Source organism: Colletes latitarsis, chromosome 14 (genome assembly GCF_051014445.1).
Source record: "Colletes latitarsis isolate SP2378_abdomen chromosome 14, iyColLati1, whole genome shotgun sequence".
In the NCBI taxonomy this organism is placed as follows: Eukaryota; Metazoa; Arthropoda; class Insecta; order Hymenoptera; family Colletidae; genus Colletes; species Colletes latitarsis.
In genome coordinates, this window is record NC_135147.1 from 26,082,814 (window position 1) to 26,552,522 (window position 469,709).

The 469,709-nt window shown below is 37.4% G+C and overlaps 67 protein-coding genes across 164 annotated transcripts; 39 read left to right on the forward strand and 28 right to left on the reverse strand.

Moving 5' to 3' along the window:
- Positions 1–2,296: 2,296 nt before the first annotated feature.
- Positions 2,297–16,297, reverse strand: LOC143349727 (uncharacterized). Of its 4 annotated transcripts, XM_076781193.1 has the most exons (12): positions 15,918–16,294; positions 9,421–9,459; positions 8,449–8,673; positions 7,989–8,077; positions 7,599–7,888; positions 5,114–5,152; positions 4,987–5,031; positions 4,279–4,905; positions 3,928–3,997; positions 3,344–3,559; positions 3,008–3,245; positions 2,297–2,932 (listed from the first exon to the last, which is right to left on the reverse strand). In XM_076781193.1, the coding sequence occupies exons 1-12, from the start codon at positions 15,990–15,992 to the stop codon at positions 2,750–2,752; spliced, it is 2,136 nt and encodes a 711-aa protein (XP_076637308.1). In that variant the 5' UTR covers positions 15,993–16,294; the 3' UTR covers positions 2,297–2,749. The 4 variants fall into 4 exon arrangements, with proteins under 4 accessions (XP_076637308.1, XP_076637311.1, XP_076637310.1 ...); XM_076781196.1 differs by lacking the exon at positions 8,449–8,673 and having other exon boundaries at positions 15,918–16,297; XM_076781195.1 differs by lacking the exon at positions 9,421–9,459 and having other exon boundaries at positions 15,918–16,296.
- A 2,292-nt stretch (positions 16,298–18,589) lies between these two features.
- On the forward strand, positions 18,590–20,226 carry Sgf11 (SAGA associated factor 11kDa). Of its 2 annotated transcripts, none has more exons than XM_076781227.1 (2): positions 18,590–19,164; positions 19,338–20,226. In XM_076781227.1, the coding sequence occupies exons 1-2, from the start codon at positions 18,948–18,950 to the stop codon at positions 20,108–20,110; spliced, it is 990 nt and encodes a 329-aa protein (XP_076637342.1). In that variant the 5' UTR covers positions 18,590–18,947; the 3' UTR covers positions 20,111–20,226. The 2 variants fall into 2 exon arrangements, with proteins under 2 accessions (XP_076637342.1, XP_076637343.1); XM_076781228.1 differs by having other exon boundaries at positions 19,031–19,164; positions 19,223–20,226.
- Positions 20,227–20,373: 147 nt separating this feature from the next.
- Positions 20,374–21,879, forward strand: LOC143349744 (splicing regulator SDE2). Its single transcript, XM_076781229.1, has 2 exons — positions 20,374–20,663; positions 20,749–21,879. The coding sequence occupies exons 1-2, from the start codon at positions 20,559–20,561 to the stop codon at positions 21,541–21,543; spliced, it is 900 nt and encodes a 299-aa protein (XP_076637344.1). The 5' UTR covers positions 20,374–20,558; the 3' UTR covers positions 21,544–21,879.
- A 1,003-nt stretch (positions 21,880–22,882) lies between these two features.
- Positions 22,883–28,246, forward strand: LOC143349677 (transmembrane protease serine 9). Its single transcript, XM_076781086.1, is given in 7 exon segments — positions 22,883–23,130; positions 23,498–23,926; positions 24,010–24,735; positions 26,678–26,856; positions 26,920–27,199; positions 27,299–27,570; positions 27,659–28,246. Coding segments are annotated over 7 exon segments (2,298 nt in total). The 5' UTR covers positions 22,883–23,066; the 3' UTR covers positions 28,007–28,246.
- Positions 28,247–28,577: 331 nt separating this feature from the next.
- Positions 28,578–31,561, reverse strand: LOC143349728 (protein FAM161A-like). The gene is made up of 8 exons (XM_076781198.1): positions 30,960–31,561; positions 30,687–30,890; positions 30,433–30,594; positions 30,126–30,347; positions 29,784–30,047; positions 29,568–29,690; positions 29,297–29,441; positions 28,578–29,228 (listed from the first exon to the last, which is right to left on the reverse strand). The coding sequence occupies exons 1-8, from the start codon at positions 31,511–31,513 to the stop codon at positions 28,803–28,805; spliced, it is 2,100 nt and encodes a 699-aa protein (XP_076637313.1). The 5' UTR covers positions 31,514–31,561; the 3' UTR covers positions 28,578–28,802.
- Coq6 (ubiquinone biosynthesis protein COQ6, mitochondrial) lies at positions 31,372–38,692 on the forward strand. Its single transcript, XM_076781212.1, has 8 exons — positions 31,372–32,622; positions 32,708–32,898; positions 32,976–33,215; positions 37,302–37,409; positions 37,477–37,539; positions 37,613–37,923; positions 38,061–38,343; positions 38,427–38,692. The coding sequence occupies exons 1-8, from the start codon at positions 32,436–32,438 to the stop codon at positions 38,469–38,471; spliced, it is 1,428 nt and encodes a 475-aa protein (XP_076637327.1). The 5' UTR covers positions 31,372–32,435; the 3' UTR covers positions 38,472–38,692.
- Positions 33,227–36,462, reverse strand: LOC143349754 (transient receptor potential channel pyrexia-like). Its single transcript, XM_076781248.1, has 6 exons — positions 36,305–36,462; positions 35,954–36,252; positions 35,706–35,885; positions 35,361–35,646; positions 34,891–35,268; positions 33,227–34,813 (listed from the first exon to the last, which is right to left on the reverse strand). Exons 1-6 carry the CDS (start codon positions 36,419–36,421, stop codon positions 33,272–33,274), a joined length of 2,802 nt encoding a protein of 933 aa, XP_076637363.1. The 5' UTR covers positions 36,422–36,462; the 3' UTR covers positions 33,227–33,271.
- Positions 38,692–41,349, forward strand: Adck1 (aarF domain containing kinase 1). 4 transcript variants are annotated; one of them, XM_076781206.1, is made up of 2 exons: positions 38,692–38,814; positions 39,366–41,349. In XM_076781206.1, the coding sequence occupies exons 1-2, from the start codon at positions 38,715–38,717 to the stop codon at positions 40,937–40,939; spliced, it is 1,674 nt and encodes a 557-aa protein (XP_076637321.1). In that variant the 5' UTR covers positions 38,692–38,714; the 3' UTR covers positions 40,940–41,349. The 4 variants fall into 4 exon arrangements, with proteins under 4 accessions (XP_076637321.1, XP_076637324.1, XP_076637323.1 ...); XM_076781209.1 differs by lacking the exon at positions 38,692–38,814 and adding an exon at positions 38,867–39,260; XM_076781208.1 differs by lacking the exon at positions 38,692–38,814 and adding an exon at positions 38,867–39,244 and having other exon boundaries at positions 39,316–41,349.
- A 1,702-nt stretch (positions 41,350–43,051) lies between these two features.
- Positions 43,052–52,311, forward strand: LOC143349750 (uncharacterized). 4 transcript variants are annotated; one of them, XM_076781240.1, is made up of 4 exons: positions 43,052–43,203; positions 44,043–47,473; positions 47,601–49,266; positions 49,337–52,311. In XM_076781240.1, exon 4 carries the CDS (start codon positions 51,544–51,546, stop codon positions 52,018–52,020), a length of 477 nt encoding a protein of 158 aa, XP_076637355.1. In that variant the 5' UTR covers positions 43,052–43,203; positions 44,043–47,473; positions 47,601–49,266; positions 49,337–51,543; the 3' UTR covers positions 52,021–52,311. The 4 variants fall into 3 exon arrangements, with proteins under 4 accessions (XP_076637355.1, XP_076637357.1, XP_076637354.1 ...); XM_076781242.1 differs by having other exon boundaries at positions 44,043–45,933; positions 46,022–49,266; XM_076781239.1 differs by having other exon boundaries at positions 44,043–49,266.
- On the forward strand, positions 43,210–44,036 carry LOC143349752 (uncharacterized). Its single transcript, XM_076781245.1, has one exon. The coding sequence runs from the start codon at positions 43,409–43,411 to the stop codon at positions 43,808–43,810; it is 402 nt and encodes a 133-aa protein (XP_076637360.1). The 5' UTR covers positions 43,210–43,408; the 3' UTR covers positions 43,811–44,036.
- A 2,860-nt stretch (positions 52,312–55,171) lies between the features above and the next one.
- Positions 55,172–58,723, forward strand: Tfiia-l (transcription factor IIA L). The gene is made up of 7 exons (XM_076781226.1): positions 55,172–55,361; positions 55,973–56,183; positions 56,272–56,574; positions 56,669–56,874; positions 56,939–57,082; positions 57,164–57,253; positions 57,567–58,723. The coding sequence occupies exons 1-7, from the start codon at positions 55,338–55,340 to the stop codon at positions 57,672–57,674; spliced, it is 1,086 nt and encodes a 361-aa protein (XP_076637341.1). The 5' UTR covers positions 55,172–55,337; the 3' UTR covers positions 57,675–58,723.
- A 59-nt stretch (positions 58,724–58,782) lies between these two features.
- LOC143349736 (CCA tRNA nucleotidyltransferase 1, mitochondrial) lies at positions 58,783–61,335 on the reverse strand. Of its 2 annotated transcripts, XM_076781216.1 has the most exons (7): positions 61,137–61,335; positions 60,994–61,024; positions 60,395–60,707; positions 60,028–60,304; positions 59,684–59,878; positions 59,268–59,627; positions 58,783–59,156 (listed from the first exon to the last, which is right to left on the reverse strand). In XM_076781216.1, the coding sequence occupies exons 3-7, from the start codon at positions 60,675–60,677 to the stop codon at positions 58,976–58,978; spliced, it is 1,296 nt and encodes a 431-aa protein (XP_076637331.1). In that variant the 5' UTR covers positions 60,678–60,707; positions 60,994–61,024; positions 61,137–61,335; the 3' UTR covers positions 58,783–58,975. The 2 variants fall into 2 exon arrangements, with proteins under 2 accessions (XP_076637331.1, XP_076637330.1); XM_076781215.1 differs by having other exon boundaries at positions 60,994–61,335.
- A 531-nt stretch (positions 61,336–61,866) lies between these two features.
- Phrf1 (PHD and ring finger domains 1) lies at positions 61,867–76,592 on the reverse strand. Of its 2 annotated transcripts, XR_013080976.1 has the most exons (15): positions 76,271–76,592; positions 75,069–75,226; positions 74,930–75,004; positions 74,405–74,779; positions 74,091–74,324; positions 73,839–73,996; positions 73,189–73,720; positions 72,848–73,086; positions 71,994–72,641; positions 70,912–71,884; positions 67,030–70,806; positions 66,778–66,906; positions 66,508–66,638; positions 66,055–66,146; positions 61,867–64,595 (listed from the first exon to the last, which is right to left on the reverse strand). XR_013080976.1 is itself a non-coding variant. In XM_076781190.1 (14 exons), the coding sequence occupies exons 2-14, from the start codon at positions 75,183–75,185 to the stop codon at positions 66,128–66,130; spliced, it is 7,407 nt and encodes a 2,468-aa protein (XP_076637305.1). In that variant the 5' UTR covers positions 75,186–75,226; positions 76,271–76,592; the 3' UTR covers positions 61,867–66,127. The 2 variants fall into 2 exon arrangements, 1 of the variants encoding a protein (XP_076637305.1); XM_076781190.1 differs by having other exon boundaries at positions 61,867–66,146.
- A 366-nt stretch (positions 76,593–76,958) lies between these two features.
- On the forward strand, positions 76,959–78,524 carry Rps13 (ribosomal protein S13). The gene is made up of 3 exons (XM_076781244.1): positions 76,959–77,100; positions 77,543–77,670; positions 78,177–78,524. Exons 1-3 carry the CDS (start codon positions 77,078–77,080, stop codon positions 78,479–78,481), a joined length of 456 nt encoding a protein of 151 aa, XP_076637359.1. The 5' UTR covers positions 76,959–77,077; the 3' UTR covers positions 78,482–78,524.
- A 579-nt stretch (positions 78,525–79,103) lies between these two features.
- Exp (expansion) lies at positions 79,104–85,565 on the forward strand. Of its 5 annotated transcripts, none has more exons than XM_076781219.1 (10): positions 79,104–79,233; positions 79,733–79,827; positions 82,934–83,067; positions 83,191–83,348; positions 83,429–83,660; positions 83,742–83,940; positions 84,026–84,264; positions 84,339–84,429; positions 84,739–84,957; positions 85,128–85,565. In XM_076781219.1, the coding sequence occupies exons 3-10, from the start codon at positions 82,957–82,959 to the stop codon at positions 85,241–85,243; spliced, it is 1,365 nt and encodes a 454-aa protein (XP_076637334.1). In that variant the 5' UTR covers positions 79,104–79,233; positions 79,733–79,827; positions 82,934–82,956; the 3' UTR covers positions 85,244–85,565. The 5 variants fall into 5 exon arrangements, with proteins under 5 accessions (XP_076637334.1, XP_076637336.1, XP_076637332.1 ...); XM_076781217.1 differs by lacking the exon at positions 79,104–79,233 and adding an exon at positions 81,851–82,763 and having other exon boundaries at positions 79,528–79,827; positions 82,845–83,067; XM_076781218.1 differs by lacking the exon at positions 79,104–79,233 and adding an exon at positions 79,559–79,662.
- A 139-nt stretch (positions 85,566–85,704) lies between these two features.
- On the reverse strand, positions 85,705–87,981 carry LOC143349740 (kynurenine/alpha-aminoadipate aminotransferase, mitochondrial). The gene is made up of 8 exons (XM_076781225.1): positions 87,643–87,981; positions 87,352–87,517; positions 87,091–87,277; positions 86,888–87,004; positions 86,475–86,798; positions 86,227–86,353; positions 85,894–86,102; positions 85,705–85,810 (listed from the first exon to the last, which is right to left on the reverse strand). The coding sequence occupies exons 1-8, from the start codon at positions 87,707–87,709 to the stop codon at positions 85,733–85,735; spliced, it is 1,275 nt and encodes a 424-aa protein (XP_076637340.1). The 5' UTR covers positions 87,710–87,981; the 3' UTR covers positions 85,705–85,732.
- A 124-nt stretch (positions 87,982–88,105) lies between these two features.
- On the reverse strand, positions 88,106–112,097 carry LOC143349739 (uncharacterized). Of its 11 annotated transcripts, none has more exons than XM_076781223.1 (9): positions 108,239–109,520; positions 106,036–106,387; positions 102,431–102,671; positions 93,707–93,929; positions 93,194–93,359; positions 92,483–92,761; positions 91,458–91,600; positions 90,690–90,950; positions 88,106–90,607 (listed from the first exon to the last, which is right to left on the reverse strand). In XM_076781223.1, exons 3-9 carry the CDS (start codon positions 102,456–102,458, stop codon positions 90,463–90,465), a joined length of 1,245 nt encoding a protein of 414 aa, XP_076637338.1. In that variant the 5' UTR covers positions 102,459–102,671; positions 106,036–106,387; positions 108,239–109,520; the 3' UTR covers positions 88,106–90,462. The 11 variants fall into 11 exon arrangements, 2 of the variants coding, with proteins under 2 accessions (XP_076637338.1, XP_076637339.1); XM_076781224.1 differs by having other exon boundaries at positions 106,036–106,351; positions 108,389–108,404; XR_013080979.1 differs by lacking the exons at positions 88,106–90,607; positions 90,690–90,950; positions 91,458–91,600; ... (1 more) ...; positions 93,194–93,359; positions 93,707–93,929 and adding exons at positions 109,904–110,260; positions 110,336–110,446; positions 110,819–111,080; positions 111,525–111,677; positions 111,853–112,097 and having other exon boundaries at positions 102,463–102,671; positions 108,239–109,246; positions 109,518–109,756.
- A 538-nt stretch (positions 112,098–112,635) lies between these two features.
- LOC143349730 (uncharacterized) lies at positions 112,636–115,289 on the forward strand. 2 transcript variants are annotated; one of them, XM_076781204.1, is made up of 9 exons: positions 112,636–112,829; positions 112,900–113,043; positions 113,147–113,344; positions 113,459–113,628; positions 113,696–113,990; positions 114,126–114,386; positions 114,456–114,731; positions 114,812–114,904; positions 114,986–115,289. In XM_076781204.1, exons 1-9 carry the CDS (start codon positions 112,716–112,718, stop codon positions 115,133–115,135), a joined length of 1,701 nt encoding a protein of 566 aa, XP_076637319.1. In that variant the 5' UTR covers positions 112,636–112,715; the 3' UTR covers positions 115,136–115,289. The 2 variants fall into 2 exon arrangements, with proteins under 2 accessions (XP_076637319.1, XP_076637320.1); XM_076781205.1 differs by having other exon boundaries at positions 113,471–113,628.
- On the reverse strand, positions 115,244–117,259 carry Coq5 (ubiquinone biosynthesis protein COQ3, mitochondrial). Its single transcript, XM_076781230.1, has 5 exons — positions 116,568–117,259; positions 115,987–116,399; positions 115,785–115,873; positions 115,589–115,712; positions 115,244–115,463 (listed from the first exon to the last, which is right to left on the reverse strand). Exons 1-5 carry the CDS (start codon positions 116,725–116,727, stop codon positions 115,374–115,376), a joined length of 876 nt encoding a protein of 291 aa, XP_076637345.1. The 5' UTR covers positions 116,728–117,259; the 3' UTR covers positions 115,244–115,373.
- Positions 116,874–120,034, forward strand: LOC143349747 (transmembrane ascorbate-dependent reductase CYB561). Of its 4 annotated transcripts, XR_013080987.1 has the most exons (6): positions 118,171–118,272; positions 118,488–118,700; positions 118,768–118,976; positions 119,152–119,309; positions 119,416–119,729; positions 119,762–120,034. XR_013080987.1 is itself a non-coding variant. In XM_076781236.1 (5 exons), the coding sequence occupies exons 2-5, from the start codon at positions 118,490–118,492 to the stop codon at positions 119,576–119,578; spliced, it is 741 nt and encodes a 246-aa protein (XP_076637351.1). In that variant the 5' UTR covers positions 116,874–116,893; positions 118,488–118,489; the 3' UTR covers positions 119,579–120,034. The 4 variants fall into 4 exon arrangements, 3 of the variants coding, with proteins under 3 accessions (XP_076637351.1, XP_076637350.1, XP_076637349.1); XM_076781236.1 differs by lacking the exon at positions 118,171–118,272 and adding an exon at positions 116,874–116,893 and having other exon boundaries at positions 119,416–120,034; XM_076781235.1 differs by lacking the exon at positions 118,171–118,272 and adding an exon at positions 117,623–117,846 and having other exon boundaries at positions 119,416–120,034.
- A 2,281-nt stretch (positions 120,035–122,315) lies between these two features.
- On the forward strand, positions 122,316–126,593 carry LOC143349735 (acidic mammalian chitinase). Of its 2 annotated transcripts, none has more exons than XM_076781213.1 (6): positions 122,316–122,482; positions 123,327–123,593; positions 123,681–123,962; positions 124,049–124,285; positions 124,369–124,792; positions 124,867–126,593. In XM_076781213.1, the coding sequence occupies exons 1-6, from the start codon at positions 122,424–122,426 to the stop codon at positions 125,008–125,010; spliced, it is 1,413 nt and encodes a 470-aa protein (XP_076637328.1). In that variant the 5' UTR covers positions 122,316–122,423; the 3' UTR covers positions 125,011–126,593. The 2 variants fall into 2 exon arrangements, with proteins under 2 accessions (XP_076637328.1, XP_076637329.1); XM_076781214.1 differs by having other exon boundaries at positions 122,443–122,575.
- A 1,705-nt stretch (positions 126,594–128,298) lies between these two features.
- Positions 128,299–132,567, reverse strand: Eif3j (eukaryotic translation initiation factor 3 subunit J). The gene is made up of 6 exons (XM_076781238.1): positions 132,283–132,567; positions 132,108–132,190; positions 131,223–131,336; positions 130,823–130,961; positions 128,834–128,998; positions 128,299–128,570 (listed from the first exon to the last, which is right to left on the reverse strand). Exons 1-6 carry the CDS (start codon positions 132,296–132,298, stop codon positions 128,377–128,379), a joined length of 711 nt encoding a protein of 236 aa, XP_076637353.1. The 5' UTR covers positions 132,299–132,567; the 3' UTR covers positions 128,299–128,376.
- A 745-nt stretch (positions 132,568–133,312) lies between these two features.
- On the reverse strand, positions 133,313–136,541 carry Rpa-70 (replication protein A 70). The gene is made up of 13 exons (XM_076781691.1): positions 136,267–136,541; positions 136,141–136,188; positions 135,722–135,918; positions 135,503–135,645; positions 135,342–135,432; positions 135,110–135,272; positions 134,842–135,046; positions 134,651–134,763; positions 134,416–134,582; positions 134,112–134,343; positions 133,962–134,045; positions 133,693–133,887; positions 133,313–133,614 (listed from the first exon to the last, which is right to left on the reverse strand). Exons 1-13 carry the CDS (start codon positions 136,294–136,296, stop codon positions 133,501–133,503), a joined length of 1,782 nt encoding a protein of 593 aa, XP_076637806.1. The 5' UTR covers positions 136,297–136,541; the 3' UTR covers positions 133,313–133,500.
- Positions 136,542–136,694: 153 nt separating this feature from the next.
- On the forward strand, positions 136,695–138,061 carry Prosalpha3 (proteasome alpha3 subunit). The gene is made up of 3 exons (XM_076781692.1): positions 136,695–136,844; positions 137,089–137,716; positions 137,843–138,061. Exons 1-3 carry the CDS (start codon positions 136,842–136,844, stop codon positions 137,983–137,985), a joined length of 774 nt encoding a protein of 257 aa, XP_076637807.1. The 5' UTR covers positions 136,695–136,841; the 3' UTR covers positions 137,986–138,061.
- Positions 138,062–146,887: 8,826 nt separating this feature from the next.
- LOC143350189 (5-taurinomethyluridine-[tRNA] synthase subunit GTPB3, mitochondrial) lies at positions 146,888–168,061 on the reverse strand. 4 transcript variants are annotated; one of them, XR_013081068.1, is made up of 7 exons: positions 167,914–168,061; positions 167,275–167,448; positions 166,939–167,159; positions 166,107–166,819; positions 165,726–166,006; positions 160,588–160,906; positions 159,091–160,065 (listed from the first exon to the last, which is right to left on the reverse strand). XR_013081068.1 is itself a non-coding variant. In XM_076782105.1 (6 exons), exons 1-5 carry the CDS (start codon positions 168,059–168,061, stop codon positions 165,766–165,768), a joined length of 1,497 nt encoding a protein of 498 aa, XP_076638220.1. In that variant the 3' UTR covers positions 146,888–151,748; positions 165,726–165,765. The 4 variants fall into 4 exon arrangements, 3 of the variants coding, with proteins under 3 accessions (XP_076638220.1, XP_076638218.1, XP_076638219.1); XM_076782105.1 differs by lacking the exons at positions 159,091–160,065; positions 160,588–160,906 and adding an exon at positions 146,888–151,748; XM_076782103.1 differs by having other exon boundaries at positions 159,091–161,962.
- Nvd (cholesterol 7-desaturase nvd) lies at positions 155,552–159,720 on the forward strand. Its single transcript, XM_076782109.1, has 6 exons — positions 155,552–155,668; positions 156,690–156,874; positions 156,949–157,115; positions 157,292–157,470; positions 158,562–158,942; positions 159,484–159,720. The coding sequence occupies exons 1-6, from the start codon at positions 155,579–155,581 to the stop codon at positions 159,718–159,720; spliced, it is 1,239 nt and encodes a 412-aa protein (XP_076638224.1). The 5' UTR covers positions 155,552–155,578.
- Positions 160,601–163,420, forward strand: Cn-iiib (cytosolic 5'-nucleotidase IIIB). The gene is made up of 6 exons (XM_076782116.1): positions 160,601–160,741; positions 161,022–161,120; positions 161,264–161,333; positions 161,467–161,819; positions 162,072–162,302; positions 162,610–163,420. The coding sequence occupies exons 1-6, from the start codon at positions 160,715–160,717 to the stop codon at positions 162,706–162,708; spliced, it is 879 nt and encodes a 292-aa protein (XP_076638231.1). The 5' UTR covers positions 160,601–160,714; the 3' UTR covers positions 162,709–163,420.
- LOC143350195 (TP53-regulated inhibitor of apoptosis 1) lies at positions 163,675–165,704 on the forward strand. Of its 5 annotated transcripts, none has more exons than XM_076782117.1 (3): positions 163,675–163,783; positions 164,069–164,334; positions 165,524–165,704. In XM_076782117.1, exons 2-3 carry the CDS (start codon positions 164,188–164,190, stop codon positions 165,608–165,610), a joined length of 234 nt encoding a protein of 77 aa, XP_076638232.1. In that variant the 5' UTR covers positions 163,675–163,783; positions 164,069–164,187; the 3' UTR covers positions 165,611–165,704. The 5 variants fall into 5 exon arrangements, with proteins under 5 accessions (XP_076638232.1, XP_076638233.1, XP_076638234.1 ...); XM_076782118.1 differs by having other exon boundaries at positions 163,683–163,774; XM_076782119.1 differs by having other exon boundaries at positions 163,697–163,783; positions 164,144–164,334.
- A 304-nt stretch (positions 168,062–168,365) lies between the features above and the next one.
- Positions 168,366–170,471, forward strand: Hinfp (Histone H4 transcription factor). Of its 2 annotated transcripts, none has more exons than XM_076782101.1 (5): positions 168,366–168,851; positions 169,003–169,339; positions 169,453–169,768; positions 169,863–170,157; positions 170,229–170,471. In XM_076782101.1, exons 1-5 carry the CDS (start codon positions 168,375–168,377, stop codon positions 170,469–170,471), a joined length of 1,668 nt encoding a protein of 555 aa, XP_076638216.1. In that variant the 5' UTR covers positions 168,366–168,374. The 2 variants fall into 2 exon arrangements, with proteins under 2 accessions (XP_076638216.1, XP_076638217.1); XM_076782102.1 differs by having other exon boundaries at positions 170,037–170,157.
- A 76-nt stretch (positions 170,472–170,547) lies between these two features.
- Positions 170,548–173,066, reverse strand: Rad60 (DNA repair protein Rad60). Of its 5 annotated transcripts, XM_076782110.1 has the most exons (8): positions 172,999–173,017; positions 172,813–172,870; positions 172,223–172,382; positions 172,039–172,111; positions 171,743–171,845; positions 171,392–171,580; positions 171,132–171,276; positions 170,748–171,044 (listed from the first exon to the last, which is right to left on the reverse strand). In XM_076782110.1, the coding sequence occupies exons 3-8, from the start codon at positions 172,296–172,298 to the stop codon at positions 170,752–170,754; spliced, it is 879 nt and encodes a 292-aa protein (XP_076638225.1). In that variant the 5' UTR covers positions 172,299–172,382; positions 172,813–172,870; positions 172,999–173,017; the 3' UTR covers positions 170,748–170,751. The 5 variants fall into 5 exon arrangements, with proteins under 5 accessions (XP_076638230.1, XP_076638225.1, XP_076638227.1 ...); XM_076782115.1 differs by lacking the exons at positions 172,813–172,870; positions 172,999–173,017 and adding an exon at positions 170,548–170,590 and having other exon boundaries at positions 170,709–171,044; positions 172,223–172,773; XM_076782112.1 differs by lacking the exon at positions 172,813–172,870 and having other exon boundaries at positions 172,944–173,066.
- Positions 173,067–173,177: 111 nt separating this feature from the next.
- Positions 173,178–177,961, forward strand: Neurochondrin (neurochondrin). Its single transcript, XM_076782100.1, has 2 exons — positions 173,178–173,785; positions 174,313–177,961. The coding sequence occupies exon 2, from the start codon at positions 175,057–175,059 to the stop codon at positions 177,292–177,294; it is 2,238 nt and encodes a 745-aa protein (XP_076638215.1). The 5' UTR covers positions 173,178–173,785; positions 174,313–175,056; the 3' UTR covers positions 177,295–177,961.
- A 123-nt stretch (positions 177,962–178,084) lies between these two features.
- LOC143349679 (N-acylneuraminate-9-phosphatase) lies at positions 178,085–179,407 on the forward strand. Its single transcript, XM_076781087.1, has 3 exons — positions 178,085–178,129; positions 178,608–179,091; positions 179,220–179,407. The coding sequence occupies exons 1-3, from the start codon at positions 178,085–178,087 to the stop codon at positions 179,405–179,407; spliced, it is 717 nt and encodes a 238-aa protein (XP_076637202.1).
- A 447-nt stretch (positions 179,408–179,854) lies between these two features.
- On the reverse strand, positions 179,855–182,677 carry LOC143350190 (uncharacterized). 3 transcript variants are annotated; one of them, XM_076782107.1, is made up of 7 exons: positions 182,488–182,677; positions 182,304–182,403; positions 181,967–182,202; positions 181,436–181,677; positions 181,062–181,353; positions 180,598–180,975; positions 179,855–180,538 (listed from the first exon to the last, which is right to left on the reverse strand). In XM_076782107.1, the coding sequence occupies exons 2-7, from the start codon at positions 182,344–182,346 to the stop codon at positions 180,371–180,373; spliced, it is 1,359 nt and encodes a 452-aa protein (XP_076638222.1). In that variant the 5' UTR covers positions 182,347–182,403; positions 182,488–182,677; the 3' UTR covers positions 179,855–180,370. The 3 variants fall into 3 exon arrangements, with proteins under 3 accessions (XP_076638222.1, XP_076638223.1, XP_076638221.1); XM_076782108.1 differs by having other exon boundaries at positions 181,436–181,635; positions 182,304–182,677; XM_076782106.1 differs by having other exon boundaries at positions 182,304–182,677.
- A 1,493-nt stretch (positions 182,678–184,170) lies between these two features.
- Positions 184,171–194,142, forward strand: LOC143349763 (uncharacterized). Of its 4 annotated transcripts, none has more exons than XM_076781266.1 (8): positions 184,171–184,331; positions 189,002–189,138; positions 189,238–189,362; positions 189,543–189,682; positions 190,831–191,048; positions 191,597–191,831; positions 193,001–193,221; positions 193,289–194,142. In XM_076781266.1, the coding sequence occupies exons 1-8, from the start codon at positions 184,322–184,324 to the stop codon at positions 193,517–193,519; spliced, it is 1,317 nt and encodes a 438-aa protein (XP_076637381.1). In that variant the 5' UTR covers positions 184,171–184,321; the 3' UTR covers positions 193,520–194,142. The 4 variants fall into 4 exon arrangements, with proteins under 4 accessions (XP_076637381.1, XP_076637380.1, XP_076637382.1 ...); XM_076781265.1 differs by lacking the exon at positions 184,171–184,331 and adding an exon at positions 187,965–188,442; XM_076781267.1 differs by lacking the exons at positions 184,171–184,331; positions 190,831–191,048; positions 191,597–191,831 and adding exons at positions 188,117–188,442; positions 190,313–190,339.
- A 467-nt stretch (positions 194,143–194,609) lies between these two features.
- Positions 194,610–196,954, forward strand: Mon1 (vacuolar fusion protein MON1 homolog). The gene is made up of 7 exons (XM_076781822.1): positions 194,610–195,011; positions 195,250–195,572; positions 195,641–195,884; positions 195,976–196,260; positions 196,345–196,535; positions 196,635–196,737; positions 196,814–196,954. Exons 1-7 carry the CDS (start codon positions 194,739–194,741, stop codon positions 196,952–196,954), a joined length of 1,560 nt encoding a protein of 519 aa, XP_076637937.1. The 5' UTR covers positions 194,610–194,738.
- On the reverse strand, positions 196,910–199,083 carry Prp38 (pre-mRNA processing factor 38). Its single transcript, XM_076781824.1, has 3 exons — positions 198,766–199,083; positions 198,220–198,587; positions 196,910–198,148 (listed from the first exon to the last, which is right to left on the reverse strand). Exons 1-3 carry the CDS (start codon positions 198,927–198,929, stop codon positions 197,775–197,777), a joined length of 906 nt encoding a protein of 301 aa, XP_076637939.1. The 5' UTR covers positions 198,930–199,083; the 3' UTR covers positions 196,910–197,774.
- A 515-nt stretch (positions 199,084–199,598) lies between these two features.
- Positions 199,599–207,166, forward strand: Lhfpl (LHFPL tetraspan subfamily member 5 protein). 3 transcript variants are annotated; one of them, XM_076782580.1, is made up of 6 exons: positions 199,599–200,727; positions 202,253–202,476; positions 202,548–202,742; positions 205,514–205,601; positions 205,746–205,900; positions 206,033–207,166. In XM_076782580.1, exons 2-6 carry the CDS (start codon positions 202,260–202,262, stop codon positions 206,263–206,265), a joined length of 888 nt encoding a protein of 295 aa, XP_076638695.1. In that variant the 5' UTR covers positions 199,599–200,727; positions 202,253–202,259; the 3' UTR covers positions 206,266–207,166. The 3 variants fall into 3 exon arrangements, with proteins under 3 accessions (XP_076638695.1, XP_076638694.1, XP_076638696.1); XM_076782579.1 differs by having other exon boundaries at positions 199,601–200,730; positions 202,255–202,476; XM_076782581.1 differs by lacking the exon at positions 199,599–200,727 and adding an exon at positions 201,325–201,344 and having other exon boundaries at positions 202,255–202,476.
- On the forward strand, positions 207,018–209,761 carry LOC143350424 (cilia- and flagella-associated protein 36). Its single transcript, XM_076782577.1, has 5 exons — positions 207,018–207,450; positions 207,674–207,849; positions 208,139–208,329; positions 208,537–208,825; positions 208,907–209,761. The coding sequence occupies exons 1-5, from the start codon at positions 207,018–207,020 to the stop codon at positions 209,168–209,170; spliced, it is 1,353 nt and encodes a 450-aa protein (XP_076638692.1). The 3' UTR covers positions 209,171–209,761.
- A 3,868-nt stretch (positions 209,762–213,629) lies between these two features.
- Positions 213,630–217,899, reverse strand: Flfl (serine/threonine-protein phosphatase 4 regulatory subunit 3 flfl). The gene is made up of 5 exons (XM_076782576.1): positions 216,704–217,899; positions 214,975–216,573; positions 214,642–214,793; positions 214,154–214,556; positions 213,630–214,037 (listed from the first exon to the last, which is right to left on the reverse strand). The coding sequence occupies exons 1-5, from the start codon at positions 216,899–216,901 to the stop codon at positions 213,951–213,953; spliced, it is 2,439 nt and encodes an 812-aa protein (XP_076638691.1). The 5' UTR covers positions 216,902–217,899; the 3' UTR covers positions 213,630–213,950.
- A 1,225-nt stretch (positions 217,900–219,124) lies between these two features.
- Positions 219,125–222,887, reverse strand: Sip3 (septin interacting protein 3). 5 transcript variants are annotated; one of them, XM_076781784.1, is made up of 9 exons: positions 222,742–222,887; positions 222,389–222,618; positions 222,002–222,094; positions 221,765–221,917; positions 221,409–221,699; positions 221,118–221,332; positions 220,813–221,030; positions 219,925–220,732; positions 219,125–219,851 (listed from the first exon to the last, which is right to left on the reverse strand). In XM_076781784.1, exons 2-8 carry the CDS (start codon positions 222,515–222,517, stop codon positions 219,927–219,929), a joined length of 1,905 nt encoding a protein of 634 aa, XP_076637899.1. In that variant the 5' UTR covers positions 222,518–222,618; positions 222,742–222,887; the 3' UTR covers positions 219,125–219,851; positions 219,925–219,926. The 5 variants fall into 5 exon arrangements, with proteins under 5 accessions (XP_076637899.1, XP_076637898.1, XP_076637902.1 ...); XM_076781783.1 differs by having other exon boundaries at positions 222,389–222,665; positions 222,742–222,865; XM_076781787.1 differs by having other exon boundaries at positions 219,925–220,230; positions 220,306–220,717; positions 222,389–222,837.
- A 264-nt stretch (positions 222,888–223,151) lies between these two features.
- Positions 223,152–227,683, reverse strand: LOC143350080 (uncharacterized). Of its 3 annotated transcripts, none has more exons than XM_076781882.1 (6): positions 226,725–227,683; positions 226,456–226,648; positions 226,011–226,185; positions 225,863–225,935; positions 225,026–225,780; positions 223,152–224,937 (listed from the first exon to the last, which is right to left on the reverse strand). In XM_076781882.1, exons 1-6 carry the CDS (start codon positions 227,418–227,420, stop codon positions 223,683–223,685), a joined length of 3,147 nt encoding a protein of 1,048 aa, XP_076637997.1. In that variant the 5' UTR covers positions 227,421–227,683; the 3' UTR covers positions 223,152–223,682. The 3 variants fall into 3 exon arrangements, with proteins under 3 accessions (XP_076637997.1, XP_076637999.1, XP_076637998.1); XM_076781884.1 differs by having other exon boundaries at positions 226,011–226,143; positions 226,492–226,648; positions 226,725–227,682; XM_076781883.1 differs by having other exon boundaries at positions 226,011–226,149; positions 226,492–226,648; positions 226,725–227,682.
- LOC143350083 (aldo-keto reductase family 1 member A1) lies at positions 227,647–232,368 on the forward strand. Of its 5 annotated transcripts, XM_076781889.1 has the most exons (10): positions 227,647–227,786; positions 228,107–228,251; positions 228,792–228,880; positions 228,975–229,139; positions 229,212–229,415; positions 229,487–229,603; positions 229,684–230,078; positions 230,157–230,435; positions 230,527–230,585; positions 230,677–232,368. In XM_076781889.1, the coding sequence occupies exons 2-8, from the start codon at positions 228,125–228,127 to the stop codon at positions 230,203–230,205; spliced, it is 1,146 nt and encodes a 381-aa protein (XP_076638004.1). In that variant the 5' UTR covers positions 227,647–227,786; positions 228,107–228,124; the 3' UTR covers positions 230,206–230,435; positions 230,527–230,585; positions 230,677–232,368. The 5 variants fall into 5 exon arrangements, with proteins under 5 accessions (XP_076638004.1, XP_076638002.1, XP_076638003.1 ...); XM_076781887.1 differs by having other exon boundaries at positions 230,157–230,585; XM_076781888.1 differs by lacking the exon at positions 227,647–227,786 and having other exon boundaries at positions 228,095–228,251; positions 230,157–230,585.
- LOC143350086 (DNA replication licensing factor Mcm5) lies at positions 230,372–233,137 on the reverse strand. Its single transcript, XM_076781893.1, is given in 8 exon segments — positions 230,372–230,601; positions 230,682–230,953; positions 231,016–231,449; positions 231,530–231,896; positions 231,943–232,281; positions 232,374–232,546; positions 232,653–232,908; positions 232,986–233,137. Coding segments are annotated over 8 exon segments (2,223 nt in total).
- Positions 233,138–233,666: 529 nt separating this feature from the next.
- Positions 233,667–235,246, reverse strand: LOC143349796 (integrator complex subunit 15). Of its 2 annotated transcripts, none has more exons than XM_076781328.1 (4): positions 235,031–235,246; positions 234,336–234,957; positions 233,974–234,275; positions 233,667–233,902 (listed from the first exon to the last, which is right to left on the reverse strand). In XM_076781328.1, exons 1-4 carry the CDS (start codon positions 235,107–235,109, stop codon positions 233,814–233,816), a joined length of 1,092 nt encoding a protein of 363 aa, XP_076637443.1. In that variant the 5' UTR covers positions 235,110–235,246; the 3' UTR covers positions 233,667–233,813. The 2 variants fall into 2 exon arrangements, with proteins under 2 accessions (XP_076637443.1, XP_076637444.1); XM_076781329.1 differs by having other exon boundaries at positions 234,336–234,900; positions 234,979–235,100.
- A 181-nt stretch (positions 235,247–235,427) lies between these two features.
- On the forward strand, positions 235,428–238,876 carry LOC143350081 (uncharacterized). The gene is made up of 3 exons (XM_076781885.1): positions 235,428–235,713; positions 235,845–238,100; positions 238,174–238,876. Exons 2-3 carry the CDS (start codon positions 235,869–235,871, stop codon positions 238,384–238,386), a joined length of 2,445 nt encoding a protein of 814 aa, XP_076638000.1. The 5' UTR covers positions 235,428–235,713; positions 235,845–235,868; the 3' UTR covers positions 238,387–238,876.
- Positions 238,877–240,335: 1,459 nt separating this feature from the next.
- Pic (DNA damage-binding protein pic) lies at positions 240,336–249,888 on the forward strand. Of its 2 annotated transcripts, XM_076781879.1 has the most exons (6): positions 240,336–241,103; positions 245,489–245,692; positions 245,764–245,912; positions 246,057–248,782; positions 248,842–249,238; positions 249,308–249,888. In XM_076781879.1, the coding sequence occupies exons 2-6, from the start codon at positions 245,623–245,625 to the stop codon at positions 249,389–249,391; spliced, it is 3,426 nt and encodes a 1,141-aa protein (XP_076637994.1). In that variant the 5' UTR covers positions 240,336–241,103; positions 245,489–245,622; the 3' UTR covers positions 249,392–249,888. The 2 variants fall into 2 exon arrangements, with proteins under 2 accessions (XP_076637994.1, XP_076637995.1); XM_076781880.1 differs by lacking the exons at positions 240,336–241,103; positions 245,764–245,912 and having other exon boundaries at positions 245,587–245,692.
- Positions 242,422–245,218, forward strand: LOC143350082 (uncharacterized). Its single transcript, XM_076781886.1, has 2 exons — positions 242,422–242,987; positions 243,283–245,218. Exons 1-2 carry the CDS (start codon positions 242,754–242,756, stop codon positions 244,312–244,314), a joined length of 1,266 nt encoding a protein of 421 aa, XP_076638001.1. The 5' UTR covers positions 242,422–242,753; the 3' UTR covers positions 244,315–245,218.
- A 215-nt stretch (positions 249,889–250,103) lies between the features above and the next one.
- Positions 250,104–250,896, reverse strand: LOC143350085 (ADP-ribosylation factor-like protein 16). The gene is made up of 2 exons (XM_076781892.1): positions 250,547–250,896; positions 250,104–250,424 (listed from the first exon to the last, which is right to left on the reverse strand). Exons 1-2 carry the CDS (start codon positions 250,751–250,753, stop codon positions 250,104–250,106), a joined length of 528 nt encoding a protein of 175 aa, XP_076638007.1. The 5' UTR covers positions 250,754–250,896.
- Positions 250,897–251,123: 227 nt separating this feature from the next.
- On the reverse strand, positions 251,124–267,344 carry LOC143350077 (uncharacterized). Of its 4 annotated transcripts, none has more exons than XM_076781876.1 (8): positions 266,738–267,344; positions 254,353–266,658; positions 253,621–253,827; positions 253,387–253,506; positions 253,045–253,302; positions 252,844–252,960; positions 252,700–252,771; positions 251,124–252,604 (listed from the first exon to the last, which is right to left on the reverse strand). In XM_076781876.1, the coding sequence occupies exons 2-8, from the start codon at positions 266,476–266,478 to the stop codon at positions 252,533–252,535; spliced, it is 12,972 nt and encodes a 4,323-aa protein (XP_076637991.1). In that variant the 5' UTR covers positions 266,479–266,658; positions 266,738–267,344; the 3' UTR covers positions 251,124–252,532. The 4 variants fall into 4 exon arrangements, with proteins under 4 accessions (XP_076637991.1, XP_076637992.1, XP_076637993.1 ...); XM_076781877.1 differs by having other exon boundaries at positions 254,353–264,207; positions 264,277–267,344; XM_076781878.1 differs by having other exon boundaries at positions 254,353–262,484; positions 262,725–267,344.
- A 559-nt stretch (positions 267,345–267,903) lies between these two features.
- On the forward strand, positions 267,904–271,938 carry LOC143350033 (dihydrolipoyllysine-residue succinyltransferase component of 2-oxoglutarate dehydrogenase complex, mitochondrial). Its single transcript, XM_076781802.1, has 9 exons — positions 267,904–268,107; positions 269,002–269,026; positions 269,172–269,223; positions 269,388–269,458; positions 269,540–269,667; positions 269,734–270,078; positions 270,165–270,340; positions 270,425–270,875; positions 270,947–271,938. The coding sequence occupies exons 1-9, from the start codon at positions 268,033–268,035 to the stop codon at positions 271,079–271,081; spliced, it is 1,458 nt and encodes a 485-aa protein (XP_076637917.1). The 5' UTR covers positions 267,904–268,032; the 3' UTR covers positions 271,082–271,938.
- A 536-nt stretch (positions 271,939–272,474) lies between these two features.
- LOC143349857 (MAD2L1-binding protein) lies at positions 272,475–273,682 on the forward strand. The gene is made up of 2 exons (XM_076781445.1): positions 272,475–273,040; positions 273,121–273,682. Exons 1-2 carry the CDS (start codon positions 272,649–272,651, stop codon positions 273,485–273,487), a joined length of 759 nt encoding a protein of 252 aa, XP_076637560.1. The 5' UTR covers positions 272,475–272,648; the 3' UTR covers positions 273,488–273,682.
- Positions 273,683–274,282: 600 nt separating this feature from the next.
- LOC143350229 (uncharacterized) lies at positions 274,283–275,056 on the reverse strand. Its single transcript, XM_076782181.1, has 3 exons — positions 274,913–275,056; positions 274,569–274,828; positions 274,283–274,492 (listed from the first exon to the last, which is right to left on the reverse strand). The coding sequence occupies exons 1-3, from the start codon at positions 275,054–275,056 to the stop codon at positions 274,285–274,287; spliced, it is 612 nt and encodes a 203-aa protein (XP_076638296.1). The 3' UTR covers positions 274,283–274,284.
- A 389-nt stretch (positions 275,057–275,445) lies between these two features.
- H (transcriptional corepressor hairless) lies at positions 275,446–278,889 on the forward strand. Its single transcript, XM_076781851.1, has 3 exons — positions 275,446–276,805; positions 276,869–277,669; positions 277,744–278,889. Exons 1-3 carry the CDS (start codon positions 276,463–276,465, stop codon positions 277,776–277,778), a joined length of 1,179 nt encoding a protein of 392 aa, XP_076637966.1. The 5' UTR covers positions 275,446–276,462; the 3' UTR covers positions 277,779–278,889.
- Positions 278,890–279,203: 314 nt separating this feature from the next.
- Positions 279,204–288,954, forward strand: Mta1-like (metastasis associated 1-like). Of its 5 annotated transcripts, XM_076781658.1 has the most exons (14): positions 279,204–279,905; positions 280,881–280,948; positions 281,216–281,309; positions 283,626–283,808; positions 285,112–285,240; positions 285,325–285,363; positions 285,448–285,719; positions 285,803–285,991; positions 286,080–286,502; positions 286,601–287,201; positions 287,276–287,423; positions 287,506–287,537; positions 287,721–287,979; positions 288,061–288,954. In XM_076781658.1, exons 1-14 carry the CDS (start codon positions 279,791–279,793, stop codon positions 288,197–288,199), a joined length of 2,691 nt encoding a protein of 896 aa, XP_076637773.1. In that variant the 5' UTR covers positions 279,204–279,790; the 3' UTR covers positions 288,200–288,954. The 5 variants fall into 5 exon arrangements, with proteins under 5 accessions (XP_076637773.1, XP_076637770.1, XP_076637772.1 ...); XM_076781655.1 differs by having other exon boundaries at positions 285,112–285,363; XM_076781657.1 differs by lacking the exon at positions 287,506–287,537 and having other exon boundaries at positions 285,112–285,363; positions 287,276–287,425.
- A 664-nt stretch (positions 288,955–289,618) lies between these two features.
- Sf3b2 (splicing factor 3B subunit 2) lies at positions 289,619–294,005 on the forward strand. Of its 5 annotated transcripts, XR_013081057.1 has the most exons (5): positions 289,619–289,818; positions 289,987–292,095; positions 292,159–293,347; positions 293,540–293,664; positions 293,768–294,005. XR_013081057.1 is itself a non-coding variant. In XM_076781911.1 (3 exons), the coding sequence occupies exons 1-3, from the start codon at positions 289,795–289,797 to the stop codon at positions 292,225–292,227; spliced, it is 2,202 nt and encodes a 733-aa protein (XP_076638026.1). In that variant the 5' UTR covers positions 289,619–289,794; the 3' UTR covers positions 292,228–294,005. The 5 variants fall into 5 exon arrangements, 1 of the variants encoding a protein (XP_076638026.1); XR_013081055.1 differs by having other exon boundaries at positions 292,159–293,668; XR_013081056.1 differs by having other exon boundaries at positions 292,159–293,664.
- LOC143350091 (GPI ethanolamine phosphate transferase 1) lies at positions 292,519–296,296 on the reverse strand. Of its 7 annotated transcripts, XM_076781902.1 has the most exons (9): positions 295,883–296,198; positions 295,453–295,799; positions 295,148–295,368; positions 294,831–295,053; positions 294,446–294,731; positions 293,926–294,370; positions 293,524–293,857; positions 293,063–293,453; positions 292,519–292,944 (listed from the first exon to the last, which is right to left on the reverse strand). In XM_076781902.1, exons 2-9 carry the CDS (start codon positions 295,686–295,688, stop codon positions 292,525–292,527), a joined length of 2,556 nt encoding a protein of 851 aa, XP_076638017.1. In that variant the 5' UTR covers positions 295,689–295,799; positions 295,883–296,198; the 3' UTR covers positions 292,519–292,524. The 7 variants fall into 7 exon arrangements, with proteins under 7 accessions (XP_076638017.1, XP_076638019.1, XP_076638020.1 ...); XM_076781904.1 differs by lacking the exon at positions 295,453–295,799; XM_076781905.1 differs by lacking the exons at positions 295,148–295,368; positions 295,453–295,799; positions 295,883–296,198 and having other exon boundaries at positions 294,446–294,754; positions 294,831–294,968.
- Positions 296,263–297,784, forward strand: LOC143350097 (optic atrophy 3 protein homolog). The gene is made up of 3 exons (XM_076781918.1): positions 296,263–296,369; positions 296,586–296,781; positions 296,873–297,784. Exons 2-3 carry the CDS (start codon positions 296,640–296,642, stop codon positions 297,394–297,396), a joined length of 666 nt encoding a protein of 221 aa, XP_076638033.1. The 5' UTR covers positions 296,263–296,369; positions 296,586–296,639; the 3' UTR covers positions 297,397–297,784.
- An 89-nt stretch (positions 297,785–297,873) lies between these two features.
- Positions 297,874–299,631, reverse strand: LOC143350102 (centrosomal protein CCDC61). The gene is made up of 7 exons (XM_076781926.1): positions 299,447–299,631; positions 299,226–299,308; positions 299,011–299,162; positions 298,626–298,822; positions 298,264–298,563; positions 298,052–298,129; positions 297,874–297,986 (listed from the first exon to the last, which is right to left on the reverse strand). The coding sequence occupies exons 1-7, from the start codon at positions 299,613–299,615 to the stop codon at positions 297,910–297,912; spliced, it is 1,056 nt and encodes a 351-aa protein (XP_076638041.1). The 5' UTR covers positions 299,616–299,631; the 3' UTR covers positions 297,874–297,909.
- A 9-nt stretch (positions 299,632–299,640) lies between these two features.
- Yata (N-terminal kinase-like protein yata) lies at positions 299,641–303,728 on the forward strand. Its single transcript, XM_076781910.1, has 12 exons — positions 299,641–300,027; positions 300,141–300,287; positions 300,367–300,495; positions 300,569–300,780; positions 301,114–301,204; positions 301,282–301,764; positions 301,841–302,062; positions 302,136–302,388; positions 302,480–302,650; positions 302,723–302,994; positions 303,067–303,175; positions 303,253–303,728. Exons 1-12 carry the CDS (start codon positions 299,914–299,916, stop codon positions 303,402–303,404), a joined length of 2,355 nt encoding a protein of 784 aa, XP_076638025.1. The 5' UTR covers positions 299,641–299,913; the 3' UTR covers positions 303,405–303,728.
- Positions 303,729–303,777: 49 nt separating this feature from the next.
- On the reverse strand, positions 303,778–305,044 carry Gnpnat (glucosamine 6-phosphate N-acetyltransferase). Of its 2 annotated transcripts, none has more exons than XM_076781921.1 (5): positions 304,877–305,044; positions 304,566–304,686; positions 304,429–304,491; positions 304,212–304,288; positions 303,778–304,137 (listed from the first exon to the last, which is right to left on the reverse strand). In XM_076781921.1, exons 1-5 carry the CDS (start codon positions 304,889–304,891, stop codon positions 303,895–303,897), a joined length of 519 nt encoding a protein of 172 aa, XP_076638036.1. In that variant the 5' UTR covers positions 304,892–305,044; the 3' UTR covers positions 303,778–303,894. The 2 variants fall into 2 exon arrangements, with proteins under 2 accessions (XP_076638036.1, XP_076638034.1); XM_076781919.1 differs by having other exon boundaries at positions 304,212–304,339.
- Position 305,045: 1 nt separating this feature from the next.
- On the forward strand, positions 305,046–307,053 carry Rpt2 (26S proteasome regulatory subunit Rpt2). The gene is made up of 5 exons (XM_076781914.1): positions 305,046–305,161; positions 305,392–305,953; positions 306,055–306,441; positions 306,528–306,763; positions 306,839–307,053. Exons 1-5 carry the CDS (start codon positions 305,159–305,161, stop codon positions 306,971–306,973), a joined length of 1,323 nt encoding a protein of 440 aa, XP_076638029.1. The 5' UTR covers positions 305,046–305,158; the 3' UTR covers positions 306,974–307,053.
- Positions 306,977–307,829, reverse strand: LOC143350099 (uncharacterized). The gene is made up of 2 exons (XM_076781922.1): positions 307,551–307,829; positions 306,977–307,471 (listed from the first exon to the last, which is right to left on the reverse strand). Exons 1-2 carry the CDS (start codon positions 307,638–307,640, stop codon positions 307,070–307,072), a joined length of 492 nt encoding a protein of 163 aa, XP_076638037.1. The 5' UTR covers positions 307,641–307,829; the 3' UTR covers positions 306,977–307,069.
- A 106-nt stretch (positions 307,830–307,935) lies between these two features.
- Polr3f (RNA polymerase III subunit F) lies at positions 307,936–309,708 on the forward strand. Of its 3 annotated transcripts, XM_076781916.1 has the most exons (5): positions 308,026–308,163; positions 308,313–308,931; positions 309,001–309,162; positions 309,250–309,314; positions 309,589–309,708. In XM_076781916.1, coding segments are annotated over exons 1-5 (927 nt in total). In that variant the 5' UTR covers positions 308,026–308,083; the 3' UTR covers positions 309,590–309,708. The 3 variants fall into 3 exon arrangements, with proteins under 3 accessions (XP_076638030.1, XP_076638031.1, XP_076638032.1); XM_076781915.1 differs by lacking the exon at positions 309,589–309,708 and having other exon boundaries at positions 307,936–308,163; positions 309,250–309,355; XM_076781917.1 differs by lacking the exon at positions 309,589–309,708 and having other exon boundaries at positions 308,313–308,895; positions 309,250–309,355.
- A 232-nt stretch (positions 309,709–309,940) lies between these two features.
- Positions 309,941–317,795, forward strand: Acf (ATP-dependent chromatin assembly factor large subunit). 4 transcript variants are annotated; one of them, XM_076781901.1, is made up of 14 exons: positions 309,941–310,393; positions 310,856–310,994; positions 311,062–311,273; positions 311,357–311,567; positions 311,646–311,875; positions 311,947–312,614; positions 312,684–313,148; positions 313,228–313,718; positions 313,799–314,575; positions 314,651–314,862; positions 314,933–315,114; positions 315,293–315,406; positions 315,818–316,163; positions 316,541–316,703. In XM_076781901.1, exons 1-14 carry the CDS (start codon positions 310,281–310,283, stop codon positions 316,563–316,565), a joined length of 4,185 nt encoding a protein of 1,394 aa, XP_076638016.1. In that variant the 5' UTR covers positions 309,941–310,280; the 3' UTR covers positions 316,566–316,703. The 4 variants fall into 4 exon arrangements, with proteins under 4 accessions (XP_076638016.1, XP_076638015.1, XP_076638013.1 ...); XM_076781898.1 differs by having other exon boundaries at positions 309,942–310,393; positions 316,524–317,795; XM_076781899.1 differs by having other exon boundaries at positions 309,942–310,393; positions 316,536–317,795.
- A 132-nt stretch (positions 317,796–317,927) lies between these two features.
- Positions 317,928–319,083, reverse strand: Roh (reduction of Rh1). 2 transcript variants are annotated; one of them, XM_076781925.1, is made up of 3 exons: positions 318,925–319,083; positions 318,161–318,334; positions 317,928–318,083 (listed from the first exon to the last, which is right to left on the reverse strand). In XM_076781925.1, exons 2-3 carry the CDS (start codon positions 318,330–318,332, stop codon positions 318,007–318,009), a joined length of 249 nt encoding a protein of 82 aa, XP_076638040.1. In that variant the 5' UTR covers positions 318,333–318,334; positions 318,925–319,083; the 3' UTR covers positions 317,928–318,006. The 2 variants fall into 2 exon arrangements, with proteins under 2 accessions (XP_076638040.1, XP_076638039.1); XM_076781924.1 differs by having other exon boundaries at positions 318,825–319,022.
- A 6,367-nt stretch (positions 319,084–325,450) lies between these two features.
- On the reverse strand, positions 325,451–451,383 carry Kcc (solute carrier family 12 member kcc). Of its 9 annotated transcripts, none has more exons than XM_076782574.1 (14): positions 450,767–451,383; positions 434,193–434,255; positions 338,910–339,004; positions 334,655–334,915; positions 334,358–334,543; positions 333,937–334,172; positions 333,665–333,864; positions 333,375–333,536; positions 331,685–333,123; positions 331,445–331,552; positions 331,271–331,297; positions 330,411–330,730; positions 330,204–330,343; positions 325,451–329,911 (listed from the first exon to the last, which is right to left on the reverse strand). In XM_076782574.1, the coding sequence occupies exons 1-14, from the start codon at positions 450,822–450,824 to the stop codon at positions 329,820–329,822; spliced, it is 3,387 nt and encodes a 1,128-aa protein (XP_076638689.1). In that variant the 5' UTR covers positions 450,825–451,383; the 3' UTR covers positions 325,451–329,819. The 9 variants fall into 9 exon arrangements, with proteins under 9 accessions (XP_076638689.1, XP_076638687.1, XP_076638690.1 ...); XM_076782572.1 differs by having other exon boundaries at positions 331,244–331,297; XM_076782575.1 differs by lacking the exon at positions 331,271–331,297.
- Positions 451,384–457,419: 6,036 nt separating this feature from the next.
- Brd7-9 (Bromodomain containing 7/9) lies at positions 457,420–463,816 on the forward strand. Of its 4 annotated transcripts, none has more exons than XM_076781797.1 (4): positions 457,420–457,807; positions 459,465–459,575; positions 460,352–462,052; positions 462,134–463,816. In XM_076781797.1, exons 3-4 carry the CDS (start codon positions 460,462–460,464, stop codon positions 462,790–462,792), a joined length of 2,250 nt encoding a protein of 749 aa, XP_076637912.1. In that variant the 5' UTR covers positions 457,420–457,807; positions 459,465–459,575; positions 460,352–460,461; the 3' UTR covers positions 462,793–463,816. The 4 variants fall into 4 exon arrangements, with proteins under 4 accessions (XP_076637912.1, XP_076637909.1, XP_076637911.1 ...); XM_076781796.1 differs by lacking the exon at positions 457,420–457,807 and adding an exon at positions 458,441–458,720 and having other exon boundaries at positions 459,450–459,575; XM_076781795.1 differs by lacking the exon at positions 457,420–457,807 and adding an exon at positions 458,441–458,720.
- The last annotated feature ends 5,893 nt before the right edge of the window (positions 463,817–469,709 follow it).

The following is a 469,709-nucleotide window of genomic DNA, read 5'->3' on the forward strand; positions in this document are numbered from 1 at the left end:
GATTTATGTGGGCATCTGTACAGGGTGGTCCACATCAAACGTCGCAAAATGGTTTCTCGTTGAGGTCGTTAAAATCTCAAATCGAATACTTAACCATTGCGCAATTCGAAGCTTCGTGTTCAAGGTATAAACACTTAAAATTGTATCACGTTATCGGTTGGTCGTGCGGCGACGCACGCTCGCATTCGCAAACAAGATATTTACGCAATTAAAAAACTGACTGTTTATGTCTCGAGTACGAAACTTCAGATTACAAAACGACAAGCGTCGCACGAGGAAGTTACAAGCTTCTGGTCGTCCCGTCGTTTTGAATCAGCCTGTACGTTCTTCAGCTTATATTCGCATCCAGCTTTCTCGACGATTCATTGTCAGTGATATGCGCACCATCCTCGCAAACGGACGGCCAAACGAACGCCGGATCCCTCTTTTTATTGTCGCGACGATGACGTCAATTCTCTCTAATCTTGGCGCTCATTTCCGAAAATTATGATACCACCGACAGGCCAACGTACGGCACAGGCCGACGGACGTTTAGGACGATCATCGGTTTCCTGATTACGACCCTCCTGCCTTTTACAAACGATTTCGCCTTGCCACTCGCGGCTGCTCATTTTGGAAATCGCACGACACGAACGCTCGTGCGTCGTCTCGAATGATTATTCGAACCGTGTTTTTACAATTTCTAGTTATTTACGCTACGTATTAATCATACGTACACAATTAAATTTTATCATTAATTCATGCAACGATCCGAGTCACCGGTATGACGAATACATTTACAATATGAGTAACGTCAATGACGAAGATTAAAGTGCGCTGCAAAAATGCAACGGCTGCTCAGAAACGAATTTTACGACGGCGATTATTTCGCGTAATTTCCGAACCGCGCATTAAATATAGTCGTTTCCTACGAGGATGTCGTATTTTCCAGTCTTTCGCAACGTTTATCGCGAAGAAACGACGAGACCGCGATTAAAACTCATAGGTGCCAGCGTAACGACGTGTTTATCGATGCCTTTACTATCGATTTGCATGGTTGCCGTATTAACGACCAATATTATGTAACGTTAACCAAGGTCGAGGTACGTGTCCATCATCGCACTGATTGCGAGTAAAAGTTCTCGGCTCGTGTCATTGTTTTTCTTCGCCGATAACGATACCATAAAGTACGTAGCGTTTAATTAATTTCATTTTTACGCCGCCAAGTTAACGAGCGATCATCGAAAGGAAAAACAGCACGTCGGTAAAAGTATTAATGGATATTTTCTCTGGAAAGAAACAGAATTGTTATTTCGTACGTAGAGATGAACAAAAAATCTTGGAGAGATTACAGTCGACGGACCTATTAACGCGTTTTGCTCGTCTTGTTTCCATCGATGTATTCGGCTTGTTCGTTACTGTGACAACGGGCCAACATACGCTGACCCATATAAAGACACACGTTTAGTATACCGAGTTATCCAGAGGTAGTTGGCATACATATTTAACCTCATTTTTACTTCGAAGTAACACCGTTTAAAGCCCGTTTCGAGCTAGTCCGTGTCTCGTTTGGCCTACTTTGCGCAATCAGGGATCATCGCGAAAACAGCTCCGCGGATGTTTACATTCGCCGCGCGAAAAGTATCTCGAAGATTGGCCTCGCGAAATATGTCACGAAATATGCACCGTACGTGGAAACGCGAAAAGGGAAACGTCCCAACGACGACGACGAATTTACAACCTGGTGTCTTCCACGGGCAAAAGAATTCGATCTTCCGTCGAACGAAAAAAGGGGTATACTCGTACGAACAACGGTGCGTGGCTGAAATATTTAAATGCTAAATATTTATTATCGTAGAAGTATACAGAAAATATGCATTGCTTGAATATACAGTGCGTGCTACAGGTGCGAACGTGCAGTGTGAATTAAATATAGGAACATCGTAATAATTAAAATATATTATATTCGTCGAACATACGTGTTTCTGTTCTCCTTTCTAAGAACATGGTATAACTATCTTACAAACTTTATTTCGTTTTCACTTTCCACGTTCGTGGTCGCAAGCCCAATTGTATCGATTTACCGTTCCTAATGCGATCACTATGAAATTATTAATTTCATACGTGCTTGGTTTCCTTCCTAATATACCTATTGTATATTATTTATGTATTACGTAATACTAAGCAAAGCGTTCGCCGATAACGATCAAGTAAAACGTCAGAAACGATACGGGATTAAATAAATAAATGAAAATAAATATAATACACGCGACGATCTGATAAAAAAAAAAAAATCATGCGTCTCGAGGAGACTGTCTTTTTGTTTTTTCTAAACTTCTGACGCATTACTCGCGTGGTTCGTAATAGTTTGTAAAATAAAATACGCAGCTAGCTTAAAGATTAATGCGATGTCAGATAAGTAGAATAGGACGATACGTAGTCCGTCGTTGAGAGATTCGAGGGCATCGACACCGGCAAACCGAAGAAAATCGACATTCAGGTTCGATCGACTGGTTGCCGATTATCGATAACGAATCTTATGCGTGGATGAACGTTAACGATGAAATAAATAAGTGTGAAATGATTCAAAGTCCAAGAGAGAAAGATCCGAAGCGATTCAAATTAAACGACATTCAACGAGACTCGTACTTAATTGGCAAGTCATTCATCTTTCTTTTACACGCGACTTAATGAGATGCGACACTATTAACAACGATAATAGTCGAGGACACGTTAATTACAGAGTACAACGATTATAGAGGGAGAAGCGTTACGCGTCTTGGTCTCCCCATTCGAAACTCTCTTCTCCGCCCGAAGGGACCTCCTCGATTTTTGGCCCATCTTCGACAGCTGTCGCGCCTGTATGGATTTGGCTGTCCGCTCCTTCAACCTCTTCGACGAAGGGCTCCTCGTGCGTCTCGAACTGCTCGTCTTGGGGGTCTCTCTCTTCGACCTTTATCGGAAAAAATTGCGAAAAGTTAATTTCAGAGGAGAGAAGCTGCCGCGAGTTTCGTTCGACGACGCTTACCCACGTATCGTCGTTCATCATCAGCTCGTAAGGTCTCTCTTCCTTCTCTTGATCGTTCATATCGCCCACCGTATCGTCGTGGGAATCGAGGTTTTTCACTTCGTCCGCGTCGCCGAACGTAACGTTCGCTAGCCTCACCTCTCTCTCCTCCTGTTGACGAACTTCTTCGAGGTGTTCCTCGACGATCATCCTCTCCTGCTCCTCCAACAACGCCTTCACGTGAGCTTCCTCCATCTGCCTGCATACAGAAAATCGATGTTTGATCGCATGTGATCCGCACCCCAAACAACTGTGACTTCTTATCGGTAGTCGTAGAGCAGCCCGTGCACAAATTACCTTTCCATCTCCTGTATTCTCTCGGTTTCCAACCGTTCGGATTCCATCTTTGCTTCCTCGGCCTGCCTCTCGGATTCGGCTTTCTCCTGTTCGAGTATTTCATCGATATGCTCAGCGCGTTCCTGCGCCACCTTCAGAGCCTCCCACGCCTTCATCTCCTCCATTTCAAGCATCACCCTTTCCTCTTCGGCGATCCTTTTCCTTTCTTCGTCGGTCCTGCGGCGAAACGACACGGGTCATGCAATGCAACGATTTCTCTGTGTCGTGCATACGGTTAGTCGCGATTGGTTCGTATGTACGGACGGTGATCTTTCGATGCAACAATGTTGTCTGCAATATTCGATCGTTATTTTAACGCACGAGATGCAGTGCCCTATTAATTCCGAAACGATTCGAGACCGACGTAGGTAAAAATTTTGGCGAGCATATCGAGTCAGTTAGCAGGTTACTTGGCCGAGTTCAATGTTATAGCGTTGATCGTTCTGTGACTGACCGGCAACTATGTCGATGGAATTATTTTCAAGCGTCCACTCGTTGTATAACATTTTACTATCGACATGCCAACTTGGACTGAACGTACGTACCTGGCCTCCTCGGCTGCCTTAATGAGATACTGCTCTATCCTTTTCGCCGCCTCCTCCTTGTCTTGCTTTACTAAAATTGAAATTTATCCGTTAAATTTAACCCTCGTCGAACGATCCAACAAAATTTGTATCGTCGAGTGTTGAGAAATTCGTGTCGTGTATGGTGCACCTTTTCAAATAGGAAATAGAGACTGTTCGACTAACATTACATCTCATGCGATAACGAACAAGAAACAGATTTCATAACAGGTTTCTCTCACGACATTGACAACGACCACATTCTACAGATACTCGTCCACTTGCCTATAATTCTCAACTCGATTCCCGATCAACTTCTTTCGCTAGACGTACCTTTCTTATCGCCTTCTTCTTCCTTTTCACTTACAGCTTCTGCAGCCGATGGTTCAGAACTTGCTTCCTGTTTCGATTCTGGTTCAGCCGCCACTTCTTGAACTTCCGGTTGTGGCTCTTGCACAGGTTCAGGCTGAGCTTCTTCTTTCACCGGTTCCGGTTCAGGTTCCTTCACAGGTTCCGGTACCGGTTCAGGTTCTTTCACAGGTTCCGGCACCGGTTCAGGTTCCTTCACGGGTTCCGGTACCGGTTCAGGTTCCTTCACGGGTTCCGGTACCGGTTCAGGTTCCTTCACGGGTTCCGGTACCGGTTCAGGCTCCTTCACGGGTTCCGGTACCGGTTCTGGTTCCTTCACGGGTTCCGGTTCCGGTTCAGGTTTTTTCACAGGTGCCGGTTTTTTCGCGGATTTCGCTTTCTTCGCGGGTTCCGGTTGTTTTACAGGTTCCGGCGCGGGTTCCGGTTCTTTGACAGGTTCCGGTACGGGCTCTGGTTCTTTGACAGGTTCTGGTTCCTCCACTGGTTCCGGTTGTTTCACGGGTTCCGGTTTCGGTTCCTCGACCGGCTTTTCCCGCTTCGACTCGCGTTTCTTTTCCGGCTTCGGTTCCTGTTCTTTTTCTACTTTCGGTGCTAGAAGATACACGAAACGATACCGGCATCACGTTCGAACACAGACATGTGCAAACTGATACGTAAAAGGACGAAACATACCCCTTTTCAGCGCAGTCTCGTCCACGTCTGGCTGCAACGCTCGCGCTAAAATTTTTCGTGCTACGTGAGAACATGTAACCAAACGGTGCTTGCGTTTAGAAATATGTAACCGATAAATTTTACCGACCCTTTCGTATTTCTCTTTCCGTCATCGGCACTTCCGGCGCTACGGGATGCATGAAACATAAACGCATTCGGTTAGCGGACAGAGGATCGATTCTGAGACGTTTCCGACTTTGAAATGAATTTGAACGAACATGCCAAACGGATATGTAATTAAGTAAGTTAGTCCGGTTGATATAGGTACGTGAAAAGTGTGTTGTAACAAGGCACACGTGTTAGTTCGTTATGCGTTATCAACGGTACCAAAAAGCTCTATAAAAGAACGAGTGATTAGGTATTTAAGCGTACGATGGTGTGCGACGAATGAATTAGGATATTAGAAAACGTCGAACGCGGTCGGCGTTCGACGATGACATTGTTTCTGGGATCGGTAACATTTACAGTTACGACTGAGTATTGTGCAGTACAGTTTTAGAAACGATGGAATCGACGATGAACCAGATCCATTGTTCTCGTCTTGCTTTGATGACACGATTCTGACTCCGACTACAGTCACGGGGTGTTCGAATGATGATCAATTAGAAACACACACACGGTATACTTAACAACGTGTTCTCGCCACGCGTGTTCTCTGCGACGAAAGTGGATTTTCGTACATACATGCTACGTGGTTTTCATTAGAATAAGTAATTAGACAACGCTCGCACGCAGAACGGGATAAATTTATACGAGACTCCTTCGTCCGTTTTGATATAAAACTTTACGGTATTGCGATATCGTCGTGGTCGTCGTGGGGCTTTGTTGTTATCACCGTTAACGTTAATGTGCACTTCCTCAGCATCCGAAAAGCACTAAACGTCACTTCAGAAACAAAACGTCAGTCGACCTAATTGCTAGAATTATAAAGCACGTAAAAGAAGCTTACCTCAGAGTAAAGCATTCGCTCGCTAGCCATCTCTTCTAACTTTCCAACTTTCGTGCAAGGAAAATAATATACGGTGTCGTTTACAATCAATCAGGTACGATTATTTTATTCTGACATTTTCTGGCAAGCACGGACAAATTTAACGATACTAAAACTTAACAGTGGCGGGACGTTGACGGTATTAGTGTAGTCTAATGCAACGAATGCGTGAAGATTTCATTTAGATCCCTTGTTCATTCGAATTCGCGTTTGCGTTTCGGGTTTTGCATCCAGGGAGAACTGTACGAACGACTATTATTTCGCAATCGGTATTTTAAAGGGTCGTCGATACTAAAAAAAAAAGAAAGAATAACTTTTTACAAAATATTTAAACGCTGCTTTCGAACTTGTTGTCTCCGTAGAAACGTTCTCCAGCAAAATCTCGAAGGCTGAATCGCTGCTGAGAGAGACTGTGCGTTGTTTCTGTGCATGTGTACGCGTGTAGTTAGAAGTAGACGCCGTTTTTCTCGCAGATTTAATAGATAAACGATAGTTAAGGTGACGGTAGTCACTCCTCGGCAGGCTCGTCGTTCTCTATGTCTTCATCGTCCTTCTTTTTGGGTTTTGTCGGATCCTCGTACAGCTCTGGAACACGATTTCTCCACCCCTGGCCTGAAACGTTCAAAAAACTCGAACTGGTTCTTCGCCACTTTTACCCGCATGTACGTGTCCCAGTCATCTGGTTCTGCCTTATACTGGAGTCTGCCATCGTGTAAAATCTTGCTCTCTTTTCCGTTTTTCGATTTCACGCTGTATCGTCGATTGCTCTTTTCTCCGTATGTGTGCTTGAATCGGGATCGCGAGCGCGCGACACGCGATTAGCAAAAAAAAAAACAATAGAAAATGAAACGAGAGACGAGACACGCCTCACACCTTCGTCACCACGTATTTAATTAGACACAATATATAACAGAAATGTGCAGCTACGAACGAAATACGAAGGGGGTGAACAAAAAAAAAAAAACAAATAAAAAGGAGAATTGTATAACGAACGAGGAAAAAAACACCAAAATATAAGAGCCAGCACAGCACAACCAAAAAATTGTCAGACAGTGCGATAATCAATGGCATTCATCCAAAAAAAGGGTGGAGGAAGGAAAAAAAGTAGAGTAACGAGCGGGAAAGAAAAAACCAAAAGAAAAACGTGTGCACACAACGGCGTCGCATGGCCGTTTTTATTTTCCAAAATTCGCTTTTCAAAATATATTCACTGGTAACGCGCGGAGGAAGGTTAACGCCGAATAATACTGTTCGCGATTTTTGTTGGTCGATTGTCGATCGAAACGATCAAACGAAACGCGCGTCTCGCGACAATTATTCGTAATTATACCCTCCTCGCGATCATTTGCTTCTACTCTGTGCCTCTAACTACGTGTTTCGTGTTCGGATTCGGTCTATATGCGAAAGAATAAATAAATAAATAGATTTAGCGAAGATTCGTTCGTTCGTATCGTTTTCCGCCAAGGCTCGACCGATAGAGAAAAAGCAACGTGTGTGTCTTTTCTTCGAGTGTGTCCGTTGTAATCGTTCGAGTCGTCCACGTTTCAGTCACGTATGTGTTCGTCGGTGTAACGAAACTACTCACAGGCGTCGGCGGCCGCCTGGCGATTCTTTTTGTAGTAGCTCAGAAAATTAACGTCGTTCTTGATGTCCGATGGACGCAGATCGGCAACTTTGAAATACGGTCTCCTCACGGACTGTGGATTTCCAGCAACGTACTTGACGCACGCCAGGTTACCGAAGTTGCCTCGTTCGGGCACCTCGTACCAAGATATCGGTTCCGGGTCCTTCTTCGCGTTCTGCTTGCCGGAAAGCAACCGGCGCACGTAGTCGCCGCTACGCATACGTTCCGGGACTATTTCTTCCAAAAAGTCGCTGAAAACGAACGGTATTTTAACGATTTTGCCCGATCGAACTGTAAATTCCTCTTCTCTAACGATCGATTAATTTTCCGACAAATCGGTTCTCTAAATACCTTGCTACGGCTCGCGGGACGAAGACGTGAACTCGTCTCAGAAGGGAGTCCACCCTCGCGCGTATTTCCCTCGCCTCGTCGTCGAAATACTGCGAAGAGACATACGTAAAATACACATTGAAACAGGCTTTACTCTCTCGCGAGAGAAATTAGTATTTACTACGTTTCCTTGTTATGTGGTTATTCCTGTTAACTGAGAGCGACGAAGTTCAGTTTCGATCGAATGCGACTTGATTATAGAGATCGGTATTAATGTTTGATAAGACGACGCGTTTCCGCTGAACGAGGATGCCAGATGCCGTCGATGATGATCAAAAATCACGAGTAGGTGCGACGACGGGGATGGATTGTGCGACGTGTCGATGACATGGATGATGAACTCGATGACTCTCATGCTAATGGCGACTGGTTATGAGTCTGTTTCGCGTTCGATAGAAATCCACGTGCGTGGCAGACTTACGATATGATCCTTGGATTGAAGATACTTCTCCGTGTAGGATCCAGTCCATGGTCTCGACAGGTTCCGTATCCTGTTGATCTCGGCTGCGAGGACGCTGGGACGTACTCGCGCATGAACTCTTATCGGTAACAGACTGCCGCCATGGTACACGGTATGGTACGGCATGTGGATTACAGTCACGAGCCTTTTGTGAGCCACGTATGGCATGTGAGGAATGCCCCTCAACTGGGGGCACGATACTCTACTTTACTAATCCGTCGACTATCGACTATCATCGTTACGTTCCCAGCGGTTCAGCGGCAATTAGCATCATAGAAGCGTGTTCGTTTGTTAATCTTGCGATAGCTCGCTTTCCGTCTTTGACGATTAACCAGCCAGCGATCGTTCACGATGGTCTTGACAGTCAGTAGCACCGGGCAATCGTTCCAAAGCGTGACGATCAAACTTTCCACAGTGGCTTCGGAAAGCAGGAAGCAGATAGGCGTTGAAGCGTGCGGTTCAATCGAAGAGAATCCACAGACGTGCACGCGATCGTTGGATTATTTATTCAGCGATTGCGAAAATGAGTAACGATGGATGAACACGGTTAGTGAAAGAAGTTGGCCAAAGCGATCGATGAGCATGAATAGCGAGAAACGAAATTTTAAGAGTCTTTAATGGCGCAGGGAGTAGCGAGCCGAAAAGCGTCGTTATCGAATGCGCGCGAAGCGGTCGTTGAACCTGTCGAATCGATGGAGCTCGAAGGCAAAGAATGGGAAGAAAGCTGATGGATTCGAATAAAAAAGCGAATAAAGGCTGCCGAATCTGAGTGTCGCGAACACCAGAAACAATTTCGCTCGGGCATTGCAGGCGACACTATCAAAATCCACGATCGCACTTGTTGCATCTCGCGTTTGCAGTTAAAGGCTTGTGTGAGTGTATCGCGAGCGTAGCTACGTTCTCGTTTACTAGCATAAACTCCATGGTACTTACCTGGAGGATAGTGGAGAGCGGTAAAGCAATGGGTCGATCCTGTGGTCCCGTTTCGGTCGTATTTACAGTGGGCGAATATTTTTGTGTGTTTCGTTTAAACGATTTTCGACGATATTGGGCGTAATCCGGCGGCGGCAGGGGACGAGGAGTCACATGGGAAGCAGAATAAATAGAAAGAAGAAGAACAACACCCGGTTAGTGACTTTTGACAATACAGAAACAGGCGTTTCTACACTATCTTTTATTTCTCACTTTATTCAATCATTTATCTAGTTGTCTACTTAGTTTTTGTTTCTCTTTTTACGCACGTGTCTGTCGTCAATCATCGATCGAATCGGTCTCGCACTCTCGATGTTTCGAGATATAAGAACGATGCGAAACAGAAAGGAGGTAGAACCAGAAAATAAAAAGTGTACCTTCGACGAGTGATATAGCAATACGATTCAAAAAGTTTCCCGCGAGCAAACAGTTTGGCCAATTGTCGCGTTGTGTGTCTAACGAGATGACAATGAGTATGGGTTAGTCACGGTTAGTTTGGTACACATTATTCCCATCGACGACAAGGGTCCGTGTACCGGCACGAAAGCGAGCGGTCGTGTTCTCTCGATACTTGTCTGTCGCGCGAGAAGCTTAGCTTTTCTTGTTTTTGTTGACGACATTGTGTCGAACGCTTTGTTCTCGTGATTTAATTAACACTGACACTTTACACCGTAGAAGAGACATACTCTGCACGAATACAAAACGTTCGGATCCACTATACGAAAGCAAAACAAACACTCCCACGCGTATGATCCATAAATGGAAAAGGAGAAATTACAAAAGAAATTCTACGTTTAACGCAACGAAAAAGAAAAAAAACATCTGTGCAACCGTAAAACGCATACAACCGCATTTTCATCTTGTTCTCGTCTACTGCGTAAGGCGCGTTCGCATACTACGTTCCCCCGTTCCGGATTGTGCCTAATTTTATCAATCGCGGAACGGTGTGTTCAGCCATCTTCGACGATGTCTAACGATTAGCGGATCTAGCTTCGAAACGTCCAAATGCAGCTATGGGATACATCTTCGTTATAATATGCGTTACAGATATGCATAGCGACAATTCGGATAACAAATGACAAAATCCTGAGCCGTCTTCCTGCCCGTCGATCGTACGCGGTAATACAACAAAGGAAAAACGTTTAACAAGCGACAGGAAGGCGGCGTATTCGTTTCACCGAAATCGACGTTCGCGATAAATGTTAATTGTTCCTTGTAAAAGCTTGGAAACGTTCGATTCGTAGACGCGGTCGCATCGAGGTCGGTGAAACGAAAGTATCGAGGGCCACGGAGTCGGTTGGGGCTTTAGACACGGTAGGAGAAATGGCGGTAAGTGGTCCCGCCAGGTAAACGGCCGGAAGTGTGGGTCTCGTAAGAGGAATGATAGCTTCCAGGACCGCCGCCGGACGATGTCCTGGACGACCTCTCGGTTGAGTACGATCCGTACGGTCCGCTCTCCCTCTTGACGACGCTCTCTGTGCTGTAGCTAGACCTCTGCGGACGGCGACTGTACGGATCCGTGGAGGAGGAGGAACTCGACGAGCTGGTGTTGGTGTAGGCATAGCTGTACTGCTCTTGGGCAGCCCTCACGCCGACATCCGGATAGTCACGGACCACGTAATGCCGAGGCGTCTATAGATTCGGGTTACACAAGGTCAACAATGTGGAGAACAGGCGTTTCCGGAGAACAGAACGCCATGAAACATCTGGTCCCGATCGTTCTCGCGATCACGCTTCGTGGAAGCTGTCTTCTACTCGGCTCTGTTCTCCGGTTTCGGAATAACGTGTGTCGGGGAGGAGGACGTCGTGTGCCACGGAACGACGGAAACGGGAAGAAAACTACGACGCGTGAAACGATGCTTCGTCCGGTTCGTCTTGCCTCTAGCATCTGCGTAGGATGCTCGTTAAAACGATCCTTCGTCGAGACGCGATTCGATCTTCGTTTAAAAATAATTGCTCGGAATCCAGACGAAGCGTGAGGGGGAAACTTTTTGGTGAGAGGTTGAGAACGTTAGGTACGGTTAAAAGAAAAGTACAACGGTCAGTGGTTTATTCGTGTTACGGCATGGAAAAAGAGAGTAATAGGGTCGATAAGGTATTTCGCGGTAATATCCGATCTATCTGTAGACACACAACGTGCGGGCCAATTATAAACGTAGAGCGGTACACGTATGCATTAATAATGTCTCCTTGCCGAGATATTCAGGACACTCGGAGTGCAACGTTGAGCAACTGAACTCGCCCTTGCCAAGAAACACATGGATTACGTTACGCGAAACTGTGTACGTTATGTTCGTGTATGTTGCTCGTATTCACGAGTGCAGCTCGGTGTCTCGTTTCAATGTCATTTTTCGCCTTAAGAGCTTCATCACGATTACGATCACATCCGTCATTGATTTACGCGATAAGTCAACTTCCGGCCAGAAGTTGGCGGATATAAACGTCGTAGCGATATTGTAATCACTATCGATATCAAACCATAAACGTGCCGGTTCCCTTCGTTATAGAGACACTTTGTCTAAATGTAATTATTATAAAACGGGTGTTGCAGATCTCGTACCTGCCTTTAGGAGCGGGTCCAGTAAACGCGGTTCCTTAAAATCGAAGTACTTTATTTCTTCGACGTGCGGTACAGATGCAATTAAAGATAAACCAGTGTACAGGGTAAATATATTCGTAGGTACATGAGAATCTGTGTGCAAGTGTGTGTCAGCTACAAAAAAAAAGAAAAAAAACATGCAGGTTTTAAATCTGTGCGTGAAAAAATAACATCTGAGAGCTAAAAGCGTACATCGGGGCTATTGTAAGCACTATCGATCATGGAATTCCAGTCCCTTTGAAAATATTTCGAAATAAAATCAATACTCGGTGAACCGACGTATGCGTACGTACGTCAAGACACGCTATGATATTGTTCAAAAAACGTTGGTACATCTAAAAGCGACGAACAACAACAACACTAACGTCTGCCTGGCGACAAAAATCATTCTCGATGTTCGAAATCGAAGTGGTTTCGATAGCCGACTAAACTCTATGAAGCAAGGTATCAAAATCGTCGAGTTCTTAAACCTTATATCATCCACAAAACGGAATCTTCCGATGAAAATGTAGTTCGTTTGTTCGTAAGTGTTCCTTAAAATCGGTACCAGGAAGGCGTTTGGAGCGCCATTAATATCTTTGTACGACCGCTGGCAGGAGTAGTGACGTGTCTTCCAGCACCTGGTTGCCTGGATAGCACTCCCTTATCGAAGACGTGACCTCTGGTCGCTAGTTCGGTCGCTGCGTCTAGTCTGACCTTTGACACGGCGCCGCCGGTCACCAGCTGTCGCTTGTGCTCCTCTTTCGCGGCATTCTTTCCACGCACGACCCCTTCCTTGTCCTTTAGGGTGACATATTGGTAAAATTCCTTCTTTGGATCCTGCTTCTTACGACCCCAAACGGTGAACGGGTCCGGTACCAGGGACGGACGCGGGACAAATGGTACTTTCTCCCAAGGGAAGTAGTCCTGCTTCTGTAAATTTTATTCCGTTTGGGGGCGCTTTCAACTTCCGCCGTTCTGGATCGCTTCCCCTTTAGCGTCCGGGATCGCTTTCTCTTTCGACTCCGTTCCCTTCGACGTCCTCACTTCCACACCGATCCTCCTACCCTTATATCGAAAGCGAAATAATGTCTCGAGCAATTCTATTTTGCTTGCGCGTTGCGCGAGCCAATTACGAAATGCATCGAATTCGAGCAGTTTGTCGTTAATCTTGCGGTCCCGCGCGTTTAAAGTTAGATCGTTTAACATCGTGTTTACGATAGGTACAAGAAAACCATGGACGTTGTCTTTCTTCTCTCCCCCGCGACGACTCTTGACGCGAGTGCAAAAATAGACCGAAACCCGCGTGAATGGTGCACGAAGAATGCAACACCCGCGCTCTTATACTCGCCCCCGCGCATTCCGGATCGTTGATCAAGGGATTTTTACGGCAACCCTCTTCTACGCGGCTCTCGTAAATATTATTACATCGCACGGTATCGCGTCGCGTCTCGTTCGCGCGAGAATTTTCTTCTTTAAACTCTTCGGTTCTTTTTTTTTTTAGAATAATAATGCTTCTCCGTGCGTCGATGAATAATTTTTCTGGAAAATGATCAGAAAAGACACGTTCGCTCGGTGATCCATCGTGTAGGTCGAATCGAAGCAGCAGCAGCCAAACATTCAACGGTATGTCGGGATCTAATTATAACTCGAGAATCGAGAACTCTCTTTCTCTCCTTCGTTGGGTGAGCCATATTTAATAAAGACAGTTCATATTACGTCCTTAATCCAGGTCGTTTCGGACAGAATTTCCGGTGGTAGATACAATATTTTTTGGACGAACGAAACAAGGAGTCGCGGACTCGCGACACAGACTCCGGTAGCGTAAAGATGGCTACCAGAAATCACACGTATGAATTTCCGTGACGAATTCTAGCACTCGTGGTGGGAGTCATCGTCGCTGCTACGTCGGGAGCCTAAATTAGGACAGAGTAACGCAACACCGACGCTCCGATCCCCTCTACCGAAACGAAGAAAGACGGGAAATTTCTTAATAACACCACCAACTACGTTCTGAAAGAGGCTTCCTCGTGTGTCGATTCACCCAACCTCTGTCATTGGAATCGGTCGAGATGCTCAAGGTAGAGACCTCGGCGAAGATCTTCCGGGCATAGTTAGAATCACTGACGGAGAGTCAGGTATTTGGGCCAGCTTTTAGCGGCACCATTGATCCACGATCGACAATGGAACGCCGCGATAATCGAACTTGTCACAACAAATGTCGATGGACGAGACATTGCCAGAACTTGGAGCATTTATTCTCGGACGAGAGGGTTAAGAAACAAAACAACAAAAAAAATGGTACAAAGCGACGCTTCACTCTTGAGAATTTTAGGGACAAATTGCGTCAAGCACTTCGCGTTTCTCGTTATCTTTCAACCGTGGGCGTCGCGAAAGCGTTAGAAAAAAGAGGCTTGATCGTCTGGCTCTTTCGATCCGACGTTTCTTGAAATAATTAATCCGCAGCTGGTTTACCTACATTCTCGGACACGCGCCCTCCGTTCAATCGTGCGGTTTTCGGCGCTTGCAGACTTGTCGGGCCAAATACATTTTCCTGTTCACAGATCCAAGATTCGCCGGGTCGTGCGGCATCTAAGTTTAACACAACGAAGTCCCGGAAAATGGCTGCGATGCTATGAATAGTCTTTCCACCGATTCTCTTGCTCTCAAACCACTATTTATATAAATTTTCAAATTTTCGGTCGACTACAGAGACAGACTTTATAACCTACCGCTTAACTCGTAACGCTTTGATCGTAATCGCGTCGCGTTCGTGTTAAAGTTTCAAGATTTTAAACAATACCGAACGGTATTGCAAGTATTTACTTAAAATAAATACCATTGGTTGAAAAATATTTCGCACACAAAATAACGCTCAACTTCGATATTTGAGTAATCGTAGACGGAAGGGGTGCGAAAAACGTGCACCAAACGGTACAGCTATTAAATTCCCCGTTGCTTCAGGGTACAACGTATGCATACAAAACAGGTTCAAAGACGAACACAGTGAGGGTGATCGTGACAAAAAATTATTCAACGGGTGGCTTGCCGTCCGTTTAATTTGACGGATAACTCGTGACAGAGCTTGTATTTTGATGCAGGTGCAAATTAATTCCGTAAACTGGAGGTTATAACCGTGCAACAATGCGTGTAAATCTTCGTAAAACTTGTTTTCGTGCTGTTAATTGGGCACGTTAACTGAAATCTAGGTCTCAGTGAAGTCGTTGATAGTCGTGTGATTGATTCGTATTGAATTTCCGTTTTACTTCCGGGAGACACCGAGTGCACGTTTCAAGGTCGGAAAAAAATATAATAAACAGTAATAACAGTGGCGGCCAACAGTAGTAGCAACAAATAATACAGTGGTCGGAATACAGTGTGGAAGTAGAGACTTCGAAATACATCGAATTCGATCCGCCGACAGTAACAACGATCCGTTTAGTCCGGAAGCATTTGTTGTCGTTGTCGATGTCGTACCTGTCGTTGATCGATTTCGTGAACGAGAACGGGTGATCAGGGCGTGTCATTCTTTCGATCATCCGAGAGTCAACGTTTCGTCGTTTGACAAATTTCAAGCGAGGCGCGACGCCGACATTATCCCGACAAGTATCATGCTACAGGTTACGTTATTTGATTTAGTACTGCCAGGGGGTAGGGCAAAGGTAATCCAAGGTTCGTGGTTTATCGACCTAAGGAGATCTCGAAGAAATCGCCGAGCGGACGAAACGTTGGTTCAGGATCGGATAAAATCATAATAGGGTTGGCTCAGTTAATGTGTTTCCGTGTCACACGGGGCTCTTACTCGACGTTAGTGCCATCCAGCAAAACATTATTAAGACATACTTCATCCCGCTCTTTCGGCAATCCCGTGTATACTGACCGTGATGCTGTAGGACGAGACGAGGGGCCGCGAGTAGGGCCGTCGAGTTGTGTAGAAGTCGCTCTCGTAAACCATTTTTGCTCTCGCTTCGTTCTTCTTCTCGGCAGAAAATTCGCTCGTTCGTTGGTGCTATACGTCTCTTCTCTCGAATTCTCCTCGATTTTACAATACGAGTGTGTTCGTGTGCGTGCGTGTGTTTGTATATGTGTGTCGTAACGATAACGTGTGCACCAGGGTGGAAGAGATCCGCTACTGTGGTCGCGATGAAGGTTCGTACGGTTCTGCCCGTTCGCCAGAACTCTTCTTACGCTTCTACCGTGATCGCTTCACCCCACCTAGCTTCGTCTTTTTCTTTTCCACGGCTTAAAGCACGAAGGGAACAACGTTTTACGTGTGTCGCGTCTCCCCCGAGAAGAGACCCGCAGTCACCGTTTCAATTGCGTCATTTTCGGCACACGGTCTGATGCATCGAAAGAAATAGAATCGTGTTAAGGTTGCAACTGGCCACCCTCTTTCATCGCCCTCCCACGATCCTCACCTTCGATTCACGGTCCCTTCTTTTCTCCATTTTCGCGAACCTTTGCGAACTCCTTGCGCAAGACCTCGAAATATGCCGTGCATCGTTAAAACGTCCATAAATAAGCGCCGTTTGTCGATGCAAAGCCATTTGCTAATAGACGAACGTACATTTTTGTCCGTTCGGTAACGACGCGAGCATTTCTCTTTCCTCTTTTTTTCTTTAAAAATAGTACGTCGTAAGTTTTACGGTGGAAAAATAATGTCAAGGTACCAGGAGGATTCATCGGTCACGGACTTTGAAGAAAATTGACGCGGGCTCTGATTGGTTTTTATTTTTGCGTCGTGCCTCGGACAACCATAATACATAAAACAACGTGGCGATAACGTTCTTATAACGCGAACAGACTTCTTATTATTTGAAGGAACGAGCATTCTTATTTTCTTATTTAAACAACGGAACAGAAACGTTCAACGTCGTGTTTGTTTATTTAACAATACGTTGGGCCCCCCCGGTTATACTTCTATTACTTCAGATGTTACACTGGCAATTCTCCAGTGTTTTCAGATCCAATTCTTTGTTATAGAGGCGTTAACTAGTCACACGTCTGTTTAGAGAAACTTGCTTCTCTATGACAATTGTGTATCCTCCCATTGTAATTTCAAATATTCGTAGGAATTGATAAAATGCCAAGTAAAAGATCTCAGCTTCTGCGTAATTCCACGAAGTTAAATTTTACCTATTAATTACAAACATTTGTTGTTATTTTCGCGGGAAAACCAAAACATTTGAAATTCAATACACCCATTGCGCGTGCAATGTTTATAAAAAGATTTTATTCGTTCTAGAAAGAAGAGGCAATAACTCGAACAGATATTTCTGTAGTCTGCCAAATCGAAGGCTATAAATCACGAAAACAGACCCAAATCTATTCACGTCGCTCTAAGTAGTAATAAGGGAAGACAAACTATTAGAAATACATTAATTCTATGATATATTGCTATTTAATTGGTCTCTTATATATAATAGTTTATTGTACTTTCTTTAGAAAACTTTGGTAGCTCGTTATTATATAAAGGTGGAACGAACAAAAAATTCACACAGGGGAAAGTGAATGAATCAGGTTACATTTTAATATCTTTGTTAAATAATAAATTCGAAACTGTATGAATGTACATTTTTTTTTAACCTTTATGGACTTATTTATTTATGCTTTGGCACTCTGCTTCGTCCTGATCTTCGTTTTAAATTTCTCTCTCTTTCAACGCGAATGACCTGTCGGCCTGATGCTCGCGATACTGTTGCTCGAAGGACGATGCGAATTAGGTTAAATAAAATCCTATTTTGATACGCTTTCATCGGAATAACCTCGTCAATTCACTGCTACTACTCTCGCGAAGATGTGTATGCTAGAAAATATAAAAATTGAAATTACATTTCGATTATATTTAAAAAAAACATCGAACACAGAGAAAAATATTACCTACATAAAAATAGAGTAAACAGCAAACATTTGATAATAATGCTTATGGTATTTTTTTCAAAAATAGGTATACAAAGTTAACTAGAACTTACGTTTACGAGATAAGAGCGCAAAGGGTTAAACATGTATGCTTGCTAAAGTCCACAAGAGCTTATCATAATTCGTTTACAACTACCACCCACGCACTCGCCCATACCCAACCCGATTACTTTATTTGCGTCAACTGACGTCCGTGCGCTAGCAATAGTAAAGTCCTTTACTTCTGCGTCTTTTACGTGAATTTCTACGTAATTAATATCTCAGATACAAAACTTTCCAAGCAAATTCCTCGTCTCTCGTAGAACAAGTGCCTAAATCTTTCGGTGAAAAAAAAAATGTTTCAAATCGTTCTAAAAAAATTATTTTTAATTGCAGGAATCAGTTATAATCACTTTTGGTCAATAGACATACCCCCAAAATCCTACACACTTTCGAGAAAAAAATTCGAGTAGGTGGAGAAATTTTTCAAAACTTTTTAAAAAAATTATTTTCCATTGTGGGGATCAATTACAAGCATTTTTGGTTTTTACCGAAAATCGGATAAGTGTTAATTATCGAATTGCTGAAATATGATAAATTAGCATCGGATCGATTCCGTCGGTATCGTTTGGTCAGATCTCTGCACGCAATCACTGTACCGACGGCCGTGAAAAGTAAACGTCAGTCGAGTCGTGCGACTTGACAATCGAAACTCGACGCACGAATCTCCGCGTTCCTCCGACGGTCTGGTAACATTGCTTCGGCGTGTCATCGTGTAGATAGTGTTAAAAATTATGGGAAGAGTTTAGTTTTCAGTATCAGTATTCATAAACTGTTACTTAAACGCGTGTAATAAACGAGAATGAATTGTTTCGTTTAATAGAAAGCGTCTAAACTTGACCAACGTGATTCAAGTTGAAAGACCAAGACTACACATGTTACGAACTAGAGTTGTCATTCCGGGACGGTAAACAGAACGACGTTTCGTTCTTCGATTACCCGAACGTTTAAAATGTCCGTGACTGAGGAAAGAATTCAAGAATTAAATAGACGCTTCCTGGAGTTTATGAACAAAGGTGAGAATGTAGAATCAGCTACGAAAGAAATTTACGAGGATCTCCTCGATGAAGTGGTAATGGGATTTGTTTTCGACGTACATCGAACTACAAAAACTGGTAGTTCAGATGTTGAAGAGGGCATACCCGATGACGAATCATATGCTATTGTAGGTAAGTGAATCAAATAAATTTTCTTAAATGTATTAACCAACTGGATTACATTACTCAGGTTATGTTTGTTTATTATTTTTTGCATCGCGAATAAAAGATCATCGTGTATGCAAAATGGCTTGTAAGCTAAATGAAGTCTGTTGCAAAATTTAGCCAACTAAAATCTATCTTAGATTCTCCAGGATTGGATGTATTTGGTCAACACCCTGTTAAAAAATCTCAAGAATGTAACTGTCCAAATTGTGACAGAGGAGTGGCAGCATGTCGTTTTGCAACTCACTTAGAAAAGTGCATGGGTATGGGGCGAAACAGTTCACGAATTGCATCAAGACGTATAGCAAATAACTCAAAAGATCTTAGCAACTTCAGTGGTGTAATAAGCGATGATGATGATGATGTTGATTGGAGTTTAAATAATGATAAACGTAAACGCAGAAAAGACCGTAATGGTATTAAAAGAACAAAACAGCAAAAAAATAATCAAAGAAATGGAGAAAGCATGAATGAACACATTCATAGCAGCAATGAAAATTCTCCATCAAATTATGAAAATATGTCTTTAGAAGACAAAAGAATTCTATTAACTCAAATTTGTGGAGTAGTATCTGAACATACTAAGAAGTTATGTACAAGATCCATGCGATGCCCGCAACACACAGAGGATCAAAGGAAGGAAATGAGAGCAAATTTAGAATCTGGAAATAACACACAAACTGGTCAAGATAATCTACATGTAGATGTAGATACTTATGAAGAAGGAGATGGACAGAATTTGAGAGAAGCTTTGGCGCGTTGGGATCGTGAAGGATCAAGTCATTCCAGTCCAGCAGATTCAACATCTACCACATCCACATCTTCAATAAGTAGAAAACGGGAAACAAAGACTAAAGGGAAAGGCAAAGGGTCCAAGCGCGACCGTGGATCCCCCATTTCGCAAGGCGATTAAAATAGTGTATTTAATTTATTTTTTAGTGATATAAACTTTCTAACAGGGAAAATTATGTAATAATAATGTTCCTATGCATTGTACAAAGCTTCAAAAATACACTGTTCAACGTAAAATGCAATTGCTAAAATGATACCTCTTTCCACTTGATTTTAAATTACTATGAAACAAACTAAATTAAACATTTATTGTTTTTATGATACATCAAATTTTAATAATTTTTTTAAAGAGTTTATACCATGTGTTTAGTACGACGAGGTTCTTCTTTCTTTCGTAAGAGGCGCTGCGTTCGAAACCGTTCGACTTTAGCTTATAGGTTCTATTGAATAGTTAGTTCATGGTTATAGGTGCCATTTTTTATTAGTCGTTTGATAATATAAGCTGGTGTATTTAATTATAAATAAATAGTGTCAGATAGATTTATTAAGCCAAACGTTACGAAATAAAAATGTTAAACGTACAGATAAGCACTGCTTCTGGAGTAAAACAGTTCCTTACTGTTGATGCAGCACTTAAAATTTGTGAATTACGAAATCAAATTGAAGAACTGACGGTAAGTGTAACGTTAAGACTGTTGAATTTAAACTCAAAATGCTTAGTCCAATTAACGAGACTAATGTAAGTAATCTCATTTATAGAATTTTTCGCAAGAAAACTTTTATATTGTACAAAATGGAAAACTTGTGGATGGAAATGACACTTGTTATCCAGGTTATGTTTCCGTTGTTCCACGATTGTTTGGCGGAAAAGGAGGTTTTGGTTCCATGTTACGTGCAATTGGTGCACAAATCGAGAAAACTACAAATCGCGAAGCTTGTAGGGATTTAAGTGGGCGTAGACTTCGTGATATTAACGAGGAAAAAAGGTTAAAAGTCTGGATTGAAAAACAGGGAAAACGGGAAGAGGAAGCAGCAGAACGCAAGAAAAAGAAATTACAAAGGCTTTGTGCAGAACCTAAACATGAATTTAAGGATCCAACTTATGATCTTGAGAGATCAGTTTTAACAGAAAGGGTTGGTGATGCAGTCGAGGAAGGCTTAAAAATTGCTTGTACATCTGGAATGAAAAGGAAACATAATGAAGAATTTAAACCAAATAAGAAAAAAACATTATTAGATTTTGATATTGATTCTGACGAATTGGGCAGTTCTGATGACAGTGAGGAAGATGAAATAAAATCTAAAACAGTGGATCAAGAAGAACAAGTATCAAATGACAGTGGACATTCCAGTGATGAAAGCAGGACAGCCCATAAAGATACAAACAGAATTGAAAGTGAATGTTCAGAAACAAGTTCTGACAATCAAAGTAGTGATCAAATTTTAAGTAATGCAGATGAAAAGAAGAAAGACTGTGTTGCAAAAGATAATAATGAATTTTCAGAATCAAATTCACCAAAACCTACAGATGAAAACCTTAAAGTACCTACATAAGAAGTATTGTAATACATACTCTATAAGTTTTTATAATTTTGAAACATATTCATAAATTATGTTTACATTAAATATTAATTTTACTAATGTATAAATCTAATTTTTATATTATAAAGGTATTATTGTAAAAGCACTGGTAAAATAAAATAGATGCAGTTACTGTTCTATTTTATATTTAATATCAAGTATAATAATTCAATCCAAAACTATCTTGGTATATTTTAAAATCTCCATGCAGTTAATTCATTACTGAGTTTAACACCCACTGCAAATAAGACTATTGATGCAATAAATGGCGTCAAAAAGTCATTTACAAATAATTCTTCATACTTGTATCGATGTACCCATCTATGGAAATCTTTTATATATTTGGAACCAATCAGATATAAACAATCATTACGTGCGTATTTTTCTTGAATTTGTGTGTGTACCATATGGGCTAAAGTACCCAGGCAAATGTATCGATAGCGTGATTTTTTTTGCGTGAAACAAGCTGGAAATAATATATTTGAAAAATAGAGAAAATCTGTAAATAAATCTAACATTCTTACAGATTTTGTTCCCTTTAATGGATGATATATCGCTCGACGTAGACGATGATGTACAAGTATCGTACTCCGCGGCCATTTTTAACTTCCGCGGAGTGCAAATTTAGCGTGAAAAATTTTCACATTCCTCTTAGATCATAATGTTCACAAATTTGTGTATAAACAAAACCAGAGAATGTCGAAACCGATATTCTTTTGTTCAATATAAAATGCTTGCGTTAAAATAATCCTGTCTGAGACAAAAATTACATGACTCGAACTGCATCTATGAATTAAGCGCGATGTAACATTTACCTTCATTTTACTGATTTATATTGCAACTGTGACTAAGAAATACGCTTGATAGATGTGAAAATTATGGCATTTCAGATAGCAATCGAATAAATAAGCGAGAAAATACTTTGTGAAAACATAGTACATTTGAATTCTTTAAGCGAAAAACAATTTTATTATTTACAGTTTTCAGGTTGAATTCGGGTTGCTTTTATTTAATCGTATCATACGCTGACAATATAAATCCATAAATAGGTATACAAAAACAATCGTGCTGATCATTTTATCGTTTTACTTATGTGTCTTTCTATCGATGACGTGCAAGAGCGCGCGCTCGACAGTTTAAATTGGACGAAGCCGAAAAACCTTAGTTCAATTCGGACTTGAAAACAGAAAAGTTAGGAAGACGAAAATACTAATAAATTAAAAAATACAGGAAAGAAGGAAATCATAGGCCGATTACTCATTGTTAGTCGAAACAGGCTTAAATAGTGGGGGAACCAGTTGGCCCTGACTCCGGTCACTCTATCAACGATACTCTCAGTCGGCATCCTGATCTTCGACACAACGGTTGCAATCCTTACTGGCGTATCAAATTAATATACATCGCATCTACATCAATTTAAAAGCCATTCATAACAAAAGTTACATTCTTTTCCTCAACGATCAATTATCCTCTTCACGGTAAACAACGCAGCGAAAATGGTCAAATCATTTGTTGTAGGTGCTCTTCTTCAAGTATTGCTACTTAGTTCTGTCAATGCCCGTAAGTAAAACTGTCTGTATCATTGATATTGTTTAGATCGACATGTTTTATTGCGATAACAATTTTCACATCCGCTAGTATCAAAATATAAAAGTTGATAGCAATATACGCAACGTCGTAGTGTTTTACAAAGCACATATAATCGATGTTTTCATAGCTTGGTCAGAATTACGAAACGACGGAAATAACCAGTCGCTGTATCAAAGCAATCATCGAAAAAAATACGACGAGAATTTCCAATAAAATATGTAAAGGCGTTAGTTTACGAGAGTTGCATATTTGTTCAAGGTTGTCATGCGAGATGCTCAACCAGTCAATAATTAAAGTTATTATTGTACTTCCATAGGATGATATTTTCTTATTACAGAAAATCAAGTAAGCCCAAATTGTTTAACACCCGATGGTGCAAATGGCGTATGCATCGGAATACGACAGTGTCCCCTGTTGCTGAATATACTTCAGATGCAACCTCTTCCAGAAGAAGCGATAAATTTTCTAAGACAGTCGCAGTGCGGTTTCGACGGCAATACTCCTCGAGTTTGTTGCCTAATTCAAAATCCAAACGTTAACGTTCCATCGCGAGATCAACTTTACCCTTCGGACAATCAGAATCCGAATCTGGGTCCCGGGCAGCCGGATAGCGATACTAACAATGACGCAAACGTGCAGTACAATCTATCCGATAATCCTCTGCTTCCCACCGATTGCGGTAAAGATTTGTCTCAGAGAATTTTTGGCGGAGAACGCACAGAGCTCGACGAATTTCCTTGGATGGCGCTCTTGGAATACCTCAAACGTAAGCGTACCGAGATCAACTCGTCGATACGTATCGTGGGAAAATGAAATATCATTAATCGTATACAATCGTATCTTTTTTAGCAAACGGCAAAACTACAGCTTGCGGAGGAGTCCTCATTAGTCGTCGTTACGTTTTAACCGCGGCCCACTGTGTCAAGGGCAAGGATTTACCAACGACATGGCGATTGGAAAGCGTTCGCTTAGGGGAGTACAACACCGAGACTGACCCCGATTGCGTACAAGACGGGGAGACCACCGTAATCTGCTCGGACGATCCGATCACGGTTGGAATAGAAGAGCAAATCGCCCACGAGAATTATGGACCGTTATCGAGGGACCAGAAATACGACATTGCCCTCTTAAGATTGACTCGTGACGTCGCGTTCACCAATTACGTAAAACCTATATGCTTACCGCGGAGCGCCACTTTCGGGCAAAAGTTGTTCGTTGCTGGTTGGGGTAAGACAGAAAACAGCTCAACGTCGGACGTGAAGCTGAAGCTTTCGTTGCCCCTTGCCGACGTGGAGGTATGCAGACAGACTTACGACAATGCTAGAGTGTCGCTTGGTTACGGGCAAATTTGCGCTGGTGGACAGAAGGGAAAAGACTCTTGCCGTGGAGACTCCGGTGGACCTCTGATGTCTCTCGAACAGGGCCGCGACGGCGTTGGAAGATGGTCCGTCGTCGGTATCGTTTCGTTCGGCCCGTCTCCTTGTGGCATGCCTGGATGGCCTGGTGTCTACACTAAAGTAATAGACTTCTTACCCTGGATACTAGATAAAATGAGACCTTAAATTCTGGTCTGCAGTTGGGTTATCGCTTCTCCAGTTTTTAGCGGAAGTCGAGTATTCTCACAGTAATCGCCAGCTTTGTATAGGATATATCCCATGCATTTTCAACGCCGTAACAATAATTGCAATAAAGAGTACATTGTTTCCTTAAGTTTTAATTTTTCGTTTTTGCAATATGTTCCTTGCGAACACGTCGACGAATACAAATTATATTGCGTTTCATTAATTGAAGAAAAAATCTTTTCCTTCTGCAACGATGATGTCATTACGTTATATCTGCATTGTACGAATTGCTATATCGTTATCAGTTTCAAAGGTTATCGTTGTCATAGGTCACAGAGAAAATCATGTAAATCGTATACATATCTATATTTTCGTACACGCGTACGTTTGTACACTATTACAATGATTCTTTGCTCTGTGTGTTTATTGTGGCCTCTAAGGTACGCTAGATTAAAAAAAAAAATTCAGTTATGATATAATCATTCGTTATCGTCTACTGTGAATCGTATTGTCTCTGTGTGGCGTAAAATATGTTTGTCGTTGTAATTGGGAATCCCTGAGGCACTTTAATAGACCGTACAGGTACAATGGCAAGATCGGTATTCTTGGAAATAAATAACCGTTGCGACTGTTCATCGAAAAATGACGAGTGAAATATAGGTGTAAGGTAACAAAGAGAAAAATATCGTCTTTCCTTTCGTCGGTTTTCCGGGAAAACGCTGTAACAAGTTTATCGAAAAAAATCAAATCGAGCATCAGTCGTGATTTAAAATCATGCATTCTTATTAGTCAAATGGATTTTCCTCGTAGCCCCTTCTACCTCAACCACTTTTCTCTTTAATTTAAAGACTCACGAAACTCAGCAGATGGCAGCAGTTAGTACATCGGAGACGATCGCGCGTGTTCGTCCTCCACGAAAGTAGCAAATAAACACTTTTCAAAACTGGTTTGTCCGCTTCGACGACGATTTGAAAAATTACATGCGAGCTAAGTACACGACGCTACCTATTCTGAAAACACTGTATCTTCATTTTTTATCAGCAATACCAGAAATATCGACGAGAAGAACAATCGCGAGTGATTCCTCGCGATCTTACGAGCACACATATCGTCTGTATTACGGTGCGAAAGAAACGACCCTTTGAATCAGTTTCGTAAAACAGAAAAACATGTTCGATACAAACGTGATTCGTTACGTTCTGTTGTCTGTACTTGTGATTCTGCACGAAACCATTGCGCGTGAGTAAAAAAATTTTGTAAACACGTAATCGAAAATTTCGCGGGCAAACGCAAAAAACGTCCACCAATTTGACGACAAACATTTTGAGCCATTAACATCGTGGAATCGTTGATTCTAACAAAATATCGTTTTTTTTTAATCGAGATAATTTCCATATGATTTTGTACACTTTTTTTGTAAGTTAATGTATACGTAATTCAAGGGAAAACTTGCTTCTATAACATAGCGTATAGTTAATCATTGACGATTAAATATTTTTCTTCTTATCGCATCATAGCATTCGAATTTTAAAAAATCACTGTTTGTATACAACAGCTTCCCGCGATTAAAATGTCACAGATTCTTTATATCGGTGTGACCTTATCGCAGCGATACCTAATATTAGTCACACGGTACCATACATGTATTTTATTTGTAACTAATCCAACATTCCATACAATAGCTTGAGATATCTTCGACTTCGCGTCGTAAATAGTAGGGACATCGAAATAATGTTTCTCTACAAATTACGAACGATTTACGAAGATTCCATTAACACGTGTGAATTGTTCAACGTTGACCTTCGAAATTTATAGTTTGTGATATACCATTAGAAGTCCAGAGAAAACTGCAAATGAAATATTAGAAGTTATCGTTGAAGCTAATTCTACATGAAATTCGAAGAAATTCTACGTTCTCTAGTTATCATCTGAAAAAGGTGACTTCTTTTTTTCAGAGGAAAAGTGCTTCACACCTGAGAACAAACCCGGTGAATGCGTTAATATATACAATTGTCAACAAGTGATAAAAATTTTCGAACAACAAAAACCCCTGTCGAGAGATGTGTTGAACTATTTAAACAGCTTACAGTGCGGCTTCGAGGGCAAAAATCCCAAAGTGTGCTGCGAGCAACAGGTAACTGTACTTGTACTTCTGATTTAGTTGGTAAACATTTTAAAGCAACGATTGTATATCCAGGTAACCGTTACGGAAAGCCCAACTCCGTTAATCGAAATCATCGACCCCCCCGACGTTTCAAATCATCCGAATCTACGACTGTTGAACGAAGACGTCTGCGGACCGGCAACGATACCGAAAATCCTTGGCGGTAACAAGACTGGCGTATTTGATTTTCCATGGATGGCGTTAATTGCTTACGACACCGGCAGACAGATCCCGGAATTCCGATGCGGAGGATCGCTGATCAACAAACGATATGTACTTACCGCTGCTCATTGCGTCACATCGTTACCCAACAGTAAGTAAATCGTATCCAACCGATAATAAGAAAAGAAACGTAAAGATTATAATAGACGTCATGTTTCGTCGACGTTATTGACCCCGATGTTACTTTTAGGCCTCACGTTGATCGGAGTACGGATCGGAGAGCACGATCTGACCACGGAACGCGACTGCGACAGAGAAGAGAACGGCCTCGAGATCGCCTGTGCCGAGAGATACCAAGATTTTGGTTTGGAGAGCGTCCACTTTCATCCGGAATATTCGAGAACGAAATTACAAAACGACGTTGCTCTCCTTCGGTTGAACGGAGACGCTGATTTCAGACCCGAAAACGTGCGGCCAATTTGCATGCCAATCGGACCAGCCGCTACCTTCAATCAAAAAAAAGTAAACGCGGTTCTCATGAATAAATATATATCTTTCCTATTCTTGTTTTTATGGTTTGGTATTATTTATTTCCATGTACGATCGACAGGTAACGGTGACTGGTTGGGGTGCGACGGAACTTGGACCACGTAGTCAAACGTTGCTGCAAGTCAAATTAACGCCAATTAATACCACAGAATGCGCAAAAAGATATAGTGGAAAGGCACAAATTTGGTACAAACAGATCTGCGCGGGTGGTAAGAAAGGCATCGACTCTTGCATGGGAGACAGCGGTGGGCCGCTTCAAGCTCCAATAGCGTACAACAATAACGTGAAATATGTTCAGTACGGGATCGTTAGCTTCGGACTTAAGGAATGTGGCACGGAAGGAGTTCCCGGAGTTTATACCAAACTTGAATATTACATGGACTGGATTCTAAATACCATTAGGCCGTAAAGTAAGATATTCTATTAATAAAATGGTTTATTAACTAAATGTTAATACTGTATTTATAGAGCTAAGGACTTGACATATTTTTTAAATACGAGCAACAAATCAAATTTCAAGCTACGTTTATTATATTAAAGCATTTGCACATACATGATTGCATGTATTGATCGCATCGTATAATGCGACATTTCTCGTTCTAAATTTTTATAACAATGTTACAATAAATCATCATAGATTAAATTTCTACTTTAGTATACGTAATGCAATATCAAGTTAGAAAACTTACCGGTAACGTATGAAACGAACAATGACTTTTATCATGGCGTGTTATCGCGAGTATTGTTTCTATCGAACGATTAATTATATTAACTATGATCAGTTCCATACAGGGTGTTCCGCCACCCCTGGGAAAAATTTTAATGGGAGATTCTAGAGGCCAAAATATGACGAAAATCAAGAATATCAATTTCATGATTGAAGCTTCGTTAAAAAGTTATTAAAAATTAAATTAAAAAATTTGAAATCGTTCTGGAAAAATTATTTTCAGTTACGAGGGTCAATTACAATCATTTTTGGTGAATAGACATACCCCCCAAATCCTACCCACTTTCGAGAAAAAAATTCAGTACGGTCGGAACTTTAAACGTTAATAACTTTTTAACGAAGCCTCGAGCAACAAATTGGTATTCTTGATTTTCGTCCTATTTTAGCCTCTAAAATCTCCCATTACATTTTTTTCCAGGAGTGGCTGAACACCCTGTATATCAGCATTGACTAAAATTTACAATTATGTTCCCGATCACTATCCCTCTGTATCATGCTCGTCGCTTTGGAATTTATGATCATTACGATCGTCTTTAGAAACACTTGCGTTATTATGTAACATGTCGTTTTCACTTTGATCTTCGATTAGTTCTGCCGTCTCGTTTATAGAAACTTTTAATTGGCCACGATCGCCTTTCTTCTTAGAAAATGAACTTTGAGATTTAGTTATAGACTTGTCAGAAGCATGCGATACAGATGTATCCGATGACTTTGACGATTGACTCATGGATACGAGCGTTCCAGAAGAACTAATCAATGATCCAGAATCTGGCCTAGAACTGTTTTCGTAATCGATGTACGAATCTATACTACATGATTTTTGACAAGGTTGCTTTTTCTTTTTCTTTCGTTGCGAAAATTTCCGGCTATCGTTCTGTTGCGTCTTTATGAAGGACTGATAAGTCTAGAAAAGCATTATCATAAATTGCCCATTTCTTGGTGTTCATTCAGACGAAAACAAGTTTTATTCACCTGAGAGTGACGTTCGAAAAGAGTTGGTATTTGAGTCACGCGATCCAACATCATTTCCATCTGCAATCGATGACGCTCTGCTTGTTCGAGCGCTTCATCGCGACGCAGAGAAGTCCGAATATCGAGATCTCTCTCATGTTCGTGCCTTATATTGAAAATTTATACGTGCACATTCATACATACGCGTCGTTACGTTACGCGTTAGTTTTACTATAGTATTTTATGTTGAAAAAGTTAACCACGTAGCAATTTTATTTAAAAATAGTCTTACCTTGCTGCAGACCTCAAAGCTCTCCACACTGGATTTCGCCCAATCATAGATTCTCTCATTCTTATCGCTTGCTCTCGTCGTTTCGCCTCCATTTTTTCTCTTATTTCACGTTCTAATTTTTCTCTATAACATCAATATTAGAATGCTTGTTTTCTCCCTTAAAATTATCAATAAAAAGGCATATAATCGCTGAAATTATAAACAGTCTTGCGGTACCGAGACATTTGGCATCTTAAAATTGCTGCTAAATTATTTCCTCGCAGTGGTAAAAGTGACATCGCTGACCTACACCTTTCTAATGGCATTGATGTATCATTTGACAGTTGCGAGGAGTTTTTACTCTCGGTACTTTCATTACAATTCTTGCCTGTACTCTGTAAACGCGTGCACGCGGACTTGACACGTTCTCGTCTTGCCATTGACGGAGGTAAAGAAGAAGACTTCATTAATTCTGCTGCTCTTACTCTTTTCTGCAGTTGTCTGAAAATTACTGTCAATTCTTGTTAATCATTTTTACATTAATCAATTTACAAACAATATTCTACATATTATATTGACCTGTAATATTCGTCTTCAAGCATACGGTCATATATCTCGGTACTAGAAAGATTCTTTGGCACAGGTTTAGCCTTGAATTTCATACATGCGCTAACGCTTTTGCTACGAATTTCCGGGCTAGACCTTGTTAAAGATCTCCAGGCTCGACGGTCACACTCGAGCCTAAAGGGACGTACTTGAGACATCAAATTTAAGACGCTTTCTTCGCGGTTCATACGACTCCTAAAGAACAGGAATATATGTATATACATAATTATGTGTCATGACAGAACTAATGTAAATATGTAAAACATAGATAAAAACGAACCGCTCTTCTTTTTCAGCTAATAATTTGTTATAAAGTGGAATTTTAGATGTAAGTGGAATTGGTCTTATATGACGTTTTCTATAAGGACTCTTTTTGTTATTAACGTTTTTGCATTCCAGTTCCTTTGTTTCAGCATGTGCCATGTACTTTTCCACTTCCTCCCTAGAATGTTTATCATATTAACTTCGTAATTTAATTATATTTTCAATTTAATTTCCAGTTTATTAACACAAGGAATGTATCTCCTATGTTACCTTAGAGTGAAACTGAATGGCTTAGGAACAGTAGGATGCCATTCCTTTGAACTACTAGCTGGCAAGCTTCTTGTCTCTACACTGTCTGTATCACTTTCTATACTATCATAGCTCTTTGATTTATTCCATGTTCTCCAACTATTATTAGCCAAGTGTATTTTTTCATTACATATTGTCTTAGCTTCCTTGTCCTTTTGCTTACATCTAGACACATGGAAACAAAATTACAATCTAAAACCAGTACAATAAACTCACCTGTACTTAAACATATACCTGTTTGTCAAAAGATCTTGGTCTTCTACAAGCCCAATGAATTTGCCAGAAGGGAAAAGCATAGGACTAGTTGTTCTGGATTCTACAAAATAACACTTTTTGCCATTTAATTTCAAGTTATTGATATCATTTCTGCTTTTAGTTTCTGACTGTTGATTATACTTTGATACTGAAAATCTGGGTACATTTTCATTATTATGATCATTAAGTGAATTTTGTAAGTTTTTTAATAATAACTTTTGTTTCCTCTTTAAATAATCTACTTTTTGTTTAAATTGTTCGTTTGTTAAATGATGGACTTGACCATAATCTGGTATACTTTCCAGAAATTCTAGAAAGTTGTCTACAATTTCTCTAGGATCTGATATCTCTGAGTCACTGACAAATTGATCACCTGTTGCAAAATTTAGTTTACATATTTTATCAGCATTATCGTCATTGTTACTTTTTGTAACCATAGGACGTTCATAAGAAGGTGTTGGTTGTCTACTATAAGGATCCACTGGAACTTTTACACAGGAATTGTAAAAAGATGTGCCTCTGTGCTCTGTCATTGCCTACTAAAGTAATTGCATTATTATCATTGTACATCCATAATTATAGACAACAGAATATAAAACTCTTAGAAAAATTCATCAGATTCAATTACACAGGAATATTATAATTTTTCTCATCTTTCTTTCAAATAATTAATTGAATTGAAACACCAGTTCAATATTCTAACGCTTTAAGAGGGATTATAAATCCCGCGCATTTAATTTCGATGCTCACCAATTGGATCAATATATTTTACAAAACAAATTATCAAATTTCTATCATAACAATTTTTGTGTTCATTTTTACGAGTACGAGAAACGATTTTATATCATTCTTAAACAAATGAATAGTAATACTTGCCTATATTCTTATTTTAACATTTACTTTAATCGTGCAGTTGCATTATTGGCGGAAAAATTTAAAAATAAAAGATTAATTCATTACTGCTAATTCATTGTTGTTTTACAATATATGTTTTTATTATATTTATCGAAATTACGACAAACTTTGTTTTAAACGTTCTTTGTTTTGAGACGCTTCACCACAATGTAAAAGCAACTCCTAGAAAAGATCAATGTAACTTCGCCGATGTATTCGTCACCATGGTGAACAAGAAGAAACGTAACTAACGACGAATTTTGCATAACAAACAGCTAAAAATAATTAAAGCTGATATGACAGTAAAATAATTCAAATTTTTCTAGATAAGCTCTATTTATTTTCAAACGAATAAATCATTACTCATAGTGATTCAAATATAATCGATTACATATTTGATGATCCTTTAAAATCTAAAATACATGATCATCTTTCTAATATAAATTAAATTTAATTCATAGTTAAGTCATTATAAATTCATTGATGTTAAAAGTCTTTTTCTCAAAGTATCCTATGTCAGTGATTTAACTATATCTGACATGTAATACCAAATCTTTAAAAATGGCGACCTTTGTGAATGCAATGACATGTTGTGGGATTTTAAGACCAATTTCACAAAGATGTATAGGTTCTAATGCAGCAACAATTATGACAAGACATAGATGCACGGTTACGCAAAACAATGAAAATTACGATATTATTATAACCGGCGGTGGCATGGTTGGAACCACACTTGCGTGTGCAATAGGTTAGTACTTTCCTCTATTTTTAAATTATTCATAATTATTATAAAAGATTCTCGACATGAATATTTATTTACATTTCGAAAATAGCAAACAATAGAAGACTTGAAAACAAGAGCATCCTTTTACTAGAAGGTGGCAAAAAACATGAATATAAACTGCAAGAACAATATTCCAATCGTGTGGTTGCTTTAAATCAACAGACTCGTACTTTGCTTTCAAGTATAGGAGCTTGGCAACATATAGAAGAAACACGATGTTGTCCTGTTCGCAAAATGCAGGTACTATAAAAGTTTGAAACAAGAACTAGTACCTAATTGTTATAATTGTTCCAATTAAAGTATAAGATCTTCAGTAGGTTTGGGATGCTTGTTCCAATGCCATGATTGAATTCAATGAAGATCATTTATCACAAGAAATTGCTTACATAGTTGAAAATGATTTATTACTACATGCTGTAAACAAACAATTGGCAGATAAAAACAATGTGGATGTAGTATATAACTCCAAAGTTGAAGCTATTAAATTACCAAAACTACAAGGGGATGATGCAGAGATACAATTACAAAATGGAAAAAAATATAGTACCAAATTATTGGTAAGTAACTAAAAAGTATAATGGTAATCTAATATATCAAACATTATGTATTTTAGTCAATTACTGTAATCTGTAATAAGGCTTTCTATTTTGTTAGTTAAATTATCTAGACGTGCACCAATATTATATGAATATCTTTGCAATTCAACAACTAATTCATTCAGTTGCTGTTGATTATTATCATTCGTAGATGTTGTACTACAAAGTCTACTTAATTTAGAATTTCTGGCTTCAGTATTATTCATACTATGTCTAGATGTAGTTTTTATGGTTGTATTTCGATTTCTTTTTTCGGTTACTAAGCGATAAATAGCTTTTATCAATTCTCGTGGTAAACGATTTTCACGGGGATCGTTAGGCCGTATATGTATTGCACAATGATGTGGTGGATGTAAGAGAAGTGCTCCATGTCTGCATGTTTTCATTAATCTTTTTGGAGCATGATCCAAAAGTTTAGAAAATAACATACTTTCTAAGTGTGCTACTAGTTCTGCTCTGCGTACTAATCTGTCTAATCCTGCACATCGTCGGAGTTCTTGTATATCTGATACAGCAAGGCCCATCATTAAATTTGTTAGAATTACTGTAACTAAGATAACAAAACTTAAAAGCATTAAATGAGCTGTACCAGAATATAATATTGGTGCATCATCATCAAAAAATACATCTTCAAATTCTAATTCACCAGACAACATTACAATAGTTTTCAACAAACCAACCAAAGGATTAGTAAATGATTTATAATTCTTATGTAATACACTAAATCCTAAAGAGAAACCTATTATAAGACACATATAAGCACCAAGAAATTTGAAAAAATTAATTGATACTTGAGTAAACATTTGTATGTAGAGACCAAACATTGGAAATCTTCCAACTACCATCATTAATTCTATCCAAATTAGTAAAATACCTAAAGCAGCTACATGATGTTGCCAATCACGAGTTGGCATAATTAATACTATACTCGATATTAAAATAACGCTCCATTGAAGCCAATTTTCCCATCTTTTGATATAACACCATATACCATGAGCTATTTGAAAAAATTCTTTGCTCGCGAGTGTTACAGTAAATATCAAAACCGGCCAGAAAAGTATTTTGTTAAGTTTTTCAATATTCCAAAAGTATGTAACTGCAATATATGCTGTAAAAAATGCAACAAAAATGGAATGAAATATTAAACTTAGTAAAAAAAATTTACGAATCCTTAACCACTTCAAATAGAGAAAACTTTCACACAAAGGATGTTTCAATACATGTCTTTGCCCGACCTCCACAAGGCACAGCATTAAATCTGTTTCTCCCCTGCCACCAGGCACCAATGACCTAAAGTCTAATCTTAATTCACAATCAACATCACCCAATTCGTGATCATGTAAAGATATAGCTTGATCTAAACGTGAAATGAATCGCGGTAATATATCCGGTGTTCTGCGTACAATAAAACTTAATGCAGAAATTCCACCTTTTGTTCTAGCAGTAACATCTGCTCCATTTGATAATAACATCATTACTGTTGATGAACTTTCGTTTAACGCCGCAATGTGCAAGGGTGTATAGCCATATTTGTCTGCTTTGTTAATCAAAGCACCAACCTTTTAAAATAAGATAAAGTATACAGTTTTGAATAGTTACAGGATTTTAAGATAATTTTTTTAATCAGTATATGAACCTGTATTAAAATCTTGACCAGTTCTATTCCTCTAGTAGCTCTTGCAACTGCAGCATGTAATGGAGTACGGCCGTCATTATCCTCTATGTTCACTTTAGCACCATATTTTATGAGTATATCTAAAGTTTCTGCAGATTGAGACAAGGCTGCCAAGTGTAGTGGTGTTTGACCTCTTGCATTTTTTGACTCGCATGCGGCACCAGCGTCTAACAATAATTTTGTGCATTCTATGCTGCCTTCCTCTGCTGCTAAATGTAATGGAGTCGACCTCGTCGAACCAAATTGAACTCTTACATCTGCGCCATAATTCAATAATAATTTTGTACATGTAACCGAACCTAAACTAGCTGCTACATGTAATGGTGTTTCTGTATAAACCTGTTTAATTGTCGGTCATTGAAATATTAAGGAAAAGTTGGATTATAAGTAAAGTGCTTTAAATATTTTAAGTAATATTCGTATAGAGATACCTGTGGATTATTAGGACAAGCACCTACTTGCAGTAAAGCTTCAACACAGTCGGCTGCATTACTTAAAACAGCATAATACAAAGGGCTTTTGCCAAACAATCCAGCATTTACATCTGCTTGTGACTTTATTAAGCATTTAACACAAGCGATGTTTCCGATAGCAGCAGCACAATGCAAAGGTGTACATTTTTTATTAAAGTCCCACTCGCATGGATTTGCACCGTGCTTTAATAACTCTTCTAAAATTTTTACCGAGGCCGCACAAGCGGCCAAATGTAATGGCGTCCTATAACATAGAAAAATAGTTTCTCTGAAATCATATTTTTTTATTATTTCATTTCATACCTGCCATCACTATCCCTTGCTGTAACTCTTGCATTTTTGTTCAATAAAGCTTTTACTATTTCTACCTGGCCCATAAAGCAAGAAATTAGGAGACAAGTATTTGGCCATCTCATAAAAAGTTGTGAAATAGTTGCATTTGCTGCTGCTTCATTTTCAATAGTTAATGTATTTTGTGGGCATCTATATTAAACGGAATTCGAATTATATTCAATATAATTGTTTGATTGTGAATTCAATAATCATTTTACCCATTTACAAATGAAGGTGTATCAGTTGTCCCAATGTTCGATCTCGTTTTATCATTATAATCGGTATTTAAAAATTCATTTAGGACTTTATGCAAAGTATCACCATGAAGAGTAGGAATAACAGAAAGTGCATGTTCTCCTGCTGGAAGATTAGATAGTGCCAAACCAATCTCCTCTTTACTCCATGGTAGTAGAGTTATTTGTCTTTCTCTTATATGATAGGCAATAGACTCAGAGCTGTCTTCAGAACTTATACTACTTTCTTTCATATCTGTCATCCAAATATGCTCACCATCTTCCTAAAATGACTTATATTGAACAAGAACGTTCAACCTCTTTTATCATACTTACTATATCATTAATAATGATGGAGGGTGTTTTTACTATATTTTCTGTATTTAATTCGTCTTGAGAAACGGGATTACTTAAACATCTATTTAGAAGAGATCTTTTCTTTAGATTTGACATCTTACTTCATTTCTTCTTGTTTTTTTCAATAAATATTTAATGACCTAAACAATTCTATTAATTATATTGTTTTCTGTATTTTTATGTGTGTAAATTTATAGTTTTCTAATACTTGCATCTTATGCACCATCTGCCTTCATCTTTAAGTTTGGAGTAAGACCACACATGTTCCTTGATGTTTATAAAACACAACTGGCATATATTTAGATTCCAATACTTGGTAGAAGTGTATAGCAAGAGGAAAGTTCCTATTACAAAATTTGTTCCTTATAGAATATTTCTTCTACTGCTTAGTAGTACTAATAGTTACTAACACCTTGTATAATTACTTCCAAGATAAATTACTTCTTCATCTAACTGATAATGACATCCTTTAAAAGTAACAATTATTTTTGTATCCTATTTTTTGCCATGATATCATTAATGTGCACATTTGTATAGTATATTTTAAAGTTTATGAAATCAAAATATTACACTATTTAAGTAAGTCAAAGCCTTAAATTATAGATGTATTCTTAAATTATTTTCTTTTACTGAAATACAAAAATATATATTTGGCATGTGTATAACATTATGAAATTTAAATATTTAATGAGTATCAGAAGTGTAAGGAAAATATTATATACCGAAAGTAAATATTTCTTCTAAGGCTGGATTGTAAAGAAGTTTAAAAGTACATTCAGTACTTCCATTGAAACGCGGCACAGAACTGAAGTTATTTTCAGACATATTGCTAGTCTCTCTTAATTCTTCCCCTTCCTCCAACAAAGTACTCCCATAATTTTATATTCAATTTCCCTTCAGTATAATAATACGATAAATTTTATTCGTATTATTCATCCATATTAGAATATTTTCGTGTTTAAAATGTAAATTATAGATAGGAGCAGATGGTACAAATTCATTAGTACGAAAGTCTATGGGTACTCAATATGTGAAATGGGATTACAATCAATTAGGTTTAGTTGCTACTCTCAAATTATCAGAGGTAAGAATTATATTATTGTAAAAATACTGCATCTTTCCAAGTTATATTAATTACATTTTTGTTTTAGCCTACAGAAAATATTGTTGCATGGCAGAGATTTCTACCAACAGGACCAATAGCACTACTCCCAGTAATTTTTATATTTTTACAAATTAATGAAGATTAATTAAAAACTTATTACGCTGATTCCTATTTTATTATAGTTAACAGATTCTCTTAGTTCTCTTGTATGGTCTCTACCCACAGATGAAGCAAAAAAACTTTTAAAAGTTTCAGAAGAAGAATTTGTTGATAGTATAAACAACGCTTTATGGAAAATTTATCCAAAAGACGGTATGGTCGAAAGTGGTATGCAAGCGCTTCGACAATTACTCGAAGGTTTATCTTTACAAACCGGCGTAATGAGACAATTACAACCGTCGATATCAGCTATTATAGAAGGATCACGGGCAGCTTTTCCTTTACAGTTTGGCCATTCAGTGTCTTATGTTCAAACAGGAACTGTGTTAGTAGGGTGAGTAAACAAATAACATTAAAAATACTTGAAATATATATTATAGTAAGTTTGTATTAATGCGACGTTTGCATTATATAATGTATAAGTAATTTTTACATAAAATATCCACCAGTAATTGTATACGAAATCTTCAGAGATGCAGCACACAGAGTCCATCCATTAGCTGGTCAAGGGGTAAATTTAGGTTTTGGAGATGTTACGATATTAGTTCAGTTACTTGCAGAAGCTGTTATAAATGGAGCGGTTTTAGGCGATATGATGTATCTAAAGAAATACGAAACTTTAAGACAACGATATAATGTTCCAACAATGTTTGCTATTGACGCGTTACATAGGTTGTACAAAGGAACAGCGGCTCCTATTGTCTTAGTTAGAAGTTTAGGATTACAATTAACAAATGCTATTCCAATGATAAAGGTAAAATATATAACAATATAGATTACTAAAAGTATTCAATATTCGTGATTTTATATCAAATAAATTAACGGGATTTATTTCAGAGAACTCTAATAGAACATGCTTCTGGTACAACAGTGAACCACTAATATTTTTACAATTCACACAAATATTTGTACTTGTAATAATATAGTATGACTATTATTTTTGTAATAAAGACTTCGATAATGAATATTTGTGATATATGTATAATTAAGTAATCCAAAATGTAAATGTAAATATAATTTTATAGTACTCTACATAGATGTAGATTACAAGCAGTTACAGTATTAGACATAAAAAATAAAAATAAATACATTTACCACTTTCATACATTCTATTCTTAACTGTAAATGATTTATATAATTTTGATAAATGTTTATAAAATTTTTATTAACATTTTAACAAAAGACAACACATTTAATAATTCGCTTGAAATATCGAGCACATTCAGTGAGTAATATATTTTATATAATAACAATATGAAAAGAAATCAAAATATAAGAAGATACTTTAATTTTATGCAAATTTTCGGTTATTTCACGTGATTGAAGGTTAATAGTGTATGAATGGAAACAGGTTATCATGTCACTTTTCCAGAAAAAACAAATATATAAGGAAATATTTGATGAAATTAACTGGATATTTTTGACGCAAAAATTAAAAGATTAAAACATTCTAACAAATACAATTTTGTAATGCAAACTTCCAAAAATACTTTTGATGTGTAAATAGTTTAGGTTATTATATTTTTTTTAAATTTGATAAACAATTTCTGAATCGGAAAATAAAAGTGTATTACATAACTTATTATTAATAATTGTATTTTTATCGTGTAAGAAAGGATCGTCAAAGCAAGAAAAATTTCAACTACGCTTTTAAAGTAAGTTTATATAATGGTAGGTTATAAACTGCCATGTTTGAAACGTTTGTATAAATAATTCTCAATTTCAGCTTGATGGTACAAATCAAACAAAAATGTTATTAATTGATTTTCTTTTTAGTCACAATGTTTATGTCTAAGAGGTTATTAAAAACAGCTGCACTTGGAGTAATCGGATTAGGCACTTTAGCATCCCTGAGAGCAAATGAATACGATTTTGGATCTATAGGAATTGTACGTCTAGGACGTGCTGCAGTTACTGTTTTTATAATAGGTAGACATTATCAGAATGAATTATATGCAAGTAAATTGAACCGAAATACTTCAGAATATCAGGATTTAAAATCGAAAGCACACAAATATGGAGCAGAAAAACTTCTAGAGCTTTGCTGTGCCAACAAAGGTGTTTATATAAAAGTAGGTCAACATATTGGTGCTTTAGATTATTTATTGCCACCAGAATATGTTAATACTATGCGAGTATTGCATAGTTCGGCACCACAATCGTCTTTTAAAGATATAATTACTGTAATTAAAGAAGACTTCAAAAAAGATCCCTATGAAATATTTGAGAGTATTGACCCTGAACCTTTAGGTACTGCCAGTTTAGCACAAGTCCATAGAGCTGTACTAAAAGATGGTAATGTTGTTGCTGTCAAAATTCAACATCGTGCAGTCAAAACTAATTCTTATGTAGATATAAAGACTATGGCAGTTTTGGTAAAATTAACATCATTAGTCTTCCCTGACTTTAAATTCGATTGGCTTGTTGATGAAACCAAAAAGAACATTCCTAGAGAATTGGACTTCACACAAGAAGGAAAAAATGCTGAAAAAGTTCAACAAATATTTTCACATTACCATTGGTTGAAAATTCCAAAAATATATTGGGAGATATCATCGCGTCGTGTTCTAACAATGGAATTTGTAGAAGGAGGACAAGTCAATGATTTGAAATATATTCAAAACAATAATTTAAATCCATATGAAGTCAGCAGCAAATTGGGACGACTTTATAGTCACATGATATTTATTGTGGGCTTTGTACACTCTGATCCACATCCTGGTAATGTCTTAGTTAGGAAACAAAATAATGAAACAGAAATTATACTTCTAGATCATGGATTGTATGCAAACCTTTCTAATGAATTTCGAGTAGAATACTCCAAACTTTGGTTAGCAATATTAGATGGTGATAAATCTGCAATGCAAATGCATTGTGCTAAATTAGGTGTAGCAGACTTATATGGGCTATTGGCTTGCATGGTATCAGGCAGATCTTGGAATACAATTATGGCTGGTGTACAGAGAACCAAATATGATATGCAAGAAAAAGAAGAATTTCAAAAGGAAATACCAAACTTGTTACCACAAATCAGTGATGTACTGCAAAGAGTGAATAGACAAATGTTACTAATTCTTAAAACAAATGATCTTATGCGTTGCATAGAATATTCCTTGAACACAGAATCTAGAAAATCAGGAATGATGGAGATGTCAAAATGCTGTATACATTCTGTATATGAAGAAAAATTGAAATCATGCACCAATACATGGGCAAGATGGAAAGTTTCCATAGCTAAACAATGGATACTTTTCAAATTATCACTATATTATGTATATTTAGGAACGTTAAATTTTGATATAAAAGAATCTCTAGAATCACTTATGAAAAATGAGTTTTATGCTTTTTAAGAAGAGCTCTTTTTAGGTAGAAAATATTTTTATGTAAATCAGACATGTAGTTAATTTAATGATGTAATTAAATATGTTTTAGAGCACACTTTAATTGTGTTCATTGAAAAAAATAATTTGATAAAATTTGCAAGTGTTCCTGTAGAATATATGTGAATAAATATTTTTTATTCATTTCCATATACTATACAGAATAGATACAAAGCAATTACTTATGTGTATAATTGCATTGTTTCTATACTAAATAAGTAGAAATATTTATATTTTCTGTACTATTTGCACAAATTTATTGTGCCACTGAAATAGTCAAAGAGTAACATCAAATGTTTCTTATAAATATGTACATACATAGTTATACTACATGTGTTTTTTTCATATTTGTAATTTATTATTCTTTCTCAATTTGTTGTCCCTTTTATTATATGAACAAGAAATATATATATATTATTTAAATACAAACTAAAATAATTAATATATATTTGATTGTTTGTTATATTTAACAAGAAAATGATGTATACAATAAATATGTTTAACAATAAATTATTGCATTATTTTTTGTATTGTACACTGTATATCTCATTAATATATATTTATCTCTGATTGATGCATTTCAGTGCACAAATATTCAATATTTCGTCGTGATATGAATACAAATAGTTAATATCCTTTATTGATTTTTTGACCTTAAAAATTTGATTTACTTATATTCTCGTTGTATGTATACGGCATAATTAAATTATAATGGCGCAACTATAAAAATAGAATCATAATAATAGCAATGAAACATTATCTATATTTTCTAGGAAAGCTAAATACACAAACGCTTTGGAACGTATTCTTTCTGCGTCATTCGTTAGTCATGTATGTATGTTAGTCATATTGTATATACCTAATTCATACAAATTTTAGTACATCATAATAAGCAAAGTAAAAGATACAAAATTTGAGCTCTTGTACAAACTAAAGCATTTAAAAATTATTCTTTTATTCATTTGCATTTTAGGTTTTCAATTTTTGTATGTTCAGTAAACGTGATCTTTCCGTTTATAAAAGAGTACAAATACGCAGAAAGGAAAGCGTCCTTTCCTTATTCATACGTTTGTTGGATGAATACACAGTTACCCTTAACAGCGTTGCCACGTTTTGTGGTTTCTACGTAGTATGTACATAGAGTTAGTTATGAAATTAGAAAAAGTTACGAAAAAAGTGAAATTGTAGAAAAATAGACATTATTAAGCCATTCAACTTTTTCCTCTATACTTTTTTTCTATCTCTTACTAAATTCGAAATATAATCGGTCCCAATTGCATGATTTATCTTGTATTGTAAACTATATTCATATATGTATAATTATATGGATATTTACATCATTCACAACGGTTTTTCTTTCATATTTACGTTTATATAAAAAATTAATTGTTTAACAAGCAACGAATTACTTGTATAGAAGCATTAAACGTAATTTGTTTTTGTATTTCCATAACATTATCAAAATTTACACTTCATATTATTACAAATTATAATAAGAATATCGTGTAAACGCTACATTCTAAAATAAACTTATTTTATTGTATAATTTAGGAATATTACAATTACGTTCTTCAACGTTGCATCGTTAATTTATGTAGTGGTGTAACGGAAACAAACCAAACTCTAAATAATTATATAATATATTTATTTCTCGTCTCTGAAAATATGACGATATTTGTAGCTTATAATATACAAAATCAATTGAAAAATTCAGAAGATAGAAATGACGAAAGTAACAATATTGATCGAAATGACGCGAAGAAACTTGGCAACGTTGAGAATTATCTGCAACGGAAGAGCATATGACGTTACCCGAGAAGGCACGCGATTGATGGGGGGTGAGTCGACCGCGCGACGCATTCCTACGCTGTAAATTAGTTTCTAGAATCGAAGAATTTCAACGAATCTACAAATTTTATGAGAAGTGTAACTTTTAAATTGTTGGACACGTATTAGAAAGTAAATTAATCGAACATATTTTGCAAATATTACATGAGAAGTACGTAAATTAAAGGATTTGTAGGGGACTATTTTTTATTGATCGCGCGTAAGGACACCACATAGTAGTGAGCTTGGGGGTATATAAGATCCCCCCAACTGGCGGAGCCCTGGCATTTCCTGAGTCATCTTCAAACGGTGGAGGTTGTATCTTGCTCGCTAGTTTAAAGTTTTTTCTCTTTGTAATCGCGAAGACTTTCTTTCGTCGTTCGAGAAGAAACACGAGCCAGATGCAGGTTGGTGTCTCTCTTACTTATTCAACATTTAGGTGAAAAAGTTTAAAAAACCGCGAGAGAGCGTGACTATATTATCAGCTTTGAATTAGTTTATTATCCTCTGAGAAATTTAACATCCAAACGGTTTGTACTGTGCGTCAACGTTGGAAAGAAGACTTTGGGGTATACGTATTTCATCGAAGAAGCTAATAATAATCAGATCATCATGGTGGCCACGACAAGACCTCGAGAGATCGATATCGACAAACCAAGTCACACCGAACAATTGGCCAATTGGATCAGTAGAGTTCGATGCAAGAAACTGATGTGTCGTCGTAATCGCAAACGTGATTTGCGCGTCGAGGCGGTGCTTACCAGTGCTCTCTTCAAGGCGGAACACGAATTACGAAGCAAACAACTGACCAGGATCTCAAAATGGCAGCAGTTCAAGAAACAATTTCTGAAAGAGGCTGCTTACTCGAGTTGCGGTTTTTATAACGTCGAGAACATGAGAAACTTCAAATCTTATCAAGAGAATCCATGGCAGGGGCCGTTGTGCCCCGAATTGAGTAGCCTGGACAATTTCATGTCCAAATTGAGCGAGATCAAAATACCGTTGCAACGATGAAGAAACCCAAAGAAATTGACGACCAGGTCTGAAAAACCTAAGGACGTATCTGAGAGATCCAGCTTTCGAAGATCATCGGCAGCTTTGTCGATGAAATACTTGAAACGTTGACTAACAGCAGCCAGACGAAGTCACGAAACCATTTGGCGGTACAACAATAATATGTTGGTGCCGCTGGACTAGAAGTTTACATCACTATCCTGGTGTATATCTGGGTGTTTTTTACTTGCAGTCTCGCCGTTTGAGATGGCAATGGGACAGGCGGAGGGAGTTGCTGTTTGCAGTGATGCTGGTTGTACCACAGGGGAACGGGGATTCCATGTTCTAGTCTCTACGCCATTCACCAGTTTGGTTTGTAAACTGTATCGGAACCAATGCATTCTCTTTGCAATATTCTTGTAATGTTTACCAATGATGGAAGTACAAAATTTGTAAAGAATGTGTTTGAGGAGCAATTTGATTTCGGCTATTTTTACTTTTACAGAAATACTGCAGTTCCATTGATAAATGTGCATTTGTATGAAAGCGTATAATTTTAGAAAACAAATTTGTACAGTTATTTTAATTTATAGATTTAACGATAGTACTGACTGTGTTTAAGTTATTTCAAAGGATGAAAGAACTTCGTGCGTAGACTTCGTATATTATGCAGTGTTAATTTAAAAATTCTTTTGTAAATATTGTGATACAGCAGAAGAGGAGCAGAATTTGAAGGAATAAATGTTAAAAAAAAAAAATTGACAATTTATTCTGTACGATCTCTTAATTCACCATTATTAATACCGAAAATCCTTTTCAGTCTGGCATACACCTTACAAAATTCTATCGCACTCAAGAGATCCGCACACATGTCGTCCAGGCTGTTGCTCGTCATCGGCGACGTCATTGGCCTATCTGTAAAACCATAAGAGTGAGATGAGAGGAGTGGTGGTGAGAGGCATATTAGTATGGGATGAGGAAAGGGGCGAAGTCTTTGTTTCTAGAAATTCGCGCATGAAGCGTTGCGGCTGAGAGTTGCACGGCGATCAAGTCACACATAAACACCTTACGTTCGCACTTCTGTATCTCAACCAAGCATCCGACTAGTCCCAAAGTCATCTGGCGCGTGATACACAGACTCACTACGAAAAACGGCAGCAAACTTGAGCCCTGTTTGGTGAGCTACTCCCTTTTGTCCGTTACCTGTGCAAACGTGTTTTCTCAGGTCCAGAAAAGGTTTATCCTGATGCTTGCACCATCAAGTTATACACGTGTTCTGCTTATTGACGTACAACGCGAGGTCAACTAAGCCAGGCACCCAAAGAACTGCATATTGTCCCATTTGAATTAGGATAATAGCCCCGAGGTATGGAGAGAGTAATTCATTGCATGTCTGTCGAATCGAGACGACCCAGAAAGGCCAGATACTTATCGCAAGTAGTACACCTAATTTTTATACGAGCATGCGAATCTAAAACGGCTCAAACCAATTAGGAAATTGCTATGATTTTAATAAGTGCTACACTGGTTGTATTTTTGGGGCGTTATGCCATTGGATAATTATTTCCACAGATTTGAGATTGTTCCTGAATTTTTCTTCCGGTGCTAGAACAAGAAGATTTTTGTAATATATGTTCTAGATCAATGTAAAATTACGCTTCTTGACGAGAGGTATGCAGAAGAGTTATACGAGCAAAGGATAGAGGTATCGGTTCACGTTATAGTTGAAACTAATGCAAGAAACGAAGAACGTACTCGATATACTTTTGGTTTTTAAGTTTGGGAATTGGGAGAAGGGGGGGGGGAACATTTTGAGCAAGTTTTCTTTACCGCAGAAAATCATTCGTACAAATGGCTGTGTGGAGTTGCCTTTCACTTTTGACAACAATAGGAATGCGGTGGTATATGGCAGATTATGGCAGATATATTTGAACTTCTAAGTTATATAACACGTAAATGATGTATTTGATATTTTCACGGAATGGAACGTTGCAGTAATTTAAATACAAGGAAGAAATGTCAACATACGAGTCAGAGATCTTGGAATATATGCAAAAGTTATTCATTGTACAATTATCATTCATGAGCTAAAGGTTTGAATATGGACGACTTAAACGAATTTGGCTCGTACTTATTGGAGCGTGGTATCAAATATTACGATTTTATACATATCGTTTTAACTGTTTTCTTCTTGGGGTGATTCTGTCCGGATGCCTTTGTTTTATACTGCAGGAGTACCTGAAAGATTCGTATCTCCGATGCTCAACTGAAAGCAAACAACTACAGGCAGTCATTTCTATTGCTGGAACGTGTCGCGTTCGTGTTACAAAGGTACATCATAGTATGCTTTACGTAAAGATTTGGCAGGTGGGGTCGTAGGGGGGGCGGTAAATATTATGTTTCAGCTAAACTGGCTAAAGAACGCGTGTAATCAACCCCCACGCACTTCATAATCTTAAAGTATGCACTTTATAATCCTAACTGGATCCTGATACATAATCATGCTGAACGTATTTTGCGGTGAGGAATTTCTGATATTAAGAAAAATTGCATTTTTAAAGAGATACAGGCATCGTGGAAGAAGGTAACAGTTTAATATGATGAACAATACACTGTAAATATTAGACGTATTATGGGGAAATGTGTTAGGGGATGGGATGCACAATCTTGTTATTGTGAGCTACAGGAGCGATGCCGTTACGTATCTCTTCTCGCAATGGACGAAGTCTATTCGGACGGGATTACTTGATAGTGGAAGACGCCATTCATTTTTATATTTACGGTGCCAATGTAAGTCCGTCGATTTTCAATATATTCGATTCTTTAGAAATATTCAAGACGATACGGAGACAATCGTTTAACGACAAAAGAAGAGGTTGCGAGGAGAGCATGTTATATGTTGATTTACTTTGAATTAAATTGTAATACTATCTTCAATAAGGTATTTTAGATCAACCAGGTGATGCAATCTAATATATTTTTTTTAATATATATTGATAGTTTGGATTCACTTGTTATATTATAATAACTCGTTAGAAATTTTTATGCAACTGATCATATTTGTTGAGAGATATATGGTGGGATGGGAGGGGGGTGTATAAAACAATCTTACCTTTTTCCACAGAGAGAGTTTAGCAGATGCCGTATGTTTGAAGTTGTTTGGTTGCAAAATCAACTGAAGCATGGTAGCAGAGCACGGTAGTGTTATAAAGCCTTGAATATATATATATACATGCATATAGCATTCAATCTCCAAGTTAGGATCATTTATATCTTTAAACGATGAATGTTCTTTGGGTATACCTATTGGGTGGATTTTTGTGATCTTCGCTTCAGAAAATGTAAGAAAATATCGCACCAAAGTATGAGTTACATATTCAGCCATTACTCCACAGGAAGACAGTGCTGTGATATACATCTCTATACATGTATGTATTGCTTAGATGAACAATATTTTTATCACACTGTTAGGAAAAGGGAAGTCGTGTACAATTAGCAGAATTTTCGAAGCTCTTGAAAATGTTGAAATCAATATTTATGAAAAGTACACTTGTATGGATGAGTTTTATTGTCTGAAGTATGAATATGCAACAAATCACTACAAAATGTTAGTTTTTGCTTTAAATGAAAAGTAATGCATTGATGAAAGCAAGAAAATCGACGTCGCTGCGCTCCTATTATCAGGTAACAGTTTCAAATCATAATTTTTTTTTATTGAATTTTATCATTTGGTCCAAAGAAGTTATTTTTTATAAATTCAGTATAATTAAAAATTTGGACAAATTTTATGAGTGGGGTGTAACTTTTGCAGATTCGTTATTCGTTTAGAATTTTTCATCTTGCCAATACACATACGTTCTGAAAGAAAATTTGTGATAAGTGTTATTGTGACAAGTTTTTCTTTTTCAAAAACATGTGTCTGCTTGTAATCCACTTGAAAGGAATTTCTATAACTCAATTATGCAAGGACTTGGAACAAAGGACTGTCCAAACTTACGTTTTATCATCAACTTCAGAAGTATTTCTCTAAAACTGTAGTTACGCGAACCAGTTCTGGTTTATTAGTTTCGTTCTCAAGTTCAGACATAGTGTTTCTATGAGTGCACAAGAAGTCCTATAATAGTATTGCAGTGTATATTTGCTATCTGCTAATGCGCCTTTTATATATTGAGTTTATGTGGTTGTGAGATTCAAGAACACATTTATGGAGAATGCAACAGCTCAAGCTTTATGGTGACAAAGCATAAAATGATCGAATGATGCTTGGCATAAAAACCTACAAGTATTGGAAACCTAAGAGTATGTTAGGAAATGGCTTTTAATTGTAGTAAAACTTTGGTGAGTGAATAATCGTTCAATGTATATTTTTCTAAAACACAATGAACAATTCTTTAGAGTTTGTGATTAGACTATTTTTATGCCATTAGTTCGAAATTTATGGTGATGCTCTGAGTGCTATGTATTATGCTTGATGGCTTTTGTTGATCCGAATATTTCGAATGTTCTGTAATTTCTGTTTGTGCAGTTCATTTTGTATAACTATAGATTGTGTATAATTTCAAATAAATACCAATAGTGGGGGTGCGTTGGGGGAGGGGGGTGTGTACTAATCCTGTGCAAATTAGCTATATTCCAGAATACAATGTTCAACAACATAGAAACAGAATTTGAAAGAGAAAATGAGAAAATGATTGAGTTAACTAAAAAGAAAAGGCAATTTGCGTATAAAAATGTTTGTCGCGTTTCGTATGACTACTGCGGAACAACTACATTTAATGTATCAGTCAACGTTTGAGGTGAATTGAATATTCAAGAAAGCTGCATCAAATTCCAATGATTCGTTTAAAGAACATATCAGTTCAAAGGATAGATTGTTCTGTTTCAAAATCAAGTTCCATCAAACTGTTTCATTTAAGGTCTTTAGTGTTTTCTCCCCCGAAAAAGCTAACCAAGTGTTTTAGAAACCGGTTTCGAGTATGAATTCGTGCAAATAAGGAAGGTGAATGCACTTCTGGAAATATCGAACGATGCTCAATTATTTGAAGTACAAACATCACTGGTCTTCTAATCTCCAACTATCTGCGTATGGGGTTTGGTCTATTGGCTTGTCCGTAATTCTATTGATTGTTGGATAACTCGAAAGCAGTTTGGAATGGAATTCCTAAATGCATGGCTTTTTTCCTGTCTTCCGATGGCGAGAAATTGGCGGCACATTATCCTGTTTGAAACGAAGGAACGACGTCGAGGCTGCTTTCATCGTACGTGTATTTGGAGTTGGAGTTACAAACTGGATCGTTTGTTGCGTTCTTCGATGGGATCACGAGTAATAGTTGCGTGTCAAATTCGAGTGGACGGCCATAGGGTTTTCTCTTGTGGTTTTCAACAGGCTTTGAATGGATATTTCACAATCTGACGCAGCATAGAGGGTCATCGATGCAGAGTTCCAGCAAAAGCGCCTTCTTTTCTTATTTAAAAAAGTATGTATCTTATGATCTGTGTAGTTAATTGCACGGAGAATCAAACTAACAAATTTACTTTAATTTTCAGATTTAATTGCTAGATATTGTGATTCCAGTATGTTATTTTTTCATCGAATATTATCTAGCAATGAATTTTCAGTACTTCTAATCTTTGGTTTCGAATCGTAAAATAGAATGTTAACGCTTCAACAATACGCATAAATGCGTTATCAAGGATGTCAAATTTTTCAAATTCCAGACTTCAGGAAATAAGTTTCCACATTATTAAAACTGATGGTAATATTGAATAATTTTTCAATATTTTCACAACAGTTTTACGGATAACTTTGATTACTATATGCATAAATGAAATGATAAACACAGAAATGCATAACGAAACTTAATTAACACATTGAAAAGAAATGCGTAACTGAACTTTTGAGAGTTCCGGAAAAATGCGCAATGGACATTAACAAAATATATAAAAAAAAAAAAAAAAAAAAATTTTACAAAAGTATGGAACAAATGGACAATGAAACTTTATGAAAGTATTTAAAAAAATGTATAATAAAACTTGATGAAATAATTGGAAAATGTACGGAGAACTCCGTGAATCTTGCAAAGTAGAATTATCATTGTAAAATTTCTTCAATTTGGGATTTCCATTACGACTTAATGTAACTTAATGTAAGATTCTAAATGATGTAGATTATTTTTATTGTGAAACATCGTAGAAAGAGGTGATAGCACTACGAAACTTCTAACCATCATGGAAGATGTTTATCGCTTTAATTAGACAACATTATGGGAAAGACTCGAGAGCACAAGAATAGTAATGGAAACATCTTGGAAGAATTTGCTGGGTATGCAGGCACAAAAAAAATTATATCAACGCCGATCTTCGTGGGACGGAGAAGAAGAGGATATCAACGTGGGACTTCGTGGGATGCAGAAGAAGAAGAAGATATCAACGTGGGACTTCGTGGGATCCAGAAGAAGAAGATGTCAACGTGGGACTTCGTAGGATGCAGAAGAAGATATCAACGTGGGACTTCGCGGGATGCAGAAGAAGAGGAGGAGGATAATCAGCGTGGGACTTCATGGAATGCGGAAGAAGATGTGAAAGCACCAGGTCTTTTTCGGATGCGGAAGAAGAATCAACGTGGGACTTCGTGACATATCAATGGCCAGGACTTTTGGATGCAGGACGCCAACGTGGAACTTCGTGGGACGCAGAAGAAGATATACTAACCATAGGACATCGTGGGATGCAAAAAACAGAAAAGGATATCGAAGTCTCAGCACTTTCTGATGCAAAAAAGAAGAGGATATCAACGTCGGGACTTCGAGGACTGCAGAAGAAGGAGGACATCAACGTCGGGACTTAGTGGGATGTAGACGAAACAGGAGAAAATATATTAAGGCCAAGTTTTTTTTGGATACGAAAGAAGGGGATGCAAAATGTAAAAGAAGAGGATAGGATGTCGATGCCAGATTTCGTAGGATGTAGAAAATCCATGAGTGGGACTTCGTAAAATACGGAAAAGGGAATTTCACATTCAAAATATAAAAGTACTTAAATGGAGGGACTTAATGAGATACAGAAGATAGAATTTCAACATTGAAGATCTAGGAGTACCTAATATCGATGCTTCGTTGGAAAAGATTCAACATTGGGAGTGAGGAAATTCTTATATAATATCACGTTATCTATAAAAGTTATCATTTTATAAATATTAGACGTCATAGCATAAAACAGGACAAATTTTTTCAAATTTTATTTTACATTTTGTTAACTTGTATTTTTACTGAATTTTAAAAAACATTTCGGAGTATATATGTAACTAAAATTTAAAAATTTAAATTGCTAGGAAAATAGTCGTGATATATGGAACAATATTATAACATCTACGTCTACATATGGTATTATTAATATAGACGTTCAAATTTTAAACAAAAATCGCGTATTATATATCGTCTGAGAATGTTAAATGTTAATTTGGTAATTAAACATTGTAAATAACTGTAAAATAACAAAACAATGGGACAAAAACCTGAAGAATTGACCACGATCAAGAGACTTCGAGCTGCTCAAGCATCTCCACGGCCAAAAGATGTAAAGCGATTAGATAAGGAAACTGATGGGGCAATATCGGAATAAAAAGACAATTTTGAAGAAATACCAGGACCAGGCAAGAGAGGGACTTCGAGGGAATCTCAGGATGAAGAAACCAGACCACTCACTTCAAGGGATACTATCAGGACTAGGCAGAAGACAACTTTGAGGACCAACAGATGACTTCGACGGATACCAGGATTAAGAGGCGACTTCGAGGGATCTTCGAGGGATACTACCGGGACCAAGAGGCAATTTCGAGGAATACTACCAGGATCAAGAGGCAATTTCGAGGAATACTGCTACCAGAATCAAAGGGCAACTTCGAGGGATATTACCAGGACCAGGAGGCGACTTCGAGGGATACTTCCGGGACCAGAAGGAGACGACTTCGTGGGATATTACCAGGACCAGGAGGGGGCGATTTCGAGGGATATTTCCAGGACCAGGAGGAGGCGACTTCGAGGGATATTACCAGGACCAGGAGGAGGCGACTTCGAGGGATACTACCAGGACCAGAAGGCGACTTCGAGGGATATTACCGGAACTATGAGGCAATTTCAAAGGATATCAAGGGCAGAAAACTATTTCGAGTGATACCAGGATCAAGAGACGACTTTCAAGGACCATCAAGAGGTAACTTCGGGGAACACTAGGGTAGGAGGTAATTTCAAACAGCCAGATTAAGGGAAGTAACTTCGAGGGACATCAAGAGACCAAGCTTTTAAATTCAGGAAATCACAATTCATTTTTAACGATATATTTTTATTTCAGCATATAATAAGTATTTAACTATTATTTTTTTCTTAAGTACAAAACAAAACTGAGTTAGTACAAACATTTATACTTGAAATATGTATATACATAATAAAAACGTTTTTATATATTTTTCTATAAAGTTATCTGTATATGATGCTTATTTATAATAAAGAAATAAAATAAATATATTACGTGTACGTTTAAATTAAACCTAGAGTAAAAACTACGTTAAAACGTTAAAACTATGCTATTAAAGCCGTATGAAGTACTTCAACAAAATTTGAAGAAAAACTGGAGAAAACTTGAAGAAAGGATTGGCCACTATGGTAAGGACAATGGCCTCGAGATACCAGTTAATTTTGCACCATAACTCTACACCGTAAGTGATATTCAATGTTTCGAAACAGTAATTGTAGCCTTCGTGGATAAATAAATAATAATATAGAATGTTTCCTGCCTTGAAAGTATATTTGGTCACACCTTTGGTCTTCAACCATTGCTCTGTACATTATTTAATGTAATTAATAAATTATAAACGATTATTGGAAGCGATTCTTCAATATTGCGCTAAAAAATGCCAAAGTATAGTTAGAGGAGGTATCCGGGGTATACCTATACGGTCCCCTCTCGCCCCCCACGATTTAGTGACGACGTATAGTATCGCCATCTAAGAACGGGTTTCGAACTAAGCACGGAGTACAGATCCCCTCTCGCCCCCCACGATTTGGTGCAATCGTACGGTATCGCCATCTAAGAACAGGTTTCGAACTAAACACGGAGTACAGCTACCCCCACTCCTCCTACTCCTGATATACACTACTTACCTTGATTATTCATTAATAACTCATTCCCTGGGATTAAAATATGAACTTTTAGAATCGAATAATATAGTACAGACCCTTGGCAAGATTCAAGGATAGTTTTTAGAACCATACCGCCCGTAATTAATAAGTTATTAACGAATATCTGAAGTCGAAACATTCACGGCTGTATCACTGTCTGCTTTAATCGATGAATTATCAACTTTTCAACGATAACACGCATATTTTGGCTATTAGAGAACCAAGTAGACATCCCTGGGAACATTCAAGGACCGATTTTGCAACGCTCATTCGTCTAATTAATTAGTTATTAGCGATAGATCCCTAAGGTGTCGCGTTGAAACAGTGTACAGACTTCCGATATTGGTTAATAACTATTTAATAACACATGGGATGGCTAAAACAGGTATCCTTGAATCTTGTCAAGGGTCCATACTATATTCTTAAACTCTAAAAGTTCATATATTAATCCCAGGAAAGGCGTAATTAGTAAATTAAGGAGCAGTGATTTGACAGCGGTGGTTTGCATTGTGGCGCGGAATAGTTCATTATCTTCAACGATAGATGGCGCTTATTTACCGACCTCAAGCCCCCTGGTGCTAAAACGTCCAAGTTTGTCGAGAAATCCATCTAGCGTTGACGTTGCGAACTATTCCACGACAAACTTGGACGTTTTAGCACCAGGGGGCTTGAGGTCGGTAAATAAGCGCCATCTATCGTTGAAGATAATGAACTATTCCGCGCCACAATGCAAACCACCGCTGTCAAATCACTGCTCCTTAATTTACTAATTACACCTTTCCTGGGATTAATATATGAACTTTTAGAGTTTAAGAATATAGTATGGACCCTTGACAAGATTCAAGGATACCTGTTTTAGCCATCCCATGTGTTATTAAATAGTTATTAACCAATATCGGAAGTCTGTACACTGTTTCAACGCGACACCTTAGGGATCTATCGCTAATAACTAATTAATTAGACGAATGAGCGTTGCAAAATCGGTCCTTGAATGTTCCCAGGGATGTCTACTTGGTTCTCTAATAGCCAAAATATGCGTGTTATCGTTGAAAAGTTGATAATTCATCGATTAAAGCAGACAGTGATACAGCCGTGAATGTTTCGACTTCAGATATTCGTTAATAACTTATTAATTACGGGCGGTATGGTTCTAAAAACTATCCTTGAATCTTGCCAAGGGTCTGTACTATATTATTCGATTCTAAAAGTTCATATTTTAATCCCAGGGAATGAGTTATTAATGAATAATCAAGGTAAGTAGTGTATATCAGGAGTAGGAGGAGTGGGGGTAGCTGTACTCCGTGTTTAGTTCGAAACCTGTTCTTAGATGGCGATACCGTACGATTGCACCAAATCGTGGGGGGCGAGAGGGGATCTGTACTCCGTGCTTAGTTCGAAACCCGTTCTTAGATGGCGATACTATACGTCGTCACTAAATCGTGGGGGGCGAGAGGGGACCGTATAGGTATACCCCGGATACCTCCTCTAACTATACTTTGGCACTTTTTAACGCAATATTGAAGTAAGAATCGCTTCCAGTAATCGTTTATAATTTATTAATTACATTAAATAATGTACAGAGCAATGGTTGTTATCATTTATTTATCCACGAAGGCTACAATTACTGTTTTGAAGCATCGAATATCACTTACGATGTAGAGTTATTAATGAAAGGTAAAAATGATGAGAACAGATAGAATTCTTTAAATTATATCATTTATTGCCATAGATTTACATTATACAAAGTTTTAATACATATATATCATGTCAGTAATTATCAACGAAGGTCAGCAGTAGTCAGTAGGAGCCACCAAAGGCCAGCTTATGATGACCTATGCAAAGTGGATCGCAGTCAATTTGCTAATATTATTTAGTTGTTAATCAATAATTGCATTACCCAGCTAAGAGTGATACGATTATTAATTAAACGCTAAATAATATTACCCAGGTCTCACCACGTGGAGGTTGCTGCGAATGGAGACCCACCCTAACCGATTCTCAACCATCCCCCATTAATAAAGATTTTCTGTGACCAACGATCGTTGGTCGAAGAAGAAACAAACGAAAGTGCAACCAATGAAACAAATATCATTGTTACAGGCCGTCTAGTCTTTACTCAGAGTAGTTACAAAATATTTTTTGTTGTCCATGTTTCCTTTAAGTTGGAGAATTTTATTTCTACGATGTTGGGTACATTGATTTTCTTTGAGATGGCTGTTCTCAGTTCATGTTAGAGTTAGGTGGAATGGGAGACGTGTCCACAGTATATAAAAGAGCGATGTTACCGCGGATCGGCTTCTGAACTGGGGCTGATTTATTCGTTGGATTATTCCTATTGTTTTTGTACTTAGACAATACGAATTATCCTCGTGATGGCCCTCAGTCAGACAAGCGTGGTGAGTAATAAATATGAACAACGGTCGAACAAATGACCGATGCAAGGAACAGTTAATAATGATCATCTTAATGACGACAATGACGATTTTTATCGTTTGATTTTTTTTCATGTTACCTTTATCATTGTAATCCTTATCTTTGATCCTTTTACTCCGTTCAGAACTATTTTTTCATGCCATTTATTATATATTCATATTATCGATGAGATCTTAATAATTAAAAAATTATAAATTTTTTAATTTTGATGTTACCGTTTCCATACCTTGTCGATACAAAATTTCGTTTAAATATTTATACAGTTTTATCGTAGTTAATCGTTTGTAAGAAAGGTTAGGTTAGGATTGGACTTGCTACTCTTTTAAATTTTAGTCATTATATTGTAAATGATTAATTAAAAGTTTGAAGTTCTTTAAAGAAATAAACAGATGTTAATAGTTCTTAATTCTTTTCTGAAAAAACTATGTTCACCTGTTTTATGTCAATGTAATAAATAATAAGACGAAATGTATATAAGACATGTAAAGATTAAATTTTAATATTAATTTAAAATATTGCATATAATTAATAAGAAATTTGAAATATAATAATAAAATATGTGTTCATGTTGCAGCTAAAATTATACAATACTGTGATAGAGGATGTTATATCTGGCGTAAAAGAGTCATTTATAGATGAAGGTGTAGATGAACAAGTACTACAAGAGCTCAAACAAATATGGGAAGGCAAACTAATGTCTAGCAAGGCTGTTGAATTAAATCCAGATCCTCCAGAACCTCAGGTCCCTCAAATAAATACGCATAAAGCTGCATCTGTTAATAAAGGTAACAGAGACCTGATTAAATGATTAATTATATTCAAATATAACAATACATATATAATTATTAATTATGTTACAATCTTTATTTTTAGGAGTAAATGTAGGAAACCACTTTGTACAGCAAACAGGAGGAAATTCTGCTCCACAGCAAGCACCGCAACAGCAACAGCAACAGCCATCACAGCAGCCTCAGCAACAAACACAAACTCAATGTCATTCGAATACAACTGGTATCCAACAACATACTGGTACACCAGTGCAACAGTTAGTGACATCTACATCGGCTGTGATGGATCGGCAAGTACCCATCCAGATAACTTTGCCACCACAAACTGGTGTTCCAGATGCTCCACAAAGAGTTTTGACTATCCAGGTTCCTGCATCTGCAATTCAGGGTATGTTGAAATGATTTAATTCATGATCATGATATAGTATGAAGCAGATAGGAGTATAGATAATTATAATTGGTATAATTATGTTCATGTTTAGGTAATCAGTTACATACAATCCTGACGGGTCCAGTTATTTCAGCAGCAATGGGATTGCCAGCAAATCTGGCTTCTACATTGCTTCAGCAGCATGTCAATTCTACGCTTCAAGGCCAAGCAACATTGGCGCCTCTTCAAGTTAGTCAGCCACTTCAGGTTGTTACACAGAATACAAATAATGTTTCTCAACGACCTGTTCAAAATCAGGTAATTGACAGAAATAATAATTTATACGAATACATATTTCTTACATTTATTATTTTATATTCAGAATAACATAGCACAATTGGATGGCCCGCTCGGAGATTCATCGGATGATGACGAAGAAGAGGAAGAAGAGGATAATGAAGACGAAGAAGAAGATCTTGATGATAAAGAGGAAGAGGAAAATGACGAAGCTGCTGCAAGAGAAGAGGTATGGTGTTAGCTTCTTATTTTGATATGTAATTTTTATAAATTTCGGAAGATCTTTTTTCGATAATGTACTTATTTCTAGGAGCCATTGAATTCAGAAGATGACGTAACCGACGATGATCCAACAGATCTTTTTGATACCGATAATGTAGTCGTTTGTCAATACGATAAGGTATTTATTAAGAAAATAATGATTTCATTTTTATTCTAATGAAGATCATTTTAAGAATTCATAAATCTTCCAAAAGATGTTTGATTTTTCAAAATATAAGTAATTCATTCTCGTCGCATAATTTACTTCTCATAATCGATGTTTATATTTGTTGCTATTTTAAGTTTTTCGATAAATATCTGTCCTAAAACATTTTTAAAATATTTTCATTACGGAACTCGAAATTCAAGTAGAAGATACTTATTACAGTAAGTTTATTTTTCAAATATAATTGGCTGATCCTGAATTGTAAATGAGAAATGTTAATTTTCAGATAACAAGGAGTAGAAACAAATGGAAATTCTACCTCAAAGACGGTATAATGAACCTCAGTGGTAAAGATTACGTGTTTCAAAAAATGAACGGTGATGCGGAATGGTAAAAAAATAATATATGAAGCTTCGAAAATCGACCTTGATAATGTGTTCACGTGAAACTGATATACAAATTTTTCATTAGATTCTCGTTTTGAAAAGAGTTCAAAATTTCTTTTGGTATAAAACTAATTTTTTTTAAGATTAAGAGAGGATTCTTTTTGATAGACTCGAATAGAATTCTTATTTCTTTTGAGATAAATATGCATTGAAACTTCAATTATTTGTTTTAATAGAGAATATATACTGTTTCTATTTATAAATATGGATTATATTCTATTCTATTTATAATTAACATTTAAGTGATTTATGTGGTATATTATCATGGAATTAGTAACGAATTATTAAATTTAAATTAAATGGGAATACAATATTATTCAAATTTAATGAATTGTAAAATAATCGAATCTAAATTGAGAATGAATTATGAATATATCATATATATAATATATCACAATAGATTAATAATAAATTGTAACAAATCGAAATATGATACTTTAACAACTTTAATTTAAGATACAACAAAATTATTCTAATATTAACTTTAAATCAAAATAAAAATATATATTCACCAAATAATCAGGGTTTCAGTGCATAATTACAAGCTCAATAATCAAGCGAGTGCTAATCTATATTTTGAGGAGTTACGTCGCGGAAAGTTTTTCACGTGAGTTTACTGTGTAAATAGATTCTAAGGGATTGCAATCTACCACACGTATGTGATGCTCTTGAAAATAAATGTGTCTTATACTGTTAAAAATCTTAATACAAAATATTTCCTACAAGATTATACATTGTTGATAATGTATAATTATTTTTCCTTTTCTTATTCCTTATGCATAAGTTATGTATAGGTCTTTTATTTAAGTAACTTTTTTGTTTTAATTTATTCAGAGAATTAGTAATAATTTAAAAATAAGATAAATATTTTTACAATTTAAATGCATTTATTAACTGGAGATAATAATTTAGTTGATAATTGGATGTAACAAATTATTTAAGCAACATTGCTTGTATATAGCATTTAGAAAATGAAACTACCATAATAAATAAAGAACATGATTATTCTTTAGTTATTTATATTTACTAAAAAACTACTACAATAAATAAGAAACACGATTGTAAATCAGTTATTTATAAGATTTACATGTGTTTTAGTATACAAAAATTAAGTTGTTTTATTTCATTGTAGAAGTTTTAGTCTTATAATTAACTTATACATTTTAATTCGAATTAAATATGTATAAATGTTTTGAATATCCGCAGATAAAACTGCCGAGAGAAATATATCAGACTTTAACGTTTCTGTTTATATTTTCGGTAATTTATCTTCTATTTCGCTAATAATTCGCGGAACTTCTTGAAGTAATTCTTCTGCAGTTACTTCAAATTTCTTATCCAACCAAATATCTTTTAGTTGTTCGAGTACATTACCTATTGTTTTTCCTTTTTTAATTTTGTCTTTCAACATGTGTCCCGTAACTGGAAATCTGAGAAGTCATAATTCTTTTTACATAACATTAAGAAATACATGATAACAAATTTGTAATAAAAGAATATAATAATTTCTGTTATGTTTCTTAAGTTAATTATTACTGTACCTGGGTATCGTAATTTTTTCAAAGTCTGCAGCAAGATTCAAAAGCTGTTTGCATTTAAGTAATTCGCAAATATAAATTTTTCCGTTCTTAACATTTCCTTTCCAATGAATAAGAATTCTTTTATAGTGTTTCAGCAGATCGTCCGATGGCTTATATTCCCAAAATCGCACTAAAAAAAATGCTAGATCTCTTTCAAATGCAGACAGCTTTAATCGTTTATGAAGAGAGAGTACCTCGTCTTCATTTTTCAACATTGTCGCAATTAAAGAAATTGGGTACAAAGAGATATTGTTCTTTTTTAACACTTCGCAAACAATCTCGAAGTTTTTTAATTCTAGATTTTCTGGTAGTCCAACGTATCTGAAGAACAAAAATATAAATGAAAAATTCTATCGAATATTTGAATTCAATATTACCTTGCAATACCACATTCCAACATTTTTAAAGTCAATTCCTTAACATAGTTTCCAGAAAGAATTTTTGACCATTCATTCCATATTCTTTCTCCAGATATTCTTTCCAAACCATTCATATTTTCTTTTATTGCTGCAATTGTTTCTTCCTCATGAACATCTGGTTGTTTTGCAATTCTACCATAAAAACGGAAATATCTAAAGAATAACAAAAATTAAAAATATATAAATAAATAAAATAAAAAATAAGCTAAATCCTAGTTTTAATTCAGCATTAAAACCAGTCATTGTTTTAATTAAATGTACACATAACATATTAATCGGGAAAAAGAACGATTAAGATGTACCTAAATATCCTAAGATAATCTTCCTGGATTCTAGTTGCTGGATTTCCTACAAAAACGACTCTTCTCATTTGCAAATCATCGTAGCCAAAAAAATAATCATATACTCGTCCATCCAAATCCAGATACATAGAATTTATTGTAAGATCTCTACGACGAGCATCCAACTTCCAATCTTCTGTAAATTCAACCTCTGCATGTCTACCATCTGTAACTGTGTCAATCCTGAGTGTAGTTATTTCAAAATTTTCCTTATCGTTAATCCTTGATGTAATTGTACCTAAACAAGTGTCAATAAATATATATTTAATATCAATATGGTCTGTTACTTTAATAATAACAAATAATAGCAACATATCTTCCAGTTTACCATGTTTTTCTCCATTATCATTGATTATTCTAATGTTTTCTGTTTTGAACATGGCCTTCATTTCATCTGGAGTAGCAATGGTTGCAAAATCTAGATCTGTTGGTTTAGTACCCATCAAAATATCTCTGACAGCACCACCAGCAATTCTTAATTCATAGTTTCGTTTCTTAAATAACTCTGACAATGTGGTAAGTTCTGGTGTGAATAAAGACTTAAATAATGGATCATCCAGTTTCATGATGACAGGGTTATCTCTGCTTGATGGCATGAATTCGTCTTTCATTTTTATTTTGACCCACTGCTGATGCGCTTTCTTAAAATTTTAAGATTCATTATAATTAAAATATTTCCTAATACAACTACGACAAAGAAGAAAGGCAATTTAGATACATCGTTATAACCTCGAAACAAGTATTAATACAAAATATTGAAAATGGCAATTAATATATGCAACTGTTACTTCTAAGTTAGTCCACTTGATGGAAAATAGGTTTTACAAAAATGTCTTTTTAAAAACATTTGTTTAAAATTCGTTATCTATTATGAGGAAAATTAGACTTAACCTCGAAAAAACATCGGAACGAATAAAATACACTTACTTGCAAAGAATAACATGAAGTAAAGTAATTCCTGCGAGAAAGAATGGTTAACATTACTCAAAATTTTATAATAATCTTCTTATATCTCATTACTATAATAGAAAATATGTAGTAAAATTAGTTTCACATCTTCTACAACCGACTTTTAGTGTTATCGATACAATGTTTGCCCTCTACTTTCTTCAAAAATACTTTTCATGTTGACTTCTCGAGTAAATAATGAAATTATAGAGACACAATGTTGTAATTATTTTTAAACATTCGTTTAGTAAACTTTACATATTCTTCCTTTTTGCTTTCGAGGCATAATGGAAAAAAAGAAATTCTTCTTATTATTCCTATGTATGAGCGTACACATGAATATGCATATCTATTTACATATAGGTTCCTATATATTGCGCTAAAAAGTGCGGAAAATAGTATCGCCATCTAATATCAGGGATTCGTACTGCTAAAATCGTGCCAAGATCACAGAATGTTAGAGGAGGTATCCGGAGTACAGGTTCCTCCATTCCTGCTACTCCTGTTACGCACTACCTTAATTATTCGCTAATAACTCTTTTTTTGGGAATAAAATATGAACTTTTAGAATCGAAGAATATAGTATAGACCCTACTATATACATATTTGTCTACGTTCATACAATAGAAAAAAGAATTCCTTTTTTTTTCATTAGTTAAATTACGATCAATTGGTCTTAAAACGTGTATTTCCTTAAACAAAATTTTTCATAATGGTTCGAGAGCGAGAAGAAAAGGGTATTCCCTCGAGACAGTACAAAAGTGCATCCTCGCTCACTTTGGAAATTAAAACGGAATCTTAATTACGAGAAAGCAAATAAAACGCTCGTAACAATGCTTCAATTTTCATTTTTTCGATAATATTAAATTCTTTATTTCTCCCTTCATTATATATACATCATTATTTAGTACAAAAGATTTCACATACATGCGCAGGCATTCTCGTAATTAATCGCACCTATGCAGTGTCACAAATTTGTATTTTATAGTTACTCTATTTTTGAATATCGACTGTTAAGTAAATTCGCTTTTCATTATCGTATCCAATTTCCGACGTAAAAGGGTATGAAGTATCAAAAATTTAACGATCTAGGAATATTTTGTCCGATTCTTCGATATTTTAGTACACATGGTTCGTAGCGTGAATCCTTATTTTTTTAATACTTGTTTGTTGCTTACGGCACTACCTGTTATAAATTTGTGCTCTTGTTGTTTACGGTCTGTGAATATTTTTTGGAGCTCGCGTAGACTAGGAACTACATGTTTCCAAAAATGCACGCGATACAAGCGCTATCTGGACTATTTTCCATAGACGAGTAATTACGACACGACGTAATTATTAATCAAGATTTTGACATTTGGTTCAAATACGACACAGTTCGATACTCGGTTCTATCAAATTAGAAATTCAATGGTTTTGTTTGGGTACGAATGGGAGAAATATTATGTTGTTATGCTCGCGTTAGAAATACCAGATTCCGGGATTATGGATTCGATAAATTTATCTATATCAGCTGTAACCGAAAACGAAGATACACAAGATGGTTCTGAATGGTCTGTACAGTAATGTACGATTGAATTTTCATGATCTATTCTCGTTCCTTCGTCATTATACAAAAACCTGACCCAGCAGAGAAGGAAACAGAATCGATAAATAAAAAGAAGCGAGTCACACGTAGTACACAGAGATGCCACAAGAAAATAATAATCGTGCAACAAGGAAACTTTTTTACCTTTCGTAATTTTCATCATACTTAACTATTGCGTAGGGGGTCGATAAAAATGATATAAATGTACGGTAAAAATGAGCAAAAATTAAATTAATTTCTCTTGTGTATCGTGACGATGGAAATATATTATTATGATTCTCTTGTACTGTTATGGTCGCGACTAATTTAATCCCTGTAAGATCATGTTTGGAGACTATAATCCAAATACGTCATATCGACCAAATGTCACTTTCCTCTATGATTTGCTTATCCTGAGAAGATTAGACGATTTAAAAAAAAAAAAAAAAGTGTATGGTAGCAGGCAAAACTCTAAAAAATAATCACGAATTAATCAAGCCTTCAGATGTAAGAACTCAGTTTGCTGGTCACTACACACATTTTTGAACAGCTGTTTTCGTGAATTTAAACCTTTGCGGACAGATATTTTGGAATAAGAATGTCAGGGAAACGTAGGAAGAAAAATAACGTATATTTGAAAATTATTTTATCCGACGTGTAAATTTTATTTCAATTTAATGAATTGTTACATACGTTTGAGAGAATTAAATTTTTGTCGATTGGATTTGTACAGAACTTCCCGATGTTCGTCCATAACGGTAAAAACTGTCTTACCGTCCGCAAAGGATTAAAAAATTAAATATTTCTTAATTAACTTTTTCATTAAACTATCCCGTACAATCTTAAAAAGGTAACTTACAAATACAGCATAAGTACAATTGGATTGAATGCAATTATCAACTACAATTAAAAATTGCTCGTTTTGCTGGTACTAAGTAATGACTTTTAATTAGTTTAACGTAAAAAAGATAAGGATTTTAGCATTTTTCCTTTTTTTTTTTCTTTGTTATTGTTTACATTTGGAAAGAATCGAACATCTTCCGATCAATTTTGGGAGAATATCATCGAATCCGATTGATTAAACACTAGCCAATCAGATTTGATACAACCTGAACAGCAAATACTCTATTGAAGGTCTTATTTTACAATTCCACAAGACAGGACCTCTTATTTCTTAAGGCTAATTATCATTCACTCTGTCTCACTCATTCTCATACACGTTTTATGGCTATACAAAAACAGAGTTGGACAATTTTTATTCGAATAATAATCGCAAAATAAAGTATTTAAATAAACCTTGATTCACATATTTCTTCAAATTTAAATTAATCGATGTTTTCAGTTTTTCCAATTAAATTGCACTACGCATTCGAATTACGATTTCAAAACAAGTAGATCGATAGTAATTTATATTTTTACTTCGATATCGACAATCATTTTACTTTAACGTTAATATTTTTATACTATATTGAGTATCTTGAATGTTATACTATCGAAAACAGCATAACGTTATTTGAACTACAAATTTTATAACTAAATCTTTGAACGATCAGTTACTATTCAACGGCAGAACCGGGATTTGACATTTGATATTTTAGTCCAATGTTCAGGAAATGTTGTGTACTAAAATTTTACATCAAGTTAATTTCATTCTAGTCGTTCTTTAAATACAATTATCCCAAATATATGTATGCCAGGAAGATAGTTAAATTGCACGCTTATTCGAACGATAATTTAATTCAGACAAATCTGTAGACAAACTTACAAATAAATAGAAAGTTATTGCGAGTAAGTTTCATTCAAATAATTATTTATATATTAATGATACATACAACAGAAATAATAATAATACAGGAGACACAGTGATAATAGTAGTAGTAGTAGTAGTAGAGTAGTAGTAGAGTAGTAGTAGTAGTAGTAGAGTAGTAGTAGTAGTAGTAGTAGTAGTAGTAATAGTAGTAGTGGTAGTACTGATGTTGATAAGAATAATAATTTATTCGAATAACGTCCAACTCTGTAGAAAGAGTGAAATTACAATATGTACGTTAGAAACGTGGTATTTAAGCATTTTTACATGTGCATTAAGAATACGAAAAATGACAGTCTCTGCGGAAAAGCCAAGGGTGCCAAATCTTGGCACATAAATTCTATGCATTATAAATACAAGTATTGCAATGATTAACGTATAATTTTTAATAGAGAATAGAAAATAAAAGCTAATATTTAATTAGTTGAATAAATAGTTGTCAAAGTATCAATTACTTGTTAAATATAAACAAGAATAACGTACACCAGTGTGTAGGATTGACTTATCTATGGAAATTAATGATTCAATGCCTAGAAAAACGACATTAGTACTAATATTTTTTCCATAGAAGTGTGTATGGTCGTTTTATGAAATTTGTGTATTTGTTTTCTGTACGAATATTCATATACACGCGCACACGCACGTACGCCCACACACATACACATACACGCGCGCGCGCAGACACACGCACACAAGTTCTGATATTTTGACGGTTTTTTCTTTTTTTTAAATCGCTTCAAGTTTTAGCAATACGTTGCGTATACAAAATTTGTATCGGAAATCGAGTAATGTTCTTTTCTTACGACACTCTTGTAACGATCGCAAAAAATGGTCGATTTCAAGTAATTCAAAAACTCAGTTTAAGCGATAGTGGATTTACAAGTATAGATATTTTTGGCGATTTAACGCGTCGACTGCCAGACCAATCATCAGTCAAATTTGTTAGGAGGCCAAAATTATATTTTTCGACACTTGAAAACTAAATCTAAAAATTTTGTCGTAATACTTATCTGCATAGCCTCGTCGAAATTCATGAGTCCTATTCAGATTTATTTTCTTGTCACCCGTATATGGATGACATGGCAGTCAATGTGTCAAAGAAACTAGATTTACATTTAAAATTGCTAAATTTTATAAAACGTATTAATTCAAACTATGGCTTTGCATTCCGAAATTATAAAAAAAAAAAAAATTAGTTGGCAATCCACTATGTTTACAGTTCTTTTTAAATACATTTACAAAATGCATCTAAAAAGCAATAATGTAATGGAACTTCGATTAAACATTTAAAGTCCATAAATTGTAAACCAATGAATTTCAATATATTTTATAAATTTTGTAGATATAGTAAGAACAGCAGTAGTCGATCTCCAAGTAAATGAATTTAAATACTTAAAAATTGAAGAAAATAAAGAACCAAAAATAATATGATCAATGGATCTTCCATAGAGACAATTGGGTTCCCTGACAAGATAAAGGGTGTTGTTTATATAAATAATAAATGATATTCTTATAAGTTAATCGATCAATCAATCAACCAATCAAGCAAGCAACCAATCGACCAATCAACCAATCGACCAATTAATGAATTAATTACGTATTTACACAGAATACAAGATACATCGCATCATCGAGGAGGAGACTAGCTGTCTCGAAGCTCACTCACCGCTCATCGAGCACGATGATCGCCTGAACTACGAAATTGAAGGGAATTGAACAGACACCTAACTGACTCGTGATCAACTCCACAAGATTTTCCTAAAACAAACGAATCGCAACCTTTTAATACCTAATTCGTTTTAATTTTCATTCGATACAAATTTGAATAAGAAAGTATTTAATAAACATATAAGCCTTTCATTTACCGAAGCGGAGTTACTCACTTTGGCTTATAAATCGCTCATATGTAAGTTATTTTTAGTTTTCTTCTTACTCAAATATGCATATATAAAAATGTTTCTTCCAATTAAGTTTAAAATAAAAACATAATAGTAGTAAAAGCAATATGAACACAGTCCAGTTTTGCTCCTTACTCTATTTATCATGCTTTGTAAGTATTAAAGTATTCAATTTTTTGAAAATATATAACTTTCGAACGATTGAATTTTAAATTACTTACGCGGGTTTAGAGGCCTTCGCAGAAGAGCTCTCAGAAGTTTTCTTCTTACTGTTTCTGCATTTTCTGACGTAAGCTTCTATCAAATGGGCGATTTTTTTTGGATTGATCTCTCCCGTTTTATTGTGACATATCTAATAACACGATAAAATTGATGTAAAGTAAAATTTATATCAAGAACGTCGTAAACAAGATATATGTTTCGAACTATGGATCTATTAATCTTTAATTTCTAATAGATATTAATACTTTCACGTAACATTAATCACATACCTTGGGTACTGCTTTTCGCATAATATCCTTGTACTCCTCTTTTGTAACATGTTTTTTCGTATAGTGTGGTTTCAGCACTAATTTCACTTCTTCTACCACTCGCTCTTGACGATTCAATTTCTTTAGGAACTATGTAATAATAAAACGTAATATTAATGAAGTATCGATTTGAACAAAAATTGTATCGATAAGTTTTAAATCTTCCACATTCGAGACTAATATAGTAATACTTTTACAGAAAAAAAACCAAACCTTATCCTTGACTTGCATTTCGACGGCAGAACTTGGAAGATCGTCCAATATTTGAAGCTGGTTTTCATCCATCCTTACACCAACTTTTGGATTTGTCGGTTTCTTCTTTTTATCCTTGTCAGATTTTTTGTTCCTAGTTGATTTATTGGCAGTCTTTGTACTGGGTATTGTACTGAAAAGAGCATCGAAAGGGTCTTTCTTCTCTGTACTCTTTGCTGTTTTCGAACCGCTGGTTTTCGTGGGTTGCGATCCAACGGTTCCTCCGGTACCTCCTCCTCCTCCTGTTCCGGTTCCAGGCGACCCATTGAAGTTCGGAGGACTCGGTGGATCAAAAATTCCATCGCTGAGCGTCGATCCAGGCGAATACGGTGAAGACATATCAACATTGTCCACCGTTTCCGTGCCAGGATCGTTACCGTTTTGCCCATTGCTTTTCGTTTGTCCAGATTTGCTACTCCTCGACGGTTTCCCCGAATTAACGAATGTCGCCGGCGCTTGGGAACGATCGCCGGAACGTTGCTTCTGTTGATTACTCGGCGAGATACGATTCGACTGCAACAAGGTCCGCTGACCGCTGTTGGAATTCGAAGCATTGAAAACTCCGCTTCTTTGTACCGCTGCAGCCACCGTCGCTAGCACGGGATTTATTACACCGAACGGATTATTCTGATTCTGTACATTTTGTTGATTCTGTTGCGCCTCCAAGTTCCCGGTCGAAGCCGCGGTATCCTTGTTATTCTCGTTTTCGCTTACATCGTCCCTCTGCGGTGACGCCGCCCTCTTAATCGTGACCATAGAAATAATCTTCGGCTTTTCCAGTTGTTTCTCTTGGCTTTGTCTCTCCTGCTTTTGTACACTTTCTTCCTCGAGGATGTTCCCATCCACGGAATCGTGTTTTCGCGGCGATCTTCGTCTCTCGTCGCCGGAGTTCGCCTCTTGGCTCGCGTCGGGCGTCGGCGATCTAGATTTCGTCGGATCGAACGGATCGTACGCGTCCGGACTGGTGGGCGGAGAAGTCGGCGGCTCCGGCGGTGTGTTTGGTCCGATTTTTAATCTCAACTCCAACTCCTCCTGCGCCCTCATTTCCAATTCCTCCTCGACCCTTTCGTCCATCTCTTCTTCTTCTTCCTCGTCCAACAGCGGATTCAACATCGACGGTCTTAGATTGCTGGTCTGTTTGTTTATCGAGAATTTTATTTGCGGTTCCGGTGGTGTTTTTGGACCTTGAGAAATAAATTGTTCCCTTTGCGGTGTGTTCTGCGAGGGTTGACACTGGTCCAGGGTGATCTGTTGAACCTGTTTATCATCGTCGTCGCTGAGAACTATAACGTCCCTCGGGGACGGAGTCTGTTCTCTGAACGGAGATTGATCCAAATCGATCACGGCCACTGGTTTTTTCGTGGCCGCTATCTCAGCGGCTTTCGACTTCTTCTTCTTATCCTTTTTAGGCTTCGGTGACTTGGAACGTTTGTCTTTCGATTTCTCCTTCTTGGAACGTTTCGGAGGCTCGGCCTGAAGAGGTTCTCTACGACGACGTTTCAGTGGAGGAATCAAGGGAATCGTTTCAGGAAGTTCCGGAACCCCTGTTTGTATGTTTTCGTTATCCTTGTTGAAACACACGCTGACCAAAATGTTGTCACCGCTGGCGAAAACTTCTTTCGACGGCGGCGGGGTCCTGTTCCGTTTCCCTTTCCTCTTTTTCTCGTCTTTCGCTTTCTTCCCCTCTTTTCTGCGCTCCTTCTTCTTCTTTTTAATGGCTTCCTTGTTCGTTAGGATTACAGTGAGATTTTTTGGCGGTACAGCAACGTTGTCCAGCACCGGAGACCATTCTCTGGATGGAATAGGTTCCTGTTGCACGTGCTGAGGCGTTTTCGATCTAGATCTCGACCAAGAGGGTGTCCATTGAGCGCTCCACGAGTCTCGTTCCTCCCTTTGTCGCGAGAAATCTTGTTCCACGATCTTATCGACTTGTTCCCAGTTTCTGGAGCAAGATCTTACTCTCGATCTCGACCTGCTTTGCGCTTTCCTTTTCGAAACTTTCCTTTCCCTGGACTTTGAGGATTTTCTGGGCGATTTCGATCGTGATTTCTTTCGATTTCTCGATCGACTGCGAGATTTATATTTTTTCTTGTCTTTGCGTCTGTCACGGGACCTGGACAAAGATCTTCTGGATCTCGACAGCGATCTTCTCTGTCTGGATCTCGAGAGCGATCTTTTCGACCTCGACACGGATCTCCTGGATCTTTTCCTCGACAAAGACCTTCGTTTTCGCGAAACGGATCTCGATCGTCTTCTGGACGTCGATCTCCTCTTCGGCGATTTGCGTCTGCCTCGAGAAAGCGATCTTCTTCTCGAGAGCGATTTCGAATAGGATCTACGATCTCTGGACCAAGATCTTTGGATCCTGATTCTAGATCTGCTTCTGGATCGAAGTTTCGAATAGGATCTAGAACGTTTTGTACTGCAACTCCTTGATCTACTTCTTTGTCGCGACTTTTCCCTGATATCCCTTCCGTATTCGTCTTTCCTGGGTCTCGACGGTCGCTCTGCAACTATTTTTCTAACGTCGTATCTAGGCAACTCCTTCCGTTTTTCTTTCTTCTTGACTACTTCCTTTTTTTTCTTTGGTTTATCCTTTTCCTTCGACTTGGATCTCTTCTCTTTATCCCTGTACGATCTTTCCTTGGTGCTTTTCGACAGTTTCTTCCATGCCACTTGATTCTCCGATGCAATGTTTTCTTTGTTCTTCTCGGTGTCTTTACCCCGATCTTTTTTATCCTTTTTCTTACGTTTCTTGTCCTCCTCTTTTTCTTTCTCAATTTTATCACTCTCCTTCGCAGTCTTCTCTTCTACGATTTCTCCATCTTCCATTTCCTTTTCCTTACGTAACGTCAACAAAGTTAGTTCGTCTTCGAAATTCATTGCTTCATCTGTTTCTGAAATAGCTTCTGTACCCAAAACATTATAGTCTACCGGAGTTCTGCAACTGTCGAAATCGTCCAGTTTGTCTTTCGTTGGTGTGATTGGCTCTAAACCACTTTCGAGAGGTGGCAATTGTTCGGACGAGGACTTGGATTCTTTCAGAGGAAGCTCGTCTTTACACGGAGTATATGCTCCATCGGATTCCCAATTGTTTTGATCAGCAATTTCTTCTTCGACTACATTTTCCTTGACTAACGTTTCCTTTTCGATAGGAAATTTCTCCTTTTCTTTTTCATTTTCCTCCTCTTCCTCCTCCTCTTCGTCTTCCTCGTCTTCCTCATCCTCGTCCTCGTCTTCTTCTTCCTCCTCTTCATCTTCTTCGCCGATTCGACGCTGTTCCTTCTCGTCTTTTTTACTCTCTATGTCGTCAGAACTTTTAACATTTGTTTCGCTATGATCCTCTATTTTTGTGGTCTCCGACGGGCATTCTTCGTTAATCTTAATCGTTGAAATTTTCGGAAGCGAAGCAAACGTTTCACTGTCTTCTTCGGACGTTGGCACGGAGAGGCATTCGTTACTCAACTCATTTTCCAATTTTGCGGGTGATAATTGAATCACTTCCGTAGGAGCTTCTATTTCCGAAATTTTTTCCGTCACGTTGATACCAGAAATCTCTGCCGGTTCTTCCTCCTTCTGTTCGTTCGTATCTTTCTCTTTGATGTCCGGAGGATTCACAGACATCAAAAATTCTTTTGAGGCTTCCTCTTCCAATTGCATTTCATCTTCAAATTTGCTCTTGGTAATTTTCTTCCGTTCTTCTTCGCGATCGATGGAGGTTTCTTCTTCCTTTACTTGCTGTGAAAATAATTTTTATACGAATTATTAAATAATAAGGAAAATAATACACGTGATAGTACACAGGTGGCATCGAAAGTGTTAATAAATTAGCATGCTACCCACCTCGGTTTCCTTTTTCCTTTCCTGTACGTCCTCCTTTTCTTCCTCGTGTAATTCCAACAATCTGTTGTTAATTTTCAATTTACTACCGATTTTGAAAGTAATCTTTCCCCTGCTGTCGTGAGAAATTTTCTTTGGCGGAATTTTGCTCAAAGTCTGTCTCTCTTTCCTCAAGGCTTCGACGTATGGATCCGATGGTTCCGGAATATCGGCTAGATCGCAAGCTTGAACATCGCCAACGATCACGTCGTCATCGTCTGGAATCGAGGGTGGAAGAGGTGGTGGTTCGAGAGGTCCTATTTGTTGTGACAATTGTTGCTCAGTGTGCCGTGCCACGTCCATTGTTTGGGAAGAATAGACAGAGAAATTTGGACAGTCTGCTTGGGAGTCTTCGTCGTCGTCATCGTCGTAAACCGATAAACGAACCAACGTATCTGGAACTTCCGGTTGCGCAACACTTTCTACAGCCTTCTCTTCTTTCGTCTCTTCCGTAACCTCTTCGTTCTTTTTTACTTCACTATCACTATCACTATCCACGGAAAAAGGATCGTACTTATCGTTCTTTGGAGTGTCTTCCTTTTGACTGTCGTCGATAACTAATTCCTGATCGCTGTCTTTGTCACTTCTAGAATTTTCTTCGAAATCTAAGAGACCCGATGGCGGTTCCGGTGGAGGCAACAACGCCACCGAGCCATTTTGCTGATCTTGAAGTTCTCCGTCGGATTTCGTCTCAATATCACAATAGATATCACAATCTTCTTCTTGCCTGACGGAAGCGTTTTCGGTGTCTTGCGGTTGCTGTTCCGTGGACTGATTTCCCGAAGTATCTTCCGGTAAGTTTGCCGGCATATTATTTTGAGGTCGTTCGACGGAAGCTTGCGGAGATCTGGGCCGATTGAACCTTTCGGGAAAGGAATGATGCTCGAAACCTTCGGTGAAATTGAACGGAGGTCTTCCCGGCGGCATGAAGCGGAATCTGCGAATGTAACAAAATAAAATTAAACCAATTAACTGTTAACGTTCGATTCGTGTATCCATGGTTAATCCAGTTACGTGGGTAACAATTTTATACAAAATGAAAGTACCTTTCGTTTCGAAAGTGTTGTGGATTTCGATTTCTAAATGGAGGATTTCCTCCGAACATCGGCGGCCCACAGTGTTCGAAATTTGGGTTATAAAATGCAGGCGGTCCAAAATCTCTTCCAAAATTACTTCCGCTTCCACCGTAACTGTGCCTACCGTTTCCAGGTAAAGAATCCCTTCCGTAATTCTGACCTCCGTGACTGTGCCTTGTATTATCTCTGTAACCGCCTCTAAAGTTCCCTCTGTTCCCGCCTCCGCAAGGATTGTTATACATCGGGGCCTGCGTGATCAACTCCGAATTGATTCCGGATATTTCCAACGGCGTGTCGGTTCTAGAAACTCTATCTTCTACCGTGGAAGCTGTTTCTATCACTTTGGACGATTTCTCTTTTTCTGTATTTTTCTTCTTTAAATTGTCAGAGTCTTCTTGTTTCTCAGTCATAAGAAGACCGTTACTTTTTAAACTTATTTTATTATTTTTCGAATGCCAGAGTTCTTGATTGCTCATTATGCTGCTTAAAAGATCAGCTTGAGGTGGTTGAGGATTGATAATGTTTTTTATACGATGGTGCCTCCGAGAAGATATTACCGAGCGCCTATGAATGGTTATGGTGGATCCAACAGTTCCATGGTAATCCTCTATATCAGATCTGAAAAAAAGAATATATCTACTTAAATAATCGTAATGAAATTTGGATAACAAATATATACAGGGTATTCCACGCAATTGGCAAAAGCTTTACCTCTAAAACGGTTAGAGCCCTTTCACAATGCAATGCTTGTATGCGATATCGTGTTCAATTTTTAAGTGAACACCCTGTATGACTACTTAATAAAAATGAAATACGACATTTACCCTGGCGGACTATAACTCAAGTCTAGACCATCTCCGAGAAGACTAAGCCTCGATATTCCAGCATTGTATCGGGCAACGTTCAACGCGCTTCTATTCGTCAGAACTGGACGATTTTTAACATTAGGTATTAAAACTGGAGCACCTTTTACTGGCTTGCAAATACCCAAGGATACAGCAAGTCTCTTTTTGCTGCTGGTTAAAACACTGGATACGGTCCTAGCTTTACGTGCGGATTTTTTCTATAAAACAAACCATGTCATTTCATTTAACGCGAAATATTTTCTTTAAAGTCTCATTACTTTAGATAATGGAAAGAAAGTAAGAAAAAAGAATTAAACTACCTTTTTTTTTGTTTTTCTTCGCTTAACTGGAACCACCTTTACATATGTTACAATTTCTTCTTTTTCTCCGTCTTCGTTAAATTCCGTAACTCTAACTTCTCTCAATAACGTGTCTCTATTAGAAACCTTTTTGTATTTTTTAGACTTCTTTGACTTCCTCCTCAATATAGTTTTAGATTTCCTACTATTTTTTCTCAAAGCGCTTTTGCCTTTTTTAGAACTTCTCTTGGATTTACTGTTGTCAGAACTTATGAAATTATTCGAATTGTCGATTCGTCCTCTAGATTCTGTTAAAATACTTTCGTCGCTAGAATCGCTCCAACTACTTCCAGATCTTTGAGACTTTCTAGAATCTCTGGAATTTCCATTAAAACAGTTTCGATCCCCAGAACCTAAAGAATTAGAAGCATTGTTTGGGGAAAGACTTCGACTGTTGTCTCCGAACGATTCCAAACCAGAAGAGGTAGAAGGTTGGCTTGGATCAAATGTTAATTGATGGGTTGGTTGTTGGCTGTCATAAACTCTATTTCTTCTGTTAACACAATTACATTAAATGATTTTGTACTATTTATTAAAAGTATACAAAAAATGAAATAGCATTATAAACAATTTAATGAAACTCATATTCTTGATTTAATTCTTCTTAGTACCTGCGAATAGTAGCTCTAACACGTTCTGTATGCCTAGTACGAGGTATAATTCTTGGTTGAGAATCTTGAGTAGTACCAGTACGCGTTCTTCCATACGAAACACCAAGTCTGCGGGCTTCCTCCATTAAATCAGGGATTTCGTCCAAGTCAATTTCCACCTAGAAATGATAAATATAAAATAAAAATGCGGACGGAATGATTTTAGATTTTATTTAACTCAAATAATACGATGTATTTGTAGAAAAATCTTACAGCTTCTGCGTCGTTTTGACTGTTTTGTGAACACTCTGGACAATACCACTCTCCTATTGGTACTTCGTTCATCGGCGGGGTCAAGCATTCTAAATGATAACCACAATCGCAATCATCGCAAAGGAGCATGCGATCTTCTCTATCGCTCTGATGACATATTTCGCAAAATGTAGGATCTTCCAGAGGTTCGTCCTCCATACGAGGATCCACCTCCACCGGAACATGTCTCGTAATCTGTGACAAAAACGAAATTCATTTCTATTTTACTAACGGAATTTTTGCTAATAACGGAATACAAATGTTAAAGAATATACCTGTCCACCAACTTCATCTCTAACATGGATTACTGTGAATGTTTGGCGATCTACCGGACAAGTATTTATATTTTTACTCCATTCCAATAAACATTCTAAGCAAAAACAATGTTCGCAAGTCGAAGGAGTGCCTAACTGTTGCCTTCTAAAAGGAAGTAAGCATATAGGACACTTTTCTACTTGATTATCGCTAGTGTCCGTATCTGTGTCAGATACAATTATTTGCAGCTTTTTAGATCTTGATTTGTCAAGCAGCTTTCGCTTGACAGGAAGTTTTTCTCCCGATCCTGACGAATTGCTCCAGTCTGTCTGCCATTCCGAAGTCTCGCTCGAACTACTGTCTTCGTAACTTCTTTCATCCTCGGTATCGACTTGCTGATATACAAAATAAATACATTTTTTAAGATACATTATATAGTTATAATTAGGAGTGTGTCGAGTTCCGAAAATATTTAGTAATCCCGAAAATATCGGGGATATTCGAAGGTGTTTGAAGCAAGTTAAAATATTTCTAATATGGCTTACGTAGTTCTGTCTTCGAACAATTGGTCTCTGAACATCACTGTCTTCATCACTTGTATCATCTTCGCTAACAACTCTCTGTAAATATAAAATTAAAATTTAGATATATTAACTATGGCTAACATAAAATCTTTATACGTACAAAAGTCTTTTTTCTCCTAGAAGAGTGGACAATAGATTCATCGCTATCTTCGCTATCAGGTATGACAAATTTCTTTCGCTTGCCCGATTTGGGAATCTGATCGTTGTCACTGGACATTTTAATGTCTCTGTAAAATCATACCCGCCTAGTCACATGTCCTGTAAGTGATTACAAAGAGAGCCAATTGTTAATAAACGATATTAAATTGTACTTTCATTAATATTTCATCATGGCATCAAGATTAATTATAAATAGCTCATCATACTTGAAATTCATACAATTTTGAATAAGTTGTATTATAAAACTGATAACCTTGAATTTTAAAATTGCAACATGAAGCAAAATTCAAATGTATCATGAACATTAAGAAATTGAAATTATAGATTTATATCATGGTTCAATGAATTACTAGTTGCATTCATCTAAATTATTTAAGTATTATATACTGTACTAAAATAACGTTTAACTGTATATTATAACTAAACTTATTATTATAAAACTTATTTTCAAAAATTAAATTTAATGATGAAATTGTATACAAATAGCATTATACAAGAATTATGAAATAAAATTAAAATTAAATCTGACATTACAATTTAGTCACATTCACATTAATTATGATAATTTGAAAAAAAAAGGATCAATGTTGTAATTACATCATAGTTTGTTAAAGCAAAACATAATGAAAATTGAAATTGATACAGTGATAAGATCTGGATAAACCGAGACAAAACAAAAGTTTGCTTAATGTCACAACAGTTTTGAGTAAACTGAAAGCCAATATGCAATTAAATTTAATTAAAGTCAGAAAACCATGTATCAACAGAGTCTGATCAAACTCATTCTACATTCAAATTAATTGTAAATCTCTAGCTTAATTCGCAATTCGGCTGGTATAGCCGCTGAAAACTTTTAATAACTCGATGTAATTATATACTGAAAATTCATTGAAATACTTTGTGAGTCACTGTATATAACCACATTAATACACTGCTAATATCGTTTCTTTCAAAAAATATCTTAGAATCGAATATATTACGCTTCATTACGAACGGTTGATATTTTTCTTTGAATTATCGTTCTTTCGGAATAGTTTGAAAAACTCCTACAACAAGTTTTCAATATTTCCGATGAAATTGCACAGAGAGTAAAGAACAAGGATCCAGCAGTATCGAGGGTGAACCTAGAAAACGTCAATTTACCTTCTCAATTCCGAGGATTCCAATTTATCACTGTATCAAGGGAATCCAATATCGATCATGCATCATCAACGATTCAATTATTGACTGATTCGATGTTGACTTCGATGGAGATTCACAAATGTTGACAGAGGGTACGCTTAGAGTTAAGAAACTGCCGACATTTTGGCTGCCGACGCCGTTCACGACGTTGCGCTATTTTCTCACTGCTCAACCGATTCTCCGCAAATGTGCCAATTACGTGCTCACTTGCGTAAAAAAAATAATAATTCGATCTAGGAAATATTTTTACGCCAGCGACAGAATATTAGAAAATTTGTCGAGTTTACAAGGTGAAAGCTTGATGGACGGATGCTTGAATCCGGTGATAATCATCCGCCGGAAGTTTCGAAGAAGCAGTGTGTTTGACTTTAAGTTTTACGAATTTTTTAGTTATTTAAGATATTCTTTAGCAAAGTTTTTAATAATGCTTGCTGTAACTCATAATCAATAAATAATATCATTAAATCTATTATTCCTCGTATTACTTATGTTATTAATTATTATTTGTAATTTTATAATACGATATTACGTATAACACGAGGAATCAACGAATTATATTGATTCACTTTAAATTTATTATCAGTTAATTAAAATTACTGAACTTTGCCTTTGGTTTTTTAGGTTTTAATATATTTTTTGTCGGTAACGATGAATAATTTCCATATTGTGAAGTTTCCCGCTAACGTTTTAAATTAATACGATATTCTACTACTTGATGAGTGAACAAAAATAGCGCTGCTGTCTCTTATAGAAGAAAAGCAGACAAAGATGGGTCGTATGCACGCACCAGGGTAACGCAAATTAAATTTTAATATAATTTACCCTTATAAACCCTTTCAAATGTTTTTTCATTGCATAATTTTTTAACTTCTTCTACTATTACAATATAAATTTATAAATTCTTCGTATGAGTGGCTGTTATAGTGAAATTTCTTTAGCCGCCATGTGTTTCTTGTTTAAATTGATAATAAATGAATTTTGTACGTTAATTGGAGCATGTTTCGTGGTGTTTCTGTACTTTCAAGTTTAAGATGAAGTACATTCGTCTGTTTCGAGAACTTCGTACAATTATTCGTTTTTAGTATACATAACCTCAATGTTTTGACTGCTATATTTTTTACACAGTTACTCTCACCTGTAGTTTTACACTAGTTGATTAAATAGTTTGCATGGTGAATACATTACACATAATAAACTTAGGATTTATCGTAATAAAAACTTGTATTGTTGCAGAAAGGGTATATCCCAGTCCGCATTACCATACAGACGCAGTGTTCCAACATGGTTGAAGTTGACACCAGAAGATTGTAAAGAATTGATTTATAAACTAGCAAAGAAGGGACACACACCATCTCAAATTGGTAAAATATCTTTTGTGCTTTGTTGTATTATGTGCCACAACTTGATTCAAGCTTTGTTTGTGGTAACAAAATTAGCTCAGTATTTAAAGGTTCAGACATTTAAAACACTCAACATTGAAAACTGTCATTATAAAATAATAATCTGTAGTTTTAATAGTACAAGTTGTTCTTTTAGATGTATGAAAGTTTTATTTAGATAATTTTATTTATGCAAACTAAGAAAGATTCAATATTTCATTGTTGTCTCTTTACACAAAAGTTTGCAATATTAAAAAATACATGATGATTTTTGAAATGATTATGATCTTTTGTCTCTTCATCATAGGTATCATCAACATTTTTAAATTGTCTATATGTATTTGATAGTTGTTAAAATATGCTCATATATTTATAAAATTCTCTGTGAGCGTGTGTGCGTGCATGCGCGTGCATATATATTAAAGAAGTAAAATCTAAAAATCAAATTTTATTATAATAATTTAATTTGAATTAACCAAAACTTTTAGGTGTGATTTTACGAGATTCTCATGGAGTGGCTCAAGTACGTTTCCGCACTGGAAATAAGATTTTGAGGATTGTCAAGAGTATGGGACTTGCTCCAGATTTACCAGAAGACCTTTACTACTTGATAAAAAAAGCAGTGGCCATTAGGAAGCACTTGGAGAGAAATCGCAAGGACAAAGACAGCAAATTCAGATTGATTCTTGTAGAATCCAGAATCCACAGACTTGCCCGGTATTACAAATCAAAGGGAACTCTCCCAGCAAATTGGAAATATGAAAGCTCCACTGCTAGTGCACTTGTTGCTTAATTATTTTCTTGTATTTCTTAATAAAATAAAAACTTAACAGTTATTTATGTTCTATTGAGCATACCTCTTCCAGTCCTTAAGTATTTCTTTTTCCCTATTTTTAAACATTGTTTTTCACGTTTTCGAGGGAATTGATTCAGAAATCTGTGGGGAAACTCTTTAATATTTCCAAAAGATTTTCGAGAGTATATATGTATGAATTTACATCCACCACTTTCAACTGTCCCAATTCTGACGTCAGGTTCATACAGACCATAGATGCCAGACGGAACACCGGGTGCACTGGGGACACCTCATTCCACTTTCTCACACTATGCTAGATCACGCATATGTGAGTTCGTAGAATTTCGGAGAGTGGACAAAGGCAGACTGACATATGCCCTCTTTTTCAATTCTCCGAAGTTGCCCGAAGTAATTTCGGACCATCTCGTGGGCTCCATTTTAGGTCCATTTTAGACTTTGTTATCGGGAGGACATGATATGGGAAAAGGTGGCACGTATCTTATAACTAAGGGAATGATTTGGAGTGGAAGAGAAAGGTAAAAATGATGAGAACACAAAATTCTTTGGAATTAATATATATATATACATATATCATATCAAAAGTTGGTAACAAAGGTTAGCAGTGGTCAACAGGGGCCAGCAGAGGTTGGCAAAAGCAAGAAGAAGCCAGTAGTAATCATTATATGCTGTCAGAAGTATCAGGAGTGGTCAGCAGCAGTCAGCAGAGGCCAACGTTCAAAAGCGAGAAGGTAAATGTGAGTCTTCCTCTCTCGACTCCCACGAGACGGTCGAAATTACTTCGGACAGCTTCGGAGAATCGAAAAAGAGGTCATGTATCAGTTTGCCTTTGTCGACTCTCCGAAACTCTACGAGCTCACGTATGCGTAACTTGGCATAGTGTGAGAAAGTGGAATGAGGTGTCCCCGGTGCACCCGGAGCTCCGTCTGGCATCTTTGATACAGACTCAAGTGGGGCCCACGACTGGCCCACTGTCACGCATGCGCGGCCTTCGTCCTCGACTTCTTTCGAGGACGGCGCATGCGTTCACCAAGATGGCGGCCAGGTTCTCACTCTCCAGTGGGCAAGGTTCTTCCAAAGCTGCGCCATATTAAAAAAACTCTGAAATATTTTATCGGTTTTTCGGTTGGTTCGAAGATTTTAATTTGCATCGAATAATTGTCTGTCCTTGCTCATTCGTTCTATTAAAGTGAAGTTGATGGACAGTACACGTGAATTCGACGGTTTCAGGAAGTGAATTATGGGTAACGGAGAAGACGCGAGTGCCTTTGACGTTTGCGAACCATATTGAAAGGCATTTGGAGAAGTTTCGTTGTCAAAGAGAGGTATGCCGATTAACAAAATGAAAAGATACATTTTTCTAAAACTTTAAGAGAAATTTTTAACACTGTAATAGTTAGTACTTGAATATCAAGAACCGTCGTTGTCCGCTATCGTCTTTAGTGATTTGAATGCGTGATCACACAAATGCTATTTCGTTTTTCCGTAATCAACTATAAAAATTAAGGTTTCGATCGAAATCTTTCGTTTCATCGTGTTCGACGACGATCGAACGTTAATTAGAATTGTTCGAAAACTACAACGAACTAAATTTAAAAAATGTTTGGAGATTTTAAAACGATTGAAATGTGTATGCAATTGTATAACATATGGTATTGAACGGTTGACATATGCGGATGTCTTCAACGTTCCAAAGATATTTTTTCGAAGAAAAGTCTTTCTTTTGCCATTTTACGAAGACGAGAGAGAATGATCACAAGTTGGCATAAATTCATTATGTAATTCGTAAAAGCCGAACGTTCCTTCCAATGTTGCACTGACACTTTAAGAATTCGTAAATGTCAAACATGCTTATGGAAATAGTAAAGGGAAAGAGAAAAAGGAAATGTCTCGATGGTTCGTCGTATTTTAACAGAGAATAATATTTCAACGGTGTACATTTAAAAATATTCTTTGCCCGGAGGTTTTAGATTATTCGGCCATTAATGAAAGTGAAAGTGCGATGGTATCGCAGATATATATATTTTCATACTAATAATAATAATAGAACTGATAACAGTGGCAGTAGTAGTTAAATAATTTTTATAATAATTGAACTTATAAAATGGGTTACATACATTAATACTAGAATAGATTTTTTTAAATATTGAATGTTAAGACATTTATTGGCAACGAACATTTTATTATCAGCTGTTGTGTTATTATCTCGCTGTAGTATAGTTATTATTTCATATTGTTATTTGAAAATTGCTTAAAATTTGCTCGATTTTAACCAATGCAAGATATGTCCCTAAACTTTATTTCAATTTTAGTCTAATGCAATGTTGATATATGCATGCAGTAAACATACGTGTGCCATATATTTACGTCGACTTGAGTCAACTATTTTGGAACCATTTACAGTGAACGTTGGATATATGATCGAAATGATCTACAGCATAAATGCCCAGTGTTCATCCCCACCACTGAGGGTGGATTCCCCTTGAATCTACGTTCAACAGTCGACTCGAGCTGTTTCTATAATTAGAATCGATCCATCTACCCCATAAACGCCTGGATTGGGTTCCCAATTTTCGGTCATATATCCAACTTTTACCGTAGCACGTAAGTTCGCGTCTTAAGTTACTCGAAATTACTTGAGGCTTTTACCAAGTACTCAAAGTATTCGAGCACTTCGCGTGGACGCGTGTTCGACCCGCGATACGTGTACGAATTTAAAGGGACGAACATTCGTATTCGATTCACGCACGGCATACAGCACGGGAATTCGTTCCTTTAAACAGCTTGGAAAACACTGGCCAATACATTCGAAATCTTCAAAATCTCACGCGTATAAGAACCATCTTTTCCTATTTCTATAGCTTTCTTCTTTTCCCTCCGTGCTTTTTCCACTTCCGTGCCAATCATTTAACTCCCCCCTCCCTTCCCAGCAACTTAACTCTCCTTTTCATCTTTCCATCCATCCGATTCACTCTTCAGAGTATCATTCCCTTTATTATATTTCCTCTAACGTAAATTTTAAAATAGCAATTTAGAATGGGTGACAAAACGAGATTGCAAACAAGATACTACTATCTACATTTTAATTCCAAACCGGACAAGCAAGTGACCGGTGACTTACGAACGACTTTTGCGACCAACTGTGTCTACGAACATGGGGTTACGCGCGTTCGAAGTGAATCTTGCAGTTTCGAGTAATTCTGAATCGCCTGAACGCGATGTTACAATTATAATTCGCCATTTGTAGAAGCGGTATGTGTCTCGTCTTTAGAGAAACATTCGTGGGAGGGGAAAAGACGTACCGCGAGAGTGACTCGGTTTAAAAAAAATTTTCTAAACGTATTGCAGCTGGTGAAGGGGGCAGTTGGTACGGCTCTGCCGGCACTCAGCCTTCGCATTCTTCGGAGAGAAGTGAAAGCCAAGAGTTTCAGGGAAATTCTAGGCGGAATCGAATCCCTTTTTCCATCGTGCTCGCCTTAGATACGCTCGATAATTTTCTTCGAGAACCCTGTCCAGTTTAGATATTTTTGAATCTGAATTTTCGTTCCTCTGTACTTTCGTGCCCTTCTTCGGGAGACAAAATCCAAATAAACCGTTCCCAACCAGTCGAGGAAGTCGGAAAACGTGGTTGCCGGCCGGCAACTTAATTTTAGAACGTGATCACAACGCGAGAAGAAACTAACAAACGACATATGTAGCTAAACATTATGTTAAACTTGGAATGATTCCTGAAGAAGGCCATCGACTGAAACCAAAACGTTGATTCAGTGAAATTGCGTTCAATTTTTACATTCCCAAACGAATCGATTAAACATTTGAAAGGGGGCCCAATGTAACGGTTTAAAAAGATCGATCTTCCGCATAAATCAGAAGTATGTACGAAAGCAAATGCTCGAAGAATACGTAACGAAAATTACATCGAAATTAGGGTCACGATGACGAAGTTATAGCCCGTTTAGTGAGATCCGTTAGACTTCGACGACAGCAAGAGGTCGTCAGTAGGTGTAACTGTGCACCAATTTCAGCACCAACCTGCTTTTTCGAGACACACGCTCCTGGAAATATATATACTAAACTGAATATTTCAGTCATTTCATTGATTGAATGTTATAAACGTTGAGCGTTCGAGTACTTAAGCGTACGTACATGGTCAATGGCGCCACATTTTGTTGCAGAAATGTTACGCGGTGAAAGTATCGGCAGTTTATGTTTACCATTAAAGTGGAATTAATACTCGATAGTCTCCAGTTACGCAACGACGGTAACTTTCGATCGAAAATACATAAAACTCTGCCTGCTGTCTCGTCGATTAACCGATTACGATTGAAAACGTTATTTATAGCTGTCGTAGAATCGTCAGGATATGTGGATTAGTTGTTTGAACGCGTCGTGCTTTTAAAACGATTACCAAGGACGTTTGTTTCGGTTCAGATTGAGCGTCTTCCGGTGAGAAAATGGTATCGAGGCGGAAGATTCTGTCTCGATCGAGGGACAACCTCGTCGAATCACAGTACGAGGATCAAGACGAGGAGGACGTGTGGTACAATCTCGATAAACTCCATAAGGTAAGTGATTTCACATGATATTAGACGACGCCATTTTTAAATTTGAATACACATTGTATTTCCCGTAAATTCCGAGCCGGTAAGTAATCGTAATGATACGTGTCGTTGCTACATCTGTTGTAGGATCACATTCAAGAAGTTTTGGACAAATGGAATCAGATAGACGACGAAATTTGGGCAAAGGTGATCGTTTTCGAAAGAAATCGGAGGGTAGCGAAAGCATACGCCAGAGCACCGGTTCTCACGATTAACGGTTCCAACGATGGATTCGACGGTTTCAGGTAAAACGAACGAAATAATTTTAGGTAAGCCGTTGCGAGTAGAGAAATTGAACTACAAAATTGTCGTTTACGAAATGTAGGATAGGATTGTGCGGTTTCGAGAATCCGATGAGGGACGTGACGACGGAGGAGGCGAAGAAGCACATAAACCAAGGTGTAAAAATCAAGATGGACGAGCAGGGGAATATATTAATAAAAAGGCTGTGTAAAAATAACGTTTACATAAAGCCGACGAGTCGGGAAGACAACGCAATTGGAGCAGAAATCGCAGTGAATTCTCAAGGAGCGTTAGAACACGAGAAGCCAGGGAAAGTGAGCATACATTGGGTCTTACTCTGCTTCTGCGCGCGCGTTATTATTTATTCCATTCATTTGTTGCCCTACAATTCTCAGGTGTTCGACATGAACAAATTTCAAACGAATCTTTCTCGAGAAACTCGAAGAGCCTATCCCGACAGAAGAAGACTGGAAATGCAATGTTTGAGCGCTATCGTTTTCGTCAGAACCGAAGCGGATCTACTTCAGTGTCCCGTTTGGGTTCTCATTGTAAATGTCGTTGGTCTAGACATGTTGAAGTCCAAGTTACCACCAGGTATAGTGCCTTAGACTACTTAAGCATTAAATCACCGCTTGCACTGAGAAGGACAAAATTGTTCATGTTTCGACGAACGCGTTAGTTTTAGCGCTACAAAGGCCGGTGGATATTAAGAATCGACCTAGGATACCGATTCCCGACGAAGATCCTTACAGCGTGGCAGGAGTTTCGTCTTCCATCGGAGTCTCCGAGGTCTTCCACCCAGATCGAGAAACTCGGGAACAGATCTATGCTCAATCGACGAGCTGTAGGCAGAGAAGAGCCGAGAGACCACCAAAACTACCACCGAGGGAGAATCTCTACGGCCACGATATACCTAAGGTATTTATTTTATTTTATTTAGCGTTAAATCAATTTTTGTTTAATAGAAGAACATATTGATTCTGTAATTCTAGCCCGATTATGACGACATAGAAGACGACTATGCTAGGAAACCAGTCATAATCAACGAGGAGAAAAGAAGGAACGACGACAAGAAGAAATACGGTAAGTACGTGAACACATCCTACATTTTTCCATCATGTTCCATCCCGAATGTTCCGATTTCTGACGGTTAAATAATTTAAATCCATTTAACGTTTCTTAAACGATCGAGTTCGTTGTGTTGATTAGTGTATGTTATAATGAACGAAGAAGAGAAAAGAAGAAGCGACGAGAGAAAGAAATACGGTAAATATGTATATGTATCCTTCGTTCTTCCATCATGTTCCATCCTGAATTTTCCTCTTTCCGAGGGTTAAGGTTCATTGTATAGATCGGTATATCAGTATAGTAACTATAGTGTTTCTTTCATAGACGATCCGTATTACTGCGGATTACGGGCTCGTGTTCCAAACTTCGTGAAGATGGCGAAAAACAGTAAAGTCTCGTCGAGAGGTTATTTAAAACCTCCCCAAGCACCTACATACGTTGCTACAGGTTACGCTAGCAGCCAATCGTCTCAAATTTACGGCCATTTACCAGGGAATCGACCACCGATTATGTATCATGCGAGAAGCTTCGAAAGCGGACTTGGTACTACCACTTACTTTCGCTAAAGTTGAAATAAGACCAAGACTTGATCATTAATTAACGGCTAATACATTTAAACGTTCGAACGATGCCAATGTTACTATATGAACTTGTTATTGTTTGCCTAACGGCAGTAATGGGTGACAATGCAATTCTTATTTTATTGGTTACAGACTCGGATGGTAGAAACGAGTCACCGTATAATCATATATACGGAAGGTTTCCGATACCGACTAGAGGTGTACTTCCTCCTGCGCCTAGGGCAATGTACATCGGAGAGTGGGATTAAAAATAAAGAGAGTTAACCAGATGGAAGTTAGCGTATAAAGTGAACGAACAATAAAAGGTTCGAGAAACGAAATAAAAGGAGCTGCATCATACGATGTAGCTCCGTCTGATGATCATATAACAAAAGATAACAAGATATAATGGAATTTAAAGAGGAACAACAAAAGGCAATCGCATCGTAAGAACCAGAGGATGTTGTATCTTAGGATCAAAAGCGAAATGTAACGAAGACTATGTGTAAGAAGGTAATAATTAAGAAGCAGAGAGAACTAAAGCAGGGGAGCAGAAGAAATAGAAAAAGGGAGAACTAATCTTCCGTTTGTACCTATAAACTGTATATTGTTAATGTACTACATAAAATACTCAAATTTTTATTGCAATAAAATTGTAGAACAACGTTTATTCTTATCTATGGACCTTGGGCGATACAAGAAGCAAAGTCGATTGTTTTTATCGAAGGCGATATTTATTCTCACAATTAGCGTTAGAACTAATTAATACATCGTGACTTGTTACTAGTCTTCTCTTTGATTTCTTCGCGTATCACCTTCGCCAGCACCGAGATCGACTAAAAAATCAAAACGTATTATTATAGGATCTGAACTTAGTCTTAATTTAGAGTACTTTAAAGATTTGAAATAGACGAAATACCTTCTCCATTTCTTCGGGAGTCGCGTAGCTGTAGCTGATTCGTAGATGTTGTTCGGGTTTCGTGGGATCCAAAACGAACGCGTGACCGGGAAGAATAAAAATGCCCTCAGAAACGCATTTCTTCGTCGCGATCTCCAACACGTCTTCTAAATCGTTCACCTTCAACCAAATGAACATTCCACCGAGCGGAACGGTCCATTCCGCCAATCCTATAAGATACAAAATAATTATAGAGCAACGAAATAAATTAAAACATTGTATTTTCATTATGCTCTAACGTTTAGAAGGAAATAGAATGATTAGAAACAGACGGATAGCGTCCGTGCAAAGTACCTGTAAGATGCTTTTGGATCGAGGCCAACATAATGTCACGTCTTTCACGATAAAACCTTTGAATATCGCCGAAGTGTTGCTGCAACTTTTGCGTATCCCACGTGTCCAAGAATTTGTACAGCAACATCTGCGAACAATGAACAAAACGATCGTCCGTTTTTAGAGAATGCTTGTAAAATATAGTCTCTAACGAGGACGATGGAACGTTGAATTTAAACGAAACGAAAACTAAAGAATTGTTGAATTACCTGCGACAAAGACGACGGATGTATAGTCGTCGTCTCGTTGTGCATGACCAATTTTTTAATAAACTCCTCGTGCGCTGTAACGACACCTAAACGGAGCCCGGCGCTGAGAATTTTACTGAAAGAATCCAGACGTATCACGCGTCCATCGGTGTCGAATTCGAGAAACGTCCTCGGCCTTTCGTCGAGGAAATTAAGGAAATAATAAGGATCGTCCTCGACGATCAAGAAATCGTAGATCTGGGCCAACTCGTAGATCCTTCTTTTTCTAGAGTCCGGCAGAGCCGTCCCCGTTGGATTGGCTCCTGTCGGATTCACGTAGAGGACCTGAAAAATTGCAAAAATCGAAAAAAAAGAAACAATCGATAAAACTGATTATGAGTCATCCATACGTGTTTACAAATCTCTTAATTCACCTTTGGCATTGATTTTTTATTTTGCAATCTCTCTTCGAAAACTTTCGTTATCTCCTCCGGGATTATTCCGTTCTGATCCTGTGGGATTCCGATTAATTCCGATGTTATCGGTTCAAGCTAGAAAAAATGAGGAACGATTGTACTGTAAAGTTTACAAAAATAGTAAATTAGATTATATAGAGTACTTAAACAATTTATTTTACCGCATTGAGTATACCATTGTAAATGGGTTCTTGAACCATTACAGGATCTCTGGGTTCCACGATCATATCGAAAACCTTGCTACACCCATCCATCGATCCTGACGTCAAAATTACGTCCCATTTCGTATATTTCGGTTCGTACCAGTACTTTTGGTGTTCCCTTATCTTCTTCAGTAATGGTATATACCTTAATCGAAATTTAGTTCCATTTGGAAATTCTTCCCCATTTCTAATAAATAAATTATCGCATCGAACAATTACCCTTGAGAAGGACCATACTGAAGCGACCAAGACAACTCTTCTCCCACTAATTTCACTTCTTTGCCGTTTTTGTACGTCACAGAGATCTTTTCAAACGGAAACGTGGTAGTATTTGGCATTCCATTCGCAAGACTGATCGAGTTAGGTCTCTCCATGAAATCTTTTGCTACACTCAATGATAAATTACGATAGATTAATATTTAAAAAATTTAACGCGACTTTAAAATATTTTTAAACGTCGGAATCCAAAGTCGACAACAATTACTAACCAGAATTATAAGTAATTCTTACCCCATTTGCGAAGAATGCTAGATTTTCGTCTGCCGGACACTTCCGTGATGAATCTTGTGAAATCCATTATTGATTCTCCAATTTTTCGACTGTTTCGACTGGTCTCGTTTTTTAAATTCCAATCAAGTTCTACGTTTCCAAGGTGTATACTCACTTTTGATTCTCCCCTTATAATATTCTATTCAACATTAATAATCGAAATAGGAATTGAATCTATTCAAGAACGCTTTAAAGTAACATCGATTGCAATTGCACGTCTCCTCTCGACAACAGTTTTCGAAACACTGATTCCCATTCCAATAACTCAAATAAACACGAGTGTGGTATCAACATTTCTAATTACCAGAGATAACTTATCGGGTAGTAGTACAAAATTCGCGTTATCGTCGTACATTATTCGTTCTGAAACAAATTCAGTTTGTAGGGAAGCTTCGCGACAGGAAGGCGCCATGAAAGAAAATGATAGTAGGAAACGGTGAAAGATTTATTGTTCGTACATCAGGAAAGATTTCTTTAAAACAATACGAAAGAGTAATGGAGCTTTTTTTCCACAATCATGACCATCGTCGATAAGCATAATCACCTACATGCTTCGTCTTCGTATATAACTTTTCTTCTTTTTCGATTATTCATCTTTCGACATTTGTATTTGTCTATTTGGTAAATCATAAATTATGATTTTTTTTTTTCATTTTGCCCGTCACGGTGGAGAATAACTTTCTTTTGTTTTGTTATAATTACGACGGCAACGATCATCGTTACGATCGTCGTTGTCACCAATTACAATTCTTCTATAAACAACGTCGTTTACATCGTCGTTTTTGTTCGGTTTGTCATGACGTTTCTGCGATGATATTTATCTAAATGACAATGGAAGAAAATCCGGCGGAAAGGCACCGAGAGAAGTATTTTTTTTTTTTCGCGTTGTAACGTGATTATTAAACATGTAATCGGGCTCGCGTTTATACAGATTTCGTTTTCCATTGTTCGGTAATATAAAAATGCAAACGTCGTCAATTAGTATCGGATACGGTTATTAAATAAAGTTTCGCAATACGTAAAATGATACTAAAAGGAACGCGTCAGCGTACGACTATTATCATCGATAAGAATTTACATTCGGGATAAGAAAATACGTATAAAGAAACAACATTCTCTGCGATAAATTTCGAAAAATATGATCTCCAGCTATCAAGTTAGTCCACGTTAAAAAAATTGGAAATCAGTAAACGCGTCCCGATCAATGGAAAAAATGTACAACTCTATTAATATTTGGCTTCGATTTTTTCTAGTTTTCTAAACACGAGTGCGTGCGCACGTTCGTACACACACACGCACACACAGACAGACGAGAGACATGCACACATACACGAAGGATTTCTGCTTTTTAATTGGCAGTCATCGAAGCGTCGTTAATTTAATAAATTAATCAAGCGCAATAATGTTAAAGAATTAACAAAACTATGCAAAAAAAAAAGCTCTGTAGAATGTCGAGACATGTCGTTTTATTTCAGTAGATTGGAAGAGAACTGATTGTTATCTGAACTAACGAAGCTGGACACCTTCAATAAACGCGAGGCGCCGAGAAATCCTAACTAAATTCGAAACATCTGGAATCGATCTAATCAAATAACCGCTTTCCGTTCGTAATAATTTCATTTTCGAAACGATTCGTCGTCTACGTCGTTTAGAAATAACTCCCTTCAACGTCGTTGAGTTTCATAGTATCATTTTTTTGTTTTTTATTTCTTTTTAAATTTCCGACTCCATGAATCTAATTTTATCTTTAATTGCGCATATCGTACGTACATACATAGATACATCATAGTACAAAAAAAAAATTGTATAACGAGAAGACGAAGTATCTTTCATGTATAATTTTTCTTTACACGCACAGCTAGATCAACGTCTTTTTTTAAATGTTTTGATTTTTCCTCTAACGCGATACAAACATAATACGTACGTCTCTTCGGCTTTTCTCGAACACGAAAGAAAGGAAGGTTTATTTTCTGTTTTGGTTGTTATTTACAGTATAACTATGGTACGCTAACGGTTTTGTTCTTTTTACAACAGTTCGTTTAATGATTATTTAGTCTGTTAACTTTTATTTCCCTCTTTTTTTCTCTCTTGTATCTTAGAAGTTACTATACAAACATTTTTGGCATTTTCTTCATTCTACCCTCCGGTCAACTACGTTTCCCTTTCCATTTTTTCCCCTGCAAAAGTTTTCGATACATTATACACTTATAATTTTTCTTTAACGTCGCTTCTTATCGTTCTTTATGCGAGAACTGGACTAAATACGAATAGTTTTTTCCCTGTTACGTATCTGCACCATTAAATTTTCAATATTCGTACGTCTTCTATTATTTTCTATACCTAATTACGCTTCTGGAAACTCTTCTTTACTCTTCTGTGGAAGTTCGTTCTCTTTTTGAGTTCCAAAAGTTTCATATTTCCCATCGTTTCCACCATTTTGAGGAGCGTTTCTCGCTACACATCATTCTCCTCTCTTAGGATTGCTTTTCGTGCAACAACAGCTTTTCATTTCAACGAATATTTGATTTTTGATTACTCTGTTTTTATAATTGCTTCTCTACTCAGCGATTCTGGGTTACAATTTATTCGATTCTAGTCTCTTTCCCCCTTCGTTCGTCTTTTCTTCGTTCTTCCTGTCGCTAATTCGTTAACGTAGCAACCCTACACAAATTCGCCAACAATCGTTTCCAAGTTCCTCGTCGGCGTTCTCTTCGAAAGGGGATGCTTTTTGTGCGATTACTAGCCCTTTCCCTGAAAGCTTCCTGATAAATATTTAAACAACTAAAAGAGCGTTTCTTGGGACCAGACGGGTGGACTTGATGGTAATGGCGCCGGCGGTGGTCTGTGCCTGAGCTCGATGGCTGGTGAACATGGCGGAGAACCGAGGCTACTTTGGCTGCTGGTGCTCGTCGAAACTGTTTGAGACCTGTCGACACGCCAATAATAATCCTCCTTAGTTATCGCTAAGGACTAAAAAGAATTTTTAAACCGAGAGAAACTCGATGTACCTGGAAGTTTCAACAGTCGCGCTGATACTGTGGCAACCTTGGCAAGGTTTCCCTCCCAGTCGTCGTCTAGGAACACACCCAGCGCAACCGTCCCACTTCTCGACGGCTTCCTTCTTCTTCGATGGAACTCGAAGGAACCGTCGACAGCTGGGTCCAGGTGCTTCCGAGTCGGTCGAGAACCCGGACACCTCGTCCTCCGTGTCGAGACACTCGTCTTCTTGCTCGTCGTTTCTCAGGAAGACCGAGTCGGAACCCAGTGACCTTCGATTATCGAAATTACAATTATTTAATCAAAACTGTCGACCTTGGAACACGTTCGTTCGAAGGATGTTCGAAAATGGTCATCTATCCCTGACGCTTATTGAAAGAGAAATTGCATTTTTAAGTATATAATCGACAACATGGCGTCGTTAGTTCCGTAAGTCTCGCGTCAAAGATGGCGTAGGTGTCTATAGAACGTGATTGATATTAAAGTTCTAATAGTAGACGGAGAAATTTAGTAACACAGTCAACAGGTACAGATTTAGATAGTACCTGTTGATTGCAGATTGGAGAATATTAACGCGTCGACTGCCTCGTCACCCGTAGACGACGATATTAATTCTCCAATATCAGAAAACAATGTACAACGTCACCCACAAGATGAATTTTATTTGCAAAAGAGTTAATTCGTGAGGGGAAAACCTGTGGAAATATTTCTTTCTCAACGAAGGCAAAAGATGGACGTTTTCGAACATCGTGGTTTGTCGATGTGGATGAAACACCAACCTTGAGTCTGGTTCCGGAGGATCGACACTGCCCATGGAAGCCAACGGCGCTCTTTTACCGGCAGTTCCAGCGAGCAAGACTTCGTTCGCGTAAAGACCCGCCTCGCTCGTACATGGAGAAAGCTCTGGGGTTGGTTGGATTACCTGTCGATGAATCCTTCTAAATAATATCGACATCATAACTTCCCGTCGAGGGAGATGTCTGTTCAGAGCACGACCTTATTTCCCTGATTACTTCGATACTTTGTTTTCGCGAAAATTAGGTCGCGACGATAGCCATATTGGATCGCGAATACATCTTTTGTAATACAACTAACAAACGGTGAATTAAAAATAGAAAATATCTCGACCCGTTTGGCAGAAACAGCGTTAATAATAGAAGACAATTTTCTAATATCGCAATAGAATTTAAACGAACGCGACCTTATTTTCCTTTATTCGAGAGCTATAGGTTGCATCGCGTGAAAACGCCTATCAAGATGAGCCTCTATCAATGCGTGACGTAAAAATGTTCTAGGTCAAGCGTGGAAAAGAAATAAAAGGCGGTAATGTGAATCTGATACACATTGGAAATAGGGTTGAGCAACGACTAAATCCCAGTGCTACGTCGCTTAACCCCATTACCAATATGTCCCAGATCCTCTTTACGTTTTCGATTTCTGTCTTCGTTGGTCCTTGAACACCGCCGCGTTGAAAACTTCTTGAATAGAGTCGGTTTTATGCGGCGTAAACGAAACTTTTCGTTAAAGAGACCATTAGGGGCTTCTTAATTCGAAATTTATTGAAAATTTTCGTGTGAAATGTTCGCGTGTAGCTCTTTCCTTGCAATTCTGAATATTTTGCGGAGAGACCCTCGGACGTTATAATCAGACTTTGTGAGGCACATTCTACTTACTCGTGATAGTTCACATTAAGGGACTCTACTGTAGAATGCGCGTTTTTAGGTTTTAAAAACTTATTTTTAATAAGTTTTTCGAGACCAGGAGTTAGCAGTTGTTAATAAAAGAATATGCATTCGAGTTTTACCTGAATATCGATGGGATAATAAAGGTCCCAGGGTTCGTCGTGGGCAGCGTGTTTCGTTGAAAACGTAGGATGAAGCGGCAGACATGGTACCGGCATCGCAGACCCTCTCCTTTCGAGATAACTACTTCCAGTGCTGCTGCAGGTCACCGAGCTGCATCTTCTCTGCTCCTCGGGTGGCGCCAAATTTGGCTGCTTTGTTGGTGCCGTCAACAGAGCCTCGTAGCCACCCCCGACCGACGCGAAACGCGGCCCGATCCTTGGAGAATGAGATTGACTCACCTTCCACAGAAAAATAGGATCATCGAATCGCCCCGTTTCCATCCCCTCGACGAAAATTCAGGTCAAACAAGCAATATGTAAAAATAAATACCGATAAGGGAGATTCAGAGTTCGACAAACCACAAAATTAAGTAGATTATATTTAATCATTCTAAAGAGCCGCCATTTTGGATCAGGACAAAAGAATATCGCTCCATGCTTCTCCCACGAGAAGAGTTTCGTATCGAGGGAATAAAAGATCCTCTCCTCCCGCTATCGAGGCTGATTTCGAGACTTTATTTCACATATTCGATTCACTTTTATAGGAAGATTCGTTACCTCGATGATTATGCCGCGAATCTAGTCGCGCTCTGTACTCTCGTCTTGAAACAAGACTAAATTACAGAGCACTGTAATTTCTTTTCTTTTGTTTCGTTTTATGAATAGACTGACCTCGACGCAAAGAGACCTTCTGGGGCCTCGATCTGGTCTAGGTGGTAATCTGGCGATGGCTTCGAGGGCAGCTACGAGGGCTCTTTCCTCGGCTTCTGCCTCAGCTACCGCTGCGGCTGCTGCTGCGGTCAGTCTTGGATCGTCCAACTGCTTGCTCGATTTACACCTGCGCCACAGACCCTTACATGGCTAGCTTCCTTTGATTCTACCTTTTTACGACTGTATAAACTATTTCTTTCCAGAGATTTATAGGGTTTCAGAGCGATAGAACTTTCGTACGACATTATCATGGTCGCCATATTGGTATTTAGTAGTTACAAGTAATCGTGGAAAGATACACAAAATTAATTTCACAACTATATAAACTATTCTGTCCAAATTAATAAAAATTATACAAATTCTTGTTCTACCGCTCGTATCGATGAACTCCACGAATCGAATAGTTTGTAAAGCTTCCGGGTGTTATCGAGTTCGCGAAGTTTGTTATTGAATGATGAGAATTAGGAAACTTGCCTGCTTTTATAAACAAGCAGGAGGATCATAAGACCGAAAAAACCACCGAGAGTCGCCGCGATTCTGACCCCGGTCATAACATCGTATGTTTTGTAGAATTCAATTTTGAGTTGCTCTCGCTCGCTGAGGGTCGGCGTCGCTTCCGGCAGGAACGTCGTCGAGTCCATCCTCCTCGTCGTTACGTTGCTTACGTTTACGTTGCTGCCTACGACGCTCCCCATTCCTGAATAAAACAAGTTTACCCTTTCTTTAAGTCTCGTTTCAGTGTCAAGATGCTACTCAACAGCCTCTGTTTCAGTTTCACTGTTACCTCTTCGAGGCACCATTTTCAAACGACCGAGATATTTAACCTGAATTGTTCAACAGATTCGTCAAACTTTCATTTCTCTTCTGACAAAACTGGATTAATTTTTTTTATTGGCTCTCTGCTTCCTATTATTCCTCAATTATTTCGATAATACTATTGTTAAAATTCTTATCATTTTTATTAGAAATAGCGTTCTTATAGAAATTTCGTCCACTATGATTGGGAATATGAATGATTGATTGCTGGTTCGTTACTTTTATTTAAGGGATGTTCAGTATTGTTCGAAACTACCTATTATTGAATACAGAGCACAGGCATTGGTACCGCGTGGTACTAGTTCGGAAAAGTCATAGCGTGGCTATCGAATTCCTGCGATAATCAATAGCGCGGAACTTTCAAGGGGTGTCCTATAGAGTGCCACTCAATCGAGAGATGCTGGCTCGAGAATGGAGAACACTTTGAGAACAAAGATGATGAGAAAAAGCCAGGCAAAACAATGGAAAATAAAGGAGACCGCGTTCTTTTTATTTTCCGTTTAGAAAATTTTCCTCCTATAAAAAGCTTTCACCGGCGGATTTGCTAATTAATTTTATTAGTTTGAAGTAATAAGATATTTAAAAAAATATTCACAATGTAAATACAATTTGTTCCTCCCGATACTTTTACATATTCTTGTTAAACAACCCTAACTAAGTCGAAGGAGAAGAATATAAGAAACTTCGAAGAAGACAATTGGACCAAACAGTATTCGTGGAGTATATTGATTCCAACCAACAGAATCGATGGAGCTTGTCTTACGGCATCTCGATAAGACCTGTCACTGATAACAGCTTCGCCATTTTACATGGAATCCTGTTTAACCTATCTCATTTCCAATGCAACAACAAAGAATCGTACAGAACCACAAAATGCACGAAGTTATATAAAACCAAAGGTGAAATGTTAGACAAGGATTAACCACGAAGATCGAAGAGTGTAGAAAATTTTTAATTGATTACGTAAAAAAAAAAAAGCGAATGCAAAGAAATAAAGGGAAAGAGTACTCGGCGATCGAGAAGGTAAAAATTAAAGGAAAATTGCAGTTTCAAGAAGTGAAAAATTCGAGCGATTGAAAGGGAGGAAAGAAATGAATAGACTGGTTCTTTAGATGTTCAACGAAACGGAATTCCCGATGAACTCGGTCGAAATTCCGAGATTTCGGTTAGGAAGCACCGAATAAGGGGGTTAATAGGTCGATTTAAGCGAACGAGGACGACAACCTGTGGCTGGTGTGCGGCAACCCTCAAGGATCGTGCCTTACAGAATCCTTGGAGAGCTTTAGAGCCATTTGCTGATAGCCTCGATAACAACGCAACTTTTCTGGGACGATCACCCCATAAACAACGCTGAAAAAAAGATACAATTTATTCTATCAAATTTCATTTTAAACAGCTAAGAACTTCCGGCTGAAATGCTTTCTTGGAACGTTATTACTATAAAATTATGTCTGCGATCATTCTCGAATGGCGTAGTACTCGTTTTACGATGCAATTAAATCTTCTCGAATATTTTCAACAAGAATTTTTACGTTTGGAGAAAAGGAAATTATTAAATAATTTGTTATCAAACGAACGATAAATGCTGTTAAATCGTCGCCAGGAAATTAATAGATCCGAACGTTTCCGCGAGGCTGCTCTAGTATCAACATTTAAAATGTTAATTAAAGTCGACCAGGGACATCCATTCATCGGAAACTTCTTTATTGTCATCAGAAACGAGAGTTCCACGCCGACTAAAGAGAAATTAGCTCAGTCACCTTCCACCGCGTTTCTTCTTCCATTTAAGAGAATTCAAACCCGTCTCTCATTAAACGCGCTACGCAGTCCTTTCATTATACAATCTTTGCACGTTATTCCCTCGTGGACTTTTGTCCTTAGGCTGCAAGAGCCTCTTTTAAATTTCTCGACCGCGGTTATACGATCGCGGATAATAAACACCTTTCAACGCTTTAAGAGGATTCCCCTTGTGTCTCGGGGTAGAAAAATGGCCAATCTTTAGAACTTTCATCTCACAAAAATTTATTTCGTTTCGTGGAATTTCCTGGATGTCGAAAATTAGAAAATCCCAAAACGCAAACTCCAGTCTCTTGCTTTAAAATGCGTCTCTTTAAATTATTATTCCGTTTACAGATACATAGAATATTTCAAAATTTTTTTAGCGACAATTTCGGACATGTTTGAAGCTCACTCGAATAAAAATTATAAAAATTGTGAAACTGAGAAACGTGTCAACAGTTCCCCTCCCCCTGCTCGTAATTTTGTTCCAAATTCCAGGGAGACTGGTGTACTTTTCCGCCGAGTACACGCGAAACGTCGGTGCAGACGACGATCCCGTCTGTCCTATTGAATTAAATTGCAAAGCGGATCCCGGATTAAATGTAACGACTGTGCGAAAGCCAATGTACAAAATTGAGCCTGAACGAGGCTCGCCTAAGCTATCGCGGAATTACGTTTGTGCCAATTCGTTCGATAAATAGAAATTCCCTCCCCCTTGGCAATTTGTAAACCAATCAAGAAAGAAGTCGTCCTTTTCTTCGCGATGGACAAAAGGGGTCGTGTCGGATGGGAATCGATATGGGGCAGGTAGGCGGTCGAAGGCATTTCAGCTTTGGGGTGGAGAGGGTAGACGGAGGACTCGTCGGGGTGGTTGAGCTAGCAGGGGAGCCAGGTATCGATTCCAGGCTGCAAGAGGAGAAAGAACCCCTCCCCGTTGCTCCGTGCCCTCTTCCCAGCCCACGCACTACGGGTCACCGGGTCAAAGCTCACGGCCGGCTCACTGTTGCTTCTGCCTTTTCTTCCCACTATTTCGATACCACCATGTTCCTTATATTTCCAAAAAAAAAACAAACGAAATCTACTCCTTCTTCCCCCGATACCTATCGATCCAACCAAGAAAGAATTACCAAAATTTTCCAGTCGCCCAAAATACACTATCGATTTGGCCAGAAAGCAATCGTGTCCTTTTTCTTTGCAAACGAAACACGAATTTCAGTGAACCTGCCAAGATGCTAGGATGAAGCTAGTTCGCATTGGCAATTATTGGGGAACAAATGCGATTACCTGTTGGCCAAGTCGATACATCGAAAACGAGAGGATTCACAATAAATTTAAAGCAATACTTTCTCGTGTCGAGAATCTAGAAAATTGAGCATCAGTCTATCCCGTTACCGTAGAGATTTCAAACACAGTTTTAATTAATTTAAGTAGAGTAATTATTAAATTAATATAATTATATTAGATACAGTAGGTCAACGTTCACAATCCAAACATCAGTCATGCAAGTACTGACTTCCGTTCAAGCTTATTTTTCTATATTGATCATATCATGATCATGTCATCTCATTAACGAGTTTGTATCAAGAAGGCAGAGTTTAACAGACATTTTAAAGATTCAAACCACGTCGGTGCCACTGGTTCAAGCATCTCTGAAGCACGTATGTGTGCTGCAACGAGGACAGCTCCAACATTTCGAAAATTAAACGAGTTAGAAACTTTAATCGCGGATCAGTTTACAATCGACTCAAGAGTCAGACATTTACAAGGGATTTTAATTAATATGTACATGTAGAATATTTATTTCATCATAGTTTCCTTATTTTTTTGAACGGAAAGCTTCCAGAATGGTTCTGTTCGCTACAGCTTATTGCTTTTCATTATTTTTCATTTAATAGAAAGTTCCGGAGCAACTGTTTGGAATTGACAACCTCGAAAGTTTGAAAATGGATGGTAGAAGCGAAAACATTTTACCGCTAATGGATTAGAAACCATCAGGCTACAGTCAAGATAGCTTTCGTACAACTTTCCTTAAAATAGCTCCTGGTATATAGCCCGGTGTCTGCAGTAATTGTTCTTGCGAGACGTTGAGATATTTGATGGATAAGATCATTTATTAATCATTACGAATTAGAATATTCGTCCGTGGAACAAGTTCATTAAGTAATTAAATTTGTATGTGCACAATACGATACACAGTGTATCTATTCGTTTCCACGTATGTATAGATACTATTATCGCATTTGAAACAGATAGAATTCTGGATTTATATTATTAAATTATTATGTAAATAGATAACACGCTCTGGCTTTCACAAAAGATCGCACTTCCTACACGAAACTCACACATACCAGACAAATATGACACATGCCATGCGCACCAGTAAAATTCTAAACCCACCACGTGTTCCATAAAAATACCAAACTACTAAAATACACGAGTATGCATACCACATGTTACATTATGTAACATAAAATTAATAAAGCTGTAACTACATCTATCCAAACTTTATTTCATATTGAATGCTAATGATATTGCACGAACAAATGCAATAAAAATGCATCGTGAAAGTACGTGTGGATAGAAAGTTTTCTAAAAATTTGACTGCAGCTAGAAGTGATCGCGAATTAGTATAAAATGGCAAAGAGCAACGAGAGACGGAAGAAAATAGGAGTCGTTATGGTTGAGAGAGATATACCGATGGGCGCTCGAAAAGCTCGTACTTAGGACTGATTGTTCCTCCAGTGATTGCATCCTTTTCGCTATTATTCGCCCTCCTGCTTGCTTTCGACGTCCCACACTGTGCTCATCTCCCCTTTTTTACATTTCAAATGCCCGATAACTGATATTTCACGAAGGCTTCCAATCTTCAGCGATTGAAAAACAGTAGCGGTTGGGTCAGTAATCACCGAGTTTCCCCAGGCACTGACATAAAAGGGTCAATGCTAAAGATTTTTTATACAAACAGTAGACGATAAAACGTTTTTTATAAATAAAAAAATTATTCCCGTGAGTTTCTACATGTTAATTCAAAACAATTAAAACTTCAATTTCAACTGACTATCAAGATCTTGAGGCTCGACACCATTAGACTTCTTCTTGCGGGACTCTTCTTTATTGCAACAAACAATTGACGATCTCAAAGCAAATATCATTCATATTGTTTGTGAGATACAGCCAAAGTCATCAAAAATAGCGATGGTCGTTTAAACGGTATTTCATGTACAATAAGAATTTTTTTCTCGAGAATGCGTAGGATATCAGGAGTATGTCTGTTGACCAAAAATGATTATAATTTACCCCCCTAGCTAAAAATAATTTTTTCAGAACGATTTGAAATTTTTGTTTTTCGTCGAGAAATTTAGGCACCTACCCCCTGTCGATATTTCTTCAAAATTTGTGTTTCATTTTCAATAAACCCTACCGCGGGTAATGTAGTTATATAATAATACAAATTATTAATAAAATATGTAATGTATAAAATTCCTACGCTTTATTCGTCAACTGTTTAGTATTGTTCTACACCGCTGTTATTGGAAAAGCCGTAATCTGTCGATCGAAATCCTGGAATATCGCCGAATCATTAATACAGGGAGGACAGTAAATTACGGTGGTCGATTGTAAAGTCTCGTTGTTGGGTGATCCTTGAATATTCGTTATCGTTTCGACAGGAGCCAGGCTCACGCTCCAGGGACGACCGAACGTTTCTGGAGTGGTGTGCACTCGAGTATAATTAGATGTCCCAGTTTACACGGCATCTCATTATGGAATCCATTCTGCTAGCCACAAAAGCTACGATACGTGCTTACATCGGCCGCCTTCCGTTCTCCACCCACTCGATAATAAGCTTACCGCCTTATCGAAATTAACCATCTGCCTTGGTGCTACTCGTTCCAGATACCGAACCAGCGATTTAGAACAAGACGATCGTCTCTTCTTTCTTTAATCTCTTTTCAACCCTTCCGCAACCTAGTCTGTCCAGCTACCATAGAGACTATCACCGCTAGACTGCGGATGTTTGTGCATTTATGGGAAATTTTAATTCTCAAAAAACCACAAAATACACTTAATATGCAAAAATATAAGAATTAATTAAAGTAAGATACGGATCATTATATTTAGGGGCTGAGACAACCCTCTACGAAGCTCCAATTGCATTAATTTTATTAATAAAAATATAAATTTCCATAAAGATCCGCAGTCTAACATAAAAGTAATTTCAATCGAACTTGGGACACGCCTTACCGATTTGTAAGTCGAGCTTCAATTACACGTTTTCAATCTGTACCATCGAACGACAGTTTCTTGGCAGGAGCGTAACGCATCGATCGAATAAATTGGGAGAAAGCTCTTCACAGAATCTTCAGTTTTTTTTGTTTAAATTCTATATATAATTCAAAATTCTTTGATAATAATTTCGTCCACTGCATTGAGGTCCTAGCATGAGACAGAGACCCGGTGGTGGATGAAAACCGGTGTAATTAGGAGGTCACACTTGACCCATTAAAAAAAAGTGTCCATCCGCTGGCTATGAGGACCATCGTATCCCAGGGTCATTAAAATAATCAACTGCAATCACTGGCATTCGTCGCAGAACTACATTCGATCGTTTGGTATTTCCAATTACCGTCGTTTACAATTTCAATGGATCGTTCCTGTCGTTGACTTTCATTTTCTATCCAAAGTATACATGAAATTTTATGCACAATTCGTTTTGGAAACCTTCGTGGGTTATTTTACGGATGTTGTCGCGGAAGATCAAATTTAGAAAAAGAAAATGTTCAGCAAACGGTAGGACAAAGGTCAAGCCTAATATAGGTCGACCTATGGACGGCACCTCTTTCGCGGAAGAATTTCAATGCTTCCTGCATTTTTCTTACCCGGGGGATACCCAAATTGAGCTTGCTGCCCTAAGTAGTTCAAGGTTCTTGTTAAGACTGCGGTACTACGCTATAGCTAAACCGTTTATACGAAAAACGAATTTTCTTTCTTTCTTCTTTTTTGACTTATTGCCGGCCAACGCTCGTATTTATTCTGAAAGGAGTGGTAAGCTCGCTAAACTTGCTCGAGAAAGAAAGGTAAACGCTTTACTACCGTGTACACGACGCAGAATATACAGTGTGAGACACCTAAGATCGGAATTTCAGACGTTGCTCTTATTTTCAACTCTGCAGAATCATTTTCCAAGAATTAAAATGTCTTTTCTTTCTTTTTCACAGTACTCGAAATTTCAGGATCACCCGAGTTTCCTTTAATCTTCTTAAAAGATCTTTAAGTCTCCCACAAGGTGCACGTATGTTTTAATTATCACTGAAATCAAAAAATTCTATTATACGCTTCTCGTATGAAATGAATCATTTGGCGTTTTTACGTCTCGTATTGATCTTTTTTACGGCTACTGTATTTCTTGGAGAGTAGATGATTTATAATGTCAGCGTTCGAAGGTCACGTGTAGGACCCATGAGAGGAATAAGAGCTGAAATTCAACGGGACGAATTTAGACTGTGGCCTTCGGCTCGGATTCATCTCGATGTACCGTAGAAGTTCGATTAGACGAACGTTCGATTCTTCAAACTATTATTTTAATCGTGTTTTCGGTCAGGTTCGAAACGCCAATAATTGATATCGATGTGGTTCGATATTTAACTAACGGAATTGCGCGAACTCTATTATTCGAGATTAAATTATTAACGCGATTCGACCCAATAAATTATATTGGGAAATTTCGATTCGCGTGCAGTACAGAACAAACACTTTCTGTTCTGTAATTTCAGTACAAGGTACAATATACAATATATTAATTAATTAATGTACATAACAAGGGACGATATATGTGCAACATTCCCAAAAACGAAGCCTCCCACGCAATTTCGATATTGTTGATCTCCGTCTTATTTCGAGCCATAATTCAATAAACTTCGTCAGACCTCCACAACAGTTAACGTAGAACTAACAGCGAATATTTCACGAATTAAGAATATATTAACCTGTCTTTCTTGGCTAGGAAAGCTATGTAAAAAATTTAAGGAATTCTTCTATGGCAACTAATTCTCGTAATCAAAGCAACACTGATAAATGGCTACGATCTCGAGAAAACAAGCTTCGTAACAGGAACAAATATATTCCCTACGGTTCGTTTCCGAAATTTCTTTGGTGGTCTGGCGAGCATCAAGGTCCCAAGCATAAACAATTCGATCAGGTCAAGATTCACTCGACAGATTTTACCATAGAAAAAAAAAATACTTTCGTTCATTATACACACAGTGTACGCTTACGTATACGAAACGAAAGTGTTTCTCTTATAGTATCATGTCATCAATTATGAAATCAAAGCACCGGAGTGCCAAAATTAAACAAATTGGAATTTTTCTACGGTTAGTCGAAGATAGAAATCTGCTAATGTTCGTACTCCAACGTTTCACAGGCTTGTAAGCGTGGGTCAAAAGTGATCCACGCCATCCAAATGTTTAGTCGTTAGTTTCTGTACTAGTTGCAAGCAAACTGGTGCTGGTATGGAATCTGCTTACTGTTTAATTCGTGGGAGGGACAAAATGGCGTATAGGAAGCAGAAGTTCTCGCGAAACGCTTGATAACTGGAAAATTTACCTCTATCAATGGACGCAGGGGTCGGCATCGATGCGACGAGAGAGTGGATATCAGTGGCAGTGATATCGTAGACTCGAACGAGCCTCCTTGTCAACTTCCTCCTCTTCCTCCTCCTCCTCTTCCTCTTCTTCCTCTTCTTCCTCGTCCTCCTCGTCTTCGTCTTCAGGACGAGGCACGGATCTAATGGTCATCTCCGTCTTACCCACGGCCACGAGTTCATCCTTACCATACTCGGTATCACCTAATATCTCAACAAATACACAAATATTTCACACTAGAACTCAATAAACGCTGTCAGCAGTCAGAGGTTTAAATTAAAAATACAAGAGTGTTTGAAAATTCAATAAAAAAATTCATTAAAAAAATTCATTATTCAACGAAGCTATGAAATTAATCTCGAATATTAACGGAGTGAAAGAATTAATGAAGTTCAATGATTGATTATTTAATGTTATGATACCGATGTTCTCGACAACCACCGAGAATCGAAGTTATGTTGATGTTATTCCCATAAAGTTAGCTTTACGATCCAGTAATTCTCTAAAAAATACAATGCGTGCATCATATTCGCCCGAAAAAAATCTTCGATGTTTTTTTTACGACACGACAAAGTGCCCGGGGATCAAACTTGTAAATATTTTGAAGATCATCGATGTTTTTCTTTTTTTTTTTTTCTTAAATTGAACCGTACATTTTTTTACGCGTATTATTTGAAATCAAGACAGACGCCAAGATCTATAATTACGTGACCTTCGAATGCCCTATAGCCACGAAAATTCCGGAACGTGAATCAAACGTACTCAAGATCACTCCAAGGTCATGAAGTTATAAATTATGCGCGTCGAAATGTCAACGGGAACGTCAAATACTTTATTCAAAACGAGAAATAGAACCCCGACAAGAAATAAAGAAAGTATGCGTGTACATAAAAATAAAATATACGTAAAATACGTGATTGTATAATAGCAACATAATACGAAATCTTTCAAAGTTCTTCGGTGATTACTGGAATTTCGATATCTTGAGAGAATTGTCATTGTTACGATTGAATTATCACGAATAATTCAAGTAGTAGGGATAGTAGTAGATTGGAACAATTCGAGGAATCCCTTTGGAATTTATTTCGCTCCGTTTGCAGAATTTAATCGTCAGCAGTCATTCTTGAGAGACAATTCGCGTAATAAAAATTCACATTTGGTTTTCGATGAATAAGTAATTACGTTGTTGAATTTAATTACGCAACGATGCAGGGTGAATCAATTACGGAGCATCGACCATTACGGGTAAGCTCTAACGTAAAATACAATTCTGTCGCGATAATACGATTTCATACGTTTTGACAAAAATTACAGAAACTTCTAAATTCAAATAAAAACTCTATGATAATATATTTATTTATTCGACTGTTTAAAAATAGTTTCAATAGGTTCTTTAAACGTTTCGTCGCAGCTTTAAAGCTGCCTTTAGTAACCCTGCGCGAGAAATTTCTGCTCTGGCTGATAACTGATAACGTTTTTTTATTGTTTCGATCCATCGAAATAACGGTACTGGAGCAGTTTACGGATAAAAGGTGTAAAGATAGGGGGTTCCCGTGGTTGTCTGATGAAGAGCTGGAGTGGATAATTGATAATAACCAATCGACAGGTTCCGATATTTATGGAGCACTCTTTGCGAGCGCACGCACTTCCTTCCTGTACTTTTCACACTTACAATATCACACGTTTCACGTGCACATCGAACAGGGATTAAAAACAGTTATAATAAATAATATTAAACGTATTTTATCAATGGTATCATGCGTCAGTGTAATTTCATTACGTGTGAAGCGTCAAATTCAAATTGAAAAACTCACTCGAACAGGAGAAAGTGTTTATTCTTATCGCGTATTTCACAAAGTTGATCGCAAGGGAGAAAAGAGAGAGACGTGTAGTTCGCACCAGAAGTATCGTTAATAAGGACACCGGTAGTACAGAGGGCTGAATACCTCGTGCTCTGCACTCTGCACTCTAAGAGTGCTCGAGAGGAGGCCAAGAGCCCTGAAAGGTATCGCTGCTAATTTCTTTTAAAGAGAAACACGTCCTCGGTTCACCGAGAAGAGTCCCTGGCCTCTGATGTTGATAGCGTTTTCTGCTGGAACACCTGTTCCATGTTCGAGGAAATTTAATATCTTCGAACAACGAATAAAAACGTTAGATTCGATCGTAAACTAGGTTTCACGCCGTAACTTTCATCGTTGGTTAATAAATCTTGGGAAAGTTAACCGTGCATCGTTATATACCCTACGCCTGAATCTTCCAGAATAAAATAGAAAAAAAATCGTGGACAAATAGTAAAAGTTCAGGGACCAAGATTGCCTCTTTAAATTGTAACGCGGACTTTCGAAACGATAATAGTCCGTTGGTGCAATATCCGGAGAATAGACTGGATGAATCATCCTTTCCCAGTCGGACTCTAGTTTCTGCAACGTCCATTTTACCACACACGGTCGTCCTTTGTTCCTGTGGAAGAGGATTCTCCTTCAGTTGCGCAAAGCTGACCGTTTTGCTACCAATACTGATGTTAATCGGTCCAGTTGTTCACAATGGACTTCTGTAGCGATCGTACGGCTGGATTCTACACAGCACAAAATGGTATAACTCCTTGTATATTCCGGACGACATTCACCAGGATCTTCCTCTCGTGCAATTTCGTATTTACCCGCGACGCCAAGTGTTCTCCAACGGTTTAACTATTGCCTCCCACGCTTATTGTTGTGATATAATATCAAAAGTGGCTTTAAATCAGGGATCGAAAAAGGCTCTGAAAATAACTGTTTCAAACTGTTCTTACTGAAACGGTTATAAAGAACCGAAATCGATATTATAACAGTTTTCAATCCCTGCTTTAAATGGAACACCAGGGAGGAGCACGTACGACGATTCGTATTATACTCATATTTCCAGTTTACAGACGTATCGAAAATGTAGATTTCGTTAAATCGTGAAATTTTTCCTAAGCGACGATGGAGTATTATTAAATTCGATATTAAGTTGACGAAACATTGACAGTTCTCTCGAAATTCTTTTCAATTTCGAGGCTCGACGGTTTCGTACATTTAAAAACTCGTAAGAAGGGTAAACGTATTGTGTGAAATGACGATAAATAAATAAAATAAATTGAGAATTTTTACGATATTTCGTGAAAATCGATCATGAAAATACGTACGATCGAGGACGACTTGGCTAACACGTCGGTCCATTACTCATTACTTCCACTTGTGTTGGTGTTTAGAAACATCGATCGTGGTCTGGTATTATCTGTTTTCTGTCTATATTACCGTCTTCTAACTAGTTATAACTAGTTAAAACAGATAATACCGTGCCCCGATCAATGTTTGCAAATCCCAACACAGGTACAAATAACGTGTAATGAACACGACAAGTTTCCCCATGTCGTATTCGGAAGGAGTATCGACCAATCGACGAACTTCGAGTTTAATGAAATTCTATCACGAATTTTGCAGTCTTCCGTACCGTGGAATTATAAATTATTCGGTATTTCGATATCGTGGAACGAGGATTCTGGCAATCGTTGAAAAACAGAGCTTTAATATTTAAAAGACTCACCACAAATTTCACGATGTGCCTTCTGTCTTCATCACTGAGGAAGCGATCGTCTCCAGAATGTGCTTCTTCGTTTCCGACCTTTTCTTCCTAGGAACCTCCTTTGTCGAACATTTTCTCAACGTTTGCAAGTGCATATTACTCTTTCGCGGAACTTTGTCGTTATATTTCCTATTGTCACATTTCAATCGTCACTTCTCGAACCACCGGGAACCACAATTTCGATTCACTCCAGTAAAGTAAACTTCTCGCGGAACATATTCTTCCCGAACACACGATTCTCGTACAGTTCACCTTTCATCGTTCGATCGTGTCGTATCTACGCTTCGATGCAAATTAATTGGAGTACCGCGATCTAAATAATGGGTCATTTCATAAGTCTTTGACATGTTTCTTTCTTTTTATGAATTTTATTCAAGGAAAGCAGATATATTAATGTATAAAAAAAAGAACATTTATCGTTTACCGTGTCACCATTCTTATGCGCGATTATTTTCCTATCTGAACGATTACATTTAGAACATTCGATGAAACAAAGCATTTAATATAGTATGATACATATAACATGGATCCTAAGATTACGTAAGTGGAACTAGAAAATAATTGAACCATATTATACAAAATTTAAAAGACAGTATATGAACAAAAGCCCACTTTGACGAACGCTCTGAAATGTGCATAATTTTACTCGTATTAATTTCAATTGTGTTTCGCACGTATTTAAAAGCTGCGTGTATTTACACATGGAAAAAACGCGCGTGCGGTTTCCCGGAAAAATTCGCCCACGGAAAGTGCTTGAATTAAGTTACTACATGCTGGAAAATGAAAGCTTAAAACAGAGGTTACAAATTCCTCGTTCCAACTAGATTGTCCATAACGAACTGCCGCGACGGTTAATTTTGGAAATCTAATTTTTACGCAACTCCCTACTTCTCCGAACATCGCAGTCGCCAATTAAAATGTCCATTGCCGTTTAAATCTTTTAGATAAATGTTAAAAAATTGTACTCGGAAGGTCGCTAATTGGCGATACATATCTCAAGATCGACTTAATAATTAAAACGATACCAAGATTTTAAAATTTCCTACACGCACACTGTGATCGTTTAAAGTTTCATTGTACGTGAAAATTTAGATAGTTTTCGAGAAAGAAAGAACTAGGAATTACCATTGCAGTAATAACTACCTGGATATTTCAATGTATTACTATATGAGTACCTATGCATACGTCATAAATTTTATTCCGCTAGTCGTATGCTGTACACTCGTGCAATTCGTATTGCGTTTTGTACACAGTTGCGTATAAATAAACGACCGGCTCTATATAGTATGCAAATTAATACATAATTCTAAAGGTAACGTTGTACCGTTTCCCCAACCCTCGAAATACGCGATTATTTTCGACGAAATAACGCGATATCCGTTCAAATAAAATTAATCAAATTTCATGCTTTTTGATTCATTTATTCCGCGAGTCGATACTCGAATATTCTAAATAAATTTTAACGGAGACTATAATAAATCGGCGGATCTACGACCGCGGTTGTGTTCTCAATTTTGGCGGGGTACATACTTCTAAAAACACTCTACTCGTTTCTACAGATTAATTGTACACATAATGTACACGCACGTTAAAATTTATATTAAGAAACAAACAATGAATTCAACATTTCGATTCGATTTGAATCAGACTGCCAAGGAAGTCGGATCTTTATCGTTTTATATTATAATAATGTTTAAAATCCAAACCAGACGAAGTTCCCCTCTTATTTCCAAATTTCATATTCGAATGTAAAAATCTTTCGTCTACATATTATGTAAATACAATCACATATATTATATGCATACATATATATTATTCACTATTCTGTTCATTCAAGTATGTTCAAAACTGTTAATGATATCGGAAAATGTTCGAGATAAAAATTAAATGGTTTTGAGGTATGCATAATCTGCTGTAATTATTTATTTCGTAAGTTTAAAGGTTGGTAATATTTTCTTGCTTTTTTTTTAATGAAATCATATATTAATTCTTGGGGGAAACATGTTTCGGTATCGTCAACAGTTTTGAAAACATTTTAATGGGCAGAGTTCCTGAGATTTACTGTATACACGCACGCGTGCGCGTATGTATGTGTGTATATGTGTATATATGTACACACGCGCGCGCGCGCGCGTAAATTTTCATTTTATATATACATACATACCTCCTACCACACATACATCGGTATACATACATTTGAAACGATATTGTGTCGCACACTCGCGAACCGAATCACGGCACAAGAATATCGCGAGAGAAAAAAAGAAACAGACCGGATGACATGGAAAGAAAAAAAAGGAGAGGAAAAAATCACCTTAAAAATTATATACCTACGGCACAAGCTCGCGCGGCCTACTGAAACGTCAGAAGGCATGCGTTGCCCTGACGGCTGGCTTCCCCCTTCCCCATCTTCGTTAAATCCCCCACTAAGGGTAGCTCACCCCCCACTAGGGTTGTCAGGAGAGATGTATGTTTGAAGGACTAAAAATAGGCTCAAGTGAACTGGTTTTGTGGGGATGGAAATCATCGTAGAATGATAAAATTGTGACAATAACGATACCGGTGGTCATTCGATTCGTGACATGATGAAAAGTAACGTTAAAAATTAGTCAAATGCAACAAATGTAACCACGAAGAGCAATAACATTGCCAACTACTGAACTGTGTTTGTAAATTCGAAGAATCGCGTTACCATACGTTTCGTTTCTTGAAATTAAGATTATACATTTGACTAGCCGTTGAAAACCTTATCCTATCAGGTTTGATGTAAAATATTATATATTACATATAGTTGTGACGTATCTTTTTATGATATAAATTGTTGCAAATCTACACGATCCCGATCATTCTTGTCAACCACTGTTTAAAATATTTACAAAAACATATATTATCTAAATTCGTATTTACGTATGTTAAAATTATATAGCCTTTATTGAAACGCCTGCAGTAAACATTTGGTAAGAGAAGTAGAAATTTTTCTTTGTATTTAAAAGAAAACTTATTCCGAAACATCTTTGCCACAATTTTTGTACAACCTGTTCCTCCAACGATCCATATTGTACCTAGGTACAATTGACCGCAATAATTCATACCGTTTAAGGGGAAAGTCACTAGCCTCGAAATCCCTTCTCCTTCTTAACAAGTTTGTTACCAACATTGCCAGGAAAAATCCCTACAAATATTGTTAATGTTCTACATAAAATACTGAAATCTTGATTGCAATAAAATTGTAGGACAACGTCTATTCTTATTTATGAACCTTTGGCCATGTAAGCAAATTTTATAATTATAACTAGTAGATACAATTATAGTATATAGTAACTATTTCAAAACAATTCAGAAATTCGATTATTGGTCTTATCAATCTTGCTGTTTTTATCAAAGGCGATATTTATTCCTACATAATTATTTTCCTGGTATAACAATTTTTCATATTCATTTACTTGGTTTTTCTTTTACTTATTCGACAATCCATTCACTATGCTATTAATTTTGTCTTCAGGAATGTTTGCTTTTAACAAATTTATTGCATGATCTACAATAGTCTTTTCATTTGTTTTCAAAATCTGTATAATTTCGTCCGTCGTAGAAATCTTTGCTATCTCGACCCAATATCTCTCAAGGTATTTTAACAATTCTTCCATTGTTTCTTTACAATCCTCTTCTTCTTCTTCTTTCATTCCTGAAAATATCCACAAAATTTATGTAGAAAAAATAAATTACGTTTAGTATACATTAGTAGACAAAATTATAATTTTGACCCCCAATGTATTTTCAAAGCTTTTGAATATGAACAAAAAGATTTATACGCGGTATAAAAATTATTCACCCATGCCAATGTTGAAAATTATTTTCAAAATTGTCTCGTTTATATCTACTGTAGAATCTGCCCTCAAAAATCCTTTCCATCGGAAATCAAGAATTATTTCTGCGCACATGTAAATACAGGAAGCTTTAGTTGTACCCAAAGGATAAAGACTCCACGGATCGCTAAAATTTGCCAAAATTCTTCGTGGAATTTCTATCGTTCGAGCAAGATTGTCATCTTGCAAAATCTCTTGATGAATTTGAGGCCTTTTCCGAAGATTAGAAAACAATTCTAACCAGTCTTCAAGATATTTCAACATGGGGGCTAAATAGGGAGCCTCGTCATGAGGTAGAATTTCTTCAAAAGATTCTAACATTCCTGTAAATTTCCAATTGTTTTTTTTTATAAAGAATAATTAAATATCTTCTCAAAAAACATGTTACAATTTTGTACCTGGAAGAAAACTAGACGTTTCGAAGAGTTCATCTAATAGTGTTTTTCCATTTGGAAGATCGATTTCTGCCGAAGAACGCAGAAAACTTAATGTCGCGATCAAAAGTTCCACTATAATTAAAAATTTAATCAAATCTCGGTTATCAGAGTCCCATTTAACCAAGATTCTCTATTATCCAAGTTACAGTGGAAATATTTCCTTCTTAAGACATATATCGAACTTAATAGCAAAGAAAAAAAAATATGCAGTTAAACAAAAATTTATAACTTCGTTCTTTCAAGAATTTTATTCCAAAATTTATTAACAGCAATCGAATTTTTCGTATTATCGAAGGCAGTTACGTTTTTAAATGATTATTATTACTATGATTTCTCTAATTACATTCATTAAGTAGGCTAGAAATAATTAATAGATGTCTCAAACTAAGTAGAATACTATGTAAAATTTATATCAATTACTCCAGAGTTAAAGGAAGTACTTACCATTTGTGGAACTTTTCAAGATAAAAGGAATTAAGTCTCTTAAATAAGTAGAATTTCTCAAATTAACTCTCCACCTTGATTCTGGATTAGTTTGAATATTCCAAAGTGCAGAACGAAAAAGCCGAAGAATTTGCACCCATATTCCACTATCTTCTAAAAAAATATGACGAGGAATTGTTTCAAGAAGTTCTTCTTTTGTTCCTAATATTTCAAGTACTACTGGTTCACAAGACATGTTCCCAATTATTCCCCAAATTATTTCCTATAAATTATATAGAATTATTAAGAATGACAAGTAAAATTCATAGAAAATAATTTTTATGAAAACTCATAGGAGCAAAAGAAAGATTTTGTAAGCATAGTTTTAGGGATTAAAATATATTTCTAGAAATACTTAGATTTAGAAAATTTGTATTCAATGTGTTGAATATTGATGCAAAAAAAAATATGTTTATTTACACATGTATTAGTGTAGTAAGGGTTAAATTTATTTTATGATATTCTCATTATATTATTTACATTTACATAATGATCAAGAAACATGGAGAATTTAATGAATAAAAGGATTTTATGGAAATGGGTGAGGAAATGAAGGATTAATCAATATTTGTAATAATTATGGAACTCAGGAAGTATTTTGTGAACCTTTTATTGAATAAATGAAATGTAGATTTAAGAAACAAAATAATCATGAAACAAATTGTACCATTAATCTTGGTGCTTGGTAATTCAAAGCAAACTCAGCAATCTTAAAAAAGTCATTATCCACAAGAAATAGGACAATATCCTTTTCTGTGGTTATATCCCATAAAGTGCACAGATTATTTTCCAGATCTTCATTCCAGCCATCTTCACGTACCTTTCAATTTACATTACAAACCAAATGATTAAAAATTAGTTAATAGTACAAAAAACGAAATACTCGAAGGCATTAAATGTAACTGTGTCTGTGTCAGTTACTAACATTACAAATTAGGTATTTTAAAACAAATTTAAAAGACTGTTCTTATAGAAATTTCGTCCTCTGTAGTTACCCTATATATCGAAAGCAAAGTATTAATTATCCATTTGCCACTATAAAGAGTATTTCCCACAGTATCGCCCTTTAACTTCTCAATTTCACTTTCTCCAACTTCCTGAGCTTCTAAAAATAGGTTTGAATCCACTTTATCATTTTCACTCTCTTGAACATCACTCATTCTTTTACTTGCGAATACACTATCTTTTTAAAACTATTCCTTACGGATTGTTATTAATTTATACATATAGTAACGTTATGTTTTTCCCAACACCATTTATGCCACGATATATGAACTTTCAAGATAGTAAAATCCATAATTTTCATTGTAACGTGAAAATGAGTCTTAAAGATTTGACTACAAAATAGTATTAAACAACATTTCCATACAGCATCATATAAATTTATTAAGAATTAAAAACGAATTTTTAAGAAAAATCGACAGGGGGTAGGTGCCTAAATTTTTCGGCGAAAAAAAAAAATTTCAAATCGTTCTGGAAAAATTATTTTCAGTTACGGGGGTTAATTACAATCATTTTTGGTCACTACACATACCCTCGAAATCCTACGCATTTTTGAGAAAAAAATTCCTAACCGAAAATATGTGTGGTCATAATGTATCCCCAAAATTTCATGCGTATGTTTAAAAAATCATAACTTCTGAACGGATTGAAGGATTTTAATGTTTCAAAATACAAACAACGCATATTAATAAGAGCCTCAAAAAAATGGGCCAAAAAAATACATTGGATATAACGTCTACTCGTATACTTTGTCTATGGCATTTGTGTAGCTCTGTTTATCCATTGTATACTCGACTGTAACAAAACCAAATCTCTTATCAGTAATTTTGTTACAATACTGTCAAATATATTTAAAATGAATGAAAATTTATTCAACCAAATAAAAAGTAGATTGAAATTAGAATTTTATTTAATGAATGATGAGTGGTTGAGAGATTGCATTGAATATTATATAGATCAACATAGAAATGTAAATATTTTCGACTGTATGCAAAAGACCAAATATTAAAAAAATGTTGTATCATTGTTGTCCTTTTCAGACGAGTAATAATGAAATTATGCAATTTGTAAAAGTACAATGGCAACTTAGTGATTTACGAGAAATCAATAATGAAAATGGGAGCCTGCCGCGTAATATTTCACAGAAAAACTGTGTTATATTATCCGACAATTATATTCTTCAGGTATAGACGTTTAATAAAATTACGAACAAACACAAATGATAGATTTGAAACACAATTGACTCGCTCAATGAATAAATATTATAACTTTGTTTTGTTAACCAAGGTAGAACAAATGTACGATATTGCAACATCAAAGTATAAACAATTACAGCAAATAAGGAATATTCATATTTCTGAAGCAGATGAGGAAGAAAAACAAAATAAGTTTGAACCCCCTAAAAAAAGAATGATACAACTTCGACTAACAGATGGATTACAAGATATAATTGGTATTGAGTATAACTACATACCTAGATTAAATGTATGTTATTTTAATTCATAATAATGCTTTTATGACTGTGTTATAAAAGAAGTAACTATTGGATGTAATACAATTACTATAAAAAGAAAAACACGTTTTGTAAAACACTAATAGTTTCTCCTTCAGGAGACATTGTTACCAGGATATAAAATTATGATAATAGGCCCAGTGAAATGTCGTAAAGGTGTTTTGTTATTAGAAGATGGAAAACTAAAAGGAATTGGTGGTGAAGTGGATAGTTTATTAATTCCCAATGCTTTGGAAAATGTTCTGGCCAGAGCTCTGTAAGTAATCTATGACAGATTACTTTTAAGTTTCAAGTAATTCCATATCTGTAATACTTTTTTACAGGAACCTTCAAGAAAATTCTGACCCTTATAATGACAATGAATCTAAATCGAACAATGTTAAAGAACAAAAAGAATCAAATATAGATGACAGTTTTTTTGAAGATGATTTTGAAATAAATTTAGAAGAAGTTTCTAAAATTGAACATTTACACAGCAAAGACCAGAAACAATCCAACATTAATACAATTAAAACACAAATTAAAACAGATAACTTAATCAAGACTAGTACTGTGCAGAAAGGTCATAATTCTAAGGAAAAAATAATCTTAGATGATGATGATTGTTTCTTAGAAATGGTTTATATTTTAATACTTTTAATTAATTATTTCATTAAAAGACACATTCAATTGAGATTCTATTATTTCAAGACTGGTAGTGAAATCATATTTCAAAATTAAAGAATTGAGAATTTTATATGAAACAATTTGTAGGTGGATGAAGTACAATTTGTGCAATCACGAACAGAACAGACAAACATAGCAGCTCCTTTCAGAGCTTTGCCAAAAGAAGAAGACGACGACGATATTATTGTAATAAATGATGTTCTACAACCTGTGGAAAGAAAAGAACGTATTTCACATTACGATTCTACAATTACCAATAAAACAGTACCTTCGACTAACATAGTATGTCCAAAAGTGTGCAAAACGGCAGAAAAAACTCATTTGCCACTAATTGGAGGAAAGAGGCCTGTATGTTATTGAATAATTATGAATGTATTGTTATTATGAATAGATGTGTTCAAGTAAGCAATTGTTTAGGTTCCAATGTCTCCTCCCGAAACGGTAACTAAAAAAAGGGGCAAAATAGACAGAAAGATTACAGAATTTGTAAAAGCACCAAATTCCCCGGATATACCGAAAATTTGTGAATTTATTCATGATATAAACAACGAAGTGATAACAGAGATAACTTATAGGACAATTCGCGGACGCGTGGAAGTACTTGGAAGATTAGGGAAAAAAGATTCGTGTTGGATTTTAGATGCTACATTAGTAGACGGCACCGGAAAAATAGAAGTTTCCTTTTCAAATAAGGTTTGTAACGATAATTCATTAAAAATTAAATTTTAATTTATAATTTACTGTGCATTGAATAAATGAACTTGCCATTTCAGGTTCTTGAAAATTTATTAGGTTTCAGTGTTCAAGAATTTTCATTAAAGAAAAAGTTAAAAAAAAATCCCGAAATTGAACAAGAACTTAGGAAGGTATGTTAAATCAATTTCTTTTTTTTGTCAACCGAAAATTTTATCTTAATGTGACAGATAAAGAAGCCTTTAATATTTCAGAATTTTCGTACTGCTGAACAAAAAATAAAAACTTTGGATGCTCTGCTAGAATTAGAGTTAAATATTAATAAAAAACCAACAGTAATAAAAATCACTGATCTAACACAGGAACAAAAAGAACTAATAGACAAAAGATTAAAGAATTTTTAATTATTAGTAAATTTCATTAATTACAATGTACATTATGTTAATATAAGAACCGAAAGATTTGTATTGTAAAATGTTATTTTTTTATTGCATATATTATTATTTGTACAATATAAGAACTATATGAAAAATAAATATTACGTTTTCTATAATTAAACGATTTGCTTAATTTTTAACAATAATAACTTTTCAAAATAAACACATTTACAACCCGAATGAAAAATAATAAAATATAATCAAATTACAGTTTAAAGCCCGAATGAATAGCTACTATTCCACTGGTCAAATTTTCGTAAGTTACATTCCTGAAACCTGCCTCCTCAATCATTTCCTAAAACAATTAATAGATAAAAATAAAATAAAATTATAAATGTAAATTGTATATACCGAATATTAGGCATTTATATTATATGTTATTTCAAATGTAAATATTTTACATTAAATCAAATACGTTACTTTAAAATTCTCCTGTTTCGGAAATTTCCTAATGCTCTCAACAAGATACTGATAAGCTTGCCATTCCCCTGCAATAAGTGTACCTAATACAGGTATTAGTTGGAACGAATATTGATCGTAAATCCTGTGCAAAAATTATATTTCAAAGTACACAATGTATATAACTCTATATATTATTTTAAATATAAGTAATTACCATCTTAAAACGTCATTGTCCACATGACTAAACTCTAAACACATAAATCTACCACCTGGGGTAAGTACTCTATATGCTTCAGAAAGTACCTAAAAACCAGTATTATTTTTTTTTTTTTTTTACAAGAATAAATAAAATCTTATTTTATTAATTGATAAGTGATAATTAACTTTAATGCAGTACAATACAATTCTTTTTTTACCTTATCAATATGTGTTACATTTCTTATTCCAAAAGCAATTGTATAAGCTGTGTATGAATCATTATCAAAAGGAAGCTTTTCAGCATCACATTGCAACCAATCAATTTGAACATTGTTCTGATTTGTCCAACCCTGGGCTTTGGCTCTACTTTTTCCTACATCCAACATATTCTCGTTTATATCACAAACTGTTACAGAACTCTTTAAATCTTTAGGATTTGGAGAATTTTTCAAATATCGTAAATAACGAAATGCAATATCTCCTGTGCCACCAGCAGAATCTAATAATTTGCTCCCATGGGTTGGTCCAAGTCTCTGAATAAATATATCTTTCCAAATGCGATGAATTCCTAAACTCATTGCATCGTTCATTTGATCATAAGAATTTGCTACTTTCTCAAACACTGTATAAACTAAAAAGTATATAAATATTATCATTTTTTCGCATATTTTAAGCTGTGCCTTAAAAGAATGTAGCTGAACTTGTTTATTTTTATTTTATCATTGTAAAACACGCATCAGATGCATTCAAATGCATTTAAGGTGTTCCTTAGAATAAACATTTTAAATAAAAAATATACCTTCATTCACTTTATCGCTTTCTTTAACAGTTTTGAATCCAAAATGTGTCGTTTTCTCATTGTTATTAATTTCAGCATCTTTCGAGAAATGTTTCTCGAATGAAAAGATGTTTTGCTTGCTTTTTATTAAATTCCTAAAGAGTCTTCTTGTTTCAATCATTTCAAAACTCCACGACAATATGCACTTTAATCATGGAACAACAATGAAAAATTGTTTCTTTCTTCGCTCAAACTTATACTTTAAAGGTTATCTTTATACTGTTTTTTTAAGCTAACAAGAAGAGGTTGTACTCGCAGAATCATCGATTTTATTTAAACTTTTCTCGGTAATTCTGAAGCAAAAATAAACAGACACATTTGAGTTTTTATGCCAATGCTCATTATTTACATAGATATTTAATATTTAATTTTTGGATTTCTATATATACACGGTGTTCATTTGAAAACTTTACTTCTAAATATTGTCGAAACGAACACATTGTTTGAAAAATTAATAAACATAAAAGTTTCTCAGTTTTAAATTGGAAACGTGATTGTCCTGTTTATTTTTTATTTGTTAAGCATTTTCAAGGTCATTTGAAGATCAACTTTGGTTTTTGGAATAGAAATCTGCATTTTTATTTATAGATTCGTATCCTACAAAGAAAAGGAAGAAACTTTTGCAAAAGACATTTTTTGTCAAGCATTAACCTTAAATGATATTTGATAAAATAAAAAATTCCAAAGTAGAATCAATTCCACTTTGTATCAGTAGAAGGCCAATCGAACGATCGCCAATATCTGCTGGTTTGTCACTATTTAAAATCTGTAATATTTAAATTAAAGCTAGAAAATATTAAGAATTTAATAAATAGAATAGAACAAATAGCAAAAGAATGAAAAAATATTCAAAAAGAAATTTTCAAAAGGTGAGAAGTGAATTTCACGACAGATTGTATTATGGCTTATCACAAACTAGAGAACATTTTGAAAACAAGCTATGACGATTGCGAAAAACTACTGTTCCTTTTCGCATTAAAAATTATGTAAGAATTTATAATTAGCACATCATTATTGTTTAGTCACTAAAAACAGAGAAAACTAAGTATGTTAATGTTGGTTTGAAATTTATGCATTGTATTTTATAGTATTATCGGTTGCTGTGTTGACCATAAGTGCGATGTGTTCAAACATTTAGTATTATATATAAGAACATAAAATCGATAAGCTATTTTACGTCGTTGGAGAAGTGACATACACCTGTTGATAGTTCCTTGACACAGCTGTGAAAAATCTATAGGTAACGAAACGAGCGTTATATTTTATGGTCTGTTGAACAAGATTTTCATTGTTTTCCTTTTCAATGCAAACAATGCGAAGTTTACTTTGTTTGTTTCGTGGCATTTAGCAAATAAAATATAACCTGATTTTTGAAGAGTCATTGGCCACGTTAACATGGCTCTTTGACACTTGTTGAAGTTGATTTTAGAGAATCATTTATAAATTCTGAAACATTTACTTAATTATTAAGAAATGCACATTCTTCGATATTTAAAATTGTTTAGATCATATAATACGAAGGAAAAAAAGAAATCCATATTTATCTTTTTTTTTTTATAACAAGATATTACAGAATCTTTTAAACTCGTGTTAATTTGGTTAACAAAATAATTTCTTGGAATTGACATGCCAATAAATTATCCGTACGAGTACCAAGCATGTTTAGGTATGTTGTTTTTTTTTTGCATTTCAAAGTAGTTCTCTTGATCCTTGATAAAAAATTTATTTATTAAAATTAATTGAAAATTATATACTCTTCGCGAAAGAATTTGATTTACGCGAATTTTAATATTTTCATTCATACATTTAATACTATGTTTAGTTAATTTATTTACTTTTTAATATTCTCTAATATTGATTTCTTACTTAATTCATTCTCAGATATGGAACTAAACGAAGAACCACGTGTCTTCTTAGAGGGTTTCAAACCGCTTACAATTTTAATGGAAATCCTTGGAGCAACTTTAATCATTTTGGTTGCAGTTTGGTGTAATAATTATAGAGGTGGTTTCTCTTGGAGATCCAATCCAAATTTGGAATTCAACTGGCATCCTATGTTAATGATTATTGGATTTGTGTTTCTATATGCAAATGGTATATTCCATACGTTATTAAATTTTAATTCATCGCATTTTTAATATAATATTTTTTATTTTCCTAGGTATGTTAATATATAGAACCCAAAGGAATGCTCGTAAACGAAGACTTAAATTAATTCACGGCAGCATAATGTTATCCATTGTTGTATTGGTAGTAATTGCTCTTATTGCTGTGTTTGACAGTCACAACTTAAAACCAGTACCAATTCCAAACATGTACAGTCTTCACAGCTGGGTTGGACTCACCAGTGTAATTTTGTTTTGCTGTCAGGTAAAAATCCTAAACCCAGCACATTTGTTTCAATAGCATTACTTAAAGCATTTTTGTCTGTTATTAAAAAAAAAATAAGTTAGTCAAGTGGCTTATTTTGTTCTGTGTGTACTCTTCTAGAAATATTATAAGTACTGTTTAAGAAATATAATATATATTTTTTACAATATTTCAGTGGCTTGCTGGATTTTTGTCATTTCTTTACCCAGGATTGCAAGTTCCATTACGTGCTTCTTATATGCCCATTCATGTGTACTTTGGTATCGCGGGTTTTGTTGGTGTAATTGCTTCTTGTCTCCTAGGACTCAATGAAAAGGCTATTTTTACATTAAAGTAAGTTAATTACTCGAATACGGACTGGCCGCGAATATTAAATTTATTTTATTACGAAATCGTAGTGCTCTTAATGTTTCGTTTAATATAATATGTCTGATTTCAGTGACGATTACTCGAAGCTCGTCAACGAAGCAGTATTAATTAATGTAATTGGACTTCTAATCATTCTCTTTGGAGGATTATCGGTTTATCTCGTTTCGCAAGAGCGTTACAAACGTCTCCCTAAGCCAGAAGATGAATCATTGGTCAGCGGCAGAAATCAGTAAACGTCCGTGATACATGAAAAACTATCATTCGACTTCCTGAAGCATGTAAACGAAGTTCTAGGCACACTTACACATAGTACTTACGTAAAATTTGTAATTTTTATATATTATTTGCACAATGCAAATTTAATTCATGTATATTTACGTCTCTGTGCTAGTCCGGTTAGAGTTAATCACATACAGTTAGATGTTTCTTTTTTAAATTTCATTACTTTTATACTTCGATTAACTATGGTGCTACAAACTATAATTTTAAATGAACTAATAATATAAGTACATATTGTTTAGCAGTAAGAAACATCTCAATTCGAATCTCAGTATGCTATTGTTTTTATTTTATTAATACTGCCCTATTCATGTGCTGCTAATATTGTAAAATGTAAAATATTGATAATAATGGGTGCTTATTGTTTTAATATGTTTATAAATGTGAGACTATAAATATATATATGCACATATACGCATATAATCTTCTAAGTATTTTACCTTTCCCACTAATTTCCTAATTTTTATAAATTTTAAAGTTTTATAATTCCTTATAACTGCTCCAAATATTATACAAATCTAATTAATATTTTATTAAGTTCCTCAATCATTTCTCTGTACATTTTATCATCTAATTAATTACTTATAAACGATTATTGGAAGTGATACTTGTTTGAATATTGCGCTAAAAAGTGACAAAATATAGTATCGCCATCTATCGGAATGTTAGAGGAGGTATCCGGAGTTCAGATCCCCTCTCGCCCCCCACGATTTGGTGACGACGTATAGTATCGCCATCTAAGAACAGGATTCGTACTATCCGGAGTACAAATCCCCTCTCGCCCCCCACGATTTGGTGCAAACGTATAGTATCGCCATCTAAGAACGGGTTTCGAACTAAAAATTTCGTGCCAGGATCACAGAATGTTAGTGGAGGTATCCGAAGTACAGCTACCCCCACTCCTCCTACTCCTGACATACACTACCTTGATTATTCATTAATAACTCATTTCCTAGGCTTAGAATATGAACTTTTAGAATCGAAGAATCTAGTATAGACTCTTGGCAAGATTCAAGGATAGTGTTTAGATCCATACCGCCCGTAATTAATAAGTTATTAACGAATATCTGAAGTCGGAACATTCACGGCTGTATCACTGTCCGCTTTAATCGATGAATTATTAACTTTTCTACAATAATACCCATATTTTGGCTATTAGGGAAACAACTAGACATCCCTGGCAATATTTAAGGACCGATTTTGCTACGCTCCATGGTCTAATTAAGTAGTAATTAGCGATAGATCTTTAAGTTGTCGCATTAAAAGGTTGAAAACAGTGTTCCGACTTCCGATATCGGTTAATAACTATTTAATGAAACATGATATGGTTAGAAAAGGTATCCTTGAATCTTGTCAAGGGTCCATACTATATTCTTAAACTCTGAAAGTTCATAATCTAATCCCAGGAAAGGCGTAATTAGTAAATTAAGGAGCAGTAGTTCATTGAAACCGGTGAATTATTGATTGTTGGATGGTGGCGCCAGCTAGTGGCGAAAACAGCGTACTATGTGCTTCTCGACTTGTAATAAATTGTTGCTCTTTAATTTATTAATTACGCCTTTCCTGGTAATGAATTATGAACTTTTAGAGTTTAAGAATATAGTATGGACCCTTGGCAAGATTCAAGGATACCTTTTCTAACCATATCATGTTTCATTAAATAGTTATTAACTGATATCGGAAGTCGGAACACTGTTTTCAACCTATTAACGCGACAACTTAGGGATCTATCGTTAATAACTAATTAATTAGACCATGGAGCGTAGCAAAATCGGTCCTTAAATATTGCCAGGGATGTCTAGTTGTTTCCCTAATAGCCAAAATATGGGTATTATTGTAGAAAAGTTAATAATTCATCGATTAAAGCGGACAGTGATACAGCCGTGAATGTTCCGACTTCAGATATTCGTTAATAACTTATTAATTACGGGCGGTATGGATCTAAACACTATCCTTGAATCTTGCCAAGAGTCTATACTAGATTCTTCGATTCTAAAAGTTCATATTCTAAGCCTAGGAAATGAGTTATTAATGAATAATCAAGGTAGTGTATGTCAGGAGTAGGAGGAGTGGGGGTAGCTGTACTTCGGATACCTCCACTAACATTCTGTGATCCTGGCACGAAATTTTTAGTTCGAAACCCGTTCTTAGATGGCGATACTATACGTTTGCACCAAATCGTGGGGGGCGAGAGGGGATTTGTACTCCGGATAGTACGAATCCTGTTCTTAGATGGCGATACTATACGTCGTCACCAAATCGTGGGGGGCGAGAGGGGATCTGAACTCCGGATACCTCCTCTAACATTCCGATAGATGGCGATACTATACGTTGGCACTTTTTGGCGCAATATTTAAATAAATATTGCTTCCAGTAATCGTTTATACCTAATCAATTACATGAAAAGGAACAAATAATCTTTCATTGCTGTTTTATAATTAAAGTACATATTATTTATGAAGCGATGAAAGTACTGAAACAAGGAGGTTCTTCAGAAATTGAATAAAAAACAAACAAAACATATTTTTATTCGTGGAATGTTTATCAAAGGCTGTTGTGTACTGGATAACAATAGAAAGCAAGCAAAACATGACAATTGAACGCGCTATATACAAATGTTATTGCGCTCAGCAAAATCCTACTGCCCCCTCCTCTGCCAATTTATATTAGTAGGTTACATATGTACATATGTAGATATCAACATATATCATATCAGACTGGGCGTAGTAATAAAAGTGGCAAGCCACCCTCGAGGACGAGCGTCCTCAAGCGTCAATCACGACGAGCATTGTACCTTCAATGGTTAACCAAATTCCTGTGCCTCAGGCAAAATATGAATTATTAACGGACGTTCGACAGTGAGTTTCATTTTTTCACCTTTTATGCGAATGATTATGTGTTACGCGTGTGTTTACGTAAGCCATATAAATGTGAAGTTCATTCATACATCAGTACGTACACTTTGATTTTCAATTATTTCATACAACGCATAGGAATGTTTATCCCATTTATTTATAAAATAATATATACTGGCATGCATTAGTCCCTTAACGTACCATTCGATTATAAGTAATTTTTTAAGTGTATTTTAAAAAGTATGTATTTTAAATGTATTTTGTTTATATTTCTTCTTCAACCTTAATGCAGTTCTATATTTCATTCAGATAATTAGAATATACATTCTATAATTGTAAAATGCAGTTTATTATTTAAATCATCAATTGTCACTTGTACAGAAAGAATATTTTTATTAGTTAAAGTACTTTTGTAATTTCGATAAACAAATTTTTCATTAAATGCTTTGTTTATTATGTTAAATTTATATTCCCTACTGTTTTCTAGATATAAACGTTAAAATATTGTTTTTATTTCTGTCTATCTTTTTCTTCATACGCTTGAGTAGATGTGAGAATGTATATGTCAAAAGTTACAGGTGTGGCATATTGATTGTTCTATATTTACTATGGCACAAGAAGCCTTCTTGGGTTGAACCGGATAGAAATGTGTGTGAAATACATTGCATACTTACATTTAATATAAATCTACAAGTTTCATATATTTTGTGATCGCATTAAAATTATTCGAATTTGTTATGTTAGTTTAAAGTTACAAAACGTAAATACATTAACTAATAAATTTTGATTTATATAAAAATTTAACTTTATGCAAAACTTATTTATATATATCACTTTTTTTTTTTAGACCTCGTTGGAAAACACAGGCACTGTGCTTGGTATTAATATCCTTAGTACTTGGGATCCTTTTTGTAACACGTGCCTGGATAGGAATTCTTATCCTTAGTTCTCCAAAATCTGAAACACTTGATACAGAGACATTGTTCGACAATGCCAAGATTGCTACGTGGTTACGTCGGGCTCGGATGTACGCCGAATCGACGAAGGAGAACCAGAATGCGGACAGGAACAACAGCATCAGTTCGCCACAGCAATTCTACACCAATTCCACAAGGTAACAAATTTATAAGAATATTCTCGTTTGATTTTTTTCCACGAGTTCTATACGCATATTTAAAATTAAACGTTTTTCTTTCTATAGGCAGATCATTGTCTGTTATTACACCATACCGGGGGACCTGAACACGCTCTGGGAGCTCAGTTCGTCGCACATTGACCCTAATATTTGTACGCATATTATCATGGGTTTTGCGAGCGTGGTGAACTGTAGCCTAGATTTAGGCAACAGTTCATCAATCTACAAGGATATTCTCACCTTGAAGAATCAGCAACCTGAATTAAGGGTCATGATCAGCGTCGGCGGCAGTAACGAGCTCCATTTAGGTTTCTCGGAAATGGTAAAAAACCACGCCAATAGAAAACGGTAATAAAAAATGTGAACTGTGAAAAGTAAAAAAGAAAACATTGATTTTATTTACACCAATTATACCAGAGACAATTTTTTTACAGGTTTATAAAATCGGTGTTAAACGTGACAAAGTCGTTTGGTTTCGATGGATTAGACTTAGATTGGGAATTTCCAGCATGGCTCGGTGCCAATGAACTAGAAAAAATTCATTTTATACAGCTTCTGGAAGAATTACGAAAAGAATTCCAACAAGCTAAACAGACATTAATACTTTCTGTTGCTGTAGCTGCTCCTCAAGCAATCGTCGATCAGAGCTATAACGTTGTAGAAATGGCAAAGTACATAAATACACAAATCGCTTTATAATTATTTGCATTATCGCGTTGTCCTCTGTAAATAATATTTGTCAATTTTGTTTTAGATACGTAGATTTTGTGAATCTAATGACATATGACTACCATTTTTATGTTTGGTATTATCCAATCACTGGACTCAATGCACCACTCTTTCCACGTTCTTCGGAATCTGGATATCTTTCTACCTTAAATCTGAATTTCTCGGCTCAATATTGGCTTTCAAAAGGCATGCCAAGAGAAAAACTAATTGTTGGAATTCCTACTTATGGTCACTCTTACAGACTGGATAATCCATTGAATCATGGCTTACTTGCACCAGCAAATGGATTCGGAAAATTGGGTGGAATGGGCTTTGTTTCCTACCCTAAAATTTGTGAGTTCCTTCAGAATGGTGCAAAGAGTGTTTTTGAAAATGAGAGTAAAGTTCCATATGCTTATAAAGACAGAGAATGGATATCGTACGATGATATTACAAGTGTTTATTACAAGGTATACTGTCTGGTCTTCTTATAAGTTAAGCTACAAATTCAAATCAAATAAATCAAACTTATTTTGACTTTCAGGCCGAATGGATTCGTGCAAATAATTTTGGAGGTGCAATGATATTTTCCTTGAACGTCGACGACTGGAATAATACGTGTAAATTTAATGAAACGTTTCCTTTGACGCGTACTATTACTAAAGTCTTGAGGTATCAAGAAGACTAATGTATTTGCTAGTTAATTCTTTTTCAATTGTGATTTCACATTCCAAATAGAAATATTACATTCCTGAAGATGCAATTAATTGTTACTATTAAGCTTTAATTAAGGTATGCGATAATAACACAATTTTTCCCGATAAAATATATAATAATAGAAAATAATATATTCGTTTGATTTGATGAAAAATCTAAATATGTACTAGGTGAATTAGTTTTAAATTTGCACGTCAAATTCGTTTTACAAAAGGCTTCACACTAAATTCATTTAAAGTGAAAATATTTTTGTTGCATTTACAATTATTATTATATATATATATATACATATTTAAGTGTCTGATTATTTATGTATACATATGATTATAGATATACCTGAAAGTACAACCACGATTTTGACCCTTTCGGTACAGTGGATGCCACTGTGAACATTAATTATTGTCGTGTGACAATATGCTTTTTATAACATTGCTTTTTCAAAATTATCGATTTTGTACAAAAATTTATATTCCCCGACAAGGGAAATCTAACACGTAGGTATAAAATTTAATGAGCAAGAATACATATTTGATTGAAATATAAATATCAGTATCGTCGTCGATGGGTGTACCGAAAGGATTCAATCAAAACCACAGCTTGAAAAAGTTTCGATAATAATTGTTTCAAACCATTATATAAAAGTTATGGTCGAAACTATTACGAAGAACTTCTATTCTGAATAACTGTTACGAAGAACCTAAAAGTCGTACTACATCGATTTAGATTAAAGCTTTTGCATAACCTCATATAGGTTCTATAACCGTTATTTTTAAAATATTTAAATTTAGGCATTTACTTGAATCGATATAGTCCGAAATTTACGTTCTTTATATCAGTTTTCACGCCCTGATCAAAACTAGTGAATTGAATATATGTATTCAGTAATCGTAAAAGCTTAATAATTGTAGGTGTATGACTTACCTCGGGCGCAAATTTTATTTTTTAGAAGGGTGCATCTATCAAACAGTTGGAAATTTCTAATTTACAGGGTTGATCTTCGAAATGATTTGTTTTCTAAAACTAAAAAATCAGTCGATTAAATATAACAGTGCTTAAAAATTCTAGCTTCGAGTAGCAATCATAGTAAAACGTATAAACTTAAAATGTGAATGTAATTGTTATTAATATAAATCAAATTATTCCTATAATTCCCCAATTTGAATTCAAGTCACATCACTTAAACATCCAAATGAAATGTATCTTTAACAAGTAATAATTATTAATTTTCGCGGTGGGCGGAACCGCCGGTGGTACTTGCTCTTGTATTTCAATATGAACTTTTTTTTTTTAGTTTCATTAAAGGCACAATGTAACAGTTACATTCACTAATCCAACTATTTAAACGTGCCATATTGTTGTAAATTATAAGATAGTTTTGTGTAAATTAAAAAATAATAGTTGCTGTAATCAAATTGATAAATCGATTGCAATAAAACTAAGAAAAAATAAGCTATTCTAATGAAAATAAATTTATTATAATAGAAACAGCGCAGATTTAACGAACTATAAAAGAAATATAATAAAACATGCACACGCGCACACATACAACACAAACAGAGTTACTGCAAAGAAGTCGGAACAAGTAAAATTTATTTAAACTAAGAACATAAAACAATATTGTTAATTTTATTGTAATGAAATAAAAACGATATTCTTAGTTTTACTGCTCTGTGTAAAGTTAAGAAATTTTCTGTAAAATAGTTTAAACGCAAAAACTTTCGTCCATATTTGCAAAAAAAAAAAAAAACTTTTTAACTAAACATATCTCACTTTTTTCCATTTTACTGTGCATCCTTTGTGTGAAAAAATTCTATGTAACAAAAAGCTTAATAAAGATACGATTAAATTACATATAGATGCCTTAGTAATTACTCTTAATAGTGTATGATAAGGACGTTGAAAAATTCCTAAAACAAAAGTACATTATTTTCATGAGGTATTATTTAAACAGTATTATATATTATGAAAAAGAGGACATAAAACCATACGCGTATACATGTAAATATAAAACTAAAAGGAACCCAATGTACATATGTAGTTCCTCAGCATTGGGACGATTGTTTACGCATGCGCAAGACGTATGTTCTGAAGGATAAATTTTTTGATCATCGATTTACTCCTCTGTTCAGTGATCCATATTAAGAAGGTGGATCGTATTAAACATGTCTTTAAAAAAGTTGTGCTTAAATTTTTTTCTTTTTTTTGTAATTACAAAGCAGAAACTTTAGGTATTTTTATCTTGTAATTACCTAAAAAAGTATTTTCAAGCACAATTTTTTTTTAACAGGTTCAAGGTGATCTACCTTCGTAACTGGTATCGGTTACCAGTTAGTTCAATTACCCCGCAACGTTTGCATTGTGGAGATCGTTGTCCGTACATTCGTGTTTGCACTGTTTTATCTTAACTTCTGAGCTTTCATTATCGATACAGTTCAAACTAACTACCAGTAGTTTATACGTTAATATAATAAATGTAGCTAAATTCCGTGAAGTATTTTGAAAATGGCTGATCTCTTGGAAATATTGAGGGCTTGAAAACTTTTCAAAAAATCTTCCAACCGCATTTAAAACGCATCAGCAGTTCGTGTTACGGTTCTTTTTACATCTTTCAAATGTATTTATTATATTGTTCGCTATGTATGTATATATGTATATCTGCATGCAGAGTTGGGCATATTTTATTCGAATAAATTCTTAAATACTTTTTTAATCTAATAATATGTTATTACTTACATTACAATATTTTACATACAACAATAGTAATTACAATTCTCTAAATGCATATTTTTAGAATACAACATCCCATTACCATCTTGTGCTCCAATAGAGCATTTATTTTCATTTGCCACTGTAACAAATTTGTTTAAACAAATAGATTATCTGACAAAATGCTCGAACAAGAAATTGCACTAAAAGCAAATTTATCGAATAAACTACAATGATAAAAAAAACCTTCGTCCCTTTCGCTTTAAATTATTTCAATAATACCATAGCTACATGCACAATATGTTTCTACATAGCCAGAATTTTTAATTTTTTGGAGAATTCTAAGAGCTGCTTCAAAAATGAAATTACGACATATAATTTATAGAGACGAGAAAATTTAGATCAAAATGTTACTCAAGTAATGCCCAACTCTGTACATAATACAAAATTCTAATAAAAAGTAAAGTATTTGAATTCACCAACCTTAAACCAGCGATTAAAAATTAAAGAATTTGAATATATAGAGAATAAAGGACATAAAATTTGCAAAAAATGTTAATAACCATCTGCGTGTATTTAGGCGACTAGAAAAGGGGATAAGGAATAATAAGAATACGGGATAAAAAGGTCGCTACATGAAATCGTTGTAATCGTCGTAAACGTAGTCGCCATATTCGCTCAAAAGAGTATTTTCACCCTCGATTTTTAGTTTTGCTTTTCCCTTGCCCTTGTTCTTTTTCGCCTTGTCTCCTTTCTCAAGCTTTTGTTTCTCAATCAATAGATTATCAATCATTGTTTTCACTTTCTTCAAATATGTCGAGGATACTGTAAATAATGCAATATACAATACTGTATAATAATCCATAAAAAAAAGTAAATTTCAATTTTTTAAACATACATTCTTATCACTTTAAAAATTATCTATTGAACTAAATTAGTAACACCAACAGGAAAGTTTGTTCTTTTCCATATGCTACTTGCACTCTCTATCCAAGATAAACATATAAAGTTGCACAAGAAAATTTACTCTTACAAGATACTCTTATTAAAAAATATTGTATATCTAATCGAATATATAATCTACTCACGATTGAGAGCAATAGACTTAATAAGTTCTTCTGCAAACGGAGAGAATTCGGTGTGTTTAGCAAACTGATTCAGTTTTTGGGTAAGTATAATTCCATACAGTTCAAACTCTTCTTTTGTGTTGGGTACTGAGTTATCCAGACTCAATGTAGATTCTTCAGCTACACCTAAAACAAAAAGAACATAGATAATTAAAATAATATAATTTTTTTTCAAATTTTAGATAAATTTTTTTAATGCTACATGCGATCCGCCACCTAACTATTTTCTGTACATATTTTTTATACAGAAACTATAACGCAAATGACATAGTTTCAATACTGAATGGAACCAAATAGGTCGAAATAGATCTTTTGTTGTTATTAATCTAGACGATATTATTTTTAAATTTCTATGCTTATTTGTTTGAAATTTACATTGTAACAAGGATATGTAATTTCAAACTTTACATTAATTACAAATCACTTATTTACGTTAATTTTTATGCATATATATATTTATATTATACATAGTAAAAATGTTACGAACAGTATTATTAAATACAAAATTGAATTATTTGTTATTAATATATTAAATAAAACACTGAAATTTTATTATCAAAATTAAATATTTATCAGGAACGGTACAGGAGATCAGTGTTGATAAATAAGACACATCTGATTTACTTTTTCAAAAAAGAGGAATGTTTATTTTTTGCACAATAACAATTTGGTATTTTATTTAAAGATTGTAATAACTCATTTAGATACATTTTTACATCTCTAGTACAGTTCCTGACACCAAATCAATTTTTTTTTTTAAATCAAATTTAATTTAGAAATGTTGGAAGGTTTAGAAGTTACTAAATAATTACTATAACTACTAAAAAAAAATACAATGATAACTGTATTTTTGAAAATATAATATCGTAGAATTTAAACGTTCCTAAAAACATTCAGTTAATTCTCATAGCAATGGTATTTAAAATCTTTGCAAAATATTTGAGCGTGTAAAGGCTATTTAAAAATGTAGAATATTTTTATAACTACGTTTTAAATTTATATAAAAAAATACTTTGTTGTATTTTTAAAAATTAAAAAAAAAAACTTACAAATTTAATACTAATTATAGATAATTATTTCCTTGATTGGAATATACAGATTTAAAAAGTTACAAAGTAATTGGTATGATACTTACACAAACAGTATTGAATATTTATCGACATATTTTATAGTAGATTATGAAAGACAAAGCATAAACGAATAATTAAGCCATTAACTCGTTCTAACGCATAAATAGTGCATCAACTCTTTGCAGTCCAATTGTTAGTCTTTTAATGAATAGTACTTTTCAAGTTTTGAATTTTTTTTAAATATAATGTCAGAAAAGACGACATTTTAAAAAGGTAGAATCTACGATTAACTTTATATTTTACATATTCGTAGTTGTAGTAATTTATAGCGATTTATATTTAAAACATTTTAATCGAAATAAATTTAAAATTCTAATGAAATTTCAGTGATAGGATTTCAATTTAACGAATTTTAAGATGCTACTTCTAAATTTAAATTCAAATTAAAATCGAGAAAAATTCTAACGAAATAAATAACAGTAAATCTATAACTTGACATTCTAGCTGTATTTTATCGCTTTTATTATATAATTTTTCTTTGTTATAAATTTAGCAATACGTTAATTTTGTACAAAAATCAAAACATAGTAATTTATTAATTTTATAGAATTTTATATATTTTCTTATTCCATATCTTGGAATGCTTTGCCAGCAAAAATATTAGTTTTAGTGTCTTACAAGAAAAACAGTAATTTTCTTTTCGTTTCATCAATATTACTAACTACATAATTTCAGAATTTATCAAAAACTGATATATTAATAGTACTACTTAAATTAAAGGAGGAGCGCAAAGAGTTAATATGTAAAAGTTTCTAACGCAGTCATTTCTTATCGGTTCTGTGCGACTTGCGGTGAGAAAAATCAACAAGGTTGGACAAACCGAAAGTCTCCATGGCGAGGCGAAGATCGGCTTCCTCTTGAAGCCTCTGACGCCTCAACTGTTCTGCTCTTTTCTCCTCTGGTGTTAACGCCTCTTCCTTTTCTTTTGCTTTCCTTTCAGCCTCTTCTCTTGCCTTTTTCTATGGTAAAAGAAAAAAATCAGTAATATTAACTTGATCAGTATTCAAAGCACTTAGAGAGTACATTTCTAGTACTACATAAATGAGAAAATTTTTGCATTAAAGTAATGAAGATATAAGGTTCATACACAAACAAATAATGGCTAAATAAACAAAAACAGTATCAAACAACCACAATAGCAGAAATTAACAACAAACTAAATAATCAATAAATCGTAAATAATATAATTAACAATCTAGATGAAGATTTAAAAGTGATACCTCACGTTCTTCAATCCTTTCTGCCAAAGCTTTCCTTGGCTTTGGTTTGGCCTTAGGCACTTCGGCAGGTTTCTCTACATCTTTTTTCTCTTCTTCAACATCTTCCCAACTATCCTGTTAATCGAATTTGTTTTTTTTTTTTAATTTATCTCATGAAATTGTAGCACTTTCCAATAAACTGATCAGTTTTAATTCGATACTGCATTATTTTATTATGTATAATTACTTTAATTTCATTTATGTAACTCATGCTCCATTTAATTTTGAATTCGTTTTACATAAATAAAATTTATTTAACTTTATCTCAAGCAAATTTCATTGCTGATTAAATTTACTTCTGCTATAATTTATTATGTATGTTACGAAGTTACATTTTACAAAGGCTATAGCAACATTGTTTTTAACATTATCAAATTTTTACTTTTATTCAAACTTAGAATTTATAATTTACCTTATATTTAATTCAATGGAAACTTTATATTCAGTTCAGCAAATTCATCAATAAGTTGTTAGTTCATCATGATTTTGACTTAATATCAATTCTAATGCAAACTTATCAATGCCTCTATCATATCAAAAGTTAACGTTAACAATAATTTGTTGAATAAATTTATTTGCTTCGACATTAAAGTGATTACTACCACAAGTTGATTCAGCAACGTTTAGTTATTAATATAAATTGTAATGTAAATTTCATTTCATTTACATCAATTCTAGTTTTGATTTGATTCGAAGCAAACTTCAGGTATGTCCAATTGTCCCGCTGTTAGTCTCGTGTTGATTCGCACTATGAAAGGGTTAACCATACTTATGAAACCGTCGACTTAGTATGAGATTTTGAAAATAAATTGTCAAAACTAAAATAGAAAGTCAATAAGTCAGAACCTTGACGTCCTCATCCTCGTCTTCACCCTCCCACTTGTTGGATCTGATAGCGAGGTCGAATTTTGCTTCAGCGTTTTCGACATCTGTAAAGTTGAAGGTTAAAATCATTTTCTTGCCTTCGACTTAACCGTGAACACGCACCCGCTAAGATGTTTGTATAACGATTTTTACATACCCCATTCGTCTTCCATGGCGAATCTTGGATTATATGCGCACAATTTCGTTTACAAATGAAGCAATACTTCCTCGAGGTAACGTAGTTGAACGGATCACGACTGGAATCGAGCGAGCCATACTGCGCGAGGAGAACGTGTGCCTTTCGTTGCAAGATAGTGGTGGTGCAACTCAAATTACATGTTTTAGAGATTGACTACTGTATATATAAAAAGAACATCGCGTACGACGGTTGCGCAATACGATAAATTGTCACTTTTACAATTGGAAAATTGTCAAGTTGAAAATATGCAATCGTCGTAAATGTAAAAATAAATCTATAGCTTCCAATGACGAATAATTTCTTATGTCGAAAAAATCAACTTTTTTCAATCAAAGTCTATTAAGTCTATGGTAACCATTTTGTTTTTATTGCCTGTATGAACGTTGAATATTCAACAAAAAATCCACATCAAGAACATATAGATATAAATCTATGTATTTATGTAGTAACTCGATGCTTTAGGCGGCGCCTTGAAGCAGTGTAGCCAGATTTGGCATAATTGAGTGCATCGACGACGACACTAGTAATGACGAACTTCTTTAGCGTTTAACGGAGTAGTGGGGAAAGTCGACATATCCTACGGTAGGATTCCTACCGCACGAGCCATATGTTAGTAACATAATGTTATGCATGGTCAGCATTTCATGCAACTTCGGAAATTCGATAAAGAACGTGAATGGGAGCTTTTCCTTTATGGGCTTGAGCAGTTAAAGTTCGTCTTCGGCTAAGACTTGAAGTCCTTAATTGACCTTGTCTTTTAAATTGGTTTCAAAGTAGGCGGACTATTTAAATCGACTAAATCTAATATCTGTTTTATCTCTATTTATAACAGAGGTTGAAAGCAGTTAATTGGTTTTAGTTCTTGAAAGTTATAAGAATTGAAAAAAAGATAGGTTTTCTTTATTTCAATAATGCTTATCTGTATTTGTAAAACATGAAATTCTCGAGTTAGGAAAAAAATGATAGCGTAATAAAAACATTGAAAGAATAGTGTGTCAGGTTTATTACATATAATAGTATGCATATAAACACACTTATATTTATAAAACATGTTTCTTTTATTAATTATGGAATCAAGCAATAATTTAAAAAAATATTCATTTTACAAGTATAAAAATGGAACTGAAAAAAATCACTTCGTACAAAAACAGTATACACTGATTGATTAATGCAATTTTAAGCTTTCCCGATACCAGTTAAGTCTTGAATTAGACTTATTAAATGGGTGTTATACGCTTTATAATCTATCGGAGATAAATTAGTACACGTTGCTTTTAACTTATTTTCATCCTAAAAATAAAAATTATTTTGTTTAATATTGAAATTACGTTTTGACAGTATATAAAACTGTACGACAAGTTGACGTACATTGAATATTTCCGCTTTAACTCGTAATTTAAATACAAAACTCTTAAATGTTGTGTCACCGAATTTTTCAAGATATGTATCATTATCGTTTTCTTGTAGCTCTCCGAGTTCTTGAGCTGTAATACCCAAAATCTTTTCTGCTTCGTCATTAAACATTGTAACCCATTGATTGTCTGACCAATCGGCTAAATTTAACTAAAGAAATTAAGTATGAATTGATTTTATGTCCATTATCTCTTTCAATGTGAAATTTAATTTTCTATGCTTACACTCAGGAGTAAACGGTATCTGAAGTTCGGGTATTCTTTATCACACTTTTCACATCTATACATATCATTCGCTTGATCAATCAACTAAAAGGCACAACATTTTAATTACAGATTTAGATTCCTATATTATAAAGGAGGAAAAATACTTACCTTCTTTTTACAATTTTCAGTAGGACAAGACTTGTAGATGGAATTTTCAACTCGAATCATATTCACGGTCGCCTTTACCGTGTATACGTCACTACCGTTCTTACCCAAATTCATCTGCTTTGCTTCTACAAATGTTATCCATGGTCCACCTGCACCACCATCACTTCCAAATGTTCTTGAAAGCGTCTTAACATCTGTGTTACGACCGACAGTATTAAACCAACCTCGAAGTCTAAATTAAAAAGAGGTAGCATTGCTTTAGACGAAGAAGTTTTTTAAGTACTTAAAAATAAGTTTTTTCAACCTGTGCGCTGCTGGAATATCTGGATCGATTTGAAGAACTGACGCACTCAGAGTAGATATATTTTTTCCTCCATTAAATTCGCCAACACGTACCCCTTTGAGAGCCAATACGGGATTATCTGATCTATCAAATTCTTCGGCTTGCGACCCCCACAATGTGAGACAAACCTACAGATTAATAAAATCCGTTATTACCATAAATTCTTCAATTTTTCTAAACTGAATAAATTTCTTACCATAGTATTACTTTCATCAACAAGATTAATGTCTCTCTTTTTCATTTCTCTACCTGTGGTACGTGATGTTATTACTTGCAAATCACCATATGACTTAATAACACCCAAAAGATCTATAATAAATAAACATAGAATATAAAGAAAAAAAAAACAATTATAAATTAGTCTTAATTACAGCTGTATTTATATACCTATTATATCATTTTTCTCTGTTTTCTCCACATCGCTTATTGGTATAAAATTAAATTGAAGGGAAGGAATATCATCACCAGTGTTATGACATGGAATGATTTCTGAATCTCCATTTAGAGTCATCTCATAATCGTTGTTTAAACGATTAAACTGTTTATTTGCTGCTTTTAATGTAGCTCTAGAAATATAATAAACTTTTCCAATCTGGAACAAACATGTATATATTATTACGATTCAAGCTGCACATATATAGCCAGTATGTTATACCTCGATCATGTCGTAGTATTTATCACACATCTCTCTGAATGCTGTACATCTAATTTCTCCACTCTCGTCAAGAACATCCATAGAAAACAATTTTCCTTCACCACGTGAATTGCTCCATGTTCTGATATCAGATTTACTGACAACCCTTACTCTTATGACCCATCTATACAAATTATTATTGTTTGAAATATCATACAATTATAATATTGAAGTTCAAACAAATTAAACTGACCTATTTTGATAAGGGCTCAAAGCAGCAATTGGAGTTGTTGATATATCATTAGTAGAAGACTGGTGTGTATTCTGTTTTTGCATCAGAGTGTCTACCAAAAACAGAATAAAATTTATAATTCCACAGTCTATAGCAAAGATTTAAAATCAATTTTGTAATACCATTTTGGTGTTTAGCAGGAGGCTGTGCAGATGGCACAACTTTAGAATCACTTTCAACTTCTGCATTTGTTGGATTTCCAATTTTATGTCCAACTTCACTGCCAGGAAATTTTACTTCTATATTCAATATCACCATTACACGTCTAAAAACAAATTATATTTTGGTAAAATATATTTTTATTGACTTTATAATTGCATAGAACAAAATTTATTAAATACTTCTGTTTTCCAGCATTGTTTACCATGCTTATTGCATATCTGTTTATCTGACAAATAGAAAATTCAGTCAATACATTGTCTGTTATCATAGAATTTAACTGTGTTGCTAGCATTGTAAATGAGTTTATCCTCTTTCCATCAGATACAAGCAGCCTATAACGTTCTCCACTACTTGAGCTTGCTAACTTCTTATGACCCTACAAAATAATAACATGAAAAATTTTTGTTTATAAAACTATGACTTAAGGTACAATACTTTGTAACAAATAAAATTAAAGGAGATATCAAATTTATGTAAATAATGAAAATGATATATCTTTGTTGGCATTGAGAGCAGAAGTAATTTCTATTTTTTTAACACAAATAGTTTAATAAATTGAATGGGCAAAGATTTTTATAAACTTATAAACACCACTTACTAATATTTGTAATATTGGCTTATCGATATCGATGCCATTCATAATTTTCTGAAATAAGAAACGAAATTAAATGTATCAGCCACAGCAATAACAAATTATACTACGTCACAAAAAAAACAAACTTACATCCAACGAGCCTTCACTAAGCGAATACATTTTGAACGATTAACGAACTTGGAAACTGTCAAAGACAAATAATAATATTTTCGCTGATACAAGAGAAAATTATCGAACCATGTATTTGTCATACATAACTAAATTTTTCGTACTATGTATGCACACTAGAAAACAACGATGAGCAGCGGTAAAACGTGTACCAAAGAAAAACGTTGATAAGATAAGTTTACGTTTCAACTTAATAGATCGTGCACCAAATTGCCCATAGTGTTACCAACTTCTACAACGCTAAAGACTATCTGTGGATGTTCGACTTAGACGCTAAGGAAATTTGTCGTTACATGCTATTGTCGCCATCGATGCACTCACTATGCCAAATTTGGCCACACTAACTGAGACTGGGGACCTAACTTAAACTTAACTCAGCTCGACTACGCCATCTAGGTTACTAGTAATAACCTCTAGTCACCACACTGTGTCCACACAACTAATAAGAATCAGTTTTAGCTGATTATAGCTTTAGTGTCAGTTTTTCAATTTCACGTGTCATAGCATTATAAACATAATAAAAATTGGTTTGCATAATGGTAAATTGTAGAGAAATTTATTTAATGTCATTGTCAAGATTATATTCGTTGGTGTCATTGTTCTTTTATTAGTTTTTTTGCTCAATTTTGGTCAAGAGGTTATTTAATTTGCACTGTCATTGAGCAAAAATGAAATGTTTTAAATAATTATGACAGAATAATAGAATATCTAGTCAAATAAGTATAATTTAGTCAAAACTTAAAAAGATTTCTATGTTTTTAACACAAAATATTATGTAAACAGGCACGCAGGTATGATACGCGTACGACGATTTTTTCTCCGGAAGGACGTCTCTACCAAGTAGAATATGCAATGGAAGCCATAAGCCATGCAGGTACTTGCCTTGGTATCTTAGCAACTGATGGCATTTTAATTGCAGCAGAAAGACGGAATACAAACAAACTTTTAGACGAAGTTTTCTTCTCTGAAAAAATTTACAAGCTTACCGATGATATTGTTTGCTCTGTTGCTGGTATCACTTCTGATGCCAATGTATTAACAAACGAATTGCGCCTAATTGCTCAACGTTATCTTCTGCAATATGGAGAACCAATTCCTTGTGAACAACTTGTTACTTATCTTTGTGATGTAAAACAAGCATATACACAGTATGGTGGAAAGAGACCATTTGGAGTTTCAATTCTGTATATGGGTTGGGATAAGCATTATGGATTTCAATTATATCAATCAGATCCAAGTGGAAATTATGGAGGCTGGAAAGCAACTTGTATTGGGAATAATTCTGCAGCTGCTGTGTCATCATTGAAACAGGATTATAAAGATGGAGAGACAACATTGAAAGATGCTATGGCATTAGCTATAAAAGTCCTTTCAAAAACCTTAGATATGAATAAATTATCTGCAGATAAAGGTAACTATGTTTGATGTTTTACTTTCATCAGTTCTTAATGCCAATAATAATATGACTAAGCATCAAATATTAGTAGTTGGAAATATGAAGCTTATTATGTTAAATAATTTGTTTTTCTTATTTCAGTGGAAATGGCAACCTTAACAAGGGAAAATAATAAAACCAAGATGAAAATCCTTCCTGCCAACGAAATTGACGCTTTAATCGCCGAACATGATCGTATAGAAGCACTTGCTGAACAAGCAAAGAAAGAAAAACAAAAATCATAGAAATAAAATATATTATGTACTGTATCTTTTCCTTGTGCATTTCTGTTTATAAAATATTATCCTGGAATTTCATGAATTTTCTTGTGTTTTTTAATTTTCACATACATAAAAAATCAGGGACTTTTTCATGTATTGCATTTAGTACTAAAAAGAAATCATTATAAGAGATAAACATAAAGAAATATTTAATTATTAATAATGGAAAAATAAAACGAAAATTTCGTAAACTTAAAGCAAGCAAGGGTTATATCATTTCTAAAACAATTATTTTGTACCTTGATTTACCTTGTTTTTCCACGTAATTTTTTTACTTCCATAATGAAGAGTTGTGTCACCCATATATCGGGTAATTACAATGTCAAGTATAAAGAAAAATCTAAGATTTTTATACAAATATATTCGCGTGTCCATGAAACTGATAATTTTAAATCAGTAAGATTAAATTTAACATTACTATTTAAATATCCTACTGAACTTTACGTAGCAAACACGTGCTTTTCATTGTTGCAGTACAATAAAGGCTGCTTTCTTTCATAACTAATAATATATGTATAAAATTTAATATTGTTTTATTGCAAATATAAGGAAAGAAAAATTACACATGGTGTTAAAACTATGGCTTATATCTTCCAATAGTCCACATTTAGGAAGTGTTTATTTAACATTGAAAATGACGAATAAATTAAAAAAATGGAAATGTAATGGCATACAAATTAAGATAATAATAAATGATTGAAAAAAAAAAGAAAAAAAGTTATGTGTCGAGTCATATTGACCAGGCTGCCGATACCGTCCCACTCCCGGGCGCGATCCCACTACTGCCCGCCACGGAGACTTTTGGCTGCTGGGTTTCCCCTCTGGCCCGGTTCGCCTCTCTTTAACCAACCTGGCCACCTCCGGATTCCTCCAGGATGGCCATATTGATGGCGAGCTTAGTGCGGACGTCCAGTCAACGTGAACCGTGTACCAGCAGGTACCCCCGACCTCAGACCCTCCAACATAACTAGCCTCCGAGTAGCCGGATTACAGGAGTCGCCGCACTCCCAGCTGAAACATAGTCTTACTATTTGTCTATTTATCCTAACACTTTGACCGGTTTTTCAAAAATAGTAATGCACAACGAGGATTATTCTCGGTTCCGCACAACGCTAGAAATACGAATCGTGAACGATATGTCATTCACATCCGACTTTATTGCGAATTAAATGATGACTGGAGAACAAATCAATATGGCGGATATTGCATACGCATGTCCGTGCGAGCACAATTTGAACCAAGCGTCGGTAATAGAGAATGTCGATTCTATTACTGTTGATAAAGTAGAGTACATACATGGAATTAGATCACAAACGAGGTATACGAGTAGATCTTTCACCCAATGTATCTTTTCGGTCCATTTTTGACCATTTTTAACCATTTTCGTGTCACTCGCAACATTACTAACAGATTTAGAAATGAATGTCAATCCCTTTCCCACAGTCAACTCGCATGTACTTATGTATGCATTACAACTGTCTGCCCATCAATATTAATTCAGTGAATAGTTTCTCAAATAACGAGGACGCTAAAATTACCTCCGAATTTTTCGTTCGGTAGAAGATTATACATATGTGTCTTGATAAATCTAAGTTACCAAACGGCAGACCGGTGCCCAGGTAAGCTCACCCCGCAATTTACGCACACCAATCCATAGCCATGTGTATGTGAGCTTAAGCACCTTGGACAGCTTCGGGAATTCAAGAAAGAAGGCGAATGTGAGTCTTTCTTTCTTGCTTTCGAAACAGCTGAAATCCAATTTGTATCAACCTGCATACGATTTTGAGTTTCAACTGCCCAGGCATTTTTATTTTCCAACCCACGTATACCTATCAGACATAAACGAGGTAAAGAATAGACCTATCGTTAGTGGGATGAACACTATCGCTGTATCATGAGAGTCTTATAACATGAGATACATTCTTCCAAAGTGGAACAAAATGTTAAAAAGATCATGCATCAAATTGTAAGGGGATCCTTGTAAGAAGGCTTTAAACTTCGTAATGGTTTTAATAGGTCGATGATCAATGACCAACTTATGGTCACTGGTGGTCAACAGTGAGGTTGACATCAAGGTCAGCGGTCCAGTGAAGATCCACAAATGGTCAAGAGGTGAGACCAATCGAAATAATGTTGTTCTTTAGACCAAGCGGTTCTTAATTCTTCACATTGACTCTGTCTCCCCACTCTTCGACTTCCCCACTCGAAGACTACCGCTGGACAAATTCTTCAGTACCCCTGGAGCATCCAGGGGAATCGGGTCTCGCGGGCCAAAGTCAGGCCATTCGTGGAGTGCTGACCACTGGGGGGACCAGGACTGACCAGGACTGACCAGGACTGACCAGGACTGACCAGGACTGACCAGAACTGACCACTACTGACCAGTGCTGACCAGTACAGATCCGACTACTGACCACTACTGACCACTACTGACCACTACTGACCAGTGCCGGACGGTGATGACCAACGGTAAGAAGTGTTCAAAAATTCTCTCCCCTCTTCTATTCTGTCGTTTGATACCAATTTCTGGTATCAATTACTTGCCTAACTGATGTTGCTATAATTTGAATATTTTCTTATTTTACAGTTGGCCCAGTGGTAACCATCCTATGTGGTAACTATCCTATCCTACTGACAACAGGTAGTAAGTCCACTCCACTTATTTCTATTTTATTATTTTTATTTGTTTGTTTATCTATCTGATTTTATTTGGTTATTATGAATGTTCCTTTTCTCTGCTTCTATTTTTACATTGTTTGTCGAATTTATGTTATTGCTTTGATATGTATAATAGTGCAGGATATAATAATGTAATATTGCTTTCCATCATATACTATGTTTGTTTCTATACAATTTCATGAATTTCTATTTTTACTTTCTTGCTCGAATTTTCGTAATGATCTGCGGAGGTACTTTGTTTGATTCTTCCATTTCGTTTGATTGTTTGGGGTTGATTCAACTTGGTGTCTTAATTCAAGTTTCTTTCATTATTATATTTATTATTTTGATTCTTCCATTTCGTTTGATTGTTTGGGGTTGATTCCATCTGGTGTCTCAATCCAAGTTTCTTCCATTATTACGAATGTTCGTTTTGATATCTATAACATTGTGTCGATACATATACCATATTTGTTTCGATGACACTGATTAATATAAGATTTTTATGTTTCAGCTTAAATTTTCTTATTAAATTTCCTTCCATATCACACTAATATAAATATTAGTTTTGATTTCATTTCAGATTTAGATTAATCGTAAGGACATCGAGGGAAGACGCCACAACCGCCGAGGGCCATTTAATTCCAAGTCGATTAGATTTAAGCTTCGTCGCGAATCTTAAAATTAACGTCGAAAATTTCTTTATTGTACATATTTTCGCGTTTTACCAAGCAATTATTCAATAAGTAGCTTCTCGTTTTCTCGTTCCCTCGTTTCTAGCTTCGGTCACCGCTGTTTCATCGATTGAAACATGTGATCGGCCGTGTAGCTGGTCCGAAAGATCTAATCGCCTTCCCTTGGTAAGCTTGATTGAGGGAAAACGGCACTTCGCTGGAAGGTGTGGAGTTTCCGTATTCTGCGGAAACGCATACCTTCCAGCGGAAGTCGACTCTGTCTCAGGTACTCTCTCTTTGTCAGACAACCTAAGTCGGGTCCTTCGGGCTCCCGGCGGGTTGCGTTGGAGAAATGGAGACCTCGATTCGGGGTTGCAGTTCTCTGTTTTCTTGTTGAGATCGAGTTAGCAAGGGCAGTAGATTCGATCCTCGGATCCGCTGCACGGTACAGCATCGCGTCGCGTCGCGTCGCGTATCCCACGATTTAACTTCATCCCTCTTTTTAACCACATAATTGCTTGGTACTACTAAATCAAGGAACTTTGTTTCCTTCTAGCGTCCGAATTTTAGCTTCAACTTGACTAGACTTGAGCTTCGACGTTAATTTTAAGTCCCTATTGTATGCGTCTCCCAATGTAGCCAAGTAATTATTTAAAAAGTAGCTTCTCTCGACTCGTTCTCTCGTTTCTTGCTTCGGTCACCACTGTTTCGTCGAACGAAACATGTGATCGGCCGTCCAGTTTGTCCGAAAGATCTAGTCGCCTGCCAATGATAGATCGATTTCTAGAAATAGAAATCAATCTACCAAGGGTAGTGTTGATTCGATCCGAAGATCTGCTGCACGGTTCAGCATCGCGTCGCGTCGCGTCTCCAACAATTTAGCTTCATCCCTTTTTAAACAAAATAATTACTTGGTATTTAGACTTAAGTCTTTAGTGTAGCCGCGTGTCCTGCCAAGTAATTATGAAACAAGTAGCTTCTCTTTCACTCGTCTCCCGTCCCCTCCGATCACCGCTGCTTCCATGTAGAAAGCAAGTGATCGGCCGATTAGCTGGTCCAAAGGGTCAGTTGCCGTCCTCTAGCGAGACGATCCAAGGGAAAGGGTGTTTCGGCCGTAGAGGGGATCAGGGACTGTTCCTGTCTACGGTAGCCCCAACTCAGGATCCCTCTCTCTGTCAGACATCCCGAGTTGGGTCCATTTGGCTCCCAACAGGCTGCTTGGGGGAAATGGGGAACCCGTGTTGGGTGCGTCGATTCCCTTACCCTTCGATCGGACTTGCCAAGAGGCAACGAGCTGACTCTTTTGACCTCGCTATTCGGTTCGCGTCTCTCGTTCCTTGCACTATTGCATAGTGCATCGCGTCGTATCGCGTCGCGTCACCCACGATTTAGCTTCGTCCCTCTTTTAAACAAAATAATTACTTGGCATGACTAATCTAGTTTGTAAGGATGTAAAAGGGAGATCGATGGAACTTTGATTCCATCTATCTCTCTTTGGGTCTCCACTCGCAGCAACCTCCTCGTGGTGAGACCTGGTAATCGGTGTCACCCACGATAGAAAAGTTATTCTTCGTGTGTGACACCGAGCTAATGGCTGCGAATTTAGAATTGTTTTTTGATATAATAAAGGAATTTAGATTTATAGTTAGCAGGTGTTTGGTTAACCATTATGTTAGGCAGGTTATTTCTATTTGAAGACAAATTCTTTTGAAGATTCTTTCAACTCTCTTCGTTGGTTGTGCATCTTTCATTGGTTGCACTTTCGTCTGTTTCTCCTTCGACCAACGATCGTTGGTCACAGAAGAACTTTATTAACTAATAATAAAATAATAATAAATAAAGCACAGACGAGGTATACGAGTAGGCCTTTCACCTTATGGACTTTCGCGGCCGAATCTGACTGCCATACCGACCTGAAAATTCCGAGCTGATTTTAGCGGCCTCTTCTCATGGATGGCAGTCAGTTGAGAAACTATTCACTGAATTAGTGTTGATGGGCAGCAGCTGTAGTGTGTAAGTATAAACATGTGAGTTGACCATGGGAGAGATTGAAATTCATTTCTAAATCTGTTGGTAATGTTGCGAGTGACATGAAAATGGTAATGGGGCTCTAGAGCCCCAGAAAAATGGGCCGAAAAAATACATTGGGTGAAGGCTACTCGTATTATACCTCGTCTATGGTTGTGATACGGAAATGCTATAGTGATAATGATATATAAATCCGTGTAACAGAAAAAAGCATTGCATGCAACTTCTATTCTATACCTCGCCTTTAGAATTATTATGTCACGTGACTCGTTATGGTATAGAATGGTATGATAGTTTATTTTAGACACACTTTTCGATATTGTTAATAGTTTCGAAGATATTCGAATAGGTCGATTTAAATGGGTCACCGTGTATTTGTGAATTCTGAATTAGAATAAGGACAACAGTGTACAAGAATATATAACGGATGAGAAACGGGTTGAGGCATGGAGAAAAGAAGATCAACGGTTGCGAGAAGTTAAACTGGATCTTCTCCCCGAGGCACTGCTTTCAACGATTCGAATAATAGACAAAAGAGAAAGAAAAACAAGACTACAGGATCGGGTACTTGTATCATTAACCGGTTGAAACGCATAAATTCAATGAATACCGATTGCTGTTATATGAAAATTGCAACTTGCAGCTTGCCAGTTTATATGTTTACTTTTTTTTACCAATTTTCCTTTTAAAAATAAAATGTACACTATGCGTAGAACATAACGAATGTGTATATTGGCAATTTTTCAATAAGAACCATGGCTTTCCAGCAATCTATATCAATAACCGCCATATTTGTATTTAGTAGTGTTTTACAAGCAATTTGCCAAACAATGAAGCTCATTTTAGGACAAATGATTTTGTTAATAAGTAAAATTATCGAATTTGTGAAGATGCTAATCGTCAGTCGATAGTCGAGCAACCTTTGTACCCACAAAAAGTTACTGGTGTGGTTTTTTGGTTGATGGAGTCATTGGCTCATATTTTGTTTTACAAAAAGAAGAAGGTACGGCTATGACTATAACTGATAAGCATTATCATTCGATGATTTCATCTTTTCCTTGGCGTTATTTCGAGAAATGCAAGTGTTAGTTGGCCACCAAGTCGTCTTGCGATTCGACGTCATTAGACTTATTTTTATACAGCCATGTTAAGTCTCATGTTTATTCCAACAATCCACAAACTGTTAATGATATCGAAGCAAACATCGTTCGTGTTAGTTGGAATAAAAAATTGGGTCGCAAATTTGTCGTATTCACACCACCAAACACAATCGTGGTATTGCGTTATCGATGGTATAATTTCGTCGAATATTGTATATCAAAATAAAACAATGTGCACTAGATTATCTTTTGTAGCTTTCATTTTATTTACACTCAAAGTTCTGTTGACTCTTACTAGAGAACCCTATATTTTACATCTTCCATTCCAAGATTGTCCTTTTAAATATCAATATATTAAAAATACACGTAATATATTTATTTTATAATTAATATATAAAATAACATACATTTGCCCTATCTACGAAATAACTCACGAGGAAAATTTTAAAATATGCAGAAAGGCTCGCGTCGGACCATACTTTTCTCGCTCCTAAACCCGGCTCCGATTTCAAAGGTATCACGACCTTCCTCCCTGCACGTAGTCCAATTCTCACGAATCGAGAACCTGCACCCTCCCCTCCCCCTTCGCTGTTCAAAAGAAACGACCGTTACCATCTTTCCCCTTCTTAATCATCCCTCTGGGTCGTAGCGTGTCCGACTAGCGAGCATCCCCTTCGCCAGCCCGGAAACAGGTAAAAATCTCCGTTTGCATGACCTTCAACCCCGTGGGATCAAAGGAAGAGGGTGCATTGTGCTCAGAAATTTTCTCACGAGCCATCGTAACGTTTGCACCCGTCAAATCGACTATTTAAGGGCTGCCGAATTGCCCAAACGAGCAGAAGTGTTTCGCAAGTCGCAGTGAAAAGTACGCGGAGGTGATCCTGGGAGGATCGTGTCGTCGAGGACTTTCGAACGAAAGGGTGAGTCCCGTTTCTGGCAACTTTGATCTTGGTGCTTCGATAGACTACGCAAAAATTTCACGATCTAGGGCAACGCTTTTCCCCTTTTCGTTTCTGTTATATATATATTTTTATTTTACTTTGCTTCGTTACATTGTATGTCATTTTTACTTCGACATTTGATCGCCTTTCTCGCGGATTATCAAATCAAACGCGACAAAATCCCTTAAACAGACGTTCGCGGCGGTTTCGCTTATTCTTTCTCTGGGAAAAATTCTGTTAACAGTTCTTTTTTGTACACATTGCTACTAGTAAAGAGATTTCACGACAGTCATCTTAGAATATCTACGGAATTTGCAATAAATTTTAAACATTGATCTTTTATGAAAAATTTTTGTTCTCAACTACGAAGGAAGGTTGCAATATTTTTGATTTACTTAAGAAAAGTTGGAACAATTTTCTAAATCCTCTGACAACGATCGTATGTATCCATTTTTCGACTTATGTTTAAAAATATAGTCGTCTACAGATTATTACAAAATGCCAAAAACCTTTGATTTAACCACTAGAAAATGAGTAATAATCTTAAAAAGAAATAATATGAAATAGTGTACTATAAGGCTTGTAAATCTTTTTGAAATGCTATAAGTAATCTGGAAAATTGTAATAGTTTTGCTTATCCATCAGTCTTGCCGAGCCAAATTTTCAAATAAAATTATTTTCAATAATATTTTTGATAATTAAAATAAATTAGAATGTTTTCTGTTCGTTTAGAAATTAAACGGGTACTTCAAAATTGTTGCTTTATGAAATTCTTTGAAATACTATATTCATCATATGTATTCTATACTTATAAAGAAATAAACACATAATTGTTCGCAATATATCGATTCTATAAAGTATACTTCAGTATAAATCCACAACAAATCAAATGAAACTTCTGGATACGATTTAAAATTATTAATTTTTACTCCGACTTCGCTATTTCATAGAAAATATAATTTTATCGAATATACAGTTCAAACAGAAGATGCAATTACTATTACTTCAGACTAAACTCAATTATTAACAATAGACTAACGTTTGGACTAAAACTAATTTTCAAAATTCGAAAATTCAGCTTGCCTTGTAATGCAGTTCTGAAAATGTGTCTCTATTGAAAATATGGATTAGAAATGGTTAAAGATTTATGTTCAAAATCACACTATACAATGAAAGTAATATCCTTCTATAATTTTCCATAAGTGACTTTGTTTCTAAAATATTTTCACCATCTTTTATATATAGTAATGTTAAAGAGACAATCAAATACAGTAATTACCGATTTTACAAATTTGCATCTCTGCTCAGCATCCTAAATGAATCTTCGTTACCAAAACAATTTTAAACCACCGTTTTTAAAATAATCAATACATGCCTCGTTTAACACTTCCGAACAATAGTTTAGATTATATATCACAATAGTGGCACATCGTATTAAAAAAATGAATCCTGTTATTAAATAAAATGTTAAGTAAAGGTAATAGAGAAAAAAATGAAAAGATAAATCGTTATTTAAACTTTATGTTGTAAAATTCATATGAATATGAACAGGAATACTTTATGAAAATTTTTACGCAAAAATTTTAAATTTGTTAAATTCTTTCAAAACGCTTCACCATACAATTTAATTTCTATTTGTTATCATGGACACTAGATTGCAGAAAAGGGAAAACTCACTAACAAAACACCAAATCTGGCATTTTAAATTGTTGACAATTCGCATTTTACTCTGTAATCTTTTTTATGAATTTTTTTAGTTACATATATTTCGAATCATTTCTTTATTTTGCTTGTTCATTACGAATATCTCTATTTTATTTATTTTCCTTTTACTTTACTGTTATTCTCTTTTTTATTTCCGCGAAAGAAGTCAATCGATGGCGATTTTATTTTGTTTTTACGTTTAAATAATAAAAAAGTCATTTCGCTCGGCCCTACTCTATCCAGGCACCAAGATCCAATCGAAAATTTTCTTTAAACATTTTCCGTGTTCAAAAAACATTACAATTTCCCAATTCAAGCTTTGAAATTCCAAATTCATATTATATCAAAACTTTTAAATTCAAAATTTCATTAAAATTGCTCAATTCCAAATTTAAACTTTTAATTAAATTAAAATATTCGATATTTATAGTTTATTAACGTTACAAAATCTAAAATTTAAGTTTCAATCAAACTGTAAAATATCAAATTCAAACTTTCTTCAAATTACAAAATTACAAGTACAATATTTATCTGTACCTAACAAAGTAAGCCGTTTGGTTCAAATCTATCATGGAACAAATAATTCTTTGTTACAAAATAAGAGACAAAATACTTTTGATTTACTTAGAAAATTCAGATTACCTTTTGAATTACTACTTCTTGGATACGAGTTATAAAAAACCATTCAAAATTTTAACATTTTACATTTGAATCCTAAAATTATAGCGATAATAAAACAACCCGGCGCTTTTTACATTTCAGTTATTTAAATCGTTTAATTAATCATAGAATCAAAGACATAAAAATGAAAATCAATTGTGCTTCTTGTAAATTTTCAAAAATATCGATATCGTCAGTTGCTTAATGAATTTACTAGTGATCCAAACTCCCAAATTGCACATCTATTATAATAATAACCAGCAAGAAATACAATAAGTGAATAGTATCGACGAGAAAAGAAACAGACATTTAGTCGAGCGTCTACAATAGTAACGAAATGTTGAATTGATTTATGGTATTCGAGACATAATCGGGTTATATATTTAGGTCAAGCATCAGAATTAAAACGAATTGGATATTTTTTGCATTTTTATGAAAATCTAACAATATTACAAAATTCTGGCCATAGTGTGTTATGTTTCTGCGGACAGTTACAATATACATAAGTGATATACGCAACCTATTAATGGAAATTAGGGTTATCTACTTGACTTACGTTACTTTTTCACGATTAGTTAAGCAGACAGGCTGCCTTGTCCAAAGTTATCGTGTAAACCGTTGTAACAACGATTCTGAAACATTCTCCATAAATCAGTTCTGGTAAATCTAGTACATCTGGCTTTAATTGAAAGTAATTGTTCATCAATTGCAATAGATGCATCTGGTTTACAACACGTTTGACTATTTCCTCCACACTTCCAAAATCAATACAAATATATCTGTTTGTAATCGTCAACTTCTTTTGTCCAAACAACTAAATTCCAAATACTTTCTTCGATGCAAAGCATAGAAAACAAAATTATATCGATACATACGACCGCCACACGTTTTATAAATAAGTTCGAAATATGCAACAATGCACCGAAACAAAATTTACCTACATTTCGTGAGGGGTAAAAATGACCCATTAATTCCTACAAATATAAATTGCACAGAAAAGAAAAAGACAGAAAAGAGTAACAAAAAATTAACAAAACAAGTCATTTTGACCCTCTTGGCAGACTCAGTATCAATCATTAGACGTTACATAATTGTTACTATCTTTTATTCTAATTTCACACGATCTTCTCTCTTACTATTTATGCATTCGAAACCTTCCTCCACCTAATTCAGATTCGCTGCACATCCAAAATAATATTAAGTGTGTAAATTAATTCGATACCTTTTCTCATGAATTTCAAATTTTATTTACATAATGTTACGTGCTTCTGTACATATCAAATGCCACATTTAAACCACTAGAGACAGACCATATTAAAAACACGGATACTAAAAAAAGAAAAACTCTGGTTTCGTTAAGAAAGATGTTTCTGTCGATTAAATTGCTCAAGCATATTGTTAATAATATACTTCTAGAAGATATTCACGCATTCGTAGAAAAATTATCGTGATCTAATAAATTTGTGCATTAATAAAATTCATTAAGACACTTCCCCTTCGTTAATTGTTGATCACTTGACAATCACACTATGTCTTCCTACACACGTTTAACGACTAATTCAGTTCACGAACGATAAATTTTAGTCCTTGCTTCGCAAGATACTACGAGTGGCCATATTAGAAACATAAACCATGTTAGATACTTTTATCCCACTTTACTTTTTAGTCAGCCACAAGTTAAATTTGATTTGCAAAAAGGTGAATATAATTTGCAAAATTATGTAGTACGAGGAAAATGTTCCCAACTGAATCCACACAGTAAAGTTAAAGTGTTACTTGTCCCGTTCCATCGCCAGTATAAAACCTTTTTTGCTTAAATGCATCGTTTAAACGGATAAATTGTTGTTGATAATACTCTGCCATTAACAGTCTGATCAGGATTTGACAACTTATAATTAACAACACCTTTCACATCCCTCCAGACGCGCAATATAAATTCTCTTGCACGAATATTGGTCTTTCAGTTACAGAGGAAGTTACAAACTATTAAATGTAAAAGCACCGAATTAATTTGCATACAAGGTACGGGAAAATTAACATGAAAAAAAAATAACTAAGCTCGATCTATTATTTGATAAACGTCTTTTCGTGTTTTTTGCACATTTAATCGCATATCTATAGAATATTTATAATATCTGCTTTCATGGACAAACGCTGAAAGTGAAACATGATTAAACAAACCATCACAACGAATGGAAAGTCATTTGTTTCGTAATTACAAATTTAATACTTTATATAAACTTGCACGTTGCAACAAAACAAATATCAAAGTGAACAGTAATGCAGGATAAATAAAGGAATATAGATTGTAAAAAAAGATCGATTAGTAAACAAACTAAGTTCTTATTGACATTAGCAAGTTTGGAACACAAAAACAAATCGATGGTTTTTTAATATAATAATAAGATCAATATTTGGAACAGTATTTTCTGGCCGTTTCAAAATCTTCATAAAATCTAAAAAATGGCGATTATAGAACCTACATTTTTTCTTATTTCTATTCCTAAATAGTATTTCAGCATTTCCAAATCCTTAAGATGAAAATATTCTTTTAAAAATTCGATTGTTCTATTAATTTTACTTACATCCCTTGAGGCAATTAAAATGTACCCATAAACAGTGACGTAAATCAATTTTTGTATACAGACATGAAGCTGCTTAATCCAAAACATTGTTTCTAAACGGTTATATGTTTACCATAAACAAAGACAAAGATCCTAAAAACACGATATGTAATATATCCGAAAATTGTTTAATATTCAGGTTTTGAAAATTAGAAATTACACTCAGGACAGATATTTAGTTTACACAAACAAATTCAGAAGTATTAATACTCTAAATCGCGAAGAAGTGACTATAAATTTGAATTAAAATTTATCATTTTGATAACTTCGATTGGGAAAGTTTTTCATGAGTAATACTGCCAAAAAATTATAAACTAACTCAAATTGTGGGAGTTTTTCGTGTATTAGCAAGACAGAAATTATAATTTTTCGTTGGTAAATTAATATTTTTGCAATATAAAACTGGTAATTTATTATTAGAGATTTTAAACAAACAGAACTTTGAAAGATAAATCCTGGTCACACTTCAAAAAAGGGAAATATAGTTTTTGCAGTTCAGTATATCAAAAAAGTATGGCACATGGATTTGAATGAAATTAATTATTCTGATTAAAGATTAAAGATATTCGAAACAAATAAAATACTAACAGAATTAAGTACAATAAAAGGTTTACATGAATTAACATGTTATCCCTTTACAGTAATCACGTTTGTAATAGTACACATTCCAAATAAACTGCCACCTTGATTTGTAAAAGAAAATATGAAATAAAGCCTATCATATTATGAAAAGGAATATTAAAAAATATTTTATATTCGCTTGATTAAGAGTACTATGAATTGAATTGAAAAACACGCAAAAAATATCCATTATATTTTTGGTACAACAAAAAATGCACACTCCGTTCGATTTAGATTGACGTGAAATAATATATCGATTCAAATTTAATTCTAAATGGAAACTTTGGCTACACGAAATAAATGAAAATCTAACTCGATCATCCTCCAAATCTATTGCACAATTGATTTAACACCAACTCCTATTTACCCTCGGACATTATTCTGAAATTATAATTATGAAATTGTAACTACAACATTGCGTTGATAGAAAAACACGAATACAAATGAAAAAAGAGAACTATCTAAAGAGTCAAAACTGGACGAAAATAATTAGAAACAAAAAACAGTATTTGTGTTTATTTTTTATTAATATCGTACCATCAGTTTTTGTTTATTTTTCTGTTGTTTCCGTTTCTTTTTCCATTAAGTATTACGAAACAAATTTTGTTTATATTAGATTTGGCACGTTTTTTTTGCTAACACTCACAACCTTCCAGGTCTCGTGGACAAGTTGAAGATGAAAACATTTTCAACGAGCATCAGGATGGTGGACCGAAGCTGCAAAATATCCAAGCGTCCAATTACTGAATTTCATGGAAGATAATGGACTGATTTCGTCAAATTTAGAAAAATATTAAGGGAAGACTTAGGAAGAAGATGAAGAAAATTGGCAGACATTTTTCAAATTCATACAAATCAAAATTTGAAATCAAACCCCAAGCTTTCAAATTGAGAACATCACTGAACCTATGAGAACTGAAGAAACTTAATAAAATACTACTGTCACGATGAAAATAAAACATGAAAAAGCACGAACAGACAGATATTTTTAAATGCTCCTGCTGGACCAGTGATTGAACGAAATCTTAAAATCGAAGAAAAATAACTGATGAAGGAGGAAGATCTATTACAAAAAATTAAAAAGAAAATTAATAAAAATGGTTAGAAATAGAAGAAAATGGAACTGATGAAACTGTTTGATTCGATTTGTCTTGTCAATGTTATTTGGAACAAACGATTTATAACTAATTTCATTTAAAATGTTACATAACAATGTTTAGAACATTTAGAACAGTTTTTGGAAGAAAGAAAACAATGAATAATTTGCAAAACAGAGTAATAATTAATTACTGTTTCAATTAACATTTTCGGACCGGTGACAAAAAAAAAAAAAATAGTGATACTTTTTTATAACGCTTGTTTTCGTTTTTCCTCGTTGCTTTAGTTCGTTAAGTTTATTCTTCGTTTTGTTGATTATAATTATTAGACGGCGTTACAAAAAAATTAAGGGTTCTTTGTTAAAAAATGTTACATGTTTGTTAAGTTTTTTCGAGCGCGCTCTCCCTTGTTCTCGTTAATGTTAACGTTTCGTTAAAGTTAATATTAAATCCGACAAAATAAAAAAAAAACCGAAGTTACGTTTTGTTTCAAGTTACATCTTTGTTTTATGTTCGAAATAAAAAAAAGGAAAACAAAAAAAAGGAAAAGATATTTTACGTTGAAAGTATTCGATTTTTACGCATAAAAAATGTTTAAACGTCACGTTGTGTGTGAAAAATCATTCGTATATGCTTTTCGCGTAAAATATATACACGGGAAACGAACAAATTTTTTACGAACGTTTTGTTTCTGTTTATAGCTGGTTGAAGAAAATGTTTTCCATTATTTTTGTTATTTTACAGAAAACGTTTTTTTAAATGTTGAGTTGATTTGTTACGAATTACGTTAATGCTTGACTGAAAAGTATTGTTGTCTGTTTCCTTTTTTTTTAGACGGGTTTCACCGCAGTGCCTTGAGTTTGTTATTCGATCGTTCGTTAAAATCATAACTGTACGAATGAATGAAACAGTATACGAACATATTCTGAAGTACGATATATGAATGAATCGATAATCCGATTGATTCTTTTATGTACTCGTTGACAAATTACTAAATTAATACTAATTTTAAGGTTCACGGATCGCTTCGTCGTTTATTTATTGAACTAACACTATTTTTGATCACAGAACGAACGATCGAAGACGATAAATTGATTCGTTTAGCGTATCGTCGATCAATCTGTTTCGTTGTTCACGCGTGTATTCAGTAAAGTAATAGTTTAAAGAAGCGATTCGTTCGATAAATCGATAATGTAATTCATTAATATTGTAGATCCGCGTGTGAATTCAACTGTATAGTCTGTAATTACTTTACTCGCCTACTGTTTAGTTTTACTTGCGTATGAATTAATTTCTTTCTAAATTGTATCAAGTAGTTTGAATTTTCACGTCACTAAACATTGTATGTTTTCGTATGCTTTTTTTCAAATGTATTCTCCGAAAATTGTTAGTCTAGCGTCGACTGGTTTTTGTAAACGTTGTTTATATTTAAATTTCCCAGAATCTGCGACTCACTTTTCAACAAGATTTATAGAAATTTCAAATAAAATTCGACTCACAATTTTAGAAGAAGCTTCAGAATCTTGTACCCTCCGAACGAAAAAAGTTTTCCAACAAAAAAAAAAACTCGCCCCTTGATTCGTGTCACCATAGATAAAAATCATCGAAGCGCTCTATGTTCGAAATAAATTCCCGTTGACCTTAAACTCTCGAAGAATTTCGAGTTTTGCATTTACTCAAATCCGTCGTAGACGCGCTTAAAATTCAAGTACGTTTCTAAATATATTCACCGCGACGAGAAGAAATTTTTCGAAACCGAACGCAAAACCTTCGAACTCTGCGTCGAAATTACTGAAAATCGGAAATCAAGCTGAACGCGCTCGAAGCGTATATTTAAAGGGGACCGGGTGTCGAGTGGAAAATATATGTGGAAAAGCTTGGGAGAAGAGATAGAAACAGTCGGGAACCGTTACCTGGAATCGATAAAACGAAACTTGGGAAAGGAAAGGCAAGGAGGACAAGCAGAAGCAGAACGATTCGCGATGGAACGAAAGATATGCAACAAGGACTTGGAAATTGGTTGTCTGACCGTACACAATTCAAAGTGGAAAAACGTGACGAACGCCGCTCGTTCGCTGGAAAGGCCAGGTATACGATTTCAAACTGACAAATATTCTTAAACGTTTGAATGGCTTCGCAGTAACATAGTGTCTACCCGTCTTGCAATACGTTTCTTCGAACGACGCCAGAATCGACCAAATTTCAATTACGAATGATAAATTAAATTAAATTAAAACTCACTAAACGTGATGGCTTTTTGAACCGACAACCATAGTCGAGGAAAATTTATAATCGCGAGGGTACAGCCTGTAAAAAGGATTGGAAACTGTTATAACGCTGATTTTGGTTCTCGAAACAGTGTCGTAACTGTTATGATAACAAATTTTGTTGGATACGTTTCTTGAAAGAATCTAAATTTTGTTGGGTATGAGGTTTTTGGTAATGGTAATTTAATTAGAGCTGGTTAAACGAAGGAAATTCAGAGGCGGAGTAGAATAAATGTGACTTTGACTGAAAGAAGATGGATCCTCTGTAATAGCGAACGTCGTGGAAGGTGGTCTACCTCAAGAAGGTATAAAAGGCTCTGTCTAAGGAATGAAGTGGCTCAGTCGTTCGAAAAACGATCGAGGGTTCAGAATCAGTCTGGAAGGCCCTTCTGTGCGTTTCTCCGCCTCTTCTTTTTCCAACTCTTCCTTCGTCCTGACGTGGTCCTCTCTGGTTTCATAATTTCTCCGGCAAGGAGAAAGACCGAACGATTCTTTAAAATCGTTCTCGATATACGCCAAGCTGTTAACAAGGAAGATCGAATAGGAAAAACTGAAGATCGAAAGTCGAGAGGAATAAAGGAGAAATTTTCAAAAAAAGGATCGTTCGAATGAGAAACTGAAAGGATATATTCATTGGCGGGTATTTGGCCGAGGTGTACGAAGAAACGAAAAGTAATCGAGAGTGAAATTTTTGGGAAAAAGTGAAGCACCGTTGAAAACGAAGTTTCGGGGAGCAAGTACATTCCACCGGGTAAGAAGGAATATTAAAAGAAGGAGGGGGAGGGAACAAGAAGAGCAAAGAGAAGAAGGGCGTAGAAGGAGATGGGTATAGTGGAGGAAGGAAGGGAAGACTGAAGAAGGAAGATAAGACGGAAGGAAGAAGGGGGTGAAGGGAGAATGTAAAAGAGGGCAGAGGAATAAAGCAGGAAGAAAAAGGGAGTGTGAAGGAAGACGGAAGTAAAGGTAGAAGGGAGAACGAAGTAGAGCAGTGGAAGAGGGAAGGAAGGAAAGAAAAATAGAATAGGCAGAGAGTGGAGGAAAAAGGAAAGAAGGAAATACGACGGAAAGAAGGAGAGTGAGAGCAAGGAGTAAGAGAGGTGGCTCCGAAGGTGTTCCGGAGGGACAAGTTTTTCGAGTGCACTTGCTCTTCTTCGTTCGGGGGCAGAGGGTGAAGAAGACAGCGATGGCCGGATGGTGGAGCCTCGGTGGTGCTTTTCTTCTGCTTTTTGGTATTCTCCTTGCTCCCTATTTGTACAAGATCAACTGGATCAAGGTGAGTCTTCTTTGATACCTTTGCCCGGCTTACCTACTTACAGTGGCTCACGAAAGTATTCGAACCCAGGGCTTGAAAACTGCTACAACATAGGTTTAGCTTCTTAAAACAGTTACCAAGAACTTTTAATCCGAACAGCTCTTAGAAAGAACCGAAATTTCGGTTAATTCGTTTAATTTTAATCTATGAATATCTTATGATTATAGATTCAGAACTGAATAAAAAATAACGGTCGTAGAATTTATACGAAAACGGTATGGTTCGACTTTTGTAATATTTATTCCGAACGTAAGTTCTTCGTAACAGTTTCGACAAAAATTTTTACACAACGATTCGAAACAATTATTTTTAAAACTTAAATAAGAAGTTTTCTTGTGTTGGTTTGAATGAACGTACAAGAAAAAACTGATAGAACACGATGGTCGCGTTAGATTACCATAGAATTAACATTAAATTTCGAAAGAGAACCAAGTCCGCGTTGAAGTTACGTATGTTACAATGCTACGTCAACTGTTACCGAATATATCTCATTCTCTTGCACGACCAAACGGTCGATCTTTGCATTAACGATTTTCGTTATTAATAACGTAAAAATCCAAAACAAGCAAATCGAGTATTAATAGCGAAACAATTTGTAACAGATGCAATTGCATCGCGAGGTAACTTCGCTAATAAATCTGCAGTCCTGTTTAATTTTTACCCAGTACAAATCGACGCGATGACATTATGTTTACAGACGAGGAAGCAAATTTCTTTCGCGCGTGACATCGTAAAACTAGAGGAGTCCTTTTTCTTTGTATCAGCGACTCGTGGCATTCTTAAAATAATAAAATGTCGAATTTCAGAAGCATAGATATTATTCGAGTCGATTAATGCCAATAATTAACCATCGAAAGATCGTTTAAATTTAGAAAAGACGTTATTAAATTTGGACAAAAGTCCAAAATGTATACTAAATTTGATAATGTTACTTTTTTTTTTATTGTTAGTTCCCCTAGCATTTCTTTCTTCTTTTTTCTAGGATTTAAGATTGGAGGGCGACAACAGGAAGATTCTAGCGAATCATTTAGAATCGAAGAAACGCAAATTGGGTAAACTTCCTCCCGTTTATCCAAATGGATGGTTCGCTCTTTTAGAAAGTTCCCAATTGGAGAAGCGCCAAGTGAAACACGTGGCGGCTCTTGGGCAAAATTTTGCTGTTTTCAGGTACTAACAACGTTCTAACGAAATTTAACTAATAAGATTGCAATGGAATAATTAACAGCAATATTCGTTTAAAGAACAGATAAAGGGATGGTAAGGATTTTAGACGCTTACTGTCCTCATCTTGGCGCTAACATGGCAGAGGGTGGACGTGTGAAGGGGGATTGTTTAGAATGTCCATTCCATGGTTGGCAGTTTCGTGGCTCCGATGGACAGTGCGATCACATTCCATACTCTGACAAAGGTAATTTAGATTAGTGTCAATTTTAATTACTTTTTACTTAAAAAAAAATTATTAAGGTACCGATGCCTACTAAAAATAACATTTTTTTTGTATCTCTGACCATTTTAGAGATACAGATTCTCCCCAATTGCATTGGATGCCCTTGTATAACGCATTGTTTGGTATTTTCATTTTAGTGCCGCACATTGCGCGAACAAAAAAATGGAAAAGTTGCGAAGCCAACGAGATTATTTTTGTTTGGTACCATGCGGAAGGATTGGAACCAAGTTGGCAGCCGCAGACAGTCAGTCATGTATCAAACCGAGTGTGGCGTTATCAAGGTCGAAACGAATTTCTTATCAACTGCCACATACAGGTCAGTTTAATGAAATTACAAATAACTTGTTTTTTTGTTACTCTGATCGTATAATTAAACGGATATCGTAACCGATAAACAAATCTTATCTTTAAGAATTTCAGAAATACGCTCTTCGAATATGTATCGTTACTGACTCGTCACGCTGCAACCTCGTTATATATTTTATCGATAATTATTTGATACGTATCGCTAACGATAAGTAAAATTGTTTTACAGAGCTGGTTTAAATTGACCCTCTTGCAGATCAAATTCACCCTTTTGAAAATCTACAAAAGGGTTCATTCATGATGCAAAAAGGTGAATATGACCTGCAGAAGGTTTGGAAATCCTTAAAAACATTGTAAACAATTACGAATAGCTTTGCATTAACAGCACATGTGAGTACAAATACAGGATATTTCGCAAAATTATGTATTTGTCATTCTTCATTGTGGAAACATTGAACGAAAACTGTCCGGTTATCGAATAAAATGTTTAGAAACTAAGATTAACGAATAAAAAAAAAAAAATTCCTTACATTTATCATGGAAACTAAAATCAAGGAAACCAATTTGCCATTAACTTCTCGATCGACAAAGATCTCTTAGTCTTCCTCTTTTTCTTTTTCCTGTTTTTAGATATCTGTTAAGTAAGGCAGATGGATATTTGAAATAAGAAATGGATTTTGGACTCCTTGATTGCAGCCTCCATGATGAATCCTAAGAACAATGATCGATACATCAGGTTGGAACAGGTAAGAAATCCGTCGATATACCCGACAAAAATGCGTAAAAAATTCAAAATTCTTCTCTCAACTATTTAAACCAGTAAAAATAACTTTAGAAATATAGTAAATTAAAACCACACACGCACCCAAAATTAATTGAAACCTACGACAGAAGAAATTCATGATTTACCAAAAATTGTTCGAACTAATAAGGAGACATGAATACTACACACGAATAATACAATAACGTACCCAAAGGAACAATATTCTTAACAATTTATAGGTATTTTTTTAACCCGATATTATATTGTTCGTGTGTAATAATAATTAATTTAACACATTAATATGAAACGGTAAATTAAGAATTTATTGCTTGTTTTAGGAGGTCGCAGAAAATGGCGCCGATACGGCGCACCTGAGCGCAGTGCACGGACCGATGATATTTTCGAATATCATACATACATTTTCATGCGTTGCCCGTCATTCTTGGACGAACGTTGGTTGGAGACCGCACAATCTGTTCACAGAAAGCAAAAGATCGGACGGAGACGAACCAAAGAAAGAAAACAGCGAAAACTTGAACCACAGAGCGTACACGACTCTTAGGCACACATTAATTTTGTTCGAGAAGTACAAACTTTGGAACTTGGATGTGCACGTTCAACAAATCGGTCCAGGCTACGTTGAATTGACGATGGACACCTATTTTGGGCGCATGTGTATTTTTCAAACAGTGACACCGATGGAACCCCTTTTACAGAAGGTTCCATATTTTATTTAAACTTTTCAAGCTACGTTTTTCTTTTTTTTTTTTACACTATTTCGTAACATTCTTTGTTCACGTTAATCTAACGAACTATATCGACGTTTCACGCAGTTCTTTCACGAGATCCAAACGATAAAGTAGACGATTTAAATATAATTAATTTTTATTCCTGAAATAGGAGACATCCTGTTTCATGGTTTCCATATAAATCTTTAATAAAACAGCGAATTAACCGAGGAAGTTGTTACATCGAGTCATTAACGGTACAAATATTATGTTATTCTCATTTTTTTTTTATATATTTTATTATTTTTTTTTTTTTTAAATCAAAAACGTATAAATTCCAATGGAATGCAATATACTATAAATTTTAATAAAGGAAACTTACAATAAGATTTGTTTTTTTTTTTTTACTTAAAGATCTTCGTCCAGTAAATTATTCGATAAGAATCTAAAGACAGAATTAACTAAAGCATCATGACTTAATAAACTTTATAATTATCGTTACTATAATTATTAATATTATTGTTGTTACTAGGTGACTCATTTAATTTATGCCGCACCGCTGCTTGCTCCATACGCCTGTATGATATTCTTTGGAGAGTGTTTAATGTTTGAAAGAGATGTAGCCATTTGGAACCGAAAGAAATTCGAAAAACAGCCGCTCCTCGTGAAAGAAGATAAAAGTATTCTTAACTACCGCAGGTGGTACTCTCAATTTTATTCACAGCATAGTCCCAGTTATCATTCAGCTATGAGATCGTTACAATGGTAGCACATATTTTCTCTATTACAATGAAAGATCGTTCGATCTTCGAAGACATTCCCACAAGATTTTATAATATTAATAATAATCATAACAATGATAGTATTAATGATTAAAAAGTATAAATATTACCTAATGTAATAAAATATATGAATACCAGTTCCATTTGCATAATGTTAATAATACCTTTTCTGGCCGTAATGTGCGCTATGTTTAATCGAAAATTCGAATACTATACAATCGACTATATTATTTCTGATAAGTATTATTAAATGTTGTACCACAAAAAACAGTATATCCTTGTGTCACTTGATTATTGTACCCTTTACTTATATATCCTCTCCCCTAAACGAACTTAATAAAATAATAATTTTAATTTGTTGCGAGTTTGATACGTTCCTTCATTAATTAATTAATTAATTCCGTAGGTCATGTAACATACGCTATAGCAAAAACACTCGAATAGGTGCCTAAATTTTTCGACGAAAAAAAAAAATTTCAAATCGTTCTGGAAAAATTATTTTCAGTTGCAGGGGTCAATTACAATCATTTTTGGTCATTACGCATACCCCCGAAATCCTACTCACTTTCGAGAAAAAAAATTCTTTACCGAAAATATACTGTGTGGCCGAAAATGTTTCTATAACTTTTTAACGAAGCCTGAATCAACAAATTGGTATCCTTAATTTTCGTCTTATTTTGGCCTCTAGAATCTCCCATTAAAATTTTTCCCAGGGATAGCCGAACACTCTGTATATTTCTTAATCGATAGAAGCGATCAAAGTTTCTCGAGTGAGCTCGACTTTGACGGCTCGAACGTTTTGCTTTTATGTTTTAAACATTATTGGTCCGATAGCGACAAAGAAAGAAAATTACCTCTCGTTGCCGTCCCTATTATTTCTCTAGAGTGGGGATTTACGACCGTCACTGATAAACACGCAAACTGCCATTTATGGCGGCATTACTATGTTAGAAGTCTTCACTCGTCTTACAAAGGAAAATCATGACTCACGAATTAAGCTTCGAGGATGTAAGTAGACATCTTAAATTTGTTGTGGCTGCTCTCCTTAGCCAATCGCATTTGATGTACACTATCCCATTATTTTAGCGGTCAATACATCGCAACATAACCTTTTAAACACTCTTTCCTTGAATCTTTCTAATAACAAGTTTTTCTAATAAACAGACGAAACTTCTATAATTAAAAACAACAAATAATTAATCTTAAGATTTTGTAAAATACACTTTAATCATAATAAAAATAATTTCTCTAATCAATAACATTTTTTAAATCTTGTTTCCTGATGCAGTTTCCAATTTTGAAATCAAAACATGTCTATATTAAGGACAAAAAACGTCTTCTAAGGATATTAAACACAATTTTGAAGGACGGATGTAAGTCTTTGCAGGTACATTTGTTATTATTCGTTCTATATCTATATTACAATAATAAAAGCATTTATGTAAACTACAATGATTGAAAGTACATATCATATTTAAAATTTTTTTAAATTTGAATCAATGTTAATGTATAATAACCTGCTACTTTCAGATCGTTACTGATTTTGATTTGACATTAACAAAGCAACATGTTAATGGAGAAAAGAATCTCAGCAGTTTTGGTAAGCAAATGTTCAAACTATTTTTTAGTATAAGTTGTATATAGACTATCACTATAAAAAAATAAATGAGCATCAGGCCAAAAGAATAGTAAAAATTTATGCAACAAAAGAAATTGGTTAATTTTAAAACCAGGGATGTTCAGCAAGTGTAAGCAACTTTCATTGACTTATACGGAAGAGTCACGCCGTCTCTATGAAATGTACAGGCCAATTGAAATTGATCCTCATTTATCACTTGAAATAAAAGCAGAAGCAATGACAAATTGGATAATTGCTGCAGAAGAAATATTAAAAGGAATACCTTTTAATCCTGATGAAATATTAGAAATAGCCAAAATTTATGGAATGAATTTAAGGGATCATACTGAAAAACTTTTCAAAAAATTATATTCTGCTGGGATACCAATATTAGTTTTTAGTGCTGGCTTGGGAGATATTGTTGAAGCTATTTTAAGGGATCGTGGAGTTCTATTTGATAATGTAAAGGTAATATCTTTTAGAATTTTTATACGGGAACTGCATAAAGTTTATTTCCTGCCTTCACTTTTTCAATGCTGATATAATAAATATTTTGCCTCAAGTTTACTATTTAACATAAACAAGATCACTTTATTTGTTACAACACTCATCTGAAATACAATTTAGTTTTCTAAATATTTATACTTAATCAATAGTGATAAAAATAAAATTAATAGTAATGACAGTAATATTAATAACAATTATTACTTGAATTATAAGGTGATCTCAAATTTCCTCAAATATGAGGATGGAAAATTAGCAGGCTTTAAAAATGAAAAATTGATTCATGTTTTCAACAAAAATGAATATGCCATAGAGCAGGAACATCTTAATGTTCTTGAAGGAAGAAAAAATGTTCTTTTAATGGGTGATACTATAGGGGATGCATCAATGGTAGATGGTATGGGAGAGATAAACGCAGTACTAAAAATTGGTTTTCTTTATGACAATGTAAGTGTTATGCATATATTAAATACATATGTCTCAAGCATCCTGATTCCTGATTGTTTTCATAAGTTTTTATATTACAAAATAGTAAAGAATCATTCACTAAGATTATAGGTACAAACAGAGTATTCGAAAATACTTATTTTCAGTAAACTTGTGTGTTAAAATTTCGAAGTCTAAGAAGGATAATATAAACGAAATGAAAGAAATCAAAAATAAATCGAACAGGCTCTATTATTGAAATTACGCTAGAAAAAAAACCTGCACTATGAAAAAACATTTTCATAAAATTCTTGTAATTTTATTTCAGGCTGAAACTAGTTTACGTTCGTATATGGAAGAATATGATATTGTCTTAGTCGATGATCAAACAATGCAAATTCCAATCGATATTCTTCGAATATTATAACAAATAATAAAATATATTTTCTATTTTTCTAGTTCATTTGTAAACTATTTCTTTTCAACTTCAAGTTTTAAGGTTATATTATCAATGACATGGAACGAAACCAATAATACTTTACCTAACACACTTGGGGCATTAAACAAAATATTTGTTTCTTCTGACAATTGAATTTTCTTGCTTAAAACACGCACTTTTATAACTATACTAGATATACTTAATAAATATATTCTTCGGTAAGAATTGCTATAATGTAAGTTAGGGGTAACGACTATTTTCTTCGTCGTGAGCCACAAGAGTCCCATTAATCAGCTAATCAATTCCCCCACCATCAGATACCCTATCAGGTTTCGCACTACAGCAAAAGTTCGTTAGAAATGCACGGATTGGGACCGGAGCGTGAATTGTAACGTAGAAAAGACACGGTTCTGTACGATCGTTTCTTTCTTGTTTCTCTCCTTCGAAATGCATTTCGTTTAATTTTTAACGTATAATCGCGAATGCATTCCTAACGAACTTACACTGTAATTGAGTGCCCAGCAAGCTTTGGTCCTAACTCTGCAAAGTGGACATAACGAGAGCAGTTCTTTTGTGATTGAACGAAACAAAAACGTAGAAGAAGGGGCTACAATTAGATTGCAAGCCTCCAGTTTGTCACCCTTGATCTAACGATAAGAAATCTTGTTAAATTATGTGAATAAATATATTTCATGTTATATTTTAGTCTTACTAAATTTCCTCGAGAAACAAAAAAATAATATTTTTGTTTATCCTTATTACATTCTTTTAAAAGTTCGAGAAAATAAAGTTTATATTTTCAAGCATAATGAATGCAACAGAAATAAATATTTAAAGTTTCTATGTGTAAGTTCGCGGGGCCCCAGAAATCTATCTATGATTCCCGCCAAATCCGCGGATCATAGGTTAAGAACCACTGCTCTAGTAGCTTTTAAGAAAAAGAAATTGAGAACCGTCAACTACTATATAATACGTACCATAATCGTTATTAACCACAAAATATCTTGTGTATTTCACCAATAAAAATTGTGCGAATTTAGTTTTTGGAATAAAGGTCCGAATCGTGAGTAACTTTTAACTTGCAGTCACTTGAATTAACTAAACGTTAAATCTTATTTCTATTTGACACAAACCAATTTTATTGAATCAATAACATTCTATCTTGATTACATTGTGCTTGATACGACAAAAACCGAAGAATACAATTCAATTAATCGAATCTAATCGATACTAAATACTGCAACTGAAATTGATGCCAAGTCATGAGTCGACTTAAGATTTCGTATAAATTAATATAAATAACTTTAAATCATTTACAAGTAATAAATTTAAAATTATTTTCTTGTAGGTATTATTTGTTGATTGAAAGAATAATCGTCGAAGTTAAAAAATTTCTTTTAAAAATTGTGGAATATCGTTCCAGTAAAATTCACTTGCATTAAAAATAGTGATAAATACGAATACTAAATGAATAGTATTGCAGAAGCTTGTAATCAACTCAAAAAAGAGTATGATGGGTGCTTCAAATTTTGGTTTGCTGAAAAATTTCTAAAAGGAGAATTTGACGATTCAATGTGTTCAAATCATTTCAAATCGTACAACCAGTGTCTAAAGGTAATTAAATTTTCTTTTATTCCTTAATCATTCACTATTTAAATCGTTCGATCTAACTGACTAATTTAAAATACGATTACTTCGAGAGTAGTAATAAGGCTAACGATTAACAAAATATAAAGTTTAAGTTACGTATTAATGTTATAAAATAAAAAATAAAAAAAATACACGAATAAATCTTTATTTTAACGAAATAATGTTTCAAAATAACTATTCTACATATCATACAACCCTCGCTTAACTTTAGTTTACGAATATCTCGAAAAGACTAGCGAAATCTGATCCGACTGCCAAAAACGGTAAACGACAAAAATATTCTTTACGAGACATCTTCCATTTTCTATATGATGGACTGATAACGATATCAAACATGTATATATATCGATATAATATATGTACGTGTGCGTATGTACATAGGAATAAAGGGTTTTAAATAACCCTAAAATACAGAAATAAAATTTTGTTATTATCGTTAATAATTTCGAAAAGAAGACTCTTAACACTTACCATATCCCAACCTACATATACAATGAAATATTGCAAATCGAAATAACGGAAAAATGTCTAAACAAAACTTCTAATTTACGAAGTGGTTAGATTGCACGGTGCACGGTTCGTTTTACTGCATAAGTTACAATAAAACAAATCAAGTTCTAATGAATATTCGAATAAAGATATAATGTCGATTTAACCAATGTCCGAACTCACAAATGTGAACGATAGAACGAAAGAGTATTAAACCAATTTAAATAGAAATAAACGCTACAATAATTATGGAAGCTTGCAAAGATTTGAAAGCGAAGTACGACGATTGTTTTAACGTTTGGTTTTCGGAAAAATTTTTACGCGGAAATTATGACGACAGTGAGTGTTCATCGTTGCTTAAAGTTTATACAAAGTGTGTCGCGGTAAGTTAGATTTAATAAAAGTAACCTTCAAAAATATAGAAATGTTAATGTATTAGAATTAGACGATGTATGACAGGTACAAACAGTAGTGTTGGAATGTACTTAACAACAATTTAACTATATTATTGTATTTGTATAATTTATTAAATTATTTTTTCATGGTATATTGTTATTGTTGTGATATATATGTATTCACTTTAAGAATAATGAACTCTTACATTGAAACTTTTTTGCATACTTTAAGAAAAGAATGTATATAATATAATTATCTTGTGTTCTAGCAAGCAATGAAGGATCGAAATATAAACTTAGACGAAGTCGATGTATCACATTTGGCAGCAGACAAAGAAAAAACAACAGAAGATTAACTTTGAATCTAATACAATTTTTGTTCTTATTTGTTTTGTTATGAAAGAAAAATTTACTACAGTTAAATAAATTGTAATAATTATTATAATGTAATTTATAATGTTTCCTACTTACCTTAGTATTATACTTCATTACATCTCCTTCTAAATAATTTTTATTTTCCAACGCAGAAATTTTTAAATATAATGTCCAAAACTTCCTCATTGTTGATAGAACCTGTTATTTTACCAAGTTCCCTTGCTGCACCTCTAATATCTTGTAAAGATATGGCCATGTCATAATTTTGAATTTCAGTCCTTTTTAAATATGCTTGAAGATATTCTACAACAAGTAATACATGACTTCTGTATCTTGCATGACTTATCATAGGATTTTCCACAGATGGATCACCACAACTGTAATTAATAAATAAGAATAAAATATGTTTTATCCTAAATAAATATATAGACGTACTACATTATTACATAATTTAAATTTTATATATGAAACAATTACATTTCTTTCAAACACTGTGTCAATCTAAATATAAGTTGCTTTAAACCATCTTGTGTTTTACAGGAGATAACAACAACATCTTGCTTTTCCCATATCTTTCTCTCTTCTTTTTCGATCAAATCCGCTTTATTCACTATTACAAGAATTTTCTCTGTTTTTATTTCCAAAAGGTTCTTATAATGTTCCAAGAATTCCTCAAAAGAACTTTTGAAACTCTTTTTTGCGCTTATCATACATATTACGAGATCCGCCCTTTTCATACATTCTTTTGCTCTCCTGATACCTTCCATTTCTATTTCATTTTCTGGATTATTCCTGATTCCTGCTGTGTCTGCAAGAATCATTGGATACCCACAAATATTTGTGGTCAGTTCTATAACATCCCTTGTGGTACCTGGAGTGGATGTGACAATAGCAGCATCTTTCATGGAAAGCAAGTTCAAAAGACTACTTTTGCCCACATTGGGTTCTCCAAGAATTACTACACGTACACCTGTACGTAAAATTTCTCCTTTCCTTCCATCAGATAGATGTTGCTGCATTTCTATAGTTAATTTTTCCAATGTGGTTTTGGAATCTTTTAAAATATTAGATTCTAAACTGTGTTCTTCAGAGAAGTCAATGTAAGCTTCCAAGTTTGCCAGACAATGTAAAAGGGTAATTCTCCAAGAGTCATAGAGTTGTCGAAGCGAACCGCTAGCTTGATTATAGGCCTGATAAATTTTTGACAATAAATTTTAATTTATGATATTCGAAAATGTTTAAATTCTAAAAATTGAACAAGACATTCTAACATATTCATTTGGTAAGAATTTAATGGAATATTTTATACCTGTTTACGTTGCTTTTCAGTTTCTGCTTCTATTAAATCTCCTATACCTTCTGCTTCTGTCAAATCCAATTTCCCATTTAAGAAAGCTCTTTTGGTGAATTCTCCAGCAGATGCAAGTTGAAAGTGTAACTTTGAAAGTGCATTAAAAATTGATGCCACTACTGCAGGACCTCCATGAACTTGAAATTCTACAGTGTCCTCTCCAGTAAATGAATTAGGTTCTGAAATATATCATTATTTATTGAATACCATTGACTTTTTTCCCCGCCATATTTTTAATATTATTCAACAATTAATAGGGCGTTCATTTATTTTTATCTTTTATATCTGGAATACCTGGAAACCAAAGACAAAGACCTTTGTCTAGAACTTCTGTTGTTTCTGGATCACAAATTTTCCTTAAAACAGCTCTTTTAGGTTCTAAATTTGATATTTTCGTCATTTTTCTTAAAGCTACCGATGCCTCTGGACCGGATATCCGAATTACTGCTACTCCGCATTTACCATATCCTTTTATGTAAAAGATCATAAATGACAAACTTATAAATGTTTAATATAAATGCAATAATAACAGTTGCTTTGCTACTACAATGAAGTAGACATAACATGATTTAAAATTCATTTTTAATGTTATATATTTTACGAATAATAAAAATATATATACTTCAAAAATAATTGTTCTAATATAATATTGACTTATGAAGAAGTTATATTGCTTTTTTCATGTACATAATATATTTTAATTTGCAAATATTAGTCTTGTTTAATTTACTTCGATTTTCTTTCTATTTATATTGTATCGAATTGCAAATAATCTTATTTAAACTTGAGAGACGCATGCGTAGTTGAAATTGGCGGAATACGAGACGTCTCGTTGCAGAAGAACATCGAACTTTCAAGCAGAAAGTATACACGTCGTGTAATTCTGCAACGAATATGAAATATACAAAAAGTATAAAAAAAAACTATAATAACCGGAAGAAAGCGCGTAAATCGTAGAACATTTTTTGTGTCTGTTAATGTGCCTTTGCAGTGAAATTTGTGAATGGAAAATTGTGCATCTTGTTCCCGCGAAAGTAGTCAATAATTTCCATCTTTGCCCGTACAGAACTTTTCGAAACATTTGAATGTCCAGCAGTGAGGTACCAAAACCTTTCCTCGATATAGTACAACACTTTTATTGTGGCATTTATTTCGCGTTACACTACGATCAGGTTAGGTATTCAAACTCAAGTGCTAACCAGCTAACAATGAACATCGATGAAAGGGATGTAAGGTCGAAGTCACAGAGTGATCGGAAATTTCATGTTTAGCGTTAAATTGGAGACTTTAAATAGATTAATTCACTTTTCACGTTGTTACTCAATTGGGATAGAACGTATTTATGTAACGAGAAGGAGACTGACATATAAATTTCATGAAAAAGAATTTAAAGAATGGCGGAATTCGCAACAAAGTTAATAACTAGTAAAGATATGCAACAACGATGCAACGATTGGGTTGAATCACAAAAAGATTGTACGTACGAGGATGAAACGCATTATAAAAGGAAAATTGACGACGAAGACAGTTACAAAACTGATTCTGAATTCGATTCCGTATCCGACTGCCCAAAAAGAAAGAGAGTCGGTTTACCGCTAAATCGTGAAATTCTCCATCTTTCTTGTGAATGGATTGGTTGTGAATACGAAGCCAGTTCCATTGATAGATTCGCGAAGCACGTGGCTCAACACGTGTCTGATCTAAATATACGAATAAACGAGAGAGGTGTCGATGTTTACGAATGTCAGTGGAGAAATTGTTTCTACACGAATAATGATCCTGACCAAATTTCAAGGCATGTCAATTATCATTCGTTTCATACGAAGTTGAAGTGCGTCGGGTCAAATATTCGTACCAGAATTAAATTGCCCGTAAGTAATGAAATATTTATTTTAAATTACAATCAGCCTTATTATTGCAAATAATAAATAAAGTAATTTTAATTAAATAATATCATTATTGAATCGTTTTAAAATTAACAATGTCAAGACCTTACAATTTAAATGTAATATTTTGTTATAGAAATGTCATCGAGACTCTGGATGGAAGAATGTTATAGAGGTTCCAGGACCTCTCCTTTGTCGTTGGGATGAATGTTTAACACATTTTAGGAATTATCAGTTTTACATATACCATGTAATTGCTCATGTTGAAGAAAGTCCACGTGGTAAAAAAGTTAAAGGAGGTTTAGAATGCAAATGGACAGGTTGCAATAGTATATATGCCAATTTGTACAAGTTACGGGATCACATGCGACATCATACAAAGGAAAAGATTGTTGCTTGCCCCGATTGTGGTGCAACATTTGCTTCTAATACGAAATTTCATGTACATTGTAAACGACAGATTTCGCTCGATGGTAAAGTACAACATAAAATTTTCTATACTTTATATACCATACACTGTGCAATAAAACATGTGCAAGCATTCGAATTCAATTTAAAAAATTATATCAGTAAATTTGTTTATTAGTTCAGGGATTCCAGTGCTCTCATTGCAATAAGTTTTATGCCACGGAAGGAATCTTAAGAGATCATATGCGATTCCATGTTTTTAATTACAAATGCACCCTTTGTGATATGAGCTGTGAATCACCATCCAGTTTAGCTAAACATGTTAGATATAGACATGTCTCTAGTAGAACCTTTCCCTGTCAACTGTGTAATCATGCTGCCAAATCTCAACAGGATCTTGATTCACATATGTCAGTTCATACTAATGGACCAAATTTCTCATGTCACTTTGAGGGATGCTTATACATGTGCAAAGGTGCATACAGTCTAGATAGGTAATAAATAAAGTTATTTATTTTAAAGTAGTAGAAACGAGGGCTTGAAGAGGTTTCGAAAATAATTATTTCCAACAACTTGTTGTATTTCAAGACACGTAGAACGAGTTCATGATAAGCAACTACGATGGTATTGCTGTCACGAGTGTCCGATAAAGTACAGAAAAAGCTACAGTTTGACGAAACATTTAATCGAGATGCATCGTTTTCAACTACCTAGTGGGCATATCAGATTTCAGTATACTCATGACCCAGATGGTTATTATAGATTACAAATGGTTAGATATGAGACTGAAGAAGAAAGCGATCTTCCGATTGTACAGTCAAAAATCGAAGATAAAAAATACGAAATCAAATTAAATCAAAATTCCAGTGTGCCTCAAGTTGAGGTAATACTTTGGTTATTTGGAATGAACATAAGGTTAGTCAAATTGATATTTCAAAAATTTGTTCTGTATAGATTTTCGAAGATACGAACGAGAAAGTGGAGGAAGTCGAACAAAAAGAGGCAGAAGAAATAACAAAACCGGAGGATTACGAAGGAAAATCAATGCCCGTTATTTCAAATATTTTAATATCAATCGATGAAACTGATGCAGAGGGAAATATAATTAGAAGTAGAATTGTAGAAGCGCAGGAAACTACGGAATTACCTTCTTCCGAAGGACGGCCATTAATTTTGACACAAATTAATTTCAATTGAATGACAAGAAATTTTAATGGAATTTAACAAAGAATAAATATATATTTTTACTTACAAAATGATTAACTAAATATGGTTTGTATTCTTACACATAGATTTTCCTCGCACGCTTTGTCGATACTGTAACAATATTTTAAAAGAAATTCTAAAATTAATTATGTGAAAATGCAGTAATTCGCTCTTGTTTGTAATAATTGTTTGTAAACTTGTAATTAGTAATTATTTATATTCTAAATAACTTTGTTAAATATATATTAATAAATAAGAGTGAAACAGTTAACTAAGAAGTTAGTCGAAGATCAAAACAAGCCTCATCTTCTATTTCTAATGAATCTGGTGTATCTGTTATCGCAACTAATTCTCCATCAAAGTACAATTTCATTTTCGATTCTTCGATATTTAAATCCTGTGCACATTTTGCCCAAAGAGCTCTAAAATTTTCATCTCGATTAACGAATATCGTTAGGTTCTTTTTATTTGTTGTTTGTACTTTTATAACGCGAACATCTTCATTAATTTTCCCCTCAGTGCTCTTTTTAAATACAGAACTGACTTTTTCGGTAATACCTCCATCTACCAAAACATTTTTTCCAAAATATTTTACGATTAAAATTAAGAAAAAAGACGTCCGGATTAAAACAAAAAATTTGATCAGTTTACCAAGTATATCGATCACGGACAAATTTATGGACGCAGGAGTATCGGTTCTTTTAATGGTTTTATCCTTTTTAGTTATCAAAATCTCGTCTATCGAAACTTTTTCCAAATTTGCAAAATACTCAAAAACTTTTCGGAAGTTTTCATTCTGAAACAATAGGAAACATAGAAGATTAAATAAATTATATATTAACTGATTCATCTAGTATTCTTTCATGTAATAAGTAATAGACTTATTCGTTCATTTATTCATAGCTACGTACGCGGCATATTTTCAAACGATGCACATTTTTCGATCGCCAGAGGATTTTGATACTTATGTCATAGTTTTCATCATCTTTTAGATCTGTGTGTATGTCATTTTCTATTATTATCAAATCGTCTGAGGAATTTAATTTGTTTTCTACGGAAACAATTTCTAAATCTGAATCATGCTCTGATGAATCTCTTGCCTAAAAAAAATTTAATAATAATAGAACTTGGGAAGAAATTATTTTTTGTATGATCACACATAACATATTTCAATTTTACTGAAGTAAGTACTGTTTGATAAATTAAATGACTAATTCTACACATTGCACTACTTGAAATTTAATTGTTGTAAATTATTTTACTTGTGTTTGCTTTCTTGTTCGAGGACGAGATGAGACATGTCGATTCCTCCTTGTTTTTTGGATTGTTGCATTTGTCGCTACAGTCTGTTCAATAACTTCCAATCTGCAAAATAAACAGATTATGCAATACGTAATGATATAATACAAATCATTTATATTATGAATTATTATTTCTTTGTGTATCAAAATTATATTAATATTGACAAGATCACAATGCAACAAATTTTAAGTTAGAAAATTCTAAGAAAACTAATTTTTTATGAACTTTATTATGTATGTATCAGATGTGCTTCAACCCTTCTGTTCCTTTTTGTTCTTTCTCTTCATCCTTTTTTTTATTGGATGGTAACAACATCTGCTTCTTCAGAGCTACAACAAAATTTTTACATTATAATCAAACACAATAAATACTTTTAAAAAGTTGTAGACAATAATATAAAAACTGATTACTAATAACTGTGACCATATCCGTACATTTACCTTTCAATCTTGCAACAGAATTCAAATATACATCATCATCATCCTCTGATGAACTTACTAATTGCACTGTTTCCATTATTCGACGTGTTTGTGATCGAGAAAATCACTACATATATATAATTATTGGGAAAACAAAATAGAGAAACACAAAGTTTATATTCTATTGTCAAATGAAGATAAAGATGAGGTTAGTTTCACCGTTACTTTAATTTTCTTTCACTCAGTTTACTTTTATTTTAATTTAAATGATAGTTTCATCAATTTATATTACTGAAATAATATGACACCATACACAATTTAATGTTTGAAAACCAATTTTAAAAACTACTTATCAAATGGATCAGCTTATTTTATTGGTTATAATCAATTTGTGAAATTTTAATATTGTTATAGACGTAAATTTATAGTTTATAGAGCACTGATAAATAATATTTTCTAGAAGCACTACGAAGATAAAGAAAAATCCTATTTTAAATATACGATTCAAATTTGTTCAAGACCGTGTTTCCTTTAGACCGATATACAAGTATACAGTCACGAACATAAGTATTGGTCACACCTGACCTTTCAGTACATACATAATTACTTACAAATTAAAGCAAAATCAACATATTCGATTAATTTTTTTATTGATCATAATTACTGGATCTGTAATGTGACAATATTATACAAATTGTAATTTTTTAACCAATTATATTATAAAGAAAAAAATAAAATGTACATTAATGGCAGTTTTCAACGAAACAAAAGTATTGGCAAACAGTCGATTCACGTACGAGCCATGGTGAACGAAAAGCAGTAGAACTGCGAGAGTTTGATTTTTTTCTGGACAAATAGAGACTCACAAATACTGCGTGCTCTTTTTATCAAGTGCAAAATCAGATTCTCGCGATTTTACTGTTTCTCGTTCAGCATGGCTAGTACTGGAGTCGACTGAGGTTGGGTATATTTTCCGGAGTCAGTTCTTTAAATAAAGAGGTTGTTCTAAAACCATTGATTTTTTACGAGGTCGGTATTTCAGTTCGTGACACCAAATTCCTTAAGATGAAACGTCTTTCATTCTGTACATCGTTTATAATAAAATGAATTTAAATTCCTCATCAAATTGTATTGTTCATAACAGAATTTGTATGTACGATTAAATACAAAAATTAGATTACATAGTTATCGACGATCAACATCGTATGTTTCTATCAAAGATGTCACTTCGTTCGATGGTCAGCGAAGAAAATCAGGAAGGGAAAAGGTAAAGAACGAAAGGTATTAGATTGAGACAAGACGAATTCGATTCGTTGTGACGCCTGACTGTCGAGATAATTACATATCCCTCCCTAAAGTGTTCTCAGAAGGGAAGTCGTTCTATGAATATCATATGTTTTTATGCGTGATTCTTCGTCGAAGCATCGTTGGATTAACAACAGCAGATTTACCCTTACTATTGCAATGGCGACTTTTCATAAGAAGCACCTTTGTTCGTCGAACATAACTGTAAGCGCTGTATTTTTCGATCTGGACAACACTCTCATCGAGACTAGGAAGGGCGACAATCAAACGTGTCGGAAGGTACGCTAATGCATTTGAAATATCGTGTATATAAACGGTCAGTATTGCTCAGATACTAGAAACGTGCGTGTGTTTCCTCCTAAAGAGTACGCGAGAAATGAACGTTTAATGTTACGTTAGAGAAACGTGAAAGGTCACACTTGCATCGTTAACAATTCATTTATTTAGTCCGTGTACATATTTTGCTTGTTGTTTTTCTTCCATTTTTGAAGAAATTTGTTAGGGGTTACGTTCTTTCTCTTTCATTTCTGTGATGCCAGATTGAGTATCATGAGTCACCGTTCGCCATATTGGATTCGCCCCACCACCGATGGAATAGTGGGAATAGAAGATAACTAATGCATGAATTGCATTTATGTATGTAAGCTTGGCATTTCGGATAACTTCAGGAAGTCGAAAAAGAAAGCAAAATGTGTATCTATACGCAGGTTTCTAATTAGTTTACTGTCCCCACTATTCCTTCGTTGGTGAGGAGGCGAATTCAATATGGCGGCCGGTGACTCGCGATGTTCGTTCCAACATTACAGCTTCCGTTTGGATATGAAGATCGCACGAAAATAGAAACCTCTGTGTAATACGAGCCGACTCCCTGATATAGAGCTTTCTCTCGCACGGTTATTTTTGGCCGATCCTACTGGTACTGTCCAGACGCTCAACATAACGTAGAAAAAGCGTGCAAGCACGTTACTGAAAGCTTTCACGATCCTGAGATACCAGTTCAAACATACAAAAGATCGCGCGCAATGCGTTATCGTAGAAGGTTATGATTGTTACTGAAGAAAATACACGTATAAAGTAATTTTCTTCGATAAAATTGTGGTAAAAGAATTGACGTAAATAATTTTTAGTCTATTCTCCTTTCAATACAACAATTAGTATCACAAATAAACCGGTGACGTACATTACGTTTTAAGAACTTAAATAAGTGAACGCATAACGTCATTAACCTTATATTGGCAATAATCCATTGGCTGGTAATGTACACTCGTTTGTGGAATAACGTTTGTGGTGGTACAACTTTATTTTTGTCCCTCTAAGTGAGTGTGTCAAAGGGCAAGGCTAGTTCCAAGGGGTTCTCTCTGGGAGTACTGCCAGTTGGCTTTTAGCTGTGTCGTGTGAAACATGCAATCTTCTGTGAAACCTTGTTAAACATTTCATAAATAACTGTACGTGAGCATCGTTTGAAATATTGTTACCATAAAAGGAAAACAAGTTTATAAAAACATAACAATAATATTTAGTTGTATAAATTTAAACAACAAATTATAACAATGAGTATCCCGGAGGGTGTGAAGAAGTCTATAGCTATTTTAAAGTCTGTTGAACATGACTCAGAAAAATTTGCCGCATTATTTATGGTTACAAAGTTAGTGAACAGCAAGGATTGTACACCAGCAATTAAAAAACTATTATTTGAAGCTATTGGCTCTAAGTTCATAAGAGAATTGTTATCTACTCAAACAGTCCCTATAGATTGTCCTCCTGAAGTGTACAAATCTGTAGCATTATCTATACTTTCTTCATTTTGTGGAGAAGAAGAGTTAGCATCTCACCCTGATATGATAACTCATGTACCTGCATTGCTTGAAATTGTTTCTCAAGTTGATGAAGATGCAGCAGATGACATGTTAATTATTGTTAGCGAAGCATATACATGCCTGCAAAATATTGCACAATATCCTCCAGGGCAGAAGGCTTTACTTGAACAGAAAGCAATTTCAAAAATGTGTGACATTTATTCAGAAAAAAGTTTCCAAACGGATAGAGCTTTAAATATTTTAGTCATGTTAGTTGGAAGATTTGGCCCAGAATCTTTGGATGCAACAAATACTTTCACATTTCATGCTATTATAAATAAAATTGCACTAGACTTTGAAATTGACCATACAGAAAGAAAATTTGAATTGTGCACAATTTTACAAGCATTATTAATGTCCTGTAGAAGAGATATTATTAGTGAAACTGCTAAAGAGGAATCTTGGCCATTTAGTATTCACAAAGCTTTATCTGATATTCTTGGATCAAAAATAGGCAAGAATCAACGTGACCCTGCATTGAAGCTTGCTTCTGTAATGATGGATTTATTGGGAGCAGAATGGTGTGTGTCTGATGAAGAAAAATCAAAAGTATTTTTCTTACTTTTAATTCAATTAGCATCTATAGAAGTTAGAATGCAGTTAGAAGGAAAACAACTTAAAGGCATTATGGCAAATGCTGATTTAATTACATCCTGTTTTATTATTCTTGAAATTTCTCTGACATACATCACTACTGATCAGCTAATTTTAGAAGAGAAAGAAAAACAGTCTTTATATACAGCCTTGAAGGGGGCTTTTGCTGCAGTTATAGGTTTACTTACTGCAGTTTCTAAAATGAAAGAATTAACAGATATTAAAGAACGAGTATTTATCTGTGCTGTGGTAAGAGTACTGGCAGCATGGTTTGCTCAAGAAACAAAAGCCATGCGTACTCAAGTTTATGCAGTTTTGCCATATGTTCTGTCAGTAGCTAATGACACCTTCTATGCTTGTCGAAATAGAAAATTAGCAGAGAAGGCTAAAATAAATGCTAAAGCTAAGACTGAAGAAGGGACATCAGAAGAACCAGTTACTCAAGATCCTTTAAGCGAAGTTGATCTATTAAGATTGTTATTACCAGCTTTGTGTTATTTAACTGTTGAAGAAGAGGCTAGAAATATTTTACTTAAACATAAACAAGAAGAAGTCTTATTTGAATGTTTGTCTTATCATTGGACAATTGTTCATTATATAAAACCACCAGTTCCAAGATCAGAAAGACTGAAAGCATTGAAAGAAGCAGAAAAAGGAGAAGATTTAGAACTCCATGTATCTGAAGCAATGAAAGATTCAAGAACAGCAATGGTTTCTGTATGCAATGTTTTAATGAATATCACTGTATTAGAGCCAAAATTAGTGGAAGAATCAGCTGTCTTTATTTCTTTATTGAAATTTATTTTCACTAATCTTCCAGAACTTAAACAAATTCCAGAAAATTTAGTATTGCATGGTCATCTAGCAGTTTTGGGATTATTATTATTGAAACAACAGGCAAAACGTATTAAGAAAAATGATTTTTCTATATGTAGATATATTCAAGCTACTATAAGGTTCTTATGGGATGCATATATTATTGATGAGAGTAATGATCCAACAGAATTGGTTGTTTCTATGTTGTATAAAGAGAGATGGATGGAAATTATGGAACTGTGGTTCCTTGGAATGCAAACAATGGCTGGAGTTTTACAAGTAGTACCTTGGCTTTCACAATTTACTCTTGAGTCAGGTTGGGCCGAAGAAATGGTTGAAACTCTTAAAAAAGTCAAAATTGGAAGCCTTCAGCCAAATGTAAAATGTGCTTTCGAAGATTTTTTATGCCACTTAGTTAAAGCAGATGAGAATATAGCTTCTGTTTTGAAGAAATGTGGAGTTTTAACTGTATGCAGAAATCATCGTATGATGGAACTTGGAAAACAGCTTTTTGGAGACTAAAGCAACACAAAGAACAATTGTTCAAATATTCTTTTGGCGTTCAATGTCTAAAATGAAAGAACTATAAATTGTGTTTTTATTGAAAGAGAAAAAATAAAATACAATTATCTATTTTATACACTATGCAATATTCTTTAGAATACAAATTTGCTAATAAGTATTTATAGCTAAGTGAAATTTTGTTTTGTCAAAATGACACACAGTCTAATGATGTGTTTATTTGCAATTTTGTGAAACTGTGTACAGTCATAGTCCAAATATAAAGTTAGATGCCAATCACATCTAGAAATAGTTTTCTGGCAAGCAAAGGAATCAATGAATGTCTCAATGAATTATACAGTTTGTAAAGTTTAAATATTGAAGTGCACTACTGCTGGAAGGTATTTGATCGCTTGTTGCATACATGTACATTTGATTATTACTTTTAAGGAGTTAATATATGTAATTTTATTGTTTTCATGAAAGTAAACATTTGTAATCAAAATATATGTAAGTTTAAAGACGTAACTACATTCTTTTAGTAAATAAAAATAGATTTTTATATATATATATATATATTTACTACCAATGTAGTTTCAAAATGTATATAGCTTAACAAATTTTTATGTATAATGAATGGTTTAATAAAATAACAAATGGTTTTCTCATTAAATTGTTTTGTAAAGTATTTTGTTCTTTTAAATTATTACCCATATCTGCATTAAAAAACGATAAAATTACTGAATCATGTCGAAATTACTTTGGATGTTACAATAAACCTACAGCATAGGGTGGGCAATAATAAATGTAAATGTTAACATCCAACAACCTTTTGACTAAGGCTTTTAGGGTTGGAGTAATATAAGTTTGTTGTTGGCACAACTGATTTTGTTGTGATTACAGCAACGACCGCGGGTGCCACTTCGAGTGTCCACTAATCGGCTCGAGTATTTCAATGAATCAATGCATTTTCTAGGTAATCATCAAAAACTAAATTAAGTGACCTAAATTCCTAACTGATCGTTTGTGTCCTTTTCTTCCAAAACTTAGTTATATTATACAAACCATTAAAGTCCACATTCAATACTTGCTATTTTCAGCTTTCTCATCATGTATGTATATATCGATTGATCTTTCCAAAGAATTTTGTTAAGATAGATCATTTTCTCCAAACATTAAAATACATTACCATAATATTGTATTGAATGTGGATATCAATTTCATTCTCCTTTAGTATATACTTTATATTTTGTTCATCATTTTTTTGTAATATTGCTAGATATATTACAAAGCAGAAAGATGTCTAATAGATGGTATTCTAAATTTATCTACAGTTGGCTGAGGAATTAACGCAAGAATATGGCATTGCTGAAGATGTATCTGTCAAGATTACAGCAACATATTTGAAACTATTTAGAAAGTGTCCTGATAATGTGATTTATACCTTGGATGTTTGGCGTACAACTTTATGGAGTAAAGCGCTTGGAGAGAAATATTCGTACCTAGCAAACAGAATTTATGAACGATGGTTGTATTTAAGATATTATTATTTGACACTGTCATCAGATGTAATTTCTATGCTCAGACAGTTGAGGATAAAATACCACTTAGGTTTGATTACAAATGGCCCCTCCAATGCGCAATGGGAAAAAATACACAAACTATCGCTCGAGCAATACTTTGATATCATCCTAGTATCTGGTGATTTGCCATGGGAGAAACCACACAGAGAAATATTTAGAAGAGCATGTCGATTTTTAAATGTCAAATCAGACAGATGTATAATGGTTGGTGATAAATTGGAAACCGACATTCTAGGTACTTCATACTTTATTATATAATAAAATTGGAAATTCCAGATAGAAAGAATTAAAATATTTTGTATCCTAACGATTTTATATTAGAAGAGATCTGATACAGCTGAAGACACTATTATTTTTATATAGGTGGAATAGAAGCAGGTCTAGGAGGCACAGTTTGGATTCCAATATCAGAAAAGTCACATTTATTAGAGGAAGATCCACAACCAGATTTTACTATAAGTCACATAACGGATATCTTAAATATTTTAAATAGCGGACCCGGTGCACCAGAACTCGAAGATTCTTCGTCAAATGCATCCGATGGTAGCTGATGAGGAAACAAATTTCTTTTTTTATTTTTATTTTAGTCTCATAACTAATTTTGTTACGAAACGTTTTTCATTTCGTCTAAACTTCAGTTCCGTCGCGACTAAGTACTGTTTCTTATAGCTAACTGTAACATGTAATTTATTTTACATGCTAGAAACACAACTCGAAGACATTTTTCAAACGTTTCCGGTTGTATAGAAAAGAGTGAAATTATTGACTGCAAGATAACAATCAATAAGTGATATTGCATTTGAAGGAAAGAAGTTAATTTTTATTTTAATTGCATTTGTAAGAAAATTTTTTTTTTTTCTTTTTTAGAGTTTTCTCATAACTTTTACGTCATTTATATGAAATTATATCTACATTTTTGTATGAAAAATTATGAACTATTGGATTCTTAAATTTATTTTTCCTTTAGAATTCAATATTTAATTTCCTTGTATAATACATTTTTGTTTTTAAAGTCAAACGTTGAAAAAGCAGGTACGATTTTGTAAATCGTAACTATACGAGTTTATTATAAGTGAGAAAAGTGCAACCTACGTACAAAGTGCATGAGCACATTTGCATATGTGTAGTAATATAAAAAAAGATGAAAGATAACCATTTTAGATTTATATTCTATGTGTACTAATATTCTCTGTACAATATCTCGAACAACTATATTGTAAACACGTGAAAACATGCGTTTATGACTATGGTATATACGTTTAATATATAAATAATATATATTGTTTGAATAGATCACGTGTATATCTAAAACATGTATTTTTTCACTACATATTTTATTATTGTTGATAATGTAGTGTATATGTAGAAATCAAACAGAACTGATAATGTGAAAAGTATGGCAAGACTCATTTCTAGTAATAAAGAGATGTAACGAATAAAATGAACATGCTTGAAAAAGTTTTTGTAGGAAAACGCTCATTGCAATTCAATATTTTTCTATCAAGTATTTCTGTTTATGCTTGGACTTCTTTATGTTCTAGCATTATAATATCACTAGTTGCGGAACTTTTTTCTTGTTTATTTTCTTCGTGTACATCGTTTAATTCTTTTAAACTGAACTTAAGTCGATTACTTTTGCCGGCTGTATCATCGTCGTTCGATTGTTCTGGTCTTGCCTGAATCTGAAAAATATTTCTCCTGATACCACTGAATAGTCACAGAAAAGTTATAAGCTATTTACCAAATCTATGGAAGTCTCATCTTTGCTCAAAGTAGAAAGTCTCTTATAAATCTTTTGAGCTTGCGCAGGATTAATATTAGATTCTATCAACGATGAAAGAACATCTCTCTCGGTTACAACTATTTCCGGATTTACATCGATCAATACAACCGATTTATTTCTATTGTTTGATTTATGTAGATCTTTCTGTTGTTCGTAATACATTAACTTTTCGACGACCTTGTTTTCGTTTAAGACTTTCGGTGGAGTCGGCGGACGAATTTTCGACACACCAAATAGTTGTTGAGCGTGAACAAGATCGTCCAGTTCCTCATCATCCGAATCGTCCGATATATTCAAAGAAAGTTTTAACTGACAGATCTCGTACAGCATTTTATTCTGCCCAGAAATACACGGTCTGTTATTTTTTAGTTTCAATTAGACAAATTTAATTTAAATAATTAAGAATAAAATGTGATTCTGACCATACTTAGAGATCTATTTTTGTCCAAATGCTTCTTGAACACATCTCGTAATTGTTTATCGGTATAGAGGCCGTCGTTTATTATTTCGCAAGTAATCTCGTATACAAACTTTGCATATTTTTCTTCGTCGTCTTTTACGCACGTTTCCTGATTGCATGTTACATCTGTGCGCCCATGAGCAGTTTTAAAATTATCGTAACTTCTCGACGAACTTACAGTCATCGAAAGATGATTGATTTCTTGCGTCAAGAAATCGGTAGCGGTTTCATAAAGCATCGGATCTTCATCGTATCTATGTTCGAGCAAATTTTCATAACATTGGATAAACCAAAAGCATAATATGTAACATTTGTATACTTTAAATTTCGTTTCACCTGTGTTTCAACGTGTTCTGAAATTTTAACGCGGTTTTTGTTGCTCGTTGATTTAGTTGTCGATCGTTAGGAATAAATGACTCTGACTTGTTATCGTCGAACTTTGGCGAGCTCGGATATAATACACGGTTCTGCGGTCTTGATTGCGAACAAATCATATCATAATCGTAAGAGTCAGCGAAATATTTCTGATCCTCGCCCTGGCACAAGTACTTTGAATCGTAACTCATTCGTAATAAGTCCTATTTATCGATTAACAGTAAATGTAACGATAGTTGTTACATAAAGAGGATGCGAAGAATGAGAATATACAGTAGAATCCGAAGATCTTGTAAAGTTTTTGTTTGTGATAACGTAAAATTCTACGTAAATACAGGTGAAGCGAAGCATTTTAAATTTCCGTGTAATTCTTTCTACTTTACAACTATAGTATATAATTTCATGCATTACTTAGGCGACCTTAGGTCCATATGTATCTTATACGTATGATACGTCTATTAATAATGACTGTGAATTAAGTGAATAATTTACCGCTGGATGATGAAGAGTATCGTATGCCAATATATCGATTATATTATTCCTTGTACCTTTTTTCACAATGCGCGGCTTACAATCGGGTTGTTTGCAGAATCGTTTTCTCTTACGCGTGTAGTTTTTGTTTTTAGCATCTACAACGCATTTCGCCATTAAAACGCGCCGTAAGTGCGAATTCATCGAATTGTACGCTGCCAATTGTTCAATATAGCTTTGTCCATTTTGATTGTACGCTGTACTCGAAATTCAATAGATCATTAAAGATTTAGTAACTGCACAAACGGTGTGGTATTCAAGGGAATAGCGACAAAACAATTATACATATCATTCGTACCAGTACTTTTAAGATTAACTTCACTCCTATTGCATTTTGTCATTTTTCCGAAACGTTTACCGTGTGTTTGTATTGTTGCTTATTTACTTTGTGATCCGTACTGTATGAAATTGAGAAATATTTACTTTAAAAATTTTGATTAACGTGCGGACAAATTTTGTATGGTTTTAGCTGACAATCATACTTTCGTGTGAATATATGCACTCGATGAAAGTGTTTTACTCTTGGTTGCTGAGCAACTTGCACGGGTTCAATCATAGATAAGGCATCGATAGGTTTCATTTCCATGCTTTTTATTCAATATGTGTACTGTCTAATTTTATTGAAATAGTTTATATTTAAGACTCGTAATGATCGTAAGATAGTACAGCACAGACGAGGTGTACAAGTAGACCTTACACCACAGGCAACGTATACGAGTAGACCTTTCACCTTATGGACTTTTGTGGCCTAATCTGACTGCCATACCGACCTGAAAATTCGGAGGTGATTTTAACGTCCTCTTCTCATGGATGGCGGTCAGTTGAGAAACTATTTACTGAATTAGTATTGATAGGCAGACATCTGTTGGTAACGTTGCGAATGACATGAAAATGGTAGTAGGGTTTTGAGACCCCATAAAAATGGGCCGACAAAATACATTGGGTGAAAGATCTACTCGTATACCTCGTTTCTAGCGATACTCTAAAATCGGCGAGTGCATAAATACATATGAGTTGACTATGGAAAATGGCAATGGGGTGTCTGAAAACATTTGCTTTTATTTTTGCCATATGTAGCGGTGCAATCTTATTCCATTCTGAATCGATAAGGTGGCATTTGACACCGAAACATTTTTCCATTGGTCAGTCTATTCTATGATTTGTTTGCGATAAACGTTTATACATAATACTAAAGATAGTGCGTAACGAAACGTAGTATCAAGTTTTTGAGGCAAAAATAATTGTTTTGAAGTATCATTTCTTAATAATCGTCACGTATTAAGATACGTGACACTATGTCTCAATGTCCTGAATAATCTTGAAAGGTAATATGATCTGTTATAGATTCTATGGCGGCTATGTATTTTAAATGATTCATTCGAATCTTTATTAGGTAGTAACGTGTTATTGTTTAACGAGGACGTCGGAACTATGAATATATGAAATTATGTTTGCTGGCGAGTTAGGCATAACTGGAATTAACAGAACTGAAAACATCATACTCGTTTGTAGGTTCATACAAACATATTCACATTTGGTTAACATTAACTTATTATTATCGTAGTAAAGACGAAACGGTATACATATAGAACTTGAATGATTTAACGAGTACTTTTAACAATGACATCATTAATGATTACAGTCTAATTGAAGCCATCCAATGACTAAATTGGTTAGTCATTGTAATATTAATATGGGTACAGATTCATATAGAGAAATTTTACAGAATAAATCTTAATATTTCAGTTTAGAACGAGTATATTTTAAGAGAATAAAATAGTTCAAAGTAACGACTGTTAATTATTATCTATATTTATAATCTCATAAATTATGTATGTACGAATACATTCTAATAAGTTAATTACGAACGAATGATAATAAGTTTAACAATATTTTTCGTGTCGTCAATACATAAGTTACTTATAGTAATCAACAGCTGTTAATACCATGATTGAAAAAGTAATTGCATTTCGGCAAATGTAATTTACAAGTTGTAAAGTACAAATTCATGTATTATTTTTTAAATGTTTTATTTTGTAAAAGTACATATACGTATAAGTGTTATATGTCGTATTAAATTTTGTTTCAGTTTAAAGATAAATCTGCACCAATAAGTTATGACTCATTCCTTTCGTTTAATTATCGTTTGCAAATTACCGGTGTAACAGTATAACAGTTACAATGCGCATGCGCCCACTACCGTCTTCGTAAAGCGCCATAACGAATTTCGTCGCAGTACGAATTCAACCTTCGAAGTGTGTAGATCGATCGTTACACGTACGAAGATCTTATATATTGGCGTTCGGAGAAGGCAGTATGGCTCTCAGTAAGTACATCTTTATGTTAATAACAAGTAGAATTTAGTAAATTTGTCGATGAATCGTCTAATTTAGAAAAGATCGGTGTTATTACACTAAATATACTGAATATACACTGAATCTGTAGCAACCCGGTACCGCCGTTTAACTACTATGTAGTATACATTGTAGCTTCGTTGCGACGTCGGCATCTTTTATGTTTATATAACGGGTGAACTTAATGGTCAAACTTATTTTTTCTTATAAGAATTGTAGTAGTATACCAGTTTCCTTATTTGAACATTTTTGTTACATACGCAATATTACTAATCCCCATTTTCTAGGTTAACGATTAATATGGTAAAGTGACTATGCCACAATTAAGCAATGTTATCATTGAACTACATTAATGGATCAGAATATGTGCCATCTTAAAGAAGCGAAACACAGAGAATTCCTTGCGTGATTTTCCCCGGTACTATGTCTATATTTATCGGTTGGATCCAATATTGAATTCAATTCCAGAACACGTACGATACTTCTTAACACAGCAGTGAAGCGTGACCTGAAATGAACGCTCATTCCCTGTTATTCTGCACATGTTATTACTTACATATTGTCTTTCATATTCTTGCTCGTCTATTTTAACATTTGTTTAAACTTCTTTCTCAGGCATGCTTTCTTTCCATTGCAATTTTACCCAGATGCATGTACCGAACTTTCAAGAATATCAATCGATGTAGCTAAGATTTACGACAGCTCAAAATCGTTTATGATTCGAAGGAAGTAGCAAAGAAACGGATCATGTTTACTCGAGGATGCTTCAGCGAACGATTTCTCGTCTAGTATACAGCTAAATATAGTGAACGGGTGCGGTTATGCCGGTTTGACAAGCCGGCCGGCCGGCTTTCGAAGCCACGATGCGATTTCACGAAACTACTTCCGCGTAAGTTTGTCCGCAGTCTCGAAGATGCCTTTGGTTAACCTACAATTCTGAATATTATGGAATTTCGAGAATCAAAGTTATTGTTCGAAACAAAGTAAACGTAGTATAGGTAGTAGAAGAGACACGGTAATCAAAGTTTCCCTGTTTACGTTACCGTTACAAATTGCAGGTGACGAGCGACGCGTTACGTACGTTCTTCAAACTTTTCAAGAACCTGTATCGCTGGACAAATGGCCGTGGTATCGAAAGATGTCCTTGCGGAACATTCTTAACTTTTGCGATTCCGGTATCGCGTCATCTCAACAAGATTTCTTGTGTAACGCGACTTCGCATTGTTTCGCAACGCCATGCTCCCACTATTCTTGAGTAGTCAAGGAATCAGTCGTCTCTTTTCTGGAATCTCGACCGTGGTCAATTAGATTTTAACCCGTAGCTGGAGTGGCGTTCCCACTATATCCGCTGCGCCACACTGTTACTATTCTTGTCGTATTTGTTATTCGAAGCGGCAAGTTTATAACAAATATTTATGACGTTATATAATCGCGAAAAGTGGCAGGGCCACGGATATGTTTGTTTGCGAATTTTCGGTTAAAATACACAGCAATTTATCGAAGTTCGACGGTAACGTTTTCAGTACCTTTCCCAGTACACTGGCCGTGATACTTCCACCTTGCTAGTAAAAAGAACACAGTTGCCATGCGAGGTCAATGACAGCGTGACACGAATGGCTAGTAGACTTCATAGACGCGCCAGCCGTTCAACTATTGGTAGCCGTTTCTCTTGCAATTAATTAACGCGAGCCCATTAAGCGCGGACAGTCTCGTGCAATTTGTTTTATTCGACTTAAATAATCGAACCACCTATTTCATTAATTGTTCATTAGACCAAGCTGCTTTCGAGGATCACGTTAACGAATCATAGTATTATACACGGTGTTCCAGCAATCATAATACAATTAGGAAGAAAAACTATCGGATACGTGACTGTAGATTTCAAACAATTGCTCTAGATAGAATTAACCTTGGAAGGTAACTTTTCTAACGTTTATTTAAAAAATCATTGTAATCAAACACTGTACGACCATGTTTCATCTTTAGGAAGAGTACTATTTTCGATTATACTGCAACTGCTGGGATAGTCTTCCATATCCGTAGTTGCTGGAATATCGTGAACGGTGAAACGAAATAACCAACGGCGCTCATCGTTGCGCAATGGGAAATTGACTCAATGGCTCTAATTTTCGCATTGTTATGTTAATTGTAAACGTAACACGCCTTGTACGATAAAGGTCTTGTCTAATCAATTTGTCGTGCGGTATTAACATTCTGGCGTCGATTACGATTAAGATTAGAGTTGCCACATTTTTGCCACGTACATCCATATAGGGTGTTCGGCCACCCATGGGAAAAATTTTAATGGGAGATTCTAAAGGTCAAAATAAGACGAAAATCAAGAATACCAATTTGTTGATGAAGGCTTCGTTAAACAGTTATTAACGTTTAAAGTTCCGACCGTACTGAATTTTTTTCTCGAAAGTGGGTAGGATTTCGGGGGTATGTCTATTCACCAAAAATGATTGTAATTGACCCCCGCAACCGAAAATAATTTTTCCAGAACGATTTGAAATTTTTGAATTTAATTGTTAATAACTTTTTAACGAAGCCTCAATCAACAAATTAGTATCCTTGATTTTCGTCTTATTTTGGTCTTTAGAATCTCCCATTAAAATTTTTCCCACGGTTGGTCGAACACCCACTATGTATACAAAATTTTTTCATCGGTTATTCTGCATTTTTAGGCTTTAGACGATGAAATTTTGATCGATAGCAAAAAGCACGCCAAAATTCGCCGTATCGGATAGCTTCAATCGCTGTAGCACCGTTATATGAAGTAATTGGCGTCGAAATACCAATGACATCACTTCAATGACGTTTTCTTCGACCTCGTCCAACGTGGCATTCTACTATCCTTGATTCTCTTATTGATACCGACGCAGGGAAGAATGCTAATGAGAAAGCGTAGTTATTTATAAAATCTACATCTTATTCTATCCGTAACACATTGTCACAGGTCACAGTTATAGGTCAACGTTTTTAAACTCCAACAAACGTAACGCAAACTTAGACATTACGTAGTTGCGAAGTTCAGATTCCAAACAAATCGTCCAACATAGTCCGTTAATTGCACTGGTCGCGTGTCTCTTATTGGTCAGGCATTTTCTAGTAAAAAGCAACTCATTAAAAGTTACATTCACGAACCAATGACACCAGCCGGTCAACGCGATAAAAATTTATTATACAACTTGCTAATTCATAGAGTCATTGAATCGTCAAGAAATTACTAACGATCTCCTCTCAGTCTTTAAAGATTATTATCAACAACTTATTCGAAGAAGTATTCTCATTTATCGTTTGCAGAAACGACGACCCCCAAATTATTTAGCGATTCGCAACGATGACACAATGATATCAGCGACCAGCGCACAACCTTCGTGACACAAGTCACTATTTATAAGCGTTGCGTTCGTTTAGCAAAAACCTTGTAGTATGCGTATAGAAGTGACCGCTTCGATGACTAGTAAGCGCGAAAGCGTACATTGATCGTTGCGGCGATCGACGATAGAATATATTTTTTTTCAAGATCATAGATCATTCACAGCCGACTAGTGCACTTTGTCGTATCGTTTAACGCGATAGGGCGATCTAGTATTAGGAATCTTCTAAAGTGAGCCTGATCGTGTCGCGTGATCGATTCAAAATAAACGTTTTCTTTTCCGCTCGAACAATGAATTTGCATCAAGAAGAAACAAGCGCAATGATTCGACGGTACATCGATGATTACTGACATTCGAATCGGGGCTATGTTCTCTTAGAAAGTAATGAAACATTTTGTGGTTGCTATTAATCTCCTTCAGTTAAAATTACTATTTATTATTTGGATATAAGTTATCGTTAAGTGATAGAGTAAGAGTGATTGTTTGACATTAAGCGTGATACGTAATAAGATCTTTAATTGATGATTTACGCTGGTGGGACACTGTTGGACTCGATTAACGAGCTTTAATGAACGTAAAATGTCCAGTCTTTATCAGCAAGTTCTACCGAAGAATTTTATACTGAAAACGTTCGTGATAACGTTGATTTTTATGTACACGGATCTGGGATGTCAGTTACGGTCCTTGTTTCTACCTTCAGGTAAATATATTACTCCAGACATTTTAAATCGCGGAAAAAGCCAGTTCGAAGTAATAAATTTTATTGGGTTTAGTTGGAGGACTGAATAAATTCTCACTAGTTTTATCGAGCCTTCCGGAACCGATGTCCAGATTCGCTATCTCTAACGTAACGCTACCGTGATCGAGACTTGTAATTATTGTGAGCACGATACATCGATCGATGACGAGTCCTGCATTGTCCTACTTTCGTTTCTTATCATACCATTGGCTGAACGGCGTCTAGACGTCTGGACGCTCGGTCTAGCAGCTCTTGCCCCAGTTTCCGCGGGTTGAAAAATTATCCTGATTGCTCGAATTTCGACGTAAAACCTCCCACTGATAGTTACATCACTGCCCTATAATAAAGTAGGGGCAATTTAACGACCAAAAAGGTAGACTGAATGTCGCCTCGAGGATCGTTTCGCGTGACGTTTCTTGGTACTTTGGCTATTTCAACTGACAAGAAACGATCCCGATTCTATCGATGAATACAAAATTACAAATTACAAGAAATTGAATGATTTTCTCTCTGTTTTCAGCACTTAACACCGACGATAAATTGGAGTACCGTTTCTATCCGGCTGCGACTAGGCAGCTTCAGTTCCGGGTAAAAGCGTCCAACGATGCTCACGTCGCGCTCACCACGGGTCCTCAGGAGTCACAACCGATGTACGAGGTGAGAAACATTGGATGCGAACGTGTATATCTTTGAGGAAAGTAACGAGATGCGTTGCATCCACTACGATAATGTATTTTGTGCTCGTTGAAACTTTAGGTCTTTATCGGTGGATGGGGGAACAGCAAGTCCGTGATCCGTAAGAACAAATCCAAGCCTGATGTCGCGGAAGCGGACACACCTGGTATTTTGAGCAACGACGAGTTTCGTGGATTTTGGATCAGGTGAATTGGAAATAAGATTTTAATGTAAGTTGTCGTCGCGAGCCTTCTAAAGCAGCTGGACGTGCTTTGCCCAACGTTAATAATCACTGAACTACTTATAGAATAATTTCCACCTTTTATACGATAATTTTGTCGATAAATGATATCGTTTGCAATTAACTGTTACGATGGTCGTTTTAGATGGAACGACGATGCCCTTTCGGTAGGCAAAGAAGGCGAAGCGAGCGCATTCCTCACCTACACCGATTCAGAACCGTTAACCGTCAATCACTTTGGACTATGCACCGGGTGGGGTGCTTCTGGTGAATGGCTGATCGAAGGTAAAATGTTCTTTCTGCTAAATTTTGCATCGATGCATTCCGAGAATTTCGAATGTTCTTAAGGATCGTTGCTTCTTTAGTTCCCTGGTACATTAAGATTAAGGTTGAAAAAAGTACTTATTTGTTTAGATTTAACGAAAGCAATCGGTAACGAGAATAGATTAATGTTGATTTAATGTTATAGAAATTTTCTTAAAGGCATCCTTTTCAACCTTAAATTAGATGAATGCAGCTGATTAGTAGTTAAATATATTTAACGCGATCACGTAACCGATAAGTATTGTATTACGCCCGTTGGTTTTATTATTCTGAAACTAGTTGTCCTTGCAAACGTTCCACGTATCGGTGATTTTCAACCGGTAATACGCGTACCACCGATCATACTACCGGACTCGATTTCATACGATTTAACAGAAACGCGAGAGAAAAAGAATTAAGAACCGCTGGTATGTATTATTGTGGTAGATAGTCTATTTCTGAACAGGATAAACACAAGTGTTACGTATACTCGGATCGGTTTTTTCGACAAAATATTAGATTACCGTTCGCAATTTATTAATACGATCTTCTTCCTGGTTACTGTATTGGATGTTGGATACGGACTCTACAAATACATCGTCATCCGCACAGCCATATGTGTCGGAAGTCGAGGACATCGTACGTATAGTATACGAGGCCTGGCTAAAAGACGTGGTTTTGCAACTTGCATTTTTAGATATTTTAGCTTCTCTGCTCCAGTTCGTTTGATTTAATCCCAGCACGTTTTCCCCGTTTGCTACGAAAGGTGTCAAATTAAAAGTTTCAACCTTTAAACTTGCTACCGATCTTCTGATTCTATAGTATTTTTATAATTTTAATTAGACACCGTTCAGTTTCAATGAAATGTGCACGAAAAGCTGCCGCTAGGGCATAGACGCGCTTGCCCCGCTTTACAACGATCAAGAAATCGGTTCTTGCCATTCGAAAGTATTCATCCATGTATTTGTCCGCCAGTAGAAGCTCGTTATAGGTGAAATGACTTGAGAAAGTCGAGATAGGATCGCTAACGATTCAGAAACTGGGTCACCGAAGGATTTTCTATCGGCTCTGGGGAGCACCGTGTATGTTTGCCCAAGTATTGATTCTTAAATTTCTTTGATTCTCACAAGGACAAGCGAATACCCTATTCACGCGGAATGATTTGACCTACAAGTTTCATAATGTGCGAACTGGTGGCTCGGTCCTCGTCGAGGTGACGGCCAAGAGTAACGCGCACATTGCCCTGACTAAACAGAAAGGCGAATCTACTCCAATGTACGAAATTATGCTTGGAGGCTGGGAGAACACGGCGTCGGTCATCAGATACAATCGCAAACAGCCTGATAAGGTTCGATAATCGACGAAGCTTTAAAACCGTTTTCATTCCTTTAATCCATTGTACCTGGAAGTTTAAACTACGCTTTCTTCTTTCGAAATTGTGCCCGTCAGCTTCAGAGAATTAAGAACTACTGGCCCCCACAGTCTATACAGAATTCATTATAACAATGGAATATCCAAAGACAGTCACTTTTCAATCAATCTAGCCAACAATGGATTGGACAAATTGTACGATCAACTTATCCCTTCGATCATGATAAAATTAACTTTGCAGTTACGCAACAAGTATTTCGCTACACCGGTTTGGAGGCCAAAGGGGTTCTACATAATAACTAATAACACTTTAGGTATACAAAGTTTGTAACAGTATAAATAAGCATTCTCCCTCGGACGACTGTCAGTTGCCACGCGAAAATTGATTACGGTTTTACGAAGGACTTAAACCTTAGATGGACAGGTGTATTATTAGGGCACAAAGGTTTAAAGGAATTCGAGTTCCGGTTTCCGGTAACACAGCGAATGCGTTCCCCTCTAAAACGGCTGATTTTGCGCCGACAGGTGCGCATGAGCACGCCAAACCTGCTGAACGCGAACGTGGCCAAGAAGTTTGCGATTTCTTGGCACGACGGCCTTATCACGGTCAGGACTGGCGATCTTAAAGGTCCTGTGATCATGGAATGGCGGGACCCGAAGCCATTTGACGTGAACTACGTGGGCGTGCGTACCGGTTGGGGTGCAACCGGAAAATGGAAGCTTCGAATTCGACCTTACCCACCCCAGACCGGTTCCAGAAGTAATTTATCTAAACAATCTGTATTTTTTTTTTTTTTTCTTCAATTTTGAATTTACCATCTTCAATGGTACAGGTTTCTAATCATCGCTGTGAGCATCTAAAGCTTGTTACTTCTTGGCCTTGATTGTTCCAACTAAGGCTGAGAATCGTGGTTAAGTACAGATCGAGGAACGTAGGATTCGACGAACGAACTATTTTTCTTTCTAAAGAGTTAAATGAAGTTTTCGTATATCGAGAAAGCAGAACTGTCCCCACGAATCCTATGTTTGAAATCTGTACTTTCGAGCGAATGGTATAAACGGTGTCAGCAATTGCTTCGCGTGAAAGTTTCATCGAATCTGCACAATCTCCTTCCCACGACAATGCAGTTTATATTTTCCGCTTCCTCTCTTCGACTGCATTCACGGATCTTAGGATCGTTGAGTAATAAAATTGTCCGCGTTTGGGTGGCCGACTTAGGATCAAACATCTATACCTGTAAAGACATAAATTCCTGGAGAACTGATTCACATAAACTTTTGAATATGAATAATAGAGGGTGGGTTAGGGAGCGGGGACCTTGAGCGGCTAATCGAGTTTGATTATAGTTTTCTCGTCTTACTAATAGCACGCTGAGTCATCTTTTTCATATATAAATTGTTCTAACACCAGCATGTTTCACTAAATGTGCCGAGATCGTCGTATCGCTATTCCCTGCGGACGCATCATTTTTTTCAAACGTCGACTCCGATCGATTCCGCATACCTTATCGTCACTTTCGCCCTTTTTCAACATATACTCGTGACACGCGATTCCATCGATCCATAATTGCCAGAATAATCTCGATGAAACAACGAGACCATCGCTTTATTAGCATTAAATTATCGATAACGGGACTATAAACGTTTCCTTTTCAATGTTGTGTATTTTTTTGAGTACAGTGCATGGAAGAAAATGTCGCATACGTTCCGTCATCTGAAACATTAAATTTGATCGGTGATGTACAAGGTATAATTATTTATAGTTGGAGAAACTTACTTCGATTGTTTTCCTTCTATGTATTTTGCCTTGCACCACCGATTAATTTTCTTTTTCGGCAGAGAATAACCCACTTACCATGCATAAATAACACAGGAAAATAATTGAGAAACGTTCGCCTCAACGTCTGTTTCGACATCACCTGTTTGTAGAAGGTCCATCAGCACCGATGGAAATGGGAAACATCACTTGGTGTGACGCGGCTGGTGGAATGGTACCTCCAAATGCCGTCGAAGGTGGAAGGGACGAGGAGCCCTTATTCGTGGGAAGAGCTCGCCACGAGGGTGCCCTTTTGCCAGGAAAAGTGAAGCCAAGCCACTCTGTTTGTTACGTTGCTTGGGGTGGCCAGGAACATGGAAAGTCTGAATACCAGGTAATGCGAATTGTAAACATTATTTCATTTAAAATATAAACCTTCTGCTATTTTAATTTTATTTTAGGTTCTCTGCAACATCAACATTACGTGGATGCCAACCAGCGAAAATAACATTCCTCCTAGCGCAGTTCCCGCTGGTGAAACTGAAGATGGAGAAACACTTTACGTCGGGCGCGTACATCACGAGGGCACTGTGACGATCGGCAAAGTGCAACCATCTCACAGTGTTTGCTATATACCGTTTGCCGGTAGTGAAGTTAGTTTCTCCGAATACGAGATCATGGTCTGGCAATAAACAGCAAGAAAACAGAATTGAAAGTTGCACCGACTTGTCGATGAATCCTAATTGTTTAAAATAGCCTTAGATCTGAAAGGAATTATTATACGTATTCCGTATGCTTTTCCTCACAAAAATCCGTTCCTCTAATAAAAGCGAATCGATATATTTTGCGATCAAGTAATGTATTTACTCGAATTAGCGAAACTCGATAATTGTCGATATCTTATTAAAGGGGAGGGATGGAATATATATAATGCAAGATTATGAGAATCTCATATGTGTGCAAACTAGTCTAGTTATGAGTGGGCGGATTCGTATTCATCGATTAGTCGGTGTGTATACATAACGAAAGAGTACACGCAATTGCAATCACGATGTATAAGCGCAAATCAAACTGGCTATACATGTAGTTTGATTATGTATGCTAATTACTTGTTGTTAACTCCAGTTTGAGCATTTATGCTGTTTGAATAATTGTTGCCTTTGACTCGTTCCTGTTCAAACGAGAAAGCATCGCAAAAATATATATTCAAGAGCTATATAGTTTTTTAACGCACGACAATTTTTCGCTTTTTTGAAATCATTATTTTTAGAGTCTATATTGTTACAAAACAGAAAATAAATACTTCCAAATATAATACCGATTATTTCCAATTTCCTTCAGATTGCTTACGAGCAACGTAAGTATGTAAAATATTCGGTGATATGAATTCAACAAGCATAGAAACGACTTTTTGGCGCGAAACTTACAGTGTCTCCTAACTTCAAGTTTGGCTCGTTTTGAATTACTGTGGACGATTTGATCACGCACATTGATGAACAAATTTCAGCGAAATTGGTCAACGTATTATTTTGTGCTATACACCGTGTCTACGTACAAGCATAACGTGTAGAATGTGTCGAAATTTATTGATCGAAAAATCAATTTCTATGTAGATCATTCACTCAAGGATTAAATTAGATTGATGCTACTAATGCTACAAAATTATAACTGTTAGCAGCTTTAATCTCTTAGCACGAAAGTCAATGATCAGATGAAATCCAACGAATCATTGGATTCTAGTGTTTCTTTTCAGTGTGCTTCTCGTGGTTAAACTGCCCGTTGGTTTACTGTTCCGTTCTACTAAGTCGGATTTCAACAATGGCGGCCGATCCGTCATGGCCTACCGTTAAATGTCAATTGGGAGAGAAAATTTTAAAATAGTGGTAGGTTGAAAGTGTTTCATCTATAAAAATGGCAGCAGAAGAGCCTGCTACTATCGACGATGGTATCGCCGAGCCTGGCATTGAACCAGGTGCCTCTGCAGAAACGATGCTTGTTACGACTGATAGTTTCGAAGAGTACGAGCAAGAAATGAGTAGTAGCATCGACGATAGGCACATGAAAGAAAGCACAACGAGCACTATCTCAGAGATCCAGGAAGACGTGCAAGACATTCCTACGACACCTATTACAACCAGTCCACGAAACCTCCAGAAAACAGCTTCTATCGATGATTCTGAATTAGTACGTTTCATAACCTCTTCCATAATGAACACTACGAATAGATTTAATTTAGTAACTGTATTAAATTAAAATGACGATGATTGTTCCCAATAATTCACCATAGAAAGAAACCGATACTTTCCTAAAAGTTATAGAGCAAAGATTATCACTTGATTTAATAAAATTTGTTTGAATTCTATTTTGTTAAAAGAGTCCTGATGTTTCCTGTTTTTCGTTTAACAAAGTTTGTGCGTTTTAGGAGGATGTCGCGCATCGATTGGGACAAAGTAATTTAGATTCTGATCCCTTACGGTGTAAGACATGGCTGGCACAAAGAAAACATATATTTATATTGAGCCAGGCAGGGAAACCCATATATTCTAGATATAGTTCAGAAGATAAACTAGTCACAGTTATGGGTGTTATGCAAGCCCTAGTTTCATTTGTCCAAGCCGGAAGTGATATGATTAGATCTGTACATGCAGGGGATACCAATTTTGTATTTGTTGTCAAAAGTCCACTGATTTTAGTAGCTGTTTCAAAAACACTTGAAAGTGTACCTCAACTTACATTACAATTAACGTACGTAGAGTTTAATAAAATAAGCTTTAGTCAGTTTGGTTGTATTTTCACACAATATTTCATTATAGATATGTATATAATCAAATAGTTTCTGTGTTAACACAATCACAGTTAACTAGAGTATATGATCAACGTAGAAATTTTGACTTACGAAGATTATTAACTGGCAGTGAAAGACTGATAGATCACCTATTAAATTTTATGGATAGAGAACCAGCATTCTTTTTAGGAGCTATCAAATGTTTGCCTTTACTTCCTTCAATGAGAAGTTCCATTACACAAACTATCATTCAGACATGCTGTAAAATCAAGGTACTACATTTTACAATGTATATTGAAACAAACTAGAAATTATTTTACCTCTTTAACATTATACTAACAAGATGTATATGTTACTTTTCAGAATTTAGTGTTTGCAATTCTTCTAGCTGATAATCAGTTGGTAACATTAGTCAGAATGAACAAATTTTTTTTACATCCTGCAGATTTGCACATAATTCAAAATTTGGTCGATAGTTCAGAGTCGCTTAAAACGGCCGAGAGTTGGACGCCAATATGTCTGCCAAAATTTGATGCTAATGGTTATATGCATGGACATGTATCATATTTGTCAGAGGATTGTCAGGCGTGCTTACTTCTGCTAACGGTCGACAGAAATGTATTTTATACACTTTCTGAGGCAAAACAAGTAGGTGGTTTGTGTCACTATTTCAAACAGGTTTCTTTTTAAAGAAATATCACTATTGAAAATGCTAATTATCTTTATTCTTAGAAAATTGTAGAAAAATTGAGACGAACAAATTGTTTGGAAGCAATTAATGAATCTATGAATAAATCGCCGATCACAACCGCTGATATTGGATTACCGGAAATGCGACACGTTTTGTACAAATGTAGAAGTACAGCGCAGTTTTGGAGTCCTGGACTTCAACCTCCGTATACATCGGATGAAGAAATAGAACGGTAAATATATGACGAACTTTTAACATATGGGTTTTTAGAAAGATGTGCAATAAAGAAACTATCGTAATAATAAAAAATACGTCTATTTGTTTCCTGTAGACTGCTCGGACTTTATCAGTGTTTGCACCATAGGCTACACGCACCGAATCGACCACTAAAGCTTATCTTTCAGCAATTAGACAAGGAGACCATGTTAGTGTGGGTAAGTCGTAATATATATAATTAAAAATAGTAATATAGTAAAAATTACTACTAAATTAACTTAAACATGTTTATAGGTAACGGTAGGTTTTGAATTATATATTACATTCGAACCACTTGTAACAAAGCCTGATGCCATTGAGGCAGTAAGTAAATTGTTGAAATGGATTAAAAAAGAGGAAGAGAGATTATTTATTTTAAATTCACCGACATTTTAAAAACGGATATAATTAGTAATATTTTAAAAAATTATTCACGAGACTAATATAATTTGAAAATGAGCATTGTTCAATGACAATTTATATCGATTTGATGAATAGTAATTTGTTAATAGCAAAAGCAAGCATCAGCAACGATAAGTGTACTGATGTTCTTTCTCGCGTATTGATACTATACTTTTGCTCATTATTTTTAATTATAAGAAGTACTGTGGAATAAGGTACGTGTGTGAAAATGTATATATATATATTCGAAGACATTACGCGTGTAAAATCGTATAGATTACATTTACAGACAGGCTATGACATTCTCAACCTATTTTATTATATGGTGCTTGAGAAAATTTGTCATTGTATCGTTGAAAAAAAGATTACTCTGAAGTATCTTTCTATATCGTTAAAAAAATGTATCTTTAGAACTTTTTTTTTTGTTAACAACTGCAATGATAAATGTTCTCTACTATTTTGTAAATAATCCTAAAAGTAACGGTCAGCGTATCGTAATCTTGTTAAGTCGAACAAATGATTCCAGTATGAATGAATACCATAATGTTATAAAAAAACAAATATTGTTACTTGGAACACATAATGTATGGATACTATAAGCTACTATGTAGCATTTCTATCGACGAGTACTATAATTTTAATATGAAACTATTCTCTGTAAGTGTTACACACTTTTGTTAATCATGACCAAAGTGTAGTAAACAAAATAAAAAAAATTCAATAATTACATTATTTTAAATTTCAGATTCGTCTGGTAATTATAAACTTTTATTATTATATCCTGTACAAAAAATTGTAATTCCAACATTTCGATTTAATGTCTAGTTCTGTCACGTTCTCGTCTTCGATCTCGATCCCTATCCCTATCTCTGTCCCTGTCGTCTCTTCTGTGTCGATCCTTATCTCTGTCTTTTTCCTTATGTGATGAAGAATGACTTTTTGGCGACTTGCTACGTTTACGTTCCCGTCTGTCTCTATCCCTGTCCCTGCTCCTTGATCTTTGTTTTTCCCTATCAGACTTCTTGTCAGAGCGTGAATGTCGTTTGTCCCTGTCTCTATGACGATCCCTATCTCTCTCATGATCATCTGTTCTCTTACGGGTGTCTTCTTTAACAGGGGGTATATCTTCATCTTCTGATGTCTCTATTCCTTCATCCATATCATCCTCCAATGCAGATATTTTTGCCTCTGTTGTAATTATTATAGAGTTTAAACATTTTTTTATCATACATCTATCTGCCTAAAAGAGAAACACTTACCTAGTTCGTTATTTTCTTCAAGAACATGCCTTTTCTGGATTCTTGGTAGAATAACATCGCAAGATCTTTCATCTCGTAAAAGTTCATCTATAAATTCATCCATGTGAATCAACTCAAATTGACCTTGTTTATTTTGCTTCCTCAGTTTTCTATTGTCATTAAATAATGGTTCCAAGTATTTATAACAGTCTAGAGATGATCCTGTTAATCTCATGTACAGTGCTCCCAATGCACGAACATATTTAAATTCTTCATTCTTTATAAACTCAACTATGATGTCCTTTTCAGGTTGTATTTGAAGCATTTTTAGTATAAGACAAAGGAATGGTGTTGGTTTCACATTTCCACCATACACACCACCTATAAATCTAAAATGCATTTGTTTATATCAGTAATAGGTTATAATTTAAAAAATTATGTATGTATGTATCAGAAATTCATAATCACGTATACATGATACATAAACATTTAAACAATATACCACGTATATAAAAACGACATTTCATTTAGTAAAAGATGTTAACTCCACAGTAAATATTTACTAACCTCAACTCCATAGCTTTATCAACTAAAAGTTCTGCAGTTAAAGCAAAACATTCTTCCTTCCAATATTTCGAATCATATACTCGAGATCTGATTATTTTTTCTACTAAATATTGAGGATTTGTTCCTCGAATAGATTTTGCATCCTTTACAGTTCGATTTGCCATTTTCGATTGCAACCAACGCTACTTTTAAAAGATGCTATTACATCGGGAGAATGTTATATGGCTCTATGAATGTTTATGACTCTATCGGTGCCTTTATTCAATATTAGTACATTTTGAGTTATAGTAGTCGGTTGCACTTTCGTTTGTTGCTTCTTTGATAAACGATCTATGATAGTTTATCATAAAAAATCTTTATTAGCGGAAGGTGATTGAAATTCTGTTAGGATGGGTCTCCATTCGCAGCAACCTCCTCGTGGTGAGACCTGGGTAATATTATTTAACGTTTAATTAATAATCGTATCACTCTTAGATGGGTAATGTAATTATTAATTAAAAACTAAATAATATTAGCAAATTGGCTGCGATCCGCCTTGCATAGGTTATCATAAATGTAGAGGTTCTTCGTTAGATTAGTTTTGGTTCTCACAGTTAATAGCGCTGCAGTCTTATTCCATTGTGAATTGATAACGTAGAACTCGACACCGAGATGGTAAGAAGTTTCTACCAGTGCCCGTTCTAGTAACTCTGTCAGAATGTTAAATTACTGTTCTATAGGGAATTATTTTATTATATGATTTATACATGTTTCTTTTCAAAATTATATTTGTAACTGATTTATGGTTTCTAGATAAAATTTGTGTAAAGAAATAATGTGTACGTAAAAAAGAATGTTAACTAAATGTACATTCAAATCGAAACTCTGAGTAATCGTGATTTTTTCAACAAGTTCAACTTTCAAATTTGTAGAAATCGGAGCAAGGAAAGTTATATACTTTTACTGAAATGTAAAGTCGAGCTACTCTTATGGAACGTGTGTTAGCATTTTAATGCAGAAATTATACAAATAGTTTACGATCTGCTAAAACTACATCTGAAAGAATCTTCAAATATACGTGCAAATCGCAGTTCTTTCAATGTCGATTCAACTATAAAAACATAACAAAATTTACCGAGGAACACGAGCCCGCAAGATCATGATAAAATTCAAGAGCAGTTAGTATCGTTGTTGCGTCACCATGAAAATATGCAGAAGGTATAATGCCCAAAGAACGAAGTCGTTTCAAACTCAACTTGAATTTATTTTCAGCCTCTTACAGCAAGACTGGAACGAGTACATTCAGTATCGATCTTAGACTATTCTAAACAAAACTACGAACATTTAAACATTCATTATATGTTTACAAAGCGCTGCTCCAACTATTTCGAACAGTATATTTCTAAATCTGCTGGAGAAAGATCGATAAAGCTATCTTGTATCGTAGGAGTTCAGAATACGAGTCGACACTTCCCCCTACGTCTTCACGGCGACGTCGCCTTTCTCTTGTGCCCTGGGCCCGTAAGAGGCCCCCATTCACAGTCCCCGTCTCTTTCTCTCCCCACTATTCGCTTCTTCTACCTACTTGACAACCACGGCTTACCTGACCAGCCATCTTGAGCTGCACAGAGAGCTCTATCCGCAGCTTGTCCTCTTTAAGACGTGTTTTCCATTCGCTCGAGGTGATCAGCCGCGTCGTCTCGCACCCACGAGTCGCTATGCAAACCGATACAACCGTCTAACCCGGTGTATCTCTCAAGTAGCTCGCAGTTCTCGATCGTTTTGTGATTCCCCGTTGTTTTGTGTATTCCATCAAGTTCACTTCATTCGATTCTCGTAGAAATTGGCGAATTATCTCGTACCATTTCTCGGATAGCAGTTTGATATCAGTGTATTGTGAAGTTGGACGATCGGTAATTTGGCGCGGATGGTTTCGTTAGTGTCTTGAGAAAGAAAGTTTGGTGGTAGAAGAGGAGTGGAAAAAAGGTACGTTAAACGGGCCCCCTTGAAATTAATATAAATTCTAACTTCTACTTTCGTCTCGCGCGGAATTCTTATTCTTCTTTGCTTCCAACGAAGACTCGGAGACTATCGTGACGTAGATGTACGCGCCTATCCATCCTCTGTTTACGTCGATCAGCAGATTTTGCAGTCTCGTCCGTTACGAAACGCTGAAAAGGAATTCACGCGACAAAGCTTTTCGCGAGTAACGTTCGGATTGCGTCAACGTTCTCCGTTCTCGGTTGGCAACGCGAGGAACAAAAACCAATTTGGAGGGAACAATGATAAGAACGCGGGAGATATGAACGTTTCGTTGCATCCTTACCGATGAATCCGTCGGTGCATCGACCCACAAAAGGAAAGGCTACACCTTCCGAACCGATCGGCGAACGTGACGGGCGTAAATGTCACGGGCGATGCTGGCACCGATTTAACCTATTAACGTAACGCTCTAACCCAAGTACAATACTCGGATAGACACGTATCGCTAGACAGGTATTTGAACGTACAACTAATACAAAATCTACCAAAAAGCAAACTAACTATCTTTATAACTCTCTATTAAGGCTCTAACCCAAGTACAATACTCGGATAGACAGGTATTTGAACGTACAACTAATACAAAATCTACCAAAAAGCAAACAAACTATCTTTATAACTCTCTATTAAGGCTCTAACCCAAGTACAATACTCGGATAGACACGTATCGCTAGACAGGTATCTGAACGTACAACTAATACAAAATCTACCAAAAGGCAAACAAACTAACTATCTTTATTGTATTATTAATCGCGAGTAGCAACAAAAAGTGAACGTTTTGCGACGTGAGGAGATCGACGATTCGACGAGGGATGTAAACGATACTCTCGGTTAACTTGTACGCGACGATAGTCTTTGATCGCCGAACCCGGAACCAGCTTCGCCCGCAAACTTAGCAACGAGCGGAAAGAGAGAGGAATTTTTGTCGCGGCTAGGTTACAAAGCGAAAGCTGTTCTTTGTTCGCCAGGGTTTCGCTGTCCACGAAGCTCCGACGATCTCGCAATTATTTTGTTTCGTCGCTCGCGATGTATTCCGTTCGCTTCCGGTGACCGGAAGGAGGCGTGGGCTTTCCACACGATCGTACGGAAACTCGATACGACTGTCGTTTTAATTGATCATTGGCTTCGAGCTTTAACACGTTGACTGCCAGTCTGAAATCCTAAAATTGTTTAGGAGACCAAAACTTTCATATTAGGCTATTGTAAACTACACAACTTAAAATTTATCGTAGTAGTTACATTTGTAATCCCATTAAAATTTTCTTTAACGTTCCAACTTGAGAATTAATTGTTTCAGTACCACTATTGAATGTTCTGTCATCCATATAGAGGTGACGTGGCAGTCAAAGTGTTAATTTGAATTTTTTATTTTAATTCGACGTACGATACATCCCGATAATAATTGTAGCGGTTCCAACTTTAATACCGACTTTCGAAATGTTTATTGATCGAACGGTATCGTTGATTTAGGAAAAATGGGATCGAAAATAGAGTACGTGGAGTCCTCCCACATGTACGCGACGAATTACATTCGTAATTCGAAGGCGATCGGTGTCCTGTGGGGTATCTTCACCATATGCTACGCCATAATCGGAGTCGTGGCTTTTGTCACGCCGGAATGGCTCGGCGACCTGGAACACGAGAATCCCGGAAGATTTGGCCTGTGGACCAGGTGCAGCTACGGCGGAAACGGTAACGATCATTTTCAAAATTCAAACCGATGGTATAACCGTTCATATTTCGAGAATTGTTTCTCCTGTTAGGCGAGTTGGGAGAAGAGTGTATCGGCAGACTGGACGACTTGTCGACGATCGTCAACGTTCCTTTCAGGGCGAGCACGATTCTGGTGGGCGTCGCGGTGATAATCGCTCTATTGACGATCTGCGCGATGCTTTTGTTCTTCTTCTGTCAGAGCACGACCGTGTTTTACCTGTGCGCCTGGATGCAAGTTGTGTCAGGTAAATAAAGAAACGTATCGGAATGCAGAGATAAAAAGAATCTTGAGCCACGAAGAGTCGCGTTTGGAAATTATAAATAATTTGAAACATTTCTGCCGTCCCTTAAAGACCCCTAAAAGAAAGGAATATAATTTTGCAATCCATTGTTTATACAGGGTGTTCGGCCACCCCTGGGAAAAATTTTAATGGGGGATTCTAGAGGCCAAAATAAGACGAAAATCAAGAATACCAATTTGTTGATGGAGGCTTCGTTAAAAAGTTATTAATAATTAAATTCAAAAATTTCAAATCGTTCTGGAAAAATTATTTTCGGTTGCGGGGATCAATTACAATAATTTTTGGTGAATAGACCTACCCCCGAAATCCTACTCCCTTTCTAGAAAAAAATTCAGTACGAGCGGAACTTTAAACGTTAATAACTTTTTAACGAAGCCTCCATCAACAAATTGGTATTCTTGATTTTCATCTTATTTTGGCCTCTAGAATCCCTCATTAAAATTTTTCCCAGGTATGGCCGAACACCCTGTATATGATAGAGGACCATATTTTATGAACTTGCAGACTCCTATTGACCCCCCCCCCCCCCCAAAGGGATTCAAATAGAGGCTGGATCCATAGATCGCTGCGTTGTATAATCAACCGGCAAAAAGGCAAAAAAAAATGAAAATTCACCGTGACGTTGAACGTCGGTTTAGAAAGTATAACTCGGCCGGACGTTCTATTGCTGTAATCTTCGCGTAATACCTTATCAGCGTGGCGTGGCTGAAAATTACAGCGATGCACCGGGGTCAACGGGTCAGGAAGTGATGCAATCGTTTCGCTTAGTACGCTCTTGTTGCGACAGAGTTTATTGTTCGCTGGTTTGAACGCAATTAAATTTTTATTTGGATAAGAACGTTGTCTATCTTTGTGGCAAAGGCAATGTGTACAGCTCGTTAATATTTTAGAAAGTATCTTTCAATTCTTCTTTTTTATTGTAATCCGTTTGGCATTATACAAAAAACGTCGTACCCATAACGCACATAAGTTTCAGGTGAACGAGTGCTGTAACCAATCGATAGAATGCTTTAGAAGAACAGGGTCATTTCCACCTGACCACTCGAGGATTAAATCTATGTGTTTTTCTATGAGTAGAAAGCTGTTTCTGGTCCGCGAGATCGTGCTTACGAAATGCATACACGTACAGCGACAATACAGCAAGCGAACAGGTCGCGATGATAATTATATCGCGGATCGTCTCGTCGTGAATAGTTAATTAGCGGTGAATGTTGAAGAGAAAATCCCTGTTTTGTAAAACTCGAAGCTCCGCGCAGGTATAGACAATCGTTTAAGCGGATATGTAGAATAGACCGTTATAGCCGCGTAAGACAGCTAGTTTACCGGTTGGCCAACGCCTTCGCAAATAATACTGTCCGTCACTGTTCTCCGACGTTTCCGCGTAACTTAAAATTCGTCTCAAATCGTCGAGCATATACTCTCTCTACGATTTTCTCCTCGATCGTAAAATTTATCCAAGAAACGAACGCGGACGTCTACGAATACCTTTCATACGATTTACCGCTGTTATTATAATATCTAAAGTTAATTGACGAACGACAATGCTTAATGATAAACGAACGGTACCGCCGGTCGAGGCCAGCCAAACGCTACTATGTCTGTAACGTGCTTGTCCAGTACTGTTGACCCATTTAAAGAACATTGACATGCTTGATTTGTCTTGCAACAAGTTATGCGATGTCGATGGTCTTTGAATCCCGTCACTAGATACGACCATCCCAATTCCGTGACGCATACTCTATGGAATGTCTATTGTCCTTGGGATCGAGTAAGATCATCTTCTATAAAAACAACGCATGGCATGGTATACAATTTCATGTGTAAGCTTGAAAATGCAATGTTTAAGCGAGCGTTTCCATTATAATCCGATAAAAATCTTAACTTTACAAAATCTCGCGTAGATTTCCGAACGATCTTAATGACGCAACGACGGTCAATCGAAATGTGCTCGCATTAACTGTATCAGTAAGAGGAGAAAAAAATGTTTAACAGGCAATCACTTTTACGTAACGACGATCATCGGTTAGAGATGAAAGTTGGATGACCATCGTCGTTGATTGGCAGCATTACCGGTGATCGTGGCTCGTTCGTACGCCGACAGTGAAAGTTGCCCGTTGAAATGTGAATCAGCTTCTCATAAAGAGGAAAACGTTTCACCCAGAAACGAAACGCACCTATAATGTATGCCAATCGTTGAATCGGAAATAAATACTTCCTGTTTCCGCGTTACGCGACCGTTATGAGCGCAGAGGTAAACGACATAGAGATAAATAGATCCTTCGAATTTTATCTTTATTCCTTACATATTATTTGTAACGTTCGATCGAGACCTTTGCGGTTTCTAGCGATTTCTAATGCCCAGCCTTAGCCGCGCGTGGGAATTCAAAGTTCGTCGATGCAACAGAGGCAACGGTGTACCGTTTATGAGCACGAATACCTTCTTCGTGAAATGATAATAAGCGGTGGAAAAGCCAACAGTCGTTCCCCGGTACCTTTCACTGCTGACCTCTTGTACAACATCCGTGAGGAAAGACAGTTTGAAATGCCAGCCGTGTTACATGCACTCGTTCACATCCGATGGTACCAACGCTAGTGTTCTCTGTATCATTAAAAAAAATAATGATCCACGCCTCATTAAGTTTTCTAAAGAATAAGACGATCGAGAATAGTTATAAAAATGCTAAAAACAATAGCTTATGTACTTTTCTTTTTAGCGATATCCATGGCCATTGGAGTTTGCATATATCCTCTGGGCTGGGACTCGCCTATAATTCGAGCCGTTTGCGGTGCAGCCGCGTCCAGGTATTAATTACACATTAATTCGATCCCAGATAAACATATTCCCAAGGTATAGAATCGAACGTTTTATACTAACGTCATTAACATTTTAATCACTAAAAAATTCGTAATTTCCAAGCACGATGGAAAATGTTGTTGTTTCGGCAGATACAATCCAGGTGCTTGCGCTGTTAGATGGGCGATACCGTTAGCTGCAATAGCCGCTTTAGACGCCGCTACCCTGGCCGCGCTTGCTTTCATTTTGGCGTCCAGGCACGTCAGACTACAACCAGAGCCTTTTACCAATGGTTCTTTGTACAAAGGTATTGTCTGGTCGATCAGAGTTTACAAGACGTTTCCCTACAGACAGATCGCCCTGATATACTCATTATTTGTAATAATGGATTTGAAACTGGTATGACGTGTTAGAAAAATGATTCTTCTTTGCCTGCCAGGTGAAGTGAATCCCGGATACGTGAACGAAGCGCAGAGCGTCGCCGGATCACGGAAGTCCTTGTCCCTGAGACCTGTTCTCTTGGTCGCTCCGCCGGAACAGGACCGCTACAGTGAACTCTCCAGAGCGAAATCTCATTCGCATCATAGCCTTTACACGCCAGCACCGTCGCATCCGGCGCACACGATGTCGACGAACACCTTGAATCATTCCCAACACAATTTTCAATTGTAGGGCAATCAGCGATCCGGAGATACATTGTACATAGGCCGTCGTATTTCTCGAACTTCGATCAGCTACGAAAGAATTGAACAGAAAATAATTATTTGTACATAACGAGAGTTTAGAATCTTCCGTCGTGTATCGACGTTTCCAGTTTCGAATGAGTTTCGTACGAAATCACGAGTAATCGATGAGAGAGAAACCTGTAAAAAAATATTTTCGCAGCATACCTTTGTGTCTACAGTGCTGCACTTTTCTCCCTTGTACATAGGTTCACGTAATTCGTAAACTCGTCCGTTGTATATCTTATGTATGTAACTAAAATTAATTATCTATTTGTAATATTATACAGGATGATTTTTAAAGCGACGAAATTTTTACTCCGCGCCTCAGAATCAGGACAAGAATCCTGCATAAACGTGCGTTCGCGAGGCTATTGTTTCCGAGGTGGTTACATCTCGGAGACAAAAGTTTCACAGGACCGTTGCTTATCAGAAACTTGCCCCCTTAGTTCCGAGGTAAATGTTTACATCATTTTTTTAATCACCCTGTACGTACAGTACACAGACGTACGTGTATTTTGTTTTATATTTCCAATAAGTCACTCCACGCTAGTATCAATTTTTTTTTTTTTTTTTTTTTATATATATAAAACTTACAACGATTAATACATTTCTTTTCTTTATTATAAATATGTAACATAGAGCATTATTTTACAGAACGAGGATAGTCTTACATAGTAAACGAAAAAAAAAAAAGTATGTATGTATCGTCGAATAAAGACGCAAAAAACAAAGCGGGGACGCGTGATTGTTGGCGTGCCTGTATCGGGAACGTTCGTCAACGCGTTCGGTGTTGAAGCGTTCCTGTACAAAACTACGTTTCGTTCCAATAAAGTGAAATTGAAAGCCGAGAGCCGCATTACTTCCATTCGTCCGCGCAAGCCTACGGGGCAAAGTGTTTTGCCATTCGTAACTATGACTACCGCTTTAAGAAGACGCGATATACGCGTGGTCAGGACATTGTCGACAGCGAGTTCGAAAAGGATCGATCGTTTTGCACAACAGAATTTCTCGCATCGGTACAGAATGAACGACAAAGACGATAGCGCCTGGGTTTTCGACTCCCTAATCGGTTTTCTTCAGGGTCCGATTTGGTCCGCGCCTCTGATCACCTTCATAGAGGAAAAATCGCTCAGTAAGTCTTTCATTCTCGAAAACGACCCTCGCGTTAACGAACAGTTTACTTTACACATCGTGGTTTAGCAATTTTTCTTGCTTTTTTTTTTATACCACGTTTGTCAACGTTTATTATCGATCCTTTCGTCGAATCTCTTCGCCGATCTCTTGAAAGATTTCTTTTTTTTTTCTTTTTTCAAAGTATTCCGATGCACTTTCGTTTTCTATAAATTCTTTTATAGTATTCGAAGCGGGCGTCGAAGAAAACGACGAGTACCAGAAGATATATCAAGAGTACAAAAATTTGGTGGATTTATTGCTCGGTTGTTTCATGGAAGACATGGGGATCACTCCGGAGCAATTTGAGTATGCTTGTACCGTCAACAAATATACGAAAATGCCTATACAGTTTCAACAAGTAAGTTGAAAGTCGCGAGGAGAGAAATTAATAGCTCGTAATGGGAAATTTGTTGTTACATGTTTGTTATTATGGTGTAAATTATAAACACCAAGCAATTTTCATTTGGCATGTACCACGTATAATTAATCAAGAAAAATGAAACGTGCACCATTTGGTTCGTTTTGCGGTAGCTTGTGGCTTTACGATTGTGCCATATAATGCGTTCCACGTTTAAGTGATTAAACATTAAATTAACAAATAGAAAATCTATCATAATGTAATGACTCTTGCTTGTGTATTTTTCGAGAACTTGTTCGAGCAAATATGGGCGGCGAACGAGTACGAGATATTCAAGAGAATGATGATACAGAAGAATCTGGAACTGCAATTGCAGGCTTTGAACATGATCGAGCAGAAGTATGGTCTGACACCCGCGTCCTTGATGTACGAAACGGACGGATTGCACGACGACACTTTGGTCATGGAAGAAATAATTCAGTAAGGTTTTCGGATAATCTCGTCGGTGACCATTCTTCGCGTCGAAGTAATTCAATTCCCTCGGAAAATACAATAGTTTAATATCAAAATCTACGTTCTAAATACATTTGTAGGACACTGAAATTAAGGATCGAATAATTACCAAGTAATTCGTGACATTTGTCGTTTACGTAGAATTAAATAAAAACTGAGGAAAACTGTATATAGGAAACACGCTCTGAGCGACGATCCGGAAGAAGAGCAGGACATATCGTCGGAAACGTCGCTCATCAAGGAGCACGAACGCTTGGCAGCCAAATACCATAATGAAAGAGCATTATTGGAAGAAGCTTTGAAGGCGTCTCAGGAAGAAAAGACACCGGAAACGGAATCCCTGTCGTCGCCAACCGAAGAAGACGAAGAAGAGGAAGAGGAAACTGGAAACACCTCAGAAATCAAAAGAACGATTCCGCTCGATCCGACACCATCCGACGAGTCGAAGTCGGATGAACCAAATGTATATTAGTTTATAAAAAGACGGTTACGTAGACATTGCGAAGGCCAAGCTGTCGATGAACTCTGTTGAAAAACGTTTCAGGTGTCGGAGGAGGACATAAAGAAGAGGCAGGCTTATCTGAAAGCTAGACGGGATAAGTTGGTAGCTTTGAAGAAAGAGGCGAGAAGTCAACGGTTAGAGATGAATTCGACGCGACCGAGCTCGGCCAGAACGGTCGCCGAGGCGACCATAAAGGGGGAACAAGAACTAAAATTACCAGAACCTCTGGAACCATCCATACTCCAAGTACGCAAAGCACTTGCGGCTCGCCTCCAAGCCGAGGTTGTACGTAAGCAAACGAACTAATAATAATCCTCTGACATTTGAATATTAATTTTACGAAACTTCTCGATCGTACGGGACGACAATGTTTTTTGTCGAGAGAATGGTAAGAATAGATCTTTGGAACTTCAACAGGGTGACATCGCAAGTGTTTCTTTTCGCGGACGTTGCATAAAATTAGAGCATAAGGAGAAGCACGTAAAGAATGAAATAAAATCTTTACACGTATACCGTAATAGATAAAATACTAAGTCGAACGATACAGTCGGGGTGACAAGATGTGCATGAAACGTAGAATAAAGAGTTATTTCGTTTTACGTATTTCTAAACGATCTATCTCTGTATCGACAAAAAGCATTTTTTAAGTAAAACGTTAGAAACTTAATGTTACGGTTGCACACTCGTAGCTCAGCAATCTATTTCCGTTTGTGAGTACTGATGAAATCATATAAAGACTTTAAGGTCACTTGCACTATTTTCTCTCAGGCGTTCAATGCGTTTTATACGACATATTTTAAACCTAAATATTGCTAAATTAAATTAGAATAAAAAGAGAAGATTTCTTTTATAATAATTATTTGTATAGCTATCAGGAGAATGTGACCTATATAAATAAACTAATGAGAACAATTGCCCTTACTGTTTTAGTACATCGCTGACACTTTGTTAATCTTCAGTTTCCTATTTTGCATACATACCTGTATGCATTTGAACGTAACGACAACATAAATTATGTAACACAACGTTAAAAATGCTTCAGAAAAAATAAGCAGCAATACATTGGAAAATCTGTTTTACATGTAATTATCTAATAGCATAAGTTGTATAAATCACAATGACAGTAGAACTAAAACTGATAACAATTACATCCATACAAAGGAACGCCTTTCCTTGCGATTAAACATTGAGGTAAGTTACAACTCCGTTCGTTAACCAATTCATCTAATTTTAGGTTTTATTTAATTAAATATTCTCCGCACTTCTACAACACACTTCTATTCCGTGTAACGCACATTTACCATTCTCACTTCGCTTAACTGTCCAATTATAAAGAACAAAATGAATTCGTGGCAGAATACGAGCATTTACTACTATTTCAAACTTCTACAGATTCCTCTTTCCTCTGTGTTAGAATAAATTAAATTTAACTAAAAGAAATACGTCGCTGTAGACGTTGATATTTGAAATGCAAAACGATGTTACGGTCGAAGAACCAGCGTGTCGTGAAATTAATTGTATTACTAATTTACTTCCTGAACTTAGTAAAACATTAATTTCAGAACTTCAGCGTGGCTAACTTACTGGAAGATAAAACTTTGAATATTTTAAATAATAACGATGGTGATTTAAAGGTTTCAGATATAGTCTTCCACCACAAATCCAACATCTTATTCTCGTATAACTCGTCTGATCAACCGTTCATACTTTACTGGAATAAAATGCAAAATATTCGTTTTCCACTTGTTCCTCCATTCAAATATTACCATACTACACACAGAACAGTCCATTATTTTTGTCCTTATACTTGCTCTTAATTCACACGTTTTACGAATAGCTTCTCATATAAAAAGGTGTCTTTTTCTGTGTACATATATGTATATACATATATATATATACACATATATACAAGATGTTCGGCCACCTCTGGGGAGAAATTTTAATGGGAGATTCTAGAGGCCAAAATAAGACGAAAATCAAGAATACCAATTTGTTGATCGAGGCTTCGTTAAAAAGTTATTAACGTTTCAAGTTCCGTCTGTACCACTATCACATGCACGCAGCTGTTCGCAGATTTGCCGTTCTACATACGGAACTTGAAACGTTAATAACTTTTTAACGAGGCCTCGATCAACAAATTGGTATTCTTGATTTTCGTCTTATTTTGGCCTCTAGAATCTCCCATTAAAATGTTTCCTAAAGGTGGCCGAACACCCTGTATATATACATATATGTATGTCCTCATGTATGTATGTATATACATGTACATATCAGAGAAAAAGCGTCTCGCTCTGTCGTTTTTTTTATATATATTTTTCATATATAATTAAAACGCATTAGATTATTAACACGTGATATTGTACAATGTGTGCAATGCTTTTATCATGTAATTAACATTACATCGATGTGACGGCTGTAAAATTTCTATTTGCGACCTCGGCACTGATCTTACACAGAATGTTTTAGAGTTTTCTCCATCGGTAGTAAGGGAACACCGAAATAAGTATATTTTCAATAACGATAAACGGGACTCGATTACATACCAAACACACCCTCTATAACAAATCGTTCAGAAATACTTTCTGATGCATAACTTCGATCTTAATTAATTAAAACGAGAAAGTATCGAATATGAAATTCATAAAAGGAACTCCGTAAACGAGATACAAATGATTAAACTCGTGTATCCTTTAAAGGGGAACCGGTAACGTAGGATCTCTTTTCTTCTGGTGCTCGAATACTCGAGTAACGCATGTCCCTGTTTTAAAACGTAAGGAAATCAACTTTTATTCAAGATTTGATTGATACGGTACAAAAAAAAAAAAATAATACCAAAAATTATGTTAAATACGCAGTTTCAAAGCACCGATAGTGGATACCAGTAACGTTAAATAAAAGACAGCAATGAAAGCGATACGACAATGAACAAGTCTGAAACACTCCATATAAGTATGTATTAAATTTAGCTTAAATAGCATACACGACCGCGCTTTTTACTCTAGTATCACTTCGATATCGATTCTTTTCTTTTTTTTCCCCTCGTTTTGTTTCTTTCTTTACTTACATTCCCATACATGTTCACGACGTAGCGTTTCTCTCTTTTTTCTCTAACTTTATTATTTCGTCCCTTGTTATATCGAATAAATTGTGAATATATGTAAAACACATAAAGAACATTACTCGATATCCTCTTAATTAATATTTAGCCTTTGTTACATTCCTTTCTCTCTGTGGTCAGTCCAAGTTGCACTCTCTTCTATGTACATATATCGCATTCAGCTCCAGTGAATTTGCCTACTTGGATATTCACAGGGTTCTGCTCTAGTCATGACTGAATTAACTTCCAAGCTTTTCTCGGTATCATAAGTTAATATATATATGCATGTGTGTACATACGCGTACATTATGCTATTTACGAAATGTCCAATATACATACAGTTCTAAAGCAGTCTTAGAAACTCTGTTGGGTATCGGTTGTCGTGAAAAATCTATACATTAGCTTATAATACTCCTGTTTTTTGCTCTGTTTCAAAGTCAACTCAATCAATCAGGGCATACGTTGAAATAATATCAATGTAGAAACATTGCAGGGAAACGACATCAAGATAAATTTAAAAAATATAGACTCTTAATACCAGCTTTCTCGGTTGTATCTCAGTAGTTCAAACTAAGTAGACATTTTTATCTGGAGCTGACTTAGATCAATGAATTTCTATTTATCATGATATGACATGTTAAAAATAAATTTTGGTAAGCGCCATCCTACATGTTTTGCAGTGCTATCGCTTGTTGTTTTTTCTGAATCTGAGTATTTGTTAAGTTCCGTTACGAGTCATGAAAGGGAAAGTTTGTTGCCTTGTTAGAAATAATTTAAATGAAACTACGCAACGCTATAAATGTATACATAATGAAATTTTACAAAGATGAAGTTGCACAGATATACATAATGATTTTTTTTTTTTCTTTTCTTTACAAAGCACAATAATGCTAAGCGACCTATTCTGCCCATATAGTTACGAATAATTTATACGAATAGGTTAGTTATACTTAATGTTCAAAAATTGCAAGACACTTTCACATTATACTTTTTACATCGAGGAATAATATCGGGCATGAAGTGCAAACTGATAAATATACACAAATCAAATGTTTATTGTACAATTTCTACTACTTACATTGACAACCGAAAAGCTCGTTCAAAGAACCTTAAAGGGAACTGAATGTGTAAAGGAATCGCATATTCTTTGCTTAACCCACGAATGGTTGTTTTACAATCGTTACAAATATACATATATATACAAACTAAATACTACTTCTGTTAAATTGGATAAAGTTTCATGATGTCTGACCCTCTTAAAGGATAGGTCTTAATTGCCCATCACACGAATAAGAAATTTATGGATGGCAAAACAAAACACTTAGTTGTTTTTGTGCGGTACATCATGTACTTTTACATGTGATTTTTTTTGTTTTTACATAATAAGTTTCTTCTTAGTAGATGTATGTATGACGTACAGTCACAATTTAATTATTACATGAATCTAAGCACACGCTTAGAACTTTGTATTTGTAAGAACCACTAGGCCTGGCTAGAGTTTCTTAGCCTATTCATGAAATAATTTCTTCTAGTACATGGGGTGTTTCCAGACAATGTGGAATGGACTATTTCTTTTAAAATCTTTTTACTGTTAACACTTATGCGGTTATACAGTATTACACCACAATTTTATCATTGTATGTTTTCTTAAAGAAAGTTCTCTCTTCCTTTTGTATAGCATTGGTTCATCGTTCGTTTTGTTTTTTTCAATTACATACATCCCATTTCTTAGACCCTTTCACCCACCTGCGTTCGGTATTGATGCTTACATATATTATACACAACCCAACACAATGAGGTATGTCAATTTCCACCACATTATAAACACGTATCCTGGTGTCCACTCACTTAAAAAGAACGGTTCTTCTTTCTGTTATAGACGGGTTGATTGTACGATCTCCTGATCGAGTCCTTTGTGCACGTAGGAGGGCCAGAAATGGTAGCAGCGATTAAAAATCACAAATTCCTCATCATGTTTTCATTTGCCTACTATGACAATCTTTGCCGTTTTGGGGAAGGCGTAACCTCCGTATCCTCGTCTTCTTCGTCCGAATCGCCCTCGTAATCGACCAAGCCCTAAAAAATGTTTTATTAAACGTGCATCTTAAACTAGAAAGTAACATGCAACTATAAAAATAATTACACATATATTGTATTTCTCATGCTTTACTTTAAGAAAGATGGAAATTTACCTTTTTAAATAATGCAGTGCCAGTTTTGTCTACCGTGCCAATAGCCGAATTTGGATTTATTTCCGAAGTAATCGGAGACTCGTTCGTTGCTGTTGTACTATTGTTGATTTGTGATTGCTGCGAGGTAATGTTATTGTTAGCTGTATTATTGTTCAACACAGATTGCTGTTGCTGTTGCTGCTGATGATGACTTTTAGAATCTGCAAGAGCAGGATTAAGTGCAGAATTTGAAGTTGATGACTGTTTCTTAGCTGAAGCCGGAGGCACAAGATCTGCTGCTGCTGCGGGTACGACCGCCTCACCCTCATCAAAGTCTTCCTCTTCATTGAACCACATTTCTTCTTCTTCGTCTAATTGTCTCTGGTCCCTTCTGTATCGACTATTTCTCAATATGGATGGAACACTGTATATAAATAACATTAAACATATTATTTTCAGACCAGAAATAAGATACTCGGGAAATTTTTAATAGAAGAAAATACATGTACCTGTCAAGAGCTGCTCTGTCTCTATCCTTTAACTTGTCTTGATGTTGCTCGTACCTTAATTTCAAAGCTTTAAACGTTTGTACATAATCGATTGCTTCCAATTCTTTTGAAAAATTTTCAACAACATGTGAACATAAGGACTTAATATCCTCCTAAAAATATACAACGAATGAATGCGAGAAACTTAATGTTATCACCATATAAATCTCTATCTCTTTTGACAATGAGAAAAAAAGGTTTAAAGAAGAAATTTTAAGTTACAATTAATTCAAAAAGAAATAGAGGTTTGCAAGGTAATAACGTGAGTTACCTCATTTTTATACATACACTTACCAATTTAATGAACTCGAACATTTCAAGAATTGCAGAATCCAACAGATTATATCTACCATTATTTCTTACAAATGCATCAAATACAGGTGCAAATAAATTTCCCTTGATAATATATCTATTGTAAAATTCATCTTTCAGAGCTACGATTTTTCTCATAAACCTTAAGGCGCACAATACTAAAAACGTGTGTGTCGATTTCATTAAAACCAGTATCCGTTTGAGCAGATCTTTGTTTAATATGCAATTCTTGATGTGGTATGTATGATGCTCTACACAAAATGACAGTAGTTCTAAGATTAATCCTAAAAGCTGTACTGTTCTATAATCTTCCCTTGCTGGTCGTTCTCCGATAGTGTTTGCTAAAAGAGGTGCTATTAATGTTCCAATACTATTCTTGTAGAAATAGTTTAAGAAATCAGTCTTTTCTGATTTGTTAACGGAAGCCAACATGTTTTCTGGATCAAGGAGCAGACGTAACACACCAGCTAGTTGTACTGCTCCACCCAACTCTGGATCACTATCGCCAACGAGTTGAGCAACTATTACATTTATTAACATTTGGTCCTGTTCTGTATTATTTATTTGTTGTAGTGTATAATCTCGAACAACACTTGGAGAATATTCCACTATATAAGTCAATATATCTATACTGGCTGTTTTTGTTTGGGCATCATCCATTGCCAGGGTAATTTCTAATGCAGGTAAAATACCAAGGGCTGTTAAAGTTTTATAAAAGGCCTCCTTTCCTTGCGGCTGAAGATTCTGAGAAAAGTTACAAAATTCTTTTAAGAAAAGAACTAGATCGCGTCTTTTACTATCAGATGTAGCTTCGTCCGTTAACTGACGGAATAGTTCAGTAAGGAATTTCTCGTCGTCCTGTATCAGGGTTACTATTTCAACTTTATTAAAAAATATAAAGCTACTCAGTGTATTTAACATATTATCTTCAAATACACTTGGAGTTGGTAAAACTACATCCTGAATGTATTGAACTCGATACGTTTGGTGAATTTTAGCTAGCAGTTCAGTGTTTGTAATAGGAATTGCTTGCTTAAATCTGGCTAATTGTCGAAGATATTCTCTATGCCTCTTTGGCTGAGGTAATGTTGGCTCGTATTCTAAACATCCAACAACATCAAAAATCGTATCATCGCTAAACATAACTTCAAATAATGTGTTCTTGTTAAGTAGGAAAATATTTTTAAATATGTCATAAAGATGATGCAATCCTTCAATGTTTTCCAGATCTTCGCATGTGTGAAACAGATTTAATAGTTTCTTAATGTAACCTTCTGATTCTAGAGCCAATGCCAATTTATCTTTCCTCATTTGAGAAGATAAGCAATTTCCTATCAGTTCGTTAATGTCTTCCAGGCGACTCAATTCACACGGTGGCAATTCTATAGGAGGTGCAGCATCTGACATATCATCAAACCGTTCATCTTCTGATTCTTCTACAATATCTTGAGTAATTTCAACAGATGGATCTTTGCCTTGAACTTGACATATTTTCTCCCAAATTTCATCACAGCCAGCCTTTTCTTGAAAACTTAAGGCTAAATCAAAATTATCTCCTTCTGACCAAACTATTAAAGTATCCTGAAAAAAGAAAACAAATTACTTTTAATCTCTACACCATACCTATAATTTGTTTAATTCACCACATATTATTTACTAAATTTCCTTTTAATGACCCGATATTAATTTAAAAATTTATAATAATTATTACCTGTTGCTTTTGATATGCAGTGTCAGGTTGTATTCTACTTTCCAATAAAACAGAACCATCACTCTCTGCTCTGACCAAAAGTGAAATTCCTTTCAGTCTATCTACGTACGAAGAAGAAACATGACCTGTACCACGGTCATCCCACTGTCTATCAGCATTGAGCGCATATAACTTTACTCTTCTGCGTGTATCCGTCATATTGTAAAACTAACTGATGCACACTGTTCAATATTATCACCAACAACCTTGCATCCCTTTTTATTTCCACCGACTCTTTGGCTTTCTAAAGTATTTTTACAGATAATTTTTCAACTCTCTGATGAATCAACAAATGCACAATAATCCACATGCATCGATCTGTCAATTACTCTCTTGTAACCCATTAAGGCTTTTTATTAGAATACCAACTGTACAAGACACAGACAACTCAAAGTATATATGCTTTCTTTAAGATTCTGACTTGTATATACGATTACTCTCATCTAATAGGTTTGGTAAATCGAAGATATGACTGTTAATTAGTAAAAACGCCATAAGGAATCTTTGTTTGTTTCTAATAATAATTAATAACAGGCTTCGCCAGCCAATCTATTTGCTTAGCATTCGCCACTAATTGTACAATACCTCCTGTAACGAGCTTCAACGATACATCGAGTTTTGTCACTAGCGATTCATAAGATACAATACAAACGACAACAGACCGTCGGCCAGCTCACATGCCTTGAAGTTCGGTTGACGGAACGAGATTGTTTACCGTAATAGATGTTTATGCGCTCTTCGTTGCATAAGCCTTGATTCTTGCGCCAAGAAAACCTCTCAGGACGCGCGGGAAAACTTCACGTCGTGCACGTTTCCGCTTTCACGTGTCGCAGGTACGCAACGCAACGAAATCACGATCATACGTCGAATCGGTTCGAAAAGCTAACTTGTCGCTGTAGAAGGTCAGAAGAGAAATTTGTTGCTGGGAAGACAGCACTCTGCGTGCTCTCTCACCGCTGTGTACAGTTCCCGCGACAAATGAAACGCAAATTAAAGTCGATCCTTTGGCGATACAAATACTCATAAATACGCAACTATTTTGCTCGATCCCCTGTGATATAGTGATCGCCACCCATGGCAGTTTCTTCGTTCTTATTAAGAAAAATCACTCTAAAATTGACATAGACACTGAACAGCCACAACACTACACTCCGCCATGTTAGATCACAACAACGCGCTACGGGGTTCGCCTCGTGTATCTCAAGGATTTTAGCGCGTAATACAATATTTCGTCTTTACAGTGCATTATGTTCGTTAATTCAATACACGCATTGTTTCGAATAATACACAATCGAACACGTAACGATCAGTCTCCTTATGTGTTGTAAATAAAATAACATTTAATAAGCTTTTAATACTATTTTACTCCAAATATTTTATGGTTGTAAAACTATTTATTTCTTTTAAAATTTGTTCACGATAATATTCAACAATCATTGAATCAGACATTTTTAAAGGTACATAAACAAAATTCAAGTAAGATTTAAGTTTATATATCAATATGTTTCATATTATAGTTTCATTTAACTGTACCTGTGTCTTGTGAACGACTTCAGTATTCTCATATAAAATGTAGAGAAATATTGCAGTGTTCGAGTATAAACAATTAAGTTACATTATAAAGTTATATACATTAGTGATACGGATCGTTAATTAGTCATTGAATGGATCGAACAACATTGAACAAACAAAAACTAAACATAAATGACAAATTAACGAAACAAATTTAGGAATATAAAATATAAAATAAATAAATTTGAACAGTTTGGAATGTAATTTAATGTCATGACACGGCAATAATGCAAAAAGTATATATTGATGAATGAATTTCAACATTTTGTTAAAATTTTGAATATACGACAAGTTTTCTCTATATACACAATTTGTATATTTTTTAACTCTTACAGTACAAATGATGGATAGATATTTTTATTTTTTACAAAAAGATTCCAAGAATCGTTAAACGAAGGTAAATAATCGTTTAAGGAAATCTGATTTACTTTCAGTAGAATCACATCGAGCTTGCGCATCTTCAATGTAGAAAAATGAGGTTATAATTATCTTTCAACTGATCAATAAAAGTTAGCAGATGATAGTAACTATTCTTTTATATATATCTATTTCAATTTTCCAAATTTTAAACGTTATAAACATAATTATATGGTTAGTTCCATGCATTACTAGTTGCAATACAGCTGAATGTTGAAATTTTCATAATAATGTTATAACTGGTGACATTGTTTATTTGATTTTTATGACATTAAGTAAAGAATTTAACATACTTATATGCTTTTTTTAACGAGTTTAATGTTTTCTAAAAATATGTAAACTTAAACCTTACTTAAATTTTATTTTCATTAAATTTATCTTAAAATGAGTGTATTTTGTTTTTTTTACATATTTTGTATATTTTGTACTTATTACATTCTATATGCTCGTTTGAATTTATTATTCAAAATTATTACAAATAATTTTGCCTCCAATGAATTATATAAATGTATACAAATCTATATAATAAAAACAAAAATATTAAATAGACAAATAAATTTATTACATATAATGACAGTTATCTAAAACAGTTATTTTACAGTCACGTTATACTGACTGATATTACCACTCTCATGTACAAACACAAGTACTTCTTACAAAATATAATTTATAAAATCTATACGTTAATGTGAACGTAAAATAATAAAGACCTATAAGACAATTTAAGTTATATTTTTAATATAAAATTGATGGGACTGAAAATGAGAAATCTGAATAACTTTTAGACAAAGAGTACAGAAACAATTTAATTAATACAAAAGTTATTCTGCAAACAACTTTGGAGAAATTTGTACCATTGTGTAAAGGATATATTACACGCACAAACTAATTGGGTACTTTGAAGGTACATATAATATTTGATGAAACTATAATTTCCCTGTTTATATTCTTTCTAAAATAGTTTACATAAAAAAACGATAAATTCGTCATATAATTTTTTGTTAAATCATTATCTGATACACTTGGGATTATTGATATTATAATGTCAATTTCTGCCTTTGAACTTGAATTCCAAGCTCTTCACCATAATCATTATACATTCCTCAAATATTAATTATATCTGCAAACCAGGCCAGTCATTAATCAAGGTACAAACTAGTACATTATACAAGTTATCACATAATTTTACGAACATTTACTCTGTTGTGAGCCGAGTTGAAAATTTTTGTAGCCTACGTCTCCGTAACATTTCCTGTTCGCTCGAAGATTCCACCTCATTTCTAATTGACGATTCTGGGGCTATATCGTTACTATTTGTGCCTGATAGATTATTCGTACTTTCACTGGAAGTATTTATAGTAGGAACATTCATCTCGGCTTGAACTTGTGGATGCTCGTTCTCGACCCCAGAGCATGTCTCTTTAGATGTTCCTGGTTGTGTCATTGAAGAAACATCTGATGCAACATTTATATTGCTAGTAGCAGTTGGTACTGGAATACTGTAACAATAAAAATAATAATTGTGACAACATTGTTTAAACTCTAAAATTAATAAATAGAAAATGTTTACGAACTTAGCAGTAGCAGCTGCTGTTTGATAATGATTCATCATTGCACGGGCAGCATCCAATAGAAGTTGGACTCTTTGTAGCGTTTGTATTCTAGCTTCAACGGCTTGCCGCAAATTACCCTCCATTGCTCTAAGTTCCTCTTCGCTCAATTCGGTTAAATTAGGTGGTGGTGTAGGAATAGGAGGTAATGGTACCATAGTAGGAAATGGTGGTGGAAATAATGGTACACCACCAGCTGCTAAATTCTGGAAAGAAGTTGAAGGAGTGTTTCCAGCATTATTTTGATCTTGTTGTTGCGGCGTTGCTCCTGGAGCTTGTTGTTGCGGTGCAGCTCCTGGAGCTTGTTGTTGCGGTGCGGCTCCTGCAGCTTGTTGTTGCGGTGCAGCTCCTGGAGCTTGTAATCCGGCCCAAAGTGCTGGTAAAACACGAACTGTATTTAACAGAAGTAATAAAGGTGATAATTGCTCTTAGTATTATTATGCAAAAATAAATAAATACTAGAGCCCATACCTATTGGATTGAATCTTCGAACACGTGGAGCTTGATGTGCTTGTGGACCTGCCTGTGGCTGATTCTGCTGTCTAGTTTCTTGGTTATTGGTAACTGGTCTTAATATATTCAAACGGCAGGTGGGACAAGTCTGCTGACGTTGAAACCAAGAACGTAGACAAGCAGTATGAAAAATATGATTGCACGGTAATTTTTTACTTGCTGCAACCATCTCCTCCCTACAATAATGATATAATATAAATGTCTAAATTGTTTAATTTTAATATTGTACTAGTATATACTATGTAAAGAAACAAGTATATTACCTGCATATTATACAAACGTTATCAGCAGCTGCTAATTCTTCTGCTGTCGCATCTGGATACAGTGTATTCATGTTTCTAATAGCTCGACGAGACATCACAATGTCATAGAAAGCTTTTTTAAAGTCACGCATTGTATAATACATTGGACGAAGTGCAAACAAGGGTAAAGTATACAATTTGATCATCAAGGTGACGAAAGCAACATATAAAATGACCTGATACATCAAATACATTTGTTAAACAAATTTTATATATAATTAAAGTATAGATGTTTTAATACATCTTTCTCACCTTCAATAACCCAATTATTAATTCTGTGTACAACAGAAATACTGGCTTGTTATCCCATGGGTTTTCACTTTGTAGGTCTATCGTATGTAGTATGTACTTTACAGTGATATTAAACACAACAGTTAAAAGAATAGCATATTCAAAACCAAATACAAGTTGTACAGAAGGACCTTTTGTGGCTGTTGTATTATATGCATAATGAATCATAGTTACATTTATAGCAAACAAAAGACCTAATAAATTAGCAACTCTAAGATGAAATAACCATGTTATCACTGGACTTCTTTCCATCTGAAAATTAATAAAATATGAAATTACGTATATTGAAATTTTACTTACATATTCATATTACTTACATAATCTACACGATCTTCTGCCAACCAATGAAATGATTTCAAAAATAAGAGAAGTGTGAATAATGCTACAAATTTGGGACTGAAGTCATCTCTAAACACTGTAAATGCTAGACACGTTTCAGTTACTGCATACCATATTTTTTCCAATAAATGCTGCAAATAAGTAACTCTTTATATGAAATTGTATTTCATATGTAATAAAAATCACTAATAATAAATAAATCAATATATATTTACCTCAAGTTCAGCAGCACGTAGAGTACCAAAAAATATCTTTCGCAAAAAAGCATTTATCATAAACACTAAAATTAAACCTTGCGCGTAGATCACCTAGATTTAATGTAACAAAGAAATAAAGAAATTATCAGAAAGTTTAGAATGTACCAGCTAGTAACCCCTTAAACATGAAACAAAAAATCGTTATTTTTCCTGTTTTTTTATATTAATTGTATCTCAAAAGTTGTAATTCGTTTGGATGTTATAATATTCATACGACAGATTGTATCGTTTCGATTGAATTTTCAAATACCTGGTGTGCCGCACGAAGTGGAAAATTAAAAATTGTTCGTGCTTGAGGGGTTAAATCTAGTAACAAAATTTAGAAAAGAAAACATCGAAATTTACCGTCATACTGGAGTTGGATTTGGTTATGTGAACTACTGTTGGGTAAAACTGTTTTCTTTGATAATAAGCATTGCCTATTACAGCGCACGTTAGCACTGAACTTATTAGCATTATTCCAGCCTCCCGCATCTTTGCACCGGTTATTTTTCCAACCCAAGGTTGCTCTTGGACAAAATATTCACTGACACTTATCGTACCAACAATTTACGTATCAACAGCTGTAGATTCGACTAGAATTAACGAGGCGCTACTATCAAAACGACAGTACCCGTAACTACTACGAACGTATTTGCGATTATATTTTTATAGAAAGCATTCATCGGATGCTATCTTTTAACCCATAATTTTATTACCTTATGATTAAAGACAACTTTGCTTCACGAAGAATATAAGATCTTTGGATCATAATTGGTTGTGTGCAATAAACGTATATATTACGTTTACTTGACAGCTCCAGATGGGACAGACGGTACAATCCGATTGGTTGAATATAGGATAAACGTAATATGTTTGTGCTACGTTTACACCACGTGGAATGCGGAGGTATTCATAAATTTACTTAAAGAAATAAATTTGAATAATTTTATTCATAAATAGACAAAAAGCAAAAGGTGTAGCATATATTAAAGATTTAATTACAATTTACAAAACATTAGTATATTGACAAAGTTTATTATAGATCTTATTTGAATGGCACAAATTTAAGAATATAAAACATTTGAACATTTGAACTAGCATAAAACTTTATTTGATATATATATATATATATATATATGAATATATATTAAATTAATATCAAATAAAGCCCAAGAAAAACATGTATATAAATACATATACTTGTTCCTATACTTTAAATTATTTTGACATTTATTGGTTTACACCAAATCTCACAGTAAAATGTAATATCCATATTTTACATAGATTTTTAAATAATAGAAAATATAAAATAATAGTCTACTAAAATTAAAACGTATCAAATTTGTGTGTTTTTTGTAATTTTATGTTTTTACTTAACATACTCGAGATAGCATTCTTCTTTGATATGTGTGTATAATAACTTATTCATATCGCAGAATACTGTAATCATTATACATCTAATTATACAAGTACTTAAATGTAAATATAGTAAAAATGTTCTATTACTTATATGGAATTACTAAATTAAAATCGATATTGTTATATTTATACTGTCATCGTTTACTATGATGTAAAATAGAATTCGTAAATGTTTAAAATCTTGAAAGCTTCCAGCAATTATTTGAACACATTTTTCACAGATTTGTACAATGTCAGATTAAATATGTCTACTAACACTCCTTGTTGTTTTCAGAATACCTTTAGGATTTTGATATTTTGGTGTTCCTAATTGACTAACAGCCTTCAGAGGTGTTCTACGGGAATCTGCATTGGGTTTTCTTCCTAATGTCTTAGCACTTTTAGGTGTTTTTACAGTTAATGGTTTTTTAATATGTGGAGTTCTACATAATGTACTGCTATCCAGTTTGTACATACTTAACCTTGATTCATGGGATATTGTATTGATAGGCACTGTTTTAACTAAAAGCGAGTTTTCTACATTCATATTTTCCTTCTGATAAAGTTCTAAGTCAGATACACCATTAAGTTGCCTATTCGTAGTTACTTGCGATGGACTAGAAACATTTACATTGGAGTCTTGAGAAATACAATAACAGAAATCAGTATCTTGATGATTTAAATTTGAAGCTGCAGCTTCTAAAGTAACGTGGGAAGAAGAATTTTTAGATATCAACTTTGGACTCTTGCTTTTTATACTTTTACTCGATTTTCGACATAATTCGATATTTTCACAACATTGGTTTAGAACATTTGCGAATTGATCATTATTTATACTCGACCCATTGTTTTTTTTACTTGAAACGGAATTTTGCGTATGTCCCTTTGTTGTACGTTCATCAAACAATTTGGCCTTAGCTAATACCATTCCCGCGTTCTGAGTTCTTAATTTTGCAATGGACGGGCGTCCAGTTTGAGTAACCGGGGTAATCGTTTGATTTTTTGATTTAAAATATCCCTCAGCATCTTTCCAGGGCATAGTCGATTTCTTCCAGTCAGATTTGGGAGTCGACATAGCCGTATGTGTGTTATTTAAAATAATATCTCGCTGGCTGTTTGATTTTTTCAATTTTTCAACTTTTTCATCGGAAAACATTGCTGCATTTGTAAGTTCATTACCATGAAAAGATGATACTCGTCGCACTGTTGCCGATGTTCGATTTTTTATTGGTTGCAGTGTTTCAGATTCAGTAGAGTTTATACCATGTTTTCCTGAATATACGTTTGTATTTCTGAATTCATTACATACATTATTCAGTATGGCTTTATTTTTTTCTTCTTCCCAAAAAGAAGTCGATACAGGTCGTATATAAGCGTCATCCTTAGTGCAATTTGACGACAGTGCCTTTCTGCTATGAGCATAACCGTTATTTAATCCTTTATTAGATTGTATCTGTGATTGTAAATCCGATTCATGTGAAATATGCCATGAAGCAGTTCGTCTAATGCGTTTACTGTGTGGAAAAATAAAGGAAAAGGATAATATACAGAAATACTACAATTTTCATAGGTTATATAATTTTGATATTACAAATTATTTACCTCATAATCCTATCTTGCGATCGTCTTCTTAAACTACCTATCTTTCGAGCACTAGGAGATCTTATAATTTTATGTTCACCCGATCTTCTTATTTTGAGCTCTTTTCCAAGTTTCCTAGCTAAATAATCTGTCGTTGCTGTACTTTCAATACTAGCTTCTTCCAAAGTCTTTTCATATACAGTTTGTACTTTGTTCGCAGAGTGTGACAAACCCTCATTTTCCTCATTACTTACGCAACCAAACTCTTGAGAAAGTCGAGATTCTATTGCCGAAACTCTGTTTTTAATTTCCTCATATTCACTTTTAGGTATTGTAACATATTCCTCAGATTGGTTGCCCATAGATGTGACTTCTACATGTGAATATGTTTCGAAATTATTTAACGTCAATCTTCGTTTTAATGGGTATAACCGCATTTGATCAAAATTATTTAAAATTTTTAATTCTTCTGAACTGGAATTTAGGTGCTTTTGACATTTAGTAATATTAATATCATCTTTCTTTGTTAACAAGACCTGCTTGTCACTATCGTCTGATAAATTAACATCTGCATCAATGAACATATTATTATATTCTCTGTGAAGTTCATTTGTTACTTCACTGTCTTTCAAAATAAACTTTAATTGCGGTGTATCATCACTATATGTTCTATATTTCTTTTTTGAATCACATGTATTAGAAACAGAGCTCCAACGTCGTTCAGAATATGTATCAAAAGTATTTGTACATAATTCTGGATCTTCGTCAATAGGTTTCTAAAAATATAAATTATATTATATTAAAATATATTAAAATATATTAAAAGACACGGTATACAAAATATTCAAATATCCTTACCGTTTTTCTTGGTACAAAGCGATCCAGACTAAGTCTCATTTTTTTAGATTTATCTACTTTATCTACAACTTTCCTAAAAATAAGTTAAGTTGCAAATGAATAAAAGATATTTAAACATTATATATGTTAGTTACAGTTAGACACCCACTTTTTCTTTGTACTGGATGGATCTAAGCGTTCGATACCTTTCCTCTTCTTTGTAGATTTAGTATTCGATGCTTGTAACAAATCACAGTTTTCAGGAAGTCGCTGATTATCAGATGTATTACAATCATCAGGTACTGCACCTTTGCCAACAATCTTTTTTAAACCATTAAACATTCCTACAGAAACAAATTTGTTAAATTTAAAAACTTATATGCATGCATATACATATATATATGTAATATGTTTAAATTTTGTGAGTGAATGAATTAGTAAGTTAGTTAAATGATGCATGCATTAAAATATGAAGTTATCATTAAACTACAAAGCTTGTGCAACATGCTGCTATATTTTCTGTTAAATATAATGAAAATTTATTATTAATGTCGATACAGTATGTGAAAATAGAAGTCAAATGTAAATTACTATGAACAGATTCACAGACATACTTAGATTAAGGTTGGAGGCACTTAGATGTGGCTTACGTGTAAGACTTCCACTGCGGTGTTTCTTTTTTCTTGATTTAGAACGTAAATCAGACACATCCAATTCATTGTCCATGCTTCCAATTGTTTCCATAGAAATAGCTTGTACTATATGATCTGGTAACACACCAATATCTTCTGCATTTTCAATTAAAATCTATAATATTTATAAAACAAAATTAGTACAATTACTTATTGTTATAATTTATCATTCTCCAAAATAAGTTTATTACTTTAACAACAATGAAATGTAATTCAAGACGCATTTGGACAGCTGACATGGTTGTTTCTTGCAAAGGCATGATATTTGGTCCAACAACTTTTGCCAAATTATCAATGCTCATTTTATTTTGTTTTTCATACAATGATACCTTCCTCAAGAACTCCATAAAAAATGCCAGAGTGTTAAGATGATGCGGTGGTAAAAGAATACAAGCCAATAATAATGCTTGTACACGATAAGCTTTAAGCATGGCACAGTGTACAAATAAATCATGATAAGAAAAGGGTATCAAAGGTTCTGGCAAGTCTCTGAAGAAGGTTTTTAAGCAATTTGCTACATCAATTGCATTATGTTTTTCTCCCAATGTTCCACCATTATCCAAGCGACCTATTAATTCTTTTTGTCGTAGCTGCGATCCCGCTTTTCTGAATAAGCCTTCTTGAGTGATGTGGTTCTCTAAGAATGTTGATACTTCACTGACGAAAACCGGAACATGTACAATACCACCCGAAGACAAATTCACAACATCCAACGGATGATACGATAAAGGAGTTTTGAAAACTTTCTTCGAAATATGCTTAATTCCCTCAACTTTTTCAGTTTTAATCATACTCTTTTTGAACCGATACTTAACACCATAATTACGAAGATCGCTAACGATCGAATGATACACTGTTTCTTTATGTAAAACATCGTAAATCAACATGTTTGTATGTTAAAAAACTAAACCGGTTAGTCCATAAATTATACTAAACTATTTCATTTGTCAATTATAAAAGAATAAAACAAAGTTTTCATGTTATATCAAATATAATCAACGCACATACGCTCAGTGTGGCCAGATTTCGCATTATTGGCATAAAATAACGACGAACTTCTTTAGCGTCTACGCAAGAGCCATGTTACGCGGGCTCGGCACTTCATGCAACTTCGGGAAATCGAGAAAGAAGGGGAGTGTGAGCCTTTCTTTCTTGATCTTAAAAAATTAAAGTCCGTTCTGACTTCTGATCGCTATTACTGGTTCAGTGAAGTTCGGGGCACGATTACGATTTCCGTGGCCCCTACTTTGAAGGTTAAATTTGTGTTCTTGGGGTCATTTTAAGAAAAAAACTGTATATGTTAATAGCTATCAAATCGGCCACGTTCAGCCGGGAAAGTAGATTTCCTGTTTTTTATAAACCTGCAAATATCTCGGAAACTATGCGAGCTATAGCAAAATATATGCAGACCTTTTTTGTAGGAAATTAAATTTCCTATAAAAAAGGTCTCTTGATATTTTGCCATATTTCGCATAATTACCGAGATATTTGCAGATTTATAGAAAACAGGAAATCTAGTTTACTGGCTAAACCAGGTCCGTTCGATACCTGTGAATACATTTTTTAATCTTAGTAATCTCCCCAAGTTGAGATGTCAATTATGCCAAACCTGACCACACTGCGTGGTCTTCATAAATTAGCGTATCCATGTATAAAATACCAATGCATCAACTGTTTCTTTGCGACAAATCAACGACGATACTCGAATCGATCATTTCGTACGTTACTACGTTTAATTTATTTAACATTCATAAATCAAATGTTCATTTTGAAGTGTTTTAAATACCTTTACTATACCACGATTTAAACACGTTACGTGAAACATAGTCGGTACCCGGGTGATTTAAATTCTTCCTTTCTGTCTCGTGTCGTTCCTCGCACGTCTCTATACGGAAAATTAAATCTAAACATTTTACTTTTAAAAACATACAAATTTGTTGTAATGCTAGAACCTCTTTTCCAAAACTCGTGAATCAATATTCTTTGTAAAATTCATTACAGATCAATACGCGCTTTGTGGTATATATGTAACAAACTCTGCTACTCTACAAACGCGACATATGTATTTGGAACAGTACAAGGTTGATCTAACTTTAGAAATTAATTTTGTATTTAAATAGCACCACCAGAAAGTAGTTAATTCTTATATACTTGAAAATAATAGTTCTATGGTATTGTTAGAAATAGTTTTAATTGCATGACAGTTAACAGTAACAGTATTATAAGTTATTCAAAGAACTTACAAGTATCTTTTACAGCATTAAATCAATTGGAAGAAGAAACTATGCGCTTGGTACGATTGTTGTCAGGATATGATATGCCTACTGTAGGCTTGGGTACATGGCAGGTGATTTAATAATAAGTGACATTAAAATCAGAATTATTACGTATGATAAAAGAATTGTTTTGCGTGTAAACTAATTGTTTTTTTTTCATTGCAGGCTAAATCTGAAGAAATCGAAACTGTTGTGACAACTGCTTTAGATATTGGTTACAGGCATATCGATACTGCATTTAATTATAATAATGAAGAAGCAATTGGGGCTGTTTTAAAGAAATGGTTTGCAAAAGGTGGAAAACGCGAAGATCTTTTTATTACTACAAAGGTAGTGTCTATTATAAGTCAAAAAACTGATTTTTAAATGCAGAATATAAGAAATATTTATTCCTCTTTTTAGTTGCCTCATTATGGTAATCGACCATCAGACGTAGAAAAGTATATTAAGTTATCATTAAATAAACTTGGTTTGGATTATTTGGACATGTACTTAATTCATATGCCTTTTGCTTTTAAATTGAACGAAATTACTTGTGCTCCAGCAACTCATGAAGATGGAAGTTATGTGTTAGATCTTGATACAGACCCTGTTTCAGTGTGGAAGGTTTAATGTTACATCAGTATTAGTTAATGGTTTATTAGTAAATTATAATTAACTATTTTTAAAACTTTTAGGAAATGGAAGAACAAGTAAGGAAAGGTCGTACAAAATCTATAGGTTTAAGTAACTTTAATGAAGAACAAGTACTAAATATATGGGAAAATGCACAAATTAAGCCATCTAATTTACAAGTAAGTGTTAAATGCATAAATTTTAATATACTAATGTATTGAATGGATCAATTAATTGATACTGCTTCAATTATTATTAGGTAGAGTTACATGCTTATCTGCAACAAAATTCACTTCGACAATTATGTAAGAAGTACAATATCATTATAACAGCCTATAGCCCCCTTGCATCACCAGGAGCTAAAGTGCACTTTCAAACAAAATATAACGTTAACGTTGAAGAATTTCCAGATCTTTTAGGACATCCAATAGTACAGCAAATAAGCACAAAATACAACCAGTCCGCGGCACAAATTTTATTGCGGTACTTGCTGGAATTAGGTGTTGTTGTAATTCCAAAAAGCACATCACCAGAAAGGATTAAGGCAAATATTGACGTTTTTGATTTTGCATTAAAAGAAGAAGACATGAAACTTTTAAGTACTCTAGATAAGGGTGCACATGGAAGGATCTTTAACTTCCTGTTCTTTAAAGGGTAAGTCGATTTATTAAATCGATTTAAATTTGTCACGGAAACATAGTAGTATAACACATTGTTTTTCACATCTTTTAGAGTCGAAAATCATCCGCATTATCCATTTAAAAGTGAATTAGTATCGTAACTGAAATCGTTATTGATGTGTAGTTTGTGTTCTTCTATATTTATACATTGGAAATTAACGACATACAGTACAAAACAAATAAAAATACCTAAATGCACAATATCATTATAATAAAGTGAAGAGAATATAATATATTAAATTAAAAAAAAGATTATATTGCTGCATTTTAATGAAGTCTGAATAACATTTTACGTTGCATACGATGCTGAAGTTCCCCGCGACGTATCATTGTGTGTATAACTTTATAAATAGCACGTTCTGGATATGCTTGTTTTACGAAATCTTTGACAATATTTTGTTCCGATACTTGGTTTCCAATAGGAAACCTACGTTTCAATTGTTTCTCGATGCGAGATAACATTTCATGATCTTCGTCCGAGGTAAATCCTTCTGCACCTATTACATTATTATTTATGTTAATGCTTAAGTACAATAAGAATAAGTACGTACATATTGGTTATTTAATTATAGATTACCAGCTAACGATCCAGACATTGCAGCATCTAAAGTAGAAACTTGGAAAAGTCTAAGCGCTTCATTGACATGGACTTCTGTGGCAAAGGATTGTAGTTGCATTTTCGCTAATGATTCTGAAATTCTTATAACAGCTTCCAATTGGCGAACGGTTATAGGAATAGATAATCTCTTTTCTGTATCCTTCTCGTGTTCTCGCGTGCTAGCTCGCATAACTACATAACGATTTTTCAATTTTTCTCCCGCCTCTTTGCTGAGTCTTGGGCCACAACGTCTATAGAAGGCATATAAACCAATTAGAAGTAAGAAACATATTTGAAGACAATAAGATCTCACCTTCTGCAGTAGTGGATATATTTCTTTAGAATGTGTAGCGGTAACTCTCCTTCTGTAGTTTGTTCTGTAACTTGACCAGCATGAGTATGAATATTCATCACATGTTTAGCTAACATTATATCCTTATTTTGCTCGTGCTCATCTTTAACAATAAATATCATATCAAAACGCGATAAAATCGTTGGCATGAAATCTATATTCTCTTCTCCTTTTATATCATCCCAACGACCAAATATCGAATTTGCTGCCGCTAAAACAGAACACCTAGTGTTTAGTGTTGTCGTTATTCCTGCTTTCGCGATCGATATTGTTTGTTGTTCCATAGCTTCGTGTATCGCGACTCTGTCATCCTCTTTCATTTTATCAAATTCATCTATGCAAACAACACCACCATCTGCTAGAACCATAGCACCTCCTTCCATGACAAAATTTCTCTGTAAATTAAGCAAAATATCATGTCAGAACAAAGCAGATGCGTGTATATAGAAGTTTAAAGAAAATGCTAGTAACTTACCGTTACCGGATCTCTTAAGACTGATGCTGTTAGACCAGCAGCCGAGCTTCCTTTTCCAGATGTATAAATCGCAACTGGTGCAACTCTTTCTACAAATTTTAGTAATTGAGACTTAGCTGTACCAGGATCACCCAACATTAAAATATTGATGTCTCCTCTCCTACAAAGACCATCAGGCATTCTTTTCCTAGATCCACCAAACAACAGACATGCTATAGCTTTCTTAATATCCAATGCACCAAAAATACTAGGAGCAATACTTCTTGCAATTCTGTCATATAAATTATGATCTGCTGCTAAACGTCTAAATAAATCTTCTTCTTCGTTTGTGACAGATGGATGAGTGCCTAAAATCATTTATTTTTCTCTTATTAAAAGATTTTGTAATCCTATGAAATCCTTTTATAATAAACATACCACTGCCTGTGTCTTCTCCATCTACAGAAATACCAATAACTCTTATATATGGAGCTCGAACACCAACCAATGCTTTATCTCTTGCTGCATTTCTAGTATTAGTTTTAGAAACCTTTTTAATAGAATATATTCCCAAAATAAGAACTCTATTGCCTGGTACAATTCTATCACATAGATAACGATCACAATACAACTGTAAATGGCGTGGCATTTCACCCTGTGGTATCTGATCTGGTAATTCTTGTAGTTTAAGAACTTGAAAATCAACACAATGGCATTTATCTGGCATTATAAAAAATGGATCTAATGGACATTTTGGTCGACCTCCTTGTTCCCTGTTACAAATATTTATAAATATTTTAAATGTGTTATGTATAGTATTGCTGATATTATTTTCAAAATATATTATCAGTAAAAATGAACCTACGTTGTACATTTCCTGGGTAAAACATATCCTTCTAAACCAAGTTTAATGGAAATATTAGTTTGCATACTTCTACACGAACGGCATTGTATAGTAATCTGTGTTGCTTTTGCTCTGATTCCAGATGCAGAAATAATGATGCCAGGTATTTTAATAAGTTTAGAAACTGCATCAGGCTAAATAAGATTAATGCAATTTAATATAAGAAACTTTATATCTTTCTTTTAACCTTTATTTATTATATGCAGTTTATTAAAGGTTTTAAAAATGAATGAATCTTACTTTCATGCCTCTTAAGGTACTTGGAAGGGCATCTGAAGATAATAACACTTGTATATCTTCAACTTTTTCCTCGCCTTCAGGCCTTGGAGCTGTAAGCTCATCAGCCAAGTCTTTTGCAGCTTCCTCCAAAATTGGCAAATATTCTGTTGGATGTTTATAAACTTTTTCTGCAAGCGATTCATCAAAAGCTGCTAAGTCTTCCAAATTAACTTCTACCCAGTACTGTCCAAGATTGTAATTGCGTTTCAAAGTGTCTCTAAAGAATGATTACTTTATCAAATATCGTAATTATTATCGAGAACGCATTAAAACAATATGTTTCATTTTAAATACCTGTATTTATAATTAAAGTTTCCTTCGTGAAATTGCCTTATAAATTCCATAAACTTTTTTTTGAAAAACTGAAGATTAGTTCGAGTTTCATTAGATTCGCTTGTAGAAAAATTATCAGAAAAGTATATTCCAGGGTCATCAAATCCTTCCATTATTTTAAGTTAATTCTAGACAATTTTATATACACAATAAACAATATAAATTGCTGAAAATTTGGCGGGAAATAGTTAAAGAATTTCCTTAAATCTTTTTAACATAGATTAAGAAGTTAGAAGAAATGACACTTTCAGTAACATTTCATCGTATTATGGTAGATTTCCATTTTCCCCTCTTATGTGGCGGTTCGCATTCCACTCGGAATGTTGACGCCTACGAACGTCAGGTGGCTCTGCAAGCGCCAGGAAAAAGGTTTCCACTCTTGATGGCGAAAAGCATAGAGGGGAACATAGACAAACGACTGCAGTTCCAGTTCAGATTCGCTTGTGACTGTGCGTGCTAGGGTTCAAAGATTTAAAGGTTATTGTTGTTCTCCATTATTATCCATTGTTATTCATTGTTATACATTGTTATTCATTGTTATCCATTGTTGTTGTTGAATAAAGTTTATTGTTAAAAATATATACGTGTGCTCGTGGATAAAGAATATTTATACTAATCTCAATGTGAATAATAGCTTACTACTTTCAACATAAAATAGATATTTATTACATCACATAAATTTTGTTTACATTTATAATTATAATTCAATCATGTATACTGTATTTTTATTTTTGCAGAGATTAAAAGAAGATACAATCAATTATAATTCACATTCGTAAATTCAATAAATCAAGCAGCTTTAGATGCATAAGTTTGCAATGTCCATTCAATTAAAAAATGTTGGTACGATAAGGGTTGTAACAAAGCCAATAATTCCTCTGTAAGAAAAATCAAGAGATGATATACATTACATATAATGAAAAAATGAATGAATTATGAATATACATACGTTTATTTCCATAAATGCAATTTGCAGACATTGCTGCACTTATAGCTTGTGCAAGTCGTTCCATAGCTAAGTCACGCAAAGATGAATTAGGATTTGTTTGAGATTGTAAGTTAGAACTTAAAGTGCGAATAGTTGCTGCAAAATGTTGTGCAGATATTGCATGTTTATTGTTTCCACTATTTTTTAATCGTAATACTGAATCCATAAGTAACTGCTGGATTTTAGAATATAATTTTCGCTGTTCTTCGCAATTTTCCGCATTTTTCGTGAAACTTAATCGTAAAGGGCATAAAATGCACCACCTAACAAAAGATTATAATCATAATTATAAATAAAATCAATAAATTCTTCGTTCATTTTACCTGAATAAACCTGCTATAGGTGTTATTGGTGTCATTGGAATGCCACCAGTTGGTAAGGCAGGATTATCCATTAAAGGAGTCAATAAAAGACTTGGATTTTCGTCTATCCACTCTCCTACCAATCTGAGCAGTTCTGTAGGTGGATCTTTATCTTCATAAACCTCACCTATTGCCGTTAGTAAGTTGGCAGTGAAATGTGGTGCAAGTACAGGAAGCTGCTTTAACTTGTCAATAGATTTTGGAGTAAGGACAAAATAATCATTAAGTACATGCCTTGCTAATCCCACACTTTGTAGAGAAGTAGAGCCTAATTGTTGCATCCAAATTCCAGTAGCATTCAAAACTGCTTTGTTCTGGGTAGCAATGGCCAGAGATACTAAATTGCCTAAGACTTTGTATCTAGGACTATCTGCAGGGAAAAGGGATAAAAATACTGCATTGCGCACAGCAGCACTTCCTCCTGGGCTTTGAAAAAAATCGCTTAAAACTTCTATCAATTGCAATTCTTGTATTGCTATTGTCATGTTGCGTTTCTTCCGCTTCTCTATTTCTCCAAATACAAACTCTGAAATTAAATCCAGTTGCAGATCCATTTGTTTCCCAGGTCTGCCGCATAATATTTCTTTAAAAAAATATAACTTACATTAGCTATTACTTTTCCAAAAAACGGTTAATGTATTTCACGAATGCCTTACCGATTCTGCATAATGCTTCTCTAGCACAGTAAGGGAAATCTAATTTTCGTAAGTTTTGCTTTATATCATTTCCTGCCATTAATGCATGTGTACACGCGTGACATATAAATACATTTAAAAGAAATAATTCAACTTAATGACACTTGATAGGAAATGTAAGGAAACATCGAGTATTTATTTACAATCGATCGCAACAATAATTCTTGCCGTCTTAGGGAAAAATTACCAGTGCTGGTTACTTTCAGCTTTACTTAAGTAGTGTTTCTATGATTAAAAAACTAAACAATATGGCGGTACAATTCCTCACTCGGCTACGCCACCTACGTCAGTGTAGTAACCTCTGATCATAGTAACCATATCACCATACTTACATCGTTTTTATATCCTCGGCGAACAGATATACGCCACAAACTCGATGTAGAGTAGTTATAGAGGCGTAGTTTGTTTTGTTACAGATTGTTTTAATCTACTATATGACTATACATAGTTTCTAACCAGTTTTCTTTATTTCAAAAACAGTCAACTTGCCTTATTTTCAGTCGATATTCTACATTTTCGTCTTCTATTTGTCAAATGTGTACATCGCTGCATTGTGGTTTGCATTAAATAGTGGGTGAAGCGTTTCACCAGAAGTATTGCAGTGTTCTTTTGTCGCATTTATAGTTTTTAATATTTTCGTCAAGGTAAGTAATTAGATATATTTGCATTAATGATACTGTTTATTATAGAATTGTTTTGATATTAATTAGTATTGAAGAATCCTCTAGAAAAAGTTATGTAGAGAAATACAATCTTTCATTTACATGTTTTTCAGATTTAAAGAGTAATATATGGAGATATGCCTCCTTGTTTAAGAAGAAAACGTACTTCTTCAGATACAACAACATCAGAAACAAAATTCATTACTAAGAAAGAATCAAAAATAAAAGACTGTCCTAAAATAACAAGTACAAAATCAGTAATTTTGTCAAAAAGTATATTGACTGAGAAGGAGTTTGATATTTCAACAGAAACAGACAAAAATGTTACTCAAGATAGAGATAAAAAAATTACAAGATGTCAAAACTTAAGAAAGAGTTCTGCCAATAAACTATCCGCAGAAACAAAAAATGTTAAGATACATAATAAGATAAATAATCTAAAAAAGGTAAAGAAAAATGATTCTAGGCTGCGTCAAGCATTGTTGAAAGAATCCTTTTTAAATCAGTCAAAAATAAGACAGTTACGTCCTCGTCGAATTGTTAAGAATTATGATGAGGACTTTACATCAAGTAAATGTCTTTCACCCAAATTAAGTACAAAGGGAAAAACAGTACCAATCTATAAATATGTTTCACCTGAAAAGTCTGTAAAAGATGCAAGTGAAATTTATGAATTCAAATTTGATATTAATGATTCTAAAGAAAAAGTATCCAAAAACCGGAAGAAGAAACCTACTCTTAAGAAAACACTGGCACGTAAAAAGAAAAATATTTATGTAAAAAACAATGTACAAAAAACTAGAATTCACAAAGAAGAACCAGTTAATATTGCATGTGAAGTAATTAAGGAGAAACCCCCTATTGAATCTTTACAAGATAAAGTTTCTGTAAAACCTCTGACAGAAAATCCATTAAAGGATCCAGAAAAAAATGCGAAAAATGATGTAATGTCAAACAAAGAACAATTAGTGCTCTCTCCCTTACCAGACAGTACAAACAAAGAAAAAACTCCAACTATTACATTTACAAAACCAACAATTGCATCAATACAAAATTTAGATAATAAAAAAGTTACAATAATGGATAATTCACAACTATCAAACTCAGAAGAGTTTAAGCCATTTAGACCAACAAATATTTTTAACAATAAGTTAATGGTACAGCATAAAAATATGTTAAATCATTCGCTATTTGAAAAATCTTTATCCCCAATCGTGAAATCATCCGAGAATTTGGATATGAATAGCCCTTGGAGAGTACCCGCGTTATGTACGTTTTCTCAAGTAAAAAATGCTTTTCAAAGTACACCACAAAATAAGAATTATGAAATTTCTACTAATAAATTTTCACGTGCAATAAATAGTGAATCCAAGAATTGTGGAAATAGTACAACAGTAAAAGACATTTTGCAGGAAAATGACGAAAATGTAAGCGTGGAAGCGCATGTAAATACTAACAATATCAAAAAGAAACGTTCTTCAATTTCAAGAAAATTTGGTACGGAAATTACAAACATAGATCAATCTTTACAATCTCATTTGGTGGAAGAAATAAATGAACAAGCATTAATTGAAATAGAAAATATACAACCAAGTATTCAGTCAACCAATGTGAATAATATAACTAACACTTCTAAGTTTGGTAATACTGAAAATAAAGAAAAGTTTATGTTAAATTGTCAAACTCCAAAGAAAGTTCTTAAAAAAACGATTAGAAAAAACAAAAACGTAAATCCTCAGAAAACTACAGTAATTACAGAAAACTATGAACAAAAAGAAAATTTGAATCCTGAACCTGGACCATCAGGTTTACAAAGGAATATAGTTCTTACTGAAGACAGGATATTAAAGCAGTCGAATTTAAATAACTTTTTAAACATAATGGAAAAGCCACGATCTACCACAATCAGGACAAATCATGGAATTTTTGGTGATGTATCTTCAACACCAGTCAATAGCAAGTCAATGAAAAAACTTAATGAATCTAGTATGGAATTACGAAATGCATTTGGTTTTGATGATGATGATGATTATAATCAAGATATATCTTTTACCGAACATCGTGAAACAAATGTGACACAAAATAAAAAACATAATGAAAAACCTTTTCTAAAAATATCAATTGATAAAATAAAAAATAATTTTTTACTTAAAAAACCAAGGAATGATGTAGAAAATAAGGAAAATGTAGAGAATAAAAGGATAGAAGTGAGACAGTCACCTATCAAAGCAAAGCAAAATCAAGTTCAAAAAGATTCTGTAAACTTTTCTGATACATTTGACGTTTTTTCTGAGATAAATGAAACTGCAACAGAGGACACATCTAATATTCCACTATTTGTTGATGTTGAACCATCCCATTTTACGCAGGTAATTCATCTAATAATTTAAAGTAAAAGTTTAGTAATAATTAATAACAATCTTATGTAAATATATATTTCAGCCTCCAAAACATTCGTACAAACGAAAACGTGCCGTAAGATTCAGTTTTTCAGACGGTAATAGCGAAGACGAAGAAAATTTAGTTGAATATGAAGTAAAACGGAAAAAGAATGATAACAAGAAAAAAGGAGAAAATAAAAATATAATTAAATGGATTCAGAATATAAATAAAACTTTCGACGAAATAGATCAGCATGAACTTCTGATTGAATAAATTATTAATTATATTTAATTCAAAAAAGCTCGCTAATAACCTGATTGAAAATGTAAGTTTATATTTTTAGTCATATTTTGTATTAATAATCTTTAATATTTTTAATTATTTATAAGTAATTCAGTTAGATATGTATATTTTTTTTAGTATAAAGTATATAGATTTATAACAGAAGTACATTATAGTAAATAATATTTCACTGTTTTATAAGTATGTAAAAAATAGATTTATATTTTTTAATTTTATGTATAACAGCATTTCAAATTTAACTTGCATAATTTATTATAGATATAAAACATTAATTTAGTAATGTTTGTACAAAATAACTTTTACTTGCTTGCTTTTATATAATTATTAGATTACTAAAAAAGGTCTTTATCTATAAAAATACATATGCTCGAACGAGAAAATAACTAGTATAAAATAAAACTTTTTCGATTATACATATATTGGTGTATATATTATTTTAATAAATTTAATTAGGAATGAATTTATGCATCGATACAGTTTCGATTTTCTAAATATTTTACTAGGTCAGTTTTCGAACGATATGTTTCAGCCTTTTGCCAATAGATAGCAGTATGTTAATACATCGTACAAAAGAGATAAGTTTCTCAACTATGTGTTAGAATAACATTCAATAATGCAAATTCACATTAAACTACATATTCTCGTTGATATTAAAAATTGTATTAATGCTTAAATATTCCATATTTTTCATAAAACTTATCTGTAGTATATTGTATGCATACATTATATACAGTACAAAGTGATAATGATAACCATTCGCTCCAGAAAAAGCGCGTAACACGGTAAGGGGGTTTTTATAAAATTGCAATGCTTGTTACGTTACGAAATACACGTTTCATATGTTAACGATTCTAGACAATAACAAACATTTACATACATTGTTACATAAGATATAAAATTTATATAAAATTTACGCCGTGTCTGGTCTCCTTTTGTAATTATAATTACGCAAGCTGAAATTAAATTACGAAGTATAAGATGGTAGAGGGGGGTGATTTCTTAGCGATTCAGAAGAAACAACCAGTGTTTCTCTTTCGTTCGGAACAATGAGACACGATTCCCGATGATTGCCTACGATATAACTATACGCTATTTACACTAGAATGCATTTATATCAAGAGAACACGATAGAAAGTAGGTTCGAAACGCAGATAGTGCATGTAAAAGTCACTTACATGTATAACCAATTCACTCTAGAGAAGTGCATTACACAGATTGCACTGTGCACTAGTCAAAATGTCCTGTATCTTACTATTCGTTTCGTCCATTACTAGGCTCGTGAATTTTCAGTCTCTTATTCTTGGATATTATGGTCGGAGAATATTTACAAAAATTTAAATTGATGTTCTAAAATTATAAAATTCGAGGTTCACTTCCACACATAGCAATATATTTCCTTTGCAAACATTAAGTATTAGTTATTCATTGGTATGAATGTGGACTCAAGAATATCGTTACAAAGCGATCGCCTTAATACAGTAGTTTTGTTTTAATAATAAATAAACAAAAAGCACAAATATTCCTAATTGCGATAATTCGGTACATGTAATAACGTATATATCGGTTTGTTTGTCGTATGCAAGGTGTAACTTAACACATCAGATTTGGGTGAACACTCGTACATGAGTATATGTAATGGTACTACGTGACCAATTTAAGCGTATACGTGTGCGCACGTACGCACGTACATACGTGACCAATTCGAGCACAAAGAATTTACATTTCAAGAAAAAAGTCCTATGAAGGTGGTACAGGAGTCTCCTACATAGAGCACGTATTTATAGTTGCGCTAGTCGCGTATATTGTGTGTCCACACTTAAATAGACAGTGCACACTATTGTATTACGTGCATTTCTCTCATATAATATGTATAGTTCATTGCTATTATCAGAATTAATCAATTATAAATCATTTTTAGATGATCTTACATGAAATTAAAGTTGTTACCTTGAAAATTGCAACAGTATCAATAGCGAGCACATAAATAAAAATGTCTATGCTAAATTATTGTACGCGAGAGAAAATTAATGGACTTATCACGACAGCGTGAGTTCGGAAGGAAAAGTTTTGGAAAAGTATTTTTAACATTAATTAAAAGCAAGTCCTATGTTTAATCGTCGTTACAAACTTTAGACACGTCGAATCTTTATCTTTACTACATTACAAGCCGATTAAAAATAAATGATATTTCTGGATAGCGAAAGTTCACAAATACGATCAGTATTTGTGTTAAACGATAAAAATGAAACATTTTTGTAGTATTCCTTTTAATTTGTTTTTAACAACCGTTAAAACAGATTAAATGCAAATGTATTCATCGGTACGCGAATAAGATCAATATTTGCATGCAAAAAATATGAGAAGAATCGCTCGCTACTTTATGCATATTCGTAGTGCACGAAAGCTTATTATTTTCAATTACGTAATACATAGAAGTGCATCGGTTGTAATCAGTATTTCTATTGAACGGTAAAGGCGAATCGCTCAAACGTTTTGTCGTTTTTGTTCCCAAAACGTGAAAGCTCTTTATTCCGAATCGTATAGTAACAGATACGTTCGTATACAGCTACGATCGATAACACATGCATTGAATGAACAAGGGAAATCGTTTATAAGCGTTCCGTCATTTTCGTTCTGAAAGTGCGAAAGCTGCTTCGTTATTTCTTGCTGCACAGTACCTAGACATAGTAAGTATGCAATCAGCGAAGCGCCGTTTGACTGGAGCGGATATCTCATCAAATTAACATTGCTAAATATATTTCCACGCGTAATACTCGCTACCCGCTGGTCCACCATTACTAATTTCTCTGTATAACCTGTAGCAATATTGTACTAAGTATAATCATGAACATAGTGAAATCACTGGAGCACATTAAAAACTACATTTAATTGTACAATGCAAAATTCTCAAATGTAGAGATATCACATACTACCTTGACGCAATTATACGGTATCACACTTTGTTAGTTTAACGTAAACGGACTTTTGAATAGTATGAATACAAAAATCAAGATGAAAGTTATTGTTCAGGATACGTACGTGTGAAAGGAAATCTACGTGCAAGTATCCAATTTCAAGTATGAAATTAAATGCGCGTAATAAGCCATAATACAATTATGCATATACATATAACTACGTGCAAACATTGCACGCAAAGTAGGTCGACATGGATGTATCGCATCAAACATAGTACATCGATTTAACAAACAATTTAGCTACATCGTTTTACCTTCGTAATATGTTATATTTATTTTATAATTATATTTACAATCCATTACCGTGAATTATGAACTTTTACGTTTGTTTGTTTCTGTAAAAAAATTTATATTCTAATATTAGTGAATATACAATTCAAAGAATAAATTTAGTACACGAAGAACATCATTTTTCGTGGTGAAAGATTTAGTCAGTATGGAAATTGCGTCGTATTAAAAAAAATACGTTACTAATGTACCTACTACAGATATGTGTTAACACACCACAAAACCTGCAATGATGCGGACTCCGTTGTACGTTTCGCTTGAAACTAGTAGAAACGTTACTTCTAATTAAATACCAGTAGCTCCGCGGCGGAAAGCAACCACTTTCTATTTACGTTTTACAAGCCGAGTTTACCCGATTCGATCGAACACTGCTAGAACCAATGGTTTCTATTTGTTGAAGTAACAGATGAAACAAAAATGTATAAGAACATATGATAATACGAGCATTGTGTATACAATATACCGTATGTACTTCAAGCACGAGCAATAAAGTCATAGGAGTATCGTTAAATTAACTTTAGAGAAATGTTTCTTAATTCGTAGGACGATGTCTCCGTGTTTGAACATTGATCATCGATTTGAAAAACTTAATCGTTAATCGAATTTAAAATTTTTACAATCCAATCATATGTTATAGACCTCATTACATACAAGACGTTTTATACATGGAAGCAAATGAAAATCTTATCGATATCGAGCATATGTACTTCCAATAGAATATACTTGCCACACGCTTATCGTTCCCTTCGTTCTCTCTACGTAATAAACATCAAATTAACGGTGTAAGGGTGCAGTGTGCAAGAGACGAGTCGCCATAGTCTCAGGGAGTAGGGCCTGAACGTAGAGCATGGAATACCGAGAGGCGAGGGGTTTTGGTGGGGACAAATACATTCGCCCCACCTTTCGGAACAAATCTCCCTACTCCCCTAAAACGTTAGCACGTCGCGCTTCGCTATCGCACGGAATCACGGACAAATCAAACATGGCGATTTAGTCGCTGTTTGCGGTGAAGGTGTACGGTTCGTAGAGCGGGAGCACAGAGTATCGGTGGATGAGGTAGTGTTTTTAACGGTAATGTGTACTTGTACCACCGCAAATCGCCGAATTTTAGTCAATATTACGAACATGGAAGATCATAATGTCAAGACGATGATGGAGAAAGTGTCGGGCGGCATCGATGAACTACGTGACGCGAAGGGCGTAAAAGCAGAGCCGACGCCTGCGGCGTCATCGTTGCCAGTTTCGGAACAAGTATCGCTCTCTACTGGTGAAAATATTAAGGAGGGCAACTATATCAATGGAAAAACTGTAAGAATATAAATTACCTTGTTTGAAAATATTTATTCAATGCGTTATGACACATTAACGGTCAAATTTTTAATTTTTATCAAATGTAATTTCATGAATTTGTTTTTAATATAGCTACATAAAAAGTTATTTTAGCCACGATTAAATTTAATTCTAGTTTTTATCGAGTGGATGTTAGAAACTCCAAATTCGGATTGTGCGAATAGAATCATTTCTCTGCCTTCTAAATAGAATATATTAGATTGTTCAAAATAGTTTAAATATTAAACATTATGGTTTTTTTTTAATGTTTCAGTGTATTAAATCATTAATAAAAAATACGGGTAAATTTGAAAGTGGAAGTGGTAGCGGAGATCAAGAAGGATGTCAGTATGAGGATGGAAATGATATTGCAGCAAAGAAAAGAAAGACTCGTAGAGGCGGACGTAAGCATAGAAAATTAAAACCATATTCAAAACAGCAATTATCCTATCAACAACAGTTGCGATATGGATCTAGAGGCAGACTAGCAAAAACTGGTAGACAACCTCCAGCACCATATAACACAACACAGTTTCTTATGGATGATCACAGTGATCTTCCAGATCTTGACCAAAAGCTTTCAGAAGCTGCATCGTCAGAAATTCTTGCTACATTTCAAAAACCATCAGCCCCATCTCGTACTCGAGACTCTAGTTTCAGTGTTGACTCTGATGAGGATTATTTTTATTCATCTCCAGAAGATGAAGAAGAATTTTTAACAAAGGAATTTTCGACTGCATACGAAGATCTTCATGCTGAAAGATTAAGCACATTAAGTAAATCAGAACTGATACAGGAATATCTACAATTAGAGGCTAAAGTAGATTTACTGACAAAACGGTTACGTGGTAAAAACTTTCATCAGACAGAAGAACGAGATTTAGAAAGTAAAAGTAGTAGTACAGATTCAGAGTCAGCAAAAAAATTAAAAATATGTCAACAGCGGATTGATGATTTAATGCAACAAAATGAACAGTTAAAACGAGAAAATGAATCATTAAGGGCTCAAAGACATGGCAGTCTAGTTTCAAGTGTTGATAGCGAAAGCGACAGTGATAGTACAAGTAATGGAAATAGAAGCAGATGTAGTTGTCCTCTTTCAAGTCCTAGCTCTTCTCCAGAACATGTAGGATATGCTTCTAGACGTGAAAGTAGTCAAAGGAAAGACAGTTCAGTGTCTAGTACCGACAGTAAAAGTGACAGTTGTAGTACTAACTTAAGTGAGAGTTCTAAGGAATCTGTGACACCGGTTAATCTCTCAAATGGTCATGTAACTATTCAAGAAATTGATGGCCTTCCCACATAAATTATATAAAGCTGTTTTTATATTAAAAGTCTATTTAATGTTTGAAGAATCAACATACAAGTTACATTGAATATGTCATTGGTCCGTCATATTTGCTTTAAACCTATTAATCTAATTAGAAGACTGGTTTAAATTAATTTTGTTGCATTTAAGCAACAAAGGTCCTCTTCCTGATGTTGGTTATACAACCTTAGTCTATCATTGAAGATGCTCTTGTGATTTACTTCCTATATTTCTTTTAAGATTTTCTTGTGTAAGAAATTTGAATGTGTAATGGAGTAAGAAATACATACCCAATCTTATGGAAGAGCAAAACTTATACTTGTGCAAACTATATTGTTACTCGCTTGATAAAATTTCTAAGAGTTGCACATTTGTAGTATTTGTAGATATAACATTATTTTGTCTTACTTCATTTCATACTACTTATAATACAATTGAGCTAATTTTTTCTTTAACAGCTTGTTTTCAATGAACTGCCATTTAAAAATACTGAATGTGAAAATTTGTGTTTTACAGACCATCAGCTAATAAATTATGAAATACCCATCTAGACACAATAAAAAGAATACAATCTAATGTTAAACTGTAATTTATATTGTAAGAGTTTAAACATTATTGTACAATTGTATAGACATAAGATATAAGATTAGATGTTAGTTTATGGTCTGAACATACAATGTATTAAAGTATTTCGCACTTAACATTTTTAATAAACTTAAAGTTTTTCTTTCTTTTTATTATGGTTATTCTCCTAAACACAATGCAAGAAGACAGAGCATATTTTGAAGTCATATGTAAACATATCTGCTCGTAAGATAGGCCTAGTATAACTAATTCAAAATAAAAATGTAAATTATATTGTATCAAAAAATATAAAATTTGATTTTCAAAATTTTAAGAACGTGTTATACGGTGTAATATTAACAAACAGAAATACGGTTTCTTTTTTTCTTTTAATTAATTATAAGCAACTTGAATAATTATTTCAGTTATTTTCATTAAACAGATTTAGAGTATAGAACTTTGAACTTTCTATAAATTCTTGATTTAAGAAAATTTTCAATGAAAACAAATATTGTTTAAATATTAAAATTATATGATGATATTCACTTGAAAGACTACCTTAAAACATTCATTGTATCTATTATGAACTAGCCTTAATTTCTTTCAGAACGTTGCCAACTTCGTGGCATGTGAAATTGAAAAGTACGCAAAGCAAGCGTTTGGTCGTATGTACGTCTCTGTATGTCTCCTTCTGCTTGAACTATTAACAAAACATATAAAAGTGTCGTGGGACAAAATAGCATGAAAGCAATGTCTCATCATTACGTAGTAACGGCACATAAGCCGACGGCTGTCACCGCATGTGTGACAGGTAAGTGAAAGCTTTTCGTAAATCATAAGTGCTTATGACGGTAAACAATTATTTTATTTTTATTAACGAAGGTAATTTCACCTCGCCTACGGATCTCAACCTCATCTTAGCAAAAAATGTTCGATTAGAAATTTATCTCGTTACTCCAGAAGGTTTAAGACCACTGAAAGAAGTTGGAATTTATGGAAAAATTGCAGTCGTTAAATTGTTTAGACCGCCGGTAAGGTTATACAAGTATTCTTTAGTTTCATAACTTTCGAAGATTGTTTGTTTGCATAATTTTTTTTTTATTAACATTAAATATACTGATACATTCATTACAATATAGCTGATATATAATTCATAAATTATAATATTTTTACAGCATGAAAAGAAAGATCTTTTGTTTCTCTTAACCACACGTTATAATGCTATGATTTTGGAATGTACTGGAGAAGGAGAGGATATAGAAATTATAACAAAAGCACATGGAAATGTAGCAGATCGTATTGGAAAGGCATCTGAAACAGGAATTAAAGCTGTAATAGATCCCAAAGCACGTGTAATTGGCCTTCGATTATACGATGGTCTCTTTAAAATCATACCTCTTGATAAGGATAATCCAGAATTAAAAGCATCATCTGTACGTATGGATGAACAGCAAGTTCAAGATGTGAATTTTCTTCATGGATGTGTTAATCCTACTTTAATTCTAATTCATCAAGATATTAATGGCAGACATGTAAAGACTCATGAAATTTCTTTGAGAGATAAGGAGTTTGTCAAAATACCATGGCGACAAGATAATGTAGAGCGTGAAGCTATGATGGTCATCCCTGTACCTTCTCCTAATTGTGGTGCAATTATAATAGGTCAAGAAAGTATATTATATCACAATGGAACTGCATATGTCGCTGTTGTGCCTCCAATTATCAAACAGGGTACAATTACATGTTATGCTAAAGTTGATAATCAGGGGCTTAGGTATTTATTAGGAGATATGGCTGGGCATTTGTTTATGCTGTTCCTAGAACAAGAAAAAAAAGCAGATGGTACACAAGTAGTGAAGGATTTGAAAGTCGAGCTTTTGGGTGAAATCAGTATACCAGAATGCATCACATATTTAGATAATGGAGTAATATTTGTTGGTAGCCGTTTAGGTGATTCACAATTAATTAAATTAATTACAAAAGCAGATGAAAATGGTTCGTATTGTGTTCCGATGGAAACTTTTACCAACTTGGCACCAATAGTTGACATGGCTGTAGTTGACCTTGAAAGACAGGGTCAAGGACAAATGGTTACATGCTCTGGAGCTTTTAAAGAAGGTTCTCTCAGGATCATTAGAAATGGAATTGGCATTGAAGAACATGCAAGCATAGATTTACCTGGCATCAAGGGTATGTGGGCATTAAAAGTTGGTGGAGGTAATTTCGACAATACTCTAGTTTTGTCTTTTGTTGGGCAAACCAGAATTTTGATGTTGAACGGAGAAGAAGTTGAAGAAACAGATATTCCAGGCTTTGTTGCTGATGAGCAAACTTTTCACACTGGAAATGTTACAAATGATTTATTTATTCAGATAACACCAACATCTGCAAGATTGATATCACACGAAACAAAGACTGTTATTTCTGAATGGGAACCAGAAAATAAAAGAACAATCAGTGTGGTCGCTTGCAATGGTACACAAGTACTTTGTGCTACCGGAAATGACTTGTTTTATATGGAAATTTTAGATGGACAGATTCTACCAAAAGGATTTGCTACTTTACAGTATGAAGTTGCATGTTTAGATATATCTCCATTAGATGGACATACCGAAGCTATAATTGCTGCAGTAGGTTTATGGACAGATATTTCTGTTCGTATACTAACTTTGCCTGCTCTAGAAGAAGTTAATAAAGAATTACTTGGAGGCGAAATTATACCTAGATCAATTCTAATGACATGTTTTGAAGGCAATACATATCTTCTTTGTGCTCTTGGAGATGGCAGTATGTATTATTTCACTCTCCACAAACAGAGTGGTATACTTTCTGATAAAAAAAAAGTTATCTTAGGCACACAACCAACAGTGTTAAGAACTTTTAGGTCACTATCTACCACTAATGTTTTCGCATGTTCTGATAGACCTACTGTGATTTACTCATCTAATCACAAACTAGTATTCAGCAATGTTAACTTGAAAGAAGTAAATCATATGTGTTCTTTAAATGCAGAATCATATCCTGACAGTTTAGCATTAGCAACTGACAGTACTGTAACAATAGGAACAATTGACGAAATACAAAAACTGCATATTCGAACTGTTCCTCTTGGAGAATCGCCAAGACGAATCGCTTACCAAGAGTGTTCTCAAACATTTGGGGTAATAACGATGCGTGTTGATATTCAAGATAACAGTGGTGTTAGCATTGTAAGACATTCTGCATCCACACAAGCAGCTTCTACATCTAGTAATAGTCACATTGCATCGCATAATAAGCCCACAGGACATACAGCTAGTGATATCGGCCAAGAAATTGAAGTACATAACTTACTTATTATAGATCAACATACTTTTGAAGTTTTACATGCACATATGTTAATGCCTAGCGAGTACGCATTATCATTAATATCGACCAAATTGGGTGAAGATCCTACTTCCTATTATGTGGTTGGTACTGCATTCATTAATCCAGATGAAACTGAACCACAAATGGGTAGAATACTTTTATATCATTGGAATGATGGAAAACTCACGCAAGTTGCTGAAAAAGAGATTAAAGGGGCATGTTATTCTTTAGTTGAATTTAATGGAAAACTTCTTGCCAGTATTAATAGTACTGTTCGTTTATTTGAATGGACAGCAGAGAAAGAACTTCGACTAGAATGTAGCCATTTTAATAACATTATTGCACTATATTTGAAATCAAAAGGAGATTTCGTTTTAGTTGGAGACCTTATGAGATCTTTTACATTGTTACAATATAAAACGATGGAAGGTAGTTTTGAGGAAATAGCAAGAGATTACAATCCAAATTGGATGACTGCTATCGAAATTTTAGACGATGACACTTTCTTGGGTGCTGAAAATTGCTTCAATTTGTTTGTATGTCAGAAGGACAGGTAAGTTCTGAAATAAAATTATTTATATATATTTTAGTACTACAAAATGATCTTTATAGTGCTGCAACTTCAGAAGATGAAAGACAACAAATGCAGGAAGTTGGACAATTTCACTTAGGTGATATGGTCAATGTCTTCCGACATGGATCTTTAGTGATGCAAAATTTAGGTGAATCAAGTACTCCTACGCAAGGTTGCGTATTGTTTGGAACTGTTAGTGGTGCAATTGGTTTAGTTACACAAATTCCATTTACATTTTATGAATTTCTACGAAATCTTGAGGATAGATTAACAAACGTGATTAAAAGTGTTGGTAAAATAGAACACAACTTTTGGAGAAGTTTTAATACAGAATTAAAAATTGAACAATGCGAGGGTTTTATAGATGGAGACCTAATTGAAAATTTTCTCGATTTGAGCTCTGATAAAATGGCAGAAGTTGCAATGGGCCTTATGGTAAATAAATTTATTGTTTCAGATAATAATTTATCATACTTAAGATCTATTTTGGTTTCTTCTTCACAGATTGATGATGGTACTGGTATGAAAAAGGAGGCAACGGTAAATGATCTTGTAAAAATTGTGGAAGATCTTACAAGAATACATTAAATGTACACGTTTGGCTAAGATCTATAGTTTATTATATTTTGGAGAGTTCATAGATGAATGAATTGATAAGAAAAGTTTTAAATATTTGGGACACAAAGTAAAAAATGTATATTTAATTACCCATATATCATTAACAGTACAGTAAAGCAAAAAGCTGCATTTTTCCTTGTTTCATTTTTTGCAAACTTTTTTTTTATTGATTTGCAACTGTGCTCTTGTACTTTAATTCACATTACATTAATATGATAGTTTGCTTTAATTATTTGTATATGTATATGTGAATGTGAAAGCTGGTCAAAAAGGTTTTGAACATTAAGAATATGAATGAATGAATTGATTTTTCTCATATTATTATATTATACTATTTGCGAATTCATATTGATACAATGTATCTTGTATGATCATTAATAATAATCGGCAAATAGTATTTTTTTCGTTTTAAAATGTTTAAAAAAAATGTTAATGTTCATATAAATTAATATAATATCGAGTCATAAAAATTAAAGTTCTATGTCTACTCTTAAAGTAAATATCTATCCTTGAGTGTAATAAACATAATAATCCGTCAAAGATCCGATAATAAGTTATTTTATAATAATGTTGGTGTTAGTTAAAAAGTCATCCATAGCATCACTATAACCTTGTAAGAATGAGTGTAAATAAAAGGAAATGTCCATTTTCAGGTAGAATTATTTCATACTATGTACTAATTTTATTTGTTTGCATTTATTGCAGCTTTTAAAGTGGCTGGATCAAATAACCAGTCTCTTATATCTTCAATACCTTCTCCAGTCATTCCACTAGTTTCAAACGTAGTGAGCTCTTGTGTAACTTCTTTCTTTAGTCGTGAATATTGAAGTATGAGTAAGGCTTCATTACGCATTTGACGATAAGAAAGATCCATTTTGTTCAGTGTTAATGCAATTTTTATATTTCGCAATTTAGGCTCAACTAACAAAGAGTAAAGTAATACTCCAGCTGCACTTATCTGGCAAAGATTACTCGCGTCTACTACGTAAATGATTTTTCGAATCTAAAAATTGAAAAATAGTTATCGAGTATATTCAAAATTATTTTTTTTTCGATAACGATTATAAAATTATGAATAAAAAATAAATTATTTTTATTATTACAGCCTTTTTTAAAAAAATTTACCTTATCGAAGTAGTATTTCCATATCGGTGCCATGCTACCGCCGATCTCTTTAATAATCATGTCAAATTCACCGGTGCTATTTTTTATTGTAAAATGGTTCATACCATTAGTAGAAATAGTATGAGTTGCATCATCTATTTCATCTCCTTGCAAACGTTTCATCAGAAAGGTTTTACCAGATTTGGTAGGACCAAGACAAAGACACATTATTCAAAATTTATTAAATTCAACAAATGCCAATGTTCAGATGCGTTTTATTTGTTATACTTTCCTTATAAATTGATAAACCATTTCATATGTATATGCACAAAGATTTATTGATTTAACAAATATGTCTCTCTAGGGAATACATATAATTATCTGATACATCAATATTATTTCATTATAAAGAAACTAGTATAAATCTTGAATAATAATGAATTAACATTTGAAGTAAGATAAACTGAAAAATAATAAAATGAAAACTGTAGTATCTACATATTTGTACTTAATTTAATAAAAAAATTATAACAATTATTTTAAGGTATAGGTTTTTCATTAAACTTTTTATAACACTTCCGTACAATTTAATATACAAAATTTTAAAACTGTGTACATACATTACTATGACTAATTTACATAGAAAATATGTTTCCAAAAACAAGTGCCTACAAACTTTGTCACAGATGTGGGAACAATGTTTTATTGTTACACATAACAAATACTAGATACACAATGAACTTATACAAAGTACAACGTAATATGATTATTGATTTGCATGTGAATGATTGTGTAATTTTGTAAGTACAATGTGTATTGGATGTAATAGTATATGTTAGAGGTAAACTACACAGCAAAATACGGAATTGTATGTAATTCCTTTAGATTTTATACTTTTCTTAAAAATTGTATATTTCATACAATGTATAATATAGACAAGTTGCTTTAACATATACATTTCATCACAATCACATTTTAAGGTTTTCCACTAACACATCGACAGAAACACATCTTTCTTTTTCCAACTAATAAATTAAAAAAGGAGTATTACCAAATAATGATATAATGTAGAGGAAATGAAAAAAAACATATGCAAATTTAAAGTAACATGTATAAAGTTAATGTATTATGTACATATCAAAGAATGAACAACTGACAAGTGAAAAACGAGTCATTTATAATAAGATAATATTATAAATAAATTTGTGAATTTACGACAAGTACTATTTGAAGAGATGAATTTAAATGGAAAGATATGAATTCTATCGATGCAATTAAAAACATTATTCTTATTCACATTACAGAAATAATATTTTTATATTAGCTGACATTAAACACCTTAAGCCTTTGCACTTATCAAATGAAATATAAAAAATTATAAGCCACCGATGAATTTGATATGAAGTAACAAATATGATTAAGTAATCCTACTACTTATATTTATCGCGGTACTACTTAGTAAGTATGTAATATCATAATAAAACATCGTGGTTTACTTTTCAAACATGTATGCAGGTACAAAGAAAAATCAAGTGCAAAGGTTCAAGAATTTTGGACGATGAAGAGTGCGTGCACTTTATTGCAGCCGCGCTCATGTTATTTGTATTTTTATTTAAAAGTATCAACCAAAAATATTTTGCAACGCGCACAAGGCACAAGAGGTTTGCCCTCAGTAGCGCAAGTCGATAAAATGGAATAAAGATTTTTCTATCGTTTTTTACAGCCAAGACTCTAACATAATCCTCAGTACTGGGAAATACTTTAATCTTATCACGATACCAATAATTTAATTTATCTACTTTTCTGTACAAATGTATTTATATTGTTTATGTGCACTTTTTCGTAAATAAGATTATTTATATATATTACAAATTAAGTCCTCTCAATCTGTACAATAATTTCACAGAAGTTTATTGTAGATAGGATGTACTCCAAAGTAATTCATTAGTCTTTCTTAGGAGTACGACTAGAGTAAGATGTATCAGTTCAAGCCTGGTTCTCCAACTTTTAGAGTAAAGCTTGTACTGGACGTGACATTTGCCATGACTGCAAACGTTTATCTTTGCTACCGGCTATAATCTAGAAAATAAATATTTATACTTTATGTTTAATAGCTGTGTAGTTGATACAACGTTCCAATAGTCTTATGTTAATTTAATAGAATTTATTGATACCTTATTGTCTATAATTTCCATGCTTAATAACATATTTCCAGGACCAGGTATACTGCATACGAGTCGATGATCCTGACAAAGAATATAATATCATTACTTCCTGTTACTACTATCTTCTTAATTTATAATTATTTTAGTATTAACCTTTGTATCAAATACGTAAATATTTCCGTCATAACAACCAGCAAATAATAGTTGTTTGTATAATTGCATGCACACGATTCCTACTCCAGCATCATATTGCATCATTTGATCACCATTCTGCAAGGAGAAGTAAAATAAAGAATAATTTTCGTATATAATATGGTAGAATAGTATTTATTGTATATGTTACTTTTTACGAACCGTGAAATCAAAGACAAGTATAGATGTGGTACTTGTACCACAGTAAATCAGATTATTATCACGCATTAGACTATACACTGTATGACTCTTTTGACCACAAATCGTGCGAAGAAATAGGCCGTTCTGAGCATCTCGTATCGTTATCGGTTGACTACGCGATGCTACAATAAGAACTCTTCGTGGACCCTCGTTAGTTGCTTTTAAAGCCAGTACAGATTTATCCGAGAATTGTATGCTATTTCCTCTGATAACACCTGACTATAATATTAACTGATTATATTTTTTGTACATAATATACATGTACAAATAATATAAAAACAATGTTAACATCTTTTAACAAACCTTCACATGGTAACGTGATACATGGCCTGATTTAGTACCAATGAAGATTATTCCCCAGGCTTCATCCATGCACTGTATTGGGCTACCTACATCTGCTGTGTCTCTAATTTGTAATCCACTCTACAAAAATTCATTTATAATATACACTGGTATACAGAACATTTGTATCAATATATAGTATATTTTTTTAATGTTAATATAAAAATATTTTGTTATCACATGTGCTTTACTTACAGTCACATTGTAACACCGTAAAGTTCCATCCAATGAACCAGAGAACATCCATTCTTTATCAATGTCTGTAATGTTTGTATTGTATACATATAAACAAGTTACTGCTGCTTTATGACCTTTATAGATGTTCAATATTCCATTAGACACTTGACTGTATCTATAAATCCTGCCATCTTCACTTGCAGCTAGAAATGAATTCTCAAAAACCTGAAAGACATATTTGTTCTTATAATATATTAAATGTAGTGAAACTTGTAATACTAACATAAATTGTGAATATAAAAAATTATTATTAAATATTCGTGTTGCACGTGTAATATTAATGAACTGAGGAATAAATTTAAAAAAGTTATATTAGGGAATGGAAACGACTAGCTGTAAGAAGAAACTGAGGTAAAGGAGAATAATAAGTGAAAAACTTCGAAACTAGAAACTTTGGTGACTTTATTTATACTATTCCTACGTATTTGTACACTGATAGTCGTTGTTGATATGAGTTTTTATGGAATGTAAACCTAAAAGTAAAAACCAATAGAAAAAAAATTGTACACAACTAAAATGCTTTATACTTTGCAGATAAGTACGTTTTATAGGAATCGGGAGTATACAATACATTTTTCCCTTCTTTCTGATAACATAACAATTTTTACCTTTGTGAAATTATTTAAAAAAATTTTAATGTTCTCATTTTTTTCTTCTATTACAATGGCATCGGTCCTTAATTAACTTTACCTTAATATCTAAAATAGGACCTTTATGGACTGTATACTGTGTCCTTGGTAGTTCCTTATCGTCCTTCGTCTCTATCACAGTCAATGTTGATCCAGAATCACTATAATGTTGATTCTTGGTAACTATCATTTTCTCCTCCACGATCTCAATATCCGGTTTCTCTCGATCGTGTGAAATGTCTACAACAACTTGCTCTTTCGTCAAAATTGGCATTACTTCAATATCAGTATCTGTACACCTTTCTTCGTCATTTTCAAGTAAATTAATGTTCATAGATTTCGGTCCCTTCTTAACTTTGATTATGTAAATTTGATCGGTCAAGGATCGCATTACATTATCCGGTTTGTTAGACTGCCCTTGTAAAAGTTCAGGTGTTGAAGTTCGTCTCATGGGACTTGGGATATCTTTGGTTGACGTTGATTGTATAGATTTTACACGAGACAGGTGATCCGGGCTAGGTGGCACTTGAACAGAGTGAGGATGAACATATGGATTAATCTTTGAAATTCCAAACTTTCGTAGCAAGTTAGGATTTACATCCGGTTTTAAGAGCGTGTGCTTACTGTCCACCAATTTTACTGTGCAATTCATCATTTTCAGCACCGTGAGTTTACGTCTTTTAACATATTTCAACTCGTCGCTTGAACCTGATGAATTTGAGAGAACTTCAATTTCCGTAGGCATGTATCGTTTTCTACTCGTTATTGTTTTTTGAACACTACGAATTTTTTTAACATTCGTCAGAATATTTTCAGCTTCCTCGTACAATAATGGCGTGGGCGATATACTTAGAATCTGCATTTGAACATTTTTTTCTTGTGGATCTTGCTCAGTATTCTGTACATTTCCATCAACCTCAAGTTTTATGTGTTTTGTAAACTCTTCCGTGTATCTCGAACTTCTCCGAAGAGATGTTTTGCTGTTTTCTCTTTTGCGTTTAGATAATTTTTTGCTCAACGCTTCATCCATTTGACATGCCTCTGTTGTTTCAGTAAGAGAAAGTATAGTTATACGATTACGATTATTATTTTCTTCATTCGAGGATTTGTTAGATCGTTCAGATTCTCTTCTTTTCCGCGGTATTTTCTGCTCTTTTATACTTATGAAGAATTCATCTTTGGATGGATCATTAGATTTTTCAGGAACTTCATTTGTATCGTCCTTATTGAACTGAGTGTCTTGGTTTAACAAAGAATCTTTGTATATTTCTTCTTCCATGTTTTCTATTTCGGCAGTGGCATCCTCTTTCGTAGCAGACGTAGTAATCTCGCTTGTCGTTGCCACGTCATCATAATTGTTGAGTTCAAATGAACTATCATGGTTGCTTTTAGTATCATCAGGCACTGTTACTACTTGCTTGGTATCTAATGATACGGTTTTCTCGATGGTAACAATATTCTCTTGTAAATTAGATTCCTTGTTTGTCTTACCTGTGTTGTCATTTTTGGTTCTCTCTGTATCTAAATTTGCTTCTGGAATGTTTAAAATATTTTGATTATTCTGTGTAGTACTGGTATTTGATTTCATAGTGCATGCATCTGAACTTTCAACTGAGATTATTTGACTGGTTTCTACATCATTATCTTCCACGATTTGCTGTACAGAAGGCTCTATTATATTCGTTTCAATAATTACAGATGTACCAGATGAATCTTCCATATTTAGTGATTCTACACTGACCAAATTTGGATGAGGTTGTCCTTCATTGTCTGATAGATTTCGAGGTTTACTAGGAGAAATCGCTAATTGTAGATTACTATCCGCATTATCTTTGCCATCACAAGGAATTGGGACATTAGAATTGATAGACAATTCAATGGGAACTTCTTTAATATGTTTCAATGTAGACGAGATTTCCATTTGTGTCTCTTCTTCTTTTAATGATTTAGGTTCAAGGTTTGCTTCTGTATCATTCACTTCCTCCTTGTTCATGGACACATAATCTACATTAGGCATTTTGTTTTGCTTATCTTCATCTGATAACTGTCCTGATTTTTCTGTATAAAGACTTTCTGTTCTGTTTTCTGCCACAGCATTTATTACTTCATCCACATTCTTCCAAAGTTGTTGATTATTGTCTGTTTTCTCTAGTTGTTCGTCCAGAAAATTCAGCAGCTTCCTCTTTTTATGTACTTTCTTCACATACAAAGTAGACAATGGTAGCTCTTCCTCTTCAGGAGTCAAAGTATTCACGGTTTGCGGCATACTTCGCATTCTTTTTCGCTTTCTTCTCCTTCGCGCTTCGATTCTTATTCTTCGCGTTTTTGCCATTTCTTTCCTATACGTTTCTTCTAGAAGAGCGAGACCAGTAGCAGGCTTCTTTTGATCATCGCTTGGGGTTTGAAGAAGGGAGTCCCAAGTACTGTCATCCGAATATATCGATGATCTCTCCGGTGTTCTATTCTCCAATGCTTTCGTCACTGAACTTGCCGTATCCGTATCATTTAACGCTTCTGTTTCATCTTCATTATCTTTCAATGAGGAAACAGTTTCATCAACTTGCTCCATCACTGTTGATTTAAATTCATCACAGCAAACTTGAGATTCTATTTGTTCAGAAATTTGTTCACTTGCTTCAGTGTTACAAGCCTCTATTCTATCATCCAAGGGTAGATCCTTCTTATTGATTCGCGTAGGTATATCGTTGGACTCTTCTTGAGATTTAATTTTATATGTTGGATCCTGACTAGAATTTTGTTTTATTACTTCTTGCTTTGTACTGGTCTTTTTAGATAATGATTTTGCTGCATCAATAGATTGCTTCTCTTTTATTGTAGTTGATGAGGTATCCTTAGCTGGTTCAGGCTTATACTCCCAATTAACCACTCTTTCAGTCCCTCTTTGTCTTCTCTTTCTTTTAAAACTTGCAGCTTTGGTATCTGTAGCAGGATGTACGATCTGTTCATTATCAGAACCATAAGTAAAGATACAATTTGTCTTTTTTTCAGCATGACGTTCATGTTTGGATACTTCAGATTTATTTGTCTGTATAGGACTAATTGAGATATCCTTTAAGGGTACAATTTCTATCGTTGTTTTGGCACATTGATTCGTTACAGGACTAGCATCTATATTCTGAATTAATTGTGACATTAATGCAGATGGAGTTCTTGGTCCAACTACTGTAGTTTCGAGTTCCTTGTTATCATTTATTGTGTTATTTGCTTGAAAATCACTATTAGTTGGTAAAGCATTGTTCCTCAGCTTTTGATACAAGGTCATTTTTTCAGTCATTAGTTTGTGAATCTCAACGTCGATCTCAATCATTCTAGCCATAATAGCTTCCTTGGTGGTTGGATATTTAACTTTCACACTATCGGATCGCACTGCTTCTTTTATTGCTTTCTTAGAAATGTTACATTTCATCTGTCGTTTATGTTTCATTCTGTGCTTGCTTTTCATCTTATGTAAGGTTTTATTTTCCTTCCTTTTATCAGATTTACCAGAAATTTCTTGTTCTTTCATTACTAGCTCAATCAATTGTTTTGATTTCTCTTGTTCTACAACAAGATTAAAGTATGTATCTTTATTGATAGGTGTTTCAGAAAAAGTTGAAATTATTTTATTCCCAGGACTATGGTTTAGTTTCTTGTTATTACTGTTTTCATAAGTGTTGGGTTCTATGTTCAACTCTGAAGTTTCCTTATTCAGCACTAAAATTTCCTTATTGTTTGTTGAGGTTTCTTTATTCAGTTCTGAAAATTCCTTGTTCACCTCTGCAATTTCGTTATTCACATCTACAGTTTTCTTGTTCAGTTCTGAAGTTTTTTTGTTCACTTCTGTAGCATCTTTGTTCAACTGTAAAGTGTTCTCATTCAACACAGGAGTTTTCTTGTTCACTTCTACAGTCTTCTCATTCAGCTCTAAAGTTCTCTTGTTCGGTTTTAGAGTTTTGTTATTCACATCTAGAAATTCAACATTTACTTCAGACGTTGATAATGGAACTAAAGACAAATTTTCCGATGACTTCGATAAGACAGGTTTCGCTACATTTAAATTTGTCAATAGTTTAGGATACGTAGTCTCCGATTTCGCGTTAGAAAATACATCATGCTGTAAATTATTTCCTGGTATATCAATGCAACAAAAACTTTTCGGTGCAGTCTTTTCCATTTTTGTGCATGATGAATCAGATGTTTGAGATTCTTTAAGAATATCATTAACAAGAGGTGCATTTGTTTGTGATGATTCTATTAGAACTTCTGGCTCAACTGGATCCATCAATTTAGGATACAGCTGTATTTTTGAATTTAGATCAGCATTAGATTCAGAAGAAGTTGTAGTTGCAACATTTACAATATTTTTCTTTTTATCAGTAAACAATTCCATTATGTTAGAATTTGTTTCAATAGATGTAGGTTTCCCCTTTTCCTTTACAGACGTCACGTCGTTTGTATCAAAGACTTTTGATAGCTCTTTGAAATTTATCGAATTAAAGTCTGATGACTTAACATTATCCATTGAGTTCTCTACTTCTGGCAAAGGTCTACTCGAAAATATATCCATCTCCCTTGCAATACAATCTTCTAGATCCAAATCAAGTGTGCTCAATTTTTCAATTGACCTACCATCTGTATCATCTATGTATTCATCCAAAACAATGAATGGTTCACCATTCTCGTCAAACGTATCCTGGCTATCCAAGTCAAGTATTGGTGAAACGTCATTCCGGCGTATATTAATGTTACAAGTATGAAATTCCTCTGATATATCCTTATCCCTTGTCTCTAACGCTCTTACAACAGTTTCAATGTTATTTACACCACTAGAACGATCACATGTTTTGTAAGCAATAATATTTTCAGTGGTACTTGATTTCTTTTCTACTGGTGTGCAAACTGATGTTAGTTCATTTGTTTCTTTCATTTCCTTTGAAGGGTTGTTCTCACAATCGTTATCGTCACGTCTTGTCTCTGTAATGAGTCTGTCATTCAGACGCGTCTTCAGCCATTCCTCTGTGCCTTCTGCTGCAATTTCTTTGGAATCTCCATCGCTCATTTCTATGGTATATAACTGGGATACTTTGTGAATATCGTCTTCGATGGATTCTGAAAGGAAACCTTTGAATGGACTGCCTGAACTATCAGGGGATCTTATTTCACTTTCTTCAGCTTTACTGCAATCATCCAAGGTCTGTAAATCTTTCAGCAGAGGTGTAGATTTGTTCTCATTTTGATCGCCGACATTTACTTTTGTTTTTAAACTTGTACTACCCTTACCAATAATTTCTAAGTCTATTTTTGCAAAAACAGTAAAATTACTGTCAACTGCATCATTCTTTAGATTTTCATCGCTACTTAAACACGAAAAATGTAATTCTTGATTGATGCAGTATGGATTTTCAGTAGAAACTATTGTATTTGAGACAGGTTTATTATAGGAATCTGATAAAATATCATTAAGAAAAGGTACTTCTTTCTTTATATTCTTCTCTTTGTTCAATTTTTCAGTAGCTATACACTTAGGCGATATGTCATTTATATCAAGACTTTTAGAACTATTTTCGTCAGTCACCTTAACACTATTTTCTCTCGTTTTTGAATTTAATGAATTTTGGTCAGCTTCTATTCTTCTTTGATCTATAACTTGCTGATTCTTTGGGAGTATTTTATTAATATCTGTTGCTATTTCGTTATCACATACAATTCTTTTATTGTTTTTCTCTACTATTATAGATTGAGTATTAACTGACTCCTTATTCACTTCGTAGTTAATACTATGCTCTATTACTACACTCTTAGCATGTATTGTAGGTTCTAACAAATTCTCGTTCACCTTTTCATTTTGCAACGATTCACGAGAGTCGCTACTATTTGTCCTCTCAATTTCAGTCTTAATGGCACTGTTTATGTTTGAAATTAATAGATTCTGTGTCTCTTCAGTTTCGTCTGAATGTTTCAAATCTTTCTCTATTGCCAAAGACTTAGATTTCATGGATTTCTTTTTCTTCTCCGTTGATTTTTTGTCTTTCTTCAATTTCAGTTCTTTGCTTCCTTCTGATCGAATATTCTTAAACTTAGTGGACTCAGCCGTAGTCGATGATTTCTTTGATTTCTTCTCTTCTGATTCTATTCTAGGCGCAACTTTCATTCGGTGGTCTTCTAATTCTCGATTAACTAGTTCTTCTTGTGGCAATAGTTTAGCGTCACTTTTATGATCCTTAGATTTAGCAGAATCTGTAAGAGGGCTTAAATCGATATCTACCGAACGAGATGTTGGTCCTTCGTTAATGCTCTTCGACTGTACAGAGGTTAAAAATTCCGTATTATTTTGAAGGACGTCCGTGTATAGATGTTCTCCTTCCAAATTAATTTTTTCTTTAACTTCTTTGCTGGAAATTTCTTTGGAAGAAGCTACCGATTGATTCACTATTCTCATTTTAGTTAAACGTGGATCCTTCAACTGTGCTTTACTTACATCCACCTCTGTTACCTTTAACTTATCCATTGTACTTAATGTTTCAGTTTCATTATGTGTCTTATTTAATGGCAAAGCATGTTGCGAGTTGTGAGCCAACGAAATAGAAATCCCAGAATTTTCTTTTAACTTAGCCTCCTCCTTCAAGCGTCTTTGTAAAGCACGTTCCTTGTACGCCTTTATATCTATCTTTTTGTAGCCGCCTTTAGTTTCCGTTAAAGGGATACTTGTTGTTAGTGCTTTTAGATCAGTGTTCTGATCGTTGGTATTAATTTCAATAACAGGATTTGTAATGTTACATGATACCATGTTTGCTGTATTGTTGCCACTGATAATTTCAGTGTGTCGTTGTCCTGTAGCATTTAACGATGTATTAGTTTGAGACAAAACGTTATCCGTGGATAAATAAGCATCTATCTGGTCATTGTTCGTTTTAGCTATTTCTTTATCTTTGTTCTCTTCTACTTGTTCTTCCATTTTTTCGCTATCAGTACTACTCTTAGCAATTTCAGTTGATTTCTCTATAGTTTGTTTCTGCACTGGGTCACCAGACTCTGGCATTTGCTTGAGTTGTGCCTTAGTTTTCGGTTGCACCATCATAGAAATAGTAGTCGACTTTATCTTAACTTGCAATGGCATCTTATCGCAGATAATTGCAGGAACTTGATGCTTTCCAGTCTCCGAACTTGGAAATTCAATCTGTGAAACTGATTCGGCCGTTTTGTTGATTGTAGCGGGAACAACAGTGAGAGTGGTATTAATTTCATTATTGGACGTTTGAAGAACAGTTTCCTCGAACATAGTCTCTGGTTCCTCTTTAACGACCACCTCCTTCTTTATTTCATCCTCCGTTAGCAACCGAAACTCTTCCGACTGTTCACTGGACTTTGACAGATCCGAATGAGAATTTCTCTTTCTTCTTTTCTTTTTCTTCCGTTTGTCCCTCCTGTCTCTTTTTCTTTTCTCGCGTTTGCGGAACTTCCGATCCCTGTACTTACTTTTTTCCTTCCACTTTTTCTCTATCTCAGCAGTCACCTCATCTCTGATCGTCTCGTTCAGTGTTTTCTGTTTAGCAATTTTTTCGTTCTCCTTGATCACTTTCAACAATTTCGTTACATTTGTCGAGACGGTCTCCTCGTCGCTGTCGCTAGAACTGTTTGTGCTAGAGTCACTGCTGCTCTCTGAATACTCTGCCCTTCGCAAGTCCTCCAATTCATTATAGCGACTAATACTGCATCTCTCCGGATTATATGCGGGAATCTCGCGTGTCGTGGGACTCATGCTCAAGTGCCTCATAGGTGAATCCGACGAGCAATATCTTTGGGACTGATAATTCCTGCTGTCTCTGCTTAAATTTTCAGCGCTGTTAGAAGAAATTTTTCGTATAACAATCGAAGTTGCGGCATTCATCGACCCATGCTTAGCCTCCCATTCTTCTTTCGTTAAGTTCCTGAACATATCTGGATCCTCTCGCTCCTTCCTTTTCCATCTCTCATACTTTTCGGATCTGGAAGTCTCCGGATCTTCACGCTCTTTCCTGTTCCATCTCTCATACTTTTCACATCTAAACGTATCTGAATCCTCTCGCCTGTTTCTATTAAAATTCTCATACTTCTCAGATCTAAATGTATTTCGGTCCTCAGAACTGGATTTACGTACTCTCGAATTAATCAAGTCTGTGCTTTTGCTCAGTGACTTAGCTCGGGCAATTCCAGCTGAAAAAATATCATCAAGATCAGCCGCCGTCGTATTAAAAAACTGCGCGAATGAGTTACATTCAAAAGGTTTTGTTACAGATTGCAACAGTGAAGGAGCTTTATGTGTTTCTACAGATTTTCTTGACTCTCTCGAAGTTGAAAACGTGTTAGGTAGATTTTTTGTCCTCTCTGTGACTTGTGACAATATATCATCTAAATCTGCTTCATTAAATAATGGTTGTTGCATTTTATACGTACTCTCAGGTTCAGGGTTTGATTTATTCAGCAATGATTTTTTCGATGAATTAGTGTTTTCCCGTGAAATGTTTAAATTCAATTCTGTAGTCAAAGAATAATGACTAGGTTCTTCCTTAGTGTAAAAAGACTTTTCTTCCACGCGTTCAAGTAACTTATTTTCATGTTGCGTACATTCAACTAAAGGACGTTCTTCTTTGCTTTCTTGATTTAAATATTCAGAGGTATATGTTTTTGAAGTATCGTTTTGATTTATAGTTTTATCTTTGTCAATATCTGCGCTTTGCTTTTCTGATGATTCTATATCAGATGGCATGGGATCCAGCTGTAAAACTTCACTCAAATGATGTATAAATTCTGTAGGCAAATCTGTAATACCTACAACAGCACCTGGATCCAACATTGCATTTAACTGAGTCATGAATTCTTCTCTATCATACTCTTTCATTTTCTCATCTTCTGTGTTTCTCATTTTTAAGGATAGGGATGATCTTCTTTCCTTTACTAGATGTTTCATTGCAATGTCGAACTTGCGAAGACTCGAATTGTTTACCATATTGCAAATATCGTTTTTACTCATTTTCAGAAAACGGTTGATTACTCTGCTTTTCCAAGATGATTCTGAGGTAGGAACTTCTGTCTTTTTAGATTCATTTTTTAATTTTTGACTTTTTTGTAAATGTAATTTTTCTGAATCATTGAAATAATCCTGATGACAAGATGCATCAGTTGGTTTGTCAAACATAGATGTCTTTGAATTCATTTTAGAACTATGTTCCATTTCCTGATTCTTCGCTTGATTTGTATTATTTCTCTTGTATTCAAAATGCTTTTTAGATTGTTTCTTTTCTTTATGAAGATTTTCAATTGTAACTTGTTGAGAAGTTTCCTTATTTTCAGGAATGTTTATAGGAGTTCTGTGCCATTCTTCAGGTTTCTGTATTACCTTTGTTTTGGAATTTAAGTTAAACACCACTTTGGGCCGTATTTGATCACCAGCCAATAGTACATCTTCAATATTTTTGTTTAGATTTTGTACACACTGTTCCTCATCTATTAATCCAGTTTCTTCATGTTTTTCAAGTGTTAATCCAGGTCCACAAATTATATTGTGTTTACTTTTTTTACTTTTATTATCTTTTTTCTTTTGTTTCTTTGTAATATTTACATTTACTTGATTTGCCGATGAAAAACATGGTTTATTTTCGAATGGTACAGGAATTTTTGATGGGGTAAACAATGTTTCAGGTAATACTGATGATGCATCTTGATTAATCTTCATTTCTTCTGTCATATTCATTATTTGTTTTGCAAATTCCATTGCTTCCTGCATGTCTTCCAGTCCATCATCCATATTTATACCATGATGGTGATTAGGATCTTTTTCAAGTAAAGGCTCTTGTGGTATAGGTAGAGGAACATCAGTGATATTTATAGGTGGTACAGGTAGTGCAAATTCCTGCATCATTACCTGCCTGCTATTTGCCTGTGGTAGAACAGATGGAAAATTAACTGGTAAATTAGGCATGAAAGTCTGATGTGAAGGCATATTTACTGGCAAAGGTTGTGAAAAATTTGCTGAAGCAGGTGTTATATTGAGAACTGGTATTTGTGATGTTTCCATTAGTTTTATTCCCATCATATGAGCTCCAGGAGTATTTAATGGAGCAATTAGCTTAGAACGTTCTTGAGAAGAAAGTCGTGGGTCAAAGATTGGTGGTGGTTGTAGAGTTTCATCTCGTTTGTGAATTTTTGGTGGTGGTTGTTGAGGATTAAACTCAGGTAAGGTTTCATTAGTTTTCGCAATTACGTTCGAGATCCTAGGAGGTGGTTCTCTAGGATCAAAGGCAGGGGTTTGCATAATTTCTATATTATTTGGAGGAGTAGTTATTATTTGGTTTCTTGAATCTAAAGGCGGCATAGTTTGCGTAATTTCTTGTCTATTAGATGGTTCAGTTACTGATATTATTCTTATATTTGGTGGAGGTTCACTGGGATCAAACGTAAGTGGCAGATCTTTAGAAGAAAATGGCACTAATGCATGGTGCTGAGAGTCATGGCTCAAGGCAGGTACATTATGTGTAAATGGTGGTGGTGCACGTGGATCAAATGTAATTGGAACTAAATCAGTCATGTTATATGGTGCAATGTGTCTTGGTGGTGGCATTCGATTACCATGAAAAGGTAATTTCTGTGGTCCCCTAAAAAATAAATTATTTCCATTCTGTTGAAATGACCATCGACACCTAGGACCAGGAATTCTTGGAGCAAACCTAGGAGGTATGTTAAATATCCTTGGTTGAAAAGCAGGTGGATTATTTAATTTCTGTACTTCGCTATAAGTTGAACATATTGGTGATTTTGAGTCACAGACAATATTTGTCTGAATCTCTTCACTAGGACGTGAAAATTGTATTGAATTATTCTGAGAAGAATCAGATATACTCGTCGAAATGTGACAAGCTTCTTCTTCAGATAAATTTGTCTGTACATTATCTTGTAGTTGGTGTAAATTTGATTTCAAATGTTCATTTTGTTGTAAATCTACATTAATATTCTGAACAGTACTTGTATCTATATTCTGTGTATCTGATTGCAATGTATTTTGACTTTGTGAGAAGTTTACTTGAGATACATCTTGATCATTTAAAACTGTTGCTGATATTGAAGTCGTTTCTACATCATCTAAATCTAGTGATTTTTCATTTATTAAATCATTGATAGGTTCTGTTGATGTAAAATTTATGTTCTCATCTAAATTTGGAACCAATAAAGTTCTATCAGTATCATTTGCATCTGAAGGTACTACACTTTGTGCAACATTATCACATTGTAAATGTAAGTTTTCTAAATTACATCCAGAATCAGGTAAATCATCAAGGGTCTGTTCCTGACAGTTAGTATCTTCCAACAATAAATTTGGTTGAGTCAAGTCATTTTCATGTACTGAATCTGAGATGTTCAAGGTTTCTTCTTGACTTTCATTTATGACAATAATTTCATTATTTGTATTGGTAATTGAATTTGTAGCTTCACCTTCAAAAGTGATTGTAATGTCATCATTATCAATTTTATCTTCCACATTGCCAAATTTTGAATTATTGCAATCAATCCTGCCTATATCCCTAAAGTCAGTAAAGCTTAGATCAAGTTCAGGTGGTTCATGTCTGAGCTCAGGAATACCTTTGTTCTGAGTATTATTTTCTTCAGAACCAATATTTGGTAATACAGACAAATCATCTTCCCAAAAATTTGTAAGTTCTTCTTCTGTTATGGAAGATAATTTCTCCTTCAATTTGTCAGCTGTTTCTGTAATTTTTTGTCGACGTTCCTCTTCAGAACCAAGTAGAGGAATTTGTGGCACCAACACAGACTTATCTTCTTCTATAATTTGTTCTTCTTGCAGCAATGGTACCCTGGGTCCAGGATTTCTTACAAAACTTGCACAAAATTGAGGAGCTGGTGATCTACCAGGACCAGAAAACCTTAATATTCCCCGACTATTCACTGGTCTACCTCTGCTAGTTGGTCGATATTGTAAATTACTCCTATATTGAGGCCGTGGAACAAAATTTTTCTGCCATGGTACAAAATTTGGACCTTCTACCCATTTTTCAGATCCAGATAATCTATGTAATGATCGTGGATGATTAAAATTAGGATGTGGAAATCGGGGTCCAATAAAGCCATTGGTTGGACCAGTTGAACGAGCACCCCGTGGTCCAAAGCCTCTTCCTCTGAATCCACTGCCGTTCATTACACTGTCGATACTGGCACTTTAATTATCGTAGTGCATTTGAGCCTACAGTTCTTTTAACAGTCATGTGACTCCTGAAACGCACTGAGCTAGGTGTAAAAAGATTCACATACTGCATAGTTTATCCTGTTATGGTCTTATTACTTTGTACAAACAGACACTTTTTAGAAATTTGTAAATCTGTAATAGCACACATATTTGTATCTTCACAGGTATTGTCAACGCTAACGTTGTCAAAAATTACCTAAAAATAACCTACTACGAATAATGGTTCAATATCGTGCAGGAGAAGTTATCAACATATAGGAGAATATGTTCTTATATTATCTTTAACCTTTTCAAACGTGATTACTTAGTTACAACGAGTTTCATTCGTAATTATGAATATTACGATCAATGTGTATACATATTGTGTATACTATCGTGAGAAAAAATATGTAATTCCTGCAATACAAATGAAATAATAACAAAACGACGTGCACTTATCATTCAAATATAATCGCCATGTTGCACAATAAATCTCGTCAACCTCGATAAACAACGCACACATTACTGTCAAATAGTTAGGCTCAACAAAAATGTCTTCTTAACATTTAAATGTTTTACTCAATGGTTAACGATCAAATATTATTGCGTGTTGCGTTCATAACAAATATGTTTTCGGATACAACCACCGCACCGTACTCGATTCATTCAATTAGATCTTCACTGTTCACGTTTAAAAACTAAAACCCAGTCACGAACTCACGAACATAGTAGAGATCGTTCATAATATTTGCAACTAGGTCCACAACATTTTCTGCACTAAAATTTCTTGCAAGATCGTTTGAGAATTCAACTAATTTGACACAAAATAATGTCTAAAATAATTAATCGTTGGTCTATTTTAAATAGAATACACTATTTGCAATCATATGATATGAAGTTGTAACATACTAATAAAATAATTTCGAAGGTAACCTTAGGGACAGGATTATCGTCATTATCAGCTGTCACAATTCGTATGTGTAGTCATTTCTAGTAACAGTGATTTTTTTTCTAACATTTGATCATACAATACACATAATGGACATTCTACAATTATAAAGTATACACGATACGAAATATTCGATTACAGTATTACTCGCCTTATTAGTTTAAGTATTTTTGATTTTGTAATATTATTTATTACAGTTTCTACCAAATAACTCTTAAATATTTATATAATAATGTAATGTAATGCTTCTAATGGAAAAATACGTGGTAGTTTTAAAAATATAAAATTTCAATGCATCCAATATCTAAAATTATTGTAATGTTTGTAGCAACAATTATTTTGCTCCCTTTCTAGATCAAAGTTTGTGGCAAACAATGTTCACTGATTTCGGAATCCATCAGTATCGGTTCAAGGTTCGATCGCTAGAGGCGCTAATTTACAACTAGAAAAATTCGACTCAGGTCAGACAGACTTATCGGCGATCTCTCTACACGTCTTTGGCATTACTTCCTCGGTGAGGAATCTTCACCATCATAAGAGTCGTGAACGAACACCTGAGTATAATTTGCCATTTGAGGATGGCCGCGATGCTGTCTAACTGTTCGCGGTTCGTGCCTCGTGCAATAACACGAATTAGTATATCACGAACGAAGGTGAGTTTCTTTTGGTATTCGTGTCTCTTCCTCGCTTGATAGTTTGAAATTTCGTGACACATGCTTTAAATAAGAATAATCTAACGCCCTTTTTAGTAAGAATCTGCTACCACGGTTATTACAGTACTACCCTTACCTGTGAGATCCATTATATAATATCATTTTAACGCTTCTCACACCCTTCACTCAATCCATCGTCAATGTAATCTGTCAATGAAAAATCATTAATTTCGCACGATCGTCGAATGCGAATTAAAAACTGTTAAATAACCGATCTTGGCCAACCTTGAGTTACTTATAACTTACAGTTATACTTCTTTTCTATGATAGAAACAATACCTATTTTTATCTTGCTTCTTAAGTACCATATTTCTGCCAACATATATGAAAAAAACCATCCAAATACATTGTGTTGAATTTCATTATAAAAATTTATATTGTATTTGCCTGTAGTTCCGAAAGACCCTAGTGGTCGGTCGACATGAATTTTGAAGTATGGGTAGGGGAGAGGTACAGATTTTAAATATGAAATTTTAGCTTCGAATATTTAATAATTTCCGAGATAAAAGGTTAGGTATGGTTATTTCTCATTTCATCGCCGAATGGAGGACTGCTGCGACCCGGAACGAGTGCAACTCTACATATTTAGGTTACTTTAGAGTAGTATATTGCAAACTAACATTTTCCGACCAACAAAAGCTGAAACGTGTGCGTTTGTATATGTAAAACAGGAGCATATATAATTCCCAACATTTCTTTATTAATATCTTGGAATTTATTAATTATCTGAAGTTGAAATTTTTAATTTTGACCCTCTTCTCCCCTCTCCCATTCCCCTTTAAATTTCCTAACGATCGGTCACTATAAAATTATACATATTAACATCTTTTTCAGGTTGTGAGGTCTTTATCTAGCCAAGGTAAGACTAATTGGTATTGAAGATAACACGTTAAGGAAGTGGTGAGATATGTTGAAAATTTAAAAATTATCTTTATAGAGAGGCATATCAACGTTGGGGATAACCATGAACATAAACTACTAATTGTATCAAATCATTTTTGTAGGGCGCATACTATTTATCCACACCGAACATGTGATCAACAAGAACTCTCGATTGTAAGTTAAAAAGCACATCAAAAAGATTAAATTAGCTTAAGGTTACCAAGTTTTACCAAAATTACTGCGTTTAAAAAAAAAGTTAGAATAAATTAATAATATAGTATATTTTATTATAATATTTAATAGAACAGTCTTAATCTAAACTTTTAAAAAACATTTAGGTGTACAAAATATAAGAAATTTCACTGCCGGATAGACCAAGCAAGATATATACATTCAACATCTTCATTATGTAAGTCAGTTTTGAACAGTCAAGGAGTATACTAAAAATAGTATCATAAATTCTAATATGTATTATATTTGTATGCAACAGGGGACTTAAAGGAAGTTGTAGTACCAGCGTTTGCAGAAAGTGTAAGTGAAGGAGATGTCAGATGGGAAAAGAAAGTTGGTGATCAAGTTAAGGAAGATGATGTTCTGTGTGAAATTGAAACAGATAAGGTAAAATAATCCTATAAATAACATTGGTATTTTATAGTTAGTAAATTTATGATAATACTTTTGTAGACTTCAGTTCCTGTACCAGCACCTGGTTCTGGTGTTCTAAAAGAAATCTTTGTAAAAGATGGTGCTACTGTAAAACCAGGACAAAAATTATGTACTCTTGACATTGGTGCTACTGGTGGAGCAGCACCAGCAGCAGAAGCACCAAAGCCTGCTGCAAAGGCTCCATCTCCACCATCTCCTGCTGCAGCACCTCCACCACCACCACCACCACCGCCACCGCCGCCGCCTACTTCATCAGCTGCACCACCTCCACCTCCATCAGCTGTACCACCTCCAGCAGCTCGTCCTCCACCTCCGCAAGCACCTACAGCCTCCATGCCAGTTGCTGCAATTAAGCATGCTCAAGTAAGAATTATCATGTACATTTGATTACAAATAAACTTTACTTGCATTTATTGTATTTTATTTTTAACGAAAATTTGAAATTTTAGTCTTTAGAAGGTGCAAAAGTTCAATTACCTCCCTCTGATTACACACGTGAAATAATTGGCACAAGGACAGAACAGCGAGTGAAGATGAATAGGATGCGATTACGTATCGCGGAACGACTAAAAGAAGCTCAAAATACAAATGCTATGTTGACAACGTTTAACGAAATTGACATGAGGTTATTACATGTTAACTGTTATTTTGTTTTTAATACAAATTTCTTTTCATGATCACTAATAAATTGATCTTTTTCTTTTTACAGTCGCATCATGGAATTCCGTAAAATGCACCAAGAAAGTTTTACGAAGAAGTATGGTTTGAAACTTGGATTTATGAGTCCATTTATTGCAGCAAGTGCTTATGCATTGAAAGACCAACCAGTAGTAAACGCTGTAATAGACAGCACTGACATAGTTTATAGAGACTATATCGATATCAGTGTCGCAGTTGCAACACCAAAAGGTCTTGTTGTTCCAGTTATTCGCAGTGTAGAAAATAAGAACTTTGCAGACATTGAAATCGCTCTGGCAGCTATGAGCGATAAAGCAAGAAAAGGCAAAATATCTGTAGAAGACATGGATGGTGGTACATTCACAATAAGTAATGGTGGTGTTTTTGGTTCTCTAATGGGAATGCCTATTATTAATCCGCCACAGAGCGCAATTCTTGGAATGCATGGAGTATTTGATAGACCTATTGCAGTAAAGGGCGAGGTAACCAGTAAATTATATTTGCATTCAATTTTATTACGATTATTATTGTTAATAACATCATAATTTTTCAGGTCGTAATTCGTCCAATGATGTATGTAGCTTTGACATACGATCATCGATTAATCGATGGGCGCGAGGCTGTGATGTTTTTGAGGAAAATCAAGGAAGCTGTTGAAGATCCCAGAATTATCTTAGCTGGCCTTTAAAACATCGTAAATATTTACATTCAATCGCTTCGAATACGCCTCTCATGTCTCCCAAAACGTTTTGTAGGCGTTGTATTATATTCTGTCCACTGAGACTTTTATTTGATACTCAAGAGACTCTTGAATACTTACTGATCATTGTGATAAACGAAAGTAAGGAAAAATATTATACAGGCAAGACAGTATAAAATGTTTCTTCTACTTGACAACTTTAGTTTATTATGAAAGTATCTTAATTCACTCATATTTCAGTATTCAACAATACGAAGTTTTCTATGATATAGGTTACGATTTAATTAAACTTGAATTTAAGCGCAATACAAGAGAATGTTATTGGTATAAAGGATTAAATGTATATTTTAATTTTTTTGTGACTCGAACTTGGACTACATAATAATCGAAAGAAAGGAAAGAAATTAAATGCTACGTGGTACGAAATATTTTTAAACTGAAAAAAAATATATGCATAACGGAAGTAATTTCTAGTCTATTACTTTGATATTGTTATAAAAAGTTCAAACTTTAATTGTATTTTTTGATTACCTTTATCAAAAATAGCCATGAGCGTTGAAACGTTCTTTTATACATCATTTATATTGCTGGACAATACTGTTTTTCGATTCTACAATACGTGATGCAGAGATTGCGTGAGATGCGTGTTTACCTTTTTCAGGAATGAAGTAAAACAGCCACGAATGTTTGTAACGATTATTTTATTGTTGTTAAATGTATTTATTTTCATTTGGATGGCCTTGATCAGCGAGACGTCATAATGAAGCGATAGCCAAACAGCTAGAGGATACTTTACTACAAAAATAAATGTATCTGAACAATTAAAATAAAATTTCACAAAGCTACATGTTGTCAACATTGTTGAATTGTGTTCACAAATGTTGTAAATTCTATGAAAGATCTTAAAAAAGAAACTAGATTTTCTGCACATGTAACATTAAATAAAAGCTTGTACATCTCTCTGTAGGTATAACAACTTTGGAATTGATTATAATCATTGAACACAATTGTTTAAGTTACTGTTCTTAAATTAAAATTAGTACTAAATTATTTCTTCATAAGGTACTTTAATGTTATTGAAAGTATCACACTTACAAATTTTTAATAATAGAACATGCACAATAAAATGCATATCAAAAATACAGTATTATTTTATTGTTTACAACTTTTATTTCATACATGTTTTCTTATTTTTAACTTTTTACTGGTTCAAAGTAAAAATTGTTTTTTTTTCAGAGAAACGCATCGGTCTTCGAACTTTTCTCTTTAATAAAGGCAAAAGACATTTAAATATTTCGCGACTTAGGCCAAAAACTGATTCTCTATTCCTGTTTTGACCTCTACTAGTTCAGAGATTCGAGAAAGAGGGCATGTGTTTGCCTTCGTCGACTCTCCGAAACTCTACGAGCTCACGTACACATGATCTGGCATAGTGTGAGTAGTGCACCCGGTGCTCAAGCTGGCATCTCAGGTACTACCCATTCGACAAAACGCTTCATTTGAATCAGGTTATGTGTCAGTTTGTTTACAAACACGTTCAGAAAGATTAGGCAAAATGAATATTCACGTAGCATTGGATGAACCTTTGACAAGCAATACTTGCGTGAAACTTATAATTGAACTTTTAAAATATATTTTATATCAAAAACAACAAATACCATTTACATATGATTCGTTAACTCGAATGCAAAAAAATGTGAAATCAACTGACAGAAATTTATTTTGTATAAAAACCTTATTAAACTCTTTAAAATGTACATCAGAACAGTTGGACTTGCAGTTTCATCTCACAGGATGCAAAGTAAAAGAAATTGCTATACTTATTGGTGCTACTATAATGTCACCAAAGCTGCACATTAGACTGGAATTTCCACCTGATATTCTTAATAGTGAAGAACACTATGAATGTAAACACACTTCTAGGAAACCTCTGTTAAGCCTAATGAGGTGAGTAAAAATCATTGCACAATAGTCTTATTTTTATTTGTTATCAATGTAATTAAAGTGTTATAAAATTAATTTTCTAGGTCAATGTTAGAATGTTCTAAATTTCAAGATGCAATATCTTCACCAATAAATCTTACAAACACTTTTGTATTTATACAAAAAAGTGATAGTCATTCAATGTCTGAGTTCTTTTTACCTAAGCCACAATATATACCTCCAACACAAAATACAAATTGTTTCTTCATTAAATTGCATCACAATGATCAAATAAAAATGGATTGTAATTGCATAGATATCATAAAAGTTTACAATGAATTATCTGAATCTAATACCAATAAAGATAGGAATATTCAGCATTTACATAATTCAAATGAGGACACTACAAACATTCCATATCAGTGGTATCAATCCAGAGAAGTAATTAAAGGATTCAAATATATAAGATGACTATCAGACAATTATTAGAAATTGAAGAACTTTTTGTTAAATGAACAAATTATAGGAAATAAATCAGTTACTATATTATTGAAATACATGACAGAACTTTAATGATATTGAATATATTGACTATAAATAATATTTGTATTTACTATAAATATGTCCATATCGTTCTAATAAAATTAGTAAATAATTGATTCCTTATATTTGTATTTTTAATTCAATTTACAAAATTGATTGAATAAATGCACATAAGAACATATAATATTCATATTAACATGCATAGCAATTTTAATATTTTCATAACACGTTTAGTTTATGTTAGTAACAACTCAATTGCTTGCATTAAAGTTACCATGAGTTTTCAATTATATATTAATCGTTATAATAAATTCATATTTTGTACATTTATAAAAACAATACTTTGAATTAATCTTTCTTCTCATTTTGTTTCTTGTTATACTTTTCTGTTTGATCTTTATCAGTTTTATTTAAGACATAGTTGTTTGGAACTTCATAGATCCTGATTTTAAAAATTCTAAAATCATTAATTTTTACTACTCTGAAAATTAATACCACCAATCCTCCTATCCAACTCCACATCATCATACCTGAAAAAGCCTTAAGAATATTTTATAGTTTAATAAATATAACATCTTATTATAAAAGTAAAATATTTAAATATTTGCAACAAAGAACCTGAAGCCAAACAAGCAGTTTACAAGTGTTATTAGCTTGAAAGTTATACATCTCCACATATGTATGTACAATTTCACATTCACTGTAAATACATTTTAATTAAAACACTATCTATGAAATACAGTAATTTGTATTTCACACCTTATATTCTTTGGTATTTCATAATTGCTGTTCATTTTGAAGAAAACATTCTTTACATCATTACTAAATTTTTTATATCCTTCCTCTAAGTCAATGGTGATATATGTTGTTATTATTGCAAATATTAAATTAAAAAACATTGCATAAGGAACAATTCTCCATGGTGCTTGTAATCTATGTATTGATATAACATCCAATGGCTTTACATTGTTATTGATTAGAATTAAGAATAATAATTGTAATTACTTGCATCATCATATTATAGCCACCTTTTCCACAGATGAAAAATAAAGTGAGCCATACAATTCCAAATATACAGGACAAAAAACATGTCATAAAATACATGATGCACTTATATCTATAATCATAAGTGGTAATGACATAGTTCCACCAATCTGTATAACTTGAATTTGTTGTATATTTATTAACAGTGTCATCTAATATTGAGTCCATTATTAACATTGAAACAGATTTTGCCCAAAGTGGACAGTTTCCATTAAAAGACTGTTGCTTGAAATTTTATAATAAAAAAATTGATAGATATATGATTTTGTTTAAAATATCAGGATAAAACAAATTATATTATTATTATACCCATATCAAATAGAATAAAATGCTACAAACGTAACCGCTGATTGCACATACGAAGTAAAGAAATATTTGTATAAGTTTCCATAAATAGGAAATATCAGTTGCATCGCGCTCAATAAGTTCGTGGTATTCTTCCAAAAGTTGCATTGCGAATCTTTGCGTGAAATTTACGAGAATGCGAATTGCAATTTACGAGTATCGTTTATTAACGTTAGACCGGGGATCAAAAATATTGCGCGCCAACTTCATCCGTACCAAAAGACACGAATCTGATTGGTTTATTAAATACGAACAAAATACAAACGACGGCGAGACGAATGAGTTTTAAAATTTATAACATCACCTTTATATTATGCTGGACAGACATTTAATAAAATTACGTTGTTATGACGATTATTAAGGTGTAAGTAGATTAAAAATTTAAATTGATTGAAAATGACGTTGAAGCTCATAATATTTTCTAAACGTCGAGCTTGTAATAGATTCGACGTAACTTCAATACTTTGAAGGAAGTGTTGCAGACTGATCGTGGGAGTTGGACCGAGAAACGGAGGAACGCGCGGACCGCGAACCGCCACAGTGTTGTCGACGAGAAGGATACACGAAGGCGAGAAATTCTTGTTTTTTTTCACATCTGAACATCGAAAATCACGAGGAAAACGATGGTGGACGCACGTTCTAAAGGGTCGTCGAACGAATAAGCTCAATTACCGTGGACACGTAAACCTTTCGTGGGTGAAGTGAAACACATGTGTCGGCCAAATCGTGTTTTCCACTATAGAGTGCCCGTCCCGTGTTTGGTCCGTGAATATCTCGCGCTTAGAAAGCCAAGTTACACACCAGTTGTAATAATTCGTGGAAAATATAACGCGGCTGGCTTCGAAGACATCTATTAACGTGATGAGCCGCTTCTTCGAGATGGAATAGAAGTCGTCGCAGAAGGCGGCAGTGCGTGGGTGGGTGGGTGTCTAGCGATTGCCACTCATGTATATCAAATTCCTTTTGGAATTTTGCGCAAAATGTTGCTGACGAACCAATGATAGTGCCCTTTCTGATTAAATGTTATTCTGTTCAATTAATATATATTAATTGGCATATTATCCAAACAATTGTTTTTGGGCATAAGAAAAAATATTAGTTAAATTTCATAGCAATGCTGCTATTCACTGTCAATTTTTGACTAATGTCAATTTGACAGTTTTAAACAAATAATACCAATATGATTGTATTTCTACATTATTATCAACTTTGTTGATCGTTAAAGGAAGCTATATTATATACTAATTTTGATACTATTGTTGAGAAACTTTTTTAGTATAACCAACTGGATGTTTGGTTCTGTCATATATATCTTCAGTTTTATTGAATTCATTTTTAAAAGATGTGTTTCCTAAATTGTGAAATGAGAGTACTGTAATAAGTCTCTACCAATTATCATTCATAGCTTTGAGAGAAGGACGTTAAGAAGTCCTGCCTCTTTTCTTTAATTGACATTAAGAGGCTAAAGTATGAAAGGTCAAGCGGAGGAAAATGGATATCGGTAAAGTGTCAGCATGCGTGAGAAGTCAGCAGAATGTCATGCTCACGCAGGTCACGTGAGAGGCACAACTGAAATGTGCTCACGTGATCCTCCTACATTGCACTCAACCCTTACCAAGGCAAATGGTAAAAATTCAAGCCCCCAGCCAACTCATCATTCGGAAACACGTATTGATAGCAATATACTTCCAACGCCTGGTGGACGATTAAAATTTTTTAAAGATGGAAAATTTATTTTGGAGCTATCCCATCGTAGGGATGGAGAAAGAACTACATGGTTTCCAGTTCCAAAAAAGACCTTTTGGCCACCTGCTAGCACAACTCCAAATAGGCAGGAGAGTTCTACTTCTCTTAGTGGTAAGTTGAAAAATAATATTTAAAATGTAACTTGGTAATTTTAATGTTACTTTATATTTACAGTCTCTGATGATAATTCATCGGTTCAGTCAAGTCCTTGGCAAAGAGATCATTGTTGGAAACAAGCTCATCCAAGACGTAGGATATCCACAGAGTTTAATTTTTACTATTATAGAAATCCAAGAAATCGTCTGTGTACGCATCCTCGCTTAATTGCAAGAAAACGTAGACGTCCATTAGATCCAACTTCGCACCTACTTATTCCAGAATCAGTAACAAATTATATTAAGCCAACACGCAAGGCGAATAGTACATCAACAGGAAAGGTTTTAAATTTAATCATCGACAAATTAGCACGTCTTCTAGATCCTAATGTTGTTTCACCTCGCAAACGTATTTTACGCGAATTGGAGAGAGTATCATTAGAAGATCAGGCATCCAAAAGACGTGCAACGCCACAACCTGTTTGTACAACGAGTGCTTCAACATCGCCAAAACAATTATCATCGTACAGTATAACAAGTATCTTGGGAGAAGATAAACCAAGTCATGAACAAGGCTTTTTGAGAAATTTATTGAAGCCAGATGACAGACAAACTGTGAAATACTCATCAAGTAACTCGTATCCAAGGGTACGAGTGGATCCATACATTGGTACTATAAATACACCTCTTCAGCATCCACTTTATGGTGTACCAATGTTACCTCCTGGACCATATAGAGCACCCTTATGGATGCATTATCCATCGCCCGTCCATTATCCACCTCCTATGCAATTGTATGCACCACCACCACCTCATCCTCCATCTCCTCCAGTTCATCATTACAAAGACTACAGGGAACAAACTCTCACACCTCCTTCAGGTACATATTCAAAACCACATACTTCGTTTATTAAATATCATGAATGGCTCTAATTTTCATTGCTTTATTTTTAGATATGCCTTTAAATCTGTCGAAGCATGCGGGTTGAATCTCAGGATCCTAAAAGCTGGTGCCTTATCAATGGACAAAACTGTGCAAACACTGCCCGTGCAACGACAATGCGATATATTAGTATTTTTTTATCCATAAACAATAGTATCATAGTAAGTAGAAATATGCAACCAGAAGGACAAAGTCTGGGTGCTATACTTGTACATACAAATGCATAAACTGTCAAGAGTTGGCATAGGTATTTTATATTAATATTAAATTAAATCATGAGTAGTATTATGCAATTTTAATGTAATTAATACTATATATGTATGACATAATCGAAACTATGTATGTATTGCATAATTCTTTACCTTAGATATGCTCACTGCTTTTTGTTCAATTACAAAAAGAAAACTTGGCAATTTGACTATTTAAAACACATGAATGTGTTCACATTGTAAGATCATTGGATTCGTTTTATATTTCAATTATTTTTACTACTCATGATTCGGATACCACAATGAAAGAAAAGGAGCATGCTCTCATCTTATGCATCTCATTTATGCATTATCTTGTTATTCTTATTAATGTTACTATCATTATTATCATTAATAAATGATACGACTATCCACTTTAAAAGATTCATAAGAAAGACATAGAATTATGTACAGAACAGATTATTACCTATATTTAGTATAAATAATTATTCCTATGAATAGTAATACGATAATAAATCCTAGGTTAATAGCATCCACAACAGTATACATTTATTTATATAATATTAATGAACAAAACAAAATTGCTTGGTAAAGACCGTGGAGTGTGCCTTAAATAATTGTCTAAATTGCAAAAAACTAAATTATAAACATTTTCACGGATATGTATTATTATTACTACTACTATTACTATGTACATATGAATATAACTTTGTGTTACGTATTTGCATCAAATCGACATATTCGTCACTATTTATTATTAGTCAGGCGCATTACCAAACATTTTACGCGAAAGGCAAGCTCACACAGGCTCTACAAACTAGTGAGTAATTTTAATTATTCATTTACATAAACTTTTTTTATTAATTGAAACAGATGAAATATGTGACTGTGCGCAAGCAATTGTATAGAAAGACTAATTTCGTAAATATATAAATATTTCATATACTACACCAGAGGTTTTTTCTTATTGTCTCTAATTGTAAATATATAGTATATACTTCGATAAAAATAATGAAGATATACTATCTTTAATATTTAAAATAAATATTGAAACTTTTCTTTCTATTTTAATTAGTGTAATATCGTATACGTGAATACGTAATTATGGTCGGTATCGTTACGGCAATATTCGGAAGAAAAATACAAAAAATTATTTAAATTTCGCGGTTAGATTCGCGAATGCGCCAAAAAATTGGCACTCTACCGTCTGGCTATCCCCACTTCTCGATAGGGTAACGCAGACGCTCTCAAGACCGCGCAATCGTCAGGTCTTGGTAGTATCCGACCCGTGGCCTTGTTTTGTGGTATTCGTTGACCGGGTTGTAACGTTCCGATCACGCGTTTTCTACCGAAAAATCGTAAAAGTAGGTTCTCGCGGTCGACTGAAACGAACGAACAACCGCGTAAAGATCGAGATCGTATGTCTCAGTGGAGTTTCGAATGCACGCGGGTTTGAAGTAAAGCGAGTGAACCCAGCTCCGGTAGAGGGGAGCAGGCAGTTTTGCCTGGTCGTATATGTAGCCCGCTCGGCAAAATGAAAATGGCGGTGTTCCCGTATGAACGGTGCAACGGCCACTGACGATGTTCGTCACGGTAACGGACACGTGAGCTGAATCAAGTGTGGGATTTTCACGCGTCTTGTGTACATTCACGAGGATTGTTCAGTGTCACATTATAGGCGGGAACAAGTCGGTGCAAACACGATATAGGATAGCCAGCGCGATCTTTTTTTTTTAGTCGATCGAGGGACAAACAAACACGATGGAGTGACACCGCGAAGTGTTGACTCCGTGGACAAGTGGGAAGTGTCGGCTAATACATTCGCGTAGTTGGAGGATACAAAGCCTTCATGCCGATGCCGGCCGAATACCACGAGAACCACGGTAACCACGAGAACGCTAATTTCGCTCTCGGGGCCACACAGGACGCCAGCAACATGACGGCCAATATGTACCGGGTGGGAGGTAAAGTAACCGCACACATTCCGCCGGCTGATGGCCACGCGTCGTCTCGAGCGCAGGTTTAATTAACCCGAGAAATTAATGTTTGCAAATGGTGATCGCAATGGCGTTCCCTGTATCTACGTTTTACCCGCGCTCGACCCCTCGACTTTCCTCTCTTCATTTGGATTTCCCATCTTCCTCCCCGCTCTCTCTTGTTAGCGTCCTATATGTACGTCTGCTTTCCTTCTACTCCCTCTTACCCCACTCTTTCGCCCTTCGTCCAGGTCATGCTAATTTTTTACACGACGAATCCCAATGATTAAAATTCGATATTCGAACATTAATTTCTTTTTCAATCTTGAGTCATTTTTATGGTTGGATTTACAATTTTTTCGTGTACGCGCCAATGGTTCATAGAATCATTAATTTCCATAAAATGATATTTCTATTTCTTCAATATAATATTGACAACAAAACGAATATTTATTTAGTTATGCAGCATAACAATTATTAAAAAGTAACAATTAGAAAGAATTCATGATTCATACATTTCGCTACTTTTCCTTTTTTTATTACTATTGGTCAATAATAACACTACATTTTCATTTTGCAATACTTGCTAGCTTTTAATATATGATATATGAAATTTTGTAATATTTTCCCTCTCGTATCGTATGTATTTCTCAAAGTAATGATATCATTATTTACATATTCATATGCAATATATATACACACACAGACACACAGAAGTGTACATAAATAAACATATATCACATAAATACGTTGCTTTGAAGGAATAGTATTTATTTATAGAAATCAAATTTTCCTTTTGAATTATAAATATATTTTTGCGCGCGCGCGCGTGATTTATATATGAATAATATACATACATACACACACTGATATTATCTATACATTGCATTCTTAGTATAATTAAACAAATTTCTATACAAACATTTAAAAGTTCATTAAATAGATTGTTTTTTTAATTCATAGATTATGTATACTTTGAAACATCTTCCACATCTCCTTACCAGATTAGGAGGATAGAAGAATTAAATAAGGTAAGGAATAATTTGTTTTCTTTTTTATAACTACATCAAGTCATTGAGAATGTATAATCCATGTTTTTTTGTATTTAGTGTAAATTAAAATTCTATAATGTTCCCTGATTTTAAATTGAAGCCTCATTGAGCTAAATGTATCATTATATATTGTATCTTGTCTATATATTTTAATGTTATTTATAGAATTTAAATATTCACACAAATATAATAGTTTTAAAAAAATTCTTTTGGGTTTGATTCATAAATGTATCTAATTTATTTTAGACGGCAAGTGGAAATGTTGAAGCTAAAGTCATGTGCTTCTTTAGGCGGAGGGATTTACCATCTACATTAATCATGCTTGCAGATAAACATCAATGTAAGTGAAATTTATATTGTTCTACAAACTATAGTTCTCATACTTATTTGTTTATAAAATATTACAATGATTCAATCTCTTACTGAAAGTATCTTGATATTTAGTTGTTAGCTATTTTAATAACAAACAAATACTTGGAAAGATTTATTTCACATGGTTCTTTTAAATAAATACCAAAAGATACATTACATTACAACAAATTCATAAAACCTGATACTTTGATCACTTTCTGGATCAAGTAGTAATGTTTAAATGATTGAATACTAATATTAATATATTGAACATACGAGAGTAATGTTATTTATGTTGCTAAATCGATAGTCATCCGCAGATGAAGAAAACTGAAACGTTCCTCTCGTATAGAGCGAAAGGTCGTCATCTTCGTACGTGAATTTTTTCTGAACTTGACTCTTTATTCGCGTAATGTAATTAACGATTGGAAATTCGAAAAGAAGCTGTACGATAAAAACACGGCTTGCAACGTGCGCAACCGTTACTGTTTACAAAATATATTCTACGTTTCGGATTATTATTATTCGTAGGTTCGAACCTAAGCTATTTAAGATGATCCAAGCAAAATTACGAATTAATCATACGAGCAGTGAGTATTCTTTCTTTAAAAATGTTAAATGTTACAGTTTGAATTAAGATGAAAATAAAATTTTGACTAGTTTATTTTCTACTTAGAACGTTTAAATATATCTACAATTTTAGAATAGAAGTTCGAAGACCCGGTGCTAGGATAAACTTGTATTCGCGTGAAAGGCGACACACGCTTGAATATGTTCATATACAGAAAAATAACGTATTCGGTAAAAAGTTCGCTCGGTTTTACGTATCTGAACATATACATTTATGTATTATGTATTATGTGTTTGTATATATTTATGTGTGCGTGCATATAAGAGTGCATGTGTGTATGCTCTGAACCTTTCTCGATTTTTCCTTTGCAGTGGGAAAGATAATGAGACGCGGGGATTTGGGGGTGAGAATGTATAATAAGTAAAGTTGGGGGGTGGCAGAGGGGTGGAATGGGGGTTGTATCGATCTGCAGGGGGTGGGTTGGGGGTGGTGCACCCGCTAGTCCACCACCTCCTCCGCCTCTTTCTACCTCTCTCACCCGAGTTTCCCAAACCACCTCACCTTGCGTCCCGCCACCCTGAACTAAATGAATGACTGACGCAGGGGTTGGTTGGGTATGTGTGTTACGTGTACTCGGACACAGGCTCGTAAAAACACCGATAGAACGCACACGATATAACACGGACACATAGTCATATATGAATAACGGGCTGAGAGAAAACAGAAACGCACACCTATACGTGTGTGTGCCTGGACGAAAATGGTGTGGGGCCCACTAGCCATCTTCGTTTTAAGCATTTACTCTCCCCCGCTTCTCTTTCCCTCCCTTCTCTTCTTTTCTACCGTATGTGTGTATATGTGTACACGAATGTACACACTCTCGTTCTGTTTCTCTCTACTCGTAGCTCTATGTCCGTCCACCGGTATTTGCTTCGAATCGGGTTCTCCCTTTCCTCTACCATTTCTGTACTTTGCTCTTCTGTACCTTGAATTTCGCGAAAAAAATATACGAACCTTTGTCTTGTCGAGAGTCGATATTTTTATGCGTCGAACGTATAAAAGGATTACAGTAAAGATGTACTCTAGAAATCAGATATTTTGTTTTTCTCCTTTCCATTGATAATGATACAAAATAGACAGAAATCATTGGTTCCTTAAAAATTTGAAAATTAATTGAGATCCTATCATCATAATCAATACTATCTTAAGAAATATTATAATACTACATAAATTATGCAGTAATCAATTTTAGAGGGAAATGATGGAGAATGTTGCAGAAATATATTGCAATGAAATATTCAAATGTTCTTATTTTTCATATGCTTATCATAATTATATGAATACATGTTTTAATATATTGTAAACATGTAAATAGAAAAAGATAAATAAATGTCATAACAAATTCATGTGTATGAATATTATCAATATAAGTATATATATTATTGCTATGTTAGCAATAATGTAGATACTCTACATTTTAACCATAAAAGTACAATGCAGTTGTAAATAGAAACGCGATTGGAATTGGTTGACAGAATCAAAATTGTTATTTACATCATTATATAATCTGAAATTATAATGAATTAAATTATTGATAAATGTATTTGTAAAATGTTATACATCTACAGTTTTGAGTTCTTTTTAATTATAAAATATAATAGCATGTATTAAGAAAAGAACAAAATAAAATAAAAATGAGAAATAGTAGAGTGGGTTGTATGATACAAATTGCAGTGGCAAGCGCGGAGCAGCAGAGGTCAGATTCCCCTGCAAGCACACAGAGTCAGAAACTCGAGATTCCAGATACTACTAAGGAAATGACTAGTAAAGATGGGATTGGGCCCAAAGTGATGAACAAAGGGGGCGGGAAGGGGGGCTGGCTGAAGGCCCCACTATCAGAGGCCCAAGAGCCTCATGGTGAGTGAGCAGTCAATTGAAAGGTGCCCCTTACAAATGAATCTTTAGTGATGTACATGTTCCATTTTATTAAAAATCTGTATATATCAAATTTAATTAATATGATGTTAAAAATAATGGAATATTTTCTTTAGTTACCAACACGTGTTATTAAAAGCTTAATTTACATTTTTTATAAATAGTCAATGCATGTAAATATTCTATTTGTGAAATAAGTAAAAATGAATATTAAACATTGTAGTCTTGAAGACAATGTATATATTTCTTGAGTTCTTTGAATTGTTTGGTCATATTAAAAATATGGGTTATTGTACAGGGATTCATGAGTAAGTATCCTATAATATGCACCTTTTAATTGTCTCATTAGTCTCATATAGAAGCCAGTGATGATGTAAGGCTAATGATCTAGCGGCAGGATTTATAAACTTCTTTGTAATCTTGGTGAATATCAAAAGCCTAGGTTAAATTCACTGTAAGGCCAAAGAGACAATAAATTGGGTTTAAATATGACCTCTTCTCTTAAGTTATGTAGGAAGGGGTTTACTTGTTTTTCAATAAATATGAAACTTTATAAACCCATACATTTTGTGATGATACTCAATCATAATCATTATCATTATTTCATATAATTTTTACCATTGTCTATACATTTTATTTTCAAAAGATCATCGTAATGATCTGTTCAATTTCTGGTGCATAAAATTCATATATATATTCATTCAAACAATTTCACTTTAATCAATCATCCTGTCATTCAAAACAAATCCTGCCGCATAAAATGATATTTCTTTAGTAATCTGAGGCTTCTTTAAATAATTTACATTCCTCCATGAATTAATTTCAGTTTTGTTATAATAGATAATATATCACTTAAGATTGCTTTCATTTCCTTTTTTTTTTTTTGTTGCCCGCTCTTGCTGATATATTTAGTTCAGTGTTATAAGTTTTGATTGATTCTGCCACATTCCTGCGTTTCGTTTACATTTAATTTATATATATTAAAGAAGAGAGAAAAAATGAAAGATCAGAACTGCATGAACAAGTTTAATGGCCTTTAGGGATAATCTCTATGTTGGGAGAATATCAGTGTTTTATTAGTGTACAAAATTTATGTTGAAATATCTAATTAAAATTACAAGTAATTCTATTTCCAAATTACCAACATTTTTCAAGTATTTAATGTTTCTAGTGTCTTACTTCTTTCGCCTTTAAGTAAAACATTTTTTTTATTTATGCTTTTTCTAACATCTGAGTGAAAATTATAGTAATGGAATATAATTCAAATCAAATTGTTCACATGCAGGGATGGAAGAAAGTGTAGTAGGCGCTGGAGGAGTTACAGAATTAAGTTCTAAACAACGTCATCAAATGAAGCACAGAGAACTATTTCTATCGCGGCAAGTGGAAACAATGCCGGCAACACATATAAGAGGCAAATGCTGTGTAACGTTGTTAAATGAAACAGAATCTCTACTAAGCTATTTAAACAAAGAAGATTCTTTCTTTTATTGTTTAGTATTTGATCCTGCTCAACGTACTTTGCTTGCTGACAAAGGTATTTATTCACATCAGAAAATTTTGAATACTACAGTTACTTTTCTGTCTATATATTAATTTTAATAAACACATAATATTACAGGCGAAATTAGAGTAGGCAGTAGATATCAAGCTGATGGCATAGCGCCATCTCCGCTCACACCTGCTGAAAGGGAATCGGATCCTCGTAGGTTACAGGATTTAGAAACTTTGGTTTGGACACCGCGACATTCGCTAACAGATCGTCAGATTGATCAATTTCTCGTTGTCAGTAGATCCGTAGGCACATTCGCAAGAGCTTTAGATTGTTCATCTTCAGTTAAGCAGCCCTCTTTACATATGTCTGCAGCAGCTGCATCAAGAGACATTACTCTTGTAAACATCATTATATCATTATCATTGTTATATAAATTATATTATTCTATAAATAAAAGACTCACTTATTTCTGTTTATATAGTTTCATGCAATGGATACTTTGCACCGGCACAATTATGATGTTGCAAAAGCAATGTCATCTTTAGTGCCTAGTACAGGTCCAGTATTATGCAGAGACGAAATGGAAGAATGGAGTGCATCCGAAGCAAATCTTTTTGAAGAGGCCCTTGATAAATATGGGAAAGATTTTGCTGATATTCGTCAAGACTTTGTAAGTATATATTCAAAAACATCTAGAAAGTAACGTTTCGTCTATTTTCACTTATCGGTGTTCTATTCTAATGGATATTGTATTTCAGCTACCATGGAAGACATTAAAGAATGTTATTGAATATTATTATATGTGGAAGACAACGGATAGATACGTACAACAAAAAAGGGTAAAAGCTGTAGAAGCAGAGAGTAAATTAAAACAGGTTTATATACCAAATTACAATAAACCAAACCCACCCACAACTGCACCTTCTGCAGCAACAATTGTACCTCTTGGTAACAGTAATAGCAACAGTAACGGAAAACCAGCCAGTGTTCTCAATGGCAATAGCAATGGCAATATGGCGACTGATAATACCGGAATGTTAATGGTCGGAGTTGGTGGTAAACCATGTGAAAGTTGTCAGGTTATGCAAAGTCCCCAATGGTATGCTTGGGGTCCGTCACATATGCAGTGTCGTCTGTGTCAGTCTTGTTGGACGTACTGGAAAAAGTACGGAGGTCTTAAGGTACGTTTAAACCCCGTATACATTTACTAACGAATAAAAAAGTTTTATTTGTTTCATAAAGATATATTATTTTCTTCTCTTTTGAACGGGATCTTTAGGTCCCATCGCGTATTGACGATGTCGACTTAGAAAGAAAAAGAGGCAGTACAGGCTCAGACGAGGAAAGTAAAGGAATTGGCGGTGCTCATAGACCGCATCGATGTAGTATTCCTTCTTGTGGTAAGGAATTCAAGCTCAAGGCGCATCTGAGTCGTCATTATGCAAGTGCTCATGGCGTTGATTTACGTGGAAGCGGAGCAAGTGGAGGCGGCGGTGGTGGATCTCCTAGACCTGTGATGAAAACTCGTTCTGCATTTTATTTACGTACTTCAGCTTTGGCACGTGCTGCACGAAGACTATGCGCAGCACAATTACGCACACGCCATGCAGCGCGAGCGCCCCATCAACCTGTAAATGCAGCACCGCTGCGACATCTTTGCGCTTCTCCTCAATTAACATCGAAAAGTCCTGCAGAGTTACGTATTTTAGCACGTGCTGTGCGACCGCGACCTCGTCCTCGCGTGACCGATATAGCAACACGTTTAGGCGATCATCCGGCTCCACGACAACCTGGTGATTGGGATTGGTTAGCCCTTACAGCACCGGCACAACGAAAAGAGCCTGATCGGGTATCTTTCCCTAAACCGCCAAAAGCGCCTGGTACGTAACTGATTACTAAGTATAATACTTTATATATAAGGTATATTAATGCATTTGTAATAATGGAATTGCAGATGGAAGCCTTTTGTATGAAAGGGTACCAAATAAATCCGAAGTGGATAGGTTGCCAGTAACTCCACCTCAGGCACAACCCAGTATGCAAACGCAACAAACAATATTAAAACGCACAAGACCTCCATTTGATGAGATCAATGGATCAGATGGTAAGTTTCAGGATCATGTATTCATTAATGCATTTACGGTTAAGTTTTAAATCCTAGTATTGAATGTGGTCTCTGTTTACTGGCTTCTACTCTGATGTGGATTGGGATGAAGGTAAAATAATTCAGTGCCTATGAGTCTAAGTACACAACGAAACAAATAATCAAAGTCATAAAGTTGTACAGTTTATCGTATGTTCCATAGGAATGCGCAACATCGGTTTAATAATTCTATATCATTGTGAAATTATCTACACTTCTGATTGAATTTCGTATAGATTTTTTTTATTTTCAATAGGTATTGCCCTAAGTGCAGGGCTCCCTGGTGGACCACCTGCAAAAAGAGCTCATCATTCTCAGCAGTTACATCCAAAGCACGCTTTGGAACACACTGCGCCTCCTGTTCTTCCATTAGCACCACCCCTAAATGGAAGAGCTGCTCATCCACATACCTTGCCTCATGGCCCTCCATTATCTAGAAGTAATGCACGTAAACAAGTTATTTCATGGATGGACGCGCCTGATGATGTTTATTTTCGCGCTTCAGATCAGACCAAGTTAGTACTTTAAATTTTATGTACCGTATAATATAGAATCTTACAAGCTTACAATTTTATGGTGTTATTATTTCTTTATAGAAGACTTAGAAGAACTCTTTCATCTGTAGAACTTCGACGAGCAGCGCGCAAACCGTGGCGTAGATTACCAGCTCCTTTACATCCTCCTCATTCACAGAGAGCAGTACGCGGTGATGACATGGTCGTCATCTTGGATTGAATCATCAACAATGCAATCAATCAGGCAATCTGATGAGATGTCGGTTTGCTATGAGGGAATCATGCTGTTATTGTAATTTTAATACCAGAGTGACCACAGTGAGGATATCCCAGCTTTATGTATTGTCATTGGCAGCTCTGACGTTGAGCAAGGACTAAGCACTGTTCGGAATTTTTTCAATAATTTTCGAGACAGTAATTCGCCGAAACTGAAGGCCTCGCTTAACCGAATTTGCATATTGCATTGACATCGCTGAAATATACTTCACGTGTATGGACGACGAAAAGCAATTACTCTGGAACGGACATTCATCGAATCTTTAAAAAAAAAAAGCAAAAAAAAAAAAAATAGAAAAATGAAAATAAGAAATCAAGTCATTCACCGTGAAACATGATTTTCTATTCGTATTAATTAATTATTGTTGTTATTAATAATAATTATTAATAATTGAATGTACATATACATCATACCACATATTCATACATGCATAGCCAGACAACACACAAGTGTCCAACGAGTGCTGGACACGAGTTCTACGTCGGTTAAATTGGCCCATACCATGCGCATCAGCTCACGAAGAATGTTACGGCCGGGCGCGTAACAGAGACGAGTGCGAAAGAGAGTGTGAAAGAGGGTGAGAAAGAATATGAACGTACGGGAGAAAGAAAGAAAGAATGCTCATTGTGAATATTTTTATTAAATTTTCAAGTTTGATGACTTCCGTCGCAACAATTAATAAATAAACGTAAGCATAAGTGGAAGAATATACTAGTCCTTCTTCCGTTTGATCCAATCTCCTTTCACAATTAAATAATTCCTTTGATTGTCAAGAAAACAAGGCTTTTTATAGCTATTGTAAAAATGTACATTTTCCTGTCTTCATTATTTTTTATATTTTATGAACACTGCCATAGGAAATAATAAATATTTTAATGGAATCAGAATTCATAAAAAATATTTTTGAAAAGTTAAAATTGTTAGGATTATATTTGTTTTAAATTAGCTAAATTATTATATATATAAAATACTATTTGTGGAATTATTATCATATTTATCTAAAAAGTTCATTAAAAAATCTGTATTTTAGTCAAGTATCAAAAATATGGTTCCAATAATTGTAAATAAAATTAAAAATTTAATCATGTTTATATTCCGAAAATACATGGCATTAAGAGAGTCAGGTAGAAGTTTGGTGTATAAAATTAAATATTTATTTAACGAATAATTAATTTAGTTGCCAGTTTTACAAATTGAATTATAAGAAGAATATGAATTTTACTGTGGTTAATTACTTTCAGTAACGAAAATTTATAATTTTCTTTAACTGATAAATTGCAATACTTTCTGAATAATGCTTACGTAGTTTCCAATCTTTTCAGTAATTTGGTTCATACTCTAGAATCTAGAATGCATCTTTTCTATGTTTACTTCAATGTTCGTGGCGTAGGCGAAATATTGTTTTATGTTTTTAGTCTGGTGCATCATTTATGTGTACATTGATGGGCACGAAGTTTCTTATAAAAGAAACGTTTTGAGTTACAAATAAATCAAAATTTTAACACATTAAGTGTTTAGTGTATGGAAAATAAAATAACATGGAGAATATGCCAGGAACTGAGGTTAGATTTGTTCTTATTTAAGAGTAGAATAATGTCCATTTATATCATAATTCCTGTAGTATTAAAGCAATTATGAATTGTTAATACATTTAGTTGTATGTATTAATAGTTTTGTAGATTGTAACCATTTAGTTTTACATTTTAACATCTTATTAATTCTGAACATAGAATCAACAAATGCCCCATCAGATACCACCTATGATGAGTATGCCTCCCAATAATAATCATGGAGTTCCAGGCTTGGAACCTCCTAAGATGTTGCCCAGTTTGTTGAGCTTAAAAGTGAGTCCACCAAGTGAATTACAAAATCAGAATTCATCGGATGATGGAGGACGGGAAACAGACAGTGACTCAATGAAATTGCCAGCAGCTTTAGAACAAGCTCTAGCTTTTAAAACAGAAAGAGCTAAAGAAGTAGGAGCAGATCCTAATGATATAGTTTCTTTAGGGAAATCACCTAATCATGAAGCTATGGGAGAAGACGTGTCTCAGTTAGATGATGTTATAATTGAACCTGAAACAACAGCAGAAAAGACAGATACAAAGATGACTAAAATTAAAAAGAAGAAAAAGAAAAAGAGGAAGAAGCATAATGTTGGAAAAGAAACAGAAAATAAAAAGGATAATATAGAAAATGCAAAACCTAAGGATTTGCCAGAAATTGAGTACATTCAAGAAATTCCGAGTGTTAATGAATTGGAACCAATGTATCGTCAGTTCGCTAGAATTTTCGAAGCATTTAAATTAACTGAACCCGAACCTAAACTTACAGAAGCAGACAAAGGAGAACCGATAGGTCAGTATCCACCAGTAATAAATTTGCAAACAACTGGAACTGTACCCAGCAAAGTACCACCATTGGACGATTTTGACGATGATGGAAATCAACAGCAGCAACAGCAGGGAACCGGAGAGAACGGCGCTCCGCGTCTTTCCAAAAGAAAATTAAAGAGATTAACACGCTTAAGCGTTGCAGAATTGAAACAACTTGTAGGACGCCCTGATGTAGTGGAAATGCATGATGTTACTGCTAGGGATCCAAAACTTCTTGTTCAACTGAAAGCCCATCGTAATACAGTACCTGTACCAAGGCATTGGTGCTTTAAAAGGAAATATTTACAGGGTAAACGCGGTATAGAAAAACCTCCTTTCGATTTACCAGATTTCATAAAACGCACAGGTATTACAGAAATGAGGGCAAGTCTCCAAGAACGGGACGATACACGCACATTGAAAGCTAAAATGCGGGAAAGAGCAAGACCCAAGCTTGGTAAAATAGATATTGACTATCAGAAATTGCACGATGCATTCTTTAAGTGGCAAACTAAACCTCGCATGACCATTCATGGTGATCTATATTACGAGGGTAAAGAATTTGAAACGCGCTTAAAGGAAAAAAAACCTGGAGAATTGTCCGACGAATTACGCACTGCCCTTGGTATGCCGGTAGGGCCTAATTGTCACAAGGTACCACCGCCGTGGTTAATTGCTATGCAACGTTACGGACCGCCGCCAAGTTACCCCAATTTAAAGATACCTGGTTTAAATGCACCAATCCCAGAAGGATGCGCATTTGGTTATCATGCTGGCGGATGGGGGAAACCTCCTGTAGATGAAACTGGAAGACCATTGTATGGAGATGTATTTGGTATATCTCGTACACCAGGTGGAGATGCTATGGATGAAGAAATTGATAGAGGTATGTGGGGTGAGCCTGAATCAGAATCTTCTGGTGATGAAGATGAAGACGAAGATGCAGAAGAAGGCGGAGATGGTGAAGGAGAAGGAAAAGATGGAGATGGAGATGCAAGCGGTTTGGTTACACCTGGTGCAGAAGGTTTAATAACTCCAAGTGGAATCACCTCAATTCCTGCTGGACTGGAAACTCCAGAAACAATAGAATTAAGAAAGAAGAAAATTGAAAGTGAAATGGAAGGAGGGGATACACCTGCTCTGTACACAGTTTTGCAAGAACGACGAACAGAAGGACTTGGAGCAAGCATGATGGGTAGTACGCATGTATACGATATGACAGGTGCAGCGGGAGGTCAAGCACCTCCGTCTGTAATTGCTGCGCGTCGTGGAGTAAGTGGAACAGCATCTGATGGAAGAACAGAGAAAGACGGGGCGGTCGAATTGGCATTAGATCCAAGCGAGTTGGATCTCGACTCTGAGGCAATGGCGTCCCGGTACGAGGAAACTATGCGATCGCGGCAAGCTCATTTAAGAAGAGAAGACTTATCAGACATGCTCCAGGATCATGTACAACGACAAAAAGTAAGTATATTGTGTATTCAACATGTCAATTAATATATCCATTGCATCAATTTATTTTTACAGAGTAAACGTAAACGTCAACAAGGTCAGGATTCAAAAACTTCTAAAAAATATAAAGAATTTAAATTTTAAGTATAATAAACCGAAGCATTACATAAATAAAGTTACTTATTTGAGACTAATAAAAATTATATTATTGCGTCAATATTCCATATTCGAGATTTCTTAGATAATGGATTATCATCATCAAAGTACCATACTATTTCAGACTTGGTAGTTTAAAAAATGTATTAAATTTTGTTTCATACTGTAATGTAATATAGTAGGAGTATACATATATATTAATTTTTAAAAAAGGTAAGAAGTATTGTTTGCTTACTTTATTCAAAATAACATATTATTGGATTTCATACATATATTTTGTATTTTTTATACAATATGTGTTTTTTCTAAAACCATATGAAACTTGAATTTATTTGGAATAAATATCATAAGAGGGTATGAAAGATAATACAGTAATAATAAAAGACATGGAAGACATATCATGATTATGAATCTACTGATGGCACTACCAATATCCAACCAACTTCCTTGAGGACTAACACAGTACGCAAGCGGTAATGATAAACAGTCTCCAAATAAAAGTACCGCTAGAAAAATATTTGAAGATCCATGTACGTGGCTTGCGCACCCAATTAGCATTAAAGGAATGCTAATTTTTAGTAATATTAATGAAAACATTGTAAACGGTGAAAAGATTGTTACAAAATGACGAGTCCAAGAAGGATCAAATGAACTGATACTTGCCATATTGCCGGTTCCAAAAAAACACAGCAACGTATATAACATCTATAATTAATTGTTTAGGACATATGCAACAAACTGTGGTAACTTCGCTTAAAAATATATGTAGTAAATTATAATATTAATACATTGTTTTGAAAAACATAATAGTGAAAAAGGATACAAAGATTACAGCTTTCAATAATTCATCCACTGTCAGAAGATTTTTAGTCCTTTGGTAACTTTGACTAGAAAACTCATTTGATCGTGGCCAACAAGATAAATGTAGTGCAAGAAATATGAAGAAGAAGGGTTCATAAGATGCTGATAATAAAACAAGTGGGCAGAAAAGACCCAATATGACTGCTTGCATTCTTTCCTTTGATTCTATAGGATAAGTACAAATGTATAGTGGCGTTGTTAATAAAATCGCCCATGATACCCAATTTCGACCATCTATAAATTCTAGGTATGTCGCCCCTGTAACGATTAGTCGAAAAATTTCTATTGCTTTTCTAAACTTTGATCGAATTTTTAATGCGACTATTACTGTTACAATGCATATACTGAGAAGTCTGAAAAACAAACATTTTAAATTAAATTTATTTAAAAAGATATAATTGTTCAACATCAGTTTCAACTTACACAATATAAACTCTAGGAGATGGCTCTACAACAGGTAATAATGGAAAGACAACTAGAGATAATGCTGTCCAAAAAAAATTCTGAGCGTTTTTTGATATTAACTTTTGAATAAAAGCCGTACATAACATTCCTACACTAAGGGTAGGTCTGTATATTAGTCCCATAAAAATTGTTATTAATAACAAAATAATTCCTATGACCTCTGCCCAAGGAAATTTATCATTTTTAATTCTTAATTTTACAGAGTATATAATCATACATCGAACGGCAAACCAAAAAGAGATTACAGCTAAAGATGTATAACAAGGTAATCTCAAATTTCTGCACTCTGAAACTATTTTATTTGCATAAAAGGTAGATATACTTTTCCAAACAATTGTATATAGTCATGACATACTATACCTTTATGCATAATAAATATTGTAATTAGTATACATGCAAATGCAATATCTGCTACTAATAAAATAATGTGATTGGTAGCACGACGCTTAGTTCCAGCTATTTTAAAAAATAACAGTATTATCCATCCTAGCCACATTATAGACAAATACATTAAAAACCACGATCTTTGGTATTGTCGGAAGTATGATAAAGATTCTTTGGCTATTTTAATTGTATCAACTATGTCATTTAAATTTTCTCTCGAGTCTTTTCCTTCAAGATATTTATCTAATGTAGAAATTTTGTAATCCAATTCCATCTCTCTCCAGTCAGTAAATCTATTGTCTACGCAATTCATTTCACGATTTGCTTTTACTTGATATGTTAACTGTTTTAAATTATTTAATAAAGCGTGATTTATGTATTTAAAATCAGTATTGCTTAAATACTGCCACGGCAAAACACCCTGAAAAAAGTGTGTTTGTAAATGTTTGAAAAACTGACTGGTGTGTAACTATACCAATATTATGTTTATATATACTTCACTATTACTGGGGATAGGAATACCAATTAAAGTTGATATCAATGGTGTAATGTCTACTTGTTCTACATCCCGACGAGAATAAGATGCATTAATTCCTGCACCCCAAACAATTAATGGCGTTTCTGTTTCATCTGTAGAACCACTTCCATGTGATCCCCAATCAGTCATTCCATGATCAGTTGTAAAAACGTATGCAGTAGCATTATCACCAAAAAAATTCTCTGTCATTTGTACAACTTCTTCTATTTTATGATCAACATAATTCATGTTATCGACGTATTCTCTGTATTTAAATTTAATTTGAAGCTAATAGAATCATAGTTTTATTAACAACATAGGACAATACTTGTATTAAAAATCTCAATTGATAGATTTTAAATACCTAGAGTAGGGTTTGGCAGTATGTCCTGTAGTATCACAACCAAGAAGGTGAAGGAAAAAAATTATACGCTCTACATTTTTCATTTTTTCAGCTTCTTCCCGAAGCCAAGTTAGGTACTTCTCGAATACCCATGAATCTAAGCGCCAAATTTTGCCTTGTATTATATCAAAGTCTTGCCATTCGTGAGGATAGCTATCCCCATGTATGTTTCCTTTTGCATTTACTTTTGGGAAATATCAAATAAAGAATTAAATCTATTATATGAAAATTTTCTAAAATATTCTATTAACTGAAGTTAAATAATGTGTTTGTTATACCTTTTGTAAACATGGGTATAATATCAGGGCTTCCCCATGCCCATGAAAGGTGACTTTGATTGAAAACAGAATCAAAATCAACAGGATTTTCTTTCCACCCTTTAAAAATAGCACTAGGATCTTCATATAATCCTGCACAAATTGCAACAATACCTGGCCTAGATTCTGTGGGCAATCGTGTATGAGATACACCCCATACACCATTGTATGTCATCACATGTCTACAATCAAAATCATATCATTATATTTAACAGCAAATTCTGAATTTAATCATAATGAAATAATAAGATTAATAAGTTGATTACTTAAGAAATTTTGGTGGTGATTCGATAAAGGTTCTAAATCTTAAACCATCTGCCACAAACAAAACCAATCTCTTTGCTGGTGCATTTTTTAAAACTGGTACATTTGGCAATTCTTGTATAATGGGGGAATGAAAATTCACGTCAAGTACACCCCATAACAACATCAAATGCATTGCAAAGCCCCATGTTACAAATGCATAATTAATATTTGTATTATTGTTTTTTTTATCAGGCATTGTTTCAATCAGTAATCATTATCTCAATGAAGATAATGCTATATGAACTCTTCAAATATTTACTTTCTCTTTTCTAATTACTAAACCTGTTAAATTGACATCTTGAAATACCTGTTTCCAATCAAACAAATTATTAATTTCTTACCATTTCAAGTGCTATTTCAATTATTCTACATTTTATGTAAATTTCTTACATGTTCGATAATTTTTTATTGAATTTTTAAATTCGTAGAGAAATTATTCAGTCAACAAAGTGATTTTGTAGATATTTGCACGAGTTTGATATAGTGAAAGACAAGGCTTCGATATACCATCAATTTAGGTTTAATAAAAGGGAATATTTTACTTATAATCTTTCAAAAATTTAAACAATTAACTACATCATAAGGATACATATCCATATGTAAATACCATTCCACGAACCAAATTTTATCAATATGCATGAAGTTGGCTACTATTAATTCATAGTTAAATAACTGATGCTTTGTAACTTTTTCAACATAAATTTAAATGATATTTACAAAAATATAACAGTTTTTGTAAGATAAAATTATGTGTACATACATCAGATACTTTTTATACTACAGAAAATATAATATGTCATACGAATGGTATATATCATACGATCCTCGTCAGTCATTATGGTCGTCTGCTATACCCTGAAGTAATTTCAGTAGTGAGGTAATGGTTTTCAATACAGTATGAAATTGAGTACTTTTCGTCATGACATTCAATGCAAAGACAACCTATATTAATATTGTATTCGTAATATTTTATATATAAATACGAGTAGAATGTAAAACAGAAACGATTGATATGTTTACTAGAAAATCGTCTATAATTGTAACACATTTCAAATGCATTACAATGTTGCTTCATACACATCATAATTTTTAGGTTTTAGCTAGATTAAACGTGGTTGTTAAGCTGTCGTAAAAATAGAAAGAGAAAATGGTAGTGGGTGTTTTTCCGGCCCTTAAATTGGGAGTGTTGTTTGTTAAACAAATCAGTAAACCTTTAGCAAAGTTTCTAGTTAATCAAGCAAAAAATCATCCTGTATTTAGAAACTATATTATCATACCTCCTGCACAATGTAAGTAAAGAAGTTTTATCATGATGTAATTGTTAATTATAAATATCAAAACACTGTGTCCACGTCTTGTATTATTATAATTTAATTGCAGTTTATCATTGGGCTGAAGTAAAAACAAAAATGTATATAATGAATCTTGGTAAGCCTACCAAAGTTGCAAAATTGAACGAAGCTATGGCAATAGAGTTAGGAGCAAATTTGATAGGTGAGGTTATCATATTTAGCGTTGCTGGTGGTTGTCTAATATTGGAATACAATCGCCAAGTAGCAAAAGAAACAAAAAAAGAAGAAATACGTCTTATACAGGTGGAAAAGTTTACAAATGATATTGAGAATTTAAATAAAATTACCTCTCAACAAGAGGCTGAAATTCAATATCTACTAGAAGCTATTAAATCATTATCTAAACATACAAAACATAAACTGCCTACCAACTCGATAGTAACAGAATTAAATGAACAGAAAGAGAAACTTTACACGGATAAGAAACTTGATACAGATACGAATTTGGAAACAAATATAGAAAAACACAATAGAGAAAATGAAAATCAATCGCTGGTCGAACGTGCTATAATATACTACCAACATGATGTCAAAGCAGATAAACTCAGTTAACTTAAATTATTTTATTAGTAAATGTGATAGGGTGGATATAACATTATTAATATTAAAAGCGATAAATAACAAATACATTTATAATGCTGCAGTGTACATAAAAAATATTTTCCTTAATACATACAGTGCAAGATTTTGTACATAAGTAAGGGCACAGACACTTGCAGCAATTTTCATATACTATTATTGAGAATATGCGGTATTCTGTGTTTGTTATACATTCTTTACATATATAATCTCTTTCTTAATCATCAATCACCCTCAGAAGTAGATATATAATTTTAGAAAAATTTATTCACATGTACAAATGTTTTTTAGTCGTGTTATTTTGAATAACCATCCAAATACCTGTTTATTTTGTTTATAGCTCTGCCAGTCTACTTAAAATATCATCTCAATTGTATTATATATAAAATGTATAATAATAATGGTGATATTAATAATAACAGTAATTGTTTTAATATATATTTGCTAATGCGTGTTTATAAAACAAACTTCCGATTTATTCATCTTCTAATTCAAATTCATTCCTTCTTTTAACATTTTCTGCAATGTGTGAATTCTTGATTCCAAATTTTCAAGGTCAAGTTCTACAACAAACATTTTTGGTTTTGTACATAAAAATGCTATATTCTTTACTATTTACAATACTAACTTGAATCCTTTGTTTTGTTATACTTTTTTATATTTCGACAAGGAGATCTACGAATTCTAAGTGATTCCATTGAACTGCCTATAAGTATTGATATGACAAATCAATATTGATTTGAACAAGATAATAGCTAAAGTGTACAAATAATTTCATGGAAAAATTTTTATGGTAGAATTTTGTTTGCAATATATGTATATTCTAATATTTACGTATACCTGGTGATAAACTAGATTTAGAAGTTTTAACGTGACTAGAAACAGAAGAAGATCGACTTCTGCTTTGTCTACCATTTGAATAATTCGATCTTGTAGAAGAGGAACGGTTATAACGTTTTAACGCTGGACTACCATCTCCAGGTTTTCTACCAGCAGATTCAGTACATTTTTGAAGTTTTAACAACAAAGCTGCATTTTCAGCTTTAAGTTTTTGAATTTGCGTTCGAAAAAATGCTCGTTCTTTAGCAACATTGTTTTCTAGTGATTTAATCGACCCCAGTAAAACTTTTAAATTTTTTCCTAAATGTAAAAATTACTTGAAAAATTTATGCATAAGAAGTTATACATTTGTATATTTGTACCTCCATTTGTAAGTTTCTGATTCTCTTGAACAAGTCTTTGATTTGTGGTTGTAAGTTGCTCGATGCGTCTTTGTAAATTTTTATTCACTCCCGTCGATTGTAATTTTTCAATTTCAGCTTGTAATCTTCTAATGGTACATTGTAATATCACTGGGTCAGGTAAACCACAATATTCCAGCGGTAATGGATAATGGATTCTTAAGGAGGTTGTTATATTATTAGCATTTAATTTTTTTCAGAGAAATTTTATTTTTACAGGTATTTATTTTGATTACATATATGTGTGTGATAAAGAGATATTATTTACAAATAATACAAAAAATGCCTTTATTTATAACAGATTTCTTATGCTATGATTTCACAAAATCTGTTGCATTATACTTACCTATCAAATTCTACTGTATACGTTAATATAAGGTATCTACGATTGTTTGTTGCGTTACCGAAGCTCGAACACGAATTACGTTCAAGTCTACGTGCACGTAACAATTCTAAATCTTCAAATGTGAGAAGGTCCAAACTAATAGATTCACTTGTCTGTAATTAACTTCTTTTTAAATTTCGTTTACTTTATTTAAAGATTCGAGATATAAATTATACTTTTAACAATCCAGATTGCAGCATAGCCACGAATACATCAAAATGCTTGTAGTTTCCAGTTTTGTGAGTTAAGTTTTCAACATCTTGAAAAGTTCATAAAACGTATCGTTAACAGCTCGATATAAATGTACATAGAAAGATAAAAGTTAAATAACAAAAATTAATATAACCCTAAAATAATATGCATTAATTACGGCGAATAAAAAAGTTAAAGAACGAACATGCAGCGTCGTAGGAGGACTGCCAATTCTCGCCAGTATATTTGTCAGTAACAGTCACCTCCAAATTTCGCTGGTATTCCTTAAAAGCAGTGACTTTTATCTTTACAATGTATTCTTTACCACTTTTAAAAACGTAAGTTGTCACTAAAGATGGACCAACTTCATTCATACTTAAAAGTGATCATTAATGCAACGACGAATGCTTGACGGCGAAAGTCTTTAAATAAATCAATAAAAATAATTTTCCGATTTGGAAATATAATAAAACAACTTGATTAGCGCGTTTGCTAAAATTTCACACCGATTTATGCACAACCGATAGAAGTTCAACGCAAACACGTAATTGACGCGACATAGTAGCGCGGTTGAAGATAGGTTGTGATGCGTAACTGTCAATGACATCACGATGTGGTATTAGTCGAAGAATGAACTTTATTTATTCTGCGATAAGTAGTTAAAGTGCAAAAATGTGGTCCTTTTTTTCAAGAGACCCTACCAAAGATTTTCCATATGAAATTGGTGAACCAGTTTCTGGTTTGGACGACAAAAGTGTCTGGACATTGCACAAGGCCAAAAAAAAGGTATAACCTGACGCGGTAAAATCTTAAATGATATTTCCCGGCTACGCGTATGCAATCGAATTCTTCTAGCTATGCAAAATTTTATTTCTGTTACCTGTGATACTTTTATGCAGGGCTCTACAGGAGGTGAAGATGTTTCTGTGTTTGTCTTTGAATTTAAAAATGGCAATGAACATCTTTTAGACACAGTTCGCTCTGCAGTGAAAAGATTAAAGACGCTTAGGCATCCCAGTATACTCGCATATCTTGATAGTCTTGAGGTATAATTATGATATATCGCATACAGTTTGATCGGTAATAGATTTGGGTAAAAATTTTGAATATCTCTCATAATTTCAGACTGATAAAATGATTTATTTAGCAACAGAACGAGTAGAGCCTTTACACAATCGATTGACAAAGAAATCTGGCACTAACAAAGAGTCTAAAAAAGAGTTATATTTTTCTTGGGGAATATTCCAAATTACAGTATGTATTAAAGCAGGGAAAATAATATTGCATTTCATGTAATATACATATTATATAAAATACATTTTAACAGAGAGCATTAAACTTCTTAAATAATGATGGTAATTTAAGACATAACAATGTCAATTTATGGGCAGTATTTGTAAATGAGGAAAGTGGAGAGTGGAAACTTGGTGGAGTTGAATATATGACGGCGGTAGATGCTGTTTATAACATAATACCATCAACATTTCAAGCATATCATCCTCCAGATGCCAAGGAAAATGTTAAGCCAGCTACTAAATGGTAAATAAGATTTCTGACAACAAAAAAAGAATTGCACGTGTCTGCTTATGTATAATTATTATTTTATATGTAAAATGTATGCCATTTTCTTAGATTATATGTTATTGAAAATGTAATTTCAACTGAAAAATAATTTATATATTTTTGTTCATAGCTATAATTTATTTAACGTATAAAGCATTGACAAAGTAATCAAAGTAAATTTTCTTGCTTGGTAAATAATAAAAGATAGTTATCTTATTTGCAAAGTTACATTACCATATCAGCTTTTCTATATGTAAACATTTAGGTTTATTGTTAACGCTATGAAACTGATGAATAAATAAAAAACAGCTCGGTTGACATGTGGGGACTTGGGTGCCTGATCTGGGAGACATATAATGGTCCACTAAGTTCAAGTATGCAACTTAAAACTATCGACAAAGTATGTTTTCCATCACTGTTAAGATTGATATTACACCTAAATTGAACTATAACTTTAAGTTCCTTTTTCTTTTTTAGATCCCCAAACAATTGCAAGTGGTGTATAAAGAATTGACTAATGGGAGTGCAGATGGAAGACCGAATCCTGCTGATGTGATAGCACGTTGCCGTAGTAACGGGGGATTTTTTAAAAACGAACTCGTAGACGCACTTTTATTCTTAGAAGAAATTCAAATGAAAGAAAGAGGAGAAAAAGGTCGATTTTTCTCGCAACTGGCTGGTCAGTTAGAATCATTTCCAGAGGGTGTTGGCAGATACAAAATTTTGCCACAGTTATTGGCTGCTTTCGAGTTTGGCGATGCTGGAAGTGCAGTGTTACCTCCTCTCTTACAACTTGGACGCCAATTACCCGACGGTGAATATCAACGAAGAGTCGTACCATGCGTGGTGAAGTTATTTGTGTCGAATGATAGAGCAACAAGATTAAGATTACTACAGCAATTAGATCGATTTGTTGATCATTTACAGCCTGCTACGGTTAATGAAGCTATCTTTCCACAGGTCATTACAATTATTACTTTCTTTTATTGAATTGAAAAAGCAAAGTTTGAATTTTCTTTATTATTATTCCACACAGGTAGCTAGAGGTTTTCTAGACACAAATCCTGCAATTAGAGAACAAACGATAAAATCTGTTGTACATTTAGCACCAAAATTAGATTATAATAATCTTAATGTGGAAACATTAAGGTATTTTGCTAAACTTCAGTCAAAAGATGAACACGGCGGTATACGTACTAATACTACAGTTTGTTTAGGAAAAATTGCTCAACATCTTCATCCCCAAATAAGACAAAAAGTATTTTGAATTTAATGTACAGTTTATGAAATAACATGTAATAAATTAAATTCTAAATAACGTGTAATTGTAGGTATTAATTGGAGCATTTATTCGAGGTACACGGGATATATTTCCACCAGCTAGAACGGCGAGTATCTTAGCATTAGCTGCAACGCAGCAATACTTTCTGCTGCAGGAAGTTGCACATCGTATTTTACCAGCTTTGTGCCCACTTACTACAGATACAGACAAAGGGGTAAGAGATAACGCGTTTCGAACTATTCGAGGATTTTTATCGAAACTTGAAAGAGTATCGGAAGATCCCGGGCTGCGTGAATCTATGGGTATTTATATACAATTCGAAGTTGTTAAATATAAAATATTGCTTCTTAAGAATTATTGACATATAATTAAATTTAAACAATTTTATTTCAGAGGCAGACGTAAATACAGCGACACCAAGTCTCAGTAATGCAGCAGCAACATGGGCGGGTTGGGCTGTAACGGCAGTTACTGCGAAATTTTATCGTAGTCAATCAGATACGCCTAAATCTTCAAATCCTCATGGCGGATCAAGAATTTTACTAAATAAACCTGCCTCTCTGGGTATTTATATGCATTTTAAAACTCTGTTCGATGTTTAGATGCTTTTACTATTAATACCTAATTGAATTACAGAACAAGCTAGTAGTTCCCAAAGTAGCGCTAGTACAACTGCTACAACAAGTAGCGCTACGAGTATGACGTCATTAGATCACGATCATGAACATGACCTACAGAATGCTACAAATACAAATTCAGATTGTGATTGGGATTGTTGGGATGCTGATAATTGGGGTGATATGGAACAACAACCTTCTACCACCTCGGTACTCGGGACAAGCAATGTCTCACCATCTCCACATTCTGCTAAGGATAATGATCAGTGGACAAGTTTAGAGGAAGAACCGGTTTGTATTAATTAACACTACATCATTTTTGTTCCATTTTAAAAAGAAACAAAGCATAAATATTACTTTTAGGAAGAAGAAGCTGCACAAAGTGTAGAAGATAAAAATGAATCATCCGAGGTAGGTTGGGAAGATTCAGAATTTCAGCCTCTAGATGATTTTCAACCACTAGAGCAATCAGGTACATTTATATTGTTAAAACAAAATTCGTATGGTATAATAATATTTAATTACCTAATATTTATTCTTCGTTATAAGGAAATATTGAAACTACTGGTGTACTTAGTGGAAATAATAAATTGGAAGAAGCCAAAAGGAAACGAGAAGAACGCAAATTAGCAAGACAAAGACAAATGGAAGCGAAAAGAGTGGTAAAATTACGAAGCAGTACTGCTGCTAAAAAATTGTAATTTAGATGTCATAATTCAAGAATTCCATTTATGTACTTGAGAAGAAATTTCAATGATGGATTAAAATGTGATTGATGCAAAACAAGTATTTTTTTTATTAATTGCAGATCTGATATTGAATAAAAATTAATTTTAAATTGTTTGTTCAACATTGTTTATTACATTATACATTCTTAGAAAATATTATTGTATACAGTAAAATATAATTATATATTATTTTGACAACTTATATAATCCATAGTATATTGTTTCATTTGTAATACTTGGTTGAGAAAATACACATACTTTAAAAAAGTATATAAATATTTACTGTATAATATATTTTAATTATAAAAGTTTCAACAAAATTTAAGATTATAAACTCTTGCATGTTTAAAAATGATCAAAGTTTTATTATTTATTTTTCTTTATATCGAGTATACAAATTTAAAAAGTCATATTTTAAACAACAAATCTTTTTTTATACAAATTTCGAAACATTTTTTTAATGTCATAAATGAGATTGTTCTGTAGTATTTTCATTGTGGAATCTCATATTAAGGTAATTAGCATTGCTAGGTTCACGTTTAAATCCTAAACTTTCATAAAATGTTATAAGGGAATCTTTACAGTCTAATGATAATTTGTAACACTGTAAATAATGTGCTAGTTGTAATATAATTTTTACTACTAGTTTTCCTAATTGCTTCCCACGGTATTTATTATTTACAACCACATCTTCCAAACGTCCCCTCTGTAATGGATTTCTCATATTAATTATTTTAGATATGTATTTAATAAGAAACTGGTTAAAGAAAGCAAACATACAAGGGCACAGTTGTGAATAAATTTCTGTTCTACAACCAATGTTGCACTTGCTATTATTTTTCCAGTGCTTACATCTTCTATTACAATGATGTAATAACTACTAGTACATTTCATTGTATAAAAACGTCCTATACATTTGTAAATAATGTCAGATATATTTTCATTATCCTATAATTCATATTTTACTTTGAAAATAATTAAATTTAAAGGGACTTACTTAGAAATTGTTCTTTACTAATATTTCCAACTTCAGTTAATTGAGTTAATAGTTGAAGGAAATCTATTAAACATTTATAGTACAATTAATGAACAAAGTATATTATCAGCAGCAATTTCTTTCTGCAATTGCTTTACCTCTATCATAATCGCCAGATTGTAAAGGTCTAATTAATAAACCTTCAACCTGTGATAAGGATAATCTCTCCAATATACTTGCATTGAACAATTCAGTCTCTGTATCTCCAAAATTGTTTCCCTGATAAAGTATTATAGATGAAAGTTAGATAAATTATCAATATTAAAAACTTAATGTAATACGAAAACTGTAAATTCTTAAATGTCAACAATATGATAACATATTGTCTGTCAAGTTGAAAATATTTTCAACTACGAATCGTTTATCGAGCAATTTGAACTATTTTAAATTTATGAAAAAAATGTACAACCTCTACAGAACTCATTGTAATTACACAGACAGTTTCTAATTAATATTTCGTACGACAGAATCCTCTTATCTTTTGCTTTCGTTCAGACTTTCGTGCACATCAGTGTAATCAGATTAGACATAATTGAATACGTTGACGGTGACACTAGTAACGAGGAACATGACGCTAAGGAAGTTCCTCGTTACTAGTGTCGCCATCGATGCACTCACTTATGCCAAATCTGACCACACTGCGCAGGAATGACTATGCCGTTTCATTTAATGGTCGAGTACTGAACGTGAAATGGTAATCTTTTAAAACTTTTCTATTATGTATAAAATAATCAACTTGTACTATGACAGATAGTTTATACAATAATGCTTATGAGAATTTTATATAATATAAATTTAATATTCTTTATTAGATATTTTCTTTTCACTTGACATTCTAGGTTAACTTTGTTTCTAATTTCAATTATTTTGTATCGTATTCAAACTGTTAATGTTAACCTTTGTTTATTATAATTATCATAATAGGGTCAAAATCAGTCTGGTAGCGGAGGTTCGGGAGGTGATAAAAAGGATGATAAGGACAAGAGAAAGAAGTATGAACCACCTATTCCAACGAGGGTGGGCAAAAAGAAGCGACGTATAAAGGGACCTGATGCTGCTTTAAAATTGCCACAAGTTACACCACATACACGTTGCAGATTGAAACTTTTAAAATTAGAACGTATAAAAGATTACTTATTAATGGAGGAAGAATTTATTAGAAACCAAGAACGGCTAAAGCCACAAGAAGAGAAAAATGAAGAAGAAAGGTCTAAAGTTGATGATTTACGAGGAACACCAATGTCTGTTGGAACATTAGAAGAAATCATTGATGATAATCATGCTATAGTTTCTACATCTGTAGGCTCTGAGCATTATGTGTCAATTTTATCATTTGTGGATAAGGATCAATTGGAACCTGGATGTTCTGTGTTATTGAATCATAAGGTTCATGCAGTTGTTGGGGTTTTGGGTGATGAGACAGATCCTATGGTTACAGTAATGAAACTGGAGAAGGCTCCGCAAGAAACTTATGCTGATATTGGTGGTATGTATACTCCTACACACAAGTTGTTCTTCTTTACATGGTTATACAAAACATTTGTGTAATTTCTTAAAAGAACAAGTTTTATATTTATCATTGATTAGGTCTTGACACGCAAATTCAAGAAATCAAGGAGTCTGTTGAATTACCTTTAACTCATCCAGAATACTATGAAGAGATGGGTATTAAACCACCCAAGGGAGTTATACTTTATGGTCCACCAGGAACTGGAAAAACATTATTAGCCAAAGCTGTAGCAAATCAGACTTCTGCAACTTTTCTAAGAGTTGTTGGATCTGAACTCATACAGAAATATTTAGGCGATGGACCAAAACTTGTAAGAGAGTTATTTAGAGTTGCAGAAGAACATGCCCCTTCGATTGTGTTTATAGATGAAATAGACGCTGTAGGCACAAAACGATACGACAGTAACAGCGGCGGAGAACGTGAAATTCAAAGAACTATGCTAGAACTCCTAAATCAACTCGATGGTATGAATAGCAATTGTAGATTCATTATCAAATATTTTCAAAATTTTATTATTAATTTTATTCAATGATTACTTCTATTTGTTTAGGTTTCGACAGTCGAGGAGATGTTAAAGTTGTTATGGCTACAAATAGAATTGAAACTCTAGATCCAGCATTAATCAGACCAGGTCGCATAGATAGAAAGATAGAATTTCCATTACCTGATGAAAAAACAAAAAGAAGAATTCTCAGTATTCATACTAGCAGAATGACATTAGCACCTGATGTAAATCTGGCAGAATTGATTATGGCTAAAGACGATCTTTCAGGTGCAGATATAAAAGTAAGATTTTATTTAAATAATATCTTAATGGAAAGAAATTTCTATTAGATACTAGAGAATACTTTTTATTCATAGGCTATATGTACTGAAGCTGGTTTAATGGCATTACGTGAACGTCGTATGAAAGTTACCAGTGATGATTTCAAGAAATCTAAAGAAAGTGTTCTCTATCGGAAAAAGGAAGGTTCACCCGAAGGATTATATTTATAAGAATACTGCAATAAATATTCTTTACTTCTGATTCAAGCATAAAATGCTATACATGCTAATAAAAACATACAAAACATTTATATTTTGATTACAGAATTAATTATCTTCGAATAGCTGTGAAACCTGATTTGGTATTTCTAATATATTTGATTCATTGATATTTAGGTCTTTTATGTATGGTTGAAAATACCCATACAGTGTTTCAATTACTTTTATGGAATGTGCTCTTTGATCATTAATAATATCTGAAAACTGTTTTTGTGTATCATCATTTTTATTTTGAAATTCCATTGCACATATGTGACATGCACCTCTTCTAGTTTTATCAAGAATTTCGCTTATATTTTGTGGATGCTTCATATTATGTGGCACAGCATTTAATAAACTCTTAAATTTTCCTAAAATGAAAGCAGTTTTGAAAGCTTCTTCGTAACCTTTGTCAAAACCTTCTTGAAACACAGATTCTGATCCATTATCTATTCCTTCTCTGTAACCACCCTTAAAAAAATAATAAAGTATTTAAATTTATGTATACGTATTATTTAAATTGCATGTTTCTTCGTTATATATGCAATACCTTTTCAGCAGCACTTGTCATTCGATTCCAATCTTTAGCAGCAATGTTCAAGGATTCTTCTATTTGTGATGTATTTGAGAATTCATCCATATTATTTCAAAATTTTTCTACATTTACATAGTGCGTAATGTTTTTTTAAACTACTTACTATTATTTGTAAGTATTGGAAATGTGCAAGAACTACCAGCTTTTAGATAATTAAGCGTTTAACACTGTAATATAATATGATAAGCTTTCAATTATTACGTGGCTAAAATATTAGATGATGTTATTGAACTTTATAATAGGTTATCAAAATAATTTTTTTTCAGGAGTATAAGCAGTGTGGCCAGATCTGGCATAATTGAGTGCATCGACGTCGACATTAGTAACGACGAACTTCCTTAGTGTTTAACGGAGTGGTGGGGAAAGCCGACATATCTTACCGCACGAGCCACATGTCACGCTAGGTCATGTTTCAATGCCTTTAAAATAATATGAATTAATGAATACGTATGTATGTATAGCACAAATTTTGACATTTAAAAAGTTCGATGGAAACAGAAGCCGGTACTTCAAAAGAACAGGATGGAAATTCTGCAAACTCTAATATACTTGATACGCTTGAACAAAAGTAAATCCTTCCTTTTATTGAAAGGCATTGAAGTACATTATGTATATTAGTTACATTTATTATTACTTATATATACTGAGTCAAATAAAATATTATGTAATGAAAAATAAAACATAACCAATATTTACATACATTACTTAAAATTTCAGAATTATTGCATTAGCACAGGTTAGACCTAAAGGTATATCTGATAAAGATTTAATGGTTGAGATGCCGGATTTGCAGCCTGCTCAAAGAGCTCAAATTATAAATAAACTATTGACTCAGGGACACTTTGATTTATTCAAACAAGGTGGTTCCCTTTTGTATCGCTTAAAAGATCCTTCAAAAGCAAAAATAGCTAAAGGTGCAGATAACGAAGAAAAAATTGTATATACAATTATCGAAGAAGCTGGGAATAAAGGAATATGGATTCGTGACATAAGATTTAAATCCAATCTAATGCCAACACAATTAAATAAGATTTTAAAAAGCTTAGAAACTAAAAAGTTCATTAAAGCTGTCAAGTCTGTGGCAGCAAGTAAAAAAAAAGTTTATATGCTGTATAATTTAGAACCAGACACTTCAGTAACTGGTGGTGCATGGTATCAAGATCAAGATTTCGAAGCAGAATTTGTTGATGTTCTTAATCAACAGTGTTACAGATTCTTGGAAAAAAAACGCGAACAAATGAATTCTTGTAAGGGTGGACCAATTGCAGCTAGAAATGTTACTTTTGCTTCATCCAAAGAAGTGTGGAAGTTTATTTCTGATCTAGGAATAAGCAAGGTTCAAATAATACTATAGTTTTTTTTCAAATTTTACATATGATTGTCAAAAATGAATGATTATTTACAGGTAAAATTATCAGTTGAAGATTTGGAAATGATATTAGACACTTTAGTTTATGATGGGAAAGTAGAACGTACTCTTTCAGGAGATGGAAGTAATTTATATAGAGCTGTAGAGCCTTTATTAAATTCACCTGGATTAATTAAATCTGCTTGTGGTGTTTGTCCTGTAAGATGTTATAAACTGTTTATTAATTTAAATGCAAATTCAATTAATTTATTAAGTATTTAATGATACAAAAATATTTTAATGCAGGTGAGAAAAAATTGCTGTGAAGTTGGTGATGTTACACCCACAAAATGTCAATATATATCAGAATGGTTAGAATAATGTTTTTTAATAAAATATATTTTTAAATAATGATTTATCCATTTTTACATATTATATTCGATTGTGTATTATTCATTGCTTACGTTTGTATACTTGTTTCACGTATAATATTTTCGTACTGTGTATAGTTATTAATATGTAGATAATAGATGGTTCTAAGAATAAGAAATTTCTGAAGAACGTCTGAGTATCAAAAAAATTTTTAGAACGTATATAATAATTTGCCATTATTTTAATAAACTGAATCGTTTCATCATATTTTAGATATATAAAGATCGGAACATAATTTTCTTAAAAATAAGATTAGTTTCGTTCAAGGAAGCGTGAATGTCGTTCCCGCCAAATGTAACAACATAATGTAAATCTCGACCGGATACTGGTTACCAACTTTACAAAAGTACTTTGCATTTATTTTAGACTTATACCTTGAGAGTATCATGTCGTATTGAGAATATCGCAAAAAGATATAAGAATAAAGAAGGAAGAAACATTTAATGGGTAAAATATTCTTAATACATCGGTATAACAAAATTTATCATACAATTGTCTCTGTTTCCCGCGTTTCAAATCACGATTTCAATAAGTTGGTAGCGTTATCCTTTCTATTACTTTCCGGTTCTGAAAGTGCCAGATGTGAATGCGCGCTTCCACGAGACTGTTGAATCGTGCATTGTCATGAGAGTCGAAATGTTTTGGCAAAGAACATCAAAGCTTTGCAAATGAGACACATGAATAAACAAAATTTCGAAAGAAGTAATCTACGACGATCATAACGTAAGATTTCACGGTGCCTGTTAAAGTTTTAAGTTTACGCTTACGAATTGGCGTGTATCGCATGTGCCCGCGGTGTTCCGGAAAGAGCGTAGTACTGTCTTCGACGCAGAATTGATTTCCCAAGTTGTTAGATTTGTGGACGAAAATCGCGTCTGAGTATCGAAGGACACGTAAACCTTGATATGCCGCTACTTCGTAAACAGCCTTTCCAGCGACTTCACGTCTCTTCAGACTTCAAAGACGACGATGAAGTTTTCCATTGCGAGGTTACCAATGAAATCTTCAAGGACTATAAGTAAGACCATGACAGTCAAGACTACTTCAAAACACGTTTTGCGGTTTCGTTAATGCGATTTATTGGATGCAAATGTTTCATTTTCTTTCGATTTGGTCTCGGTCAATTGCTTTCATTTTTTGTAAATACACAAGTTATGTTGACCAGTGTGTTTTCACTTTTTTTTAACTCTGCATGAAATCTGATGAATAGAATAAGTTGTAAGTTATAGTCTACAAAATGCACGTATCGTTTATATGTATTATCGTTATTTAAGTGCAGAATTGCTTGGATGATTATGTGTCATGCTACCAAACAATTTTAGTTTACCAAAGAAAGTTTGTTGGTTAAAACTTGTATTTTTTCAAAATTTATTCTTATTTTTATTTCGGTATATAAATTGTCCACTTATTAATAACAACTGTATTTTATCATTTTAATGTTATCGTGCTTATAAACTTTTCATATATTCTATGATTGCAGTGAGTTTTGTGAAAGAATTATTTTATGTAATTCATTGATATGGTCATGCAGTATTACTGGCAGAACTAATATGACATACGAAGAGGCTTTACAATGCGAAGAAAATGCAAAAAAGAGCCTGAAGGAATTTCCCATGGAGGTACAATATTTAAAATTGTTACATATCGTTATCTTGTATATTAATTATTTTATACTTTATGTTATAGTTACGTATTCCTATATTGTATCTTGCTAGTAAAACAAACAGATCATCTTTCAATGAAATGATAGAAGATGTATATCAATTTGCAAGAGATCGATATTTTATTGGAGAAATGGTAGAAGCAAGTTTTACAGAGGATTCTTGGTGCGATTGTCATGTTCTTCAAGTTATTGCACCCACGGATCAACAAATTAAATCATATGCTAAAGAAAATAGGTATAAATATATTTGATTTACAAATTTATGCAGTGATAGTACATTGCAGTGATATAATTTTCTTACATGCTTATATGTTTTAGAAATCCGCAAGAACAACAATATCATCCACCAGCAAAATTGTTTCGTTATGAAGTAGAACAATTAGACTGTGGAGATTCTGATGTTAGTCAACTTATGATAGTAGAAGCAGCACAAGTGAGAAGAAGAAAACAACATTATAGCAGAGAACGTAATAAAATATTTTTGCGTCAATTATGCGAACAAAATGAAAGCGGTATATGGATTGTTAAAGTCAGTAATTGTTTCAATGAAAATAATTTTTAGAAATATATAAAATATATTAACAAAGAATTTCTTATGTCTCTCTAGGATAGTGTTTTACAAAAATATGGAATTAGTAAAGTGCGTTTTGATACTATATTTGCTGGTTTTCCTCCAGATTTTACATCACGCTCTAGAAAACTTGTTAAACATAAGCAAGAGACAATAGAAAAATTTCTTACGTCAGATATATCAAAACAAAAAGCACTGGAAAAACCTAATCCTCTAAAAAAGGTAAATCAAACTGGGGTGGACATAAAGAAATTTCGAAAACCAAGGTAAATAATGCATGTTACATTAAAGATGATGGTTTTTAATAGTATATTAATGTTATAATGTTTATTAACAGAGTGAATGGAAAGTTTAAAGAAGACCTTAAAGCAAAAGCACTCGAAGAAAAAGCAAAACGAAAAGAAGAAAGAGTCCTAAAAAACGAACGTAAAAAAGAAGAAAAACAGAAGTCGGCTGCTTTAGCTGCTTATGTTAGACAATGGAATAAACCGAGGGAGGATCTTGAATGCGAAGACCTTTCCTCTATTCCACAACCTGTTCCGGTTAAGAGTAGCATACCTAATGAAAAATTTGGCGACAGTGTTATGATTTTAGAATTTCTAGAATTTTTTAATGAGGAATTAGAAGTCAGTGCATATTTTCCAAATGGTTTTACTTTAGACTTGTTGGAAAAGGCACTGTTAATGAAAGAAACATCTGGACCTTGGAGCGATCTCTTGCAGTTAATACTGTCGAATATCTTCATACATCAAGCAGATGAAGAAGATGAAATTAAAGCATCTGATTTAATAAATGATATTAGTATGTACGAGGGAGCATCATCAATGACAAAAGCTGTTAAACTTGCGACAATAGCTTCTACTTGGAGCCAAATGTATCAAGGCTGTAAATTATCTGAACTACCGATGGATCATTTAACGGTTAGTGAGATTTTAAGACAACATTTGTTAAGTTCTGGAGGACGAATAGGCGAAGCTGCCTCCAAATGGAGATATTCTCAAAGGGGTAAGCATTCAGAAATATTTCATAAATTAAAACATCACTGATTGCCGTACTTTATTTCGTTTTCTTTAGGTGGATATACGAATCACGATGATCCTGCACTTCTGATGAGGATAAACGAGGCATATATTTTAAGATTGTTAGGACATCGTAATGTTCACGAGTTTGATATAGATGAAAAATTAAAAGTTGTTACGTGTCTGATAAATCAGTTGCTTACTTTTGCTTCGATACGGGACGTGATTGAAGAGAAACATGAAAAAGTTCATCAGGCTAAAAAAGAGTTGAGGTTTTACATACTAGCCGAACAAAGAAAAGAGAAAGAAGAAAAAGAGAAAATGAGAGATCGCGAAAAAGATAAGGAAAGCAAAATACCAAAGAAAATTACGCGTGGCAGCTGCGAAGAAGAAAAACGAAAAGAGGAATATGAAAATAAAATAAAAGAACTTCAACAGGCATCCAAAGATGATAAAATGATGCTTTATTTAGGTTCTGATAGAGCTCATCGTAGGTACTGGCGTTTTTTATCAATACCAGGTATGTTTATATTTTTTATATTATGTGGACTCAGGAAAACAAATTTATAAATTATGATGTATGTATTGTTTGTACATAGGAATATTCGTAGAGAACGATGAATGGTGGCCAGGTACTTGCCTTCCAGAAGGTACACCTTATCGACCAGAATTCCAAGATAGCGAGTTTATGTATGCATATTTAAGAAATAAATTCGAAGATGAATTCAGTGATAAAGAAAATAGTTTTAAAAAAGCAAAGAAGTTACCTAAGAAGGTGACATTTGCCGATAAAAATGGATTGAAATCACCGAGGAAAGATTTGCCACGAAAAGAATTTAAGAAAGATCACTCTGATGTTAAGAAAAATTTAATGGCTTGTACAGGAGATAGAGAATGCCCAGTGCATTGTAAAAGATCAGAACCGAAATGGAGTTTTTGTGGAAATCAGGAAGACATAGAAGCTTTAATAAATGGTTTGAGCAAACGAGGTATTAGAGAGGGAGAACTCAGAAATAATATTATACAAGAGATGACGAGTTTAGTATCCGTAATTGAAGAATGTCCTAGGCATAAACTTAATCCTGAAATTGTAAGTATGTTTCAATGTATTTAAAACTTTTTTACAAGTATAGTGGTTGAGTAAATAGTGTAAGTGAATCTTGGATGCAGTTTTCAGGACCTATTAAAGAGCAGACTAGTAAAACTACAAAAAAAAATAAATATGAAAATGCAAACCTAAATTATTCTTCTGAATTTCCTGTCAACAACGTTTTAGAACTAACTCTAAGGGATTATATCCTAGATTTTGAAGATAAAATAAAAGTAGCTTGTTTAGGAGGTTTAAAAGTCGTTAGTCGTGAAGCATGGAGAGGTGCAATCGATAACGGACGCTATGATAAACAGTGTGATAAATTAGTGTTCGGTACAAATGAAGTTGAAGTAGATATTGCTTCTAATTTACCATTGGACAAAGTTAAGAACGAAGCTAAACATAGTAGGCCAGGTACTCCGGATTCAGAAATTGGGAGTATTAACATGAAGACTTATAAAGATTCAGGAAAATACTTAGGTCCGTCGCAAGAAAATGAAGCACCCGTAGATCCTGACCAGCAAGCATCTATTAAACAAATGGCTTGCGCTATTTTACAATTATCGCATGCCATAGATCAGAAGTACTTTCGAAGACCATTAGGTCACGATGAGAAGGATAAAAAATGGTCTGGCGATGAAACTAGAGAGAGATGGGAACAATCACTTATGGCATCTATCAGTTGGTCTCAGTTATTTTTGCATTTAAGTACTTTAGAAAATAGTATCGCATGGAATAAAAGTGCGCTCAATGCTCAGTGTCGTATCTGTAGACGGCGTCGAGATGCCGAGAAAATGCTACTCTGTGATGGATGCAACAAAGGCCACCATTTATATTGTTTAAAACCAAAACTTACTGTAATTGTTTTCTATCGATTAAATACATAATTCCTGTTATTATTTACTAAATAACAATTACACGTTTTTTCATAGACTGTACCGGAAGGAGATTGGTATTGTAAAACGTGTAAGCCACCGATTAAGTCGAAAGAGAAAATTAAAAAACGAAAGAAATTTGAAGAATTGGAGGAAGAAGTAATATTGACCAAAGAAACTCGACACAACCGGGCCAAGCGTATTCTTGAAAGCGAAGAAGAAGAGGACCAAGAGGATAATGAACTGGAGGAAGAAAGCGACGGGAATATGTAAGCATCATTTTAGGTTATTTTTGCTTGTCGAAGCAAGACATTTCGTAATATAATTGTTACATTTTAGGAATAGTGAAATAAATGTGTGCAGTGTCTGTAGAAGTGGTGGGAAATTGATCAGTTGCGACGCATGTTCAAACTTTTATCACATGGAATGTATAGAACCTCCCATAATAAGAGCTCCTCGCGGAAGGTGGTCCTGTACAGACTGCAAAGATAAAAAAGATAAGAGATCCGGTACAAAATATGGTAAGGCATTAAAATTATACTATAAATATTTACAAATACAGCGGCAGCAGAAAACACAGTAATAAATCTCGAAAATATTAAAGTATTTTATTAACACATTAATATTATAATGAACAGAATTTCTATATTAAATATTAATATAATAAAAGCGGTTTCTTAGCTTTGATTGTGTTGTTAGTGAGGGGGCGTGAAAGGGAAAGGGACAAGGAGAGACTGTGCGCTGCAGCAGCACGCTCTCGCATCCATGGCTTTGCCAAGAGCCTCCTCACTACAGAATCTACAGACTGGGACGGTCTGTATTGTAATTCTTATTCTATTTTATATACAACACACACATTTTATTGGAAATAAAATAACAATTTCAGATGAAAATGTAATAACAATAATGTCTTGCTTGATATAATTGTGCGTTAACTGTTAGCAAAATTAAATTCAGCTTTCTCGCCAGATAAATAAGGTTTCATTGCATGTGTCTGTAGTAGGTCCCGTGTTTCGTTATTAAAGAAAAAACATTTATGAAATTAATTTTCCAGTGTTTTCTATATTTCTGCCTTATTATTTAAAAATTTTTACGTCGAATATTTGTTACGAATGTATCTTACCTTGTTGTTTTATATAAACGTTTTAGCAATGCTTTACATATGTTATTAGATAAATATATTTAAAATCAATATTACATGCACGTACAAATTTTAATACATAGACAGTAGCAATTCAGAAGATGCGGAACCAAGACAAACGAGGAGAGCGACTAAAAGAGCTGCTGAAATAGAACAAGATAAGGAACCGATTAAAGGGAGTATGTCGAGACTGCCGGAATTACTTGCGGATATCAGGCATCACAGGGATTCGTGGCCGTTTCTATCACCTGTGACAAGGGATGAAGTTCCAGATTATCATGATATTATTTCCAATCCTATGGATTTTGGAACAATCAAGTATAAACTTAACAATGGAGACTATGAAACACTGGAGGACTTCTTCGGTGATTGTCAGTTAGTATTTAATAATTGTCAGGCTTATAACGAAGAACATAGTTCAGTGTACAAGTAAGTGTAACGCGTATAAATATTTTAATATATGGGTTCGGACGCCAGAGATCATGAGATTAATTGACAATATTGATTAAGGTGTTATGTTCGTATTGTGATAGTTTACATAAACAAACATTTAATATTACCTCCATTCAATAGTAAAGTTCAATATATGAATAGATATGTGAATTTTATTATGCAGTAGTGATACAGAATTTTTACGCCCTTTTAAATGTTCTAAAATTTGAATAATAAATGAAATTGTTACAATAGGAACAATTGCTTTAATAATTTAAATATGATCAAAATCTTTGGCTTCTGAACGCTTGATATAATATTAATTTCAAGAGTTAAACTATGTTATTTTAAAAATAGTTACGTGTACAGAGCAGGTATGAGGTTATTCAAGTACTTTGAAAAACGATGTAAAGAATTACGGTTGAGTTATGACGAGGAATTACTACAACCGCCGGATGCAAAAAAAACAAAATTTGAGGAAAACGGTCTTATTGATAACGAAGATGAGGACAGAGAAGATATTCAAAAGACAAGATAGAAACGAAATACATGCCTCAACACGTTATACATATTGCATATTAATTTTTATTCCCGACATGTAAATTGAGTGTACCTTGAAAATGCATATGGATTACTACACTGACGTTAAACAGTGTATAAATTCATACTTCTACAAAAGGTGTTGTGTAAATTCTATTACGGAAAAACTTCATTTGTTAGGAACTAGACAATGCTATATATAATTTACTAAACTAATCCATAGAGTCACTCGATAAAATGCTGCAAGTATAACGTACATTCGGAATGTCACTTTAACACCTATCGAAAGTCTTGATTAATGTTTTCTTAGACTTGCTGAAATAAAAAAAAAAAAACATGCACAGTATTATTCGTAGAATTTTATGCATGATGTAATTGCTCTCACATATTTTTAAGAGTCCTTAATATAGAGCGTTTTACAAACAAGTAAACAGCAAGTGCGTAAGCAATGAAATTAATTTCGTTCGCTTGAGCCAGTACAAGAGGTAGTTTTTTGAGTTAGCGTTATTATTAAAGAAAACAATTTGTTATCAAACAAATATTTTTACATTATAATTATTTATTATTTTAGCACTACATGTACGATTTCATTTTAAGTATTTTTTCACTATACAAATATTTCAAAGGCCTTCAAAGCTTTCACTTATGCAAACTCCACATTTACTCATTATCTGCCTTTCGAAATATGTATAAACCATGCGAAATGCGATAACGTGATAATATGACTGACAGTTTAAAAATGAGTACGCGCGTAACAAACACGGACAAATTTTCTTCATTGTGAATTTAAGAAATATTCATTCGATATTTAAATTAACATACAAGTACAGTCACTACACACTTGTATTTATACGAAGAAAATAAATTTGATCAAGGTACAAATACATTACTATATAATCGCACGATCTAATGGAAATTAAAGATTTTATTTAATCATGTTTATTTTAAGTTTTGCTGAATTGTCAACATATTACTAGTACTTATATTTCTTCATAAAAATCAGCCTAGCTTAACAAAATTAAAAAAAATCTTAGGCTGGCCCTACACAAAATCTACGGTACAAATTATAATTATTCACTATATTGTACAGCAGTTGTAGGAACAGTTCTTTGTAATCATGTACGTTTTATACAATTAATTTGGTAATAAACTTTTAAAATAGACTTTTAATTAAATTTGTTCGTAACATAATGTTCGGAAAAATAATTACAGATGAAGACATTTTAATTTGCAAGAATTACATATATTTTTATCATAGATGTATTCTTACATGCTATACTAAATTATTTTCCAATGTAACTTAATGATGACCAACTTCTCCTAAAAATTCTTTACGATGTATTTCATCCCATTTTTTAACATTCTCTGGACTGTAGCCTGAAACACAAGGAAAATATTAATTATGTTTGTAAGAAGTAAGATAGTCTAAAATGATAAGAAGTTGTTGAACTTACTGAGCTTTTGTATTTTATAAAAAAGAGGAGCAGTCAGTACAACGGATATAAGCCAAAATTTGAACACCCAACTACTTTTATGGGTGAAATAATATTTGTATGGAAATTGAGCTATCTTTGCACTTAGTGTGTATGGAAATTTCATAGGTCTTCCTGGATTTTCCGAAGACATGGCTGAAAATAATTTGACAATCAATTTTGTTACTAAAGATATCTTCTTTTCAAATATGTAATTACAATGCAACACACAACAAATCTTTAAAAATATCTTACAGAAATTTAATCAAAAGTATTACTTATATGCATACAGAAAATGGTGCAAAGTTTTTAGGGTTTTAAAATAACTATTATACCATGTAATACCATAAATTAGTTTTTACACCTACTTTTACGTCATACAAATCATGATTTGAAATTTGTTGCACACTTCGAAATTTTACGACATATTCCTCATAAATGAGTAAAACTTTTCCCTTGTACCGATTACTTCTTTGTCCCTATACATTATTTAATTACGATACATTGAACAAAGGTACAATATATATAAAATTTCTAGACACAAAATATTTACACGTAACAAGTATCTCTCCCATAATATTAAATTTTATTATACTTGAATGAATATACTAATGAATGGTACACATTTCTATATTATGTTTGTTACCTTTCTTCAAATTTGTATTAGATAATTGGGTTAACCAACGAGACATATGACAAAAGGATTCCACACAATAACAAAGTGAAACCGATATATGAAATTATACCTTTTTCTTTTGTAAAAATAAGGATTATTAGTTACTACAGAAAATCCAACGACTTCTACAGCCGACAGTCACTGAATAAGATTATATAATAACATCCTCCTGCAATATATCGAAAAATATCGAACTGTCTTTTGCCCAACGTACAATGACGTATTCTATTGGTTCAAAGTTGGACAAACTGAAATTTCTAGACTTTAAATATAATTGAAAATTCATACATAGGAATAGTAACAAGAATTTCTTTTTTTTTCAGTAGGTAAAATATGATTAGGGGGCCTTAAACGTGTATTTTCGTAATCAAAATTTTTCATAATTTTTTTTTCATTGCCTCTAGTAACATTGCTCTTCGAAAACGACCTTTGTCATCTGTCTCTAGTTGTCTCTAGATGTTAATCACCTAGAGAGTTATTACTAATAAAATGGGTAATTCGAAACAGTTACGTGAAATCACAGACGACAGGCCACAGTCGAGGCAAAGATGCCAGAAAGGCACCGACATGCCAGATCATGCGTACGTGAGCTCATGGAATTTCGGAAAGTCGACAAAGGTAAACTGACGCATGCCCTCTTTCTCGATTCTCCGAAGTTGCCCGAAGTAATTTCGGACTGTCTCGTGGGGGTCGAGAGAGAAAGGCTCACACTTCCCTTTTCGCTCTTGAACAACTAACATCCGACCTCTCGTCAACAGGTCTCCGCTGGACTCTGCTGACCGCTGCTGACCATTCCTGGAATTTCTGACAATATAACGATTACTACTGACGTCTGCCAGCCTCCGCTGGACTCTACTGACCGCTACTGACCACTCCTATTACTTCTGACAACGTATAACGATTACGACTGGCTACTGTTAGCCTCTCCCAGCCTCTGCTGGCCTCTGCTGACCACCGCTTATATTTCTGACAACGTATAACGATTACTACTGACTTCTGCCTGCCTCCGCTGGACTCTGCTGACCGCTACTGACCACTCTTGATACTTCTGACAATGTATAACGATTACAACTTGCTACTGCTTGCCCCTGCTGGACTCTGCTTGCCACTGCATGCCACTGCTAGCCTCTACTGACCACAGCTGACCACCCCTGATGCTTCCGACAACGTATAACGATTACAACTTGCTACTGCTTGCCCCTGCTGGACTCTACTTGCCTCTGCATGCCTCTGCTGGCCTCCGTTGGCCTCTGCTGACCGCTGCTGACCACTGCTGACCACCGCTTATATTTCTGGCAACGTACAACGATTACTACTTGCTACTGCCACCCTCTACTGACCTCTCCCAGCATCTCCCGACCTAAACTGGCCTCTGCCAACATCTCCCGACGTCAGCTGACCATCGATGACCACTGCTGACCGTTGCTGACCACTTGTGACATGATGTAATATAATATAATATGTTTATATGTATTAAAGTGTTGTATAATGTAAATCTATGGCAATAAATAATATAATTTCAAAGTATTCAATGTGTTCTCATCATTTTTTACCGTCCTTTTCCTCTCCAAATCATTCTCTTACCTATAAGATGCGTACCACCTTCTTCGCAAGTCCACCAGCATTTTAGAAATGTTCCGGGAACTTTGGAAATTCGAATTTGACCTTGACCTTGACCCAGTTTCGAAAGTGGGTCAAGGCCATTCGAAATCTTAGAAAAATTCCGGCCGCTTCGAAAATCCGGATGGCCTTGACCCAATTTCGAAAGTGGGTCAAGGCCATTCGAAATCTTAGAAATCTTCCGGCCGCTTCGAAAATCCGGATGGCCTTGACCCAATTTCGAAAGTGGGTCAAGGCCATTCGAAATTTTAGAAATCATCCGGCCGACTTGGAAATCCGGATGGCCTTGACCCAATTTCGAAAGTGGGTCAAGGCCATTCGAAATTTTAGAAATCTTCTGGCCGCTTCGAAAATCCGGATGGCCTTGACCCAATTTCGAAAGTGGGTCAAGGCCATTCGAAATTTCAGAAATCTTCCGGCCGACTTGGAAATCCGGATGGCCTTGACCCAATTTCGAAAGTAGGTCAAGGCCATCGAATCTTAGAAAAATTCCGGGCGCTTTGGGAATCGGGATTTGGCCTTGACCCAGTTTCGAAAGTGGGTCAAGGTCACCGGCATTTCAGAAAACGCTCCGGGCACTTTGGAATTCCAGTTTTAAGCAGAGAAACGGTTTCTTATAACTAAGGGAACAATGGGGAGAGGAAAAGAAAGGTAAAAGTGATGAGAACACATAGAATTCTTTGAAATTATATCATTTATTGTCATAGATTTACATTATACAAAGTTTTAATACATGTACATCATGTTAGAAGTTGTTAACAAAGGTCAGCGTGGTCAGCAGGGGCCAGCAGAGGTCAGCAGAGGGATGCAGAGGCATGCAGAGACTAGCAGGGGCAAGCAGTAGCAAGTTGCAATCGTTGTATGTTGCCAGAAGCATCAGGAGTGGTCAGCAGAGGTCAGCAGAGGCTGGGAGAGGCTGACAGTAGCAAGTTGTAATCGTTATACGTTGCCAGAAGCATCAGGGGTGGTCAGCAGAAGCCAGAAGAGGTTGGGAGAGGCTGACAGTAGGAAGTTGTAATCGTTATACGTTGCCAGAAGCATCAGGGATGGTCAGGAGTGTTCAGCAGAGGCCAACAAAGGCATGCACAGGCAAGCAGAAACCTGCAAAGGCAAGCAGAGACTTGTAGGGGCATGCAGTAGTAAGTATTAATCGTTATAGATTATCAGAAATACCTGCAGTGGTCAGCAGCGTTCGGCAGAGGCCAGGAAAGTTCAGCAGAGACAAGTACACGCTGGCAGAGATCGGCAAAGACCAACAGAGGTTAGCAGAAGTCAGTAGTAATCGTTATACGTTGTCAGAAATATAAGCGATGGTCAGCAGAGTCCAGCAGAGGCAAGCAGTAATCAGGAGCAGTCAGCAACACTCGCTGTATGGTGTCAAAAGTTGTCGGGAGTTCTGTACTTTTGTCAGCACTGGTCATCAGAGGTCACCTGAGGCAAATAGAAACCAGGAGTAATTTGCAGAGTTCAGTAATGAACTCTAGGAAAGGCAAGTAAAAATAGCTGGGCAGTCGAGATTCCGAATCGTATGCCGTAGACGGGAGGTCAGATTTCAGTTGTTCAAGGGCGAGAAGGCAAATGTGGGCCTGCCTCTCTTAACTCCCATGAGACGTGTCCACGGTGCACTCGGCGCTTCGTCTGGCATCTCTGGTTTATACCAGAGATGACAGAACACGCGTATGTACGTGAGCTTGTAGTGTTTCGGAAAGTCGACAAAGCTAAACTGACTGCTCTCCTTCAAGAGTCTCAGAGTCGACTGTCGAGGTATTCGAGTAGACCTTTCAATGTATTTTTTCGGCCCATTTTTCTGGGTAGTTGGTGGTAGCTTGGAATGTTTATTGTATTTCTTTTACGAATATAATAAACGATTTATAGTTAGGCAGGTTAGTTTTATTTGAAGACAAATTCTTTTGAAAACTCTTTCAACTCTCTTCGTTGGTTGTGCATCTTTCATTGGTTGCACTTTCGTTTGTTTCTTCTTCGACCAACGATCGTTGGTCACAGAAGATCTTTATTAATGAGGGGATGGTTGAGAATCGGTTAGGATAGGTCTCCATTCGCAGCAACCTCCACGTGGTGAGACCTGGGTAATATTATTTAGCGTTTAATTAATAATCGTATCACTCTTAGCTGGGTAATGCAATTATTGATTAACAACTAAATAATATTAGCAAATTGACTGCGATCCGTTTTGCATAGGTCATCATAAGCTGGCCTTTGGTGGCTCCTGTTGACCACTGCTGATCTTCGTTGATAATTACTGACATGATATATATGTATTAAAACTTTGTATAATGTAAATCTATGGCAATAAATGATATAATTTAAAGTATTCTATCTGTTCTCATCATTTTTACCTTTCTTTAATAACTCTACACCGTAAGTGATATTCGATGCTTCGAAACAGTAATTGTAGCCTTCGTGGATAAATAAATGATAACAACTATTGCTCTGTACATTATTTAATGTAATTAATAAATTATAAACGATTACTGGAAGCGATTCTTACTTCAATATTGCGCTAAAAAGTGCCAAAGCATAGTTAGAGGAGGTACCCGGGGTATACCTATACGATCCCCTCTCGCCCCCCACGATTTGGTGACAACGTATAGTATCGCCATCTAAGAACGGCTTTCGAACTAAGCACGGAGTACAGATCCCCTCTCGCCCCCCACGATTTGGTGCAATCGTACGGTATCGCCATCTAAGAACAGGTTTCGAACTAAACACGGAGAACAGCTACCCCCACTCCTCCTACTCCTGATACACATTACTTACCTTGATTATTCATTAATAACTCATTTCCTGGGATTAAAATATGAACTTTTAGAATCGAATAATATAGTACAGACCCTTGGCAAGATTCAAGGACAGTTTTTAGAACCATACCGCCCGTAATTAATAAGTTATTAACGAATATCTGAAGTCAAAACATTCACGGCTGTATCACTGCGTGCTTTAATCGATGAATTATCAACTTTTCAACGATAATACCCATATTTTGGCTATTAGAGAACCAAGTAGACATCCCTGGGAACATTCAAGGACCGATTTTGCAACGCTCATTCGTCTAATTAATTAGTTATTAGCGATAGATCCCTAAGGTGTCGCGTTGAAACAGTGTACAGACTTCCGATATTGGTTAATAACTATTTAATAACACATGGGATGGCTAAAACAGGTATCCTTGAATCTTGTCAAGGGTCCATACTATATTCTTAAACTCTAAAAGTTCATATATTAATCCCAGGAAAGGCGTAATTAGTAAATTAAGGAGCAGTGATTTGACAGCGGTGGTTTGCATTGTGGCGCGGAATAGTTCATTATCTTCAACGATAGATGGCGCTTATTTACCGACCTCAAGCCCCCTGGTGCTAAAACGTCCAAGTTTGTCGAGAAATCCATCTAGCGTCGACGTTGCGAACTATTCCACGACAAACTTGGACGTTTTAGCACCAGGGGGCTTGAGGTCGGTAAATAAGCGCCATCTGTCGTTGAAGATAATGAACTATTCCACGACAAACTTGGGCGTTTTAGCACCAGGGGGTTTGAGGTCGGTAAATAAGCGCCATCTATCGTTGAAGATAATGAACTATTCCGCGCCACAATGCAAACCACCGCTGTCAAATCACTGCTCCTTAATTTACTAATTACGCCTTTCCTGGGGTTAATATATGAACTTTTAGAGTTTAAGAATATAGTATAGACCATTGGCAAGACTCAAGGATACCTGTTTTAGCCATCCCATGTGTTATTAAATAGTTATTAACCCTTATCGGAAGTCTGTACACTGTTTTTAACTTTTCAACGCGACACCTTAGGGATCTATCGCTAATAACTAATTAATTAGACGAATGAGCGTTGCCAAATCGGTCCTTGAATGTTCCCAGGGATGTCTACTTGGTTCTCTAATAGCCAAAATATGGGTATTATCGTTGAAAAGTTGATAATTCATCGATTAAAGCAGGCAGTGATACAGCCGTGAATGTTTTGACTTCAGATATTCGTTAATAACTTATTAATTACGGGCGGTATGGTTCTAAAAACTGTCCTTGAATCTTGCCAAGGGTCTGTACTATATTATTCGATTCTAAAAGTTCATATTTTAATTCCAGGAAATGAGTTATTAATGAATAATCAAGGTAAGTAATGTGTATCAGGAGTAGGAGGAGTGGGGGTAGCTGTACTCCGTGTTTAGTTCGACACCTGTTCTTAGATGGCGATACCGTACGATTGCACCAAATCGTGGGGGGCGAGAGGGGATCTGTACTCCGTGCTTAGTTCGAAAGCCGTTCTTAGATGGCGATACTATACGTCGTCACTAAATCGTGGGGGGCGAGAGGGGATCGTATAGGTATACCCCGGGTACCTCCTCCAACTATGCTTTGGCACTTTTTAGCGCAATATTGAAAATTGCTTCCAGTAATCGTTTATAATTTATTAATTACATTAAATAATGTACAGAGCAATGGTTGAAGACCAAAGGTGTAACCAAATATACTTTCAAAGCAGAAAACATTCTATATTATCATTTATTTATCCACGAAGGCTGCAATTACTGTTTCGAAGCATCAAATATCACTTACGGTGTAGAGTTATGGTGCAAAATTAACTGGTATCTCGAGGCCATTATCCCTGCCATAGTGGTCAATCCTTTCTTCAAGTTTTCTCCTGTCATATCCGGTCCGTTTCTGGTCTCATAGATCGTCGCAGTAAACGAATCTCGTTGCACCAAAGAAATCAGTTATCACGTTAAACGCGAATCGAACTTTGTTCAACTTTAAAATCCAATAAAACACATATTCTTTAATATTACACGAATTATAAAGTATTACTTGGTTCAATTTAGCCCTGTCGCCTAATCGGAAAGCTCAGTGCTGGTACCAAAGGATCGACATAGCGTTTAACTTGTTAACAATATATTCGGTAACTATCAGAATAATGAATAAGGCAGATCACAAACAAAAGTCTGGTCGTATAGGTGTATGTCGTTTATTTATTTAATCGATCTGATCGCAGTATAGTTTCTTCATTCATTATACTTCGTCTTCCATAAGTTAATTACAAGTATTTCATCATCATCTATAATCTAAAAGGGTATAGGGTAAAGTTTTATAGGTATTTCACAGTATTGACTCTATTACATACGCTAATCAGATGGCTAATGTGTTCGTATCTACAAATATATCTCGTATTTGTTTCTTCTTTCTATATACATATACATATATACACATACATACAGAAGCCGTATGTGTGCATATCTATATACATACATATGTTCGTCTCGTAACACATCCCCCATCCTACCCTATTCCCTCCCCCACCCGCCGATCCGTCTCCTCTCGTCCTTTCCAAATTCGTTACTCTACGTACGTTAATTGTAACTTCCGGTTCCTTATGGGAATATCGATAAATCGTCGGTTTTTTTTTTTTCCATACGCGTATTATGTTTTATTCATTTTTTTTTTCTTTTTTCGCGATTTTCTGTTTTTTCTTTTTTTGGTTTGGTGGTTTGTTTGTCGCTTTTAGTAACTCGAACGCTAAAAGGTGTCTCGAGGAGAGAAAAAAACTAAGTGGTGCCGGCGCCACGAGCGAGGAGAAAATCTCGTCTCGTTGTACCGGGACCCGGGTCAACGAGATAAGTTCATTATCCATTTTTTTTTTTTTCTTTTTCTTTCTTTTAAAAGTATGTATGTATATTATGTATATAGTATCCGCTTGATTTGACACATATGATTGAGGTCTCGAGCAAGTCTCTTCTGCTGCCTTAGCTCGCATCTCACAGCCTAGAGGTGATTTAAACCAGACGCGAGGCCCCCGTTCTGAACGGGACGCGGCGCGAACGACGCACACGATAATAAGTCCCCCCGACAATCGCCAAGCTCGCAGGGTGTATACATATTTTTTTATATTTCTGTATATATATATATATATATATATATATATATAATATATATATTATACCGTTTTTTCATTTTATCATTTTTTTACACTTACGTAACGCGTGTTTGTATGTGTTGTCCATATGGTCAATTGTGCATTTTTTTTTTTTCTTTTTTTTTCCCAAGTAAATACGACATAGTAAAATATTAAAGCGGCAGCAGAATACACTGCAATACTGTTTGATCTATGAAAAAGATGTTCCGATCCCTTTACCCCCCCCTTCTCCCTTTCCCGCGAACGCTGTGCCATCCTGCCTGCTATTCTCCGTTTTCCACCCCCCTCCGCCTCGTCCTTAAGTCTATCTATTTATGTACAAACACGTTTAGCGTTTTATATCTGAAACAGTTTTCTCTCCTCTTCCCTCTTATTCCTCTCCCTTTGTCCGTTTCTCTGATTTTCCCCTCCTCCGCCAACCGCAACCCTGCTCCCTCAGCGAATAAACTTTTTCTCATAGTCAACATGTCTCGTATAAACTATGCAGTGCCCGGTGCCTATCGTATAGGCAGCTACACATAAAATATATGGTAGTCGACAAGTGAGTAACGTATTAAAATTAGAAAGTACATGTCGCAACATCGTGGACGATAGATAGAGAGAGATGGAGCAGTCCCGTGGACCTGCGATTGGCCAACTTCCGGTCCCTGGCCTCGGATCCTCCACCATACTGTTCCTCCCCGACGCAACGCTGAAGACGGTTCGGTGTTGTATTGCTTTGTTTGGCGACTTCCTCTCGTCCTGCTTCGCACGATCGAGTGTGCTTCCGAACAAGGTGCTGGAGATGAGGTAGATAAAGTGACGTTGCAACCTTCCTCAATCCTGTTCTCTCGATCCTTCTTCGGGGCGTCCAACGAATAGGACTTAACATACACGCGAAAATAAACGAAAATTAACTCAGCTTCAAGTTGATCTGTGGACCAGACAAAATTGGAAATTAATACATATCCCTTTCTTTCTACCCAGACCAATGGCGTACATACGATACTCTTTGCCCAAAATGGCCTCCCAAACGCGGTGGACGTGCTTTGCCTCCGGCCATTTTTCGTTTATTTTCGCGCATACGTTCAGCGAGCCTCGTCTGTTTCCTCGACCGTCTTAAGTTCTACGACCTCAACGCCCTAGCCAGGCGGCAAAATGGCCACGTAGGTTCCACGGATGCTTGACTCTTTCGATTAAGTAGACACAGTGTATCGACGGGTACAATAGGTCAGCCCGTGCTACGTTGATTTCTCTTTTAAAAAGATTTTTTTTTTTTGTCTGTTATCGTCGATTCTCGATTTCGTCTTCGTAGATAAACTATTCGTCATATATACTTACACATATGTGCTATACATGTACTATATACACACACATATATACATATACATGACTCGTCTTCGTTTACTTATAAATATATGTTTATATATATACATATTAGATAGTGCCTATCTAAATGAAGCGCGGCCGAATAGTTTCGGTCCGCGCGCGAAACGTGACATGCACACGACACTTAAACGCGACCGATCGCCTACGTGTTTCCTTTATCCTTCGATGAAAGTCGGTTTTCCGGGGAATAATGGCGGGCGATTTTTTTTTTTTTCCACTTTTTCTTTTCTAATTTCCCTCACCGTTCGCTCTGCGATCCTACGCGAATTTCTCGGTGAAAACTCTGTACCTGTGTGTGTGTGTATGTATGTGTGTGTGTCTGTGTGGTGGATGCGTTCCATTCGAAACGCGTTAGAGCGGTGAATCGGACCGGGTAGGCCTTGGACAGTATAAACGCGAATCTAGACAAAGACTTTGACGCCAAGAGGTTCGGAAGTACAATGGAAAAAACGAACTTCAGTCCTGAAGGAGATGCTAGGTTTCTTTCTGGGCTTTTTTTTTCTTTTTTTTCCGTTTCGTTTCCCGTCGGTCGCGACGCTAGTTGGAGAGAACGCTGCTGCTTGAACTTTCGTGGGAACGCAAGGGCTCTGGCGTGCTCGGAATCGGAGTATCGAAGTATAAAACTGTGAAGAGAGTCGAAGGTCTGTGCGCAAGAGATGTTACAGTACCGAATATGCTGCTTATTCGTGCCACGTCGATCCAGAGTATACATAACTTTTCGACGCGTTAACAACTTCCACTAGATACAGTGAAATATATATTAGAAATATATCCAAGAAATTATCGCCATTTTCTCGGCCATTCTCCGACGCGTTAGCGATCCTTAACGTATTTCTTAGTTGTATAACAGTGTCCTACCGCTGGTAAGTCTTTTAGCATCGCAGTGGAGATTAGTTTTAAGAATTTTTTAGTTTATACGTTTCTCGGTACACGCATCGCTGGTTCTTCCTCGATCGTTGATCTTCTCGCGTACTCTGCAGCGCACCGAGAGTTTCGAACGCCGTTTAGATTAGTTTCTACTACGGTCGGCGTACGCGTAATCCTAGTAAACGATTTCAAGACTTTGGCAGTAATATACTTTTCTTAATACATTGACAATTTCAACTATCTCTATAGTCAGTAACTTTCAGAATTTTCTATTAAGTTTCAAGGTCTCGTCATTTTCTTACGTTCAACGCTGCAGCGTTCGTCCGAACTTACCGCCGTGTACGCGCTATCCTATGCTACCCTAAGTTCACCTATAAGCAGTAGAATTATACATACCTATTATACTCTCTATAACGACAATGCGTGTAGAAAAATGAGCCTCTCGCGTCTTTGGTTAAACGCGAAGCATTTAGAAAGTATTCTGGCAGTGGTTTCGTAGATGCTTCGATCTTAGCCTCGGACCAAAAATTTTGATTTCAGTTTCAACGGGAGTTAATTAGAATCGGAATGAGTTTACTCGGGACGTGTCGCGGTTCTTTTCCTCGTCGATGATTCCTCTCGTTTCGTTCTTGGAAAACTTCTCGTCGACGAGCAACAACGTCTTGCTCGCGCGATATTAATAATTAAAGGTCGAGAATACACTCTGTGTGCTACATGTCCGTTTATCCTCTCTTTCGTCTCGCCGCGCAGAGTTCTCTTTCGTTATTACGGATAAAACTTTTTTTTTTTTTTTGTCTATCTCATTGAAAAGGGACGAGTGTAAATAAGATAGATCCTACGTATCCTAGTTTACATGTGAAATTCATTTAAAGGAAACTTATATCCTTTGGCATGTCACTTTTGGCCTTCTCGAGGGTCGGCTTTTAACGAGCCTACGAGCCTCCTCCTCGATCCGGTCGACCTACGCGAAAACGGCATTCGTCAATCCGGCATCCGTACGTACTCTTCTCTTCCGGTAAACCGTGTGTGTGTTCACAACGCGAAACGCAAGTGACTGCTCAAACAATGGCACAAGAGCAACGTGTTCCTTAGGGTGAAGTCGTTTAGGTCTTTAAGAAGTAAACTAGATTTCTGCTTTTGCGAGGCGGTTACTTCGATTCCTCCCGGTCTAGTTCACGAGTAGATGGTGATCACCTCCCGTCCGCCGCCGCGCACCATCAGCACCCTTTCCAGACCCTCCGTGAGAACTTCTAGGAATTCCATGTCTGTAGTATCTTGGTCAAGGAAATTACATACAGCAGAAAGTGTCGTCATCTATGCTGTTGCTCTATCAAGGGGGAAGACTCATGTAAAATGAGAAGCAATATTTGACAAGGCGGAGGCAATCAAATTGTTAGGGTCTTTGGGGCATTTGAATACTTAGTTATAAGCACTACTATTGTAACTTTGTAGTCTCCTTTAAATATGTCGAAAGTGGCATGTTACACGAGTCTCTCCCTCAAGTTTCCCAACTTATTTTACCGTTAAGTTACCGAGATACTCGCATTACAAGGATACAATTTGATTCACGTTCCATTTTGGTGTCCCGCGGTGGTCCAGGAAGATTCAGGATGACTAACTGAGCGTCATGGCTCTTGTTGACGATCACTTCGTTCAGTTTCACGGAAGTGTGCATACGCCTCACGTCGCCCTCGTCGCTGCAACGGAGTTGAAAGGTTAAGAACAGTTTTTGGAAGCTCGTTGCAAGCGTTCTCCGTAACTTACGGCGTGATGGTGACTTGTTTCGCCTCGGGGCTCTCAGATTTCTTCTCTTCGTTCTCTTTCGCCTCTTTTTCGGTGTTCTCCTTGTTGTCCTGCTTCGGCGAGCCACCGATCAGCTTCGTTTCCTCGTCGCCCTCCTTCGCCTCCTCCACCCCGTCGCTGGCGTCGCCCGTGTCCGATTCCTTGCCCGTCTCGTTCTCTTGCACGAGCTTCTCCTGCGCCTCGTCCACGACGTTCGGGTTCTGGCTCCCGGGCACCTGGAATCTCACCTTGGTCGCGATCTTCACGTCCACGTTGTGGTGATGGTCGACGATCGTCTGCACCTGTATTCACGATAAGAGGATGATTGGCGAATCGGGCTCGGACCGCCGTGTCCCGAACAGCAGGAGGCAGTCAAGTGTGTCGAGAGACGACTAACTCTAGCGTCAAAGCACTCTATATGATTCTGGCTAAATAAATGACCAACTAATGTAAGCATTCGGAATGAACGTGCCAATCAAGCTGAAAGTGGAGCTCTCTGCCGAGCGTTCCAGAGATAATCATGAACAAGAAAGCAAACTGGTGGAGGCTTTTCTTTTCTTTTTCTTTCAACGGGCGTTAATTTTGTTGTATCGACCTCGGTTACGGACGCGTCACCTCCATGAGTTCATTTTCTCTGAACAGGTTACACGAGGCGACAGGTGTGTGACTATGTCAGATGGTCGACAAACGAAATGCGCTGTTATGAAACATTTGGAGATCTCGGGGCCTGGGCAGGATACGTGGACGTGGTTGGTGTCGTTGACACTCGATTGGGAAAAAGTGACGAAGGAACTCCGGGGAATTGTCTGACAAACCAGAGGTAAATTTTCTTCGGCGGGTACCTCGTTGAAGTCCACCAATGCCGGCACCTTATCCGTGACGAGCACGCAACAAACAGACACATACCCATCAGTATCGGCTTTTACAGATATATTGTATTTTATTATTATGCATTGTATTTCGGATATTCGTATCGCGATATAGCGTTCCACGTTTTTCGCGGCTTCGTCACTCACCACTCCTAGGGACTCCTTCTTGTTCAGCCGCAGCTCCCTCAGCATCTGGTTCCTCTGCTCCATCATCAGGGTTCGCTCGTACGTGTACGCGGATATGTCGGAATCCATCTACGAGATCACGCAAATTACTTCTTTAATATTCTAAGGACTACGGATAGAATCACACTATGATCGCTGTTAGCTTATCTCAAACCCATCGCGACAAATATCAGCGTCAGTTGCGTTCGGTAAACGTCTTACCATTTCCACGATTTCCACCTCAGCCTCGATCCTGAGGTCGTAGAGGAACTTCTTCAGATCCTTCTTCATCTGGATAGAGTTGTCCTCCATTTGGGCGACGGTGAAGATCCTCATCTTGCAGTTCTTCCACGTGCGGTGCTGCTTGAGCAGGAAGGGTAGCAGCATCAGTAGACCACCGTCGTGGACGATCCACCAGACGTCGATGTAACCGACCACCTTTTCCGTGGAGTCGGGGAAGAAGTTGATTCCTTTGGGCACTAGCAGCGCCATCCTTGCCGCGGCGACCGCTCTGACCGTTTGCAGGAAGACTCTCCAGGTCCTCTCGTCCTCCGACTGCCTCCAACCGTACGGCCAGCCGAGGATCACCGTGTTGGGCTTCATTCCACCGAGCCCAGTGGTCTGGATCAGCGAGCTCAAGCCGTCGACGATGTTCCTCGCCACCAGGACGTCCACGAATCCCTTGACCTTCTCCTCGACTATCGTTTTGCGGAGGCTCTGCTTCGCGGCGAGGGCCTCGCCAGAGTTCTGAATGTAATCACCGCCGATGCAGCTAACGCAAACGGTCAGACCCTTGCCAGCCTTCAGCTGGCTGGCGAACGCGAACAGTTTGCGGTACTTGGGCACCAGGTCGTCGGTCAGTTTGGCCAGGATGAGGATCTGGGGCCGCCAGTTCTTCGTGTGAGGCGGTCCCTCCTCCAATCTCAACAGGGAATAACGAGCGGCTGACAAAGCCAGACCACGGATACCGTCGCCCCATTCTTTCTCCGCACCCCGGTACTCGATGTACTTGTAGATACAGCCAGCCATGCCCATGGCTAGCAGCGCGTAGTACCAGCTGGTCATGAACATGATGGCGATGCAGAGGAACAGACCAAGGAACGACAAGCTCCAGTGATAGTACTTGAACCTGGGTCGCCAGTTGGGCGTTCGAAGGACGGTTTGGAGGGCGCAGGCCAGGTTGACGAATCCGTAGCACATCAGGAAGAACATGGACAGCAGGGGGGCCAGGTAGTCGACGTTGCCCAGGAGGATACCGCATTGGCAGATGAGGACCGTCAGCACCAGGGCTCTGGTAGGCTCACCGCGGCTAGAGCTGGTGGCGAAAGGCGTCAGGAACGGAATGATACCGTCCTTGGCGATGGCTTGAAGCAGACGCGGAGCGCCCGTCAGCGACTGGAGGCCAGCGCCCAGGGTGGACAGGAACGAACCGATCAGGATCACCCACTGATTCGGCCAGGCTATGTTCGCCACTACCAGCTTCCCACCGATACTCTGACCGAACTTGTCGCGTAGCAATAGATTGTCTACGGTGCCGGCGAACAGCAACACGCTCGAGAGGTAGACCGTAGACGTGGTCAGGATCGCGCAAATCGTACCGATTGGGATCGATTTCTGGGCATCCGCCAGGTCACCTGATCTGTTAGAGCCAGCCATGATACCTGGAAAATTACGAGTCAGAGAATTTAGGAGGATTTCGATGGTTACTGGGTCAATTGGTTTACCGAGGTTAGGGTTGGGAGATAGGGGGAGGAACACGAGGCTTAGATCCTCTCTAATTTTAATCAGTTTTCTTTGTTGAATTTGTTTCTATAGTGACTATGAATTTGTGTCAGATTAAAAGTCAGTGGGGATCTGGACCACCCGATGTTTATCATTTTGGAAGACTGAACAATGTCTGACAGTTGCTTACCAGTGACAGAAGGGAAGAATATACCGATGAGAATGGTGAAGGTGGTGGTGAGGTCGACTTGAATCTGATTGAAGGAGGATGTCGACATGAAATCGATATCCTTTGGCTCCCTTCCGTAAGCGATCAGTTGACCTTCCTCTTGGAAACTGTCCCATATGTTTTCTAAACGCAAACGATTAGTTAGAAACTGCATAATTAGTTATTAACTATCGTTTGGCGCTGGTGATATTGCTACAGAAGGCTATTCTCTAGTATTTAATAATTAATACGATCCTGATATTACACCCTACCTAAGAATACGCCGCTGGCCAGACCACGAATTCCATTGATGATGGTCAAGTTGTTCTGCTCGTAGTACGGGTCACACTTGTGCGGTAGTAAGGTGCTGTTGCTCTCGCAATAGAGTCGGTGGAGGACTCCGCTAACGTTTTTATTGCAGTCCGCCAACACATCGATGTCCTTCAGTAGCCTTCTGCCCAGAACGCACATTCTGAAACGAGTCGACATTTTTGTAAATCGTCCAAACACATTTTTAACGATAGTTGACGCAGAAGTTACGAACTTGAGGGACTCGTTGCCGTTGAAGTTGTAGAACAGACCCACGTAAACGGCTATGATCGAGAATATCACGCAGGCCAGAGCAACGGTGGCGAATTTGTTCACGAACTTCACCCCGATGAACACTATGGTGCCCATCACCACCAGCAGACCCGTCCCGTACACACGGAAGTTGTTGTACATGATACTGGGATCCTTGGTGAAGTCACCAAATATGCTCAGCGAGGGAGCCATGTAAGTCTGGAAAGAAAATCTTATGGTATTCCGAGTCTGTAGCTATGTTTAGATTTCTGTTGGACTTTGCAAGTTGATGTTGTGGCGTCACCTCCCATACTCGCCACCATCTCGCAAGCAACCAACACCTCCGTTGCTATCTTTCTACTATCCATCTACTATTTTTCTCGATTTCAAAATGGTAGACTTACCAGGACGATTTCAACGGCACCGATGATGTACATGGCAGCTGCCAAAGTGGTACCAGTGTAGAAGAGCATCCCCACAGCGCCTCCACACTCTGGGCCCAAGCTTCTGGATATCATAAAGTAGGACCCTCCAGCAGGCACCACGCCGTTCGTTGCAATGGCGCTCATACTGATAGCTGTCAGCATTGTCTACGTGCAAACGAAGTCGAATTCTCAACTCAATATCTCTGTAATCTTACTGGATTAAACTGTCATGGAAAAGGTTTACTTCCAAAGTCTCGATCACCCTGAAGAACTCACCACGCAACAGCAGCAGAGCACGATGAGGAAACCTTGGAGGGCACCGGCTGTGCCGACCACCCACGTCAGACGGATGAATAGAATCACACCGAAGATGTTTTGGATGCAAGGTAAGAAGACACCGATCAGGGTACCCATTCGTGCACCGCCTTGCACAGGCGGTGGCTTGCTGTCCGGGTCGGTCGCAGCTGGGATCGTGTTGCTGTAGTTCGACAGACTGCTGAGCAAGGTGGAGATCCGAGGCCGGTCTTCCATCTCTTCCTGAAAGCGAAAACGATAGCTTAGGTCGCCATTTTGGCGAACCACACTCGACTCTTTCCAATTCAGACAGGAAGTTTTTGAGTCTACAAAAATGTATTAAGCTACTTTTGCCCAATACTCTATGGTGTAAGAGTTACAGTATCTTAAAGTTTATTAAACTAGGTTGGATTTCGTTATGGCGGATCCATGGTACACCATCTCGTGGTATTCGAGTACAACCAGTTCCAATGGCGGAGAAAAGTTTAAATTGTTGCAATGTATCCAAAAGAAAGGATTTTGATTATGAAATATGAATTTTCGATTTTCAACGGCGGGATTAATTTAGAAAATGGATTGCAATTTAATACGGGAGCCGCAGTGTGCCCGAAAACTATTTGTTTGTCGAGTCCCGAGGAACCGGTGGAGTTCCCACTCGAAAGGAAACTTGCCACGACCCGAGTTCAATGCACCGAAAGGTTCGCCAACAAGGTTACCACGAAACTTCCTGTTAATTGCGTCGCTTTGAGAACGCTTTCGTCAGTCGTGCAGAGGACCCAAATCCTTAACAGCGCTCAAAAGGAAGTCTCCAGCGCACTATAATGCTTTGGATCTCGTGTTTCATCGAACGTGTTAGCCTTTTAGAGAAATATAGCTAAAGAATACGTGACATTTTATCATGTATACGAACGCAGCAGCGGTCTGGAATGGTCGGTTGCAAGTTAAATACACGCTAATTTTGTTATTTTTGATTTGTTTAAAGTTCTAATCACGGAATCAACTCGAATGATCGATACCTGACGGTTTTGTTAAGTTATAATATATATAAATTATAACTATGTGTCGCGAAGTGGCTTAGGATTAGGGTTAAATGCGGTGCAGTGGGGTCGTTTTCGAGAGTCGGGAGCGTAGTTTGCGCGGAAGTAGCGTAGCTTTTGCAAGTTACGCGCACCATACACCTCCCCGGGGTATCGGAGCAAAGTGAACATAACTCGAGCCCACCCTGGAGAGCACTTACAGCTCGTTTGGTTACTTTCAAAGGTTGCATTACCCCTCGACCGTCTCGAGGAGGAACAGGGGTTGGTCTAACCTGGCGATAAATCACTCATGATTTCTTCTTTCTTCACTTTCGTTGCATCCTTTAAAAATCATCTGCATAAAAGTTTATTCCATTCTAGAGACGTGAAAGGCAAGTTCATTCTTAACGAGACGAGTCTGACCATATACGAAATTTTCTACTTGGCGCAGTCAGGTCGAGCGCCGATCCTTTCTACTTGCAGTGGAAATTTCACTGTTTCACATCCAAGTATTGACTCGACGAAATTTCCAAAAGCAAACTGAACGCGTGTAATTGGATACGACACAACTTACGGCGCGATTACAAATTTGCAAACGTGCTTAATTAATTTACGAGTTATCGTCTCGCGTTCCCGGCGATCCTGTTACTCCTGTTAGGCAAAAAAAACAAAGGGGAATCCTCGCGCGCCATTAGCTGGAGCGCAACTGCTCTTAGATAATTACTCGACTCGCGAGATAATTAAACGAAACGCGATCCTGAAACAGTGCTTAACAGAGAAACGAACGCAAAAATCAGTGGTCAATGGAAGCACTCTGATAAAAGTTCGTTTCTTTATTTATTCGTTAATCACGGACCGTGAGGGTAAAAATCTCCAGAACAAACTGCACTTGGGAATTTCCTCATTAAACCCACACGCCATGCTATTTAGAAAGAACTTTCATTGGAATTCTTCCGGGATTTTACCCGGATCACCAGGACCATTTGCAATCTAGACAACAGGAAGAAAAATGGTCGACGAATGATACTTTTTCCAGCTATTCAATTCGGAATGTTTGCATCGAGTGGAACTTGTAAAGTATAAATTCGTTGAAAATACGTCTCCTCGATGATCTCCTGATCGAACAGACGATTTATTTCCACTCGAGGGCAGGTCCAGCGACGGGGAACGAGCCTCTTGCAGCCCCGTGGTCTCATTTTCCGCGGACAAAGAGGCCAGAGAGAGACAGAGGCAGAGATACTCGCGAGAAATCAGCGTCGATAAGGCCGTCCGGAGATAATTTCGACAGACCGAGCCACGGTAAGAAGAGAAACGGATAATTGGATATCCAGGAATCGAGGTCGATCCCGAACCGCGTTTCAACTATGAGGCCCCCGACTGAAAGAGCACGTTAATTAACCGGCTATAAGGGCACGTTCGAGCCATGGCTCCGCTTGCGTCACTCTAGACCACCCCTTTTTTTCTTTCATTTTCATGCGGCCTCTCTGCAGAGGCCAATGTGCAATCGTTACGTAAAGCCGCGTTCCCACACACGCGAAATCAGGGTCGAGACCAACCAACGAAGACGCCGTGGACGCGAAACGAAACGCTTTTATTATTTTTATCATTTCCTATCCCCTTTCACGCCATATTGGAACGGAGAATTTCACCGTTGTATCCTATAACTTGCTTTTAACGATCACCGTTCGGGTCGTAACGCAGACTTTAGATCCGCGAGGCTGTATTTTATTAGTTATATCGCGGCCCATAAACAACGCGTATAAGTTTCGACGACCATATTCTGGATCGTTCGTTTCACGATGCACGGTAAAACGAATTCGATAGATCCGACCTTCCGCGTACACTTTAACGACAGGTGCTCAAGATATAAACTAGAATCCTACGTAAATCTTCGAAACTGACCTCGCGTTCGAGTTTCGAGGACATCCCTATCATTCCAGAAATCTAACATCGATGGAAATTGTAAATAAAATTTCTAGTTTAGAACAAATCGTGTCCCGTTCCAAATTTTTCTTCGCCACTTTCACAGCCGAACCTGCAAGTTTTGCGGGTGGGAAATGAGTGGGAATCAGTTAATCGCGCCAATTAGTCGGGAAATTAATTTGCCCGGACGACGGACGGGAAAGTTTCGTGGGAATTCAAAGGCGCTTTGACGCGAACTTAAATCGAATTCTACGGTTTCTTATCGGCTCGATAAGCGCGTCGAACCTGAAAGCGGAACCATTTTGGACGTCGAGGGATCAGAGGGCCGAAAAAGATTAAAAAGAACGCCTCGCGCGATACGTCCGGAGATAAAGTCCGCGGGAAAGGAACCGTTTTTCGTGAGAAAACCTCGCCACGAAAAATCCTTTGGACCTTTGAGGTTACACTAAGCGATTTCCTAAAGTGAGATAAATGAAAATTGGTGATAGATAGTTCGTTTGGGATGAAAATGGAAAGAGAAATGAAAATGGTGGGAAATTGGCGAGGGAGAGTGATTTAATAAGAAGAGCTCGAAGACACTCGGAGGAAACTGTCCGAACAAAAGAAAAACTGCCGACGAAGGACGACGACGTTTCGAACAATAAAAGAGACGCACAACCGCAGAAGAATCCGTTCGCGGCCCGCTTGTTCGTTGAACGACAATTAAGCGAATTGCACACTCGAGAGTATTCAACCCTGTCTCTACCTCCCCCCCACTTTATTCCTCTCACTTTCGCGTTTTAATGAAGGACCCTTCTTTCGAGAAAGGGAGCCTGAGCCCACCGTCGTCCCAGTTTTCTTATCCGGTGAACTTTCGCTGCGAACCGCCTCTTATCCGTCTACTGGATGTACTGGCTGAAGAAAGAAAAAACACCCCTCGAAGGAGGTCCAGCCGTTTTGGGTCAGACGTTCCAGCTGATCTTCCTGAGACGAACAAATGTGTTCGTACTCCTGTTTATGAATATTCCCCACTTAACTCGGGGTTGACAGCTTGCATTTAGGTTTGAATTGAAATTTTTGGGACTTCTGACTTCCGTCGAATGTATTGACTGGGGCGTGAAAGAATGGTCATAGTAGAAATTCAATTTTTTGATAAATATTACCGAGATTATTGATACGAATCATCGATGTCTGTGTGTTTGTGATTTCCCTATTTTCTTAAAATGAGACTATACGTTACAGGAGCTTGTAGTAGCTCTAATTTGGTAACGTTACTATGCTTTGCATCGGAATGAATTGCAATCACGGTTGTTACTTACACTGTAGAGGAAGAGATTGGTCTCGTATCCCGTCTTCTTTTCTGAATTCCCTCCCACCATGGGATCGCCATCTCCGCCGGCGCCTCCGCCATCGCCTGCAGATAATAAAACAACTGTTAATAAGAGCAATTTCCCATGGGAAACCGTTGTCGAATGTTTATTTTACGTCGAATTATAACCGACGAATGCAATCTCGGAAGGATTACATCGTCGACTCGGTCGGGCGCTTTCAAACTTTATTTCTATTGATTTTAATATCTTCCTAATAGAGCGACGAAGTTTTAATAGAAACACGGCGACGGAAATGGGAACGCTTTAGTTGGAAAGTTTTAATAGGCGTCCAGAGAGAGGCACGCTGATAGATTTCAGTTTGTTGGTAAGTCGTGATCGGTTTTTCCGGGCCGGGGGGCTCGCGTGTGTGTCAGTGTGTGTTTTTTTTATTCTTTGTTTAAACGGACAGAAGCTCGAATTGGATTTGGGTCCGAATTCGCTCGATTTCTCTCGGTCGATCGACAGTTTTTAATCAGCCGCCACCGTAATGCTTGTTGACAGTACAGCGATCGAAGAAAGGAGAAAAATTTCAATCCACCATTTCGCTAGATACAACGTTTGCAATTATTTTACGATTTCATTTCATCTGGGAATTAATGGAATTCAGTATCGGTGTAGTTTCAGTTTACTTTCATTTCTGGCCACAGGTTATATTTTCGGTAAAGAATTTTTTTTCTCGGAAATGCGTACGATTTCGGGGGTATGTCTATTAACCAAAAATGCTTGTAATTGACCCCTGCAATTAGAAATAATTTTTTTAGGACGATTTAAAAAAGTTTTTTTTCGCCGAAACTTTCAGCACCTATTCGAATTTTTTTCTCGAAAGTGGATAGCATTTCGAGGGTATGTCTATTCACCAAAAATGATTGTAATTGACCCCTGCAACCAATAATAATTTTTCCAGAACGAATCGAAAATTTTTTTTTTCGCCGAAAAATTTAGGCACTACACCCTGTCGATTTCTCTTAAAAATTCGTTTTTAATTTTTAATAATTTCGCTTGACGTCCTACAGAAAAGTTGTCTAATACTTTTTGGTAGGTACCCATGAGCTCTACTTCAGAAAAAAGTTTCATTAAAATAAATTCACTATTGTAGGAGTTATGGCTGTTTGAAAATTGGACCATTTTTATGGGGTTTTTCTCATTTTGCGGGGTTAAAGATCAACTTTTCGAATATTTTTGCAATTTCTACATATTCTTCATTAAAATACGCGTCGTTTGCTTTTTTAAACATTAAAATCGTCCAATCCGTTCAGAAGTTATGACGTTTTAAAGATTCGCATGAAAATTCGGGCAGACATTTCTGGCCAGAAATTAGATTTTCGGTTAGGAATTTTTTTCTCGAAAATGCGTAGGATTTCGGGGGTATGTTTATTGACCAAAAATGATTGTAATTGACCCATGCAACTAAAAATAATTTTTTTAAAACGATTTGAAATTTTTTAATTTTGGCGACAAATTTCAGGGAAACATGTCAATGTATGGTCAGACATTACATTTTCGGTAAGGAATTTTTTTCTCGAAAATGCGTAGGATTTCGGGGGTATGTTTATTGACCAAAAATGATTGTAATTGACCCTCGTAAGTAAAAATAATTTTTTTAAAACGATTTGAAATTTTTTAATTTTGGCGACAAATTTCAGGGAAACATATCAATGTGTGGTCAGACAGTACATTTTCGGTAAGGAATTTTTTTCTCGAAAATGCGCAGGATTTCGGGGGTATGCCTATTGGCAAAAAACGATTGTAATTGACCTCCGAAACAGAAAATAATTTTTTTAGAACGATTTGAAAATTTTTTTTTTCGACGAAAAATTTCTCCACTTACTCCCAGTTGATTTTCGGATAATCAGAACTCTACTGTAGTTCGAATCAATCTTTCAGCCGCCGTTCTATGCTCCGTGGCCATTGTCAACTGCAAAGAAATCCCTAAAAGGTTTATCGACATTGAGAAAGCACTTGAGCGTCGCCGAAGGTACGTCCAGACCTACAATTTTCAATCGATTAATCTTGTACCGGTATCTTTAAGTTCCCCGTAGTTCGATTCAATTTATAAATCGTTTCTCGTAATGTCCACTCTCGAGGAACGGTGAAAGATAAATATTCGCTTCTCGAACGACAGGCACCAATTTTCAATTTTATAATATAAACTTATAATATTATAATATTGAAACGAAAGGAGCAAGTTTCTGTTCTTTTATAGCGAATCGCCATTTTATTCAAACATGGACACCGTTTTTCCGTGACCTTACAGAAGCGTGCTAGGGAATTTCGAGCCGAAAAGGCTATCGATCTTCGATCTTAGTTCGCGCGGAAGAAACCAGGCTGCCGGAAACAGAAATTCAGACCCGATATGTCTTTGTTCCGGCCTTTCTTTCGCGTTCCCAAAGGGGAAACACGATAAAGCTGGAGAACCTACGCTCGTGAGTGACTATCGGAGCGTCGAGGGTAAAGTTGGCGAACCGATGGATTTTCTATTCTCCGGGCTAGTTACATTCACGTTTCTCCGGTCGCAGAAAAGTTCCTAGGCGGGGAAAACCCTTCGATCGGGTATGATAACGAGATACTCTTGAGGGGTTCTCGAGGGCTCGAAAAGTATGCAGCAATTAGGGAAAGTTCGATATTTGAAACAAGCGTCCCGAAGTAACAAACCGGGGCCGCATCGAGTAATTTAAAAAACTAGGCCAGTCAATATTAACTCGCTGATTTGTTTCTTTGTCCCTTTGTACGCTGCTCCCCTGCGCTCGTCGTTTGTTACGATATCCATCAACGACAATGGCTTTCGAGATCACCGATGGAATTCATTTAGCCGCCGGACCAAATGAATTCTCGAAGATTCGTTGCGTACCTAGGTCTAGGGATATTTATGGCGACAGAGGGACCCGTTCAGGCCACTGTTGTTTCTGGTACACCCAGCACGATCGGCATAAACTCGCCTTATTACGACGAATACCTCGTTCCGATAATAAATTTCAGTTAAACGGGCAGGGGGTTTTCAGCAACGTCGATTCTTTTGCCTCCAATTCCATTAATCAACGTTCTATTGATCGACCGATAATTTACTCGGGCCACATCGACGCCTGTGAATACTTAAGCAACGAATCGGGAAACGGAATTATCCTTCGCTTCAATTTTTAACGAGAACGGGAAATTAAACACGGCAATGAACGGGCGTACGTGCGATTAAACGCGCATTTTTCTTCATTTCTTGAACTTCGATTATTAAAATATTTGTAGAATATTTCGAACTACATTCCAACTATTCCAGTTTCTATTGAAAAATTCGAACTTTGGCGATGACATAATACGAGCACAGAAGTCCTTCGATTATCCGACCTAATAGTAGCGAGGGTTGATCGCATAATCGGGGGATTTTTTTCATCTTAGGGCAACAGGTAGGTTATAAATACATCGTTGTACCGTTTCTAGGCCATAATACGTATATTACGTATTGATTATTTTCTCGCGTATATGCTACGCACATTTAGGTAACGAATCTCGTAAATGTTCGTTAAAAGACACTTGTTTTTTATGAAATTAAGATATAAAACTTGTCAGAGATCGTGGCACGTTGCATACGGTGGCCATCGAAGTGCAACCATTATTCGACCGCGTCCAGATTAGGATGGGTTACTGCTTGGCGAAAAAAACACACGTATCGTTGATTTCTGTACTCTAATTGGGTATTACTTGTTAATTAATATTAAAAAAACAATTACAGCGAATTACCATTATAGTGTACAATTACCTAGAGCACAATTGGACCGAAATATAAAAAATGACCACCGCATGAGGGGTTTAGGAAATTTCCAAGGTGTCGAATCGACATCGAAAGATGGAGAAAAAGGGTGTCTAAAAATAGTGGACGCGTTGGGGGCGATAATTCAAGCGGAGTAATTCGGTCCGATTATAATAATTATCGGCATATTCGACCACAAATTCACGGACGGACGGTCTAACGAGCCTGCTACGAGAATTTATGCGAGGGTGGGTCCAAGGGCTGTAAAATTATAGCGGTCGTCCCCGCTATAGAGCAATTTCCGTGTTCGTTGCAATGGATAAATGTTAGGCGATTGCGTGAACCGTGACGGGGGGAGGATTAATCCGGACCACCGGGCAAAGGAAATTTCTCACCGAATTCGAGACACCACGTGACACACGTTTCAGGAGCGTCACTGTTTATCGGGTTTCGCCTACGCGAAACGAAGATACACCCGAGCCGATAATATCCTGACAGGGAAACACCGACGACCAATAATTAGCCATAATGGCGGAGTTTCGTTGACGCGGAGGCCGCGGTGTCGCGGTACCCATTTAACCGAGCCTCGTATTTAGGTTCCCAGCTGACAAACTCTATCCAGTTACACCCGGGGATCCCTAATTATTTTAATCGCGTTTGCTCCTTCCATTATGCACTCTATCGTTCCCCCCGTGGCGGCCTCAAACCCACGTTAAAAGCGGTCCAAAATGGCGCCGTGCGAACGTCAGGCTCCACGAAATTTTCTTAAAAATCAGAATTTAATTCCGTCTCCATTGGAGGAAAAATAACGTTCCAAGACAGTGTTGGAAATTGTTTTGATGCAAAATAAGTTGGATCGCGGATTTCCCGCGTCAATATTGCGAGACGGATATTATTTGTCGCTGCAGTTTACGTAATCGCGAACGATGCAATTACGTTAAGAAGCAAGGATATAGGCAGCGTGTAAACACTCCGGATACGAGGCTTTCGCGGACGAGTTGCCCTAAGCGGCTGAACTTTGCGAAGACGGGCTTCAAACACGATTAATTTGCGAGCACGTCTTCGTCAAACTCTTAATTGATTTTGGCCGGGACGTCGGGGCGAAAATTCGGTGCGCGTTGCGGCCAATGTTCCTCTGTAACATCTCCATCGTGTAATCATTTGTTTTGGGGCTCTTTGCAATTCATCTACATTTCTTTTTGGTAATTACAACACAGTTTATACCAATTCTTTTAATGTTAATTTATAAGTAGTGCCCAATTAGAGAAACCTGATAGAGAGATATAATTAATTACAAAGAATCAACGATACGTGTTTTTTTTGCCAAACGGCAACCCATCCTAGTCCAGATGCGGCCGAACGATGCTGCACTTCGGTGATCGAACGGTGATCAGTGCATCCAACGCGTCAAAAGCGCCGACAAGTTTTATATTTAATTCTCGATTACTTGTTTTTAAGATCGAGAAGCGACTCGAGTGATTGTTACTATCGTAGAGAAGGGTTGAAAACGGCGTAAACTACCTTGAGAGGGTCGAGGATTGGTCCGAATTGGAGCATCGGATCGGCGGACGAGAACCGCGACCGATTCTTCGACAGATCCAAGCCAGATAGGAACAGGGGAGCAATTGGAACACGAAACACGAACGATAAAGAGAGAGGGAAGGGACAAAAAGGGTGGAATTCGGGAGAATCGAACTCTTGAGGACATTTGCCAAGCGCTGGCAGGCCGGTGGCCCAATATTCCGGGCGACTTCGCGACGCGAATTAACGACACTGCGATTTCCCGTCGGGTACGTTGCACCGCGTTGCGAAAATTCGACCATTTTTTGGCAGACCTCGAAAACTATTGCGTCATACTCAGGATCTTGCCTCCTCGGTTCGCTCGAGACCGATGAACTGCGATCCGGAGTCAATTTTCGGAATGCGGTAAACCCAACGAACCGGAAACCGATCGAAATTTCCAAGGAAGTCCACCCCTCCTCCATCTTTAAATTTTTCGTTAATAATTCGTTAAAAATATGGCATACCGTGCTTATATAAAGTAAACGATTCTTCTGTATTATTTGTTAATATCGTTAGTTCACTTAGTTTCGGAATCGAATCAAGGTATCAATTTTAATTTCAGATCTGAACGTAAAAGTCTTGAATGAAATGCGATTATAAAATGGTCGATGTCCTCCGCTCTCACTGACACACTTTCCAGGGTATTAATACGCTGATAATTACCAGACCTACGATTACTATACTCCGCGTAATTCCAGCGAAAAGTGGCGCAATTTTAGCGTCATGTTATGACCGACATACGATCCCCACGGCGGCCGATGGAATTAATTGCCAGCTCCGTTTTCGTCGCCGTGGAAAATTCGTGTAATTATCTGCGTACGAACGACACAATCGAATCGATTCACCGTCAAACACCGTCACACGGAATCTTCCTCTCTATACACGTGCATTTTTCTTTCAGTTGTCTCGTCGAAACATCGTTAATAAAAAAAGTTTCGACTATAATGATTTTACAAACAGGTGCAAACTATCGACAGAGACTAAAATTTCCTCGAACCTGCCAGTCTCGGGAAATTTAGTTTGCGATCGTTTGAGCACGTTGGATCGCGTTTGGAAGAAGGGAATAAGGCGAAAATTGCGATCCATAAAAATACCTGGCGAGCGGTGGATGAAAAGCGGATCAACGCGCGCGTGTACGTGTGTGTGTGCGTGCGCGGGCGCGTCAGAAACGCGGAGAAGCTTAAAAGCAATGGTAACAATGCCGGGCGTGTCCCGGTTGGTCCGTGTCCCAATTTCGAGGCTCGCTGGAACGACGATAAATCGCAAGCAGGACCGAAGCACGGCGTCTCGACGATATTATTCGACGCTCGACTTTATTACGACGGGAGTCAGGTGGCGATTATCGGCAGCCAGATGATTTACACGGTTGCGTGTATCTTTACGCGACTCTGGGATCGAGCGCCATTGTGGTTTAGAGAACCTTTCCTGTCCTCGAGACCTCGAGGCTACTTCCACGACCTTTCTCTCCGTGTATTCCAACACCCCCCACGCCTCCCCCATTCCAATATACGTTCCCACTCGAATCATGGTCATTCGAACCTGAAACACCCCTTTGGAACGATCGTACATCTCATTTTGTGCACACACTGTTCAGGTTTTCTTGATCAGACAGTTGGAATTTTATTTTTAGCGGTTTATTAATGATAGAGATAAGGAATTTGTTGCGTATTTGGTAATTATTTACTTCGGGGATCTCAACTCCGATTTTGAACTTTTTCTTAGATATTTGGCAGATAGTAGGCAGAATTAAATGTAGTAGAATAGAGGGAATTTTGCGAATATCTCTTCAGAATGTTATTTTCTATAACATATTTCAAAACGATTAAAATCGAAGGTACCCCCGAAGTAAATAATTATCGAATATTTTTTAAGGGTGCAGGACCGAAATGTTCGAAGAATTAAGCGATTCCAGGCGAGGTCGCGAGATGGTTGGCCGTGTGCAGAGGCGTGGCAAGCTCGAGACACACCGAGAAACGTCGTCACGTCGTGGAGCATCCTTACAATGGAAACTACTTAACCCTCCGCTTGCCCTTGTCCTAATCTCGTTTAAACGCGCGCGAGGCCTGGGTACATGCACGTTTTCGCCGCGAATCGACCAGCCACTCGACCGAATGGGGATTTGGTTGAATCAACAAAGTGCTGGAACTGCGTCGTCTCCGCCAACGGGCCGGAGACTTTGTCAAACTGCAACCCTTGGGGACCTACGTTGTTAACACAACGTTTCCAACCACTGCACCGATTGGTCTATTTATTTACGCGAAACAAGTCCTTCCTTTCGAACCACTGGTATCCTATTTAAAGAACATTTAGATTTTTCGACCATCTTGGGACCTCAAAATTTAATTTTTTTAATTCTATTTTATGACGACTTTCCAGTACATTCCAGGGCCCTCGAAACACTGATTTATGCAATTAATATTTAGAGAAACTGAAGAGTAAGAGAGAGAGGTTGAATTACATAATTTCACGGAGGAAGAAGATAATATTGCAATGACGCGTTTGTTGCGCAATATATATCGAAGGGGTCAATTCGCCCTGGAGGTATCCGAGCGAGAGAGAGTTCGTCCTTGCTTGAGAATTCTGCAAGGTCCGCGATATCCTTTTAACGGGGATCGATCAGCCACTCGAGCGGCAGCAAATTCGATTGGATCAACAAAGTGCTGGTTCTCCGCAACCCCCAAACGAGCTCGTTTTATTGCATCCATCGAGGTCGGTTAATAGATATCAGAGCAAAAACAACACACAGGAAACAACCCAGTCGCGATCCCTTCGTCCTGATTTAACCCATTTCGTCGATCATTGCCCGCGAAAACGCCAATCCTCGCGACCTTCGTCCCTCTTTTACTCGATAACACGCTATTTCACAAACAAAAATGAAAACGAACCCCTTTTCGTACTCGTGTTTTGCACCCTTCGCTTAGATCTTATATTCAGACCCTTCAAGACGAACCAAGATCCTAAAATAATCATTGCACAAATTGTTTAAAATATATTTGCAATTTTGGAACAGTTAATTCGACTAAACGATTAATTTCAATCTTGGCGGATTTTTCTCTCAATATTTTCGAGTCTCACCGACGAACGAATGCAATATTCGCGGACAAACAAATTAATTCGAGCTCGCGTGTCGCTCTACCGATGAATGAACGACTCGCTATCGAGGAAGACCCTCGTCTCCCACTGTTTCTAATTTCGTTAACGCGTCCAAACGACGACGAATGGCCCGACGAAATTAATTTCTGCTCTCACCGAGATCCGCTCGATCGCGGATCGATCCTTGATTTTATTTGACTGCGAACTGTCCGCGTTTCGATCGCGTGGACGTTGATTTGTTGACCGAACTCGTACGGTTCTGGGGCTTCTTAATCCACGTACGACTGGCTATCAAAGAACAGGGAGCCTTATCTAGCCCCTTAAATGGTTTATTAAATCTGCTCGAACGAAGACAAACATCTTCAGGATCTCCTCGAGGGTCCTGATAAGACTCCCGAAGAACATCGAACGTCGAGCCATGACGCATGTGTTAACATTCTTTAAATCTACGAATGAAGCTTTCGAAAGTCCAAAGAATTTTACTTTGTATTTTTTTAAATTAAAGACAAATTCACCGACCAATTCTCAGCGTTTATCAGCGAAAGAAATAATTCAATTTATAGAGGGTTAAGTTTACGGGTTATTTGTTGGAAGATCGGATCGAACAAGGTCTGTGTAAAATAAAAAAATTGATGGTCACTTCGAGAACCGATTCTATGTGTTTAAACGCAACAATCGAGCTCTGTCTTTCGTAAGTGGCAGCGAACAAGCTTCGTGTGTTCGCTGGGATCTTTGTTTGTTCTTGTCGACAGTCTGCGCGAAGCCTGCGAAATGTTATTACGACGGATGAACCGTCCGCTCGCGAGCAAGGAAGGTTTAGTTGAACCAACAGACCGGTAATTCCTGATTCCACAAGACTCCAGGGTAGTTCCAGACGATAATTTCTTTCTGTGCCGCGAAAAATGATAACATTTATCCCTCCTCGGGCTCGATTTTTTGGAGAAACATTCGCTGGAATGTCAGTAGTATCGGATCAAACGTTTAGCTTTGGCCAGCCATCGCGACGATCACGATATAAAATATCGCCATTGTTGGAACGATTCTATTTTATTCCCTAACGTTCTAGTCCTTTGTCAAGTTGGCATTCTTTTCTATCCCAAGAAGCTTGTCCATTAATTAAATCCACCCCTTTACTATCCTCGTGAACCATAAATTATACGAAATAACACACGGATCTTGCGTTTCGAGTAGATAAGAGGAGAACGGAGACATAATTTTTCCTAGTTTATTTACTTCCAACATCTGGGGACCATTTTTCTCTCGATATCGTCTATCGTTTAATAACCTAGTTTCATTCAAGAACGAGTCTGTTTCGTCTCGTGCTGGAATCTTTCGTTGAAAGCAATCTTCTCCACTGATCTCTGAATGAGAGACATTTTATTTATTTCTGCACTCTTTCTGATAATTTATCTCCGGCTCACGGTATCGTCTAAGCGTACGTTGTGATCTAACGTAAGAAAAAATTGGAGTTTCGGTATCGAATAATAACTTCGTACTTCGAAGGGCTGAAATTCAAAGTTAAAACCTGGAGCAAACAGTAAGACCAATAATTCATGTTCTGTCTGTCGGCGTGTGCACGTACCGAGTGGCACAGAGTTAGACAAATGGAGACTGTGACGTCTTGACCTATTTACCAGGAAATTTGAAACTGTTAATAACTTGAAAATAGTAATAAATGACGGAACAACCCGCTAATATTTTTTAACCGTCCAGGGCTAACGAATTATTTTTATGAAAATTAATCTACAGTCTCTTGGTCCTCGATATCGTCGAAATATTAATCGTACGGTCTTCTCGATTATCGTAAACGCTATAAACGAAATAAACTCTTCCGGCTGGCTGTTTTTCCATCCGCAATTTCGACGATTTACCGCGCACCGGCGAGATCGTACGTAAATTTCGCGGGTGCCGCGGAATCTGCTCGTTTTCGACGTCTCGACTCGTAAATTCCCGCCGTGGACACCGCGATATTCGAGTATTCAGTGTTCCAGTTCTCGATAGTAGGCCAACGAAATATGTTGATCTCGTGGAACCGTTCGAGCGTGCCTGGATATCTGCATATCGAGTATGAATATTCCCGTCGCGCGGTTTTCCCCTGTTGTCACAGGGATTTTTGTAATACGCGACGGGAAAACCGGAAAAACCCCCGTTCGAATATTCGTACTCGATGAAACAACGTTGCACGGTGTTCTTTTCATTCGCGTCGAACAATAGGGAAACGGAATTTTGAACCTGGAATAAACCGACGGTTCCACGAAGTTACCTTCTCGCGTACGTGATGTTTTTTTTTTTTTTCTTTCGAGAAAACCTTTGGACGAGATTCGAGAAGTTGATACCCACTTTTCATCGTTTCGTAGACAATCGCCTTTATACGCTTTGCCAGATCCCTTGATATTTTCCTGCTTCGCGAGCATACCTCGCGAAGTTTACCCTATGTGTGTCTGTGTATACAAGATTCCGCAGAGACGCGGTGTGTGTGTGGTTCGAGATGTATTCAGAGGATTTGAATTTCGAGGGAGTATTTCTTTCAGAACTAAGAGCCACTGATCTATATTCCCTATGCTTGGCCCCTCTCTGTCTCTGTTTATCTTCGTCCGTCATATATTTCCATGCATTTTCCCTCCGGCGTCTATTTTCACACGAATTTTCTCATTGGTAAAACAAATTTGCGATTCTCGTACCGTTTTTTCGAATCCACCGGCAGGTTCTGGGATAATGTATTCCCACAACTCCGGAGTCTCTGGGATTTATGGTGCAATTTTTCCTCCTTCGGGTTCTGTTACTCATTTTTTCATACGAATTCTTTATCGTAAACCAACGGTGCAATTTTCCAGGGTCATTGATTTATGGTCTCGTAGGAATTCTTTTTCTAGGGACTTTTCCACGGGTGACATTTTCCCCGAGTTAGTAGATTTTCCGGGATAATTTACGGGCTTTATTTTCCCGCTAAAGTCCTAATTATTCTACAATTTTATCACCTACCATTTACAGAAATTCTTATAAATACTTTTTATTTCTAAGATTGGTAATATTGGAGAAATAGTACTTAAAAACTCTTCATACTACACGTATATAAATTCGAGAAAAACCTAACAAATTAAAAACTGCGGGGATTCGAACCCTGGTCATCACGGTGGAATGCAACGATGTTATGCACTGAGTTACCAGTTCCTATAAATAAATAAATACTTTCCTAAGTACATATTCAGTGGCTAAGATGTGCAATCGACTCTCTCAAGTGTACGTTTCGAATATTAAAAAAATCTAATTCTAATATTTAGACACTCTCTCTCTAATTAATAACTCTTAAACGTATTTCTTTTTTATTCCATCGATAAGTAACGTTTCGAAACGGTTTGGTACTCGTCGAAACGCCGGACATCATTAAGCAATCTCTGTTTATCCTAGTGGACGGTCCTTTTCATCGTTTTGAGCAAGATACGCTATTACGTGTCGCGAAAATAATAAAAAGAGCTCGTAAGAAGGCACTTCCTACTCGACCCTGTTTTCTCGAGTTATAGTCGTTTTAGTTTTACGGGCAACGTGATGCTGTCGAAGCTTTTGAAGAGTTGAAGGTTCTCGGTGCTTTACTTACAGCGATGAAAATTTCAAAGAACGTGGAAAACTCGAGGAACTTTTATAAGAACCTTAAAAATTTTATGAATTTCTTAATAAATTCCGATAGAGGCTCGAAGCAAGGACAGCGGTCTAAAAATTTATAGCAGAACCGAGGGTGGAGCGATTGTTAGTGAAAAAACAAGTCGAAATTGTTCGATACATTTCTTTCTACGAGGTTTCGTTACCGAGATAATCAAACGTTTCGTTGGACGCGCGCGATTTTGGCTAACGCGTCTGACCATTATTCGCTATTTCTACTTGCATCGGTATTTCTAACCATTGTTGGCGGTACAATATCCGTTACAATTGTACCTAACTAGCTAACAAACAGTACTCTGTACGAGAAATACATAATATCGTTCGTTTCACCATAGTTTCCGCTTACAAACTCCAACGCAAGTGAAAAAGCCAACGTAAGGTCAGACGCGAACTTTACGGATCTTCGAGATCCGTTTCCTCCAAAACGGAGCTTCCTACGCGAAAACTTTATCCTTCGTTTTCGACGTGTTTTCGTGCAAAGAATCGTCTCATTTTCGTTCGAACCGCGAATTCCGCTTCGTACTCCAGGAAAATCCAAAAAACGATTTTTAAAGAAGCACTCGGTGCAACTGTTTTCATCGTGGAGCGTCGATTTCTTTCTAACGTATAATTGGAGCATCGCGAGCGAGAAACAGTGTCGGAAATTGTGCGAAAGAGGGAATTAAATGTTAAAAGGAAAGCATTCCGTGCGCTAACGTATTACATAATTCATCGGTGTGACACAACGCGAGGACAACCGTGGCATTCTAACCGTGGCTCGCGGCCATTACGTTGCCATTCACGTTTACACAGGGACCTAGAATTTACGGGGGTGCGCCAGCGCAAACAACTGGATATTTTCCTGCACGTATTTATACGACCCGTATCCCGGTTTCCACGCACGTAATATGTTAATGCGAATTTAGATGAAGCGGATCGCCGTACACCGAGGCTGCCGGAACAACGCGAAATACTTTTTCGGGACCGAACCGGAATACGACGACGCTTTTACGCCAAAGGAAACCTTCCACCCTTCGCGTTCGTACGTCAATTTTGTCGTTCAGCCCCGTGATTGCAAATTCCACTACGTACGAGACGAGATCGTCAAGTTAAACGACTGTTTAAGAATCATCGTGTATTGAATTTCGACTTCCACGCTATTTCAAAAGGTGTACTTTCAGGGAATATGCCACGCATAAAATTCTTGAAAAAAGAACGTATCCCAATTCGAGAATTGGAGCAGAGTTAAGAATGGGAAGTCGAATTTGGAAGTTTCCGAATTCGCTGGAACGACGAACCGTACCCTTTTAAGAGTCCGTTGACTTCCTGGACGTCCGGATAGAAGCTGGCCACAATTCCTCGGACCGAAATCGCTGTCCCAGTTTCCCCGAGCCACGATGGAAAGCCAATTTCTGGGCGAAGTTCGCGCGACGCTACGCGACGCCCTGCCAGCGTCTCGAAACTCCGTGACGCGAATCAGAAAACCCCCGAAACTCGGGTAAAAATTCGCCTTTTACCCCCCCTACCGAGAAACTTTTCGCTAGCGTCGAGAGGCGACCATGAGGTCGCGTACGAGGTACGCGGAGACGTTTCTGAAAATTAAATCGCTGCCCTACATTCGACCAGCGATTCTAAAGAACCGGGAATACCCAGTCGAACGAAATCTTTTGTCGGGTTCGTTGGATGCGTTACGATAAGAATTCGTTATGTTATTTACCGACACGTAATGAGATATTGTGGCTGAAAGGGTCTTTTGTGCTGGTTCGATAAAGAAAACTGTGTGTGTGTGTGTGTGCTGCTTGCTGACATTCTGATTAGTCGGATCCTTTGAAATTTAGCGTGACATGGTAGCAGATATAAGCAATTTCTTAGATTGTCCAAGAAACCGTCTATTATTATCTGGAGAATTTAATTTGGTATCAAGATTGTGTGCTTTGGGGAGAAATTCTATTTTAAAACAGTACTTTCTTGACTTGTCAGAGCTTTCGACAGAAGAGAATATCAGACTTCTCGTAGTCTTGTTAGTATTTGTAGTGGTTTGAAAACGAATCCAGTGGCTCTTTCGATCCTGGTACACCCCCTGGGCACCCCTTAAATAAGACATCCATCGCTCTAGCCGCAAAGGTGCTCGAACATTTCCGAAATGACTCCGAACTTTGATGGAATTGCCTCGCCCGATGCACCACAAAAGACGCATTAACCACCCCTTTCGGATGCATCAAAGAGCAACCCCCCTGGCAGCCATCTATAGCGAACAATCGCCAACTTCCGAATGCCCCAACAAGCTGGCGGGGTCGTAAATCGAGTCTCGAAATCTCGCGATATCAGCCCCGGTCGACGAGCTTTATCGTCGACGCAGAACCTCCCCCTCGCCGTATTCTCGAAATTTCAACGACTTCGAGAACGGTTAGAAAATTGCCTAGCCAGCTTCGCGGTCCAAGGAGAGTTTAATGTATTCCACAGAGCGTGGGTGGAGAATTTTAAACCCTCCACGCGTTGCCCTTCACGTCCGATTTTTTCAGTTCTTTTCCCATTCACGATACAAACACTTCTGGCGTCAAATTGCAATTTTACCAAGCTTTCTACATAGAATTCTTGCACTCGTGGAATTTTTTAAGAATTCTAGATAGAATATTCCGTTTTATTTAAGTGATCAATTTCACGGGGAGTTCCGTTTCGAGACTTGCACTAACTCCCGGATAACAGGGGCCGCAAGTTCGACGGAACTCTGCTCGTGAAACTTTACGAGGAGCTCCGTCGATTTTGCAACCGAGTTCCGTAAGAATCCCAACGATCCCGACGAGAGTTCTACTAAAAAGCGCAGTGCTCGTTTCGAAACTTCCGGCGAACGCGCAGTTTCGCGAAGAAAAGGCGAACCCGCGGGGCGGTTTTCGGGAGGAAATTTTCGCCTAACCGGCTCCCCGACGCGAAGTTTAATAGACTCGAGTAAGGGTGGATTTCTGCGGGGACCCAATTTCCAAGCGACCCTCGGCGCGTTTCGTCGCGAAAACCGGGACTCTGAATTGGAATCGAGTCGTGAACGCTCGGCGAACTTTGGCCTTTGATTGTCGCTGTTCAGCATTCGAGGCAGTGTTTCACGTTCTGCTGATCAAAGGTAACCCGGGCCTCGTACCCGCGATACGTGACCTTCTCGCGAGGGTTTTCGCGATCACGAGAACACTGGGCTTGGATAGGCTTTTGTTGCCCGGGAGAAAGGACCGATTGCAATTCTAGGAAATAAATCAGGAGAAAGGAGAGAATCATCATCTGAGGGATGCTGGCGTCATCTTGGGGATGGTCTAACAAAAATAGACAGGATTGGTTTATTGGGTTACGGTGTCATCCCTTAAGGGCGCGACATAATGTCAGGGTGTAAACACGCCGATACTGCGAAATACACTCGACGAATTATCTGCTTTCACAAGCGTTTCTATGCTCTAATTTATATGTCGCGAACGCTAACAGTGGATTCTAGTGAATTCTACAGGAGTTTGGTCCGCTCGTGGAACTCTGACAGAAGTTTCGTGCATGGCGTTCTATCAGAGTTTCCGGACAGATTTACAATTTAGAGAATTCTAATAGAGCTCGATCGACTCTACGTAGCTCTATAGAATTAGAGTTCATAAAGTTCCATTTATAGAGATCTATAAGGGTCTGAATTCTGACGAATTCTATAGAATTGCAGCTAGAAAATTGTGTGACAATTCTATCGACTCTAGAGTTCGCTCGTGGAATTCAACTGGAGTTAAGTTTACAGAGTTTTACTTATGGAACTAAGTCTTACAAACTCTAGAGAGATCTATAATACTGCCATTTGTAGGACTCTATTCGTTCCAGGGATTTATAGAAAGAATTCTACAGAACCTCTGGAGTTCCGTGACAGTTCTAGCGTTCATATAGACTTCCACAGAGCCCTGTTTGTTGAGTTCTACATTTATCTGTCTGCTCCATAAGATTCTACCTCTGCACAACTCTGTGGATACCTATAATAGAGCCATTTGTAGAACTCTATTCGTTCTAGAGATTCATAGAAAGAATTCTACAGAACCTCTAGAGTTCTGTGACAGTTCTATCGACTGTATAAACTTTCACAGAGCTTCGTTGAATTCTACATTTATAATTCTGCCACCGCACAACTCTATAGAGATCTATAATAGAGCCATTTGTGGGACTCTATTCGTCCCAGAGATTCATAGAAAGAATTCTATAGAGTCTCTAGAGTTCCGTGACAGTGCTATAGACTATATAGACTTTCACGGAGCCTCGTTCCTTGAATTCTACAGAGCTCTACCTCTGCTGTACTTAGCTTTAGAGCGACAGAGTTCTCTAAAATTTGCTCAGAGATAGAGTATAGAATTCCAGTAGAATTGATGGCTATTTAGGACCGGTATAGAGTAATCAGATGCAATCGTACCGGCTTCCAGGCGGGCTGGCGAGCCATCGGACACGTTCCTGCCCTGGGACTTCGGCGTGCCCTCGCTCATGGTTTCGGCGCGTCTTCGATCCTTCGGGGGTGGATTATCCTAGCCTCCCTCTTCCGTCAGCGGCCTCCTGGAGCCCCGAGTCCTCCGCGATCCACCGATTCACCCCTGTTCGGCCACCTTCTTTCTCCACGCTCTTCCCCCTCCCCTTGGAACTCTCTATATCACAGCGTGGTCGTAGCTTATTATTTGAGGGAACTGGGTAAATTGGCACTTGGAATGTTTTCGGCACTTGGTAGTCTTCGAGGTGGACGAGGCTGCGTCACTTAAAAAAGTTTTCAACGAACCGACGTGCACATCCTCTTAACCGTCACACGATGGAGTACTTCCGGTCACTTCTCACTGCCGGGTTCCCAGAGAGTGTCGAAACTCGGGGATTCGCGGTGGCGGTCCAGGACGCGTGCGAAACGCGTCGACGACGGGGAAGACGCGACACCCGGACGGCTTCCGCGGAGGGTGTGTAGCCTGTTCAACGCTTCAGCCTGATCTTCCGCATCCCTCCTCTCGTACGTTCCGGCGAGAGGTCTCTCTCTCTCTCTATCTCTGTCTCTTTCTCTCGGTCGGTCGCGGTGTCACAAGGTCACGGGGATCGGGGGATCGGCGGATCGGTGCTCCAGATAGAAAGCCACGCACGCAGACGGGTCCTCGTCTCGGTCGCGCGCGCTCCTCCAATTAACACGGAGGGAACGACGATCCCCGGAAGCGGTCCGCGTCCGTTCGGGAGGATCGATTGTTCGGCCGATTGGCGTCGCGTACGCGCATCGACAGGTACGAGAGAACGCGGGACACCGGCGAGTTTGGTGGGTCTCGATCAATCCCAGGGACTCGAGACACGGTCGTCGCGTCGCTCTCTGTGCCGAGCTGGCTCGCGGTTGCAGGTCACCACCCCTGGACGCTCGTCTTCCCCGTGGCTCGGATGCTGCGGAGTGCTCGACCACCTTCGCCCACCCTCTCCGACCCTCTACGAACCCTCCTCCCACTCCTGGTCGCTTCTCCTCTCTCTCTCTCTCTGTTTCTCCGGTGGCGTCTCCCACTACGCCGTCCCTGCGTCTTCTACGGTCCGCGATCGCGTTCGACGCGACAGCTTCCACCGTCGCGCGTGAAAAACTTTTTGGTAAAGCCGGATGAAACGCGTCGAGGGCCGAGAAGAACGCACGGCTGACGGTGGCCCGATCGCGGGGGTTAGGAACGAACACTCCCGGCTTTTCCAGGCCTCTGTGTCCTCTCCTTCCCTCCTCGGCGCGCGCACGCTCTATCCGGACTATCCCTCCATCCCCCTACGTAGCCCCCTCCGCAGCCCCTCGCGCACGAGCTTTCGATCTTCTCCTTTTATCTCGCGACTCTTCTCTCTCTTCGTTTCTCGCCCCTGTCTCGACGTTCCTGGCCTCCCTCTACCTCCCCCACCTCCCCCTGTCGGTGGTGGTGGTGCCCTCGTCGGGTACGCTCGTCGGTCTTCGTTCAGGACGCGAGGATCCGTCTTGGTCGCACTCGCGCGACGCGTCCCGGGCGTTGCGAGCAGCTCGCCATCGCTTTTCCTAACCCCCTAATTATGCGCATGCGCGACTAACCTCCGGGATACGCGTCCCCCTTTCTCTCGACGCGGGCCTCTCTACCTGTCGCCCTCTTTTTACCGCCCGTACCCCTTCATACCCCCTTCGACCGGAGAGAGAACGGGACGCAGGTGCCTCTTCATCCCCCTAACCCCCCACAACACACCACCCACCCCCTTCTTCTACTTCTCTGCCTCTCTTGCATCCGCTTCCTCGGACCTGTGCGCCGCTTTTTTTTTTTTTATTTCACCTTTACCGGCTCTCTGTTATCGAATATCACCGGGAACCGTTCTCCCTGTCGGTCAAAATTTTACGCTTACCCCCTTCGATGTGCTCGAGTTCGTTAAAAAATAAACCGTGAAACGCGACCACGATGCACTTGGGAAATATTACACGTAGACTTTGTTTGTTTACTTGGAATTGGAAACTCGAGTTTAACCCTTAAGTGGATGCTCGATCTTGACTGAATTATTTTACCAAATTGCTAAGTGGTAAACATTTAAAGAATAATAAACTAACGGAGGATTACAAAAATTAATTTAAACCCCAATAATCCTTTCAAGGGTTAAAAATAGGGCACCATAAAGTCTACAGAAGCAGAAACAACGAGTAACGTAGGACGGCTGCGGACCCCCGAAATCGTATTCGATGGCGCACGTGCCCCAACGCACGTTTAAATTCAATTATCTTGAAAACGAACCGTCGTACGGAAAAATTTCATCCCGCGTTCTCGACTAATTTTTGCGCGTGTAATTGATTTATTTTATAAAAATACAGAAATTTCGAAAAAAATTCCCTCGCCAGTTTCCATTACATATTTTTATTATCGTTATTAGCGTCTATTTCACTATGTTTGCGATAGGTGAATATTTTTTTCAACGTCGTCCCAGCCACGCAAACTTCGTCGCGTATTTTCCACGCCGCTGGGAATATTCCGTTCCGTTCGCTGCTGTCGGTGTATATTTTAAATGCTGATCAGCTATAACGACGACTCGTCGAGTGATTTCTAACCGACGAAAATGTACGGGAAAAAAAACCTCGGCAAAGAATTCGCGGTCGTACGTGCTCGTTTTTATTCGCGCGCTACAGCGGAACAAAGAATCGCTTCGTAAAACTGTTCCACTGAACGCGGTGAACGCATCGCTTTGTTGAAGTTTAAATTATCGTATTCCTCCGCTCTCCCTCTCTCTCTCTCTCTCTCTCTCTGTTCTTCCCTCGAAATTTCCCTTTTATATATCTTCGTCAACGATGCGCTTCCATCGCGTCGTTTCGTAAGCTTTTGCATAACTCCCTGTGCCAATTTCTGTACCAACGCAATAAAATAGAATCCCTTCCTGTGCCGCGTGATTTATATTTAGCATCGAATGTCTCCGTTCATCGCGCGGCGAAACATTCGAATGGAGAAACAAACGTGGCTTTCAAACGCGAAACTTTTCATTCAATTTTTTATTTATTTCGTGGTCTTCGAAATTTCAACGGAGTCTTCTCTATTTCGCTTATCTGATTCTTCGTGTCGAATGTCTTATAAATACTTTTTCTTTAAATAATTTTGAAGGGTTAGAATGATCGTTCTTCGTATAAATATTTTTTACGAAACGAGACGATCGTCCTCGTTTCTACGACGCTGACGGATTCTCCGATCGTCGTAGAGACGTTGCATCCTGTTGTGTCGTCGTCCGGGCTCAAAGAACGATTGCACAGGGAAAAATGGCGACCGTCGCGGGGAGAAACTGATGCACGAAACGGCGGATGAAACGTATTTGTTTCCTCCTCGTTCCTCCGACGGGACTTCGGGACCATTTGTCTTTCGGTTTCGTCGTTTTTTCTTCTTTTCGTTCATTCGTCAAACGTTTCGACGCTTGACGCGCAATCAGGGACTCCGAAGTCTGCCCGTAATTTCCAGAGAATAATCGAAAACGTCGGATGTTGTCTCCCGGAAAGTCCCGCATTTCGACGGTCGATCCCGAGAGATTACTGTTGTAAATTTACTATAAACGTAACACTGAGTACGCAATGGGTTACGATCGTATTATTCAAATTTAATTTTATATAAAGATACTATTTCTTTTAGTACTCGTGAGAGCTACACACTGCAAGATTATCGCTATCGTTCAGTTTACTTTTATCGTGGACACTATCCCTCTATTGCTGCCATTATTCCGTATATGCCATAATAAAAACGATATTAAATGTGTTATTGCTTCCTTTTCTATAAAAAGAATGACAGTAAATATATAATTACAAATGAATACGTGCTCTCGAAGGAATAAGATTTCGTTGCAAGAAACGGGGCCTAGTTTACATATCTCAAAAATGTCTGAACAATCTGACCAGGTAAATTAACAATCCAATTATCGAATACACATAAAAAAATTACTCTTCAAGTAAAACAAATTTCGTTGCAAGTATCCCTAACGCAAGTCGATGCAAGAGCAACACTCGATGTCTCAGTTGTGTCTAAATAATCTGACCAAGGTAATCAGCGACCTGGACATCGATTAACTGTAATCTGCACAGAAATTCGCGAGCTCGATTAACCATAAACGTTTGCATTTTGTCGCGGTAGCAACGTCGGACGTTAACGGGTTGCATTTTTCACGCGACGGTTCAGCGATCCGTTTCGCGAGCGAGAAAGTGCTTAAGCGGTCCATTTATAAGTCGCGATGCAGATTTAATGGGGGGTAATTTGCGAGGGCACGACATTTCATTTGTCGAAGCAACGGTCCTCTCGACTCCAATTTCTCCCTATCGCGGTGGCTTCTGTGATTCGACGCTCGATCCAACCCCCGTTCAAAAGGACGCTTCCACCCCCTCGAGCGAGCAAGAAAACGCGTTTCAATTCGCCCGGAAATTTGGCGAATTCTACCCCTCAACCCCCCAATTCTCCACAGCGTAACGACACCGGAGGAATTTATATTCCTCCCTCCCCCTCACACTCGAGGAATCGACGCTGAGTTTTTTTTCTCTGCCCCGAGGGTGGAGGAAATTTTCTGAATTTTCCGAGAACCTTCGATAGACCATGAAAATCCTCGATACATTATTTTTATCTTTATTGCAACGTTTCTCCTTCGTTCGTTAGGCGTGGATTTAACGAGTAACATATTTTTCTTCGCGATATCCGTATGTCCGACGAAGCTGACTCGCATTGTAAAATAGAGATAATGTTACGACATTGGGAGAATTTTATTCGTCCCTGTTCGCTCGTCCCGAACCGTCCAAGGAACAAATGTCTCCTTTCTGCCTCGACTGCGGAAACTTTGTCTCTGGAAAAACGCGGTGCATTCTCCGGGAGCCGAAATTAAACGAAAGGAGAACCGAAAGAAAATATTTGGAGAGCAAATTATAATCTAAAAATAAATTATAACTCCTTAAAAAATTATTATATTTCTAACGAAATATTTTCTTCTCTCCTTCGTGCTCGTTTCCACGAATAATTCTCCCTTGTAATATTTTATCGAAACGGTCAGGAAATACGTTCGAAACGTGTACGTTGAAAATATATTTTTATATTTAATCAAAATTGTTTCCATCATTGAATCCATACTCGAAAATATGCGTACGTGGAGCCTCCACGTGCAATAAAAATATTTCCCCGTGTGAAAATATGTTCTATACTCCGAGACTCGCGTGTTTTCGGGCATTTTTCAATTTCCCGGAGCCCCGAGACTAACCTACTGTCTACGCTCGATCATGGGAATTCGATGTCTGCGGGGAAAGATGGAACATTTCCGGATTCGTCGGAGTACGCCTCCAGGGGATGCATTTTCGCAGGATTTTTCGACGAACACGACGCGCCTGGAGGAAACTCTCGAGGGTACATCGAGACTCGAATTTCCCGTAAACAGGGATTCATCGAGGTTGACTTCGTCGATCGCGATAATCGTGAAATAAAATTGTGTCGATTCCCTTTCGATCTATCTTAAACCTAAACTCGTTGAAATTAGTCGACTCGAAAATCAGAATCAGGGGAAACAAGTTACGTTTCAAGTAGAAACGCTCAACATTGATCAGACATCCAACGACACTCGTGCCTGGTGAATTTTCGAAATTGAATCTCTCGCGAACGAGGGCTCGTATCGAAAATTTTTATTTCACATTTTCGATTCGTTTCTGCCCGACCAATCGTCGCACAACGGTTCGCGTCACCCGCCCCCACCCACTTCACGCAACGCGCGATAGAACGCTAACCGCCACAGGTGAAAATATTATTTCTCTTCAAAAAATATCGCGTCGATTTATCGCGATAAATAAAATACGTAGAACGTAATATAATATATATTTATAATAAATTCGTGTCATCGTAGTTCGACGATAACCTCATAATTTTAGATTTTCGGAGAAAGAACGAGATATTAATAATAAGGAATATTATAATCTCTGCTCCCGACCTATTTATTTTTAATATTTCACGAAAATATTCCGTGGAACGTTCTAATTACTAGGACCTCTGGATTTAACCCTCCGGAATATCATTAAAATTTCCGCCTGGGACAGCTGTTATGGTTTCCCCGGCGAGCCCGTTCAAACTTGTTTAATTTTTTATTTTTAACGATCGGCGTGGTCGCAAACCGCCTGGTATTTCGACCCTTGAGATCGTCGCTGTGTGTAACGCGCCTTAATTAAGCGCGGTGCCACGAAATTTTGCAAGTAGGTTGCACACGCTCGTAATTTATTCGTCGCGCGGACCCGGTCTGATAATCCTTGAAAATCCAGCGACCGTCGACTCTTTCGCCGAGACTTTGTCGCTGATGCCCCGTCCACGGAATTATTATGTCCCTTTGTGACGATACAGGCTACAGACTGCTCAAAGAAAAGCTGAATTAAGCCAAACTACGAACCGCTTAAGGAACTGTTCCAGCCTGTACGCAGACGAAACTGGGCCATCTTTGGAATTTTATTACGCGAGAGCCGTTCGAGATATTAGCTCGAAATTTTGCAACGCAGCCTCTCGTACCAACTCAACGAATTCCGTGAATTTTTTCGTGGAAAAATAGGCGACAGTTTCAAAGATACAGTAGCCTTTTATATATCAACATTTATCGCGTTACTTTTTGAAGTTTTACAAATGCTAAATATACAAAAATTTGTAGGTTTAATAATGTTATATGTAACGAATGGTTTCGTTTACGAAAATTTTTAATCGAATTTCTAGTTCCGTTAGATTCAATATTTATAGTACCCGATTAAAGCCTTCGTTGAATATTCGTTATTTTGCATATATGTGTCTATACATCTTTTATCGAATCGTCCCGGGAAGGGACTTCATAAATAAAAATGAATATTTGAACGTATTCGCATCCTCCTGAGCTTTTGCCCATTTTAATGGGAATATCCAATTACCTTAACGAGTATTTAGTTTTTGCAATATTCATTTCCTCCCCGACCGGGAATAATTAATCATCCTTCGCTAATCTTACATTCTTTCGGAAATGGTCGTTAATCATTCTTTCAAAATCTACTCTCAATAATTTACTGCTTCGAATCATAAATGGATTCTACGGTCTACGATAATTTTGCTTGATTACCGTAAAGTTTAGGTCATATTTTCTGTGAAAATAATAGATATTTTCTGGTCCTTCGGTGCGGGGCCAATTAAAAAACGAATTAATGCAGCACGGAGGACGATATTTAAACCGGGGGAGCAATTCGACGAAAGTTTTACGTTGCTCATTATATTCTGAACACTGCCAAATGATACGGTTTAAATTATGAGACTCTGCACTGCACCGGAGCACGCCTCGAAATTAATTTAATTCCGACTACAGAGACATTTAGATTGTAATAATTAGAACGTCTCCTGTTAACGAATATTACAAAATTTCTATTCAGTTCTGTACCCCGAGTATCAACGTACATATAATTAAAAGTACTTTGGTAGTTTCTACTCAGCTTCCGACTTCTCTCGATAAAAAAAAAAATCTACGTTTCTAATTCCACGATAATATATTTCGACCCGTACGATAAAAGTACATGCAAGAAGGAGAATATCCAGCGGAAATAGCGTCCGGAATTTTTATTTCCCCGGGTCCCTGGATAAGGTACAAATCGTTTCCCTCGAATCATTCCGAAACTCAAAATACTCGCCAAAGCAATAAACGACTCGTTTCTCTCTCGGGGATCGTCGAGTTCAGAGACTCGTATGCGCAAGAAGTTAATAGCAAACCGGGACATGATTAAAGGGTCAAAAACACGCGATAACCGTGCATTCCGAAAAACGATGTCTCCCGCTGTCAGTGGGCCGGCCCCCCGTTTTGAAACTCTGCCAGAGCAGATCGTATCTGGCTAACTGCGATTACGACAGAAACGGGAACGATGATCGCGACCGGCTCAAGGAAAGCCGCGATACACTCGCGATCGCCGGGCAAATGTCTGGGAATTGATGGCCTCTCTGGTGGCCGATTCCGCGAGAGAACTCGCGGGAAAAGCTCGGTCAACAGTCTGTTTACAAGCGCGAGTCAACTTTACTTTGCCGCGCCTCGATTCACCCTCCCTGCAACTTCCGTGTTCCCGCGCTTATTCCGCCCCCCCGCTGCTCGTGGCAAAGGCTCGACGGAGAAACAGCGGAGTGGAATAGCTGTTCCTCGGTAATTCGAAATGCGTCGGGGCAACCTGCGAGGCAAGGTTTACCCATCGAGGAGGAGGCGAGTTGAAACTCTATCGCCGGAAAACAAACAGAAATTCTACGCTCCTACGCGGGCTATTCTTTCTTAATTCAAGCGGAATCACTGCTGTTTACGTTCAGCACGATCGACTGAAATGTCATTCGAATCACAATTTCTCCGCTTGTGATTATATATCTTCGCGAGAGTATCATCGACGGATTTGTGAGGTTCTCCTGATTAAAACGAGTACCCACATGACTATGTTTCGACTATATTCAAGTATGGATGCATTACAAGTTTTAGGATAACCTAAAATTAGGCGTGTGAGTGTATTACAGATGAACTCGTGAGATTCTCCTGACTAAAACGAGTACCTACATGACTACGTTTGGACTATTTTCAAATACAGGTGCATTATAATTTTTGACATAATTTAAAATTAAAAACATTCCGAAGTAGGTCGTGTTTGGGCTCATTTTAACCGGGAGATCCTCACCGATACGTTGATACCACTTTCGTGTACATATAATGTTAAATATAAAAATCTCTCACGAAGATATAATCACAATAATAAAATTATCAATGTAATATGGACTTCCATAGAAGTTAGATTAAATTACACGTCCGTTAACTTTAAGCGCAGCAAACTTTAAACTCCAGGGGTATGCAATTTGTGAATCGGTTCGATGCGTGGGGCCATCGATCCCGGCGACATTTGGCAGCCAGTCAAACGTCGCGAAGTGAAACTCCGAGCCCGCAAAATACACTTTGGGCCGCCTCGAGCCGATACTCCTCTCCCCTAGTCTCGACGCGCGATTTATCCAGTGTTCGGAGGAGCTCGTATCGCGCAAACCCGCGTAAATACGTCGCGCTCGAGTCTAAATGGCCGAGAGCCAATAATTAATTCGAGCCCGCGACGCGACTCTCGCGAGGCGATCGTTTAATCTGTAACGCGATCTCTGCCCCGGTTCCGCGCGACCATCCCCCCGGGTGGCTCTTTCATTTGTCCACGTTTGTCGGTCACGTTCGACGCTCCGCGATGAGATATCGGCGACACAGATTCCCGGGTGGACGCGTTCGCGAACAACGCATCCGTATCCGGGCAAGAATTTATTATTTTCGAACGTTACACGCGATACAACGCCTAAAAACGCGTCGAAAATGTAGAGGGAGATTTTTTCTACGACCCTTCGTTTCCGAGAAACCAGACTTCAAAAATAAATGGCGACTCTCGCGCGCGAAAAAGTAGCGGCGCGCCAGACAAATTCGAAGTCGATTTTCTCGAAAACGAAAGGCCCTAGAAGAAAATTGTACTTTACATTTTGTTTTCAATTTTTCATGCAGAATCGGTTCCCATTAAGTTCTATTATGTATCTCGAGACATTTTATCTCCGACTCCGACTCGATTTATATTTTAATCAGCTCGCAATAAAATTTGTGTCCGGTATTATTGGGTCACGGGAACGTTCCGAATGCTAAAACGGCTTACGTAAGGAACGAGTATCCCCTTTTCCATGATTCTTCCAAGTGGAACGGCATACAGATTTCCAGAATTTATGAATACAGAATACAGTAGAATGCATGGAATGCATTATAGGAGATAGCCGTGAATACGACATAAGCCCTAGTCGTTCGCCACGGGAGAAACGAGAGTAATTAAGATGCATCGTGCGTTGCATGGTGGTGCATTCGAACGGCGCTGGAAAATCCCTTGGGAAATCGGTAACAAATGGAGAGCCGAGATCCGCCGTGGAATTGTAAAGCTTCTCCGCGCGAACGTCGAACACAATCTGAGTACGCGATACCAGTCGTCCCTCGCGCTAGTTTGCGTTGATTAACTTCGTCAAGTTGTCATCTCGGCGGGTCTACGATTTCCAGATGCAATCAAACACTCTGATTTCGCGGCCATTACACCACTCGATGCTTTTAAATCACAGAGTCCTCGCTCTTGCAGGTAGCAAGAATTCGTGCATCGTAAACAACTACCTAGAAAATTGTTCAAAAAACCAAATTGGGTAGCCTATACTTTTCACAGAAACACGAAGAACACCAGAACGAAATTTTATTCGCATTTGACAAGGGGATTAGGAGTTACAGGGAAATCACAAACACACAGACTCTGAATTTTATGATTCCAATGTTGCTCTAAATTGGTACGATCGTAGAGTAGGGCATTTGACGGTCGCTAAGAGCACTTTGAGCGAGAAAAGTAGGTTTTGAAACTATCAATTTCGATAGAGAGATTGTAGACTGTAGAAAACTAAGGGTGAATGTTCCAGCGGGTCGCGGAGCGTACGAAGTTTGAGAAAAAACGTAATTAAAATACTTTTATCGTTGAGAATTCTTCGAGACGCAAGAGGGATTCTTTTCCCAGCGCGCGTTTCGCTTTCAGGGAAAATCTTTCGTGGGATACCAAACTTTGAAAATTAATGATTCCTCGCTCTATCGTTCACCCACCTGTCCGCGAGTAAAATCAGTGAAATTAAAAATACTTCTGGCCCGATATCGATTGAAAAATGCATCTCTCGATATATTTCGCTGTTAGGTACGACGTAAATAAAGTCTGTCGTCGCATCGAGGGGTGCAATTCGGTTATCGAGCGATCGAGACCGGCGTCTATTCGCGGAAGTTACGAGGTAAACGCGAGCAGAAAAGCACGAGGCGCTCTAATTACGGTCGAGCGATCCTGTAATTGAATCTAATTGCTGCACGAAAGAGGAGCACTACCCGATGGCGGGCGTCCTTTGTGCGGATCCGTTGACTATTAACTCGGTCGAAACAGCTGTAACGCAATTAACCAAATCGCGAACGTTTAGTCGAGGCCCGTGTGTTGTTCGCTTGTTGTTCGAAAAATTTCATCGACCATCGCCATCATGTTCCAAGTCGAGAGGGTTCGGAAATTAAGTTACAATCGACCTTGCAACGATTTAAATTTTTAGCCTGCACAATGACCGGGAAACGGTCTCTCGAAAAAATGTATTCAAGACTGTATCGCGCGATCGTGATCTTTTCCTGATGGAAAATCAATGTTTTCCGGGCGTTCGCGTGAAAAGAATCGCGGCGAGGGGGCGTGTCGAATAACGGCTACGAAAACGATATCGCTTTCCGTACAAATTGCATTAAGCCATTGAAACGGTTGCACGTTTTCGGTCGGAATTCCGATGGAGACGCGGAAAGAAGCGCGCGCCCGCTCGACCGTGAATATTTCACGGAAAAGTTTCGACACAACGACGAAAAGGGGGGGGGGGGTTGGGAAACAAATTCGTCCGTTTCGCGCGACAGATTTAATGACGGGACTTTTTTTTTTTTTTCTCGCGCGCGTCGCGATGTTTCGCGCGCCGATTCGCCAGCTTCCGGCGCGGCGCGCGATCCGACACAAGAAATAAAAAGCAACGTAATATTATATGGAAACTAGATTGCTTCCGACTGCATTGTTAGAATTTGTAACTGTGCCAGCGACGCTCGTCGCCCTGTCAACTTTTTTCCACCCCCGTTCCCGCGGCTCGATCCATACTTTTGAATCGCCCGTTGGACCAATTTCCGCGACTCTTTCTTTAATTCCGTCCGCTCGACGATTTTTCGTCCCTGCGTCTCGCCTCGTCCGTAACACATTTTCTTAATAACCGGGACTTTTAAATTGTCCCTCATCGCGTTTCGAAGGATAATACCACCCCCCCTCTCGCGTTGGGATCGACCATTGTCTCGCGTCTTCGATCCAACGATGGGTTACGGATCTTATTTGGTGCGGATGAATCTGATCGTGTTTCTGTTCTTTAAAATTTTCACGTCTACGAATTTCTGATTATTATTATAATAAGGGTAAATAAACTGCCTTAAGGGGGGAGACTAGTGTAAAATTGTCAAATATCACTTCTAGTTTTATCATTTTACATGTCACCTCCCTTAATAGAATAGAACATTAGGTGAAGATTATACAATTGGTCTAAAACGAAGGTGAATAGAGGGTGTTCAGCCAAACCTGGGAAAAATTTTAATGGGGAATTCTAGAGGCCAAAATAAGACGAAAATCAAGAATACTAATTTGTTGATTGAGGCTTCGTTAAAAAGTTGTAGAAACATTTCTGGCCACACAGTATATTTTCGGAAAAGAATTTTTTTCTCGAAAGTACGTAGGATTTCGGGGGTGTGTCTATTCACCAAAAATGATTGCAACTGACCCTCGCAACCGAAAATAATTTTTCCAGAACGATTTGCAATTTTTTAATATTGTCGAAAAATTTAAGGGAAACATGTCAATGATGGTCAGACATTACATTTTCGGTAGAGAATTTTTTTCTCGAAACTGAGTAGGATTTCGGGGGTATGTATATTGACCAAACATGCTTGTAATTGACCCCTGCAACTAAAAATAATTTTTTTAGAACGATTTGAAATTTTTTAATTTTGGCGAAAAATTTCACACCTATTCGAATTTTTTTCTCGAAAGTGCGTAGGATTTCGGGGGTGTGTATATTGACCAAACATGCTTGTAATTGACCCCTGCAACTAAAAATAATTTTTTTAGAACGATTTGAAATTTTTTAATTTTGGCGAAAAATTTCACACCTATTCGAATTTTTTTCTCGAAAGTGGTTAGAATTTCGGGGGTATGTGTAATGACCAAAAATGATTATAATTGACCCCTGAAACAGAAAATAATTTTTTCAGAACGATTTGAAAATTTTTTTTTCCGCCGAAAAATTTAGGCACTTAATTATTGTAGATCTTTGGTAAGGAATTTTTTTCTCGAAAGTGCGTAGGATTTCGGGGGTATGTGTAATGACCAAAAATGATTATAATTGACCCCTGAAACGGAAAATAATTTTTTCAGAACGATTTGAAAATTTTTTTTTCCGCCGAAAAATTTAGGCACCTAATTATTGTAGATCTTCGGTAAGGAATTTTTTTCTCGAAAGTGCGTAGGATTTCGGGGGTATGTGTAATGACCAAAAATGATTATAATTGACCCCTGAAACTAAAAATAATTTTTTTAGAACGATTTGAAATTTTTGAAGTTAATTGTTAATAACTTCAAGTATCCTTGATTTTCGTCTTATTTTGGCCTCTAGAATCCTCCATTAAAATTTTTCCCAAGGGTGGTCGAACATTCTGTATAACGTGAAATTAGCAACGAACAATTTTCCTCCAATTTTCACCATAACCCAAGAACAAAAATAAGATCCTTTTAAAAAATCTTCCATCAAACAGATCATAGCGCTTCTTTTCTTGGAGTTACGATGATCCAAAGATTACCAATGCCCAGGCATATTTATTAAAGCTTCCAGAATGAAATCATGTCGATGGAGTACCGTGTCACACGTAGGTTGAATGCAGATAAAATATAAGCTGGGAATCCCGTTGTAAAACCCTAACCTCGTACCACGTGTTCTAACTATAGAAGAAGACGTTCTCCCGCGATGGCGGGCCGGATAGAATCTAAAGTACCTTCTTAAACAGTCAGGCTAGACCAAAGAATATTTTCCTAGCCCGTTAGCGCAGATAAGGCTCGAAAACCATTCGCTTAAACTGATAAAATAGATGGAACCCGGAATATTTCATGCAGATGTTATTCCAGATACGACTTGGAATAACTCGTTCGTCCAACAGAGTACAGAGAATTTGGATTATTTCGCTAAGACCCCGGGCCACGGAGCAAAATATTATTAGACCCATCAATCCAATCGTTTCGAAAGCGTTCCGAGTTCCATCCATTCTGGGATCCCCGAAATGCTCCTAATCCGATCGATCTCAAAGTCGTTCTATTACGGAAACATCGAACAAAAAAAAAAAAAAAAAAGAAACGAGGGTAAAAAAAGTCCTTTGACGGAACGCGCCTATATAAAATTTCCTCGTCGGGTTTTAACGCGTGGCGTTCTTTTATTTTGCATCGCGATACACGGGGGCCAAGTTACGAAAAGGTCAAACGAGCAAAAGTATTGGATGTTAATGAATTGATATCGCGCGAACGATGCTCGTTTCCGTCCTTTCGGGCTTTAATTTTAATTGCACGTTACAGCGAACCTCGTTTCGCGATTCTCTCGTTGTGCAACGCGAGCTTTGACTCGTCGTTTTTCTCTTTTTTCTTTCGCGTGTTTCCCGGCTCGTTTCACGGCCGTGGAAAACACGCGATTCACGGTCCGACGATCGAAAATATCCCGGCTCGGGCAAAACTGGGACGTCTTTCGAAATTTTTTAACGTGAAAATTTTAATCTTAATTAATTGATATTTCGAAATCGAACTCTTCTACTCTGCTTCTGCTTTTCGTATAAAATTCCGTATTCAACGTTAAACGTTAAATTCGCTATTGAATTTTATTTAAATTTATTCGTACGAGGAATGGCCACGAAAAGGAATTGTTTTACGAATACCTCGTGAATGTAAAAATGTGTTGATATTAATATACGAGACTTTTCATTTTTGAATTTATAGGAATCGAAGTCTCGGATTAGTTTGTCAAAAAATGTGTGTACGCTGTTTTGGAAGTCTGTTTGGAGTTTATGGTTCAAAGGAATCGCATCGAACTGTTTCCAGATGCCTTTCGGGATAGTGTAGGGGATGAAAGTAGCGACGAAGACTGGGCGAGATAAAGGGGAATCCTTTTAGCGCTCGTTGGATTAGTGGGAACTCAAAGAGACAAAAGAGTGACGTTTAAAACGAGAAAATCGCGGGTCCCTGCGCAACAACGGGACAAGGGGATTCGTTTTTTCATCACGCACAACGTTAAAATAAGCAGATAAAGAAACGTTTGAACGGGGGGAGGGGAATTGCAGCGGGGCAACGAGGCGTTAAGAGAATTGAATTTTCAGAGACGTATCAAACGGGAGGCTAAAAACAACGTTTACAGTAACAAGATTTCGCGTAGAGAACGAGACGATAAGAAAATTCGATTTTTGCCCCTGGGAACGCGATCAAAGCCCGGGCACTGGGCTCAAAATGATAGAATTTTAACGAAGGATCCCACGAGGGAGTTCTTTTCAAGCCAGCTTGGGAATATCCGATTATTTTAATTATATTTCGTGCAATTTTGCAAATGTACGTTCGAAAAGGGAATTTTCAGAGGGTCGCGTTGTATTTCGTGCGGCGACAATTCCATCAAAGAAACTACGTTTAAATAAAAAGTGTTTCACCGTATGTTTCGTCCTCAACAAAGGGATTTTCATCAAGGGATGTTCGATCAAAGGAAAATTCATCGCGCATATCAAGCATCGCCGAGTACGAAAACAATTAATCGAAAATACTTGATTTTTAATGTATACAGGTACTGCGAGAATTTGTCATGCTCGCGTGGCGAGACATTACTTTGCAAACGTGGACTTAACGAGATACGAGCTGGAAGTTTTACGTCAAAGGAAGAGTCTCGAGTAAGCTCCTTAGTATTGAATTTTTATATCTCCTTTGATGAATAATCTTCTCTTGTCAACGATTCACTATGCACGAGGGAGAATGATAAATGAGTTTACAAACGTATAACATCACCCTTAAACCCTTAAACCCTTGGATAATTATATTTCCAAAAATGTTTTAGGAGTATTAAACGTTGCACGAACCAGTGAGTGGAATGAATTGTCTTTTTTAGAGTATACAGGGTGTTTTAATGAAGTATTCTAGAGGCCAAAATAAGACGAAAATCAAGAATACCAATTTGTTGATGGAGGCTTCGTTAAATAGTTATTAACATTTAAAGTTCCGTCTGTACTGAATTTTTTTTCTCGAAAATGCGCAGTATTTCGGGGGTATGTCTATTCACCAAAAATGATTATACTTGTCCCCTGCAACTGAAAGTAATTTTTTTAAAACGATTTGAAATTTTTCTTTTCCGTCGAAAAATTTAGGCACCTTTTCGAATTTTTTTCTCGAAAGCGCGTAGGATTTCGAGGGTATGTGTAATGACCAAAAATGATTGTAATTGTTCTCTGTAACTAAATATAATTTTTTCAGTGTGATTTGAAATTTTTTAATTTCGTCTAAAAATTTCAATACCTACTCGAATTTTTTTCTCGAAATTGATTAAGATTTCGAAGGTATGTGTATTCACCAAACATGATTGCAATTGACCCCCGCAACGGAAAATAATTTTTCCAGAAGGATTTGAAATTTTTTAATTTAATTGTTAATTACTTTTTAACGAAGCCTCCATCAACAAATTGGTATTCTTGATTTTCGTCTTATGGGTGGCCGAACACCCTGTATGATTACTATAGTAGGATACTGGGTCTCGGGGAGAGGACCTTGGACGTTCTGAAGACGTTGTTGCGTGTTGTGGTTTGAATTCTTGCTCCTACCCCTGTCTGTCGTGCCCTCGGGTCGGTGGTCTTACGGTATATGCAGGCTACGAGGGTGGGGGAGGAGTGGGAACCGCGAAAAGGGAGACTCCGTTTCACCCTAATCGCGCCAGAGGGCTCTTGACCAAGTCTGATCTCCTGGATCCTGCCATAAACACGCTCACCGCTGCGTCAACCATATTTTAGTCGATGGTGTCTTCCTCAAATTAACAGGATTACGATAATATCATATTCGAGGGTTTGTAACAAATCGATACGCTCTTAAAAAATACTGCTAACATCCTGGGGAAAGCAGAGAAATTTTTTACATTTTCATCCACCTGTTTTAAGGGTGACTTTGACACTAGATTTTCAGACTCCACATTTAAAGTTACAGAACTGGTAGATATTATTTGTTAGTCAATTGACTTTTTTAAAAGAAACCCCACAATTGAATCTAACCGCCGATGTAACACTTTGATAGAAATGTATGCAGTAAATCCGTAAATCTAGCGTTAAAATAGGGGTTGAAACGTTACGATTCCCGAAGCCCATCTTCGTGATATCGCGGTTCGAGGTCTGCCTAGATCCTGCAATAGAGGAGATAAAATATCCGGAAGAACGGGGGCCCGACGGTTTTCAATTCGGGGAGAAACAACCCCCTGTTGGCCAGGGTCGTTTACGTAGAGGCAAAACCCGTGGCTGGAAAGCGGATTGTCGCAACGTAGCCCTCCGGAGAGCATCCACGAGAACCAGGGAAAAAATACCCCGTGACTGGTTCGTCGGAGACGAGGGTGCGCCGAGGGAGAGGGCTGAAACTAGGCCAGTGGGTGATCGGGCCGCACCCCACCCCCACACCACCCCCGAGAACCGCTCTCCACGCTTGCGTAACGTAACGTTGCCCGGGTTTTACGTCATCGTGGTGGCTGGTGACGTCACTGCCGACCACGTTCCCTCTTCATCCCCTCCAGGGCTTCCGGCTGGCATAAAAGGCTGGCGCCACGAGTCGAGAGATTCCGCTAACTCGCCCCGGCGAGAGTCGCCCCTCGCTACCGATGCTTTCGTACCCTTTCGACCGCGGTATTCTTCGCGGCGATTGAAAAATGGACGCGCCACCGCCGGCGTAGGGGCTGGTACGCTGGTTTTTTTCTTGCCGCGGAATTAGAAGGTCGCCGACACGACGAATGCTCGCTGCCTTTCATGTTCGAGTGCCGCAGGAAGATTGCATGCATCTCGAAACACGCGCAGACGGGGGCAAGAAAGCGATACCCGTTTCGAAATTGGAGCTTTTCGTTTTAGAGAGAACGTTTCGGTGATATTTTTAAATAAAACATTGGGAGTATATTGTCACAGAGTTTTTCCAGAAGAAAAGTTTCGAGAAACAACAAGTGAAAGGAACGCAATAGCTCTGGCCTTCGACTTTTCCTTGTTTATTTGTAAACAAATGCTAATGTTTATGTTTTAAATATTGAATGCGACAAGGGGGCGATTCTTCGTGCGATGACAGACCGAAAACGTGGAATGCAAGTTTTTCGAAAATCGCATTTGAAAATTCGTAGCTACTCGGTCCGACCAATATCATTTATTTCTACTTAAAATTTATATTCCCGACTGTTAACGTTTGTACATCGCTATTAATTTGTATTAATTCTAACTAGCTAACAGCTAGTATAAGATTCGTACGAGGAAGATAATATCAAACCATGGTTAATGGTCGAAAACCCCAACGCAAGTAGAAATAACAAATATTGGTCAGACATGTAACCCTGAATTTTCAAATCCAATTTCCTCGCAAACGAAGCCCCGTACAGAAAACATTTATTACAACATTTTAACTCAGTTTTGCACTAGGAACAACCCTCTACCCAAAATTTTTTTTTTCATCTTCCCCGTACCCTATAAACACCCCCCAAATTCTGCCCAAAGTCCACGCGTGTTCCGCGCCTACTCAAAGTCGATTTCCTCGGGAACGAAACCCCCCATGAAAAAACTCCACTCGACATTTTCGATTCGTCGTTGCCCGAGGAATCACCCCCGATTCCAACCTTGCCATCCGTTCTCACCCTCCGCGGATTACGCGCGACAGAATGTTGCCCACCTCTTGAAAAATATGCAATCAGGTTTCGCAACGCATCAGGCATCCAATTTTCAGGGCAGAAGTTGGGAAAAATTCTCTAAAATTCAGGAGTGAGGCCAGGGGGGGGGGGATCGCAAGCAACCCTCATCTTGGCGTATTCAAGCTCCATTAAGCCTGGCACCAGGAGCCCCGTTACCCCGGGGCTATGGACCCGGGGATAAGAACCCCTTCGAATTCCTCTTATCTGGGTCAAAGATATGCGCAGCCCTCTCCCACTGTCGTCTATATATATCTATATACGTCCACACGTACAGGGGGGGGGGGGCGCATCCTGCACGATAAACATCGTTGACACGGATCACCGCGCCGGACTTTTCGAGTTGGTCCACTCGTCTCTAATAATCTGCCGGTCGAACCACTCGTCAAACGTGGAATAAATAACCCTTTCGTAGCAAAAATAGCCATTCTTCTTCCAACGTTTGTTCCGCCCCGGATATAATCCCGAGTAATCTTTCGATACGAATTTCTATCCCTTGGAAGAGGATTTTTTATGGTTGTTGACGACGATTGATTACGAGTCGCTGGTCGAAATATCAACCCTTGACGCTCGTATGAATTTTATCGTGAACTTCGAAGTTAATATATTTAAAATAATTTAAACGCTTCGGGGATAAATTATTCCGGGAGAAACAAATACTTTTGCCTGTTGAGTGAATGGAACGTTCGGAATTTCAGCAGTTCTAGTTGGAATACTTCGAGTAACCTGAACGTACACGCGCGCGCCAGTATTCCTGAAGGGGTTAACTAGAGTTGATCACACTTGGCTGGACGCCTGCTGGTGAAGTATTAATCGCTAATGTAATCTGTTTATCTTCAGTCACGTTGACGCCGGGAGGACGAATAGAATTATTTATCGCGAAATCCGCCATCCAAGAGAACAACCCCCTTTTTTCTAGGAAGCCTTGTCGCCCTAACCAGAATAGATCTGACTCGAGAACGTACGGGGAGATTTCAACTCGAGCTCCGGGCTTTAAATTCGCCATCTTGGAGCGTTTACGTATAATTAACCCTTGTACTATAAATCTTTTTCAAGATTCCCCATTTTGAATCCCACTTCCACCGAAAAAACATCTTTAAAACTTTACTTTTAAATTATTTTCTACGTTTAGACAGCACTTCTCGTATCGAGGTTGTCGAAATACATTTCTAGCTCGTCGTGAGGATTTAAACTTGAGGATAGAAGGGATTTAGCCCTTCGTAGGACCCTTTTTATCGACGGAGTCCCTGGTCGATGAGAGTATCGCCCGGATCGTGGCGCGAAAACAATAATTAAGTCTGCATCGTGCAAGGTCGCTCTATGGACGGTAAATTATCGACTGGAAATTGCAGGGTGCAGATTATCGTACGTCCTGACACTTAATGAGCTTTTCCACGTGTCAATTTGCACGCAGACCGAGTTACGTAAACGCGCACGCGTGCTCGCTACGAAAGACTATGATTCACAGTCGGCGCTCGCGACGAGCAATTTATTATTTTTAAATTTCACTATCTATACCGCGATCTACCGATTAATCTATCTTTAGTGGCCACGAGTAACTATTTCTATTTTTATGGTTCTAATGTCGCTGTATCGAGAATTCAATTTGAACGATCTTCGACGTTTAACGATGCAATTAAAGCGCCGAGAATTCCATAGGAAGAGATTAAAATACACAGCTGGTGCGCAAGGTGTCTCCAACTTTCGAAAAAATTCGGTGTGCCTCTGAAAATATGTTCGGAAGAAGAATATTAAAAATAAACGAGACGTTTAAAGTGGTCAAGTGGGACACACCGTGCGAGAAACAGAAAGTGACGCGAAAAAGGAAGACCGCCGTGCCAGAAATAGCAGGCTTCGTGTTTTCCTCTCGGAAAATCGACCGAGCAATCTGTCTGTGGGTTTTCGCCAATAACACGAGCCACCTGCTGTCGCGTGCAATGATTTATGATTTATCAGAGCCAGTCCTTCGACGGGGATCTCTTCGTTCTATTAAATTCAATGGCTCTTGGGCCGGTTCTTTGGATAACACTAAATCAGAGTGACCAAGCGTTATCGTATTTATTGCTCTCCTCGAGCAAATTCTTCCCCTTAAAAAATATTTACGTAGATACGCCTGTATAACTTTTCTCATTTTAATTTTACTCTCGCAAGACTATGTTGCGTCCAACAACGGAACGAGTCTACAAACGTGGCCATCTTGGGGGGACGTTTGAATGGAAATTCTGCTATCAGAATCCAGCAGAGCATCGCAAGTGAATCTGAATTTTCAAAGAAACCCTCCCCATTCTATCCTCGATATTTTATCATCCTCTTTCTGGAATCGATATGGGGCAGTTTGCTTATTTTATAATTGAAATTAAATTTAATAATAGTTCGAGGCTCGCGAGCTCGTTTGGAGAATATTATATGGTCGACGGAAATTTCCATCGTTGGTTCATCGACGGTTTCCGGGCGGGCGAGCACGCTGGAAATAAACTCGCCGGTTTCTCGGAGCGTTTCCTCGGAGCCGTACCCGACATCGACACCGACGCCGACGCCGAGCCCTCGCGATTTAAGCGGAGTTTAATTCGGTAAACAGTTTCGACTCGTGGCCCATTACCGTGAAGCGTGCTAATGCAACGCAAATATTTAACGGCAGCTGAAACCGGCGAATAATTTCGCGGGGACCGGTTCGGCGCGACAAACGATGTTTTCCCGCGTGTTTGCACTCGCGTTTCCGCGTTTTCCAACGACGACGCGAGCATCGACCACGACGAGCCCCGATATCCTCGGTTCACCGCTGAACGAATTAATCAACCCTTGTTTTTTGTTTCCATTTAGCGGCATTTAAATTAATTAAATTCCACGAACGAGCTTCGCCCGATAATACGTTCCAGTCTCAAAACAAAGTCGACACTCGCTCGAAATCATATCGTTTCCAACGGAAAGATACAAGGGATCTGAAATATCAAATCTTATCGAGTTTGAGTTGCATCGATCTCCGTAGTCCTTTCGAGCGCACTTTCCCGTAATTTTTGACATCGAAAGGTGCTCGAGAGACTTCGGTATTTACCTTCGGAAAGCAAAGTTTGGTAGTTAATTCGCGAGAAAAGTTTCCCGGCAGTTGCGCTATCTCGAAAGTTTCTCCCCCTTCTTGGAATTACAGTTATCGAACCGAACTTCACCCAAGTATCTTTCATTACGTATGTAACTATAATGTTATCTGCGTAGCTGCAAAATCGCGTTACGAGCGTTGATTAAACAGAATTCTCGCGCGGGATTCGCCAAGTTACGCGATCAAAGTCGTCTCCGTTCGCGCGGCAACGAGAATTCCGCGCCGTCGTCTTCCAATTAACTTAATCGCATTAATACGCGGTGTTTCAGACACGAACGTCGTTCGAACGAGTTACGAGGAGCTGCGGAGGCCGCGCAAAAAGCACGCTGGAATTCCAGAAATGTCCAGATTGAAATCTCGAACCTTTGTACGGAGCGTTCGTCTCCGCTAGATCGATAGCAATTCGGTTCCCGATGTAAAAGTTCCGGCTAGAAATGTTTCCAATCCGCGGCTGTAAGAACTTCCTAATAGGAATTAAGAAACTTGGATGAAAGGCAACGCGGTGGAGGGGAGAACTTCGATAGAAACACGGGGGGGAACATTCGTGCAAGAATCGAGACCCGTGCAATTATCGGGGTAACCGATCCAATAAGACGAATACCTTTCAGTTTTCATTTCACTCGTTTCTCGGTGATCTTCGTCGATATAATGTGATAGAGGATGGACGCGAGGATCGAGACTCGAGTGCAATTTTAGAGGTATCAAATTCGATGAATGGAATCTTTAGTTGGAAGATTTTGCTTCTAATTTCTGTAGATTTAACTGATTGTCTGTTTCACCTGGAAATAAAATGCAACAGACGATGGATGCAAGTATGGAGACTCGTGCAATTATCGGGGTAAACGATCCAATAATACCTTTCAGTTTCAATTTCGCTCGCTTCTCGGTGATCTTTGTCGATATAATGAATGCGAGGATCGAGACTCGAGTGCAATTTTAGAGGTATCAAATTCGATGAATGGAATCTTTAGTTGGAAGATTCTGCTTCTAATTTCTGTAGATTTAACTGATTGTCTGTTTCACTTGGAAATAAAATGCAACAGACGATGGATGCAAGTATGGAGACTCGTGCAATTATCGGGGTAAACGATCCAATAATACCTTTCAGTTTCAATTTCGCTCGCTTCTCGGTGATCTTCGTCGATATAATGAATGCGAGGATCGGGACTCGAGTGCAATTTTGGAGGCATTCGATTCGATGAAAGATACTACTTCCAATTTCGGTAGTTTCTCGTGCTAGTATCGGAGTAATCGATCTAAAAAGATGGGAAGCTTGTGATTTTAATATTTTTTTTCACACACGCTCGAAAAAGAAACAATTTTTGGAGAAACTAGATCCACGAAAAATTGAGCTTGCGTCGAATCTGATCTCGAAAGCGGTCTTCTCGGGTCTAGGGAAACAAAGATGCCGGGGAATATGCAAACCAAGGAACCGATCGGTGGAACTTGACTTTGTCGCAGAGATTAGCTAAACAAACGAGCCGACAGTGGGAGGCGCGTGAATCAATATCACCTGTCGTGTGCGGTAGGTGTGTGGGGGTCTGCCTCACACCTGAAATAACTTGCCAACCGTGACCTTAACCCTTTCGCGAGAAATGCCGCCGAACCGTCACACGGCCGGTAATGCACGGACCGGATGTCTGCGAGCCTGCCAAAATCCGAGTCGTATCTATCAGCGCGCGTAATGCGACGACAATGCCAATAAACGACACTCGATGCAGAGTAGGTCAGGATTTCAGACCAAGATACTTCGATCGAGAGTTCGTTGACGCGAACTGGCGGTCGTGATCCTTTGCTTTTCTAGCATACTTTGCGCGCCTGTTGTGTCTCGACCACGCACTCTTCGTCTAGGGTCATGGAAATTCTTTGCTCGTTAATTTAAGTATTATTATTGTTATTTGTTAGGAGTTAGAGCTTTAGGAGTTGGAAATTAACAATTTTTATGGGTCTAAATGGACGAAGATTGGAATAGATTGTGGGAACTTTTAGAAAATTTAGAAAAGGGGTTTTTGAACGTCCATTTTGTGAGGTTATTCCGGTTAATTTCAGTATGATTACTGTTATTTGTTAGGAGTTGGAGCTTCAGGACTTGGAAATTAACAATTTGTAAGGGTCTAAATGGACATGCAGAGTCTTCTGGATGAAGGTTGAGAATTTTTAGAAGATGGAGGGTTTCTAAACGTCCATTTTGTTATTCCGGTTAATTTCAGTATGATTACTGTTATTTGTTAGGAGTTGGAGCTTCAGGACTTGGAAATTAACAATTTTTATGGGTCTAAATGGACATCCAGAGTCTTCTGGATGAAGGTTGAGAATTTTTAGAAGATGGAGGGTTTCTAAACGTCCATTTTGTTATCACGGTTAATTTCAGTATGATTACTGTTATTTGTTAGGAGTTGGAGCTTCAGGACTTGGAAATTAACGATTTGTAAGGGTCTAAATGGACATCCAGAGTCTTCTGGATGAAGGTTGAGAATTTTTAGAAGATGGAGGGTTTCTCAACGTCCATTTTGTTGCGACTGCAGAGGGGTTGTCGACTGTTGGACGAAAAGCGCATCCACCGGGGCACGTTGTTATCCAGGAGCATCCAGTTCACGTACACGTTATTCGAGAGAACGGCTATAAGGGTAAAATTTCATGGCGCGATACGGCACAACGACGAAATACAAACGACACGGCGTAACGAGATACGGGATAGGTCGTCGCGTACCCTTCGCTCTTCCACGTCCATCACCCCTGTCGTGGCACTCGACTCCGTATAGAAATTACCAAATGAATATGTAAGTTTATTTTTTTACATGGGAGTATAAAAATTGTTACACGACCCAGTCGTCTCGAAAGTCTCCCAGAGGACACTCTTTAAAAAGTAGAATAGCTCCTGAATATTTACGTGGAATGAAATTAGAATTTGACAGATTATATCATACTTTGCAAGATTATATTTTTAATACAGATTCTTCGAGATGTGGACATTTATTTATTATTAGCATACTCGACAAAAATTAGAGGTTGGATATATCTGAAAATTATCCAAACAATCTCTAACAATTCTCCAATTTTTCTCGCAAAAAATTCCCCAATTCTCCAAAATGGCGGTCTCCAAAAGGGTTAAATGGTAAGTCAAAGAGTTGTTAAAGAGTTCTACGATTAAGTGTGACTAGATTAGAGGGTGGATATATCTGGAAATTATCCAAACAATCTCTAACAATTCGCCAATTTTTCTCGCAAAATATTCTCGAATGCATCCAAAATGGCGGTCTCCAAAGGGGTTAAATGGTAATGCAAAGGGTTGTTAATGCGTTCTACGACGGGGGTAAAGAAAGTTTCGTTGGAAAATTAAACGCGAAGACACGCACGATTCTCTTCACGCGTGTGTCTTTGTTCCGCCCTATTTCCCTTACACGTTTCGCACGTTCCATTTCCTCCCTTGCTTCTCTCTTACCGTACCGAACCGTCTTTGCTTTTACACCCCTTTTTCCACCCCCGTTTCGCATAGAATTCCGCGTCTCCTACCCTGGTTCCGTTTCCTGCTTCCCCGCACAGTAAACTTTTCTGTCCTCCTTTAATGTTTCCAGCAACTTCCTCCGATTCGTGTCTTTTCTCTGCAAACACTTCTCTGCTTCGACTACCCCGAACACTTCGTCTTCCGAAAGAATACTGATTTTTCACTACGATTCGCGATTACGCTCCTCGAGCAATTTAATTACCGTTAAAATTCCCACAGACCGGTACGATTTACGTAAAATAATTCCCCGTTACCCGTTCGAGGAACAAATTAATAAATTACTACGAGGGTCAAACACGTCCTATGTATTTCGTAAAATTCGACGAGGTTATCGGCACCGGTGTGGTTTTACGTCATTTGGCACTGAAATAGGGCCCCGTGCAATAACTTATTTATAACCGTGGCTTGCAAAATAATCCAATAAAATAACCCTTTATGCATTAATGCTGCTGTTTTAACGAGCTTTATGTTCGACGTAATTGTAATATACCGGGTTGTTTAATCAATGGGGAAAGCTGACCTGAAAATTACGTTAACAACTATGTAAATTATTTTACTAACTTTACCAGGTAAAGACTGTTTTACTAAAAGGAAATATCTTTAAATATCACGAGAGCTCTGATTTAAATAAAAAAATCATTACACATCGAAGGACAAAAATTTCGTTGGAGGGTGTCGTGTGATTTCTAAATAAGTTAGAGCAAGGTTTGGCCACCACTGTACTTTCTGGGACACCCTGACGCTTCCATCCCTCTTTCTCCGTGGATTTTCTCGGTTTCTGTCGCGGTTCTGGCGTCTTCGCCGGAAGAAACAGACCTCTCTCCCTTCTCCTTTAGATACCACGCGTTTCTCTGGTTCGGTTTCTTCTTATCTCCGGCCCACTTACGACCGCCGCGATCTTTTTATCTCGCTCCGTGTAATCTCTGTCCTCTTTCCCTCCGTTGCTCTGCACGGTTCCCTCTTTCCCCGTTTCGTTCGCGTCTCTCTCGATTCATCGCGATCCCGAGGCCCTGTGTTCTCGTCTCTTTCCAGGCCGGATCGATAGAGCGGAGTCTGCGTCTCCGATCCCCGCGCATACACCTACGCTTTATTATCGTGCGGTGCACCCGGTATATACCCCGGATACAAGGTGCTCCCAAAGTGAACCGCGCCCGTTTTTTTCGGCCCGCCGGGGAGGAACAACCCTTCGAACCCGCGGGGTTGCGGGGTCGCGGGGTTAACGGGCCATCGGGGCGAGAACGTGACGCGAATAACCAATAAAAATCACCGTTCGTGCGAAATAACCCCGGAGGCACCCTTTAATCGCTCGAATATTCATCGATAATTGGGGGACCATCGCCGAGACCACGAAATCTTCCAATACAGAATTACATTTCGTGATATTTACTCGTTTTCAAATTTTAATTCCCCACCCATATTTTTAATAAATTTAACGTCGCGATCTCGCTCGAAATTTGGTCGAAACTGTTATTTTATTCCATCCGGTGGGAACAAGGGTTGTGGTTTAAACAGACGACGGGGTGAATGCCGGTATCAAGGCGGACTTCATCGAATCCGTATAAAGTAGACGTTTGCCTCGGCTCAATGGAAATTTTATTTATTCGACTTCGACGGAGAACAAAGATGGCCAACCCCCGTAACGCGGGAGACATTTATTCCGCGAACGAATCGTTTCGAGATTGCACAGGGTCGTCGAGGATTGATGAAAAATGGAGGAAATTTCGAAAAATCTCGAACGCTCCGGCGTTGGTCGACGACGCGAAGTTCGACGTTTCAATTAGGCCGGTTCGAGCTTATCCGTCCGAAAACTTAATTGCAATCGCGTAACATCGAAAACGGGGCCAGTAGGCGCGCTAGAAACGAGACGACGAGAGGAACGCCGGGGTAGAGAGGGATTAGAATTATTGCTTAGAATCTAGGGATGTAATTCCGATGGAGCGGCGCTTTGAATTCCCTCGCTCGGAAGTAATAACCATCTCACGTGCCGGGCGCGTGATTTTACGTAAGAAACTTTCCTACGGGCATAATAAACGCCTGATAATCCTCCAGCGTCAATTTGACGGGCCGGAGAACTCGTGCGGCACAACAACTTGGCAACCTTCTGCTCTTCGAAAACTCCGGAAGTTACTATCGACTTCGACTCCCCGCCATCTTCTATTTTTCGAAGTTTTATCGTAGGGTCACGGTTGGAAAAACTTAAATATTGTGAATTTACAGTCAAATTTAAAATACAGGATCTTCAGCCACCCCTGGGAAAAATTTTAACGGGGGATTCTAGAGGCCAAAATAAGACGAAAATCAAGAATACTTGAAGTTATTAACAATTAACTTCAAAAATTTCAAATCGTTCTAAAAAAATTATTTTCGGATGCGGGGGTCAATTATAATCATTTTTGGTCATTACAAATACCCACGAAATCTTACTCACTTTCGAGAAAAAAATTCCTTACCCAAGATCTACAATAATTAGGTGCTTAAATTTTTTGACGAAAAAAGAAAATTTCAAATCGTTCTAAAAAAATTATTTTTAGTTACAGAGGTGAATTACAATCATTTTTGGTCAATAGACATACCTTCGAAATCCTATGCACTTTCGAGAAAAAAATTCGAGTAGGTGTGAAATTTTTCGCCAAAATTAAAAAATTTCAAATCGTTCTAAAAAAATTATTTTTAGTTACAGGGGTGAATTACAATCATTTTTGGTCAATAGACATACCACTGAAATCCTAACCATTTCCGAGAAAAAAATTCCTTACCGAAAATGTAATGTCTGACCATACATTGACATGTTTCCCTTAAATTTTTCGACAATATCAAAAAATTTCAAATCGTTCTGGAAAAATTATTTTCGGTTGCAGGGGTCAATTACAATCATTTTTGGTCAATAGACATACCACTGAAATCCTACGTACTTTCGAGAAAAAAATTCTTTTCTGAAAATATACTGTGTGGCCGGAAATGTTTCTATAACTTATTAACGAAGCCTCAATCAACAAATTGGTATTCTTGATTTTCGTCTTATTTTGGCCTCCAGAATCCCCCATTAAAATTTTTCCCAGGGGTGGCTGAACACCTTGTTTTTTATTTCACTGTTTTTTATCCGAATCATTTCGTTCGTTGCTTCCGTCCTTCGATTTCTTCATCCAAGATGTTCTCCATTTAGTGATTACCGAAACAGCATTGTAGTTTCTTTGCTGGCTATTTTGCTTCCGTTACTGGAATTTTCTCCTGCTTTTCCTTCACGTTTGAATTTCGACATCTGTGCCATTTCACTTTGTAAACTTGTTTGTCCTGTTTTTTTTCTATTTTTTCTCGTCCGGCTGGAATTTGTCTACTTCTTTGATAAAATCTTGATTTTTCTTCTCTCTTACGTCTCGAGACTCGTCTCAAGACTCGTTTCGTTTCGTTATCGTCGAAGTATGATTGTGCCCTGTCTCCACCCCATTCTATTTGGTCTTCAAATTTCCACGCTCTGTCTTCCTTTTAGGCGTCCTTGTCTCGCAACAAACTTCGTTTCATCATTGTCGTAGCAGAGTTTATTTCTTCTACTTTTCATTTGGACCTTCACGCGCCTCGAAACCCTTCCTCGAATTTGTCCACTTCTCTTCATCGCGACCTTGTTTCGTTTTATCATCGTCCAAAGAGAATTGCACGTCTCTCGGAATTTTCCTAATCTTTCTTCGAATTTTTCATTTTAAAAGTTCAACGGGGAAATACAACTACCCTATTTAGTTTTATTTAGAACTTCAACTGATCTTGCGGGATCTTCAAACGAAATAACTATAAGATTGATCGTTGGATCGAGATTGCTAGGTTGCTCGTCGATTATCCGAATAAAGTTCGCTCTAACTTTGGTTTTCCTCTTTCGAGGTAATCATAACACGCGTTTCCTTCTCGTTGCAGACATTGGCGCCAATCAGAGAAACTACAGGGCTTAACGCACGAGCGGATTCTCCCAAACGGGAACGCTGTGTGCGCTGACCCAACGGTCTAATGATGATCGATCGATCCCATCGATCGTCTAAGGAAACCGCACGCCGAATATTCGGCTGACCAACTCATTGTGAACGGCGCAAGCAACGATTCAGGGGATGGACAATTCCGCGAGCGTCTGGAGACCGCGATGGCCGATTTCACTTCAAACCGACCAGTCTGCGCCGATTCGCCCGCGGCATGCAATTAAATGTCCCCGGAACACGGCTGGCAATCAACTAATTAACGCGATCGTAAACCAACGTGGCGAACGGTGGTCCGTCTCGGATCGTTTCGGCCAACAAATAAATTATTCCTGAGAGCACGTTAATCAAAACTGAGCAAACTTAATCAAAACTGAGCGTGTCAACGAGGTTCCATAAAAAAAAGCATCCTAGCTTTTTTATAATTGTCATTCACACCGTAATTGCAATCATATTAACACTTCGACTGCCATATATGGACGACAGAACTAGAACAATCTCACGTCAAGTTTTATAAGTAAAAATCAACACATTTCTGTGTTGCACGAAAAAATTTAAACAAAATTGAACAGTACACGCTTGAAAAATTATTCGGAATTAAATCGTACGCCAAAAGGTTGATTCTCAAGTTGAAACGTTAAGGAAGGATAAATTTAAACAAGTTTCATTTTGACCAAAGTTACGAAAGTAGGTACTACAAGTTTCACGTTATGTAGTATAGAAACACGAATAAAAACGTGGAAATCGGCTTGTACTTTCCTTGTAAAAAGAATCCCTAAAAAGTCTAGGGAAAACGAAACTGTACCTTCCTCGAGGACGCAGACCGGAGTACTTAACTTTCGATAATTGCAACATAAACGATTGCTGGGGCGACAATAACAATAACAGTGGCGATTAAATCGAACGGGAGTCCCATCGAAGAAAGGAACCACTTAACAGAGACAGAAAGAAACGGAATCGAGGGGGGTGGAAGGGGGAGGGAGGGACGGTCGAGCAATCCGCAGTCGATAGAATTAGAAGGATTGATCGATAGGAGGGGAGCAATTTATATCGCTCTCGCACCTTACCGCCGTTGCCCGTCTCCTCGATTTTCCACGACCGATCGATCATCGATAATTGCTTGCCGCTCGATCGACGTCGCTCGTCTATCGACGATTAATTTTTTTATTTCCCGTCGGCCCCCGCCGTTCGCGTTTCTATTCGAGTTAAACGCTCCAACGGCCCTGCCTGCAGGCCTGTTAACGAGAATCGAACTCAAGGCGCGCTTCCATTGTCGTTCCCGTCGACGTTCGGGTCTTCCCCGCGGTCAGGAACGCTCGATGGAAGGTCGAAGCCCTCCGGGGGAACCCTGGGGACCTCCGGGGATCGTTAAAACAATTTTCCAAAATTTTTTCCCACCGTCCCGGGAAGCTGATAGTTTTTTTATTGGTATTAGAATGATCTAGAGCAGTGTTCTCCAAAGTTCCGTGAAATAATTTTGGGGTTCCGCGAGACAAGTTGCGATGTAACATTAAAGTAAGATCAGCTGCAATATTTTCATAGAAACGCATTAAAATGTTAATAAACTATTAAACGAATTCAGTCAAATTTTCTTGCCAAATGCATTATTGTTTATGTGAGAAAGCGATCTACATGTGTTTGATTTAAATAGGTCGTTGAGATGCGCGTCATTCACATCGTTGACGGTTTTGTTTCTTTCGTCTTGGAGACGCCTTCTCGCGACGTTTCTCTTATGTCATGTTTTGATTTACATTACGAGCTGCAACAGCCAGCATGCGCTCATTCATTTTACTTATTTATTTCCTGTTGTATTAAATATATTACTTATTTAAACAAATACTGTGTGATAAATTCTGTCAGTTTATCTGTCGTTTATTCTAAGATCAGCTCACTAAGATCCGAACTGTTCTAAGAAAATGACAGAAAAAGTTTGAGAAACCCTGATCAAGAGTATTGGTGGTTCAACCCTTATTTCAGACGTTCCACGTTCCCACTTTTGACAAAGAAAAATTAATCTATTTTTATTGAAAAATAATTCCATTTAAGAGGAACCACTGTGACGGATCGAAGAAATCTTTGGATCATCGTAACCCCAAGAAAAGAAGCTGATCTCTCCGAGGGGGAGTTTTTAAAAGGCTCTTATACATATTCTTGGGTTGTTGTAAAAATTAGAAAAAATATTGCTCCACAAACTCCACATTATATTCACCCTAGTTACGGACCAATTATAATCTTCGCCTAATTCTCGCAGGTGAGGAAAGTCGAGTTATACAGTGTCGCGGGAAATTAGTTCGAGCAGCGTTTTATTTTCGACGAAACGTGTATCTTCGACACGAGACAAGCATGTTATTTTAATAAATTACCGTCTATCTAGGCGAATGCATAATATAGTCGTAGGAATGCAGCGAAGATCGAGCGTATAAATATTTAACGAGACGTCGTTCCTTTGTTTCGCCGGGACGGTCAACAAATTTGTAGAATTTTCGATTTGCCGGGCACGCGATATCACATATTTACCGCGCGTCAATTTTGACGGACACCGGTAAATTTTCCATGCCAAGGCGTGTACGAGACGGAAGTGTCCGGTGTGTCCAGCTGGCCGGACGAACGAGTTTCTCACGACTCGCGTACACATCTAGATCCACGGGACTGATCTAGAAAACCGCTCGAGTGAAAGCTATCTCGGCGAACGATCGATACGATTCCTCCCACCGACGAAACGCAACAATAAAATTAAACGACCGAACAAGTCATTTCTTCTCGCTCCTCTTCGATCGTTCAGATTAAACAAATTATTGCTTTCCATCGGGGACCAATCACTTGGCAAATTTTGTGCTCGTAATCGTTGAAAGGAAGAACTGCACGATCCACTCGATACAGGGTGTTCTGCCACCCCTGGGAAAAATTTTAATGGGGGATTCTAGAGGCCAAAATAAGACGAAAATCAAGAATACTTGAAGTTATTAACAATTAACTTCACAAATTTTAAATCGTTCTAAAAAAATTATTTTCCGATGCGGGGGCCAATTATAATCATTTTTGGTAATTACAAATACCCACGAAATCTTACCTACTTTCGAGAAAAAAATTCCTTACCGAAGATCTACAATAATTAGGTGCTTAAATTTTTCGATGAAAAAAGAAAATTTCTAATCGTTCTGGAAAAATTATTTTTGGTTGCAGGGGTCAATTACAGTCATTTGTGGTCAATAGACATACCCTCGAAATCCTAACCATTTCCGAGAAAAAAATTCCTTACCGAAAATGTAATGTCTGACCATACATTGACATGTTTCCCTTAAATTTTTCGACAATATCAAAAAATTTCAAATCGTTCTGGAAAAATTATATTCGGTTGCAGGGGTCAATTACAATCATTTTTGGTCAATAGACATACCACTGAAATCCTACGTACTTTCGAGAAAAAAATTCTTTTCCGAAAATATACTGTGTGGCCGGAAACTTTAAACGTTAATAACTTTTTAACGAAGCCTCAATCAACAAATTAGTATCCTTGATTTTCGTCTTATTTTGGCCTCTAGAATCTCCCATTACAATTTTTCCCCGAGGTGGCCGAACACCCTGTATACAAAATTGTAAGAAATACGTGAGAGACGAATTATTACGTTGAACCCTTAATTGAATTGAAAATTTATGTAATCCTCTATAAGTTCATTATTTTCTAAATGCTTTAAAGGACAGTTGAAATAAAATAATTCTCCCCTGCAAAGCTCCCATTTCGTTGATTTTATTAATAAAGCATGGATTTCCATACAAAAATCCGCGATTTAATTATTACGAAACAGTAAGCTAGATCGAGGATTGCAAATGGCGTCTGTTGGTCTATTGGTTCCCGTTCGAAATGGCGAATGAATCGTTCGATTCGCTGAATAATGTTATAATGAAGATAGGTTGATTCGAAATTGGTCTGAAAATGAATTTTTCAAGCGTGTTTCGGAAATGTCTCCATCGCGTTTCCGTCTGCGAGCGTCGGGGAACACGGTCAGCCATCGACACCGTTACTTTAAGTGGAATCGACTATCGATTACTCGTTTATCGAGCCGGTGCATTCGTCTTGGTCCGTTTTCAACGGACTTCCCGGGCAAATGAAACGCGAGTCACGTGTACCCGGACTGCGAGGCACGTTTGATTAGACCTGGAAGCCACCGGGAATGCTCGGGTAAACGCGGTCTGCGTTCGCAGATTTCTCCGCGACGCGATTACTCGTCGCTTCGGGTGCCCGAGACAATCAACTGCGGGCACGATCGACGGCGAAAGGCACCTCACGAGAAACCGTTAACGAAGTTGCACCGGAATTAAACGAGGATGGAACTTGGGGACCCGAGAACAAAGCCCGGAAGTCAAATTCCACCGAAACGTACCCTCCTTTGAGAATTCGTTGGGACGAAACGAATTGCAAATTCGGGCTTTTTGCCTCTAAGGATGCTCGTTTGTACCTCGAAAGGCAGAGAGATATTCGTTTTTTATAAACATTCGCACGATCAAATGGAAATGAAAAGCTACTTGTTTCTTGTATCTCAAAAGGGGTGAAAAGTGTGTTTAGGTTTGGTAATTGTTCAAGTTTACCGTGTTATGGTTCTGTGGTAAAATTAGGAAAGAAAGTCTTGTCTGACGGAGTTGAAGTAGAAGGGAAATCGTCGAATGGTAGTCGTTCGGTGCAAATAGATCTACAGAGGTTTTCCGGGAGGTACCAAAGCCAGTGATCCAGCGATCTCGGTGTTCGATTACAGCGGAGTATGCAAACTAGCGGTTGCAGAGTCGACGGAGGCCGTTGAGCTCGATCGAGCAGTCGAATCCAATAAAATGGTCGCCGATTACGCGGCGCAGAGGGCGAGAGACGAATTACGCCTGGGGTGCAACGGTGCCGCTACAAGTACGTCGTTTGCGGACTTCAAAAGGCGCGGAACCCTCTCACAGGTCGCCAGACAATGGTCGTTTCGACTTTGACAGTAAATCCTGCATTGTTTTGCTTAACCCATCCCGCGGACGAGCCTCCTGGCTGCGCTGAAAGCCGGACGAGGGGCTCGAAGGGGGTTTGCAATTGGCCCCAGCGACTTCTCACACCTCCGAACTCCGCTATCTGGGTCGCCAAAACCGAAACTATCGTTGCATTCCAAAGAAAAATGTCTAACCGATCTCTTCACACTTTAAACTCAAAAGCGACTTGTTAAGAAAAATCGACGGGTTGGTGAAATTTTTCGACGAAAAAAAAAAATTTCAAATCGTTCTAAAAAAATTATTTTTAGTTGCAGGGGTCAATTACAATCATTTTTGGTCAATAGACATACCCCCGAAATCCTACCCACTTTCGAGAAAAAAATTCATTACCGAAAATATAATGTCTGACCATACGTTGGTTTCTTTCCCTGAAATTTTATACGAATCTTCAAAATATCATAACTTCTGAACGGATTGGAGGATTTTAATGTTTAAAGAAGCAATCAACGCGTATTTTGATGTAGAATATGTAGAAATTCTAAAAATATTGGAAAAGTTGCTCCTTGACAACATAAAATGAGAAAAACCCCATAAAAGTGGTCCAATTTTCAAACGACCATAACTCCTACAATAGTGAATATATTTTAATGAAATTTGTTTCTGAAGTAGAGCCCATAGGTACCTACAAGAAAGTACTAAACAACTTTTCCGTAGCGCGTCAAATAAATTTATTAAAAATGAAAAACGAATTCTTAAGAAGAATCGACAGGGGGTGCCTAAATTTTTCGATGAAAAAAAAAAATTTCAAATCGTTCTGGAAAAAATATTTTCGATTGCAGAGGTCAATTACAATCATTTTAGGTGAATAGACATACCCCGATATCCTACGTATAGTTTGCAGTCGTAAAATAATGAAAAGGAGCTCCTAAAAAGCTTGACTTTATATCGATAGTTGATAATACGTCTTCCTCCACTTAGTCGAAAGACCCGGAATTAAGGGCAGAACGCGTATATCGTTTAAACGTGACATTTGTACGTGAAACTAATCTCCTTAAACGCGTGTATATGAATTAGTTAGAAAGAGTTTGGACGGAAACTGGGACAGTTACTCCAAAGTGGATATAAAACACAGAAATGAGTTATGAATTCTAAATTGCTGCTACATACCCTACGCGACACGGAAGTTATGCAAGTACCTATCTCGCCTAATTACATGATCGTCCTCCACTTTTCTCGATATCATTCCAATTAGTCCTTATCAATTTTTCCTCTCAAATACGAACTTACTAAAACTATTATTCAAGGAACGAAACTCCACTTTCTATTCCTAATCCATAGCACACTAATGTTTAATTTATTAAAATGTATTTATCTCGCGATTTTAATAAACACCGCTCTTCAAAAACTGTGATTAATTTGCTCCTCGATGGTTGGAGTTTTAGCAACGAAGGGACACGTATATTTTCATTTGCCAGATATACATTATGCATGTACGCGAGCAAGACGCATACTCAAGTTTTGTGTTTCAAGTTTTGCCACTATCGAGCCGGAGTAGGGCGTCGAAACTAGGCTGCAAAGTCTGAGAACTGCTGGGAGTTCGTCGCCGTTGATGATCGCGTGTGCATCCGGCTCGAGAGAAACAGAAACGACCACGCGCGATATCTTGTGGCAATTTCGGAAAGTGCCAGCCGCCGCGGAGAACACGAAACATCTGGCGGTACTGAGAGTTTAATCACTGAGACCACGGTCCTCCCCTGCGAATTTTCTATCAACTTTTCCTCGCGAATAACACCTCCCATTCCCAGTAAAAACGTTTGACATCCTAGAATAAATCGCTGAGAGTCGAATCCCCAGCAAGCTACAGCTCCCTATCTACTATTTGTTAAGCTACTTCTCAGAACAATTGGTCAAATGTTTGATTATTAGGATAATATATTTCTTAGCTCGAAAGCCCCGACTGGGAGACTTTCCAACTCTCAGCGAGCTTCCATTTCCTATTTACGATACTTCTCAGAACAATGGTCAAAAGTGATGTTTCGTAGCTTGAAAGCCCTGACTGGGAGACTAACTCTCAGCGAGCTGTGTGTAAAAAATATATTTCACGAGTTTCAAAAATATTTTTCTGAGATCTCTACACAAAACTATATCTTACATTGTAATAATTAAGGCGTATGCTTCGTGGCTGAGAGATTGTAAAGAAATTTTGAAATTCCCAGCAAACTTTCGCCATTAACATCGGTCTGATAAACTTTCTGGTCAAACCCTGCACCGTCCACGAGTTATCCCATATAATTTAATACCCTCCTGAGTTATATTTTCACAGTGATTCATATACTTGGATTAGATGTTCTACATTGTAAATTGAGAGCTTTACAAACTCTCAGCCATTGGCAGAAGCTGTTCGTACATGTACGTTCCTCTCCAATATTTAAGTACACCTTTCTATGATATACGGCGGAACTTTCGTTATTTGAACTATATATTTGCCCTTTCTAGTGGACCGGATACACACTCGGAACATTTTTCAACGATATTCCCCAAACTGTCTCGCGTCGAAAGCAAATATTCTCCAGCGCGATCAAAATCAGCAACAGTGACTCCACGAAAAGGGTCTCGGGTTATTTGAAAAAATAAACAAAATGCAATTCCGTATGAAAATGATCTTGAAAAATAAAAATAAAATTTCGTAAGCCCGTTAATGTGGAATATCTCGGTTCTTCGTTCGTTTTAAATTTCATTTTTACGAAGGATGTTTAGAAATTCGAGTATTGAGCGTACGTTCCCGGTATATGCAAACACCTATGAAATATTCAAGTAGTCCCGAGGCTCTAGTGTCCGTCCATTACATCCAATAATGGAGTTTCCACGGTGTTGCACAAGACGGAGGAATCGTTTTATAGGAGTATCTATTTTATACGAGCCGTGACAGACAATCGTCATTTGCGTGGCACACTTTCGAAGGGTCAAACAGGTTCGAACTGCGACTCGATCGACCTCGAGTGCACGCATAATGCATAAGTTTCGCGGCTATAGGCTTATGCAAATCGGCGACTCGATGTTCATTCAGGGACGGCGTTAATTCGCGTCTGGCGGCCCGAAATATCTGTTCCGCGCGGACGGCCGACCGAGCGGAAAACCGGCCATTGCAATTTCAGAACGTCCATCGATTTAGGATCCCCGCTTTTAACAACTCGAGCAAGGTTAGATTTCGTATCGTCGAGCTAGCTAGAATCCCACGAGCTGCTCCGCTGACGTCACAAAGGCGGTCTACTTTCCGGAAACCCTATAAATAAACAATCGCAAAACAATTACACGTGGACTCTGCCTTTCGAGAAATTTCGAAAGTCAAACACGTTTCTAGTTTCCATCCGGACGAGAATTTTCCCTTAGTTTCGCGGATGTTCCATGCTTTGGGAAAATTCTTTACTTTTTCGCAAGACATCTCGCAGTTCCCGGCTATTTTCAGGATTCTCTAAATCCCGACGCAAGGTCGTGCGATTCGTGGACATTCTTCTCGAGGAAAATCAGGGGATACGGCGCGCTTATGGTCGTTTGTGCTTGTACCCGCGGAGGAACAGTAACGCTAACGAGTAGCACCCTCGAGGCCGGGATAAGTTGGAATCCTCCGCCTTCGGCGTGACAAGTTTCGGTACCGGAAGTGACGCAGGTGTGGAACAAACGTTCGCCCAAAATGGCGGATAACGTGGAGTACTCCTACTCTGATTAAACGCGAAGCTTAAGCGGATTAATCGCTGATCGAGGTCCCATTTATTCCTACGTTTTAGCTTAATTGCACAACCAATTAGGCAGTTTCCAAAGAGAAATAACACTAGAAATAAATCGAGTCCTTTGGACTTTTAAACTTGGAATTCTAATATTATTGTACTATTTAAAAATATATTTATTCCGACAATCGATAGGGCAAACTTTTCTACGAACGATCGCGTGCGTTCGACGCGAGTCTCGTGATTCGGAGCAGGTTAAAAGAAACAGAATCGTTGAAGCAAATTATGTTTACATCCGAGATCGCGTAGTTGTAATGGATAGGTATCCCACAAACATAGATCGCGGCATGAAAAAGACAGACGCTATTTTATAGGATTAATTTGACATGCGTAGACTGTGGCTAACCAGATGGAGATTCGATGACTGTTACGTGACGTTGATATCGAAACGGACTGGCAAAAATTCAGCGGTCGACGGAGGAAGGAACACGACGATTAAATGTCGTCTCGGGAATTGAACAGAGATAGAAGTTTCGATGCGTCATACAATAAAATTACCCAGTGTATCAAAACAATATATCGTTCCATAAAATTCCACGCTGCGTTCGTGTAAAAAATGAACTTATCAGACAATAATACTTAAATTACATTTAAAAGCTCCAGTTTTTGACCAGCAATAACTTCAAATAGTAACAGTGGAATAAATTCTCGAGCACTATCACTAAAGAGATCCCTGAAACGAGACAAAAGGCAAACGCTCGTTTCTTCTGGGAATACATTAGCTTTTCCAATCGAGATCGAAAGGTAGGTGTTTCGATTAGATCTCAGGTGCTCGCTCCGTCGACTCGGTCGTCAATTATGCGCACAACAGGAAATTGGATAAAAATAACCAGAGAAAGAGTGGGGGTACGCGGAAAACAAAGGCGCAGGGAGCGCAAAGAAAAAGTCACGAGTGCGGAGAGTCGCCCACGCGAGGAAAAGCTCCGCTTATAAATAGCTCATTAACAGAAAACGCGGACTATTATCGTACGACCTGATATTCTTGTTACGTGTACGGCGTGGAAACTGCAACGATCGTACATTTCTCAGATTGAAAATTTTACGGAAATCTGATCCTTCCTTTCGAGGAATCGAAGAGAAAATTCAGTGCGTTCCAAAAATGTTTGAAGTTAAAAATATCGAGACGATCAAGAAACGATTTAACGATTTTAATATCGTTGCAAGAATATATTTCGAAAATGTTTTTGTCGAGAGTTAGCTGGAGGAAGGCGTTTCTGGTTAGAATAAGATTCGCGGGGGATGAACTTCCGGTTCAACGACCCAGTAACTTCTCCTCGAAAGGCGGACTGACTCCAGGGGAAGTTTGATCTTTGAGAAATATGGAGAAAGCGTCGATCGGAGGCTACTCGCCGATTATAATGTAGCAAAATCAGAGACAGAGATTGCTTTCGAAGTCTTCCACCACCCCCGCGTTCGACTAGTTTTTCCCCACCGCGGCCAGGTCCGTAGTTGGTCGGACTTTTCGCTTAGTTTGCAGCCATTTTTCGCGACCTGGCCACGTCGACGCGAATTAATAGCGCCCCGCGGCTCGATCTTCGGATCGAATTTTTATGAAGAGCCATCGATATTCTCATTTCTAATAAATTCTGGAAACTTTTACTCCGCGGCGGACCAAATGGATTAGGTTTGATCAAACTTCCGGTAACCGCTCGGTTATGTCCGCGTGGTCGCTTTTTCCTGATAGCTTGAACAAGGAACGCGTAAGATGATCCATTCGAATCCTTTTTACGATAATAATTTCATGGAATTATATAATTAATAAATCAATCGAAACTCGAGAAAACGTTAGTGAAATTATGACCAGTGGGAAAGATTCATACTGTGATGATTATTTAATCTTTTAAACGCGTTTAAAGAAATTAATTATTTTCTAATGAAAAATAGTGGCACGTTACGTGGAATGAAATTGAACTATTCCGTGTTGTTTAAAAAGGGAGTCTGGGCTCGTAATAAAGACGAGAGTAGTCGAATAATTTGTTATTTCGAGATAGCCAGCGGACAACACGCCGTCGAGCGAAATTAATTAGCCTCGAAAATTAGTTCTGGAGCCATTGGACACAATGAGCGTGGCACACAACGAGGTCGCTATAAATTACTCACACATGGCGAAGAGAAGGTCCTGACTCGCGCGTTAAACTATTTCCCTGGACAGTGTGTGACTAAACACGCGTAAACACGAGCTACTGAAATTGTGGGAGCTTGTAAACGACCGGAACCGAAGACAAGAAACGCTCGAAACGTTGTAGAAAATTTACAATTGTTGCAAGTACGCGTAATTTCCTCGACAAATTTCCGACGCGAAGCCTCTCGACAGTACGAACTAACTGGAAACACGCGATTACCAATAATAAACGCAAATATTAACATGGAGAATTAAACGAGAATATTATCTGCTCGAAACAGGCGCTGAATATGGATACGTTGTCAATATTGTCGATAATAATTTGATCGATTGGTCCTGTTGACATCGTGCTTGGGCGTTAATCAATTGGCTCTTTAATTTCCAAAATTCTATTTTTCCCCGGGATTGCAATCGAAATTCCTCCTCAAGTAAAATTGTAAGTTCGAAGCAATACCGTTTGCTCGCGTTAACAACGTTGGTCGACGAATAATCGCGGATTGGCAACAATGCTGCGATGATTTGGTAGCATTGTGTCGCTGGAAGCTCGCAAGATACGTCTGGAAAATATTAGGAGCAAAAAATAGCGCAACATCTCGCGATTGCCGTATATTGGGACCTGATTGGTTCAATTTGTCAATTTGTTGCCTCGACGAGAGCGAAGTAGCAACCCCACCCACCCCCTCGCGCTGTGTTCGACCCGATTTTCCCGTGGCGCATGCTGTTCCCGGATATTGCCGGGATAATGGAAGAGATCTTCGCCGAATTTTCATGGAAAACCATCGACCTTGGACCAGTTTTCCCCGACACTTAAGAAAATCGTCTGGTCCCTGAAAATTGCATCAAGATCCCGCGATCTCGATCCATCTCCCACGTTTTCCGCCCCCTCGCCTCGCTGCGCCAATACGAACCGACGATGGAAATTTTGCAATCTTCGAAATAAATTTCTGCTACGATTCGAAGAACATTTACTATCGGTAGATACATCTATACAATAAATTTCCGCATAAAACGGACGGAGGCTTTCGCGATAAAGTCCACGAGAGAAGCCAGTATCAACAGGGACGGAAATAAACAAAATCATTTGAGGAATTTGAGCCGCGGGGATCGTCGAGCGAAATAAATAACGAAGAATCCTTGTTCTATAGCTCAAGACTCGAGACCCAATACGGTATATCATCCCCGCTGGTAACGTTCCCACGATGAAACCAATAAGTCACAGCTCGAGAACCGAGAACATCAATTCTCTCTTCGAAAGCAATAAGTCAGAACCGAAGAACCGGGGAACGTCGATACATCTCACATGTTCCCGTCGTTATTCACCTACTGGCGGTTCAAACTTTCATAAAAGATGAAAGGCGATACTAATTTATGCAGCATCGAGGCCCCTCGATATCCTCGGGATCGATAGGGGGGGAACGACGATGCATTGCTCGAAGAAAGAGGAATTAGACTTCCTAGTTCGCGTCGCTTTCCGTGGGGCAAATTCGCCTGTAAGCGGGCGAGCACACTGGGAATAAATGGAGTCTAAAAGCAGGTGAAAATGGGGTGACTTTTATCTCGAACCAAGGCTGAAAACGTCCGTGTAAAATCGAAAGAGCTCCACTGTTATCCGAGACTAGGGACACACGGTGGAAATAAATAAAGTCGAAACGTAAAATGGAGCTTTTCCGGGGAGGGGGAGGTGTAAAAATCGTCGCTTGAAAACGGGGATTACCGTGTATTGGCGTTTGCCATCGGAAACGGAGCTCGCGAGGGTGGATAAACGTTCGAGTCCGTTCGTGGGAGCCATCGATTCACGGGGTCGAGATTGAAACCGGTGTTTTAAAGAGCGTATCGGTGTAATTCGTGCCCTCGCCGCGACGCAAGGTCAGGAAAATCAATAGAAACGCAGACAACCAGGTAACGATGCCGTGGTCCGATAGCGGGTGTAAGGCATGGCGGCACGGCATTCCATTTTGCGGCTTGTCGCGTGCGTTTGCTAAGGTCAGTGACAAAACCGATTGTGTACAGTCGGGAGAACGAGAGAAGAGCCCCGGGGGGTGGGCCATTTTCATCCGGGGGGGCCCCCATTCGCCATTCGTGTAACGTTCGTGGCGAGGGGAGCCCTATAAACAGCGTTACTTATTGAATGCGCTCTCTCGTGTCCCAGAGAGCCACTTTGACCGTCCAACGCAACGCGTGGGCGTGGCTAACACCGGGAATGGGCGGGTCGGGAATTAAGGAGTCCCCCAGAGACCGAACTCTAACGATCCCATCTGTACATTCGGTTCATTTATTTGTAATCGGATTGTTTGTTACGATACCGTGTGCCAAAGAGAACCTAGGGTTTGCAATTGAACGTTTCTATATTTGAAAATTCTGAAGAGTCGGTAGTTAAGATGATAGTTATATTTGATAACTGTTGGGTCGTTCGATAAGACCAGGAAAAAACGACGCAACGGAATAACTGAATAATTCCAAACGGCAATTTAATGAATTTTAAATTAGTCGGAACGACGATGCGACTCTGTTGCCGATCGACGATGACCGGTTACATTCCAGCTGGCTTATCGCTCCACGATTAAAGGTTAATGGCACGAAGAATAATAGATAAGTAAAGTCGCGTTATCTCTCGAGTCACGCGAGTGTTCCTGTTCCCATGGCAATACGAAAGAACACCATTTTACTGGGAAAAAGTACTAACAACTATCCAACGCTGGACGTAGATAATTTTTTAGATCGAATTTAGCAGTTTTCTCCGCGATTCTGTTCTCTTTTACGTAGAAAATAGAGCTTGGACTAGTTCCTAGAATCAGTATATTTTCTTTGGCAGACGGAACTTCTCCGCGAATAAGGTAAACAACCAGAGACGACCAAGTCCTCCGACGGGGAAATTGTTTGATTTATCGTCGCGTCTGTAGAATTTAATCTCCGGGATTTATCGTCGCGATGACAGCGTTCGCGTCTCGACGACAACGCGGAACTGTCCGAGAATCGTTCCTCCGCGACTTCGCTTTCGACCACTTGCCAAATACTTTGGAGAATTCCGATCCCGCTGGTCCCAGAAGAGACCAGTCGACCGGCTACCGACGTCGAGAACTCGTTTAAAGTCGCGTACTTGTCCCTTAATTCTCGCTCCGGGAGTCCGATCTGCAATTGAAATCGCCCGACCCGTTTGAAATTCCCGCCAGGCACGCGAATACGATTTCTTTTCCGCCAAGGTACAAATTTACTCCGTGGTTCTACTCGGGAATATCAATATCCACAACCATTGCTTTAAACCACAATTATTCGCTGTCGTTTGAAAATAAAAATTTTACTCGAGAGATTAATCGAACTGCAAGGGGCAACTATGATAAATACCTGGGATGATACGTGTTTTTTGGAAATTGATCGTAGAATTTGTTTGCATAGAGTTCTCGTGACTTACCTGAAACAGAAAAAAATAATGGTTTAAAGGGTTGAACGATCGTACGTTGGTTCGTAAATTTATCATTGATAAATATGACTGTCGACGTAGTGTGTAAAGATCGAAAGGTGTCAAGGAATATCAGAACATTTATATTGAGACTTTGGCCTACCGTTACTGTAACGTTCTGCAAATGTGACGATGTTTGATTGATATTCTTTAACAAATATGACTCTAGTGTGTAAAGCTCGAAAGTTTTCAAGGAATGTTATGCACTTGGTAATTTTGCTTTCATCGAGTTTTTACTATCTGCGAAATATTTAGCAGCTCTATAAATATTCGCTAGATTTACGCCTAATATTTCGCTGAATGAAATACAAGTGGTACGAATGGGGTCCTTTCCCTCGTTAGCCACCATGCCTCGATGTTTCTTCCGAGGCCTTCGTCACGCGATATACTTGCGAATCGACTCAGACAATAGCAATAATACGTTTTTACTCAGCATCGTCGTGCCTCTTGCTTGCAATTTCCACAACGTTTTCCCAACATTAAATTCACATCAACGATCGTACTTGTCATTAAATGGCACCTTGATTTTTTAAGCTACCGCGTTCCATCGAAATATTTCGAGCGTGCAATTTAAATGTATGAAACTTAAATGTTTAAAAAGAATTTAATAGCATGGACAATTTAGATTTGATTGTGTTTCAAAAAGTTTTCTTCGTTTAATCGTGGATCGAATCGAAAGTCTGTCGATGTTTGTAGAGCAGCGGTAATTTTTCCATCTATCACCGTCCGCTAATTCGATGAGCCAATTTCTGCGCGAAACAATGTGTTGCGCCATAGTTGACAGCGCACACATGTACGCGTGTACACACGATTGCCTTTGTAGATTAATGAACAGTCATGCACGATTGACGTGCCGCGTATTTCGACAGTGTCACGATAAGCGGCTGGCAAATTAATTAAATTCAACTGCAATCGATAGTTGCAGCTGACGTAACGCGCGAACCCTGCTGAAGGACTCCGAAACACCCTCGAACGCATCGACAAACGATCTGATACTCTGTTAGGCGACGGAGTTTATTTAAAAAATACCAACAAACGGTGGAGAACGCCCCGTAAAAATTTCCACGATTAAACTCGTTTTGAACACCAGCTTCTCCATTTTATTCATTAACACAAACATTCCTGACCTTCTCAAGATCTACAGATTTACGTAACAGATTCTAGAATAATTATAATTCGTTATAATGAAATTAACGGGGCCCGATTAGACCAGATTAGTTATAACTTGTTACTCTAAAAGTGGATAATCGCAAATAGTATAATTAAATTCCTCGATTGCTGGTCGTAATTGGCCCAATTTGACAGACAATTACTCGCAAATGGGTGATAAGTGCTAAAACAATCGACTGTAAGGGGTATAATTAAATTTTTCGGTCATTAATTGTAATCGACTTGCCAGCCAATTACTCGCAAATAAAGGCAGGAATTTAATTTGGCTAAATCCTTTGAAAGGAAATATTTCCAATATTTAGCGAATTTTAATTCTCAACTTCATTTACGAACAATTATAATTAGCGACCAACTTTGACTAAATTATTACTTCTAAAAAATTACGATACTGACAAATAAATTGGCTAATTTAACTGTTCTTTGGTACATCAGAAGCAGCACAATTCCATAATCAAATAGTATACTAACAATTCATTAACGTCATTCGCAGAATATCCTACAAACATAACATCCTACCAAGACATCTTCCTGAACTATAGCCATTCAGAAGTCCAGAAATTAGTCGAATCTGGTTAGTGTATGCAACTGTGTTTCGGAAGCATCAAAGAAAATTTCGCGTTTTCGAAACGTGCGTCGAGAATAAAAATTCTTTGATGGATGGAATGCGTTAAAAATTTAAACGAACTGGCACTGACGGTCAAGCAAACTCACAGACAACGCGCGTGGATTATTCAGATTCAATAAAGACGAATGTCTTTATCATTGATCGCGTTAATACGCTCCCGTGGCCGTTCGCGTGGCAGCGTTTTCAATAACAATCCGTCGAACCATCGACGAATTAATTAGATTCAGCTGCGCCCGGTAATTGCCTGTGACGTCACCGCGCGTGAATTATTAAACAATTCGCGACCGCAGAGTACCGCGAAACGCTCCTCGACGTTCGACGCCTCGTCAATTTTCCGATCCGATCCAAGATCGACGATCGCGATTTTTCAAACGACGAGTAGCTGCTCGAGCCACATTGTTACGAGACAGAACGTTTTTCCCTGTTCTTTTTTTTAGTCCCCCGATATTTCGTGTCTCCAATTAATTACAATTTATGGATCATAAAATATCGACAATGGCTAAGAAAAGTACGCCGTTGTTTGCGGCTGCGTGGTACGCGGTTGTGTGTTGCGAAGAGGTTATTAACGACAGAAAAATGCGGTAATAAACATCACTGGGCGGGCTGCGAATTAATTAATCATGGCCCTGACGGGCAGTTGCAATCGACGTCGAAACGATTCCATCGATTGCAGAATAACGCGTTGGACTGGTCGGGGAATCGAACGACCGAAGTTAAATCGAATTTTCATGTACGATACTGGCCGCTTTCGAGTGATAAATTTTGATTAGTTGGCTCGGGAACGGAGCAACCAAATGAGAATGAGACAAAGTTAAAAACTTTTTAATTATCACATTATATATTTATGAGAGATACGTTAATGGATCCGGAAATGTTCTGCCGGTGAAAACGAGCCCGAACACGATGGCAATCCGAGTACATTTAATCACAGAGTGTTTTCTGCTTTCGAGTGACAAAATCAGGATTCGTTTAAAAATAATACAACCTTCATGAGTATCTATGAATTGACAAGGTTCTCCCGATTAAAACGAGTACCCACACGGCTATGTTTCGACTGCTTTTAAATATGGCGGTGGGAAAGTTTTCGAAAATGTTCGGGATAACCTAAAATTAAAAATGGTCGGAACTAGGTCGTGTTTGGACTTGTTTTAACCGGGAGATCCTCGCTGATACACTGATATCATTTTCGAGAAGATACAACGACAAGTTTAGACGTTTGAATTCTCTCTAGCGAAAGAGTAAAAGTTCGTGAATAGAGGCGGGAACTGCTATATAATTCGACGTTGTTGCTGGTGACGTTTGACGTAAACGCGACCCACCGATGGGGCTGAATACAGATTTGTGTTTGCAGAAGCTGTAACGGCTGGGAACGTGCGCGAAAGCTCGTTAGGGCAACGGAGGTCGGGAGAATTCATAGGCAAATACCTTCCTCGGGGAATTTGTGTCCGCGATTAGGCAAATCGAGCCCGGAATAGACGTCGCCATGCGTCGATCGGGGACTGTTTGTAACTTGAATGTACGAAACAATGCGGGAGGATAAGTATTACGATTCAGTTAATCGCTGCTAGAACTCGCTACATTGCTACGGTTACACAACTTCTGGGCTTGCGACGAGCACGCGTTTGGTGGGAATAAATAATATATTTTCAGGATTAAGGGTGCAGTGACCTTTCCTACCTAAAAAAAATCATCATTTGCCGCCGTGGGGGATGAATAGCTCCGACGAATTGTCTTCGAGAACTCTTGGGATATTCATTAATCGGCCAAGTAATTAGCGTTATCCAATTTTGCTATTCAGACGCCCGGAACGACCAAGACCATCGTTTCGCGGAGCCGTTGCATTTCGAGGATCGCGAATCGAAGACGTAAAATCACGAATTTCGATCTCCGGATAGACGGATCTTCGAACGTCGTTCGATTTTAACTAGGAAGGAAAGTGTCGATAAGCCTGACCCAGTTTTGAAATTAACTTGTTCACGACAAGCGCAGGCAGCGAGCTCTGAAAAGTAGAAAGCTTGCAGGATTTCTTTGCAACGCTTTACAGATTCTACAAAGTGCTCGAGCTTTCTATGCAAGTTACTTCTCGTTATAGTTACCGACTCGATGCGACTGAATTTTGAACTGTACGTGTTTTGGAGGATTCTAATATCACAGTGTCAGCATTATCTTTTACAACGAGGTTGTACGGAACGTAAGCTTATTATTTCCCGGGATAAAATAACAGAATCGAGGGGGTGGAACGAAGGAACAGAATCTCGAAAACAAGAAGGGGGAAGGAATTGCCAGGAAGACGGGGCAGGGGTTGAAACGCGAAAGTTTCAGTCGCTAATGAACGACCCACTCCCGGAATCGGGTGTATTTCAGCAGGCCGCTTCGAAAAGGCTGCCAGTGACACTTGAAATCTCGGCCTCATTATATCGCGGTTTCACAAACGTCATTTTACCACTGTGGCTCGTTGCCTCGGCCTAAAAACCAGCTTCTCGTCAGGATGTAACGCGGGCTAAGAACAAACGAAAATCCCGCGGAATTCCACACGTTCGATAAACAAATAACGTTCGAGCAACAATTTTTTACTTTATTTGTACGATAAACTTGTCCCACTTTACGAGAAGCGTTCGAAAAGGTCTCTCAGAAACGTTTGGAAGATTCTAGCTCTTGAATCCGAGGCAGGAATTTGGTCTTATAGGCGGGGAATACTGTTCTGTAGTTTCGTATGGAGAAATAATACTCGAAAATGGTAAATAATTTTTATAAGCGTTATTTAGCGGTTGGACTGACGTGTTTATCGATTATTCGGGGAATATTCGAAATATTTAGAGCAGGTTGTTCGCAGTCTCGTATTATAATATTATAATATTAATCCCGTTATAAAGTTAATATTTCAAGCACAGTATAGTATAATTTTTACGGGAGGAAAACTTTATTTGTACGATAAACTTGTCCCATTTTACGAGAAACGTTTGGAAGATTCTGGCTTTTGAATTCGAGGCAGGAATTTGGTCTTATAGGCGGGGAATACTGTTCTGTAGTTTCGTATGGAAAAATAATACTCGAAAATGGTAAATAATTTTTATAAGCGTTATTTAGCGGTTGGACTGACGTGTTTATCGATTGTTCGGGGAATATTCGAAATATTTAGAGCAGGTTGTTCGCAGTCTCGTATTCGTGGCAGAAGCGGCGAATAAATGAATATTAATCCCGTTATCGAGTTAATATTTCAAGTACAGTATAGGACGAAGCACCTGGGATCGTAAGTTCCAGATCCCAGCTCATGTTTTGTTAACGACGAAATGGTTAATGGTTGCATGCTGATGGGAGCTGGTAAGTTTCCCCTAACTTTCCCGGTAAAATGCATTCCAGATTTTATTTCCCCTGTCGTGCGCCGGGCCGAGAAATTGCTGAATTTTTGAAACTTTCCTCGCTCGTTACGGTGGTTTCGATTTATCTTCGTCGCCGCGGGAAGAATCCTGACATTTTTACGCGGGGTTACGCGTGCACGAATTTTTTTATTTTGTCTCGAAACGACGTTTAAAAAACCGAAGGTACAACGGCGATCCTTCGGGGAACAACCGACAGCCAGCTTTTCTCTTCATTCATTTCCGACACTTTTTACGGCGCATGCGTAACCCAGTTGCACACCGAGTCACGATAAACTGAAATTCGCGAAACTGCGATATAAACTCGGGGGAAATTTGCTCCCTGATACCGCGGCTCGATCCCGAGCGTTTTAAACTTTTGGTAATTTAACGAATCTCGCCCTCGCCCCATCGGCGTAGGCGTAGCTGAAACATTTAACGGATTGCTCGGTGTTGGAATAATTACAAGGGATGCTAAAACAATTTTTCATAGAATCCATTACATGGAATTAAATTGCCTGTATAGATTAGTAAGAAAATTGATTTCTAAATTTTGAAGCTGAACATTCGGGGCAGTATCGTAGAAACCTGGTAATTTTCAACGAAATCTAGTGCAGTGGGGTGTAATGACGCCCCAAAAATAGTGCTTACTCGGATATTTGAGGAGCGTTAATTTTTTAGGTTGAACAAACAGGCGAAACGACCCCACGTGTGCACATAACAGTTATTGCTATTATATTGAGGCTTTCTCGAGTACGCTAACCGACTGAATCTATGGACGCGTGTTCAAATTTTCGCCAGAGGGCGCGTGAAGCCACATTATATGCGACAATTAGCAAGTATATTTGTTCGAACCCAAACCGTAAGCGAATTGACCCCAAACTGTGGAGTTAAACAGTTTCCATAGATATTGTAATTCAATCTAGCCTGCAGTTTGCTAAAATAAATATTAAAATAAAACACGTTACGCCCGGTTATAAGCTTCTAAGCGTATCTGCCAAGTTTCCTCTCGTTAATGATATTTTTTCCACCCTCAAGAACGGGCGTTTCGAGCTCCCAGTAATTAAACGAAACTCGCGGGCCCATTGGCGTAGCGTCGCAGAAAAATTGAATGGACTGACAAGCGTCAAAGGGATAACTGTCGACGGTCGCTGACACAAGATACTATAATATAATTCGGTATAATTTTTCCAGCAGGCTTCGGTTTTGTTACGTGTCGAAGTCTTACGATCGTTAAGTCACGTCAAGTGCACAGTCGAAGCCAAAAGCTTTACTTCTTTCGAAGAAGAATCACCTTCCAGAAGTTTTTCGACCGAATCCAAGTCCAGAAATTCTATTTCGCCTTTTCGTTTTTGTTTGAAAAATAAATAAAAGGAAATTTTCGTAACGATTAAGAGAGTTGTTGTACTGGAAATTAATTACACGTTCGGTTTTCATACGACAGTTATGTAATGACATGTATGGAAACAGGTGTCAAGAGAAAGATCGCGAACAAAAGATTCTAACGTATCTGTGTATTTAACCGTGCAAAATAGCATAAAATCAACGCGATGAACTGAATCGCGTGACTGATTCGCTGCACTTTCCCTTCAAAGAAGACTACCAGCGAAAAAAACTTGAACGTTCGCTAGTCTACGGCTTCAAAATGAAATTATCGATGACCTAAATAAAAATATTGAATATGCATGCTCGTATAATAGACGTTTCCAATAAAATCGATTTTCTAGGCCGTGCCGAAGCAAACAATTCGCGATCGGGAATAAAATTAACCCCCTTCTTCCACGCTGCGTTCGATTGAAACCCCGTGAAAAAGGATAATTAAATATTTTACGAAAATTTAACCACAATAAAATGACACATTACATAGAATTCTTAAGAGCTAACAAACCGAGTGTGTTTCAGAGGATACGGTGCTACCAATTTCAACTCTTTTGCGTTGAAAAAATTTGATATTGGTGTTCAAACATATATAAATAACTGTAGAAAATTTCATTGCAAAAGGTTTTATGGTTTTTTTGTCAAAAATTCTCAAAGGAAGCTAGAGAGTAGAATATCAATGTACCATAGAAGGTTTGACTAGGTTTGAGGGGATCCAGTGTCATCAATTTTGATTTTTCTGAGTCCAAAAAATTTGAGAGTGTTTATCAACTATGTACAAATAACTCTGGTACATTTTATCGTAAAAGGTTTACTAGTTTCTCCAGAAAAAATTCTCAAGCACAGCTAGAAATATCAAAGTTCCATAGAAAGTTCGATTATGTTTGAGAGGATCCAGGGTCATTGATTTCGATTTTTCTGGGCCCAAAAAATTTGAGAGTATTTATCAACTATGTACAAATAACTCTGGTACATTTTATCGTAAAAGGTTTACTAGTTTCTCCAGAAAAAATTCTCAAGCACAGCTAGAAATATCAAAGTTCCATAGAAGGTTTGACTATGTTTGAGAGGATCCAGTGTCATCAATTTTGATTTTTATGAGTTCAAAAAATTTGAGAGTGTTTATCAACTATGTACAAATAACTCTGGTACATTTTATCGTAAAAGGTTTACTAGTTTCTCCAGAAAAAATTCTCAAGCACAGCTAGAAATATCAAAGTTCCATAGAAAGTTCGATTATGTTTGAGAGGATCCAGGGTCATTGATTTCGATTTTTCTGGGCCCAAAAAATTTGAGAGTGTTTATCAACTATGTACAAATAACTCTGGTACATTTTATCGTAAAAGGTTTACTAGTTTCTCCAGAAAAAATTCTCAAGCACAGCTAGAAATATCAAAGTTCCATAGAAAGTTCGATTATGTTTGAGAGGATCCAGGGTCATTGATTTCGATTTTTCTGGGCCCAAAAAATTTGAGAGTGTTTATCAACTATGTACAAATAACTCTGGTAAATGTTATTGCAAAAGGTGTTACAGTTTCATCGCAAAAAATTCCCAAATAAAACTAACCACTTTCAAGATGTTATTGTCTTACCCTGCTAGAAACTGTAGCCAGAATGAGTTGCGTAGTTCGGGGAAGATGATAGAATATGTTTGTTGTGAAAAGGCGTGGACGTGTTTGAGTCGGTATTCAGGGATCGCAGGTAAACGAGGCCCGACTAAACGCTGTGGAAAAGTGACAAAGGAAGCCCCGGCGAGTCGTAGACGGGTAGATCAGAAACTGACGGCTACATTACCGGTCGTGTATGTGGCGCACCGGAGTGTCAGAGATTAACTGTCCCGCGACATAACATCCATTGTTCGCCGGCTCGCGTTCGAATCGAAGCCGGCTAAAGTGGGAACAGCTGCTCGGAAGAAGCATGCGCGCGGGCAGAAGAGGAAACGGGAATCGGGATTACCGATAAGGCGGCCAGGTTTCGCGGAACAAGCAACACGTGGCACCCGAGTATCGTCGAAACCGAAATCCCGGGGACAATTGCCGCTCATTTAAGCATCGGTCTCGATTTTCCACAACGGGGGGGAGGGAGGTACCAGCAAAGAAATTGCATCGACTCCCGTTCTTATTGGACCACGCAGCCGGCGCCGTCCCTTTTCCCGGATTTATTGCCGGATTCCCCGAGATCCCCAACGCTTAACGTTTATCGGACCGATCGGGACCCGATAACGAGCGAATCGAAAGCGCTCGGGAGACGAACGAGCATTCTAAGTAACAAGAAATACGCAGTCGGTGACACTAGTTTATCCAAGTTTCTTTGCAGTGCTCGAAAATCAACTGGGGACTTTGTAAATAGATCACTTGGGACGGTCGAATCGGATGATCTTATACATGATCGAAACTCTGATTTTATATAGAGTATTTGGCCAGACCTGGGAAAAATTTTAATGGGAGATTCTAGAGGCCAAAATAAGACGAAAATCAAGAATATCAATTCTTTGACTGAGGCTTCGTTAAAAAGTTATAGAAATATTTCTGGCCACATAGTATATTTTCGGTAAAGAATTTTTTTTCTCGAAAGTGCGTAGGATTTCGGGGGTATGTGTAATGACCAAAAATGATTGTATTTGTCCCCCGCAACCAAAAATAATTTTTTTACAATGATTTGAAATTTTTTAATTTCGACGAAAAATTTAGACACCTACCTCCTATCGATTTTTCTTAGAAATTCGTTTTTCATTTGTAATAAATTTATTTGACGCTCTACGGAAATGTTGTCTAATACTTTTTTGTAGGTACCCATGGGCTCTACTTCAGAAAAAATTTCATTGAAATATATTCACTATTACAGGAGTTATGGCTGTTTGAAAATTGGACCACTTTTATAGGGTTTTCCTAACTTTACGGGGTTAAAGAACAACTTTTCGGATATTTTTGGAATTTCTACATATTGTCCATCAAAATACGCGTTGTTTGCTTTTTTAAACATTAAAATCGTCCAATCCGTTCGGAAGTTATGACCTTTTAAAGATACGCACGAAATTTTGGAGTGACATTTCTGGCCTGCAATTAATTTTCGGTAAGGAATTTTTTTCTCGGAAATGGTTAGGATTTCGAGGGTATGTCTATTGACCACGAATGACTGCGATTGACCCCTGCAACCAAAAATAATTTTTCCAGAACGATTTGAAATTTTTTAATTTTGCCGAATTTCAGGGGAATCGTCATTCATGGCCAGACATTGTATTTTCGGTAAAGAATTTTTTCCTCGAAAGTGCGTAGGATTTCGGTGGTATGTGTATTAACAAAAAATGATTATAATTGACCCCCGCAACCGAGAATAATTTTTCCAGAACGATTTGAAATTTTTTAATTTAATTTTTTGATAACTTTTTAACGAAGCCCCAGTCCAGAAATCGATACTCTTGATCTTCGTCTTATTTTGACCTCTAGAATCTCCCATTAAAATTTTTCCCAGGGGTAGCCGAGCACCCTGTGTGGGGTAGAAGCTTACAAACGATTGAAACTCCGATCTTATATGGGATGATTCGTCTGAATATCTAATTGGCGGTGTACAACAAATATTTCTCGCAATACAGTTGCCTTTTTAAACTATTCGAATAGTACAGAAAATATTCTTTGTCGCTGACTCGTAAAGATTGCTGCCAAATGTCTCAGCGCGACACACCGACGTCGAACAAGTAACCGAGCATCGTCGGTTCCGCTATTTTTGTTCCGTGTCAGTGTTTCGCCGCCTCATCCTTGAAACCAAACCTACCAAACCTCGTAAAAGGCGCACGACTATCGTCATTATGTGCACCGCGGAGGTTTAAAGATTAACGATCGACCGATTTAACTTGGGTCGGGTTACTCACGGCCGAGAAAACGTATATCTTTTCCACTGGATGGTTTAAAAGCCGTCGACGTATAGGTATCGCAAACGAGTAAATCACGAGGCCCTCGCGGAGCATTTCCCTTGAAACGTTCTCGGCAGAGCAAACGCTCGACTTCGGTTTCGAATATTGCTCTCTATTAAAATTCACGCAGGCAAAAAGTAAATATTCCTCCTCCGTCGGAAATTAATTTAAATCTTTATATCGAGGGGGGGCTCGGTCTCATTCGATCTATTTCTTCCAGAAGTTGACCCATTTTTAATACCATTTTCAATTTAAAACGATATACTTTAGTACTGTAATTTGTACGGAATATTCCAGTGGACTATTACTTGAATTAAAAATTGGAAGAAAATTATTCACAGCCGAAAGCAGAGAAAATCTCGTCTCTACGGAACTCGTAAAGAGTGGTTGATCTTTTATTATTCAATATTCTGGACTCTTGGCCACTAGTGGAAGGGTTATCCTTAAATCCGTCGTTGGTATCGATTCCGCGAAAGACTAGAACGTCTTCCACGCCCCAAATATCGACGGGGTTGTCTGGGAAAACGCGCATCTTTCGGTCCTCCGCGTCTTTCTCTCTCGAGAACGTCTCGCGGACAGGCGTTATTTCCACGGACAGGCCCCTGGCAAAGGTAATCCGCGGAGGATTTCAGTGGAGATGGCCCGCCATTGTTCTCGAGCCACTGCATTCAGATATCGTTGCTCGTACAATGCCGGCTTTACGGGAAAACAAGGCACGCGACGACGAAGGGGCTCGTTTTACGGCCAGACTCCCGGAAAGAGGATCAACTTTGCATTCTATCGCGCCGTCCAAGACCCGACACCGGATCTCCGCCTTTTTGTTCGGCGAATCTCAAATTAATTTCACGAACCGACGACTCCGGGTGGCAGTAAAAGGACAGTAAAATTCGATACTCGACTTTTATAACTCTGAACAGAGATAACAGAGACTGTGGTCCCCTTTAAAGCAGAGAATTTCTACAATGTAAACAATAAATACCAAATATTAATAGCGTTGCAAAGTGGATGAATACATAGTAGAAAACTGAATATAATTCGATGTAATAACGATGGAAAAGTTTGCTGAAGGAGGTATCGCTAAATCTTGGAGCGGGAAATTTGACGAGGATAAAGGGAACGTGCTCGTGCACGAACACGCGGGGATAAATCGTCGAATGGACAATCTGTTAAGCTTATCCTGGCGAGGATTGGTCGACGGGCTCGTAGCCTTTGGTGTACAGGTACACGGAGAACCAGGAACTGCGGATTTGCCGGGGAAACGTTCGTACAGAAAATCGCGGGGCGCTTTCGAGGAAGAAATTTACGATCGACAGCGAGAGAAGACCGTTCCACGGTTAACTCGGTTGCAACGCGATCGTTTCCGCCCCCGCGAAACCATCCACGAACGATCGTACGAGTCTCGAGTCGATTGCAATGTGCATTGGAACGCTCGAAACGATTTAAAAGAATTTTTGCAATCGTCAATGTTCTTTGGAGCGGTCTATTTACGAACCAGTAGAATAGCCAGTCATAGTCAGACGCGAATACAAGTAGTCTACGGTTTAAAAATATTTTATTTGTTCGAAGAGAGTTTGTGAAAGAGCGTTTCGAGTCGTAGGAACTAATTAATAAGCAGATAGGAAGGTCGGTGGGCGCGGAGAATTCAGTAGAATAGGGGCCAAGAGTCAGACCTGGAATTTCTTGCCAGCGGCCGTAAAAATACGAGAGGCTTTGCAACGGCAAATGGAAAAATAATCGTCTTCGTTGTCGCGTGAGTTTTTCCGTGCTCTTACGTTCCCAAAAAGAATTCAACGGGAATTAAAACGGGGAACAAGGAGTTTCCAGCCGCGCAATATGAAACGCTGGAATAAAGAGACGAGGGAACCACACACCGGTTCGCACTTGATAAAAACAAGAACTCGCTATTGTTTCGAGCGAATCAATGCCTCGGGACAAATAAATCCTTATTCCGGATAATTTCGAAGCTGGGTATGGTTGCAATTCTTTTTTCGAAATGTTTTTTTTCCTTCTCGTGAACGAATACAATGTTATACAGGGTGTTCGGTCGTCTCTGGGAAAAATTTTAATGGGGGATTCTAGAGGCCAAAATAAGACGAAGATCAAGAATATTAATTTCTTTACTGAGGTTTCTGGAAAAATTATTTTCGGTTGCGGGGGTCAATTATAATCATTTTTTGTTGATACACATACCACCGAAATCCAACGCTCTTACGAGGAAAAAATTCTTTACCGAAAATACAATGTCTGACCATGAATGACGATTCCCCTGAAATTCGACAAAATTAAAAAATTTCAAATCATTGTAAAAAAATTATTTTTGGTTTAAGGGGTCGAATACAATCATTTTTGGTCATTAGACATACCCTCGAAATCCTACCCACTTCCGAGAAAAAAATTCACGAAGGTGGACAAATTTTTTGACAAAATTAAAAAGTTTCGAATCGTTCAAAAAAAATTATTTTTAGTTGCAGGGATCAATTACAGTCATTTTTGGTCAATAGACGTACCCTCGAAATCCCATGCATTTTCAAGAAAAAAATTCAGTATGGTCGGAACTTTAAACGTTAATAACTTTTTAACGAAGCCTCCATCAACAAATTAGTATTCTTGATTTTCGTCTCATTTTGGCCTCTAGAATCTCCCATTAGAATTTTTCCCAGGGGTGGCCGAATACCCTGTATATTTAGATAAAACAAATGTTTAACAGAAAAGATTCACTTAGAATTTCCGTAGAAGTTTAATTTAATTATTTTCGAAATTTCTCCGCGAGTTTATGTTAAACTGGAATCGTTTAACCCGGATTAAAACGTCCCAGAAAAAAAAGCATCGAGGCGACGTTCTCGCAGGGTAAACTGCGTTCCGCAATTTCCCTCGATTATTCGCGAGGAAATGCGATGTATTTTTTTTATTTTTTTGATTTCGTTGACGCGAGGCCGAGCCGCGTCGACGTTTTCGCGATGGAAAATTTCACGAACGCCTGGCAACTATTTTTATGCCGCGCGCGGGACACGTGAAACTCCGGTTTCGCCGCTTTAAATAGGGAATCGCGATCCTAGATAAATGGGGAGTTTCGCGAAATACGTGTCACGGAATCGACAGCCACCGATGATCGATCGAAATGCTCTAAATATTAACGGGAAAGTATATGTAAGACTAAAAACCGCGGTGTTCCGGCGCGCTTATTTTAGGAATCACAATTATAAGGCCTGCATAATTCAGTGCCATCTCGGTGATATGAAACTGATATCGAGTGTTTATTTTAAGTTGCTCTATTTTCCCTCGATGCCACTCGATAGCTATGCCCGTCCGTGTCGCGATAACTTAAAAGGTGTCTGCACATGGCATCGAAATAAACCTCCAGGTGTTCAATTCGCCTCTAATCCGCTCCTTCGATTCTTCTCGACGCTTCATTCGAGGGATAAACTTAGTAAAACAATTAATGCAAGGGTAGATCTACAAAATAAAAGCTACTTCCAGTTTTCCAAACTCAGCTCTCACAAAGCGGACTTTGCGATTGAAAATAAAATTCCAACGACAGAAAAGAGTAAACGAAGATGAGATAAATAATTTTTAAGGGAACGTATCGACTTCTTCCAGAATTAAACGCGTATCGAAGTTAATTGATGGGTATCGACACAATGGCTTGGACGTTCCTTGGAACGGTTGCCAGTTTCAATCACAAATCGACATTATCGAGACGCGTCCTCCCCCCACCCCTCCTATCGGGAAACAACGAAATTCGTTCCCGACGCGAACAGTGGCGCAAGTATAGAACGTCCGGTGGAAAAATGTCTGCTTCGACGTGGCCGATGCTCGCGACACAGATCTCTATTGAACCCATCGATAATGGACATCGTAAGGTCGTTTCCTCCCTGCGCAACAATGGAAACGGTCTCTGACAATGGGAGAAAGACTGAACGCGACGGTACTTGCCTTCGACGAGCTGCTCCTTCTTCACCAGGATCAGAGGAATGGCGCCCGAGTTGCTCATGGTCTTCCTGGTCCTCTTCTCCCTCCCTTATCTAACAGTGTCCTCTTCCCGGTTCTTCAGCGGAGCCTCTCGCGGCACGATAACATCCAACAGACACCCCACTCGATTTTTTCGATTTTACGCGCGACCTCGCGAGCGAATTAATTATGGAATTCCGTTATCGAAGGCCCGTTAGTCGTCATGACGCGACGATAAGTCTCTAGCGTTGCACTTTCGTCGGATCGATTGTCCGGCTTTTGTTTTGCTCGATCGCCGCGACTGCTATCTGGAAAATGTTCCTCGGCTCTCGAGCGCTTCCTATCTAATGGCGTTCGTGTGCTCGCGCGATTGCAAGGTCCGTGGAAACCGTCAACATTCGCGACGGGGATACTTCGAGGTTCGATCTTTGGATCGAGGCTCCTTCGAGACTTTTAAAAAATTTTTAGGCAATCCGTAAACTGTGCAAATGAAAATTTGATTTCTTAGTTAACCCGCTGAAAACGACTGTTTTCTATCGGGAAAGTGGAAATTGAGAGAATCCATTTTGCAATTGGACGAGTTCCTCGGGGACTCTGGGATGCAAGGGGCGTTTCCAAAATGGCGGAACGGATTTCTAGCGATTTTGGGGGGCCGGGACATCGATCTTCATTTACGCGCGGAAGGAAAAACTGGATAATGGGCACGGTGTAACAAAGTAACCGGGTCAAACCCCCGTTCTTGTCCACCGCCGGCGACGCATCCGGTTGATCGACGCCTGTATTCTCAGTTCTCGTACGCGCATCATCGATCCCGCGCGTGTCACCGCGCGACAAACCTACTTTGTATTTATGTACACGCCCGTTGGAGACGCTCGAGCACTGTGAAATTCCCCGTTGGAACCGGTCGAGGAAAAATCTTCCTCGAAATAAGACGAACGATGGAATCTGAGGAAAGTTTCGACCACGTCCGCTCGAAGAATCGCTTTATTGTTTTCGCCCGCGCCTCGCAAACTTTCGAAAAGAAGGTTAAGCTCTTCTCCCGGTGCCTCGATCGACGGATAACAGCCACGAACAAATTAAACCTAACGGGCAAAATTACAACTATCAAACGCTGGGAATTTTTTCGAAATATCTTGAGTTAATGTAGAATTGATTAATTTGATTTCCTTCTGGCAAAAGGAGTTTCGTATCTCGATATTTTAGGCTTCTCGTGGGAATTTTTTTTCATATACGTATGCACGAAATAAAATTGTGTAGAAATCTTTCCCTGGGATTACACATTTAATTTAATTTCCTCCTAGCAAAAGGGGTTTCAGAGGAATATACGCGAGGATTTTATTACGCCTCGGTGTTTTACTTTTCTCTAGGGAATTTTTTGTTCGCGCTAAATAAAACTGTGCAAAAATATCGGTAGTACGGAAGCAGAGGGTTCCGAAAAAAATGGAGTTTGCAAAAGGCAGCGGCGGGGGAAAAGATTGATGGGGTAAACCGCAAAGCAGACCGCGTACGAAAGTAATAAATGAATAGCGAGGGGGAACGAAATGGCGGACACTCTCGAATCGCAATTACGAGCGGATTAATAATGAAAATGGGATGATACTCGTAACACGTGTTCCCGATGAAAAATTAAATCTCTCGAACACGACACCGGAGGAAACTGTGTCATTCGGTTGGTTCGATGACACTTGCGTGTGATCGATCACGTGTGATTTTTGCCACGTTACGTGACTCCGAAATTCGCTCGAATATACGTAAAAATAATTCCATCCGTTGACTTTCATCGGTCCATCGAGCATTCGATCTACAATATTTCTCGCTATGTTTATTTTCATATCGATTCTCTGATTCGCTGTAGTTTCTGTAAAAGTTTCTCGAAAAATTCCAAAAGTCGAAGTACATATTTCGCATCCTCGGAGGAATTCTCTGGATTTGCTGTACACAAGTTTTATCGGAGAAACTTTTTCCTGGGTACAATTCGGGTAAAGATTCCAAAATATATTGGAATCATCCTTGTTGCACGGGAAAAAAATGTTCGACTTTCCAGCGAACTGACAGGACCCGATATGGGAGCTTTCCGAAGCTTTTCGATTCTATACGAGCGGTCGAACGCGTGATTTTTCAGCGGGAAGCGCCAACGACGTGCTCTCGAATAATTTTAACACTCGCCTTCGCAGAGTTTCGAGCAAATAACCCAGTGGGAGTCCATCGTTCGGAAATCCCTCCCCGTGGTTCCAGTTTTCGAGTTCTGTGCAATTCCCCGTGTCGAATTATCGCTCGAAAATTCGAGTTTGGAATTGGAAACGAGAAAGGGGTCTCGTAACGATCGAAAAATGAAATCGGTGTAATGGTCGACGTTGATGAGAGTGTGCCGGAAAGGTTGGCCGGCTGTTTCAGCAACACGTCACTGATCGATCACGCGCAACGTTGATCCCATATGTGCCACACTGTATCGACGTGTAAAGCCTCTGTATGCATGCACGCTCGGTGGCATTCATGACGAGCAACTTCTCTGCCCGGGGAATCTATTCAGCTCGAAAATGAACGTCGAGAAATCGCGCAACGAGCCCAGCGAATTGAATTTCCTTTCCGGAACGTTAAATGAATTTTTTCCTATTCGCGGGAAAACCGACTTCAACTATCGAACGCGGTTCCAGATGAACCTAATCGTTTCCACGCCCCGAAACGCCGCGTTTCGGCGAATCGCGCTATACATCTGTAATTAGAAAAAATAGCCTCCAGCGTGGTTTTTCAACCTCGAAATTATTTTTACCGGATTTATCCGTTTTAACATCTAATCTTGAACGTCGATTGGTTTAGCTGTTCGGTGAAAAGTCATGTTTATATATGAGAGACGAAAGCTGAATGATATATAGTTAAAGTCGAACGAAATATCGTTACGTAAACGTTGTGTACGAGCAATTGGTGATCGATGCATTCTGCAATGTGGCGATTAATGATAATTTATTGTAACGTATACGTTGGATTCCTCGATTAAAGCGATTCGACCTCCTATAAATATCAGTCCTCTTTAACAAACGAAAGGTTCAATATTTTCAGGCAACTACGAGGTCAGTGTTGTCCCTCTTCTTGCAAGGGAATACAAAGAATAAGTTCATTAACGTCTGTAAAATTAGATGGATGATTAGTAGAATATGGTAAACATGGACCAAGCGAACCATTTTCCTATGTATCCTAACAAAATGTAAAAAAAAGAATTCTACAATACTTAACGGACAGACGTCAATAACGAGTAACTAATAACTATTATTGGAAAATTGTTTGCTTTAAAACCGCAACGATACTCGATAGTAAAATGGCGGAGCAAGGGTATGAACGTATATACTTTAAAAATTGTATTAATTAATGTTTCGGAGAGCCTAGTCGAATGATTTGACGATGATGGAGTATTTTCCTGTTTCCCTCGACCGTGAGCAATTTTTCCGGATCACGTAACCGCACGACAGCGTCATAAATACGGAGTCACCGACGACCTTTGGCCCCGCGTAACGTTTGACGAATGAAGGGAAGTAAAGTCGCTCGCTTTGCGGTAACAGGAAATCGTAAATTACCCCGACAGGGTTGATTCCGTATCTGCACCGGACAACCGTCCATTTTTGCGACCACGGTACGCGCCCCCTCGACTCTTCGATATTCTTTTCCAGGTCACTCTCTCCGTTTCCCTCAATGAACACTTGTTGAATACAATTTTTAATATACCCGGACCGTCCATTAAAACACTCGTAACCGATCGAAATTAATTCTAGAAAACGCGCAACGGTGGAGCTCGATTATTCTCGTAGGTCGGGCCGTTTCGCCCTCGGCGAGATTTTTATTCGTTTCCTCCCTTATTAACGGCTCGAGGGTCGCGGGACCGCGGGACACCGAGAGGTTAATTGCCTTTCCGACTGGCGGACCGCCTCCGCCGGGGCGAACACACATTTTTAGAACGTTTAGGTCGAACAAAAGCCGTCGTATCGAGCAACAAGTCATCGCGACGAGTCTTCGCGAGCCAATTACGACCGTCCCGTTTCCCAAATGGTCATCGATCCTCGATGGGACGAGTTTTCGAATGCTTTGGAAAGTTCCCCGAGGAGCCTGGAGCCGAAAAGATCGCCTCGAAGTAAGATGGCGACTCAGAGCGATCGGAGCCGCCCCCGAAAAGGGTAGTTTCACTGTTGCTCGAACGAGAATCTTTGCGTTTCGAGGTAAAAAAAAAAGGGGGAATTTCGAGCGAAACGCGCACTACGGGAGGATCGTCGATCCCTGTGGATCAGAGATTCGGGATCCGGGACCTTGTGAGCTCACTCCCGGTTGGACCTGGATCGATGAAGGGTGCCTCTCGCATCGCCTGGGTCGTGACTCTCGGTCCGGTGTCAGCACTTTCTCCGTGTACGTCAGGTGGATCTGTCGATCGATCGTGGCGTTCGATCGGCGGGTGGAACGCCGCGTTCGGGGCACTGTCGCGGCTCGCGGTTCAATTCGAACTGATGGAAGGAACCCGGGTAACGAACGCGAACAACGCGGAGGAGGAGTCGCGATCGCGAATCGACGTCGCGGGACTGGCCTGACCGAATGACTGACTGGCGACAGGACGCCGCGAGGAACGACCAAAGAGGGTTTCGAGAGACGGGGTGGCAGAGGGAATCGCCAGGACACCGTCACCGGCCAGGACGGGGACGCACAAGTGGTTTTTCGCGTTTTCTCCCGGGGGTTGGTCGGCTCTCTGCCCCACTCACCTGGTATCCGCGTAGGGTGCGCACCTACTACTACCCCACAGGGTGTACTAGCTACCTCTGCCACCCACTAACCCGTCACCCACTCGGCCACCCCACTGCTTCACTCGCTAACGCCACGTTACCGACTCCCCCTCTACGCCACCCTTACTATCCCCTTCTCTCTCTGCCTCGTTCGCTAACCGTCTCTGTCTGTCTGCGTCCCCGAGCTTTCGACGCTCCTCTTTTCGACGCACGCCGTCTCTCTACCAACGACCTGCATCAAACAACTACGCGATAACGTTCCCTAATTCGACCTCGCGACGCGAATCGAGGGAGCTCCTACATTCACAGAATTACTCTACCTAGACCAACGATGGTGCAAGGCCCTCGTCGAGGGTTAAAGGATCCCAGTGTCCGTTAATTAGCACGACAACTCGAAACTGGCGGACTCGGTGACCGCTTCTGCGGATAGAACGTCTCGGGATTCGGAGCATCCGTGACGTTCGAGCGACGCGAACAACCCTGTTATTCGCGGGACGCAACGGGGACGACTGCTTCGAATAGTAGACACATTAACAGCGTCCCCGTACTCCGAATCTTGCTGTTTACACCGCCCGGAGACGCGCTTTGTTCGAACGATGCATAAATCCCGGCCACTCTGTCGTTCGAGCATTCCCGCCGAGCCCTGACGTCGCTCCAATGCAAATGGCCGCCGCGCCTCGCCTCGCCTCGACTTTTCAAAACGATTTAATTCGTCAAATATTTCGCCAACGTCCCAATGAACCTCCGTTTCACAAAGATAATTAGTGAATTAGACGCCCGGTATCCAAATTTTGCTTCTTCCGTTCGAAATAAATACATTGGGAGATTAGGTTCATTGGGCTTTAACGATTCGTTTCGAATGTCAAGTGTTGTGGGTAATTTTTTCCAAGAGGAAATACATTTTATATTTGACTTCATGACTGTTTCCAGCGTCGAATCAATTACTCAGCGGAGTTTAACGAAAGTTGGTTGATTGGGTAATATTGAAATTAAGAACAGAAATTTGAGCATTGAAATAAACTTGAAGGGACCGAAAGCTCCTAATCGCGGGTCGTGTTCTTTATCGTAGCCAGCAACTTCTGCCTCATTCTTTTGTATCTTTAAACATGAACGAGCTAAGTGCCCTGGCGTTAACGACGTTCTTCTTCTCGTCGTTCTCCAGTCTCCGTCGGGAATTTCGCCGTAATAATGGCGAACTTGGCTCTCGGTTTTTTCGCCGGAACTTCTTAAAGTTCGTGCCACGCTCCAACGGGTCCCAAAGTTCGCTCGGAACGAAAGTAATCACGACGCGGGTTACGCTTTGATGTTTCGCGAACGATGAAAATTTCGTTATTTCCTTGCTGGACTTTGGATTCTTTTGATATCGATACAGGGAACGTGGAAAGACCTGTGCAGAATTTCAGACGTTTCCAACAACCGTAAATGCTCAAAGTATAATGCAAAATACACATTTCTAAAGTCCAAGTTTCTCTCTTATCGTTCGTATATTCATTGAAAAATATTTCTTCGTCGCAATTTTTAATTTTACTCGATAGTTGTTGCTATTGTTTGCAAAATGACGCGTGCGAGGGGGTTTGGAAATGGAACACATGCTCGCGGAAGCCAGGAGATAAGGGAATCGATGCGTTCCCGCTCGCTCGGAGAATAAAAGACGAAACGGAGAACGTCGGTTCGGTTTTAAAACTGTATTTCGGAATTGGACTCGTAAGAGGATTGAACGATAAAGGGATTTGCCATCTGCCCGGCGAGGAGCAAAAAATAAATGCCGTTTAACAGATATCCGTACGATGGAACCTCCATTACCCGAACTAATAGGAAGACACGACTATATTGTGCCGAGGTAGGTACTTCTCGAATAGATCTACTTTTTTACGTCGATCATTCTCCGCTAGAGTGGTCTTGTAAATATTTTAATACCCATAGAGTTGCACCAAAATTTCTGCTGAATTCTTTGTCCAAGATTAGCGAACACAATCACGATTAGATTACTATTTACTGGACCGTACAGCGCAGCTTATTGAGCTCATTAAGCTGCATGGTTCGCTAAATATTCATCTAGTAACTAATTATCAGCGTTAATCAACGGGGCAATACATTCATCGAATTCATCTTCTGGGAATTACCTCTTACACGAGCGAATTAAAATTAGAAAAATCCTGTACAAAGTATATGAAAAATTAAATAATATGAAAGGACTTAAATGGAACCAAAATGGCGATGGCAGGAATCCACGCAACCGGAGAATACAATTTCCATTCGAGACACTGTTTTTGGGGGTGTGCGAAAGGAACTCTGGTTGAAAAGGAGGGCCTTTGTCCAGTCGGACGTCGTCCAATTATCGAGGTTGTAAATCATACGGCGTGCGTTTCGAACGTCAAATGAATTGGCGGTTAAATTTCCGGGGCGCTCACGTGTCGTTAAGCTAAAAGGATAAAATTCGTGGGGTGTGACCCGTCCACCCTAATCGATCGCCCGTGTTGGAAGCAGTGCCAGCCGATCGACCCCTCCGCGAGCCCACATTGTACACAACCGTTGATAGCGGCCCTAAATATCGAGGACGGCCTATCGCGCCGTAACGTCTAATACGCTAGCAAATTTTCTTGGCGCGAAGAGGGCGAACGGTGGCTCTTTACGTGTTTTCTTAGCCTTGAGACGTAATTCCACGACGTTGCAGGAAAGTTGTTTGCGCCCGGAGCCTTGGTGTGCACTTACGGCGTCGATCTACGCTTCAAATTGTTTGTGTTTGTTTGCGTAATACCTTCGAGGTTAGGTCTAAAAGCAGTCCCAACGCCATTACGGAAATTACTCTTTGTACCACGAGTACACCGACTAGTAAAACTCGAGAGACCGTTTAATAAACACGGTGAAATAAAAACTGAGCCTTGGAAGGGTTCGTGTATAATTTGCCAATTTTTTTTTAACGGTTCTCAGGTCTCAGCGTATTTTTATATGGCCTGTATGATACACCTTGGATGCTTAATATTCATTTCCAGCAAGGAAAGATACTTCTCGATCGCCCGGAACTTTCCAAATCTTCTATATTGGTGATTTAAGGAACACTCGAAGCCTTTCTTCCGCCATTAATTATCCCCCAATGGCCTCACATTCACGATTTAAAGAGGATCGTAAAATATTTTATAGCCATTATAGCACGATGGGAGCACTGGCTTTGGAGAGGTGTATCAAGAAATCTTCGCCAAATTCAAAGAGATTTTATACGTATACTTTGACTTCGACTTCGAGGCCGCGTTTCTATGGCGAAAACACTATGATTCGAAAAGCGTGCGAGGCACGTGGCGGAGCTGCGTTGTTTGTATTCCGAGGTTGAACGGAAAAGAAACGCTCGTCGCAATCAGCGATGAATGCTACGTGTCCTGGCCGAGTTCTATCGTTAAATTAAGCCCCGAAGCAACAGGAATCATGGCCTCCCGTGTTCCTGAAACGCGCGAACGAGAGCTTGTTTGCTGCCAAGACGTTCCCAACCTGATAAAATAACATGTCTCCTCGAGCAACCCTGTTTCCTCACCTCCTCGAACCCACTCTAAGCTCGCGATTTTTTCTCTCTGTCCAGGAAAACAGAAACTTCCTCCATTTGGTATTCCTTCGATTACAGGATGCAAATCCCGCAACGAAACTTGGGGACGTTGAAAATGGATGGGAATCTCGCGAGCGGGAATTATCGCGGACTTTTAAATTGTTCCTGCCTCTAATGAAATCTTGGGAACATGCAAATGTGACCAATTTTTTATTTAATTCTGTAAGCTGCTCGCTTCGAACTATTTCTGCGATCGCTTTTTCTACGCTTTCGTTTAAGTTTCGGTTTCATTTAACATCGTGAACTCCGGAATCGACCAAGAATCTATTCCAGCGCGGTTTATTTGAATGGCAAACGTTTCTTCGGGCGACCGTGCAAATACCAGCTGTGGTGTGTCAATAATTTCAGCACGAAACAAAGATAGGAACAACGAGAAACGATATTTTCGGTCTGCGACTGAAGCTTAATCTCCGTGCATCCGCAAACAGCGTTAAGCCGCGGCGCCGATGAAACGATGGACGCAACGCTGCTGCCGTGCACGCGTTTTAATGAAACCGGAAACTGGTTTTCTGGGAGCACCGAGTGCACAGGTAGACGGCTATTATTCGCGTTATTACGGTTTACGAAGAGCTGCGTCGAGCCTAGGCGACGCGACGCGGTCTGTTCATTCGCGGCGCGCGAATTAAACAACTAAATTCGGTCCAATTAAATTTACGGACAACGGCCAGGCTTAATAAAACAGCGCTCAACTTTCGTCCACCGCCAGCGGTGAGTTCCTACCGGGCCACGGGTCGATAAACTTTCACGGAAAGAGCGGGGAACACCATTTTGGGCCAACAAATATTAATATTTAATTTTAATGGAATTTCTAAAAGACTCACTATTTCTCTTTTCTTCCGTAAATTTGCTTATGTTGGATTATTTAGTGCACGAGGATTTATGCCACAAATAATCGTCTATATTTCGAGTACAATATCGACACATTTGGCTAATAACAGAGACAGAGTGAGTGCCCACCCAAGCATGGCTCATCACAATACAAAAGAAGAAACATGCATACGTACATTTCGATGTGAGATGTCGCGATTTGGGTAATAACTCTTCGATCTATCAGTCGATAAACTAGGTTTCCGTATAATATCCAACAGTTTGTACCATATCGAATATTCTATGGACTAGTTCTCGAGAAATCATCCCCGATTCGAGTAAATTCTGTCGCCTAACGTTATCAAGACGCTGTCGCCGTGGCGTTTCGATGGTCGAGAATTAACAACGCGTTTTTCATCGCGAGCAAAGGAAGTCGTAAAACGATCCTTGTCGCGGATTTAAAATAGCCGTAAAAATTAGCGGAACGTTCCCCGCGGTGAACTGTAACGGATCTTCCGAGCTAGGGGCGTAATTGTCCTAATTAAATTCACGACACCGAGCGCTTTCGCAGCGAAGTTTTAATGAAACGTTAGTAGAGCTTTACGACCGCGAGAAAAGACGCCATATTCCCGTTTTCGACGGTCGAGAAACGTTAATAACGACGTTTGACCGATTCGTAGGCGACGGTAATGGAAAGATACTGCGAATCAACAGAGGAACCATTAAAAGATTTCCCGGCGTGTTTGTCGGATAAATACTATCGCTAATGGAGGATCGGCTTCTCGCTTTATCCAAATCCAATCGGGTTATGAAAAATTTCCACCGCAACCGATGCAAACAATATTATATACCCTCGTTGTTTGCTCTCGAGAATCCGCTCGAATGCTAATTGAAACGTACAAACGCGTATCGATCACTGCATTTAAGTAAACATATTTAATTAGAAACAATTACTTTCGACTCCGGGTAATAATTACTGTAATTATATTGAAATTTTTATGCGTGGAATAGCTCGTTATTTATTCTCACGACAGTATACGAATATGCTTGAATATGAAACGAGCGAAATAAGAAGTTCGTAAGTACGCGAGAGACGAGGTGCAGACGAAACGCTGTTATTAACCCGGGAATATGTCTTCTACCTAGTTTGCCTTCTGGGGATTAGTTAAACAGTCGAGTTTGTAAGCTTTAGCAAAGGGTCGTCTATTAAATATATTTTATTTACTATCTAACTAAATGTACTATTTATTATTTGAGAATTTTTTTGAAAAATGATACTTTACCAATTGTAACGTTTAGTCTAGGTGCTACAAAAGGCAGAGGAATGGCGATGATGCAATCGGCGAGTAAAAATTGTCGCTGGCGAGCGGGAACTTGGTCTCCCGCGACGAAAGGGTGTGGCAGAACCACCCTGACCGACAACGTCTCGACGCGGCGGTGCGCTAAGGCCCTGAACTGAATCGAGGTTCATTGTCTGTGACCTTACTTCGCTTTCTGTGCAGCCTTATTCATAAATGCACGGGTCTCGATTGTTAACTGGCGCCAGGCATGCGATCCATCGCCGCTCGCGACCTGCACCCTTCGAATTTCATCGTGTCAGGGGTTGCACGAACATCGAGCACCGCCACACTGCGCGAACACCCCCCTTTGCACACCGGGGAAACCCTCTTCGACCTTTTCTGCCGCGAAACGCGGCCGCAATTCGGATCAATCGAACGCGATTCTTGGAATATCTCGTCCGCGTTCGGAACCACCGAAATACAAATCGTAAAATTAGCAGGAACCGTCAAAAGCGACGATTATTCCAACAGTTCCCAGGACAAAGAAAATAGGTATGCATATTTAAATCGCGATACCAAGTCCCCAGTTGTAAATAAAAACTCGAGTAAGGGAAACTCTGTTAGTGAAACTTGACCTAAAAATAAGTGAGCTTTGGAGAAACCATCGAAGAAACATAGTATGGTATTAAATTGATTATTCGAACAGATAAACGCATATTTAAATGGCGACTCCAAGCCCCCAGTCGGGAATAAAAACTCAAGGAAGGTCTGGTCGAGTATCGGAATAAAATGTCAGAATTTAAAATGCGCGTATCCATTGTTCGTCGCACGACAAAGCGCGAGCAAACAAACTGAACTGCAAGCTATTAAAAACGTGAAATATTCTGTTATGATTCGATCCAATTTCACGGAGGCGAAGTTGTACCGTGCAATGTTTTGCAAATACCGAACCGCGGTATCTGGTGTTCGAGTGACATAAAACACGCCGTGTTTGTTGGCTCGAGAATACATGCCTTTGTATTGTTCGATATATAGACGCGAACAAAGCGGCGCGATATCGTACGGAGCGCAGCGCCCAAAACACAAATCAACGAACCGAGAAATCCACACACCGGAAGAGCTTACAACGCGGACAAACGGAGTTTACTAAGAAAGGAATTAAGATAGGCGGCCGAAAGAGTAGTAAAAACAGCTGATATATAATCGATACTATAGTAGTACCTCGCTAATTGATCGAACTTGATCCTCGGTTAAAAGACTTACTGTCTCCTTTCACCTTTATCTTATCTTTATATGTATAATTTTGAATTATACAGAGTGTTCGGCCAGGCAGGGGGATTCTAGAGGCCATAATAAGACGAAAATCAAGAATATCAATTTGTTGATGGAGGGTTCGTTAAAAAGTTATTAAAGAATTAAATTTCACCACCTTCTCGAATTTTTTTCTCGAAAATGCAAAGGATTTCAGGGGTATGTCTAATGACCAAAAATGATTCTAATTGACCCACGCAACCGAAAATAATTTTTCCAAAGCGACTTGAAATTTTTTTTTTCGTCGAAGATTCACACCTTTTCGAATTTTTTTGTAGAAAGTGGGTAGGATTTCAAGGGTATGTCTATTCACCAAAAATGATTGTAATTGATCCCCGCAACCGAAAATAATTTTTCCAGAACGATTTGAAATTTTTGAATTTAATTGTTAATAACTTTTTGGTATTCTTGATTTTCGTGTTATTTTGGCCTCTAGAATCCCCCATTAAAATTTTTCCCAGGGTTAGCCGAACACCCTGTATATCTCTCCGTTTAAAACTATTTCTCAATAACAATAATAATAATAAAAACTTAATAAATCGTTTGTATATCGGATTTTTACGAGGTATCGATGATTTCTATCCATCTTAAAATTGTTTTTTCCTCCTGCAGGATCCAGAGTCTCCAAGATGGCGGACTTTGAACGTTCCCTAGCTTCGATCGCGGACAATTTCACGTTGAAGAAAGCGATCAGGGGGCCAGTTTCAGTCGAAAAGTAATCGGATATCGTTGGAGGATCGTCGTGTTATCCGTGCAATTATCGCGGCTCGATAGCGAAACGTCGTGCACGAAGGTCTAGGATAGAAATTGCGTGACATGCTCCAGTTAGCAGTCTCGAGGCCCGCATTCAGGAATACGAAGCCCAAGCGCGCTGGAATAAGGTCGCAGACAATGAACTTCGCTTCTGCTATTTTGGAGCTAGATCGCGACGAATCGCTGGCTGATCTTTCGGCCAACTTCTCCAGCCCGATCCGATAACCTCGTACGAATCCAGAGACTCCGGTGGAATCTCTGACGACACGGTTACCCCGCCTCGTTCCACTCTTTCTACAGATTCGCGATCGAAACTACTCGCCTTTAGAAAGATACCGAGAGCCACGCGGGCGAGAAAAGAGGAGAACAATTAGCGAGAACCTCCGCGATGCAGCCTGAATGGAGCAAATTGCCACGTTGGCGTAGTTTCATTCTCCTCGATTTACCGTTTCAGGGTCGAATGCGAGCACCTTTTCAAAGTTTTGTGAATTTTTGCAACATCGATGGCCGTTCAAAGATTCGACGATTACGGGAGACCAACGTTATTTGATCACATTTTTTGTATTAATGAAAAATTTAATAGAGCTATGCACTTAAAAAAGTCGAGGTCTAAAATAGAGTTGCTAATTAAAGTATTCAACAAGAATTTGGGGCGAACTTTTCCAATTCCAGGGGAGGGGAGAAAAGTATCCCGTTCGAGGAGATTAACGACGTACGACCGTGAATTTATCGCCACGCGGTCGAAAATAGGTTCAACGACAATCTAAATTATCTCGACCGGAAATTTCCCCGTCCCTTAATTGACAATCGGATCCCACCGTTTATTAAAATAATTCCAACGATCCGAGCCCTGGAAATAGAAATTTCATTTTGTTCGAAAAGTATTTCGAGCGTTTCGAAATTCCTTCGCGCGATCGTAAAACGAGAATACTGTTATTTATTGCGCGTGTATACTACGCGTCTTTATTCCAGATATTCGCAACGACAAAATACAGCGAAGGCGTCGAACACTTTGGAAAATATCTAACGTTATTTCATATAAGACAATATTTGAAATATTTTTGTTAATTTGAAAATTTCTTATGCGGCGGTTCGGAGTGTAAAATCCTGTATTTTATATTTTTCGATCCATTCTCTCGTACGGTGCAACCATATTGGCGCTCGTACAGCCGGTTACCGGATATCCGGTATATGCAGCAGTAAAAAAAAAAAGAAAAAAAATAGGTAAAACACGAAAAATACATAAAAGACGAGGTGCAGCCAGAGTGCTGTTATAAAACCTAACCTCATACATGTTAAACACTGTCGCTGGAATTCTTTCGATTCGGCGGTACGTTGATAAATGGCAATCGATTGGAATTTTCAAACGGAAAATACGGACGAACGTTGGCATACTCGAACAGGGCTATTCATATTTTTACTAAAATACTTTCCAAGACCCTCGACTATCGAAAAAATTATTTTCTAGGAGGTACATTCGTGCAGAAGATTAGAAACAAAATACTTATTAATAACGAGGTGGCAAAAATAATTTTCCCAACCGAGTAAATGAGTTAAAAACAACTTGGATCCATATTAGCAGTATGGAAGACAAAGAAAATATTGTTTAATCCCCGCATTGCTAATTAGCAGGTTCTTTTCATCCATTATTCCTTTCGATGAAAAGAAAATTCATTTAATTTCTTTGCATAGTTTCCCTTCTCACTCCCCTCGACATATTTACGAAAATATTGGCTCGTGAAAACAATTATTGCCTTTAATGAAACTAGTATTATGCGGGTAAAGATATTACGACGTGGTCTATTAATTTCCTTCGTTAGCTTTTTACCCCCTGTTCGAGGGAAGTAATAGAGGGATGAAATATTCCCAGTGTGCTCAGGGAGGGGGCAGGAAAAGAGGGAGGATATTAAATGTCCCAGAGACGCGTATGTAAGTACAGAAAGGAGATTCTGTTCCAGCGTATTATCGGAGAACGTCAGCTGTAAGTATGAGAAGATTTTCACGGAAAAATGCTCGAGACACGTAAGATTCTTATTTATTGCAGTCTGATATGTTGCGAGTTTCCGCGGAGGCGGAAGAGCGGAGTATGAAACTCCTGCATCGTATTTCAGTTTCGAGATTGAATTGCATCGTCGAGGACGAAAACATCGGTTTGATGGCTTACATATAACACGTCACGCGATCGTTACTCCTTTTTTTTACCTCCCATCCCCCACATTTTAAAGATTTATTGCGCTCTAATATCCCTCGAGCATTACAGATATCGAGAATTATACTCTCAAAAAAATTTTATTTTTCTAACGAAGATCGTCGACTGATCTATCATTTAGGCACGTGGGCTTTCGAAGTTGGCTGTAACAGGTAGTTACGAACCGCGAAACACCTGCTAAACTGAAACAGGAAACAGTCCACGAAGTCCTCGAGCAAGTATCTAGATATTTATATCTGATTATTAATCGTAAATAAAATAAATATCGTTGGTACATCCATCGATAGGTGGGAAATAATATAGAACGTTGATGGTAAAATAATTCGATGGTTCGGGGAGCGTTGGATGTTTTGTTTCGCTAGTTTCCGGTTAGCGTTCTGTTTGCACGCCCACGCAGCTGTCCGCGTGATGTTAAATGATTATCGAAAGTGGCCTTGACACTTGGCAGTGGAATCGATAAGACGGCGAGATAAAGGCACTGATTTATTGAACCGTCGAGCGCGCGCGATGTGGAGAGCCTCGATCAAAGTCCCCGGGATTTATCGATCGAGGTTGTTAATATTCTACGCCTTCCTGCGGGAATTTGTAAACTGCTGATGTTAGGGAATGTTGGACACAGGGCTGGTTGATCATAGCATAGAGGGATTATTGAATTATGGGGATATGGTAATATCGGAGTACGAGCAACGCAGTATCTGGGTCATTAGACTATCGAAACTTGTGTTTGTTGTATTGTCGGGGATGTACAAATAACCGAGTCTACGATCGTTCGATCGTTACACGGATTGCACAACCCTCGTAGCGATTAAAAAATTATCCCATCCGTCGCGAAAATAAGCGAACTTCTTAAATATGATAAAACATAGAACGAGTATAGTAGTCTTTGAAGATCGTCACGGTTTTTTTAAGGTCTCCAATGTTGTCGTAACGACTTCCTTTCACGGTTATTTGACTCTGTTTCCGGATGCTACTGAAAACATCACGTTTGGTAACTAGTGGTGATTCCACCTACAGTTTGAACCAAGTTTTTACAATGGTCAACTCAATTTCTGTAGAAATACGACCCTGTGTGGGGACCTATCGTTGGGATTTTAAAATAGAGAAAATACGATAATATTCATTGAATCGTGCAATAGCTATAGTATCCAATTATCAAAACGTTCTAGCATCGAGTAGTGACAGAACCGTGGTACGATACTATCGATATATATTTGCGTTTGAAATCGATACTCTTGCGTTGAACCATTCCGAGGAATGTCTTGAAACGATTCGAGACTCGGCGAGACACGTAACTACCGTAACGAGACCTATCAATTACGTCAAGTGCAATACGTGTTTAATTACATTCACAACTCGCCCGGAAATAAGAGACGGCTCGACACAATCGGAGCTTAAAGTTTTTAACGTTGGGATCCGATAAATGTTCCGGGGTTGGTAGCTTCAAATCTATAAGGACGAATTTAATTCGTCGATAACGATTAAAATTAAACGATTAAAAAGGTGTTTTAATAGATTGAAAATTAATTATTATTTGAAATGATCCTTCGAAAAAATAATTTTATTTAGGGTGTTCAGCCCTGAGAAAAATTATAACGGGAGATTCTAGAGGCCAAAATAAGACGAAAATCAAGAATATCAATTTCTTGACTGAGGCTTAAAAATTAAATTAAAAAATTTCAAATCATTCTGAAAAAATTATTTTTGATTGCGGGGGTCACTTACAATCATTTTTGGTGAATACACATACCCCCGAAATCCTATCCACTTTTGAGAAAAAAATTCAGTACTGTCGGAACTTTAAACGTTAATAACTTTTTGACGAAGCCTCCATCAACAAATTCGTATTTTTGGTTTTCGTCTCATTTTGGCCTCTAGAATCTCTTAAAATTTTAAAATTTTTCCTAGGGGTGACCGAACACCCTATATAGGAACGAAGAAGTTAGTCTCTCTGTTGGCGAGAATGAGAGGCGACACCACATTCCGAAAAATAAAAAAATATGTATAAACAAGTGATTGTTAATTCGGTCCGTGGACTTTTCGGAGAGTAAATAATCCGAAAAGAAAATAGAATAGCGTTGGGTGAAATCAAAGGGAAGGAATAGGTTTTTTTTCTCACGCTTCTCACGAGTGTCGTGCAAAATCATTCAAATTCTCGGAGCGTTCGAGAGATCGATAGTCCGCCTTCGCGACGAGCGAAACCAAAGTAATCAATAGGATTCCGCCGGTGCATTCCGCATTCCCCGTGAACTAAGTCGTTTATATCGCATCCGCGAGCTGCAGATTCGTGTCTTGGCAGTTTAATTCTGAAGCAGGGAGGGCTTCGGCCGAGTCTCGCCTACCGAAATAAGCTCGTTATCGAATTAACCTAATCAAATTTCAGAGTATATTCGACTGTAATTGATCGACGTTGCGTCTTACGAATTTCGGAAATACATTATTTTTAAACGGTTCCTCAACATTTATCATCGAGATTAGAAAATGTACATTCAAAGAAAACGTCAATAGATAGAATACTAGTAGAAAATAATTCTTCAAATTATAATGTTACAGGGTCAGAAGTGACTCAACCCTTTAAAATGTAATTTCAACTTCTTCTAATCGAATATACAGATTAGACGAAAATGAAGGATACTAATTCGTTGATTGACGCTTCGTTAAAAAGTTATAGAAACAAGAATAATTTTTTCAGAACGATTTGGAATTCTTTGGCGCGGAGGCCGACAAAAGAAATCAGTTTGCAGATTGTTTAACGATTATCGAATTCGTTGAAACGGTACGATTATTGCCGTGGCATGTTCCACTGTTATCCGGAAACTAATCTCGACACCACCCCTTTAAATCGATAACTCGAGCCGGGTTTCTGTTTTAATGGTACGATAGTCGGTAACGAGAGAATTAGTATCCGCGTAATTATATAAATTATGCGTCGCTCTCGGTCCGCGATACGATCGAGGGACGAGGCTGCTAGGAAAATAGATCGCGAGCCGCGTCTGCAAACAAAACTCCCCGCGATATCGCGTTTAATCCACCCCCTACCCCTGGAAATCGATTACCCGTACTCGTTAAATAAGACAATTCCGTCGAAACGCTATTACAGGGAAACGTTTGCGTTGCGTTTCCACGATTCGACGACGAGCCTTCCCGGAACAGTTGCCTCCTCAACTATTTATTTCTGTTAGCAAACCAAGTCTTTTAGAATAATTAACGAGACATTTTCTTTCGGGTCATAGATAAGGCATTGTTAATAAAACCCGGCTACAAAATTACTATTTCATAGCATCCTTCGAACGAATACAAGGTGAAACAGTCGAGATGGGGACTGATAGTGAACACGAACTGGTGTTTCCATTTGGGACTAAATGAAGCAGAAATAGTAGAGTGGAACCAGCTTCCATTTCAATTTAAATATACCAAAAATACTGTTAGTGAGACCTGACCTCAAAATGAAAATTTTAGAGATAGCATCGAAGAAACATAGTCTGGTATTAGTTAACAAAATCAACGATGGGGTTATATAAAATTGCATTTCCATTTAACCGCAAATATAGCAGAAATACTGTTAGTGAAACCTAATTTCAAACTAAGTGAATTTTATAAAAACCATCGAAGAAACATAGTACGGTATTAGTTAATAAAATCAACGATGGAGCTAAATAAAATTGCATTTCCATTTAAACCCAAATATAGCAAAATACTGTTAGTGAACCCTAATTTCAAACTAAGTGAATTTTATAAAAACCATCAAAGAAACATAGTCTGGTATTAGTTAATAAAATCAACGCTGGAGCTATATAAAATTGCATTTTCTTTTAACCCCAAATATAGCGGAAATACTGTTAGTGAAACCTAATTTCAAACTAAGTGAATTTTATAAAAACCATCGAAGAAACACAGTACGGTATTAGTTAATAAAATCAACGATGGAGTTAAATAAAATTGCATTTCCTTTTAACCCCAAATATAGCAAAAATACTGTTAGTGAAACCTAATTTTAAACTAAGTGAATTTTATAAAAACCATCGAAGAAACATAGTATAGTATTAATAAAATCAACGCTGGAGCTAAATAAAATTGCATTTCCTTTTAACCCCAAATAAAGCAAAAATACTGTTAGTGAACCCTAATTTCAAACTAAGTGAATTTTATAAAAACCACCGAAGAAACATAGTATGGTATTAATAAAATCAACGATGGAGCTAAGTAAAATTTCGCCCCAAATGTTAATTTTACCCCGACCTCGAAATAAGTTAATTCTAGAGAACCCATCGAGGAAAAGTGCAGTTGTACTGTGAATAGGGGTAGAATACACTAGGTAAAGAGTGGTCGAAGGAACGGGAGTCGCCGTGGGAGTCAGACGTTACGAAAGAGCCGCATTTCCGTTTCGGTCGGGGGTGCAGCTCGTTATCGGGGGTGGCCGAGGAAGAGCCGGGCCGCGATTTAGGCACTCGACACGCCACCCCGGATGCGAAATGCTCGTATCGGGTGCGTACAATCTGCGGCCGCCGGGAACTGGGTCGAGGAGACATACCCATTGCCACCACCACCGACAACCCCTCCCTCCTACGGCCATCCTCCGGTGAACCCGGGCCGGCGCCCCATATAACCCGCGAATTTATCGCTCGCGGCCGAGCAACAATCGCCGATTCGGGTCAGACGCGGCTCCGGTAACCCGGAAGTCGGATGCTGCCACCGCCCCCCCCCCTTCCCCCCTTTGGATCTCCTTTCGTTCCTAAACCACCTCGCGCCTGGATCCTTTTGTTACACGATGGAAAAAGTGCTTCGCAAACAGGACGACCGCTGCGTGAAACATTGTACAGATCGTCCTGTCCTTCGAAGCTGGAATCAAGCAACTTATCCCCGAAAAGGCGATGGAAAGGGACGTTTCCTCGGTTCTTTTCTTCGTTCTACGTTCCACGCGTCTAATCCGATATATCTGGCACGGTTGGCGCAGGAAACTATCGCTCCGGACTCGATGGTTCTTGGGAAACCGAGCAAGAATGGAGGTAGATGCAATTACCGAGGACGGTGGGGACTCTTTTAAGAAGATGAAAAGGGGATGTTTCGTACGTCTAATCCGATATATTTGGAACACGATGGTTCCTGGAAAATGAACAGGTATAAGGGTAGGTGCAATTATCGAGGACGAGAGGGACTCTTTAAGAAGAAAAGGGGATGTTTCGTACGTCTAATCCGATATATTTGATAGGATCGATGCAGGAAATTATTGCAGGAGCTCGATAGTTATTGGAAAGTGAGCGAGTATGAGAGAGGTTCTTGACTTAACTAAGCGTTGTTTGGGGTGTAAATACCGAGCCAAGAGATTATTACAGAAACTTGAGGTTTAGTTTTTCCTCGACTAAATATAATCACTTTAAAACTAACACTTTAGTGTAATTGTAAACAGGAAGAATTCCCATGAAAATACGTAAAACGAGTGTCCCGTAAATCTGTAGAAAAATGACGGGTAGATTAAAAAGACGATTGGAAAGAAGAGGTCCCTCAGCGTCTACGACCATGGGCGTAGATAGCGCGATAACGAATCCCTCTGTTCTCTCATCGATCGAGCTCTCGTTGCTCTTCATGCAGCCGGAGGAGTTTCTTTTTAACTCGTCCCGACAATGAGGCGCGAAAGAAAAGGGGGGGAGGAGGGGGGAGCGAGAGAGCGTGGGTGGAAACGAGAAAGTTCGCGAGGTCTGTTCGCCCAGTGCCGCCCAACGGGGACCAGAATGGAAAAGTCGCGTGGAAACCCTCTGGTCGGGCACAGATCAGACGTTCCGGCTCTCTACATTTTTCTTTCCAGTTCGCCTTTTGTGGACGAAATAGTAGTTCGCGGAGAAAGGGAGACCTGAAAGGAATAAAGAGACGAATAGTGGGTGGCGACACCTTCCGAATAAACGTTCGGTTGTCCTTTCTCGTTTCTACGAGACCTCCATCGCGCATAAGTTTGAAACGAAGCAAATAATCAATTTCGCTTCTCGTTGGCTGTAAGATCCAAACAGAATCTCGAAACGTTGTAATTTTTCAAACTTATTTGAAAACACTAGCGCTAGGCAATGATGAAATCGTTTGACTATGTATGAACATGCAAAATGGTAGATTAATATTTCATTGCATCAGAATACCGATAAATACGGTGTTAGGGAATGATGAATCGTGTTTGACGATGTTTGAAGGTACCGACACGTTGCAAACAATTGTTTGGAGACGTTTACTCACATTCGCTGGTGGATTTCGGAACCAGATGCTGGTGCTCCAGTTGGGTCCCGTTCACCGGCGAATCTGAAAGCAAAATACGAAACAAATTAAATCCATATTGCGGTTGGGAGGGGCGCGGTGGCGTTTGCGGGCCACAGTGTGAATGACAAGTGTCTGCGACAGGCGACAGAGCGGATTCTTGGGATCCTCGCGGAGATTTTGGGAGACACGCGTGGTGGCGAGGGCTGATGTCTCTGTCTCCGTCAGAGTTATGGAGTTTCGAGATATATAGTTGGATTTCGGGTTAACTGTACACGCTAGAATTATAGTTCAGCATACCTCGGGGTCTGCAAATATACCCATCATCGTTAAGCAGCTCCAAGAATACTTGGAAGCCTATCACTGTCAGACGATATTAAACCATAGCAGTATTTCCACCCTAATCTGCGTGCGACTCGAACACCACGCGTCATCGATATCGCTATCGTTTGGTAACAATTTTTCTGTGGTTCGTACTGTAATATCCTCCGAAGGGATAACACTCCGTCAAATATATCTTTTATTAATCCGGTTCCAAGTCTGATCGGGTGTATCTATTTGTAGATCGATGTAAATTGCTGTTTAAGTTCGTTTTATCCAGGATAGTATGATTTTTTGGAGTTTGGTCGTAAATGGAGGCTAGTATTTAAGCTCGAGCAAAGAAAAATTGTTGAAAGGGCGGCGGTCGAAGGCACGTATCGCTGATTTTGATCGGCAGCGGCAGTGGCATCGAGGAGGGCCTTGGAAAAGCCTCTGAACCGTATATAGAGCAGGGAAAAGGGTTAGAGACAAGAGGCGCGAATGTAGGTGAGACAGAGGAAGGCCTTCGCGAAAGAGAAGAGGTGCTGACGCTGTCGTGTAGCTTAAGCTCCACCCCCGCACCGATTGGTCGATGAAACCCTGTCGACGGGGGACTCGCACCCCCGACCCACCTTAAACGACCCTCCTGAAAATATATTATGCAACGCGTAACGTGTGCAGGCACTCGTGGCCGTGATACGTTCCCCGAACCTGCACGTACCAACGTTTCCCCGCGATTTTAACCCGAGTTACACCTCCGATCGGAAAATCCTTCGATCCTCTTCGCGTTCTTTTATGGGGGATACTAAGATCGCTTTAAAGCCCGGTTGATTAAGAACCTGGAACGCTCCAATTTCGGTCCAAACGGATCGTTACTACGCTCCAAACCAAGATTTATTTTCAACTAAACAGAGCTAAAGTTTCTTCCGTCAAAATTGATGTTTTCTATAAAAATATTTTTGGAGTTGTATTCTTATTACCACCGTAAATTGGAAGAAACTGCGCCCTGGCGTTTCGAAAATAAAGATGGAGAAACGTACAGTCCCCTCTAGACTTCGAACAGAAAATGAAATCCAACGCGGCCTCGGTGAAAATTTCCGCGAAATAGTTTCGCGGGCTGAGAGAACGCTAGACGAATACCCGAAGAGAAACTCTCGCCGAGAGGATCGCTGAAAATTTACTATGACTGCCGTCTCGGTTAGCGAATATCGAGTGGGAAAACATTATCTCGGACGAGAGCACTCCGCGATATTAGAAGCTTCTTCGCCCGCGTGACCGTAAATATAATATGATGGAAACCGCTCGCGATAAAAGCAAGAGTAACAACGGAGCAAAACAAACGCCAACAATTAATTGGCGATACTTGCAAAAATTAAAAAAGGAAAATACTAACCATCGACCACGGGCAGATCCAAAGAGAAAAAACACAGTAGACCCGCTTTGAAGTGACAGAATCGTACGGTTCGCTTGAAAGCGGGCCTACTGTGTTTTTTCTCTTTAGAGCAGGCTTAAGTTTTGTTTTTTTTTTGATTTAACAACGTTTTAGACCTAACAATTTTGCCAATATTTATTAGTATTTTTTCCCCCCACTTTCAAGCAACAAAATCAAGTTAAAAAAAAATACTAACTATCGACAGATCCAAAGAGGAAAAACATAGTAGACCCGCTTTCAAGTGACAGAATCCTACGGTTCGCTTGAAAGCGAGCCTACTGTGTTTTTTCTCTTTGGAGCAGGCTTAAGTTTTGTTTTTTTTTTTTTGATTTAACAACGTTTTAGACCTAACAATTTTGCCAATATTTATTAGTATTTTTCCCCCCCACTTTCAAGCGACAAAATCAGGTTCCCCGGTTTGTTTGAAAGCGGGGTAGGTGGCGATTATTGTCTGGATCTCTCGTACTCATAAATAAGAATACTCGGGACTATTCGGTTGCTCGAATTAGAGATTCGTGGCTCAAAAGTATTGCATTTTCCGGTGGTATTAGCGAGCGTTCGAAGGTTCTTGCAATAAACTTGAATCCCCGGTTGCGATAGCGGGTCTCTTCTCACGCTAGGCGATGCCTCGTCACGTTCAATGCCACTTTATCTTCTCGAAACGTCGAGGGGCAAACGGAAACCAGGTTTGGTCCGATTTCCGTAGCCTCTGGATCACGTTTCAGCGCCAGTGGATTCGCGACGAGCGTTAACGGGGCCGCCATTGGCGAAACGAGTCCTATAATTTTGAAAATCAAAAGGGCGGACAACCTCGTCACCGTCGTGATTGCTTTCACACATGCTAATGGGGAACGACCGGGTCCATCCTCTGGCCAGCGTTACGTGCACCTTCTAATCTTCGAAATGAAACGTCCGACGATAAAACCGCCACCGTCGACACCTTTCTTCCTTCCATTTTTATTCCCGCTTCTTTCGAGTAGGAAGATCTCCTTGATTTGTGTGCTCGTCTAATCGATAATTCTAGTTAGCCTCGATTCTAGGTACAACCTTCGCCACAACGGACGAAATAGTAGACACTTGCCATTGTTTCTCGAAAAAGAAGACACTCTTTTCGTGATTCTCATCCTCGTCTAATCGGTAATCGTTGACCTCGATCCTACGTACAATCTTCGCCACAATGAACAAAATGGTGGACACTATTACGTACGGAAATATAAATATATCTTGCACACGATTGTTTCTCGAAATTAACCAAGGTAAAAAGCAGAAGCGTTTCAGTGTGAAAATGGCGTCTAGTTGCTGGAAAGGAGGAATAGGTTCGCAAGTTCCGGAATCAAGGTGACGGCGTAGCAGCTGGGGCGGCAATCAAATTGGGCCGAGCAGCTCGGAGTTTCAGGTGTCACGGAACAGACGAAATCTCCGGGGGTACCAAAGAGGGAAACGATTCGGGATCCCGGAGTATATACACGGTTGCGAGGTAAGTGAAACTTGGGCGAGTTCTGATGAATATTGAAACCGCGGTGTAAACGCGCGGCGCCGCCCCCTGCGGATATTTAAAACACAGAAAATGTGGGTCGTGGTTCTATTTTTTTTCCTCTTCTTTCTATCCCCCTTCCCCCCCCCCCCCAGCTCGTATCTTGACGTGCACTCACGAAGATGAATTTCTCTGACTTGTTGGTCGTTCGAAGTCCCGCGATCCGGATATATCGGATTACCGGCGATTTGTTACTCGTCGTAATTAAATTCTCGCTTTTCGTTCGAGCAGAGTCGAGGTATTTTATGCGTAATGTCGCGCGACGAAAACGAGAGACACTCCGGGTCGCTCTGTTCCGGGTCCGACGTACCGGAAGTGGAACTGGAAGTACTCCCGGGGCTAAAGTCGAAATTGCTTTCGGATACAGAAGCAATATCGTAGCTACGCGAAACTTAGAAGCTACCCTCTCTCCTTCCTACGTCGAAACCCCGAAGTTTACTTTGCGTATAATGCACGGAATATCTCGATAAACTCGAGGAGGGGGGGCAGAAGATGAAAAGCTTTCGAAATTCCGCTTTTACGTGTCTTTAATTGTCTATTTAAAAAATATCGAAAATTCCGAGAAAAGATACTTTTGTGCTCCTTGAATCGAGTTTTTGGAACCGTTTCGCGGCGACCTTCATTTATTTCGCAAGAAATTCCATCCGCCGGTGGGGCGACGATCTATTTTCACGTCGGAAGTTTGCGTCGCGAGAACGGAGAGCGTCTCGATGAACGACCGAAGCGAACAACGCAAAAATCCAGCCGGTTGAATCACCCTGACGATCGCCAGAAGCCGCCTTGAACCGCTTTAAGTGATACGCCGCGCGTGTGTGAAAACAATAACGCCGTAATTGGGCCAATAATAAAATAATTGTTAGCGCTTGGGTGTTGCGTACGCGTCGTCATCCTCCGTATACTTAAACGTCGTCCACGGATTGTCCTGTTCTGCGTCTCGCGACGCTATTCGGAACGGGAAAATTCTCGGTAAACAAATCTCGAACGCCGACTGGAAAATCCTCCGGTCGCGCGTGCCAATTGTTGAAGGCCGACGATCGTCGACGGCCTCCAGAAATATCAACATCACGGAAATTGGAATAATTAAAACCGCGGATACCGTAGGATTCAATCTACGGGGACTCCCAAGGTCGAGTTACGAAGAGAAAATTAATCTTCCACTTGTCGACATGTTACATTTTCCGTACCAAAGCTCTTCAAATTAATGGCAAGGCATAACTGGTCACTGCAATTCTTTTACTCTCTGTTAACCCCTTCTGGTACTTTAACGAGCCTGACTCGTGATGAAGATTTTGGCTCGAAACTTGGACAGCAAATCACGATCGTGATTGAGTTTTAGTTCCTATCAGTACGACACTAGAGTTACTAAGCTAAATACCGAGGTAAATGCCACGGGAAGGGGTTAAAATCTTCCTACCAACCCTGTTATACGATATTTTACTACCAAAATTAACCTCCATCTTGGATACGCTTCTCCTACACCGACGTCACCTTGAAAAGAACTGAAATTTCTCCTCGAAACGCAGTAATACGTTTTAACACGACTTTTTAGGCTCCACGTGCGAAGCCACCGGACTAACGCTAAGTCTCCAGCGTCGCCATTTTCGATGGACGCTTTCCGCGAAAACGGTTCGCGTTGTTTCCCACGGTTCGTTCGGCGGCTGGAAACGAATCGATCGGTGGAACGAGTCTTCAAAGGACGCCGCCATCCTCGATTACGCGGGTGGTCAAGAGCAAAACGATTAATTGAGAAGTCAGGAGTCAATGGACACTGCGTTTCCAGAGTTTGCGACCTTCCCTGCTCGACCGATCGGTCATCAGGCTGTTTGTCGTGGAGAGAAAACGCCCAAGAATCGCGACGACTATGAATAGCATGTTCCTCGTTATTTCGTGGACGAAGAGAACGTTTATATCAATAGCACCAGCAACGAACGGAGATAAAGTTAACGAGAACATCTGTGGTCCTGACAGAAGGTAATTTAAATTTGGAGGGAGGATGGATGGTTCCAGTTAATTTGGCTGTTTCGAGAAATTCCAAGGAGCGAGACGGATCGACGAATGGTAGACGGCAAAAGTGTCTCGACGCTAGGCGCGACGTTCCGCGAGGCGTATGGCTGTGGGAAAGATCGTTCCACCGTGGACCCCGCGTGTCAATTGACATTTACTCCCCGGGATACGTCACGAATTCCCGAGGAGAGAAGAGGCTGTGTCGCGTATTAATATCTGAATTACGCCAACCGGCGTGCGCCGCAGACCGGTCGCTTTTGTGTCCTCTTCCGGTCCTCGTCTATCGTCGGACCGATAAACTTAAAAATATATCCAGCCGAGAGATACCGATACCCCGGGGCTCTCGAGCCAGCTGTCGCTGGACTTAGGAGCTCCCAGAACACCCTGTCGAGCAAAATATCGCGTCGAAAATAAAAAGAACCGTGGATCCAGCATTCCATATCGATGACTATGGATATATTTGTCGTTTGAAACGAATCAGAAACGTTAATCAACGTCTCTAAGGCAGCCAAAAACGTTCGATACGTGGAATTTGAGAACAAGCGACAGATAATAATGTTTTACGAAAACGAGCGATCGCGGGAAACGGAAAATAGGAGCGTGGCAGAAATGGGGCGAGAGGGAAAGGACGAGACGCGAGAAAGAAGGGCTGTAGAGGGTGAAACGAGTGGAAAAGGGGGATGAGAGTCGGAGAGAGAGAAAAAGAGATTGGTGTCAAGTGTTCCGCTTCCGCAGATATTGGGAATCAAGGTTGCCGAATTACGTGTTCTACAATGTTGTTGATTTAACTTATTGCTTTCTTTTTTATTAAAAAGAGCCACGAAGTCGAATATTCCGCGAATCCTCGGACAAAGGCGGCATCGAGGCGAATTCCAGCGTAGTTTCCAGCGACAATTTTACCAACGACGACCTAGATACCGTACCCGCGAGAGACACGCGCGCACGATCGCGACTTAACGCTTTTCGAAACGTATCCGGCCGCGAAAACCAGCCGCGGACAAAGGAGACGCTCGAGCGTCGAACTTCCGGGCGAGCATCCAGAAATAATCTCCGACCGACCAAATAAACGAACTCGCGCGAAAAGCGCAGCGTCTGGCTCCGTTCCGTTCCCCGACAGTTTTCACGCCGTCTTCCGTAAATAAGAATCTTTGCACCCGTAGCCCCGATTCGTCTCGAGTTTCGTGACCGGGAGGAAAATTTCTTTGCGTCGAGCGGAGTCTGGCCGATCTCCCAGTTCCTTTATGACTCGAATAACGACGAGAGGGCTAGTTATTCCGAGTTCGATAACCCCGGTTGGCGTGCTCGGAGGAGGGAGTTCGTGTTCGTCGTCTCTGGATCAAGATCGTATGGTCGCTTTAGAGCGTCGCGGGACCGAACGCTGTATTCCTCGATTGCTAAAAAATTCTTCTTTCAAAAATGGAACGAAGAGAGAGAAGCTTCCACGAAGTAATCTTGGCGAAAAGCAGCCCCGGGTTCGCACGGTCGTCGGGCGCGTTAGCATAATTTTCTCTGTTGATAAACACAGAGAGGCCCCCCCCGTGCGCTGTTCTGGCAGCTTGCCATACCGGCGAAACGTCTGGCTGCGTCCCCGTAATACGCGACAGACGCCCGGCGTCATACGTCGCCGCGAAGACGTGTATGCATAATGCATTCCGCCGTGAACGCGCGACGCTCCCGGATACACAATGCCCGTCCGCGATCCGAAAGCGAAAGGTCTGTTAAAACCGTCCCCGTTCCGAGAGCTTTCTTGTTAGTACGACCAGGCGCTACAAACCTCTTTCATCCTCGCCGTGGAGCGCTGTTAATCGCGCGCGAGACCAACGCCCCGGGGCTCTGTCTCCGCTCCACCTCCAGGGAACACCTGCGACAACGCCCGGGCGAGACCTTTCCACAAACAGTCGCGAGAAACTCTAGACGAGAAACTCGAAACAAAAGGAATCTTCCTGCTATTGTCGCCTTTCTGCAATCGACAGGTGTTGGCGGCACACATATGCTACGACTGACGCATATGGTCTAGTTTATGCATAGCTCGGAGCACGGAAGATGGGTTCCCGGGTTAACTATTTTATTCAGTAAACTTTCCTCCTAATTGATCCTTACTCTGGAAAAGTCCAGCAAAACTGCTTGCCGTACTGTCTGCGATTTCTTCCGGAGCTTTTTTCCCGAGATTCGATCTCTACATTTGGAGGCTGACAGATACTCGTCGCATTACAAATTTTTCCTTATTCTCTTCAACAGAAGAAATCTTCCGGAGCTTTTTTCTGAGATTCGATCACTACATCTAAACGACCATATTCTCCTATTTCTGCAAGCTTGTTATAAGCTTAACACCTGGCGAGAACTTTCCTACAAACGGTGAGGAACTTCCAATCGAAACAAAAGGAATCTTCGTGCTATTGTCGCCTTTCTGCAATCGACAGGTGTTGGCGGCACACATATGCTACGAGTGACGCATATGGTCTGGTTTATGCATAGCTCGGAGCACGGAAGATGGGTTCCCGGGTTAACTATTTTATTCAGTAAACTTTCCTCCTAATTGATCCTTACTCTGGAAAAGTCCAGCAAAACTGCTTGCCGTACTGTCTGCGATTTCTTCCGGAGCTTTTTTCCCGAGATTCGATCTCTACATTTGGAGGCTGACAGATACTCGTCGCATTGCAAATTTTTCCTTATTCTCTTCAACAGAAGAAATCTTCCGGAGCTTTTTTTCTGAGATTCGATCTCTACATTTGGAGATCGCTAGACATTCGTGGTATTGCGAGTTTCCTAATTGTCTCGAGACTTTTCTTGCCAACAACGAGGAACTTTTACTCGAAACAGAAGAAATCTTCCGGAGCTTTTTTCTGAAATTCGATCACTACATCTAAACGACCATATTCTTCTATTTCTGCAAGCTTGTTATAAGCTTAACACCTGGCGAGAACTTTCCTACAAACGGTGAGGAACTTCCAATCGAAACAAAAGGAATCTTCGTGCTATTGTCGCCTTTCTGCAATCGACAGGTGTTGGCGGCACACATATGCTACGACTGACGCATATGGTCTGGTTTATGCATAGCTCGGAGCACGGAAGATGGGTTCCCGGGTTAACAACTATTTTATTCAGTAAACTTTCCTCCTAATTGATCCTTACTCTGGAAAAGTCCAGCAAAACTGTTTGCCGGACTGTCTGCGATTTCTTCCGGAGCTTTTTTCCCGAGATTCGATCTCTACATTTGGAGGCTGACAGATACTCGTCGCATTACAAATTTTTTCCTTATTCTCTTCAACAGAAGAAATCTTCCGGAGCTTTTTTTCTGAGATTCGACCTCTACATTTGGAGATCGCTAGACATTCGTGGCATTGCGAGTTTCCTAATTGTCTCGAGACTTTTCTTACCAACAACGAGGAACTTTTACTCGAAACAGAAGAAATCTTCCGGAGCTTTTTTCTGAGATTCGATCACTACACCTAAACGACCATATTCTCCTATTTCTGCAAGCTTGTTATAAGCTTAACACCTGGCGAGAACTTTCCTACAAACGGTGAGGAACTTCCAATCGAAACAAAAGGAATCTTCGTGCTATTGTCGCCTTTCTGCAATCGACAGGTGTTGGCGACACACATATGCTACGAGTGACGCATATGGTCTGGTTTATGCATAGCTCGGAGCACGGAAGATGGGTTCCCGGGTTAACTATTTTATTCAGTAAACTTTTCTCCTAATTGATCCTTACTCTGGAAAAGTCCAGCAAAACTGCTTGCCGTACTGTCTGCGATTTCTTCCGGAGCTTTTTTCCGAGATTCGATCTCTACATTTGGAGGCTGACAGATACTCGTCGCATTGCAAATTTTTCCTTATTCTCTTCAACAGAAGAAATCTTCCGGAGCTTTTTTTCTGAGATTCGACCTCTACATTTGGAGATCGCTAGACATTCGTGGTATTGCGAGTTTCCTAATTGTCTCGAGACTTTTCTTGCCAATAACGAGGAACTTTTACTCGAAACAGAAGAAATCTTCCGGAGCTTTTTTTTGAGATTCGATCACTACATCTAAACGACCATATTCTTCTATTTCTGCAAGCTTGTTATAAGCTTAACACCTGGCGAGAACTTTCCTACAAACGGTGAGGAACTTCCAATCGAAACAAAAGGAATCTTCGTGCTATTGTCGTCTTTCTGTAATCGACAGGTGTTGTGACATACATATGGGCCGAGTGACGCGTGGTCTGTGTATAACCTCGGACCTGGAAGAATGATCCTCGGGTTAAAAGTCATTGTATAAAACAATCTTTGCTCGCTATTATTTTCCTTGAAATTTCATTCTGAAAGCAGACAATGCGATCGTTGGAGTCTTAGGAATCCCTTTAAAAGATCGATATTCGCTGTCATCTGTCGCTACACCTTTTACCAAGAAATTTAAACGATAATGGAGAACAGAACGAAATAATGAAACTAGTATTTCGTTACATTGCGCTTATTATGCATACTCGAAGCAGCCGCGACATCTGACAACACCTTTCGTTAAACAATGCCTGAAATTCTAGACGCGAAATTTCAAGTAGAGACAAAAGGAATCTCCTCGCTATTGTTGCCTTTCTGCAATCGACAGTTGAAGCGACGTATGGTCTACCATTATAATTCAAACTATAATAATAATTTCGCTACGATCCTTCGAAGACTGATTAAACGTTTGACCCAGTACCATCCGAGATTTCTTTCAGAGCTCAACTTCTATGATTCGAACGCTACACGAAGGGTTCGACTATCCAAGAATTCTATCTCGTGTCTGCTCTATCGCTTTTGAGAAACTTCATTTTTATTCGAGAAACTTTCAACAAATGCTTTAAGAAGACAAGAAGCAAAGTAGTCAGTCACGAAGTCGAAGAAGGGGTTGCGCGGATTTTGGACCGCGTCTGATCGAATTCTAAGCGTTCACGGGGAAGAGAACGAAACAATGAAACCGTTGTTGCATCGGTGGAAGCTCATTAGACCGGAGGGTGCCGCGAGGGGATAGAAACAAAGTGGCTGGCATGGAGACCAACGAGGATACCAGTCATGGATTAAACGGTGAACTCGAAGGCAGCCAAAGTCCCTCCGCGATGCTTTCTAATCCCGTTCCACTGGCGCGGGAACAGAGTTCGAATTAATTACCAGCGGTCCGTCGTTCAAAAGCAGCTCGCGATAGTCCCTCGGGGCAAGGTATACAGTCAATCGTTCGCCGGAGTGTTTTCGAATCGTAATTACACGCTCGATCGCATGCTACGTCGACTAAGGTGCAAGGTTAACGTACTTAGAAACCTGAATCAATTTCATGTCGCGATCACCTTGGACGATAAGACTCCTTTTTACCTCTTATAGACCCTAGACGATTATTTACAGCCCATAAAAAGAGTAACAGTGCACTTGTTTCCCCTATTTATTAATAAATAAATCTCGAATTCAATTTTCTTTGGAAATAAGCGTGATACAATTGCAGCAGAGGTACGAAAAACACAAGCATTCAATGCTACGTTAATTGTTTAAATATTGCATTTCACCCCTTTTTAGGTAAAATACCGACTCCACCAATGAAAGACGTAGGTTTTTCAGCCAACGTTTTTTCACGCAGAGAATTCAAAATGGCGGGGTACAAGGTGTAAAAAAGAATTTTTTTCATGTTGCTAATTGCAAGAACGTTTCGAGGACTAAACGCTGCTAAGAAAGGGTTTCTACCCTGCCTAAAGCTGCACGCTCCAGTTTCACCACGTCGGAGGGCGCCACGTCCCTCGCTCGACACCCCGACGAAGGGTACAATACCGGGTGAGGCATTTGGAACACACCACTCGAATAACTTGCCTACTCTAAACGAGAAAAAGAAACGCTTGGCTTCCCAAACACTGTCCCATTTTATCCCGGTTGGGGTTGTGTAATTAAAATTATACGCACATTGCACTTATATGCACGACAGTTTAATAATAATACGCCATTTAAAAACAACAAAAATTATATGAAAATCAAAGAATTTTTTTTCTCGAAAGTGGGTAGGATTTCGGGGGTATGTCTATTCACCAAAAATGATTTTAATTGACCCCCCTAGCTAAAAATAATTTTTTCAGAAAGATTTGAAATTTTTCTTTTTCGTCGAAAAATTTAGACACCACCCCCTGTCGATTTTTCTTAAAAATTCCTTTTTCATTTTTAGTAATTTTATTTGACGCCCCACAGAAAAGTTGTCTAATACTTTTTTGTAGGTACCCATGAGCTCTACATCAGAAAAAAGTTACATTGAAATATATTCACTGTTATAGGAGTTATGGCTGTTTGAAAATTGGACCACTTTTATGGGGGTTTTCTCATTTTGCGGGGTCAAGGACCAACTTTTCGAATATTTTTGCAATTTGTACATATTCTCCACCAAAATACGCGTCGTTTGCTTTTTTAAACATTAAAATCGTTCAATCCGTTCAGGAGTTATGATGTTTTAAACGTTTGCATGAAATTTCCGGGGTACATTTCTGACCGTAGATTATATTTTCGTTTAGGAATTTTTTTCTCGAAAATGCGCAGGATTTCGGGGGTATGTCTATTCACCAAAAATGATTATAATTGACCCCCGCAACCGAATATAATTTTTTTAGAATGATTTGAAATTTTTTTTTCTCGGCCTACCCACTGTCGATTTTTCTTAAAAATTCGTTTTTGATTTCGTATAAATTTGACGGTCTACGGAAATGTTGTTTAATACTTTTCTGTAGGTATTCAACCACCTGCGAATTTCAGGTCGGTATGGCAGTCAGACCGAGCCACGAAAGTCCATAAGATGTAAGGTCTAGATCGTTTGTGATCGAAGATGCTCGTATGATAAACGAACATCTAGATCTCGAGTCCAAAAGTCGAGGTTCCTTTTTTCTCGATAAATTCTCGATAATAGGAAAAATAAACAGAAGTTAAGTAGTAGCTGCGCAGCCACTTGGCATCCGTAACTCGACTTTATAGAAATTGACCCCAATAATTCGAAACAATCGGAATCTAAACGTCGATCGAATTTCTTTTCGTTTTCTCCGCGGACGGGGAAGAAATTCCTACCGTTGCAAATACAAATGTTTACTTGGAAATTTTACGATTCGACGATCGAGGATTTAATAAGGACCAGTCTTCGAAATTAACAACCTCGTTAGGATGGTTGCGTTTGCACGTCACCGCGTTGGGTTTTCCACGCCACCTAACCGTGACGTTCGTCGACAGACGAGGGGGGTCTCGGTTGTCCAGGGGGTAGGGGGGCACGACGCACAAGTCCGCCACGTGCACGATCGCAGACACTGCGCGGCGAAATACAACGCGTAGGGTGGGGTTGCATGATTATCGACCTCTCGGCTACCGCGGCTTTTGTAGTAGCAGGGACGCAGCAACCCCTTTTCACCCCGCCCTAAACCGTTGGGTTTCTCGTCGACGAACTTCGGCCTTCGAGCAACCGGGGGTGGGGGGATGGTGAGCGGTTCTCATGCGAGCCAACAAGAAACTCTGCGCCCCTTCGATTTGGGGTGCAAGTGGCGACGAGAGGAACCTTCATCGTTCGCGTCAACCCTACTGTCGATGGCCAAATTACTCGGGGTTGGGCACCTGGGCACCCAAAAATGTACAGTCAACCCCCCACCCACGGACAACACAGATAGCTCTAATAAACGTTACTGTGTCGAAGAGCACGTACCTATATTGTAGGTTTTAATACATTTAATGAATAAAATTTGCTCTGAATAATAAAATGAAAAAAATTCTTTGACGATCGATGTTTCATTGGCCCTGATAAATATTGAGATAAAGTGGTCGTAGCGTACGGGTTCGCCTGCTGTGAGCGACGCTGTAGAGTGCCAATTGAACCTCTTCTAAGTAAATTGTGCTGTTCAAATAAATCCTCCATCGATTCCAAGTACATGTTCTTCCTATTCAGTCGCGAGACGCCGAATGACGCAACGCCAGCTTTCCGCAGGCCGTTGATAACCCTCTAGCAAAGCGATCGAAATAGCTTCCTGTTAACCGAACCGCGATTTATGTAATTCGCCTCCGTCGCGGGCTTCTTCCGGCGAGTTGAGAAGCGCTGATCCGATAATCGAATCGTCGCGGTTTGGGTAGAATCAAGGTGGCCGACCTTGACAATTGCAGCTTTCCATCGACGACTTTATTCTCGGATTTGCTACGAATTGCAGCCGTAAACGTTCAACGTGCATGTCGCCTGAACCGTATCTACGTTGCGGTTCGGGATCGAGACCGTCCGTTGATTGTTTCTCGTGTCTATTTTCTGAAAATCCGCCGGGGGTAGATCAAACGAAACGACCGCGGAAGAGCCACCCACGAGTCTACGTCATTCGCGAGGAAATGGAAGTAAGCGGCTAATTCCGATCGGCTGGTAAACACTCGGCGAGAAACGATTCCCTTTTTAGCGCGCCGACGACTACCGGGCTCGTGCAAACCCGTTCTCCCGGCTTCGTGATCCGAGAAAAAAGTCTCGAGAAAACTATAGGAGACGGCAGACACCGCTGCACCTGGCTCGACCGTTCTACGCCACCTCGAAAGTCCCATCGAATAGTCACGTTGGTAGAAAAATAGATGTGCAGACTTTATCGAGTGGAAGAACGGCTTAAGCACTCGATTTCTAGATAACCGTAACGTTACAAATTCTTTTCTGCAAGTGGAAGAGGGTCTTAAAGATTAAACGAAGAAAAAAGTAGCAAGTGGAATATTTTTAAGTGCGAGAACAACTTAAATCGTCCCAATCGCGACTCTGTTCTATTACTGAAGTGGAAGAACGGCTTAAGCACTCGATTTCTAGATAACCGTAACGTTACAAATTCTTTTCTGCAAGTGGAAGAGGGTCTTAAAGATTCAACGAAGAAAAAAGTAGCAAGTGCACTTTTTTTAAGTGTGAGAACAACTTAAATCGTCCCAATCGCGACTCTGTTCTATTACTGAAGTGGAAGAACGGCTTAAGGACTTGATTTCCAGATAATCGTAACGTTACAAATTCTTTTCTGCAAGTGGAAGAGGGTCTTAAAGATTTAACGTAGTAAAAAGTAGCAAGTGCAATTTTGTTAAGTGGGAGAACAACTTACAGATAACTGTAAGTTCAGTTAGGTGGAAGAACGGCTTGAAGTTTTCGCCCTGGTGTAAACTATCGCGTGAGAATGTCTAAATCGACTGACTGTCTCGTTTTCTAAGCAGGAGAAGGGCCTAACGCCGAATTTCTTCCGCAAATCGTCGGGCAATCGCAGATATCGACTAATCGAGGCTGCCACGCCTCTGGTGTACGAAAATAGACGAAAGTGACGGCGCCAAGGTCCTCGACTGATGCCCATCGCGTTGGAACAACGAACCAGAGGAGTCGAATCGTCGAGCTATCGATAATTCCGCGGGTAAGTTTGTCTAGCCATGAATCAGGCGTTAGACGAACGCACGACAGCTGGACGAACGCAAACACGCAGATAGGTGGTGCTGAGTCAACGCGAAAGAGTGTGAGAATCGGTAAGACGACGCCGACGACGTTTATCAGGCGTCGGGACGATAGCAAGGGACGTTCTCGAATAAAACTGTGTCACGTTGCAACGATTCAAAACTCGCGGTTATTGGATGCATCGAGTCGCTTCAGGTTCTCGAAAACGATCGAGGAATCAAACTCGAGGTTGCAAAATCACCCCTTCTTACTATTGTACCGGTTTGGGTAGGCGATTATAGTTTTAAAAACTCGTAGCTTCATTGATTTTCTTCCTCGTGTAAAATTGGAAGTCACGGCTCCTGGCGTGCACGGTTCCCGAGGATCGATCGACCTTTAACTTGATTCGCGCACCGACTTTTGACACGCAATATCGTTAACGTTCGAGGAATGTGTATTTTTTTTTTGTTTTACGGCCTTGTTCGACGAATAAAAGCTTGAGCATTCTATCGAATATATCGCTACGCGTTCTCATGCATAATTTATTATTCAAAGATAACTCTGCACGGCTTGTAACCGGAGAGGACCAGCGCGACGTAGGGTCGAAACGTTTAAAAAATATTTATATTTAACTCGACCCTTGCTTCGGGCCGAATCTCAATTTACGTCGGGCTTTGATAGACGTACCAAGAACCTGATCCGTATCAAACGCACGATGTAAACAATTACGTACCAAGTTGATACAACACGGCGGAAGAAGACGTATATCGAACCAAAATACTACGCGTAATAAACGCCTTTGCTGCGCAGTAAATACTTCGTGTACTTTGACGATGGATTTATGGGATCGGTCGATTCAACAAACCTTCGATAACGTGCTTAATTCCGGGAGATATTATTGGGGAATTTATTCTGAATTTTAGAAAAAGAACCAGTACTTTTCGTGACTTTATAACAAGTCAAAACAAAGGTATACTGTTCGCCAAGAAGAATGGTCACTAGAAATAAATCACGATCTTGAAAACATATACGTTCTCGTCGAGGGGTGATTAAAGTTCGATAACAAAGTCGTCGAGAGTGATTAAGTCGAGCCTCTTTTACACCGGAATTCTATGGACGAGTATAATTCTCTCTTCGCGCTTCGTTTCGTTTTTGCCATGGTCCCGCACGACCATTGCGCCCATCGATTGGACACGTGTTGGCTGTAATGGGTCGCAATTGTCTCTCGAATCCCTCGCGAGAGAAGCGGAGGAATTTCGTCGATAAATTCGAATTGCTCGAGAGGAGGTAGAGAAGAAATCGATTGGGTGATTTCGAGTATGTCGTTAAACCTCCACCGAATTCAGGGACCGTAAGTTTCTAATAAATAATGGCGAATGATAATACTTATCGAAATAAACGATGGCAATAAGTAGATATCTTATTGCACGATCTCGAAGACTTTGAACTTGGCCCCGTATTACGATAAATCGTAACGTTTGTATATACTATCGTTGCACTATGTAACTTTATATTTCTATGAATTGGAACGTAAAAAAGCGTTGAAGATATCATACTGGAAAAGATATTATTTGCTAGTTGCATCCAACGGTACAAGATAAAAGTGAAGCGAGGAACCTCCTTTCAAACGTGTACTGTTTCATTTTATGAATAAGTCCAGTATTTTCACAATTTTCCAAACGCGCGCTATATAATTTTGTTGAAATTTACTCGTCGAAAAGAACAGATTTGTAAAAGGACGTCGAAGTTTGAGAGACACTGCGTTAATCGCGCATCGAAAAGGCGGTTCGATCGCGGGTCACCACGCGTGATGCACGTGGAATCCTCCGTGCGTTGTCTGAGCTTACCGAGGCGTTGATCGATCGCCAGGAATCCGGATCAGAAGCGAAAACCCGTCACTCACCGTAGTCCAGCGATTGTTGCTGCGCGCTGTTGGCCGGCGTGACTCGGAACCGCTCCATCCTGCGTTGACACCTTCGTCAACCGACGAAACACCGGGAAAAGAAACCCACCGGGATTCTACGACGCGTTACGACGGTTCGACGTAAACAATAAACGACGAAACACACTTCCGTTTACGACGATCGACGGACGCGTTCTCCATTCACCGGCGCGATGTTACGGTCTGTTGGCCCTGGCGCGAGCGTGTACAACGCGACAACAAAACAGAGAGAGAGAGACGTAGGATAAACCAGACACGAGCGATCGCGCGAAAGAAAGAGAAACGCTCTTGGAGGAAACTCCGCGTCGACTGCTCGCAACGAAGCGTGTGGCAGGGTGTCTGCGTTCGATGGGTCTTCTTTGTTGCACCGACCGTGCACACACTGCTTCAGCCGTCTCGTGCCGCCCACGCTTCCTCCGTACGACGATCTCCGAGCAAGGCAGCGCGTGCCGCGCGATAACACCGCGTCCGATCGGTTATAAAACCGTGTACGGGGTACGAAAGAGGCCCGATTCCCGTGCTAACGTCCGCCGCGATGCGTTTGTGAAACCGAGTTGCGCTCGCCGCGCTGACGCAAAGCCTACTCGTAGGCTTCGGCCCGATCGGCCGTTTTATACGTGCACGAGACTCGAACGCGTGTGTGTGCACGCCCGTACGCCAGGGGGCCCGCCGATACGACGCTTCTGCCAGACGACCATGGGCGCCGCGACGTGGGCACCCACGTGTGCGTGGCTGCGTGCGTGCACCGGCTTTCCCGCAGGACCGTACGTACCGCCAAACTACCCCAAACCTAACGACACTTGGGATCCAAAACGCTTCCAATTTATCCTCAGGGTCTCACCCGACCCACTTGCATCCTAAGAGCCATTTATGATAAACTTCCTTTTTGCACAGAGTTTCGTTCTCGAAAGAAACGAGTTTGAAAGCTTGCAAAAATTAATCTCGTGTATGATTTGCCAAACTACCTCAAACCTAACGATACCTGGGATCCAAAACGCTTCCAATTTATCCTCAGGGTCTCATCCGACCCACTTGCATCCTAAGAGCCATTTATGATAAACCTCCTTTTTGCACAGAGTTTCGTTCTCGAAAGAAACGAGTTTGAAAGCTTGCAAAAATTAATCTCGTGTATGATTTGCCAAACTACCCCAAACCTAACGGTACCTGGGATCCAAATCGCTTCCAATTTATCCTCAGGGTCTCACCCGACCCACTTGCATCCTAAGAGACATTTATGATAAACTCCCTTTTTGCCTAGAGTTTCGTTCTAGAAAGAAATGAGTTTGAAAACTTGCAAAAATTAATCTTGTGTATGATTTGCCAAACTACCCCAAACCTAACGGTACCTGAGATCCAAAACGCTTCGAATTTACGCACAGGGTCGTACCCATTTGCATCCTATTCCTTCGAGTTTGAATCTTATTCCATGCAAAAATGTCGAGAATAAGCACTGGTCCCCTCCCTTGCTAAGGTCAATGCTACCTGAGGAGACTCATGGCACCCCCTGAGCGTCTCGGTTTTTCCCGAGCTCAGCAGAGAACCGTTAAACTGTGAACTGCATTTCCGTCTTGTAAAACTATTACACCTTACTTAAGTATATCTTAGATCGAAACTCTGTTGTATTTATTTAACAAATAAATATCCAAGAAAAAATTAATCTCGCGTATGATCAGGATCTCAAGAACGAATTGGGGGCCCTGACAATTTGTATAGTTTCTCGAAAAGTGATGTATTAATTTACTATTTTGATTCAAACTTACCGCGTAGTATGCTGATCGGTTGTTTGGGGACGTTGCACTCTGTATGCATTTTAATTCTCGAATTGGCTCGGAGAGTCTGGAATTTTTGATCGCCTGTTGCGTCCCAATCGTCCACGCGTACGATAAACAGGGTATTTCAAGACTTTTCGGCCGAACCGTGCAGGTAATACTGAAATCGTTAAGATAAAACAAAATCGGAACGACATTCTTACGATAATAAATTCAGCTGTTCGACGATATCAGCCTCGTGATGATAAGAATGATCCAAATTTTGGATCGGGGTATTAGTAAAGTGTGATTGATAGATGTTGATCGCCATCGACGATCTCTAACAATGAATACAGCTCGTCTAAATAAATTAAACAAATATCATCTGTCTTTACTATGTACCTTGATAACAACATATTCTGTACGTTCATTTCACGGTTCATGTTTTCGTTATGACTTTTATGGTTCACCATAATATAACATCTTTTTTTAAACTCTAAATTATAGAAAGTTTGGCCGAAAAATCCTGAAACACCCTGTACATCCAATCCAATCTCTTCAAGATTCATCCTTCCTGCAAACCAAGTATTTGTTATTCATATATTTACATTTATATTTCAACATCGTTATAAATTATTTGAACTGTATCAAACGACTCTATCGATATTTTTTCATTGATTTGTGAATTTCGATTATCGTACATCTCGATTCTTTTTATCCAAAATTTAATACTTTCGTGTTAATTCTTTCCCCGATAGGCTATCTGTATAATTGTGTTTTCTACAGTCTTATCGTTCGTGTTAACTTTTCTAATTACCTTATTTTTTTTATCGCAAGTTCGTAAAGAACAATGCAATTATCGAGGATCCATTTTTCGGTTGTTAATCGTCCGACTACGCGATAAAAGTTTGTAATAAAGTACCAAAGTTAAGACTCGAACGGACTTATTATACAACCTAATGGGTCCGGTAGATTAAATTTTATCGCGTACTATTCATAACGAACTTCTACTCTGATTATTTTAGTATTGATTTTGCACTCGTTTAGCGACCATAAACGGTCCTACGCGATGCTTAGGAGGCTTAGTGCCTTAAGCCTGTCTTGATAAGTTGCTCGCCGTCTTCTTGGCTACTTCTCGAACTTTTAAGTGCAACATTTTACTGAAAGTCTCGTTAATTGAATTTTTGCTATCATCTTTCCACGCTTTACGTTCGTCTTAAAACGCCAGGGGAGGGAAAGTCGACTAGGAGAGGGAGTTTTCGCAAAAGTTTGTGTTTATTGCTCAGGTGATAGGACAAAAACTGTGATATACAAGCTCGACTTTGCTCAAAGTTTCGCATCTGGAAACCAACTGTACTCCACGATGACCTCTTCCCTGATCAAGGGATCTCTTTACCGTTTCTTCGAAAGGACCAAATATTAATTTTTACCGTATTAAATAAATTAAATCGAGTATTACTCGTCGATCTTTGTACTCGATTTTTTACCGCTCGTTTTTTTTTAAGTTTGAACAAGATGGACGCTCGAAACTTCCGATAGAGGAGAACATACTACACGGACTGTCGCGAGCAGGAACAAAATTTATGATAGTACGCTGGCCCCACGATTTACGCGAAGGATACGCTACCGGGGTCGATTTTTTACGCGGTCCGGAAATCGAGTACGCCGGTGGAAACGAAAAATATATGAAAGAAAAACCCATTTGTGTTATAAATTGTTCGTTTTATTAGTACCGAGTCCGAGAAATAGATCGATTCAGTAATATTTTTAATATTCTTGAAATATTTTGACGCTTGAAAAGTGTTCACCGCTGGGAAATATTTTAATGAGGGATTCTAAAGGCCAAAATAAGACGAAAATCAAGAATACCAATTTGTTGATGGAGACTTCGTTAAAAAGTTATTAACAATTAAATTAAAAAATTTCAAATCGTTCTGGAAAAATTATTTTTAGCTAAGGGGGTCAATTACAATTATTTTTGGTCATTAGACATACCCTCGAAATCCTTCCCACTTTCTAGAAAAAAATTCGAGAAGGTGTGAAATTTTTCGATGGAAAAAAAAATTTCAAATCATTTTGGAAAAATTATTTTCGGTTGCGGGGATCAATTGCAATCATTTTTGCTGAATAGACATACCTCCGAAATCCTACCCACTTTCGAGAAAAAAATTCAATACGGACGGAACTTTAAACGTTAATAACTTTTTAACGAAACCTCCATCAACAAATTGGTATTCTTGATTTTCGTCTTATTTTGGCCTCTAGAATTCCCCATTAAAATTTTTCCGAGTAGTAAGAACACGTTGAGAAATCCAGAGTATTCGAGAGATCGCGGTACGTAAATGAGAATCGTTTACAACTGAAATATACCGAAATTTAATCTATCGGAGTCGAACCATTTCGCGTAAATAATAAAAAAAAAGTAACGAATTAATTTGCGTGGAAATTGGTGGGAGATAGGAAACGCAGATTAAACGTGTATAATTTTCGCGTATCTCTGTTCTTAATTCTAAATTCTTGTTTCTTAATTCGGAATCCTACGGGGTCGACGTTTCGCCGGGGATCTCGTTACCCGTTTCGCGTTCGCAGATTCGTTTGCAATGCAAACGACAAAGCTCCGTGCCCATTTTCATAGCGGAAAGACACTTTTGTCCGCTGTAAAGGGACTCCGGGGTCGGCGAGGGTGAGTATTGATTATCGCGGAATCTCTTTAAGTGCGAGTGTCTCGAAATGCTCGAGCCCGTAATTGCCAATCGGATTTTTATCCGAACGCCGGCCGATTATCGAGCGCCGTAGGATCGATCGCGATTCGGGGACGCGATCGACGGGCGTCAGGAATTCCGGGTACTCGAACTTTTCGATTCACGCGGATTTGCATGCTTATTCGTTTATTTCGCGCCTTTATTGCGCCGGAACGAAAAGAAAAACAAAGGGGAAACGCAATCGACGGGCACGTTGGTTGAAACCATTTCCAGTGAGAATTTTTCTATCTATTCTAATTTTTCTATCTTCGGGCCACGTTTGGATTTTTAAACGTAGAAACAGCGCACGTAATTTGTACTGGAGATACCAAAAACTCTCGGTAAAATAGAATCCACTGTGGGTGGATGGGCAATAGCGAATCTTTCGTTGCACGTGGGTTATTCTAGGTGGCAGCAGGAAGCGGAAGTCTTCATCCGGAAAACTCCCGGTGCAGATATCGCGTTCCATCGCGGAGAAGATATGAAATAAACGAAACGTTCGGTGGAACGTTTGTTGGACGAGACGGGGGGCTGTCCCGACCCCTTTATCATTTTCGTGTCACATCCAACGTTATCGATTCAGGCTGGAATAAAATGCTAACGCTATACGCGGTAAGAAGCAAAACTAAATATGCCCGTTGTTATACTTGAATAAAAAAATATACAATTCCTTGGTCGCGGTTAAAAAACGAAAAGAGCTTCGATGAAAATGAATCTTATTCACGCTCGAGAGTTTTTGAATCCGACACGTGATCAACTTCAGAAGAGTTACGAAAATTATTAGAATTATTAGAATTGGAAGAAATCGAGCCAATATAATTGCCGAGAACCTAAAGGTGAGGATTTTTTAAAGGTACTAAGCCGAATAAATGACCTATTCTCTGTGGGTGCACGATAACTTACGATCTCTGCATAGTACTTGCTTCGACAACTCGTATATTCAAACTGGAACGATATAAAAGAGGTAGTCGAGAAGCTTTCTACGTTAATTCTCTCTTTTCTAAAGCAGGGCGTCTCGGAAAAAGCTTGGTACGCGATGATAGTAGAAAATGGAGGATTTCCCCGCGTAGCATTGATTTTTCTCTGCAGTTAAGGGATTAAGGAGGCCAATGTTGGTTAATTGGGCAAGATATCATAGGCACGATGCCTCCAGGTCTTCGAAAAGTTCGTCGGGATACCAACGGGAGGTAATAACCGTGCCGGTGGATCGTAAAGAGGCACTCGATCCAACGGCCGATATCCGAGAAGCTCTTTTATCGGACATCCTGCCGCAGGATCGGTTTAATGGGCAATATCGAGGGACCAAGCCTCGTTAAAGGCGAAGCGAGCTTACGCGTGCGGGCTTTTGTGCATTTTTCCTCGCGTATAACTCAATTCCCGTAACGGGAGCGCACGAGAGCTTAGAAAGAATAGTTGATCACTCGGTGGGGCCGTTTCGCTGCTGATAAGCCGCCATTAGAATTTCAAATAAACTGAAGACTACGGCGAGCGTTAATGGAAAGGCTGAAGCTGATGAACGAACTCCATTCGTCGGCAGAAGCTGCCGGAGTCCTTGGGGTTGGCGCGCTTATTGTTGCATTCCATTGATAATGCCAGTCCATTGTCGTCGTCGCCTTTGTCAGGCTCGACGATACACTCCGCGACAAAATGGTACGACCGGATTTTTAGCTTAAAGTTCCACGACTATTTCTATCGTGAAATAATATTCCATCGAATTAGCTCGTCATCGATGCACACAAGGTGCCTCCTATCCCGAAGAAACAAGCTTTCAAGTCTGATTAATACCGTGAAATACAGTAGCATTTTGTGGTGGAGTGTACTCTGCCGGGAAATGCATACACCAAGATTAGAAACTCCTTAATTTTCGAAGAAATTTTTTGAAAGAGAACTTTGGGAGCCCCGGGACAAAATGCCCTCGCGTAACGCGCCACTGGCGGGCAACGCGTTTTCAAAAGTGCGGCAAATTCGAGTCTCAAAGAGTACCGTGGCGTTTCGTTCGATGAGTAAACCGGCGTCGAAACGAGCAGCGCCGACTTGCAACGCCGTACCGCGAGTAACAAGTTGGCGAATTTGTGGTTTCCTGTCAGGGGAAGCGCAGTGAAACGCAAGCAACCGTGGTTGGCGTCCCCGTGCATCGAGCTCCCCTTTGTACGCGTAGACGGGATTTAAAGGGACGAGGAGGAACAGGAATCGTTCGTCTGAGTCTTCGGCGTTCGTGGCCGGAGACGCGGTCACATCTGCACAGTGTGCGTGAATTTTTTCGCCGCGAGGGAATGCGTTTCTCTCGCTCTCTCTGTCCTCCTCTCACGGCGTTTTCGAGAAACAGCTGATCATCCGTTGCCCCTTTAATTGCATCGAGGCTGACTCTCGGGCTCGTCCTCGGCCGCGGCGAGTTCCCACGGGTTTACCGAGGAATATCTGGCCTCGTGTCTCGTTGGCTCAGTGGTACGATCCTTGTGCCCGTGAATCGTGTCTGTGAATACGGTCCGGGGCGTTTCGTTGCACGGCGCACGGTAAGTGCCAGCACCTCAAGTATCTTTTCTAGGTTAGGAAGCGCCTTTCGCTTTTTAAAGCTCCGTGCATAGCGCTCGGGGAGATCGTCGACCGCGCGAGGTGCGCGTGAAACGTATCCCTGGCTCCACCGGGGAACACTCGTGAACCTGTCGACGTCCACGACCTCGTTGGCGCGACCGTCGTCCATCTAGGATTCACCCACTTCGTGAAACTCGATTCCACCGACGCCCTCGTTGCATTAATCCGCTCGGGATCAACGGGAATAAAACGTCGCTCGACTTTCGCGGCCTTAATCGAAACGGGACGTCGCGTGCGCAGTACTGCTAGCCGGCAGAGATTAAGCAAATCGGCACTCGATTCCTCTCACCGGTGACGATAAGTCGAAATTGATACTTGGTTTCTAGAAACTTCTCGATATCCAGAAGTAGGGATACCATGGACCCCGCCGTGTTCGAATGCTTTTGCCGCCCGGTACGTTTACATTTTACGAATTTTTGTTTCTTGGATTAAGAGAAGAGTGTCGGAAGAAGAGGTTTTCGAGGATACCGGATACCAAATTGCCGGGTATCTGTACTAAGAGGTAGCGCGCTGGATGTTCGAACGAATTCGTAACTCGCGCTTCTTCGAGCGACGCGTCGCCATGATGGCGCAGCTGGCGAATAGGCGGTCGGGCAGGGGAAACGTACGACGTGCGTCCTCCATAACGGCTTGGATATCTGTGACATCTTCAATGGCCGCCGCCGTACTATCTACACACGTAACGGAGCGCGGTCCACTCGCAAACCGCGTTCCGTGGTGGTTCAGGACGTAGTCTTTACTGTTTCTCGTTAGAATTTCTCATCAAGCTGTGGCCCAACGTGCAAACCATGGGCTCGAAGAAACATAAAAAGCACAAGCGCGAGAGGCACGAAGGTGAGGACCGGGCTCAAATCCGGCGTATCTCGATCGTCTTATCGTTGTTCTCGTCACGATTAATTACTCCTTAATGTCGTCTCGGCACCATAGGTCGTCGCGTTATCGCGCCACCTTATAAATAGTCATTCTAGATCGTGCTGCACACTGTGCACATTGCGAACTCGGAGCGCGCCTCACGTTCAAACGGCGCTTCAGCAGCCGCTTCGACGCGATATTGTTTTTACATCCGTTCCTCGAATCGTGCACGTGATGACAGCTCGTCGCTATGTTATTAGGTGTTTACGTTCTATATTGTTTACGACGCTTTTCTTCTGGATGCGGTGTGCATCGGAGTAACGGGGTGTCTGGCTTCACGAATATTCTGTTTGTCCTCGTTTCATTCTGTTTGATCCTTCGACTGCGCCGTGTTTTAACTAAAAAACGTTTGTTGCTCCAAAAAAAGCATTATTCTAAGGTAAACTTTTTCATACGGTATATATAACGCATTTGCAGTCCAAGGGTTAACAATTGCCCATTTGCTATTGTCAATAAATTATCGCATTATTAGAATACAGCACTAAATATAATTCTTTAGCATCGACGCTTATGTTGATGCTCTTGTTGACTGCATGAGGATTCAAATGAAAAATACATACCTTGAAAGTTAAACAATCTTGCTAGGAGATTAACGGTTGAGTCTCTTCGATTGTAATTCTGTTTTCATTGGAATCCTTTTTGTACTCATAGATTAATGATGCACAGGAATTTTGACTACGTTTTCACCACGGACAAACTGAGAGTGAGGTTGGAGTAGAAGTGAGGTGGATTCAAAAGTATAAACGAAGGTTCCACGGCGACAAGTGCGACCTGGAAGTAAGTGACGTGTAACAATGGACATGGACTGGTTGCACGACAGAAACTAGCTGTGCTTCCAAAATTACTTGAATGTCCCAAACCCTTTCAGTTTTTTTTGTCTATTAAGATCAGTTGAAGCGCAACAAGATCTTTAACAATACGATTGTTTTATTGTTTTTAAAGTAGAGGTTTATAGAGATGCTTTGTACCTACTGGAATATTGGTGTGTCTGTTGCGCTTCAATCTTTTAGTTCCCTGGCTGTTATGTATTATGGCATCAAAGGCCATACGTGCTTTCGCTTTACCTCTTTGCGAGGTATTTTCAATTTCAATGATTGCTCCTTCCTAATTATTCCTACAAATTCGATTGTTCGATACGACGAAAATTATTTTATTGCATACTTCTCTCAAGGTTTATTTAGTTTAAGTCAAGCTACTTCCATCTCGCTTCCAGTTTGTTGAATGTGGAAACAAGGTCACTGTCATCTTCATTATTAGCATCGATATTTCCTGCTACCCTTCTGTTAACGTCCTGTAGATTTTATTAATTTACGACTACGCTTTTTTTTTTATAATCCTGCAAGATTATACAATATCTAGCACTATATTATATGTTGCGACAACATGCTGTTATTTTGCACTTTTGTATAATTTTTTGCAAGACATTTTTATTGCATGCGATAGATTTGCAATAATTATTACTTATAGCTTAATGCTTTAATTTTTTTCTCCATACGTTTTATAATTTCAATATCATTTTTTATACGTTTTAAATAATTTGTATCTTATTGCAGAAGGACAGTACACAACCACGGATAAACCCCGAGCTTTGAAGCTTATTTTAAAAGTAGGGGGTAGCAGTGGGACACCTGAATACGGTAACGAATCTCCAAGTCAGGCAACAATGTTGTCTCAACATTTGGGTGTTTACCAGCAACAGTTGGGCATCAACTGTTCCGTAACGCAGGAATCTGAATACGATAGATATCTGGGGCACAAAAAGCTTAAGAAGAAAAAGAAAAAGAAGGATAAAAGACATAAGCATCATCATAAAGATAAGAAGAGAAGGCGGGAGGAATCCAGCCAGGAATCAGTGGGAGATGCGGATGAAAGTTTAGCGGAAGTCCCCAAGAAGATTCCGAATCATCAGTTATTACCTCCAAGACCACCCTCGAGCGGAGAGCACAGGGTTAGTCTTACGAATCAAATTAGCTCTCTTTCTCCGCATCGAGAACCTAGAACTTGCGTACTTAGAAAAATCGCGGAACGTACGCCTCTACAAAGGTTACTCGAACACCTCCTCAGATCAATGGAGAAACGTGATCCGCAGCAATTTTTTGCATGGCCGGTCACGGATAGCATTGCACCCGGATATTCCCAGATCATAACTAATCCTATGGATTTTAGCACCATAAAGCAGAAGATAGACGATAATAGTTATCAAAATTTAAGCGAGTTTGTAGATGACTTTAAATTAATGTGTGATAATGCTACCACTTACAACCATCCGGATACGATTTACTTCAAGGCGGCAAAAAAATTGCTGCACGTTGGCCTAAAAATGGTTACACCTGACAAACTACGACAGTTGAGACCAGTCTTAACATATATGCAAGATATTTCAAAAGATGAACTTGGATTCGAATTAGGTGTCGAAGATCCAAATAATCCAGATGTTCCTGTCACCGAAGAACAGATTGAACGAGAAAGAGAACAAGAGGAACGCAACGAAGAAGCTGAAGAACTTAGAAAAGAGAACCAGAGAAAATTGAGATTAGCGAGTTTAGGTAAATTCGAAGCGATCCCCGACGATATGACTCCGGATGAAATTTTGAAACAAGCACGAGGAGCTGCGAAAGCAGCATCAGAAAAGCTGTCGTTGAAAAGGCTCAATTCGAAAATGGGTTTCCTCAGACAAAAGAAAGATGGAACTACTAGCTTACAAATAATAGTACCAGGAGACGGTGTGATTCCAGGAACTAATCAGAGACCTGTATCGTTGGGTCAGCTCATAGGTAAACTGAATCACGGAACAGGTGCATTGGCAGGATTCCGTGAAGATAGAAGAAACATGTCTAAACCAGTGAAACCTTTGTATTATGGTGCCTTTGGTTCTTATGCGCCTAGCTATGATTCCACCTTTGCTAATCTTACTAAGGACGAAACAGATTTGGTGTATCAAACTTATGGCGATGAAACTGCTGTACAATATGCAGAATCCATTCTAGACTTTGCTAAAGACTGTGATTATACATTGACTATGGTTGACGATCTACTGGACATCTTAACAGGCGGGGACCACAGAAAGACGAAGAAATTTCTTGAAGAGAAACGAAGGCTCAAAGAGGAGGAGGAAAAGATAAAGCATTTATTAGAGAAACCTATGCAAGATGTAAATCGTAATATTTCTGGTATGGACAGCGTTAAAGTCGACATTGATCAATTGAAAACGCTTTCAGAGATAGGCATTGACGTTAATTTTCTGGAAACTCTAGGTAATTATATTTAGAAACGAAAAAAGAATCGAAACGTTTTTAGGAAGAATGTTAATGTTTCAAATTTTCTTTTCTTTGCAGAGGATGAATTGAAGCTAACCGAGGAGCGCGCAACTCTACAAAGTCGCTTGGACGACACGTCTCAAATGATAGGTCGTCTGAAGCAAGCGCAACATGATCGCCTATCAGCCCCACCGCCTACGCATTTGTCGAATGTTCCTAAGCCGTCAGAGAACGAAGTGGCATTGGCGGACAAAATCACGGACAATCTAACAGAAATAGCAAAGAAACTTCCTCCTTCGGCCATCGCTCCTGTCGATGGCTTACGAAGAGCCATGGGAATAGCGCCTCTCGGTGGACCAGAGCCTATGGAAGTGGAGCCTATCACGCACAATCCAACGATCGTCGCGGAAAATAATCTATTGTCGCAAACGAACAACAGTCAGGTCTCGTCGAGTCTGCTACCGACGCCATCGCCGATTCAAACCGCAAGTTTGCTTAGCCCGGCCAGCTCACAAAATCCACCGATTAGTATTGTGACCGCAAATCAGCCACCGATTCAAATACAGATCGGTATGACGCACAGCCAGACACCTCCGTCGTTGTTGAATACGTCGGAGGCGTCTGCAGTTCCTGATCTAGAAACCGAGCTACGTGAATTTCTGGAGAGCGATCCTACGTTAGGGCACTCGCCCCTCCACGACGACAAAACTTTGGAGGACATTTTGTCCGAATCTTAATGTGTACGATTCGATATACGATTTTTCATTAATATACCTCTCACAGGTTGTACATTTTACTACGTACGAACGATAGATTTAATGGCAAGTGTACGGTTAATAAATATAATCGTGTCCTGCAATGTGTTGTAATTTGATAAACACAGCGTTTATATGGTATGAATATTATTTATGAAGTTTGCGTAACAAATAGTATGAAGCTTTGCACAGTCTACGTGAAATGCACTTGTAACGCAGAATGCTGTTCATTTGTAACGACAGAGGAATTTGAATACGTATGCCCTAAGTAGTAATACAATCATTGTTAATCTGGTCTAGAAATGAAATCAGTTTCTGGATTCTCTTTACTATCTAGAATTAGTATCTCAACATTGTATCCACATCATTATTCTTTAAGATGTTACGCAAATGGAAAAAGATTCTTTAAAAGCAATGAAAATATTGTATATAAAACTACATCTGCTTCATTGTTAAATTAGTTTAAATCCATTAAAATAATGATACAGTTGCTTTCTACTTTAAAGTATAAGAGAACAAAAGAAAATGTAAATATTCATAAAGTGTATTTTTTAAATTAAATTTCTTTAAACGTCCGAATTGAATTTATAAGGAAGCATTTAATCATATGTTTGCTTTTAGAGAAATTATACTATTGTAGTGCAAAGAGAAATTACTCGTTTTACGATTTCATTATTCGAATCGAAAGACTACGTATTTTATATATCGCTTTTTATTATTTATCGTTACTTACCCAACATTGTCGCTCGAGGTACTCTCGTCACCAACTATGATGAATCAGTTCCTCGATTATCTCTGAATCCGTTGTAACCGCTTCATTCCCTGCAATTTCTGAATCCGTTGTAACAGCTTCATTCCCTGCAAAGAGTAAATTAATCGTTCATTTGAATTCAACGGAAATGCGTCGAAATTGCAATGTAATAATTTGAATTGTGATTTTACTAAAGTTTGCTTTTATTAATTACCAATAAAAGTGGAACAGATCGTGAAATGTTTGTCGAAACGATTAAACACGGTGTACTTATTTAACGATCAAATTATATTTCCTTCCCGAACAAATATATTTGAACTAGTTCAATCAGGCACGGTTTAACCGTTAGACACGCCATTTGCAATATCGAACGTGCACATGCGCAAGAAAAAGGCGCCTTGCACAGAGTAACGCTAATAATTATATTTTTATAATTATAATCATAAAAGTTATCTGCAAGACCCATAACGATCGATTACTGATAAATATTCTGTTCGTGTCGCTTCAATTTCGTTTCAAAATAAAATAACGAAAAGGAAAAATCACAGAAATAGTCGACCGTAGTTTCGTTTTCGCAGGGAAGAATAGCGCCAAAACGACTCGACACCGAGACGACGACGAAATATGAAATTTCACGAAAATACTTGCTAGAAAACATTAATTGATGCCAGGAAACTTACCGCGTACGTTATGGTTCTTCGGAAAGATACTACGTATAAAGAATTACTTCATTATTTTTAAATAAACTGAAATTTACGACGAGAGAAAAACGCGCCTTCTGCTGCAATCAGTCGCCACCGTAGGAAAGGAAGTTGTCGCTTGGCGTCGCTTGGTGTCTCTAGTAACACGATTTCAATTCTCACGTATCGGAAGGCAACTGCTCATTCTCGAATGCCGCGTAAGTGTGGCGTTACTGACTGTAGCTCGAATAAATTGTAGTTGTAATTTTGTGTTGTTTCAATTATTTAGTTTATATTCTGCAAGTTCATTTCTCTGTAAGTATTTCTTTATACGTAGTTTTCTTGTCTGATAACTGTTTGCATGTGAATTTAACCAATTATGCTACATTTTGAAAACTTCTCTCGAACACGTGCAAAGTTTCTATACACTATGAAAAATGTTACAAACTTATATTTTAACGGCGTTTACTATTATGGTTTTAAATATATGCGAGAATATATAATACGAACGAGGTTTAGGATGGATGTAGAGAGTTTAGTATTTTTCAGAGCACTTGGAAGCTGATTTGGCAGATTGTAGACTTCAGGATGAAAATCTACAGAAGATCTGGATCCAGAAGGCACATGAGCAAGCTGACCGGTTCAATAAATGGTGCATACGTCAAATTCTGTAAGTCATAAGCAACATTCATAAACTTTATTCTCGAATTCTAAAATTCCCTGTATAATCTAAAATGGTACATTCTACACGGTGAATATGGTTTCCAGGAAACCTTTAGATACTAAGCTTCATTAAAATAAGTAGGGGACAAATATTTTTGAAACTACGTTGAATTTGATACTCTTTTCGTGTTCAATAACACCAGAAACTCTCAAGTAACAATTCGTGCTACCGTACTGCGTACTGAAATCTAACCCCAGAAACTCTCAAGTGACAATTCGTGCGACCGTCCTACGCACCCAGACCTAACCCCAGAAACTCTCAAGTAACAATTCGTGCTACCGTACTAGCTAACCTAGACCCAACGCAGGCCCCAGAAACTCTCAAGTAACGAGTCTTACTACCGTACTAGCTAACCTAGACTTAACACAGCCGCGAGAAACTTTCAAATAACAAGTTTTACTACAGTAGAGAACAGTTCGTGCTATAAAGTGTAAAAACAAACGTGTATTCGTGGTAAAAACGAACCGTGTATCGCGTAACACGATATTCGCAGGAATTGCACGCGACTGCAGGAACTTCCACGATAATAGGATTACGGTGGTAAAGTGTAGGCTAATTTTCGATATTCCACGGGACCCCGAATACGCAGGGATAAGTGTGATTCAGTGTAATTACGTCGTTATAACTAAATAGACAAGTTCGAGCATGGAGAACGGAAAACTCGATTACGGGAGCCGGCCGTTTATCGCGATTCTAACCTCCTCGGCCATTAGCATACCCGACTAACTATTCCATTAGCGTTTCAACGCTGTCGAGGAAATTAAAAAAAATCACAGAATCGTTAAACGTCTATTAAAACGCGGTTCGGATTTTTCTCTTTCCGGCTCTCGATGCACAGTTGCTACGTAATTAAACGTAGAATTGTTCCGGTGGTCGATGAAATTTTTTAGAAATATTTTGATTCACCGTTCTTTTATAGATATGTTCGAGGATGGCCAAAAACTGGTCAATAACGTTTGCGTAACAATATCCTTGCAGCGTCAATGAATATTACATAAAGTTCGCGAGATCCGGGGTGTGTTTTACTCGAAAATATTGACAAGGAAACGAACCATTACATGAATTATTAAATTTTTCTCGTGAAATATGCTACCAAGGAACCCGGCCAGACCCCGTGTATACCGCGTATTAAATTTCTCGATGGCGGGTCGTTTAAATTTCGTTTCGATGCGGAGACGACGGCACTGTAAACAAAACTTTCCAATAACGAAGTTCGTCTTATCCGGTGGATTTAATTTAATCCGGTCTATGCGCCCGCAATCTCTCGAAATGCTTCGTCATTCGTAACCGAGAATCTTCCGAGTGGGAGATCACGATCTATTTACACAACGAGCGTCGATTTCGAAGCGTCGAACCTCGATTTAGAACGAAATCGTTCGAAACGTAGGACGTAAAGGAAACAAATTATACAGCGTTAAGGTAAATGAGTATATTTAAAAAAAAAATGTAAATTCGATTACTTTTAACTAAAATTTTCCCAATCGACGCGTTTCACGATCATTTTCACGGAACAAACGCTAGTCCAGACTGCGTAGAAAGCTCGTTAGTGAGGCTGTTTGTGTTCTGACAGGTTAATTAAGCGACGATTCCGTTCTTTCGAGCACACGGGCAACGTGGAAATGGCAAGCTCGCGTGGCTTTCGACCGGAAGCCCGTTACCACGAACGCGAGCCAAGCAATTATCATTCTTTGATATCTGCTCGTGATACTCTCTGACAAACGATGGTGTCCCTTAAATTACCCTCCATTTTACTCCAATGACACGTGGAACTAATTTTTCTTCGAGAAAACGATCGTATTTTTCGCCGTACACTGTCGAACAAAAAATACTAGAGGAATAAATTTAGTTTTATGGATCACTAGGTAGCTTTTAGTAATAATAAATGTAATTAAATGTTACTGGTTCGGTGCCTAGAGTCTGGCCTCGTGTTTGTAGCCTCCCATGTTCGCCACCAGAGGGGTCGCGCTCTCACAAGCGCTCGACCAACTCCTTGGTTGCTATATACAGGGTGCTAGGCCAATCCTGGGAAAAATTTTAATGAGGGATTCTAGAGGCCAAAATAAGACGAAAATCAAGAATACCAATTTATTGATGGAGGCTTTGTTAAAAAGTTATTAACGTTTAAAGTTTCACATGTACTGAATTTTTTTCTCGAAAATGCGTAGGATTTCGGGGGTATGTGTAATGACCAAAAATTATTGTAATTGACCCCCGCAACCGAATATAATTTTTTTAGAATGATTTGAAATTTTTGAATTTAATTGTTAATAACTCTTTAACGAAGCCTCCATCGACAAATTGGTATTCTTGATTTTCGTCTTATTTTGGCCTCTAGAATCCCCCATTAAAATTTTTCCCAGGGGCGGCCGAACACCCTGTATACATTCCTCGACCGACTTCTCAATATCTCGGAACTAAATATCTCGCAACGAAACAGTTTATCTCGTGCCCCCTGAAATAAAACACCGACAGCTTCTCGAAGACCTCGAGATCATCTGTATCGGTTGTCTTTGATGATGTCACGCGCCGCTTACAATGGAGCGGCGACATTAAAGGTATTCGTAGAATCCTACTAAAATAACATACAAGATTCAACGACCGTGAAATTGACGAGTATCCAGAGTATCGTAAAAGTCTCACGAAATATCGCATACAGAGAGTTTCAAAAGTATTTCGCCCTGTGAAAAGCGTTGGACCCCGGAATTTCAAAATAATAATTATAGGAAATTAGTTAGCCCATTTACTTAACACTAAACCTACCACGACTGGTGAAATGACCGTTTTTAAAATTTCGTTTAGAATTTCTAACACACAATATTATTTTAGCGCCGCTTAATTTCACGACTTTCCTTATAGTATACGTACAATGAATTTTACAATATTCACTTCTAATCTTATTGTTTATTTTCTGAGAAAAATACGTAGTCTGTCTTGCCTCCCACGACCGGTCATCTGACCGGTTGAACGATTTATGTTTTTTTGTAAAAAACTGGACATTTGGTACCAAATTCTGATTAGCTTCCGATTTAAAGAGGAAATATACGTATAACAAAGACGAAAGGAGAGAATCTACAGTTTCCACTGTCTTAGAACAGTCTAACAACGCGTATTAAAAATAGTTAAACTTTAGACGCGTTTAGTTTCGAAACTATTAGTGTTTTATTAATTATTAAGCCATTGTTAGCGGCGGCAAAGCCTCCCCTTTAAAATGGCTTTTGGTTTTTGTCGATCCGACTTTCCGTTTTCGAGATATCGTAATTTATGTAAAAGGTAATTTTTTTAATTCGACAACGATCACGCTTGGCGCCTCGGAAAGGCCTATTAATGCATATTAAAAAATCATGAAACTTTGAACGCGTGCAGTTCCGAAACTATTAGTGTTTTATTAATTATTAAGCCATTGTTAGCGGCGGCAAAGCTTCCTCTTTAAAATGGCTTTTGGTTTTTGTCGATCCGACTTTCCGTTTCGGAGATATCGTAATTTATGTAAATGGTAATTTTTTATCTCTGTCTCCGTCTGACGCATCGGACCTCCTTGTCGCTCCCGCGATACGCGTCTTAGAACAGTCTCGCAACGCGTATTAAAAATACTTAAACTTTAGAGGCGTGCAGTTCCGAAACTATTAGTGTTTTTGCCATAATTGAGCAATCGTTAGCGGCGGCAAACCTTCCTCTTTAAAATGGCTTTTGGTTTTTGTCGATCCGACTTTCCGTTTCGGAGATATCGTAATTTATGTAAATGGTAATTTTTTATCTCTGTCTCCGTCTGACGCATCGGACCTCCTTCTCGCTCCCGCGATACGCGTCTTAGAACAGTCTCGCAACGCGTATTAAAAATACTTAAACTTTAGAGGCGTGCAGTTCCGAAACTATTAGTGTTTTTGCCATAATTGAGCAATCGTTAGCGGCGGCAAACCTTCCTCTTTAAAATGGCTTTTGGTTTTTGTCGATCCGACTTTCCGTTTCGGAGATATCGTAATTTATGTAAATGGTAATTTTTTTATCTCTGTCTTCGTCTGACGCGTCGGACCTCCTTGTCGCTCGTGCGTAGTGCTGACCTACCTCGCGTACGTGACTCTCGTGACTCAGCTCCGGCGTAGTATTTCCAAGAATTTACTACGCACTGTCTAGTATCTACGCGCGCGAGATGAATGAACTCGCGCGAGCGCAACGAAAACGTAAACAAACCCTATCTCCGAAACTAGCCACCGCAGCGACTTGAAATTAAAATCGCCATATCTCCGGAACTAATGAAGCTATCGACTCGTACAAACGCTCATTTTAAAGGGTTTTTCATCCTCTACCTAATGATCATATCACCTACTATAATTTTTTTTATCTTCTATGTTTAATTTGACATTTACTTTGACGCTACACACCCAAAGAAGTTTCAGCAATTCCAACTGATCGTACGACTGGTATACGATAAAACTGGACCATAGATTGTTTATTTAATTGAAGATTAATTTAAATTTAAATACAGGATGTTTGCATAATTACTATCCACTTTTTCTTAAATAATTGTTTTCTCTAGAACTAACTACGGTATCGACTTGGAACAAAATTCGTTTTCAAGGGTGTTTTATCTTCTATTCGATGAATATTAAAACAATATTTCACATAAATGAAAAGAACATCTTACGAATGAACAACATAACACAACTTTCTATACATATGTGAAAATTAGAAGTACGTTGCCTCGTTAAAGAAAAAAAGGAAGATTGGTCGTTTGACCGGTCGTGGT

Coding starts and splice junctions, on each gene's coding strand:
- LOC143349752 (XM_076781245.1), top strand. CDS start 43,409: ATGGTGGCCACGACAAGACCTCGAGAGATCGATATCGACAAACCAAGT.
- Coq5 (XM_076781230.1), bottom strand. CDS start 116,727: ATGATTGAAACAAGAAGACTCTTTAGGAATTTAATAAAAAGCAAGCAA. Junction 115,874..115,986: donor ATGTAACACATATTGATAAG/GTAAAAAAAGAA, acceptor ACTGGTTTTTAG/GTACTTTCTGAAGCATATAG. Junction 115,713..115,784: donor GACAATGACGTTTTAAGATG/GTAATTACTTAT, acceptor ATTTTTGCACAG/GATTTACGATCAATATTCGT.
- Flfl (XM_076782576.1), bottom strand. CDS start 216,901: ATGACGGATACACGCAGAAGAGTAAAGTTATATGCGCTCAATGCTGAT. Junction 214,794..214,974: donor TGTTCGAGTTCATTAAATTG/GTAAGTGTATGT, acceptor GTATATTTTTAG/GAGGATATTAAGTCCTTATG. Junction 214,038..214,153: donor GCACTGCATTATTTAAAAAG/GTAAATTTCCAT, acceptor AACATTTTTTAG/GGCTTGGTCGATTACGAGGG.
- LOC143349740 (XM_076781225.1), bottom strand. CDS start 87,709: ATGGATTTCACAAGATTCATCACGGAAGTGTCCGGCAGACGAAAATCT. Junction 86,799..86,887: donor ATAAAAAATCAATGCCAAAG/GTGAATTAAGAG, acceptor GCAATTTTTCAG/GTCCTCTACGTGAATCCGAC. Junction 86,354..86,474: donor ATCCGTCGTCTTTGTCGCAG/GTAATTCAACAA, acceptor CATTGTTCGCAG/ATGTTGCTGTACAAATTCTT.
- LOC143350033 (XM_076781802.1), top strand. CDS start 268,033: ATGGCCGCGATGCTGTCTAACTGTTCGCGGTTCGTGCCTCGTGCAATA. Junction 268,108..269,001: donor TTAGTATATCACGAACGAAG/GTGAGTTTCTTT, acceptor CATCTTTTTCAG/GTTGTGAGGTCTTTATCTAG. Junction 269,224..269,387: donor ATCAACAAGAACTCTCGATT/GTAAGTTAAAAA, acceptor AAAAACATTTAG/GTGTACAAAATATAAGAAAT.
- Hinfp (XM_076782101.1), top strand. CDS start 168,375: ATGGCGGAATTCGCAACAAAGTTAATAACTAGTAAAGATATGCAACAA. Junction 168,852..169,002: donor GTACCAGAATTAAATTGCCC/GTAAGTAATGAA, acceptor ATTTTGTTATAG/AAATGTCATCGAGACTCTGG. Junction 170,158..170,228: donor CCAGTGTGCCTCAAGTTGAG/GTAATACTTTGG, acceptor TGTTCTGTATAG/ATTTTCGAAGATACGAACGA.
- Kcc (XM_076782566.1), bottom strand. CDS start 450,824: ATGGAGCGGTTCCGAGTCACGCCGGCCAACAGCGCGCAGCAACAATCG. Junction 333,537..333,664: donor GGCCAGCGGCGTATTCTTAG/GTAGGGTGTAAT, acceptor GTTTGCGTTTAG/AAAACATATGGGACAGTTTC. Junction 329,912..330,203: donor AATGGAACGTGAATCAAATT/GTATCCTTGTAA, acceptor AAGATACTACAG/ACATGGAATTCCTAGAAGTT.
- LOC143349679 (XM_076781087.1), top strand. CDS start 178,085: ATGTTAACATCCAACAACCTTTTGACTAAGGCTTTTAGGGTTGGA. Junction 178,130..178,607: donor CTAAGGCTTTTAGGGTTGGA/GTAATATAAGTT, acceptor ATTTATCTACAG/TTGGCTGAGGAATTAACGCA. Junction 179,092..179,219: donor ATTGGAAACCGACATTCTAG/GTACTTCATACT, acceptor ATTTTTATATAG/GTGGAATAGAAGCAGGTCTA.
- Polr3f (XM_076781915.1), top strand. CDS start 308,084: ATGGAAACAGAAGCCGGTACTTCAAAAGAACAGGATGGAAATTCTGCA. Junction 308,164..308,312: donor CTTGATACGCTTGAACAAAA/GTAAATCCTTCC, acceptor TTAAAATTTCAG/AATTATTGCATTAGCACAGG. Junction 309,163..309,249: donor CTGCTTGTGGTGTTTGTCCT/GTAAGATGTTAT, acceptor ATTTTAATGCAG/GTGAGAAAAAATTGCTGTGA.
- Lhfpl (XM_076782580.1), top strand. CDS start 202,260: ATGGGATCGAAAATAGAGTACGTGGAGTCCTCCCACATGTACGCGACG. Junction 205,602..205,745: donor TGCGGTGCAGCCGCGTCCAG/GTATTAATTACA, acceptor TTGTTTCGGCAG/ATACAATCCAGGTGCTTGCG. Junction 205,901..206,032: donor CAATGGTTCTTTGTACAAAG/GTATTGTCTGGT, acceptor TTTGCCTGCCAG/GTGAAGTGAATCCCGGATAC.
- Sip3 (XM_076781784.1), bottom strand. CDS start 222,517: ATGCGGGAGGCTGGAATAATGCTAATAAGTTCAGTGCTAACGTGCGCT. Junction 221,700..221,764: donor CAGAAGATCGTGTAGATTAT/GTAAGTAATATG, acceptor ATTAATTTTCAG/ATGGAAAGAAGTCCAGTGAT. Junction 221,031..221,117: donor AACGTTTGTATAATATGCAG/GTAATATACTTG, acceptor TCATTATTGTAG/GGAGGAGATGGTTGCAGCAA.
- LOC143349728 (XM_076781198.1), bottom strand. CDS start 31,513: ATGACAGAGCACAGAGGCACATCTTTTTACAATTCCTGTGTAAAAGTT. Junction 30,891..30,959: donor CAAGATCTTTTGACAAACAG/GTATATGTTTAA, acceptor CCATGTGTCTAG/ATGTAAGCAAAAGGACAAGG. Junction 30,048..30,125: donor CTTGAAGACGAATATTACAG/GTCAATATAATA, acceptor AGTAATTTTCAG/ACAACTGCAGAAAAGAGTAA.
- LOC143350081 (XM_076781885.1), top strand. CDS start 235,869: ATGCCTCCTTGTTTAAGAAGAAAACGTACTTCTTCAGATACAACAACA. Junction 238,101..238,173: donor AACCATCCCATTTTACGCAG/GTAATTCATCTA, acceptor TATATATTTCAG/CCTCCAAAACATTCGTACAA.
- LOC143350424 (XM_076782577.1), top strand. CDS start 207,018: ATGTATCGTCGAATAAAGACGCAAAAAACAAAGCGGGGACGCGTGATT. Junction 208,330..208,536: donor GTCATGGAAGAAATAATTCA/GTAAGGTTTTCG, acceptor AACTGTATATAG/GAAACACGCTCTGAGCGACG. Junction 208,826..208,906: donor CGAAGTCGGATGAACCAAAT/GTATATTAGTTT, acceptor AAAACGTTTCAG/GTGTCGGAGGAGGACATAAA.
- LOC143350189 (XM_076782105.1), bottom strand. CDS start 168,061: ATGTTTCGAAAAGTTCTGTACGGGCAAAGATGGAAATTATTGACTACT. Junction 167,449..167,913: donor GATTTACGCGCTTTCTTCCG/GTTATTATAGTT, acceptor TTTACATAAAAG/GATATGGTAAATGCGGAGTA. Junction 166,007..166,106: donor ACACAGTGTTTGAAAGAAAT/GTAATTGTTTCA, acceptor TATTAATTACAG/TTGTGGTGATCCATCTGTGG.
- LOC143350077 (XM_076781876.1), bottom strand. CDS start 266,478: ATGAACGGCAGTGGATTCAGAGGAAGAGGCTTTGGACCACGGGGTGCT. Junction 253,828..254,352: donor GTCCTATTTTAGATATTAAG/GTAAAGTTAATT, acceptor TATGTCTTTCAG/GTTTTTGAGAATTCATTTCT. Junction 252,772..252,843: donor TTTACGTATTTGATACAAAG/GTTAATACTAAA, acceptor ATTCTTTGTCAG/GATCATCGACTCGTATGCAG.
- LOC143349744 (XM_076781229.1), top strand. CDS start 20,559: ATGTTAAACGTACAGATAAGCACTGCTTCTGGAGTAAAACAGTTCCTT. Junction 20,664..20,748: donor ATCAAATTGAAGAACTGACG/GTAAGTGTAACG, acceptor TCTCATTTATAG/AATTTTTCGCAAGAAAACTT.
- LOC143350099 (XM_076781922.1), bottom strand. CDS start 307,640: ATGGATGAATTCTCAAATACATCACAAATAGAAGAATCCTTGAACATT. Junction 307,472..307,550: donor TGACAAGTGCTGCTGAAAAG/GTATTGCATATA, acceptor TATTTTTTTAAG/GGTGGTTACAGAGAAGGAAT.
- LOC143349754 (XM_076781248.1), bottom strand. CDS start 36,421: ATGTCAAATCTAAAGAAAAGATCTCTTCTAAATAGATGTTTAAGTAAT. Junction 35,886..35,953: donor ACACCTTCATTTGTAAATGG/GTAAAATGATTA, acceptor CGTTTAATATAG/ATGCCCACAAAATACATTAA. Junction 35,647..35,705: donor GCAAGGGATAGTGATGGCAG/GTATGAAATGAA, acceptor TCTATGTTATAG/GACGCCATTACATTTGGCCG.
- Eif3j (XM_076781238.1), bottom strand. Junction 128,999..130,822: donor CCTCGCCATGGAGACTTTCG/GTTTGTCCAACC, acceptor TTTTTGTTTTAG/GTGTAGCTGAAGAATCTACA. Junction 128,571..128,833: donor TAAGTCTATTGCTCTCAATC/GTGAGTAGATTA, acceptor CATTATTTACAG/TATCCTCGACATATTTGAAG.
- LOC143349736 (XM_076781215.1), bottom strand. CDS start 61,047: ATGTTAACCATTCTTTCTCGCAGGAATTACTTTACTTCATGTTATTCT. Junction 60,305..60,394: donor TGATAATGGAGAAAAACATG/GTAAACTGGAAG, acceptor ACACTTGTTTAG/GTACAATTACATCAAGGATT. Junction 59,157..59,267: donor GAAAAAATTACGATACCCAG/GTACAGTAATAA, acceptor ATGACTTCTCAG/ATTTCCAGTTACGGGACACA.
- LOC143349739 (XM_076781223.1), bottom strand. CDS start 102,458: ATGCCGACCCCTGCGTCCATTGATAGAG. Junction 92,762..93,193: donor GAAGGTCTCTTTGCGTCGAG/GTCAGTCTATTC, acceptor TTTCTGTGGAAG/GTGAGTCAATCTCATTCTCC. Junction 90,951..91,457: donor CCTCCGGAACCAGACTCAAG/GTTGGTGTTTCA, acceptor CGATAATCGAAG/GTCACTGGGTTCCGACTCGG.
- H (XM_076781851.1), top strand. CDS start 276,463: ATGCGTGAGAAGTCAGCAGAATGTCATGCTCACGCAGGTCACGTGAGA. Junction 276,806..276,868: donor GAGTTCTACTTCTCTTAGTG/GTAAGTTGAAAA, acceptor TTATATTTACAG/TCTCTGATGATAATTCATCG. Junction 277,670..277,743: donor AACTCTCACACCTCCTTCAG/GTACATATTCAA, acceptor CTTTATTTTTAG/ATATGCCTTTAAATCTGTCG.
- LOC143349796 (XM_076781328.1), bottom strand. CDS start 235,109: ATGGCAGGAAATGATATAAAGCAAAACTTACGAAAATTAGATTTCCCT. Junction 234,276..234,335: donor CCTATAGCAGGTTTATTCAG/GTAAAATGAACG, acceptor ATCTTTTGTTAG/GTGGTGCATTTTATGCCCTT. Junction 233,903..233,973: donor TTGCATTTATGGAAATAAAC/GTATGTATATTC, acceptor TTTTTCTTACAG/AGGAATTATTGGCTTTGTTA.
- Exp (XM_076781219.1), top strand. CDS start 82,957: ATGGTATCGAGGCGGAAGATTCTGTCTCGATCGAGGGACAACCTCGTC. Junction 83,349..83,428: donor GATGGATTCGACGGTTTCAG/GTAAAACGAACG, acceptor TACGAAATGTAG/GATAGGATTGTGCGGTTTCG. Junction 83,941..84,025: donor GAAGTCCAAGTTACCACCAG/GTATAGTGCCTT, acceptor CGAACGCGTTAG/TTTTAGCGCTACAAAGGCCG.
- Prp38 (XM_076781824.1), bottom strand. CDS start 198,929: ATGGCAAATCGAACTGTAAAGGATGCAAAATCTATTCGAGGAACAAAT. Junction 198,588..198,765: donor GATAAAGCTATGGAGTTGAG/GTTAGTAAATAT, acceptor AATGCATTTTAG/ATTTATAGGTGGTGTGTATG. Junction 198,149..198,219: donor TGAAGAAAATAACGAACTAG/GTAAGTGTTTCT, acceptor TAATTACAACAG/AGGCAAAAATATCTGCATTG.
- Phrf1 (XM_076781190.1), bottom strand. CDS start 75,185: ATGTCCAGTGACAACGATCAGATTCCCAAATCGGGCAAGCGAAAGAAA. Junction 73,721..73,838: donor GTTAGAGCTACTATTCGCAG/GTACTAAGAAGA, acceptor TTGTGTTAACAG/AAGAAATAGAGTTTATGACA. Junction 71,885..71,993: donor CAACACTTTCGAAACGAAAG/GTACTTTCATTT, acceptor TTACATTCGCAG/ATTCCGCTTCATGCCGCCGG.
- LOC143349857 (XM_076781445.1), top strand. CDS start 272,649: ATGAATATTCACGTAGCATTGGATGAACCTTTGACAAGCAATACTTGC. Junction 273,041..273,120: donor CCTCTGTTAAGCCTAATGAG/GTGAGTAAAAAT, acceptor TTAATTTTCTAG/GTCAATGTTAGAATGTTCTA.
- LOC143350091 (XM_076781902.1), bottom strand. CDS start 295,688: ATGCCTGATAAAAAAAACAATAATACAAATATTAATTATGCATTTGTA. Junction 295,054..295,147: donor TATACCCATGTTTACAAAAG/GTATAACAAACA, acceptor ATTTCCCAAAAG/TAAATGCAAAAGGAAACATA. Junction 294,732..294,830: donor ACTGCCAAACCCTACTCTAG/GTATTTAAAATC, acceptor ATTTAAATACAG/AGAATACGTCGATAACATGA.
- LOC143349730 (XM_076781204.1), top strand. CDS start 112,716: ATGAATGAAAATTTATTCAACCAAATAAAAAGTAGATTGAAATTAGAA. Junction 113,991..114,125: donor ATGATTGTTTCTTAGAAATG/GTTTATATTTTA, acceptor AACAATTTGTAG/GTGGATGAAGTACAATTTGT. Junction 114,905..114,985: donor TTGAACAAGAACTTAGGAAG/GTATGTTAAATC, acceptor TTAATATTTCAG/AATTTTCGTACTGCTGAACA.
- LOC143349750 (XM_076781239.1), top strand. CDS start 51,544: ATGACTTCGACGGATACCAGGATTAAGAGGCGACTTCGAGGGATCTTC.
- Roh (XM_076781924.1), bottom strand. CDS start 318,870: ATGTCTCGTTGGTTAACCCAATTATCTAATACAAATTTGAAGAAAG. Junction 318,335..318,824: donor TAATACAAATTTGAAGAAAG/GTAACAAACATA, acceptor AATTATTTTCAG/CCATGTCTTCGGAAAATCCA. Junction 318,084..318,160: donor TTATAAAATACAAAAGCTCA/GTAAGTTCAACA, acceptor CTTGTGTTTCAG/GCTACAGTCCAGAGAATGTT.
- LOC143350097 (XM_076781918.1), top strand. CDS start 296,640: ATGGTAGTGGGTGTTTTTCCGGCCCTTAAATTGGGAGTGTTGTTTGTT. Junction 296,782..296,872: donor TATCATACCTCCTGCACAAT/GTAAGTAAAGAA, acceptor ATTTAATTGCAG/TTTATCATTGGGCTGAAGTA.
- Rps13 (XM_076781244.1), top strand. CDS start 77,078: ATGGGTCGTATGCACGCACCAGG. Junction 77,101..77,542: donor GGTCGTATGCACGCACCAGG/GTAACGCAAATT, acceptor GTATTGTTGCAG/AAAGGGTATATCCCAGTCCG. Junction 77,671..78,176: donor ACACACACCATCTCAAATTG/GTAAAATATCTT, acceptor CAAAACTTTTAG/GTGTGATTTTACGAGATTCT.
- LOC143350190 (XM_076782107.1), bottom strand. CDS start 182,346: ATGACAAAATGCAATAGGAGTGAAGTTAATCTTAAAAGTACTG. Junction 181,678..181,966: donor ATACTCTTCATCATCCAGCG/GTAAATTATTCA, acceptor ATCGATAAATAG/GACTTATTACGAATGAGTTA. Junction 181,354..181,435: donor CAGAACACGTTGAAACACAG/GTGAAACGAAAT, acceptor GCTCGAACATAG/ATACGATGAAGATCCGATGC.
- LOC143350082 (XM_076781886.1), top strand. CDS start 242,754: ATGTGTACTTGTACCACCGCAAATCGCCGAATTTTAGTCAATATTACG. Junction 242,988..243,282: donor ACTATATCAATGGAAAAACT/GTAAGAATATAA, acceptor TTAATGTTTCAG/TGTATTAAATCATTAATAAA.
- LOC143349747 (XM_076781234.1), top strand. CDS start 118,233: ATGCCAATAAATTATCCGTACGAGTACCAAGCATGTTTAG. Junction 118,701..118,767: donor TGTGTTTCTATATGCAAATG/GTATATTCCATA, acceptor TTATTTTCCTAG/GTATGTTAATATATAGAACC. Junction 118,977..119,151: donor TAATTTTGTTTTGCTGTCAG/GTAAAAATCCTA, acceptor ACAATATTTCAG/TGGCTTGCTGGATTTTTGTC.
- Cn-iiib (XM_076782116.1), top strand. CDS start 160,715: ATGACTCACGAATTAAGCTTCGAGGAT. Junction 161,334..161,466: donor AAAGAATCTCAGCAGTTTTG/GTAAGCAAATGT, acceptor TTTTAAAACCAG/GGATGTTCAGCAAGTGTAAG. Junction 161,820..162,071: donor TTCTATTTGATAATGTAAAG/GTAATATCTTTT, acceptor TTGAATTATAAG/GTGATCTCAAATTTCCTCAA.
- LOC143349727 (XM_076781193.1), bottom strand. CDS start 15,992: ATGGTTTACGAGAGCGACTTCTACACAACTCGACGGCCCTACTCGCGG. Junction 8,674..9,420: donor CGCTCTCCACTATCCTCCAG/GTAAGTACCATG, acceptor TCGTGCCCCCAG/TTGAGGGGCATTCCTCACAT. Junction 2,933..3,007: donor TGATGAACGACGATACGTGG/GTAAGCGTCGTC, acceptor TTTCCGATAAAG/GTCGAAGAGAGAGACCCCCA.
- LOC143350085 (XM_076781892.1), bottom strand. CDS start 250,753: ATGTGTCTTTGTCTTGGTCCTACCAAATCTGGTAAAACCTTTCTGATG. Junction 250,425..250,546: donor GGAAATACTACTTCGATAAG/GTAAATTTTTTT, acceptor TTCAATTTTTAG/ATTCGAAAAATCATTTACGT.
- Prosalpha3 (XM_076781692.1), top strand. Junction 137,717..137,842: donor TAAATTATCTGCAGATAAAG/GTAACTATGTTT, acceptor TTCTTATTTCAG/TGGAAATGGCAACCTTAACA.
- Sf3b2 (XM_076781911.1), top strand. CDS start 289,795: ATGGAGAATATGCCAGGAACTGAG. Junction 289,819..289,986: donor AGAATATGCCAGGAACTGAG/GTTAGATTTGTT, acceptor TTCTGAACATAG/AATCAACAAATGCCCCATCA. Junction 292,096..292,158: donor ATCATGTACAACGACAAAAA/GTAAGTATATTG, acceptor TTATTTTTACAG/AGTAAACGTAAACGTCAACA.
- Rad60 (XM_076782115.1), bottom strand. CDS start 172,298: ATGGAAACAGTGCAATTAGTAAGTTCATCAGAGGATGATGATGATGTA. Junction 172,112..172,222: donor TTCTGTTGCAAGATTGAAAG/GTAAATGTACGG, acceptor ATTTTGTTGTAG/CTCTGAAGAAGCAGATGTTG. Junction 171,277..171,391: donor ATCGTTTGAAAATATGCCGC/GTACGTAGCTAT, acceptor CTATTGTTTCAG/AATGAAAACTTCCGAAAAGT.
- Rpa-70 (XM_076781691.1), bottom strand. CDS start 136,296: ATGTATTCGCTTAGTGAAGGCTCGTTGGAT. Junction 135,919..136,140: donor AGCCAATATTACAAATATTA/GTAAGTGGTGTT, acceptor ATTATTTTGTAG/GGTCATAAGAAGTTAGCAAG. Junction 135,273..135,341: donor TTGAGCCCTTATCAAAATAG/GTCAGTTTAATT, acceptor TAATTTGTATAG/ATGGGTCATAAGAGTAAGGG.
- Mta1-like (XM_076781655.1), top strand. CDS start 279,791: ATGCCGATGCCGGCCGAATACCACGAGAACCACGGTAACCACGAGAAC. Junction 280,949..281,215: donor GGATAGAAGAATTAAATAAG/GTAAGGAATAAT, acceptor AATTTATTTTAG/ACGGCAAGTGGAAATGTTGA. Junction 287,538..287,720: donor TGATGTGGATTGGGATGAAG/GTAAAATAATTC, acceptor TATTTTCAATAG/GTATTGCCCTAAGTGCAGGG.
- LOC143350083 (XM_076781887.1), top strand. CDS start 228,125: ATGTCAATTATGCCAAACCTGACCACACTGCGTGGTCTTCATAAATTA. Junction 229,140..229,211: donor ATCTTTTTATTACTACAAAG/GTAGTGTCTATT, acceptor TCCTCTTTTTAG/TTGCCTCATTATGGTAATCG. Junction 230,079..230,156: donor AACTTCCTGTTCTTTAAAGG/GTAAGTCGATTT, acceptor CACATCTTTTAG/AGTCGAAAATCATCCGCATT.
- Mon1 (XM_076781822.1), top strand. CDS start 194,739: ATGGCAGCAGAAGAGCCTGCTACTATCGACGATGGTATCGCCGAGCCT. Junction 195,012..195,249: donor CTATCGATGATTCTGAATTA/GTACGTTTCATA, acceptor TGTGCGTTTTAG/GAGGATGTCGCGCATCGATT. Junction 196,738..196,813: donor AGGAGACCATGTTAGTGTGG/GTAAGTCGTAAT, acceptor ACATGTTTATAG/GTAACGGTAGGTTTTGAATT.
- LOC143349763 (XM_076781265.1), top strand. CDS start 188,322: ATGTCCAGTCTTTATCAGCAAGTTCTACCGAAGAATTTTATACTGAAA. Junction 189,363..189,542: donor TTTCGTGGATTTTGGATCAG/GTGAATTGGAAA, acceptor TGGTCGTTTTAG/ATGGAACGACGATGCCCTTT. Junction 191,049..191,596: donor ATCGCAAACAGCCTGATAAG/GTTCGATAATCG, acceptor TTGCGCCGACAG/GTGCGCATGAGCACGCCAAA.
- Nvd (XM_076782109.1), top strand. CDS start 155,579: ATGGCCGGATGGTGGAGCCTCGGTGGTGCTTTTCTTCTGCTTTTTGGT. Junction 156,875..156,948: donor CAAAATTTTGCTGTTTTCAG/GTACTAACAACG, acceptor ATTCGTTTAAAG/AACAGATAAAGGGATGGTAA. Junction 157,116..157,291: donor CATTCCATACTCTGACAAAG/GTAATTTAGATT, acceptor TTTTCATTTTAG/TGCCGCACATTGCGCGAACA.
- Adck1 (XM_076781206.1), top strand. CDS start 38,715: ATGATTTATATAATTTTGATAAATGTTTATAAAATTTTTATTAACATT. Junction 38,815..39,365: donor TGAAATATCGAGCACATTCA/GTGAGTAATATA, acceptor TTTTCTTTTTAG/TCACAATGTTTATGTCTAAG.
- Rpt2 (XM_076781914.1), top strand. Junction 305,954..306,054: donor AACTTATGCTGATATTGGTG/GTATGTATACTC, acceptor ATCATTGATTAG/GTCTTGACACGCAAATTCAA. Junction 306,442..306,527: donor ACTCCTAAATCAACTCGATG/GTATGAATAGCA, acceptor CTATTTGTTTAG/GTTTCGACAGTCGAGGAGAT.
- Acf (XM_076781898.1), top strand. CDS start 310,281: ATGCCGCTACTTCGTAAACAGCCTTTCCAGCGACTTCACGTCTCTTCA. Junction 311,568..311,645: donor GCGGTATATGGATTGTTAAA/GTCAGTAATTGT, acceptor ATGTCTCTCTAG/GATAGTGTTTTACAAAAATA. Junction 311,876..311,946: donor AAGAAATTTCGAAAACCAAG/GTAAATAATGCA, acceptor GTTTATTAACAG/AGTGAATGGAAAGTTTAAAG.
- LOC143350080 (XM_076781882.1), bottom strand. CDS start 227,420: ATGTTGATTTACGATGTTTTACATAAAGAAACAGTGTATCATTCGATC. Junction 226,649..226,724: donor TACATTTCATTGTTGTTAAA/GTAATAAACTTA, acceptor TAAATATTATAG/ATTTTAATTGAAAATGCAGA. Junction 225,781..225,862: donor GCTTTGTACCAAGAAAAACG/GTAAGGATATTT, acceptor TTATATTTTTAG/AAACCTATTGACGAAGATCC.
- LOC143350229 (XM_076782181.1), bottom strand. CDS start 275,056: ATGCAACTTTTGGAAGAATACCACGAACTTATTGAGCGCGATGCAACT. Junction 274,829..274,912: donor TTTTATTCTATTTGATATGG/GTATAATAATAA, acceptor TAAAATTTCAAG/CAACAGTCTTTTAATGGAAA. Junction 274,493..274,568: donor GGTGGCTATAATATGATGAT/GCAAGTAATTAC, acceptor ATCAATACATAG/ATTACAAGCACCATGGAGAA.
- Neurochondrin (XM_076782100.1), top strand. CDS start 175,057: ATGAGTATCCCGGAGGGTGTGAAGAAGTCTATAGCTATTTTAAAGTCT.
- Brd7-9 (XM_076781794.1), top strand. CDS start 458,675: ATGGGCTCGAAGAAACATAAAAAGCACAAGCGCGAGAGGCACGAAG. Junction 458,721..460,351: donor CAAGCGCGAGAGGCACGAAG/GTGAGGACCGGG, acceptor ATCTTATTGCAG/AAGGACAGTACACAACCACG. Junction 462,053..462,133: donor TAATTTTCTGGAAACTCTAG/GTAATTATATTT, acceptor TTTTCTTTGCAG/AGGATGAATTGAAGCTAACC.
- LOC143350195 (XM_076782117.1), top strand. CDS start 164,188: ATGAATAGTATTGCAGAAGCTTGTAATCAACTCAAAAAAGAGTATGAT. Junction 164,335..165,523: donor CGTACAACCAGTGTCTAAAG/GTAATTAAATTT, acceptor CTTGTGTTCTAG/CAAGCAATGAAGGATCGAAA.
- Pic (XM_076781879.1), top strand. CDS start 245,623: ATGAAAGCAATGTCTCATCATTACGTAGTAACGGCACATAAGCCGACG. Junction 248,783..248,841: donor TTTGTATGTCAGAAGGACAG/GTAAGTTCTGAA, acceptor TGATCTTTATAG/TGCTGCAACTTCAGAAGATG. Junction 249,239..249,307: donor AAGTTGCAATGGGCCTTATG/GTAAATAAATTT, acceptor TCTTCTTCACAG/ATTGATGATGGTACTGGTAT.
- Tfiia-l (XM_076781226.1), top strand. CDS start 55,338: ATGGCCCTCAGTCAGACAAGCGTG. Junction 56,575..56,668: donor TCCTGCATCTGCAATTCAGG/GTATGTTGAAAT, acceptor GTTCATGTTTAG/GTAATCAGTTACATACAATC. Junction 57,083..57,163: donor AAGCTGCTGCAAGAGAAGAG/GTATGGTGTTAG, acceptor ACTTATTTCTAG/GAGCCATTGAATTCAGAAGA.
- Coq6 (XM_076781212.1), top strand. CDS start 32,436: ATGGCGACCTTTGTGAATGCAATGACATGTTGTGGGATTTTAAGACCA. Junction 37,410..37,476: donor CTACTCTCAAATTATCAGAG/GTAAGAATTATA, acceptor TTTTTGTTTTAG/CCTACAGAAAATATTGTTGC. Junction 38,344..38,426: donor ATGCTATTCCAATGATAAAG/GTAAAATATATA, acceptor GATTTATTTCAG/AGAACTCTAATAGAACATGC.
- Yata (XM_076781910.1), top strand. CDS start 299,914: ATGTGGTCCTTTTTTTCAAGAGACCCTACCAAAGATTTTCCATATGAA. Junction 302,389..302,479: donor CGGGCTGCGTGAATCTATGG/GTATTTATATAC, acceptor ATTTTATTTCAG/AGGCAGACGTAAATACAGCG. Junction 302,651..302,722: donor AAATAAACCTGCCTCTCTGG/GTATTTATATGC, acceptor ATTGAATTACAG/AACAAGCTAGTAGTTCCCAA.
- LOC143350102 (XM_076781926.1), bottom strand. CDS start 299,615: ATGAATGAAGTTGGTCCATCTTTAGTGACAACTTACGTTTTTAAAAGT. Junction 298,823..299,010: donor TATACAGTAGAATTTGATAG/GTAAGTATAATG, acceptor AACCTCCTTAAG/AATCCATTATCCATTACCGC. Junction 298,564..298,625: donor TCAGAAACTTACAAATGGAG/GTACAAATATAC, acceptor TTTTACATTTAG/GAAAAAATTTAAAAGTTTTA.
- LOC143349735 (XM_076781213.1), top strand. CDS start 122,424: ATGGTTAACCAAATTCCTGTGCCTCAGGCAAAATATGAATTATTAACG. Junction 123,594..123,680: donor TTCTACACCAATTCCACAAG/GTAACAAATTTA, acceptor TTCTTTCTATAG/GCAGATCATTGTCTGTTATT. Junction 124,286..124,368: donor AACGTTGTAGAAATGGCAAA/GTACATAAATAC, acceptor ATTTTGTTTTAG/ATACGTAGATTTTGTGAATC.
- Gnpnat (XM_076781919.1), bottom strand. Junction 304,340..304,428: donor TAGTAAAGAACAATTTCTAA/GTAAGTCCCTTT, acceptor ACAAATGTATAG/GACGTTTTTATACAATGAAA. Junction 304,138..304,211: donor TTATTCACAACTGTGCCCTT/GTATGTTTGCTT, acceptor AATCCATTACAG/AGGGGACGTTTGGAAGATGT.
- Sgf11 (XM_076781227.1), top strand. CDS start 18,948: ATGTCCGTGACTGAGGAAAGAATTCAAGAATTAAATAGACGCTTCCTG. Junction 19,165..19,337: donor CGAATCATATGCTATTGTAG/GTAAGTGAATCA, acceptor AATCTATCTTAG/ATTCTCCAGGATTGGATGTA.